Source organism: Lissotriton helveticus, assembly GCF_964261635.1.
Source record: "Lissotriton helveticus chromosome 1_1 unlocalized genomic scaffold, aLisHel1.1 SUPER_1_unloc_17, whole genome shotgun sequence".
Lineage (NCBI taxonomy): Eukaryota > Metazoa > Chordata > Amphibia > Caudata > Salamandridae > Lissotriton > Lissotriton helveticus.
This window is the reverse complement of record NW_027611656.1, coordinates 2112057-2590555: the sequence shown is the minus strand read 5'-3', so window position 1 is coordinate 2590555 and position 478499 is coordinate 2112057. Positions and strand designations below refer to the sequence as shown.

Here is a 478499-nt window from a genome sequence, read left to right as displayed (position 1 = left end):
CTCCCAGAAATCTTTTGATCTCTTCTTGCATTTGTTCCCCTGTGCTGCTTGCATAAATGAGGAATCTGTTTTCAACTCTGTTATATTAAAAACTTTATTGAGAGTCACGTAGATGCTCAGCCCGCCTTTTGCCTGCCTTCCTCTCCAATTTTTACAGTTGGGTTATAGAATTTTGAGTAACCCATGAGTGGTGTTTCTCCACAGCTCCAGGTCTCCTGGAGACGTCTTATATCAAATGATCTTAAGTGGGTTTCTGATTCAGGCTCTAATGCAATCTTGCCGGCTCCTGCGATGTTCCACGGTGTCAGAGTAATCTTACTGTGGGGCATACAGTAGGCGCTCTTGTTGATAAGTGGATGCTATGATCGCTTGTGAAAAGCTTCCATTAGCCCGTTGGTGTTTAAGTTACTTGGTGTTACTGTTACCCGTCCCTTTCCTCCCACACGCGTCTGAATTACAGTGCCTTAGACTAGTGTTCCTGACACACATTCTTGACACACTGGTGCACGGGCTGCAGACGCGGCCTTGTGACGCGCTTCGGGAATCCGGACGTGCCTGTGAGCTTGAGGCCTCCCCCACCCCCTGGTGTGCAGTGATTCCATATGTGGAAGCGGCGCGTCAGCAGGGATGATGGAGTGGATCGAAGCTTGAGGCTGGTGCGCGTCAGCGCCGTTAAAGGCTCGCGCGTCTTCCTGCTTCGCGCGCTTCGTGAAAGAGGGGAGAGCCGCCTGTATGCTTTCAGAATAATCCATCACTTGATCCATATCACACAGCAAACGTACTGAAAGAAACAACGGCTAGTCCGGACTCAAGAGTCGTCAACAAACCATCTTAAGTGTTGCTCATTCACATTGAGCCTCAAAAACATCACATAAAATCTGGATCACAGAGCATCATCTCGGCGAGAGCACAGAGCATACCAAGCTACGGAATCACAACCTCAGTGCACGTGACCTCTCTGCTACTGCACAGAACATCTCAGTCATTTTAGGTGGCTTTATAGCCTGTGCGAGCCATATCACGACTATTGTTCAGGGCTCCTCAACCGACGCAAAAGCGACTGAACAGTTAATCTCTGCAATGTCTGCAGCACCTCAATTAGTGCGAAGAACATCCGAGTGGAGCACTAATGAGCGCAGTCAGAGCAGAGAGGGTCTCAAATATTGCACCACATATTTCAAACACTGAACATAGCGTCGCTGCCGTTGCAAGAGCCTCTGAACCAAGCACTTGACCTCTTAATTAGCGCTCACATCTCAAGCAGTGCATAAAGCATCTGAGCCAGCACAAGGGGCCTCGTATTCAATACAACAACTCAACCACCGCACATTGCACCACAAGCAGTGCACATGGCATCACAAGGAGTGAACATAGAACCTCAAGCAGTGCACATAGCACCACAAGCAGTGCACATAGAACCTCAAGCAGTGCACATGGCATCACAAGCAGTGCACAAGGAACCACACACAGTGCTCATAGACCACAAGCAGTGCACATAGCACTACAAGCAGTGCACTTAGAACATCAAGCAGTGCACATAGCACCACAAGCAGTGCACATAGAACCTCAAGCAGTGCACATGGCATCACAAGCAGTGCACAAGGAACCACAAACAGTGCTCATAGAACCACAAGCAGTGCACATAGCACCACAAGCAGTGCACATAGAACCTCAAGCAGTGCACAAGGAACCACAAACAGTGCTCATAGAACCACAAGCAGTGCACATAGAACCTCAAGCAGTGCACATAGCACCTCAAGCAGTGCACATAGCACCACAAGCAGTGCACATAGAACCTCAAGCAGTGCACATGGCATCACCACAATTCCATTGAGCACTCTAACCTTTAAAAATAGCATCTGAACTATAACACAGGACATTTCACCATTGCACAATTCTAAATGCACGTTGCACTGATCACATGTGCACAAGGCTTCTCACCGTTGCATGGATCTTCCTGATCATCACACAGAGTAGTTAAAGCACAGTGCATCGTTTCTCAGCCAGTGCACAGAACATCTTGACAACTGCACATATCTGACATTTGCACAAGACTTCTCAACCATTGCACTGAGAATCTTAACCCTTGTATAGTGTGTTCTGATAATGGCACAGAGTATTTAAATCATTGCACATAGCGCGTCAGCCGTTGCACGTAACATTACAAGCAGTACACATAGCATAACCACCATTCATGGAGCACTCCAAACTTTACGTAGCATCTGAACTATTACACAGGACATTTGACCACTGCACATATGCAGTTGCACGTTGTACTGATCACCTCAACATGTGCACAGAGCTTCTTAATCATTGCACAGAGGGGTTCAACCATTGCACAGATCTTTCTGATCATCATATATCATATTTAAATCACTGCTCTTAGTTTCTCAGCCAGTGCACAGAGCATCTTCACAACTGCACAAATCTCTGGGTGGAGTCACATCTCACTAGACGCAACTTGTGATCAAGAACCTGGATGCACGTGTGATTCCAAATGATAAAGGGACCACGGAGAAAGACCCGTTCTCAGTCTTGGGAATGGTAGAATGACTCAGGTGCTTATCATTGTAGCCAACCATCAAGCCGAAATACTAATGTAGATAAAATAGGTACGTATAACTTAGTACATGAAGGAGCCTCCAATAGTCTTCAGTACAATTATCTGCAACAGGATAGTTGTTAATACCGAAACGGGACAGCTGCTTTCAGAACTTACGCTCGTGTCCCTTGACAATTTCTTCAAAACAAAAATATTTGGATAGATGGATGATACTAAAATAACGGGGAACCGCATTCAAGATATCTGCTCGCGTCCCTTAACGATGTCTTCGATACGAGAATGTCGTAAGACGAGCGTTAACATCAACCTGCGGGCGCCACAATCGACGTGTCTGTTGGCGTCCTGCAGCCGTTGGAAGAGGTGATTAGAACTGGCTAAGTGTGCCATGAAGTTGGCATTTCAGTACATCCATGAGAAGTGAGCTTTGAGTCATGTAGTGGTCTTCTTATACCACGTGCAGTTCACCCTCTCCAAAGCCTCAATAATCCCTGGGTGAAAAGGACGGCTGATTCTGATTGGGTGCCTGATAGTTTTCCAGAAACTTATGTTCTTGATTGTTCATGTTTGTCAGTAGTTGATTATACTTTAATTTGTGTGCTTTTAAAATGTGTTGCGGTGATTACGACCGCCTAATTCTCACCTGCTGACCTTCTTCGTCTGCTGGTCCCCGTTCCGCCACAGCTTGTGCCGGTTGTGCGGAGGGACAGGAAGCACCTGGCGCACCAGCAGCGTCATCAGAGCTGCCCGCCCCCTTCCCTACTTAAACCACCACACAGCGCGGACGCGCGCAGCGAGATTGGCAACCTTGCTGTGTGTTGCACTTGCGCTGATTACTGAGTGAGTTTGGGGATTTAACTCCTCGCTGGAAACACTTCTCTTGCTTGAAGGCCAATAGCTGTTTTACCTGCGTACTTTTTTTCTAATACTTTGTAGAGTTTTAAACATTGCATGCGGTGATTACGACCACGTTTATACTTTAGTTTGTGTGCTTTTAAAATGTGTTGCAGTGATTACGACCGCCTAATTCTCACCTGCTGACCTTCTTCATGTGCTGGTCCCCGTTCCGCCACGGCTTGTGCCGGTTGTGCGGAGGGACAGGAAGCACCTGGCGCACCAGCAGCGTCATCAGAGCTGCCCGCCCCCTTCCCTACTTAAACCACCACACAGAGCGGACGCGCGCAGCGGCACGCCGGCGGCGCGCCGAAGGCGTGCCAAAGGCAAGCCCGTCCGCGCCGGGACGCCGCCCGTCGCCCAAACCCGTGGTGGATTTTTTAAATTTGCGTGGCTCCTAAGTGGTCCGTGTATATTAACCATGATCTGCTATAATCAGCAGGAACTGCTCTCATTAAACCAGCATAATCTAGTAGATTCCCAGGTAGTCTGTCCCACTGCCACCCCTTTTAGGAATGATTCGGCCAGGATGGCTGTCTCCTCTCTATTGCGTAGGGGCTCGGAGAAATTTATGTCCGAAAGTTCGCAGGAACTAAGCAATATTAGTACGAAAACGGACCTTAATTTTCTCACTGCTCTCTATCTTAATACTAGATTCATCCCTAAACATGCCTTAGAGCTTTGGTGTCTACTGGACAATCAGAAACCTGACATCTGTTTCTTTACGGAAACGTGGCTCCATAGTCAGGCTTCCTCTGATATTGCTACGGCATTCCCCAGTGAATACCATCTGATTAGGCAAGATAGAGTTGGAAAACGAGAGGGAGGCATTGCAGTAGCCGCAAAAGGCCCCCATGGAGATTACCCGGCTTGATTCGCTCTCCAACGACACGCTCGAAATTTTGATAATTAACATAAAATACAACATTTCAGCGGTCGGCAAAGCATCCCTGGTATATACACCCCCGGGAGGTAAATCCGAATTCGCCAACAATTTGTTAGATATTTTAGCCTCCCATGTGCTGGCTGCAATGGATGGTGCACGGACATGATAAAATAGCATTCACCCTAATGTTCAGACTCGCTTGTACACCCAGTGCTTTACTTATAAGAGGATAAGTATGGATTTAGTGGGTCCTCTCCCAAAATCAAAAAGATGATATATCTATATACTGGTTATTGTCGATTATGCAACTCAATACCCAGAAGCATTTCCCCTACAAACACCAAGCACAAAAAAAACATCAGTGAAAAGTTACTAGAGTTGTTTTCGAGGGTAGGATTTCCAAGAGAGATTTTGACAGACCAGGGTACCCCCTTTGTTTCTCGTTTAATGAAACAAGTCTGTAAAACCTTGAAAATTACCCAAATAAAAACATCGGCTTATTACCCTCAGACAGATTGTATGTGCAAGCGATATAACACAACCTTCATGCTAACCATGGAGAAAATGCTAACCACGGAAGGGAAAGAATGGGACATGTTGTTGCCACTCGCCCTCTTTGTTATTTGAAGCCAGGTTCAGAGAAGCTTGGGTTGTTCTCCCTTTGAACTTCTTTACGGGAGATAGCCACAAACCTTGCTAGAAATGACAAGAGAAGCGTGGGAACAAGAGAAACAAGAAGAGACAGAACACCATCTAGAATACACCCAAAGCCTAAGAAACCGCATACAGAAATTGCGAGATTTTGCTCACAAAAACCTAGAAAAAGCTCAAAAAAGCCAGCAGATGTCTTACAATAAAGGAAAGAGGTGACAACAGTTACAGGTCCATGACTGGGTGCTCCTATTCCTACCTTCCTCTATACGCCAAAAACGGGCAGAATGGAAGGGACCATATGAAGGTGCTGAAAGGATAGGCCTCACTACTTACCGGTTACGCCGTTCCTCAACCAAAACCCAGATATACCACATAAATCTACTAAAGAAATGGTTGTGAACCCTCCCCAACGACACCCATTACGTTTTGTCTGACTCAAAACCCATTCCTTCAACATTGAATAAATTGCCCATAAACGAACATCTAACAGAGGAACAAAAAGTGTCTCTTCAGACCCTCTTAGAGTCCTTCTCCTCCATCTTTTCCGACCTCCTGGGAAAATCAACAATACTCGAGCATGCCATTGTTACCCCACCAAATAAAGTAATAAAACAAAACCCCTACAGAATACCAGACGTTAGGCGGGACGCAGTTCCTGACGAAATAGAAAGCATGTTACAACTAGGAGTCATAAAACCTTCCAGCAGTAACTGGTCTCCCCCATTGTCATAGTTCTGAAACCTGATGGTTCCATCCGTTTTTGAATAAAGGTCCGAGCAGTCAATACCATCTCGAAATTTCACTCATACCCGTCGATGAATCGAGAAATTAGGCTTAGCCCAATATATAACCACATTCGATCTTACAAAAGACTATTAGCAGGTACCACTTAAACAGGAAGACCAAGAAAAATCTCCTTTAGCACCTCTAATGGGCTATACGAGTTTACTGCACTGTGTTTTGGGTTACACAGAGCACCAGCGACGTTCCAAAGACTTATGAACAAAGTTTGCTCCCAACATCAAGAGTACTCCTTAGCCTTCATAGACGATATCATAATATTTAGCCCTAACTTGGAACTACATCTCGTCCATTGTGGGAAGATATTCCAAGCACTTAGGACTGCAGGGCTCCACGTGAACTCCAAAAAGACCAGGATAACCTTCACCAAAGTCAAATATTTGGGCTATTTATTGGGAGATAGGGTTATTGCTCTGCAACAATAGAAATTGAGAGCAGTCTTAGACACCACACCCCCTTCCCTACCAGCAAAAAAGGCATTAGATCCTTTTTGGGCTTACAAGGCTACTACCGCCGGTTTAAACCCAATTATTCTGAAATATCAGCACCACTAACCGACCTACTGAAGAAAGAGAAAAGGAACTAAGACTTGGTAAATCCTCCCCAAGCCACCAGAAAGGCATTCCACGAGCTCAAGTGAGCCATAACCTAAGGCGGAGAAACCAGCAGGGAAGACCGGAAAAACGGAGAACACCGAACAGCCTTCTGAGAGAGAGAACTGGAGCCTTGGGGAGGTCACAGCTTGTTGGCGAGCGGAACACCCGAACCTGGCGGAGGAAGGAAAGTCTAAAAAGAAGGAGACCAGACCTCACTGAAGGATGTGGAGTCGCCACGGACCCGGAGTGACGTGGCTCTTACCGGTGTGTGGGCGTCTACAGGCTTTTGAAAGGAGCTGAGTCAGAGAGGGACGGGAGGGGAGGCTGAGGGGTGAAAGGGACCCAGGGAAAAGGAAATAAGTAAGATGGAAAAAAAAGACAAGAGCAGAAATCATCGGCTACTCTTTTTCTTTTGGTTGCTCCAACCTCTACCCCCTTCCTTCACATTGATGCATAGCTATTATTTATCCCTCAAATCCTCCCTTGATTAAACCCTAAAGCAAAAACACTTACCTAGGTCTTTTCCTTCTGTCCGAGGGACGATGGTGGCCGAGGCTCACCTAAGGGACTGAAGTGGAAGACCCTGTGGGAAAGAAGAATACAAAAGAGACAATCAATCATTGTGATTTCCTGTAATACTAATAAAAAGTGTATACCAAGAAATTATTCAATGCAGTCTGCTCCTTCTTGACTGACTCTTCTACAACGGGGAGTTACATACTCTCCCTACAGGGAATGTGAGACAGACACACAGAGACCAACAGACACATGTGTGTCGCCTGTTCCCTGTGTCTCTACACTCCCCGTGTCTTTACACTCCCCGTAGACTTCTTCGCCGCCCACCCAGCCTTGCAAATGTCACTTGTTTGTCCCTCAGTCGTTCACAGTGTCATCATGGGGGAATGACTCCTTTGACAATGTCTCCAGCACTGCCAGTCTTTCTTGTGCCATGGTCTTGGGGTCCGGTCTCGTTGCTCGCTCTGTGCCACGCCTCCCGTAGACCTTATGCCATCTTTCTCGAGGAGGTTTGGTCTGTGGGCCCTCTGTGTCCTCCTGGATTGGATTCTCGATGCCCAGCACCTGGCAAGTGTCCTGCATGGATCTGAGCTGGAGGACTTTGCCCTGCCATATGAAAATCAGCCGGAAAGGGTGACCCAAAGAATATGGTATTCCTTGATTTCGAAGACGCGTGGTTGCCACTCGAAATACCCAACACTTTTGAAGGGTTATTAGAGCCAGGTCCTGGTACAAAGCTATGGAGTGGTCCTGATATCTTAGTGGTTGCTTGTGCCTGGCAGTACGTAGTGTACACTCTTTTAGTTTAAAGTCTGGAAAGTAAGCCAAAATATACGGTGGGGGCGCCCAGTATGCTCCTGAAGAGACCCTGCAGGTATTGTGTGATGTCTGGCCCTTCTTCTTTAGGTGGAACTCCCTTAACGTGGATGTTGTTTCGCCGAGACCGATCCTCCAGGTCTTCTGTGTGTGACTGGAGATCGATCTGTTGAACCTTGAGCCGGAGTATCTCTTGCTGTAGATGCTCCACCTCCTCTTCCCGGGCTTGCCCCTGATCTTCGATGGAGGCCACACTGTCCCCAACGGCATTAACGCCCCGCCTTATCGTAAGGAGGACGTTGATGCCGTTGGGGGACGTGTGGCCTCAATCGGTTATCTCCTTCATCTCCCCCGCTTTTTCCCTTTTCAGCGTCTGCAAGTCGCCTCATAATGCACCGAATAGCGACTCTAAAAAGGCGTGGGTAACTGGGGCTTCAGAGGTGTCTGCATCTTGGCTGATTTGTGTCATTGGGGAGAGCCTCCCTTCTCTGCTGCTGGTCATTGGGAGCTAGGTCAGCATCTTTTTTAGATTCTGATCCTTCTTGCTTCTCGCTGAGGACATGGCTGCTATATCTCTTACCACATCACTAGACCGTCCTGCCTTGTCGTGGGGGTCCCAGCCCCAGTGACTGGCTGTCACCAGGTTGTCCTCCCGCTGAGCTCCACTATGCTGTTGCTTGATGGTGAGGGCCATAGTTGTCACTCCCTTTCAGTCTCGTCCGGGCCTTGCTGCCTTCAACCGTCTGCTATTGCCCTGCTGGGCATCTGCTGCTTGTTCTCAATACTCTAAGCACTTTGCACCCAAACCTGCAGTGAATCCCCCTGTAGGCCAGCAGCCCTATCTGAGCCTGGAGCACTAGATGTCTTCTTGGACCACTGCGTCTAATTCCTGCACTATGTGCTTGCAGGCCATGGCCTCCGGTTTCCTCTGACTTGGCAGTCAGCTCCAGAGAGACTAATCCATGCCCGGGCCCCTCATCCATTGGCACCTTGTGATTCTTACAGCGTTACAGTTCATATCTAATTCCCCTTATTGGATATTGTCATTTTAGTGTCATTTTGTTTAATACATTTTACTTTATTTTTCTATTTTGGTTTGGGTTTTTTATTGTTTTGCATTTTGACTTTTACTTGTTTTGTTTCTGCATAAATGTTTTACATATTACCTTAAGTTAAGCCTGCCTGTTCGGTGCTTAGGTACCAGGGGGTTGATCCTCGGTTAATTGAATGGGTTTGAAAGTTCACTCTAACAACTATTGTGATTGTTCCTCATCTACCGCAAATAATAATTCAGTTTCTTACAGAAACTATCTGAAATTATCTGCAGAACAGGCAGTTGATAACCTACCAGGGTTGAAACACCCTGTGGACAAATTGGAATATGGGACGAGTATTGTGTGGCAATAGAACCTCTAAAAAAATTCAGCTTGTAGACGAACCAAGAATCACACTTGAATGTCACAACTTTTAAAAACAAGGTAGTCAGGAAAGTGTGGCGAATATATTGCAGCTCTTTGCATTTTGACAGCCCCAAGCAAATTTGAGAACAGAGTGCATGTATGTAGCAGAGACGAGTGTTCACCCAATGTGAGTGGTGAGATCCGCATTGCAGGTCTGCCTGAAGTTGTGATGCTGCTGACAGTAGCGTGTCTGCTAAAAGCAATGGCGTGGCTGGTGGAACTATAAAGCCAAGTAAGAGAAAGTTATCTTCAGACACCACAGTCTTCGTGACTGAGACCAGTAATACTGAAGACTCTGAGACTCACAGCAGTAATTTCTCCTTTCAGAGTGTTATTGCTGCAGAGGGAGTGAAGCCAAGAAGTAAGCACATTACTAAGGTACCAACAAAATTTAATATTGTTCATTTGTATTAACTGTTTCTCTTTTGAAGCATTTGGAAATGCATTTTCTAGTTTTGTTGCTTTTTGTTAAGTTTTTAGGTCTCGCAGAGAGACCTATTGCCGCCCATCCACAAAGCTGATTTTTACGATGAGGATTTTCAACAGTTCACGTGAATCACGTGACCACAAGCTCCTCGTGCACGAGCTTGCATTCGATCATCAAAGGCAGCCCAGTCTCTCTCACACAAGCTTCTCCCAGCAGGCCGTCCACCCCCCTTCCTCTCCATATGGTTGCTCGAGTTGCAGGCAGCCCACCCCCTCCCTCTCCAGCGCCTGCCTTCTGTGTCTCGCATTTGATCATCAGAGGCAGCCCAGCCCAGCAGGCAGCCCACCCCCTCCCTCCCCATATGGTGCGCTCTGCCTCAGGCCAGCATCTCTCCTCCCATAATTATTCACTGCAGGGCCTGCGTCTCGTCACCCTTCCTACCAGTCCCCACAAGCAGGCAGCAGCTTCAAAGGGATCTGCTTCCCCGCCCACTACTTCACACTTCACGGCCTGGCGGCCGTGACTCGCATTTCTCCTTCCCTCTCCCCACAGCAATGCCAAGAGCTTGTTGTGCTCTAGCCTTGATTCTATGAATATGAGCAGATAAAATCTGAATGCTTGTGCGTGTTGCTTTACCTTCGCTGCTTTTAATACACATTTCCGGTATTTAAGTGCGCTATTGAACCACTTATTTTTGGCCAAACGCTGTTGAAACAACCGTTGCCATTTGTATGCTCCCAGAAATCTTTTGATCTCTTCTTGCATTTGTTCCCCTGTGCTGCTTGCATAAATGAGGAATCTGTTTTCAACTCTGTTATATTAAAAACTTTATTGAGAGTCACGTAGATGCTCAGCCCGCCTTTTGCCTGCCTTCCTCTCCAATTTTTACAGTTGGGTTATAGAATTTTGAGTAACCCATGAGTGGTGTTTCTCCACAGCTCCAGGTCTCCTGGAGACGTCTTATATCAAATGATCTTAAGTGGGTTTCTGATTCAGGCTCTAATGCAATCTTGCCGGCTCCTGCGATGTTCCACGGTGTCAGAGTAATCTTACTGTGGGGCATACAGTAGGCGCTCTTGTTGATAAGTGGATGCTATGATCGCTTGTGAAAAGCTTCCATTAGCCCGTTGGTGTTTAAGTTACTTGGTGTTACTGTTACCCGTCCCTTTCCTCCCACACGCGTCTGAATTACAGTGCCTTAGACTAGTGTTCCTGACACACATTCTTGACACACTGGTGCACGGGCTGCAGACGCGGCCTTGTGACGCGCTTCGGGAATCCGGACGTGCCTGTGAGCTTGAGGCCTCCCCCACCCCCTGGTGTGCAGTGATTCCATATGTGGAAGCGGCGCGTCAGCAGGGATGATGGAGTGGATCGAAGCTTGAGGCTGGTGCGCGTCAGCGCCGTTAAAGGCTCGCGCGTCTTCCTGCTTCGCGCGCTTCGTGAAAGAGGGGAGAGCCGCCTGTATGCTTTCAGAATAATCCATCACTTGATCCATATCACACAGCAAACGTACTGAAAGAAACAACGGCTAGTCCGGACTCAAGAGTCGTCAACAAACCATCTTAAGTGTTGCTCATTCACATTGAGCCTCAAAAACATCACATAAAATCTGGATCACAGAGCATCATCTCGGCGAGAGCACAGAGCATACCAAGCTACGGAATCACAACCTCAGTGCACGTGACCTCTCTGCTACTGCACAGAACATCTCAGTCATTTTAGGTGGCTTTATAGCCTGTGCGAGCCATATCACGACTATTGTTCAGGGCTCCTCAACCGACGCAAAAGCGACTGAACAGTTAATCTCTGCAATGTCTGCAGCACCTCAATTAGTGCGAAGAACATCCGAGTGGAGCACTAATGAGCGCAGTCAGAGCAGAGAGGGTCTCAAATATTGCACCACATATTTCAAACACTGAACATAGCGTCGCTGCCGTTGCAAGAGCCTCTGAACCAAGCACTTGACCTCTTAATTAGCGCTCACATCTCAAGCAGTGCATAAAGCATCTGAGCCAGCACAAGGGGCCTCGTATTCAATACAACAACTCAACCACCGCACATTGCACCACAAGCAGTGCACATGGCATCACAAGGAGTGAACATAGAACCTCAAGCAGTGCACATAGCACCACAAGCAGTGCACATAGAACCTCAAGCAGTGCACATGGCATCACAAGCAGTGCACAAGGAACCACACACAGTGCTCATAGACCACAAGCAGTGCACATAGCACTACAAGCAGTGCACTTAGAACATCAAGCAGTGCACATAGCACCACAAGCAGTGCACATAGAACCTCAAGCAGTGCACATGGCATCACAAGCAGTGCACAAGGAACCACAAACAGTGCTCATAGAACCACAAGCAGTGCACATAGCACCACAAGCAGTGCACATAGAACCTCAAGCAGTGCACAAGGAACCACAAACAGTGCTCATAGAACCACAAGCAGTGCACATAGAACCTCAAGCAGTGCACATAGCACCTCAAGCAGTGCACATAGCACCACAAGCAGTGCACATAGAACCTCAAGCAGTGCACATGGCATCACCACAATTCCATTGAGCACTCTAACCTTTAAAAATAGCATCTGAACTATAACACAGGACATTTCACCATTGCACAATTCTAAATGCACGTTGCACTGATCACATGTGCACAAGGCTTCTCACCGTTGCATGGATCTTCCTGATCATCACACAGAGTAGTTAAAGCACAGTGCATCGTTTCTCAGCCAGTGCACAGAACATCTTGACAACTGCACATATCTGACATTTGCACAAGACTTCTCAACCATTGCACTGAGAATCTTAACCCTTGTATAGTGTGTTCTGATAATGGCACAGAGTATTTAAATCATTGCACATAGCGCGTCAGCCGTTGCACGTAACATTACAAGCAGTACACATAGCATAACCACCATTCATGGAGCACTCCAAACTTTACGTAGCATCTGAACTATTACACAGGACATTTGACCACTGCACATATGCAGTTGCACGTTGTACTGATCACCTCAACATGTGCACAGAGCTTCTTAATCATTGCACAGAGGGGTTCAACCATTGCACAGATCTTTCTGATCATCATATATCATATTTAAATCACTGCTCTTAGTTTCTCAGCCAGTGCACAGAGCATCTTCACAACTGCACAAATCTCTGGGTGGAGTCACATCTCACTAGACGCAACTTGTGATCAAGAACCTGGATGCACGTGTGATTCCAAATGATAAAGGGACCACGGAGAAAGACCCGTTCTCAGTCTTGGGAATGGTAGAATGACTCAGGTGCTTATCATTGTAGCCAACCATCAAGCCGAAATACTAATGTAGATAAAATAGGTACGTATAACTTAGTACATGAAGGAGCCTCCAATAGTCTTCAGTACAATTATCTGCAACAGGATAGTTGTTAATACCGAAACGGGACAGCTGCTTTCAGAACTTACGCTCGTGTCCCTTGACAATTTCTTCAAAACAAAAATATTTGGATAGATGGATGATACTAAAATAACGGGGAACCGCATTCAAGATATCTGCTCGCGTCCCTTAACGATGTCTTCGATACGAGAATGTCGTAAGACGAGCGTTAACATCAACCTGCGGGCGCCACAATCGACGTGTCTGTTGGCGTCCTGCAGCCGTTGGAAGAGGTGATTAGAACTGGCTAAGTGTGCCATGAAGTTGGCATTTCAGTACATCCATGAGAAGTGAGCTTTGAGTCATGTAGTGGTCTTCTTATACCACGTGCAGTTCACCCTCTCCAAAGCCTCAATAATCCCTGGGTGAAAAGGACGGCTGATTCTGATTGGGTGCCTGATAGTTTTCCAGAAACTTATGTTCTTGATTGTTCATGTTTGTCAGTAGTTGATTATACTTTAATTTGTGTGCTTTTAAAATGTGTTGCGGTGATTACGACCGCCTAATTCTCACCTGCTGACCTTCTTCGTCTGCTGGTCCCCGTTCCGCCACAGCTTGTGCCGGTTGTGCGGAGGGACAGGAAGCACCTGGCGCACCAGCAGCGTCATCAGAGCTGCCCGCCCCCTTCCCTACTTAAACCACCACACAGCGCGGACGCGCGCAGCGAGATTGGCAACCTTGCTGTGTGTTGCACTTGCGCTGATTACTGAGTGAGTTTGGGGATTTAACTCCTCGCTGGAAACACTTCTCTTGCTTGAAGGCCAATAGCTGTTTTACCTGCGTACTTTTTTTCTAATACTTTGTAGAGTTTTAAACATTGCATGCGGTGATTACGACCACGTTTATACTTTAGTTTGTGTGCTTTTAAAATGTGTTGCAGTGATTACGACCGCCTAATTCTCACCTGCTGACCTTCTTCATGTGCTGGTCCCCGTTCCGCCACGGCTTGTGCCGGTTGTGCGGAGGGACAGGAAGCACCTGGCGCACCAGCAGCGTCATCAGAGCTGCCCGCCCCCTTCCCTACTTAAACCACCACACAGAGCGGACGCGCGCAGCGGCACGCCGGCGGCGCGCCGAAGGCGTGCCAAAGGCAAGCCCGTCCGCGCCGGGACGCCGCCCGTCGCCCAAACCCGTGGTGGATTTTTTAAATTTGCGTGGCTCCTAAGTGGTCCGTGTATATTAACCATGATCTGCTATAATCAGCAGGAACTGCTCTCATTAAACCAGCATAATCTAGTAGATTCCCAGGTAGTCTGTCCCACTGCCACCCCTTTTAGGAATGATTCGGCCAGGATGGCTGTCTCCTCTCTATTGCGTAGGGGCTCGGAGAAATTTATGTCCGAAAGTTCGCAGGAACTAAGCAATATTAGTACGAAAACGGACCTTAATTTTCTCACTGCTCTCTATCTTAATACTAGATTCATCCCTAAACATGCCTTAGAGCTTTGGTGTCTACTGGACAATCAGAAACCTGACATCTGTTTCTTTACGGAAACGTGGCTCCATAGTCAGGCTTCCTCTGATATTGCTACGGCATTCCCCAGTGAATACCATCTGATTAGGCAAGATAGAGTTGGAAAACGAGAGGGAGGCATTGCAGTAGCCGCAAAAGGCCCCCATGGAGATTACCCGGCTTGATTCGCTCTCCAACGACACGCTCGAAATTTTGATAATTAACATAAAATACAACATTTCAGCGGTCGGCAAAGCATCCCTGGTATATACACCCCCGGGAGGTAAATCCGAATTCGCCAACAATTTGTTAGATATTTTAGCCTCCCATGTGCTGGCTACAGATAATTTTATCTTATTAGGTGACTTCAATCATCATGCAGAACTATTATATGACATGGATTCTTGCCATTTAATCTCAACCCTGGAAACCCTGGGACTAACTCAGCGGGTACAAGGCTCCACTCACCAAGCGGGTCATTTATTGGATCTAGTATTTTCCAATGTGACTGATTTAAACTGTGACCCCCCTTTGCAGATGATCTGGACGGATCATTTCTTAATACATTTTAATTTTCCTATACCTTCCAGGTCATGGACCACTACCCAAAAAGAATCCGTACTTATCCGACCTTGGCATAAACTGACTCCTGAGGCGTTTCATATGCATTTTAAACCTCCGGACAATTTTCCTAATGATACTGGAACAATGGCTATTCAATTAGAAACGTCTATTAGAAACACGCTTGATGCAATTATCCCGGAAACAAAAGTTAATTTGAAAAGAATCGCCTCACCTTGGTTTACTGAGACTCTGAAACAAGAGAAAATGGACTGTAGATCGGCGGAGAGATTATGACGGAAGTTCAGAACGCCTGAAAACCGCAAGAAGTATAAATTAATGCACTTTGATTATATGAAACATATAAAGGCGGCCAAATCTCTTTATCACGCAAAGAATAAATAAGCCTCCCAATCCAGCAAAGAATTGTACAAAATACTCAGGGAATTTACCACTCCTCAGGTGGAGCAATCAGAATGTGTCCCCTCCTTGGAGTGGGTGAACTCACTGTCCTCCTATTTCCATAGTAAGATCCAACTAATATATTCCTCATTTCCTTCCTCTTCTCAAAAAGTGGCTTTAAGTGGGTTGGTTTCTTCCGGCTCCGAGCCCTCATTTGAAACCACTGATTTTCCATCCATGATAGAATTTTAGCCCACTTCCCCAGCAGAAGTGCTATTGGCACTCAAAAAAATTAAATCAGGATCTCCTACCGACCCCCTGCTCCCTCGTAAGTGCGGTGAGCTATTCCCGTTGCTGACTGATGGTCTAACCAGTATTTTTAACGCTTCCTTTGAGAGCGCCTCCTTCCCCAGTAGCTGGAAACTGGCGCAAGTCAGGCCTATTCTTAAAAAGCCTAACAGTGATCCCTCTATCCTGTCCAATTACAGACCAATATCCCTACTACCGTACTTTGGTAAGGTTCTTGAATATTTGGTCAACAAACGTGTGTCTTCCTACATTGAAACATATGCACTTCTTGACCCGTCGCAGTCAGGTTTCCGTGCCGCTCATGGCACTGAAACTGCAGTAATTGAAATAGTGGATAACATCCGACTCTCCTTGGATAGGGGCGAATCAGCCATTCTGGTATTATTGGATCTTTCCGCTGCCTTTGACACCGTCTCCCACAGCATTCTGAAACATCGGCTGTGGGAGGTTGGTGTCAGAGGCAATGCTTTGGCCTGGTTCGCGGACTATCTCAAGGATCGTTACTCTTATATCAGGATGAATTCTCATGCATCCGCCACTATCCCTCTTTCTGTGGGGGTCCCGCAGGGTTCGATCCTTAGTCCCTTATTATTTAACCTTTATCTCTGCCCTCTGGCCCACATTATAAAATCTTATGGCTTCACTACGGTGTCTTACGCAGACGATACTCAGGTACTTATCACCTGTAGATCCAATTCCTAGGAAACCTGTACTAGTTTTAAACAATGTATGATTCACATTAATAGTTGGATGAGTGAAAACAAACTTCAACTCAACTGCAGTAAGTCAGAAATTTTGCTATTCGGCAAGGCCAAGACCTTCTGGTCTCAGGACTGGTGGCCTCATGATCTAGGGCCCAGCCCTGAGCCTAAAGAAGCCGTAAGAGACTTAAGGATCATGCTTGACGGGGCTCTTTCTATGAAAGTTCACGTCAACCAGGTTGTCGGGACTTGTTTTGGAATACTTCGCCAACTGCGTAAAATCTTTAAATGGCTCCCACCTGAAGCCAGAAAGCCCCTGGTCTAGGGATTGATCGTCAGCAGGCTTGATTATGGAAATGCCATGTTTGCCTCCATAAATGAGAATCTGCTGTCTGAGCTACAAACCATCCAGAACGCGGCCGCGAGGCTATGTTGGGATTGCCTCCTAGGTCTGCCTCTAAACCCATTCCTAAAAAACTGCACTGGTTACCTGAGCGCCAAAGATGCCATTTTAAAATCTTGAGTTTAACCCATAAACTCCTTCACAGCATCGACCCTTCTTACTTAGCAAAAAAATTAGTGTGGTACACTCCGTCCAGAGCCCTTCGCTCCAGCTCAAAGTTCTTGCTGTCTCAACCTAGAGTCCGGACGTCCAGGAATGGATGCCGATCCTTTTCATATGTGGCCCCCCAACTATGGAATAAGTTACCTAATCATCTTCTGTAGGTCTCCAATTATTTGGAGTTTCGAAGGGGTTTAAAGGCGTGGCTCTTTCCCAAATAAAGTTTCACTGTGATGTATCTCAACTCTGTTAGGTCAATGCCTTTCTTCTGCAAAGCGCCTTGAGACCTCTTTTGGTGATAAGTGCGCTATATAAAAGCATTTGACATTTGACATTTGACAAACACGCCCAGGGGTTTTATCTCTTCCGTTGACATGAGCTGCAATAAAAGTTTCTTTGTCGTTGCAAAAAAATATGAACGGCCAACGAGCCTCTGTAGGTCAAAGAATGGAAGGGCTGAGGAACTGTCAGTCATCTCACTGCTAAGCAGAGCCATGTCATGCTTCACCCTCACTCAGGCCTCTGATTTTGACCAACATCGCTTAGAACACTGGGACTTTCGAGCCCATCCTTTTAATGAGAAAAACAAAACTACAAGTCCCATAAGCAATAGTGGTGGAAGGTGTCACGCGTGACCTGGGACAACATCCGATTCAGCACATCCAGTTCCATTTTTTAAGTATTTGACACAATATTGAATTTATAATCTTTGTTTTTTATGGTCATGAGTCACCAGAATACTAAAAATGTGTCTTTTATTTTCAAGGTCAAATAAGTAATGGTCACCAGCTTGGAAGCTCTGTTAATTCTTCAGTATTTGTCATTGATCTCCATGTGTGGCTGATTTGGGTCTGCCCCTGCATCATTCCTGATAACTCGCACAGGTAAGGAGCTTGTAGCAGCAACATGATAACCCCATTCTCATCTGTAAGAAGTGCCCTCCTAGGCAGGTATCGATCACTTTTGTGACACAAGGAAGGGCCAATATCTGCTATGTACATTTGTTAAAAAAAAACAGTCAAATCACAGTATACTGTTCCTGGATGTTCAGTCCCAGCGGCATTATCTGTAACTGAACGCAGACACCCTAGGAAGCATGTGCTTTTAAGACAAGTTGCGTTCACTCACCTGAAGGTGACATGCTTCATCATTGGGCTATACTCCTCACCAGGCCGGCGCTACACTGCCTGGTGGGCACCACAAGAGGGCACTTTGTCGGAGATCTTTTATTAGTACGCCAGATGAGCATAGTAGGACAGAGGATGTTGTGTCATAAGATGTGAGATTGGTGAAAGTCTGAATATAAGATCAACTATTGACCATTTGCTACAATATAGTTAATGTGATCTTCCTGGTCCATGTTGAGATCAAAAACGGTGGCAGAGAAATTGAGGAACTAATGACCCCTATCACTGTGTGAAAGTGTTGATCACCTATGGACCTGCTGGTAAGCTGGGGTCTATACTTCAGGTCAACCTTTTTCATGCCTTCTGTAGTCATGGAGCAATCTGTTGGCATTTCATCAGGACCAAATATGGGAAAATGGGTAAATGTGACCTAATCTTCTCCACAGCGTGAGGAGCTCTGTAACTCAAAGCCCTGCACCGTGCATGGGTGAGAAGGTGCCTAGTATCATCTTACTACTACAGGTGAGCGCTGTCTAACAGAGTGCACTAGTAACGGTAACCCTCATAAAATTCAGAACATATTGACCTATCCAATAGCGAGGACGCCGCATCAGAGGGCAACTGGTTTGAAAAGCACATGTTTCCTAGGGTGCCTGCGTTCAGTTAGAGATAATGTCTGTGGGACTGAACCTCCAGAACAGTATACTGTGAGTTGATTTATATGAAGAATGTGTATACTGGACTGTCATTTTCCTCGTCATCTCTTGTGCTATGTAAAATAATACACAACACACCTGGAGGCCAACACATCTATCATACATTTAATGCAAAAATAGCAAAAGGCCAAGCAAACTAACAAGTGACAATTGTCTTTGCAATGGACGAGAGCATCCACCCTAAAGCAAGTTGGAGTATATAATGCTAATGCTACACAATGTATTTTTATACACTTTTCTCCTAATACAAGTCAATGAAACATGAACACGTGATAGAAACAGTTACTGAAACAACACTAATGAGTAGGAGGCAGGATCTTCTCTCGAAAGGAATGTAAGGAGTCCGTGAGGTGCAGATAAAAGATACACAGACAAGCTGCAGAATTCACTGTTTCTGGAAATAATACTTATGTTTGTCAATATTCAATTTATTACAAGATACAGGAAAGTGTGCCGATGGACATCACTAAATAAAATGGTTCTGGCCCTAATAGAATCATGTAACCTTGCAGGCATATTAAGGCGAACAGTCACATCAAATTAATATAAGAATATTGTAATTTGGTAATGTAATATATCAATGCACGTTGAGGCATTCATGTGTAACCAATTATCGGTATTAAGGAAACCAGTATATCCAGTTATGCTTTCTCAATTCCTTCTTCCTAGAGGCCACCGCTGCTGCTAGCCAGCCGTATTCAGCAGTGCCTCCTGTGACCTGGAATCATACATTTAATCAATACCAAAGGTCGTCAATGCTTCTAGCCAACTCCGGTCACTGGTGTCTTTCCAGTCACAAGGTAAGGTGACTCCTCCTTTCGGTGATAGTGCGGATGGGCATCAACTCCATTGTTAGATTGTTTTTTACCCCAAACGGGTTCGGATGTATATTGCTGGGCTCCGAACCCGCTCTTCGGGTTCCCCTCAGTGCTCAGTCCACTCTACCCTCAACGGTATTGTTTCAGTACGCGTTTCCGTGTTCTCCGCATTTCAAATTGATCGGCAAACTCTTAAATTTTAATAGAAACCCTCGTGGGCAACCGTCTGGCCTGCTGCGTAGGGCCAGCCATCTGCAAATGGAACGGACTCCATTCCATTTCTGTCCTGGGTGCCACCCCAAGTACCCTCGCACCGACCTACATCAAATTTGTAACTTGTGCCTCTCTCCGGCGCACAAGGAGGAAGACTGCATGCTTGTAAGTCGTTTCGGTCCAAGAGGACTCTACCCGATCATCAGGCTCGATGACGAGAGAGGCAGCGTCAAAGCATTCAACACACTCTGGATATCTTCGGGGAAGAATCTGACCAAGACGAGATAGAAGCGTCCGCCGTAGAAGAAGAGACCCATCTCTATGCCAGAGCGCAATCTTTGGGGCATGCTGGGGCAGCCATGTGATTGCAATTCTACGTCATGCCAGTACCATAGGCGACTGACCACATTTATAGGTCTTCTTGCGCCCTTCTGGCATCTAAAGAGGCCAAATAAACAGCATTTGGGTATCAGCTCAATACTTAGTTTTGTTGCATGCATTATTTCTTCGACAGCTAGTTGCCAGAAGGAGTGTATTTCATCGCAGGACCATGGTTAATGTAAGAAATCGGCCCCCACAGTGTTGCAGCACAAGCATATAACTGGGCAAGACCCGACCATTCGATGAGGGTCTTGTGGCGTTAAGTAGGTTCTTTGCAGAAAATTATAATGTATCAGTCGAAAATGGGCATTACTAGAAACTATGTGTATTAGTTCACAGGCCCGCTGCCAGTCTTGATCTTCCATTGGAATGTTAAAGTCTAAATTACAGGCCTCTCGGGCCCGTGTGTACTGTCTACGGGAAACAGCCATAACAACGCAACTTTTACTACGCATTACCATCACAACGCAACCATTACAACGCAGGTGCCATTACAACGCATGCCATTACAACGCATGCAATTACAACGCAGGTGCTATTACAACGCATGTCATTACAACGTAAGTATAGGTAAGTATTTAATTTTATTAATATTAATATTTATTTTAATTTCTTTTAATTTAATAAAATTATTATTTTTTTTTAAATATTTTTAATATTAATGTAGTTATTTTGGGTTTTAAGAAATAATTAATTTAAAATAATTATAACATTTTAAATATATTTAATATTTTTTAAATTACAATTTTAACCCCTACACTATCCAACACTTACCCTACTATTACACCCCCCTGGAGTTAGAATAGTAATTTAAACCCCTACACTATCCACACTTACCCTACTATTACACCCCCCTGGAGTTAGAATAGTAATTTTAACCCCTACACTATCAAATACTTACCCTACTATTACACTCCTCTGGAGTAAGAATAGTACATTAAAATATAATTTTTTAATTAAAAATATTAATATAAATAAAATATTACTAAAATATTATCAAACATAATTTAAAAATAAATTAATATTATTTGAATGAAATACTTACCAAATACTTATGTTGTAATGGCATGCGTTGTAATAGCACCTGCGTTGTAATGGCATGCGTTGTAATGGTTGCGTTGTGATGGCATGCTTTGTAAATGCATGTGTTGTAATGTCATACATCCACTGTCTACTGTATCTGATCACGTTGTTCTGTAAAGATGCATAGTTAGGTGTCTACACGTTCCATACGCTAGCAGTATCTCAAGGGTTTGAGTATGCGGCAGAGCTGTCGCATAGCATGGACAGGTGTGCTTAGTTGTGTCTGCCAAGCACCACATGTTGTTAAAATTGCCCCTGGCTTAGACAAAACTCTTAGCGGGTATGTTTACAGGCGATAAGTCTCATCTGGGTACAATTCACCCTATTGCTCGCAGCCCCCTTCCTCCATGCCTGGAAGGACATACTGAATGCTCTATGCCTGATTGGTTTTAATATCCAGATTGGGAGCTCCCTATGGAATGGTGCGCACTTAAGTTCTCTCACTACAAACCATTGCCATCTGTCGCACAATATATGGAGTATCTTTCGGTGTACCTGATTCCTCCATTAACAGCCCTGGAAGACAACCAGCATCCACCATTCCCGCCAAGAGCCGCATTTCCCAACTAGGGTCTGTGTTGAGCCATCGAGCTGCGTGTTGCAATTGAACGGCATAATATTAGGGGTCCAAATGTGGGACCTCCAACCCCCCGCTGCATACGTCCTGGTCAGTGTGGCCAAAACCACTCTGCTATGTGTAATGGCTGTGTTGAAAGATTTAACAAGACCATGAAGGGCATGATCGGTGGACTTCCTCAAAAACTCAAAAGAAGATGGGATGTCTCACTTCCATGCCTGCTTTTTGCCTATTGGGAAGGGCCTTAGAAGGGAGTGGGGTCCTCCTTATTTTAGCTTCTGTTTGGGTTTCCTGTCGGTACCACTGTGCCTTGTGAAGGAGGGATTGGAGAAACCTCTTGGTGAACCTTAGCAGATATAGTGGACTATGTGCTTGGCTTTTGCTCCAGGATGTATGAGTACGTGGAAAAAGCAAGCAAAAACGTTGCGGCCAGCCTAGAGCTCCAGAAGCTCTGGTAATGCCAAAAGGCTGCTATGGTTGAGTTCCAGCCGGGGCAGATGGTATGGGTTTTTGGGCCTGTGGCTCCTAGGGCTCTGCAAGGTAAGTGGAGTGGACCCTACCCTGTCCTAGAAAGAAAAGGGGCGGTCACCTACCTGGTAGATTCTGGCTCTGACAGGAGTCATAAGAGGGTCAACCATGTCAACCGCCTTACACCCTACTATGACATGGCAGATGTGACCATGCTCATGTTTCCAGATGAGGATCAGGAAGCAAAGAGTGAACCTGTCCCTGACCTGTCCAACAATCCAAAAGGTGGGTCAGTGGAAGGTGTGGTCTTGTCAGACACCCTACCTGCCCATCAGGAGGCTGATTGCAGGCAAATCCTAAATCAGTTTAATGAGCTCTTCTTTTTGACCTCTCCCCAGACTAGCTGGTGTGTCCATGATGTAGACGCTGATGAAAGACTACCTTTCGAGAATAAAACATACAGGCAGACTGAACATGTGAAAGAGAGCATCAAAGCTGAAGTAAGCATGATACTGGAATTGGGAGTTCTAAAGCCTTCTGAGAGCCCCTGGACCTGCCCAGTTGTCTTAATCCCCAAGCCTCATAGCCAGGATGGTAAGAAAGAAATTAGGTTTTGTGAGGACTATTGGGGCATGAATGCTGTGACCAAAAGCAATGAATACCAAACTCCTTGGGCAGATGAACTTATTGACAGGTTGGGAGCAGCCAAGTATCTGAGTATGTTTGATCTCACATCAGAGTACTGGCTGATAGGTTTGACTCCAGGAGCTAAATAAATATCTGCATTTTTAACCCTAGATGGGTATTACCAGTTCACTGTAATGCTCTTTGGTTTGAACAATGCATCTGCCACTTTTCAAAGGTTGGTGAACTAAGCCCTTGCTGGATTGGAATCCTTGAGTGTAGCCTTTCAACACAATATTGCTGTCTTTAGCTCCACCTGGCAGGATCACCTGATCCACCTTAGTAAAGTATATGAGGCTCTGAGAAGTGCAGGCCTCGTTATCAAGGCATTCAAGTGCCAGATAGGGCAGGGAAAGGTTGCATACTTGGGTAACCTTGTGAGTGGAGGCCAGGTTCAACCCTTACAACCCAAGATCTAGACCATTCTGGACTGGGTGGCTCCAACTACCCGGACTCAAGTGAGGCCTTCCTTGGTTTCCCTTCGACCATAGGAGGTTTGTGAGGGATTATGGCACCATTGTGGCACCCCGCACAGAACAAACTTCCAAAAGAATGCCGACAAATAGTGAACTTGACTGTGAGCTGTCTAAAGGCTCTTGAAACGCTGAAGGAAGCAATGTGCTCTGCAGCTGTTCTGAAATCTGCAGATTATGTCAAGCAATTCATTGTAAAGACTGATGCCTCTGAACATAGTATAGGAGCAGTGCTATCCCAAAAACATGACCAAGGGCAAGATCAGCCACTGGCTTTCATCAGTAGAAGGCTAATCCCCAGGGAGCGGCATTGAACTGCCATTTAGATGGACGCCTTTGCTGTGGTTTAGTCCCTTGAGAAGTTTAGGTCTGGTGTTATGCACCGTCCTCCGCAAGTACAACGGTCCCGTTGTACGCCAACGGAGGGCACTGTGCTAAAAGCGGCCGACAATGCCGTTCGATAGCGGTGAGGGGTCTTGATCTCTGACGTTGGGGTAGCAGACGTGAGGAAGGTGGGAGTCGCCCAGCCGGGTTCTCTACCACTCCTTCCTTGGGGATACGGGGAGCAGCCGCTCTACCGGTATCTCAATCAGGCGATTCTCGCTGCTTATCACCCAAGAACCAAAAGAGAGAGGTGGTCGAGAGCAGCCGCTCGATCAGACCTACCTCTGGATGCTAGGACCGTGGAGACGCCGCAAACTCCTCCCGGAGTGCGTCTCAACACTAATCCCTGACTAGTACAAGGACAGGGGCTGGGAGCTACGGCTCACACCAACCTCCGTTTACCTGGCCTCCGAGAAGACCCTTGGACCGGGCTGGGAGCAGCCGCTCCTACCAGCCTCAACTCGGGGTCCTGAGCCGAGCCTCGCTGACTCGTCAGAGTCAGAGGACACTTACGCGCTGCAGACCACTGTTCCGCAAGTAACAGAGACACGGGGCGTTCCTAACTCCGTTCTCTTGAAGATCCTTGATAGTTTCAACAGTCTCTGCTCACAGAGCGCTCTGCTTCAGGATACGTCGGCTTTGGAGTCTGAATATCCGACACGGCGTCCTTTCCCTTTCCGCCTATATAGGCGGTCCTTCATGTTATGCAACACGTCTATAGGTGTTGCGTAATCTCGCCGCGCTAGGCTTCCTGGGATTTGTAGTCCGCTCTGCCAGCAGCGCACGGCAAAGGCATGACGAGGGAAGGAAATCATGACAATGTCGAAGGTTGCCTCGTCATTGACGGGTGCTTTGTCGACGATTGCTTCGTCGGCGGTTGGCTTGTCGGTGGTTGCCTCATCGACGGTTGCCTCGTCGACAGCACAGAAGCTTTTTCTTACGGAACTTCAACCACGCTCTTCGTCGTTGACCGCTGAATCGGTGGCGGCATCCTTGGTTCCACCTTCAGCTTTGATGTGTCTAGTCCTCTTGAAATCTTCAACAAAACTTTTGCCGCCTTCAGGAACGACGGATGTTTCCCTACTTCAACGTAGGAACTCTTCTTTGGGTCTATTGCCAACTCAACCATCACCAAATCTTCCTGTGTAGCTTTTGACTATGACGCTAATGAGGAGGATTTGGAAGAGGATGACCGGTTCCATACTGCTCGTACTCCTTCCGAGCTTCTCATCAAATGCCAAGATATTGATGATGACCAAGGATATGATTATTACCCTGAGCCTAATACTCAACCACCACTTGAGTATCCAGCTGTGCAGATGCCCATGTCTCTCATCTCTAATTTGCAACATATGCTTGATTACTACTGCTGTCGATTTCCTCCCTCGGAGTCGGCCTCATCTGTCCCACAGATGCCTCTTCCTCTGCCTTCATCGATCATCGGGCCGACCCCTCCGGTGGCATCAGTGTCTCATCACCCGGAGGACGCACACACAACTGACGACGACAGAGAAGGGGAGTGGGTGATAGATCCCTCCTTACTGAGTAGGACAATTATCAAATTCATACTCTGTCACCTTCCACTCCAATTCCTGTTGAATCTCCGCCAGCTGACATAGGTGAGTTTCATGTTCTCATGGACAGGCCGGCCAAGAGATTACAACTTCCTATAGTCACGAAGGACGACGACTGTTTCTTGTATGATTTCAAAGCCCAGCCACGGAAACTGATCTGGGCTATCCCAATCATTGACTTCATCTGGCAGGACGGTTTGAAGGTCCACCCCTCTCTCTTCTGAATGAGTCCCTATTTCAGGATTGTGTCCCTAAGGCCTTTAAAGAGGCAATTGTGGTTCCCCTTCTGAAGAAATCAGGGGCAGACTCCCAGATCCTGTTGAATAACTGCCCAATCTCCTTGCTCCCATACCTGGTAAAGGTACTGGAGGCTCATGTGGTGAATTATTGAACAATCCAACTATCTCGACTCACACTAAGCTGGGTTTCGGCCTGCCCACTCAACGGAGACTGTAATACTGGCGGTATTGGGCTCCCTGCGAGAGAAGGCTGACATGGATACTCCTCAGGCTCTGGTGCTGTTGGATGTCTCGGTCGCTGTTGACATGGCCGACCATGGGATCTTGGTGGACCGTGTCAAGGAGGCCGGCATTCAAGGCTCATCCTTTGGCTGGATTAGCTCCTTTCTAGAGGATCGATCCCAATCAGTCTAGAGCGAGAGTCCACCATGAGCTGACCTCGTCTGGATTCCTCGATGTTACCTCCAGCCTCTGCAAGGAGACCCCCTCAACCGTGACCTGCTCTGTCAGGTCTTGGTCTAGTGCGTCTCAGTCCTCATTCCTTAGCATTGGCAGGGTCAGGTCTTTCAGGAAGATTCTCCCAGTATTTCCATCCCCTTGTTGTCAGTGTCCTCAAGGATCCAGTTCCGTCCTTTGTCTTGTCTCTCTAGCCATGTAAGCAACTCATTGACTTTATCACCAACATCATAGAGACAATGCTGGGTAGCCAGCGCATAAGTGCACGCTATTTTCCATTAGTGCTCTTAATGTGTGCTGCTTCAGTTGATGGTGTAATGGGAGAGAAACTGATTCCCCACTTGCCAAGCGTGCCTCCGGGAAAGCACATTCCCTGCCTTGAATTCACCCTATAGCACGCAAGCTGATTCAACAGGCCGCCCGTTCTCCTTAAAATAGAGGTCTGCTCCATCTCTCATACAAGCTTTGAACGTCTTGTCTTATAAATATCACGGATCAACCCTTGGGGGTAGCATGAAGTCTACAACCGGACCATCGAGTTGCACCTCCACCAGCGAATCGTCTGAGATTCCCCCTGCTATGTGTGTAGCGGCACTAAAATCTTCTTTCTGGACAGTCTGGGTGAAAAGATAGTGCAGGCATGCCAGACTATCATGTGCTGCAGACAGGTGCGTCCGGTACTGATACCGTCTTCCCCCTCTAGGGGCATTTAGGAGTATCATGAATATAGTATAGGTGCAGTTCTGTCACTCCAGTCACCCCAATGCTTATACAGGATGATAATCTATTCTAGACCTATGATCCCCTGCTTGAAAAGTCCATGCTGGTGGCGAATATTGAGGAAATCGCCCATTTAGCTCTCTTAGACCTATGGTTTCTAATTCTAATTATGTTTTTTTCTAATTCTTTTACAAGAGTCTTGCCGATGTTTTCATTCTTTTGTTCCCTCATGCCCATTGTTGATGAAAGACTTGGAATTGACCATAAGTAATTTTGCCGTTGTATTTCAACATTTCTATCATAAGACCATAGCATATTCATGTTATAAACACCGGTAATAATAATCTCAGGTTGGGTGCCATTGTCCAGTTGCTGCAATATCATAATTATCAAATTTATCAAATTGGTCGCCATTGTTCTTCGTAATTATATACGTTGATTACTACAAGAGATTTAATTATAATTTTTTACTTGTATCGTATTTTGACAATTAGATAATCCTTTTGACTTTGGACGTCCATTTCACTTTCCATTTTTAGCTCAGTTGATATAAAAATAGCCAAACCCCCAAAAGGTCTGCCATAGTTACTTGTTCTCTTAGCTAATGAGTAATAACCCTATAACCTTCCCATCTAAAAGGAACTAAAGCCCAAGTCTCTTGTAAACAAATGATTTGAAAACAGCACAGAGTAGCTAGTTCGTTATTCTGAATCTTTGCTGGAACCCCATTTATATTCCACAAACATAATCTGACCCTTTCATTCATAATTGTTGGGCCCCTTAAAGGAACTTCAGAGTGTAGATGTCAATCCTGCCTGACATTATGGAGGGCTGCTAATAGCCAACCTAATTTGACAGTGTCATATAATCGGTTTTCTATTTTTACGTCTACGTCATACCTATGGAGTTTTTAATATTGAATATTTCTTATTATTCTTGGTTCTCATTTGGTTATGATTTTGTAGTTTTGATGAAACAAAAGGGCTAGGATAGGAAGGTTGCAGGGGAGTTGTTATTTTTATTCCCCAGTCCTGAAAGAGATTATGTCCTTGCATAATACGGCTGGCGGCAGTAGATGATGTCTAAGTTACTAATGTCGATTCACGATTATTATTCTTGATTGTGAGGAATTCAATTGATTCTATGTCGGTACATTTAATTTTCTTTAATGAGGGTACTGCATTACACAATTTATTGTAATATGTTCCCACGAGTCAAGATATCATTATTACTCCTAGATTTATATTCCGGCGTAATAATTACCTGCACCACTCCTTCTTTTTGATCTGGGTTATTTTATTTAATTTGTTGCAGGCTATTTTCACCTTGAGCATGCTCAGTTAACCTTCCATTATGATTACTAACAGTTTGAGACCATGATTGTCGATGTTTATGTAACTGCTCCGTTTCGGTTCCCAGATCTTGTGGTAATTTATTATCCTTCCAGGTTTTTAACAATTCTCTATTCGTTTCATCCCCTCTGATACTCTCCCTCTTTGCTCTATTTGTTTCCAATTGCGATGGCTTATTTTCCACCTGTTTATTAATTTCCTCCACTTGCAGCATTTCTAAGGACTGAATTTTCCCATTCTCTATCATTTTTATACTATCAGCTTGATTGTTTAGGCATTTATTTTTCATAACTAAAAGGGTTTTGTTGGAGACATTTGTTTACCCTCACCTTCACTATATGATATTTGGTCATGGTTGTTTCCAGTGTTCAATCTTACTATATCTGATGCATTTGTATTTTTTTATACTTTTAAAAACTTTATTTCTTGCTACCGTTGTTTTTTCGTTTCTCTTTTTGATAGATGAACTTCCGGAGCTGCGTCTGTCATTGTTGATTGTGTCGAGCATAGGTTTATCACTTCTTGATCTTTTGTTATATCATCTATTTTTTCTTTAACAACAACAATATTGTCTTTACATTTTATTGTATCTTTAGCGTGGCAGTCGGTCTTGATGGGTTGAATTCCCACATTAGGAAAATTCGCTTTTACATCGTCAATTATTGTTTTTAAAATATCCGGAATGGTAGTTAGTTTGTTAGTTAGTGGGGCACAACTACACTCTGCATACGTAGATATTGGCTGAGATTGCGCCCTTACTATTAGATTATTTTGCGTTTTTATCTTCTGCTCAATTCTGGTAACAGAGGATGCCATAGCGCTCAAGATCTATTTGGACCTCCTTTTTGTTGGACTGATATGTTAAAGCTTCCAGAGTTAATTGCGAGGTTTTGAAGAATAAATCCCAAATTGCTCCTGCGTTCCCACTTCCTGGTGCCTGAGTACCTGGGCTATGGTGTTGCCCATTTATGAATGAGAGGTCCTTATACTCCTCTTTTTGTGGTCCTTGAAAATCATCTCCCTCTTCACAAGAATTAATGAATTGTGGCCTACTATTGAAAACGTCTTTTTGATACGGAGTACTCCAACGCTGCAGAGTTTCTGGGTTGCTGTTGTATTCGTCCTTATTAATTTGAGATGCATCATTTTGATTACATTTCGTCTGGTACTGTTTTTTTAGCTGAATTTATTTTAGACAGAGTAAGATTCGATTTCAGTGGGGTATTGGCTTCCCTTATGATTTTCACCCCACCATTTAGTTCATTTGGAGCTTCTTGCTCTGGTTGATTTATTTGGCCCAAATTAGATGGTTCCCCTATACCGTTAGCATTTCTGATTTTTACTTGTACTTCTATTGGCATTGGCTGGCGAGTTGATAGTAATTGCTGAGTATCTCCCATTGTTAGATTCATGCATTTGGGGTCCTCTTGTTGTGAACGACCAGTAAGTGGAATAGTTAACATCTCAAGGTCCGTTATTTGACCCCAATGGTTGATTTGGTCCTTAGTTGAATTTGACATTCGTTCGACTTCAGCTTCAGACTCAGGGTGGCCTGGTTCACTTACTCCTTGCTTAGGGGATATAATATTTGTTCTACTCAGTGGTTTAGTTGGAAATTGAAGATCACATGGATTAGTTAGCATAGCACCGGTTGGATCTTTCACAAAAGCAAACTTTGACGGCGACTTTCCCAATTTCCCAAAATGTATGGACCTTAGATTATTTAAAGGAGTGTATGTCACCTGCCTGTTTTATTTTAAACGTATCTAATATTAGTGTTTGTTGTATTTTTATTTTCCTTTTGATAGGAGGGAAAGGTGGCCGCTCCTTTCCTTACCTCATAATACACCCTCTAAGGTGAAGAAGTCTTGCTTCTTTCAGAAAATCAAACGGGCCAGTGACCAGACCAACGGGTGCCTTGATAGGACAAAAACACCTCCAAACACCTCCACCGAAAAATACCCCCAAAGCTCACATCAGTACAGAATCCGCCGGTACTGCTGGTAACTTATTAAATAAATTAATGAATTAATCGATTGATTAATATCCGGGTTCCGGGTAGGGCTTTCTGTAGTCTAGGAATGCAGAGTAATTCAGGGGTCGAGGGGTGCTTCAACAGGGTCACAGTCTATTGTCACTTTCCCCTTTGCATAATTTCTCAGATTTTTTAGTACAAACTTATTACAGACTCCAATGGCTCAGCGACTTACTGACCGATCAACCTTAACTACTCGCCACACGCCACACACCTTGCCACTTTTCACTCACCACTCACTGTTCATTGTTTGTTCTTTGCTATTCATCGCTGTCAAGAGTACAAGGGAGAAGGCTGGCAATCCTTCGGGAGCAAGAGCAGGATCAAGAGCCAGCCACACTACAGACGGCAGATGTAGGCACTTCTCTCCGCTCCTCAGCTCAGCTCTGCTCAATGCTTGGTATATACGTAAAACCAGGCGACAGGCCAAGGCTCTTCTGTGCCCTCTGTGCTCCTCTGTGCCCGGCAGCAGCCGGCTCGCCAGCAGCACCGCAGGCCAATGCTCCTTTGACCCCTGCAGTGGCCTCCGCACCAGCAGCGCCTTAGCACCGCGGTGCCAGCAGTGGCCGTTCCTGCCCTCGCAGCAGATCCGTAGTACTTAAAGCGCCCGTATAACAGGACGCGGGTGAAGCGGGAGAAACCTGCGGGAGCGGGAACCGGTCACAAAACAAACCCAGACAGTCATCCCAGGCTCCGCTCTGCTTGCTCATGAACTCCGGTTCGGCCCCCTCGGCTCTACTCGATACGCTCTGCACTCAAAGCCGAATCACAGGATGACGACGACTGTGAACACCAACAGAGGGAAGAATTGTGTGTTCCCCTAGTTAGTAAAAAAAAAACAGCATAAGTCTTGGCTGCTTCTGCTGCACCCAGAGTCTTTTACGTCTTTTCAGTCTAATTTTTCTGTCTGGAAAGAAATTGTGTCCTGATTTTCTGCACCCAGTAAGTCCAGGTGCAGAAAAACCTAACAAACTGATAATCAGGTGGAATAAAATGAACACATGAAAGTACGGCTTAATTTCATCGCCCTTGATTCATACTCTGGACCATAGTTGAGGGATAGGTCTAGGCATAGTCCTCGCAGCACACAATAGATTTGCTTGAGGCAGAGGCCAGAGCTCAAAAGTCAGAATACCAGATACAAGTAGGTGGTAACTCAGGGCAGGGGAATACACCTGTTGTCCGTGGAGGGGTCATTCCTGTCCCAGAAATCTATATTACAAATTAATTAATAGTATTTTTTTAAACATCTGTTTGGTGCCAGTCCATATGACTTTAATATCTGCCTTTGAGATTCTGTGTTACAACTCCAAGGAGTACATGTATCCTTTGTGAGCTTAATAAAATGTTGAAAATTCTACAAATCCTCACTCCTACATCCAAGTACTCTCAACAGCTCAACGTATTCAAAATTCTGCATTGATTTGGCTTGTAAAGTATATTTTTGGAAATTTACATGTATTAACTATTTCATTTTAATACTATAGATGATTGAAATTACGGACAAAGAAAGCAAGATTTAGCACAAGGCAACTGAATGTCGGTGCCATAAGAAGGATTACTTGGAAAATCTGAAGGACATCCAGCATTTTTCCAAAAATCTAGGTGTGGAAAGTACTATACCTGTAAGTGAAGTCTCTAATTTTGCATTTCATTAACCCAGAGCAAAGCCATATCTGTGCACACAGCATCAGAAATAATGTAGAAAGACCACTTCAGCATCCAGTAGACAAATTGCCTCAGCATCACAGAATAACGTTCATCTAAAGCATCATGTAATTCCAAAGAGGAAGCACACACTGCATAAAAGAAAGTTATAACAAAAGGTTTCTTCTGCATACCATTAAAGAGAAGACGCTGAAAGAAGACTCCGAAGTTGATACGTTAACAACCAAAAGATTGGGAAATCACCGTTGTTCAACAACCGTTTTTAACCAGTTATGCAAGTTTGAGACTATCTGCCTCTGGATATGACACCACGACCCACACTGCTCACTCTTGCAAAAACCTTAAAAAATTCACCACTTTATTGTGTTAATGACCATCTCAGATTGTTTCCGTTTTTTGTGTACTGTTCTGTAATTATATGTAAATCGCCTCAACATTATCTGTTCTGCAGGAGTGAGATGTACAACTGTTTAGTCTAAAAATGGATTAAAGGAGCACTGTTGCGCTATAGCTACTGTAAATAAATCCTCGTCTTCAGAACTATAAACCTTAACCTCACACCTAACATCGCATGGGTAAAAGGAACTGATGTTCTGCGACTAATGATCCACAATAGTACTGTGCACGTTCTAACGCCCAGTTACTGCCATTACATCAGTGCAAAAAGGTACTTATCAGTTTAATCATTAAATATCAGACTAACACCTTATTACTGCATTGCTAAGAACCTATACAAATAGATTTGAGAAAAACTTCAGTCACAAAATAAGTTGCTGCTGGAGAGGCTATAACCTAAAGACTATTATCTGCTAGAAAAATTTCAACTGATGTTGCAGGGCTGCTTCCAGACATATTTTGCTCAATTCAAGTGTTAAGAAGATTATACACAATTTCTTTTAGAGATAAATGCTGAACATTTTCTAAACAAGCCCGACTCTAAAATCAGGTTCACTCTTACCGTGGTATATAAGCAAGAGAAAACTAAATGTAACTCTAGGAATACACCTTATAAAAACACGGAATGTGAGAACAAATTCAGTGTTCAAACCCGCCTCATTCGCGGCAAAATAACCAAAGTTGGGGAAAAAAGTTATCTGTGCCAAAAAAGATTCAGACATTAATCTTATCTCACAGAATTTGACAGAATGCACACTGGGGAAAACCACTCTCAGTGCAAAGTATGCAAAAAAAGTTTCAGGCGTAAATATTATCTTACTGAGCATATGAGAATCCACACTGGAGAAAAACCCTATCAGTGCTCTGATTGCCAGAAATGTTTCAGTGACAAAAACAGCCTCACTCGGCATAGAAAAACCCACATTAGTGATAAACCTTATCAGTGCACTGATTGCCAAAAATGTTTCATTGATAAAAACAGTCTCACTCAGCATAGAAAAACCCACATTAGGGATAAACCTTATCAGTGCTCTGAATGCCAGAAATGTTTCAGTTACAAAAGCAGACTCACTGAACATGCAAGAATCCACTCTGGGGAAAACCCTTATCAGTGCTCTGAATGCCCAAAACATTTCCACCGTAAATCACTTCTAACTGCACATTTGAGATTCCACACTGGGGAAAAACCTTATCAGTGCTCTGAATGTCAGGAAAGGTTTTGTAGCAAACAAAGTCTTTCTCGACATGCAATAACACATTCTGTGGAACAACCTTATCAGTGCTCTGAATGCCAGAAATGTTTCAGTATAAAAAGTAGTCTCACACAGCATACAAAGATCCACGCTTGGGGAAAACGTTATCAGTGCTCTGAGTGCCAGAAATGTTTCAGTCAAAAAGGCTGTCTCACTCGGCATACAAGAACCCACACTGGGGAAAAAGCTTATCAGTGCTCTGAATGCCAGAAATGTTTCAGTCAAAAAGGGTGTCTCACTCGGCATACAAGAACCCACACTGGGGAAAAACCTTATCAGTGCTCTGAATGCCAGAAATGTTTCAGTGAAAAAGGCTGTCTCACGCTGCATATAAAAACCCACACTGGGGAAAAACCTTATCAGTGCTCTGAATGCCAGAAATATTTCCGAGACAAAAGAAGTCTTTCTCGACATGTAATAACCCACACTGGGGATAAACCTTATCAGTGCTCTGAATGCCAGAAATGTTTCAGTTACAAAAGTAGACTCACTGAACATGCAAGAATCCACTCTGGGGAAAACCCTTATCAGTGCTCTGAATGCCCAAAACATTTCAACCGTAAATCACTTCTAACTGCACATTTGAGATTCCACACTGGGGAAAAGCCTTATCAGTGCTCTGAATGCCAGAAAACGTTGTGTAGCAAACAAAGTCTTTCTCGACATGCAATAACCCATTCTGTGGAACAACCTTATCAGTGCTCTGAATGCCAGAAATGTTTCAGTATAAAAAGTAGTCTCACACAGCATACAAAGATCCACGCTTGGGTAAAACGTTATCAGTGCTCTGAATGCCAGAAATGTTTCAGTCAAAAAGGCTGTCTCACTCGGCATACAAGAACCCACACTGGGGAAAAAACTTATCAGTGCTCTGAATGCCAGAAATGTTTCAGTCAAAAAGGCTGTCTCACGCTGCATATAAAAACCCACACTGGGGAAAAACCTTATCAGTGCTCTGAATGCCAGAAATATTTCCGAGACAAAAGAAGTCTTTCTCGACATACAATAACCCACACTGGGGAAAAACCTTATCCATGTTCTGAATGTCAGAAATGTTTCAGAGACAAAATCAGTCTCACTCAGCATATAAGAACCCACACTGGGGATAAACCTTATCAGTGCTCTGAATGCCAGAAAGGTTTCAGTTACAAAAGCAGACTCACTGATCATGCACGAATCCACTCTGGGGAAAATCCTTATCAGTGCTCTGAATGCCCAAAACATTTCCACCGTAAATCACTTCTAACTGCACATTTGAGATTCCACACTGGGGAAAAACCTTATCAATGCTCTGAACGCCAGAAAACGTTGTGTAGCAAACAAAGTCTTTCTCGACATGCAATAACCCATTCTGTGGAACAACCTTATCAGTGCTCTGAGTGTCAGAAATGTTTCAGTATAAAAAGTAGTCTCACACAGCATACAAAGATCCACGCTTGGGGAAAACGTTATCAGTGCTCTGAATGCCAGAAATGTTTCAGTCAAAAAGGCTGTCTCACTCGGCATACAAGAACCCACACTGGGGAAAAAGCTTATCAGTGCTCTGAATGCCAGAAATGTTTCAGTCAAAAAGGCTGTCTCACGCTGCATATAAAAACCCACACTGGGGAAAAACCTTATCAGTGCTCTGAATGCCAGAAATATTTCCGAGACAAAAGAAGTCTTTCTCAACATACAATAACCCACACTGGGGAAAAACCTTATCAGTGCTCTGAATGTCAGAAATGTTTCAGAGACAAAATCAGTCGCACTCAGCATATAAGAACCCACACTGGGGAAAACCCTTATCAGTGCTCTGAATGCTCAAAAGATTTCAAACTTAAATCACTTCTAACTGCACATGTGAGATTCCACACTGGGGAAAAACCTTATCAGTGCTCTGAATGCCAGAAATGTTTCAGTGTAAAAAGCAGTTTCATTCATCATATAAGAACCCACACTGGGGAAAAACCTTATCAGTGCTATGAATGCCAGAAATCTTTCAGTACAAAAAACAGTCTCATTCATCACATAAGAACCCACACTGGGGAAAAACCTTATCAGTGCTCTGAATGTCACAAATGTTTCAGTGAAAGAAGGACTCTCGCTCAGCATGTAAGAATCCACACTGGGGAAAAACCTTATCAGTGCTCCGAATGTCAAAAATGTTTCATCCGTAAATCTCATCTCACTGAACATGTGAGAATCCACACTGTATAAATAAATGATCAGTGCTCTAAAATTTCAGAAAAGATTCAGAGGTAGAGATGGTTGCAGGCCCCATAAGAAAACACACCATCAAAATAATTCAGTGCTCGGAATGCTAGAAAAGCATACATTTTAAACTCAATCTCACTCTACATGAGCAGACGCACCCAGGGAAAAAACATCACCAATGCGGTGAATGCCAGAAATTCCTGTTTGATAGGCACAGCCTCACTAACCATAAGCGACTCCATACTGATGGAAAACCTTATGAGTGCTCTGAATGCCAGAAAAGCTGCAGAGAAAAACGCTATCTCACCATGAGAAACTCCACACTGGAGAAAATCCTTATGCCTTAAAAGCTTGAATCTGAAAGACAGTGTTATGCTTCATGAGAGATCCCACTCTGGGGAAAAACCTTATGAGTGCTCGAAATGCAAGCAACGTTTTGGTTACAAATTACTTCTCACTTGACATGAGCAAACTCACACGGGAGAAGAAAGCCTTATGTGTGTTCTCAATGTCAGATAAGTTTTAGTCTTGAATACAATGTCACTTCACATGAGAGACTTCACACCGGACTAAAGCCTTATACAGGAGGGGAAAGCCAGAAATGTTTTACTCAGAAAAGAGATCTCACTAAAGGAGATCTCAGGGTAGCCATGTAGTGTTTTGAGGGTAGGGGTCAGTTTGGGTGGGGGTGGCAGGATAGAGGGCAGTGTTATGGCAGAAGCAGACAGTGTAGCCATGTAGTGTTTTGAGGGTAGGTTGCAGTGTTGGGGGAGTAGTTTTAGGACGAGCATAAAGGGTCAGTCAGGTTTCAAATGACACTCGTGCCAAGATGCCTTTTTGGTAATCGTGCGTGTGATAAAAAAAAATAACATTTACATTATCAGACTCTGCTAGCTGCAGCCTGATGATAATAATATAAAAGAAACACAGCCTTCCCTTAACTTTAAAAGGAAAATATGACCTTGTTCTTATTTAAAAATTAACTAAAAGCTGTGAGATAATCCAGTGGTGTCTGGGAGCTACTGGTTGAAGACACCTGCTGCACATTTTATAAAATTCAGCCAAAAGTTTTTGTTGTTTTTGGGGGGAGGGGTCTGTTGTGAGTTTGAGTCCATACATTCCTGTGTCATCCTTTTTACATCATAAGTTCTTATGCGTCCACTGTAGTCCTGTTTACACTGTATTCCTGTTTTTGGTGTTTTTAAATACCTTTTCTAAGAACGTGAATTGACAAGGTATCATTTTTTTTCTCTCAGTTGATATGTTTTCACCCTCCTTTGTGGATTTTTTGCAAACTGTTCAATTTTTTCCATTCTTTGGCACTACCAGTGTTGTATAGTGCATAGGTTTCAGTATTTATTTCCCTTTTTTGCTGAGGGTGATATTGGTATGAATTCGGACTTTCCTTACGCCCTTTTACTTTGACGTTTTCCTAATCACGTTGGGTTACCATTAGGCAGACGTTGTATTTGAAATTCATCTTCCCCTTGTCACCATTCTGGTTTTTTTCCTTAACTGCAATGAACTTCGATGCACCAATATTTATACTCGGTTTGTACAAATTTGCACAGGTGCAGGTGGTTGATCTTGCCCTTTTTTCATTTCTCTGTGTTTATGCAACCACATTTGAAAGAATGTAAAGGTTTCCATTGTGATTTCATTTCTGTTGCTTTTTTTTAGGTGCACGTACTTTAGAGCAGACTTGGTTGCTTTTTGAAATAAGTTTTACCAGCAAACACAAGATGATGGACGGAGCGCTCAAACTTTTCAGACACTCACCCCCAGTCACAGATCTGGGTTGAGTCTGTCATCGTTCTTTAGCTCACTTTGCCACCCCAGTTCAGACCAGGCCATATGCAAATCAGTCTGCCAACCCAGGTCTTCCATGGACCGGAAACCAGCATCCTGGGACCGGTTTCGGATTAACATCCCTCCTCAGCCAGTCTAGGTTGAATCCCAGTATGCTTGTTTATGGTCCAGTTGAGACCTGACTTGGCAGTTCGGTCTGGACTGTTGCCATGGGACACAGGGTCAAGACTGATTTTTATATGGCTGGGCCTGAACTGGGCTGGAGAAGTGGGCTTAAGAACGATGATGGATTCAACCCAGATCTGTGACTGGGGGTGAGTATCTGAAAAGTTTAATCTGTTCGTCCATCATCTCCTTGTGTTTGCTTTGTTTGCCCTGATTTGGCAGGGTATGCCCAGACATGGGTCCCTTGCTTACTTTGCTACTGGATTCAAGCTAGCCTGGCCGATGAGGGGCTTTACCCCCGAAACCGGTCCCAGGATGCTTGTATCTGAAAGAGAATATTAGTTATAGATTCCTTACCTTAGAATTTCCCCAAGCCTTCCGACTGGATTCAGAGAAATTTTTTCTTAGCAGTACACCTGCGCTTCAGTAGGTGGGGTCAGTCGGCTCCGTGTCCAGCGTCGTAGTCGCCGGGATGACATTCCGGTGTCTACTTAGACGCCACACTTGCGCGTTGACGTCAGTCATTTTCCGCGCCAGCCAACCCAGATCCGGAGAGGGCGTGCCTTTGAGTCAGTTTTTTACTAAACCCTTTTTCGACTTTTGTCGACCTCTTTTTTTTAGTCTTCGAGTTCTGGTAGCACGAGGGATGTCCCATCGCGTCGGACCGGCTTCAAGCCCTGTAACTCCTGTCACAAGTTGATGTCGGTCACCGCTCCGCATCTCGTGTACCTTTGGTGCCTGGAGCGCGTTCACAATGCGAAGTCGTGCTCTGACTGCCCAGCGATGAACCTGAAGTTTTTGCTGAAACGGTCCCGAAAGCATTTAGAGGCCCGGCAGTCTGCTCCGCGTAGCCCAAAATCCCCATCGAGAAGGTCTCAGGACCAGTCACTGAGTCATCACCATTCCTCTTCGAAGTCTTCGCACTCCTCCAGTAAGTTGATGCACAAAAAGAAGGCAAAGATGCATCGTCGCTCTTTGCCTTCTCTCTGTCTGTCGGCCAACATGACCCGGAGCGTCGTCGGTCTCCGGGGCGGCTCCACGCTTCCCCACCTTTCTCAGAGTGGCCTCATGCCCAGGTTTGTCAATTTAACGAAGCACTGCACAGCATCTTTGGGCAGCCCGACTCCGCAGGCGTGCCTTCTGCCCCACAGACTCGGCTGGGGGCTGTAGGCCTTTGATACCATAGGCTCTGGCCCTCTCGCTGCAGGGTCCCGAAGGATCGAGACCTGGATCCGGATTGGTGCTGGTCGCCTCACAGTACCTTCCCCGGCGCCGATTCCAGTGGCGACGCCCCAGACGCCGGTTGTGCCCCCAACTGGCGTCAATCCCAACCCCATCCTCACCCCGACATGGACACGGTGCCGGACTTTTGTACCTCTGTTGCGTTCCCTACCGCCCTGAGTGGCAGCCTGTGGAGGACTGGGAGGGGTCTATTGACTCTCTAGCAGACCAACTTGAGGAGCCAGACTGGCAAGAGGAGTTGGGTGATGCCAGTGGTCTGGATACCTCCCCAGACCTTGGTATGCTTTCTCCCTCTACCGTGGCTATGGGGAGGGAGCCTCCTACGCTGTGGTGTTGAGTAGGGCGGCTGAGGCCTTGGGCCTCGAGCTTCCTACGGTGGCTGTCAGGACTAGCCTTCTGATTGAGGTACTTCAGCCGGCATTAGCCTCTTCGGAGCCCCTGCTGCCTTTTAATGAGCCCCTCACTGACATGCTTCTGGGAACTTGGTCCAAGCCCAGCAGCTCCTGTGGACAGGATGATTACCTGACGCCACCACCCGGCCCTGGCCAACCCATTACTCCTCTCCTAACACCCTACCCCTGAGAGCTTGGTGGTCAAAGCCTCATCCTCAATGGGTGCATTCCCCACTGCTCTGCCAGGTAGGAAATTCAAGAAGCTGGACCATCTTGGGAAGAAGATGTTTTCTTCCGCCAGCTTAGGACTGCGGTCGGTGAACACTGCATGTCTCTTGGGCCGTTATACACACGCACACACACGCACACACACACACACACACACACAGTGTGGGATACGGTTGCTCAGGTGCTGCCGCAGTGCATGGAGGAGGCCCGGGCTGTGCTCACCCGCGCTGTTGCTGAGGGTCGAGACGCAGCAAAGTTCACCTTCCGGTGTAGGCTGGATACCGCCGACTCGCTGGGTAGAACGGTTTCCACGTCGGTAGCCCTGGGGCGCTACTCCTGGCTAAGAACGTCTGGCTTCTCTGGCGATGTCCAATCTAACCTTTTGGACATGCCCTCTGATGGCCGTCGCCTGTATGGTGACAAGGCGCTTGGGTGTTTCGAGAACTCTAGGGCTACAGCCAGATCATTGGGCCTCGCGACAACTTCAAACCCCATGCAGTCTGCCTATCGTGGCTACAGAAGGGGTGCCCCACCACGTTCCACCCAGAGCCACAGGGTAGTACAAGCTACCAAGCCTCTGCATGGTTGGGACGTGGGACCCTGCGTCATGGGTCTGGGGGCCAGCGGGCGGGCCAGTCCACCAAAGCCCCCCATAGCAGCCTCCAAACCTTCCTAGTCCGATCTTCCAGGGCCACCAGTTGCCAGTGGGTGGCAGGATCCGCCATCACGTCCCCCACCGGCTCAACATCACGTCAGACAGGTGGGTTTTGCAAATAGTCCGAAAGGGCTACTCCCTCCCCTTCGAGACTACCCCTCCCTCCATGTCACCAACACTCCATCCCATGTTGTAGGATCATTTCGCCCTCTCTGCCAGGAAGTTACAAATCTCTTTGCCAAGGGAGCTATTGAACACGTCCCTGTGCCAGAAGTAGGTTGTGGTTGCTACTCCCACTACTTCTTGGTACCCAAGAAGGACAAAGGCCTGCGTCCTATCTTAGTCCTCCGGGACATCAACCGCTTCCTCCGGAAGGAGAAGTTCAAGATGTTAACCTTGGCTCAGGTCTTGTCTGCCCTCGACCCTGGAGATTTTATGGTAGCGTTGGACTTGCAGGACACTTACTTTCACATCCCCGTCTTGCCTGCCCACTGTTATGTTATGTTATGTTATTTAATCTCTTCTATAGCGCACAGCTACTCCAAAGAGCATCCCGGCGCTTTAGCGAAGAGTGCTAAAGGCAGAATGAAAACACAACAGCTAAAAACAGGAGGAATCAGAAGAACTCTATTGAGTAAAGAGCCAGGTTTTCATCTCTTTCCTGAAGACAAGCAGACTATTGGCTTTTCTTAAGGCGAGAGGCAGCTCGTTCCAACCCCGAGAAGCCAGGTATCGAAACGAACGGCCTCCTGTTCTAGTACGCTTGATAGAGGGGACAACAGCTTTGGCCAAAGAAGCTGACCGAAGAGTCCTGCTGGATAGATAGAAAGACAGACATTTCCCAATGTACTTAGGACCCACGCGATGAAGGGCTTTAAAAGCTAGGGTCAGGATTTTAAATAAAATCCTCTTGGAGATGGGCAGCCAATGCAGCATTTTGAGCAACTCAGTGGCTTTAGCCCTTCTCGGAAGCCCAAAAATAGCTCTTGCCGCAGAATTCTGCACAATTTGCAGACGGGCCAGAAGATATTTGGGCAAACCCAGATAGAGGACGTTCGCGTAATCCAAACGCGAACCTATCAGGGCCTGCATGATAGTCTTTTTGTGATGAAGTGACAGCAGAGGAAGAAACTTCCTAAGCATACTGAGGATGCCGAAACATTTCCCTGATAACCCTATAATCTGGGGTCTGAATGATAGATCACAATCAATCAAAACTCCAAGGTTTTTCGCCTTGAGAGAGACGTCATCCGGGGGAAACATATCCTGCTGCCACCAAGCCTTCCAGCTGGGATCTGGCATACATCCAAAAAAAAGCAACTCCGATTTATCGGAGTTGCATTTTAGACCGTGCCGCTGAAACCATTCGAAGACTGCACCCAAGCAATCCCTGATCCGCATGCCGTCGAACGCCCCATCTCTGCCACAAGTGAACAGAAGCTGGGTATCGCCAGCATAGGATATGATCTGGGCACCAAAGGATTCTGCCACCGCCGCCAGAGGGGCCATATAGATGTTAAAAAGGGTGGGGTCGAGGATAGAACCCTGAGGAACCCCAGCCTCTAGCGGCAACATTTCGGCGGAATGTGGAGGTGCCGAGATCATTTGCCGGCGGCCGGTAAGAAAAGATTTAAACCAGTTCAACACCGTCCCACGAAATCCGATCTCCCAGAGTCTTAAAAGGAGACCCTCATGGGGGACGGTGTCGAAAGCCGCCGACAAATCCAACATAACCAACATGGCCTTGCCTCCAGAGTCTAAAACGTCCCTGATAGCATCGGTGACCTCGAGAAGGGCTGTCTCAGTGCTAAAATTAGCACGGAAGCCTGATTGAGACATGTGCAAAAGGTCGTTTTCCTCGATGAAATTGGAGATCGACAGATGCACATGCTTCTCCGTCACTTTTACCAGCGCAGGGAGGAGAGAGATCGGCCTATAGGTGGCATGGATAAGGGGATCCAGGGTGGGCTTTTTAATCAAAGGCAAAATCAAGGCACGTTTCCATGCCTGAGGAACCACACCGGTAGAAAGGGAGGAGTTAAGAAGTGGGTTCAGCAAGATGTTAAGAGCCGACGCCACTCTTCCCAGACATTTCGCCGGACAAGGATCCAGCGGTGTGCCAGACTTTAACTGGCATTACCTACGGTTCACAGTAGGCCACACACATTTTCAGTTTACCACGCTCCCCTTTGGCCTTACCAGTCTCCCACCTCCATACTACGACGGACTTCCTGCATTCGCTGGGGTTCACAGTTAATGCGCTGAAGTCGCACCTGCTTCCCACCCATATGCTCCATTTTATCTGAGCGGTTCGGGACACAGCACAGTTTTGGGTCTATCCTCCCTAGCAGCAAGTCCAGGATATTTGGGCTATGATACCGATGTTTCAGCCTCCATCCCGGTTTTCAGTGAGAATGACCCTGAGGCTGCTGGGCCTCATGGCCTCCTGCATCCTGCTGGTGCATCATGCCAGAGGGCATATACATGCTCTGCAGTGGGACCTGAAGTTCCAGTGGGCGCAGCACCAGGGGAATCTTTCCGATGACGTTCAGATTTCAGAGGGGACTTGCAGTGGTGGTCCACGAACCAGGATTGGGTCAACGGCAGATCCCTCTCCCTTCCCCAACCTGAGTTCACAGTTGTGACGGATGCGTCACTCCTGGGATAGGGTGGCCATATGGGAATGGTGGAGATCAAAGACCTCTGGTCTCTGGCGGAGTCCAGGCACCACATCAACCCCCTGGAGCTCCGGGCGATTTGTCTTGCACTGAAGCCATTCCTTCCTTCTGTCAAAGGAAGAGTGGTGCAGGTGTTCACGGACAACACCACCACCATGTGGTACTGCAACAAACAGGGCAGGGTGGGGTCGTGGACCCTTTGTCAAGAGGCTCTTCGCCTTTGGACATGGCTGGAACATCAGGGCATATCTCTGGTGCTTCAACACCTAGAGGGTTCCCTGAACGCCAGGGCGGACTAACCCAGCCACCGGTGCATGATGGATCACGAATGGCGTCTTCACTCGAAGGTGATGCAAGGTCTCTTTCAGCAGTGGGGAGAGCCTTGGTTAGATCTATTCACCACTGAAGAGAACACGCAATGTCCGCAGTTCTGCGTGTTGGAGTTTCCAGGGTGGCTCTCGCTCGGCAACGCTTTTCGTCACGAGAGGAGTTGCGCCCTCCCGTACGCCTTTCCGCCTGTACCACTTCTGCCAAAATTGCTGAACAAGATCAAACGCGACCGGTCCTAAGTCATTCTTGTCACTCCGGACTGAGCACGAAGAGTCTGTTACCCCAAGCTCTTGAGCATAGCCATCGATCCTATTGTTAACACATTTCTGAAGTGTATTACTCATCACTTTCCTCCTTGACTTGATTCTTGTCCTCACTTATCTTATGTGTGCTCCCTTTGAGCCCCTACATAATTGTCCTCTTCGCCTCCTTTGAAGACTGCTTTTTTGCTTGCCATTACCTCTGCTCGCACGGTGAGTGAGCTTCAGGCTTATCTTCCAGACCTCCCTTTCTTGCAGTCCATCCGGACAAAGTAGTCCTCCGTACTAAGCCCTCTTTTCTGCCCAAAGTGATTACCTCTTTCCACATAGGTCAGACCATCACATTGCCCACCTTCTTCCCTCCTTTGCACCCTTCCAATGAGAAGGGTAGATTCCACTGTCTGGACCCAAAATGTGTGCTGTCTTTCTACCTTGACCGCACTAAAGACTTCCGGGTGGATGATCAACTCTTTGCGGATTAAGTGGGCACCAAGAAAGGTCAGGCAGTGCACAAAGGTACCATCTCTCGATGGGTCGTCCTATGCATTAAGATCTGTTATTCTTTGGCTAAAAAGTAACCTCCAGTAGCACTGTGCACCCACTCTACCGGACCAACGGCAACCACTACTGCTTTGGGACGTGGAGTTCCGCTGGTTGACACCTGTCACACAGCCACGTGGGCATCCCTGCACACGTTAACTAAGCATTACTGCCTGGACAGCCAAGTCCAGAGAGATGGCTTTTTTGGCCGTTCGGTTCTCCAGGACTTCCTGGTGTGAACTTATTTTGGTATTACTGGGGTATCTATTCTAAGGTAAGGAATCTATAGCTAATAGTCTCTTTCAGATGAACAAGTTACTTACCTTCAGCAACGATGTATCTGTAAGAGACATATATTAGTTATAGACTTACCTCCCCACCCATCCTCCCTGTTCTGCACACTGACTTAAAGGGATAGGGACTCCCTTACAGTGCTCTAGTTTTGTGCACCTGGGGTCAGTGTTTTGCATGGCTCTGCGCTTCTGGCATGGAACGTTGTATCAGAACTGACGTTAGCGCGCAGGAGCGGAGTCTAAGTAGACACCGCTGCGTCATCCCGGCGACCATGACGCAGATGACGGACGCGGAGTTGACCGATGCCACCTACCGACACGCAGGGGTACTGCTAAGTAAAAATTTATTCGGATCCAGTCTGACACGGGTAATTCTAAGCTAAGTAATCTATAACTAATATATGTTTTACAGATACATCGCTACCGAAGGTATCTTGTTTGTTTTGTGCCTACCAGGGATGGTGCATCAATTGAGAAAGATCGCAGATAATGAACAACATTAACATAGAACGAAAATTGGGTGGGTGCCTGTGCCCAGCCCTTGTGAACACCTTAATTGATAGTTAATCGTTCAGTCACCTGGCCCTAGGTTCTCCAGCGAGCCAGGGTATAATTACCCTTGTGTAGACTGCTCAAGAGGCCCAAGAGCCTCCTCGACTGGCCCATAGTACCCAAAACCTTCCATAGCCTGCTTCGTGGAACCAGGTCAAAAGCAGAGTTAAGGTCGATGATGCACACTGTTTTTGTATATATTTAAAATTGTTGATCTCCAAAATGGCCTAAATCAATAAATTGAATTGAAATTCATGTTTATCGTTTGAATCCTATTGTTGGAAAATATGTGATTTTGAACCCCAGGAGGTGGTTCCTTTCCAGAAAGTGTTCAGGTTGTAATCATAAGTCAAATAATGCGGAGGAGGTTAAAATATTCAAATTGAATTCTAATTATATATGAAATGTACATTGTTCAATATATTTCTCTTAGTATTTTAATGTAAGGACTTGATTGCTTAAGGAAAATAATTAGTATTTGTTTTTCTATATGTAGGAAGCATTACATTAATGAAACCACTGTATCCCACCTTCTTTGTTTCCTTTCCTGTTCTTTATGAACGTTTCTATTGTTGAACTTTAAAGATTGCCCGAAATTAGGAATTGTGCTCTACATAACTTTGCTGTATTACAGTATGTTGATTTTTATGTACTACTTTTGTCTCTTATGTGTATGGCAATTGATGTTTTGTTTTGCTTTAATAATCAGCTTATGTTTATTAGGTTTTATTATTCAATAACATTTTTCAAACACAACAAAAGGTAGTTGATATGTATTTACAACTGCAGCATTTTTATTGTATGGGCAGTTTCAAAGGGGCCAAAAATATGGTCTGCGGGACGACGGAGGACGACATTGGCATCAGCAGTGAGAGGTTTGGGCAGGTGATTGGGGGTACATGTAAGGTTGGAAGTAGGGGAAACAACGCATGTACATTGTGTGGACTGTGACTCCTGGAGTTATTGTGAGGGATACCATGCTACCCTGTAAATGAATCCCGTAGTGATTATTATCAACAAACTTTATTCAGTTTTATAAAAGAAAACCATAAAAGTCATACATAAAATGATAAAACAGATTGACAAATATAATATGTCCAAGTTAATCAGAACACTAGATAAAAATTCATGAATTACAGTACAGAAGTTAATCGCAGCTTGACCTGAGTCTAACAGCGACCCATAGAAAGTTAAGTGTATGCAAAACAGTGTCATTAGAGAGCAGTTGTAAAAAGATAAGAGCTGGTCTCACCCACCTAAAACCCACTTTTTTGAGAATGGGAATAATAAATAACTTTCTAGGGACAGCCTAAAAACTACAAAACATAAAAAAAAGTGCATCATGTCCTGACGAGACTCACCATTGCAGCCACAATGCATGAGGCACTGGCCTCTGTGGAAGCCGCGAGGGTGTGCCATGAGGTAATGGAAGAGGTTGAGCCGAAACCGGGTCAATAGAAAACGATCATGGATGCTTCTAAGCCCTAGAAGATAAGGTTCGGTGGTTGGTACAGTTTTTAACACAATGTACTTACGCACACTAGGCTTACACCGCTCAATTCCCTCTCTATCACAGCAGCTCATTCTTTAAAAAACAGAAAGGGCCCATCGCAGGAAAGAGTTTGCAGCATTTTGCACTTCCCCTACCCCAATGTGGCCCCATATCTCACTTCCGTAACTAACCTTTGAGATATATATTTTTTTGCAGAGTTTTATATAGCGCGAACTTGACCCGAACCGAACCGGGTATCATAGCGCTTTACATAGTACCAGTTACATTACATGAGGACACACATTCATTTTGTTAGGCATGGGAACATTAAGTGATTTCCCCAGAATCACAGGAGGTTTAGCGACATTACCGAGACTCAAACCTGGTTCCCCAGGTCCGAGGTCGAGCGCCCTAGCCGTTAGTCCAAATCCTCTCCCCTAAATTTGTCTTCATACGTCTTCAAAAGAGCCCCTATTGACTTCCCTCCCACTCTGCTGGCAAAGTTAATAACAGCTGCAAAAGCTTTCACAAGATCCCCTTTCTTCCAAATAAGCAAAGGCCACCAACTCAAGGAATCGTCAAACACAACTCCCAAATAGGAAAAAACATTAGTCTTCGGTATCGACGAAAGTTTGAATTTAAAAGTGAACTGCTTAGCTTTACGAGGTCCCACCTGCATAATGAACAACTTGGAATCAATAAACGAAAGGTCCAAGTCCTTCATAAAAAGGGCAAAAGAATTCAGAAGAAGTTGTAGGCACCTAGATGTCCTCGCCCAAGGACTGCGTGGTCTGCGTATAGGAGGACTGGCAGGCTACACTTGCCTACCCTGGGGACAATCAGCCTTTGTGGCCAAAAGGGTATTTTCTAAAGAATTAATATACAGGTTAAAATGAAAGGGTACTAAAATGCATCCCTGACACACCCCTCTCTTGATGTCAAGCTGACTGGACACTTTCAGATTGTATGAATCGCGGACAACCGCGGTTGAATCACGGTGAAGATCCCTCAAAAATAAAACGATATTACTATCAATGCCAATGGAGGACATCAACTGCCACAGCTTGGACCTATTAACACAGTCGAATGCTGAGGGCTGATCCATGAGGGCTAGGTAGATGGGGCTGGAACGAGCCACAGTGTATTTGTTCAGGACCATGTACAGGTTTAAACACTGTTCCACAGTGGAACGACCTGAGCGAAAGCCTTATTGGATATCGGATAAAAAGTTGTTTTCTCAACCCAGGATACAAATGTGTCAAGTACCATGCAACCCGCCACCTTCACCACAGAGTCCAGAAGAGAAATGAGCCTATAACAATACGTACTGTACTGATCTCCCTTTTTAAATACCGGGACTATAATCGATAAAGCCCAAGAATCTGGCCAACCTGGACTGCAGCATTGCTAACAGCTGTGAGGACAAGCACCCAGGTTTCTACGTGGGCGACGTAGAGATCTGGCGGGATCCCATCTGGCATGGTGGCCTAGTTTTTAGACAGACCCAGAATACCGGCTCTCACCTCTAGCGTGGTGAAAATAATTTCTGACTTGCCTTCCAACCTTTCCTGCCCCTCAGTTGACGAGGTATCCGACTTGAAGATACCCTCGAAATGAAGTACTCAATTGTCCTCAGTGATATGGGCTTCCAGTAAATTAGCATTGTTTCCAGATAGAAATGGGCTGTTAATAATGCCACAGAACTTTGAGCTATTACGCAGTGTACAAGCCTCCTCTAAATCGATCCAGGCCTCCATCTTCAGGGCCAACTCGCGAGTTGCTAGAGCAGCCTTATATGCTCTTTGTGAGCTTTGAGAGCCACCCGGTCCCAGGGTTTAACACCCAAGTACTGTCTCAACTTCCTGGAAGCCTGGGATCACGCCGAACCATCGTGGACCTGGTGCATATAGCCCCCACCCGAGGCCCGTAATAACTTCCTTATGACAGTAGACATGGATCCAAATGCACCCATGATGTCCATCGAGACAGGTTGCAAACTTCCTGCGACACTGGGTTAAAAGGGACTCGTGGAGTAGCTCTGGGACAATACACACCCACTTTATGCTCTTTCCCGCTTCCACCACTTTAAGGGGGCCACAAGCCACCCCCACCCCCCCCCCCCACCCACCTCAGTATGTCCGAGTGTTCGGGTCTAGCCTGTTAAGACACAAATGGGGTTGTGGTCACTACATTCACTCACCTTCACAGACAAATCTGTAACCAGAGAATAAGGGGGTAGATACAAAGGTGAATTCAATAAAGGTCTCACACCCTCTCCCAATAAAGGTGGGAGTAATGTCTGTTTTTCCCGGAGGCAGCTTAAGCTCAATACCCTGGGGAGTATGTTCCATGTGTAAGCCTGCTTGTTGTGCACAGCCCATAGCTTCCACTTCTCTTTGCCTGATGTCCCCACACATGAGTTAAAATCCCCTGTTAGAAAAATGTAGTGATAACTCTGACCTTTCAAGATGCTATCCTGAACCCCAGCAGAGTTATATAGCCCTCATCCAGGCGTGTAACTCCTGCATTGTAAAAGTTTAACAGAAGTAGCTTGCTCTATCCACTGGACAACAACATCACATGTAAATTGGGAGAGACGTTTAGTGAGGTAGCGAAGATGACAAGGACAGCTAGAGAAACAAAGGTGATAAGCCCCCCCCCCCTTGGTTCTCCCTGACCTGGATGGGGTAGCTGGAATGAAGAGGGTTTTATAGCCATCCAGGTGATAATTATTGTCTACAGTCTATGTTTCCTGGAGGCATATCACATCAAAACTCTTAACAAGGGCCAACCATTCGGTGTTCTCAATCTCACTCTCCAGCCTCGCGATATTCCAAGAAAGAAATGTACACCCTCCATTCACACTTGATGCCTGTTCTGGGGGCGATATATTACCCTCGGATGCGGGTTCCACAGGGTCCGAGAGACCCACACATAGTCAATCGCAATCTTCCAATGAGCTCAGAGGAGTAAACCTATTTGCTGTGCTTACCCCCATTATCCCCTCTGCACGACCCCCATGACCCACCTCTTGGAGCCATTCGTTCTGGGACCGTAGTTGGTAATAATTGAGTCTGTAGAAGTATCCCAGCTGGAGTGTCAAGATTGCTGAGTTCCAACGCCTGTAGTTAGACCTGGCAACTGTGGTTAGGGTTCGGTTTACCATGACTGGATTGTTAAAATTGATTATAATACAGTCCCCCAGCCAGTATTTCTTGGCGCTACCAACCCACTGTGTCTGGCGCACCATGAGAATTTGGTTTTCCACCCTAAGCCCAGGGGCAATGTTTTAATTGAGCCAGTGCACCACCTTATTGTTCAGCTGGTAAAAGTCTTCCTTGGTCCCAGGGTTGAGGCATGGTACTCTAACTAACACCACAACAAGCGTCGTGGACTCTGCTAGGAGATGAATAGAGCCCGAGCTAGGATAATAATTATTCTAGTCCCCGGGTGCATGGCTTCCAGCCCTTCCCACCTATCATCGGAACTGTACAATCCACCCACTTTGAAACCCTGAGATTGCAGAGACTGAAAAGATACTGTGTTCTGGGTGCCCCCCGCCCCCCTCCGGTTGGCTGGACGGTGCTGAGGGTCAGTCCTGGGCAATAGGTGCCGTTGTATCTCCAACCATGTGACTAGGCTGCTTCGTGATAGACACTGCTCTGTCTCCTGCTTCTGTGCCACTAATACTGGGACTGGAAATGGTGGTCGAGATCGTAGGCCTTTTAGGAGGGATACTTGTGGAGAGGACACGGTCCCTTTGCAAGTAGCTATCAGTGCAGACAGGTTGCTTTCCATTGCAGAAAGTCGGAGTAGGATGGAGTCCGATTTAGTTCCAAATGCTGACAGCAAGGCTGCTTTGAGCCTGTCTAACGAAATAGCATCCAGGTTAGGCCCTTCTGGATGGACTGCTGAAGATCACTGTGATCCAATGTTCTTTTTCGTTTACAAGGGCCCCCAACTGAGGGGCGCTTCCTCTTAGCGTCTCCTGGGCACCACCCATTGCCAGGGGTCATGTCAGGGGCTAACCTAAAAATTGGAGACTGGGCACCGACCCCTGTAACAACAACTGGTGTAAGGGGGTCGATACCCCCAGCCTGGTCTTGAGGCATATTTTGAGGTATGTCCACCAAGCCTACTTGATGGGACTGAGTATGGGAACCAGCATATGGAGCAACAGAAGAAACCCCTAGGGAAGGGTGGAAAGGTGAGCGAGATAATTGTCTAATAGCCAGTTCAATCTCCTTGTCCAGAACCCCAGCAGCATGCTGCAAAAAAGCATCCTATCTATGACTTTTATGGTTTTTTCCATTTATAAAACCGAATAAAGTTTGTTGAATCCCCTAGTGTTTAGAAGAAACATAGATTAGACGTACTGGACCTTAAAGTAAGCCTTTTCTGCCTGCTATTGCTGCATTTGGTGAGCCAAGTCTACACAGGAAGTAACTTGATTGGTATGAAATAAAATTTTAGGCATCGCTATCTCCTTATTATACCTTTAGGGCCCGATGTAGGTAATCTCAATTTACTGATTCTTAAATACCGAATTTTATCGATTCGGTATTTAAGAATCGGTAAATATGATGTAGGTAAAAAATAGGTAAAATTTACCGATTCAGTAATATTGCTTATTACCGAATCAGTAATACCGATTTGGTAATGAGGAATACCTTCCCATTTATTCCTATGGCCCTGGAATGAATAGGAAGCCATTCAATATTACCGATTCGGTAAATACCGAATCGGTAATAGCGGGAGCATATTCAAGGGTTGCAGAGTGTCACATTGACACCCTGTTACACCCCTGAATCGCGCATGTGTGCACATGTGGTTTACCGAATTGGTAATAGCGGGAGCATATTCAAGGGTTGCAGAGTGTCACATTGACACCCTGTTATACCCCTAAATCATGCATGTGTGCACATGTAGCGCACATACATGCCCTAAGGGCACGTATGTCTGCCACATGGCACTTTGAAAAAAGCAAATAATTGCTTTTTTAAAGGTATTCTGTATTTACTACCAACTTGTAGTTGGTGGTAAATAGAGAATCCTTAAAGCAAAAATGCACTCACTTAAGTGCTACCTACATAGGTTTTAAGGATTCGGTAATTTACTGATTCCTTAAAATAAGGAATCAGTATTTTACAGGTTCCTTAAAAAGACGAATCTGTAAATTACCGAATCCTTATTTACAGCCTCCTACATTGGAAAGGGCTATTGGTCTGTAACGGAAAATTTACAGATTTTTGGCCGTTACCGACTGGTATTTAGCTACCTACATTTGGCCCTTAGTCTCTTATCGGTAAACACTTTGAGTGCTTGGAAACTGGCTCTGTTAAAGTAACGAGTGCTTTAAAAAAATCCTTGTGAACCCCCCCCCCCCAACAAGGTGTTCACTGAGTTGGTCAGCCACAAACCTCACTCATTTATTTGTGGCTTCACCTCTTTGCCAAAATATTGTGGTTGAGAACTCTCTATTCAAGGTCTGGGCAGCTTGCACTCAGTGGCATTTCCATGATAAGAACAGTCCCAGTCTCACCATCACAAACAGTGACATCCACTAAAAAACAAGATGGCATCTATAAAACCAGGAGATTTGTTGTTTTTCTTAATTCTCAGCCTACCTTGTGACAAATTGTGTTCTCAAGATCAATCTCTTCGTTTTGAACAGTTACAGGAATAGATTAAATCAAACAAAACATTTGAAGTAAGTTTGTGATAGAAAAACAGGACTGAAACCTTGGGTAGTCTTAGATGCATACTTCGTATAACCCCACTTGTACCATACAGCAAGCGGCAGCTAAACCGCCACTCAACTGATCGGCCATCATACACGAGGCCTTTGAACACTGCATGCACACGCTGTGGCTGCCAGCTGCATCCCGTTTATGTTGTAGGTCTTCTCTGCTGTGTTTTGTTAACCAGAAGCGCGAAGAGAAGCTACAATGCTTTATTCGTTCTTCAGAAATCTAACGTGGAGCATTTAAATTTCAAATGAATATATGAATCTTTTACTTATACTTTAAGTTCTTTGACTCTAAGTTCCCTGACTGATTGTAACAAAATGTAAATTTGAGCTGAGACAAGTGGATACTGTCCTTATAGAATCCCTTTGGCATCGTAAAGAAGTGCCACACACAGCGCGACTTCCTGCAAATTCGTTTTTCTACTGCCCGCACTGAAAAACTAGGAAATATTACATCAAATATGGCATTATGAACTTTGGCACTGTATCTTATATAGCAATCCTAATTAAGCAAATTTTCCAAATTATGTTACTTTGCCCCGTGGACAAAACATTGATCCACAGTTTTCATCTCATCCCGGCTGGTAAGTGAGTCTTAACATGCTTTCTAGTGTTGCGAGTGTTGAGATGAATGCATCTAAGATAGTTGGGTTCTTTCCTGGTAGTAGAGTTGGCAGGCCGGATGCCGGTGAAGCTTCAGTTCCGGCAGGAGAAGGGTCCTTGGGTTGAGTGCGCGGAGGGAGCTGAAGTAGTAGCGGAGAAGGGCGTCGCGACGTTCGCGGGGGCCAGGTGTTCTGGCTATGGGCGCGGTCCAGGCGCGGACGCCATAAGAAGGGGAGGTGAAAGGGAGGAGCAGCTGGGTGGTGGGGGCAGACAAATGGGCGAGCGGGGGGGGTGCAGGGGCGAAGCGGCGGGAACACGGGGGAGGAACAGCGAGGGTACAGAAGGCAGAAAGGGCACAGAAATGGCACAAGAGGAAAATGAGCAATGGGAAGGAAATAACTAACAATCCAACAAAATGCAATACAAAATACACTAAGGCGAAGTGTAGCGAACAGGGGGCAGGGCCGCAGGGGACACAGCGGCGGGGAAACCACAGAAGGAATGGCGAGAAGGCAGAAGGGCACAGGGCACAGAAATAGCGCAAGAGAAAACAGGGGGAATGAAGCAAACAAAATAAACAATACAAGAAGCAATACAATTACACAAAGCAACCTACTACTGGCCACCAGGGATAAGGCACAGGTGGTAGCCTGCGGGTGGAGGAGGGCCTTGAACTCGTGTCTGAGGCAAATTAGATCAGTCATTAACCATGAAAGACCACATTGCTGCCACTACGAGCTCCTGCTACTATAGTATGCGTTTACTCTGCAAAATTCTTCCCTACTTGCCTACTAATCACCGCAGAACCTTAGTTCAAGCCATGGTCATCAGCCAATTAGACTATGGTAATGCTCTGTTGGCGGAAGTGGGAGAGACCCTGCTTACTAAATTACAAGTGATTCAGAACACGGCGGCCAGAATGTTACTGAAGCCCCTGCTGGCTCCCCTTCTGCTCCCTTGCTGAGAGAGCTGCATTGGTTACCTGTAAGGAAGAGATCCTTTTTCAAAATCTGTTGTCTCACTTACAATGCGCTGAATGGCAGAGGCCCTTACTATCTACAAAAGAAACTCACCTTTCATACACCGAACAGAAACCTCAGATCCAGTACTCTAGGCCTTCTACAGGTTCCTCGTATACGTTTGAGTCAGACTGGTGGAAAAGCTTTTTCGTATCTGGCCCCAAGATACTGGAATAAACTACTGCTGTCCCTAAACAAAATTTCCCTATACAGCACCTTTAGGAAACAACTAAAAGCATTCCTGTTCTAACTCTGTTCTGACCTTCAGTCCTCGGGCCAAATTTCTAGGCGAGCGCTGAGATTCCCCCGGGTGAGTCATGCGCTATAGAAATTAACGTAACATAACATGCCTGAATGTAGCTAAACCAGAACCCCTAAATGTGCGCTGCCAGCTTTGCTCAGTTTGACTTCTAATTATTATAGCAGCGCTTCAGCACTTGACAGTTCAGGAAGCCATACAAAATGTGTGTCTTTGCGTTTCAGTACGGTGATGCGGACCACCACATTGAAATGTGTTACTCTAACCCCTGATGCATGGTACTTGGCAGGCCTGTTCCCCTCTACGCAGGCACCCTTGCAGTATGGTGCAAGGCTGCCTGCATTGGTGCTAGGCAGCTAAATGCAGCACCAGCACAGGGAGAAATGCAGGGCTGCACCATATTCTTGTAAATACGGAGCAGCCCTGCATTTCAGAAGAGGACAGTGCGGCGTAAATATGCCAACGGCCTGACCTACTTTATCAAGAGACAGAAAATCCTCTCATTTCAGAAGATGCACCCCCTTGATGAAGCATTGCTCCAGGAAACACACCCGTCACCTATTGAATATGATGAATTCATAAGGGATTGGATGAGTACGGTACTATAGGCCAGCAGGATTCCGACTACCCTTACACACCCATCTACTCCTTTGGAACATAGGGAGAGTGGGTTGGACATCTTATTTCACAAATCTAGGGGGGTTTGCACACTGCAGACATGGCGGGACCCCCCTTGGCAGATATATAATTTTGCCAAGGTTCAGATACTCAATGAATCTTTGTGAGTGGGCTCTGTCTATGCCCCGGTGGCTGACCAAACTCCTGCTCTCTTTTGGGGCAGCCGGGGTATTCATGATAGGGGTGCTGGAATATGGCACCTTGACAAGTCCAGAAACCAAACGAACAGGCAGCCCCGAGACCGGTTCATCCTCTCTGACATTATTGATGATCATGCCTTGATGGATCCATGGTGATTGACGCACCTGAGGCACGTGGACTATACTATCACCTCCTGCATCCATTGCAAACGTTTACGCCTTGATCCTCCAAACAGTACCTCTGATCATGATCTTCTGCTACTCAACCATAAACTTCGATGGTTGCAAATCCCTCAGGCCCATTGGCCTATGCATACAGCACGGTATAAAGCCCCTGAAAACAAGCACAGATGGTGCCAATATCTGAGGCAGCACTTTTTTTTTTAGTAGAGTTTTATATAGTGCGACTTGACCCGAATAGGGTATCAGAGCGAATTACATAGCACCAGTTGCGTTACATTAGGACACATTCATTTTTCTTAGGCACGGGGAGATTAAGTGATTCGCCCAGAATCACATAATGTTCAGCGCATTGCCGAGGCTCGAATCCAGTTCCCTAGGTTCGAGGTCGACCACCCTAGCTGTTAGGCCAACTCCTCTCCCCTAACTTGGAGGAGAACGTTGGGTCCATCTCCTATGCACAGGTGCTGTGGGAGGTCAGGAAGGCCCTTGAGAGGTAATTCGATGAACGATTTGGCTGCCTATAAGTGCCACTGTGAGGCATAACAGTGTTGGTTGACTGACCTCCCGCTTCACCTGACTCAGACGTATAACACATTGCTGACACCTGCTCTTCTCAAGGAGCTGCTTGGAACAAAGTATGATCTGAACTCCAATTACACAGTGGAAGACCAGAGGGATACGCTCTGTTGACGATATAGTAGGGGACGGTGAGTTGGCCCCCTTTGGTACTCTCATGTGTGATTGTGGACTGCCACAGTCGCATCACTGACAGTACCGACAGCTGCTGCAGAGCCTGCGAAAGATGCTGGGTGCTCCCCCTTACGATCTTGAGACTGACCCAATGTTGCATTATATCCTGCTGTGGAAAGGATACAAGGACACTGGTGGGATTGTATGTTACCACTATGGACAGCCTTTTTTCGAGCACCACTGCTGTTTGTGCCTCTCACTGTCTGAGCAGGACAGACACGACCGTTTGGAAAGACCATGGCAGTTTCCTCCAGGAGGTCAGGTTGAAATTCAGTTATTTCAAGTTCCTACACCACTGGAACTGGACGCCGGAGTGGATCTATAAAGCACATACTGCAGACGATTTCAAGTGCTGGAGGTGTTGAAAGTTTGACGCACTCGCCTGTGACATTTTACATTTCCTGCGGACTGTACAGTACTTTGTGCTACTGGGGCTCCGTTTGGGATACCTTGATGAGCAACCTAGGGGTGGCACTGCAATTGATGGCCCGTCTGACCTTGCTACACAAAATGTCAGCATTCCAGGATTTAACCCACCACTGTAAGAGTTAGCTGGCTATGGCCTTCGTAGTGGGAGTTGGCTTTTTGGGGGCGACCATGGGGCTTGGCACCCTGACATTTTTTTTTCCTGTTCCCATGTCCCTTCCCCTCGTGTTCTCCCTCATCCTCCTTCCCTGATCATCTGGGGAATTTTCTGAGCCACATCACCTCTATCTAGCGGGGTTATTTCATTTATTGTTTTTCCTGTTTTCAATGTCTTCTCACAAGTTCTAGTTTACTGAAGTACTGGGTTTTCAGAACCCAGCGGTGCCAGGGGTACACCCTAAGACTTCGGGTCCTTCCTGTTTCAGACTACAGAAACACAGAGTCTTCTAGGTGAAGTCAAAGATCGAATTTATTGGCTGCAACCAAGTAACAGGCGTCCTAGAAGTACAACACGGTGTATATTCTCAGGAGACTGCTCCAAAGCCAGCCTTCTCTTTTTATACAAAATATTATGCTTCAGGCAAACATTCTTTAGTTTACAGTTCACCATTCACATATTTTCAGTACAAAGAAAAAGCAGAATCATGATGACAAGCTTATTTTCAGTTTGTCCAGCCCACAATAAATTACCCGGCAAGGCCCAACATTTTCCCTCAGATATCGGCGGACCCCTAATAAAAACGGGCACCTCCTCCTCGTAAAGCAGGTCATAATGTAAGGAACAGAGACAGGTGTGTGTAAGATTAGGTGTGGTTTGTGTGCGATGAAAGGTTTATGGCATGTTGTGCCTTGATACTATCTCGATCGGACACTGGGAGAGGAACTGACCGGACAGGTTTGGCCTTGGGCAGTGGAGTCAGCTTGCCCAGGTCGTGTAGAAGTCAGCAAAGGTGTACGTGTCCTTCTGACTCGTTTTTGGCCTTAGTCACCAGCCTATGTGAGGGCAATCACAAAATGGCTGCCGTATACAAAATGGAACCCGAGGGTTCAGGACGGAATCTCTGGTTTCGGGGTGAAATCGTCACTCGAATATGACAAAAATGCTTGTGCATACTATACTAGCCATTCTCGGTCTGCTGACATCAAAATCATCATGATACGACGATGTTTATAACACAGGTCCAGAATTTTAAGTACTACAGACCCTCCTTTTGCCCTTACATAGGCAATAACCTATACTCATGCTAATCTGAGTCCAGGTCTATATTCATAAAGTCATTGAGATGTTGCTGTAGCATCATTCTATTGCTTAGCTCGTCCCTTGATACAGGTTTCCTTATACATGATGTAGCACAGAGGCCACATATGGCAGGAGCACACTGTACGCACAGACAGAACAGGAAAAGAATGGCTAAGATCATCCCAATGACCATCAGAATCTTCCATCCCCAGGCGGATAACAGTTCCCAGAGCCACCCCATCAACGACCAATCTCCTTTATCCACATGAATAGATTCGGAGATCTTATGTAGTTTGGAGATGGCTTGGTACACTGTTGGAGCGTTATCTGGAATGAAAACACAGCAACTCGATTGGATCACCCTACATACCCCACCTCGGTCTGCAAGTATGATGTCTAACGCGACCCTGTTCTGAAGGGTCATAAGACGATCCGACTGGCGCTCAGCAGTCAAGTTACTAAGGGCACCGGCAGTTTCAACTACGGTGGATTCAACCACCCTCGTCAATTGCCTTATGTTCCTGCCGTTAATCATGGGTCCCCAAAACGGCAGAAAACCCTTAAAGAAGTCTCCCACTTCTTGTCCTGCAGTGTCTTCTTTACTGAAGACACCTCTAACTATCCTTGTCTTATGGTAATCTGCCGCAGCTGTATAGGTGGGAGGCCACAGGAACGAAACAAAGCATGTGCCTGAAAAGTCAGGGGGCAACCATGTATAGGCTCTATCATGGCAGATGAAATGGGTACCCTTAGCTGCTAAGAACGAAGGGGAAGTCTGGGACGCAAAAACATATGTCTCAGTGCAGATGCTCTTCCCTAACTGAGCTCTGGGATTCTTGCCAGTACCTTGCAGACATTGGTGACCCTGATGGGGTACAATCCAAATCGGGGAGGGTCTCTTCGCTTGCTGTTTCTCACTCAGAGTAACTCCATATCCGGTCACGTTCCATCCAATATACACTAGTGTCTCATCTCTCGGGATAGTCTCATAGGAAATATCTTCCCTAATCATATCTACTATACCCTTAACTAGAGCACTATTTTTTGGATTATCTTTTACAGAACGTAGGGGGTAGACTTCATGTGCGTAGATGAACATTGTTCTGTATGCCCACACAGAACCATTGTGGCTGAATGGCAGGACCAGATAAGGGATACCTTTATCCGTTGTGTGAGGCATAAGACCACACACCCAGCAGTTAGTCGTTTTCATTACTAGTTGGTGTTGGTGCAAAAGCTGAACGAAGGAGTTATTAATAAACTCTAATCTCCTAACGGACTCATGTTCAGGAAAAGGGTGGAAAGAATGCGAGGAAACAGTAGGAGGAGGTATGGGCTGTGTAGTGGGTGCAAATGTCACTCGAAAAGAGAATAAAACATATCCTATTAAAAACATCATTACACTGAACAACATACAAATGCATAATATCAAAAAGCTTTTCTTGGTCATCATTCTACATATTTTGGCTTTAAAGTTCATTGTTTTGGCAGGTCTCTCCCTCTCGAAAAACTCCATCCTCTCTAAATGCTGCTCGCGATGGTAGGGTGTTCTATGCTAAGGAATGCTTCTGTCAGTCCAGGGCAACTCCCTTAGACCAACCAGAACTGTCGACCTAACATCTTCAGCTGCACTCCAAAGACTTGGGCAACCGCGACCCTACAGCTGAACCCGGATGGTGGTTCGAAAAACAAAAATAAAAAAGTTTCTCAGAAGGGAGATCTGCACTTTCAAAACTTAGCAAAGAAAAGGAAAAAATGTTATTAGTCCATAGTTCTCGGCCTCAGATTATAGCGTTTCTTCCCAGGTACTGTCTGGTCCTGAAACAGGAGTTCAGGCTCTGTAGTGTCCAATCGAATTGACGGTGGCACAGCTTCTTGCAAAAGATTGTCACTTTCTCGTTCAGAAATTGTTCCTTTTATACGTGCATTACTGAACGGCAGAAAACGAGGCACAGTTTCAGTCTCTGAGTCAGCGACACCCTCCTGGACCCACCGGTCATACGGCAGAGGCAAAGGGACCCTCTTGCAGTGTACACCGTGGATCCAGTTTTTCTTTCCTTCCACTCGAACGGCTGATCTTGTTGAGAGAAGGACTAGATGAGGGTCGGCCCACCGGGGCTGGTCATTCTTTGTCCATTGAAAATTCTTGACCAGCACCCAGGATCCAGGATCGATGTGATGACCTGGACCTTCAGAGACCTGAGACAGAGTATCGTGAACCTGTTGGTGTAAAACACGCAATTTAGCCGTCAATTCATACAAATAGGCAAGCAGTACAGGGTGTTCGATCTCACTGAATTTTGTCGGCCTTGGCACTCCCCTATGTTGGCCGGGCGGCCGAACACTATTTCATAAGGACTAAGTCCCACTAGCGAATGCGCAGTCATTCTTGTTGATAGGAGTGCTAAGGGCAGAGCGTCAGGCCATTTAAGACCAGAGCTCGCTTGAATTTTGGCCAATTTTAGTTTTAGCGTACCATTATAGCATTCTACTAGTACAGCTGATTGGGGTGATTTGCAGCGTGGAATTTTTGCTGGATACCTAGCACTTCGCATACTTTCTTCATCACTCGACCCACAAATTCACTCCCAATGTCACTCCAGACCATTCTCGGCATTCCAAATCTAGGGAAAAACTCTTTCACAAGGGCTTTAGCTGTGGATAAGGCAGTGTTGTCTTTCAGGGGATATGCTTCTACCCATCTCGAAAAGGCACAAACAACAACGAGTACGTATCTCAAATTGTTGCACCTTTCCATGTGGATGAAATCTAGCTGCAAAACCTCGAACGGATACGTTGGAGGCGCAAAATGACCAGCTGGAGTTGGGGTTACCCTACCAGGATTGCAATTCTTGACCACATTCTCTGCACACTTAGGAATTCCAGCATTTTGCCATACTGGAGCCAACATCTTACAAATCCCTTTCACACTGATATGAGCCATTCCATGGGCCATTGTAACCACTGCAAGCACATACGCATCGGGTAACAACCATCGCTGATGCTCTGACAATTCAACCCAACAACCATTTGCATCTATTTTACCCGTACTCTCTCTCCACACACTCAACTCTTTCTCTGTAGCTTCAGCTTGAATATACTTCACACTCTCTATCGTGTCTTCACACATTCCAACGTCACCAATCCATCTTGCAGGGCCTGCAACATACATTCGACTCATCACATTCCTTGCTGTTTCTTTTGCGATTTCATCAGCAAATGCATTTCCACGACCAACATCATCAGTCACCTTCTTGTGTGCACTGCATTTTACAATCGCAACTTGCAACGGCAAAGTAAGTGACTCGAGAAGCTCATTCACCAACTGACCATGCTGAATCCATGTGAAGTCAGGAACCCACGTTCTTTCCACAATCGTCCAAAACTGTGAGCCACACCAAATGCATACTGGCTGTCAGTATATATGGTCACTTTCATTCCTTTCGACAACACCCACGCTCTCGTAAGTGCAATCAACTCTGCTGCTTGAGCTGAATTATGTGGGATACGTGCAGCTTCAACAATCGTATGCAAAGTCGTGACAGCATATGCTGCAGTCTTATCACCATTCGGAAGCTTGAAGCATGAACCATCCACCCATAAGGTACCATCACACTTCACAAGAGGAGTGTCCTGAAGGTCTACTCTCCCTTTCGTTTCTTCTTCTCTTCTGAGAAAACAATCATGCTGTTCAGAAGCATCTGTCTCTGCTACAATTGGCAACAACGTAGCTGGATTCAACGTGTTGAATCTCTTTATGTGCACATGACTTGCTAAAAGTGTCAACTCATAACCTGACAATCGAGCACTAGTTAAGTGCTGTGTCTTGGTCCTGTTTAACAACGTGTCCACTGCATGTGGAACCATCACAACCAATGTATTATTCATCACTAAACCAGCAGACTGTCGAATAGAAACAGCTGCTGCTGCTGTGGCTCTTAAACTACTCGGCAACGCTTTAGCTACTGGGTCCAAAGTCGACGAAAAATACGTGCATGGACGCTGCTTGTTTCCGAACAACTGTGTCAACACTGACAATGCACAACTTTCTTTCTCATGGACATACAATGTAAAGGGCTTACTGTAGTCGGGGGTACCCAACACAGGAGGCGAACATAATGCATTGCGCAATTCGGAAAAACTTTTCTGACACTCTTCAGACCATGGAAGGGAATTCGGTGTATCTTTACAAGTTAATGCCACCAATGGTTTGGCCAACAAAGAAAAATTCGGTATCCATTGTCTGCAGTATGATGTAATGCCCAAGAAAGCAAGCACTTCTCTCTGTGTTCTTGGCACACTCAATTTCGCAATTGCCTGAATTCTTTCTGGGGTCAGTTTCCTTCCCTCCTTCGATAAGAGATGACCTAAGTAGGTCACTTCTTGTCGACAATATTGCAATTTTGAAAGAGACACTTTGTGGTGCAGCTCAGACAAATGACGCAACAATGACAATGTGGCTTCTCTACAGATTTCCTCAGTATCTGCAGCAACAAGCAGATCATCAACGTACTGAATAAGTGTAGCGCCATCAGGTAAGACAATCGTATCAAGCTGTGTTTTTAAAGCTTGACCATATATCGATGGACTTTCACAGTAGCCCTGGGGAGCGCGTTTGAAGCGGAAGCTTCGGCCTCCTAAACTGAAGCCAAAAATATCCCTACTCTCCTCGGCAATCGGGATGCTGAAAAAAGCATTCTTCAAGTCAATCACCGAGAACCAGGTCGCGGAAGCTGGAATCATAGTCAATAGGGCAGTGATATCAGGAACAACTGGAAATTGTGGCACAACTATTTTATTCACCTCTCTAAGATCAATCACGAATCTGTAAACAGGTGGTTGGGAAGGGTCAGTACGCTTCAAAACAGGCAGAACAGGACTATTGCAAACGTTGCCTCTTGTCTCTTCAATTACATCTTTTTCAATCAAATCATAAATGATCGCTAGCAACACTTTTTCACCTTCACTAGAAATTTTATATTGGGGAATGCGTGGCATTTTAACATTGGCTTTCAATGTCACAACATATGGCGGTATTTCCAAAAGACCCACATCATTAGAACCAGTAGCCCAAAGAATATTAGGGAGAAACGACAATTCTGTCGGAAGTTTATCCTTCGACAAATACATTGGAGAAACCACTTTCTTACCCAGTGTAAGTTGTACTCCCGAAGGAGAACTGTACAAAGTCGCATACAATTTTTTCAACAGATCCAATCCTAACAAGTTTTCACCACAACCTGTTGTTAGAATAAGGGGTGCTTCGAATTCGCATGGTCCAACAGAAAGGGACATAGGACTAGAAATCGGGTTTCTAACCGGGGCGCCAGAAAAACCTACTGAAACATTCATTTCGGCAGACAAAGGTGCGCCAGGGAGTTTAGAGTGCATAATATAACTCTTTGTAGCACCAGTATCCAACAGAAGGCTCTGACACACCTGATGTAATCACCTCAACGTAAGGTCCACTCTGATTTACTGGAACTGAAACAACTCCCTCTCTTTGTCTATGGCTGTCCTAGCAATCATTACCTTCCATATTCTCATCTTCTGCATAGGAGTCATCAGCATGGTACTGAGCTGTCTTACCAGACGCGTTATTCTGCTGATCAAAACTATTCATTGAATTCTGAGGCGGAAAGGAACGTGCGTTCTGGGGGAAATTTCCACGTCCTCTACCTCTAGGAGCTTGTTGAACACCTCGACCTCTTGCACCAGAAGCACCATTCATACGCTGTAACAAAATAGGACAACTATACTTGAAATGATCTTCTTCCTTACAATATGAACACTGATTGGGACCTACAGGAACACGCTGTTGAGGATACTCGAACTTTTGCGAGTTCCTCTGAAACTGTTGAGGTTGCTGATAGTTACTCTGACCACCACGTGGCGGATACACCTGTTGTAAAAGAACCTTCGTTTTTAACTCTTTCGTTTTCTTGTTTGCTCTATCTTTCTCATCTTTGTCCCTATTTTTGTAGTACTGTGCAGTAGCCAATATCTGTGCTGAAGAGGAAACTGCCCAAGAACTTTCTGAATCTTTTAATTTCTTACACAACTCGGGAAGCAAATTGTGCACGAACTTGTCAACGAACAACCGTTGACCACCTTCTGTACTCATATCTTGACCACTGTGGTCGATAAACGTCTCTTCAAACCTGGTGAAGAAATCAGACACCGTCTCATCTTTCTTCTGCTTACACGCAGACAATTTATCCCAATTCACACGCATTGCAGGCATTAAAGTTTTCATGTAATTAATGATCCTACCAGGAAGGTCTGCTACTAAAGGCTCGGGTTTAGCACCACCAACTTGTCGGTCATCTGCAGCACTAATATTAGCCCATGAATCACCTCTTGATCATGATCCGCATGACGAATCTTTCCCCATAAAGGCTGTGCAACAACATTTCCAAACAACATGTCTATATCAGCTAAATTCATAATGCAAGAGCCTGCAGTCTGTGACAATTCCTTGTAATACCCTGCAGGATTTTTACGGGGATCAGGCAATGTCTGTTTAAGGGCCAGAACTTCAGCTCGCTTCCATGGGACATGTACCCAGACACGCTGAAAGTGTGCCGGTATAGCTGGGGGAACATTATTCAGACCAGCCGCTACTTCTTCCTTCCATACTGGCGGTACTTCTCTCATGGTATATTTTCTCGCCTTCCTCTTAACAGAAAAATCAGACTCAAACAACTGTTGAGAAATAGTTCCACTCCTAAACGATAACAATGTCGCGACTGCTTTCTTAACATCTGAACCCACAATTGTGCCTTTCCCAAACTCGAACCGTACACGACACAACTCAGGCGGATTGGGCTCCAAATCGTTCTCCTCTAAGTCCTCACAAACAAAAGTACACATTTTCTCAAAAACGTACCTCTGTTTTGGTGCTTCCCACTGATGGAAGACATCCATAACAGACTCTAGCTCATATCTTGTCGGGTCGGTAACCCATTTATGTGCCAAATAATCCAACGTTTCCTGCTCTCTAGAGTCAGGCAGTTGACTACGGAACTGTTTGCGTGTTGAGACAGGGGTCATACTGGATGCCCCAAATAGAGGATATAGGAGACTAGCGACAGTGTCAGTCATTCTCTGTCGAACAGAAGGAGAAGTCGACGAGAGAACAGGAGGAAAAACAGAGTGAGAGAAGGTAGATGCAGATGCAGACGCAGAGGCAGTATCAGGAGAAATACCAGAAGGGGTAGTCGATGCAGCAGGTAAAGTCGTAAGAAGTGTAGGTAGAGCAGGTAGCAAAGTCGGCGGCCCTTGAGGAGGCTGCGCCAAAGGACTAGGAGCCAACTGAAGAGGAGCTGGCGGCTGTGGAAGAACTTGAGGCACAACAATCGGGGGTTGCACGACTAAAGGTTGCGGAGGTGCTGTAGCACTCTGCGCATAGGGGGGTGGCGAACTCAATAAGTGTGACATTAGGGGGTCTTTTTCAAGGTCTTTTGCTGCATCTTGCTGAAGAGGCAGCAAAACTGGATAACATTTATCAATTGCCATTTTACGTTGCCTGTGCAACTGCACACTTGCCTGTTCTTCTTCGTTATCTTTATACTGCGTAGCAGCTTGCATTATCGAGATACCCCTTTCTCTCTTATTTCTCTTTGCTAGTTTAATTTCTTTCTGTTTGGCTTCCTTACGCCATAGGCGGAAAGAGTCAAACATCGCCGGCCGGGCTTTCTTCTTAAAAAGTTTAACTTCGAGATTATCTAAGATTTCCGTGTCAAAGCTACCATATTGGGGCCATTTTAGAACACCATCCTTTCTGGTGTATCGGATCCATACTTCATTATATGTGATGGGGCCTACGCCATGTTTCACATCAAGTTCATAAGTTGGAGTTCCAATTGGAGGAACCGGACACGAGTCCTCCAATCGGGAATCCCTATTACAACCAACACAAAACAAATTTCCAAGTCTGCTAAGACCAGGCATCTTCGCACTCTGGTCTAGCTTCAAACTTTAAAGGATTATCGAATACGATAGTCTCGTGAATACACGAGTCCCTCGGCTTTGGTACTTGCAAGTTCCAAATCAAAGATCCCAAGGGGATAACCAAATTAAGAACCAAACTAAGGACTGGGAGACGCTCCACTTATACTTAACTGAGGTATCGATGACGTCACCAGAAGACTCGTCTATCGTTTCGCTCTACCAATCATCAAGGGTCCAAAACAGGGCGATAGTCAGGGCAGCAGTCCTTCGTAGCCGTCGGGAAGCGGGGAACCTCGCAGAAAAGACTTTCGGACCACGTCGACATGCAGGGGTCGATGAAGTGGCGGCCTTCCTCCAGAATTTTCACACGAAGCTCCTCACGAACCTCTGGCTTGGACCGGTGCCGCTGATATCGCCCCACGTGGGGCACCAGCTGAAGTACTGGGTTTTCAGAACCCAGCGGTGCCAGGGGTACACCCTAAGACTTCGGGTCCTTCCTGTTTCAGACTACAGAAACACAGAGTCTTCTAGGTGAAGTCAAAGATCGAGTTTATTGGCTGCAACCAAGTAACAGGCGTCCTAGAAGTACAACACGGTATATATTCTCAGGAGACTGCTCAATCTTACAAAGCCAGCCTTCTCTTTTTATACAAAATATTGTGCTTCAGGCAAACATTCTTTAGTTTACAGTTGACCATTCACATATTTTCAGTACAAAGAAAAAGCAGAATCATGATGACAAGCTTATTTTCAGTTTGTCCAGCCCACAATAAATTACCCGGCAAGGTCCAACATTTTCCATCAAATATCGGCGGACCCCTAATAAAAACGGGCACCTCCTCCTCGTAAAGCAGGTCATAAAGTAAGGAACAGAGACAGGTGTGTGTAAGATTAGGCGTGGTTTGTGTGCGATGAAAGGTTTATGGCATGTTGTGCCTTGATACTATCTCGATCGGACACTGGGAGAGGAACTGACCGAACAGGTTTGGCCTTGGGCAGTGGAGTCAGCTTGCCCAGGTCGTGTAGAAGTCAGCAAAGGTGTACGTGTCCTTCTGACTCGTTTTTGGCCTTAGTCACCAGCCTATGTGAGTGCAATCACAAAATGGCTGCCGAATACGAAATGGAACCTGAGGGTTCAGGACGGAATCTCTGGTTTCGGGGTGAAATCGTCACTCGAATATGACGAAAATGCTTGTGCATAGTATACTAGCCATTCTCGGTCTGCTGACATCAAAATCGTCATGATACGACGATGTTTATAACACAGGTCCAGAATTTTAAGTACTACATTACGCAGTATCTTGGACTCTGCTGGATCGATAAACTTCCATCCCTGTAATATGCTCATTGTATATGAACAATCAATAGAGAATTGAGGTATTTAAAAACGACACAGGGGGTGGTGTCACTTAGCATTTGACTTTGCCAATTCCAAAGAAAGAGACATTACTGGATTTATAGACATGATCAGCACACATGTAAAGTGATAATATTGACAACCAAGTCTCACTGAAATTCAATTCAATTCAATTCAATTCAATTTAACATTCTACTGAACTGTGTGCAGTACTCATGGTGAAATATGAGAAAAGTTTTGCACCAAAATATGGGACAGAGGATCTGCTCTGTGCCGAATAGTCATGTGTGAAGTTCTAGTTAATCCCAATAGTTTGGAAGAATGGGCCAGGTTTGTGTGAGACCTCAGCACGACCTCCAAATGTGTTAGTGTCACTCGTGATGAGTGACGCTTGAAGGCTCTGATATATGCACGTCCAAATTAATGTCGCTGTTGAGGCACTCAAGGTTGCTTGCATGACAATACTGCAAAGAGTTGACACACTCTCTAATCAATGGTGTATTGATGACGAGTGTACTGTGATATAGGGGCCTATGTGAAGGAGTAGAATATTTTTGAGTATTGAAATGCTGCTCCCCTGTTCTTCCGACCAGTAATACCCACTCATTTTTATGATACAATGCAAAGTGTGTGAGAAATTTCCGGTTCATACTTGGCTGCCCTATCTTAGGAATGAATTGCTTCAAAGATAAATTGCTTTTTTTTTGTCAGTGAATCTTTGTTGAGAGAAGGAGGTGGTTACTGTGAACAAAACACCAAAGCCTGGAAGAGACCGCTATCTTAATATTTCAGGAGACAGTTGTGCTCTTAAACCAGAAACTCAAAACCTAATTAGAACCTACAATTCAGTCTTGTTTGAGGATATAAAAAAATAAAAAATAAAAAAACCATATTAAATATAAGGAATAAGCCACAGACACAGAAAAATTAGAAATAAGTTGTTCCTTCAATTGTCGCTTTGACACATGACCTATGCCTCATTGTCACTGATCTGGTGTTTAAAACTCCATGGTATTTACCCCTGTTTACTTTGCTATCTAGGACGTTGTGGATTTGAAAAACTGCAAATAAATTATTTAAAAGAATAAATAAGCTGCCCAGTTTAATTGGAAAACAGACTGATATTCTGATATATTCTTTGAAATACAGATATATTCATTGAAATACAGATATATTCCTTGAAATACTGTCTCTTCCAGTTGTCGTCACCATTCTGTAAATACTCTTAAGTCCTTTACGTAAGTGTTTGGGAGATGCTCATCTGAAGTGAAGCTATAAATACTTTTGTACAGCAGCAAAGTGTGAGGCCCTGTACTTGAACTGTCTGACCCTTAAAAACATTCACATCTGTGACATCTGAAATCCCAGGTCTTTACAGGCACCAATGCTTGTTTGTGTGAGCCTGGAGGCGGTGGTTCCGTCAGCGGCCACCAGAGGGCGATCCTTATCTGCTGATGAAACCCCCTGAGCTGCACATTGCATGAAAGGAGAAGGGTTTCCTCCTCCGGGTCAGTGGTGGCAGAGACAGCACTAGCAGCGGTGCTGACATCACTTCCTGTCTCTCCTCGTGTTTGCAGCCTGCTTCAGAGAAGAAAGGAGCCCTGTCTGGTGGGCAGATACCTTCATCTTCAAACCCTCACAGACCCCAGATCTGCCCCCCCAGGAGGAGGAGAGAGCCCGGACAGGTTTATGCTCAGGTAGGACCTGCTAACTCACTTGGCTGCAATTTATTAATACATGGTTCAGATTACCCCCTCCCTGGCATTCATGGTGAGGTCAGGAGGGCTCAGCTCTTCCTCCTGCTGAGGCTGAGTGGGGAGCGGAGGAGGTGAGGCCTGTCCAGGGGTGCAGAGGAGGTGAGGCCTGTCCAGGGGTGCAGAGGAGGTGAGGCCTGTCCAGAGGTGCAGAGGAGGAAAGGCCTGTCCAGGGGTGCAGAGGCCTGTCCAGGGGTGCAGAGGAGGTGAGGCCTGTACAGGGGTGCAGAGGAGGAGAGGCCTGTCCAGAGGTGCAGAGGAGGAAAGGCCTGTTCAGGGGTGCAGAGGAGGCGAGGCATGTCCAGGGGACAGAGGAGGTGAGGCTTGTCCAGGGGACAGAGGAGGTGAGGCTTGTCCAGGGGTGCAAAGGATGAGAGGCCTGTCCAGAGGTGCAGAGGAGGAGAGGCCTGTCCTGGGGTGCAGAAGAGGAGAGGCCCATCCAGAGGTGCAGGGGGAGAGGCCTGTCCGGAGGTGCAGAGGAAGAGAGGCCTGTCCAGGGGTGCAGAGGAGGAGAGGCCTGTCCAGGGGTATAGAGGATGTGAGGCCTGTCCAGGGGTGCAGAGGAGGAGAGGCCTGTCCAGGGGTGCAGAGGAGGTGAGGCCTGTCCAGGGGCGCAGAGGAGGAGAGGCCAGTCCAGGGGTGCAGAGGAGGTGAGGCCTGTCCAGGGGTGCAGAGGAGGAGAGGCCTGTCCAGGGGTGCAGAGGAGATGAGGCCTGTCCAGGAGTTGCAAGGAAGAGTGGCCTGTCCAGGGGTGCAGAGGAGGCGAGGCCTGTCCAGGGGACAGAGGAGATGAGGCCTGTCCTGGGGTGCAGAGGAGGTGAGGCCTGTCCAGGGGTGCAGAGGAGGTGAGGCCTGTCCAGGGGTGCAGAGGAAGAGAGGCCTCTCCAGGGGTGCAGAGGAGGTGAGGCCTGTCCAGGGGGGTACAGAGGAGGTGAGGCTTGTCCAAAGGGGGCATAGGAGGTGAGGCATGTCCTTTCAGGGGGGTTCGCAAAGAAGGTGACGCCTGTTCAAGAGATGCAGATGAAGTGATGCCTCCCCAGGGGGAGGAGAGGAGGTGAGGCCTGTCCATGGGTGCAGAGGTGATGAGGCCTGTGAATCTGGTGCAGAAGAGTTGAGGCCTGTTCCGCGGGGTTGCATAGGAGGTGTGCCTGTTCAGGGGTGCAGAGGATGTGATGCCTGTCCTGAGGGGTGCAGTGGAGAGGCCTGTCCAGGGGTGCAGAGAAGGTGAGGCCTGTCCCAGGGTGTGCAGAGGAGGTGAGGCCTGTCCCGGGGCATGCAGAGGAGGTGAGGCCTGTCCTGGGGTGCAGAGGAGGTGAGGCCTGTCCTGAAGTGTGCAGGGGAGATGCCTGTCCAGGGGGAGCAGAGGAGGCGAGGCCTGTCCGGGGTGCCGAGGAGGTGAAGCATGTCCTGTCCATGGGGTTAAGAGCAGGTGAGGCCTGTCCAGGGGTGCAGAGGAGGTGAGGCCTGTCCAGAGGTGCAGAGTAGGAGAGGCCTATCCAGGGGTGCAGAAGAGTTGAGGCCTGTTCCGTGGGGGTGCAGAGGAGGTGAGGCCTGTCCAGAGGTGCAGAGTAGGAGAGGCCTGTCCAGGGGTGCAGAGGAGGTGAGGCCCGTCCAGGGGTGCAGAGGAGGAGAGGCCTGTCCAGGGGTGCTCACGTCCTGGTCCTCACAAGGCCCCTGCTCACGTCCTGGTCCTCACTAGGCTCCGGTTCACATGCTGGTCCATACCAGGCCCAGGCTCACTTGCTGGTCCTCAAAAGGCCCTGTCTCACTTCCTGGTCCACCAGGCCCTGGCACACATCCTCATCCTCACAAGGCCCTGGCTCACGTCCTGGTCCTCACAAGGTCCTGGCTCACGTCCTGTCCACCAGGCCCTGGCACATAACCTCATCCTCACAAGGCCCAGGCTCATGATCTGGTCCTTACAAGGCCCCAGCCCACGACCTGGTCTTCACCTTGCCCTGATCCCATCCTCATCCTCACTAGACTCCGGCTCACATCCAGGTCCTCACCAGACTCCGGCTCACATCTTTGTGCTCACTAGACACCGGCTCACGTCCTGGTCCCTACCAGGCTCTGACACTCGTCCTGGTCCTCACAAGGCCCCGGCTCACGTCCTGGTCCTCACTAGACTCCGGCTCACGTCCTGGTCCTCACAAGCCCCTGACTCAAGTCCTGGCCCTCACAAGGCCCTGATCACATGCTGGTCCTCACTAGACTCCGGCTCACGTCCTGGTCCTCACCAGGCTCGGGCTCATGTCCTGGTCCTCACAAGCCCCTGACTCACGTCCTGGTCCTCAACAGGCCCTGATCACATCCTCTTGCTCACTAGACTCCAGCTCACGTCCAGGTACTCACCAGGCCAAGCCTGAGAGGGAGACACAATGCCACCTCAAACAGGAAGCAGACATATGCAAATCAGCTTTAGACTTCTTCCAATAGGAGCAGTCCAGCCTGAAGAGCCAATCCAGATCCTTTCTGAACCGGAACAGAAGCAACCCAAGACTGGTTTCAACCTATCTGGGCCTTGATCGTAGGGTGCGGCTTCATTCCAGCGGTGCAGCGAGCACGGGACCCACATCTGGGCTCTGACTGTAGGGTGCGACTTGATTCCAATGGTGCAGCGAGCACGGGACCCACATCTGGGCTCTGACTGTAGGGTGCGACTTGATTCCAGCATTGCAGCGAGCACGGGACCCACACATGGGCACACCTGGCGTATTTATGAATAAGAAAAATGATGGGTGGGATGTTTGAGTTCATCTCTGCCACTGTGGGACACATCCAAGCCCAACCTTCTTGTTCTTGCCCTCCGTTGCACCCCAGCCTGCAGCCAATCAGAGTGTTTTAGACAACATTACTTCCAGATGTCTGCTCCAGTAGTCACAGCAGTTCTAACTCTAAGGATTTGCCTGTCTCTCTGTTCCTGATGTTCACCAAACTAACTGAGGCCGCGGTGAACAAGCAGCTCACCAAATACCTTGAGTCCCACCAACTTCTGCACAAAGTCCATCCAGGGCTCCAAAAGAGCTAAAGACACGTGGGATATTAGAGACAATATGTATGGGGGTGGGAAGGTGGGGGCTCTTATTTGATTAGATCTGTCAGCAGCATTTGCCACCATCTCCCACTCCACTTTACTACAGAGAGTGCAGATGGTGGGTCTTTTGGGAAAGTGCTTGCTTGGTTCTTATCCTTTTTGAAATATCTGACCCAAGTGGTGGCATCAGCTAACTTCAGATCAACCCCTAAGACAATTCCCCCTCCCCCCGGCTGGTTTTGAGCCACAATCTTTTCAATCTTTACATGGCCACTTGGCCAGCCTGATCGAGTCATTTGATGTCACCTTTACTCGATGATACACAGATCATTAGATTAGAAGAAAATACACCTGATCGAGTCATTCGATAATTGATATCACCTCTACTCAATGATACACAAATCATTAGATTAGAAGAAAATACGCCTGATGGAGCCATTCAATATCACCTCTACTCGAATGTACACAAATCATTGGTTTAGAATTAAATACAGATAAAATGCTCACTAATTTCAGGAGCTGCCGCCAGGAAGTCGCTGATTGGATGAGCTCAAACTCCTTGACGCTAAACAGTGGAAAAACGGAAATAGTGGTATTTGGGACCCGAGCCTCACGGCACAAGGGTGGCGGCCGGTGTCTTTGAGAGCTCTGTCCACCCCATTCCATCAGGTCAGCAAACTGGGAGTTTGGGTGGACTTGCATCTGTTCCTAAAAGGATACATTAAAATCACCTGCTCTACAGGCTTCTGACTGCTGAAAGTTATCAGAAAAATACTTCCATTCATCCCTGCTTTATCTAGGAGGGACCTGGTACAGGTTCTGATTCTATCGAGAATGGATTCCTGCATCCCCTTATACGTAGGCATATCTGAATATCGCCTACATAGATTGTTGCTGCTACAAAGACAGCAGCTGGGCTGGTTCTGAGGTTTATAAAATCAAGGTCGATCTCCAACAAACTGGTCAAATTGCACCGGCTTCCTGTCCTGAAAAGATGTCAATATAAAGCACTTTATGTCATAAACGCTCTACAATCCGGGGGTTCCTTCTTATATGTCCTCGTCTTTTCCTGGTATCAGCTGGCCAAGTGGTGAGAACCCATCATGCTTTGCGGCGTAAAGTCTCTAAGTTTATAAAAATCAGAATAGATGGCTGCTCTCTGCCTGTGGTGACTGCAGGTACCTGGAATGGAATGCTCTCCCACCTGCCCTGTGCGCCCAAGAAAACATGAGTTCTTTCAGGAAACAAATCAAAACCTTTCTGTTCACGTTTAGGGGCTGTGGGATTTTGATACTTATGTGCTTATACTAGCGCCAGGACACTTCTTTCCCAAACTAGTTATTCAGCGCTATATTAATTTGGTTTCACATCTAGTCATAAGCAATCGATCTCTGGGCAACAGATCGTTGCAGCTATAGACAACCTAGGAGGAGGAAAGGCTCCGGGATCTGAAGGTCAGGTGTAGAGTTTTACAAAGCTTAGAAATAAATTCCTGCCTGAGGTGATGCGACCCGGCTATCCCTCCTACGAGATAGAATTGTCTCCCCGTTACAGTTGGGATTTGTCCCACATAAACCCACAGCAGTTCATCTACGGACGGTTTTCGCAGTGCTGCATCGGGAAAACACACACATGAAGGCTGATGATGGCGATAAGGGGTTTGACTCCCTGGAACAGTCTTTTATGATCGAGACGTTTAGGCGCCTTGGTATGTCAGGGAGTTTGAGATCACGTAGGAAACTGCTGGACACACAGCCTATGGCCTGAGTTTACGTAAATGGGCTCAACTCAGACGCCATTCAGATCACCTGGGGCACTGGGCGGGGACGCCCTCTGTCAGCCGTTCTATATACCAGGAACGAACCCTTAGGCCCGTGAACTCCAAGAGAGGTATACCATAACCATACTTGGCTGAAACCTTTTAGACACTGAAACCAAGAAGAAAACACATCTTTATATATTGACAGGTTTATAGTCACAGTGGCCAGGCCTGGAGGTGCGTTGAGAGTTGAGAAGGGCAGACGACGGAACTTCAGAAATCCTTGAAGTTAGAGGTTTTCTGGACAGGTCCACTGTCCTCTGGAGATCTGATCTTTATTGAAGAGTAGAAAATAAAATATCCTCTTGGAATCAAAAGTATCACCAAATAGGTATAGCCACTATTCAATCCACTCTACTCAATCACATCTACTCAAGATCCGTTAATTATACATAAATACCACCAAGAAAGAAATTCCACATAATAGCTTTAATATAAAAAAATACAACTCATGTTATTGTGTTTTTACTTAAAAAGGAGATTATATATGTGACTCCCTATAAACAGTTCTAATTTTAATCCCCCAGTACAAAATATAATTTGGCGCACTAAAACACTTCAGATAAAAATACATGAGGTACCGGCATCAGTGTGGGTTTAATGTGCTGAGAAGTTTGATACCAAACTTCCCAGGTTTCAGTGTAGCCATTATGGTGTTGTGGAGTTCATAATGACAAACTCCCAGCACCATATACCCCCTGGCTATAGGAAGCTTTATCTTCAATGGAGACACGGCTTCTACCAATCAGAGCCCTTACATGCAAATGGTGCCCACCTACCCCAAAAAACTGCCCAGGTTGTTCTGCGGCTGCAAAAAATTAATTGCATGTTGTCTTTTTCTGTCCTGGATATCAGATTCCAAGGAATAAATGGATAGTTCCAATATGTAAGAATTTGGGGATTAGACAGTGCTCCGAATCATTCCGGATATTAAAAACTGATCTTTCTCCACCAATCGTTTTTGCTGTAACAAAATTCCTAGCAGCGATGTGGAATAAGAGACGGAACTATCTGAATGTTTAGTCCAGTGGGAGAAGGCATATATATGTATTAAGCCTCGGAGAGTTTAAAGTAAAGCCGGGTTGTTTGGATGATCATGTTTTTAAATGTGTCTTATGGATCTTTGTATTTTATAGTGATGTTATAGCTCAATGGAGATTTCTTATTGATGTTTTTAATCTAATGAATTGAACTGATTTGTGGTAATCTATATTGCTGAATTTAATATGTCTGCTTTTATGACAATGTTGTTGAAATAAAGATGATAAAGAAAAGATATACTCTTAATGGCAGCACTGTACTTACAATGCCCAAGAATGGACTTGGGCACTGTAGGGGTACCGGGCTCATTCACCTGTACCCTCACTACGGGTATAGTGCACCAAGCTGGAGTGGTGGCTAATCTAGGCCAGGGCCGTGGGTTGTAGGCATGGCTCACAGGGATGTGTGCCATGTCGACTCTTCATTTTGTTCTGCATCAAAACACGCAGCCTGCAAAGGCAGTGTGTGTGTGTAGTGGTACAGGGCCTCTAAGGGTGGCACAATAAGTGCTGCAGCCCTTAGAGGTTTTCCCTGGTCACAGGGGCTAAACTGTGGCCAAAGATGCCCATTGGGTTAGTTTTGGGGAAAGTACACAGGCCCTGGGAACCTGATTGGCAGGGTCCCAGGGCACATCATGTCAAAGTGCATCAGTGGTCTGGCAAAAAGTGGGGGGCTTACTATAACAGAAACCCACTTTCCTACAGGTAGTCTTTGAACAAAATGTGGAGAAGCATACCATGCATTCTAACTTGTCATTTGCTGGTCTATTTTCCAGAAGGGTCTAACTTGGACTCCACCAAGCACGTTTCTTCGTATTTTTCAGCAATTTATTTGGGTATCCGCGTTCCTATAATTTGTGGACAAGAATTTCTGCATTCATGAAATGATCACTTTTTCCTCAGCAATTCCGTCTTATCTCGAGAAATTGGCCCGAAGGCAAATTGGCACGTAAACTGCGTGGATGATGACTAGTATAATGCAGGGCATTGTTCCTAACCATTGATTTGGTAAACGATGTAGTTCATAATCGGCCATTGTGGCCAAAGACCGCTACATCCCAAAATTTGATAGGTGACTGGCTACTGAACACACAAAATGTTATATCTACTGATCTGGCATTCAACCATTCAATAAACACATTTAAGATATCATCTTGTCCATCCCAAATGCAAACAATTCCATCAATAAACCGAAACCATTTTCGGATATGATGCACAAGTGGATTGTTATCATAGATAAACTTCTCCTCAAATTTGGCCATGAATAGCAATGGCCAGCTGTGGGGCAGAAGGACAACCCACCGCTGTCCCTTTGAGTTCCTCTCCATGGGCAGCTCGCTGGTGTGACAGTGTCTCCATGACGACACGTTGAGATGTATGCCCCAGTACTCATGGCAGAAGATCGAGCAGTCGCGGTGGGAGGATCTCCATCTTGGGTCTGAGGTGCTGGTGTTATTGCAGAAGTGCAACAACGGTAGAGTCAGCAGTGGTTGTCTGCATCTTCGATCTGCGGTCTCCGAATCAGCGTTTTTTATTTAGCAGTTGACAGTGGCAGGACTTCTCAGCGCTCTGCCACATTTCCTCTGTTCCTTCTGGGCCGTTCCTCACAACGGGCTCTGCTGCTGGTCCTCCTCAAAGGGCAGGCAGACTTCTGCCGGACAAGGCTCTCTCCTCTTCCCTCTCATCAGACAGGCAGCTCACATGGACCACTGCCAGAGGCAATAGTTTCGTCCCGGAAGACTTTCAGAAACCAGGCAATGTGCCCTCGCCTACGGGGGAGTCACTATCAGTGATACTTATCTTGAAACAGCAGCTCTTCGTGTAGGACTGTAAAGCAAGTTGAGTTACAACAAAGCCAATATGTCTGTGACCCACTTTTCTGTGGTATTTTCAGACCCTGAATGCTTATTCCCTGTCTGGATTTACCGGTTTCCCTGGTTCCATTTCATTGTCCATTTTCTTCTGCGGCACAAACAAGGACTTTGTGCAGGGTGATTGCTGCTCACAGCAGGTAGTGATGATGCTGCCTCCATGCGGGAATACGTACAACATGAGCACAGTAAGTGTGAACATTCTAAAAGGCGGTCCTGACTCCATCCCTCCACCCTTGTGTCCAAAGTTACACCCTTCTCATCTGGATTGCTGACAATATTGCCTATCTTGTGCCATGTTAGATGGTGGGCAATCAAACATGGATGTGACTGGTAACAACATACATACACATGTGTAAACAATATAGAGCCCTGCGACCTTATATTATAAATACATGTCTCAAAATTCAAACGGGGATGCAAATGCGAGGACTGGTCATGACACGTGAATGGAACTTTACTCAATCCCCTGTAAGCACCGCAGCCGCCCTCTGACAAGTAAAGTGACCAGTTCAGCTGGTGACCTCTAAGAACATGGTACGCTGCTACCACTACTCACTGTACGCAGCCAGGGACACAGACCGTAGTCTTTGCCCCATCAACAGAGTGGTTGTAGTGTCCGTCAACGTCCCCAGAGCCATGCTTTGGGTCTTCGGGTCAATTTTGGACCTAGTCATGCAGTGCGCACACAGTATCTTCTGCCTGCTGAGGCCAAAATAAAATCAGGATAACAGAGTCACCTGCAGTTCCGTCTCTCAAGGCAAGGGTGCACGGGCTTTGTGAGGTACTGGGTTTTCAGAACCGGTACTGATCCGGTAACCCAGCGGTGCCAGGGTACACCCAAAGACCTCGAGTTCTTCCTGATTCAGACCACAGAAACTCAGAGTCTTCTAGGTGAAGTCAAGGATCGATTTTATTGGCTGCAACCAAGGTAACAAGCGTCCTAGAAGTACAACACACAGGAAGTATGTTCTCAGGAGACTGCCGCAATTCACAAAGTCAGGCTTCTCTTTTTATACGAAATATTGTGCTTTAGGCAAACATTCTTGACATTTTATAATACTACAGAGATGTTTCCATTACAAAGAAAAAGCAGAGTCATGATGACAAGGCCATAGTTCAGTGTGTACAACCCATAATAAATTACCCGGCAAAGCCCAACATTTCATCAGATATCGCTGGACCCCCAATAAAACCGGGCACCTCCCCATCATAAAATAAGCGAGAGAAGAGAGCAAGGACAGGTGTGAGCAAGATTCGGCAGGGTGTGTGTGCGATGGATGGGTTTATGGCCTGTTGAGCCTTGATGCTATCTTGCTCGGCCACTGGGAGAGGAACTGACCAAACAGGTTCGGCCTGGGGCAATGGTTCCAACCTGCCCAGGTCAGAGAGGAGTCAATTAAAGGTGTACGTGTCCTTTGGGATTGAATTGAGCTGCATTATATGCCAATGTAAAGGGCAACTCACAAAATGGCTGCCGTACACAAAATGGGAGCCAAGGGTTCAGGAGGTAAATGAAGATTTCGAGGTGAAGTCGTCAATCAAATACGACGAAAATGCTTATACATAGTGTACTAGCCATTCTCGGTCTTTTGATACCAAATTCGTCATGTTCTGATGAAGTTTTATTCTCGAGTGCAAAATTATTACACGAGTCCAGAATTTTCAGACCTACAATCCCTCCTTTTGCCCTTACATAGGCAATTAATCTATCCTCATGTTAATCTGAGTCCAGATCTATATTCCTAAAGTCATTGAGATGTTGCTGTAACATCATCCTAGTACTTAGCTCGTCTTTTGATACAGGTTTCCTTACACATGATGTAACACAGAGGCCACATATTGCAGGAGCACACTGCACGCACAGACAGAACAGGAAAAGAATGGCTAAGACCATCCCAATGACCATCAGAATTTTCCATCCCCAGCCGGATATCAGTTCCCAGAACCATCCCATTAATGACCAATCTCCTTTATCCACATGAATAGATTCGGAAATCTTATGCAGTTTGGAGATGGCCTGGTACACTGTTGGAGCGTTATCTGGGATGAAAACACAGCAACTCGATTGGATCAATCTACATACCCCACCTCGGTCTGCAAGTATGACATCTAAAGCAACCCTGTTCTGAAGGGTCATAAGACGATCCGACTGGAGCTCAGCAGTCAAGTTACTAAGGGCTAAGGAAATCAAAGGGGGGAGTGAAGAGGTGATGCCGGTGGGCACCGAGGTGGGCACGTCCTCCTCTTGTCAGGGTTTTAGGTTAATCAGAAAGGGCCACCTCACAATGGGTGGATGTGTATCCAGATGTCATTGGAATACAACATCTTTGTTAAAATACCCCTCACACACCAAAAGGGCCCTTGGTGTCATGCTTCATCATCGGGGTCTTCCCGTCCCGCTGCGGGGCGGGACAGTGCTGCGACAAGCGGATACGCTGGAGCACCTTTTAGATGGAGGTGCTATGTGTTGGGAGTGAGTGTCAGTGGGGTCAGGGGTGATATCGGGTGTGAGTTAAAAAATACCTGGCCTAGTGGAAAAAAGAATTTTATTAAACACTGGCTGGTATTATTAAAAAGAAAAAGTGAAACGGAGAGATAGAGCAGGTTAATGGGCTCTCTCTCCTAAGTGGGTCAACATGTTTTGAGGCACGGGGCCTCTTCGTCAGGACCTAGGGGAGATCCCCCTGTCACTCTGTCGTGTTTTGGCAGCTCCTGAGTTAGCGTTTAGCACAGCTACACGGTCTTTTTCTGTTAACTTGACCAAAACGAACGGGGGCCATTTTGAATCCCTCTGACTTCCGTTTCCTATGAACGCTGCCTCGTGGTCAGTGTGCCCTTTCGTCCTTTCTCGATACCCATGGTCACTAGTCTGCTCGGCAACAGGCTATTTTTAGTACTGGTCAAGCGCACATGCGCACTACGCACCAATTGGTCACTCTTTAGGAATGTTCACACTAACTGACCAGTGCTGTAGAAACTCCTCCCACATGTTGGCTGTGTTCCAAAAATGACCTTATATGTACCTAAAATGTGTAACTTGTACCCGCCTATCTTTTTATTGCTATTAAACTGTATAAAAGAGGTTGCGCATCGATGTTCGGTGTGCTACTTCTTACATTGCCGAAGGGTGCTGTAGGAATGTACCACCACCCCATGGGGTCTTAATAAACTTGTCTTTTACCTTTTCCAGTGTCCGTGCCAACTTCTATACTAAGGTGTTCGAGAGTTTAGCAGAGTATGTAGGCCTGATTTGAACCCTATACCACAATTGGCGACCACGAAGGGACTCATCGGCGACTCGGATGCCCGAAGGAGAGGTCGTGACGAAGGTCAGGAAACTCGCCATGGACGCGTACGCTGCCACTGAGTGACCCGAGTCTCGGCACCCACGGTGTGTTTTCCCGTCCTTCCGATCTGACCTTCCAGGTGGCGCCGGTCTTCGACTGAGATTCTGATCTTGGATTGTCGTGATGTGCCGTTTTGGCTGATTTGACCACAGAACTTGGCAGTTGGACTTTGGACGTTTGAAAAGAAAATTGGTAAGCTTTTGATTGGTGAGGTAGTCTACTGACACTTACTGTGGCTTTTTGAAACTTTGAATTTGAATTTGAATTTGTTAGCTAACGTTTTGAATCTTTGAATTTGAATTTGAATATGTGAAGTGCACCTCACATAGGCAGGCATGTAGGGATATTTCTCTGATTTATTTGATTTGAATAGTGCACCGTGTTAGGTGGCATTTTTGTAGTATCGCGTTTTCGTGGTACTTTTTGAAACATGCCTGTTTTTAGCACACTCCGTAGGATGTGCTGTTCTGAAAATGGTACCAATTATCGATTAAGTGCAAAACAGCCGGCTCCCCCAGAGGGGACTCCAAATCGTGAAATGTATGTCAAATTCGGTATTCCACCAATAATGTATAGTACATTATGGCATAAGTATACTAAAACTGATCGTGAATTACAGTGGCCACTATATGGGTCGTTTGACCTTCGAAAGGTACAGTATATAGAACAGTGTTTGTTTCAGCGAAGGTCTAGGCAAGATATGTTTGATTGTGTGCGTATGTGGGAGAAAGAGGTGCGTGAACGAGCGAAGCGTGAGGTAGCCTTGGCGGAGAAAGTGCAGCAGAAGGCTGCACATGACAAAGCTTTACAGCTGCAGGAGAAGGAATTACAGGAAAAGAAAGAGAGGGAGAGACGAGAACGAAATGTACAGGTTAATGGTCAATTCCCTATCAGGCGTCCTCTTTATCCGGTCCTTACTAATGAAATAGATGATTTTTCCTTACTAGATCGTTGTCCGCCTCCGTACGTCGTACCTACGGCTCCGAACGAGGACTCGGACGAGGATAGTGATCGAACACAGCGTACCAGGTTACATGCGGAACGAGCTGCGAAATTACGCTCATTTGCACGAAAGCTAAATATTAATACTGTTACTGTTTCTGATGTTACTAAACAAATGGAACAGTGGCCTGATAAGGAACGACTGTATTTTTTAGATCATTTTGGAGATGAAGTTGTTGAGCGGTATAGAAAATATTCTCTCGAGTTAGAACCAAAGGAGATATCCAAGAGTCGTGAGAATTTTCGTAAAGGTCTTTTTGTTCTTTCAGATGCGGACGACTTCTTCAAGCGTTTGATTGAACTACGTAATGAAGCGACACGACTACGGGAGGTGGCAAAGTCGAAGAATTCGTCTGCGTCCGGAGCGACGGGGATATCCAAAGAATGCCCTATCTTTGAAACAGATAAGATCGCTGCGATTAATGTTAGACCTATGCGAGAAGCTGCGCCTTTATATGTCCCTCATAAAGGGGATGGCACAGATGATGATAAAAGATCCAAAGACGCGAAAGGGTATTTTGTATATAATTGGGTTTATACGCCTTGGAATAGAGCAGATGTCATGGCGTTTAAGAATGCTTTACCTGATCCCCGTAAAAACCCTGCGGCTTTTTATGAAAATGTTGAAAGTGCAATTTCTTCGTGTATCATGACGTTAGTTGATATTGATCTATTTTTCGGGTTGATATTGCCCCCTGATATGTGGAGAGCGATTCGTAGGTTTGATGACCTCACGACTCTCGGGGCCACTTGGAAAGATCTTGTTCAGGCTGATTTAGATAGAGAACCAGCATGTAAGCCGTGTCAATTAATATTAGACCTTCCTGGGGCCATACTGACAAAACTAAAAACTCTTGCCCCCGCTAAAAAGATTGATTGGACTATATTAGCCTCTTGTAAGCAGAAAGCGGATGAATCAGTTTCCGATTTTTTCTCTCGCTTCGAGGAAGCGTTCCATGATTACAGTGGTCAATTATTGACAGAAGATACTAGCAGGCATCTATTCGTTGATAAGTATGTAGCTAATCTCCTACCGGAGATTGCGAAACGATTAAAAGCGAGTGAAAGTTCATGGACCACAGCAACCCCTGCTTCTTTATTGACTATGGCTCAATATTATGAAAGACAGGAATTGGAGGCGAAAGAAAGTAGTGAAAAGAAGGCGAAGGAATTGAAAACGAAGGTAATGTTAGCTCAGGTTCAGGCTACGAGAGGGAACAATAGAGGGGGGCGAGGATCGTACAGTAATGCTCCTCCCCCTCGTTCTGACATTTCTGTGAATCAATGTGCATACTGCAAACAGTTTGGGCATTGGATTGCAGACTGTCCGGTGTTTCGAGAGCAGCGTAATTTGAGGGGACGAGGAAGTGGAAGGTCTAGAAGTTATTATGGAGGGTCAAGAGGAGGTTATGGCACGAATGATCGTGGGGGATATGGAGCAAGGGGTCGTGGTCAGTCAGATTATAATACGTTTGATAATCGCAATCAATATCAGATAAATGAGGGTGGTCCTGCTGAACTACGGGATGAGCATTACGCATAGGATTGCGTAGGATGGGGTGTTGAATCGGTTGAGGTACCAGTTGATCAAAGGGGTCCATACATAGAAGCACATGTTCTGGGTTCCACTGATCAATTTCTGGTCGATACAGGAGCTACTCGTAGCGCTTTGTCCAAATACTTGGTTCCAAGGGCTCCCCTGTCTGGCGAGGTAATTACAGCAATAGGGTTCGATGGAACACCTACTTCTAGCCCACTGTCTCAACCAGTTACATTTCATGTTGATAAATTTGCTGCCCCTTGTCCCTTTTTGTTGTCTCCAAATACACCAGATAATATTATTGGACTCGATATGTTAAAACACTTTCGAGCTACTATTCGCTGTGCCCCAGAAGGAGTGCGAGTTGTGTTGAATGAGAATTACCCGGAATTAGAGCGAGTGTGTTTTCTCCATGAATCTGAAGTTCTGGCCTCCTTACCGAAAACGTTGTGGGCCACTTCCGATACGGATGTAGGGCAGATGATAATTCCTCCAGTGCGTATTACTGTAAAGGAGGGAGTATCTCTGCCACGTGTCCCACAATATAAGATTTCTAGAGAAGGTGAACTTGCTTTGATACACATTGTAGATGATTTAATTTCGGCAGGAGTAGTTGAGGAAGTCCCCTACAATGTTTGTAATAGCCCGATTTTACCAATCCTTAAAAGAGATACAGATGCTAAGGTTTACCGTTTCATTATTGATTTGAGGGAAATAAACAAGATAGTAGTGCCTCAGTATCCGGTGGTGTCTGACATCACCACATTGCTTACGTTGGTTCCACCGACGGCAACTACTTTTACAGTCATCGATTTGAAGAATGCCTTCTTTTCGATCCCTGTACATCCTGACAGTCGATATCTATTCGGCTTTACATTAAATAATAAATCGTACAGATTCTGTCGAGTTCCTCAAGGCTATACTGAAAGTCCTAGCATTTATAGTCAGGCATTAAAAAGACAGCTTGATTCCTTTGACTTACAGGAGGGAGTGGTTCTCATTCAATATGTAGATGATATCTTACTTGCTGCAGACACGCCAGAACAATGTGAGAAGAGTACCTTTTCCTTGCTTTCCTTCCTGGCCAAACATAATCATAAAGTTTCGAAGAAAAAGCTGCAATATTGTAGACCAAAGGTGACCTACCTCGGTCATCTTTTGTCTAAGGAGGGCCGTGCATTGACACCAGATTGAATTCAAGCAATTCTAGATACTCCAGTCCCTCGCACTCAGAAGGATGTTCGCGCCTTTATAGGTTTGACGTCTTTTTGTAGGCAATGGATATTGGGTTTTTCACATATTGTTAAACCATTGTTAGCATTGTTGTCTAAAGATACACCGATTCCCATTGAATGGACGGATGAATGTCAGAATGCTTTTGAACAATTGAGACAAGCTCTTTGTTCTGCACCAGTGTTAGGTACACCTGATTACACGAAGGTTTTCACATTATATGTACACGAGAAGGATGGGTGCGCATTGTCAGTCTTAGTGCAGACACACGGAGACAAACAGAGGCCTTGTGCATACTTCTCGGCGGTACTCGACCCTGTGGCTCGAGGATTGCCTGGATGTTTTCGAGCAGTTGCAGCAACAGCAGTTGCGATACGACAAAGTGAGGGAATAGTTTTGTCGCACAAATTGTTGGTGCTAGTTCCCCATGCGGTAGATGCGTTACTGAATCAAACGAAAACGCAGCATCTAACCAGTGCCCGTCTGACAGGATATGAGCTAACGTTGTTAGCGCCTCACATCACACTAAAACGATGTGCAACACTAAATCCTGCTACTTTATTGCCGGACCCTGTTGCTGAGACCCAGAAGGAAGAACAACATGATTGTGTTTTTCTGACTGAGGAACAGACAAAGGGTCGTATCGACTTACAGGATACGCCATTTCCAGATGTAGATGGGGAACTGTGGGTTGATGGATCGTGCGTGAGGTTACCAGATGGTACGACTTCCGCAGCTTATGCGATCACGACACTTAAGACTGTGGTAGAAGCAGCACGGATACCCCAAAAATCGGCTCAAGCAGCTGAGTTGATAGCCTTAACGAAGGCATGTGAGTTAAGTGCTGGACTATGTGTGAACATTTACACGGATAGTCGTTACGCTTTTGGAGTAGTGCATGATTTTGGCCTACTTTGGAAGGAACGAGGATTCCTGACTTCACACGGAGTACACATCATGCATGGAGAATTGGTACGCGATCTCCTTAATGCACTGTTATGCCCAGAGAAAGTTGCAATAGTCAAGTGCAGTGCACACAAAAAGGTGACGGACAAAATAGGACAAGGCAATGCTTTTGCAGACCGTATTGCAAGAGAGACCGCTATGCTGCAAAATAATTTCCCCATGTATGTGGTGAAGTCACAAGCTGAACGGTGGCATGATGCTAGAGAAGAAATATTAGATATACAGAAGTCAGCATCAGAGGCAGAACTTGTGAAATGGGCCACTGAAGGAGTATTGGATGATGAGGGTTGCTGGCGTAGTAAAGATATGGAGAGATGGAAACTACCCATGGCCTATTTACAAACAATGGTGCAAATGACACACGGGCTGGCACACATTGGAGCTCTCGCAATTACTAAATTGCTTACACGAGTTTGGGAAAATGCTGACATTGCTAGCACGGCTAAGAGAGTAGTGCAGACCTGTCTGATATGTTTGCAGCACAATCCTGGACAAGGGACTCATACTCCTAAAGGTGGGTTTGTTCCACCTACTGCACCATTCGAAGTACTACAAATGGATTACATCCAGCTGGAGCGCTGTAATAATCTCAAGTATGTCCTAGTAGTGGTGTGTGCCTTCAGCAAATGGATTGAGGCTTACCCTACGAAAGACAATACAGCATTGACAACAGCTAAGGTGTTACTCAAGGAATACTTCCCGCGCTACGGAGTTTGTAAACTTATGTGGAGTGATAATGGCCCTCATTTCATTGGAAAAGTAGTGGAATTTGTCCTGAAGGGATTGGGAATCAAGCAACGATTCCATGCTGTCTTTCATCCGCAATCAGCAGGTTTAGTAGAACGATACAATGCAACTCTGAAGCTGAAGTTAGCAAAGATAGTGGCATCGACATCTCTGAAATGGCCGGACGCTTTGCCTCTGGCATTGCTGTCCATTCGGTCAGTGCCACATTCTCGATCTGGCCTCACACCCTACGAAGTGGTGTTTGGAAGGCCTATGAATATTTGGGGGGTTCCAAAGCCTCGTTTGATACATGATATGCCTTGTATAATGATGAACGATTATCTGGCACGATTAACAAATGATTTGCTTTCTATTCATCAACAGGTTCGAGAGGCGCTCCCTGATAACTCCACTGGTAAGGCTCACGATCTCCGCCCTGGAGACCACGTGATGGTCAAAGTATTTGAGCGATCAAGCAGTTTGGAACCGAGATGGCATGGCCCTGAGCAAGTGCTGCTGGCTACGCGAACTGCTGTGAGAGTCACCAACAAGAAGCGGTGGATACATTCAACGCATTGCCGACGTGTCTCTCCGGATCTGGTTAGCCCTGTGGTGCTATCCGACTACAGAAAGATTTTGGATACAGAAAAGAGCCCAGCTGTCACGCCTGATGAATTGGAGGGAGCCTTCCCGGACCACGTTGTTTCAGATAAAGTGAAGTACAATCTACGCCCCAGGAAATAAGATTCCTTTTGTGTTTTTGAAACTGGTTGGTAACCGCTCTGAGGTTTGTGAAACGGAAGCCGGGAATATCAAGGGGGGGGGATCAGTTCTGCCCAGTGTAGCGACACCCGCCTTGAATCCCGGAGAACAAATCAACGGCAGCCTCGGTTCAGAACCATCGTTTTATTTTTTCTCGCTTAGTGTTGCTTGTGAAGAGTATTGTTTTGTGAACTATGGCATCTCCTTCGACACAAAAAGGGAGAATTCTTGGTGCTGTTTTGTTTGTCTTGACCGTAGTGGTGATCGCAGTATTAGCCTGGACTATAGAACTATTGTTTCCTGTACGAGAACATTTGCTGCCCACCACTCCAAGTCCATCTGAACATTTTCATTTCACTCTGCCTTTTCACGAAGAAAGACATAGGCAGACTTATTTGAACAACAGCTTTATTAAGATTTTGCATCATACTCATAATATGACCAACACGTCCAATTGTTGGGTATGTGGAATGTTGCCCGGACACCAGAAGAAGGGAGGAACACCACTCATTCCTCTCCCGTTTTCTCATAATGGTTCTTGTCATGCTTGGTACACTCTTCTTTTTACTCTGCGATGGCCAACGAAAGGTGGATTACTTTTTCGGTTGAATAAAATATGCTATAACGATAAAGATGGCTATCCACACGCTGAAGGAACTAAATTCGAATGGGAAGAATATCGTCCGGACAATGTTTCTGCACCTCGTGTATATACGAATCAAAGACTTATAAATGTGACGGGCATGCATATAATAACCGTTATCGATACAAAAGCAGATTTGTGTATTAGAAATAAAGGTACAATCCCTGTAGGCCGCAGTGAATGTAATATTACACTTACCTTTGATACACCAACTGGAATTACATTTGTAGCTTCACGTAACACATATTTCATTTGTGGAAATAAGGGATACCATCGTCTACCGTTGGGATGGTTAGGAACGTGTTATATAGCTTTTGTATTACCACCTGTATTTATTGCTCCTCCCATGTACCACAATGATTATGCTCTGTACCATGATTTCATACTGAACAGAGTAAAACGAACAATAGATCTTGATGAAATAGACCAGACTGATACCACATTACAACAATATGTAGATTTCAATTTGGGGTTATTTTCATTCGTAGGAGCTGCACTGAATAGCAGGAAGATAAGGCGGCTTACACGTGTGGTGGAAGCCGTCGCTAATGAAACTGCCTCTGCTTTAGGGAATATTACTGAAGAATTACAAATTACCAGAATTGTGGCGCTCCAGAATCGAATGGTTCTAGATGTGATACTAGCTGATAGGGGTGGAGCATGCCGCGTCATCGGAAGTAGTTGTTGCGTTTACGTACCAGATAACTCACCTTCTGTATATGATTCGATTACAAAATTGCATAAGATAGCTGCTGAGATCCACCCAGAAAATGGAACATGGACCTTTTCTGGTTGGTTCTGGACCCTGCTTAGTACTTGGGGTTGGAAATTATTAACGATTCTCTGTGTTTTTATTGGAGTACTATTTTTCCTTTGTTTATGTATTCAATGTGGCCCTACATTATGTTCTGTATGTATCACAGCCTGTATTCCGTCCAAACGAGCTATTGTCAAGCAAGAGAAAATGATCAATGATGAAGTATTGAAAATAATGGCTATTGACATTGAGGATGAACAATCCGACTACGTTCACTATGAGGTAGCTTTTGCTAAACGCTAAAAGGGCCGTCTGTCGTGTTTTGGCAGCTCCTGAGTTAGCGTTTAGCACAGCTACACGGTCTTTTTCTGTTAACTTGACCAAAACGAACGGGGGCCATTTTGAATCCCTCTGACTTCCGTTTCCTATGAACGCTGCCTCGTGGTCAGTGTGCCCTTTCGTCCTTTCTCGATACCCATGGTCACTAGTCTGCTCGGCAACAGGCTATTTTTAGTACTGGTCAAGCGCACATGCGCACTACGCACCAATTGGTCACTCTTTAGGAATGTTCACACTAACTGACCAGTGCTGTTGAAACTCCTCCCACATGTTGGCTGTGTTCCAAAAATGACCTTATATGTACCTAAAATGTGTAACTTGTACCCGCCTATCTTTTTATTGCTATTAAACTGTATAAAAGAGGTCGCGCATCGATGTTCGGTGTGCTACTTCTTACATTGCCGAAGGGTGCTGTAGGAATGTACCACCACCCCATGGGGTCTTAATAAACTTGTCTTTTACCTTTTCCAGTGTCCGTGCCAACTTCTATACTAAGGTGTTCGAGAGTTTAGCAGAGTATGTAGGCCTGATTTGAACCCTATACCACAACTCACTAATGTATTCTCCACATCGGTAGAAAAAAAGGTGTATGTACAAAAAAGTGAAAAAAAGAACTATGTGAGTAACTACCAATTAATAATTACAGCACATATATGCTACCACACTAATAATGTAGTATGCCTGCAAAATAAGAATAAGAGATTAAAAAATGCGCCGATCCCAAAGTGCGCTTAACTCTAAATTACCTGTAGGGAAAAATGAGAAACACACACAGAAATATTTCCATCATGGAGGATGCAGGAGGCCTCACATTTGACGATGAGGAAGTCGACAGAATTCTAGCCACGCTCCGCCCTTTTGAAGGGCTAAGTAACACCGAACCATGCACGAACGATAGTGATTGGGACGAATTGGCTGTGCTTAGAAGAACACAGATCAAGACGGCCCTCCACGGTCTATTTATGTCGGAATATCTGAAATCCAAGACAGCCCCCGCAGGACTAATAGTTAAAAATGAACCTTTCATCTTTACCCATGACCTCGAATTTAAACGAGACTGGTCCTTGATCAGCTGGAGATGTACCAGAGATTGGCTGGTTCTCATTGTGAAGACAGCGACAAAGCTGACCCAAGAACTGAAAATTGAAATTTCGAAACTAGAAGTTAAGATCAAAATCTATCTATCCCCTACTGCCCTGAAAAAACGACTCGAAGAACTGAACCAAGAAATGACCGATTTCGAACTCACTCTGAAAAAAAGTAAAAGTAAAAAACATAAGAAAGACACAGAGGAGTTTACACATGAGCGGATTTACCCGTACATTAAGAAAGATTATGTATGAAGAAGTCAAAGCAGTGATCAGGACACCAACTTTTCTGACACCAGCTCGAATAGCTCCAACTCTAGTAGAAATAGCAATCAGGGTGCAAACAGAGGAAAACCCTCTTCCAGAGGGCAATTTCCAAGGGGTGGAAGAGGGTGGATACCATACCAGGTACCCCCAGGATATATGCAATACCCACCAGCTCCACCCTTCATGAATCACCCCTTCCAACCTTGGGACCCACAAGCTCCCCAGTACAATTACTATGGGCAGCAGCCTTTTTTAGGCCAGCGCCGAGGCCCCAGAAGGGGAAGAAATCGAAAAGGCAATCAGGTTCACTGGAACCAACCTCCAGAGACCGCCCCGGGTGTATCAACACGGAGCCAAACAGCCTCCACCAGCCGGGGAACTTAGTAGTTAACCTGTCAGACGAAGACCTTACAGAAGACCAAGTGAAGGTTCTGTCAAAAGGTTTAGGCTATGTACCCACGAATAAAATGGATAAATTCAAAGTTTGCCAAGAGATGAAAGAATTCATGAGGAAACTCAAACTTCGGGCTTTCTTTCAGGATGCCACTAACGTAGGTACTGAGGAGTCCGACACAGGGTTGAAGAAAAAGTCAACTTTTACCCCACAAGACTCTACCATACCTGTAGAACTCCTGACTTTTGAAAAAGCAGTAATGGAAGATCTTGAGAGGTTACCGAACAGTGACAAGATCCCCTTTAGGAACACCTCCCGTCAGGAACAGGCTGCACTCCAGGAACTTGCTAATAACCAGACTATTGTGATAAAACCAGCCGACAAGGGCGGGGCAACGGTTGTACAGACATACAGTAACTACGATAGGGAATGCAAAAAACTACTGAATGATGCACGAAATTACCAGGTATTAAGAGAAGATCCCACAGAGGAAGTGAGGATCTCGATCCAGATAATGATTGAGGAAGCGAGAGCACACGATTGGCTGACCAGAAAGGAGAGTGAGTTCCTAACCCAAGACAAACCAAAAGTACCGTACTTTTACACTATACCCAAAATTCATAAGGACGCCCCTTATCCACCTGGGCGTCCGATAGTGTCGGGTATAAACTCCATCTTGGAACCACTGTCTAAGTTCGCAGACGCATTCCTCCGGCCAATTGTGCAGAGCACCGATACCTATTTGAGGGATACCAAAGCAGTCCTTCAATTGATCAAGGATGTTCCCTTTGACCCGGAACACGATCTTCTTGTGGGACTTGACGTAGAGAGTCTATATACAAGTCTTCCACATAGAGAAACCCTGGAGATAATAGAGGAAGTATTATTCTCCACACCATGGGATTACCACACCCCCAGACAAGTGGTCCTCGAATGCATCTCTTTGACCCTCACAAAGAACTTTTTTCAATATGAAGATACCTACTACCTCCAAAGACACGGTACCAGTATGGGGAGCACCTGTGCCCCCAGCCTGGCAGGTCTTTACGTCCATCACCTGGAATCCACCAAGATCCTGGATCAGAGCAATCCCTATAGGCATCATGTACTCACTTGGAAGAGATACATAGACGACATTTTTGTCATCTGGAAGGGTGACCTAAACTCGGTTACATGTTTCATGAACTGGCTAAATCAGCAAGATCAGTTCTTGAGATTTACTCATACTGCTTCCAACAAAAATCTAGTGTTTCTAGATCTGAACATCTTTCCTAAAGGAGGCAAACTTGCAACTAGCACCCATTTCAAGCCGACAGCTAAGAACAGTCTACTTCTGTACAGTAGCTTCCATCCGCGCCACCTACGTGAGAACCTTCCGTACGGACAATTTCTCCGCTTACGGCGCAACTGTAGCAGCATAGATGACTTTAAGACTCAAGCGGCAGACCTGGAGAGCAAACTCCTGAACAGACAATACCCGGCAAACATTGTCCGTAAAGGTCTGAAACGTGCTCGCAATAATAACAGGGAAGCCCTCCTGGACGACACGGAAGCAAAAGAACCAGATCCACGCCCCATTTGCGTTACCACCTACAACACCAACTCCAACCAGATCACGAAAATCGTGAACAAACATTGGAGGGTTTTATCATGTGGCCAACTGGATTTTCCAAAACCAATGTTTGCACATAGGAGGGGAATGAACCTAAAGGATCTCCTGGTACACACAAGACCGAGATCAACAGGTGTAATTGAACCCCCTAGAGTCGCAGGGATTAGTGGACACCACCCCTGTGGTTCTTGTGTATCCTGCCAGTACACAAAGAAGAGTAAGAGTATCACCTTTTCTAACCACTCTACATGGGAGCAGCGTGCTTTCACGAATTGCAACAGTCGCAATGTGGTTTACTTGATCACCTGTCCGTGTAACAAGGAGTATGTAGGGATGACCAGCAGACCCGTGAAAATTCGAATGGGTGAACACCGCAGCAACGTACGCTGTAACAGGACATCTACAAAAATGTCTGCCCATTTTGCCACTGTGGGACACAGTGTCCATGACCTAAAGTGGACTGTTATTGAGATCTTTCCCAATGATAGAGAGCTTCTATCAAAAGAACAACGTTGGGTGTTCCGTTTGGGGTCACATCGCACTGGCCTGAACGATGACATCCCATGGTCTCAACTGCACACGTAAGGCGTGTTGTACTTTATGACAATGCAGACACCTTTGTCTCCAAAAATGGACTCTTTTTCTGTTTTGTATGTATGTAAAAAAACTTTTTCTGTTTGTAAGAATGGCCCCTGCAACATAGACTCACCACATTACAAGTTCCCCATATATATTCTCTCACCCCTTCCAGCCAACCTGGTTCCTGAAGGGTGTACATATATGGGACCGTGTCATAATATTTGGTAAACATCCCCTCCTCCAATTTCTCAAAACCTCCTCGTAACTCAATCTCCTCGAGGCTGCATATTAAATGCACTTCTCTGCTCCGGTTTATTTATCAATATTGATAGTCTGTGTGTATATTAACGCCTATAGTCATGATACCGTCTTTTGTGCTGGTCCAGTCTGAGCAGCGCTGGTGAAAGCAAGGATCACAATTAGGGTAGCACGGTGCGCATGCGCACCACCTTCAGTGACTGCCCTACGCGCATGCGCGGAAGTGTGCTAACTCCGGCGCATGCGCAGTGACCAACCGCATAGCGCCGGGCGCCGCTGCGGTGTTTTCCTCCCGGTCTGGCTACTTTTTCATATTTAACTAGCTCTAGACTCATGGAAAGTGCCCACGATCGTTACTCTACAAGTACCACAGCCGAGGAACCAATATCTATGGGCTATATCTAACCATCCAACATGGCCGCCCCCGTATTTCCCTTGCTGGCCATACATACCCGGTGACCTTCCCGCCTAGTTTAATTGATCAATTATCCAATTACCATTGAGTATATAAACACACCGCCCACTACCCCTTTCACATGCACGGAAGCCGCGGACGAAGGAGGAAGCACAATCGTGCTAGGGGCACAGTAAGTACGGCATAGCCGTCTCGAGGAAGACAAAGCCTGTATTCCTACTCAACCTAGCTGAGTTACCTTATACCACCTCTTAGGCAGGATTACAGTATATCCATTTTCCTTCTTTGCAGCTGACACCCCACCATACCCTTCAGTCTTATGCTGGCTCATGAGGCATTGATCCCCCTATTGATAAGTATGCATTTCCATATCTATAACCTCTGGCTATGCAGAACCTATATATGTATGTTACCTACCCTGTGTGTGACTGACTGTGTGTGTGCTGAAGGAACTCTTCAATTATCCTCAATGTTTACACTGGATCCCCTACTTGAAAATATTTCTGTGTGTGTTTCTCATTTTTCCCTACAGGTAATTTAGAGTTAAGCGCACTTTGGGATCGGCGCATTTTTTAATCTCTTATTCTTATTTTGCAGGCATACTACATTATTAGTGTGGTAGCATATATGTGCTGTAATTATTAATTGGTAGTTACTCACATAGTTCTTTTTTTCACTTTTTTGTACATACACCTTTTTTTCTACCGATGTGGAGAATACATTAGTGAGTGACAGGGGGATCTCCCCTAGGTCCTGACGAAGAGGCCCCGTGCCTCGAAACATGTTGACCCACTTAGGAGAGAGAGCCCATTAACCTGCTCTATCTCTCCGTTTCACTTTTTCTTTTTAATAATACCAGCCAGTGTTTAATAAAATTCTTTTTTCCACTAGGCCAGGTATTTTTTAACTCACACCAGATATCACCCCTGACCCCACTGACACTCACTCCCAACACATAGCACCTCCATCTAAAAGGTGCTCCAGCGTATCCGCTTGTCGCAGCACTGCCCCGCCCCGCAGCGGGACGGGAAGACCCCGATGATGAAGCATGACACCAAGGGCCCTTTTGGTGTGTGAGGGGTATTTTAACAAAGATGTTGTATTCCAATGACATCTGGATACACATCCACCCATTGTGAGGTGGCCCTTTCTGATTAACCTAAGTTACTAAGGGCACCAGCAGTTTCAATCACGGTGGACTCAACTACCCTTGTCAATTGCCTTATGTTCCTGCTGTTAGCCATGGATCCCCAGAACGGCAGAAAACCCTTTGCAAAGTCCCCAAATTCTTGACCTGCAGTGTCTTCTTTACTCAAGACACCTCTAACTATCCTTGTCCTGTGGTAATCTGCCGCTGCTGTGTAGGTGGGAGGCAACAGGAATGAAACAAAACATGAGCCCAAAAAGTCAGGGGGCAACCATGTATAGGCTCTATCATGGCAGATGAAATAAGTACCCTTAGCTGCCAAAAACGCAGGGGAAGTCTGAGACCCAAAAACATACGTTTCAGTACAGACACTCTTCCCTAACTGAGCTCTGGGATTCTTGCCAGTACCTTGCAGACACAGGTGACCCTGATGGGGTACAATCCAGATCGGGGACAATCTCTTAGCTTGTTGTTTCTCACTCAGAGTAGCTCCATATCCGGTCACGTTCCATCCTATATAGGCAAGTGTCTCATCTTCGGGGGTAGTTTCATAAGAAATATCTTCCTTAATCATGTCGACTATACCCTTAACCAGAGCACTATTTTTAGGATTGTCTTTTACAGAACGTAGGGGGTGGACTTCACGTGCATAAATGAACATTGTTCTGTATGCCCACACAGAGCCATTATGGCTGAAAGGCAGGACCAGATAAGGGATACCTTTATCCGTTGTGTGAGGCATAAGACCACACACCCAACAGTTAGTCATGTTCATTACAAGTTGGTGCTGGTGCAAGAGCTGAACAAAGGAGTTATTAATAAACTCTCATCTCCTAGCGGATTCGTGTTCGGAAAGGGGCTGAAAAGAATGTGAGGAAAAAGTAGGAGGAGGTATGGGCGATGTAGTGGGTGCAAATGTCACTTGAAAAGAGAATAAAACATATCCTATTAAAAACATTATCATACTGAATAACATGAAAATGCACAATATCAAAAAGCTTTTCTTTGTCATTATTTTACAAATCCTGGTTTCAAAGTTCATTGTTTTGGCAGGTCTATCCATCTCGAAAAACTCCATCATCTCTAAAGTGCTGCCCGCGATGGGAGGTTGTTTCTGCTAAGGAATGCTTCTGTCAGTCTAGGGCAGCTCCCTTGGACCAACCAGAACTGTCGACCTAACGTCGTCAGCTGCACCCCAAAGACTTTGGGCAATCGCGGCCCTAGCAGCGGAACCCGGATGGCGGTTCGAAAAACAAAAATAAGCAAGTTTCTCAGATGGCAGAGCTGCACTTTCAAAAATAGCAAAAAGGAACATTTTATTTATTTGTCCATAGGTCTCGGCCTCAAATTATAGCGTTTTCTCCCAGGTACTGTTTGGTCTTGGAAAAGGAGTTCAGGTTCTGTAGTGTCCAATCGAACTGACGGTGATACAGTTGGTTGCAAAATATTGTCACTCTCTTCTTCAGTAATTGTTCCTTTTACATGTGCATCACTGAAAGGCAGAAAACGTGGTACGGTTTCAGTCTCTAAGTCGCCGACACCCTTCTGGACCCACTGGACGTACGGCAGAGGTAAAGGTACCCTTTTACAATGGACCCTGTGGATCCAGTGCTTCTTCCCTTCCACTCGAACAGCTGATCTCGTGGAGGGAAGGACAAGGTGCGGTCCGGTCCACCTGGGCTGATCGTTCTTGGTGCGCTGGAAGTTCTTCACAAGAACCCAGGATCCAGAGTCGATGGGATGACCTGGAGTTTCAGAGACCGGAGGCAGGGTGTCATGGACCCGTTGATGTAAAACACGTAATTTAGCCGTCAATTCGTACAGATAATCAAGCAAAACAGGGTGTTCGATTTCACTGAACTTTGTGGGCCTTGGCACTCCCCATATGTTGGCCGGGCGGCCGAAAACTATTTTATATGGACTAAGTCCCACTCGCGAATGCACAGTCATTCTGGTTGATAGGAGTGCTAAAGGGAGAGTGTCAGGCCATTTAAGACCTGTGCTCGCTTGAATTTTGGTCAGTTTTAACTTAAGCGTGCCATTGTAACATTCTACTAATCCAGCTGATTGGGGGTGATTTGTAGCGTGGAACTTCTGTTTTATGCCTAGCCCTTCACATACTTTCTTCATCACACGACCCACAAATTCACTCCTATTGTCACTCCAGACCATTCTAGGCATTCCAAATCTGGGGAAGAACTCTTTCACAAGGGCTTTCGCTGTGGACAAGGCAGTATTGTCCTTTATGGGATATGCTTCTACCCATCTTGAGAAGGCACAAACAACAACGAGTACGTATTTTAAGTTGTTGCACCTCTCCATGTGGATGAAATCTAGCTGCAAAACCTCAAACGGATACGTAGGAGGTGCAAAATGACCAGCTGGAGTTGGGGTTCCCCTACCAGGATTGTGTTTCAGACACACCATGCAATTCTTGACCACATTCTCTGCACACTTAGGAATTCCTGCATTTTGCCATACTGGAGCCAACAACTTGCAAATCCCTTTCACGCTGATGTGAGCCCTTCCATGAGCCATTGTAACCACTGCAAGCACGTACGCATCGGGTAGCAACCATCTCTGATGCTCTGACAATTCAACCCAACAACCATTTGCATCCATTCTACCCGTACTTTCTCTCCACATGTTCAACTCTTTCTCTGTAGCCTCAGCTTGAATAGACGTCACACTCTCTATCGTGTCTTCACACATTCCAACATCACCAACCCATCTTGCAGGACCTGCAACATACATTCGGCTCATCACATTCCTTGCAGTTTCTTTCGCGATTTCGTCAGCAAATGCATTTCCACGACCAACATCATCAGTCACCTTCTTGTGAGCACTACATTTCACAATCGCCACTTGCAGAGGCAAGGTCAGTGATTCAAGAAGCTCATTCACCAACTGACCATGCTGAATCTTAGCTCCATGCGAAGTCAGGAACCCACGTTCTTTCCACAATCGTCCAAAACTGTGAGCCACTCCAAACGCATACTGGCTGTCGGTGTAGATGGTCACTTTCATTCCTTTCGACAACACACATGCTCTTGTAAGTGCAATCAATTCTGCTGCTTGAGCTGAATTATGTGGAATACGTGCAGCTTCAATAATCGTATGCAAAGTCGTGACAGCATATGCTGCAGTCGTGTCACCATTCGGGAGCTTGAAGCATGAACCATCCACCCATAATGTACCATCACATTCAGTTAGAGGAGTATCCTGGAGATCTATTCTCCCTTTTGTTTCTTCTTCTGTTCTAAGAAAACAATCATGCTGTTCTGAAGCATCTAATTCCTCTACAATCGGTAACAACGTAGCTGGGTTTAACGTGTTACATCTTTTTATGTGCACATGACTTGCTAACAATGTTAATTCGTAACCTGACAATCGAGCACTAGTTAAGTGCTGTGTCTTGGTTCTGTTTAACAACGTGTCTACTGCATGTGGAACCATCACGACTAACGTGTTATTCATCACTAAACCAGCAGACTGTCGAATAGAAACAGCTGCTGCCGCTGTTGCTCTTAAACAACTTGGCAATGCTTTAGCTACCGGATCCAAAGTCGGCAAAAAATATGCACATGGACGCTGCTTGTCTCCAAACAACTGTGTCAACACGGACAATGCACAACCCTCTTTCTCATGGACATACAATGTAAAGGGCTTACTGTAGTTGGGGGTACCCAACACAGGAGCTGAACATAATGCTGTGCGCAATTCAGAAAAACTTTTCTGACACTCTTCAGACCATGGAACGGGATTGGGTGTATCTTTACACGTTAATGCCACCAAGGGTTTGGCCAGCAAGGAAAAATTTGGAATCCACTGTCTACAGTACGATGTAATGCCCAAGAAAGCACGCACTTCTCTCTGTGTTCTTGGCGCACTTAATTTTGCTATTGCCTGAATTCTTTCTGGGGTCAGTTTCCTTCCCTCCTTCGATAAGAGATGACCTAAGTAGGTCACTTCTTGTCGACAATATTGCAATTTGGAAAGTGACACCTTGTGATGCAAATCACACAGATGACGCAACAATGACAACGTGGCTTTCTTACATATTTCCTCAGTATCTGCAGCAACAAGCAAATCATCAACGTACTGTACAAGAGTAGCACCTTCAGGTAAAACAATCGTATCAAGCTGTGTCTTTAAAGCTTGACTATATATTGATGGACTTTCAGAGTAGCCCTGGGGAGCACGTTTAAAGCGGAAGCTTCGTCCTCCTAAACTGAAGCCAAAAATATCCTTGCTCTCCTCAGCAATCGGGATGCTGAAGAAAGCATTCTTCAAGTCAATCACCGAAAACCATGTTGCAGAAGCTGGAATCATAGTCAATAGCGCAGTAATGTCAGGGACAACTGGAAATTGTGGCACAACTATTTTATTCACCTCTCTAAGATCAATCACAAATCTGTAAACAGGTGGCTGGGAAGGGTCAGTTCGTTTCTAAAACAGGCAGAACAGGACTATTGCAAACGTTGCCTCTTGTCTCTTCAATCACATCTTTTTCAATCAAATCGTAAACGATCGCTCGTAAAGCTTTTTCACCTTCACTAGAGATTTTGTATTGAGGAATTCGTGGCATTTTAACATTGGCTTTCAATGTTACAACATATGGTGGTATTTCCAAAAGGCCCACATCATTAGGACTAGTAGCCCAAAGAATTTCAAGCAGAAACGACAATTCTGTTGGAAGTTTATCCCTTGACAAGTACATTGGAGAAACCACTTTCTGACCTAAAGTAAGTTGTACTCCTGAAGGAGAACAGTACAAAGTCGCATACAATCTTTTTAACAGGTCCAATCCCAACAAGTTTTCACCACAACCTGTTGTCAGAATAAGGGGTGCTTCTAATTCACAAGGACCAACAGAAAGAGACAAAGGGTCAGAAATCGGATTTCTAACCGGGGGGGCAGAAAAACCTGCTGATACATTCGTTTCGCCAGACAAAGGTGCGCCAGGGAGTTTGGAGTGCATAATAGAACTCTTTGTAGCACCAGTATCCAACAGAAAAGGCTCTGACATACCTGATGTAATCACCTCAACGTATGGTCCACTCTCATCTACTGGAACTGAAACAACTCCCTCTCTTTGTCTATGGCTGTCCTAGCAATCATTACCTTCCATATTCTCATCTTCTGCATAGTAATCATCAGCATAGTACTGAGCTGTCCTACCAGATGCGTTATTCTGTTGATCGAACCTATTCATAGAATTTTGAGGTGGAAGGGAACGAGCGTTCTGGGGGAAATTTCCACGTCCTCTACCTCTAGGTGCTTGTTGAACACCTCGACCTCGAGCCAGAAACACCATTTGCGCGCTGTAACAAGACAGGGCAACTATATTTGAAATGACCCTCTTCCTTGCAATATGAACACTGATTGGGACGTGGTTGAGTATACTCGACTCTTTGCGAGTTCCTCTGATACTGTTGAGGCTGCTGATAATTATTCTGATAGTTACTCTGACCACCATTATTCTGGCCACCACCACCACGTGGCGGATACGCTTGCTGTAACAGAACCTTCGTTTTCAACTCTTTAGTTTTCTTTTCTGCTCTATCTTTTTCATCTTTATCTCGGTTTTCATAATACTGTGCAGTAGCCAATATCTGTGCTGAAGAGGAACCTGCCCAAGAACTCTCTGAATCTTTCAACTTTTTACACAACTTGGGAAGCAGATTGTGCACAAATTTATCGACGAACAATCGCTGACCACCTTCTGTGCTCATATCTTGACCACTGTGGTCGACAAACGTTTCTTCAAACCTGGTGAAGAAATCAGACACCGTTTCATCTTTCTTCTGCTTACACGCAGACAACTTATCCCAATTTACACGCATCGCAGGCATTAAAGTTTTTATGTACTCAATTATCCTACTAGGGAGATCTGCTACTAAAGGTTCAGGTTTAGCACCACCAACTTGTAGGGCATCTGCAGCAGTAATATTAGCCCATGAGTCACCTAATTCCTGATCATGATCTGTATGACTAATCTTTCCCCATAAAGGCTGTGGAACAACATTCCCAAATAACATATCGATATCGGCTAAATTCATAATGCATGAACCTGCAGTCTGCGATAACTCCTTGTAATACCCTGCAGGATTCTTACGGGGATCAGGCAATGTCTGTTTAAGGGCCAAAACTTCAGCTCGCTTCCATGGGACATGTACCCACACACGCTGAAAGTGTGGCAGAATAACCGGATTAGCATTTGCGTCACCCTCTCTCCATTGTGGGGGAACTTCTCTCATGGGATATTGTCTTCCCTTCTTTTTAACAGAGGAATCAGACTCAAACAACGACTTGGAAACACCTTCCGTCCTAAGGGACAACAACGTCGCAACTGCTTTCCTAACATCTGAACCCACAATTGCGCCTTTTGAAAACTCAAACCGTACATGGCTCAGCTCGGGTGGATTAGAGTCCAAATCATTTTCCTCTAAATCTTCACACAGAAAAGCACACATTTTTTCAAAAACGTATCTCTGCTTTGATGCTTCCCACTGATGGAAGATATCCATAACAGAATTTAGATCATATATTGTCGGGTCAGTCACCCATCTATGTGCCAAATGATTTAACATTTCTTTCTCCCTAGAATCAGGCTGTTGGCTACGCAACTGTTTATGCTCAGAGGCAGGAGCCGGACTTGCCGCTCCAAAGAAAGGATATAGAATACTAGTAACAGTACTAGCCACTCTCTGACGAACAGAAGGAGAAGTCGATGAAAAGACAAGAGGGAAAGCAGAGTGAGACAAGGCAGATGCAGAGGCAATGTCAGGAGAAGTACCAGGAGTGGTAGTCGATATAGTAGTCAAAGTTGTAGGAAGTAGAGGAAGATCAGGTGTAAAAGTCGGTGGCCCTTGAGGAGGCTGCACCGGAGGAGCAGGAGCCAGCTGAAGAGTAGCTGGTGGGTGCTGTGGAGGAGCAGGAGGTAATGCAACCACGGGTTCCGCAGCTAAAGGTTGCGGAGGTGCCGTAGCATTTTGCGCATAGGGGGGTGGCAAACTTAACAAATGTGCCATTAACGGATCTTTTTCAAGATCTTTTGCTGCCTCTTGCTGAAGAGGCGGTAAAACTGGATAACATTTATCTATTACCATTTTACGTTGCCTGTGCAACTGCTCACTCATCTGTTCTTCTTCATTGTCTTTATACTGCATAGCAGCTTGCATTATCGAAATACCCCTTTCTCTCTTATTTTTCTTCGCTAATTTAATTTCCTTCTGTTTGGCCTCCTTACGCCATAGGTGGAAAGAGTCAAACATCGCCGGCCGGGCTTTCTTCTTAAAAAGTTTAACTTCAAGGTTATCTAAGATTTCCGTGTCAAAGCTACCGTATTGGGGCCATTTTAAAACACCATCTTTTCTGGTGTATTTGATCCACACTTCATTGTATGTGATGGGGCCTACTCCATGTTTCACATACAATTCATAGGTTGGAGTTCAAATCGGAGGAACCGGACACGAGTCCTCCAATCAGGAATCCCTATTATTACAACCAAGACAAAACAAATTTCCAAGTCTGCTAAGACCAGGCATCTTCGCTCTCTAGTCTAGCTCCAAACTTCAAAGCATTATCGATTACGATATTTCTCGTGAATACACGAGTCCTTCGGCTTTGGCACTTGCAAGTTCCAAACAAAGTGATCCCGAGGGATACCCAAAACTAAGAACCAACTAAGGACTGGGAGACGCTCCACTTATACTTAACTGAGATATCGATGACGTCACCAGAAGACTCGTCTTATCGTTTCGCTCTACCAAACTTCAAGGGTCCAAATCAGGGCGATAGCCAGGGCAGCAGTCCTTCGTAGCCGTCGGGAAGCGGGGAACCTCGCAGCAAAGAATTTCGGACCACGTTGACATGCAGGGGTCGATGAAGTGGTTGGCCTTCCTCCAGAATTTTCACACGAAGCTCCTCACGAACCTCTGGCTGGACCGGTACCGCTGGTATCGCCCCGCGTTGGGCGCCAACTGAGGTACTGGGTTTTTCAGAACCGGTACCAAACCGGTAACCCAGTGGTGTCAGGGAACACACCCAAAGACCTCGAGTACTTTCCTGATTCAGACCACAGAAACTCAGAGTCTTCTAGCTGAAGTCAAGGATCGATTTTATTGGCTGCAACCAAGTAACAGGCATCCTAGAAGTACAACAACACGGGATGTATATTCTCAGGAGACTGCTCAATCTTACAAAGTCAGGCTTCTCTTTTTATACAAAATATTGTGCTTTAGGCAAACATTCTTCACATTTTACTATACCATTAACATGTTTCCACTACAAAGGAAAAGCAGAGTCATGATGACAAGCCCACATTTCAGTTTGTCTAGCCCCACAACAAATTACCCGGCAAGGCCCAGCATTTCCATCAGATACCGGTGGACCCCCAATAAAAACGGGCACCTCCCCATCATAAAGCAAGTGAGAGAGAAAAGAGCAGGGACAGGTGTGAGCAAGATTCGGCAGGGTGTGTGTGCGATGAAAAGGGTTTATGGCCTGTTGTGCCTTGATGCTATCTCGTTCGGCCACTGGGAGAGGAACTGACCAAACAGGTTTGGCCTGGGGCAATGGTTCCAGCTTGCCCAGGTCAGAGAAAAGTCAATTAAGGTGTACGTGTCCTTTGGAATCGAATTTGGCTTAATTCGTCTGCCTATGTGAGGGCAACTCACAAAATGGCTGCCGTACACAAAATGGAAGGCAAGGGTTCAGGACGAAAATGACGATTTCGAGGTGAAATCGTCACTCGAATATGACGAAAATGCTTGTACATAGTGTACTAGCCATTCTCGGTCTTTTGATATAAAAATCGTCATGCTACGACAAAGTTTTATTCACGAGTCCAGAATTTTCAGAACTACAGCACCTGCTGCACTGTCCGTAGATGCACCCCAGATTCTTAGCTCAATCAAGGTAAGAATGATCAAAGGGAAGTTAAGCCGGATATTTCAAGCACAAAAATTGGATCAAATTAGTGGGTGAGAATTAAAACCCAGCCCTGTCACTATGCTGCCTAGTTAAATACATATAAGATCCTAATGGCGAGACCGATTGGCATTGCCAATGTGTTGGACCCGGCCTCGTGGCGTGGTCCTACCCCTCCCGCTGTCGCCCCCCCGGCACTAACCTCCACGAACTCTCGACAAGAGCAGCCACCCTGGCAACCCACGGCTCTCCCCCCTGGAACCCGGCGAACCCTACTCGCCCCACCGCTGCAGGTCTGGCTACTACTCTGGACCACCATTTCAGGCCCGACTCCATCTTGGGCCCATCACGTCCCGAGCACGTGGCCTCAGCCCGACCCCGGCCACGGCCCCAGCAAATCCCCGACATCGAGGCACCAAGATCCACCCAGGTGGTAGAGTGGCCACTCAACGGATCTAAGAGGAGGGGAGTTTCGATGGCCCTCCAGCCGTCCCCGGACACTTGGTATCGATCGCCCTCCGGCCTCCCTGGGCGCTGGCTCCACCCCCCTGCTGGGTGTCTGGACACCCTCATCCCGGCCCCTCTGGCCCCCAGGCGCGAGGGTCCGGACATCAAAGGACTCCAGTCCTATATCTGGGCTAGCCCTGGATTAGGACACCAGTTGAATCCTGGAGTCGAGAGCCCTGCTGACGCTGTCGCGGCTGACCCCGAGAAGAACTCACTACCCTGATTGCTGAAACCACCTTTGGAGTCCTGCTGGCGCTGCCGCGGCCCAACCTCGCTGAAACCATCTTTGGAGTCCTGCTGGCGCTGCCGCGGCCCAACCTCGCTGAAACCATCTTTGGAGTCCTGCTGGCGCTGCCGCGGCCCAACCTCGCTGAAACCATCTTCGAAGCCTGCTGGCGCTGCCGCGGCCTATCCTCGCTGAAACTATCTTTGGAGCCTGCTGGCGCTGCCGTGGCCTATCCTCGCTGAAACTATCTTGGAGCCTGCTGGCGCTGCCGCGGTCCATCTTTGCTGAAACCACCTTTGGAGCCCTGCTGGCGCTGCCGCGGCTCGACCTTGCGGAACCCCCCAGCTCGAGGATTGAGAGCTGTGCGCAGGGTATCCCTGTACCCATCCGGTACTGAGACTGTCCCGCTACCCCCTGTTCCCTGTTAACGAGACTTTACGGATCCCTCGATCCGCTTGTACATATTACCGAAGATAATCAACCTTTATTACTGATAAAGCCTAAGAAACTATCCTCTTGTGTGGTGTCCATTTGTAGTGGTGTGATTGCTCTGCTGTTACGATTATAGGAGAGGTACCTCACCCAGGAGGCCTCTCGACAACGCTCTGCCACTTTCCGAAGGAGGGGTGGACCTAGGGGTGGTCAGTCAGACATCTTCTGCCTCCCCTGGGATGGCCTTTCTAACACAATGCTTGTTTTTTAAGGGCATGCAATACTTCTGCATGCATTTGCAACCTTTCCATTTGCGATTACATTGTAATTTGCGAGTGTTTTGTGACCGCAATTGCAGTTGCAAAATATTCATACATGCCTCATGAGTCGCTATTAGGAAGGGAACGCCCTTTCCTAATAGCAAGTCAGAAAACCTATTTTGCGACTCGCAAAGTAGGTTTTGTAAATACACGCAGGGTTTTTAGTGTGTGCAAACAGGTCTAAAACCCATTTGCACACGCTAAAAAACGTTGTACATCTGGCCCCATATCCCACAGGCGAGAATGCCAAAGGCAAGAACAGAAATGACGTACTAACCCCTGCCCCGGTGGAAAAAAAAAGCAGAGATAAAGTCGGCTGACAATTTCATTAGTATGCTGTTTAAAGTCATGAAGGAGATATCTGAGATGCAGAGTACACAGTTGCTGAACCCTCCCAAGAATTTGGTGATAAGATTGCGGTCTATTTTCAGGACAAGGTCCTTAAGATTGTTCAAGACCTTGTCCCCTCTGGAGGGAAGGAACCGGCCGTTGTGGACTTAACTCAGGGTTCTAGGAAGAATCTCTTCACCACCTTTCCCCAGATCATGGTTCAGCAAACGAAGGAACATTGGCTGAGCCTAAAATCGGGCACTCCATCGGACCCTTGTACGCCCTCCATTCTCAAATTGGCTCCAGACCCAGTGACCAATTTACTGTGCAACGTGTTTAACAACACACTTTAATGTGGTAGTTATCTGGCCATCAGTAAGGAAGCCATTGTTTCACCGCTTCTCAAAAAACACCTAATGCACTGTGCCAAGCAGATGGTACCCCAGCCTTTACGCCCACTATTCGAGGTCCAGATGGGTCCATATATACGACCCCAGAAGGTGTTGCGGGGGAGTTCGCGAGGCACTTCACATCCCTATACACCCGGAAGGAGCAGATCTCTGCCGAAATCCTCGCGGAATTTCTAGTAGACATTTTGCCTCGACGGTTCCCCCACACCATCCGGGAACGACTAGAGACCCCAATCACATTGGAGGAATTGACTGGCGCCATTAATGCACAACACCCTGGTTGAGCCCTGGGTCCAAATGGGTTCCCCATGGAGTTCCTCCGATCACACATGTCTCTTCTGGGGCCTCATTTACTGGCGACCATTGCGGAAGCCGTAGACCTGGCAAGTTTGCCAAGGGACTGGCGACACGCGGAGATTGTGCTCTTTCTCAAACCTGGTCGACCCCCAGAGGACCCCTCTTCGTATCGCCCCATCTCCCTTATTCATTTTGAACCCAACCTGCTAGTGTAATTTCTGGCTGATGGCCTTCGGGGATGTATTACGGACCTGATCTACTCTGACCAGTCCGGCTTTATACCTCAGAGAGCCACTAGGCACAATATCAGGCGAGCCACTAACTTGGGCCGACCCGCTGCTCTGTTGTAAGCTGATATTGACAAAGCTTTTGATTCGTTGAGCTGGGTCTACCTCTTCCAACTACTCGAGGCAATCAATTTTGGGCCTCGCTTCCTGACATATATACGCCTGTTATACACAGATTGAACTGCATCAGTACGGATTGCAGGGCACCGCTCACACTCTTTCCAGATCCAGAGGGGGACCCGTCAGGGCTGCCCACCCTCTCCATTGCTGTTCGCCCTCGCAGTCGAGCCTCTAGCGGCCTGGGTTAGAGGCAACCCAGTGCTCAGGGGGTTTGACTGGTCCCGGTTGCGATCAGATGGTATAGCATTATATGCCGATGATGTTCTCTTTTTTATGATAGACCCTTGGTATTCTGGACCCCGTATACTGGAAATTCATAGGGTATTTGGTGGCACCAAGGGCCTCCACTCCAATCCTGCTAAGTCCATCTTATTCCCTGTGTGTGGACATCAGGGTCGTGACTCATGAACCACACAGCTCTCCAGGCCTACAGATGGTTTCAAATATTTAGGGATCTAGATTTCCCCATGCCCTAAGATTTCCTGGGCACATAATATTACCCCATTGTTAACTAGCCTTAAAAATGAAACGATGCTATGGGCCGCTCTCCCCCTCTCCCTTCACGGGCGCTCAGCCATCTTTAAGATGGTTTCTTTGCCTCAGATCCTATACCTCCTCCAAAATGTTCCTTACCCTCTCCCTCACGCGTGGTTTGTGCAGGTAAACGTTATACAAAACAATTTTCTCTGGGGAGGTGGAGCAGTTCGTGTGGCACTCCGCACTTGTGCACAGTCCACCTACTGTGGGGGGATAGCGGCAGCCGATATTTACTCCTACTATTTACTCCTACTGTGAGAAGTTGGCCTGGTATATGATGCTCACTAGTTCTAGTGATCACCTTGTACCATGCCAAGCAACCCTTATGGTGCAGGTTGTAAAGTCAACCTTATAGACAAGCTATCCTAGGGGTAGCATGGACTAAGCAGTCTTAGGCTAAACTCTGTAAAGGCATGTGAAGCAAGCTGTTTTACCATACACAATCCCTTGAATACCAAATGAAAGGACACCACACAGATATATATTGAAAATATATATAGATTTATTTCTCAAAAGATACCCTATACTCTTTGTGAGCACAGAAGCACAAACGTTAAAACAAAACACAGTTTAAATACACAAAAGTTGCACGAATATGGATGAGCCCTAGGGGCCACCTAAACCATATACTAAAATAGTGGTATAAGAACCACTATGAGGAAAGTGAAGAGGCCTAGGGCCTGGAGAATCGCTGGAGCTGTTCAGGACTAACAGTGATGAAGTCGGGAAAGGCCCGCAGGACTCGGGTGCAGTGCGGAAAGTGCACGCAATACCAATGCAGTGTCAATGGTGCGTAAAAAGTACAAAGTTAGTTAAAAAGGAACCTTCCGAGTGACCTAGAAGGATGAAACTTAAGACACAGGCCCTAGAGGTGTGTACCAGTGTGGGAACACCGGCGGAGCTGAGTTACCTCACCCACAGGAAGCGGGTGCACAGGGTCGAAGTAGTGTCGGGTTTCGTCACGCTGGTCGATGGTGCTTGGAGCTGAAGATGCTGCAGGCGACTCGAGGTGAAGAGTTCCGGTGGATCCAAGGGTGGATCTGAAGTCGTGAAGACCTGAAAGCAGAGGGGACAATGTTCAAAGTCACTAGCCCGTGACTACCGTGGAACCAGAGTGGAACCAGGCGATGTTGGGTGCAAACAGGCGTCGAGGTGTAGCTTCTCTCTGCAGCCACGTGGACACAAGGGGTTGAGGACGTCCAGGAGTTGGTCACGAGCTGTCCCACGCAGGCTTCTCGCTGTTGGCGGTGTCGGCAACCGGATGGAAGCAAACAGGCCTTGGCTAATGCAAGCCACGCAGGAATCAAGAAAGGCTTGTCACTCGGACCAGAAAGGTCAGAGCGGGTGCTCCTTTTCACAGGAGCAAGGGCAAGTCTGGAGCAACCAGACCTGCAGTGAAAGTTGTAGATTTCGTCGCCAAGATGGCCACTAGCCGCGTGGCAAGTGGACGGGATGGCGCGTCGAGTGGCACAGTGCAAAAGGGCCCCACGCAGATCGTGGAGATGCTGGGGGGCTGATCTTTGGTGCAAGGGCTGCTCGAGGTTGGGGCTTTTCAGACCCCAAAGCACAGCGTCGAGGGTGCCTCTGATGCTGCGCAGTCAGCTTTTCGAGGGTCTTCCAAGATGTCCGGTACCACGTCTCTTGGTGCCTCCACGGGTCCCTTCTTTGCAGGGACTGTAGATCGGGCGGTGAGAAGTCTGGGAGTCTGGGTCTTGCCAGGCTCTGGGCTCGGGCTCCGGCAGGAGGCGGCGGCAAAGCAGATGTCGAGTTGCTGGTTGGTGCCTGTGTTCACAGGGTGGTCACTCCTTGGCCACAAGGGAGATTCTCTTCCGTCTTCTGTGCAGCAGAATGTCGAAGTCCAGTCTTCTTCTGTATTTCAAGTTGATTCAGGATGATCTGAAGTCTCAGGACACAGCTCCCACTCTTATTCGAATCTGGGGGGCCGGATCACCTACTAGGTCCCTCCTCTGGGTGGAACCAGGAAGGGGGGTGGTTACACCCCCTTTCCTTTGTCCAGTTTCACGCCAGGACTGGGGCTGGAAAGCCCCAGCACCGGTTTGAACTGGCCTATGCACAGGGACACCTTGTGTGCCCCAGGCATGTCTGATTCTTTTCAGCCCTGTCCTACCCAATACACAAAATCCTGTCTGGAGTGGTGCTAGCACCTCCCCAGGCAGGAAACCCTTTGTCCAAGCTGCCCTCGCTGGAAGGACTCCCAGCAGCAGGAGGTCAGACTTGTGTCTGTGGTGGCAGCATCCATTTTGAGATGCTAAGGCTCTGTTTAACTTTAACCGGGGTTCAGGCTAGGTACATGTCGTGTCCCTCTAGAAGGGTGGAATGCTACCCCCGTCGCCAGAACTGGCGAGGGGGTAGTATTCCAATTCGTATGACACCTTACTCGACATGTTTTGATAAAGCCAAACCTAAGATAGCATTTAACCGCGAGGTTCATAATGCACTTAAGAGTATATGGTATGGCAATATCATGAAACAGCTAAAGGACATGGTTCCAAAAGCTGTAGACAGGCTCAGCTCATGCCAGAGCACCATCTCACATATTTCCAAGCACTCTGCCTCCAGGATTGATGAGGCCTTCCATAGGAGTGACTGATAGGAACATATGTGTCCATTTTAGGTTAGGTATAGGCATACTACACCTAAGTAAGGGGTGGTTACACCGACTTACCCCAGCTGAGTGATCAGCCAGTTGTGTCAAATATGGAGGCCAGGCCAGGGGTGGCACAATACATGCTGCAGCCCCTGGTAGGCCTTGGAAGCACCTATGCCCTGGGTACCTGGGTACACTGTTACAGGGGCCAATAAGGTGTGCCAATTCCAATTGTGTATGTACCTAAGGTACATGGAGTCCATTTTAAGGAGAGAGCAATTAGCCTGGGGCCCTGAATAGCAGGATCCCAGGCCAACTATGTCAAAAACCAGCTAAACACCAGGCAAAAAGTTTGGGGGTAACCATAGTCAGATATCCACCTTCCTACAAATCTGTTGTGGCCTCCGCTCACCCTGCTCGTACGAGGATCGAGCAGGGTGAGCGGAGGCCACAACAGATTGCATAAGCGATATCGACCAAAGGGCGAACACGCGAACCCATATACGGATAGAAGGGGTTCTTTTAAAAGCATTTTCTTCTACGGGAGCCTGGTATGCACCACAACATAAGGCTACCTGGTACAATAAAGGGAGAAAATCAATAACATAAGTGCAAGAATTACGCTGACCCAGAAACAACCCTGATGAAATCGCCGATAATATATAACGCGGCGACGAAACATGTTGGTTTTTTATTAGAACAGGCACACGGCAAAGAATAAAGTGGGAAGTGCTAGTGGAGCCCAGTTCTTTTTTAACCGAATAGGTCCTATAACTCATAACTTGGAGGATAGGCCCTATCACATAGGTGGGTCACTCACATAACTACACTGAGTTTCTTTTGTGCACAGTTTTTTCCCCTTTATTTTCATGGTTGGCAACTGCTGATGATGATATAGCGGGGAGTCAAGCGAGTACCAGTTTGACACACCCCCTTGGTGGTTACTCCCGTGAGGCGTTGCCAACCCCCCTCCCCTTTTTTTACCAGAGAAGGGTAGAGCAGGATATCAGAACAGCACAGGGATTTAGTTTTCACACACACATTTGTTTTTAGATATGAATATCCAAACAGAGAGTGATAGGAGACACTGAAACAGGTAGTAGGAGTAAGACATACCCACTACTGAGAACAATTGAAATATCCAAGAGATGGGACAGTTCACCTTGTTGTAAGGGCAGGCACAGTGATTTGAGGAGTCTAGTGAGTGGGGGGCAGCCTGAACCCAGTCCAAATCCCCCTTGGGCCCCTTGATGTTTGGACTACGACCAAACAGTGCCTGGAAAACGAAGATACAATTTGAGACCAAGAAATACGAACTAATAAAAATGATTTCTTTTTCACTTTAAGGCAAAGACCTATGGACAAATAAAATATATATATATTCTTTTCCCTTCCAAAGAACTATTTTGAAAAAGCGCAGCTCTCCCATCTGAGAAACTTGCTTATTTTTGTTTTTCGAACCGCCATCCGGGTTCACGCTGCTAGGGCCGCGGTTGACAAAAGTCTTTGGAGTGCAGCTAACGACGTTAGGTCGGTAGTTCTGGTTGGTCCAAGGGAGTTGCCCTGGACTGACAGAAGCATCCCTTAGCAGAATCAATCTGCCACCGCGGGCAGCACTTTAGAGAGGATGGAGTTTTCCGATGTGGAGAGACCTGCCAATCCTGCAGACTGTAAACGCAAATTATTTAACGTGATGACAAAGAAAGGCTCTATAATATTGTGCATAAGTATGTTATTCAGTATGATGATATTTCTAATAAGTTACATTTTATTCTCTTTTCGTGTAACATTTGCACCCACTGCATCGCCCATACCTCCTCCTACTGTTTCCTCTCATTCTTTCCTCTCCCTTCCTAACCACGAATCCAATCGAAGATTAGAGTTCATTAACAACTCCTTCATTCAGCTCCAGCACCAGCTAGTAATAAACACAACTAACTGTTGGGTTTGTGGCCTTATGCCTCACACTTCGGATAGAGGTATCCCTTATTTGGTCCTGCCTTTCAGTCATAATGGCTCTGTGTGGGCATACAGAACAATGTTCATATATGCGTGAGAAGTCCAACCCCTACGTTCGGTAAAAGACAACCTCAAGACTAGCGCCCTAGTAAAAGGTATAGTTGACATGATTAAGGAAGTAATTTCCTATGAAAATACTCCGAATGATGAGATACTTGCATATGTGGGTTGGAATGTGACCGGATATGGAGCTACTTTAAGTGGGAAACAGCAAGCGAAGAGATCTTCCCCGATCTGGATTGTACCCCATCAGGGCAACCTGTGTCTGCAAGGTATTGGCAAGAATCCCATAGGTCAGTTAGGGAATAGTGTCTGTACAGAAACGTATGTTTTTGGGTCTCAGACTTCTCCTACGTTTCTAGCGGCTAAGGGTACTTATTTCATCTGCCATGATAGAGCCTATACATGGTTGCCCCCTGACTTTTCGGGCTCATGTTTTGTTTCATTCCTGTTACCTCCCACCTACACAGCATGGGCAGATTACCACAGGACAAGGGTAGTTAGAGGTGTCTTGAGTAAAGAAGACACCGCAGGTCAAGAATTTGGGGACTTTGCAAAGGGTTTTCTGCCGTTCTGGGGACCTATGGTTAACAGCAGGAACATAAGGCAATTGACAAGGGTAGTTGAGTCCACCGTGATTGAAACGGCTGGTGCCCTTAGTAACCTGACTGCTGAGCTCCAGTCAGATCGTCTTATGACCCTTCAGAACAGGGTCGCATTAGACGTCATCCTTGCAGACCGAGGTGGGGTATGCAGATTGATCCAATCGAGTTGTTGCATTTTCATCCCAGATAACGATCCGACAGTGTATCAGGCCATCTCCAAACTACATAAGATTTCCGAATCTATTCATGTGGATAAAGGAGATTGGTCGTTAATGGGTTGGTTCTGGGAACTGATATTTGCCTGGGGATGGAAAATTCTGATGGTCATTGGGTTGGTCTTAGCCATTCTTTTCCTGTTCTGTCTGTGCGTACAGTGTGCTCCTGCAATATGTGGCCTTTGTGTCACATCATGTGTAAGGAAGCCTGTATCAAGAGATGAACTAAGTACTAGGATAATGCTACAGCAACATCTCAATGACTTTAAGAATATCGACCTGGACTCAGATTAGCATGAGATTGGGTTGAATTGCCTATATAAGGGCAAAAGGAGGGTTTGTAGTACTGAAAATCCCGAACTCGTGTACAATTCTACACTCGAGAATAAAACTTCGTCGTAAAATGACGAGTCTGGTATCAAAAGACCGAGAATGGCGAGTACCTTATGTACAAGTATTTTCGTCGCATTCGAGTGACGACGTCACATCGAATTCACCGTTTATGCCCTGAACCCCAGGCTTCCATTTTGTATGTAGCAGCCATTTTGTGTGTTGCCCTTCACATAGGCTTAATTCAGTATCAAACGGCCACGTACTCCTTGATTGGCTTTTCCATGACCTATGCAAGTTGGAACCATTGCCCCAGGCCGGACCTGTTAGGTCAGTTTCTCTCCAGTGGCCGAGCAAGATAGCATCAGGACTCCACCGGCCATAAAACCTCCTCGTTGCACACACACCTGCCGTATCTTGCTACATCTGTCTTTACTCCTTTGCTTCACTTGCTTTATGATGGGGAGGTGCCCGTTTTTATTGGGGGTCCACCGATATCTGATGATGGGTCAGGCCTCAACGGGTGATTTGTTATGGGCCGGACGAAGTGAAATATGGACATGTCATCATGACTTTGCTTTCTCCTTTTGTATAAAAGTTATGTCAATGATCTACTGTAAAACCAAGAATGTTTGCCTGAAGCCTAAAAATCTGTATAAGAAGAGACGCCTGATTTTGTAAAGCGCGACAGTCTCCTGAGAACATACTCCCCGTGTGTTGTACTTCCAGGACGCTTGTTACCTTGGTTGCAACCAATAAATCCGATCTTTGACTTCACCTGGAAAACTCTGAGTTTCTGTGGTCTGAATCAGGAAAAGGACTCGAGGTCTTTGGGTGTGTTTCCCTGACACCGCTGGGTTACCGGTTAAGTATCGGTTCTGAAAACTCAGTACCTCAGCACAAGGGCAAGCAACAGCGAAGAAGGAAAGAGCACATGGTGAGCACATGCTCAGACAAGGTGGCTGCCGGAAACAAGATGGCTTCAGCTCAATACTACTAAATGACGGGTTGAAGTGCACACCTTTAACTTGCTGTTTTCAAACTTGAATCATTTTAAATTGCGTGCATCCCGGAAAAGTGGTCCGCCTATCGGCTAACAGCGATCCCTGCCAAATTTCCTGAGACGTCCCTTTTAGCATTAGCTGAAGACATCTATAATCTAGGAGAGTCTAAGTATACATCATGTACATCGATCTGCATCATTTCATCAACTTTTGTCTAGTACACGATGGGCATTCATTTGTTTACCATCACGTCTGGCAGGTGTACAAGCAGTGATACAGATGGAGCAAATTATTGGACCACATTGTATACATAAACAGCATGTCAATAGAATTTCAAGCAATATATATAGAACTGTTAACAGTTTCCAGCCCCAGGTGACAAACAATGTCCATAGCCAACCGGTTAAAGTTCATGTTCCAGTATCGGGGTGAATCTCGGCAGCAACCTTCTGTAGTTTAGAGATCGCATCAAAAACTGAAGGGGCATGATCTGGAATGTACACGCAGCAACTACTCCAGATGAAGCGACATGCACCACCTCGATCAGCCAGGACTACGTCCAGGACCATACGGTTTTGGAGCGCCACAATCCTCGCAATCTGTAGTTCCTCTGTGATGTTTCCAAGAGCCATAGCTGTCTGGTTGGTCACAGCCTCTACGACCCACGTCAAACGTGTGATTTTCCTACTGTTCAGGGCAGCACCAACAAAGAACAGCCTCAAATTAAAATCAACATATTGCCGTAGTGTGGTGTCAGTCTGAATCACCTCGTCGTGATTTGCTGTCCTCTTAAATCCGTTTTTGGAAATGTCATTAAACAGTTTTGAGTCCTTGTGGTATGATGCAGGAGCCAAAAATACAGTGGCAATAAAAAGGACACATAGCAATCTCCAGACCATCCAGCAGGTAGATGGTAGTATCCCTTATTTCAACATATGAAATAATTATTATGTGAAGACGTGAAGCTACTATTATTATTACCAGCAATGTTCAGAACTAAAGTACATTCACTTTTCCCCACTGGAATTTTCCCAACACTACTCACACATAAATCTGCTCGGGCTCCAGTTACAGCTATAACAAATGGTCCATTACCCTTAGCAGTTCGTGTATTTGGGTAAACATAATGTGTTCAAGCATTTCCTCGTCGGTACTCCTCCATCTCCCATTAAGTCCCTTTAGCTTGCGGATCACCTTATTCATCAGGATAACATGCTTTATTACGATAATAGTTTAACCTCCCTACACCCATATCAGTAATATTAGTCTCTTCAGAAGCCAATAAAAGTGCAAACCAGGCTTGACAAGAACCGTTATGAGAAAATGGAAGAGGAATAAAAGGTGTTCCTCCCTTTTTCTGATGAGCTGGCATCATTCCATACACCGAGCAGTTAGTAATGTTCGTAGCATTGTGCGTGTGGTGCAACATCTGGATGAACGTGCTGTTCAGATAGCACTGTCTATGCTTCTGCTCATTGTAAGGGAGAGTGAAATAGTGGTGTTCAATGGATGCTGAAGTAGTGGCAGTCAGCATTCGTCGAGCAGGAAACACTTCCTCTACAACCCAACACTTCCTCTGCAACCCAAGTTATCACTGCCATAGTGATCACAGTGACAATGAACCCAACAATACACATAATCCTCGTCGCAAATCCTCACAGCGGTTGATGTCTTCTCCATAGGCATATTCATCTTGTTGTTGAAATAACAAAGCAGTTGGAACTCTAATGTCCTGGGCAGTTGTTGGTTTCTTCACTGAGGGTTAAGATGGGTGTCACTACGCAAAAGATCCCCCCCTCTTCAGCGCAGTTTCTCACTAACCCAGGACGGTTGCTCAACCAGTCGTTTTCAACAATGAAGTTTCTTTCCGGGACTGCAGTTGATATTGAGATGCACCAGGAATCGTATGGTCCAGGAAGACTTCCCCAGGGTCTTCAGGTGATATGGCTTTGCCTCTCTCTGTGTCCAGGATATCTTGATGGTCGATTAGGGCAGCAGGTTCCACCAGGGTAGACGGCACCTTCTTGCAGTGGGTAGAATGCACCCAGTTCCTCCTGTAGGTCACTTGGACTGCAGTTCTCGTCGCAAAGAGGACTTGCTCTGGGCCGCGCCACCTAGGTTCCAAATTGCTCGATCGCTGGAAGGTCCGGATCATCACATGATCGTTGGGCCGTAGTTTGTGGCCTTCACCTTTCAACCTGTCAGCAGGAAGAGCTTCTTGAACCTGTTGATGAATAGAAATCAGACTGTCAGTCAACTGTGACAAGTAGTCACTCATCAAGACACAAGGTACATCATGTATGGGGCGTGGCTTAGGAATCCCCCAAATATTCATAGGCCTTCCAAATACCACCTCCATATTGTGTAAGACCAGATCGTGAATGTGGCACTGATCTAATGGACAACAATGTCAAGGGTAGTGCGTCAGGCCATTTCAAGGGTGTGGAAGCCTGGATCTTAGCTAGCTTAAGCTTGAGAGTAGCATTGTACCGTTCCACTAGCCCTGCTGATCGTGGGTGGAAGGCAGTATGAAACTTCTGCTTAATCCCTAATCCTTTCAGGACATACTCAACAACTTGCCCACTAAAATGGGGTCCGTTGTCACTCCACAAAAGTTTGCAAACACCAAATCTGGGAAAGTATTCCTTTAGAAGTACCTTTGCTATAGTAAGAGCTGTGTTATCTTTCGTAGGGTACGCCTCTATCCACTTACTGAAGGCACATACCACTACTAGAACATATTTTAGATTGTTGCAACTTCAAGCTGGATGTAATCTTTTTCAAAACTTCATGAGGTGCAGTTTGTGTGGCAAACCCTCCTGTAGGAGTTTGTGTCCCTTTTCCAGGATTGTACTGGAGACTATTCAAGCAGGACTACACTATCTTTTTAGCTGTGCCGGCAATTTCTGGATGCTCACAAACTTGTGTAAGTAACTTTGTTATCGAGGAGGCTCCAACATGTGCCGGTCCATGTGCCATATGAATCATAGGCTGTGGGCAGTTTCCACTTGGTCATGTCCTTATTTCTCCAACAGCCCTCATCATCCAATGTTCCCTCCTTAGACCATTGCCCAAGTTCTTCTGCAGAAGCAGATCGCTGCATGTCTAGCATTTCCTGCCTGGCATGCTAACCTTCAGCCTGTGACTTCACTACATACATAGATGTGGTGCTTCGCTGCATTGCAGTCGCACGGGCTGCGTGATCTGCGATGGCATTACCTCGTCCGATTTTATCAGTCACTTTCTTGCGTGCGCTACACTTAACAATCGCTATTTTCTTCGGGTATGTCAAGGCAGTCAGAAGATTGTGTACCAATTCTCCATGCATTATTTGCATCCCATGGGATGTAAGAAAGCCTCTTTCCTTCCAGAGCAACCCAAAATCGTGAGCCACTCTAAAAGCATAGTGGCTATCCGTATAGATGTTCACAGATAAGTCAGTACTAAGTTCACACGCTCTTGTCAATGCTATTAGCTCAGCTGCCTGAGCTGACTTCTGTGGGATACGAGCTGTCCCAACTACCGTCAGAAGTGTTGTAATTGCATATGCAGCTTATGTTGTGCCATCTGGTAATTTCAAACAGGACCCATCAACCCACAGTTCCCCATAAACATTTGAGATGGGCGTATCTTGCAAGTCGACATGACCCTTTGTCTGTTCCTCAGTAAGAAATATACAATCATGAGGCTCTTGTGACTGGGACTGAGTTGCTGGATATGGCAACAGAGTGGCTGGATTTAGGGTTGAACATCTTTGCAGAGTGATGTGAGGAGCCAAAAGTGTCAATTCATATCCTGTCAAACTAGCACTAGTTAAATGCTGAGTTTTGGTTTGGTTCAAAAGGGCATCAACTGCATGGGATACTAACACAAACAGTCTATGTGACAAGACTATCCCTTCACTCTGACGTATGGTTACAGCTGCTGCTGCGACAGAACGGAAACACCCAGGCAATGCATGAGCAACTGTATTGAGAACAGCTGAAAAATATGCACAAGGACGCTGCTTGTCACAGTGTGTCTGCACTAAAACTGAAAGTGGACAACCATCTCTCTCGTGTACATGGAGTGTAAAAGCCTTAGTGTAATCTGGAGTGCCTAATACTGGTGCAGAACAAAGAGCATTATGCAACTGGTGGAAAGCATACTGGCATTCAGGCGTCCATGGAAGGGGCATTGGAGTGTCTTTAGTCGGAAGAGTCAACAGAGGTTTAACAATGTGTGAGAAGCTTGGAATCCATTGCCTACAAAAAGAAGTAAGACCAATGAATGCACAAACATCTTTCTGAGTACGGGGCACAGGCTTGTCTAAAATAGCATGAATGCGTTCTGGTGTAAGTGCACGTCCCTCCTTAGACAGGAGGTGACCCATATGGATACGGTACAAAAGGGGGTGGTGACGGACGGAGCATATGAATCAATCAAACACTCGCACCCAGTCAAAAGATCTGGGTTTAATCCATAACCGTTCTTTAGCCCACTCTGCCACCCCAGTTCAGACATGGCTATATGCAAATTAGTCTGACCCTGTGCCTCATGGGAACAGTCCAGCCCGAACTGCCAAGCCATGTCTTCCCTGGACCGGAAACAAGCTTCCGAGGACCGGTTTCTGGCATTCCAGCCGTCTTCAGCCTGGCTTGCTTAAATCCAGTGGCAAAGTGAGCAAGGGACTCACGTCTGAGCATACCCTGCCACACTTATGGCGGCCAAAAGTGGTACAAGAGGGGGTGGTGACGGACGGAGCATCTGAATCAATCAAACACTCACACCCAGTCAAAAGATCTGGGTTTAATCCATCACCGTTCTTTAGCCCACTCTGCCACCCCAGTTCAGACATGGCTATATGCAAATCAGTGTGACCCTGTGCCTCATGGGAACAGTCCAGCCCGAACTGCCAAGCCATATCTTCCCTGGACCGGAAACAAGCTTCTGAGGACCGGTTTCTGGCATTCCAGCCGTCTTGAGCCCGGCTTGCTTGAATCCAGTGGCAAAGTGAGCAAGGGACTAACGTCTGAGCATACCCTGCCACACTTATGGCGGCCAAAAGTGGTACAAAAGGAGGTGGTGATGGACGGAGCATCTGAATCAATCAAACACTCACACCCAGTCAAAAGATCTGGTTTAATCCATCACCGTTCTTTAGCCCACTCTGCCACCCCAATTCAGACATGGATAACCTTCTGTCTACAATACTGATATTTCTTCCGAGAAACTTTGTGATGGTGAGATGCAAGAAATTGAAAGCAATGACAGTGTTCCTTCTTCACACTGCTCAGGCATATCAGCTGCCAACAAGATATCATCGACATATTGTATGAGAGCTACCCCAGTTGGCACAGGGAAAGAATTAAGCTGTCTTTTCAATGCTTGGCTGTAAATACTAGGACTCTCCGTATACCCTTGAGGAATTCTACAGTATCTAAAGGATCGATTATTCAAAGTGAAACCAAACAAATATCGGCTGTCAGGATGAATAGGGATGGAGAAGAAAGCATTCTTTAAATCAATCACAGTAAAGTTGGTCGCAGTCGGAGGAACCATGGTGTGGGTATTGGGGCACTACAATCTTGTTAACCTCTCGCAAATCAATGATAAACCTGTAGATTTTAGTAGCAGTGTCTTTTTTCAGAATGGGAAGGATAGGGCTATTGCAAATATTGTAAGGGACTTCTTCCACAACCCCCACTACAATCAGATCATGAACATTACGTGTTAGCGCCTCTTTACCATCTCGAGAAATTTTGTATTGAGGTAATCGAGGTAATGAAGCACCCTCCTTCACCTGAATATGCATTGGTGGAATAACCATTTGCCCCACATCGGTATCTAGGGCGTGAACCCAATGCAATGTCCTCTCTAAGAAGGTATGTCTTCTCAACCAAGCGATATCATTGAATATAACACGCACACCTTCTGGGGGAACAACGTATCATAGCCCTAAAATACTGGAGCATATCAAGACCCACAATATTGTCCGGTGTGTTAGGGGAAAGCAAAAATGGACATGGAGCAGTACATTTATCAACATGAAATGCAAGTGGTTGTGACAGTGGGCTAAGGGAAGATGGCCCATCAACACCAATTGATGTAATGGTTAAGCCAGACAGGGGAGCCCTTGGAACCAATTGTTTAGACAGTGCACTACAAGTAGCTCCTTTGTCGCCCAGAAACCGATCAATAGAACCCAAAATATGTGCGGTAAGATAGGGACCCTTCTGATCTACTGGGACTTCAACTGATTCCTTACCCCATCCTAGGCATTCCTATGCATAAGCAAAATCCTTCAAATCAGATAAAAAGACTACTAGATCTATCCCTATTGTCCAACATATTTGGGATGAAGGCCTTAAGGCAATGAAGAATCCAGCGACGGTGGTCCCTGTACTACTGCGCCTCGACAAAAAATACAAAGCACCTGATGATGGTCCGGCGTCTTTGACGGGACACCCATAACCGGACTCGGTAATTTCACAAGCGGCACAAAGGAAGTCACGCAACCCTTCAGCTCCTTTGACAACTCCTCCAGATAAGGAAGGCAGGAGGTTAGACAATGCCGGGAAGAGGTTCTCTTCAATGGCTAGAACGAATGTCCTAGATAATCAGACATTTGATATTGGTTTCGTCTATCAAAAGTATTAGAGGGATTCTGAGTATGCGCAACAGTTTCAAACCTGGTGCGATCATCCATGCCTCCCCTATGTCTTGAATAACCCAAGCGGCCTCACATTTGCCCCTGTCAACGCTGATATTGCTGAGCACGCAATTCTTGACAGTCAACAGCCTAATGTCCAATCTTCTTACAATAAGCGCACTGATCAGAAGACAGAGAAGGCCGAGCATAAGAGGGTACGCTCGGGCAATACGACGCACGTCCGCCGCTGCCACCACCTCTATAGGATGGACCATAAGCCTGAGCTAACATAATCTTTATTTTCAACTCCTTATATTTTTTTTATCCTCATTGTCCTTAGCTTTCAATTCCTGACGTTCAGAATACTGAGCCATATTCAAAAGAGAGACTGAGGAAGACGTGGTCCGTGAACTTTTGCTGGCCTTTAGGCGACTAGCTATTCCTGGCAACATGTTTGCGACAAATTTATCGACAAACCGATGCCTGCCCATACCATCTGTCAATGACTGGCCCCTAAAGTCATGGAATGCCTCCTCAAAATGTGTAAAGAAGTCAGAGACCGATTCATCTGCCTTTTGCTTACAGAATGCTAACACAGTCCAATCTATCTTTTTAGGAGGCATGAGAGATTTCAATTTAACTAATATATCCTTTGAAGGTCTAAAAGTTCTTGTTGTGGTTTCTGTGCGGGTTCCCTTTCTGCATCTATCCTCTCTAGTACCTTCCAAACATCCCCAAAAGTTGGATGATCATCGACTTTATGAATAGACCTCCACATATCAGGGGGTAGATAATAAGCCCAAAAAACATATCAATATCAGATAAAGTCATGGTACAAGACCGAATGGCTCCGTCAACTTCTTCATAGAAAGCGGCCGGATTTTTCCGTGGGTCGGGCAAAGCAGCTTTAAGAGCCATGACATCTGCTCTACTCCAAGGAGTATAGACCCAATAATAAATAAAATAACCCTTCGTATCAGTGGAATCTTTATTATCATCTGTTCTCGTACCCCAGGAGGGACATACAAAGGCGCGGCTTCCCGCATGGGTTTCCCATGAACTACAATACTCTTATCTGTCCCTTGAGTGTCATCCTGTGGCACGGTGGTCTGAATTGTTTGTTCAGCTGCAGCAGCTGCCTTTTTCTCCTCTCTCAAACGGAATGCATCAGTTTGTGGTTTAACCACATGTCTAATTAAGTCAGCCACCTGGGAAGGGACAAAAAGACCGTCACGCAATTTTTTATAGTCATCTGCGATATCAACAGGCTCTAATTCTGTGAAATGCTTTCTAAACGGTTCAATTACTTCTGTGGTAAACATCTCTACAAAATATAATTGCTCTCTATCCAGCCATTGTTGTACATCAGCTATTAGATCTTAAGCAGGAGTGTTAACATGGGCTGCTTTGCCAGCAACAGATCTAAGAGTGGCTGCACAATCAGCAGTCAGAAAAGAGCGAGTTTGACTTTGAGCATCTGATCCTGACTGATCCTGATCTGAAGGAAAAATATCAGCATCAGAACCAACCTTAGGGGCAGAGGGAAAAGTAAATGGAAGCGGGCAACGATCTAACAAAATGGAATCGTCCTGTGGTCTATTAAATATAGGGTAAAGGGGGCGCCGGACAGGGTATTGGCCATTTACCTGTAAACGACGCTCCCTATCCTCTCTCTCTTTTATCTCCTTCATTTCTCTATTTTTCAGCTCCAGCGCTTTCGCATGGATATTTTTGCGTTGTTCCTTTTCTACCAAAGCTTGCTCTCTTCTCACTCGTTCACACACTTCTTTCTCCCACATTCGTACACAGTCAAACATATCTTGTCTACTTTTGTGCTTAAACATAGATTGTTCCACATACTGAATTTTTCTAAGATCAAATGACCCATTTATAGGCCATCGCAACTCAGGATCATTACTAGTATATTTATTCCATAGTGTGCTGTAGGTTATAGAAGGAGTACCATTTTTAATATACATGTCCCTATTTGGTGTACCCTTCGGGGGGAGGGGAGACAGCTGATTCCGTTCTAGTTCCATATTGGTACCTACAAGAAAGCAACACATTCTACGAAGTGTGCTAGGAACAGGCATGCCAAGAATATTGCAGCATATACAATATTATTTGCCAAGTGGCACTTACTCAATGTGTGCCGTTCAAGTTTTAAAAAAGTTAGAGAAAAATCTCCTCATTACCGGTCTATATAAATTGCAATTCATATATATCCAAGCAAGTTTCAAGATTTTGGTCAAACAAACAAGAAGTGTTGCATCAAATGACCTTACCAAGCAAGAGTCTCCAGATTCCAAGTGCCAAGTTCTGAATCGACCAAATGGTCTCTGCACGGCGAACACCAGAAGGGATCTCAGTCGAGGACCGGCACCACCTGGAGGGTCAGATCGGGAAGAGTAGAAAAACTCTGTGACCGCCAAGACACGGGCCTCCTCAGGCAGTAATCATCCGCAGCGAGATTCCAATCCTCCGTCAAGACCACTCCGTCGGGTACCCGAGTCGCCGATGAGCCACACGGGTGGGCGCCAATTTGTAGAAGTAGACCTCAGCAAGGCTTACCAGTGCTAAGGGTTCATCCTTCTCTGCACACAAGTCCTCAGACCAGCAAATAGAAGTTGGCACGGAAACTGAAATGTCAAGTAAACAATTTATTAAACCTCATAGTCAAAAGTCAGTCAAAAATATCTTTATTTAGATATAAAACAAATATCTTTAAAAGAGGATTTCAGGTTCACATTATTCATAACAATAAAAATTGTACAAGCAATCAATTGCTAAAACTTCTCCCCTGAGCTGCGAGTCCGTACATAAAACAACCCCATGCACGTGGACTACTATTTAAACCATTGTTAGTATTGTTTGCCCAGTACTTTGAGGTTAATTAAAATACATTGTTTAATTTAAAACAGGTAGAGGTAAAGTAGTGGCAGGCTGATTTTGTTTAAAATTGCGATAAGCATACTGGATCAAATTTGTCAGTCTTATGTTTAAGTCTGTATTATCTGGACTCAGTGCTGCAATAAATAGCTTGCCTACAGGTCCAAACACCCAGCCGATTCCATTCCCCCGTCAGCTTAGCCCTGCGTTGGAGGTCGAAGGCGGGGCAGATGCAGACCACATGCAGTAGCGTTTCTGCTACTTCGCCACACCCTCTACAGGTTGTATCCTCCTTCACGCGACGCCAGGGGGGAATATTTTGCAAGAATCGCCAGTCACCCATTCTAATAGTAATGAAACTGTGTTTTAAGTACAGTGAATAAGGACTGGAAAAGTAAGTGGCAGGGGTCAGTCGATTGTAGGAATTAATAACTGCCCACGCATGGCTTCGTTTTGTAAATAGTGCTTTGTCACTAATGAGTGATAGCAATCTTACGCATTTTTTGATGGCAAGCTTAAATGCAGGCTGACTAGGATTGAGCGCCCAGAGGCCTTCTGCTGAGATTTGTTGGATGTAGTCCTTAAATAGTCGACCAAATGATCCTCCTGGATTTTTTTCAGTTATTTCTTGCCAAACTAGGGTCTCTAGAGTGCCTGGATTGGATTGTCGTAGTTTGTGGCAGAGGTTAAGAAATACCCCAATACAGGAGACGTTATAATTCAGTAGCCCCATCTCTAATCTGATCTGTGGAGGGGATGCAGAGTATGGCAAGTGGAAAACCTTTTTATAAATTTTGATTGTGTGCTTATTTAGAGCACTGTTCAGATTTCCCTTAAAGATCCCTATTCCATAGGACAAGGTGGGGCCGATTTTTCCTTTCAAGACTTCCAAGAGAGAGGACAGCGTGGGGCCTGAAAGGTTTCTTGAAAGCTTAGCCAATGACACCGCAAGCGTCATTGCTTTGACCGCAATCTCTTTGCACTGCTTTATAAGGTTGCCCCTGGAGTCCAGATGGACCCCCAGGTATTTGTACGACTGGCCAATGGCAAGGCTGTTGTTGTTAAAGGACCATCCGCCACCGGTATATCGCTTCTTCCCGAATGGGACAACTTGAGTCTTCTTCAGATTGACTTCTAATTGATTCTTGATCGTGTATTGCAGCAGTGTGTCAAGCAGCCTTTGCAACCCCACCCTAGTGTGGCTAAACAAGGCTAAATCGTCGGCATATAAAAGATTGCTCAAGGCCGTACCTCCTACTTTTGGCGAGTGGCTATTTACGCCGTCCAGGGTACTAGACAGGTCAGCAATGAACAGGTTGAATAGGAGGGGGGCCAGCACGCATCCCTGCTTGACCCCTCTCGTTGTGAAAAAATTTCACGAGAGATGCGTGCCGGACCCCAACTTCACTCTAACCCAAGTGCGTGAGTGCAGTTGGATAATTGCATTCAGTAATTTGTCAGGGATTCCCCACTTCCTCAGCTTTTCCCATAGGGCCTCCCTGTGGACCCTGTCAAAAGCAGCTTTAAAATCGACAAAGCAGCAAAACGCAAACCTAGATGTTAAAAGGGCTTTGTCGACAATGGATGACACCACTAGTAAGTTGGTCATAGTCCCCGAGCTGGCAAGGAACCCGGTTTGGTTCATTGGGACAATGTTGTGATCGTTTGCCCATTGCCTCAGGTCTTCCAGATGGAACCCTGCGTAGTGTTTCGCCTCAATGTCCAACAGGGCTATAAGTCTATAGTTGTTAGGGACATCTCGCGGGCCTGACTTATAAATCGGATGAATGATTGCACCCCGCCACGAGTCTGGGATTGTTGCGGTTCTCAATGCATAGTTGAAAAGATTAGTTAACAATCCCGACCAAAAAGTTATGTCCGATTTGAACAAGTTTTGTGGGGGGCATTGGGGCCTGGTGCTCTGTCTTGTCTGGCCTTTTTCACGGCTATGATAACCCTGTCTTCGGTCACCTGATGAGCCTCGTCAGAGAGTGGTGTTGGGTCGATGGGAGTGCGCCCTTTAATTCCAGGCCCGGGGCCCGATTCTGAAGGCAATTCTTGACCTACTGGATCTTGATGGACGTGTGACGTGAAATGATCCGTAAGATAGATTGCCCATTCTGCTTCGTGTATATTTGAGTGTTGGACTTGGCCCTTCTGGCAGGTTCACCCCTAGACTTTTTGCTTTTAATGGTGACCTGGTGATGGTGATTTTTGGGTTCTGCGCACTTTCACTGTGTCCCAGTGGAAAGTGCGTGCGCACTTTGAGTGCATGTGTTGAGATAGGCTTGCCCTCCCATAGGAATGCATGGGGAATGTATGTGTCCCTGGAAGTTCCTGATGCGTGGGGTGTACAGGCTCGAGTCTGGTATGTGCGAACTCGTGAGAGTGAATGCTTCGCAATGCTGTATGTGGCATGATTGTGTCTTGTGCGGAAGTGCCACTCCTAGGAGTTGGCATATTAGTGTAAAATATGCCTGGCGTGTGATTGGCTGGAGCTCGCTGGTGAGCCTGGCTCCAGGAAGTCTGGATGGGTCTGCCCGGTGGTGAGTGTGAGATCAGCATGCTGATGGCTGGGGAGGGCTGCACCTGGTTCCTGAATGGGCTGGGCTTTCCCCACACAATGCTGGCTCCGCCCCCTGTGGTGCAACTGATAACCCTAGTCCTGCCAGTGAATGAAAAGGGTGATTGAGCACATCAAGAGTGCTCACCAACCAGCTGCGACTGGTTTCTCCCCACCCTGCACCTACAGACAAAGGATTTACTAGTATTAAAAGGGGCTGTGTCCCATAACAAAAGGTTCTGTTCTCTGCCAGGATCCTGCCTGAGGGGGCTGCTGCTGTTGCTGGTGCCAGCAGGACCGCTACTTGGATTGTCTCCCTGCCTGGAGACCCAGTGAGCTGGCTCTGGGCCCAGCTTTGCCCCCTTCCTGCTGCATTTCTTGAAGGGCTCTTACTGTACTCTTGGAGCCTCCAGCGCCTGGAAGCGCTTTAGTGATTGCCTGCTAGCGCTCAGAGCACTTTGTTTTCCACTTATAGCGATTGGGAGCGCTGTATTCACCTGCCTAGCGCCTGGGAGCGCTTGATCTTGAGGCCCCAGCGCTTAAGAGCGCTTTATTTTGTCTCTAGCGGCTGCCCACGCCGCATTTCGAGTGAGGAACCGCCGGTGCCCACCCAGTATTTGCCCCGGTGATTTGCCGCTGTTTTTATATTTTTCTAATTTAACTCAAGGGAGCCTACCCCTCGGTTAATTATTCCCCAGCCTACGAGTGCCTGAAACGGGCCGCCGCGCTGCCCGCGACGACCCGGAAGTGGTTGTCAGGCCGGCCAATCAGAGCGCGGCCCGACCGGAAGTCCCGCCCCCGCAGCCGAGAGGAAGGAAGGAACCGGCTGCATCGGGCCGGCGAGGCTCTCACGAGGGAGAGCCCCGGCCGCCGGCGAAAAGAGGCAAAGTCCGGCGGAGAAGAGCCGCCGGGCAGAGGAGACGCGCTACTCCATTAGAGGAGACTGCGACCGAGGAGAGTCCCGAGGAGCGGGAGCTCTCCAGCCAGCTGCCACGAGACCGGTGAGTGCACCCAAGAAGGAAAGGAGGGGGCGTCGGGGCACATTACCGGAGCCCGCCCCTCCCCTCCAGAGCAAGGGGCCGTTGTGTCGGAATACCCGTGGGGCCTTACTTAAGTCAGAGTCCCCCGAGAGGGACCCTACAGTAGAAGGGGGCAGTATCCTGCGTGTGAGAGCAGCCCCGGAAGGCAGCGGGCCGCTCCCCCGCCCAGCTACTCTCCAGCCCGAGGCTCCACAAATGGGAGGTGGTTCTCAAGCCCACGAGGGGCTCCCGAAGGGCACAGGTTCTTAGTCCAGAGGGCCACGGGGGCATTGTGTGTGCAGCTCCATAGGCTGAAGGCGCCCCATTTTGGTTATTTAGAGCCCACGAGGCTCCAGGGCCCCACAGTTGTTCTTCGAGCCCAGAGAGGCTCACAGCCCACATTGTTTGTTTAGAGCCCAGCGAGGCTCTGGAGGGCCACATTCTATTCTTAGGGCCCGGAGAGAGGCTCCAGGCGCCACAGTTATTTTGAAGAGCCCACGAGGCTCAGGGGGGACATTTCCTTTGTGCAGAGCCTGAGAGGCTCCAACGTTGTCCCCACCATCATTGCTTCACAGCTGCCCAGCACTTCGTGGGCAGCTGCCACGTTTAGGTCCCTGACACTGGGACACAGTGCGTCCTAGCCCTAGAGAGGCCAGTTGGCCTAGGGACAGTCACAGGTGGTGACTTCTGTGAGTTTGGCGCAATTGTTCTTGTGCTGCACCTCTGAATGTGTTTTTATGCGTCATGTGCCTTGTTGATACCCCGCTGAATGTTTTTAGGCATCATGTGTTTTCCTTCCTTGCACCTCTGAATGTATGTTTATGCATCATGTGTTATGTGCTTATACCCCTAAAGGTATTATGATACTTGGGGTTTTTTTCTCCTAGTGCAGGTGGTGCTAGTGAGGTCCTGGTTCCCTGCGCGACCTGTTCCTAAGGTGGTTTGGATTGCGTAGGTGGTACTTAACCGTTACCAGTAGTTACTGGTTGTGTACTTTATGTTCTAATTTGTGATAAAGTGATTTATATTCTAAGTTCTAAAAGTGCTGATTCCTGACAGTGGTCCAGGTGGCCCTGTCTTGTACATATCCCCTGTAAATTCTGCCCGTGCCTGTTGGCACATTGTAAAGTGTGTGTTTTTATCTAATGTGTTTTGGTGTAATACAAAGGCTATTTTTATACATAACCTTGTGTGGAGTTTCCTTTGTGGTGGGCCTTGGGTGTTTTTGCTGGGGTGCGTGCGCAAATACTTAGCTCAAATCGCCTCCAAGTTTAGCATTGCTGCTCGCGCCACGTTACCTAGAGGGTGAGCAGGGGTTATCTTGGCGTGTAACTCACTTGCCCTGACTTGGGAGTGGTGGTCTCTGACTGACTTTGGCGCAAGACCTGGCCAGCCAGGGATCCCATTTCTAACATTGGCTGGCAGCGGTAAGGATAAGGATTTGTGTTTGCGTTGTACCACAGTGGCAACTGGCCGCACTACAAAACTCTGCATGTTAGATGACCACATTTTGGGGATTATTGTTTTTTGAAGTTCCATTTTCTTCTCCTGAAGGTATTATTGTGTAATTGTGTCAAGTACATTTGTCCCCCACCCTGCGCCCAGAGTCTGGTACCTGTGTCACGTGTGGTCAGGTTGAGGAATCAGGGGTGGTAGAAACTGCCTTACCAGTCCGAGGGGAGGGTTGTGTGTGGATGAATGGTGTGTGGCACTAGACAAGTGAGTGAGAGTTCTCTGGGATAGAGAGCTTGCTGAATACCTTGTGAATTGTGTACTCCTGTGTTAAGCTCGGACCCCTAGGTTCCCTGTGTAATCTTGTCTCTAGAACGTCCTGCCAAGATGGAGCCTGTTTTTGATCTCAGTGATCTAGTTTGGTACAATACGCAGGAGTTGGAAGGGTTCTGTAGAGAGAGAGACATAGGGGTGGATGGTTCAGATACTAAGTACGAACTTAGGAACTACCTGGTCCAATGGTGTAAAGAACAAAGGGATCTTGAGCACAGTGAGGAAAGGGCCCGGGCCTCACACCAGGAGGGGGGTGGGTCTGTGGGGAGCCCTGAAGATTCAGAAGAGGAGGGAGAAGATGTCAGTACCTGGATGCCAGTAGAGAGCGAGGACCCCATAGATAGGGAGTACCTTGCTGGGTCCAGAGCAGGAGGCAGCGCCTCATCCCTTTCCCTGTCCCCAGAGGAGTGGGAGCATAGGAGGAAAGAAAGGGAGCACCAGCTGGCTTTAGAATAGCTCAGGTTAGAGCATGCCCAGGCTATGGCGCAGCTGGAGCTTAAGAAGCAACAGCTAGAGACTGAGAGGGTCTTAGCACAAGAGAGGATATAGGAGGCTGAGAGGGCCTCCCCCAGAGGCAAAGTAGCTCTGGAGGGTAGACTATCCCCTGCGCGCAGTTTTAATTTTCTGGATTCCCCGGGGAGGGTTGAGTCCAGTGGTGGCAGCTATATAGAGCCCAGTGTGAGCAGTCCCATTCCTAGTTCCCCAAGTATGGAACCTGTTTTCCAAGAGGAGGAGAACAGGTTGAAGTTCAGGAATCATAGGAAACCACCTCACCAGAAGTGGGGGTATTTTGTGGATGACTGTTTTGATGCAATGGAGGATTGGCTGGCGGCTAACCCGGACGATGAGAGGGACGGAATAGTGAATATGTTTCTCAAAGAGCAGTTGCTCAGTATTTGTTGTCCAGAGTTGCGCCAGCACCTGTCGAAGTTTGGATACTTTTGCCCTTGGGAGCTTGCTAAGGAAGCAGAGTGCTGGGAAAGTGATAGAGGTTCTCTAGAGTCATTAGGGAGTGACTCCAAAAGTAGTGGGTCAGGTATCCTCCAGCCCAGCGTGGTGGAGGAGGCTCCGTGTAGCCCAGCTAGGTCCCAGGATAGCGAGGAGGGTGTAGGGGCTCACTGTCTGGCTCAGTGGAGCAGGAGTGTGGGGGAGACCGAGGTTCCCCAGACACCCGAAGCCCTGCCTCAGGACTTGGATGGTTTCTGTAGGGAACACCAGGTTGGGGACCTAGGCTGTCCTGTTAGTCCATTTGAGGAAGATCTCCTAGTGAGTAGAGGACTAGGAGCGTCTGTAACCAGAGCTCCTGTGGTTCTAGAGTCTGGCAGTACCGCTCCAGTAGGGAGGGTACAGGAGTCCAGCGTGAGGAGTGATTGGGGGATGAGTTTCCCAGTGGATGCACCAGTGGACCAGGGACTAGCCAGTGGGGCTAGATCTTCTTGGGGGACCCGGGCGGCGCCACTTCTGGTCTGGGGGATCGTCACGCACTGTCAGGTGGACAGGGGACGGGAGATCTGCGCCAGACAGACAGTCACACAACATATGTGTCATTTGTTAGCCTCAGGGGGATGGTGTGTGAATCCCCAGAAGTCCTGGAGTGCCAGGCAATTGTTCCACCAAAGGATTTAGACCAGAGGTTGGAAGGCCAGGTTCAGGATCAGCCTGACCTGAAGGGTAGGACGACTGTAACTAGTGTCCTGACCGGTTCTTCTTCCAGAGGAACCTCGCCAGTTGGGAGAGGGCAGACCTCTGGAAGGGGGTGCAGAGGGTGGGAAAGCCCACCTCTGACCCCGGTGCAACCTGAGGGGTTAAACCCTGGGTTGGAGTGGCGTTGTAAGGGTACCCCTCGCAGGAGGAGGAGGAACCCTAGAAGAAGAGGTAGGGGGAGGAGAGCCTTCCCTGAGACTCCTGGTCCGCCTGAGGTTGTAGACCCTAGGCTGGAGAACCAGTGGCAGTCTAGTCCTGTCTTACAGACAGGAAGAGTGGAGAATGGCTACTATGTGCCAGGGGTTACTATCCCCCGCTCTGTGAATAGGCAAGGACCAGTGGCACCTGGGTGGCCCAGGGCCTGGTCCTGGCCGCGGACAGCTTGGGAGTACCAGTGGGGTAGCCCAGTTGGTCCAGACAGTGGTTTGAGAAGGAATCCCATGGGTTCACCGTGGCGTAGAACAGGAGGGTGTCCCTGCAGTTGCGGGCCCGCGTCCGTGTTCTATCGCCCCAAGCAGGGAAGTCCATCACAGTGGTGATTGTTCTCCCCTGCGTTTTGGCTGGAAGGGCGTTGTGTTGGACTTGGCCCTTCTGGCAGGTTCACCCCTAGACTTTTTGCTTTTAATGGTGACCTGGTGATGGTGATTTTTGGGTTCTGCACACTTTCACTGTGTCCCAGTGGAAAGTGCGTGCGCACTTAGAGTGTATGTGGTGAGATAGGCCTGCCCTCCCATAGGAATGCATGGGGAATGTATGTGTCCCTGGTAGTTCCTGATGCGTGGGGTGTACAGGCTCGAGTCTGGTATGTGCGAACTCGTGAGAGTGAATGCTTCGCAATGATGTATGTGGCATGATTGTGTCTTGTGCGAAAGTGCCACTCCTAGGAGTTGGCATATTAGTGTAAAATATGCCTGGCGTGTGATTGGCTGGAGCTGGCTGGTGAGCCTGGCTCCAGGAAGTCTGGATGGGTCTGCCGGGTGGTGAGTGTGAGATTAGCATGCTGATGGCTGGGGAGGGCTGCACCTGGTTCCTGAATGGGTTGGGCTTTCCCCACACAATGTTGGCTCCGCCCCCTGTGGTGCGACTAATGACCCTAGTCCTGCCAGTGAATGAAAAGGGTGATTGAGCACATCAAGAGTGCTCACCAACCAGCTGCGACTGGTTTCTCCCCCACCCATAGACAAAGGATTTACTAGTATAAGAAGGGTCTGTGTCCCCTAACAAAATGTTCTGTTCTCTGCCAGGATCCTGCCTGAGGGGGCTGCTGCTGTTGCTGGGGCCAGGAGGACCGCCACTTGGATTGTCTCCCTGCCTGGAGACCCAGTGAGCTGGCTCTGGGCCCAGCTTTGCCCCCTGCCTGCTGCATTTCTTGAAGGGCTCTTACTGTACTCTTGGAGCCTCCAGCTCCTGGAAGCGCTTTAGTGATTGCCTACTAGAGCTCAGAGCGCTTTGTTTTCCACTTATAGCGCTTGGGAGCGCTGTATTCACCTGCCTAGCGCTTGGGATCGCTTCATTTCCCTGAAGCGCCTGGGAGCGCTTGATCTTGGGGCCCCAGCGCTTAAGAACGCTTTATTTTGTCTCTAGCGGCTGCCCACGCCGCATTTCGAGTGAGGTACCGCCGGTGCCCACTCAGCATTTGCCCCGTTGATTTGCCGCTGTTTTTATATTTTTCTAATTTAACTCGAGGGAGCCCACCCCTCGGTTAATTATTCCCCAGCCTACGAGTGCCTGAAACGGGCCGCCGCGCTGCCCGCGACGACCGGGAAGTGGATGTCAGGCCGGCCAATCAGAGCGCGGCCCGACCAGAAGTCCTGCCCCTGCAGCCGAGAGGAAGGAAGGAACCGGCTGCATCGGGCCGGCGAGGCTCTCACGAGGGAGAGCCCCGGCCGCTGGCGGAAAGAGGCAAAGTCCGGCGGAGAAGAGCCGCGGGGCAGAGGAGACGCGCTACTCCATTAGAGGTGACTGCGACCGAGGAGAGTCCCGAGGAGCAGGAGCTCTCCAGCCAGCTGCCACGAGACCGGTGAGTGTACCCAAGAAGGAGAAGAGGGGGCGTCGGGGCACATTGCCGGTGCCCGCCCCTCCCCTCCAGAGCAAGGGGCCGTTGTGTCGGAAGGCCCGTGGGGCCTTACTTAAGTCAGAGTCCCCTGAGAGGGACCCTACAGTAGAAGGGGGCAGTATCCTGCGTGTGAGAGCGGCCTCGGAAGGCAGCGGGCCGCTCCCCCCCAGCTATTCTCCAGCCCCAAGGCTCCACAAATGGGAGGTGGTTCTCAAGCCCACGAGGGGCTCCCGAAGGGCACAGGTTCTTAGTCCAGAGACCCACAAGGGCCACGGGGGCATTGTGTGTGCAGCTCCAGAGGCTGAAGGCGGCCCATTTAGAGCCCACGAGGCTCCAGGGCCCCACAGTTGTTCTTCGAGCCCAGAGAGGCTCACAGCCCCCATTGTTTGTTTAGAGCCCAGCGAGGCTCTGGAGGGCCACATTCGTTTCTTAGGGCCCGGAGAGAGGCTCCAGGCGCCACAGTTATTTTGAAGAGCCCACGAGGCTCAGGGGGGACATTTCCTTTGTGCAGAGCCTGAGAGGCTCCAACGTTGTCCCCACCATCATTGCTTCACAGCTGCCCAGCACTTCGTGGGCAGCTGCCACGTTTAGGCCCCTGACACTGGGACACCTTGCGTCCTAGCCCTAGAGAGGCCAGTTGGCCTAGGCACAGTCACAGGTGGTGACTTCTGTGAGTTTGGCGCAATTGTTCTTGTGCTGCACCTCTGAATGTGTTTTTATGCGTCATGTGCCTTGTTGATACCCCGCTGAATGTTTTTAGGCATCATGTGTTTTCCTTCCTTGCACCTCTGAATGTATGTTTATGCATCATGTGTTATGTGCTTATACCCCTACAGGTATTGTGATACTTAGGTGGTTTTTCTCCTAGTGCAGGTGGTGCTAGTGAGGTTCTGGTTCCCTGCGCGACCTGTTCCTAAGGTGGTTAGGATTGCGTAGGTGGTACTTAACCGTTACCAGTAGTTACTGGTTGTGTACTTTATGTTCTAATTTGTGATAAAGTGATTTATATTCTAAGTTCTAAAAGTGCTGATTCCTGACAGTGGTCCAGGTGGCCCTGTGTTGTACATATCCCCTGTAAATTCTGCCCGTGCCTGTTGGCACATTGTAAAGTGTGTGTTTTTATCTAATGTGTTTTGGTGTAATACAAGGGCTATTTTTATACATAACCTTGTGTGGAGTTTCCTTTGTGGTGGGCCTTGGGTGTTGACGCTGGAGTGCGTGCGCAAATACTTAACTCACATCGCCTCCAAGTTTAGCCTTGCTGCTCGCGCCACGTTACCGAGAGGCTGAGCAGGGGTTATCTTGGCGTGTAACTCCCTTGGTGGTCTCTGACTGACTTTGGCGCAAGCCCTGGCCAGCCAGGGATCCCATTTCTAACATTGAGGTTCCAAAATTTGAGGAACTCGAGGTTGATTGATTGATTAGGGCCCAAAATTTCCTGGCGTTTTTCTTCTTATTCTTTGAATATTCTCCCAGATCATTCGGTTGGTCCTCAGATCTTACCATCTCAGGACCAACCGAATGATCTGGGAGAATATTCAAACTATCCCCATTGATCACTGATTAGAACATTTCTGCGGAGTGACTAGTGACTTGTGAATGTGATTGCAGCATTTATCTGGATGTGAGAAGTATGTATGTGTATGTCTGGTGATACTAGCTTGTGGTTTGATGTGTGGGCCTTGGTGAGAACACATTGGTTTTTAAATTGACGTCATGTCATATCCTGTTCTAAGAATTATATGCACTGTTGCGTTATTTTCTTTACTATGAATTCTATGTAACCTAGCTGTTTTTATGAAATGCATGATTTGAAAAGGTATTTGCTTTGATAAATATTTAAATAAATAATAAAATACACAATTTATCTTGATATGTTGCTAAATACTGTTTTTTGAACTGCTAGTGTGGCTTGAGGCTAGTGCAAATATATTTGGACCTCTTCTGAGGCCACCTTGCATGTCGATAGGCAGGTATCTTTCTTCCTCCTTGATATGTATTTTCCCCGTCTACCTGCCTAGCATTGATGTGGGGTCCCCCTTCTTTTTGAGCTACCTTCCTCATGGACAAGTAGATATTTTATTAAATTCCACACCCCTGGTCTAGATTATGTGACTGGATGGGGTCAGCTATATCTTTGGCCTATTTAGCTGCTGATTGCAGTTGTGCAGTAAGCTTTTCAGTGTCTTTTTAGGCTATCTTTTTTCTGTCTTGATTACCTGTGATGAAGGTGATCTGTCTTACTTTTGAGAGGTTTTTAGTACAAGCTATGACTCATTGCGCCAGAGAAGTATTTATAGCTATAGTGTGTATTTTATAAGTTGTTTGTGTGGTGAGGGTATGTTATGTAAGATTGGCAAAGGTCATCAATGTCCACCTCTAACATCTGGTTTGTTGTCCTGTTGAGGCGTATAGTTGTGTTTGGCAAAGGTATTTCAATTGCCAGCTTAAAGTTGGCCAAAATATTCTATAATTCTTGTCTAGTGTCGACTCTTAAGTTGTTAACACATGCTTGCTTGGGAGAAGTAGCATTGTTTGTGGTGCTGGGAAGGGGAGACTGTTACGAGGATGGGCATGCTTGTTCTTTGAGATATTGCTTGCCTGGTTTAGGGACTTGTGCGAAGAAGTATACAGCACAGTGAGTGGGAGGAATTTTGATCAGACACTTGAATAGCTTACTGATGATTACTGATGTGCACAAAACTGTTCATCAGAATTTCCATCTTTAGACCTCTTCAACCTAGTGTTCCATTGTTCTCAAGCTTTCTATCTCAAAAATGCATAGAGCCCTCTCATCCCTCTCTCAAAATGAACTCAGACTCTGAATGTCTGTATTAGCTAATAAATGTTATTCCTTTGTTCCAGTTTGTATTCTTTAACAATCTCTATTTTTAAATCCACAGGTGATTGAAGAGTGGGCGTAGAAGACAAAATGGTAGTCAGTAATAAGCAAATAATTGAAAACTATTAAAGGACCGATGCTAAAGAAGTAAAGTTGCTTCAGAGCTTCAACAAGAGAAAAGTATCTAATGAAAAGATATGGTGAGAAACTTGGATTAGAGTAAAATAAAGAATGTGAAAGCAGTTTATCTAAATAGACTTCCTTCTGCTCTAATGGTATGTGAAGAATGCCCTAGAGATGCTAACCCAGGGCAAGAAGACCATCTGTCTGAACCAGAGAGGACAAGCATCAGTCTAAAGTTCTATCAAGTCCAAGAGAAGATAAAACACACAGAACAAGTGGGACTTGAAGAGTTTTTAACAGACCTCGGCAAATGTAACACTTGAGCACCATATCCAGTGAATTGTCTTTATATCAAAAACAAATATCTGTTCGTCACTCATACAGTGTAAACAAAGCTGCAAAAGACAGGTAGTCTGCTTAGAACTAAGTTACCTGTTAGTTACGAACTAGCGATGTGGGTATATCTGGGACAAAGGGAAGGATAATGAGGGGAAAAAATGCACCTCTGTGACCAATGACCACCTTTTGCTTGTAGCCTGGGTCCACGTGCTCACTATCATTCCTGCCCATTAGATGTGACCTCGGGTACTTGTTACCTGGCAAGACCTGCAAAATCCTTAACATCCTCATTGTAGTCTTATATACAGATATAGAAGACATCCATATGAAGGGTGACAAGAAACAATGTGCTGCTACTGATACACAATAGTATTCTGAATGTTCATGCCAATACATTATGTGAATATATACCTAGCTTTGAAATACTGAACACCAAACAAAGACCTGTTAAGGGCTTCTTAAACTCATAAATGAATACGTTCGAGAAATGGGTTAGAGAATCTACATGGATGTAATGAAGAGGCAATAAGCCCATGAGAGGCTTCCCCATAAGTACCAGGGGCTGCTGATATTAAGGTTGTAGGGTGAATTAGGTTGCCTACAGAGGTTATAAACTGAACTCCACAGAGAAGTGATCTTTGGCTAAATAAATGTCCAAGTGTTAAGTCGAATAAGTGCAGCACATTTGAGTGTGTAATGCTAAACACATGCTGAATAAGATTTAGTATTGTCTTATGGTGTGTCTGCTAGAAAAATCCCAACTTGGATTTATTAACTTCAGAAAGAAATCTTATCTCATAATGGAATGTATACAAGATTAAACCGAACTTGGAGATATTAGCACCAAAAAGAAGTCTCGTACATGCTCTGAATGTGATGAGAGCTTTAGTTTTCTATCCAGTCTCAGTCCGCATCAGAAAATTCACACTGGGGAAAAACTTCATCAGTGCTCTGAATGCCAGAAACGCTTCACTCGCAAACACCATCTGACTCGACATGTGAGAACTCACACCGGGGAAAAAACTCATATGTGCTCTGAATGCCACAAAGGTTTCCGATGTAAATTCAGCCTTACTCAACATGAGAGAATACTTACAGGAGAAAAAACTTTTCATTGCTCTGAATGTGTGAGAAGCTTCAATTGGAAAACCATTCTCATTCAACATGAGAGAACTCACACTGGAGAGAAACCTTATCAGTGCCCTGAATGTCACAAAAGGTTCACTCAAAAAGCCTATCTCCGTAAACATGAGAGCACTCACACTGGACAGAAACCGTATCAGTGCTCTGAATGCCTAAATAGTTACCAATGTAAAGCAGATCTCACTCTACATGAGAGAACGCATACTGGGCAAAAACCTCATAAGTGCTCTGCATGCCAGAAAACCTTCAGTCGGAAAACCATTCTCACCCGGCATGAGTTAACCCATACTGGGCAGAAATCCCATCAGTGCTCTGAATGCCCAAAAAACTTTAGTCGTAAATACCTTCTCACTCAACATGAGAGAACCCACACCGGGGAAAAAGCCTATCACTGCTCTGAATGCCAGAAAAGCTTCAGTTATAAACTCAGTCTAACTTTACATGAGAGAACTCACACTGGCGAAACGCCTCATCAGTACTCTGAATGCCAGAAAACCTAAAGTATGAAAAGCCACCTTACTGTTCATGAGAGCACACACAATGGGGGAACGTTTTCGGTGCTCTGAATTCCAGAGAAGCTTTAGTTATAAAATAATTCTCACTCCACATATAAAAGCCTATACTAGCTAAAATAAATGTATGAGTGTTATGAAGGCATGTAAAGATTCAGTTAGAAGATCCATGTAATAAAGGAAAAGTGTTAGTAGTGTTCTGAATGCCAGAAAAGCTTTATTCAGAAAATTCAATGAACATGAAAGAATGCGTCCTTTGCCAAATCCTTATCACTCTTCTGAATGTCAAACACTTGAGTGGTAAAATGGAAGCCTCTCGACATGAGAGAACCCACACTGAGTGAAAAACCTTAAAAATATACCCTTTGCCAATAGCACTTTTCATATCCATTGCAGTGGTTGTACAGCATCTATACTAATAGCAAAACTGGTTTACTTCCAATCTCAAAAAACTGATGCCGATAATTTCTCAAATAGGTCTTTGGTTCTACCAAGTACAGTTCATAGGCCCCTCTTCTAAGTTTCATTGGTTACCTTCGCAACAGCTTTGAGAATGACTTGATGTGTTCCTTTTTTCTTTTAAACATATCTTTATTGTATATTTTATAGTTTACGTTTTTAACGCACCCCTCCAAGTGGACAGTCCATTCTTAAGATTAATTCATGTCACGTCTTATACACAGATCAAACATTTATACATATATTCCTATCTTTCCCATGTAGAAGACACCTGTGGAAAAATTTACCCAATTGGCGCCCATTCCCACATCTTGCAGAGAATAGTAAGATACTCTACTATCCCTCTTCAAGTGTAGCCACCCACCCTTCAAGGGTGCCCACACCCTTGACCCTTTCCTCCTAGCCCCTTTGCCTTTTTTTTGCATATACTGCCACTTCCGTATGATAAACAGCCATTAGACGAGTGAGCCATTGTTGGACCGATGGTGCTGAGAGGTCTTGCCATGCCGTAGCCAAGCGTAGCCGAAAATCTGTCATTACAATAAAAACAAATGCCTGTGCCTGGCTAGGGATTGATTCAATACTAATCCCCAGTAATATAAATTGCGGGCTCTGTACTATACTTAGTCCCAGTCCTCCCTCCAGGAACTCCGTAATGTCCCCAATGAGGCCACCTTGGTCTGGGCAGGGTGCAAACAGCGTATCAAATGCGCCCCGTATGAATGGCATCTAGAACAGTGCTGGTTTCTGGCTCCACCCCTATTTTCCCCAGAGTGTAGTACAACTTGTAATCTGTTTTAAAATGCTGTACTTGCAGGGAGGCAGAAATCAAGATTATCTGTGCAAGATTTCTGGACTCGAAGAGGCCTGGTATTATGATAGAGAGGCACTGTTACAGGTTAAGGAAGGACAGAATGCTTATCACAATGCGATTACGTGTGACGACTTTTGGCACAGAATCCAATGATATCAGAAAGATTGTTCTTAAGAACTGGCATTTGATTAGCAAGGTTGACTCCCAATTAGAGAACCCACGTTTTGCGTTCAAATGTGGGGGAAATCTTAGAGATCTTCTAGTTAGGGCATACAGTGAACCTAAAACTACCACGTTACAGGATATGTGGGGCCTTATGCCAGTGGTGGGTCATTACCCATGTGGGCACTGTGCCATCTGTGCTACCATTTTAGTGGTAAAATCATGCATTCTGAACGATAAGCAATGGGTGTTGAAACATCATTCCGTTTGTCGAGGAATGTAATTTACTGTATCCAATGCCCGTGCCTATTATTTTATATTGGGAAATCTACACGAGGTAAAAAACATATTTAGTTTTGGTTGAATCGAGCCACTGACTAATTTATATCCTAAATGCTGATCTGTCCTGAAGGGGGATGGCTTATTCTCCCGTTATATTTGACTGATTATGTAATCCATGACTTTTTACTGTCCCGATCCTCTGCACTTATGAGTGCAATGCTTCAGTCATCTGCCTTAATAGTCTATTAACCACATGCGCGCTACGTGTTTTCCCGCTGTGCGCTGAGAATCGTGGAATCCCGCGGTTCATGACGCGCTCAGCTCGTCATGAGCGTACGAGAGGTGTACCTCCTGACGAGCTGAGCTCGTCATCAGCGGGGAAGGGGTTAATACTTCCAAGATGGCGGTCACGCTGCGCCGTCTCTCACGTAAAAAGGGTTAAAGTTCAGCGTGAGGCTGGCGGTTTCAAGCGGGCTTCGAGATTGATTCTTCATGCAGAATACGAAATGTGAGTGCAGTATTAGTTTTCTGGTTTGTAGGAGAGTATATGGATAGATGAAGTCGCCAGTGATTAGATTAGTTTGATTTTTCTTTTCTTCCCTTTTTACAGCTACGAAATTGTTGTTGTTGACACAGGTAAGAGTGACTGCTGCGTTGGTCTTTGATTGATTTTGGCGTCCTACGATGATATGAGTTACAATTCTGAATTTTAATATTGACCTTATTCATTGCTTTAGAGACCTGTTTGAGAAGGCAGGATGGAAATGCAATTGGTTATATAGAGTAAGGATTCTATGTTGCGGTGTTGGTCACATGGTTGTGCACTATGGGCACATTGGGTGTTTTCAATTGGTTTTCTCTCCCACACATATTGGTGGAGTTTTAGTTGTAGTATCTGGAGGCTTGTCTTTCTAATTAGGCATGCTTGGTGGGTCAGTTACTGAAGTTGGACTGCGGTGTGAGCAGACGATACTTTTAGAACCCAGGGGATATTCATTGTTGTGTATATTGTTTTTATTCTGTACAAGAATGGTTGGATACTAAGCAACGCTGTGTCCTGAAGATGGTCTTCTGGATCTGTGTGGCCTACTAAAGACCGAAACGTCGACTTCCTTTCACCCATTTTGTATATGTTTGTCAGATTTTCTGACACCCGTTTTGTATATATTTGTCAAAACTATAAAAAGTTTCTGATTGAAAAATACTTGTGAACTGTGAGTTAGCTATTTTTGCAACAGGGTGTTACAGTAAGTAAACTGTGACATGGATTTAGTAGTGACAGTGTTGCTAGCTAGTCGATTGATTTAAATTCATTCTATAAAAACAACTTTTTTGAATATGACCCTGTTGAAATACATTTCTTTGTTCATATTTATGACTCGATTAAAAAAATTTAATAAGTATTTGAACACACCCTTAAGGTACATTTGTATAGAGGTACTTGCAGAAAGGCAAAAATTAGGATTGTCTGTGCCAGATTTCGGGACTACGAAACTGCTTGAACCTTCTCTTCGCACCACTTTAACTGCTTTTCTATATCGTCAGGCATGAGCTTATTTAACAACTGACAAAGCTTCCTGATGGGGGGTTTGCTAATCAAGACTCTATCAACCAGTTCAACCCTAGAAATGCCTTTGCCCCTCCTGCTTTTTTCAGTAACAAATCATGGAGCTGAAGATATTTTTAAAAGCTTGTGATGCCCTAGGTTAAACCTGTGCAGAAGAGTCTCAATCAATTCATATAGGAGTCCCAAAAAATTACCAGGTGAACAGAGTTTTTATGTAATACAGTGTAAATGTTAAGCCAACCCAGCCCTACTTTCTTCCGGACCATGGACCATATTTTGAACAAACAACTGAGGGTCTTAAATCAAACTCTTTTATAGTATCCATACTAAAGCCGCTCCAAAGTACATCCCATGCCGCATTCCCTATCAGAAGCTTGTTCAGGATTAAGACTTTGATAAGTCTCTCATTTTATCCCCAATAAAATAGACATCTGTTGCAGGGCAGTGGCCCAGTAGTAGATTGTTATATTAGGTACCGCTAACCCCCTGAGCTCCCTCAGGAGTGTCAGATATTTCAGCACCCTGCTAGGCCAAGTATAAGGCCAGAAAAAGCCCCATCAATATCCTTAAACCATTGGTTCCCCACTTCAAGAGGGATGGCAAAAAAAACTTGATCAAATTTGGTTCTTATCCTGATTTAATGGATATCCCGAAAATCTGCTTAACTGCTCAGCCTCTTTTATTTCTCTTAATGCTTCCCTGGGATCTGTAGTAACTGCTGCAAAGTCATCAGCGTAGGCCAGTATTTTTGTTTCCCAATAATGTGACCTAATATGCTGAATAAACATATTTTTTACTATCCTCCTTATCATAGGATCAATATACAAGGTAAATAACAAGGGAGAAAAGGGACATCCCTGTTAAGTACCTCACTGTATTTTTATAAGTTCCGGCTGGCCTTACATCATGGAAATCCTTGCTTTGAGCTGCTGATAAAATGCTTTCAAGACCATTTAAAACCTGGCCCCTATCCAATCTGCTTGATCAAAAACCCGAGACAGTTCCAGGAGACTCTGTCAAATGCTTTTTCAACATCCAAGAGTATTGAAGCCGTAGAGTCTCCCTTCACTGCTGCCGCGTCGAAAAGTGTGATTACCCGCCTGACATGGTAAATTGTTCTAATGGAGACTTCCCTTATTTGGGAATACCACCGTTTTTATTAAGGCCCAAGACCCATGTGGCGCCTCCCCTCCTTGTACTATCAGCAAAAGTTCCAGCAGGTACTTATTGAGGCAGGAGGACAAAATCTTATAGAACTCTCCCTGAATGAGATCTGTTCCAGCTGCGACGGCGGAGGTTAACAACTCAATTTCCTCTACAGTGATTGATTGACCTAAATATTCCTGGTCTTCCTCTCCTATATTCCACATCACCACTGAGTTCAGATATCTTATCAAGTCCTCAGACTCCTCTCCCACATCCTCGGTATATACCTTTGGTAAAATCTCTAAAAGGCAGCCCTTATTTCTTCTCGATCTGAGACTATTCTAACAAAGGATGTTGAACTTCCCGAATATGGGACTGGGCTATTTGCTGCCTAGTCTGCACAGCCAAGAGATGACCCACCCCTCTCTGTATTCGTAAAATGTATATTTCTGTGCCAGAAATTTGTCTGCGGCCTTCTTTGTCCAAAGACTGTTGCTGCTTTAGCCACAGCCACTTTCAGCTGTGCCGTCTGAGTCTCCATACCCAAGTCCACTGTTTCCCTTCACCATAGCTTCTGCGAGTGACAGCATTTTATAGGTTACCCAGAAAGTGTCTCTCTTTTTTGACAGGCCCAGTTGTACTGGTCCGTCTCGCCTTGAACCCCTTCTTTTAAGGCATCCCAGATTATCCCAACAGGAGCACTACCAATGTTTTTTTTACATAAAGCTGGAATCCTGTCCTGCATATAATGGAGGTATGCATCATCCAGTAACAGAGCCCGTTCAAAAGACCAACCCCGCAACTGACCCAACTAATCCAGATGAAGGACCTCTAGTACCAAAGGGTGATGGTCTGACGTGACCATGGGATATTTCTCTATTCGGCTACCCTGCAAAAGATCTAGGGAAATAAAAATAATTGTCTAGCCCTGCATAAACTTTATGTGGAGCTGACAAATTAGGGACTGAGGCTCATCAGTCATCCCTGGGGGTAGTCCCCGACAAAATTGCTACTCAAAAATGGAGAAAGAAGACCAGAAAATGCAGAACTGGTCAAGATACGGATACTAGCACTGACGGCAAACTAAGATGGGACTATTCTACTACCTATCAGGTTTACAGTGAGGACGGGGGAGGAAAAACCTTAACCGATGTCAGCTCTGGCAACTTCCCTGATCCAAAAGACCTCCGCCTATTTAAGTTATTTACTTAACCTTAAAGCCAATGCAAGGGTAGGCCTGGTTGAAAAATTGTTGGGCTCACTAACCCGCAAAAAATTGCAAGGGTCAATTTGGAAAATCAGTAAAGCTTGCTCAGAAATCAAGGATAGAGTGACCCTCTTGGAGGTAAGGGCCGGAGTAACAGAGGGGGAAGGCAGGAAACTCTAAAAGCATAAGGAGGCACATTTATTCGCAAATGACGGATGTAATGTGGAAACTTGAGGAATTTGAGAGCCAACAGCACCGTAACCATCTTAGGTTTCTGGGTCAATGAAAACATTGAGGAGGGTGTTATCAGATGTATTATGGCGGGACTTCTAAGGGAGTTTTTCCTGACTTACCTCAGTGGAACTGGGACGCTGAGGTGCAGCGAGCACATCTTTTTCCGATGACACAAAGAAAAAACCAAGTGGCAGGACGACCTGAATGGCCTCGGGCACTTTTATTTTTCTTGGGTAACTTCCTACTCTGGTAAGCCATATTCAACAAGCATAAGGTAAGGGCACCTATGAGGTACATACGTTCTTTGTCCACCCAGACTTTTGCCACACTATTGTGGAAAGGCGATGGTGACTCCGCCAGCTGATTTAATCCTTTCAGGGACTAGGTAGTGAGACATGTCTATTAAATTCTGCCCGTCTTAAAGTCATCTCCAATGGGAGGGTGCAGATTTTTACGTCTAAAATGAAGGCTCAAGAGTAGGTCAGATCTGACCCTGTCTCAAGAGTATCTGAAGAAGATCAAAGGAGGGTCCAGGGTGCCAGGATTAGAAAGAAACTTTTACCATAATATTAACTCTGTAAGGATTTCTGCAGCCGGCATTCTATGGACTTAAGAAGAGGGCTCTTTTTTCTTTTTTTTTTTGTCTTCTTCTTACTTATATGATCTTTACCACTATATTTTTCTTTTCCTTCGTTTGTCTTTTTTTCTGCCTTGGTTTTTACATGAGGGTTGGAGCCTGGGGCACTTCGGGGAAGGTGACGTGGCTGGCATAACAGGGTCAGATCTGACCTATTTGCTTGTTTGTTGTGAGCTTGGTGAGGGGGTGAGTGCTGTAGGGTGGGTTGGGGGAGGGGTAGGTGCAGGGGAGGTCATAAAAGTAGACAGGGACAGTCATGCACAGGGGGGTGACAATTGACTTTTACACATTATGGATGAGTAATTTGCAGATTGCAACTATGAACATTTATGGGTTAAATGACCCCATGAAAAGGCTTAGGGTAGCCCTTGATATGCTTTATCTCAAGGCAAGCATCATGTGTGCAAGACACACCCATTGAGGGGCCTAGGAAGACACTGTTAGAGTCTTTAGGGTGCCAAGTAGTAGGTAGTACTTCACAAGGAGCACGTAAATGGGGGTGGCAATTTTGGCGGGGCATGTTCCCAAGGGTTCGGGCAGACAAATATGGACGCTGGGTCATCGCTCAGTGTCAGTTCCCCAAAGAGGGTTTTACACTTTGTTCAGTATATGGGTCAGTCTGAGATGACCCAGCGCTGTTTGTGTGGTTAAACGCAGAGTTATCCTTGTGGCCACTCCCGCTTATCATGTATGGGGGTTTCTATATCAATTTGAATGTGGATTTGGTAGGCACGGGCCCTAGAAAGTATAAACGTTGTACATCTAAGGCTCTTCCTCTACCTCAGAGGCAGCGCAAAACAGGACAATGGACCTTCCCAAAATAATACATCCCCTCAACAGCACACTAGCTCAATGTTCAGAGATATGGCAACCAACTATGTATATGGGAAGGAACTCTCACATCAACAATAATCTACACAATGCCAAGACTACCAGTGAAATGCTATACATAACTCACTATAGCAACCAGAAACATTTCTGTGTGTTGATGTACTATTAATACATGTAGTGTACTGCACAGTGGACGCAACCATATTATCTCAGACACTGGGGACTATTTCGGTCATGTAGCTGTGTTGTCCCCCCCACACCCCCTCTTGAAGCAGAAGCGGAGTGGGCTAGTCCAACGTACACAACGTCAGCGTAAGACTATAAATAATTAGCCTACACCTTGGGCGTGGTTCACTTCTGCAAAGAGAAGAGACTCTGCCACAGCGAAGGTCTGCACCCTGCCACGTGGCTACCGCCATGACCACGTGCCTCCTCCATACAGGCCCATGGCGAACTCAGCACCACAGCACTGCAGACTTGTGTCTGAATTGACTACAGCCTTCGATCTACATTGCGGACAGCAGGGTTCACAACTTAAATTCAGCTTTGGATCTACACTACGGACAGCATTGAAGTTAGCCTTGATTTATGTAAGGCAAAGACCATTATACTCTATGTCCTCAGACTTTGTTAAAATACGTGACAAAAATTCTTTGTCGATATTTGTGCTGACTACTGCCTTCGATCTACAGTGCGGTCAGTAGAGTTTACAACTTGATACCAGTTGCGCATCAACACTACAGAAAACATTGAATTCAGTCTCGATTTATTTAAGGCACAGACCATTATACTATGTCCTCAGACTTTGTTAAAGTATGCAACAAAAAAGCATTCCTTGATGTCTGTGTCAACTACTGCCTTCGATCTACACTGCGGACAACAGGGTTCACAACTTGAATTCAGCTTTGCATCTATATTATGGACAGCATTGAAGTTAGCCTTGATTTATGTAAGGCAGAGACAATTTTGTTAAATGATACAACAAAAACATTCCTCAATGTCTGTACTGAGTACTGCCTTCAAATGTACACTGCGATCAACAGAGTTCACTAGTTGATACCAGAAGCGCATAAGCACTAGAGACAACATTAAATTAATTCTCGACTTATTTAAGGCAGAGACATTTGTACAGTGTCCTCAGATTTTGTTAACGTATGTAACAAAAAAGCATTTGTCGATGTTTGTGTCGACTACTGCCTTCGATGTACACTGCGGACAGCAGCGTTCACAACTTGAATTCAACTTTACAACTACATTACGGACAGTAGGGAACTCACCCTTCATTTATTTATTGTAGAGACAATTCTACTATATGTGTTCAGATTTTTTTTAAATAAGTGACAAAAATCATTCGTCTATTTGTGCTGACTACTGCCTTGGATCTACAGTGTGGACAGCAGGGTTCACAACTTCAATTCAGCTTTGAATCTATACTACGGAACAGCATGAAATTTAGCCTTGATTTATTTAAGGTAGAGATAATTGTACTTTATGTCCTCAGATTTTGTTAAAGGTTATGACAAAAATATTTCCTTGATGTTTGTGATGACTACTGCCTTCGATCTACATTGTGAGGGCTTCACAATTCAGGTGGAATGGCAATTGTACATGACGCATTCCAGTAGGCAAGAGACATTGTACCAGTGCGACCCGCCCGAACCACGAATCATCGCAGGGTACGCACACGCTGAGTTCTTCAGGTACCACTAACTCACTGCACCACAAGTTATCTCCCGTGGCCTTATTAAGGCAGAATTCACGAGGCAAAAAACAATTCTCCCACGGTGGCCTGCCCGGACCACGCATCATCGCAGGTTACGTACACTCCGTGCCAAAGCTACTACTAACTCAGTGCACCATAATTCATCGCCACATGACCGTATTGAGACAGATGTCTTATTTGGAAGAAAACATATCATAGTTTTTAGAGATCTACTGCAACTTACTCCCATAAAAGGACAACCAGTATTTAAGAAAACTTGATTTTAAAGACTTTGCTACCAGTGTGTCCTGTTCGGACTACGCATCATCGCAGGCTTCACAGAACCTTGTTGCTTCTTTTGCCACTAACTCTGTGCACCACTTATCATTGCTAGCTGCACACACACTAAATTACCAACACTGTGCAGCTCTACTCAACGCCACGTGGCCGTGGGCTCTTGCTAACCGCTGCCTCCTGCCTACACTGCGATCATCAGAGCTCACAATTAATTAGACTGTTGATTCATTATTTGCAGAGTACAATACCAAACTAAGTATAACATTTATCAAACCCTTTTTTTGCTGGCAAAGAATTATTATTTTATATAGATTGAAGCTTATATCAATATTTACAAGTAATGAAAGGGCTGCCAATACAAATTATACTGATAAAGTGATATGTGGTACAGTGACATTGAGTGCTCAGTGTTGCTGGTCCAGTGCATATATAAAAGTGACATTTTATACAAATATGTACACAGAGAACTGGAATATGGTCAGGATGATAAAATAGACATTATCTCTGGTAGATGGCACATTTGCTTATTGGTTTAGACCCAGAGACTTGATAGCGCTGAACCATGTTTAATCGTCGACGTTTCGACCCTGATTAGGCGTTATTAGGGTGTCATGGCCGGTCTTCTTGAGAACATAAAAGGGGATTGACAGCCCAACAAGTGGGAGGTCTCCCTTTGGCATCCCTCGTTGAGTGTAGGCCGTCAACTTTTGATTTAACGGTATTTCTTTTTAAAAAAAAAAAAATTATTGAAGGATATGATGCAATAACAGGAGTTAACACTTAGATTAACATGAACGAAGCATTCAAATTTGACACAAAAAGCACTAACGGGGGCATGACACTCGAAATATAAATAGATAAATGCACAATTCATGATGTGGGGATAAAATACAATACAATCAAATAAATATGCCAATAAAATACTGATTCCAGATCACATTCTGGCATCCCTCCACTTCATAACTGGGGCCCAGAATCGTCTTCCCATCTCCCGTTTTTTAGCTCCTTTAAATTCATATAGACAAGACTCGATATTATGGATGCCCAAGAGTCTCGAGAGCCACATCTGGAAGGAGGGTGCAATAACCTCTTTCCAGCCAGCTGAAATCAAGATTCGAAGCACAGCTACCGACATAAAGACCAGGGCTTCCTCATCCTCTGTCAGGGCCAGTTTTGAGTCTGTACCCATTAACACCAATGTAGGGGATAGATCGATCTTGTGACCTAGCAGCCCCTCCCAGAATTTCATGATCTCATCCAAAAGTGGGCCCAACCGGTCACAGGTAACAAACATATGTACTAGGTAGGGTTGACCTGAATTACACCTCGGGCAGCAATCATCAGTCCTGACACCCCACGCAAATAATTTGGCCGGAGTATGGTACAGATTAAAAACTGTTTTATAGTGCTGAGCCCGTAGGTTAGTGGCCCGAAAAAGCTTTTTATTTAAACCAAGTGCAAGATCCAGATCAACACCCGGGTTTTCCAGTTTAGAAGCCCAGGCGCTTTCCATTTTTTCAATATCGTCCTGAATCCTCACCATCAAAAGATCGTAAAACACTTTAATCTTTCTACACTCTCTAACCAGGGCCTCGACCACAGGAATATCTACCGAAGGCTTCAGTTTAGGTCTTAAGGCCCTTAGGGTGCGTGCAATTTGTCCATACACAAGCCACTGGTTGGCGGGAATGCCAAAACGCATTTGCAGGTCCTCAAACCCTATGATCTTATCACCCTCCATAACATCTCCAAAGGTCTTAACCCCCATTCTCTTCCACACCTGGAGATTCCTATCAGTCTCAACTGAGGAAGAAGACTTCAGTTTTCCAAATGTAGAGAAGAGTTAACCTTTGGGGCATTAAAAAATGTCAAAATAGCTTTCCAAACCAACCATGCTCCGTGTAAAGTCTTTAAGCGGGCCTTCTTATAAAACCTACGTTCCACTTCGCACAGCAACAGGCCTGCTTTCCCCCTCAACAACATCTCAAAGATTGGGGGAGGCCCCTGGGTGCCTGAGTTTGAATTTTCCCCAGCAGGTCCGACATCAAATTGAAAAAGAATAGACATTTGAGTCAGGAGGCAAGACCAGTGGTACAATCTAAGATTAGGGAGTGTCATACCACCCCTTTTCCTCGGCAATAACATAAGGCTAGTGGAACGTCTGTCTGTCTTGCCATATAAACCTTATAAAAACGGACTCAAGCTGTTTCATTATTTTTTCCTCAATAAAAAGGGGTATAGCCCTAAAGAGGTACAGCACTCTAGGGAACATTAACATCTTTAGAGCATTAACCCTGCCTACCAAAAAATGATGCAACAGATCTATTCTTTTCAGTTCCGTCTCTATGGATTTAATTTGAGGGGGATAATTCTCTTCTATTATTCTACCCACTGAAGCATTAATTTTTACCCTTAAATAGACAGCTGAGTCCACAAATCTAGAGTCAGATTTCACAATATTTTTTGAACAGATTATCTGTGTTTTGGATTCATTTAGAAGGTATCCAGAGCCCTGACCTTCGCCATCTGTGCCAAAGCCGGAAGTGCCTGCTGGGGGTTCGTCGTGAGAACAGCCAGATAATCAGCATACGCTAATATCTTATTGACATGGCCGTTAAAAATCACCGGAGGGATACTGGGACACTCTAATATTCTCTGAATAAGGGGATCAATATACAGAGAAAAGAGTATAGGGGAGCAAGGGGAACCCTAGCGCGTCCCTCTCTTTATATTAAATTTATCTGACTTCTCCCCCATAACCGTGACACTAGCAGCCGGATCCACATACATGGCTTTGAGTACTCTGATGACTTTCTCCCCGAAACCCCTCCCTGCCAATATACCCCAGAGAAAGCTCCAAACAACACGATCAAACGCTTTCTCTGCGTCGAGCAGGATCATGGCGATCTCCCCCCCCCCGGCATCCTGGGCATCAAACAGTGTTATAGCTCTGCGTTTATGATCTGTTGCGCCCCGCCCAGGAACAAACCCATCCTGCCAAGGGGAGACCAGACCGCCAATGTTCCTGCCCAGCCTCTTAGCCCAGATCTTTGAATAGAGCTTTGTGTCAGCATTAATCAGAAAAAATCGGCCGGTAGGACCCTGGTTTCTCTGCTGGTTTCCCCTTCTTGTGGAAGATTATAATATTGGTTTCCTTCCATGAGTCCGGGACCGCCCCTGAGTACACAATCCCATTGAATAGATCGACCAACAATGGGACAATCTCACGTTCCATTGCTTTGTACACCTCCAGGGGGATCCCGTCTGGGCCGGCGACTTTTTCGGGCGCTAACTCCCGCAATGCAGCCAGGACCTCGGCTTGCGATATATCTTTGTCGAGGTCTGCTCTGGTTACATCATCCATGTGGGGACCCCTATCCAGATAATCATCCCCCTGGTTACTCTGTGTCCCCGACATACAGTTTATGATAAAAAAAATTCAAACACACTCCGTATATCCTTTACTACGGTAAAAACAATTCCATCCTCCTCAATGCAGGTAATCAGATTCTTAGATTTTTCCTGCCTTAGCCGAAGGGCGAGAGCTCTACCAGCTTGCTCTCCTGTTTCATATCTTTTTGCCCTTGAAGATTGAAAATCCCTGATTGCCTTCTGTGTTACCTCCTTCTGTAATGCTGCTTTGACTGCCAGCAATACATTATGGCTTTCCTTACCATCTCCACCAGAGACAATGTCCCTAATATGCTGTTCCTCCGCAGTAACCAACAGGCACATTAGTTTCTCTACCTCCTCCCTATCCTCTTTTCTAAGCCTGGCAGAACAGCTAATCGTCTCTCCCCTTAAAGCGGCTTTGAAGGCCTCCCAGACCCCGTTACGGGACGTACTATACCTATTTGTTGCAAAAAACTCTCCTACCCATTTATTCAAATGATCTACAAATCTGTTGTCTGCCAACAATCTCCTTTCAAATGTCCAATGTGACTTTAACCTTTCCACCCTTCCCAGATCATACATTAGCAGCAACGGGTTATGATCTGAGATTACTCTTGGGAGTTTAATAATCTCAACTTTACCCATTTCCGGAGAGGAAATAAAAAAGTAGTCTAATTTTGAGTACTTCTGAGCAGGGTTTGAGAAGTACGTAAAACCCGGATTCTGGGGCTCTTTAGTTCGCCATACATCCTGCAGTCCGTGCGAGCTAATAAGCGCCTGAACTGATCTGAAGACTCTGGGTTTCCGACCCACATAGCATGTTCCATTTCCCCAGTAAGAGTTGATATTTAGATCACCCGCAATTACTAAGGGGGTAGGCCAGTTTGCTAACTCTACTTCTAGGAAATCAAAGATTTCGGGATCGTCATCATTCGAGCCATATATCCCACAAATTGTAATACCCAGTTCCATTTCGGCTATCACCCATCTACCATTATTATCAGTTTTCACATTTCTGGCCTTTCCCAGAGCCGTTCTTACTAAAATGGCAACTCTCCTGAAGGTTGAGGTTTCTGTTGAGCAAGCCACCAGCTCAAAGCCTTTTAAGAACGACAGACTTCTCTTAGCCCAAGGGAGATGGGTCTCCTGAAGACAGAGGACATCTATTCTGTTGTGCTTCACCACATATGCCAATCTCTGCCTTTTCTTCCAGTCATTCAAGCCCCCCACATTCATTGTGCAGATTCTAATGTTCGTCATTTAATTGAGCAAGACCACCTACAACAAGAAGCTGTTCACATATTTTTATATTCGTTAACTCTATTTGTCCTTGACCAATATTGTACCATTCCCTCTTTTTTCCATTTTTCACCCTGACACCCCCTCCCCACCCTTTCCCACCCCAAAAAGCCCACCCCTCCTACCCCCCACACCCCTGAACCCCAACCCCATCAAACCCAATACAATATCCCTTTAGTATGCTTCCTTTAAGAGCTTCTTTTATATCACTTATAGATTTAGTTGAATAACAAAATTCCCGCTGCAAGTGCAAAAGCACACTTACTGTCAGTCTACACTGCGGACAGCATAGGGTCACAATTTGAACCTCACTTTTTCTTCATTGGAAACCTGAAATGCTTTTTTGGAGACAAAAATGTCTACACCACTAGAAGAATCTGATTCTGATCATTTTGTTGCTGAAGAATTGATAACCCTCCATGGTACTTTTTTTTCCCCCTCAAAGTACATACAGCCCAGTATGCAACACTTAATGCTTTGAGTTCAGCCCGTTCAGACCACGCATCATCACAGGGTGAGCACACGGTAAACACCAGACGTACCACTGACTCAGTGCACTGTAAATAATCGCCACGTGCCCTTGTTAAGGCAAAATTCAATAGTCTAAACACATTTTTACCAGTTTAGTCTGCCTGAACCACGCATCATCGCAAGTTATGTACACGCTCAGTCCAAAAGGTACTACTAACTCAGTGCACCATAATTCATCACCACATGGACGTATTCAGGCAGAGTTCAACTGATTCTTCATTCATTATTTATAGAGTGCAGTACCAAAAAAGTACTGTCCCTCAAATCTACACAAAATCACCACATGGCCTTACTAAGGCAGAATTCACAAGACAAAAAACATTACTATCAGTCCGGCCTGCCCGGACTATACATCATCGCAGGCTCTACATAACCTTGCTGTTCCAGATACCACTAACTCAGTGCAAACCAAACTAAGTATAACACCTATCAACCCATATACAATATCCCTTTAGTATGCTTTGTTTAAAAACTTCTTTTATATCACTTATAGATTTTGTTGAATAATAAAATTCACGCTGCATATATGTTCTATCTTTCACTTCAATCATGATTACAGATGATGCAGTCCACCATAAGATCTACACTGCAGACAGCAGGGTTTACAACTTGAATTCAGCTTTGCATCTACACTATATAAGGAGAGAATTCAGCCTTGATTTATGTAATACAGAGACAATTATACTGTATTTATTCAGATTTAGTAAGAAATAAGTGAAGAAAAGCATTGTTCTATAACTGTACTGACTACTGGCTTCGATGTACACTGCAGACAGTAGGGTTCACAACTTGAATTCCACTTTGGATCTACACAGACAAAAAATAGTGCTGTCGCACTGCTAGTGTGCACAAGCACTGCTAGTATGCACAAGCACCTTCAATCGCTGCACCCTGTGAACTATGGTCACAAAGAATGTAGAAGATAGCGCCAAAATGTACCTCTACCACTGGCAATACCAAATACCTCTGGGGTATCACCTTCAACATCTCCACCAGACATATGTCCCCAATTTAGGAAAGTTAGAATGCACTGCGGGAAGTGCAATAATTTAATTTGTTATGGGGCGCAATCAGTACACCTAGTTTGCGCAGCAATTGATAATTATCTATGATAGGTTTTTTTCCCCCCTCAAAGTTCATACAGTCCACAGTATGCAACAGTGAATGGTTTGAGTGCAGCCCGTTCAGACCACGCATCATTGCAGGGTGAGCACACACTAAACACCAGACATATCACTAACTCAGTACACCGTAAATAATCGCCACATGCCCTTGTTAAGGCAAAATTCAATGGTCAGAACACATTCTTACCAGTGCGGTCTGCCTGAACCACACATCATTGCAGATACCACACAAACCAGCCCTACCTTAATGCACCACAACTCATGAACCCTTTACAATAGAATCTTCTGTGTATTATTTCACACGTAGTGCTCCTTTCTTTGTACAGCATAAGTCATAAACGATTGAATATCTGTGTATGATATCATGATTACTATTCTACTTGTTACCAACAGCAACGTGATAAAATGGAGTCGAGCACATGTGCCCGTACCCACTTCAACTATCTATCTGTGTCTGTGTATTTATTATGTTTGTAAAATGCAGCCCCTTCACCGTACCACATTATATTGTGCTTTAAACAATGTATGCAACCATCTTACCTCTGCAGTAACAAAAACTTCTATTATATAACTTTCTCTCGCTCATTCTAAAAATACAAACGTACAAAGTGGATCATTACAATACTGCAAACAAACTGTATAATCGTTTTAGAAGTGTCTGCTATTTATTGTGTTTTTACATTTTTTGTAGCGTATTTATATAGCGCGAAGTCAACCTAAAACTATATTAGCAATTTACATGAGCATCGTATTTACTGTACATTTTCAGGCACGCGTAGATTACGTCATTTCTCTACAATAACAAGATGTGGATGCGACTCCGAGCCTCAAACACTGATTTCTAGTACCAAGTTCGACAGTATACCAGAATAACCACATTTCACTATTATTTAATGTGATAATCGTATGCTTACAGAAGATTTAACAATTAAAGAGAGGGGTTGGCCTAACGGCTAAGGCGCTCGACCTCGGACCTGGGGAACTTGGTTCGAGTCTCGGTAACGACGCCAAAAAACCCCTGTGATTCTGGGCAAATCGCTTAATCTCCCCGTGCCTAAAAAAAATAAAATAATTAAAAATGTGTCCTCGTGTAACGTAACTGGTGCTATGTAAAGCGCTCTGATAACTGATTCGGTTCGGTTCAAGTTCGCGCTATATAAAACTCTAAAAAAAAAATAAAAAAAAAATAAAGTAGAAATGATGTTTATAAAAAGAAGTATAATACTGAGGCTCACTCTTTACCACCTCTTAATCAGAGTCTGTAGCTGCGATTAACGGTTCGTATGGAACATGTTAAAAAGTCCAGTACAGTTACTGTTTGGATTACCAATATTGTGTGGTGAACGTATGACCTGTGTGCTCACTTAAGTGTTCCATCAACTGTTACTATGGTAACAGGCAGTAAGCAGTTTGGGGGTAGAGTTGAAAGGTACTGGCTGTACAAAAAACGATATATTTACCCAGGATCCTCTATATGACCGGGGAAAGCAAACTAAGACAACAGAACACTGTGGAGCAGATTTACAAACCCCTTGTGCCACTTTCGCGTCACTTGTTCCATGTTAAAAGTGACGCTATAGTGGCGCAAGGAACTTGAAATTTTGCCCCTATGTACATTACAAGCAAACAAAGTACACAACTCTTCGATTTAACCTCAAGACAGGGCTGGAGTAATAGCCACTGACGTTACAAAACCACATGTACAATTTACCTACTCTGTCATCCAGCAATTCTTCGTCGATGACAATTAGACAGTGTTGCTTCACGATTCACAGTGTGCACTTCACTAAATACTTTGTGCCTATTTAAATGGCACACAGGATTGTCGACATTACAAAATTTAGGGGCATATTTACAAGGACAGCGTTACAATTATCGCTGCTTTAACAGCAGCAAACTACAACTAAAATGGTGATAATGGACTTCAAAATCATTTGTTGTCTTACCGGAACATTTTTTGAACACTGCTGTTTCCTATGGCAGGGTGAGAGCCGAGGCTCACGCCTGCCCAAGCAAACTTGGTTTGCATTTTGAAAGACAGAACACGAAAACCTACTCTCTCTTTATGGGGGTCTCTTATATGTTATATTGTGATAGGAACACCTACCTTACCACTGGGAAAGCCTACATTGCATCTCATTGGAGATACGTGTGCGAGACTCACTTCACATTCGATGCACACGTCGACCAGGCGCTCTTCACCAACGCCTCCTGTGCACCACGACATGCACCCAGCGTGTTCGAGTCTCGCTTCTCCTCCGTGTGTCCAAGATCACAGAGCATACCTTCTGAGGGTCTCAAGCTGCCACAACACGCACCCGCCGCATTGCTTGAAACTTTTCTGGAAACTTCTATGTTCCTGTGTTTCCAAACAGGGACCCAGCTCCCCTCAGGCCCTTGGGGTAACAAGGCAAAGCACAGTCTTCTTCAAAGAGGGGGACCCAGCACACAAAGTACAGTCCCAACAGCCTCCTCCTTGGTTAAAACAGCAAACTGCAGACCGTCCCCAGATCACAAAGCAGGGGTTTGTCCTTCCCAGCAGTCTCTTCAGTTGTTCCCTCCTTAGCAGAGGTTCCTTTTGACCACAAAATGGGTCCAAGCATTTCACTCTCAATCCATTTCTATTCCAACATTCAGTGGTCTCGGCTCTCATAGTTATACCCCTAAATGTCTTTGAAGTTTGTTGTGCTCAGGGGTTCCTGACCCCTGCCTAAATCAGTTCTAGGTGTCTCCCTCCCAGTGCTACCTTTCTCTCTTTGATACTGGGGGTCTGGATCCTTAATCACTCAGCAGGAGATGGGTCAATTATTTTAGAGCAGCCACCCAGGCCTTTTCACCCCCTGAGATTCTCCTTCCCCTACTCCCCAGATGCAGGACAGCTGGTGCCATCTCAACCCCTCCCTGGGTCAAGGCCTCTCCCAGCTCCTCTCACCTCTCAGATCCAGACAGTCAATCCACATTCAGCAGAGACCCACAGAAATGCGTAAAGCACAACACTCAGCCACTTTCTAAAAGAGTGGCTTCTGAACACAAAGTGACAAAACCACTTTCATAGAAAGATGTATTATGACACTGTGAGTTCGTACATACTACACGTCACCGCTCCATTTTAAGCCTATGGGAAAATAGGCTATCAAACACAATACCCAGCCTCCCCCATTCTGTCCTATGGGCAGGATGGCCTTTCAGCAGTGAAAAATTAAATGGAGTGTTTTTCCCTGTCAGGACATAGCACACACCTCAGTATATGTCCTGCCTTTTACTTACACTGCACCCTTCTTAGGGGTTACCCGGGACCTACCACAGGGGTGCCCACTGTGTACGCAAAAGAGAAAATGAGGTCTGATAAGTGGTTGCACTTGTCAGTACAACATGCCAACTTAGCAAACTGCGCGCAGGCCCTACACTGCCAGCCTGAGTTCTCTTCTCCGTGCACCTTTGCATTACTAGTCCTGCCACACACAGTGCACATCACTAGGGACTTTACTAGTAAGGCAAACATTCCCATCATGGCACACCAATTACCATTCCACTTTACACAGGGAACACTTGTACTTTGACACTGATCAGCAGTGGCAAAGTACACAAAGCATCTAAATTGGCAACACTTTGTCAGGAAAACGGTCTAGAGGGAAAGCAAAGTTTAGGGATCTTTAGCCAAAAAGGCCAAGTCCTACATTTGCTTTCAAAATAAAATCTGAAAGCAGAAAAAAAAACATTTAGCTAAACTATTGTTAAGATTTCAGGTACCATTTCTTTGCAGCTGCACCATCATTTAGTAATGTGTTAGTGCATGCTAGTATTTCCCAAAACTATTCATTATGGGAAATCAGTGTAACCAGTTTCAGTAAGATTATGGGAAACAAAAATAAGCAAGCATCGGCAAAGCCAGTAGGTCTGAAATTCCTGGTCAGCTTTTTAGTTTTGCCAATGTGCGAATTGTTTTGGAATGGTTTTTGTAATACCTTATTGGTCTGGGAGCTACCGGGCACCTCACCATTATAACAAACTTTGGCAAAAGCAACAATTGTTTTTGGTCTCAAGTAGCATACACTGCCACAGTAGTTACTGGCATTGAGCAACATACTGTGTGCTGATATGCTCCTTGTGAAAGCAGAATGCGGTCACTCCCAGCGAAGCCAGCCGATAAAGTGGGAGAGACAACATTTTAATAAACGCAAAACGTCCTGGTCAACACTAGACCAAATTAGGGGCTCAATTATTAAAGGAAGTCTATGTCCTTTGCATTAAGTGCAGCTATACAGCTTTCGTGAATTCCCAAGAATTTACAGAAGTAGGACAAAAAATAGTACCCCTAGAAAATACTTGTGAACTGCATTTTGACATGAGCAAATGGGTATCTCTGCTCATGCGACCACTTGCTCATGCAAGTTCACTTTCCCTCCAACCACTTTTTTCCCCAACTCTGGAAGAAGGTTTACGGCTGCCATTGTAAGGAGTAAATTTTCAACATTTCTCAGTATGGGAAAAGATCAGAGGAGAGTTGTTGAAAACCCTTAAAATATGCAAGTTAGTAGGTTTGCACAGACTCAAAACAACTATTGTTTACCACTACCTTCAGCCCCAGTGTGTAGATCTGCAGAAATGTGGCAACATAAGAGGACCGCAAGTATTCAAACACTACTATGGTATGAGCCCTGGCATAATCTGAGCGGCTATATCAGAGCTCTTATATAAGGAGTTTGCTGCCATAATTTGTCGCCACACATCATGGCACTAAAGGGACAAGTGGATTTTGTTACAGGACAAGTAGATTGATGAAGCAACCTGCCCCTTGGACAAGTAGATATTTTATTAAATTCCACACACTGACCTGGATTGTGACAGGATGGGGTCGGCTATGTCTTTGGCATATTTAGCTGCTGATTGCAGTTGTGCAGTAAGCTTCTCAGTGTCTTTGTAGGCTCTCTTTTTCTGTCTTGATTACCTGGGATGAAGGCGATCTGTCTTACTTTTGAGAGGTTTCTAGTAGAAGCTATGATTCTTTGCTCCAGAGAAGTATTTATGGCTATAGTGTATATTTTATATGTTGTTTCTGAGTGGTGAGGGTATGGTATGTAAGATTGGCAAACATTATCAATGTCCACCTCTAACATCTGGTTTGTTGTCCTGTTGAGGCGTATAGTTGTGTTTGTCAAAGGCATAGAGATCCGTCTAGGTGTGCTTGATACTGTGTGTTTGTGGTGGTTGGAGATCTATGCGGTCTCCTAGTTTCCTGAGCCGTAGTTATTTCGACTCCCAGCTTAAGGATGGCCATGATATTCCATAATTCTTGTCTTGTCTATTGTCGACTCTAAGTTGTTAACGCATGCTTGCCTGGGAGAAGTAGCATTGTTTGTGGTGCTGGGAAGGGGAGACTCTTATGATGGTGGGCATGCTTTTCTTTGAGATATTGCTTGCCTGGATGGGGAGTTGTGCGTAGTGGTATACCGCACAGTGAGTGGGAGAAAGTTTTGATCAGACACTTGAATAGCTTACTGATGATTACTGATGTGCACAAAACTGTACATCAGAATTTCTATCTTTAGACCTCCTCAACCTAGTGTTCCAGTGTTCTCAAGCTTTCTATCCCGAGAATGCTTAGAGCCCTCTCATCCCTCTCTCAAGAGGAACTCCGACTCTGGATGTCTGTATTAGCTAATAAATGTTATTCCTTTGTGCCAGTTTTCATTCTTTAACAATCTTTGGTTTTAAATCCACAGGTGATTGAAGAGTGGGCGTAGAAGACAAAATGGTGATCAGTAATAAGCAAGTAATTGAAGACTATTAAAGGACTGATGCTAAAGAAGTTAAGTTGCTTCAGAGCTCCAAGAAGAGAAAAGTATCTAACGAAAAGATGTGGTGAGAAACTTGGATTAGAGTAAAATAAAGAACGTGAAAGCAGTTTTTCTAAATAGATTTCCTGCTGCTCTAATGGTATATGAAGAATACCCCGGAGATGTTAACCCAGGGCAGGAAAACCATCTGTGTGAACCAAAGAGGACAAACATCAGTCTAAAGTTCTATCCGATCCAAGAGAAGATAATACACACAGAACTAGGGGGACTTGAAGAGTTTTTAACAGACCTCAGCAAATGGAACTTGAGCACCATATCCAGTGAATGGTCTTTAAATCAAAAACAAATATCTGTTCGTCACTTATACAGTGTTAATGAAGCTGCTTAAAAGACAGGTGGTCAGGTTAGGACCAAGATATCTGCTAGTTACGAACTAGCGATGTGGGTATATCTGGGACCAAGGGAAGGAGAGTGAGGGAAAATAAATGCCCCTCTGTGACCAATGAACTATTGCTTGTAGCCCGGGTCCACATGTCCACTACCATTCTTACCCATTAGATGTGACCTCAGGTATTTGTTACTGGGCAAGACCTGCAAAATCCTTAAAATCCTCATAGTAGTCTTATATACAGATATAGAAGACATCCGTAAGAAGGGTGACAAGAAACAATGTGCTGCTACCGATACATAAAAGTATTCTGAATGTTCATGCCAATACATTACGTGAATATGTACCTAGCTTTGAAATACTGAACACCACCCGAAGACCTGATCAGTGCTTCATTAACTCATAAACAAATATGTATGAGAAAAGGGTTAGAGAATCCACATGAATGTAATAAAGATGCAATAATCCCATGAGAGGCTTCCCCATAAGTACCAGGGGCTGCTGATATTAAGGTTGTAGGGTGAATTACGTTGCCTACAGAGGTTATAAACTGTGAACTCTACAGAGAAGTGATCTTTGGCTAAATAAGTGTCCAAGTGTTAAGTTGAACGAGTGCACCACATTTGAATGGGTGATGCTAAACACATGCTGAATAAGATTTAGTCTTGTCTTCTGGTGTGTCTGCTAGAAAAATCCCAACTTGGAGATATTAAGTTCAGAAAAAAATCTTCTCATAATGGAATGTATACAAGATAAAACCGAACTTCGAGATATTAGCACCGAAAAGAAGTTTCATACATGCTCTGAATGTGAGAAGAGCTTTAGTTTTCGATCCAGTCTGAGGCAGCATGAGAAAATTCACACTGGGGAAAAACGTCATCAGTGCTCTGAATGCCAGAAACGCTTCACTCGCAAACACCAGCTGACTCAACAAGTGAGAACTCACACTGGGGAAAAGCCTCATAAGTGCTCTGAATGCCACAAAGGTTTCCTGTATAAATTCAGACTTACTGAACATGAGAGAACTCACACTGGCGAGAAACCTTATCAGTGCACTGAATGTCACAAAAGGTTCACTCAAAAAACCGATCTCAGTCGCCATGAGAGAACTCACACTGGAGAGAAACCGTATCAGTGCTCTGAATGCCTAAATAGTTACCGATTTAAAACAGATCTCACTCAACATGAGAGAACACATACTGGGCAAAAATCTCATAAGTGCTCTGAATGCCAGAAAACCTTCAGCCGGAAAATATTTCTCACCCAGCATGAGTTAACCCATACTGGGCAGAAATCCCATCAGTGCTCTGAATGCCCAAAAAACTTTAGTCGTAAATACCTTCTCACTCAACATGAGAGAACCCACACTGGGGAAAAACCATATCACTGCTCTGAATGCCAGAAAAGCTATTTCCTGAAAAGTGGTCTTAAATTCCATGAGAGAACTCACACTGGGGAGAAACCATATGAGTGCCTTGAATGCCAGAAAAGCTTCAGTGTGAAAAGTCGCCTTACTGTTCATGAGAGAACACACAATAGGGGAAGAACCTCTTCGGTTCTTTGAATTCCAGAGAAGTTTTAGTTATAAAATAATTCTCACTCCACATGTAAAAGCCCACACTAGCTAAAATAAATGTATGAGTGTTATGAAGGCATGTAAAGATTCAGTTGGAGGATCCATGTTATAAAGGAAAAGTGTTTATTAGTGTTCTGAATGCCAGAAAAGCTTTATTCATAAATTAATTTCAATTAAAATGAAAGAACGCGTCCTGTGCCAAATCCACATCACTGTTCTGAATGTCAGAAACACTTGAGTTGTAGAATGGATGTCTTTCGACATGAGAGAACCCACACTGAGAGAAAAACCTTAAAAATATACCCTTTGCCAGAAGCACTTGTACTATACATTGCAGTGGTTGTAAATCACTTATACTAAGAGCAAAACTGGTTTACTTCCAATCTCAAAAAGCTGACGCTAATAATTCCTCAAATAGGTCTTTGGTTCTACCAAGCACAGTTCACAGCCCCTCTTCTAAGGTTCATGGGTTACCTTCGCAACAGCTTTGAAAATGACTTGATGTTTTCCTTTTAAACATCTCTTTATTGCACATGTTATAGCTTACGTTTTAACGTACCTGTCCAAGTGGACAGTCCATTCTTAAGATTAATTCATGTCACGTCTTATAAACTGATCAAACATTTATACATATATTCCTATCTTTCTCACGTAAAAGACACCTGCGGAAAAAGTTACCCAACTGACCACCATTCCCACATCTTATGGAGAATAGAAAGATACTCTACTATCCCTCTTCAAGTGTAGCCACCCACCCGTCAGAGGTGCCCACACCCATGACCCTTTCCTCCTAGCCCTTCATCTTTTTTTTGCACATACTGCCACTTCCTTATGATAAATAGCCATTAGACAAGCAAGCCATTGTTGGACCGATGGTGCAGAGAGGTCTTGCCATGCTGTAGCCAAGCTTTGCAGCCAAAGTAAGCAGCTGTGAGTTTTCATATCCCTCTGTGCTGAGTCCATGGATAAGGGGCAGAACAGCCTTGAAACGCGCCAGACATGGTGGATATTGAATGAAAGTCAGGAATGCGAGCGTCAACAAGGCATTACAACCGGATGGTGGGGGAGAGCGTTGTTTGCCCTTTCAGACCTCAAGAGCTCAATTGAAAATTCCTTTCACGCGAGCTGAATTCGATACTGTCAAGGAGATGAACACGTCAGAGATGATCACGTACTCGTGAGGTTGGGAATCTATTAGGTTATTGTAGCTGTGACAGGACGAACTTTGGATTATGAGTACTGGTGGTTATGTGTTTGTAGGATAAACAGTGAAAGAAATTTTGATTCCTATCAACCAGAACAGCCCTGATGAAGTCATTGATGCACTAACTTGTGCATGACGAAACACGTTGTTGGCTGCGCTTTTGGATTATTTGACTACACTCTGGAATTTTCCAAATTTATCTTTACTGGATGAACTTTTCTTTCTGAAAACACCTTATATATTTCAATTGGAAGAAGAATTTCTGTCGGACTTATCTACAATTTGAAATATGATTCGCTAAGAAGGACTTGTTGTGGAACTGTAAATACAGCTGTACCTATATTGGAAATGTATGGACTAATAACCAAATATATTATTGTATGATGATGTTTGATGTTTGTTTATTTTAAGAGTGCACAAGGAGGAATATTTTTGAGTTTGTGTGGTGCCCACGTAGTGGGTATTGTGAGGTTGTCAGGTAACCAACCTCTCCATCCCTTTTGCAGCACTGTTTTTTGACTTGTATGGTAACTTTCCCGAACTAATAGTAGTGGGCCCAACTCTAAACCTGGTTACCATAATTGGTGTTTAGTACTCCCTACATATCGGAATCCGCATACACATTGAAGGACATACACTGCGTAATCAGTGCAACAAGTGAAATGCCCTGTCAATTTGATGGGCACATCGGAAAAATAAATGGTATATGAAGAGGTATTGACCCCAAACTTGCACGCCCAACACGTGATACACTTAAAGAAGCCTTTTTTGGGGGAAAGCCAACTGCTTTTGATCGAAAGTTCTGGACTAGTTTTCACTAAATCGCTGCGCATAGAGTGTCCTTTGTGGTAAGTAAAATTCCGTTTACTGGGGAGAATTTTCTGGAGAATCAAGTCAGTAAGGACTATGGGCCATTGTGTGTTAATGATTTTCTTGATGTTGTTGGATTGTCTGCTATATGTGGAAATAAATCTGCACACTTTGGTCCCTGATCTATTCTCACCCATTGCATCAGCAACACTGACCAGTGTAGAAGGTCCCTCGATAATGGGCCTTGATGCAGGTTTCAACAGTTCCCGTCTGTCCCTACGGTTTGCTTTCTTTAGGGCAGCCTCTAACTTAATAGGATCATACCCTCGCTCAATAAGTCTCACTTTGGCCGCCTGTTGTGCTGCATCCATGGTTGAACTGAAACTGCATGATCTGCGAATTCTCAAAAATTCGCCATATGACAAACTGGCAATAGTATGGCGAGGATGAAAACTTGAGGCATGTAATAACGTGTTGCCCACCGTAGGTTTTCTAAATAGGCCAGTTTCCACATTACCTTTGTCTATAAAAACTGAGATGTCTAAAAAGTGGGTGCTAATAGGGTCAATGTGTGCAGTAAAATTGAGGCTAAAATGGTTTCTATTGATAAGATCAAAAAAACGATTAGCTTCCTCCTGAGTCCCTTTCCACACAATAAAAACCTCATCAATATAACGCCACATTTCTATTACATGTTTGTCTTATATTGCCTTGTGGTCCACCTTGAGGACATGCTCTTCCCACCAGCCTACATGTAAACATGCATAGCTGGGGGAGAAGCATGCCCCCATGGCTACACCTTGGTTTTGTCTGTAATATTTACCATCAAACATAAAAACATTATTGTGGAAGCACCAATGTATCATCTTTTTTTTTTTTTGGGATCAAAAACTTTTATTGCATCTTACAAGTACACTGCAGAATGCCTACAACCCATTGGGCCGGCCGCTAATACCCAGTCATGGTGTTAAAGTTATGTTATACAGTTTTCAGAGCGATATCAAACAAAATTAGTAGCTTGACAGCCGTTACATTCACAGGTCTTGGCATTTCGAGCAGTAGGTCAGAAAGTGATGGGTGGTGATTTCCCAATTTTATAACCAAACAAACAAACAAACAAAATAACCTTTAGGAACATGATTGCGGTCAGGTTTAGTGCAATATTGATCATCTGGAAGTATCTCACTGAGGTTTCCCACTACAGATCCTTCGAAGGTGGCAACCCATCCTGCAGGAGGTAAGCCTATTTCCAATCCTGCGGGCCTGTAATGTATAAGTCCCTGCCCTCCTAGCCCTAGTTCTCTGCGGGGTATTGGAGCAGTTGTCTCCCTTTCTGTATCCGCGCCTCTCAATCTCACACACCGCCTACCTAACTATCCCTCCTCCCCCTCTTCATCTGAGTCTTCCGGGTCATCCTCTGGCAAAGGGTCACATATCTCCCCTCTATATGTATTCCACCTGGACCAGATTTTATTCCATTTCCCCGGGCAGGCGCGGCTAGAGTAGACCGCCCTTTCCGTCACCATTGTCTTGTCCATGTTCAGACACCATTGTGATTTGGTCGGTGTTTCTGGAACCCCCCAGCGCTGCGCGACATCTCTCTTCGCCACCCCCAACCCCACCGTGACCCAGAGTCGACCGTGTCGTGTGAGGTCTGTAGGTTCCCATATATTGAGGAGGCACCTCCTCGGGTCTGGTAGTAGTGTCAATTCTAGTGTTTGCGAGATTGTCCGTAATATCTGTTTCCAATATTCTTGAATTCGAGGGCAGTCCCATATGGTGTGGAAGAATGAGCCCTCCTCCCCGCACCCACGAAGGCAGTAAGGGTGTTCTATCCTGTGAATATGATGTAGCATTGTTCTAGTGTAGTAGACCCTATGTACTATCTTCAATTGCACTAGTCGTAGTCTAGATGAGATTCCGACCTCCCTAGGCGATGCCAGTGCCTCATTCCATTCATGTTCGTCCACCTCACCAATGTCCCCCTCCCACTTCGCCTTCAATTTTAGTGTCGGGTCTGGTGAATTATTAAGTAGTTTGCGGTAGACAAGGGATGTTGCACGTTCTACCATGAATTCAGTGAGAAGACGGTCCTCTAGCGGGGAGGATTCCGGCAGGTCGGTGTTGGCAGGCAGTACTGCCAGTAGTGCGTGTCGTATCTGGATGTACCTGTAGAGCTCCCTTTCACTGAGGTCATACAATTCCCTCAACCTACTGAAGGGTAGTACCCCGCCCTTTTCCCAAAGATCTCCCACTGTGGAGATCCCTATCGTGTCCCAAAGTGAAAACCCCTTGCTGTTTCTCAAATGACCGAGGACTCGGGAGTCCCATAGTGGGGTCAGCTTGGTGATCACCCCCTTCCATCCTAGTGCGGCTGTCGCTGTGTGCCAGACCGCAACCGTTAATTTAGTGGGTCCCACTAAGGAGCGAAGTTTGCGGTGATCGTATAACGGAGCCAACATGCTATCAGAGCCCAGTTGTCCCCTGTCCGCCCGGAACGCCGGCTCACCCTGCGAAGCATGTAGCCAGTGGTTAACGGGTTTAAGGTGCACTGCCCAGTAGTATAATTTCAAGTTGGGAAGGGCGATACCCCCATCAAACCAGCCTCTGTGTAATTTAGATCGGGCGATACGGGCAGGGTGGGTCCCCCACAGGAGGTTGGAAACCAATGCCGCCACCGTTTGAAAGAATTTGGGGGCTATCGGGTATGGCGTGTTCTCGAGGACATATAAAAACCTGGGCAGAGCCATCATTTTGTAAAGTGCGGCCCGTCCCAAGAGCGTCAGAGGAAGGTCCGACCAGAACTTAACGTCTCGTCTGAGTCTATCGACGTGGGGTTTCAAATTTTTTTCAACTAATTCTGTAGGGTCCCTGGTGACATGGATGCCCAAGTATTTGAACGATGAACTTGCCACCCGTAGAGGGCAGCTCGGGTCAAGGGCCGGAGGCTGTCCCTTCAGAACAAACAGTTCCGACTTATTCCAGTTCAACGTATATCCCGAGATCCTGCCATGGGCGTCACAAAGTTGTAACAAGGCCGGAATTCCGTCGGCGGGATTAGACAAGTAGACCAGCATGTCGTCCGCGTATAGGGACAGCCGGTCCTCCCACCCCTCCCTCCAGCAGATGCCCTCAAGCAGGGGCGAGGTTCTGATGAGCGTGGCAAGGGGCTCCAGCGAGATCGCAAATAGCAAGGGGGAGAGGGGACAACCTTGTCTTGTACCCCTTCCCAGGGAAAACTTCCGAGAGACATGGCCATTAGCTATCACTCTAGCCTCTGGATCTGTATAAAGCAACCTGACCCATGCAATGAAGCGGGGCCCAAATCCTAGGCGCGACAGCATCTCAAACAGGTACGCCCATTCCACCAGGTCAAACGCCATCCTGGCATCGAGTGCCAAAATTACTGCCTGGGACGTTATCGAGTCTGCCCTTGCCAGCACGCCATGTAGGCGTCGCAGGTTCAACGCCGTGTTCCTGTGTGGCATAAACCCGGACTGGTCCGGGTGTATGAGAGAAGATAAGTGGGGCAAGAGTCGTGTCGCCAAGAGTTTGGGTAGTATCTTCACTTCCACGTTGAGCAGTGAGATAGGGCGATAAGAGGAGCATTCCTTAGGTGATTTGCCCGGTTTGGGGATGGTCACTATAGTTGCTATCCTTTGATCAGGCGGGAGTATACCCTTCTCCTGACATTCCTTGAACATGCCTAGCAGATGTAAACTAAGGGCCTCCGGCATTGCTTGATACCACTCTACCGGTATCCCGTTGGGCCCCATGGCCTTACCCGGGTTCAGGGCCTGAATAGCTAAGTGTATTTCCTCAGCGGTGATATCCGCCTCCAGTTCTCCTGATGCTTCCGGGGACAGTGTTTGGACTGCGATCGGCGCTAGTGCGTCACTGGCCATGTCCGAGGTGACCACCCGGACAGGGGTGTAAACCTGTTCAAAGTGGTCTGCAAGGAGATCCACAATGCGCTCCGGATTGGTGTGCAGCGTGCCATCTGCGTCCCTCAGACGCGGAACCCCCCTAGAATTCCCTTCTCGTTTATCGAGCCACGCCAGCAGTTTCCCGGCCTTATCACCCACCTCGTAGACCCTATTCTGGGTGTCTTGCAGCTGACCCTTGACATACATACGGAGATGGTCGCTATAGATCTGCTGGTGTAATGTCAGTGCGTGTAAGGTGGAGGGCGTGGGGGATTGTTCATGCTTCTCCGCTAGGTCCTGCAAGGTCAGGTCTATACTGTCCAATTCTCGGGAGCGTTCCCGCCTGTATCCTGTGATGGCGTTTATGGCTTGCCCCCTCAGAACTGTCTTATAAGCCTCCCACAGTATCTCGGAGGAGTGCACCGAGTGTACATTTTCAGTAAAATACTGCAATGTCACCTTTTTGAGCACCTTGTGGACCTGGGGTACCTTGAGATAAGCGGCCTGTATGGGGAATAGTCGCCTACGTGACCTTGTCTGTGAGGAGAGTGTGAGTGTAAGAGGAGAGTGATCCGAGATCCCTCGAGGATGGACCGTCATGTCCCCCGCGAGTCGGAGACCGCCCCCCAGGGTTAAGAAAAGGTCGATTCTCGACAGACTCCCATGTACTGAGGAGTGGAAGGTGTATCGGTTAGTGTTAGGGTAGAGGTGCCTCCAAATATCAGCTAGGCCCATGGCAGTTAAGAATCGTTGGAGGCGGGGGATCCCCCCGCGGGGGCCTGTGTGGGGAATCTATCGAGTTGTGTGTCAAGGACTGCGTTGAAATCCCCTCCAAGGACAATCTCACCCTCCGGGAGAGCCAGAATAAACTCACCCAATTTGGGGAGGTGTACTGAGTGCAATGCTGGGGGAATGTATTCCGAAACCAGGGTGAGAAGCTTTCCCTCCCACTGTCCCTGCAGGGCTGCGAAGCACCCTTGATCGTCAGTTTTTGTGAGCATGGGGATAAACCGTGTATTCTTCTGCATCAGGATTCCGGTGCCTCTGGAGCCGGACGTAAAGTCCGAGTGAACTACCATCTTGTACCCTCGTCTATCTAGGGCTTTGACCGCCCCCCCTGTCAGATGTGTCTCCTGCAGTAGTATTATCATGGGTCTCTGTCTCCTGATCGCGGTAAGGACCAAACCTCGTTTAACCTTGTCCCCCAGCCCTCTCACGTTCCAGGACATGACACGCAAGGCCGGGCAGTGCGCTTCAGCATCCCCCCCTCCCCTCACGGGACTGGAAATATCTGCCATTGGGTATTCAGGGGCTGGTAGTGTAGTGCAGGAGAAATGATACCCGGGTACCGGGCGTGCCTCTGCCCACCAGGAATCAGGAGGGCCCCACGAGGGACACCCCCCCCCATCCGGGGTTGACCCACCGTCAAAGGCTCTGCTGGGAGTTGCATCTCCCTGTTCATTACTCTCGTCTCGCTTGAACACATATGGAAACCTAGGTATTTTCCCTGACCGTGCATGTACGTTACTAACATTAACAAAACCCCCCCCTCCCAACTGCCCCCTCCCTGCATCCCTGCCTAACGGACTTCCAACTGCCCGCCTCCCCAACTGAGCAGAGCGCTTTACCCATCCCACAACCAGAGTACTTGCGTGTAAGGGGGGAGAGTGTCTCCCTGAGCAGGCGGCATCCCTGCGTGCTTCTGGGGTAGTGTCGCCAGAGTCCAAAAACAGCTACTAAGTGATCTGACGACGATCAGCAGTCGTCAGTGAAGCCATCGACCGAATGGGAGTCATTCTTCTTCGCCATTCCCAGCAATTCCATGCGAGTGCGATCCTTCTGCCCCACTTCGGCCAGATGATTGTGTGCCTGTCCCGTTGTGTCCTCCGCGGTCGTTATGGTGCCTGGATGGCTTGCGCTGTCGGTCCACAGTGTGCCATCCCTCCAACCAGTCCCGGGCAGCGTCCGGGGTGTCAAAGAACCACACCTTCTTGTTTGCTACAACCCGCAACCGGGCCGGAAACTGCATCGAGTATTGTAGTTCTTTTTCCCGCAATGTTTTCTTGACCTCCAGGAATGTCCTCCTCCTCCTGGCGACCTCCGCCGTGTAATCCGGGAAAAACGCTATCCTCGAGTTCTGGATCTGGATGGCTGGTGCCACTCGTGCGGCCTGTAGGATGGTATCGCGGTCTCTAAAATTGAACAGTCTTGCCAGTATTGGCCGAGGTGGCCCTCCAGTCTTAGGCTTCCCCCCCGGCACCCTGTGGGCCCGTTCTACCGAGAAAAAGTTCGATAGGCCCTTAGGTTGGAGCTTGGTCCTAATCAACTCCTCCACGTAGAGATCCATGGCTCCCGTGTTTTCCGATTCCGGCACTCCCAAAATTCGGACGTTGTTGCGTCTGGAGCGCCCTTCCTGGTCATCCAACTTGTCACGAAGCAGTTTGTTGTCCGTCTGCAGTCGTTCCATCGCCGTCTGCAGTTCCGATACATCCTCGACCAGGGATTTGGTGACTACCTCCATTTGCTTGACCTTTTCCGACATTTTGTGGAGGTCTGCTCGGATTAGCGTGACCTCAGTAGCTGTGGGACCCACCGTCGCTTGCACCTGCGCCAACGCCGCCAGAACATCCTCAATAGTGGCCTTCTTGGCGCCCTCCATCTCCGTCGTTTTCCCCCCCGTTTTGCCCTGGTCTTGGGGTGGGGAGTGCTTGTCATAAGCAAATTTGTCCAACCTGGCCTGGGCGGCAGTTTGTCTGGGGCCTCTCTGGGACATGTCGGACACCCTCTGAGATGTAAGGTCCGTCGTGAAGGCCAATGGACACCCTGTGCGTGCACGCGACGGTAGTTCTTGACCACAGCCGTCACAGCAGGGGATGCGGGGCGCCGTGTCTCCGAATGGCAACAGACGTAGTGGTTTCCCCCTCGCCGGCCAGTCCGTGTTATACCCCTTGCTCCTGGTCAGCAGGGTGCGGGTCAAGCCAGGTTCGTGGGTGCGGCCCCGCTGCCGTTAATGTGTGGCCTCCCTCCAGGCGTGTGTAAGTCAGTGTCCGCTCGCACCTACTCAATTCCGCCAGGCAAGTAGGGGGGGGGGAAGAAATTCTCACCCCCGATGCCCACCTCTCCCAGGTCGAAGTCCAGGGGTCGCCGAGCCCCCTCCAGGCAACCGGGGCCCCAGACCGACCACCGCCAAGCAGAGGGGGGGGTCGCCACTGTTGGGATGCGACGCGCGTCCGGCGCCTAAGATGGCGGCACCCCCTTCGTGGTGCACGGCATTCGTGGAGGCCTCAGGTGGTGTCCACGGCCCCCCGTTACCGCTGCCGGGGGTCGTGGTGTTCCGCTCACGTCACCAGGGTCCCGGGGAGAAGAAGGATGGCTGGCGCTCGACCTCTCCGACCAGCCGGCACTTCCGGCTAGATGCGACCGCCGGGAGTCGGCTTCCGGTCGGACTCAGGGGCTACTGCGGCTCCGGTGCTTACTGGCAGTTGACAGGCCTCATCGGTTCTCGGGCTGCAGTGATGGCTCAGGGGTCGCAGACGTGCCGAATCAGCCCCAAACCAACACCGCTGGGTGCTGCATGGACTCCGGTTCTCCTCCGCCCCGTCTGGCACTGGTAGGTACCGGATAACTATGTCGGATTTTTACGGGAAGCCTTCACCGCTCCGGAGCCTCCCTAAGCTGCAGCCGCCATCGATGGCTGCTAGCCACGCCCCCCATGTATCATCTTTTTAAGCATTTGGGTATGTCTATACATAGAGATACTTCTGCGCTTTAAATAAAAATCCACAGCATTCAATCCATCAGAATGTTTGATGCTAGTATACAGAGCAACGATATCAAGTGTTAAAAACAGATACTCCTTTGTCCATTTGAATGTATTCAGTTCGATAAAAAGTCACTCGAGTCCCGTAAAAAGGACGGCAGATTCATAACATGTTCTTGGAGATAAAAATCAACGTATTTAGAGGTGCACTCAAATGTACTGTTAATTGCCGAGATAATTGGCCTTCCCGGCATAGGGTCAATACCTATGTGCATCTTAAGGATGAGATAAATGTGGGCAAAGTTGGATACTTTTTGAATAGATATGTGTACTCATCTTTAGAGACGAGTCCTTCTCTTTGCCAAAGCAGGTGGTCATTTTTATACTCTCTGTTCATTTTTCTGACATACGCTGCATCACACATTTCATAACACTGTTGGTTGTTAAGATGGTGAAATGCTTCTGTCCTATACATTTGTTTATCCCATAAAACAATGTTACCCCATTTGTCTGAATTGTTAATAACCACAGTGTCGTTGTTTTTAAGTTTTGTCATGAGTTGGAAATAATCCTTATTCTTAGCATGCGACTTTGAGTTAGATTTGCATGTGTTCTTATGTAGAGTTTTTAATTCATCTGTTAGCCGATCATGGAATATGTTCAACGCATCACGTGGCATAACGGGAACAAATGTAGAGGGTTCTGTAAATTGACTGCAGCCTGGAGACGAAATATTGATGTTTTCTTCTAGTGTGACCTCCTGTGTATTCATCTTATCATTATTTAAATCAATATTATCTCCTATCAAAGCATGTAAAGTTGTTAATAAAGGAATTTCCCCTGCCGCGAGGCCTTCGCTCAATGTTTGTGTCGAAGGCATTGATTTCAATTTGCCCTGGTTTTTGATACTGAAATACTTTTTGAGTTTTAGCTTGCGAATAAACTAATACACATCAACTCTGGTCTGTGCATAGTTGAAATTGCTTTCAGGACAGTAACTTAACCCCAACGCCAAAAGCTGTTTCTCCGTGTCGTTGAATTGGATGTTGGTTAAGTTTACTATGGTATGGTTTATTGTCGATGCTGGGCAGACCAATTCTTTTTCTGTTGCCCTTTGTTTGTTGCGTTTGGCGCATTTACGCCTCTCCCGCCTTCAACGGTTTCTTTTTTTGATTGCTGCCCCTGTGTGTTTCACGGTTGTAATGATTGCTTCCTCTGTTCGCGGATAAAATCCATTACCTCGGCATACGATAGGGGCCCCAATGCTGGCCCATGTGTACTGTCTGCATTGCTGCTGAGGTCCGAATCTGTGTCGCTGGGGAGCGTGCTTACATCAGAGGCAGAAGCCATCGCTTGATCGCAACTATTGCTGCCAGTTGAATGAGCATTGGATTTGGTTAACACTCTCTGTTTCTTGATAAAATCATATTTTCGAGCGAAAGTGAAAACCTGCCCCAGCTCGTAATCGTTTTTGTCTCTGGCAAATTTCCACACCTTCCCAGCTTTAATTGTGTCCTCTTGCTTCTTAAGTCTGTCTTTCATATCTATTGTGTATTTTTCCACAAATTCTTTGTTGTTTGGTGTAATAAGCAAGTCAATTTCACCCTGTATTCGTGCTATTTCCTTAATGTTGAATTCTCTATCAATCCTGGCATATTTGATTAATAGACACATTGATGCCTCAAGGTTACTCTCTGCCCATTCCTTTAAAAGAAGGGGGTTTGGGATTTCAAAGCTCGGAGCGAGCATTATTCTGAGGCCTCTCGCCACCCGGCCCGTCTCGTTGTATTTTTCTAGAGATTTTACCTCCCACCATTTGGTGAGCTCGCTCCGGCTATTTTTTTCTAACAGCTTGAGCAGGCTTCTGACATCTGTATTTGATTCTGTTTGACTGGGTGTCTGTTTTTTGCTGTCTGAAACCGCAGGCAAGTTCAGAAATATCTCATCATTTGCCTTCTCTCTCTCCCTTAGCGTTTCATCCGACATTGCACTGATGTTATTCTGAATTTAAATGTCACTAGTTCCACAGTATTCCTACTGTCACGAACACACACCACGCAACCTATAGCACTTCCCCACCTGCTTTAATGTTCCGAGTAGGTTCCCGACTTACTGCAAGAGTAACTGGCTTCCCTCCGAGTCGTCCGACCCCACGAGGTCACGCAGAAAACTGCAAGCGGGTTCAGCTGAAATGACGAACTTGCAGGGGGCTTGACCATGAGAAAGCTCCAACTGAGCTACCAATCCGCACCGGCCTGGAAAAATGATCAGCCTCAACCGAGGGAGGGGTCCGTTCAAGAAAAACCAAGCTGTTTCTTCCGAGAGAACATCAGGTAACACTCCAAATGCTGTGACGAGCACCGTCAGGAGAGTAACTGACACTTTCATACGCTGGTTGCTGGTTGTAACGGGGAGGACGGGGGACCTCCTGGCTTACCTGTGTCACCTCTTTTTGCTCAGTATCCAGGGGAGTGGAGAGACACCGGACTGCATGACGACACAGACGCCGAAGACTTAGGCGAGTCCTGTTTCTTTAACTGGGCGGAGCTGGGATCCGATGACATCGCCGGACACACCTCCGCTGGCCAGGTAAAGGACGCCCAGGAATCCAAACAGGTGTGTTACACACCCGGAGGTGAGCGGAGACGGAAGGAGGTGTACGAGAGAGGAGGAGAGTTGAGACAGAGAACGACGGCGGAGGAGAGGCGGGAGCTGAGGAGCGGTATCGGTGGAGGAGCGGAGCTGAGTCAGGACGAGGACGAGGACGAGGAGGAGAGGCGGGAGCTGAGGAGCGGTATCGGTGGAGGAGCGGAACAGAGTCAGGACGAGGAGGCAAGAGGCGGCGAGACAGGGCGGAGGAGAACCGGGACGACGGAAGGAGAAGCAGACGGAGAGAAGAGTTCCAGCAAGCCAGGTGGCCAACCGGAAAACGCTTCGCCCAGCCACACTTCATCGAGGGAAGTGTGGCTACCAGAGGTACGGTCACGGCTTTCGGGCTGGGCGGGATTTAAGTGGGTCAAACCCCCTTGAAACGTTCCTGACACACACCCAGTGCACTACCTTTCCCTCTCACCCCCTTCACTGTGAGGTAGAGCCTGATTCTTGTGCACGTGTGTACCCTCACTCCCTCCCCTGTGAGACCTGACCGGACAAGAGTCTAACAGTGCGCTATATCTTTTTTTCTTCCTGGCACGGACGAGACGCCTCATCGACGTGGAGGGGAGAACTACCAGTCCCAGAAGGCCTCGGGACGAAAGGCGAAACACCATAGACAAACGCCAGCAAAGACTGTCGGAGGACACAGAGACCCCCTTGCCCTATTACAGAAAAACAACCCACCGGAAACGGACATTCAAAGCAATAAAACCTTCCTTGCCCAGAGTACCGGTGTCTGTCAGTCTATTTGAGGGGCCGTTAGCCCCGGTCTTTCCTGCTACAACCAGTCAGGGACGCCCCGAGACCTCACACTGGTGCAATGCAAAGTTCTTTATTCTTTCATCAGTGCAATTCGTAGGACGCGTTTCGGCGATCCCAGTCGCCTTGCTCACATAAACGCCATTGTGGTCTACAACAAGTATGTAAAACCCACCCAGAAGGTCATGTCAACTAATAGGTCATGTCAACTAATAGTGAACATAGGAGAAATCCTATTTGTAGTTCACTATAGGGCACTGGCAAAGCACATAGCATAGGAAATGGTATTGGTGGCAGCAGTAATAAGGTAAATGATAGTGGAAATACTCTCCTCATATAACCAAATTCATTATAGCCTAAAGAATATATTACTATAAAGTATATATAAGTATATATAAATCATAACAATATACATTACCTACTGGCGGTCATAGTGGGTAGTTATAGTTATAGTTAGGACTAGGCAAGTCACAAAAAGTGTTTTGTGACTTGCCTGTATCTTTGGCGGTTGCAAGCAATTGGGTGGTTCCTGTTCGAAGAGCGGCCACATCAAACCCCTTTGGCGGCTCTGGCGGAGTCTTGCGGGGCCCGGATCGTGTCCTATGCAGACGACACTCAGCTCCTCTTCTCCTGTGAGAGGGGAGGAGATTTTAATGGGGAGAGCATCCGGGATTGCCTTGGGGCTGTTTTCAGATGGTTTCATTTGAGTGGCCTCAAGTGCAATCCCGAGAAGTCTGAGGTGCTCTTCTTTGGGTGTGCGTCTGACCCTGACTGGCATGGCTGGTGGCCTATGGACATGTCTCCCCCTTCCGTTCCATCTGCAGTTGCCAAGAATCTGGGTGTCAAGATGGACAAGGGTCTGTCGATGAGAGCCCAGATTCTGGGAGTGACGGGCACCTGCTTCGGTCTCCTGAAGGTATTAAGAAAGTTTCTACCCCTGCTGTCGGAAGAACATCGGAAACTGACTGTGCAGGCTCTGATCGGGTCCAGGTTGGACTATGCCAACGTCCTATACCTGGGCCTGCCGGAGTATCTGCTACAGCGCCTTCAGGTGACACAGAACGCGGTGGCGAGAGCCATTTACGGCCTTAATAGGCGAGCTAGGGTGTCGGGCCTCTTGCAGGCCCTGCACTGGCTGCCTATTCGCAAGCGCATTATCTTTAAGACGCTGACTCTGACCTATAAGGCCCTACACTCTGGAGGTGCAAAGTACCTCCAAAGGAGAGTGTCCTTTTATCATCCGGCCCGGGCGCTTAGATCAGAGTCACAGTTTTTGGCTGTTGTGCCGCGCGTTCAAAAAGCCCGCATTGGGGGTCGCTCCTTTGGTTTGCGTGCCCCCCAGTTGTGGAATGCTTTGCCGCTGACACTTCGTGGCGCCACTAGCTTGCTGGCTTTCAGGAAAGGTCTTAAGACCTGGCTGTTTACTTTATAGGTTTTTTTCTTTTGTTTATTACATTCCCTTGCTGTTTTATTGTCGTGTTGTGTTACTTTCTGTAGGTCTCGCTGTGAAAGCGCCAGGATACTCTTTTTGAGTCGCTGTGCGCTATACAAATAAAATGTAACATAACATAACATAACAAAGGCAGGACCCAATATGTGTTTGGTACTTTCTTGTAAGAATCGGCGGTCTCTGGTTGGCATAGGTATGCACTTGTGACAAGCAGGGACCCTCTCCTCTAGTCAGGGCAAGGGAAATACTCCGTAAGAATAACCCCTGCTCACCCTCTAGGTTGCGTGGCGCGAGCAGACAAGCCTAATCCTCAGGGCGATAGTTAGTTAAGCATTTATGACCACATACAGTAAACCCACTGACCCACCACAGACGGACACCAGTCATAAGTTTGTAACAAAAATACGTAGACTTTATATAAAAATACTTCAAATCCAGGATTATCACAAGACCATATAACGTTTAGCGATTGAGGCCACCAGATTTAAATAGGCAATAGTTCTTAAGTGTTCTTGGCCAGCAAAGTACGCTGAGGGTCGATGCGCGCTTCGCGCTGGGGAAGTGACCCGTAGATAGATGCTGGACGACAGGGAAAACAAATGTTGCGGACCCTGGATCCGATGTGAACTCGGGATAGAGTTCAAGTGTACCTTGCATTGAGTGTCCGAGGCGTTTCAGGTGCGGCCACTGGTGAGGGCGGACCCTGGACAAGGCTGGCAGTTCTCCGAAGGATCTATCCAGCTCAAAGCCCCCTCGAGGTGCGAGGCGGGTGAGCGGGACGGTGTGGAGGGTTGCGGCGATCCGGGGTCTAATGCAGCTCACGGTGCGAGGCGCCGTTCAGGCCTGCTGGGCGTACTACTTCTTAGCACGCTAGGTCGTACCTGTGGATCTGTGTGGGGCGTCGCGTTCTCGGGCAGACGGGTGCAGCACCGGGCCTCCGGTACCAATGTACGGAAGGCCTTTCTTGAGGTGCGGAATGAGCCTTGGTATGCAGGAGGGCAAAGCGAGACAGTCGGGTACGTATCGACGTACGGACCGTCCGGGGCTATCAGATGCGCTCTGTGCAGATTCCCGCGGCAGAAGATGAGAGGTGCACAATGCGCCCAGTAGCAGGCGAGGTGACAGGAGAGCGGGCGGCCCGGCACTGAAGCGGAGAGCGACTCAAGCTTGAGCGGGGCTCTGCGGTGGGGCTACCAGGCTCCGAGCTGTCATGACCTTAGGAGGGGCGAAGGCACCCGAGTCACAACTCCGGCGAGGGTAAAGAACTTAAGGCACAGGCAGAATAGAATCCACTGGTCCTGGGGTTCAGCTCAGGGGGCAAGCTTGAGATCAAGCCCTTGGAGATCATTTCAGGCACAAGTCTTCAAAGTCCTCTCTGGTCTTTTCCTCTCCGTTCTCAGCAAGGCACCACTGCAGGCCAGTCCCTCAGGTCAGGGACAGGTTTCCTTCCTTCAGATTCTCTTGGTCCTTCTAGTCAGGCAGCAGTTCGTCGTGGTCAAAACAGGATCTGGTTTGCTAGGAGCAGGGCTCCTACTTTTATACAGAGTTTCTTTTGTCTTTGCAGGCCAGGGGGCCTGAGCCTGGTTCAACCCGGATTTGGAGTACTCTGTTGACAGGAAGCTGCCATCTTCTTTCAGGGTGCAGGGCAGGGACATCAGACGCTCCGCAGGAGGTGGAGCCAGCATTTTCGTGGTGGAGCACAACCCTATTCAGAGTCAAGGACTACTCCACCCACCCATCCTGGTGTAAGCACTCTATTCACCACCTGGTAGCCTAGACTGACCCCGGGAATTCCCCAGCCCTGTCACTCACACAAACCCAGACAGCAGATACACATCCAGGCAGAGGCGGGCTGAAATAGTTAGGCGAGCAAATGCTAACTTTCCAAAAGTAGCATTTGCAAACACAGGATATTAAAATAAACCTTACTAAAGGAATTACTTTATTATTCTGAGTTCAGGCATACTAAACTTTACCGTGCCACTGTGTTCCCTGAGCCTTCCGGGACTAAAGCGTGTAATAATTCCGGCAGCTCATCTTGGCCTATGGGAACAGGTAGCCCTTCAATAGTGAAGAACGAAAAGGGCGGTAATTCACTATTAGGACATGCCACACACATCATGGCTTGTCCTACCTTATGCTTACAATGCACCCTGCCCGTAGGCCTACCATAGGGGTGACTGATATGAAGTTAAGGGAAGGTTTAGGGACTGGCAAGTGTGTGCACTTGCGCAGTCAGCGTGACAGTACCAGACTGTACGCAGGGTCTGCAATAGCGGACTCGAGACCCGCTTCTGTGGGTGGCGCAACCAGCGCTGCAGGTCCACTAGCAGCATTTGTATCTACAAGCCCCGGCACTCCTCGTGCACGTTACTGGGGACTGACAGTAAACCAAATAAGCCAATCATGGAAATCAATTACGGATATACTTTACATTGGGAGCACTTGCACTGCGGCACGGATTGGCCGTGGCGCAGTGCCCTGAGCAGGAAACACCAGCAAAACATCTGAGGCAGATCAGCAAAAAGTGCAAGGGAGACTCACGTCAAGGTGCCAGGTCTAACACGTGTCCCCTCCAGCTGAAACGTGAGGAGAACTACCCTACCCCAGGGAGTTCCTCATCCCTAAGGTGGAAAAACCTAGATGGACCGTCAGCATTGGTGTGGTCAATGCCAGGGCGATGTTCCACCGTGAAGTCCATACCCTGTAGGGAAATAGACCACCTCAACAGCTTCGGGTTCTCACCCCTCATCTGCATCAACCATCTGAGGGGCCTGTGGTCTGTCTGAACCCTGAAGTGAGACCCAAACAAGTAGGGTCTTAGCTTCTTCAAAGCCCAGACCACAGCGAAAGCTTCTCGCTCAATCGGTTCCAGCTTTTCAATATGCAGTAAAGAGAAAGTGGCATCTTTCATAGACATGAATTGTTGTTTAACAGTCAAATTAAAAGTCTTACAAGTCAAGAGTGCAGAGGAAGCACCTGCTATGGGAGGGAGACTTTGCTCGCAGAGATGTCAAGTCTAACATAACACAGTGAAGATGGGATGCTTACCATTTTATTACCCACTGAGTTCATATATTTCTTTTCGAAAACAAAGTCAAAAGAATGCAGCCTTGCATTGGCAGGGAATCGAACCCGGGCCTCCCGCGTGGCAGGCAAGAATTCTACCACTGAACCACCAATGCTTCATATAGGTTGTGCACAGGCAGAGCTCTGTCCAAGACAGTGATCAGGTGCACAGACTTAAATTGTACACATATGAACAAAGTGTGCGCAGCAGACATGATAACGCCAACGTTTCACATGATGATGGCTTATATAAGACAAGCTCCAGAAAGGGCGCACACATATCGAGATATATATTGAGTCTAAGGAAAGGTGCTACAGTCACTAGTCTCTGTGGCGCAATCGGTTATCACGTTCGGCTGATAACCGAAAGGTTGGTGGTTCAAGCCCACCCAGGGATGTGTCATTTTGCCTGCTTGAAGCACTTTAATGGAACACAGATACATACCTTTGCTCTCTCCTGCGTGAGACCCTTTCTTTGAATATTTCAATCCTCTGCGTACTCTCTGCACCTGCAGACAATTTCATAATTAGGATAGAAAACAAAAGGCCAAGCCCTGTAATACAACTGTAGGCATATGAGGAGGGGAAAATAAGTTAAAAGGCCCACAGCATTTGTTGATCTGGCTCCGAAAGCTGTAAGTGTTAAGACCTTGTGGCGCAACCGTAGCTCGTCTGACTCCAGATCAGAAGGTTGAGTGTTCAAATCACGTCGGGGTCACTGCTTACCATTTTATTCCCCACTGAGTTCATATATTTCCTTTCGGAAACAAAGTCAAAAGAATGTAGCCTTGCATTGGCCGGGAATCGAACCCAGGCCTCCCGCGTGGCAGGCGAGAATTCTACCACTGAACCACCAATGCTTCACATGGGTTGTTCACAGGTAGAGCCCTGTCCAAGACAGTGATCAGGTGCACACACTTAAATTGTACACATATGAACAAAGTGTGCGCAGCAGACATGATAACGCCAACGTTTCACATGAAGATGGCAAGAATCAGATGCAGGAGACTATAACTATGATTGTCTTTGCATTTGCTGAGGTCACTGGCTTGGGACTATAGTTGTGTTTATCAGGGCATGATGGCAGGCTGCTCCCGACAAAAGTGGTTCCATGAATGCACCCGCCAGATCACCAGCACTATTGTGTTTCAGATTATCTCACTGAACTCTCCTCCTGGAAAATCCTTCCCACTTGCTTTCCCAGATTCTGCGTCCTCCCCTAAATGCTGGGGTGAAACGGGCAGAGTTCTGCGCCCTGCGCCCCTTTATGCGTCCCTAACGCGCTCCCAACGCGGCCTACAGCCCTGGTCGCGATTAGATCACTGGAGCCTTTGGTGATCAAGAACTCCGGAAGCCTAGGGTCAGGCCTATTGCACAGGCATCTTGTGCCTAGCCTATCCGGGATTGTTGTGTTTCAGGGCCCAGCCATCAATACTCCTGGGATTTTTTTCCCTGAGAACCCTCTTGTCCCTGTCCTCCCACAAGCCCGAGCTTTTATGTAAAATAAAGTGTGCACCGTGGGCCTTCCCCTATTTGCTCTCTCCCCAATCTCTTTCTCCAAAGCTGAGCTCTGAAGGTAAATGTATCTATCTGAGTGAGGGGCTAGGGAGGGCCTTTCTCAGCAGTCTTACAAGTCAAGAGTTCGGAGAAAGCACCTGCTATGGGAGGGAGACTTTGCTCGCAGAGAAGTCAAGTCTAACATAACACAGTGAAGATGGGATGGGCAAGACACACGCCTTACTGGCTGGTAGCACACCTACAGAGGAGCAGGGAGCTATGCTAAGCAGGCAACAGAAAAGTCATGTATGTGTCTCATACACTGGGACCGGTAGTAATACTGGCTCTAAGACCATTAGACAGTAGTCTATTCATCATAACATCCAACAATAACAAGACACTAAGCAAATGAGAAATGTTGTATGGCATAAAGACGCATTATATAACACAAGCTCCAGGCAGGCACACGCATATCAAGATATATATTGAGTCTCAGGAACATTGCTACAGTTATTATTCTCTGTGGTGCAATCGGTTAGCTCGTTCGGTTGTTAACAGAAAGGTTGGTGGTTCAAGCCCACCCAGGGAAGTACCCTTTTGCCTGCATGAAACACTTGAATGAAACACAGATGCGTACCTCTGCTCTCTCCTGCTTAAGACCCTTTACCTGAACATTTCAATCCTCTGCGTTCTCTCTGCACCTGCAGTCAATTTCATAATTAGGATAGAAAACAAAAGGCCTAGCCCTGTAATACAACTGTAGGCATATGAGGAGGGGAAAATAAGTCAAAAGGCCCACAGCATTTGCTGATCTGGCTCGAAGGCTGTAAGTGTAAGGACCTCGTGGCGCAACGGTAGCGCGTCTGACTCCAGATCAGAAGGTTGCGTGTTCCAATCACGTCGGGGTCACTGCTTACCATTTTATTCCCCACTGAGTTCATATATTTCCTTTTGAAAACAAAGTCAAAACAATGCAGTCTTGCATTGGCCGGGAATCGAACCCGGGCCTCCCGCGTGGCAGGGGAGAATTCTACCACTGAACCACCAATGCTTCTCATGGGGTGTTCACAGGCAGAGCTCTGTCCAAGACAGTGATCAGGTGCACACACTTAAATTGTACACATATGAACAAAGTGTGCGCAGCAGACATGATAACGCCAACGTTTCACATGAAGATGGCAAGAATCAGATGCAGGAGACTATAACTATGAATGTCTTTGCATTTGCTGAGGTCACTGGCTTGGGACTAGAGTTGTGTTTATCAGGGCATGATGGCAGGCTGCTCCCGACAAAAGTGGTTCACAGAATGCACCAGCCAGATCACCAGCACTATTGTGTTTCAGATTATCTCACTGAACTCTCCTCCTGGAAAATCCTTCCCACTGGCTTTCCCAGATTCTGTGTCCTCCCCTAAATGCTGGGGTGAAACGGGCAGAGTTCTGCGCCCTGCGCCCCTTTACGCGTCCCTAACGCGCTCCCAACGCGGCCTACAGCCCTGGTCGGACATAGCCCTGGTCGGGCTTAGATCACTGGAGCCTTTGGTGATCAAGAACTCCGGAAGCCTAGGGTCAGGCCTATTGCACAGGCAGAGACTATTGCAAAGCAATGCACAGAGGCTATTGCAAAGCAATGCACAGACTATTGCAAAGCAATGCATAAAGACTATTGCAAAGCAATGCACAGAGACTATTGAAAAGCAATGCACAGAGACTATTGCAAAGCAATGCACAGAGACTATTGCACAGCAATGCACAGAGACTATTGCATAGCAATGCACAGAGACTATTGCAAAGCAGTGCACAGAGACGATTGCAAAGCAATGCGAAGAGGCTATTGCAAACCAATGCACAGACTATTGCAAAGCAATGCACAGACTATTGCAAAGCAGTGCACAGACTATTGCAAAGCAATGCACAGAGACTATTGCAAAGCAATGCACAGACTATTGCAAAGCAATGCACAGAGACTATTGCAAAGCACTGCACAGAGACTATTGCAAAGCAATGCACATAGACTATTGCCAAGCAATGCACAGAGACTATTGCAAAGCAATGCACAGAGACTATTGCAAAGCAATGCGCAGAGGCTATTGCAAAGCACTGCACAGAGACTATTGCAAAGCAATGCACAGACTATTGCAAAGCAATGCATAGAGACTATTGCAAAGCAATGCACAGAGACTATTGCAAAGCAATGCACAGAGAATATTGCAAAGCAATGCACAGGGACTATTGCAAAGCAATGCACAGACTATTGCAAAGCAATGCACAGAGACTATTGCAAAGCAGTGCACAGACTATTGCAAAGCAATGCACAGACTATTGCAAAGCAGTGCACAGACTATTGCAAAGCAATGCACAGAGACTATTGCAAAGCAATGCACAGACTATTGCAAAGCAATGCACAGAGACTATTGCAAAGCAATGCACAGAGATTATTGCAAAGCTATGCACATAGACTATTGCATAGCAATGCACAGAGACTATTGCAAAGCAATGCACAGAGACTATTGCAAAGCATTGCACAGAGACTATTGCAAAGCAATGCACAGACTATTGTAAAGCAATGCACAGAGACTATTGCATAGCAATGCACAGAGACTATTGCAAAGCAATGCACATACTATTGCAAAGCAATGCACAGAGACTATTGCAAAGCAATGCACAGAGACTATTGCAAAGCAATGCACAGAGACTATTGCAAAGCAATGCACAGAGACTATTGCATAGCAATGCACAGACTATTGCAAAGCAATGCACAGAGACTATTGCAAAGCAATGCACAGACTATTGCAAAGCAATGCACAGAGACTATTGCAAAGCAGTGCACAGACTATTGCAAAGCAATGCACAGACTATTGCAAAGCAATGCACAGACTATTGCAAAGCAGTGCACAGACTATTGCAAAGCAATGCACAGACTATTGCAAAGCAATGCACAGACTATTGCAAAGCAGTGCACAGACTATTGCAAAGCAATGCACAGAGACTATTGCAAAGCAATGCACAGACTATTGCAAAGCAATGCACAGACTACTGCAAAGCAATGCACAGAGACTATTGCAAAGCAATGCACAGAGACTATTGCACAGCAAAGCACAGAGACTATTGCAAAGCAATGCACAGACTATTGCAAAGCAATGCACAGAGACTATTGCAAAGCAATGCACAGAGACTATTGCACAGCAATGCACAGACTATTGCAAAGCAATGCACAGAGACTATTGCAAAGCAATGCACAGACTATTGCAAAGCAATGCACAGAGGCTATTGCAAAGCAATGCACAGAGACTATTGCAAAGCAATGCACAGACTACTGCAAAGCAATGCACAGAGACTATTGCAAAGCAATGCACAGACTATTGCAAAGCAATGCACAGAGACTATTGCATAGCAATGCACAGAGACTATTGCAAAGCAATGCACAGACTATTTCAAAGCAATGCACAGAGATTACTGCAAAGCAATGCACAGAGACTATTGCAAAGCAATGCACAGAGACTATTGCAAAGCAATGCACAGAGACTATTGCATAGCAATGCACAGAGACTATTGCAAAGCAATGCACAGAGACTATTGCAAAACAATGCACAGACTATTGCAAAGCAATGCATAAAGACTATTGCAAAGGCAATGCACAGAGACTATTGGAAAGCAATGCACAGAGACTATTGCAAAGCAATGCACAGAGGCTATTGCAAAGCAATGCACAGAGACTATTGCAAAACAATGCACAGACTATTGCAAAGCAATGCACAGAGGCTATTGCAAAGCAATGCACAGAGACTATTGCAAAGCAATGCACAGACTATTGCAAAGCAATGCACAGACTATTGCAAAGCAATGCACAGAGACTATTGAAAAGCAATGCACAGACTATTGCAAAGCAAGGCACAGAGACTATTGCATAGCAATGCACAGAGACTATTGCAAAGCATTGCACAGACTATTGCAAAACAATGCACAGAGACTATTGCATAGCTATGCACAGAGACTATTGCAAAGCAATGCACAGACTATTGCAAAGCAATGCACAGACTATTGCAAAGCAATGCACAGAGACTATTGCAAAGCAGTGCACAGAGACTATTGCATAGCAATGCATTGAGACTATTTTTTTTGTCAAATCTATTTCATTAGCATTTTATAGAACTTGGTTCAGGGTACAGTGCAAGAGTCAATCAGCATGAATTGGCAAAGCACACACAATCGTACAGCATTATGGTGTCACAGAACAAATCAGTGTACAGGCATGGAGCCACATTTAATGCATAGAGACTATTGCAAGCAATGCACAGAGACTATTGCAAAGCATTGCACAGACTATTGCAAAGCAATGCACAGAGACTATTGCATAGCAATGCACAGAGACTATTGCAAATCAATGCTCAGACTATTGCAAAGCAATGCACAGAGACTATTGCACAGCAATGCACAGACTATTGCAAAGCAATGCACAGACTATTGCAAAATAATGCACAGAGACTATTGCATATCTATGCACAGAGACTATTGCAAAGCAATGCACAGACTATTGCAAAGCAATGCACAGACTATTGCAAAGCAATGCACAGAGACTATTGCAAAGCAATGCACAGACACTATTGCAAAGCAATGCACAGAGGCTATTGCAAAGCAATGCACAGACTATTGCAAATCAATGCACAGAGACTATTGCAAAGCAATGCATAGAGACTATTTTTTTTGTCAAATCTATTTTATTAGCATTTTATAGAACTTGGTTCAGGGTACAGTGCAAGAGTCAATCAGCATGAATTGGCAAAGCACACACAGTCGTACAGCATTATGGTGTCACAGAACAAATCAGTGTACAGGCATGGAGCCACATTTAATGCATAGAGACTATTGCAAAGCAATGCACAGACTATTGCAAAGCAATGCACAGACTATTGCAAAGCAATGCACAGAGACTATTGCAAAGCAATACACAAAGACTATTGCAAAGCAATGCACAGAGACTGTTGCAAAGCAATGCACAGAGACTATTGCAAATCAATGCACAGAGACTTTTGCAAAGCAATGCACAGACTATTGCAAAGCAATGCACAGACTATTGCAAAGCAATGCGCAGAGACTATTGCAAAGCAATGCACAGGCTATTGCAAAGCAATGCGCAAGGAGACTATTGCAAAGCAATGCACAGAGACTATTGCAAAGCAATGCACAGAGACTTTTGCAAAGCAATGCACAGACTATTGCAAAGCAATGCACAGACTATTGCAAAGCAATGCGCAGGCTATTGCAAAGCAATGCGCAAGGAGACTATTGCAAAGCAATGCGCAGAGACGATTGCAAAGCAATGCACAGACTATTGCAAAGCAATGCACAGACTACTGCAAAGCAATGCACAGAGACTATTGCAAAGCAATGCACAGAGACTATTGCACAGCAAAGCACAGAGACTATTGCAAAGCAATGCACAGACTATTGCAAAGCAATGCACAGAGACTATTGCAAAGCAATGCACAGAGACTATTGCACAGCAATGCACAGACTATTGCAAAGCAATGCACAGAGACTATTGCAAAGCAATGCACAGACTATTGCAAAGCAATGCACAGAGGCTATTGCAAAGCAATGCACAGAGACTATTGCAAAGCAATGCACAGACTACTGCAAAGCAATGCACAGAGACTATTGCAAAGCAATGCACAGACTATTGCAAAGCAATGCACAGAGACTATTGCATAGCAATGCACAGAGACTATTGCAAAGCAATGCACAGACTATTTCAAAGCAATGCACAGAGATTACTGCAAAGCAATGCACAGAGACTATTGCAAAGCAATGCACAGAGACTATTGCAAAGCAATGCACAGAGACTATTGCATAGCAATGCACAGAGACTATTGCAAAGCAATGCACAGAGACTATTGCAAAACAATGCACAGACTATTGCAAAGCAATGCATAAAGACTATTGCAAAGGCAATGCACAGAGACTATTGGAAAGCAATGCACAGAGACTATTGCAAAGCAATGCACAGAGGCTATTGCAAAGCAATGCACAGAGACTATTGCAAAACAATGCACAGACTATTGCAAAGCAATGCACAGAGGCTATTGCAAAGCAATGCACAGAGACTATTGCAAAGCAATGCACAGACTATTGCAAAGCAATGCACAGACTATTGCAAAGCAATGCACAGAGACTATTGAAAAGCAATGCACAGACTATTGCAAAGCAAGGCACAGAGACTATTGCATAGCAATGCACAGAGACTATTGCAAAGCATTGCACAGACTATTGCAAAACAATGCACAGAGACTATTGCATAGCTATGCACAGAGACTATTGCAAAGCAATGCACAGACTATTGCAAAGCAATGCACAGACTATTGCAAAGCAATGCACAGAGACTATTGCAAAGCAGTGCACAGAGACTATTGCATAGCAATGCATTGAGACTATTTTTTTTGTCAAATCTATTTCATTAGCATTTTATAGAACTTGGTTCAGGGTACAGTGCAAGAGTCAATCAGCATGAATTGGCAAAGCACACACAATCGTACAGCATTATGGTGTCACAGAACAAATCAGTGTACAGGCATGGAGCCACATTTAATGCATAGAGACTATTGCAAGCAATGCACAGAGACTATTGCAAAGCATTGCACAGACTATTGCAAAGCAATGCACAGAGACTATTGCATAGCAATGCACAGAGACTATTGCAAATCAATGCTCAGACTATTGCAAAGCAATGCACAGAGACTATTGCACAGCAATGCACAGACTATTGCAAAGCAATGCACAGACTATTGCAAAATAATGCACAGAGACTATTGCATATCTATGCACAGAGACTATTGCAAAGCAATGCACAGACTATTGCAAAGCAATGCACAGACTATTGCAAAGCAATGCACAGAGACTATTGCAAAGCAATGCACAGACACTATTGCAAAGCAATGCACAGAGGCTATTGCAAAGCAATGCACAGACTATTGCAAATCAATGCACAGAGACTATTGCAAAGCAATGCATAGAGACTATTTTTTTTGTCAAATCTATTTTATTAGCATTTTATAGAACTTGGTTCAGGGTACAGTGCAAGAGTCAATCAGCATGAATTGGCAAAGCACACACAGTCGTACAGCATTATGGTGTCACAGAACAAATCAGTGTACAGGCATGGAGCCACATTTAATGCATAGAGACTATTGCAAAGCAATGCACAGACTATTGCAAAGCAATGCACAGACTATTGCAAAGCAATGCACAGAGACTATTGCAAAGCAATACACAAAGACTATTGCAAAGCAATGCACAGAGACTGTTGCAAAGCAATGCACAGAGACTATTGCAAATCAATGCACAGAGACTTTTGCAAAGCAATGCACAGACTATTGCAAAGCAATGCACAGACTATTGCAAAGCAATGCGCAGAGACTATTGCAAAGCAATGCACAGGCTATTGCAAAGCAATGCGCAAGGAGACTATTGCAAAGCAATGCACAGAGACTATTGCAAAGCAATGCACAGAGACTTTTGCAAAGCAATGCACAGACTATTGCAAAGCAATGCACAGACTATTGCAAAGCAATGCGCAGGCTATTGCAAAGCAATGCGCAAGGAGACTATTGCAAAGCAATGCGCAGAGACGATTGCAAAGCAATGCACAGAGACTATTGCAAAGCAATGCACAGAGGCTATTGCAAAGCAATGCACAGACTATTGCAAAGCAATGCATAGAGACTATTGCAAAGCAATGCACAGAGACTATTGCATAGCAATGCACAGAGACTATTGCAAAGCAATGCACAAAGACTATTGCAAAGCAATGCACAGAGACTACTGCAAAGCAATGCACAGAGACTATTGCAAAGCAGTGCACAGAGACGATTGCAAAGCAATGCGAAGAGGCTATTGCAAAGCAATGCACAGACTATTGCAAAGCAATGCACAGAGACTATTGCAAAGCACTGCACAGAGACTATTGCAAAGCACTGCACAGATACTATTGCAAAGCAATGCACATAGACTATTGCCAAGCAATGCACAGAGACTATTGCAAAGCAATGCACAGAGAATATTGCAAAGCAATGCGCAGAGGCTATTGCAAAGCAATGCACAGACTATTGCAAATCAATGCACAGAGACTATTGCAAAGCAATGCACAGATACTATTGCAAAGCAATGCACATAGACTATTGCCAAGCAATGCACAGAGACTATTGCAAAGCAATGCACAGAGAATATTGCAAAGCAATGCGCAGAGGCTATTGCAAAGCAATGCACAGACTATTGCAAAGCAATGCACAGAGACTATTGCAAAGCAATGCACAAAGACTATTGCAAAGCAATGCACAGAGACTATTGCAAAGCAATGCACAGACTATTGCAAAGCAATGCACAGAGACTATTGCAAAGCAATGCACAGACTGTTGCAAAGCAATGCACAGAGGCTATTGCAAAGAAATGCATAGAGACTATTGCAAAGCAATGCACAGACTATTGCAAAGCAATGCACAGAGACTATTGCAAAGCAATGCACAGACTATTGCAAAGCAATGCACAGAGACTATTGCAAAGCAATGCACAGAGACTATTGCAAAGCAATGCACAGAGACTATTGCATAGCAATGCACATAGACTATTGCAAAGCAATGCACAAACTATTGCAAAGCAATGCACAGAGGCTATTGCAAAGCAATGCACAGAGGCTATTGCAAAGCAATGCACAGAGAATATTGCATGGCAATGCACAGACTATGGCAAAGCAATGCACAGAGACTATTGCAAAGCAACGCACCGACTATTGCAAAGCAATGCACAGAGACTATTGCAAAGCAATGCACAGAGGCTATTGCAAAGCAATGCACAGAGACTATTGCAAAGCAATGCACAGATACTATTGCAAAGGAAAGCACAGACTATTGCAAAGCAATGCACAGAGACTATTGCAAAGCAATGCACAGAGGCTATTGCAAATTAATGCACAGAGACTATCGCAAAGCAATGCACAGAGACTATTGCAAAGCAATGCGCAGAGACTATTGCAAAGCAATGCGCAGAGACTATTGCAAAGCAATGCCAGAGACTATTGCAAAGCAATGCACAGAGACTATTGCATAGCAATGCACATAGACTATTGCAAAGCAATGCACAGACTATTGCAAAGCAATGCACAGAGGCTATTGCAAAGCAATGCACAGACTATTGCAAAGCAATGCACAGAGGCTATTGCAAAGCAATGCACAGAGGCTATTGCAAAGCAATGCACAGAGACTATTGCATGGCAATGCACAGACTATGGCAAAGCAATGCACAGAGACTATTGCAAAGCAATGCACCGACTATTGCAAAGCAATGCACAGAGACTATTGCAAAGCAATGCACAGAGGCTATTGCAAAGCAATGCACAGAGACTATTGCAAAGCAATGCACAGAGACTATTGCAAAGGAATGCACAGACTATTGCAAAGCAATGCACAGAGATTATTGCAAAACAATGCACAGAGGCTATTGCAAATTAATGCACAGAGACTATTGCAAAGCAATGCACAGAGACTATTGCAAAGCAATGCGCAGAGACTATTGCAAAGCAATGCGCAGAGACTATTGAAAAGCAATGCGCAGAGACTATTGCAAAGCAATGCACAGAGACTATTGCAAAGCAATGCGCAGAGACTATTACAAAGCAATGCACAGAGGCTATTGCAAAGCAATGCGCAAAGGCTATTGCAAAGCAATGCACAGAGACTATTGTAAAGCAATGCACAGAGACTATTGCAAAGCAATGCACAGACTATTGCAAAGCAATGCACAGAGACTATTGCAAAGCAATGCACAGACTATTGCAAAGCAATGCACAGAGACTTTTGCAAAGCAATGCACAGAGACTATTGCAAAGCAATACACAGAGAATATTGCATAGCACTGCACAGACTATTGCAAAGCAATGCACAGAGACTATTGCAAAGCAATGCACACAGACTATTGCAAAGCAATGCACAGAGACTATTGCATAGCAATGCACATAGACTATTGCAAAGCAATGCACAGACTATTGCAAAGCAATGCACAGAGGCTATTGCAAAGCAATGCACAGAGGCTATTGCAAAGCAATGCACAGAGACTATTGGATGGCACTGCACAGACTATGGCAAAGCAATGCACAGAGACTATTGCAAAGCAATGCACCGACTATTGCAAAGCAATGCACAGAGACTATTGCAAAGCAATGCACAGAGGCTATTGCAAAGCAATGCACAGAGACTATTGCAAAGCAATGCACAGAGACTATTGCAAAGCAATGCACAGACTATTGCAAAGCAATGCACAGAGACTATTGCAAAGCAATGCACAGAGGCTATTGCAAATTAATGCACAGAGACTATTGCAAAGCAATGCGCAGAGATTATTGCAAAGCAATGCGCAGAGACTATTGCAAAGAAATGCGCAGAGACTATTGCAAAGCAATGCGCAGAGACTATTGAAAAGAAATGCGCAGAGACTATTGCAAAGCAATGCACAGAGACTATTGCAAAGCAATGCGCAGAGACTATTACAAAGCAATGCACAGAGGCTATTGCAAAGCAATGCGCAAAGGCTATTGCAAAGCAATGCACAGAGACTATTGTAAAGCAATGCACAGAAACTATTGCAAAGCAATGCACAGACTATTGCAAAGCAATGCACAGAGACTATTGCAAAGCAATGCACAGAGACTATTGCAAAGCAATGCACAGACTATTGCAAAGCAATGCACAGAGACTATTGCAAAGCAATGCACAGAGACTATTGCAAAGCAATGCACAGAGACTATTGCAAAGCAATGCACAGACTATTGCCTAAGGGGGTGACCCTCCGAACTCTTGCCGGGGAGAGGGGGGTGCACTGCCTTGCCCGCGGGACGACTCAGGGCCCGGAATAAGAGAGACGCGGTGGATTATTCTATCGGGACACGCCCACAAAAGAGGATGGCGGCCATTGCCCTGCATCTGAGGTGAGATCTGACCGCCTCCAGCGATTCGAGTGAACGGCGGGGTGGCCCGAAGAGCGGTTGTTGTTCCTGCTGACCCCCCCACACCTGTTTCGCCCTGCACTCACTGTACTGCTGGATGGGGGACGCCCGTGGGACTGGTGCAGACGCACCCCTTATCGCCTTCCCTTCCCTCCCCCCTTCGCCTACGACATCCTCCTCCATTTTCCGTGGCTGACGTCGACAGTCGCCTCCGAGCTCAGGCTGGGACCCCACGCACTGCAATAACACTGTGCTCCGAAGGGGCTAAAGGAGGGGGTGCGTCACACGCGGTCCACTGTTGGACTCACTTGCAAGGATCTAACTGCTAAGTACATGGAGAGTGTAAGACTTCAGACAGCGAAGGGGGTGAGGATTTGTACAGGTGCAAGACCAAGAATGGAACGCTGAGAAAGTAGAGAACACCGTGAAGACCCTGGAAGCTTCCTTTGAGGCACTGCTAAGTTTTCAAAGCTGGGCGCTCCAAAGAACATTACGCCACAGGTGGGCCTAGGCACACAGACCGACAAGGAGGCTGGTTGCAGGGGTGAGTGGTGAGTCGGACCGCCGCTGGATCGAACACACGAGTGATTGCGGTGGGGGCGCCTTCCGGATACCGAGAAGCCTGCACGTCGAGAGTAGTGGAACGATGGTGCGGAATAACGCCCCCAAACCTGACCCAGTTTCACGGACGGTGGTGCACTCCTCTGGTTCGGAAGATCCACTGGCCTCCTCAAATGACGGGATTGGGGTCACAGGAAGCCAAACTAGACCTTATCCTTGCTGAAATCAGAGCTTCCAGAGAAGCACTCGAACTGCGGATGGATACGATGTCAGCGGGCCTCTCGCTGCTCAAAGATGACCACAAAAAACTGTCCGAAAAAGTGGCTGAACAAACGCTTGCGCTGGATGATCTGATTCCCCAGCAGACTGAACATTCTACATGACTAGAGGTCTTGGAACATAAACTTAAAAGGTTTGCGGGAGAAGGTGGACGATGCTGAAGGGCACTCTTGCCGTAACAATGTGCGAATTCTAGGCGTGCCGGAACGCAGTGAAGGGACAAACCCGACGAAATTTGTGAAAGATTGGCTGCAGTCCATTATGGACCCCGGGGACCTCACTCCGATGTACTGTGTAGAAAAGGCCCACAGAGTGCCCCCAAGGCCGCCAAAACCAGGAGCCCCCCCGTGTCCACTAATAGCACGACTCCTACACTTCAAAGACTGGGATGCAGTACTGAAAAGTGCACGAGAGAAAACCCCACTAAAGTTTGAGAACAAAACGATTTCCATTTACCCGGATTTTACGCAAGCTGTGCAGAAAGCCCGGGCGTCCTTTTGGGAAGTGAAACGGACATTGCAGGAGCGTAACATGAAGTACTCACTCTTCTTCCCAGCTAGACTCAAAATTATTCATGACCGCAGGACCTTCTTCTTCGACACCCCGAAGGACGCCTCTGAATGGATGGAGGTGACCCTGATGCCGCCGCAGTCTCAAGGCGACTCAACGAGTGTGCCAAACGTCAGTCAAGCCAGCTCTCACACAGCTGCATCAGATACGGACACTAGCGTGCAATTGTTCCCACGCATCACGGCTCAGATGGCGGAAGATTTATGAACACTGGTGTGACAGATGCAGCTTGGTAAAGTAGCCGTGCGTCAGCCTGATTACTTAAAGGGGGGGAAAAGGTACCGAGCAACACATTGGTAATGGGGTGATACGGAGGTGTGACTTTTGGTGGACAACTGATAGTAGGGGACGTCTGGGCACACCCCCCAGGCGTAGGCACAATGGTGATTTGTTACTACCCCAGTTGGGTACTTTAGTTTGGCCCTTCACAGTTTAAGAGGAGGGGCCTTTTAGTTGGGGAGTTCAGCACAAAGGTAACACTTACACTGTATACCAGCATGATGTTCAAGTTGAACCTCAGAGTAATGTCTTGTAAGAGTAATGTTTTTTGCCATGTCGACCCCTAATAAATACAAAATCTGCACCTGGATGTGAGGGGCCTAGGCTCAGTCCATAAGAGGCATAGAGTTCTATCGCGACTGAACAGGCGCCAAATATCCATAGCGTATATACAGGAAACTCATTTGAATAGAGAGGAGGGTGTTAAGCTACTACGGAAATGGAGAGGCCAGTTATATGCCACAGAATATTCAGCGTTCTCCCGAGGTACGGCCTTCTGGATCAGGAATACTGTCCCTTTCAGGGTCTTGGAGCATAAGGTGGACAAGGAAGGGAGATATGTGTTCATAAGGGGGATACTGGATGGTTTATGCATAGTCCTGGGCTGTATATATGTGCCCAACTCGGAGCAATCGAAATTCTTACAGGATATTAGTGGAGTAATGTCTGGGTGGGTGGCACATGACTGGGTGGTGGGAGGAGACTGCAATTCAGTCTTAGATATTGCACTTGATAGATCACACCCCCACTACATGCCACTGATAGTAGATGGCAAGCTGCGGCACTAGCGTCTTGGGCTGACGGTTGGGAACTTGTTGATGCGTGGAGGACATTGAATACGACACATAGGGAGTACACGTTTTACTCTCCGCCTCATAAATTACATACTAGAAGAGACCGTATATTTTGTTCACGCACACTGTCCGGGTCCATACTGTCGGTGACCCATATGGTCAAAACACTATCAGATCACAATCCGGTGGAACTAACATTACAGTGGGGGAGGCTCCCCACCCCTGTACCAACTTGGCGCTTATCGCCAGGCTTATTGGAGGACTCGGTTCTCCGATCCACTTTACTAGATGCCAGCACCGCATACTTTGCAAAAAATGAGAACACAGCCAGTACCAGACAAATTGAATGGGACGCGTTTAAGGCAACCATACGTGGGGTAGCGATGGGCATGAAGGTTGTGGTCAAGCACCTGGTATTAGACAAATTACGGGCTGTTGAAGGTAGCCTGGCATTGCTTGGGACCGAAACTGTGGGTACGGCTGACAACCTCACTCAACTTCCAGAGGCGCATATTCAACATGCGGAGTTATTAGAGGAACTACGAGTAATAGATTACAGGGAATATACCAACAGACAACACACGCAAGCAGACAGGGCAGGGCCCCTGCTGGCGCGCTTAACACGCAACGCTCCAGAAGGTGCTCCTATAACGGAGGTGAAAGACCAAGACGGATCAATAATACGACCCCAATTAGAAATTAACTACACATTTAAACATTATTACGCTGACCTATATGGTCCACATGCCACACTGTCGGAACATGAGCTGGAATGCTTCCTTTCAGACTTATACATCCCACAACTGACACCTACACAAAGAACTGAGTTGTCGAAACCCATATCGCTAGCGGAAATCAGACAGGCCATTAAAGGGATGCCAAGGAACAAAACCCCGGGGTCCGACGGCTTGCCGGCTGAATTTTACCTGACATACATTGATATCCTAGCCCCAAGATTACACACGTTGTACAAGGGAGCCCTAGAAGGTAACGCACTGCCAGACACGACATCACAAGCACTGATAGTGTCTCTGATAGTGATCGACCACTATCCTTATTAAACACAGATTATAAAATCCTTAGTAAGCTGCCAGCGAACCGCCTCTCACACTGTGTCGCAGACATAATACACCCAGACCAGTGTGGTTTTGTACCGGGTAGGAGCACCGCGCTGAATTTGCGAAGACTCAGTCAGTTGATATCACAGGGTGATGGAGTGGGAGACACGGAAGGATGTATTTCCCTGGACCTTAGACAGGACTTTGACTCCCTGAGATGGGATTACATGTTCGCAGTCCTGGCAAGATTCAGCATACCACCTGAATACATTACATGGGTGAAATTACTATACAAGGGCCCCACAGCACATGTCCGTTCCAACAAGTGTATCTCAGAACAATTTGAAATAGCAAAAGGGACTAGGCAGGGCTGCCCACTGTTGCCCTTGCTCTTCATTATCGCCTTAGAACCCTTACTGCTAAAGGTAAGGACTGTGGAGGTCGACAAGGGGATCACAAGTCTAAACACTCATCATATTATCTCCGGTTACGCGGATGATATCTTATTGTTTCTTAGAGACCTGTCGAGCCCGCTAACACCATTGCCAGAGATATTTAGAGATTTCAGGGGACTGTCGGGTCTCACGATAAATGAAATTAAATCGTATGCTTTCAGCTTTCATGGGTCTCTTGAGGACACACACCTGCAGTTTACACCGCATAGTTTCTGGATTGCGCCCGAGACTTTCAAATATTTGGGTATACAGATTTATAGGCGGGCACAGGATATGCTAGATGGTAACCTAGGTAAAGCCCTTACTACCCTGAAGACACAGGTCCACTTTTGGACCACGTTGCCGCTCTCGGTGGCGGGTAGGGTCACTATCTCAAAAATGGTGGTACTGCCCAGAATGCTCTACTATTTCACAAACATACCGATACTAATACCCATGTCCTTTTTTAAAGCACTAAACACGGTCATAACAGAGTTGGTGTGGGGATCCGGCAGGAGACGAATCAGCCTGGTAAAATTGCAACTGCCGACAGACAGGGGAGGTATGGGAGTACCGGACCTAATTGCTTATAGCTACGCGTGCCAGCTGCAGTGGCTGGCCTACTGGCTAGCGGGCCGCAACCTTCATGAGCTGAATATATCTGATGCTGATAGGGCAAGAGGAGAGATACACCGGTTGCTACTACCGCATGCCAAGGTAATGAACTCTGGCCCACCTTTGCTCAGGCTGGCACTCCAACACTGGAAGGCAGCAGTCAGATACGCTAACAAACACTCTACATACACCCCCACAATACCGCTGCTGGGGATCCCCCTGGGAACTGGTACACTAACGGAACGCAGGCTGAAATTATGGCATGACGCGGGAGTGTTAACTGTCGGGGATTTTTTCTTGGATGGCAGTCTATTATCACACGCAGATTTCACCGGGTTACTCCAGACTCCAGGGGCACTGTTTCTCACTCACGCGCAAATTTCACATTACATAACCACGCATTGGGCAAGGGACGGACAGGAACCAGATACGAACACACTACTTACAATGCAATATCTTATGGGGGCGGGTAGTCACCTAACGAAGTGGCTGACCAACGGCATTCGTTTGGGCAGAGCGATATCACTGCAGCCCCTCCGGACCCGCTGGGAAGTGGACGCCGGCAGAGCCCTCGGGGACAAAGAATGGGAAACGGTACTGAAATATCCCAAGAAAATAGCATGCAACCCGAAGTTCAAATTCATTCAGTTAATGGTAGTCCACAGAGCATACCTGACTCCACATAGGCTGCATGCAATGTTCCCGGAGTCAGCGAATACATGCCCCAGATGTACCGCGGAAGACGCGGGCCTTCTGCATATGTTCTGGGACTGTCCCAAGCTCGGGCATTATTGGGTAACAATACATGAGATTTTAAAAGCTGTGGCCCCGAACAGACCTTACACGTCCCTGCTCTTCGGCGTCCTGGGTCTGGGATACAAAGAAAAGAAAAGAAGTGTTGCTACTAGATTTGTGGACCTGGCACTGTTGTTGTCTAAACGTGCAATAGCGATGAGGTGGAAATCACCTAAGCCACCGGACATTGAGAGCTGGCATGGAGAGGTAATGAGATGGGGGAAGGCGGAATGGGTAGAACTGCAGAGAGAGGAACGCAGAGGTCTTAGGAAAACACACATCTCACTAGACTGGAACACACTACTACTAGAGTTCGACACACGCGCTACGGTGCACTTTGAGTAGGCTTTAGCGATGAACCGGCGAATCAAGGTTTTATGTCTACACCCCGTATCACCGGATACCTAGTTACTGGACAAGCCGTACACGTTCATGGTTCACCCGCAGACCAGGTTGCGGAACCTGATCTAATGATACGAATCATATGCAGTACAAGGGCAGGGGGTCGACAGTTACAACAGTGATAAAGTTATGCACTCATGAGGCATTACCAGATATATTGAGAATTGTGTGTTCAGTAAGTGCTGTGGGGGGAGGGGGAAGAGTTTATGAACGTTCTCTGTAGACGAAAGAGACAGGGAGAAAATGGAAAATTGCACTCCTTTATTGTTTCTACTTTACAACATAAGATGATAACATTGTAACGAAATTGGAAACTGGTTGTATGTATATGATTGGAATATTGATACAACAATAAAAACATTTTTTTTTAAATACTCTCTGCCGACGGAGCTGTGTCCCACTCTACTCTCTGCGGACCGAGCTGTGTACCACTCTACTTTCTGCAGATAGAGCTGCATCCCACTCTACTCTCTACAGATAGACGTGCATCCCGTTCTACTCTCTGCGGACACTAATCCCACGAGTTAGCTGAAAATACCATTGTTAGTCCCAGTATTGTTCAGTGTTGCTTTTACAGGAAGTGTGATCAGGTGCGATTTAATTTTTTTCTTTGTATCTCTTCTTCACCAAATAAAAAACAAGAATGTTTCTTTTCTTTTAATCCACATTGTGCTCGCCTCCAACTGTGTATCCTGGTGCATCATGTTGCTTTGCTTTGTGTAGTGATATGAACAGTCTCTGGAAACAAACAGTTTTATAATTCTGCAAATACTGTTATCTGTTTTTCTTCTTTACTGCTAGTCTATCAAAAGTCCTTCACACTTTCAGCGCCCTTCTATGTTTTCTCCCTGTGTGTTCGCTGATGACTTTGTAGCTCTGATAATCAATTAAAGCTCTTCCCACATTCATTGCACTTGAATGGTTTTTCTCCTGTGTGAGTTCGCTGAGGATACCTTAATGCTGAAGAGAAGCGGAAAATACTGTCACATTCACTACAATAATAGGGTTTTTCCCCCGTGTGTGCTCGCTGATGACTCTGAAGTTGTGATAACCAACTAAAGCACTTTGCACATTCACTGCATTTGAATGGTTTTTCTCCTGTGTGAGTTCGCTGATGGCACCTTCATGCTAAAGAGCTGCGAAAACTACAGTCACATTCGCTGCAATGATAGGGTTTATTACCCGTGTGTATTTGCTGATGACATTGTAGGTCTGATAACTGTCTAAAGCTCTTCACACATTCACTGCACTTGAATGGTTTTCCCCCGTGTGTGCTCGCTGATCACTTTGTAGGCTTGATAAATGACTAAAGCACTTTGCACATTCAGTGCACTTGAACTTGATTTTCCCCTGTGTGTGTTCGATTATGTCTTCGAAGGCTTGATAACTGACTAAAGCACTTTGCATATTCACTACACTTGAATGGTTTTTCCCCTGTGTGTGTCTACGCTGGTGTCTTTGAAGGCTTGATAACAGACTAAAGCTCTTCAAACATTCATTGCAATGGTATGGCTTTTCAACTGTGTGTGTTCACTGATGTCTTTGTAGGTCTGATAATCGACTAAAGCTCTTCACACATTCACTGCACTTGAATGGTTTTTCCCCCCGTGTGTGTTCGCTGATGGCTTTGAAGCACTGATAATCGACTAAAGCTCTTTAAACATTCACTGCATTTAAATGGCTTTTCCCCTGTGTGTGTTCGCAGATGACACTGAAGTTGTGATAACCGACTAAAGCTCTTTACACATTCACTGCACTTGAATGGTTTTTCTCCTGTGTGAGTTTGCTGATGATTCCTTAATGCTGAAGAGAAGCGGAAAATACTGTCACATTCACTACAATGATAGGGTTTTTCCCCTGTGTGTGTTCGCTGATGACTTTGAAGCACTGATAATCGACTAAAGCTCTTTAAACATTCACTGCACTTGAATGGCTTTTCCCCCGTGTGTGTTCGCTGATGTCTTCGAAGGCATGATAACTCACTAAAGCACTTTGCACATTCAGTGCACTTGAATGGTTTTTCCCCCGTGTGTGTTCGCTGATGGCCTTGAAGCACTGATAATCGACTAAAGCTCTTTAAACATTCACTGCATTTAAATGGCTTTTCCCCTGTGTGTGTTCGCTGATGACACTGAAGTTGTGATAACCGACTAAAGCTCTTTACACATTCACTGCACTTGAATGGCTTTTCCCCTGTGTGTGTTTGCTGATGACATTGTAGGTCTGATAATCGAATAAAGCTCTTCCCACATTCATTGCACTTGAATCGTTTTTCTCCTGTGTGAGTTTGCTGATGATTCCTTAATGCTGAAGAGTCTCGAAAACTACTGTCACATTCACTACAATGATAGGGTTTTTCCCCTATGTGTGTTCGCTGATGACTTTGAAGCACTGATAATCGACTAAAGCACTTTGCACATTCAGTGCACTTGAATGGTTTTTCCCCCGTGTGTGTTCGCTGATGGCTTTGAAGCACTGATAATCGACTAAAGCGCTTTAAACATTCACTGCATTTAAATGGCTTTTCTCCTGTGTGTGTTCGCTGATGACACTGAAGTTGTGATAACCGACTAAAGCTCTTTACACATTCACTGCACTTGAATGGCTTTTCCCCTGTGTGTGTTTGCTGATGACATTGTAGGTGTGATAATCGAATAAAGCTCTTCCCACAATCATTGCACTTGAATCGTTTTTCTCCTGTGTGAGTTTGCTGATGATTCCTTAATGCTGAAGAGACTCGAAAACTACTGTCACATTCACTACAATGATAGGGTTTTTCCCCTGTGTGTGTTCGCTGATGACTTTGAAGCACTGATAATCGACTAAAGCTCTTTAAACATTCACTGCACTTGAATGGCTTTTCCCCCGTGTGTGTTCGCTGATGTCTTCGAAGGCTTGATAACTCGCTAAAGCACTTTGCACATTCAGTGCACTTGAATGGTTTTTCCCCCGTGTGTGTTCGCTGATGGCTTTGAAGCACTGATAATCGACTAAAGCTCTTTAAACATTCACTGCATTTAAATGGCTTTTCCCCTGTGTGTGTTCGCTGATGAATTTGGAGGTTTAATAACTGACTAAAGCTCTTCACACATTCACTGCACTTGAATGGCTTTTCCCCTGTGTGTGTTCGCTGGTTTTTTTGTAGTTCTGATAATTTACTAAAGTACTTTGCACATTCAGTGCACTTGAATGGTTTTTCCCCCATGTGTGTTCGCAGATGACTTTGAAGCACTGATAATCGCCTAAAGCTCTTTCCACATTCACTGCACTTGAATCGTTTTCCTCCTGTGTGAGTTTGCTGATGATTCCTTAATGCTGAAGAGTCTCGAAAACTACTGTCACATTCACTACAATGATAGGGTTTTTCCCCTGTGTGTGTTCGCTGATGACTTTGAAGCACTGATAATCGACTAAAGCTCTTTAAACATTCACTGCACTTGAATGGCTTTTCCCCCGTGTGTGTTCGCTGATGTCTTCGAAGGCTTGATAACTCACTATAGAACTTTGCACATTCAGTGCACTTGAATGGTTTTTCCCCCGTGTGTGTTCGCTGATGGCTTTGAAGCACTGATAATCGACTAAAGCTCTTTAAACATTCACTGCATTTAAATGGCTTTTCCCCTGTGTGTGTTCGCTGATGAATTTGGAGGTTTAATAACTGACTAAAGCTCTTCACACATTCACTGCACTTGAATGGCTTTTCCCCTGTGTGTGTTCGCTGGTGTCTTTGTAGTTCTGATAATTTACTAAAGTACTTTGCACATTCAGTGCACTTGAATGGTTTTTCCCCTGTGTGTGTTCGCTGATGAATTTGGAGGTTTGATAAGTGACTAAAGCTCTTTACACATTCACTGTACTTGAAAGGTTTTTGTCCTGTGTATGTGTGCTGATGAAGCTTGAGTAGTGATGACAAACTAAAGCTCTTGCTGCATGTGTATGATTCTTCTTTCTTGGTTAGTGTCTTTGGGTCGGGTATATATTTGTCTATATCCCTTGACTGTATTTCCTAATGGGCCAACATGGCTGATAAAGCACTTGTGTTTTTCTCACACACTTTATATGTGTGCGGTATTTTACACATTTGATTTCTGTTTTAACAATAAAATGCAATAGCCACCAAACATTTGCCACACTCCTAATACGTAGAAGGTGTCTTTGTAGGTGATTGTGCCTTTAGATTGGATTATGGCTATGCACGCTTGCGGGTAAAGATGTATCTTCCTTTTGGCTGGTGCAAATTAGGACAGTCTGTTGTATTGTAGATACAAGAACTCCTCTTTCCTTTACCTGTCAATTGTCTGGCTCCGCTCTGTTGTGCTTTTCTCTGGCTGTTGTGAGTTACCCAGAAAGAGTTTACAATTCACCTAGAGCACTAAATGATGGCTTGTCATTATATTAGAATACAGAGCACTGCCGTAATCACATCATACTGATCCCACTATCAAAGCTGGTGTTGGACACGTGTTTATACAGGAGGTTGTTGGTTATTGTTGTTGCCTTAATTTTGTAGAGGTAATTTCTTCGTCTCGTGGCGTGGAGGTGCACAGCTCAGCCTCTTACAATCACCGAACTGCCCTTGATGCTTCATCCGGGATCTGTCTGTTTGTGTGCAGGTTCCTCTGTCGCTGACTGCACTGATGTTTTGCTGAATACTGTAGCTCATTATTTCTTCTATTATTGAAGACTTACAACATTAGCTTCATTATAGATGGTCATTTCATACATTCAAGGATGGTTTCCTGTTGGATGTAAAGATATTTAAAATTACTACCATCCAATGAGAGTGGAAGAAAAGAACAATAAGTGACACGCACACACTGCACAGAAGTGTAAATAAATCTACCATTATCATTCCATGTACCATTGTCCTACTGATGATGTTTCCACATGGATGTTTTGCCGTCTATCAAAGCAGCTTCTTCGTTGAAAATCTTACTCAACAGTTTGTTTTCCACCATACCTACTTACCTATTTACTGTTTCTGACCTTACAATATCTCTAGCAGACATGTTGTGCTGTCTGTTGCTACATAAATAGGAAGTAGATTCAAACTGCAGGAAGAGTGCAGTGTCCTTGCAGTCAGCGGCCAGGCACGAGGACACTCTGGCGCAAACAATGCAATAACACAGGTCAGGCACTAGAAGGATTTTATGCAAACAATGCAATGCAACAATGCAATACAATGGAGAAAGGAGTTGGCCTAATGGCTAGCGCGGTCAACCTCAAATCTGGGGAACCAGTACCGAGTCTCGGCAAGGACGCGCAACATCCTGTGATTCTGAGCAAATCACTTAATCTCCCCGTGCCTAACAAAAATTAATGTGTCCTCATGTAATGCAACTGGTGTTCGTGTAAAGCGCTCTGATACCCGATACATTCGGGTCAAGTTTGCGCTATATAAAACTGTTAAAGAAACAAAAATGCAATAACATAGGCCAGGGACTTGGAGAATCTGACGCAAACAATGCAATAAAATGGGCCAAGCACTAGAATAAACGGATGCAAACAATGCAATAACACACGCCAGGCACTAGGAGAATCTTATGCAAACAATGCAATATTAAAGGCCAGGCACGAGGAGAATCTGATGCAAACAGTGCAATAACACAGGCCATGCACTAGGAGAATCTGATGCAAACAATGCAATAACACAGGCCAGGCACGAGGAGAATCTGATGCAAACAATGCAATAACACAGGACAGGCACGAGGAGAATCTAATGCAAACAATGCAATAACACAGGACAGGCACGAGGAGAATCTGATGCAAACAACGCAATAACACAGGCCAGGCACTAGGGTTGATGCAAACAATGCAATAACACAGGCCCAGCACAAGGATTGATGCAAACCTATTCCTATTTGGACATTTGTAGAGCGCCTGGTTACGCGCACCGGCGTGTCCCCGCGCTATGGTAAGTGGAAATAGAAGCCCCAACCACCCACAAAAAGTCTACCTGCTGTATAAGTGGGTTTTTAGCCTTTTTCTGAACAAGGTCTCGGACGGTTCCAACCGTAGATCCAGAGGCAAGGCATTCCAATGCTTAGGCGCAAGGTACCTGAAGGACCTCCCTCCCATACGAGCTTTCCTTATTCTTGGAACCTTCAGTAGCCCAGTGCGGGAGGAGCGAAGACTGCGCGTAGGCTCATACCAGGCCACCAGAGTCTGCAGCGGAGCCGGGGCTTTACCGCTCAGAATGCGGTGACAAGTAGAGAGAGCTTTGAACTCTACCCTTTTCGCAACCGGGAGCCAGTGTAATGCCTGAAGCGCTGCTTTAGAGGGAGACCTCTTGGGGATCCTCAAAACCAGGCGTGCCGCTGCATTTTGCAGCACCTGGAGGCGGTTTATGCCCTTTCCCGTCGCCCCCAGATACAGCAAATTGCCGTAATCCAGGCGCGACGTTACAAGGGCATGCACCAGCGTCCTGCGAGCTGCCATAGGGAGGAGATCTAATACCTTCCTTAGAGTTCTCAGGACGCCAAAGCACACCCCTGCCACCCGGCCAATCTGAGGGCCCAGGGCTAAATCCGCATCCAGCCACATGCCAAGATTTCTTACCTCCTGACAGGGAACAGGCATTTCTCCCAGGCAGGGTGGCCACCATGCCGACGACCAGGCCGCTGGTCCGCCCCCCACCACGAGCACCTCGGTCTTGTTACCATTCAATTTCAAGCAGTTGGCGGACATCCAGGTAGCCAGTTCTTGCATGCAGTCCCTGAAGATGTCCGCCGCAAGACCGGGCGCGCGTGAGAGGGAGATGACCAGCTGCGTGTCGTCGGCGTAGGACACCAGGCGCAGCCCGAATTTTTCAACAATTGTCGCTAGAGGGGAGACATAGAGATTGAACAGGGTCGGGCTCAGGGATGAGCCCTGAGGTACACCCTGTCCAAGCCCCATCTCCTTCGAGTAGCAGTCGCCCAGGCGGACCCGAAAGCACCTGTCAGACAAGAACGATCGAATCCAACCAAGCGCTGCACCTGTTACCCCTCCTTCACTCAGACACTGTAGCAAGATGGAATGTGCTACAGTGTCGAATGCAGCGCTCAGGTCCAGAAGGATCAAGGCCATAGTTTGGCCTTCATCCACCCCCTGTCGCAAGGCTTCTACCGCCATGAGGAGGGCTGACTCCGTCGAGTGGCGGGGGCGGAAGCCAAACTGAGAGTCGTGGAACAGGGAGGCCTCCTCCACAAACTTCATCAGTTGGCGATTAACAATCTTTTTCGCAACCTTCGCCATATAAGGCAGGAGAGAGATGGGGCGGAGATTTTCTAGTTTTTTAAAGCTTACATTGGCTTTTTTTTGCAGAGGAAGTACAATTGCTTGTTTCCAGGCAATGGGAACAGTCTGCGTCTCAAAAGAAGCATCTAATAGATGGCGAATATAAGGTTCCAATACCTGCAAACTCCCCATCAGCCGCCTGGGTGTAGTGGGGTCTTTTGGAGAACCGGATTTTATGGTCCCGCAAATGTGGATACGTTCCTCAGTTGACGGGGTAGAAAAGGTGGTCAACCACTGATCTCCTTTTATCTTAGTCGTATCCACAGACTTAGGGCTGTCACCAACCTGCTGAGGGAAGGTAGCGTATATCGTCGCCACCTTGTTTGCAAAAAACTCTGCTATGCGGTCACAGCCCTCCGCCGAGCAGAGCTCCTTGGGCACCACTGCAGGCTTTCCTACTGAAAGGGACTTGTAAATTGAGAATAATTCTCTAGTGGAGTGTTCTGCTCCTTCAATCCTCTTGCCAAAGTATGTAGTCTTGGCCTTCCTAATCAATCTGTGGTAGATGCGCCTGTTTGCTATATACCCTGTTTTGGCGTGAGCAGTAAGTGCTGCTCTCCATTGTCTCTCTGCACGTTTGCAAGCTACTTTGGCCGCTCGCACCTCCTCATTATACCACGGTGCTGTTTTTTGAGCACGGCCCCCCACCTTTACCATGCCAAGTGGGGCCACCAGATCCAGGGCCTCCGTAATCCGCTGGGTCAGGTTGATGTTAATCTCCTCTGCTCCTTCTCCCCCTGGGTTGCCCTTCATTGTAAGCGCCTGATTAAATTTAGCTTGAGAGAAGGCCGCCCATCTGCGCCTCGGATATTTATCTGCAGAAGGTTCTGCCGGGCGCTTTCCCTGCATATGGATCGTAAAGGGTATAACGTGGTGATCTGACCACGGAATAGGTACGGGGTCATGGGCTTCCACTTGGTCCCAGTTTGCAAAAATCGGGTCCAGGAGGTGTCCCAGTTGGTGTGTGGGCCTCTTGACTTTTTGCTCAAACTGAAGGCCCGTCATCACTTGACAGAATTCCCTGGCCGTCTTATCATTTGGGTCATCTATATGGAGATTGAGATCCCCTAATACCAAGTATTTATTGGCTCGCAGTGCAGCCTCCGTGATGCCTTCAACTAGGCTCTCACTGAATCTCGCTGTTGAGCCGGGAGGCCGGTAAATTAAAAGGCCTTTCAAGGTACAGTTACCACTGACCGAGATGGAAAAGGAGCCAGCTTCGCTACCCTCAATTTTAATATGTTCCAGTTGACATAGGAGACCCTGTTTGGCTACAATGGCTATTACCCCACCTCTACCTAGGGGTCTATCTAGCCTCAGTATGGAATAGCCCTCCGGAATAGCCTCAGTAATCTCCGGCATGGAGTCCTGGTCTAGCCACGTTTCCGTGAGGAAGACCAGGTCCCATTGCTTATCGCTGAGGAGGTCATGTATGTCAAGGCTGTGTCTGCGTAAAGATCGAACATTCAGCAGTCCACAGACCAAGACATTTTGATCTCTAGTTTCGACACCCCCTTGGTAAAAGGCAAATTTACAATGGCTGCAGCCTACAGTGTCTTCAGCCGTCATACTGTGTAAGCACGATCCCAAGTGCTTACTGCGAAAGGCAACTAAATCCTCTCGACTCCAGCATAGAAGCCTAGAAGAAGGGACAGGGGGTATGGCCCTGGCCCGCGCCCGGCCGCGGACGGGCGCAGACGGGCTTAACTTAGGCGCAACTTCGGCGCGCCTTCGTCGCGCCCGCTGCGCTCGTCCGCTGCGCTGCCGAGGGAACATCCGCCTTATATCCCCCCAGCGTCCCAACAACTAGAGCGCTGCAGGTGGACTCCAGGAAGCAGCTGGCTCGGACCCTCCACGCCCTCTGCACAAACGGCGCTAGCCACCGGCGTCAGAACGAGGCGGGAGGGAGGGGCGAGTCCAGTGCTTTCTGATTGGTTGTTGTGGCTGCCTGTCTGCTTCCCGAGTGCCTCAGCAGAGCAGAGTTCGAAATGCGGCCAGTCCTACGGTAAAATCCAGCAATAGCGCGGTATAAGCGGCGCGAGTACAGCGACCCGCTCTCCTCCACACCAGTGCTCAGTAAATTTTAAAAGAGTTAAGTAAAATTATCACAGGCGCTGTAACAGCATATCAGTATTACTCACTAATACGCCGGTAGCGCGGTTAAAAAGCGGTAGGGACACTGCCACTGCCCACTTACAATGCAATAACATAGGCCAGGCACTAGGATTGATATAAACAATGTAATAACGCATGCCAAGCACTAGGAAAATGTGATGCAAACAATGCAATAACACGAGCCAGGCACTAGGGTTGATGCATACAATGCAATAACACAGGTCAGGCACTAGAGGAATCTTATGCAAACAATGCAATAACATGGGCCAGGTACTAGGAGAATCTTATGCAAACAATGTAATAACACAGGCCAGGCACTAGGATTGATGCAAACAATGCAATAACACAGGCCAGGCTCTAGGAAAATGTGATGCAAACAATGCAATAACACAGAAGAATGTTCGCCAAGTTCAATGCGTTTGCCAGAGGCTCCATGAGAAGATTAAAAAGAATGGGTGAAAGTGCTGAGCAACCGCTGTCAGCACTGATGCATCTGTGACACCCTTTCTGGCAAACCCTTACACTTGCTCTCTCGGAACCCCCTAACATGACCAATAACATGGCGCCTATCGACTCATCAATCTGTTTATGAGTCCCTCACCCCCACTCCTCAATCATGACTCCAGCTCTATTCCCCCCTCCCCTGGTTCACCCAACTCAGCTTCTCCCTAACACCATAAACCAGAGCAGTTTCAACTGGACTGCTGGCCCCATCACGACCTCCTGTTTCCGCCTTACTAATGAGACCAAACTCACTAAGCTCTCTCAAGAGCTTCATCAACTTACGGCTGAGGTTTAAAGCCTAATATCCCTCACCTCCGAGCTCGCTAATTGTTGGTGTGCCACCAGGCCGATGGGTAAGAATAGACACTCCCTTTAGCAATCCAATTGTCAAGTCAAGTCAAACCAGCTTTATTTGGTGTAAAATATACAACCATAAAGCATACTAGACAGAAGGTACTATATACACATAAATAAAAACAGATTTCAAATATTTACATCTTTTAAAAAAACAGTATTTCATAACAGGCATTACATCTTTATGCAATAGATAGTACTCTGATAATTATCAGTGCAAAAATCGCATATGTACAAAACGAGCATTTTTGTGCAAAATCCTAACATATAACACAAGGGGAAGAAAAAATGATTCATAAACATATTTGAGATTAGGATGATAGATGATATCAACATAACGGAATATTGACACAACTAAAGGCAGTCATCAGGTTTTTCAGATATTAATGCATCCAGATGTGACAAATCCTTTCTCTCCTAATCGCCCTTTGTATAAAATTAATAACAGAATAAACAGTTTTTATATTATCCATCGTACATAAAAAGTTAAAAGCGTGTTTATAATGATAAAGCCTATTGATTAAAAAAGCGGTTTTATAACAATTCTCTAGAAATCTTTATAAAAGGTACAAAACAGTAAGAAGTGCATAGTGGACTGGGGGGGTCTTTCCCTCACACGGGCAGTTTGGTAAAATATAGGACCATTTTTCCTTATTTGAGGATGCTGTTATATAATGCGGTGTGCCAAATCTTAGCCTTGTTAAGTAGAATCTATGCTGAGTGTTTCTTACCAGAGTTAAATATGTTTGTAATCCAATCACAGAGGGGATCCAATAACAACCACGTTAGACGGAAGTCACCCCGCACTTCCAATGGGATCTCAGCAATCGCAACGTCTCCTCATTTGACCTCGAAGATATTTCCCTACCCCCACGCATCCTCCCGACCCATCAGGATGAAAGATACTCAATCGGACAACAATATTTACTCCCTCCTCCTTCAGTCAAATCCACATAGAGATGCTAGGCCCAATCTCAGAGCAGGTAACAATTCCAACTTCAAGCAAATTCCGATCACTCAGGCTGCCTCCGCTGTCGCCATACCCCACCTGAAATGTACGCTACTCAATTGCAGATCGGCATCTAAACACGCAGTGGATATTGCTGACCTTATCCTTACTTATGATCTTGACCTGATAGTCCTGACTGAAACTTGGCTAAATTACTCCTTCACACCTACGCTCGACATTCTAGCACCGCCCAGCTATGACATCATCAGATTACATCGCCCAAACAGACCTGGTGGAGGTAACCCCTGTACTCACTGCAATAATTTCTCTGTGAAGCAAGCACAAACCGTTACTCTCATCTCGTGTGAATATCTAGGCATCGATATCCTGAGTAAAGATAGGCCTCGATACAAACTGCATGCATTTTACCACCCTCCAGGAGATAACCTCCCATCCGATGAACAAATTATGGAAATCATCACAACCAACTCCGGTGTATACTGCGCCCAAATCTTCCTTGGTGACTTCAACCTCTACTGGAATGACCCGATGACCAATCAGTGATTAGCCTAAAAACCTTCCTAGCTGATCTTAACTTGATCCAAATATGAGAAAGTCCTACCCACAACCTGGGAGCGACCTTGGATCTAATTATCTCTAAAGCTAATTCCATTCAACTTGAATCTATCATTCCATGTGATTAGACAGACCACCACTGCATCACTTTGCTCATTACTGAATCGCTGTCCTCAAAAAAGATTCACATTAAAAAAAACAGACACTGGAAAAGGAACTCTCGAAACCTAAACCTGAATGAACTGACATCTATCAGCAATTATATACTAACCCCTCCCGAGGACATGTCAGATGCCTAGGACCTTGCTGATCATTACACTAATTCAATGACAAACATTCTAGACTGTATGGCACCCCTGCAACTAAAACGAGTGTCCACCAAAGACTCCGAGCCTTGGTACAATGGTAGTCTAAACGCTGAAAGATGCAATCTAAGATTGGCTGGATGGTCATGGAGATTCTCCTCCTCTCTTGAACACCTCCAGCACCTGAAATCTCTAAGAATAATTTACAACAAACACATACATAGCTCAAAAGCAAACGTCTTTAGGAAACAGCTAAACAATGCCAGGAATAGACCTAAAAAACTGTTTGAACTCGTTAAATTGCAATCTAACAGGCAGCCCAACCTGCTTTCTGGCTTTAATCTGCAGCCTAACTGCAAAGAACTTGTCGCCTTCTCCTTGGGAAAGACGAAAAAAATTGAAAGTGACTTAAAGACTTCATTGTAGCTCCTCCCGACGCCTTCATACATCAGCCCCCACCCACCCGTGTGGCCTGAGCGTCCTGCACACACCTCCAAAAATATTGCTGTGTGGTGTTCATTCAAATCCTTTGATGAAATGACCATACGACAAATCCTGTCAACACTTAAACCTTCAAACCACGTCAGAGATCCGCTTCCTTCAGATCTCTTCATTGAGATTAAAACCTTTCTTCTCGCACTCTGAATCAAAATAGTAAATGATTCATTAATTCAAGGCACTATAAAAGACTGCCGCGAGTCTAGACAGATAACCGCCATTCTTAAAAAACCCACAGTGGAGCAAACTGATCTACATAACTTCCGCCCTATCTCTAGCATCCAGACTCTTTCAAAGCTTCTCTAGAAATGTGCCCATACCCAGATATGCAATCACATAGAGCAATTCCAACTCTTAAACCAATACCAATCCGACAATCTTCAGTGACGCAGCACTCAATCAGCCCTGACTCACATCATTGACGACGTGTTACAAATGTTTGATAAAAAAGAATCCTGCCTTTTAAGCGTCCTTGACCTCTCATCAGCATTTGATATGGTCAAACATGACAGCCTCCTTGACTTACTGGAAAGCAGGATGGGGCTTACTTCCAAATGGGTATCTGAGGGAAAATCAACCCCCCACCCCCCCCTCAATGACTTCAAGTCCGTTTTTCAAGTCCTAGTGTTCTCCAGGCTGGACTTTGGAAATTGAACCCTTTGCGGCCTTCCTTGGTCAACGTTCCCCCCTTAGGGCCTCCCTTAACTCAGCTGCAAGGCATTTTACTGTATCTAAATGTAATAACCACATCGCACCTTATTTGAAATGACTAAACTGGCTCCCTTACGAGGCACAAGTTAATTTTTAAATTGCCTGCATGACACACAAAGCCATACACTCCAACACCCCGAGGTACATTGCACAAAAACTGGAGCTGCCTGGTGGCTCAAGAAGCACCACGGCTTTACTGTTGAAACTGCAGAAATTCAAGAAGAAAACGTACAACCGAGCCTTCTCTGGCATTGCCCCGAGAATCTGGAATTTCCTACCATCTGAAATCCGAGTTTTTTTGGACTAATAGGAGTTCTCCCCCCGCTTGGATTCTGCTACTTCCTGTATTGTTACTGTGATTGTTAGTATTGTTTATTATTGTCGGCCTTGCCTCTTTCTCTCACCCTGATAATTTGTAAAGCGCTCTGATACTGTCTTGTGTCATGTTCACGCTATGTAAAACTTTAAATAAATCAATTACTCCCACATTATGCTGTAGAGCAGCAGTTTATTGATTTTATTTACTTTCTGGTTTTACTTTTCTAAAATGTTTTTTAGCTATTTCTAGTTTGCCAGTATTGACGCTGAGCTACAGTCTGTTTAGTTGTGCCACCTCCAACTTTACTGCTGGTTGAGATAGCACACCAGCCTGGCTGCATGCGAGTTAAAAGCTGTGGTGCTTCTGTGCAGCGAGTGCACGGATGGTGCCCAAAGTCTGTTAGCATCCTTTCACCCCTGGACCATGCCCAGCACCCGGAACCCTTTCTTAAAAACCTCTCTTAAGTCAAATGGCTCTGTCCTTACCTCCTGCACCTCAGCTGCCCTCTACGCTTTCAACCATAAAGTTAGGTCCGGTTCTTACATTTATTCACCTGCTCCTCACATGCATAGCCCTGCTGTCAACATTCCTTTTCAAGCACAAAACCTGCAAGCAAGATTTTTGAAACCTGTAATTCCCTTGACTTTCCATAGGTGTCTCCTCTTACTCTCGCTTTGCAACATCACTTGAACAAACCTTGGCCACATTTATTAGAACAGTACTGAGGTGCGCTCATTGTTTACACATGATGGAGAATGCACCACAACAGTGCATGCTGCACATCACACAAAGATAAAGGGCCTTCTGCGACTCACACACATGTCCGGCAAGTACATAGTCCCTACACAGCTTTTACAAAGGCCCACATGCTTAACACTGCTTTTCAAATACACACAAAATGCCATAGGCACAACTCAACAATGTAAAATTAATTCACAGTGTGAAACCCACCAGCAAATGATCCACAGCGTGCCGCAGGCCCCAAGGGTCTTTACTATCTCAGCTGCGTCATACAGCAGCACAGCTTAATGACACCAAAGTGTTCTTCCTTTGAAAAAGGTGCTATTCATGTGGTGTTTCTACATCACAAAACTAACCAAAAAGCAGCCGAGCTCCCTATCGGGTCCAGGGGAGGGACAGAGTCAACGAGTGATAGGTGAGGCGGCTGGATAGTGGATTGTTACTGCAATGTGGCCGAAGAGCCTGAAACTAGCAGCGTGTGTGCTGATTCCTCAGCAGTTTCTCCTTTATGACAGGTAGAGCGAAGCAGGCCCAGATCAGACAGAAATAAAACATTTATAGCTCAGCAGTAATTCCAATAACCCAGCACTGAGCACCCCACTTCAGCCAATCTTTAATGATTGTTTGAAGAACAGGGCAGCAGGAAGGTGTGTTAAATGCCGATCATTAACCGTTCACCAGCTGTACACAGGGACAGCATTGGCTAGATGGAACACTGTTCTCCGGCAACCGCTCAAGTCATGCATGCGGGCGCTACAACATGTTGCAAAGGGTTAGTTGAACCCTCGATTTCAATTCACACAACTTACCTACACACATCACAGTTTAAAAATATATATTTCTTTATTAGGTGTTCCTTCATATCAACGGATTACATACAAGTATCAGCATCAGTCTCTGTCACCTCAGCCGAGGTGGAACACTGTTTTATATCAGTACAAATCAAGATTTAGACCACCGATGTAGCCAGTGGAGGAGACTCTTATTCCTTCTCATTTTTATAAACATTCCCAAAAACATAACTGTAACTAACCATCCCCCACCCCTACTCCCCCCCAAACCTCCACTCCACCCCTACCCTCCTCCTCTCCCCCGCCAGGTCTGGGTACCTTGAGGTCTGTACTTCATATCATCTCTACTGGGTCCCTCTGCGTCTGCCCACTGTGACCCGGGGCCAGCTCCTCCTTTGCATGTGTGGATTGTGTTGTTTTCTTGATTATGTCTTGCATCATTGTTCCCCGTGCCAGAAGCACTTCCGGTGGTTTATGATCTGTCCTGGTGTTACACATTACACACATTACAGTTAACTCTCCCCCCACCGTATCAAGAGCGCGTTTCCTGATTCGACACCAGAGTGCCCGCGCTGTAAACTGGCTGATGCTGGTTTCTAACATATGGTGTGGGAGTGCCCATCACTACAGGTGTCATGGCTCAGGTTACAGCCACCGTAGCGGAACTCGCAGACCATACACGGTCAACTACCCCTGAATCCTGCCTGCTAGGCCTTCACCCTAAAGCAAAGGGGGCAAACGCTTACACCGGTTCATAGACCTTGCATATGTACTTTTCAAGTGACGAATAGCAATGTCTTGGAAAGCGGCCTCTGTGCCGGACACTAGGAGGTGGCTGCATACTCCCCTGCACTGTGCACGAGCAGAGGACAACACACTACACATGCTACTCACTGGAGGAGTGGGGAGAGTGGATGGGGGGACTGGGATATGTATATCCTTAACCTAGAAGCCATGAACGATATTCGACCACCATGAAGGAACTATGTCTGGGACCTCATGAATGCATCATTTCTGTACAATTGTACTTAAGTTTGATGTTTATCTTCCTGCTCATGTGATATCTGTTCCCCTGTTGACGGTGGGGCCGGGAGCAGCCCCAGCAGATGGCATGGATTAGACATCATGTTGATCTATCCATATGTGATCCCTGCAGCCTGCCCCTTACACCTACTTCCTTATAATTTATTGTTTTATTGACGCACTGCCTGCTATTAGGATTGGCATGTTTTATTGTCCTCACCTTCCTCCTCGCCTTGTGATCACCCTTTACCTTAGTAGATCTTGCTCTGACACTGATGTAAATGGCAATGCTGCCCAAGCATGATGTGTTTATATATGTCACATATATCATGTCATCGATGTTCCCTGCAACCTGTATCCCTCATTGGGTTACCTCTTGTTGGTGTTTTAAAAGAATACAAAATAAAAAAAACTTTCACCAGCTGCAGTCAAATCTTTATGAGATAATGAGATGCAAACACACCTCCATCCTGCACATCCTGGGACTAGACTGCTGGAAAGCGAATGAGACAGGTTTGGAAGTGAGCAACAATGAAACATCACCTGAAAGAGCAAATTCAAAAAAGAGAGTTAGGAGAAGATAGATGGATATTAGAAATGGCACTAGGGACAGGCAAGAGTTTGAAAACACCTCAACATTCTTTGGATAAACACCAGCCCTGTGAATTTTTACAGAGCAAAATATTTTTAAACATTGATAAAACACTGGAAAAAACACCACACTTTAGAACCCATAGAAACTGAAAACAGAAAATCCTATGAATCTTGTTTTCAATGTGCATTATTATCAGAGAAGAGGACTTGCGCAGAAGCGGCTGAGGAGTGCAGACCACACACAGGAATGGGAATTGATTATTCAAGATTGTCCCCATATAGATGATACAGCTGATTACTCCTGCTGTTGGACGATGACTCCACTGAGGAGGAATAGATCCTCCCACGCCTGGCCTTCCAGACGTAGCAGCTAGCTCCTTCCTGAGGGGGACTCAAAACCTTCGAAACTCTATGACACTGTGATCCTTCGCGCCACACTATGACACTGTACTCCAACAAATCCTCTCTACGGCACTCTACTCCCCCACTCCACTCTATGATACTGTGATCTTCCACTCTATATTAGGACACTGTCCTCCACCAAATCCTCTCTACGGCACTCTATTGCCAAACTCCACTTTACGACACTGTGATCTTTCACTCCAGTCTACGACACTGTACTCCAACAAATCCTCTCTACTGAACTCTACTCCGCCACTCCATTCTACAACACTGTGATCCTTCACTCCACTCTACGACACTGTACTCGAGAAAATCCTCTCTACAGCATTCCACTCCCCCACTCCACTCTACGACACTGTGATTCTTCACTCCACACTACGACACTGTACACCAACAAATCCTCTCTACAGCACTCTTGCCCCCACTCCACTCTACGACACTGTGATCCGTCACTCCACACTACGACACTCCACAGCACTAACTTTTAGACATCGTGAACAGCTGCCACACTGGTGCCCAACATCACAAAGATGCATTGCCAAAGCCAATAGCTCCCATTTAGGCCAGACCTTTTGGCTTTGCCAATGCTTGCTACAAAGAGCAGTCTTAGCCATCTTTGTTGCTTATGTACAAGCGCAAGGCAAATACAAACGATACGCAGCAGAGATTCGAGTTTGCAGTTGCACAAACTACATTGCTTTGAGCGATCTTTAAGAGTCGCCCATGGTGGTCTAAACTCAATTAAGGGAGAACATAAAAAGCAAATTTCAATAAATCGTAGTCTCACTGATCCGGCCAGGGGACAAGAAAGGGGGGCAATTTCTCATCACTAAAGCTCTCTGTTATGTAACCTGTATAGTTCCTGCTTGACAATGTTTCTGTACGCTTCATGGATGAAAGGGCTTTAACCTGTTATTTATTTAAATAGAGGACCAGCGGTATCACTGGCCCATAGTAAGAAAGGTGTTTTTAAGATAAGATTGCCCGGCTCGATAGCGTAGATTAGAAGCTGTAAGAGCACACCAACGTAGTCTAGGTGGGCTTGTTTATTGGAGTTAGACCAGTCAAGCCATGGAATTCTGATGTTTGGAAAAGGGGGCAAGGTGCGGAACCCCTACAGTCCGATGCACAGGACATGTTATTGTGGGGTCAAAGGGCAACAGGTTTTCATGTTTATTTTCTCTACTGAAGAAGTAGGTCTGACTCACAGCACCACAAACCCTTTAGAGGTCTGTTTACAGATCTGTTAAAGGATGTTTGCCACTAGAGGCTGAGTTTATATGAATAAGTTCTTTAAATTTGCATATATGAATAATTAAAACAAAAGCATTTGTTTTCAGTGTAAGCACTCAAAAGAAGTTCAGTGGGTCCAGTATTAAAACTTGTGCGCATGTTTCTATACTTTTTTTAATTCTTCGAGAAGTTCCCTCATTATATGGAAATACATCGATAAGCATGAAAGGAGGGTTTGTAATTGTTCACTTTAAAAAATAAAACATACATAAAAAGTTGCACTTTGAGAGAAAATGTTTTCCTAAACTCCTGTGCAACTTTAAATACAATTCTGTAATTCAACTTGCTATCAAACGTGATTTACTATGGTTACCAGTTACTACTTTTTTAGATATATCTGCTCAATCCTTTGCACACCCCTTCCCATGAAGAAGTTCCTGAACCCCCATGATTTGCCTGTGATGCCTTTTTCCTTTTTATGAACAGATTGCCTTCCTCTTATTTTGCAATACTTTTATGTAGAAGTCTCCCATGTTTCCTGCTTCTAATATTTTATGCCTCTGATGCTCTTCATTTATGACTTGTTCTTTACTTTTTCCTTTCCCTGTCTTTTCCCTTCCCTTTCTTTCTTTTTCTTTTTCTCCTTTCTTTTTCTCTCTTTCCTCTCCTCTTTCCCCTTTCTATATTGTATTTTCTGCTCCTTTTTATATTGATTGCTTGATTGCCATATTGCTGATTTTGTGTCCTTATTTGAGGCAATCTTTCTTTCAATAAAGTTTCTTTCAAAACTTAAAAAAAATACAATTCTGTGAGTAATCAATCAATCAATCATTCAGTAAAATATATGCATGTCAGTATAGGACAAGCATTGGCAAAGTCAATAGGTTTCGCCTATGCAAGAGCGATCGGCATATTCCAAGTTTTTTAAAGGTGTTGCACAAGAACGTGGGCTGCTGTGCAACATGGCTCAAAGCAAATGAAAATACAGTGCTATGGTGCGGCAGCATTGGCCACGTCATAGCACCTACTTTGATTTTTTTTTTGCCGTGTTGTACAGCATCTCTTTCTATTGTGCAACTTCTTTAAAACATTGAACAAATCTAAACAGCTCAGCGGAAGCTCTTTGTTTTGTTATTGTTTTTAAAGATGTTGCACAGCAGAGCAGGATGCTGTGCCATATGCCTTACAACAGTGCTTGGTGGTATGGGGGAGGGGGTGGGAAGCAACCCTCTGCTTTGGGGAGAGGAGGTGGCTTTGGAAATTCACTTTACCTACACTCCATTTATACCCACCCTGTAAAAAGTCTCACTCATGCACTTGTTCAGACATAACATAATCAGAGAGCCTATTATCGGAGTCCTGACATCAGAGTACTGTCACAGCTTGTCACCTTACTGCATAAATCCAAAAGGGACACATGAATTCATAAATGAGACGAGTAGATTTCTAAAGCATCACATCCCAAGGACAAATAGATATTTTATAACATTCCACACCCTTGACTGAATTGAGGGAACCTTGCTCTTACAATGGAAAGGATATGGATGCGTCTCACCACCAACGGGGTAAGTTAATCCTCAGGTGGGAAGCCCTAAACAAGAGTTTAGGGTCTGCAATAGACAAATCACAATCTACAGGCAATCCACCATCTTGTGCAGTCATGCACAGAGGCTCCTGAATGGGCACACACCACCCTTCCTACAGTCTTAAGAAGACAAGTGGAGCATGCACACTCATGCTTGCACACACACTTGGACATGTGTACTTAATAAACGTGTATAGATGGACGGGGCAGCAGACTTTGTTCCAGTACTGTGGTAACAAGCATTTACAATGCAATGGTTTCGCCTTTGGAAAAGTTAGAGCTATTGGCATTGTAAATGACAAAATTTGTATTTATGTGTTGGTTTTGAAAACAGATAAATAAATGGCATTGTCATTTACATTGCCATTAGCTTAATCTCTCGCAAATGTGAGACCTATTGTACCCTACGGACGAGCTCAGCAGACAGCAATTACTACCACACACACACACCCAGACCACACACCCAGAGCCAGCCACACACACACACACACCCAGAGCCACACACACACACACCCAGAGCCAGCCACACACCCAGAGCCACACACACACACCCAGAGCCACACACACACACACCCAGAGCCACACACACACACACACACACCCAGAGCCACACAAACCCACCCAGAGCCACACACACACAGAGCCACACACACACCCAGAACCACACACACACACACCCAGAGCCACACACACACCCAGAGCCACACACACACACCCAGAGCCACACAAACACCCAGAGCCACACACACACACCCAGAGCCACACACACACACACCCAGAGCCACACACACACCCAGAGCCACACATACCCGCCCAGAGCCACACACACCCACCCAGAGCCACACACACCCAACCAGAGCAAAACTAACTGCGATAAATGTTGACATAAATCATGCAAACAGTCTATTGAAAAGAGGCAGCAGCTGAAGTGTGACACCCGGTTTATCTTGTTTCCCGGCGCACCGTGCTAATTAACTCAACACAGTAGTGTGGTTTCTAAGCAGGCAAACACGGATGTGGGCCCAGGTATACAGAGAAGGTTTCCAGTATGCTATTTTCGTATTTAAAACATTTGCTACAAAATGTAAATAGATGCATGTTAATCAATATGGAAATTTTATTTTTGGTCTGTGATGAGGAGCAGTTGAGTCACCTGCTGTGGATTTTGTATGCACAATTTAGCTGCTTTGCCACCAGTCACACGTAAAACGATCGGAGCTAGAAAGAAGCTTGGGGCCGGCACAATGGCTGTCGCTGGGGGAGGGGTCGGCTCCGGTCGCCTGGGGCCAGCATATGGTGCGGATGGGGTTCACCGCATTGAGGGTGGCGTTGGAGGCTTGCAAGATGAACTGCAGGCAGAGGAACAGTGCCGCCTCCCACCCTCTTCGCCAGAACCGCCTGGATGTGATCTCACCGCCCGTGAGTCACGGGGAGCCAAGTATTAGGCCCCGGTCACCCCTTACAGCTACCATGCCGCCCTCTGGACCGGGGAGCAATACGAACACCCGGGGCACATTTTAATTGTGGGGTAGGGAATGTGTGCCTGTTGCCAAGTAGGTGGCAGATATTAGGGTCCCAAGGTGTCAGCTCATGCCGAGCCACGTGGGGCGGTCGAGTGAGCCAATAAGGACGCTCCTGCCGTCCCTGGTGCAGTTCCAGGTTGCACAGGGACCATGGCAAGGGCTGCCATGGGGGGGGGTGCGAGCTCATACGAAGCACTTTTTGGGGCACTATTACTAAAGTTCGGGCTTTCTCCTCGGGGACAATACGGGACTTAGCGGTAATGGGCACTGGGAGCGCGGGGGCCATGGGCCGGGCGGGGGCTTCCAGTCGGATTCCTTCGGCACGCTCCCCATGTTTTTAGCGAGTGGGGGGAGACCTGGATGATCGTAGCTTGGGGGGGTTCTATAGGCATGGCTCTGGGAAGCTTCGTCTCCATTTGAAGCAGTCACCATCCCCCCGCAGATGACCTTAGCTCGTGGTTTGCTGCGGGGCCCCCGTTTGTACGGTGTGGGCTTTTCTCCTGTTTTACGTGCATGGGGGAGTGGTGACCATCGTATCGCTGTTGCCGAGGAAGTTACTTTGGCACTAGGCCCGGGGGCTCATGCCTCCTGTTTATCCCCCCCCCCATAGGAGACGGCCCGGGGCTGCCCCCAGGGTAGCCAGCGAGGGAGGTGGCTAGCGCGCTATGGATGAGTCAGCACGCCCCCCCCCCCACCCTTTACTGTTCCAGCCTCATGGGGCGGTGAGAGTTGCCGCTGCCCCATGCCCCTCTGTGTCACGGGCTTGCACGCTTGGGGCCGGCACAATGGCTGTCGCTCGGGGGGTCGGCTCCATTCGCCAGGGGCCAGCATATGGTGCGGATGGGGTTCACCGCATTGAGGGTGGCGTTGAAGGCTTGCAAGACGAACTGCAGGCAGAGGAACAGTGCCGCCTCCCACCCTCTTCGCCAGCACCGCCTGGATGTGATCTCACCGCCCGTGAGTCACGGGAAGCCAAGTATTAGGCCCCGGTCACCCCTTACAGCTACCATGCCGCCCTCTGGACCAGGGAGCAATACGAACACCCGGGGCACATTTTAATTGCGGGGTAACGTGTGCCTGTTGCCGAGTAGGTGGCAGATATTAGGGTCCCAAGGTGTCAGCTCATGCCGAGCCACGTGGGGCGGTCGAGTGAGCTAATAAAGACGCTCCTGCACCCCGAGCAACAATTCAAGTTACTCGACAGTAAACCAAGGGTGAGCGCCCCACATTCTTATCTGTGCTCGGGCCCCCACCCGGGTCACAAACACGCTAGGGGGAAAGAGAAGCGTAGCATGACATTGTGGCTGGTACTTCGGGTTTCCAGCATTGGTTGGGCTGCTGCCACCAATCCCCGCCACCCCCCGTCACAGGTCGCGAACAGCCGCTGCGGTGTCGGTCGCTCGCATGGCAGGCACGGTGTTCCCATGGTCAGGGAAAACATGGGCGGTTTCTTTGCCAGCAGGCGCTGCCTTAAGACTCACCGTCACTGGTGCCAAGACACGGACAGAGGGAGGGGGAGGGGGGGCGGGAACAGACACACGGACAGCGGGAGGTGGGGGCGGGAACAGACACACGGACAGCGCGAGCCAGAAGCAAACATTAAACTAACTCGGCTGCAAGGCCACAGATACCGTAAATACTGCAGGTCTTGGCTTGGAGCAATAGGGCTTACCGGGAGACACAGCTAAAATAATACAGCTAGAGAAACACGGGGTGTGCTGGGAAGACACAACGGTACACGGAGAAGCCACGATGAAATGATCAAAACATGCCGTCCCAAAAAAAAAAAAAAAAAACGCCCACCGCCGGAATGACGTCACAAAGGGGCGGGATGAGAAAAATTCGACGGAACGCCCACGAATCGCCTCGCACAATGACTGGCGCCTCTCTCTTCCAATGGCTAGCCTCCCTTTATGGAGCTAGCCAATGGAACAGAGAGGCGGGACAAAGCCCCATACTAGTAAACAAAAGTTTTCGCCTGCGCGAAACGCTGCTGCGCAGCTGTTCGCCAGGCGAAACCTAAAAAGCAGTGCAGTGTGCTTTCATTTTTTCTTTAAGCTGTAAATACCCTTCGTAGTTTACTCAAAAGCAGTACAATTTGCACACTTTTCTCACTGTAGTTAGAAGCAGTGCAGTTCCCACAGATCTGTGCAGTAAAAAGCGGTGCAGTGTGCACAGATGTCTTGCAGTGCAGCACCCAGCAGTGCGGTGTGCACAGATTTCCTGCAGTGCAGCACCCAACAGTGCAGTGTGCACAGATTTCTTGCAGTGCAGCACCCAACAGTGCAGTGTGCACAGATTTCTTGCAGTGCAGCACCCAGCAGTGCGGTGTGCACAGATTTCTTGCAGTGCAGCACCCAGCAGTGCAGTGTGCACAGATTTAATGCAGTGCAGCACCCAGCAGTGTGGTGTGCACAGATTTATTGCAATGCAGTGCACAGATTTCAGTCAAAACCATTGCAGTTCACACAGATTTCTCAAGATTCATCATCCTCGTCTGCATTAAAAAACACTGCACTGATTACCAGTGCCCAAAGAATTCCTTTTAAATCTCTCTGTATTCTCTGCATTGGTCACAGGGCCGTTTATAACTTATGTAAATCAATCAATCAATCAGGGGTTTTTGAGAGTGCACTACTCACCCGTGAGGGTCTCAAGGCGTGGGGGAGGGTTGCGAGCAAGTCGGTTGGTCATTGGCACCAAGAGCAGTGCCCTAACGGTGGAGTTGCGTGGGGGGGGGGAGCAGTGACTCCGCTACTAACTGTACTCCCTCATAGTCTATACATACTTTACAATTAGACATAAATCTTTATTCATCATTAGTATATGGATTCACACAACAGTAAAAGTTATTTTCCTCATTATCTTTTTATTTTTTTATTTTATCACTTCATTATTTTATTTCTTTTCATTTCATTACATTACTTTATATTTTTGTCTTTTTTCCATTTTCTTTTTTTAGCAATTACAAAAAATAAATATCATTAAACAAATCTATACAAAAACCACAATCAATACTATTGTTATCCCTGGACTGTGTGCAATAAATACATATATCCCCAACTCAATCATACACATTCTCACTCTCACAAAACTTCATACACCTTACATCTGTACATGGTAGATGGCAACAGATGATTAGCAGAACCTATGCATAACCCTGTTTATAAAAGATTAGAGCACAAGGCTCAGCAAAGGGTCGACACGCGTTTCGGTGGTGTAAAAGGAGATTAGACCACCTTCATCAGGACCTTGACAGATATAAACACACTGTGCACCACTCCCAGGGTTCCTAAAAATAAAAGTAAGGAAAAACACTGTTGTCACTATGGATTCCATTTAATTGTCATTTAATACATTTTAAATAATGTGTCTGGTCATCCATGCACACACTATGTAGCTGAAAGTCATAAGATAATAACATATTGCCACACACGTAATGGACGCATATTCCCTCTGTGTTTCCTAAAAAGATTTCTGTTGTGTCAGAAAGTATCAGAGCCCCAACCCCCAGTCTGAGAAAAAGCACCTTCACCAAAGTCAGCCCAGTGGTCATGCTTTACAAAAAGAAAAAAAGGGAGGAAAAAGAATAGAGGAAGCAAAAGAAGTAAGAACCAAATGGGTTCATACAATTAGTAAGGACAAATCCTAACCCAATGTAAACCCTTTTAAACAAATCTCCATACACCTATTTACTTACAGAAAAAACTAAGTAAGCAAAATATTGCTACGGAACTTCTTTTAATCCAATAAGTGAAAATCGGGTGTCCTAGGATATTTTTGAACACTCGTATGTCTTAAGAAAATAAACAGAAATAACTCAAGATTATTCAAGGAGATGTCTAGTTGGCATTTGTAATTTAGTCTTTCTCTCCTAAAATCCAATCTTACCCGGGTCCCAATCGTGTCACTTCCATACACGTTAAATTAGTTTAGTTGGCACTGATGTCACCTTCCTATATGAAACAACACACGGATGCCTAAGAAGAAAAAACACCAGGTATAATCACACATCCTCCTTTTAACAAACTAAACTCAATGTTGCCAGTCGCTTTTTGATATCCTGTGTCATGCTAACCTGTGTAACATCCAATCCCAGGTGCAGATTGCATTGATATCCTGTGTCATGCTAACCTGTGTCACATCCGATCACAGGTGCAGATTGCATTGATATCCTGTGTCATGCTAACCTGTGTCACATCCGATCACAGGTGCAGATTGCATTGATATCCTGTGTCATGCTAACCTGTGTCACATCCGATCACAGGTGCAGATTGCATTGATATCCTGTCATGCTAACCTGTGTCACATCCGATCACAGGTGCAGATTGCATTGATATCCTGTGTCATGCTAACCTGTGTCACATCCGATCACAGGTGCAGATTGCATTGATATCCTGTGTCATGCTAACCTGTGTCACATCCGATCACAGGTGCAGATTGCATTGATATCCTGTGTCATGCTAACCTGTGTCACATCCGATCACAGGTGCAGATTGCATTGATATCCTGTGTCATGCTAACCTGTGTCACATCCGATCACAGGTGCAGATTGCATTGATATCCTGTGTCATGCTAACCTGTGTCACATCCGATCACAGGTGCAGATTGCATTGATATCCTGTGTCATGCTAACCTGTGTCACATCCGATCACAGGTGCAGATTGCATTGATATCCTGTGTCATGCTAACCTGTGTCACATCCGATCACAGGTGCAGATTGCATTGATATCCTGTGTCATGCTAACCTGTGTCACATCCGATCACAGGTGCAGATTGCATTGATATCCTGTGTCATGCTAACCTGTGTCACATCCGATCACAGGTGCAGATTGCATTGATATCCTGTGTCATGCTAACCTGTGTCACATCCGATCACAGGTGTAGATTGCATTGATATCCTGTGTCATGCTAACCTGTGTCACATCCGATCACAGGTGCAGATTGCATTGATATCCTGTGTCATGCTAACCTGTGTCACATCCGATCACAGGTGCATATTGCATTGATATCCTGTGTCATGCTAACCTGTGTCACATCCGATCACAGGTGCAGATTGCATTGATATCCTGTGTCATGCTAACCTGTGTCACATCCGATCACAGGTGCAGATTGCATTGATATCCTGTGTCATGCTAACCTGTGTCACATCCGATCACAGGTGCAGATTGCATTGATATCCTGTGTCATGTTAACCTGTGTCACATCCGATCACAGGTGCAGATTGCATTGATATCCTGTGTCATGCTAACCTGTATCACATCCGATCACAGGGTGCAGATTGCATTGATATCCTGTGTCATGCTAACCTGTGTCACATCCGATCACAGGTGCAGATTGCATTGATATCCTGTGTCATGCTAACCTGTGTCACATCCGATCACAGGTGCAGATTGCATTGATATCCTGTGTCATGCTAACCTGTGTCACATCCGATCACAGGTGCAGATTGCATTGATATCCTGTGTCATGCTAACCTGTGTCACATCCGATCACAGGTGCAGATTGCATTGATATCCTGTGTCATGCTAACCTGTGTCACATCCAATCACAGGTGCAGATTGCATTGATATCCTGTGTCATGCTAACCTGTGTCACATCCGATCACAGGTGCAGATTGCATTGATATCCTGTGTCATGCTAACCTGTGTCACATCCGATCACAAGTGCAGATTGCATTGATATCCTGTGTCATGCTAACCTGTGTCACATCCGATCACAGGTGCAGATTGCATTGATATCCTGTGTCATGCTAACCTGTGTAACATCCGATCACAGGTGCAGATTGCATTGATATCCTGTGTCATGCTAACCTGTGTCACATCCGATCACAGGTGCAGATTGCATTGATATCCTGTGTCATGCTAACCTGTGTCACATCCGATCACAGGGTGCAGATTGCATTGATATCCTGTGTCATACTAACCTGTGTCACATCCGATCACAGGTGCAGATTGCATTGATATCCTGTGTCATGCTAACCTGTGTCACATCCGATCACAGGTGCAGATTGCATTGATATCCTGTGTCATGCTAACCTGTGTCACATCCGATCACAGGTGCAGATTGCATTGATATCCTGTGTCATGCTAACCTGTGTCACATCCGATCACAGGTGCAGATTGCATTGATATCCTGTGTCATGCTAACCTGTGTCACATCCGATCACAGGTGCAGATTGCATTGATATCCTGTGTCATGCTAACCTGTGTCACATCCGATCACAGGTGCAGATTGCATTGATATCCTGTGTCATGCTAACCTGTGTCACATCCAATCACAGGGTGCAGATTGCATTGATATCCTGTGTCATACTAACCTGTGTCACATCCGATCACAGGTGCAGATTGCATTGATATCCTGTGTCATGCTAACCTGTGTCACATCCGATCACAGGTGCAGATTGCATTGAGATCCTGTGTCATGCTAACCTGTGTCACATCCGATCACAGGTGCAGATTGCATTGATATCCTGTGTCATGCTAACCTGTGTAACATCCGATCACAGGTGCAGATTGCATTGATATCCTGTGTCATGTTAACCTGTGTCACATCCAATCACAGGTGCAGATTGCATTGATATCCTGTGTCATGCTAACCTGTGTAACATCCGATCACAGGTGCAGATTGCATTGATATCCTGTGTCATGCTAACCTGTGTCACATCCGATCACAGGTGCAGATTGCATTGATATCCTGTGTCATGCTAACCTGTGTCACATCCGATCACAGGTGCAGATTGCATTGATATCCTGTGTCATGCTAACCTGTGTCACATCCGATCACAGGTGCAGATTGCATTGAGATCCTGTGTCATGCTAACCTGTGTCACATCCGATCACAGGTGCAGATTGCATTGATATCCTGTGTCATGCTAACCTGTGTAACATCCGATCACAGGTGCAGATTGCATTGATATCCTGTGTCATGTTAACCTGTGTCACATCCAATCACAGGTGCAGATTGCATTGATATCCTGTGTCATGCTAACCTGTGTAACATCCGATCACAGGTGCAGATTGCATTGATATCCTGTGTCATGCTAACCTGTGTCACATCCGATCACAGGTGCAGATTGCATTGATATCCTGTGTCATGCTAACCTGTGTCACATCCAATCACAGGTGCAGATTGCATTGAGATCCTGTGTCATGCTAACCTGTGTCACATCCAAGCACAGGTGCAGATTGCATTGATATCCTGTGTCATGCTAACCTGTGTCACATCCAATCACAGGTGCAGATTGTATTGATATCCTGTGTCATGCTAACCTGTGTCACATCCAATCACAGGTGCAGATTGCATTGATATCCTGTGTCATGCTAACCTGTGTAACATCCGATCACAGTGTGCAGATTGCATTGATATCCTGTGTCATGCTAACCTGTGTCACATCCAATCACAGGTGCAGATTGTATTGATATCCTGTGTCATGCTAACCTGTGTCACATCCAATCACAGGTGCAGATTGCATTGATATCCTGTGTCATGCTAACCTGTGTAACATCCGATCACAGTGTGCAGATTGCATTGATATCCTGTGTCATGCTAACCTGTGTCACATCCGATCACAGGTGCAGATTGCATTGATATCCTGTGTCATGCTAACCTGTGTCACATCCGATCACAGTGTGCAGATTGCATTGATATCCTGTGTCATGCTAACCTGTGTCACATCCAATCACAGGTGCAGATTGTATTGATATCCTGTGTCATGCTAACCTGTGTCACATCCAATCACAGGTGCAGATTGCATTGATATCCTGTGTCATGCTAACCTGTGTAACATCCGATCACAGTGTGCAGATTGCATTGATATCCTGTGTCATGCTAACCTGTGTCACATCCGATCACAGGTGTAGATTGCATTGATATCCTGTGTCATGCTAACCTGTGTCACATCCGATCACAGGTGCAGATTGCATTGATATCCTGTGTCATGCTAACCTGTGTCACATCCAATCACAGGTGCAGATTGCATTGATATCCTGTGTCATGCTAACCTGTGTCACATCCAATCACAGGTGCAGATTGCATTGATATCCTGTGTCATGCTAACCTGTGCCACATCCAATCACAGGTGCAGATTGCATTGATATCCTGTGTCATGCTAACCTGTGTAACATCCGATCACAGTGTGCAGATTGCATTGATATCCTGTGTCATGCTAACCTGTGTCACATCCAATCACAGGTGCAGATTGTTCTCTCTTCTGAAATGTTCTGCTGATGATCCTGTCATTTCATCACTTTCGTGCCTCGATGTCGCGTTGTTTTAATCTCCTCTGAACAACAAGACAAAGAGCAAACAGTTAGACTCCCTCTGCTGGGATCCATAGATTCCTTCTTTATGTTGTTTGCACCTGGGTAGCCTCCATCTGCCCGCTTTTTATTCTTAACCTGGTGTTTCCCATGCTACATAAACAAACCTGCCCCGCTATCTTAAATCTAATAAAGAAGCCTTCCAAACATTGAAGCCGAACCGAGGAGCTTTGCACCTAAATCAACCTCAGCGCGTGCTGTGGCACGAGGCGCCTCGTGCGCCGGTGCAGGAGGCAGTGTCTGTCCTCAGCGCATGCGCAGTTGTTCAGCCAAAGCCCTTCCTAGCTCGTGCGCCGGTGCAGGAGGTCGTGTCTGTCCTCAGCGCATGCGCAGTTGTTCATCCAAAGCCCTTTTTAGCTGGTGCGCAGGTGCAAGAGGCAGTGTCTGTCCTCGGCGCATGCGCAGTTGTTCACCCACAGACACGGGGAATCCTTCGGAATTAATCGCGGGCGCAACAGGAGCCGAGCTGAGGAGCATCTCCAGATCACCAGCGCGGCTCTTCACCTGGGCGCGGTTTGTTGTCTCCAGAGCCCCCTCCGCCGGGCTCCACTGCCCCCCTCTGGGCCGCTCCCCCCTCGCCGCCTCTCACGACGCGAACGCACGAGGGAAGTTAAGGTAAGACACGGCCTCGAGGAGCATTAAAGAATGGGAACAGTAAGGGGGCGGGGCCTGTGGATGTAGGGGCGGGGCCTGTGAGTGTGGGGGCGGGGGCGGTGTCTGGGTCATTGGGGGTGGGCTTAGGGAATGTGGGGGCGGGGTTAGTGAATTTGGTGGGGGTGGGGTCTGTGAATGGGGGCGGGGTCAAATAAATAACCCCTCCCGGCCTGGGGGCATTGAGTGATAATTTCCAGTGTGCGCATGAATGTTCCTCCTCTGCTGGGGGCGGGGCCTGTGGGTGTGGGGGCGGGCCTGCGGGGGTGGTGTCTGGGTCAGTGGGGGCGGGGTTAGTGAATGTTGGTGGGGGCGGGTCTGTGAATGGGGGCGGGGTTAAATAAATAACCCCTCCCGGCCTGGGGGCATTGAGTGATAATTTCCAGTGTGCGCATGAATGCTCCTCCTCTGCTGGGGGCGGGGCCTGTGGGTGTGGGGGCGGGCCTGCGGGGGTGGTGTCTGGGTCAGTGGGGGCGGGGTTAGTGAATGTTGGTGGGGGCGGGTCTGTGAATGGGGGCGGGGTTAAATAAATAACCCCGCCCAGCCTGGGGGCATTGAGTGGTTCTTTCAAGAGTGCGCATCAATGTTCCTCCTCTGCTGGGGGCGGGTCCGGCTGCGCTCTTGCTGGCGGCATTCTTACCACCCACCACAGGTTAGGTTGGGAACTGCAAGGGGCGGGGTCTGTGGGTGCAGGTTCTGTGGGGTGGGGTCTGTGGGGGTGAGGGCGGCCGTATGGTTCTGCGTGCACGCCGCCTGTGCGGCCAGAGTTTGGAACTCGCCTCCTCCGCACCGCCACCTCTTTCCGCATCTTCCGAAAGGACCTTAAAACTCTTCTCTTCCAAAGACATGGCTACCAATAACTCTGACTGTTTCGCGTTCCTCACTGTAGAACTAGTTTGTCCTTACGCTTCAACTGTGGAATGTGTACTTCTGGAATCCTAATCGCTCCAACTTTAGTTTGCAGTGTGTAATGTTTAGCGGATTTATACTCAGTGAACATGTTACCATAATATCTAATCCTATATACTTCGCTCTGTTGTAAAGCGCTCTGACACCGCTGGGTAAAGTATGCGCTATAAAAAAATGCCTAAATAAATCCAATGCGCTGCAATCAGGCTGTTGGAGACTCGTCGTAGCCTTGAGGCTCCCAGTCACACGTCCTAAGGTCTGTAGACTAAAGACGGTTGCAGCTTGCAACTCAGAACTGTTCAATTCCTCAGGCCCCAGCGGGCTGCTTTTGGAGGCTTCAGGCATGATTCTGACTACCGCCCTAGTTTTACCCACTTGCTGCCCGCATCTATAAATGATTTTTTTAGACACAAGTGTGTCCATATGAGCATCTTTTAATTTGGCTGATCTGGGGCTTGCTGCAAATATTTTTAGTTCTTGCCTACGCAGCTCGCAAGCGCTACTAAGGAGGGACCTCTTGGAATCGGCTCAGGACTTTTGTTTAAACTCGTGCATGTTTTGCACTGTTCTCTATTGGCACTTGTGCACATTTGGCGTTTCCTTTGCGGGAGCACCATCTGTTTTCAATGATCTTGCTTGTGCTGCAAGGTAGGTAGCACTGCCCATGGCCTGTAAACTAAAGGCCACTAGTGGGCTGCAGCACTGCTTGTGCCACCCACTTAAGTAGCCCTTTAACCCCTTCCACGCTCATGACGAGCTGGGCTCGTCATGAAGTAGCCTCCTCGCACGCTCATGACGAGCCCAGCTCGTCATGAATAATGGGAATCATCAAATCTCAGCACAGGAGGGGAATATGCTGAGCATCCATGGGGTTAAACATATCTCATGTCTGGCACTGTACGAGACATCACTGGCAGGGTCGGAGGGAGTAGTGCAACTAACAAGGACCCCCTGTAATTCAATAACTCATCAACACAAACATGATAACAGAAACTCATTGTGGAAGTAATATAACTACATTAAAACATATAAGAAATTTATTTTATTCATTAAAAAAAAAAATCACATGGAAAAGACAAAGCAAAGTTGTGGTGCATCATGATTTAGGTACAATTCAATTGTTATGTGATATGACAGTGCCAAAATGTGGTCTAAAATCGAAAAAGCACATTAATACATATACATAAACATCATTTGTAACAGTCTTACAAAGACAAATAGTATGAGGTGGCTAGAAGATGAATGTTCTCAACGCGCGTTTCAGCACTGTGAGTGCCTACATCAGGAGGGCCACAACTCTTTCTGTATTTGTTAGTGTATCAACTTCAAATAGTGGACTGCAGATATAACAGTAACACTGGACCTGATTTTACTAGCTCAAAAGTATCACTTATAAGGACAATGAGCGTAGAAGGTGTTGCACGGGTTAGATGACTATACGCGCGCTGATCATACAGTTACACAGTTTTAACGAGGTAAAGTCGCACAGGGACGGTCGCTCCACTCTGGTCTTAAGCTTCTAGTTAACGTATCCTTGGAGATGAGACTTTGAGCGGTACTGCAAATATTGCGCAAATCTGGGAATTTGTTAAAAAACGCTTGAGGCCAACTCTGCAAGATGGTGGGCCTCGTGCACTTCCAGAGGAGATTAGGAGATGCAGAGAACCGCCATGTTCGAACATAGGAGGGAGGGCCTGAATAGGCTCTGTAGGGTCCCAGCACAAAGAACTGCACCCCCCCTATAGTTAGTCCGGAACAAGGGTAGGGAAGGTAGGGCATCTGTACACTTCAATGGTATGCCTCTAGAAATTTCTGCCCACTTCAAAGGCACATGAAAGAACGACATTGGACACCAGCACCTCAGTACACTTCTGGATCTGGGGACGCTGCCAGGAAGAAGGACTACTGTGCCCCTACAAGGAGCGCCACTTTGCTGGACTGGTGCTCTATAAGGAACTGCTCCCTACTGTACTGGGCTGCTGCACACTTGTCTGGGGAAGAATATCTAGGCCTTCAACTATATCTTGAACCCGGGACCCAAGAGTGAGTCAGAGGGCTAGTCTTTTGGCCTCCTGATCTGAGCCCGAGGGCCAAAACAAGCTCCCAATCAGCTCCTGGACCAGTCTTCAGTGCATTCCTTGCTCCCAAATGGTGCTTCTCAGGCCCTAGACCCATGATGTGGTTCAGTGGGCTCCTAAATCAAGCTTTTGAACTCTTCAAAACTGCAAATGAGCCTGTTCCCACCGAAATCCCACTGCTCGCACGGAACTTCAGCGCGAGCCCCTGCCGCCTATCTCCTTGCACGGAAAGCATCAATCGATGTGGAAGACCACCAACACAAAGCTCCAGCCCGACCGTCTGCGACACCCGGCCTGCTCTTCGTGCCATGTCCACCACCGCCATCGACACACTCCTTACTCCCAGCGACCCTCTCCAATGCGAACGGGGCTCTTGGCTCAAAACTTGAGAAGGTAAACCTTCAGCGGGACTAATCTGGGGCTCTATCTAATTCACCTTCCATCGTGATCAGCGTGAACTTTTGACTTTGACCTGGTCCATCATTACCAGATTGCCTTTGTTGGCGCTTTATATTTTTAGGTACTATATAGAAGTTTATTCTTTAAAAATTCATATATCTGGTTCTACTTATTGGATTTTTGTCTTTTGGGTTTCGATTTGTTAATTAAACTAAGCTCTATTTTTCTATCCTGGTGTTGATTTTGTGTGCTGTTTACGCTGTTTTACTGTTTGAAGTGTTGCACAAATATTCACACAGTGCCTCTAAATTAAGCCCGACTGCTCTGTGCCAAGCTACCAGGGGGTTGACCACAGTTTAATTTGGGGTTTTGCTTGTGCCTTATCCTGACTAGGATTGTCAAATTCTGAAAAGGAGCATCCAGTTATAACTAGATTTTTTCATCAATTATACTCAAGCATGTAATTAAACCTCATTTCCTTTGCAAACTATACGAAATTATTATAAGATCCACCAAATCAGAAAATACAGCGCAGTGTCTTGAGATTTCTTTATTTCTATGTATTCCTCATTTGTAGTTCAATGAATCAGCCCAGCCAACGCGTTTCGTCCAACATGGACTTCATCAGGGTTGGAATAGTCTTTTATAGCAGCTCACCAAGGTGCTATTTCTGTAATCAGATGTGGTATAGATATATATGATATGTTATGCCGGGAATAGATATAAGAAAACAAAGCAAGAGATAAAATGAAATATGAAAAAGAGTGAATGTTGTAGAAAAACAGAATGAGAAACAGCAAAGGAGAAACAAAGGTTATGAAGTGCGTGTGTGATTAGGGTGACAAGGTGACCCGGATTTACCAGGACAACCCCAGTTTTTCAAATTTCAAGAAATTTGGCTGTTGTCCCTGTTTTCATAGCAGGCTAACTGAAATAGGCACATTTTTATGTAGTCCAAAGGAGGACTGGCTAGTTTCTATTATCACAAAGCAATTTAATTAGCATGTTTGAAACTGTGTTTAAAATTGCATTTTATTTATTTCCTTGGTGTTTCGATGTTGATAAGCACTGTCATCCCATACCCTTCAGTTGGTGTAAAATAGTCGTCCTTTTAGTTTTTGCGATTACAGCTTTTTTGTTGTTTTCAAAATCTGGTAGTCTTATGTGTGACCAAAATAGCAAAAGAGATAGAAAGATAGAATAAGAGAATGTGAAAACTAAGTGAGAAATAGCATGAGAGAATAAAATAGGGTTCAGAGGCAGCACTTTCCATTTATGGAGGTCCTCCTTGGCCTTCTTAACCAACGGGGCCACGTTGAGGGACCAGCCCAGCTCAGGAAAAAGGGTAATCCAAATCCCCAAGTATTTAAAGGATTGCCTCCGGAGTGGTATGGTGGACTGCCAATCAAAGCACTCCCTAGAAAGATGCAGGGGAACCAGCACTGATTTCCCGGAGTTTAGCCTCAGCCCTGAGGCCTGCTCGAAAGAGTGCAAGATCTGGAGGCAGTATGGCCCGGAGGAGGCTGGGTCAGCCAGGAAGACAAGGACGCTGTCCGCGTATAAAGCGATCTTGTCCATTTCAGTATTGGGCCATTCACATCCTCGGAGACTATCTTCAGCCTGCACCACGGAAGCCTAGGGCTCCATCGCCAGGACGAATAGCAAAGGAGAAAGGGGACACCCCTGCCTAGTATCCCTGGCAATGGGGAAGGCCTCTGACAGTACCCCGTTGACCAGCACTCGTGCTCTCGGGTGAGCGTACAGGACACAAACCATAGAACTGAAGTGGGGCCCGAACCCCATCTCAGCCAGCATGCCCTGTAGGTATATCCAGTCCACCGAGTCAAATGCTTTTTCGAAATCTACCACATTGGTCCGGGTGTACCAGTAAGGTTAAGTAGGGTTTCAATCGTTGAGCCACAATGGAGGCAGACAGCTTAATTTCGGTGTTGAGGAGGGAGATGGGACGATACTCTACGCATATGCTGGAGGGAGGCTGGGATTTCAGGAGAACCTAGATGGTGACGATGTCTGTTTCCGGCGGAAAGGAACATCTCTTCACAGAAATAAGCTGGCCAGGTGGGGCGCTAGTGTGTCTCGGTATGCCGCGTAGTACTCCCGAGGAAGGCCATCTGGGCCTGGGGTCCGCTCCGGGGAGACCAGGCAGATCACCTCTTCAATTTCTGTCAGAGAGATGGGGCGCTCTAGGTCTTTCTGAGCGGCCATTTCCAGCCTAGGAAGATGCACCCTACCCCGATCAAGGAGAGCTGAGATAGACAGCTCGGGGGTGTGTGCTGTGTACTAGTAGGCAGCGAAGGTATTTGCCATTGCCACGGGGGCATGTTGCACTGCTCCAGCCTCATCAACCACCTCTGGGATAATACGACTCGCCCTGGGATATGTGGCCAGCCTGTGCAAGATTGTGCCATTCTTGTCCCCCAACCATAAATTCTTGCCACCGAGGACCTCAAGAGGAGCTTGGCCGCGTCCAGGGATAGATGTCTAATGTCATCCCGAATGTGGCAAGTTGTCGGGCCTGGGCGGCATCCTCTGATGTGGATAATGGCTGCTCCAGGCAGAGCGCCTGCGCTTCCTTGGAAGAGATCTCGCGCAACTGTGATTGCCTCTGGATCTTAAGCTGTCCTTTAGCGGCATCTCGTGTGGTCGCCTTTCCCTCCTAGAGGGTGCCCGGGGAGGCTACAGAGCCCTCATTAGTAGCAAAGTATTGTTTAAGTTCTTTCCCCACAACCTTTTTAAATTCTTTATCTTGGAGAAACCAAGCATTCATCCTCCATGTTTGGTGGGCCGAAGGACGGGGAGCCCTGTTCTAAGGAGTTTTGGAGAGTGATCGGAAATGCCTCGGGCAAAATACAGACGTCTAGAATCATAGTACAGTCGGGCACGGGGATAAAGATCGCATCTATGCGTGTTTGGGTGTGGTGAGCCGCGGTGGTATGTGTGAATTGGGTGCTGCGGGGGTGCCATGTGCGCCTTGCATCGCAGAGCCTCAGGGATTTAGACCAGTTCTTCAGCAGTTTCGCACTCGCTGTTCGTGCAGCAGATGGAGGACCTGTTGTGTCAAGGGCCGGGGCCAAAACTGCATTAAAGTCACCCGCAATAACCATGTTGCCACCAGGCGTATTATTCAACCGGGTAGCAGTGTGTGCAAGTGTGGACGCGAGCATTGAGGGGGGGCATATACAGACATGAGAGTGAGGGGGGAACTAGCCAGCGATCTGCAAACTGTCACAGATGAACCTTGAGGATCACGGATCACTTGGGGGAGGATGAAGGGCAGGGTGCGCCTCAGGATGATGGCCACCCCTTGTGAGCACCTGGAGAAACCGGAGTGCCATACTCTATCATAACCATAGCGAGCTAAGAAGGGGCATCAGTTACCTAAGAGGTGCGTTTCCTGGAGCATGAGGATATCTATGTGGAGACGCTGCGCGTACCTTAGGACCACCGTACGTGTGTGCCGGTCCAACAGGCCATTGACATTCCACGACAGCACTTGGAGAGACGCCCTAGGCGAAGTGTTATTGGTCATGGTAGATGTTACCTGGTCTAGGCCAAGTCCGTCCCCTGCTCCCGCCCGGTCCAGGGCGCGCTCCTCAGCCCACAGAGGGCGCTCCTCCGTTGCCCAAGTCCAAGCCTACGTCGGGCTGTTGAAAAACAATGTCTTGTTTGCGAACACCACTCGCAGGCGAGCCGGGAAGAGAGCCGATACTGAATGTTAAGTGCCCTCAATTTTTGCTTAACCTCTCCAAAAGAGCGATGCTGGCCCTGGACCTAACAGATGTAATTTGGGAAGATCATGATAGCGCAATTTTCATGGAGGAGTTGTTGTTGCTTGCGGGCTTCAGACAAGATGGTGTCTCGATCCTTAAAATTAAGAACCCGCATTATGATCGGGTGGGGCGGTGCACCCGGCATTGGTTTGGGGACCAGGGACCGGTGAGCCCGCTCAATTGCGAACCAAGGGGATAGAGAACCCCCGGGGACCCACGACCTCAGCCACTTCTCTAGGAAGTCCACCTCACGACCCTGATCCACTCCCTCCGGGAAGCCCACCCGGCGGAGGTTGTTGCGTCGGGACCTGTTTCCAGCGTCCTCCATCCGACGGTGCAACTCCTAAGTGTGGGCCAGCGAGCACTGAAACACCTCGCGGAGCCGCGGTGTCGCAAACACCTTGTCTCCACCTCGGGAGAGCCAGCCAGCCCAGGACGACAGCGCCAGTCCTCCACCGTCTCATCCCGCTGTATAGGGCAGCAGACTCGGTGCCTGTTGGTCACGCAGGGGAAGCGGCGATTCGATCAGGATGGGGGGAGCTCGCCACACAAGGAGCTCCCACCACAGGAAAGCGGGGCCGGTCACGGACAGTGGATTGGCAAAGGATTGGGACTTCGCGCGGCTGCTGCCGCCATCTTAAGGATTTGCACTCGCCGGGTCCGAGATGCCAGATGGGCCCACCGCTCCAAAATCAGCACCAAACGACCCAGAGGGAGTGGAGTGAGCTTACTGCCCTCTGGATTTATGATGTCACCAATTCCTTTGAATGGTTTCACCAGTTTTTATTGTCCGGAAAAGATATGGGGGCATTCATCTTTTAAAGTTCACAGACCACAGCCCTTTGGTTTGAACCCTTAATGGTGTCAGTAAGGCCCCTGTAAGATTGATACAGCTGTTTTTAAAATTACAACTTTGGCATCAAATTAGTACACAGAGACAGAAACTACAGGGCTGGTTGCTTATCTAGAAAGCCATTTTTGAGTAGTTTGGGTGACGAGGATTTGGATGTTCTTGAATGTTTGTGGTAGCGGTGTTAGACGCTGTCCACGATGCTGCTTGTGCTGACCCGGGAGTGGTGCAAGTTAACAAGGACATCACAGATGGTCTCCCCTTGGACTGGTGCTTAAGTGCTGAGGTATTTGGGTGTGCTCAAGTGGCGGCAGAGCTAACTGTGGCTATGGGTATGGTTATGAGACCCGATTATTTTGTTCTATTTGGTAAGCCAAGACCATACTTGTTAAATATTCACCCAATTTGAGTGGTGATATCCGAATTGCTGGTCTGCCTGAAGTAGTGATGATGCTAACAGTAGCGTGTCTATTAAAAGCAATGGCGTGACTGGTGGAACTATAAAGCCAAATAAGAGAAAGTTATCTTCCGACAAAAGTCTTTGTGACTAAGACCAGTAACACTGAAGACTCTTGAGACTCACTGCAGTAATTTCTCCTTTCAGAGCGTTATTGAGGCAGATGGAGTGAAACCCACAAGTAAGCTCATTACTAAGGTACCAACAAAGTTTAATATTTTTCATTTGTTTTAACTGTTTCTCTTTTGCAGCATTTGGAAATGCATTTTCTAGTTTTGTTGCTTTTTGTTTAGTTTTTTAGGTCTCGTCTGACCCAGCGTATGTGCTGGTCTGGCGAGACTTTAAGTGAGGGCTCAAAAAATGCTACCATGACCAGCCTAGAGCTACAGTGCATGTGCGCGGTCGCGTCCTTAGGAGCAGAGGCGCCATATGGCAAACCTCGTTATGCTCATTAAGCGCCCGCGATAACTCTCACTTTCGCCCGCAATCACTTTCACGGCACCCCTTTGATGTTCTCGTTCAAAGAACATCAAACATCAAAGAACATGTTTTTGTGTTAATCCTTTGCTGCGCCCGTTTGACTTACAACGTGCTTTCTCTTTTCACAAACTCGATGTTTGTGTTCCTTTATTTTGAGATGTTTTTAAGTATTACTGTCACAAACACAACCATACACACACAACCACACATACAACCACACACACACAAACACACACACAACCACACACACACATAACCACACACACACACCACACACACACACCACACACACACAACCACACACAACCACACACACAACCACAACCACACACACACACACAACCACACACAACCACACCCAACCACACACACACACACCCACAACCACACACACAACCACATACACACAACCACACACACAACCACAACCACACACACAAAGTACACATCATTAAATACGCTAAAATCCATCATAAAACGCATGCACTTATAAAACCCTCCATTGCCCCAATTAGGGTAAAATTATTTGACTAAAACTCTTTGAAAAGGGGTGTGTGGCCTAACTGGCGAGCATGGCGGTCTCAGCTTGCTAAAGCTCCGACCAGCCAACTAATATCCTGAAGCAATATCCTGCCCTCGGACGTCCCCTACGCTGATCCCTGTACCGGAGACCCTCCCAGCGACTGGCAGGTCCTCCGACGCTGGCTGGGGGCCTGGGGGAGGGGCGGCTGTGGCGAACGGGATCCCACGGCCTGAAGCGGCCTAGTAGTGACAGGAGGAGAAAGAGCCGGGGCCTCGATTTGCTGGCCGGGAGCGGAGGCACAGAGGCCAGCGCGGCAGTGGTGGAGCTGCCGGGGCGGTGCCGGCCACCTTGCATAGACGTCCCGTGGCTGCCCCCGGCTCCCCCAAGAGTCCCGCAGCTAGGGAACTCCTGCTGTGAGCGGCGGTCCCTGGACCAGAGAGGGGTCCTTCCAGGGTACTGCCCAGTGGAGCGACAGTGACGGGCAGGGGCTCCGGAGCGGGACCGGCCATATTGGGAACATTAGTTGAGCGGTGGTACGGGGGTGAGTTGGCTGTGGGGTGCGGCGGTCGGGGGCTGCTAGCGGGGGCTGTCTCGCGCCCCCCCTCTTCACCCTCTACATCCTCGGAGTGCCTGCCCAAGGGCCATCAGGGGGTTAGGCGGCCGAGCCGGGCCGCGGTGTCGCAGTGAAGGTGGGGCAGGGCCCTCCGTGATCTGGACGCCCGGTGTGAGAAGTTGGCCTGATAGGTGATGTTTCCAATTCTGGAACCACCTATTATCAGACCAAACAATCCCTTATGGTGTCTGGTTGTAAGTCAACCTTATTAGACAAGCTATCCTAGGGGTAGCATGGACTAAGCAGCCTAAAGGCTTAACTTAAGAGGTCGTGTTAAGCGAGCTGTTTTACCACATACAATCCTGTAATATCAAATTAAAGGACACCACACAAGTATATATTATAAAAATATATGTATTTATTACTAAAAACAATCCCCAGTATTCTTTATGAATAAAGGGGCACAAGCGTTAAATCAAAAGCACTGTTTAAACATACAAAGTTGCACAATTATGGATGAGGGCGGGGGGCCACTCAAACCATATACTAAACAAGTGGTATAAGGGATACCAATCGAACAGTGGTTAGGCCTAGGGCCTAGGGAATCGCTGGGAGCAGTCAGGACAAGCAGTGCTGAAGTCGGGAAAAGCCCGCGGGATTCGGGTGAAGTGCGGAAAGCGCACGCATGCACCAATGTTAACCAATGGTGCGTAAAAGTTGTAAAGTTAAAGTTTAAGGACACTTCCGCTGAACCTAGAGGAACAAAACTTAAGACACAGACCCTAGAGATGTGTACCAGTGTGGGAACACCGGCGGAGCAAAGTTACCTCACCCACAGGAAGCGGGTGCACAGGGTCGAAGTGGCGTCGGGTTTTGACACGCAGGTTCTTGGCGCTTGAAGCTGAAGATGCTGCAGGCGATGTGAAGGAGAAGTGTCCGGTGGATCCAAGGGTGGATCTGAAGTGGTGAAGACCTGAAAGCAGAGGGGACAGTGTTCAAAGTCACTGACCAGTGACCACCGTGGAACCAGATTGGAACCAGGCAAAGTCGGGTGCAAACAGGTGATGAGGTGTTGCTTCTCTCTGCAGCCACGTGGACACGAAGAGGTCAAAGACGTCCAGGAGTCGATCACGAGCTGTCCCTCGAAGGCTCTAGCTGATGGCGGTGTCGGCAACTCGATTGAAGCAAACAAGCCTTGGCTAATGCAAGCCACGGGGAAAGTGAAAAAGGCTTATTACTCGGACCAGCAAGGTCAGAGCGGGTACTCCTTTCTACAGGAGCGAGGGCAGGTCTGGAGCAACCAGACCCACAGTGTAAATTGTAGGTTTCGTCGCCAAGATGGCCGCTGACCACGTGACAAGCGGCCGGGATGGCGAGTCGAGTGGCACAAAGCAAAAGGGCCCCACGCAGATCGTGGAGATGCTGGAGGGCTGATCTTTGGTGCAAATTCTGCTCGATTGTGGGGCTTCTCAAACCCCAAAGCACAGAGTCGAGGGTGCCTCGGGTGCTGCGCAGTCAGCGTCTCGGGGGTCTTTCAAGATGTCCGCTCCCACGTCTCTCGGTGCCTCCACGGCTCCCTTCTTTGCAGGGACTGTGGATCAGGCTGGGAGAAGTCTGGGAAGCTGGGTCTTGTCAGGCTCTGCACTCGGGCTCCGGCGGGAGGCGGCGGCAAAGCAGACGTCGAGGTGATGGGTGGTGCCTGTGTTCACAGGGTGGCCCCTCCTAGGCCACAAGGGAGATGCTCTTCAGTCTTCTGTTCATCAGAATGTCGAAGTCCAGTCGTCTTCTTAGTTTAAAGGTGATTTCAGGATGATCTGCTGTGCATTGGCACTGCTCCCAGTCTTATACTAATTTTGGGGGCTGGATTGCCTGCTAGGTCCCCTCCTATGGGTGGGACCCAGGAAGTGGGTGGATACACCCCCTTCCTTTGATCCAGGCCGCCCTGGCACGAGGGCTGGAGTGCCCCAGAACCGGTTTGGCCGGATTATGCAAGGGGCAGCCTTGTGCTCCCCATGCAGTGTCTGGTTTCTTTCAAACCTCCCTGCTACAATCCACTATCTCCTGTCTGAGGGGGTGTAACACCTCCCTGCAACAGGAAACCCTTTGTCCAGGCCCCATTTGGCTGAGTTTCGGTCAGCTTCAGGGGGTCAGACTCTTGTCTGTGGCAGAGGCATCCATTTTGTGGATCTAAGGTCCTTTTAGAAATTAACCGCATTTAAGTAAAGTAACATGTCTTACCCCTCTAGAGGGGTGGAATGCTATCCCCGTCGCCAGAATTGGCGAGGGGATAGTATTCCAAATCGTATGACACCTTACACGACATGTTTTGATAAAGCCAAACCAAAGTTGCTATATAACCGCGAGGATTATAAGGCACTTAAGAGTATATGGTATGGCCTTATCCTGAAACAGCTTAGGGAGTTGTTCCCGACAGCTGCAGACAGGCTCAGCTCATGCTAGAGCTCCATCTCACATTAAACCACGCACTCTGCCTCCAGGATTGATGAGGCCTTCCATAGGAGTGGCTCACAGGTTTATATGTGTCCAGATATAGGTTTAGATATAGGTATACTATATCTAAGTAAGGGGTGATTACACCACCTTACCCCAGCTGAGTGATCAGCCAGTTGTGTCAATTTAAGAACCAGCCAGGGGTGGCAAAAGATATGCTGCAGCCCCTGGTAGGCCTTGGTGGCCCCTATGCCCTGGGCACCTATAGTGCATTATACAGGGGCTGACAAGAAGTCCATTTCCAATTGTGGTATGTACCTAGGGTACATGGAATCCATTTTACAGAGAGAGCAGATGGCCTGGGGCCCTGATTAGCAGGGAACCAGGTCAACTAAGTCAAAAAACCAGCTAAACACAGGCAAAAAATCTGGGGTAACCATAGTCAGGTAGCCACCTTCCTACACCCGGTCTCTCGCCCTGGGCTGCAGGTGAAAGACTAAGTACCCAAGCGCGCGATGCGACAAGTGCACTGGGGCCCCATCGCGGTGCAGCACGGCGTAGCCCCCAGCAAGTGGAAATGTGGTCCGGCACCGGCCTTCCCCATATTGACAGTGGTATACTTAGGCCTCGCTGGCCTTGGGGCCATCGGCTGAGCCCGGGAGGGGCCGGGGTCTGCGGCGCGCGTCGGTGGTCGGGTCGGGCCACGGAGTGGAAGATCAGGGCCCTTGGAGGTGAAGACAGTGGAGTATTGGTGGACATTGGGGCTGTCCTTAAGGAGGTGGCCACCTGCAAGTGGGCTTGGAGTGGGACAGATCCTGCATTGGGCCTGTGGTCTGGGCTGTGTTGATGCTAAGCCGGTTCGACAGCCATTCTTGAGGATCTTGTGGCAGGACACCCCCTGAGACAATGCCGCGGGACAAAGGTGGCGGGGTTCTACCAAGCAGGGCACCCTGGATAAATTCACTGGAACGGGTGCAGCTGCAGGGGCTACGGGAACGCAGAGCCAGGTTCCGGACAATGTGGCGTTAATGCTGCCATCACCCAGTCTCAAGATATGTTACATGCGGAGATCGGGGCTGTTGGATCCGATGTCATGCTACTGCGGCAGGATTTGCGCAACGCCGTCGATCGCATAGCAGGGACTGAGGCACGAATATCGGGGGTGGAAGACGATGTTACGACCCTTAAAAAGAGAAGGTGGCCGCAATGGAGAAGAGCCAGAAGGGGTTGGCGCTGCGGGCAGAAGACGCTGAAGGGAGGGCTCGACGCAACAATCTCCGCTTCGTGGGATTTCCGGAGGGTTGCGAAGGAGATAGTGTGGAGCGCTTTCTGACACGGTGGCTGGAGGGCTGGCTCCCCCTAGATACCCTCTCCTGATGCTTTGTGGTGTAGCGCGCTCACAGGGCCCTCGTGCAGAAACCCCCTCAGGGTGCCGTCCCCGGACGATCATCACCAAATTCTTGAACTATATTGACCGCGATACTATCCTGAAGCAGGCCAGGGCTAAGGAGTCTCTTACATGCGACAACGCCAACATCCTCATTTTTACAGACTACACGCGCCTGGTGCAGCAGCAGAGGCAATCCTTCTTAGCGGCCAAGACTCGCCTTTGACAATTGAAGATCCAGTATGCGCTGCTGTATCCAGCCCGCCTGAGAGTGATATATAGGTCCTGCACTTGGTTCTTTGACTCGTCGGAGGAGGTTTTTACATGGACGGATGAAACTGTACGGGTGCGGGTTCACACAGCGCCTGGCCGAGACTCGGATTCATCGTCAAATGAAGCGGCACGGAAGGGACAACGGGGTCAGTGGCGGGGAAGCAGGAGATCGAGGTCCAGGCGGAGATCGCTGTCTGGTTCGGCCCCCCGAGACAGGCTTCAGCGCACTGATTAATCGCTCTGTGGGGACTGATATCCTGGTGGTTATATATCTTGACTTCCGAATGGGCACATGTGTGGGGCTGGGTACCCGGTCACGTAGTGGTGGGCGGGAAGGGGTGAGGCCCAGCGGGGTATGGGTTGTCAGTTGGGGATCCATTGGAAGGGTTGATACCAGTCCCCCTGTTGGGGATTAGGCTCCTATGTGACCGCGACAGATGATTCCATGTTTGGGAGGTATGGGGTGGGGGGGAGGGGTAGGTAGGGTTTGTTCAGTTTGTTTGATTGCGCATTCACACCCATTATCTGGAACCTTGGCTTTAGCTTGGAGAACACGTATGTTTTCTGTAAGAATGTCTGTTTTTTTACATGCCTGATACGGAGGTTGAATGGCGGATGACCCCTGGGTCCATACATGTGGTCAGTTGGAATGTCAGGGGGGCCTTCGACAAGGTGAAGCGGGGAGCTCTTCTTCATTATGCTAAGAGGGCTGGGGCCGATGTGCTCCTGCTTCAGGAAACACACCTCATGGGTTGGGTACCAAAGCCTTATACCTCCAATGTTATGGATATGTTCAGGTGTTTCACTCGGGGTTCACGAGAGGCTCTCGTGGAGTGGCTGTGTTGATGAATGAATGAATGAATTACACATTTGTTACGCACACAGCTACCCGTAGGCATCCCGGCGCCCTTTGCTCATTCATTCACAAAGTTAGGCAAACGGGTGAGTTTTAACTAGCCTCCTGAATTTTTGATGATTGGGTTCCAATCTAATGGAGTCAGGAAGACTATTCCATAGTTTGGTTGCCTGTAGCGAGAAGCGTCTCCCGCCTGTACGTGTTCTTTTTGTTTTAGGGACCACTAACAGATTCTTATTATTAGATCTGAGGGTCCGTTGAGGGCAATAGGGGGAGAACATGGCTTGAATTAGTACGGGGCCAGTCTTATAGAAAGCTTTATGTACCGTGGTCAAGGACTTAAACTCCACTCTCCTTTGCACTGGAAGCCAGTGTAACTGGCGCAAACCAGATCTGGCGGAGGTCCGTCGTGGGATGTCCAGTAACAGACGTGCGGCACAGTTTTGGACCGTCTGGAGGATTTTAATAGCGCCTTGTGGAGCTCCCAGATAGAGTGCATTGGAGTAGTCAAGGCGCGATAATATCAGGGATTGTTCCAATATTCTCCTGGAACTGAACGGGAGGAGTTTAATGGTTTTCCTCAGTTGTCTCAGTAAGGCATAACAGATCGCTGCTACCTTGCGCACCTGTACTCCAAGATTAAGGGCAGGGTCGAGCCAGACCCCCAAGCTCTTGATTTGGCTTTTTGGTGGGGGGGGCTGTCCAAGGCAAGGTGGCCACCAGTTGTCAATGGTGGACGGAGGCTTCTGTCCCAGTAACATTACCTCTGTTTTCGCGCCATTCAATTTAAGAAAGGATGTCTCCATCCATGCGTGGATATCCGTTAGACAAGAGGAGAGATTTTTATAGGGGGCATTCTGAGACGATAGTGAGATGATCAATTGCGTATCATCTGCATACGTCACCAGCTGTACTCCCCAGGGCAGAATCACCTCAGCCAAAGGCCTCATATAGATATTAAATAGTGTAGGGCTGAGGGAGGAGCCCTGGGGAACGCCACACTGGAGACGCATTTGGGGTGAAGAAGCGTTATCCTCAAAGACCGTGAAGGTCCTTTCCGTTAGAAAGGAACGCAGCCAATTGAGCGCTTGCCCCCCAACCATTACTTCTCTCAGCCTCTGCAGCAAGATGTTGTGATCCATCGCAGGGTCCAGTATGAGCACGAGAGAATTTGGTCTGACACGCAGGGACGGTATGTTTTCATACAGGTCACGATTGGGGGAGAGGTGGTGATCCTAGGTAGTGTATATGCACCGCCACCATTACAGTGGTCCCTAGTGGAACGGCTACTAACACTGTGGGGGGAATATGCCAGATGTGCTTTCTTTGGTAGGGGGCGATTGGAATGATGTCATGGGCCGGGATTGGGATAAATGGAGGAGTGAAGGGAAGGCGGGAGTGGGAGGAACCCCCACCAAGTTGCATTCCCTGGCTGCCGGGTTATACTGGACAGACGTCTGGAGACACATTCAGGGTCCTTGCAGGGAATACACATACTTTTCCTCGACACATGATTAGTTCTCGAGACTCGATTACATATTTCTCCCTAGGAGGATGGTACACAGAGCACTGTCAGCAAACATTATGCCTAGAGCCCTGTCTGATCATTCACCCGTTGCACTCAAGGTTCGGATTTGCCCTGGGAGGCACCCTCTTAGATGGCGCATGTCGGGGTGGCAGCTGCAAAAAGAGGAATATAGGGAACACCTGGATAAGGAGATAGATAATTACCTGGTTGCGAATGTAGGGTCAGTTGAGTCACCGGCTGTGCTCTGGGAGGCGATGAAACCCACATTGTGGGGGTTGAATATTTCCTGGTGTGTGGACGCGCGGAGGGAAAGGCAGAGGGACCTGGTGCGTAGGGAGGCGGATATTGAAGCACTGGAGCGAAGGGGCAGGGAGGTGGATGGGGGACCGGCCAGGAGACAGTTGGTGTTAGCTCAGCAGCAGTACGCGGCACTCTTGCTAGACGAGGCTCTTCAGTCGTGGCTGGCAACACGCAGTAGGGTCTGTCGATTGGGGGGGATAAACCGAGCAAAATGCTTCACCGTCTGTGCCAAGGTTCATTTCATGCCCAGCCCTTACCACGGGTCGTGGACCTGGTGGGGGAGCCGATATTAGAACCCTCTGCTATTGCCGCAAGCTTTGCGGCGTACTTTGAGGACCTATACTCTCCCAAAGAGTGCCTTGGGGAAGCGTTTATTGTGAAATTTATTGACGATCTTCCGCCTAAGACGGTTTCGGATGAGGTGCGAGAGCACTTGGATCGGCCTTTGTCGGATGATGAACTCGGTGTGGCCCTGGGAGAATTGAATCCGGAGAAGGCCCCGGGTCCGAATGGGTTTCCCTGCGAATTTTTTTAAAGGTTTTTTACGCAGTTGGCCCTACACTTTCGGCCGTTGGTGGAGGAGGCGCGGGAGGATGGATTGCTTCCCCCGGACTGGAGGCATGCGGAGATAGTGGTATCCACAAACCAGGTAGACCTACGGAGCAGCATGCATCATATCGCCCCATCTCCCTCCTCAATATCGAGGCAAAGGTTTTGGCCAAGGCTTTGGCTAACCGACTTAAGCCGCACATCACGACTCTAGTCCATCCGGACCAGGCAGAGTTCATGCCTCAGAGAGCGACCCGCCACAATATTAGGCGTGCGCACGTAGCAATGTCTGCCCATGGGCGGCTCGGGGACTTGGTGGCGCTACTGCTGGCAGACATGGACAGGGCCTTCGATTCTCTGAGTTGGGTGTACCTGTTCGCATTGCTGCGGAGGCTCAATCTGGGACCGCGGTTTTTGGCTTATCTGCAGCTGTTATATACTACCATAACGGCTTCGGTGCGAGTGTGGGGGGGGGGAGGGGCGATTTCTCGTTCTTTCCTATCCGGAGGCGTACCCGCCAGGGCTGCCCCCTTTCCCCCTTCCTTTTTGCGCTCGCTATGGAGCCATTGGCGGCCTGGGTGCGAATAAATGCTCAGCTTAAAGGGTTTCGATGAGCACCAGGACTTAAGATAGCATTATACACGGACGACGTGCTGTTCTTTCTTACAGACTTGGATAGATTGGGGCCGCGATTATTGCGTATTCCCCAGATTTTCGATGAGACCTCGGGGCTATATATGAATCCACATAAATCCACACTTTGGGTCCTGGGGGGTGGTTCTGGGGTGGGGAAATGGGCATCGGCCCTACAATTGGCGACAGGGGGGGATGAAGTACTTGGGGTCTTTTTTTGTCCGATGTCCCAGCGGTAGCCAGGGAGTGTAATTTGGCCCCGGTCTGGAATCGTACTAAAGAGGATCTCAAGGTGTGTGGTCTTCCATGCTCATGGGCCGATTTTTATGAGGTGGAGGCGCGGTTAGGGTGGCCCTGTGCACATGCTTCCTATCTATGCACACACGGGGACTAGCTACATCGGATGTCCTCTCCTAATACCAAGCTGCACACTTGCTGGTTCTTAACGAACGGTGGTACGGAGATAGGAATGACCCGGCTTATGCAGTTGAGCGGCAGATCATGGTCAGTCACTCTTTACATACGTTATTGTACTCCGCACCACGTCGGAAGGTCCTCCGCCCCCGGCTACACAGGTTGTGTTTCATATTTGGAGGCAGGCCCAGCGTAGGATGGGGTGGTGGAATGTTCTGACTAGAGAGACTCCTCTTTGGGGTAATGGACGCTTACCCCAGCTTTCTGCCCTGCAAGGCTTTAGGGGATGGTATTCCATTGGCACCTCAATTCTGGGGGATGTGATGTCCGATGTAACGCTTAAATCATTTCAAGATCTGTGAGATGAGTACGCCATGCCACGTTCCCAGTTTTTTAGATACCTCCAGTTTCAGCACGCGCTGGCTCCTTGTTTGGAGGGCCTGGAATTCCTCCCCGACTTCAGCCCCATCGAGGCTACGGTCTTTATGGGGGAGCTGCCAGACCACAAGATTTCCCGCATATATCAGACACTGATCATTCACTGTTCCGCTAGTTTACAGCAGCTAAAGACGGCTTGGGAGGAGGATGTAGGGGACCTAGAGGAGGATTAGTGGGCTGAGGCACAAGCGAGTCCGCGGGGGCGGCAATAGCCACGCGATTGCGCCTGATTCAATTTAAATACTTACATCGGATGTACTTCACCAGGGGGCGATTTCCCGTTCTTTCCTATCCGGAGGCGTACCCGCCAGGGCTGCCCCCTTTCCCCCTTCCTTTTTGCGCTCGATATGGAGCCATTGGCGGCCTGGGTGCGAATAGATGCTCAGCTTAAAGGGTTTCGATGGGCACCAGGACTTACAGATAAGATAGCATTATACACGGACGACGTGCTGTTCTTTCTTACAGACTTGGATAGATTGGGGCCGCGATTATTGCGTATTCCCCAGATTTTCGATGAGACCTCAGGGCTATATATGAATCCACATAAATCCACACTTTGGGTCCTGGGGGGTGGTTCTGGGGTGGGGAAATGGGCATCGGCCCTACAATTGGCGACAGGGGGGGATGAAGTACTTGGGGTCTTTTTTTGTCCGATGTCCCAGCGGTAGCCAGGGAGCGTAATTTGGCCCCGGTCTGGAATCGTACTAAAGAGGATCTCAAGGTGTGGTCTTCCATGCTCATGGGCGGATTTTTATGAGGTGGGGGCGCGGTTAGGGTGGCCCTGTGCACATACTTCCTATCTATGCACACAAGGGGACTAGCTACATCGGATGTCCTCTCCTAATACCAAGCTGCAAACTTGCTGGTTCTTAACGAACGGTGGTACGGAGATAGGAATGACCCGGCTTATGCAGTTGAGCGGCAGATCATGGTCAGTCACTCTTTACATACGTTATTGTACTCCGCACCACGTCGGAAGGTCCTCTGCCCCCGGCTACACAGGTTGTGTTTCATATTTGGAGGCAGGCCCAGCGCAGGATGGGGTGGTGGAATGTTCTGACTAGAGAGACTCCTCTTTGGGGTAATGGACGCTTACCCCAGCTTTCTGCCCTGCAAGGCTTTAGGGGATGGTATTCCATTGGCACCTCAGTTCTGGGGGATGTGATGTCCGATGTAACGCTTAATTCATTTCAAGATCTGTGAGATGAGTACGCCATGCCACGTTCCCAGTTTTTTAGATACCTCCAGTTTCAGCACGCGCTGGCTCCTTGTTTGGAGGGCCTGGAATTCCTCCCCGACTTCAGCCCCATCGAGGCTACGGTCTTTATGGGGGAGCTGCCAGACCACAAGATTTCCCGCATATATCAGACACTGATCATTCACTGTTCCGCAACTTTACAGCAGCTAAAGACGGCTTGGGAGGAGGATATAGGGGACCTAGAGGAGGAGGAGTGGGCTGAGGCACAAGCGAGTCCGCGGGGGCGGCAATAGCCACGCGATTGCACCTGATTCAATTTAAATACTTACATCGGATGTACTTCACCAGGGGACGATTTCCCGTTCTTTCCTATCCGGAGGCGTACCCGCCAGGGCTGCCCCCTTTCCCCCTTCCTTTTTGCGCTCGATATGGAGCCATTGGCGGCCTGGGTGCGAATAGATGCTCAGCTTAAAGGGTTTCGATGGGCACCAGGACTTACAGATAAGATAGCATTATACACGGACGACGTGCTGTTCTTTCTTACAGACTTGGATAGATTGGGGCCGCGATTATTGCGTATTCCCCAGATTTTCGATGAGACCTCAGGGCTATATATGAATCCACATAAATCCACACTTTGGGTCCTGGGGGGTGGTTCTGGGGTGGGGAAATGGGCATCGGCCCTACAATTGGCGACAGGGGGGGATGAAGTACTTGGGGTCTTTTTTTGTCCGATGTCCCAGCGGTAGCCAGGGAGCGTAATTTGGCCCCGGTCTGGAATCGTACTAAAGAGGATCTCAAGGTGTGGTCTTCCATGCTCATGGGCGGATTTTTATGAGGTGGAGGCGCGGTTAGGGTGGCCCTGTGCACATACTTCCTATCTATGCACACAAGGGGACTAGCTACATCGGATGTCCTCTCCTAATACCAAGCTGCACACTTGCTGGTTCTTAACGAACAGTGGTACGGAGATAGGAATGACCCGGCTTATGCAGTTGAGCGGCAGATCATGGTCAGTCACTCTTTACATACGTTATTGTACTCCGCACCACGTCGGAAGGTCCTCTGCCCCCGGCTACACAGGTTGTGTTTCATATTTGGAGGCAGGCCCAGCGCAGGATGGGGTGGTGGAATGTTCTGACTAGAGAGACTCCTCTTTGGGGTAATGGACGCTTACCCCAGCTTTCTGCCCTGCAAGGCTTTAGGGGATGGTATTCCATTGGCACCTCAGTTCTGGGGGATGTGATGTCCGATGTAACGCTTAATTCATTTCAAGATCTGTGAGATGAGTACGCCATGCCACGTTCCCAGTTTTTTAGATACCTCCAGTTTCAGCACGCGCTGGCTCCTTGTTTGGAGGGCCTGCAATTCCTCCCCGACTTCAGCCCCATCGAGGCTACGGTCTTTATGGGGGAGCTGCCAGACCACAAGATTTCCCGCATATATCAGACACTGATCATTCACTGTTCCGCAACTTTACAGCAGCTAAAGACGGCTTGGGAGGAGTATATAGGGGACCTAGAGGAGGAGGAGTGGGCTGAGGCACAAGCGAGTCCGCGGGGGCGGCAATAGCCACGCGATTGCGCCTGATTCAATTTAAATACTTACATCGGATGTACTTCACCAGGGTGCAATTGTGGGGAGCAGGAATGATTGTGTCCCGAGTTTCTTCGATGTGGCTCAGAAGAGGGCACCTTTTTGCACACAGTCTGGAGCTGTCTTTCGTTACACAGGTTCTGGGGCGGGGTGTTTTCCTGCTATCAGAAGTGCTGGGTTGGGAGCTACCGCGCACGCCGTGTTTGGCGCTGTTACATGTCCTGGAGGGGGTAGGGGATAATAGATATAAGCGACACCTATTGTTGCTTGGTCTAACCTTGGCAAAGAGGGATATAGCGAGGGCGTGGAAGGCACCCCAGGCCCCGTCGCTGACCGCATGGAGAAATGGGTTAGATTTCTGCATGGGCCTTGAACAGCCGATCTTTACTCCCAGGGGGTGTCACCGTAAACATTATAAGATTTGGAAATGATGGGCAGATTACCAGGGACTAGACTTGGATCCGCCATTGGAACGAGATGGCCCTCCAACAGGTTAATGAGTGTGAAGAAGATGGGACCTTGCAGGGGGAGATGGGGGGGGTTTGTATGTGCTTCCAGTGTACTGCTATGTATTTCCGAGGGGGTGTGGGTGCGCCCGGGGTGAGGTGAGGCGGGGTGTTTTTGTTAGTTTCTTCAATATAAAAAGTCACTGTCATCTGCTACTGTGCATTGGATGTGTGCAGCTGTCTCCTGGGCTTCGGAGCTCTTCAATATGTGTGTAATATCATATTTCTTAAATATCGGTTTTAAAAACATAATTTGTACATCAAGAAACTTCAGGCAATTTAATAAAATATGTAACAAGTCACATGAGGTACCCACAGTGTAAATGCATCTTCCCGTCTTATCAATCATTGAGCTTTTTACCACATTATTTCCATAACACGTGTTCACCCCGATTCTTAACCTGAAAACCTCTCTTCGTAATTGACAATCAGGTAACCTATCAATGTAGGGAAAACATTGTTCATTTTTCCATGTGTCAATTATAAAGAGCACTGAGATCTTATTAGCAAGGTAATTTTGGTCCTGTGCCATATATATTTCCTTCCCCAACATTCTAAGTACTTTCTTATCAATACTAATCATATAGGTGATGGGGAACAGTTTAAACTTCATCATACCACATAGCTTCTTCATGATCGCCCTTGTCTCTCTTGCCCATTTTAATTCGCTATTCTATATTTCGTTTTTGCACCACTGTGATATTTTGGTGTTCTCACCTACTCCTAGGCGTTGCCAGAAGCGGAGTACGGCTATACCGGCTAGAATGCCCCATGAAGTCAGACCTAATGCAAGTCTTATGGCCTGGGCCATTGTTGACAAGGGGACTGTGAACAGTTTTTTTTTTTACATTTTTGCCTTCCTCGACATCCCAGCCCTCTTTGCCGCTCAAATATAACAGTTCTGCGCCATACAGATATTGCGGGGGTACCATGGGCTAGTAAGCTTTTAGCACTGGTCTATCTGACATTGCGCCGTAGGCTTTATTAAACAGTTTCAGGCCGCTAATCGATTCTGAAGTTCTCAATTTTGACGCCTCAAGGTGAGTATACCATTTCATACTTTTTTCAAGCCATATTCCCAAATATCTATATTCAGTTACCGTTTCTACTTTCTCTGACCTCATCCACCATGTGAACCCAGCTTTCCTCCGACCAAAGCTCAAGGCTTTAGTCTTGTCCATATTAATCACAAGATTTTTCTTGGTGCAGTAATCCTTAAATATATTTAGTTTCCTTTGCAAGCCAACTTCAGTCTGATCCATAATCACCAGATCGTCGGCATAAAGCAAACTGCTAGGAACAAGGAAAACAGCAGGGGGGCCAATACACATCCCTGCCGCAACCCATTTCCATTCTCAATCCTCCCAGATAAACTTCCATCTATATCTAAAATTATCTGGGCCCATTTCTTAGTATGGAGTATTTGAATCAGACTTGTTAGACCTGGCACCTTGGCGTGAGTCTCCTTCCGCTTTTTGCTGATGTGCCTCAGATGTCTTGCTGGTATTCGATGCTCAGGGCACTGCGCCACGGCCAATCCGTGCCGCAATGCAAGTGCTCCCAATGAAAAGTATATCCGTAATTGATATTCCACGATTGGCTTATTTGGTTTACTGTCAGTCCCCAGTAACGTGCATGAGGAGTGCCGGGGCTTGTAGATACAAATGCCGCTAGTGGGCTTGCAGCGCTGGTTGCGCCACCCACAGAAGCGGCCCTGTAACATGTGTCTCGGGTCCGCCACTGCAGACCCTGCGTACAGTCTGGTACTGCCACGCTGACTGAGCAAGTGCCCACACTTGCCAGTCCCTAAAACCTTCCCTAACCTTCATATCAGTCACCCCTATGGTAGGCCTACGGGCAGGGTGCATTGTAAGCATAAGGTAGGACAAGCCTAGAGTGCTGAATGTCCTAGTAATGAATTACCGCCCTTTTGGTTCTTCACTATTGAAGGGCTACCTGTTCTCTTAAGCCAAGATGGGCTGCTGGAACTATTACACGCCATAGTCCCGGCAGGCTCAGGGAACACGGTGTCATGTCGAGTTTAGTATGCCTGAACTCAGAATAATAAAATACTTCCTTTAGTAAGATTTATTTTAAAAGCCTGTGTTTGCAAACGCTACTTTTAGAAAGTTAGCCTTTGCTCGGCTAACTATTCAGCCCGCCTCTGCCAGGATGTGTATCTGTTGTCTGGTTTGTGTGAGTGACAGGGCTGGGGAATTCCCGGGGACAGTCTGGGCCTCCAGGTGGTGAATAGGGTGGTTACACCAGGATGGGTGGGCGGAGTAGTCCTTGACTCTAGATAGGGTTGTACTCCACCACCACAATGCTGGCTCCACCTCCTGCGGAGCGTCTGATGTCTCTGCCCTGCACCCTGAAAGAAGACCGCAGCTTCCTGTAAACAGAGTACTCAACAACCGGGTTGAACTAGGCTCAGGCCCCTTGGCCTGCAAAGACAAAAGAAATGCAGTATAAATATAGGAGCTCCGCTCCTTACAAATCAGATCCAGTTTTGACCACGACGAACCTCTGCCTGACTAAAAGGACCAAGAGAAGCTGAAGGAAGGAAACCAGTCTGTATCCTGTAAGACTGACCTGCAGTGGTGCCTTGCTGAGAACGGAGAGGAAAGGACCAGAGAGGACTTTGTAGACTTGTGCCTGAAACGATCTCCAAGGGCTTGATTGCGAGCTTGCCCCCTGAACTGAACCCCAGGACCATTGGGTTCTATTCTGCTTGTGCCCGTCTGCTGTTGGGCCTTGGTTTTTATTCCCTCGCCGGAGTTGTGACTCAGGTGCCTTCGCCCCTCCCATGGTCGTGACAGCTCGGAGCCTGGTCGCCCTGCTGCAGAGAGCCCCGCTCATCCCTGAGTCACTCTTCGCTTCAGTGCCGGGCCGCCCGCTCTCCTGTCACCTCGCCTGCTAACGGAGTGCGTTGTACGCCCCTCATCTTCTCCAGCCGGAATCTGCATAGAGCGCATGCCATAGCCTCGGACGATCCGTACGTCGTAACATACATGACTGTCTCGCTTTGCCCTCCTGCATACCAAGGCTCGTGCCGCACCTCAAGAAAGGCCTCCCCGTACAGTGGTACCGGAAGCCTGGTGCTGCACCCGTCTGCCTGAGAACGCGACGCCCCTCACAGATCCCCGAGTACGACCTGCCATGCTAAGAAGTTGTACGCCCCGCAGGCCTGAACGGCGCCTCGCCCCGTGAGCTGCATCCGACCCCGGATCGCCGCAACCCTCCACAGTCCTGCTCCCCCGCCTCGCTCCTCGAGGGGGCGCCGAGCCGGAGAGATCCTCTGGAGATCCGTCGGCCTCGTCCCGGGTCCGCCCTCACCAGTAGCCGCGCCTGAAACGCCTCGGACTTCCACAAGCAAGGTACCCTTGAACTCCGTCTCGAGTTCATTTCGGATCCAGGGTCCGCAACATTCTGTTTTCCCTGTCATCGTACCTTGCTGAACAACGAACATTTAAAGACTGAATTGCCTATTTAAATCTGGTGGCCCTCAAATCGCTAAATGTTATATGGTCTTGTGATAACTCTGCAGCTGAAGTATTTTACATAAAGTCTACGTATTTTTGATACAACCTTACGACTGGGGTCCATTTGTGGTGGGTCAGTGGGTTTACTGTGTATGATCATAAATGCTTAACTAACTATCGCCCTGAAGATTAGCCTTGTCTGCTCGTGCCACACTACCTAGAGGGTGAGCAGGGGTTATTCGAAGGAGTAGTTCCCTTGCCCTGACTAGAGGAGGCCCCTGCTTGTCGCAAGTACGCACTTGTGCCAACCAGAGACCCCCGAGTCTAACAAGACTTAACAATTCTTTTGGGATACAGTAGCTAGTTAAGGCTTCCCACAACAGCTCCCGGTCTGCGCGGGAGTCCACAAAATAGCATAATAAACTTCCCTGCGTTTCAATCGACTTCCGCGCTATTGCCCATAGAGCGAAGCAATGGTCAATTGTGGAGTGGCCTGCTTTAAACCCCCCTGTTCTGGGCGTATAATCTGATTATCTGGGCCTGCAGTGCGGGTAAGCTCCAAACTTGCTATAATTTTCTTTATATAGCTTGAGGTAAAGTCTTCTTTTATGTCAACCCTCAGCTGTGGCCAAACTGGCTTCCTTGACTCTTCTTGTATAGGCCATTTCCCATATATTTCTCCCAGGTAGCCCACCCATTCATCTTCAGGGACCATACAGTCTAGAGAACCTGCTTTTCTACCCACACTTTCTTGGACTAATTTCCAAAATCCTTTGACATCTCTAGTTTCAATTACCTCCAACATATTTGCCCAGCACTTATCTTTACAGGTTCTTTTTTTGTTCCGAATTAGTGTTTTGTATGTTGACCTTAGTAACTGGAGGGACAGAGATAATTCCACATTAAACCTGACCCTTAATCTTCTCGCCTTCTGCCTGATCTGTGCCTTGGCTACCCGGCATTCATCGTCAAACCAGGTGTTCAAATAAACACTATGTCTCCCAGGCCCTGCCTTTCTTAATTTAATTTTTTTCTTTAAGGTGTCCACCAGCTTGCCTATGGTGGATTCACACCAGGCAATTCCATTTCTTAATTGAATTTCTTCTACAGGAATAGCCTGCTGGGTTTGCTTTAATTTCTCGATATATTCCTCTGTTATACTAGTTGTCAACCGTTTTGCATAATCCACATGTACCTGCAAAACCCTTTCTCTATTTTTGCTTCTTGATAGATGTAATTCTGCCCTCAATGGATAATGGTCGCTACCTTTCATTTTCACCACCTCAAAATTTCTAATAAGCCCAAAGCACCAGGCCTGACAAAACACATAATCTATTGGGCAGAGTTGCAGGCCCCTCAAAAAAGTGCGTCCTGCTGGCCGATCTGGCTGCATTCTCCCATTTACGCACACCATGCCCAGTGAACCCATCAGCTGAGTAAAAGTCGCATCCTTTGGCGAGATCTCTCCTCTAGGGAAAATGGCTACTTCGATATTATAAGAGTCTAAAAATTCCTTGTGCCAATTATCCACCCTTTGGGGTCTAATGTATGATTAAAATCACTGAACACCAATAATATATCCTTCTGATACTTTATGCTAACAGACCCTATATCGTCTTTCAGTTTTCCTAAATTCACCTTCTATTCATTGTCCTTTCCCTTCTGTATATAAACGTTTATAATCTATATTCCATCAAAGCAGGGATCCGACTTCTGCAGTAGGACCCTACAGCCTAATGCCCAATCACAATGTAGTTTCAAATTCTGAACCTTCCTAGCTATCTGTGTGGAAATCAGCGTTAGTTGGCCCCCCAATGGCCTCCCCAGAGTATTTTTCTTTGCTGCTTTAGAGTGTTGGGCGAAACCTTCTGTAACTAGGGTTGCTCGGGTATCGCCACACAGCCAAGTCTCCTGCAGGCAGACAATATCATTACTCTTAATGAATTTATCAAAATTATTCTGAGTCGATATTTTCTTGTAGCCATTTATATTCCATGATAGAACTAATAGGCTGTGTGACGACCCATGCTCCTAGTCGATTTCACTCAGGAACCCCTCCTCTTCTTACTCCCTAAATTCTGGGGATGCTAGGACATTAAACCTATTTCCAGCAAATATATCTGTGTTGTATCTTGCAAATTTGTTTTCAGTTATAGGTATTGCAAGATCCTCCTTCTTATTCCAACTTGAGTTGATTAACCTTATCTGCCGTAACCCTAGTCCAGCATGATTCGTAAGGAAGTGCTGCCCCTGGAATTCCTCCCTTCTTACCACTCTAATCCCCTTCTTTTGCAGCTTATTTTTGGCATTTTCTGCAGCGGCTTTCACCAAGGCAGAGTAGAAGAGGAGCTGGGTCACATCACCCCCTTTGCTATTTGTAACAAACCCTACTTTTCTAAGGTCCTCTGTGCCAATGCTGCCGAGACTTGCACATTTTGACATGGAGAATATAAGTTGTGATCGATTTAGTGGGTTTAATTTCCTGGCTTTTTTCCCGCCTTTGTCCTGGCCGGAAGGTTCTAGGAAACCCCATAAGTCGGGGGTACAATCTTGCCTTACGCCGTGGATGTCTCCCATTAATCTAGCTTCCCTTCTCTTTGTTGGAATGTCTCCCTAATCTTTTTCTTTGGTGGTCTTACTACGTCTAGGATTTCCAGGTCCCAATTGTGTAGTTATCCTCAATTCTGTACCTTTCTCCTCTTTCTCCTTTTTCCGTTTCGTTGTTGGTGCCAGACTACTTTTAGTGATCTTTGATCTTTCTAGCCTATTCCAAGGTTCTTCTCGTTCGGCTATCAGCTTTGCTATACTCCTTTGATCTTTGCGTTAATTCCCTCTCTTGACATTCTTGTTTCTTCCTTTCTCCTTTCACTCTTCTCACCTTCCTTACATGATGTCTTAGTTGTTGTCTTATTCTAAGGGCGACCTCCTCTTCCCCTTTGAGCTCGGGAATCCACTCATGTAATATCTCCTTTCACCCCATTTCCTCACAATCATTGGCTCCTCTTTCTTTAGCTTGGGAGCCCTTAACAAAGCAACCTCTTCATCCTTACCGCCTACCCCCTCCTGTTCCCCACCAATCGGTCTAACTAATGCCGGCATTAACCCTCTGATTTGTGACAACTCGCCCAACATTGCTTTCGACGGCTCCCCCTGGAACATTCTTGGCGAAGAGGACAGCCGTGGATTCAAAGAAACCCCAGAGATGTTAAATATGGCCTGGTTTGGAGAGGCTAGACCAACCTCGCCCATGGACTCAGAGGTTGGGTAGGCCTCGGCACTTGAGTCCTTTTCCGTCACATCCTTCCCCTTGAAATGTCTTCCCAAAAAGTCTTTGATTGAGTTAGACACTGATGAACCACCTTTTGCTATTTTTGGTTTTGCTGATTGCAGTGTTAGTGTAAAGGATTGTACATTCCTTGCTACTTGTTTTTTCCTTCCAGTTGGCTCACTCATCGCCCCTTTAGATTTACCTACTCCGCTCCCTTCACCTGCCACTGGAATGTTCATCTCATTCTTTTTCCCGTTTTATAGTCTTACGGGTTATTGCTTGGGACGGTGCCATCTTTTAGATTTCCTTCTTCATTACTCGCACTCTGGTCTCAGGTCACCAATCCTATAGCCTGTTTTAAATGCTGCTTCCCTATTCCAATCCTCCTCTGGGATTAGATCACGAGGCCCCTTTTGCCAATACCAATTCAATAACCTGTACCCATGTGACTAGCGCCGTCGCTTTAGGGTTAGTTTTAGTGTCCTTGATTATTAGGAAAAACAATTACAGCCCTTTCATATTTTAAACCTATGTAGGGCAACTGCTCCTCAATTACCTCTGTTTCACGGTTTGCCGCTGTGCACTCTGCTCTTCCAGCCCCCTGCGACCGTTGTCTAATTGTCTGCCCAGGTGCTGTTACCAACTCTAACTCAGCTGGTGCCTACAGACTTCTTAGATTATGTTGGAAGTAACCTGCAATATAGTGGCAGGCAGCACCCTGCCAACAAGTAGGATTTCTCATAGTATTTTATTTCCTGGCACATTAATGGTGATAGTCTTTTAACTGGCAGAAGAACAACACAGACCGTACATTTTCCTGGGTTTGTCTTTAAAATGAGGTACACATTAGGAATGGCATTTCGTTCTGCTGGAATAATAACACAAGTTATCTTGCACTCTGCTATGATGTTGCATAGATTGTTGGCTGCAATGCATTCCATGTTTCATTCAAACGTGCTTTCTACAGGGCGCATACATGATTTACTGCTGTAGAGAAATAATGCTCCTGTGTACTGTGGCAGAGTCAGAAATATTGAAAAACTTCATGATTTCTCTTTCAGCATTTCCTAGTATAATCTTTCACTCTTTGACCCATACATTTAGCAGAAACATGACTTAGTACCCATAAAATAGTTGTGATGGGGAACATCCATGTGGGATTAGGATTGGCTCGACCAGAGTGCTTGCTGACTTGGAGGAGTATGGAGTTGACCACCTTGCCTGGTCATTTGCCCTGATAGCTGGTCAACAGTTTGAGGAGGAGGAGGTGAAGAGCTGGCTAAGTGTGCCATGAGGCTGGCAGTTCAGTACATCTCTGAGAAGTGAGCTTTGAGTCGATGTAGTGTTCCTCTTACACCACGTGCAATTCATCCTCTCCAAAGCCTCAGGAATTCCTGGGTGTGAAGGGCGGCTGATTCTGATTGGGTGCTTGATAGTTTTCCAGAAACTCATGTTCTTGATTGTTCATGTTTGTCAGTAGTTAAATAAACACGTCCAGGGGTCTTATCTCTTCAGTTGACACAAGCTGCAATAAAAGTTTCTTTCCCATTGCAAAAAAATATGAACGGCTGATGAGCCTCTGTCTGTCAAAGAATGGAAGGGCTGGGGAACTGTCAGTCATCTCACTGCTAAGCAGAGCAGTGTCCTGCTTCACCCTCACTCAGGCCTCTGATTTTAACTAACATCGCTTAGAACACTGGGACTTTAGAACCCATCCTTTTAATGAGAAAAACAAAACTACAAGTCCCATAAGCAATACTGGTGAAAGGTGTCACGCATGACCTGGGGCAACATCCAATTCAGCGCATCCAGTTCCATTTTTTAAGTATTTGAGACAATATTGAATTTATAACCTTTGTTTTTTATGGTCATGAGTCACCAAAATACTAAAAACGTGTCTTTTATTTTCAGGGTCAATTAAGTAATGGTCACCAGCTTGGAAGCTCTGTTAAATCTTCAGTATTTGCCATTGATCTCCACATGTGGCTGGTTTGGGTCTGCTCCTGCATCGTTCCTGATAACTCGCACAGGTAAGGAGTTCGTAGCAGCAACATGATAACCCCATACTCGTCTGTAAGAAGTGCGCTCGGAGGCAGGTATCCGATCATTTTTGTGAAACAAGCTAGCGCCAATATCTGCTATGTACATTTGTTAAAATAAAACACAATCAAATCCCAGTTTACTGTTCCGGAGGTTCAGTCAGAGAGTCATTATCTGTAACTGAATGCAGTCACCCTAGAAAGCATGTGCTTTTAAGACAAGTTGCGTTCACTCACCTGAAGGTGACATGCTTCATCATTGGGCTATACTCCTCACCAGGCCGGCGCTACAATGCCTGGCGGGCACCACCAGAGCGCACTTTGTCGGAGATCTTTTATAAAGTATGCTGGATGAGCATAGTAGGACAGAGGATGTTGTGTCATAAGATGTGAGATTGGTGAAGTCTGAATATAAGATCAATTATCGAACAGTTGCTACAATATAGTTCATGTGATCTTCCAGGTCCATGTTGAGATTAAAAACAGTGGCAGAGAAATTGAGGAACTAATGGCCCCTATCACTGTGTGAAAGTGGCGATCACCTATGGACCTGCTGGTAAGCTGGGGTCTATACTTGAGGTCAACGTTTTTCATGCCTTGTGTAGTCATGGAGCAATCTGTTGGCATTTCATCAGGACCAAATATGGGAAAATGGGTAAATGTGGCCTAATCTTCTCCACAGCCTGAGGAGCTCTGTATCTCAAAGCCCTGCACCGTGCGTAGGTGATAAGGTGCCTATTAACATCTTACTACCACAGGTGAGCACTGTCTAACAGAGGGCACTAGATACGGTAACCCTTCTAAAATTCGGGACATACTGACTCATCCAATAGCGAGGACGCCGCATCAGAGGGCAACTGGTTTGAAATGTACATGCTTCCTAGGGTGCCTGCGTTCAGTTAGAGATAATGTCTCTGGAACTGAACCTCCAGAACAGTATACTCTGAGCTGATTCATATGAAGAATGTGTATACTGGACTGTCATTTTCCTCGTCATCTCTTGTGATATGTACAATAAAACACAACACACCTGGAGGCCAACAAGTCTATCATACATTTAATGCAAAAATAGCAAAAGGCCAAGCAAACTAACAAGTGACAATTGTCTTTGCAATGGACGAGAGCATCCACTCTAAAGCAAGTTGGAGTATATAATGCTAAGGGTACACAAAGTATTTTTATATACTTTTCTCCTAATACAAGTCAATGAAACATGAACACGTGATAGAAACAGTTACTGAAACGACACTAATGAGTAGGAGGCAGGATCTTCTCTCGAGAGGAATGTGAGGAGTCCGTAAGGTGCAGATAAAAGATACACAGACAAGCTGCAGAATTCACTGTTTCTGGAAATAACACTTCTGTTTGTCAATGTTCAAGTTACTGCAAGATGCAGGAAAGTGTGCAGATGGACATCACTAAATAAAATGGTTCTGGGCCCTAATAGAATCATGTAACTTTGCAGGCATATTAAGGCGAACAGACACATCAAATTAATAGAAGAATATTGTAATTTGGTAATGTAATATATCAATGCACGCTGTGGCATTTATGTGTACCCAATTATCTGTATTAAAGAAACCAGCATATCCAGTTATGCTTTGTCAATTCCTTCTTCCTAGAGGCCACCACTGCTGCTTGCCAGCTGTATTCAGCAGTGCCTCCTGTGACCTGGAATCCTGCATTTAATCAATACCAAAGGTTGTCAATGCTTCTAGCCAACTCCGGTCACTGGTGCCACTCGCACCCCACCACCCTTGGGCCTGTTATTCTTTTAGCTAGCTCAAGTCAGTAGTGGCCCCTTGGACCTGTATGTAAGCCTACTAGCCAGCTCCTGTTAGTACTGGCCCCCTGGGACCTGTTATCATTCTAGCCAACTTGAGTCATTAGTAGCGCCTTGGGACTAGTGATCATACTAACCAGCTTCAGTCAGTATTGGCTCCCTGAGACCTATTATCCTGCTAGGTAACTCCAGTCAGTAGTGACCCCTGTACCTTAAATCCTGCAAATATTCAAAACCAGAGGTCAACTCTACTGCCAACCAGTTCCAGTCAATATCGACATGTATTGTTACCCTGCCTGTAATGAATACCAGAGGCTAGCGTTGTTGCTAGCCAACTCCAGTCACCAGTGTCCGTCACATATTATCCTCAATTGGATCAATGCCCAAGGCCTGTGCAGCTGCTAACCTGCTAGTCAGTAGTGACCTCCCAGACCTGTTATTCTGCATATAATCAGCAAGGCTTTGGCCCTAATAACACTCACCCCAGTAAACAACCATTACGACGCTGTCTTAACACCGCAGTACCATTACAACCGGATTTTAGAACGCAAGTCGTTGCCACGACTTGCACTGGAGGGCGATCTAGACTAAGGAATAGTGTGATTTACTATACCAACACCTTCCCTACTGTACGTAGGCTGGAGTTGGAATAGTAAATCATACTATTCCTAAGTCCAGCACCCTACAGCGCAAGTCGTGGTAACGATTTGCGTTGTAAAAGCTGCGTTGTGATGGTACTGCAGTGTTATGTACTGCATTGTACCATCATACATCCCTCACCCCACATCCTTATGGTATATTAGCAATGTCATTTATTTACATCATACGGTAGGTACCGCTCTATTTCACACAATCCCAAAAAGAAAATCAAAATTTGCCTAACCATTCAGCACTCCACCTTGTCAAAAATGACCAAATCACACCAATCCCTATAGCCTACCACATCACATGGCACACTCAGCCAAAAGATGACAAGATACCATGGCAGGGATTTGGGGCCATTACTCCTCTGTTCGAGGCATGTGTGCTGTAGATGCACATGCTTTGCATACTCCTGCCATCTTGTGTTGGGTCCGGATGTTTGCAAGTTGTTTTTCTTTGAAGAAGTCTTTCCATTCACGAGGTAAGGTGACTCCACCTTTCGGTGATAGTGCGCATGGGCATCGACTCCATTGTTAGATTGTTTTTTACCCCAAACGGATTCGGATGTGTATTGCTGCGCTCCGAAACCGCTCTTTGGGTTCCCCTCAGTGCACTGTCCACTCTACCCTCAACGGTATTGTTTCAGTACCCGTTTCCGTGTTCTCCCGCATTTCAAATAGATCGACAAACTCTCCATTTTCAATAGAAACCCTCGTGGGGCAACCGTCGGGCCTTACTGCGTAGGGCCAGCCATCTGAAAATGGAACGAACTCCATTCCATTTCTGTCCTGGGTACCACGCCAAGTACCCTCGCAGCAACCTACATCAAGTTTGTAACTTGTGCCTCTCTCCAGCTCACAAGGAGGAAGACTGCGACGCTTGTACGTCGTTTCAGTCCAAGAGGCTCTACCCGATCATCAGGCTCGATGACGAGAGAGGCAGCGTCAAAGCATTCAACACACTCTGGATATCTTCTGGGAAAAATCTGACCAAGACGAGATCGAAGCATCCGCCGTAGAAGAAAAGGCTCATCTCTATGCCAGAGCGCAATCGTTGCGGCATGCTGGGGCAGCCATGTGATTGCAATTCTACGTCATGCCAGTACCATAGGCGAATGACCAAATGTATAGGTTATCTTGCGCCCTTCTGGCATCTAAAGAGGCCTAATAAACACCATTTGGGTGTCAGCTCAATACTTAGTTGTGTGGCATGCACCATTTCTTCGACAGCTAGTTGCCAGAAGGAGTGTATTGCATCGCAGGATCATGGTTAATGTAAGAAATCAGCCCCCACATTGTTGCAGCGCAAGCATATATCTGGGCAAGACCCGACCATTCTATGAAGGTGTTGTGGCGTTAAGTAGGTTCTTTGCAGAAAATTATAATGTATCAGTCGAAAATAGGCATTACTAGAAACCATACGTATTAGTTCACAGGCCCGCGGCCAGTCTTGATCTTCCATTGGAATGTCAAAGTCTTAATTCCAGGACTCTCGGGCCCGTGCGTAGTGCCTACTGTATCTGATCGCATTGTTCTGTAAAGATGCATAATTAGGTGTCTACACGCACCATAGGTTAGCAGTATCTCAGGGGTTTGAGTATGCGGCGGAGCTGTCACATAGCATGGCCAGGTGTGCTTAGTTGTGTCTGCCGAGCCCGCATGTTGTAAAAATTGCCCCTGGCTTAGACCAAACTCTTTGAGGGCATGTTCAAAGGAGATAAGTCTCATCTGGGTACAATTCACCCTATTGCTCGCATCCCCCTCCCTCCATGCCTGGAAGGACATACTGAGTGCCATCTGCCTGATTGGTTTTAATGTCCAGATTTGCAGCTCCCTATGGATGGAATGGTGCGCGCTTAAGTACTCTCACTACAAACCATTGCCATACTCTGGCCGCCTGTCGCACAATATATGGAGTATCTCTCGGTGTTCCTGATTCCTCCATTAACAGCTCTAGAAGACAACCAGCTTCCATCATTCCCACCAAGAGCCGCATTTCCCAACTAGGGTCTGTGTTGAACCATCGAGCTGCGTGTTGCAATTGAACGGCATAATATTAGGAGTCCAAATGTGGGTCCTCCAATACCCCGCTGCATAAAACCTGGTCAGTGTGGCCAAAACCACTCTGCTATGTGTAATGGCTGTGTTGAAAGATTTAACAAGACCATGAAGGGCATGATCGGTAGACTTCCTCAAAAACTCAAAAGAAGATGGGATGTCTCACTTCCATGCCTGCTTTTTGCCTATTGGGAAGGGCCACAGAAGGGAGTGGGGTCCTCCTTATTTTAGCTTCTGTTTGGGTTTCCTGTTGGGACCACTGTGCCTTGTGAAGGGGGGATTGGAGAAACCTCTTGGTGAACCTTAGCAAGAGATAGTGGACTATGTGCTTGGCTTTTGCTCCAGGATGTATGAGTACGTGGAAAAAGCAAGCAAAAACGTTGCGGCCAGCCTAGAGCTCCAGAAGCTCTGGTAATGCTAAAAGGCTGCTATGGTTGAGTTCCAGCCGGGGCAGATGGTATGGGTTTTTGGGCCTGTGGCTCCTAGGGCTCTGCAAGGTAAGTGGAGTGGACCCTACCCTGTCCTAGAAAGAAAAGGGGCGGTCACCTACCTGGTAGATTCTGGCTCTGACAGGAGTCATAAGAGGGTCAACCATGTCAACCGCCTTACACCCTACTATGACATGGCAGATGTGACCATGCTCATGGTTACAGATGAGGATCAGGAAGCAAAGAGTGAACCTGCCCCTGACCTGTACAGCAATCCAAAAGAGGGGTCAGTGGAAGGTGTGGTCTTTTCAGACACCCTACCTGCCCATCAGGAGGCTGATTGCAGGCAAATCCTAAATCAGTTTAATGAGCTCTTCTTTTTGACCTCTCCCCAGACTAGCTGGTGTGTCCATGATGTAGACGCTGATGAAAGACTACCTTTCGAGAATAAAACATACAGGCAGACTGAACATGTGAAAGAGAGCATCAAAGCTGAAGTAAGCATGATACTGGAATTGGGAGTTCTAAAGCCTTCTGAGAGCCCCTGGACCTGCCCAGTTGTCTTAATCCCCAAGCCTCATAGCCAGGATGGTAAGAAAGAAATGAGGTTTTGTGAGGACTATTGGGGCGTGAATGCTGTGACCAAAAGCGATGCATACCAAACTCCATGGGCAGATGAACTTATTGACAAGTTGGGAGCAGCCAAGTATTTGAATATGTTTGATCTCACATCAGAGTACTGGCATATAGGTCTGACTCCAGGAGCAAAAGAAATATCTGCATTTTCAACCCCAGATGGGTATTATCAGTTCACTGTAATGCCCTTTGGTTTGAAAAATGCACCTGCCACTTTTCAAAGGTTGGTGAACTAACCCTTGCTGGATTGGAATCGTTGGGTGCAGCATATCTACACAATATTGCTGTTTTTAGCTCCACCTGACAGGATCACCTGATCCACCTTAGGAAAGTACTGGAGGCTTTGAGAAGTGCAGGCCTCATTATCAAGGCATGCACGTGCCAGATAGGGCAGGGAAAGGTTACATACTTGGGTCACCTTGTGAGTAGAGGCCAGGTTCAACCCTTACAACCCAAGTTCTCTTCCAGGGGATCCTCATCAATAGTCATAATCACTGAATATTCCCGCCCACGTGCGGGGATCCCGGAAAAAATATATATGTAAATCACATATAACTAGCTCCACATATATGTATGCACATATATCATTTTTTCTCACACCAATGCAGCCCCAAAACTGAGGCTAAACAATGTAATTACTCAGTCATGTACTGAATTAGCAAGTAAATAAAAACACATTAGGTCAAATGGACCTTGAACTCTGTGTTTTAATGAGCAGAATACTCGTAAATCATGAAAATTGCTAATAAATAGACATTGTTAGCCCATAGGCTGCATTGTAAAGCAAAAGCATAGAAAATGAAACCATTTTCAACAAATAAAACTGTCACCATGCTTTTAAGGCAGCTATGACCCCTGGCTTCCCATCATGCCTCAGGGGTGACAGTTAGGACAGTTGTTCTTTCCGGCTCCTTCAGTCAGGACCTTGGTTTAACAGCTCCTCCCTTTTTTGACTTTCTGTCAAAAAATACTAGTGATTTTCCTCAATTTTTACTTTCACTCGACATCTTTTAGGCTTAGAGTGTTAGTGCTGCTTTTTTTGACTTTCAAAAAAGGAATATTTTTGTCAAAATGCCTTCTCTTTTTAACACCTGCCCTTCCTGTGGGAAGAAGAAGGCTAGGACTGATACACACCCTGTGTGTATCCTCTGTCTCCCTGAGACACACTCTGCAGACACTTGTGAACACTGCAAGAATCTTTCTAGGAGAAACCTCAAGGATAGAGAGAGGATAAGGATCTATGGCCTCTCTGAAAGAGGTAGGTCTCCTAAGGGACAGAAAAAACGAAGGACGCGATCGACGTCGAGAGAAGTACCGACTTGTTCACCTTCGGCGTCGAGGTTTCCAGCGGCGACGAAGACGACGTCGAAGACGAGTCATCTTCCTTCGACGATGAAGACTTCCGCATCGAGATCCAAGGTACCTCCGCTGACTGCAACTGGGCGACATTCGGCGTCGAGGGAGAGGTCTCCGTTGACGCATAGGAGCTCAATGTAGAGACAGCTGTCGTTGACACAGCATCACAGGACTTCGACGGCGAAGCTTCCTTTGTCGACGCCTAGTCATAAGCGTTCGACGTCGAGGCACACTCCGACGTCCCACCACCAGCGCTTGATTTCGAGACACACTCTGTCGTCGCCTCACCACCGGCGCTCGACTTCGAGACACACTCCGTCGACGCATCATCACCGGCACTCGACGTCGAGGCAGTCTCCGTCAACGCCGCACCACCGGTGCTCGACGTCGAAGCATCCTCCGTCGTCATCAAAGCGTCGACTCTCAACGTCGAGTCGTATGTCGTCGACTTCTCAAAACGAAGTCCGATGTCGAGGCAAATCTCTCCATCTGAATCCACAGGGCGTTGGACGTCGGGCCAGAGATCTCCACAAGGAGAGGTTCAACTAGCCTCGACACAGCTTCCATCATCGGTGTCGAGGCCGGTCCTGCCCAGGTCCACGTTGACCCAGAATGCTACGACTTCGAGTTTACCATCTCCCTCGCGAGGTCACAGACAGCCGACGCAGCAGAGATCTCCACAGTTAGGGTTGGCGGCAGAAGGAGAGACGACCTCAGGGAGACAGTCTAGGTGTACTGAGCATTCTCCTGGGAGCAGGAGTCTTCCTGCTAAAAAGAAGAGGGGCCCAGCGGATCAGGCATCACGGAGTCGCTCAAGATCCCACTCTAGAAGCCTTTCCAGAGAGAATTTGCCTCCAGTGAGCCTTTCATCATCTTCTTCAGGCTCTCACTCTTCTCACCAGAATAGGGCTCCAGATGTAGTGATATATTGCCCCGACAGTGAGAGGTCCAGGCATTCTCCTGCTCGTTCGCTGCATGAACAGAGGAGATCACCCCCACCAACAAGTTTGCCTGTGAGGAGAGATACTCAGAAGTCGCCCTCCATCAGGTTGTCACAAAGATGGTACAGGCCTCTCCATCACTGGGCGCCAGACAAGGAAACAGTGGCCAGGCTAGCAGCAGATCGAGACAAACCAGTGTCTAGGCCCAGAGAACGATCGCGCACCCCAGTTTCCTCCAGCAGACGGAGGTCCAGGACTAGGAGCAGAAGAAGGGAAAGCAGATCTCCCACTTCTTCCTCTTCCCCTACTCGATCTCATGGGGATTATTCTCCGACCTTGACGGACAGTCCTCCATCCAGAATATCTCCCATGGATGACATCTTTACCTTTCAAGACACCTTGGGCCAAGGGGCTCTTAAGCTGGGAGTTCCCTTGACAACGCACCAGACCAAAACCTCAGTTATTTTCGAGACTTTGCATCACAGGTCTGCGCCCAAACCTCTGCTACCCTTGGTTCCGGGGATTATAGAACCGGTTATGGAGGTGTTCCTCACGCCAGCGACAATAAAGGCCACTCCAGCGAGGATTCTCAAGAAATATCGCTCGCCAGAGGAGGATCCACTCTTCCTCAGAGCCGATCCGCCACCAGACTCGGTCATCATCGAAAATCTCTGGTGGGATCATAAAGGACGTTTTTTGCACGATGTACAGGAGGCCCTGGAGGGTCATCACTTTAAATAGGGCCACTCGGCCCAGTAAGGAGAGCGGGAGTGCCCACTAGTGTGGGGCATCCCTGCGAAGCCGATCTAATTTCGGGAGTACGTTCCTGCCTGTGGTTCTCTTGTAATAAACACGCCCAATATTTAAAGCCATGTAGTGCCACCCGAACTGTGCACCTAGAGTGCAGCCGCAGGGTCCCTGCCACCAGCAGGAATGTTAAGGACTTCTTCCAGTTGATATTATCTCCTGAATAATCTCTAAATATATGTAAAATGTGTAGGATTCGTTCACTCAAGAAGGCTGATTACGTGTCCTGTAGCAAAACGTCAGTGTAGAGGGAGATTCTCTCATCCCACTCCTGATCAACTGGCGTACCCCATATGAGAGGTCCTGGCGAACCCACGCACGTGTGAAGAGCATAGGAGACAAGGAGCATCCCTGTCGGACGGCAAAGACTCGGGAGACTGTATTATTGACGCGCATGCACGCTAGAGGGGCCACATACGAGAGCTTGACAGCAGCACCACTGGTTCAGCAAAGGAATCCCCTATTGCATATGGTACTCCATTAAGGTGTCGGGAGATTTAAGCGCCTTCCCTGGTGTGGCATAAAGACCGATTGATCAGGATGATCCACTGTTGAAATTAATGTCCGCAGGCAGATCACCAGGGCCTACGCAAGGACCTTAGTCTCAAAATTAGGCAGGGAGGTAGGTCTATAAGACCCACACTCAGTTGCTGGTTCGTCCATTTTTGGGATGACCACCACCTCAGACGTTCTTTGGTCCTCTTATTTTCAGGCAGTCTGAAACCTCCTCTGGAGGTACTCCCTGATTTTATCCATCATGCTTTTATATAATTCTAAGGGGAGTTCATCGGACCCCGTCGCTTGCCCTGTTTGCAAGGTTCCTATTGTCTTATTTATTTAGTCTACTGTCAGGTCTTTGTCTAGTGCGTCTCAGTCCTCATTCGTTAGCATTGGCAGGGTCAGGTCTTTCAGTAAGTCTCTCCCGGTATTTCCTTCCCCTTGTTGTCAGTGTCTCAAGGATCCAGTTCCGTCCTTTGTCTTGTCTCTCTAACCATGTAAGCAACTCATTGGCTTTATCACCGACATCATAGAGACAATGCTGGGTAGCCAGCGCATGAGTGCCCGCTATTTTCCATTACTGCTCTTAATGTGTGCTGCTTCAGTTGATGGTGCAATAGGAGAGAAACTGATTCCCCACTTGCCAGGCGTGCCTCCAGGAAAGCATATTCCCTGTTCTGAGCCTCGCACTTCAATTTACGTTCCTTCGACATTCCCCCAATCAAGGCTTGTGTCTGGCCTCGAATCACTGCCTTGAATTCATCCTATAGCACACAAGCTGATTCAACAGGCCGCCCGTTCTCCTTAAAATAGAAGTCTGCTCCATCTCTCATACGACCTTTGAACGTCTTGTCTTATAAATATCATGGATCAACCCTTGGGGGTAGCATGAAGTCCACAACCGGACCATCGAGTTGCACCTCCACCAGCGAATGGTCTGGGATTCCCCCTGCTATGTGTGTAGCGGCACTATAATCAACATTATGGACAGTCTGGGTGAAAAGATAGTGCAGGCATGCCAGACTACCATGTGCGGTACAAAAGGGGGTAGTGATGGGCGGAGCATCTGAATCAATCAAACACTCACACCCAGTCAAAAGATCTGGGTTTAATCCATCACCGTTCTTTAGCCCACTCTGCCACCCCAGTTCAGACATGGCTATATGCAAATCAGTCTGACCCTGAGCCTCATGGGAACAGTCCAACCCGAACTGCCAAACCATGTCTTCCCTGGACCGGAAACAAGCTTCTGAGGACCGGTTTCTGGCTTTCCAGCCGTCTTCAGCCCGGCTGGCTTCAATACAGTGGCAAAGTGAGCAAGGGACTCACGTCTGAGCATACCCTGCCACACTTATGGCGGCCAAAAGCGGTACAAAAGGGGGTGGTGATGGACGGAGCATCTGAATCAATCAAACACTCACACCCAGTCAAAAGATCTGGGTTGAATCCATCACCGTTCTTTAGCCCACTCTGCCACCCCAGTTCAGACATGGCTATATGCAAATCAATCTGACCCTGTGCCTCATGGGAACAGTCCAGCCCGAACTGCCAAGCCATGTCTTCCCTGGACCGGAAACAAGCTTCTGAGGACCAGTTTCTGGCATTTCAGCCTTCTTCAGCCCGGCTTGCTTGAATCCAGTGGCAAAGTGAGCAAGAGACTCACGTCTGAGCATACCCTGCCACACTTATGGCGGCCAAAAGCGGTACCAAAGGGGGTGGTGATGGACGGAGCATCTGAATCAATCAAACACTCACACCCAGTCAAAAGATCTGGGTTTAATCCATCACCGTTCTTTAGCCCACTCTGCCACCCCAGTTATGTGTGTAGCGGCACTATAATCAACTTTATGGACAGTCTGGGTGAAAAGATAGTCAGGCATGCCAGACTACCATGTGCAGCAGACAGGTGCGTCCGGTTCTGATACCCCCTTCCCTCTAGGGGCATATAGGAGTATCATGAATATAGCATAGGTGCAGTTCTGTCACTCCAGTCACCCCAATGTGTTTATGCTCTGTCGTAAGCGTCTTACCCTTCCACAGGATGAGTCAGTCTTGTCTGGGTCTCTTTCCTGTTTCCCGGCACTTGAATGGCACGCGCAAACACTCGAGAGAGCAGTGACCCACTAGCAGGCTTTTGTGGAGCGCTTTTGTCCTGGAGGTAGTGCTGCATTCAGTAGGGCACCCACTCAGTTTTTTCTTTGCCTTTGCCTGAAGATCAGCAGTCCCAAGGTAGCAGTCACACCTAGCTGTAAGTGCAGCTCCTCTGGAGGCCCGACCGTCAGTAATTGAGCCCACACTGTGGCCGGCTGGACCACAGGCATAAGCTCAGACAGGGTGTTCGACACTGGAGTAGTTGTAGTCCCTCATGGGCCTCTGACACCGAGTAGTCTGGAATTCAGCCACTAAAAGCCCAACTCAGGCTTTCCAGGAAGCCAGTAGATTCAGACCCTGTTGTGTTAGGAATTTGGCAAATGCAACCTTGAACGGGCGGGTTGGCAGCACACAATCGTCTAACTGGGCCTCAACAATCACGTTGTCGTAGCGTATTATTTTCTGCCCTGAACTGTTGGGAGGGTCTTGGGGGTGGAGGTGGGGGGTGTCCCTTAGACTAGCACTCTCACATTGCATTTATCCTACGCACACCAACACCCTAAACACGTACTTGATGTGGGTGCAAAGTCTGGGCACAGGTATAGAAATGGAGCATTACATGGGTGTGTCAGTAGGACGCCACTCCACTGACCATGATGCAAAGATCACATCAGGCTATTGATCCTTACAACAGGGTGCATTGCCACCACCGCTCTAGCTGTTAAACCCATGACAGTCCTCTGCCTTAAATAAGGGCACAATTGGTGTGACCCTCCAGGTCACAGGACCGGTCCAAGACCTCTCATAGTCCCTTGTTAGAAGTTGCACAGTGCTGGAGTGGCAGAAAAATCTCATGTAATTGTTTTTTTTTTTTACTTTGTAGTGGATTTACCCCAGTAACGTCCAGTTACGAGTTTGACGCCATGGACTGGGCAGTTGCCACGAGGAACAGATTCTTCTACCTGTCAAACCGCATGCCATTCACTATTTCATAGTGTTTTTCTGCTTTTATTTACCACTTTCTTTAAGCAGGTGGTAGATATATGCATGTGGTTGGTTGGGGGGAGATAGGTGAAGCAGGGGAGGGAAGGGGAAAGCATTTTCTAACAGAGGGAGTAAGGTAAATTTGATTTGCATGATTAACAAACATCTTACGATTACTGCATCCTTAAAGGAATCACACCAATTTAAATACAGACCAACGATTTTCAAAAAATCCAAATTAGTTTTCTTAAATAACATCAACACAATTTATAGACATTACATCAGACCGTCATCTTTCCAGGACTTAATATCAATTGTGTCAATTAATATTTCCGTAATTTATGTGTGATGTCATAAAAATAGTCCTAAATGTTGTCCTTAACCCCTTCGCTGCTCATGACGAGTTCAGCTCGTCATGCAGTACACTGGTCGTGTGCTCATGACGAGCTGAGCTCGTCATGAACAATGCAAATCTGCAGAGTTCAGCACCAGGGGGGAATTGCCTTAGCACTGATGTGATTAATTATCTTAGACTTCCAGATTTCCTGTGGGCAACTCACAAGTATCCAACTTCTTTTTAACAAGTATTAAAAATGTAGTAAAATTGGCGTTCATTTTAATACCCGACGGTCTAAAAAAACTACCATGTCATGTCTGCAGGTACGAGCACCTCTGCCAATGAAGCAGTCTTTCAAATATCGTTTTCTTTCTGCCATCATTACTACACATATACAACAAAATGCAAAATACTTTCGTCCCATAGGTTGCATAGGCTGCACATAGTCGGCTTAGATGTTCTCAACCAGGGCACTAAATGTTTTAAGCCGGGTCAGTTGCCGAATCGTGCATTCATAAAGGTGTTTTTGGTTTGTAGAGACCATGGTATTTCTAAATATGGTTGCTCCTTAAGACTTGTATATTCCTGGACCAACATCCATGAGTGGGATCTCCTAATAAACAGTTCTTTGTCTTTTAAAAGTAATTTTTTTTTATTTTTTTTATTTTCAAAAACCTTTTTTAAGGAATATCAACATGGCAGACACAATACACCGTACAGAACTGCCATGCGCGGTAGCAAGATAAATTACAATACAGATATTGAGTTGCAATTGGGTTACGTTTACAGCAATTCAGTAAAACCAGGAATGTTAAAGTCACAGAACCACAGTCCAGGCCTACAGACTCCCAAGGGGAAGCACGCATAGAAGCACAATAACAGATGAAAGTCTAAAAAGCAACAGGGGTGATGATGGGAAGTAGGGGAGGTGGGAGCATTCACTAACCAACACAGGCGGCCGCCGCGGACCCAGGGCCGGCGGGGAGCACAGTAGAGGTAGCGCCGCTGGGGTGGGAGCGGGAAAGGAGATAGATGACCAGGGGGGTCCAAATGTCGACAGGGCGGGACCTAGCAGGCATTAAATCCCAAAACTCAGAGAGGAGTCTGGCATCGAGCGACATCCTCCAACCAACTCTCGATCCTAGGAGCAGGCCGCTGACCCCAACACATGGCCACCCTATGTCTAGTGAGGATCAAAAGCATCGAAATCAGGCGGCGGGAAGCATCAGGGCAAAACTTAACAAAGCCAAGCAGGCACAGGGGAGGGTCTGGGGGCACTGCAGTACCGGTGATGTCAGAGACGGTGGAGCCCACCGCCTGCCAGAACTCAGAGACCTTGGGGCAGAGCCAAGCTAAATGGGCAAAGTCTGCGGCGGGAGCAGCGCAACGCATACAAGTATCTCCAGGGGTGAGCCCGAACAGGTGGAGCTGCACTGGGGTGCGGTACAGTCTGTGCAAGTACTTGAAGTGGATCAGGCGGAGCCTGTAATTCGGGGACAACTTTTTGGTTTGATTACAGCAATACAACCAGTCGGCCTCCGAAATGTCAATTCCAAAGTCTGCACGATCCGATGAGATGGGGGCAGACCCCAAGGACAAAGCGTACAGTTTGGTGACTAACTTGGAAATCTGGAGTGAAGGGAAATCTGGGTGATCCGAAAGTCAGGCGCATCCATCCCACCGGCAGACATAGGGAGGGTGAGGATATCGTAGGCCAACCTGGGTTGTTCACCTGCCCAAATTACTAGAGAGCGAAGTTTGCGAAAGAAATGAGAGGTGAGAGGGATATGTATGTTCAAGAAGAGGTAGAGGAATTTAGGCAGGACCACCATTTTTGGTATGGCGATACGGCCAGCCAAGGATAGCGGCAGTCGGCTCCACAAAGGGATTCTGGATTCAAGCCAATCAACAGCCCGCCCTAAGTTTGACCTCCACAATTCATCCTGTGGTACTGAAAATTCTGGACCCGTACTATAAACATCGTCGTATCATGACGCTTTTGGTATCAGCAGACCGAGAATGACTGGTACACTATGCACAAACATTTTCATCATATTCGAGTGACGAAATCACCCTGAAATCAGAGTTTCCGTCCTGAACCTTTAGGTTCCATTTTGTGAACAGCAGCCATTTTATGATTGTCCTCACATAGGCCAATGACTAAGGACATTTACGAGTCTGAAGGACACATACACATTTGCTGACTCCTCTGTGACCTGGGCAAGCTGACTCCACTGCCTGAAGCCAAACCTGTTTGGCAAGTTCCTTTCCCAGTGGCCGAATGAGATTAGTATCAAGACACAACATATCATAAACCTTTCATCGCACACAAACCATGCCTAATCTTACACACACCTGTCTCTGTTTCCCTCTTTATGACTTGCTTTACGAGGAGGAGGTGCCCGTTTTTATTGGGGGTCCGTCGATATCTGATGAAAATACTGGGCCTTGCCGGGTAATTGATTGAGGGCTGGACAGACTGAAATATGGGCTTGTCATCATGACTCTGCTTTTTCTTTGTAGTGAAAATATGTGAATGGTCAACTGTAAAATAAGGAATGTTTTCCTAAAGCATAATATTTTGTATAAAAGGAGAAGGCTGGCTTTGTAAGTTTGAGCAGTCTCCTGAGAATATACACCGTGTTGTACTTCTAGGATATCTGTTACTGGCTGCAGCCAATAAATTTGATCTTTGAAGTCACCAAGAAGACTCTGCGTTTCTGTAGTCTGAGACAGGGGAACTCGAAATCTTTGGGTGTGTCCCCTGGCACCGCTGGGTTCTTAAAAACCCGGTACTTCAGTTGGCGCCCAACGTAGGGCGATTTCAGCAGTACCGGTCCAAGCCAGAGGTTCGTGAGGAGCTTCGTGTAAAAATTCTGGAGGAAGGCCAACCACTTCATCGACCCCTGTATGTTGACGTGGTCCGAAAGTCTTTGCTGCGAGGTTCCCCGCTTCCCGACGGCTACGAAGGACTGCTGCCCTGACTATCGCCCTGTTTTGGACCCTTCATGATTGGTAGAGCGAAACGATAGACGAGTTTTCTGGTGACATCATCGATACCTCAGTTAAGTATGAGTGGAGCGTCTCCCAGTCCTTAGTTTGGTTCTTAGTTTGGGTATACCCATGGGATCGCTTTGTTTGGAACTTGCAAGTGCCAAAACCGAGGGACTCGTGTATTCACGAGACTATCGTATTCGATAATCCTTTGAAGTTTGAAGCTAGACTAGTGAGCGAAGATGCCTGGTCTTAGCAGACTTGGAATTTTGTTTTCTCTTGGTTGTAGTAGGGATTCCCGATTGGAGGACTCGTGTCCGGTTCCTCCAGTTGGAACTCCGATCTATGAACTTTATGTGAAGCATGGCGTAGGCCCCATCACATATAATGAAGTATGGAACCGATACACCAGGAAAGATGGTGTTTTAAAATGGCCCCAATATGGTAGTTTTGACACAGAGATTTTAGATAATCTAGAGGTCAAACTTTTTAAGAAGAAAGCCCGGCCGGCAATGTTTGACTCTTTCCGCCTATGGCGAAAGGAAGCCAAACAGAATGAAATTAAATTAGCAAAGAGAAATAAAAGGGAAAAGGGTATTTCGATAATGCAAGCTGATATGCAGTTTAAAGATAATGAAGAGGAACAAATGAGTGAGCAGTTGCACAGGCAACGTAAAATGGCGATTGATAAATGCTATCCAGTTTTGGCAACTAACCAGCAAGATGCAGCAAAAGAACTTGAAAAAGATCCTTTAATGTCGCACTTATTGGGTTCGCCACCTCCTTATGCGCAGAGTGCTACAGCACCTCCGCAACCCTTAGTTGTGCAACCCCCAGCTGCACCACCCCCAGTTAATCCACAGCCGCCAGCTCCTCTTCAGCCGGCTCCTACTCCTCTGGTGCAGCCTTCTCAAAGGCACTGACTTTGCTACCCGCTCCGCCTTTAACTCCTACGACTTTTCCACCTGTTCTTGCAACCTTCCCTACTACTGCTCCTACGTTGACCTTTTCTCAGTCGGCTTTATCTCCCGTCTTGTCGACCTCTCCTTCTGTTCAACAGAGAATGACAAACACTGTTACTGGTCTTCTTCCTATTATCTTTGGGTCACCTAGTACGACCCCTGAGTCGGAGCGTAAACAGCTGCGTAGCCAATTGCCTGATTCACGAGAGAAAGAAATTTTGGACCGCCTGGCACGTAAATGGGTCACTCGTCCTTTAAGATATGATGTGGAATCTGTTTTGGATGTCTTCTCTCAATGGGAGGTGCCGAAGCAGAGGTATGTTTTCGATAAGGTGTGTACTTTTCTTCGTGAGGAATGGAAAGATGATGATGTGGGACAGGCTCCTACCGAGTTGGTCAATATGCCGTCTGAGTTTGCGAAGGGAAATATTGTGGGTTCTGATGTTCAGAAAGCAGTTGCGACGTTGTTATCATTTAGGAGTGGGTCTCCTTCTCGGTCGTTGTTTGAACATGACGCTTCTGCTAAGAGAAAAGCAAGGCAATATCCAATGAGAGAAGTTCCTCCGGTGTGGAAGGAAGCAGTTAATGCTGGTCCAGGTAATAATCCACCGGCTGTACCGGCTCATTTTCAGCGCGTCTGGGTGCATGTTCCCTGGAAACGTGCGGAAGTTTTAGCTATTAAGCAGTCTTTGCCTGATCCACGCAAAAATCCAGCAGGGTACTATAAAGAGTTGACTCAGACTGTGGGTTCGTGTGTTATGAATTTGGCGGACATCGACATGTTGTTTGGCAATGTTGTTCCACAACCTACTTGGAGTAAGATTCGTCATACGGATCATGCGGTTGAATTGGGTGATACATGGGTTAATCTTAGAGATGCCGACAATAGGCAGGTAGGCGGTGCTAAACCTGAGGATTTGATTACTGAACTTCCTGATAAGATTATTACGTATATGAAGACTTTAATGCCTGAGTTGCGTGTCAATTGGGACAAGTTGTCTGCATGTAAGCAGAAGAAAGACGAAACGGTGTCTGACTTTTTCACGAGGTTCGAAGAGACCTTCGTAGACCACAGTGGTCAAGATATGAGTACAGAAGGTAGTCAACGGTTGTTCGTTGACAAGTTTGTGCACAATTTGCTTCCCGAGTTGTGTAAGAAATTAAAAGATTCAGAAAGTTCTTGGGCCGTTTCCTCTTCAGCACAGATATTGGCTACTTCACAGTACTACGAAAATAGGGATAAAGATGAGAAGGATAGAGTAGACAAGAAAACGAAAGAATTAAAAATGAAGATTCTTTTGCAACAAGCGTATCCACCACGTGTTGGTCAGAGTAACTATCAGCAACCTCAACAGTTTCAGAGGAACTCGCAAAGGTTCGAGTATCCTCAACAACGTGTTCCTGTAGGTCCCAATCAGTGTTCATATTGTAAAGAAGAGGGTCATTTCAAGTATAGTTGTCCTACTTTGTTATAGCGTACGAATGGTGCTTCTGGCGCAAGAGGTCGAGGTGTTCAACAAGCTCCTAGAGGTAAAGGACGTGGAAATTTCCCCCAGAATGCGCGTTCCTTTCCATCTCAGAATTCAATGAATAGGTTTGACCAGCAGAATAACGCGTCTGGTAGGACGACTCAGTACTATGCTGACGACTACTATGCAGAAGATGAGAACATGGAAGGTAATGATTGCTAGGACAGCCATAGACAAAGAGAGGGAGTTGTTTCGGTTCCAGTAGATCGGAATGGACCTTATGTTGAGGTGATTACATCAGGTGTGTCAGAGCCTTTTCTGTTGGATACTGGTGCTACAAAGAGTTCTATTATGCACTCTAAACTCCCTGGCGCACCTTTGTCTGGCGAAAGGAATGTTTCAGTAGGTTTTTCTGGCGCCCCGGTTAGGAACCCGATTTCTAGTCCTATGTCTCTTTCTGTTGGACCTTTTGAATTCGAAGCACCCCTCATTCTAACCACAGGTTGTGGTGAGAACTTGTTGGAATTGGGTCTGTTGAAAAGATTGTATGCTACCTTGTATTGTTCTCCTTCGGGAGTACAACTTACACTGGGTAAGAAAGTGATCTCTTCAATGTATTTGTCAAAGGATAAACTTCCGGCAGAATTGTCTTCTCTCCCAGATATTCTTTGGGCTACTGGTCCTAATAATGTCGGTCTTTTGGAAATACCGCCATATGTTGTGACATTGAAAGCCAATGTAAGAATGCCGCCCATTCCCCAATACAAGATTTCTAGCGAAGGTGAAAAGGCGTTGTTAGCAATCATTTATGATCTGATTGAAAAAGATGTAATTGAAGAGACAAGAGGCAACGTCTGCAATAGTCCTGTTCTGCCTGTTTTGAAGCGTACTGACCCTTCTCAGCCACCTGTTTACAGGTTTGTGATTGATCTTAGAGAGGTGAATAAAATAGTTGTACCTCAGTTTCCAGTTGTCCCTGATATCACTGCCCTATTGACTATGATTCCGGCTTCAGCCACCTGGTTCTCGGTGATTGACTTGAAGAACGCTTTCTTCAGCATCCCGATTGCAGAGGAAAGCAGGGATATTTTCGGCTTCAGTTTAGGAGGCCGAAGCTTCCGCTTCAAACGCGCTCCCCAAGGCTACTGTGAGAGTCCATCAATATATAGTCAGGCTTTAAAAACACAGCTTGATACGATTGTTTTACCAGATGGCGCCACTCTTATTCAGTACGTCGATGATTTATTAGTTGCTGCAGATACTGAGGAAATTAGTAAAGCAGCCAAAGTGTCATTGTTGCGTCATTTGTCTGATTTACATCACAAAGTGTCTCTTTCAAAATTACAATATTGTCGACAAGAAGTGACCTACTTAGGTCACCTCTTATCGAAGGAGGGAAGGAAACTGACCCCAGAAAGAATTCAAAAATTGCAAAATTGAGTGTGCCAAGGACACAGAGAGAAGTGCGTGCATTCTTGGGCATTACATCATATTGCAGACAATGGATACCGAATTTTTCTTTGTTGGCCAAACCTTTGGTGGCATTAACATGTAAAGATACACCGAATCCCATTCTGTGGTCTGAAGAATGTCAGAAAAGTTTTTCCGAATTGCGTGATGCATTGTGTTCGGCTCCTGTGTTGGGGACCCCCGACTACAGTAAGCCCTTTACGTTGTATGTCCACGAGAGAGAGGAATGTGCGTTGTCAGTGTTGACACAGTCTTTTGGGGACAAGCAGCGTCCATGCGCGTATTTTTCGTCGACTTTGGATCCGGTAGCTAAAGCGTTGCGGAGTTGTTTGAGAGCCACGGCAGCAGCAGCTGTCTCTATTCGACAGTCTGCTGGTTTATGATGAATAACATGTTAATTGTGATGGTTCCACATGCAGTGGACACGTTGTTTAACAGGACCAAGACACAGCACTTAACTAGTGCTCGATTGTCAGGTTACGAGTTGACCTTGTTAGCGAGTCATGTACACATTAAAAGATGCAACACATTAAACCCAGCCACGTTGTTGCCAATTTCAGTTGAGAGAGAGAATGTTGAAAAACAACATGATTGTTTCCTTAGAACTGAGGAAGAAACGAAAGGGAGGATAGACTTGAAAGATGCTCCTCTTCCAGAGTGTGATGGTACCTTATGAGTGGATGGTTCGCGTTTCAAGCTTCCGAATGGTGATACGACTGCAGCATATGCTGTCACGACTTTGCATACGATTGTTGAAGCTGCACGCATCCCACATAATTCAGCTCAAGCAGCAGAATTGATTGCGCTTACGAGAGCGTGTGTTTTATCAAAAGGAATGAAAGTGACCATATATACTGACAGTCAATACGCATTTGGCGTGGCTCATAGTTTTGGACGTTTGTGGCGTGAACGTGGGTTTGTGACTTCGCATGGAGCTAAGATACAACATGGTCAGTTGGTGAATGAGCTTCTTGAGTCACTTACTTTGCCGCTACAAGTTGCGATTGTGAAATGCAGCGCACACAAAAAGGTTACTGATGATGTTGGTTGTGGAAATGCATTTGCTGACGAAGTCGCAAAAGAAACAGCAAAAGATGTGATGAATCGAATGTATGTTGCAGGCCCTGCAAGATGGGTTGGTGACGTTGGAATGTGTGAAGATACGATAGAGAGTGTGAAATCTATTCAAGCTGAAGCTATAGAGAAAGAGTTGAGCGGATGCGAATGGTTGTTGGGTTGAATTATCAGTACCTCAGCGATGGTTGTTACCTGATGCATATGTGCTTGCAGTGGTGACAATGGCCCATGGAATGGCTCACATCAGCGTGAAAGGGATTTGCAAGTTGTTGGCTCCAGTATGGCAAAACGCTGGAATTCCTAAGTGTGCAGAGAATGTGGTCAAGAATTGTATGATGTGTCTGAAATACAATCCTGGTAGGGGAACCCCAACTCCAGCTGGTCATTTTGCACCTCCTACGTATCCGTTCGAGGTTTTGCAGCTAGATTTCATCCACATGGATAGGTGCAACAATTTGAAATACGTACTCGTTGTTGTTTGTGCCTTTTCAAGATGGGTAGAAGCATATCCCTTAAAAGACAACACTGCCTTATCCACAGCTAAAGCCCTTGTCAAAGAATTCTTCCCGAGATTTGGAATGCAGAGAATGGTCTGGAGTGATAATGGGAGTGAATTTGTGGGGCGAGTGATGAAGAAAGTATGTGAAGGGCTAGGCATCCAACAAAAATTCCACGCTGTAAATCACCCCCAATCAGCTGGACTAGTAGAGTGCCATAATGGCACACTAAAACTTAAATTGGCCAAGATTCAAGCGAGCTCTGGTCTTAAATGGCCTGACGCTCTGCCTTTGGCACTCCTATCGACAAGAATGACTGTGCATTCGCGAGTGGGACTTAGTCCCTATGAAATAGTGTTCGGCCGCCCGGCCAACATATGGGGAGTGCCAAGGCCAATAAAATTCAGTGAGATCGAACACCCTGTACTGCTTGATTATTTGTATGATTTGACGGCTAAATTGCGTGTTTTACACCAACAGGTCCACGACACTCTGCCTCAGGTCTCTGAAGCTCCAGGACATCCGATCGATCCTGGATCCTAGGTGCTGGTTAAGAATTTTCAGCGAACAAAGAATGACCAGCCCCGGTGGACCGGCCCCCATCTAGTCCTTCTCTCAACGAGATCAGCCGTTCGAGTGGAAGAAAAGAAGAACTGGATCCACGGCGTACACTGCAAGAGGGTCCCTTTGCCTCTGCCGTACGACCGGTGGGTCCAGGAGAGTATCGCTTACTCTGGGACTGAGACTGTGCCTCGTTTTCTGCCTTTTAGCGACGCACGTGTAAAAGGAACAATTTCTGAACGAGAAAGTGACAATCATTTGCAAGAAGCTGTGCCACCGTCAATTCGATTGAACACTACAAAGCCTGAACTTTTGTTCCAAGACCAGACACTATCTGGAAAAAGACGTTATAATCTGAGGCCGAGAGCTATGGACAAATAAAATTTTCTTTTTCTTTGCTATTTTTGAAAGCGCAGCTCTCTCATCTGGGAAACTTTCTTATTTTTGTTTTTCGAACCACCATCCGGGTTCAGCTGTAGGGTCGTGGTTGCCCAAGTCTTTGGGGTGCAGCCGAAGACGTTAGGTTGACGGTTCTGGTTGGTCTAAGGGAGTTGCCCTGGACTGACAGAAGCATTCCTTAGCATAGAACACCCTACCACCGCGAGCAGCAATTAGAGGGGATGGAGTTTTTCGAGAAGGAGAGACCTGCCAAACAGATGGACTTTAAAGCCAGAATGTGTATAATGATGACAAAGAAACGATTTTTGATATTATGTATTTTCATGTTGCTTAGTGTAATGACGTTTTTAATAGGATATGTTTTATTCTCTTTTCAAGTGACAGTTGCACCCACTACACCGCCTATACCTCCTTCTACTGTTTCCTCGCATTCTTTTCACCCTCTGCCTGAACACGAGTCCGCTAGAAGATTAGAGCTTATCAATAACTCCTTCATTCAGCTTTTGCACCAACACCAATTAGTAGTGAACACAACTAATTGTTGGGTGTTTGGTCTTATGCCACATACGACAGATAAGGGTATCCCATACTTGGTCTTACCATTTAGTTACAATGGTTCTTTGTGGGCGTTTCAGACGATGTTCATATATGCCATCGAACCATATCCCCCACGTTCCACAAGAAGTAACTCGAGCAACAAGGCATTGGTAGTGGGAATCACAAATATGAGCAGAGACATTGATTCGTATAGAATGATTCCCAGAGAGGAGTTACAGGCTTACGGTAGATGGAACGTAACAGAATATGGAGTTACTCTGAGTGAGAACAAGCGAGCAAAGAGATCCTCCCCGGTTTGGATTGTACCCCATCAGGGTCACCTATGTCTGCAAGGTAATGGCACGAATTCCAGAGCTCAGCTAGGGAAAAGTATCTGCACTGAAACATATGTTTTTGCGTCTCGGACTTCCCCTTCGTTCCTAGCAGCTAAGGGTACCTATTTCATCTGCCATGATAGAGCCTATACATGGTTACCCCCTGACTTCTCGGGCACATGTTTTGTTTCATTCCTGTTGCCACCCACCTACACGGCCGCAGCAGACTACCATAAGACAAGGATAGTTAGAGGTGTGATCAGCAAAGAAGACACTGCAGGGCAAGAATTTGGAGATTTCGTAAAGGGTTTTCTGCCGTTTTGGGGGCCTATGGTGAACAGCAGGAACATAAGGCAATTGACAAGGGTGGTTGAATCCACTGTAGTTGAAACAGCCGGTGCCCTTAGTAATTTGACTGCTGAGCTCCAGTCGTATCGCCTTATGACTCTTCAGAACAGGGTCGCATTAGACGTCATACTTGCAGACCTAGGTGGGGTATGTAAAGTGATCCAATCAAGTTGCTGTGTCTTCATTCCAGATAACGCTCCAACAGTGTACCAGGCCATTTCCAAACTGCATAAGATCTCTGAATCTATTCATGTGGATTAAGGAGATTGGTCATTGATGGGATGGTTCTGGGACCTGTTATCTGCTTGGGGATGGAAGATTCTAATGGTCATTGGGATGATCCTAGCCATTCTTTTCCTGTTCTGTCTGTGTGTACAGTGTGCTCCTGCAATACGTGGCCTCTGTGCTACATCGTGTGTAAGGAAAACTGTGTCAAGGGATGAACTAAGTAATAGGATGATGCTACAGCGACATCTCCATGACTTTATGAATATAAACCTGGACTCAGATTAGCGTGAGTATAGGTTATTGCCTATGTAAGGGCAAAAGGGGGTCTGTGGTACTGAAAATTCTGGACCCGTACTATAAAATCGTCGTATCATGACGATTTTGATATCAGCAGACCGAGAATGACTGGTACACTATGCACAAGCATTTTTGTCATATTCGAGTGACGAAATCACCCTGAAATCAGAGTTTCCATCCTGAACCCTCAGGTTCCATTTTGTGAATGGCAGCCATTTTATGATTGCCCTCACATAGGCCAATGACTAAGGCCATTTACAAGTCTGAAGGACACATACACATTTGCTGACTCCTCTGTGACCTGGGCAAGCTGACTCCACTGCCTGAAGCCAAACCTGTTTGGCCAGTTCCTTTCCCAGTGGCCGAATGAGATTAGTATCAAGACACAACATATCATAAACCTTTCATCGCACACAAACCATGCCTAATCTTACACACACCTGTCTCTGTTTCCCTCTTTATGACTTGCTTTACGAGGAGGAGGTGCCCGTTTTTATTGGGGGTCCGTCGATATCTGATGAAAATACTGGGCCTTGCCGGGTAATTGATTGAGGGCTGGACAGACTGAAATATGGGCTTGTCATCATGACTCTGCTTTTTCTTTGTAGTGAAAATATGTGAATGGTCAACTGTAAAAGAAGGAATGTTTGCCTAAAGCATAATATTGTGTATAAAAGGAGAAGGCTGGCTTTGTAAGTTTGAGCAGTCTCCTGAGAATATACACCGTGTTGTACTTCTAGGATATCTGTTACTGGCTGCAGCCAATAAATTTGATCTTTGAAGTCACCAAGAAGACTCTGCGTTTCTGTAGTCTGAGACAGGAGAACTCGAAGTCTTTGGGTGTGTCCCCTGGCACCGCTGGGTTCTTAAAAACCCGGTGCTTCAGTCCAAATCCCTAATTAACCAGATGCCCAAATAGCGTGTGGGGCCAGATGCCCACACAAATGGAAAGTCCGGTGTGAAGGGGACAGTAGCATCAGTCAGGGGAAATAGGATCGACTTACTCCAGTTCATCTGGATGCCCGAAAGCCCGCCAAAACGTATGATTTCCCGAACCAGGGGGCTAAGGTTTTCCTGGGGGTGGCTGACAAGAGTTAGCAAGAGTACACCCCGGGAGGTCTCCCTCCCCAAAGCGTCACACTAGACCCTCTCTACCAAGGAAGGACAGTTCACGGCCGGTTTCATCCGAGAATTCGGTATGCTTTTGGCAAAGCAGCGCCAGCGTCTCAGGGCTGGGGCACGCCGCCTGGGCGCCATCAAGCCACGAGTATTTCATTTCCATATACGGCTCGGTAGCAATTCTGCTTTTATTACTTTTATTAATGGGGTATAAGTTGGGCCTCCCAAGAAACTATAAAGTAGGCGAAAAGCCCCGTGTAGACTTTTGGCTCTTTACTTCATCTACATTTTATGGTATGAAAAAGATCCTTTCTCGTCATACAGTATCCCAAGATATTTATAACATTGAACTTTTTCTAGCTCTCGCTTTTTGTGTGACCATTTGTATTGACTACCCTTCCGATTCTTGGTACTGACATCCATTACTTTTGTTTTTGTTTCGTTTATTGTCATTTTGTTCTCAATTGAATACATTGATGTTTTGTTTATTAATTTCTGCAGTCCTACCCTTGTTTGGCTTAGCAGGACGACGTCATCAGCGTATAATAAGTTCGATATTTGTTTCTCAGCCAGCTTTGGTGAGTCTGCTAACTCATTGTTCATTGCAAGGGTAAAGTCTGATAAAAATAGATTAAATAAATATGGAGCTAAACCACACCCTTGCTTTAGGCCTTGAGTTTTTAAAATTTTCCTCGAACGCTTTGAACCATTCCCTATCCGGACTCTTGTCCAAGTATTGGTATATAACAATTGTATTGCATTTAAAAGGCTGAAGCTAATGCCATAACGATCCAGTTTCCTCAATAAAATCTGCCTATTTACGCAGTCAAAGGCAGCTTTAAAATCAACGAAACATAAATATAATGGCTGTTTTCTTGTTTTATATTTTTCCATTAAAATTCCCAGTGTTAACACGTTTGTTGTTGTACTGTGGTAAATAAATAAATAATACCCTATTTTTGACTAGGCATATATCATAACAGATAGCTCAATAAATAAGAGTCAAGATTCGAGGTAGTAGGAGTTTCTGCAGGCTTATTACAGCATAAGGACAGGAACAGGACAACCTGCATAGGAATAGAATGACAGGGCTAGCGTGGCCCGGCAGCTGCCGGGGACAGGATCTGGGATGAGCGCGCTGACTTTCAATAACAATACATGAACATATATACATAGCGCGAACACATAGCATTACATTGCAGTAGGCGTAGCAGTGGGTGGAGCAGAAGGCGTGACGCGTAGCAGTCGCGAAAGATAAGAGTAAAGTAGGTGTAACTGGGCGTATACATAGACATGTGATGCAAACGTAACAGAATATGTCATGAATGGGGCGGAAACCATGGAGGGGGCTACCTAAGGAGCCGGGACCTCTAACCTAGTGGTGCGCGCAAACTGGCAATGACGTATCACTAGGAGAAGCTGGGGGCTATGAACTCTGTGCTAGGAGCAGAGACTAAAGTCTGGAGGGTCGGAGCGACATGTACCTAAACCCTATCTAGTATCTGATGTTTAGGGAACATGTTGATATAAACTAGAAGTCATGAGGGGAAAAGCTAACTGACTCTAAGACTAGAGCATGCATTTATTCTACATGTAGTGCGTGATGAAGAATATTAAATGACCAGTAAATACAGTATTTCTCTAACGTGGAGACGAGAAGGCTAGACAATGACGGAAACTATTGATGCAGTTCAGTAGCTTAGGAATGCAGAGAAGGAGGACTGAACTGATAACTGGAATCATAACATAGTCTTGGCAGACTCAGAGGCAGAGCCAAGCTGCACCGGGCACTGCGAGGCAGGAAGTAAGTGAAGGGTCGAGGATACAGGTGGGGGCTGTATCGCTCCTTAGCGAGGGCTTCAGGAGACAGGAGCTGAATCTGATGTCCGGGCCCTTTTGAGGCCTAGAAACGGGGACTTTATAATGAAATAACGTGCACACTGGGAAACGTGGCAACGTAGCTTTACATAGGCCTGATATTCGTAGTATTCACGAGGACTGGGAAACTGGCATACTAGAGGTGGACACAACTGTAATTGCGTCTTTAATCGGACATGGGGAATAACATATGCATATTGGTCATGCACACATAACATATGATGGATGAGGCGTAGGGACACAGAACATGGCAAAATTTACTTTTCCACATTCCCTCCTTGTCACTACGTTTCCATCAGGAAACATCAATATTCATGATACCGTCTATCATTTCATACAGTACCATTTGCTCGTCTCGAATTGTCTTGGAACGGGATTTAGAACGGGGCTTGGGACTAGGAATACAAGAGGTAGCACAAATGCCGCAAATCGCAGGGCCACATTGTATACAGAGGCAGCAGCTGAATATGATCGCTACTGCAATACCTAGAAAGGACAGGACTTTCCATCCCCAGGCGGAAATTATATTCCAGAACCAACCGGACCATGTCCAGGTGCCTGGATCTTGGTGTAACAGATGGGCAATTTTATGAAGTCTAGTTATAGCTGAATAAACAGACGGCGCGTTATTTGGAATGAAAATGCAACAACTAGATCCGAGGACTCTACAGGCCCCGCCCCTATCGGCCAGTATGACGTCAAGGACGAGACGATTCTGGAGCACAACAATTCTCATAAAGGATTGCTCTTCAGTTAAATTACCTAGAGCGGAGGCAGTCTCATCTACTACAGCTTCAAGGGTTCTTGTTAACCTACGGATTAGCTTACTATTTACAACTGTACCTAAATAAGGGAACACCTTTATCAATATCAATGAATTGTTCTGCAGCAGTTTCTGTATAATCGACAATCGGGAGATTTCTCTTGTGTCTAGTATGTACTAGGAAGGAATTCCTATGGTAGTCAGGTGGGGCTAGGAAAACAGGTGGCAGTAGGAAGGCAATGTAACAGGTTCCCTCCCAATCGAGGGGCAGACGAACATATGCGGTTTGACCACAAACGAAATAAGAATGGCGTGAAGCTTTGAAAATGGATTTCCCACTGTCACTATACTGGATAATAGTAGTACAATCACTATGTCCTACGTGTACAGAACCATAATTACGAACACATAATTCGCCTTTGACTGGTAATACTGAAATAGCAGGTGAATCTGGAGTAGTATCAGACTGAACATTCAGGACCATGAAATTCGACGAATAATTACCTAAATTATACACTTCATTTTCTAGATCTAAACCTGTTCTGTGGGGGAAACCTTGCTTGTCTGGGAAACATGTACTGTTAAGAAAAGACATATCTGTTGAGGATGACGTTAACGTGGACCATGCTCCACACGAACCATTATGTGAAAAAGGATAAGGAAAGAGTGGCAGAACTCCCTTCGGTGTCTGGAAAGGGGGGAGTCGACCACACACCCAACAATTAGTGGCATTGCTGGTCTGGTGTGAATAATGTAACATGCGGATAAATGAGTTATTACGCATAGCGAGGCGATATGAATATTCGTGAGGAGGCAGATCACTAAACGTGTGCTCTACTGTAACATTAGAATGCTTATTTACATGAGGAACTGGAAAATACAGGAAGAATGCATAACTGATGCAGGAAATCATAATGCTGATGAATAATATGAAACTTAGAAAAATGATACATTGAATTGAATTATGACTGACTCTCTCACTATGGGGGTCTATTTTATACATGTCAGAAACAGTCTAACCGTTTCACCAAGGGGAGGACTTAGACAATCAAACTGGCTGACTTATTTTACTAGACCGTAGTTTTTGCTTATACTCCTGCTGCGGAGTTTTCTCTACCAAGGGAGGGGTTGTAGCAATGTCTTTTGCGGGACAGTCCTTAGGAACAATATTTTGACAAGTCTTGATATCCTGGGAAATGTTCTTGGAGACCGGTTTTAATCCATTAAAAAGTTTAACATGAGAAAGGTGTATCCATCCTTTGCGACCTTCCAACTTCACGGCTGTACGGGTGGTGAGGAGGACCTGACGGGGCTCCTTCCAACGTGGCTCTAGCGGACTTGATCTGTCAAAGTTTCGGACCATCACCATGGAACCTGGAACGATTTCGTGCGGTGCCACCTCGGTATTGTCTGGAAATGCGGCGGCAACCTGTGAACGACATGAGTTGAGGGCAGACATCAAGGAAGCTAGGTAATCTGTCAGCATATTACATGAAACATCAGTAATACTTCGGGGTCTAGGAGTACCCCACATGTTAGGGGGGCGGCCGAATACGACCTCATACGGGGACAGACCTGATCTGGAATGTGCGACCATGCGCATATAAAACAAAGCAACTGGCAGAGCTACTAGCCAGTCCACACCTTTTTCTTTGCATACTTTTGCAATACGGATTTTCAGAGTCTGATTATGTCTCTCGACTAGACTGGCTGCTTCAGGATGGCGTACACAATGGAACTTCCACTGGTACCCTAACAACAGGGAAACGTGCTTCATGAGTTCAGATGAGAATGGCTGACCGTTATCAGAATATACGACTCTAGGGAGTCCGTATCGAGGGAAGAATTCACGAACCAACTGCTTGGCAGTGGTCGCGGCTGTGTAATCTGGGACTGGATATGCTTCTGTCCACCTGGACAAAGCGCATACAACTACAAGGACATACTTGAAACCTCGACATCGCTCCATCTGAATATAATCCATCTGGAGGACCTCAAAAGGGTGGTCAGGAGGCTGGAAACCACCTTGTTCCACCGGGACACTTTTACCTGGATTAAACTGACAACATATCATACAGGTACGGACTTTCTGCTTGGCTGCAGCTCGTAAATGCTTGTTAAACCAAATATTCTGGATACTGTCTAACATTGCTTTTTCTCCTAAATGTGCTGGACTATGTGCGGTATTAATAATAACTTGAACCATAGAGTCGGGGAGAAACCATGTGGCTCTACCCTTCGTTAACCATCCTTGATCTGTCTGGACCCCTCCTTGTTCAGACCATTTCTTGATTTCTTCAGGAGTAGCATGTAACTGGATATCTATGACATCTTGTGTAGGGTTCTTAACTGTCATACATGTAGTCAGATCTAGAGTGTGTGTCATGTTAACTGGACTGTCTGGAGTCTGTGCTGTAAGCTTGGCTGTGCGATCTGCTAGATCATTACCTTGGGAAATAATGTCAGTAACTTTCGTATGTGCTTTGCATTTCATAATAGCAATAGATGTCGGTAAATGTATTGCATCTAACAGAGCTTGGATAAGGAAACCATGCTGAATCTTGGTTCCATGAGAAGTCATGAAACCTCTCTCTTGCCAGAGCACTCCGAAGTCGTGTACGACTCCAAATGCGTAACGTGAATCTGTGTAAATATTAACTTTCAGGTTCTTGGCGTGTATACAGGCTTGTGTCAGAGCAACTAGCTCTGCTGCTTGAGCGGACAGGGTATCAATACGGTGTGTCTCAATAACTTCAGTGTCAGTAGTCACTGCATACGCGGCGACTAGTTCTCCTGTACTAGTTCTCATACATGAACCATCCACATAAAGTGTCAGGTCGGGATCTGGTAACGGAATATCTGTCAGGTCTTGTCTTGGCTTTGTCGTAATGTTAACTACTTCCACGCAATCATGTGTGGCTGGATTTGAATTAACTGATGGTAACAGTGTAGCAGGATTCAGAACGTTGCAGCGTCTAATTTCTATGTGTGGCTGAAACAGTGTCAATTCATAACCTGTTAAACGTGCAATTGTCAAGTGCTGAGTTTGTGTTCGGTTTAAAAGAACTTCCACGGAGTGTGGGACTTGTACTGTCAAGGAGTGTCCTAAAACTATGGAATCACTTTGTCTGATAGCTAGTGCTGTGGCTGCAACTGACTTGAGGCACTTAGGCAACGCCTGGGCGACTGGATCTAATGTGCTAGAAAAGTAAGCACAGGGCTTGTATTGTCCTGCTTGATCTTGTGTAAGAACAGATAATGCTGTACCTTCACGTTCAGTGACGAAAAGTGTAAAAGGCTTACTGTAGTTCGGTGTAGCTAGAACTGGAGCTTGACATAAGGCTTTCTTTAACTCGTTGAAACTAAGTGTATGTTCAGATGTCCAAGGGAGAACAGTCGATACGGCTGCCTCCTGTGTCGTTAACTGTATCAGTGGCTTGGCTAGAAATGCATACTGGGGAATCCATTGTCTACAATAAGAAGTAAGGCCGATAAAAGCACGTACCTCCTTCTGGGTTCTGGGCTGGGGAAGACTCGCTATTAACTGGATACGGTCGGGTGTCAACTGCCTACCCCTCTTGGACAGTAAGTGTCCTAAGTAGACCACTTGCTGGACACAGAATTGAAGCTTCGAAGGGGACACCTTGTGCCCCATCTCGGCTAGGAAATACAGAACTGTAAGTGACGCTCGCTCGCAGTCACGTTCAGAACGGGCTGTGATCAGTAGATCATCGACATACTGGAGCAGGGCAGTGTCAGTTGGCATGTGAATGTTGTCTAGTTGTCTCTTGAGTGCTTGACTGTAAATACTAGGGCTTTCTGTGAAACCTTGAGGAGCGCTTGTAAACATATAGCACCTTCCATTTAAACAGAATCCGAAAAGAAACTGGCTGTCTGGATGGATGGGAACACTAAAAAATGCATTCTTAAGGTCGATGACAGTAAAGAACATGGCTTCGGAATCAATAGCAGTTAACAGGGAAGAAATATCTGGGACAACTGGGTACTGCGGAATAATACATTTGTTAAGCTCTCGTAAATCGATCACTAATCGATATACTGGGGGTGCATTTGGATCAGTACGTTTCATGACTGGAATGATCGGAGAATTGCATACATTGGAGTCAGTTTCTACAACTACTCCTTGAGCCATGAGCTCGTCTATAATTTTGGATAAGGCTGCTACAGCCTCAGGTGGCAATCTGTACTGTCTGATTCGTGGTAACACTACACCTGGTTTGAGAGTCACACGATGGGGTGTGATTTGCATATAACCTACATCAGTTGGACCTTGCGCCCATAAATGCTGTGGAACTTTAGACAGTCTTGAATCAAAATCTCGTAATACATAGTGACCCTTAAAGTCACGTAGGAACAATCGTATACCCTCTGGGGAACAGCATATGACTGCACCTAATTCTTTCAGTGTTTTAATGCCTAACAGATTTTCTGGACATGACTTAGTAAGTAACAGATCAGTAGTGCGGGACAATGGACCTACTTCTAGAGTAACTGGCTTTGAAATCTCATTAACGATCGGTTTTCCTGAAAATCCAAGGGAAACATTTCTTGAGCCTGAGAGCGGAGCCCCTGGAACTTCGGCATGACTAATTGTGGTCCTACTTGCCCCTGTATCGATCAAAAACTTTCTGTCTTTCCCTAATACTTGACTGTGAACATAGGGACCTTCTTGATCTACAGGTATCTCGATGAGAGGCAAGCCTACCTCCCTCTCTAGGCTGTTTCATGAATATGGCTGGTACTCTGGATACTCAGACTGTGCATACTGGTACATCTGTGATGTAACGTGCTGTGTTGCAGCAATAGGCTGCGGTACTGTAACTGTCTGTGGTGCATTCTGTGACTGAGGAATCTGTGAAACTTGTTCTTGTCTAGGCGGACGTGGTCTTTCTTTAGTCTTACCAGTAGCTATGTTGTGTTTCAGAACTGCACACTCATTTATAAAATGACCTGGCTGTTTACAATAATTGCAGTTCCCTTTAACGGGTGCTGCAGGATGACTGGCTTGATTCGGACCCCTCTTCTGACTGTCTTGAGGAACAGATTGTGCAACTAGTACTTTCATTTTCGTATCTTTCATACGTTTTCTTTCGTGTTCTTGCTCTTCCCTGATTCTATTCTGGTGATACTGGAGCATCTGGAGCATCTGGGACGGAGTATTAGCTTGCCAGGTGCTTTCGACTTTCAAAACTCGGTTTTTAATTGGTGGACTTGAATTCTCGACTAATTTAGTAACGAAAAGGTGAGGGTATGATTCACTACTTGTCTTGAGACCACTGTTGATACTGAAACATTTTTCAAACCTAGAATAAAAATCACTAGTATCTTCCTCTTGTTTCTGTTTACAGGCTGAGATTGCATCCCAGTCTTCTTTTTTCGTTGTCATTAATCTGGGTAAAACTTGAATCAATAATTCTGGTAATTCTTTACATTTCTCTCCAAGACCGGTACCTGGTACACGTATCTTATCTTCTGCTTCTAGAACTGCCCAATCTATCTTTTTCTCTCCCACCTCCCATTCCTTTTCTTTTAACTTTTCATACACCCCTGCGGGTAACAGGACCTTTAACATCTTAATTATATCTGGGTAAGTGTATTCTCCCATACGGAGCATGTCTTTTAATTCTCTATGGAACCCTGCTGGATCTTTGTCATGACAGGGAATTAATTTCTTCATCTCGAGGAGTTCCATCTTTGTGATTGGAGTGTATACAAACACTCGTTGCATTTCGCCACCCGTTCCTCTGACTGGGTGGACTTCTCGTAACGGATTCTGTCTGTCTATGTAAAATGATTTACTTTCTGGGGGTGAGGCATGAACAAAATGCGGGTTCAAGAATGTTCTATATTTATGGCGCTGTTCTAAAATGACACTAATTAAGTCGGTACCTAGACCTCTCCATTTATACTGGAGTAACTCGTTCAGGACATCATGTAACGGACCTGGATCAGAGTGCTGACCCTCATACAAAGTAATGAGGTGCTGGATCATATACATACCCACCAGTCGCTGCTCGGCTGGGGGCAATTTCAGAAACATTTGTGCCACTATTTCGTCTGGAAAAGTGGTAGAATCAGTAATCCATCGGACTGCTGATCGGGCTATTTCTTGTTCATGCATAGTACTTAATTCACTATAACCGACTCGTGATTTCAGAATGTGATCGGTAGCTTGGAATACTTGTTCTAGAGAACCTTGTTCTGGTGCTGAATGGTGGAAAGTTGGCTTGGGTTCTAGACGTAAATGGCGATCTGGAAATCTAGATTTTCCTACATACGCTATTCTGGCGGGATTCTCGTTCTCTTCCTCTTCAGGATCAGAGATACTTTCTTTCTCGCTTACTTGTGCTGCTTTACGTTGTTCGTGTATCTTTATTATCTCTCTACGGATTTTCTTGTACATACTTTCCATGGCACTAATGGTATTGTGCTTTCCTTCGGCTATATTATCACTCCACTTTGTCAGAGTTTTCATTTCAGCCTGATCTTTAGACGGGTAATCTTGTTCTCTTATTAGACAGTTAATTAAAAACTTTAATATCATACGCTGAATCTCGGCTTTCCTTTGAGACATGGCATCACTAATACTTTGTGGGTCATCCCCTGTACGGATGAAACGATATATTCTGTCTAGATCTTCTTTCATATTCGGCAGGGTGACTAGATACTCGGTCACCCTTCTTACGCGGACCGAATATAAAACCATATTAAACTCGCCTGGAACTGGGTCATAGACACATTCGCCAAGGGTTTGCCTGATTTCTGCGACAGACTTATTACTCTTGGGAGTACGCTGTGATGCTTGAGCATGTAATTCGAGTGCTGATAAACGCTTGTGTGGCGGCGGGGTTTGAGGAGGACCTCCTCCTGCGGCCCCTAAACTGGAATCGTCGACTGACATTCTTCGTGGCGGAGCGGGAAGTTGAAATGCTGGCTGGACCGGGGGTACCGTAGCAGGTACTGCATGGGGTGCCCCGGTGTCTGGAGGAGCAGGATGTGCCTGATTTACAGGGACTGGCGGAGCGCGAACAGGATTTGCATATTCAGGGACGGTGTCGTCCAGATAGGACGAAATAAAAATATCAGCTGCGGTCGGTTTGTGACGTAGCTTGGTCGGAACTAATGGTGGCGGAAAATTACTGGATGCCTCTGGGGTCGCTTTTGGCAAACCCTCGGCAAGAAGAGGATACATACCCCTAATAAGGGCATTCATCTGTCTGTCTGACTGTTCGGCTTTGACTTGTTCACCTATCTCGATTAATTCTCTTTCTTGGGCTCGCTCTTGGGATTCTCTACTTACTTCTGACTTTCTGATTTCTTTTTCGGTTCTTTTATGAGCTTCTTTACGCCATAACTCGATGGCATCTTTCTGTGATTGTCTGGCTTTCTTTTTCCATAATGCTTCTTCTACTCGCATGATGCACTCGGCATCCCATGTACCCGATACGGGCCATCTATACTTTTCTTCTAACTGTTTGGTATATTCTACCCATAAATCTAGATACAATATGGCACTTATGCCATGCTTCTGATACATAAAGTGACCTGGACTGTCCCTGGGCGGGACGGGAACTGCTGCTTCCAGCAGACCCTTTCTGGTTTTTAACTGACGTAACTTGGAAAATATGGGCATGACTGAACCGTAATCTAGACACAATACAATACACAATAAACACGATACTTATTTCCCATTCATACCACGACATTAGAATACATGAAAAACATTTAAAATAACAGTTCGGACAGAATACTACCTGAAAATACTTGAAATTTCTCGAGAACAGAACTGACTAGAACAGAAACTAGATGCACTGCTGAAACAGTACGAAACTTACCGGTCTCTTAAAGAGACACGTCAGGACCCGCATCCACCGAAGTGGACACTTCGTTTGTGGGACTGTGTACCACCAACCCACAGACCAGAGACAATTAGATTGACCCTGTCTAGATACTACCCCAGCAATGGTACTCACCGGGCAGCAAGAACGGAAGGCCTCGGACTGGACTGGACTGCTACGACGACGGACTTCGGACTTCAGTTACGGGTGGGCCTCCGGATACCTCGGACCTTGGACTCTTGGCTTGGGCTCTGGTCGGGACTCGCCGCGTTCCTCCACCGTCTCGTTTGGATGCTGGACCGCCTCCTCCGTCTCCTCCGTGGGCCTGAGGGATACTTGAGCAGAAATATCTGCCACTGCGCAGAAGAGTTCCGTCACGACTGCAGAGGGTCAGGGGGTCGGCGTGGCTTCACCGACGCGTGGGGAAAGGGCAAGTCCCTATTCGGGCGCCATTATGTGGTAAATAAATAAATAATACCCTATTTTTGACTAGGCATATATCATAACAGATAGCTCAATAAATAAGAGTCAAGATTCGAGGTAGTAGGAGTTTCTGCAGGTTTATTACAGCATAAGGACAGGAACAGGACAACCTGCATAGGAATAGAATGACAGGGCTAGCGTGGCCCGGCAGCTGCCGGGGACAGGATCTGGGATGAGCGCGCTGACTTTCAATAACAATACATGAACATATATACATAGCGCGAACACATAGCATTACATTGCAGTAGGCGTAGCAGTGGGTGGAGCAGAAGGCGTGACGCGTAGCAGTCGCGAAAGATAAGAGTAAAGTAGGTGTAACTGGGCGTATACATAGACATGTGATGCAAACGTAACAGAATATGTCATGAATGGGGCGGAAACCATGGAGGGGGCTACCTAAGGAGCCGGGACCTCTAACCTAGTGGTGCGCGCAAACTGGCAATGACGTATCACTAGGAGAAGCTGGGGGCTATGAACTCTGTGCTAGGAGCAGAGACTAAAGTCTGGAGGGTCGGAGCGACATGTACCTAAACCCTATCTAGTATCTGATGTTTAGGGAACATGTTGATATAAACTAGAAGTCATGAGGGGAAAAGCTAACTGACTCTAAGACTAGAGCATGCATTTATTCTACATGTAGTGCGTGATGAAGAATATTAAATGACCAGTAAATACAGTATTTCTCTAACGTGGAGACGAGAAGGCTAGACAATGACGGAAACTATTGATGCAGTTCAGTAGCTTAGGAATGCAGAGAAGGAGGACTGAACTGATAACTGGAATCATAACATAGTCTTGGCAGACTCAGAGGCAGAGCCAAGCTGCACCGGGCACTGCGAGGCAGGAAGTAAGTGAAGGGTCGAGGATACAGGTGGGGGCTGTATCGCTCCTTAGCGAGGGCTTCAGGAGACAGGAGCTGAATCTGATGTCCGGGCCCTTTTGAGGCCTAGAAACGGGGACTTTATAATGAAATAACGTGCACACTGGGAAACGTGGCAACGTAGCTTTACATAGGCCTGATATTCGTAGTATTCACGAGGACTGGGAAACTGGCATACTAGAGGTGGACACAACTGTAATTGCGTCTTTAATCGGACATGGGGAATAACATATGCATATTGGTCATGCACACATAACATATGATGGATGAGGCGTAGGGACACAGAACATGGCAAAATTTACTTTTCCACAGTACCTTGACCGTGTACAAAACCCGATTGGTTCGGTGGAATTAAATGGTTTTCATTAGCCCAATCAATTAACTCCTCAAGTAGAACCAATGCAACTAATTTAGCTTCGATATCTTGGAGCGTAATTAATCTGTAATTGGATGGGAGGGACCAGTCCCCACTTTTTATATAGGAGAAATTATAGATCCGTTCCATGCCTCGGGGACTGTTCTTTATTGGAGAGCATGATTAAATACTGGTGTTCGATAGCTCGACCAATATGATGCTTTCTCCTTATACAACACAGTGGGAATCCCATGTGGGCCGGGGGCACCATTGGATCTCTGATTCTTTATTAATTTACATACTTGTTTTTCTGTTATCTTTCTTTTCTCCTCCTATTCCATTTATAGCCCAATCAGTAGAATTCACAGCCAAGTTAGGAGTAGGATTCAAATGCACATCTATGAACAATACCCATTCAGATTCAGTTACTGTTGATGAAGTAGATTTCCTACTAGATCTACTCAGTTTGTTTACCAGAATCCAGAAGCCTCTTGACTTACTCCCTTTGCAAGCATATAGAGCTTTTGCCCACAACTATTGCTTTTCTTGCATTTTGTCCTTCCAGACCATTTTCCTTACTCCTGTATTTATCTTTTTGAGTTTTATTCTGTAAATTAAATTAACTCGGAACTTTTTTACCAATCTCAGGATTCTGTTACGTCCTCTTTTTAATTGATGGCTTTCAAACGAAATTATCACCAATGAACATGCTGGTTTCTTCCTCCACTGACCTTTATTAGCATATTATTGAGATTGTGGTAATTAATTGCTTTGTGAAGAGAGACCATTTTTCGACAGCATTCGAATAATCTCCTTCGAAGTCAAAATCCACAATTGCCTGCGCAGTGTTTGTATTAGAATCTTTGGTGTTATCTGGCCAATAAAGTTTCTTATAATTTACTGCCGTTGTTTCTCCCGGAAGTGACCTATAGTTTTCAAATCTTAGGCCATTTAGGTTTAACTCAATTATTTGAGGATGGGGGTCGTTTATATATATTCCCTCTTTCCGATAAGACAACATTTTATGAAATAGATTCAACTATGCTAGGGTATAATCTATTCTGGCACTATGATCCCCTGCTTGAAAAGTCCATGCTTTTGGCAAATCTTGAGGAAATCGCCCATTTTGCCATCTTAGACCTATGGTTTCTAATTCTTATACAAGAGTCTTGCCGATGTTTTCATTCTTATGTTCCCTCATACCCATTGTTGATGAAAAACTTGGAATTGACCATAAGTAATTTTGCCATTGTATTTCAACATCTCTATCGTAAGACCATAGCATATTCATGTTATAATCACCGGTAATAATAATCTCAGGTTGGGTGTCATTGTCCAGTTGCTGCAATATCATAATTATCAAATTGGTCGCCATTGTTCTTCGTAATTATATACGTTGATTACTACAATAGATGTAATTATATTTTGTTCCTTGTATCGTATTTTGACAATTAGATAATCCTTTTGACTTGGGACGTCCATTTCACTTTCCATTTTTAGCTCAGTTGATATAAAAATAGCCAAAACCCCACAAGGTCTGCCATAGTTACTTGTTCTCTTAGCTCATGAGTAATAACCCTATACCCTTCCAATCTAAAAAGAACTAAAGCCCAAGTCTCTTGTAAACAAATGATTTGAAAACAGCACAAAGTAGCGAGTTGGTTATTCTGAATCTTTGCTTGAACCCCATTTACATTCCACGAACATAATCTGACCCTTTTATTCATAATTGTTGGTCCCCTTAAAGGAACTTCAGATTGTAGATGTCAATCCTGCCTGACATTATGGAGGGCTGCTGTTAGCCAACCTAATTTGACATTGTCAAATAATAGGTCTACTTTTTTTACCTCTAATAATTTTAAAAGATGCCCGTTGGTCATACCTGTGTTTTTTTTTAATATTGAGTATTTCTTATTATTATCGGTTCTCATTGGTTATGATTTTGTAATTTTGTTAAAACAAAAGGGCTAGGATAGGAAAGTTGCAGGGGAGTTGTTCTTTTTTTTCCCCAGTCCTGAAAGAGATTATGTTCTTGCATAATAAGGCTGGCGGCAGTAGAAAGTGTCCAAATTACTAATGTTGATTTGCGATTATTATTCTTGATGTGTGGAATTCAATTGATTCTATGTCGGTACATTTACTTTTCTTTAATGAGGGTACTGCATTTTAATATGTTCCCACGAGTCATGATATCATTATTACCACTAGATTTCTATACCGGCGTAGAAATTACCTGCACCACTCCTTCTTTTTGATCTGGGTTATTTTATTTAATTTGTTGCAGGCTATTTTCACCTTGAGCATGCTCAATTAACCTTCCATTATGATTATTAACAGTTTTAGACCATGATTGTCGATGTTTATGTAACTGCTTCGTTTTGGTTCCCAGATCTTGTGGTAATTTAATATCCTTCCAGGTTTTTTTGTCAAAGATATTTTTATTGATTTTTTGAAAACAACTCACGGCCCAGTCCGCCCATTTTCCCACACAGGGGCGATCGGATCAAAAGCCTTCAGGCAAAGCAAGCTAAGAACGAACCCAAAGATCTACATTCACGTACCCCATTCCCAATGCACAGACCCACTGACAAGTTACAACTTCAAAACGTGACCGGTGCGCCATTAAGTCTCTCTCAGCATCAATGTCAATAGCAGAGTATTGGGCTTCACCGGTCTTGGTGAGGGATTTGTGCGTAAATGGGTCCATCAAGGGATAGTGGTCAATGCTCGTAAGCGGATCGGGATCGCCCCTTGGGGCTCAACAGGGAGACCTGAGAGAAGAACATAAATAGCAATCATGAGGTCAACAAACAAGCTAAACTCCCTCCAAACCCCCCCCCCCCCGCAATCCCCATTCTCCCCCCCTCCCCCCCTCTCCCGGTGGTGGCGTTGTCCCTGATTGGTGTCGCAGATGCAAGATTACTTAGATTTGGAAGAGATGTGAAGCCCGAACTGTGGGGGGACAGACCGCTGAGGGCAACCCGCGGGACAGGAAGGCTACCAGTGGGCCCCACCTAAATTCAAAGTTCTTGAAGTCCTCCTGGAAGATGTCCGACATACGCTCCATACTGAGTAGCTTCCAGAGGCGGGAATGCCACAGGGACATCACCAGGGCCTCTTTTTTCTTCCAAGTCGCCGCGATGGTGATTTTGGCAGCCCCTATACAGAGCCACATAATTCTCTTGTCGGCCCTGGTTTGATGTTCCAACATAGGGTCTCGGACCCCCAGAAGAGTCTCAGCCATAGAGGTCGGTATAGGGTAGCCCAGTAGGTCCTTCACCTGTGCCAGAATTTTTTCCCAAAAGGGTCTAATAGAGGGACAATCCCACCAAATGTGTTGAAAGTCGCCCAGGAGCCCACACCTTCGCCAACACCTATCCAATGTCCCCGGGAAGATTCGAGCCAATTTAGAGGGGTACAGGTACCAATCAGTCATCGTCTTCAAGTGTGCCTCCCGAAGATCCGCAGAGTGATTAAATTTGAAAATATCGGACCATAGGTGTGACCACTCCTCTTCAGTAATGTCTCGTTGGGCCAACCCCTCCCACAGTGTCATGTAACACGGCCGCGGCGACGCTATGGAGGAAAGCAGGAGCTTGTATAGGAAGGAGATGGCACCCTTCATGCCTGAAGATTTAACCAGGAAGGCTTCAAATTTGGTGAGGGAACGAGTTTCCCCATCCCGTATCTGGGGACCGAGGGCCCAGTGTTGCATCTGAGTGTAGTGGAAGTGTTCAGAGTCTGCTATCCCATAGTCCCTCTTGCAATTGTCAAATGTGAGGGGATCATAATTGTGAAACAGGTGGGTCAAGGCTAGGCAACCGCCCTCCCTCCAGGTATCAAATGGCCCTTCTTGAAGTGCAGGGGGGAAAGCCGGGTTGAAATGGATAGGGGTAAAGGGCAGACCAGCCCTCCAGTGTCGCCACCGAGTCCCAGACCGTCAAAGTGGTACGAGTCGGGGTGCTAAGGTAGGCGTTCTTGGGCCTGTCCTGCTTCGAGCGCCAGATAAGGTCCCAGATCGTTCTGCCCGCCACACTGCGGTCCATGTGGAGCCAGTGCTTCTCGGATTCCTTCTGAGACCATTCAACTAGAATTCTGAGCTGGGCTGCCCTATAGTAAAGCTGCATGTCGGGGAGACCAGCTCCCCCCTCCCTCTGGGGACGTCGAAGCACATGGAAGGGGAGGCGAGCTCGCCCTTCCTGCCAAATAAAGCGCAGGATCATTGTTTTCACCTTACTAAAGAATTCCCTGTCCATCTCAATGGGGAGTGACTGGAACAAGTATAACAATCTAGGAAGGAGGGTCATCTTTATGGCGTGGATACGCCCTAACCAAGAGAGGAAAAGTGGCTTCCACCTCCTGAGCTCCGCTTGGATGCGGGTCAAAATCGTAGGGTAGTTGGCCTTGTACAATTGCTCCACCCTTGGCGTAAGCTGCACTCCCAGGTATTGTAGCGAAGAGGGCGCCCACGCCAGGGGTGACAGTGTTTTGAGGTGACAGGCCTCCGTCGGGTAGAGAGTAAGATTGAGTATGTAGGATTTAGTCAGATTGACTTTGAAGCCGGCCACTTTTTCGAAACGGCTCAGTTCTGTCCGCAGGTGTGGGAGAGACGTCCTTGGGTTGGATAGGGACAAGAGGACGTCATCAGCGAAGAGTGATATTTTATGGGATTCACCTGTGAATGGCAGGCCCTTAATCCCTGGGTGTTCTCTGATGGCGATAGCCAAAGGTTCTATACTAAGGGCAAACAGTAAGGGGGATAGGGGACACCCCTGCCTAGTGCCCCGGGAGTGATAGAAGGGAGCAGACTGGACACCATTCACTAAGACTCTAGATCTCGGGAGTTTATAGTTGGCTTGGAGCATTTGTATAAATGTGGGGGAGAAGCCAAACGCCTGAAGTGTGGCCATGAGGAACTTCCAATCAACACGATTAAAGGCTTTCTCCGCATCGAGCCCGACAAGGATGGCAGGGATTTTAAATCTGTTAGCTTTTTCAATGAGATGGATGATGCGCCGTGTGTTGTCGTGCGTTTGCTGTCCCGCTATAAACCCTGACTGGTCTGGGTGGATGATGAGCGGCATAAGGCCGTGTAGACGTGTTGCTAGGATCGAAGAGTAGAGCTTGACGTCAATGTTTAAAAGAGCGATAGGCCTGTAGGAGGCACAGAGCGTGGGGTCTTTCCCCGCCTTAGGGATCACCGATATCACCGCTTCAGTCATAGATGTCGCCGCGTCCCCATCGGAGGCCATTTGGTTGAACAGCCGGACCAGGTGGTAACCAAGGTCGGCTGCGAAGGTTTTATAAAAAAGTGCAGTGTATCCATCAGTGCCCGGTGCCTTGTGAGGTTTTAAAGATTTGATAGCTGAAAGTACCTCTTCTATTGTGATTGGGGCCGTTAACTCATCATTCCAAGCCTGGGAGACCTGTGGAATAGGCAGGTGCCGAAAAAAAGTCACGCTGAGTGTCAGTGTCTAAAACGTCTGCAGAATACAGCGCTGTATAAAAGTCCCCGAATAGATTAGCCTTGTCTTCATCCTTGTGGGATAGCGCCCCCGAGGGGTCCCGGATGCCGCCTATGTACTCCCGTTCTCGTTTGTCACGTAACTGCCTCGCTAGGTGTTTCCCTATTTTATTGCCTTGAGTGTAGGATAGATTCTGTAGTTTAAGGAGAGTGAATTCGGCACGGTTGTTATATATAGCCCGCAGCTTGCCTCTGATGGCTGTGAGGCTGCGAAGTGTCTGTCGGGTGGGTGTAAGTTTGTGGGCCTGTTCGACCGACGTGAGTTCCTCCTCCAACAGTTCCCTTTCCTTTGCCCTCTGCTTGTTTAGGGCGGAGTTCAGTGCTATGCACTTGCCCCGAAGCACAGCTTTAAGGGTGTCCCAATTATTATATTCAGAGGTGTCTTCCGGTTTATTTTGCTCATAGAAGTCCCGTATAGTCTCCTGAAGGAGGGTGCACGATTCCTTGTACCGTGCTAAGGATGCCGGGAAATACCACCAAGCCGGTGAGGGGGCAGTACCAAGCCAGGCCATGCAGATTGAGTACAAGCCGTGATCGGACACGGAGATGGGAAATATCTTAGCCTCCCGCAGCCCGCCCTGTAGAGACTGGCTGGTGAAGATGTAATCAAGCCTAAAGTAGGAGTGGTGTACATGGGAGAAAAAGGAATAGTCTTTGGTGTGTGGGTAGGGGGCGCGCCAGGTGTCCAGCAGTCCCATGTCGTGAATGAGCCCCTAAGTGTCAGAATGGACGGAGCCCAGGCCAGAGTGGTTAGTGTGCGTGCTGTCGAGGGAGGGGTGCCAAACCAGGTTGAAATCCCCCAGTAGAAATAAAGGGCCCTCAGCAAAGTCCATCACTTTACCCAAGAGAGTGTGTAGGAAGTCCTTCTGCCCGCTGTTGGGGGCGTAACGCGTAACAGAGGTGCACAGCTTCAGCCTCCCCTTGACCATCAGCCACCGACAATCTTTGTCATTAAGTATACCCATTGGTTGAAAGTGAGTGGAAGAACGAAATAGGAGTGCCACCCCTTTGTGCTTGGAAGGAGCGGAAGACTTATAAATAAGCGGGTACATTCTGTGTTTCAGGCGAAAGTCCTCAGTGTTCATTAGGTGAGTTTCCTGAAGTGCAAGTATGTCTATGTGGTGGTCTGAGACGTACTTCCAGACTTTCTGCCTCTTCTGGGGGGAGTTGAGCCCCCTAACATTCCAAGTACCTATTGTAAGCGGCATTGTAACATGGAACTCAGGTTATCTATGTGGGGTGGGGCACACAGGCCCGCCGGCATCCCTCTCATGTCGTGCGTCTCCCTACCACTCCCTAGAGGCCGACCACCCAGTGCCATATCTGTCCACCCCCTTGTGCCGCAGTGAAAGGCTCTGTGACCTCCCAGTCAGACCATCTCCCCCCCAACAGTCTGCCCATGTGGACCATCCCACACAGATGAAAATGGACAGCCACCACCAGTTCCCCCCCCTCCCTCCTCCCCTGAACGACCCCAAACTCCAGTTCCGCATCCCCTGCTCCAAATTCCAACATGCAGTTCGGGATGGCAGCCCCCCACCCCCCTCACCCCCCCACAGTAACCCCCAAATCAGAACAAAGTATAGTCCCAGTCCTGCCAGTCCTTGCAGGGCTGTGGTAATTTTACTTGTAGGGGTCATCTCCAGTGGCGGCCGTCGCGGCTCCCCGCCCGTCACCCCCCCCCCGCCATTCAAGCAGAGTGTGCGCCAAGAGCCAGCTCTCCTGTGAGCGCATTGTTCATTCAGGAGGGGAAGTTTCACGGGCCACCTCAGCCACTGCCGTCGCTCTCTCCTGGGCGACCACAGAGGCGGCTGGTTTCAGGCGGTCTGTCGAGGATCTTCTGCGGCATACTGTTTGCCATCCTCCTTTGGGCGGTCCCGTCGGCTCCCTCATTACTGTCTCGTCTGCGTCCAATTCCAGACCAAGGAGAGTGCAAGTGTCCTTCAGGGAACGCATTTGGTGCAGGGTACCATTCCACTTAAAGATCAGTCTGAACGGGTGGCCCCCGGAGTATGGTATCTCCTCCGAGCCCGGGTCCGGACCCGGTGTCCTCTACTCAAGCCGCTCCGTGCTTGTCGCTGCCCCCACCAGTCTGTGGTCTCACAGCCTCGATGTACGTCAGGGCCCAGTCCGGTGAATTCTGGTGGCAGGGGTCCGGTTCTGGCACTCGGCAGCCGAAGCCGCCCCAGGAGCAGAAGTGCCGCTGCTAGGCCCGGAAGCCGGCGCCTCGATTTTCGTGGCCCCCGGCCGGGCGGATCGTCCTCGCTGGCCGGGTCGCAGGGTCTGGGCCCTCCAGGGGGGGCCCCGGCACGATGAGGCAGCAGTCGCTTGTTTCCTGGGTGGTGCAGGCGGCGGTGCTTGGCGCTGAGGCGCCGATGGGACAGCGAGGGCTCCATCAGACGCCCCACCCCCTCAGATGGCCGGCATTATCGGGAAGCTCCACCGGAGCGTCTCTGCCCAGAAGAGCCGTTCCGCCTTCAGGGAACGTCGCAGCGGCACCCGAGCAGTGCCGCCGATGTCAGACCCCACCTTAGGGACAGTCTGGAAGCTGGAGAGCCACAGTGCTAATCGTAAGGGCTGTCGGCAGGATTCAGGACGGGGAGCCGCGGAGATCCACATCCGACTAGGTCACCATCTTGGACACGGCCCCCATCCTTCCAGGTTTTTAACAAATCTCTATTCGTTTCATCCCCTCTGATACTCTCACTCTTTGCTCTATTTGTTTCCAATTGTGATGGCTTATTCTCCACCTGTTTATTACATTCCTCCACTTGCAGCATTTCTAAGGACTGAATTTTCCCATACTCTATCATTCTTATACTATCAGCTTGCTTGTTTAGGTATTTATTTTTCAGAACTGCTTGTACCTCCGATAGATCTTTATTAAATAGAGGGAAAAAGGGTTTTGTTGGAGACATTTGTTTACCCTCACCTTCACAATATGATATTTGGTCATGGTTGTTTCCAGTGTTCAATCTCACTATATCTGATGCATTTGTATTTTTTTTTATACTTTTAGAAGCTTTATTTCTTGCTTTCCAATGTCTTTTCCTCTGACTTTTTGATAGTTAAACTTCCGGAGCTGCGTCTGTCATTGTTGATTGTGTCGTGCATAGGTTTATCACTTCTTGATCTTTTGTTTTATCATCTATTTTATCTTTAACAACAACAGTATTGTCTTCACATTTTATTGTATCTTTAGAGGGGCAGTCGGTCTTGATGAGTTGAATTCCCACATTAGGAAAATTCCCTTTTACATCGTCAATTATTGTTTTTAAAATATCCGGAATGGTAGCCAGTTTGTTAATTAGTACTCCAACGCTGCAGAGTTTCTAGGTTGCTGTTGTATTTGTCCTAATTAATTAGAGATCCGTTATTTTGATTACATTTCGGCTGGTCTTGTTTTTTAACTGAATTTATTCTAGACAGAGTAAGATCCGATTTCAGTGGGGTATTGGCTTTCCTTATGATTTTCACCCCACCATTTAGTTCATTTGGAGCTTCTTGCTCTCCTTGATTTATTTGTCCCAAATTAGATGGTTCCCCTATCCCGTTAGCTGTTCTGATTTTTACTTGCACTTCTATTGGCATTGGATGCCTAGTTGGTAGTAATTGCTGAGTATCTCTCATTGTTAGATTTGTGCATTTTGCGTCCTCTTGTTGTGAACGACCAGTAAGTGGAATAGTTAACATCTCTAGGTCCGTTATTTGACCCCCAATGGTTGCCTTGGTCCTTAGTTGAATTTGACATTCGTTCGACTTCAGCTTCAGACTCAGGGTGGCCTGGTTCACTTACTCCTTGCTTAGGGGATATAATATTTGTTCTACTTTAATCGGAGTTTGAAGATCACATGGGTTAGTTAGCAATGTTAGCATAGCACCAGTTAGATCTTTCATAAAATCAAACTTTGACTGCGACTTTCCCAGTTTCCCAAATGTATGGACCTTAGATGATTTAAAGGACTATACGTCACCTGTCTGTTTTATTTTAAACATATCTAATATTAGTGTTTGTTGTATTTTTCTTTTCCTTTTGATAGGAGGGAAAGGTGGCCGCTCTTTTCCTGACCTCATAATACACCCTCTAAGGTGAGGAAGTCTTGCTTCTTTCAGAAAATCAAACCAAATGGTGCTTTGATTGGATAAAAACACCTCCTAACACCTCCAAGGGAAAACACCCCCAAAGCACACCTCAGTACAGAATCCACCGGTGCTGCTGGTTACCTATTTAATTAACTAATTCATTCATCAATTGATTAATATCCGGGCTCCGGGTAGGGCTGTAGTCTAGGCATGCAGAGTAATTCGGGGTCGAGGGGTGCTTCAACAGGATCAAAGTCTATTGTCACTTTCCCCGTTGCATAATTTCTCAGATTTTGTATTACAGAAATTATTACAGACTGAAATGGCTCAGCGACTTACAGACCGATCAACCTTAACTACTCGCCACATGCCACACACCTCTTGCCACTTGTCACTCACCACTCACTGTTCATTGCTTGTTCGTTGCTATTCATCGCTGACAAGAGTACAAGGGAGAATGCTGGCAATCGTTCAGGAGCAAGAGCGGGATCCAGAGCCAGTCCCACTACAGACGGCATATGTAGGCACTTCCCTCCACTCCTTGGCTCAGCTCTGCTCTGTTCAATGCTTGGTGTATACGTAAAATCAGGCGGCAGTTCCCTGAGTTCTGAGGAATGATTGAAGCGTGCGATGTCGGACCATAGATGCGTCCATTCCTCATCGGAAATAGGACGGTGAATTAAGTCTTCCCACATAGACATATACCGGGGGCGCGGGGAAAGCACTGTTCTCTTCCAGAGGATCCTCATCAATAGTCATAAGCACTGAATATTCCCGCCCATGTGCGGAACCCCGGATCCCGCACATGGGCGGGAATATTCAGTGCCTATGACTTTGATGAGTATACCCCTGGAAGAGAACTAGGATTAGAGGTAAGTAACTTATCCTTCTCTTCCAGGGGATCCTCATCAATAGTCATAAGCACTGAATATTCCCGCCCATGTGCGGAACCCCGGATCCCGCACATGGGCGGGAATATTCAGTGCTTATGACTTTGATGAGGATACCCCTGGAAGAGAACTAGGATTACAGGTAAGTAACTTATCCTTTGAAGGAGGAAGCTATAGATCAATGAGATCATCCCTTTCATGTTAGCAGTCTTGGTGAGAAAGGCCTCAAATTTTGTGAGAGGTCGAGTAGCAGCCTCCCGTATCTGAGGTGTGAGGGCCCAGTGCATTACTTGGATATACTGATATCTTTCCGTGTTCTTCAATACAAAGTCCCTTTGACATTGATCAAAAGTAAGGGGATCAAAATTGTGGAACAAATGTATTAGAGGTAAGCAGCCTCCCCTTCTCCAGGCATCAAAGGGTCCCTCATGTTGGGCCGGGGGGAAAGCTGGATTGAAATGGATTGGAGTGAATGGGGATGGAAAAGAAGTCCACCTGTCGTCGCCCAAAATGGAGTCCCATACTTTAAGAGTGGTGCGTGTGGGGCAGCTAAGGTCACCTTGGTAGCCGCCTGGAAGAGAAGGGAGGCTCCAGCTATATCCCTATGGCACTCTCGTCTTTGGAGACTGCTTAGCCTAGAACGTATGGCTGATATTTTCAGGGATATTGATAAGAATTTCGAATTTAAATGGGGTCCCCTTGTCTCCTTCCTCTCCCAGGGCCGTCCGTCTGCGGTGTGTCCCTCCACCATCAGAGTCCGCCATCTCTTCCAGTTTTGATCACAATCCCAGTGTCGACCAACCTCACGTTAGTATGAACACGCCGCCACCATGGGTGGGGTGGGAAGTGGTTTTTTTTTTTTTACATTTTCAAAAACCCTTATTGTGTCAAGACAGTTTCATACAGGCAGCAAAATCGTACAGCTAATCAATTGATTTTAGCATTGGTGACATAAAGCCCAATAAGCAGAGTACAGTGCATAGGTACATGTCATGATTATTTAGGGACTACTTCAGTTACAATAAAGGGTAGCCAGTGGTATCATCACACATCCGCTGTACGTGTGTAACTGTCATGCCGTGCTATTGCATGTCGAGCCCTTTCGTGTACATGTGTAGTTGGGAACTGACCTCTGGGGAGGGGATCTGTAAAGGAGGTTCACATATGTTCCCATGGAATTCGTTCCATTTACCCCATATTCTAGTCCATTTCTTGGGACAGCCCCTGTGCGTGTAAGCTGCCCTCTCAGACACCATTGTGTACGTGTAGGTGTTATCGCGGAGCCCCAGTATTTTGCTATGTTTCGCTTCACGATTGTCGGCCCCAATGTAGCCCAGTTCTGTAAGGCTAGGTTTAAGTCGGTGGGCTGCCAGATATTGAGGAGGCAACACCTCGGATCCCAGGGAACTTCTGCTCCTCCCACCTCTGAAATTATCGCTAATACTCTTGACCAATAGCGGTTTATGATAGGGCATTGCCATATTATATGGTAAAATGTTCCAATACCTCCACACCCTCTGAGGCAAAGGTGATCTGGTGTGTGTCCCAGCTTAAATATCGTGGTGCGAGGATAATATGTTCGGTGTAATATTTTCAGTTGAATGAGTTTAAGTGGGGATGAGATCGATGCCTCTCGGGCTGATGCTAGGGCGTCCATCCAATCAGATTCCTCGATATCTCCCAATTCAGTCTCCCATTTTCCCTTTAGTGCTCTCAGGGGGTCTGGTTGATTATTGATCAGTTTCTTGTATGTGTAGGAGGTTGCCTTTTTTTCCATGTAGTCCGTGAGGAGCCTATCCTCCAGAGGGGAGGATTCCACCAATTTGGTCTCTGGGAGAATTGCACTTTGTAATGCGTGTCGTATCTGTATGTAACGGAATCGTTCCGAGTCTGCCATCTTATACCTCGCTTGCAAGTTTTCAAATGATATTATCTCTCCTTTCGCCCATAGGTCGCCTATTTTAGAGATACCAATTAGGTCCCATTCTTTCAATCCCTTTGTGTTCGCCAGTATGCCCAGTTTTCTCGTGTCCCATAGGGGAGTGGCTTGTGTCAACACTCCCTTCCCATCCCAAGGCCCTCTGTGCGGCGTGCCATATTTTAGTCGTGTGTGCCCTTGGTCCTGTAAGTCCTTCCTGTTTTCCGTTGGTGTAAAGCGCCCTCATCAGTCGGTCTGCCGGCAGGAGGCTCCGGTTCAACCTGTATGCTGGTTCGTCCTGTGGGACGTGCAACCATTGATTTATTGTCATCAGTTGTGATGCCCAGTAGTAGAGTTTAACATTCGGTAGAGCAATACCACTGTCATACCAACTCCGGACCAGTTTGTGTTGTGCTATCTGGGGGGGTTTACCGTCCCACAATAGGGTTGTTACTTCCGCTTCAATGGATTTGAAATACTTAGGGGGGACAGGAAATGGGGTATTTTGTAGGGCATGTAGGAATCTCGGAAGGGCTAGCATTTTAAATAGTGCAGCTCCATCCAGGAGCGTCACCGTGAGGGATCTCCAGTGTTTTATGTCCGCTTGGAGTCGTTCAGGGGCCTCATTAAATTTTCTTCCATGAATATGGACTCTGATGGGGTGACATACATTCCTAAGTACTTGAAACCTCTGGTCACGATCTGCAGTTCGCATCCCGCCGGGATTTTGGGTGTAGGCCCGTGCAATACATAGAGTAGCGATTTCGTCCAGTTAATAGTGTAGCCGGATACTTTCCCGTATGCAGTAAAAATGTCTAGTAGGAACACTAATGATCTCGTCGGGGATGTTAAATATACGAGCACGTCATCCGCATATAGCGAGATACGATCCTCCCAGTCCTCCTCCCATCTCATTCCATGAATGGAGACGTCCTGCCTGATCCATGCAGCTAGCGGTACCAGCACTAGGGCGAATAGCAGCGGCAACAGCGGACATCCCTGCCTGGTACCCCTTCCTAGTTTGAATTCTCTTGATATTCTTCCGTTTGCTACTACTTGCGCGAGGGGTTCCGTATATAAAAGTTGTATCAATGCACAGAATTTCAGGCCAAGTCCCAGCTTCCGAAGTACCGCAAAGAGGAACGGCCATTCCACTCAATCAAAGGCCATAGTGGCGTCCAAGGAAAGGATGGCTGCATCTTTCAGTATCTCTGGTGTACAGGCTATAACGGCATGCACGCTCCGTAGATTAAGGGAGGTGTTACGTCCCGGCATGAACCCTGATTGGTCCGGGTGAACTAAGTCCTTGAGGTGTGGCTGTAGTCGGAGTGCCAACGCTTTGGCCAGTATTTTGGCTTCCGCATTCATTAGCGATATTGGGTGGTAAGAGGCTGCCAAATGCGCAGGTTTGCCCGGTTTGTGCACTGCCACAATTGTGGCTATTCGCTGATCCCGTGGCAGCCTGCCATCCTCCAGGCAGTCATTGTACATGTTAAGTAAGGTAGGTGTGATCAGACCTGCCACTTTTTTGTACAGCTCTACTGGTAGCCCGTTTGGACCCATTGCTTTCCCTGTGTTGAGTGCTGCCAGTGCCCGCCCCAATTCTTCCGACGAGAGGTCAGCATCTAGGTCTTCCCTGGCTTCCAGGGAAAGCGTAGGCATCCTAATGTCTTGCAAGAAATGTGTATTGTCTTCTATTGTGGTTACCGCCTGCAGTGTGTATATTGTTTCAAAATGCGTAGCTAACTGTTCGACAATACGTTCGGGGTCTGTTGTGAGAGTACCGTCCTTTAGACAAATTTGTGCTATCCATCTACTTGTTTTTCGCGTTTTTCTATCCATGCCAGCATTTTACCTGTTTTGTCTCCCAATTCGTAAATTCTGTGGAAGGTATTGGTACTTTTTGGCCTTTGCTGTTTCCCATGCATAATTCTTGGCTAGCCAGCGCCACAGCGTGTGCCGTAACCTCAGTGGGGTCTGCGGCGTGAGCTTTCTCCGCTTGCTGGGTGGCCTCCTCTAGTTCTTCTATGGTCTCTCTTTGTGAGCGTTTGTGTCTTGTGATCGTCGAGATGGCCTGCCCTCTAATAACGGTTTTATATGTCTCCCATAGTGTGCTGGGGGATTGAACTGACTGAACATTTTCTGCAAAGTATTGTGTAGTGGATTTAACTAGGTCCCTTGCAATCTTGGCATTTTTCAGGAACCCAGGATAAAGCGGATAGATGCTCCGTCTGCCAGGGATATATAGGCGGTGTATATGATTTGGACTGGAGAGTGATCTGATATGCCCCTCGGTAGATGCTCTACCTGTTTCACTTTCTCAGGCGTAATACCCAATGTCAATATATAATCTATTCGGGAGAGGCTCCTGTGTGCCCTTGAGAGAAATGTGTATTGACGCTCTGTTGGGTGCTTAAGTCGCCAAATGTCAGTCACTCCCATTGCGTGTATGAAATCTTGCAGGGCTTGATTGGAGCGGCTTGCTTCCCAGGACGGGTGGTGGTCGATGGTCGGATCCATTACTGTATTAAAGTCTCAACCCATGATCAGTTCTCCCTCTGGAAGGTCCTGCAGGAGCCTCCCGAGGTCCTGAAATGCTTGCTGGTGAAGTGTAGGGGGAACATAAACGGAGAGCACGTGATACAACCTACCTTCCCACTGCCCAGTTAGTACCTGTGCATCAGTCCAAGTGTTCTTAATCATGAATGTGGAGCTCTTATAGACCAGGATTCCCACCCCTCTAGAGCCAGATGTGAACTCAGCGTGAGCTACCATTTTAAAGCCCCATCTATCTAGTGCCTTGCATGTTGTTCCTGTCAAATGTGTTTCCTGGAGTAGAACAATCGAGGGCCCCTTGCGCTTCAGGTACTGTAGGACCAGCCCTCGTTTAATCTTATGACCCAACCCATTCACGTTCCACGAAATTATGGACAAGGGGGCCCCGGCTGAAGTGGTAACTGAGTGTTCCTCTCCCGCTCCTCATGTGGTGTCACGTCGTGCTTGATATGTATATCCTATGGTCAGTGACTACTGTTGATACCTGCTGTACATGACCTGCCCTGTGAGCGCATAGATTGTATAGTTGACACGTAAACTTGTTCCTTGAAATAACGTAACATATTAAACGTAAACATTGTAACAGTTGCTTCAAGAATCCTTGGCCCCTAATCCCAAACCCTGCCCTCCCCCCCATCGGATCTGTGACTGTCCCCATCTCCAATTGCTCATTATGGCCCCCGATAAACAATTGTAGTCCCTGAAGAAAGTGGTCATTGTCCACCAGAGACCAAAACAAACCGAAACTTATCGCTATCAAAATCCCAACCCCCCCACCCTGCCTCCCTGCCCGGCGGATACAGAACCTTCCACCACCCCCAACTGAGCAGAGTGCTTACTTCCCAGAACAAAATGTAGTGTTCGTGAGGGTGAGAGTACCGTGACTGTTATAGCCTCCTTCCCACCCATTAATGTTCATGCAGTGCTACCAACATCACGGTAGGTCCTACCTGTAGGAGTCTTCATAACTTGCCTGTGTATCACGTCCTTAGTCGACCCATTGTAAGGAAGGTCAATGTAACAGTACCCACCACCCTGCGCTCACCGCCCAATCTCGGGCCGTGTCCATATCATAGTCTCCTACTGCGGTGTTGTGAAGCGTGGCAGCCTGTGAGGTCCTTAATCCTTAAAAAGCCAAGTCATAGCATCGCTTCAGTGATGCAGTTTGTTGTGGGCTTCTGTCTTTTCCATTATCGGTTATTATGTCTTGCGTCCCGGTTCCTGGGTTTCCCTGTCTGCCGCCAGCCCTCCAACCAGTCTTGCGCATCTTTGGGCGATTCAAAAAACCAAGTTTTTCCCTCCGCTTCAACACGTAGCTTTGCTGGGAAGAGCATTGAGTATTTGAGTTCTCTAGAACGGAGTTCCCTTTTCACTTCCGTGAAATTTCGTCGTTGTTGTGCCACCGCTGCAGTGTAGTCTGGATAGAAGGTGACCTGTGCGTTGTCAATTTTGACTGGTGGAGCCATTCGAGCTGTCTGCAGGATGGCATCGCGGTCGCGAAATTTGAAGATCCTCGCTAAGATTGGACGCGGTGGTGCCTCTGGTTTCGGTTTCCCCCCTGGCACTCGGTGGGCACGTTCTACTGAGAAATAATTTGACAGGCCCTTCGGTTGCAGCTTGGTTTGGATCAAATCTTCTACGAATAGGTCCAACGCAGGGCCCCCTGTTGTTTCCGGTACACCCACCAGGCGTACATTGTTGCGCCGTGAGCGGCCTTCCTGTTCGTCAAGTTTCGCCTTTAATAGCAGATTGTCATCTTCCAGTTTCTGTACTTTGTGTTTCAAGGCCGCCGTGTCGTCAGTTAGCCCCGATGTAGCTTTTTCCACCTCAATCAAACGGTCTGACAACTTGGAGAAGTCCGCCCTTATCAGGGAGATATCGATGGAGATAGTGCCCATTGAAGTTTGCATTGTGTGCAATGCCGCCATGACGTCTTTCAGGGTGACCTGTTCGGCGTCACCTGGCAGGTTGGTCGTTTGGGATGATGTGCGTGGCGCTTCGTTCGGTTGACCATTCTGGGGTTCTTTTACATAGGCATATTTTTCCAAGCGCGGAGGCTGTTGCACCTTGGGCCCCCTGCCCGTCATGGTACTTGATCGCAGTGGACACGCACCCAAAAATTCGTGAGGCCAGGAGAAGAGCCCCGTTTGCCAACTGTTCCTCGATGTGTTGTACAGTGTGTTCCTGAGTGAGACAGCGCTGGGTATCTTCGCACAGTGCTATCTAGGGTATGCCCCTTAAAATGCCTGCAGGTGTCACTGATTTGCAGCTAGTGCTGCGTGTGGGGCAGGTGAGCGGGCTGGTGTGCTCAGCAGCGGTAACAGAGAGGCCGGTGGTTCCAGGATTAAGCCGCCATTTTGTGCCTCCGTACTGCGGCGTCCACAGTCCCTGCCCGGTAATGTCGGGTTTTCACTTAGGGCCCCCTCGCTGCCTCCTCCAGCAGTCGCCAGTACCTTGTAGTCCGAGGATGTCCTGTGCGCGCAGCCACTTCCGTTTTGGTTTTCGCCGCCTTTATTCTGTGTCCAGGAGCAGTTCTTGTCGGGTCATCTGTATGCCAGGCCGCCGTGAAACTTTAGTCCCGGCTCCCGTAGTGCTGTTAGGCCCCGGTTGCACTGTCTCGTAGCCGCTTGAGTATTAGGAGTCTGGAGTAGCGGATTGCTTCACCGGGAACCGGAAGATCTCCCGTTTTTATACAGCCGTAGCAGCGCCTGCTGAAGTCAGGATTATTGTGCGGATTGTCGGGGAAGGTGCCCTGCAGTCAAGGAGCTCTGCTAGAACGCGGCCATCTTTCTCGGCCGGTGGCCACGCCGGGAAGTGGTTTTTTATTAGTTTTTTTTCTTTGTTCCTTGTTAGATTCATAATTACTTATCACATGTTAGGATGAGTTTGTCCACGCTTTCTGGCTATTCCGCATACAACACCTTGGTGGAGCAACCTGGAGAAATTACCGTTACAGAAGGCCGTTGAGTTTTCTTTAGACCTATCTGCTGGCTTAGCAAAGTTGCATCATCTTCTTTTTTTCCTTTTTTATCTCTCTCTCTCTAAGCTCCGGGGCACTTAGAAGCTGCATCTTTCATTTGGCTTATCTAATAAGAGGAGGAGCTGATTTACATTGATCAATGCACTTTGTCCACCTGTTATAATTCTGTTGAGGCTTTCTGATCCCCTGCATGGGACCAAGTGATGATGTAATTTTTGCCTGTGGACTGTGGAAAAAAAAAATAATCAACACATTTTTGACATAAATCAGGTGGCAGGCCAAGGCTTCTCTGTGCTCTGCAGCAGCCGCCGCACGAGCAGCACTAGCAGCGCCTTAGCACCACGGTGCTGGCAGCGGCCGTTCCTGCCTCCATCGCAGATCCGTAGAACTTAAAGCGCCCGTATAACAAGACACGGGTGAAGCGGGAACCGGTCACAAAACAAACTCTGGTAGTCGTCCCAGACTCCGATCCGCTTGCTCGTCAAATCCTCCTCGGCTCTAATCGATACGCTCTGCACTCAACACCGAATCACAGGCCGACAACAACTGTGAACACCAACAGAGGGAAGAATTGTGTGTTTCCCCAAGTTAGTGAAAAAAAACAGCATATGTCTTGGCTGCTTCTGCTGCACCCAGAGTCTTATGCGTCTTTTCAGTCTAAAGTTTCTGTCTGGAAAAAGATTGTGTCCTGGTTTTCTGCACCCAGTAAATCCAGGTGCAGAAAAACCTAACAACTAATGATCAGGTGGAATAAAATGAACACATGAAAGTATGCCTTAATTTCATTGCCCTTGATTCAAACTCTGGACCATAGTTGAGGGATAGGTCTAGGCATAGTCCTCACAACGCCCAATAGATTTGCTTGAGGCAGAGGCCAAAACTCAAAAGTCAGGAAACCACATACAAGTAGGTGGTAACTCAAGGCAGGGGAAAACGCCTGTTGTCCGTGGAGGAGTCATTCCCTTCCCAGAAATGTGCATTACAAATTAATTAATAGTGTATATGTTTTTAATATCTGTTTGGTGCCAGTCCATATGACTTTCATATCTGCCTTTGGGATTCTATGTTGCAACTCCATAGGGTACATGTATCCTTTGTGAGCTTAATAAAAAGTTGAAAATTCTACAAAACCTCACTCCAACATCTAAGTACTCTCATGCCACCATTCTACACTCTGCACTGTCTGAAAAACAGCTCAACATTTTCAAAATTCTGCATTGATTTGGCTTGTAAATTATATTTTTGGAAATGTACATGTATTAACTATTTAATTTTAATACTATAGGTGATTGAAATTACGGACGAAGAAAGCAAGATTTAGCACTAAGCAACTGAATGTCAGTGGCATAAGAAGGATTATTTTGAAAAACTGAAGGACATCCAGCATTCTACGTTTAAACAATTTCCAAAAATCTAAGTGTGGCGAGGAAAGTACTATACCTGTAAGTGAAGTCTCTAATTTTGCATTTCATTAACCCAGAGCAAAGTCATATCTGTGCACACAGCATCAGAAATAATGTAGAAAGACCGCTTCAGCATCCTCATCTGAAATATTATCAGAAAGACAAACTGCCTCAGCATGACAGAATAACGTTCATCTAAAGCATCATGTAATTCTAGAGAGGAAGCACACACTACATAAAAGAAAGTTACAACTAAAGGTTTCTTCTGGATACCATCAAAGAAAAGACGCTGAAAGAAGACTCCGAAGCTGACACGTTAACAACCAAAAGATTGGAAAAACACCTTTGTTCAACAACCGTTTTTAACCAGTTACTCAAGTTTGAGACTATCTGCCTCGGGATATAACACCTCGACCCACTCTGCTCACTCTTGCGAAAACCTTAAGAATTCACCACTTTATTGTGTTAATGACCATCTCAGATTGTTTCCTTTTTATTGTGTACTGTTCTGTAATTCTATGTAAATCGCCTCAACATTATCTGTTGTGCAGGAGTGATATGTAAAACTGTTAAATATAAAAATGGATTAAAGAAGCACCGTTGCGCTATATCTAATGTAAATAAATCCTCATCCTCAGAACTACAAACCTTAACCTTACCCCAAACATAGAAAGGGTAGAAGGAACTGATGTTCTGCGACTAATCATCCACAATAGTACTCTGCACGCTCTAACGCCCTCAGTTACTGCCATTACACCAGTGCAAAAAGGTACTTATCAGTTTAATCATTAAATATCAGACTAACACCTTATTACTGCATTGCTAAGAACCTATACAAATAGATTTGAGAAAAACTTCAGTCACAAATTAAGTTGCTGCCGGAGAGGCTATTACTTAAAGACTATTATCTGTTAGAAAAATTTCAACAGGTGTTACAGGACTGCTTCCCGACTTTTGTTGCTCAATTCAAGTGTTGAGAAGATTACACACAATTTCTTTTAGAGATCAGTGCTGAACATTATCTAAACAAGCCCGACTCTAAAATCGAGGCAAAATAACCGAAGATAGGGAAAAAAGTTACCAAGATACAGCCATAAATCTTATCTCACCGAATTTGACAGAATGCACACAGGGGAAAACCACCCTCAGTGCAAAGTATGCCAAAAAAGTTTCAGGCGTAAATCTTATCTCACTGAGCATATGAGAATCCACACTGGGGAAAAACCTTATCAGTGCTCTGAATGTCAGAAAAGGTTTAGTATCAAACTGAGTCTATATCGACATGAATTAACCCACTCTGGGGAAAAACGTTATCAGTGCTCTGAATGCCCAAAAAGTTTCAACAAAAAATCTCATCTCACTGAACATATGAGAATCCACTCTGGGGAAAAACCTTACCAGTGCTCTGAATGCCCAAAACATTTCAAACTTAAATCACTTCTAACTACACATGTGAGATTCCACACTGGGGAAAAACCTTATCAGTGCTCTGAATGCCAGAGATGTTTCAGTGACAAAATGAGACTCACTAAACATACACGGACCCACACTTGGGTAAAACGTTATCAGTGCACTGAATGCGACAAATGTTTCAGTGAAAAAAGCAGTCTCACTCAGCATATAAGAACCCACACTGGGGAAAAACCTTATCAGTGCCCTGAATGCCAGATATGTTTCAGTCAAAAAAGCGGTCTCACTCAGCATATAAGAACCCACACTGGGGAAAAACCTTATCAGTGCCCTGAATGCCAGATATGTTTCAGTCAAAAAAGCAGTCTCACTGAGCATATAAGAACCCACACTGGGGAAAAACCTTATCAGTGCTCCGAATGCCAGGTATGTTTCAGTGTAAAAAGCCGTCTCACTAAGCATATAAGAATCCACACTGGGGAAAAACCTTATCAGTGCTCTGAATGCCAAAAATGTTTCAGACAACAATCTCATCTCACTGAACATGTGAAAACCCACACTGGAGAAAAAAAATGATCAGTGCTCTAAATGTCAGAAAAGATTCAGAGGTAGAGATGGTTACAAGCGCCATAAGAAAACACACCATCAGAATAATCAGTTCTCCGAATGCCAGAAAAGCATCAATTTTAAACTCAATCTCACTCTACATGAGCAGACGCATACAGGGGAAAAACACTACCAATGCTGTGAATGCTAGAAATTCCTATTTGATAGGCAAAGCCTCACTAAGCGACTCCATACTGATGAAAAACCTTATGAGTGCTCTGAATGCCAGAAAAGCTGCAGAAAAAAACGCTATTTCACCATGAGAAACTCCACACTGGAGAAAATCCTTATGCCATAAAAGGTTGAATCTGAAAGACAGAGTTATGCTTCATGAGAGATCCCACTCTGGGGTAAAACTTTATGAGTGCTCGAAATGCAAGCAAAGTTTTGGTTACAAATTACTTCTCACTTGTCATGATTCTTTGCCTGCCACTAACAGGAAAAGCTATTTGTGAAGGGATAACATTAATGCTGTATTGTCAGCTGTTTTAGAGTTATTTGACTCGTTTTACTCGTGATTTTAAAAACTGTATTTTCTCACTCTGTATTGCAGACAGCATACCCCTAGGCCACCTGCACACATTTTTGCCGACATTTGACGCCTTTAGCTGCCGTTTTTGAGCTAAATTGGGGTTAGGGAAATCTTCCCACGGCGGCCATCTTTAGTGTGCCCAGAGCGGTGGGAGCGCTCTAGTGGTACATATAAAAGGAGCCCTGTGACAGTGCTCGCGAGATTCTTTGCCTGCCACTAACAGGAAATGCTATTTGTGAAGGGATAACATTAATGCTGTATTGTCAGCTGTTTTAGAGTTATTTGACTCGTTTTACTCGTGATTTTAAAAACTGTATTTTCTCACTCTGTATTGCAGACAGCATACCCCTAGGCCACCTGCACACATTTTCGCCGACATTTGACGCCTTTAGCTGCCGTTTTGAGCTAAATTGGGGTTAGGGAAATCTTCCCACGGCGGCCATCTTTACTGTGCCCAGAGCGGTGGGAGCGCTCTAGTGGTACATATAAAAGGAGCCCTGTGACAGTGCTCGCGAGATTCTTTGCCTGCCACTAACAGGAAATGCTATTTGTGAAGGGATAACATTAATGCTGTATTGTCAGCTGTTTTAGAGTTATTTGACTCGTTTTACTCGTGATTTTAAAAACTGTATTTTCTCACTCTGTATTGCAGACAGCATACCCCTAGGCCACCTGCACACATTTTCGCCGACATTTGACGCCTTTAGCTGCCGTTTTTGAGCTAAATTGGGGTTAGGGAAATCTTCCCACGGCGGCCATCTTTAGTGTGCCCAGAGCGGTGGGAGCGCTCAAGTGGTACATATAAAAGGAGCCCTGTGACAGTGCTCGCGAGATTCTTTGCCTGCCACTAACAGGAAATGCTATTTGTGAAGGGATATCATTAATGCTGTATTGTCAGCTGTTTTAGAGTTATTTGACTCGTTTTACTCGTGATTTTAAAAACTGTATTTTCTCACTCTGTATTGCAGACAGCATACCCCTAGGCCACCTGCACACATTTTCGCCGACATTTGACGCCTTTAGCTGCCGTTTTTGAGCTAAATTGGGGTTAGGGAAATCTTCCCACGGCGGCCATCTTTACTGTGCCCAGAGCGGTGGGAGCGCTCTAGTGGTACATATAAAAGGAGCCCTGTGACAGTGCTCGCGAGATTCTTTGCCTGCCACTAACAGGAAATGCTATTTGTGAAGGGATAACATTAATGCTGTATTGTCAGCTGTTTTAGAGTTATTTGACTCGTTTTACTTGTGATTTTAAAAACTGTATTTTCTCACTCTGTATTGCAGACAGCATACCCCTAGGCCACCTGCACACATTTTCGCCGACATTTGACGCCTTTAGCTGCCGTTTTTGAGCTAAATTGGGGTTAGGGAAATCTTCCCACGGCGGCCATCTTTAGTGTGCCCAGAGCGGTGGGAGCGCTCTAGTGGAACATATAAAAGGAGCCCTGTGACAGTGCTCGCGAGATTCTTTGCCTGCCACTAACAGGAATTGCTATTTGTGAAGGGATAACATTAATGCTGTATTGTCAGCTGTTTTAGAGTTATTTGACTCGTTTTACTCGTGATTTTAAAAACTGTATTTCCTCACTCTGTATTGCAGACAGCATACCCCTAGGCCACCTGCACACATTTTCGCCGACATTTGACGCCTTTAGCTGCCGTTTTTGAGCTAAATTGGGGTTAGGGAAATCTTCCCACGGCGGCCATCTTTAGTGTGCCCAGAGCGGTGGGAGCGCTCTAGTGGTACATATAAAAGGATACGGTCACCCTATCGCGCTAGCGGTCGCGTTTGCGGAAGCGCCGTCCCTAGCGCCGGAGTCCCGCCTGAGTCAGCCCGTCTGCGCTCTGACGGGCTCTGGGCTCCGGCAAGTACCTTATACCTCATCTGTGAGTACCTTGTTTCTGATCTACTATATTGCATTATGGTCCTTTTCTATTCTGCTGTGGAATTACATTCATGGTGCCGCTTTGCGTGCAAATCCTGCTCTGTATGTACATTGCCCTTTCCCAAATTCAAATGTCACCAATGCGGTTTTGCTCTCGGAAAGCCAGCGAGCTGCAGATGGCTTGAGCGCAATGTCAGACGCAGCAGGCCTGTCAAGTCCAATACTGTCTCTTTACACTCCTCTTTACATTTCTGGAGTATTAATTGTAGATCTCTCCCACAACACAAATATAACATCTGCGACCTCATCATTGAGGAACAACCGGATGCTGTGTTTCTTACAGAAACCTGGTTGCATGATAGCTCTGGCCCCGATATTGCCGCTGCAATTCCCCCTAATTACGTCATCGTAAGGAAGGACAGAGTTCTAGGCAAAGGGGGGGGGGGGGTAGCCATGATCTTCAAATCTAAGTACACCTGTAAATTTGAAGACATTCCTCTCAGGGGTTGCGAGGCAGCCCTTTTTAGGCTAACTATTAACCCTCAGTTCACAATGACAGGTTTACTAATCTATCGCCCTCCTGGGAATGCTACTCCCTGGGTCTCTTCTCTGCCAGATTTTCTGGCCCCCTTGCTGCTTAGAGCAGCCAACTTCTCGATTCTTGGGGATCTAAATATCCATCTTGAAGATCCCGACTGTACGTCCACTAAACAGCTTATTTCTACTCTCGAACTCTTCAACATTCAATTACTGAACTCGGCCCCTACACATCGTGCTGGTCACTTATTAGATCCTATCCTGTCAAACCTCCAGTTGGACTGCTCCCAGAAAGCACGCCCAATAGAATGGTCCGACCACTTTGCTGTTCCTTTTTCATTGGATATCACCAGGACAGCATCACAGATCGGAAAGGAAATAGATAAACGGACACGCAGTTGGGGGAAAATTAATATGCCAGAACTTAATAAACAATTATTGAGGACACTTCCTAACACCGACCAATCTATCTCCGCACTAAATTGTGCAGTTGGTCAGTGGTTAAATAATGCTGTTGACTCCACGCTTCCCTTGACATATAAGAAAACTATGCCTCATCATCCACCTGCACCATGGTTTTCCGACAAGCTTAAGTGCCTCCGCACTCAATGTAAGATTTTAGAAAGGAAATGGAGGCGCAACTATTCTCCTATCCGCAAAGTAGCTTACAGAGAAGCTCTGAAGGGCTATCATAACAGCTGCAAAACTGCTAGAGCAGACTACACTAAAAAAAAAGTTTCAGATGCACAAAACTGTCCTAAGGTGCTCTTTTCAGTTGTAAAAAAACTGACAGGAGCGGACTCTATTCCTACGCCTCCCGCGCTTGACAAGGTTCAATGCCAATCCCTAGCTGACTTTTTTGTTAAAAAGGTCGACCTGATCTATGATCTTTTTACCCCGCCTTCGATGGTAATACCTTTTGCATCTGGCGCTGTGCAGTCATCTGCTAATGCTGACGATACTGCCAAACTCTCTGTATGGCAGCCATTAGACAATATTTCCTTCCTCTCTTGTCTAAATAGTGTGCGCTCTGGCTCCCCGTGCGATGCACTTCCGGCCAGAATACTCAAACAATTAGATTCTTCCACCCATCAGATTTTTGTTAAACTGTTAAACGCCTCACTTACTGAGGCATATGTACCCCAGCCATGGAAACACGCCATGGTAGTGCCCTTATTAAAAAAGTCTGGTGCGGATATTTCGAATCTTGCCAATTTTCGTCCAATATCCCTGCTACCCATCTTCTCTAAAGTGTTAGAGAGACACATTAATACCCAGCTCACTGAATTGGTGGAAAGTTCTGGTTTCTTACATTCCTCCCAGTCGGGTTTTCGGTCCTGCCACTCGACCGAGACAGCCCTTCTTGGGGTGACAGAGAGTCTCCGACACGGTGTCGACCAGGGTGAAACCATGGCGCTCATCCTGCTGGATTTGAGTGCAGCTTTCGACACCGTGTCACATTCCATCCTTCTTGACTCTCTGCGGTCACTCGGCGTGACTGGTAGGGCCTTAGCTTGGGTGGCCTCTTTTCTTGGCGAGCGAACCTTTCAAGTTTTCTCCCCTAAGGCGGCTTCAGCAGTCTGTCCCTCAGCGCGGGGTGTCCCCCAGGGGTCCATACTCAGCCCCCTATTATTCAATCTTTATGTAAAATCCTTGGCTAACATCGTAGAGCAGGCGGGGCTGACCCTGTTCTCTTACGCTGATGACACCCAGATTGTCTTCTCCCTATCAGGGCGAGACGAGAAAAACCCCTCTGCACTAAAATCGGGCCTCACTCTTGTGGCGGACTGGATGCAGAGGAACTGTCTCAAACTGAATGGGGAGAAGACAGAGGTGGTCATTCTGGGAAAAAATAAGAACCTCTGGGGCCCTCAGCACTGGCCTAATGAGATGGATGCACTTCCTGTACCCACACATGCTGTACGCAACTTGGGCGTCTAAATTGACGACAAGTTAACAATGAAGCAGCAGGCCACTAAGGTCGCAGCAACCTGTTTTTCTACTCTTAGGTGGCTACAAAAGATCCTATGGATGCTTCCCATTCCTTCCCGTAGAACGGTTGTCCAGGCATTGATAACATCTCGCCTGGACTATGGCAACATACTATATTTGGGTGCTGATGTAGCCACTGTCAAAGTACTGCAGGTTGTACAAAATGCAGCTGCGCGACTCTTGAAGAATGTCCCTAGAAGAACTTCTGCATTATCTGCCTTGCATGATCTTCATTGGTTGAAGATCTCCAGCCGCATAAAGTTTAAGGCATTATGCTACATGTTTAGGATCAAGCAAGGTATTGCACCTACTTACTTACAAAAGCTGGTGCAACTTTACAGGCCCAAAGTACCTTACGATCCTCAGAAATTGGCAATTTCTCTATACCAATATTTACGGTGGCAAGGATGGGGGGACGTTCCTTCTCCTATCTTGGTCCTAAATATTGGAATGCCCTGCCCACTGCCCTTAAATTAGAGACCAGCCTTTTTCGTTTTCGCAGAGCACTGAAAACGCTGTTGTTCACATAAGTAGTTAGTACCTGCAGGTTGGCTATCTGATATCTTCTTCTCCAGTCTGTCCCTAGCGCCGGGAAACCCACTGTGGGTAGCTGTGCGCGGTAAAAGTTTAAATAAATAAATAAATAAGCGAACTCACACGGGGGAAAAAGCCTTATGTGTGTTCTGAATGTCAGATAAGGTTTAGTCTTGAATACAATGTCATTTGACATGAGAGAATTCACACTGGACTAAAGCCATATACAGGAGGGGAAAGCCAGAAACATTTTACTGAGAAAGGAGATCTCACTACACATGAGAAATGCATCCACACCAGGTGAAAAGTAAGGCGTAGCTTGAGTTGCAGAAAAGCTTTCACAACCTGACTTTACATGAGAGAGCACATCTTGTAGTTGCAATAGAATTCATAAAGAAACTCTTGCAGGATAACTTAGGCTGCCCGCATGCAACCTCCAAAGAAATTTCAGGCCTGGAAATATTTTTCATTGCAACAGAATCCACAATTTGAGTATCTGAAAGTTACAAAACTCTCAAGGTCTCTACTATACACAGACAAGTGTTAGTGCCTGCAAAAATCAACTAATTGCCCAAAAAATCACAATAATAATGTCTTAAATTTTACTCCACCCAAAAGGTTTCTACTCACCCTTGTTTCTTAACATATGACTGATATCTATTTTTTCATGATAAGATTAAGCCTATGCGGAGTTCCTCAGTGAGGAACTCCGCAAAGTGACAAAAAAACTCTGGCGGTCTACGCGGAGTTCCGCAAGCAGCGGAGTGCGTAAGGGTCATGCAGTTTGTGGTGATTTCATCCCATGTCGGAGGATCATTTGGCCCTTCTCTTCCAGGAAGTTATGGATCTCTTTGTCAAACGTGTCCCTCTGCCAGAAGTAGGTCGGGGTTGCTACTCCCACTACTTCTTGGTACCCAAGAAGGACAAAGGCCTGCATCCTAGCTTAGTTCTCAGAGACATCATCCGCTTTCTCCGAAAGGAGAAGTTCAAGTTGTTAATCTTGGCTCAGGTCTTATCTGCCTTCGACCCTGGAGATTTGATGGTAGCGTTGGACTTGCAGGACACTTACTTTCACATCCCCGTCTTGCCTGCCCACCGGCATTACCTACGGTTCACGGTAGGCCACACGCATTTTTAGTTTACCACGCTTCCCTTTGACCTTACCAGCCACCCCTCCCCTGGGTGTTCACGAAAGTGATGGCGGTGGTCGCAGCTCATCTGCGCAGATCAGGGGTTCCAGTCTTCCCCTATCTCGACGACTGGCTGTCGAAGGCTCCCACCTCCAGACTACGACGGACTTCCTGCATTTGCTGGGGTTCTCAGTTAACGTGCTGAAGTTGCACCTGATTCCAACCGATAAGCTCCTTTTCATCAGAGCGGTTCTGGACACAGCACAGTTTTGGGTCTATCCTCCCTAGCAGCAAGTCCAGGATATTCGGGCTATGATACCGATGTTTCAGCCTCCATCCCGGTGTTCGGTGAGAATGACCCTGAGGCTGCTGGCCTCATGGCCTCCTGCATCCTGCTGGTGCATCATGCCAGATGGCATATACGTGCTCGGCAGTGGGACCTGAAGTTTCAGTGGGCGCAGCACCAGGGGAATCTTTCCAATGACGTTCCGATTTCGGAGGGGACTGCAAGTCAGTTGCAGTGATGGCTCACGAACCAGGATTGGGTCAACAGCAGATCCCTCTACCTTCCCCAACCTGAGTTCACAGTAGTGACGGATGCGTCACTCCTGGGTTGGGGCAGCCATATGGGAATGGCGGAGATCAAAGACCTCTGGTCTCTGGCGGAGTCCAGGCACCATATCAACCCTCTGGAGCTCCGGGCGATTTGTCTTGCACTGAAGGCATTCCTTCTTTCTGTCAAACGAAGAGTGGTGCAGGTGTTCACGGACAACACCACCGCCATGTGGTACTGCAACAAACAGGGCAGGGTGGGGTTGTGGCTCTTCGCCTTTGGACATGGCTGGAACATCAGGGCATATCTCTGGTGGTTCAACACCTGGCAGGTTCCCTGAACGCCAGGGCGGTCAAACTCCGCCGCTGGTGCATGATGGATCACAAATGGCATCTTCACTCGAAGGTCGTGCTAGGTCTCTTTCAGTAGTGGGGAGAGCCTTGATTCGATCTATTCGCCACCGAAGAGAACGCTCAATGTCAGCAGTTCTGCGTGTTAGAGTTTCCAAAGCGGCTCTCGCTCGGCGACCCTTTTCGTTGTGAGTGGAGTTGCGGCCTCCTGTACCACTTCTGCCAAGATTGCTGAAGAAGATCAAACGCGATCAGTTCCAAGTCTGGTACCCCGAGCTCTTGAGCATGGCCTTCGATCCTATTGTTAACAGATTTCTGAAGTGCATTACTCATCTCTTTCCTCCTTCTCCTTTCGTAATGCCCTAGTGGGAGTTGACCTCACTTATCTTATGTGTGCTCCTTTGAGCGCCTACATAATTATCCTCTTCGCCTCCTTAGAAGACTAGTTTTTTGCTTGCCATCACCTCTGCTTGCAGGATGAGTGAGCTTCAGGCTTATCTTCCAGACCTGCCTTTCTTGCTGTGCATCCGAACAAAGTAGTCCTCCATGTAAGACCTCTTTTCTGCCCAAAGTGATTGCCTCTTTCCACATAGGTCTGACCATCAGATGACCTACCTTCTTCCCACCTCTGCTGTGTTTTTCTCTGCCAGGTGCACAACATATAGACTGTTCCCACACTTTCTGTAGTATGCTTTGTTCTGGGCAGATAAACTCTAATCCCCACTCTACTTCTATCCTCGTGTTAGTGCAGCCCGATGTAAACTGTAATTGTAATGTATTTAGATTTACATAACACTTACTACCCCATACGAACTTTGAAGCGCTTTTTCGACGAGTAGCACACTACTCTAGGATCCAAAAATGATTAGTGGTGAATTAGTATAGGGAAATATAAAATGTATATGAGAGCTGGACATGTTGGTCTGTTAGTTGGGTTAAAAAAGATTGTGGGGGGATAGAAGAGGGAAGGTTTTGCATTTATATAGCGCTTGCTACCCCTGATGAAGTGTTGAAGTGCTTTTAGGCGAGTAGCATGCTACTCCAGATCCCAACAAGATGAATAGCCAGATCAATTATGGTGGGGAGGTTGTTTTATTGTATACACACAACTGTACAAAAATTAATAAAATTCCGTTGTAAAGTTGTATCCAAGAGGCAAGTATAGTCTCTGATAATAATGTATACAATACTGATAAGTTTTAAGTTGGCTTGCCATCAAGACTGATGCCCCGTAATGTTGATGCAAAGTCATCTGTGCTGGAGTATCTTAGACTCTTGTTGAATTGTACCATCCACCTTGTAGGTACTGCTATTTGTATCAGGTCCACGTTGTAGGCAGACACAAACGCCAAAATTGTGCACTATTTATATTAAGCATAATAAGCATAATGTAAGTGAGCAGATGACAGTAAGCACTGTACCAGCTGTATTAGGTGCTTAGAAGTAGAGTGACATAGAGGGCAATAAACACTCACTAAATATTTTTTATTATTATTAACAGTCCTCATAAGAACATACAATTCAATACGATGTACAAATAGCCCATTGGGGAACAGTTCAGGCATCATCTGGAGATTACACATCCGAGAAACACAAGTGTCTTTCATGAATACAAATTGACTCCTCCTCCAAGGACTTCACTGTATTATTGACACGGGCGAAAAGGCAAACAAGCAGTCAAGAGGCGCATTGATTGTATACCCCCCACCTGACAGGATGGTGACAGACCCCAACCACCTGCAGGGGAAACGTGCCACCTCACTTAATAGCTGCCAGACGCTTTACTATGTAAGCAGACTGGTGGTTTACAACTGCGCCTACGTTGGGGCACCACATGTTTTTTCCAGCATAATCTGGTGTGCTCGCCCCTGTGTGGGATGATAGCACCCACTGAAAACTGCACAGTTGTGTAGCCTGGGACAGTGCACCTTCCATGTAATTCTGAACTGGGCCTTTAAATACGGTACTATTTTGTGTGCCTATTTAATTCAGGTATACAAAGAATGTGGTACTACTTGTATACTAGGGTAGGACAAGGAAGATTGAATTTCTATGGTGGCAGAAATGTTTTTGTCAAAGTGCTTTATGCCCTAAATTCTCTCCCGTACCCTGAACATAATGAGATTACGTAGAATACACCTCTGCGTGCCTAATGCTGCCATTTGTATTTCAAGACCAGTGATTAATGTGGCTTTATCAAGTTTAAAGCCATTAGGCGTTTCCGACCTGTCTGATACTTGCATATGGAAAAGATGGGTCATTTGGAACCTAAAGATAGATAAACATATTCATAGGTCACGATTTAAGTCTGCATCTAATATAAAACTGTAAATTAGGAGAGGTGATAAGTCAGAAGTTAAAGGCAGCCGCTAATCGAGCTGCATTTGTACATAGGCCTTCCTATATTATGATAATTTTTCCTGCTTAAGTCTTTAATTGTAATGAATACTTTAATACAAAGGCATGAAGTCATCGTCGAGCTGTTTAGATAATCCACCTGTCTCGCCACTTCTTCCCCACTGCATCCTTAACCAGTGGCCTAGCCAGTGTGCTTTGGGCCCCAAGGCAAGAAAGGAAATGTGACCTCTGCCGTTTATTTGGGCTGTGGAAAACAGCAATAATCATTGTTCTGTGGGCCCCTCAGGCCTCTCTTTGAACTGTGACAAACAGCAGATATCAGAGTTCAGTGGGTCTTTAAGGCATCTGGGAGCTGGTGCCACTGTACTTGCTGCTCCAATGGGAAGCCCTTAACAGCTTCTATTCTAGCCCCACTGTAGATCCGAAACAGCCAAGTACTGATCTGGCCATTTATGCAGGCATGCAGCCGCCTCTTCCTCTGAAGGGATTTAAGTTGCATGAAAGCAGCATGCGGGAAACAACCATTTTCTGAGGCAAAGTCAACCAACACCTCGTCTGTTCCAACCTGAATCCATTTAAAACCAGGGAGGAAAAAACGGTTCATCGTCATCCCTTGCTTATCAGAAGAGTAAAATAGATTCATCTAATATTACAGTTTACCAGATAAAAAATTGTGATTCTGTTTACAAATTAAAACTGGCATGCATATAGAAAGGGGAGCCTTTGGCCAAAATAGCCATTTTCCCTACCCATACTTTTAACACATCTTATACAAAAAAATGTTAACTACATTGTCATCTTGAAATAGTCATTAGCGCCTACTCATAAGCAAATGACATTTAGAATTCTCTTTCACTTCAAGCTTTCAAAAGTAAATTGATATAAAAGCAGTATTGAATTTTTTGACATTGTGTACTCTTACCAAAATTTAGAGTATCAATTTTATATGACACGCCATAGACAAAAGGAGTTCTTTATATATACTAAACCTCCAGAAACGTTTGATTAACCAGTTATAAAGTCACGTCTAGCTTAGTTATTTTATAGTCTTCTTTTTAAGAGAAATTATTTCACATTGTTACTGGATCTGCATGGCTAAACACTTATAAGGTCCCAAAGGCGAGACCTATTGGCTATGCCAATGCTTGTTATTGATTGAGTACAATGAGCAGCAGCACTTTTGATTAGGTCCTGAAGAAAGCCGCAAACACATCTTTGGAGGGTTAATAGGCTGAAACATGTTGACCTCTTATTAACTTTCACTCTGCTGCCCCCACTACCCTGAGCTAATTTTTTGTGAGATTTCGTATACATCGTATACCATACACATGCCTGAACTCCTCCCTCTCAGTGAGGGGGCTATACCCTGTACTGTAACTAGGTATAATGGTGGGAGGAGATTCCGAATGAGGAAGCATGCCAACTATGGTGGGTGAGGGAAATCTTCCCTTTAAAGGGATATTTCATCTTAGCTAGGTCTTCATTTGCAGCAGTAATCCTCATAGACACAAGGGTTTCTTGATTGTGGTAGAAATACATATTTACCCCTTCATTGTACGTTTAAGCACAGACCATTGCTTGAAATGTTGTGATCAATGTAGGAAAAATACTCTGTGCACTGAGAAAATGTGTTAAAATAACGGAAAGTTGATAATTGCATTTAATACCTTCTCATACCTGGATTTATCTAGAAGAGAAGTCTGTTAATTCATGCAGATTTTTAATACCACAAGGTATAAGAAATTAGGGGATCTTTATCTGATATCTTTATCGGTAAATTATCTGAAATTATTGCACATATACTTTTGCAAGTATTATTTCTAAAGATAAAGGAAATTCTATATTTGTCTTTTCTAAACTAACTCCAGTGCGTATAACTACAATAACCACCTCTCTCAAAGCAATATTGTGCTTGGTTTAGTGAGAAAGCTAAATGATCTAGGAGAAACCAGGACTGCGCGTCAGTATTTTTCTTAGGAAGCTTTAAGTTAGAGAGTGAAAACACTTTTTAGAATGCCCCAAAAATTGTGACAAAGATATTTCAATATGTTTGACAAAAAGAATAGGTACATTTCATGACAATATTGAAATTGAAAATAAAATAATAAAAACAAATATTTACACCACATGACAAAAATATTAGAGACTACATTTCAGCAATATATAGGAAATACTGAGGTTCATGTATTAATAATCCATTTGGTAAAAGTGGTTGCTTGTGGAGTCAGCACACTACTGTGTCTGTGATTGCTTTTAAATAAAGGTATTTTTAATGCACCCCATTTTACTTTCAGATTCACAAATGTCCCCTTGGGTTACTACCGCCTGTTACTGTTTTTCAGCCCACGTATGGTTTCAAAGCTTCATACATACCTTAAGGATGTATTGCGTATTTAGAAGGGACTCTATTAACATTCCCCTTCCAAATTCTTAATTGTTAAATGGGCTTAGTACATTTCCAAAAGGGGTTTAGCATTTGCAAACTCAGTGCATTACCGAACCATTGGATTTTTGAACAATAAAACCCTTGGTACATGAGTCAATTTTTCTCAATTCCCTCCAAATTAGGTTTGCTAATAATGTTGGTTGAATGATAACCGGTGGACGTACCTATTTAGTGTTAGTGTTGCTTCAGATCAAATAAAAACCATCACACATAACTCTTACACAATTCTTAAAGACAGAATTTCTGACATCCAGCTTTAATGTTTTGTTAAATATATTTGCAAATGTTGTCACTTAAACAGGAAAGCATCTAAACCGGTCTCTGGACATAAAATAGGTTGTAATCATAATCTTTTGGTAAATTTTCTGAGTTTCAGGAACAATGTGTGTCATCTGTGTTTACTCTAAACCAACATAATAAACATATTCAATGCTTTTAGATTTAATCTATTTGTACTGGTTTCTATTGCAGACAATAATCTAGATTTAAACCAAGGATCAATTCCACCCATGGCGTTTAAAACCTATTTATCATTGATCTCTTTTAGTGTTATTGCAAATAAAACTGTAATAGAACTGATCTGAGAGATGGACCTTCAAGTATTATGCTCAGTCAAGTTATTGAACAAACTATGGAGTTAACATCTAAATAGATTAGATCCACAAGCATTGCCTGACCACTGTATTTTACATCAATAGATTACTAATCAGCACATGTTGTCTAAGTACAATTCACTCATCTTCAATTTTTCACTGAGCTCATGCCGGGGCTGTTAGAACTCTTTTAAAATATGACATTTAAATGTCCAAAAGTTCAGGAATTCTAGTTTTAAGCCTGGTCAAACCTTAATGAATGCTATACCTAAAGATGCCCTTCTGTTCCTACATTTTATTGTGCACCATGATTCAGAAATGGCATGTTTTTGCTTTCGGAGGTAAAATTCTAAACATATTTATTGTTGTTGCCATCTGAAACATTATCACTAATTGGGAAGATAACAACAAGTGGTCCTGTGATGCTTGCTGGAATGGGAAGTGTTTGATTAGAAGGCGGATTGAATTAAAGTTTAGCTGACAATTTTACAAAAGTGTGTGGATTTTGTATATATTTAAAATTGTTGATCTCCAAAAAGGCCTAAATCAATAAATCAAATTGAAATTCAAGTTTATCATTTTAATCCTATCGTTGGAAAAGATGTGATTTTGAACCCCATGAGGCGGTTCCTTTCCAGAAAGCATTCAGGTTATAATCATGAGGCAAATAATGCTGAGGAGGTTAAAGTATTCAAATTGAATTCAAATTACACATGAAATGTTCATTGTTCAATATATTTCTCTTAGTATTTTAGTGTGCAGACATTATTGCTTAAGAAAAATAATTAGTATTTGTTTTTCTATATGTAGGAAGCATTACATTAATGAAACTACTGTATCCCACCTTCTTTCTTTCCTTTCCTGTTCTTTATGAATGTTTCTATTGTTGAACTTTAAAGATTGCCCGAAATTAAGAATTGTGCTCTACATAACTTTGCTGTGTTACAGTTTGTTGATTTTTGTGTACAACTTTCGTCTTTTATGTGTATGGCAACTGATGTTCTGTTTTGCTTTAATAATCAGCTTATGTTTATTAGGTTTTCTTATTCAATAAAATGCTTCAAACACAACAAATGGTAGTTGATATGTATTTACAACGGCAGCATTTTTATTGTATGGGCACTTTCAAAGGGGCCAAAAAGATGGTCTGCGGGTTGACGGAGTACCATATTGGCATCAGGAGGGAGAGGTTTGGGCTGGTGATTGGGGATACATGTAAAGTTGGAAGTAGGGGAAACAACGCATGTACATTGTGTGGACTGTGACTCCTGGAGTCCAACCCATGATACAAGTGTGTCAAATACAATGCAGCCCACCACCTTCACCACAGAGTCCAGCAGAGAAATGGGCCTATAACAATAGGTGCTGTCCCATTATCTCCTTTTAAATGCGGGGACTATAATCGATACAGCCCAAGAATTTGTGTGGCCAATCTGGACTGCAGTATTGATGACAGCTGTGAGGACAGGCACCCAGGTTTTTAAGTGGGCAATGTAGAGATCTGGTGGGATCCCATGCTACCCTGTAAATGAATCCTCTAGTGATTATTATCAACAAACTTTATTCGGTTTTATAAAAGAAAACCATAAAAGTCATACATAAAATGATAAAAGATTTTCCAAGTTACAGATTGACAAATATAATATGTCCAAGTTAATCAAAACACAAGATAAAAATTCATGAATTACAGTACAGAAGTTGATCGCAGTTTGACCTGAGTCTAACAGCGAACCATAAAAAGTAAAGCGTATGCAAAACAGTGTCTTTAGAGAGGAGTTGTAAAAAGATAAGAGCTGCTCTCACCCTCCTAAAACCTGTTGTTTTGAGAATGAGAATAATAAATAACTTTCTAGGGACAGCATAAAAACGACAAAACATTATAAAGTGCATCATGTCCTGACGAGACTCACTGTTGCAGCTACAGGGCATGAGGCACTGGCCTCTGTGGAAGCCGCGAGGGTGTGCCATGAGGTAATGGAAGAGGTTGAGCCGAAATCGGGTCATTGAAAATGATTATGGATGCCTTTAAGCCCTAGAAGATAAGGTTCGCTGGTTGGTACGGTTTTTAACACGATGTACATACGCACACTAGGCTTACACAGCTCATTTCCCTCTATCACAGTGGCTCATTCCTAAAAAATACTCTTTGACCAGAGAAAAGTCACTCTTACATCTGCGCTCAGGGTTAGCGAATAGTTCCTACCTACCGTGGAGAGGCCAACTCTTATATACTGGAGCCATCGGATGCGTGAGACACTGCCAAGTGAAAGGCATTCCCGTAGGATATCTTTGCTAAGTGTATTTTCTTGCTTAACCCAAATATTAAGCCACAAAGCCAGGGGTCGGAAAGCCAGTACATTTGAGAGGAAAGGCATTCCCAACTCTTTGGGCACGACATAAACGAAGAGCTTTGTGGGACAGAAAGGGCCCTTCGCAGGAAAGAGTTTTCAGTACTTTGCACTGCTCCTACCCCAATGTGGCCCAAAATCTCACTCCCATAACTAACCTTTGAGATATATTTGTCTTCATATTTCTTCAAAAGAGCCCCTATTGGCTTCCCTCCCCCTCTGCTGGCAAAGTTAAAAACAGCTGCAAAACCTTTCACTACATCCCCTTTCTTCTAAGTAAGCAAAGGGCACCAACTCAGGGAATCGTCAAACACAACTCCCAAATAGGAGAAAACATTGGTCTTCGGTATTGATGAAAGTCAGAGTTTAAAAGTGAACTGCTTAGCTTTACGAGGTCCCACCTGCATAATGAACGACTTGGCATGATGAAACAACAGGTCCAAGTCCTCCATTAAAAGGGCAAAATAATTCAGAGGAAGTTGTAGGCCCCTAACTGTCCTCGCCAAGAGGACTGCGTCGTCAGCGTATAGGAGGACTGGCAGGCTAGGCTTGCCTACCTGGGGACAATACGCATTTGTGGCCAAAAGGGCCTTCTCTAAGGAATTAATATATAGGTTAAAAAGAAAGGGTGCTAAAATGCACCCCTGATGCACCCCTCTCTTGATGTCAAGCTGACAGGACACATTCAGGTCCTTTGAATAGCGTCCAACCGCAGTTTAATCACGGTGAATAAAATTATGTTACTGTCAATGCCAATGGAGGACATCAACTGACACAGCTTGGACCTATTGACCCAGTTGAATGCTGAGGACAGGTCCATGAAGGCTAGGTAATGGGGCTGGAACAAGCCACAGTGTATTTGTTCAGAACCATGTACAGGTTTAAACACTGTTCCACAGTGGAACGACCTGGGCGAAAGCCGTTTTGGATATCGGATAAAAAGCTGTTTTCCTCAACCCATGATACAAGTGTGTCAAATACAATGCAGCCCACCACCTTCACCACAGAGTCCAGCAGAGAAATGGGCCTATAACAATAGGTGCTGTCCCATTATCTCCTTTTAAATGCGGGGACTATAATCGATACAGCCCAAGAATTTGTGTGGCCAATCTGGACTGCAGTATTGATGACAGCTGTGAGGACAGGCACCCAGGTTTTTAAGTGGGCAATGTAGAGATCTGGTGGGATCCCATCTGGCGTGGGGGCCTTGTTTTAAGATAGACCCAGAATACCGGCACTCACCTCTTGCGTGGTGAAAATAAGTTCTGACTAGCCTTCCACCCTTTCCTGCCCCTCAATTGGAGGGCTATCCGACTGGAAGATACCCTCAAAATTATGTACCCAATCGTCCTCTGTGATTTGGGCATCTAGTAAATTAGCATTATTTCCAGATAGAAATGGTCTGTTAATAATGCCCCAGAACTTTGAGCTATTATGCAGTGTACTAGCCTCCACTAAATTGATCCAGGCCTCCTCCTTCAGGACAGACTCACGAGTTGCTAGAGCAGCCTTATATGCTCTTCGTAGTCCGTTGACCGTCACCCGGTCTCGGGGCTTAACACCTAAGGCCTGTCTCAGGTTCCTGGAAGCCTGGGAGCTCGCAGAGTCAAACCATCGTGGACCTGGTTGCTAACAGGCCCGTAGAAAGTTCCTTATGACAGTAGACATGAATCCAAATGCACCCATGATGTCCGGAGCACTTGCCTCATCTTCGAGACAGGTGGCAAACTCGCTGCGACACCGAGTTAAAAGTGACTCGTGGAGTAGCTCTGGGACAATACACCCCCACTTTACGCTCCTTCCCGCTTCCACCTCTTTAAGGGGGACACCAGCCCCCCGCCCACCTTGGTGAGTCCGAGTGTCGGGTCCAGCCAGTTGAGACACAAATGGGGTTGTGGTCACTGCATTCATTCGCCTGCACAGAAAAATCGGTAACCAGAGAGTAAAAGGGGGTATATACAAAGGTGAAATCAATAACGGCCTCACACCCTCTCCCAATAAAGGTGGGAGTAATATCTGTTGTCCCCGAAGGCAGTTTCTTTATTACAGATGTTAGATCAAATTCAAGCAAGATGGAGTTAAGCTCAACACCCTTGGGAGTATTTATTTATTTATTAATGACACTTATAGAGCGCGTACAATTACCCGTGGCCGTCTCGGCGCTAAAATGCAATGATGTCTCTCCCTGATCAGTATGTTCAGAAGCTTGATTTACTGATTAAATAACCATGTTTTCAGTTTTTTTCTAAACTGAAGCAGTGAGGAACTTGTTTTTATGTGGTTTGGTAGGGTGTTCCAGATTTTAGGGGCCGCGATTGAAAAGCGGCGGTCGCCCCAAGAAACTGTTCTGCTGCGTTGGACCACTAGTTGGTTAAGTGTGGTAGATCGAATTGTTCTGGATGGATTGTAGGGAATTAGTTGCTCTTTGAGAAAACGCGAGTATGTTCCATGTGTAAGCCTTCTTGTCGTGCACAGCCCATAGCTTCCACTCCTCCTTGCATGACGTCCCTACACATGAGTGTTAAAATCCCCTGTTAAAAAAATGTAGTGATAACTCTGACCTTTCAAGATGCTATCCTGAAGTACAGACCCCAGCAGAGTTATATTTCTCTCATCCAGGTGTTTAACTCCAGCATTGAAAAAGTTACCAGAGCAGCTTGCTCCTTCCACTGGGCAACAACATCACATGTAAATTGAGAGAGACATACAGTGAGGTATTGTAAGAAACTGGCTCTGTATACTGCACCAAAGTGAGGTGTAGTGTGTATAGAGTCCAAGGGTCTCCAGAGGTAGGAAGAGGTTAAAATTAGATAGAACCTTACTCTCTAAAGTGGTAGCTTGGTCGAGCAGTAAGGCAGTATAAGAGGACAGTGTTAAGCATTTGATGTACACACTCAGTCAGAAAATGAATTCACACACTTAAGAACTGAACTCTAGGCCAATTGTTTTTGTATAATAAAATATACTGTTGTTTTATTTCTAGAACCAAGCAAGCCTGGCACAGGTAAGCATAAAAATACTTTGCGGTAATCATTTACTTGTATGAACACAGATCAAGTATGCAGTAGAAATTGTACTTTGTTTAATTTACAAGGGAGCAGTAGTATGCAACACTTAGCAAATACAGTCCATTGATATGAATAGGCTTTTTAACTAAATTGCATGTAAGTTACATTTTGCTTTACTTTTCTAACTCAGTGCTGGATACCTAGATTCAGCACTGGTACATTTCCTAGAAACAGCTAAGTAATTACGTTTTGGTTATTCAGCAGTACATGGACATGAATGGGCTTCTACAATAAATTGCAGGTAAGTTACTTTTCATGTTACTTTTCTAACTCCGTGCTGGATACCTATATTCCGTCTATCATCCCCTTTTGAATCGCTTTGTTCTCCCAAAGTTGGCAGGGTATGCTCAGACGGGAGTCCCTTGCTCACTTTGCCACTTGATTCAAGATAGCCTGGCTGATGAGGGTTATGAACCCGAAACCGGTCCCAGGATACTTGTTTCCGGTCAAGGAAAGACATGGCTTGGCAGTTCGGGGTGGACTGATCCCATGAGGTACAGGGTCAGACTGATTTGCATATGGCCATGTCTGAACTGGGGTGGCGGAGTGAGCTAAAGAATGGTGATGGATTAAACCCAGATCAGTTGACTGGGGGTGAGTGTTTGATTTGCTCAAACGCTCCGTCCATAATCCCCTTTTGTATCGCTTTGGATACCTAGATTCAGCACTGGGACATTCCCTAGAAACAGGTAAGTAAACACGTTTTGGTTATTTGTGCGATTAAAAAAAATATTTTTAGATTTCAAAACTCCAACTTAGAAACATTTTGGAGAAAAAAGTGTCCATGTTATCCTTTGGAGGGAAAACAGGTTAACCGTTCTCAGGTAAGTAATTGACTGTGGGAGTTAAGGTTCTGGGGTTAGACTCAAGGGGACTCCCAGGGTCAGTGATGCACTGTTGTTGCACCCTCAGCGGCACTAGGACGGCCGGGTGCAGAGTGTTGAGGCCCAATGTTATCCTATGGAGGATAGGGGGGCTTTGTTTTGTGGCGGCTGGCAAGCAGGCCACAGGATTGTGGGAGCAAAGCTCCTAGGGTTTAGCTCAGGGCAAGTTGAGGACCAAAGGTGCACCCTCAGCGGCACTAGGGCGGCCGGGCGCAGGGTCTGTTTTGAGGTCGGGTGCCCTGTTGATTTCAATGGAGATTCTCTGGGACAAAGAAACACTGCAGGCTTGTGGACGAGGATCTTCCAGGAGTGACCACCACTTTGAGTGGTAAGTTGGGATCTTGAAGGTTTGTTAGGCACCGCTGGGTTAGGCACACAAGGCCGTGGGGCGTCGGATGTAGGGGTGCCTTTGGACGTCGGATTTTCTTACCCGCTCCGGTCACGGTAGGGGGGTCCTCGGGATTGAGGCTGCAGACGTCTTCTGGAGGCCTGAGGCAAGTCATGGGTCGTCGGATCTCGGCTCAGGATCACCAGAGGGACCTCCTTGTGGTGTTTTTCCACTCAAGCTCGGGTCGGGTGGCCTGAATTCTCTGTTTCTGGCTGGCACCAGAAGCTGCAGTTTAAACACGTCCAGTGTTCACAGGAGAAATAGTCTTGAAAGTGAAGGCAGGCAGGTCCTCCGGGGTTTGTGAGGTGGCTGGCTGCTCGAAACGCCGGCATTTTGCAGGTGCAGGTTCGAGGGGAGACAGGCCTGTAGGGCTGGGGCCTAGTCAGTGGGCGTCGTCCTCTTGTTAGCTCTGCACGGCTTCTCGTCCTTCTTCTCTTGTTGCTGCTGGATCTGAGGAATGAAGGTTCAGGCTGCCACTAAATACTAAATTTAGGAGCGTTACAGGTAGGTAAAGGGTAGGGACCAATGGGTCCCTTCCCTCGAGTGGGTACACCCCTATTCTGTCACTCTCCAGTGGGAGGGGGGCACGAGCCTGTCCCTGGTTGGCTGGGTCCTCCCATCCTCAAGATGGTGGGGATTTGAGGTTGTGCTTCACCTCGCCTCCCCCACCTTAGGGGTGGAGTTGGCAGAGGTGGGCTCACCTCTCTTCCGCACTTGTTTTTCCCGCCGGTTCTCCCGCCCAAAGTGGGGGCTAGAACCAGTGGGGACCCGTTGCTGAAAGCGGCAAATGGTCTGGAGAGTCTCACAAAGATGGCATGCCTTTGAAGTTTCCCCTTCGTGAACCCTGCCTATCCTGGGGGAGGAAGCTAGGCACCTCTTCCCAGGGTGTGCATTGTTTCAGGCCCCCGAGAGCAGTAAACTCTCGACCCAGGGGTCCAGAAACATGTCTGGTGGTGGCAGCCTAAGCTGCCACTCAGTCAGGTCACTAGGAGTTGGTCGAGTTTCAGGGAGCATCTCTAAGATGCCCTCTGTTGTGCATTTTACATTAAATCCCACACTGGCATCAGTGTGGGTTTAATGTGCTGAGAAGTTTGATACCAAACTTCCCAGTCTTCAGTGTAGCCATTATGGTGCTGTGGAGTTCGTAATGACAAGCTCCCAGCACCATATATTCTTAATGACAGCACTGCACTTACAATGCCCAGGAATAAACTTGGGGACTGTAGGGATACAGGGCTCATGCACCTGTACACTCCCCACTGGCATTGGGCACTCTGCTAGAGGGGTGACTGATGTATGCCAGGGCAGTGGTTTGTGGGCATGGCACACAGGGATGTGTGCCATGTCGACTCTTCACTTTGTTCTGCATGAAGACACGCAGCCTGCAAAGGCAGTGTGTGTGTGTAGAGGTACAGGGCCTCTAAGGGAGGCACAATAAGTGCTGCAGCCCTTATAAGCCTTCTCTGGTCACAGTGCCATGGGTACATGTGGTACCATTTACCAGGGGCTGACATGTGGCCAGAGATGTCAATTGGGTTCGTTTTGGGGAAAGAACACAGGCCCTGGGAACATGATTGGCAGGGACCCAGGGCACACCAAAAAAAGGTGCAGCAGTAGTCTGGCAAAAAGTGGGGGGTTACTGCACCAGAAACCCACTGTTCGAGGCATATGCGCTGCAGAATTCACACTCTGTGCATAGATCGCCATCTGGTATTGGGTTTGGATGCTTGCACTTGGTTTTGTCTTTGAAGAAGTCTTTTGTAGTCACGAGATAGGTGACTCCTCCCTTGGACGATTGTGTGTATAGGCATCGACTCCATCCTCAGATTGTTTTTTTCCACCATCGGGTTGTGGAAAAGTAAATTTTGCCATGTTCTGTGTCCCTACGTGTCCCCCATCTTATGTTATGTGTGCATGATTAATATGCATATGTATCCCCCATGTTCGATTAAAGACGCAATTACAGTTGTGTCCATTTCTAGTATGCCAGTTTCCAGTTCTCATGAATACTACGAATATCAGGCCTATGTAGAGTTGCGTTGCCACGTTTCTCAGTGTGCACGTTATTTCATTGTAAAGTCCCCGTTTCTAGGCCTCAAAAGGGCCCGGACACCAGATTCAGCTCCTGTCTCCTGAGCCCTCGCTGAGGAGCGATACAGCCCCCACCTGTATCCTCGACCCTTCACTTACTTCCTGCCTCGCAGTGCCCGGCTCGGCCTGGCTCTGCCTACGAGTCTGCCAAGAGTATGTTATGATTCTAGTTATCAGTCCAGCCCTCCTTCTCTGCATTCCTAAGCTACTGAATCGCATCAATAGTTTCCGTCATTGTCTAGCCTTTACGTCTCCATGTAAGAGAAATACTGTATTAATGGTCATTTAATATTCCTCAACACGCACTACATGTAGAATAATGCATGCTCCAGTCTTAGAGTCTGTTAGCCTCTCCCCTCCTGACTCTTAGTTTATATCAACATGTCCTCTAAACATTAGATACTAGATAGGGTTTAGGTACATGTCGCCCTGACTCTCCAGACTTCAGTCTCTTCTCCTAGCGCAGAGTTCATAGCCCCCAGCTTCTCCTAGTAACACGTCATTGTCAGTTTGCGCGCACCATTAGGTTAGAGGTCCCGGCTCCTTAGGTAGCCCCCTCCATGTTTCCGCCCCATTTATGACATATTCTGTTACGTTTACATCACATGTCCATGTATACGCCTCTTGTTACACCCACTTTCACCCTTATCTTTCGCGACTGCTATTGACCACACCCACTGCTCCGCCTACTGTATTCACTGTAATGCAACAGTTTTAGTATATATGCTTGTGTACTGTTATTAAATGTTACGCCAGTCCAATCCTGTCCCAGGCAGCGCTGCCATCCTGTTCCCGTGCAGGTTGTCCTGTTCCTGTCCTTTATGCTGTATTAAACCTGCAAACTCCTACTACCTCGAATCTTGACTCTTATTTATTGAGCTATCTGTTATTGCTATGTCCAGTCAAACCTAGATCCGGTATTATTTATTTATATACCACATAATGGCGCCCGAACAGGGACTTGCCCTTTCCCCACGCGCCGGTGAAGCCACGCCGGCCCCCTGACCCTCTGCAGCCGTGACGGAACCATACCGTGCACGTGCAGATATTTCTGCTTCAAGTATCCCTCAGGCCCACGGAGGAGACGGAGGTGGCGGTCCAGCATCCAGACGAGGCGGTGGAGGAACGCGGCGAGTCCCGACCAGAGCCCAAGCCGAGAGTCCAAGGTCCGAGGTATCCGGAGGCCCACCCGTAACTGAAGTCCGAAGTTCGTCCGTCCGGCGTCGAAGCAGTCCAGTCCAGTCCGAGGCCTTCCGTTCTTGCTGCCCGGTGAGTACCGTTGCTGGGGTAGTATCTAGACAGGGTCAATCTAATTGACTCTGGTCCGTGGGTTTTGGTGGTACACAGATCCCAAAACGAAGTGTCCACTTCGGTGGATGCGGGTCCTGACGTGTCTCTTTATGAGACCGGTAAGTTTCGTACTGTTTTAGCAGTGCATCTAGTTTCTGTTCTAGTCAGTTCTGTTCTCGAGAAGATTCATGTATTCTGTTTTCAATATTCCAGGTAGTATTCTGTTCGAACTGTTATTTTAAATGTTCTTCATGTATTTTTAATGTCGTGGTATGAAAGTGGTGTAATTATCGTGTTCATTGTGTATTGTATTGTGTCTAGATTACAGTTCAGTCATGCCCTTATTTTCCAGATTACGTCAGTTAAGAACTAGAAAAGGTCTGTTAGAAGAAGCAGTTCCTGTCCCGCCTAGGGACAGTCCAGGTCATTTTATGTATCAGAAGCATGGCATAAGTACCATATTATATCTAGATTTATGGGTGGAGTACACCAAAGAGTTAGAAGAAAAGTATAGATGGCCCGTATCAGGTACGTGGGATGCCGAGTGCATCATGCGAGTAGAAGAAGCATTATGGAAAAAGAAAGCCAGACAGTCACAGAAAGATGCCATCGAGTTATGGCGCAAAGAATCTCATAAAAGAACCGAAAAAGAAATTAGAAAGTCAGAACTAAGTAGAGAATCCTTAGAACGAGCCCAAGAAAGGGAACTAATCGAGATAGGTGAACGAGTTAAAACCGAACAGTCAGACAGACAGAGGCATGCCCTCATTAAGGGTATGTACCCTCTTCTTGCCGAGGGCTTGCCAAAAGCAACCCCGGAGGCATCCAGTAATTTTCCGCCACCATTAGTTCCGATCAAGCTACGTCACAAACCGACCGCAGCTGATATTTTTATTTCGTCCTATTTGGACGACACAGTCCCAGAATATGCAAATCCTGTTCCGCCAGCTCCTGTAAATAATGTAAATCCTGCTCCTCCAGTCACCGGAGTACCTGCTACGGTACCCCCGGTCCAGCCCACATTACAATTTCCCGCCGCGCCAGCACGAAGAGTATCAGTCGACGATTCTAGTTTAGGGGCCGCAGGAGGAGGTCCTCCTGGTACCCCGCCGCCACACCAACGTGTAACGTTAGTCGAGTTACATGAACATGCGTTACAGCGTACGCCCAAATATAAGTCCGTTGCAGATATCCGACGAGCTCTTACTGAATGCCGCTATGATCCAGTTGCAGGTGATGATAGTACAGTTATATATTCCATCCGTGTAAGACGGGTGACCGGGTATTTGGACACCCTACCGAATATGAAAGAAGATCTAGACAGAATTTATCGTTTCATCTGTACAGGGGATGATCCAGAAAGTATTGGCGAAGCCATGTCTCAAAGGAAAGCTGAGATCCAGCTCATGTTATTAAAGTTTCTGATTAATTGTTTAATAAGAGAACAAGATTCCCCGACTAAAGATCCGGCCGAAATGAGAATCCTGACAAGGTGGAGTGATAATATAGCCGAGGGTAAACACAGAACTATCAGTAGTATAGAGAGTATGTACAAGAAAATTCGTAAAGAAATAATAAGGTTACACGAACAACGTAAAGCAGCACTAGTAAACGAGAAAGAAAATGACTCTTCTACTGAAGAGGTAGAGGACGAGAATCCCGCCAGAATAGCGTATGTAGGTAAAACTAGACTTTCCGACCGACATTCACGTCTAGACTACAAGAAAACTGTTCCTCATCCAGCACCAGAGCAAGGTTCTCTAGAACAAGTATTTCAAGCTACCGATCACATTCTGAAATCACGAATCGGTTATAGTGAGTTAAGTACTATGCATGAACAAGAACTAGCCCGATCAGCAGTCCGATGGATTACTGATTCTACCACTTTTCCAGACGAAATAGTGGCTCAAATGTTTCTGAAACTGCCCCCAGCCGAGCAACGACTGGTGGGTATGTATATGATCCAGCACCTCATTACTCTGTATGAGGGTCAACATTCTGATCCAGGTCCGTTACACGATGTCCTGAACGAGTTACTCCAGTATAGATGGAAAGGTTTAGGTACCGATTTAATTAGTGTCATTCTAGAACAGCGCCACAAATATAGAACGTTCCTGAACCCGCATTTTGTTCATGTTTCACCTCCAGAAAGTAAACCCTTTTATATAGACAGACAGAATCCGTTACGAGAAGTACACCCAGTTAGGACAGCGGATGGTGAAATGCAACGAGTGTTTGTTTACACTCCGATTACAAAGATGGAACTCTTAGAAATGAAGAAATTAATTCCCTGTCACGACAAAGATCCAGCAGGGTTCCACCGAGAATTAAAAGACATGCTCCGTATGGGAGAATACACGTATCCAGATATAATTAAAATGGTAAAGGTCCTGTTGCCCGCAGGGGTATATGAAAAACTCAAGGAAAAAGAATGGGAGGTGGGAGAGAAAAAGATCGATTGGGCAGTTCTAGAAGCTGAAGATAAGATACGAGTACCAGGTACCGGTCTTGGAGAGAAATGTAAAGAATTACCAGAACTGTTGATACAAGTTTTGCCAAGATTATTAGCCACTAAAAAGGAAGACTGGGATGCAATCTCAGCCTGTAAACAGAAACAAGACGAAGACACTAGTGATTTTTATTCTAGATTTGAGAAATGCTTTAGTATTAACAGTGGCCTCAAGACAAGTAGCGAGTCATACCCTCATCTTTTTGTTACTAAATTAGTCGAGAATTCAAGTCCACAAGTTAAGAATCGAGTTTTGAAAGTCGAAAGTACATGGCAAGCTAATACCCCGTCCCAGATGTTACAGATGCTTCAGTATCACCAGAATAGAATCAGAGAAGAGCAAGATCATGAAAGGAAACGTATGAAAGACACGAAAATGAAAGTACTAGTTGCACAATCTGTTCCTCAAGACAGTCAGAAGAGGGGTACGAATCAAGCCAGTCATCCTGCAGTTCCCGTTAAAGGGACCTGCAATTATTGTAAACAGCCAGGTCACTATATAAACGAGTGTGCAGTTCTGAAACACAACATAGCTACTGGTAAGACTAAAGAAAGACCACGTCCGCCTAGACAAGAACAAGTTTCACAGGCTTCTCAGCCACAGAATGCATCACAGACAGTTCCAGCACCGCAGCCTATTGCTGCAACACAGCATGTTACACAGCAGATGTACCAGTATGCACAGTCCGAGTATCCAGAGTATCAGCCATATTCATGAAACAGCCTAGAGAGGGAGGTAGGCTTGCCTCTCATCGAGATACCTGTAGATCAAGAGGGTCCCTATGTTCATAGTCAAGTACTAGGGAAAGACAGAAAGTTTCTGATTGATACAGGGGCAAGTAGGACCACCATTAGTCACGACGAAGTTCCAGGGGCTCCGCTCTCAGGCTCTAGAAATGTTTCCCTTGGATTTTCAGGAAAGCCTATTGTAAACGAGATATCTAAGCCAGTTACTCTAGAAGTAGGTCCATTGTCCCGCACTACTGATCTATTACTTACAAAGTCATGTCCAGAAAATCTGTTAGGTATTAAAACACTGAAAGAATTAGGTGCAGTTATTTGCTGCTCCCCAGAGGGAATACGACTGTTTTTACGTGACTTCAAGGGTCACTATGTATTACGAGATTTTGATCCAAGATTGTCTAATGTTCCGCAGCATCTATGGGCGCAAGGTCCAACTGATGTTGGCTTCATGCAAATCACACCCCATCGTGTGACTCTCAAGCCAGGTGTAGTGTTACCACGAATCAGACAGTACAGACTGCCACCTGAGGCTGTAGCAGCCTTATCCAAAATTATTGACGAGCTCATGGCTCAAGGAGTAGTTGTAGAAACTGACTCCAATGTATGTAATTCTCCGATCATTCCAGTCATGAAACGTACTGATCCAAATGCACCCCCAGTATATCGATTAGTGATTGACCTTCGAGAACTCAATAAATGTATTATTCCTCAGTACCCAGTTGTCCCAGATATCTCTTCCCTACTGACAGCCATTGATTCCGAAGCCTCATTTTTTACAGTCATAGACCTCAAGAACGCGTTTTTCAGTGTCCCCATTCATCCAGACAGCCAGTTTATTTTCGGATTTTGTTTAAATGGAAGGAGCTACCAATTTACACGAGCTCCTCAAGGTTTCACAGAAAGCCCTAGTATTTACAGTCAAGCACTTAAGAGACAACTAGACAACATTCACATGCCAACTGACACTGCCCTGCTCCAGTATGTCGATGATCTACTGATCACAGCCCGTTCTGGACGTGCTTGCGAGCGAGCATCACTTACAGTCCTGTATTTCCTTGCCGAGATGGGGCACAAGGTGTCCCCTTCGAAGCTTCAATTCTGTGTCCAGCAAGTGATCTATTTAGGCCACTTACTGTCCAAGAGGGGTAGGCAGTTGACACCTGACCGTATCCAGTTAATAGCGAGTCTTCCTCAGCCCAAGACCCAGAAGGAGGTACGTGCTTTTATCGGCCTTACTTCTTACTGCAGACAATGGATTCCTCAGTATGCATTCCTAGCCAAGCCACTGATACAGTTAACGACACAGGAGGCAGCCGTATCGACTGTCCTCCCTTGGACATCTGAACATACACTTAGTTTCAATGAGTTAAAGAAAGCTCTATGCCAAGCTCCTGTTCTAGCTACACCGAACTACAGTAAGCCTTTTACACTTTTCGTCACTGAACGTGAAGGTACAGCATTATCTGTTCTCACACAAGATCAAGCAGGACAATACAAGCCCTGTGCTTATTTTTCGAGCACACTAGATCCTGTAGCCCAGGCTCTGCCTGCGTGCCTCAAGTCAGTTGCAGCCACAGCACTAGCTATCAGACAAAGTGATTCCATAGTATTAGGACATTCCTTGACAGTACAAGTTCCACACTCCGTGGAAGTTCTTTTAAACCGAACACAGACTCAGCACTTGACAATTGCACGTTTAACAGGTTATGAATTGACACTGTTCCAGCCACACATAGAAATCAGACGCTGCAACGTTCTAAATCCTGCTACACTATTACCGTCAGTTATTTCGAATCCTGCCACACACGACTGTGTGGAAGTAGTTAACACTATGACTAAGCCAAGACAAGATCTGACAGATATTCCATTACCAGATCCCGACCTGACACTTTATGTGGATGGTTCATGTATGAGAACAAGTACAGGAGAACTAGTAGCCGCGTATGCAGTGACTACTGACACTGAAGTTATAGAAACACATCGTATTGACACTCTGTCCGCTCAAGCAGCAGAGCTAGTGGCTCTGACACAAGCCTGCATACACGCCAAGAACCTGAAAGTTAATGTTTACACAGATTCACGCTACGCATTCGGAGTCGTACACGACTTTGGAGTGCTCTGGCAGGAGAGAGGTTTCATGACTTCTCATGGAACCAAGATTCAGCATGGTCTCCTTATTCAGGCTCTGTTAGATGCAATACATTTACCGACATCTATTGCTATCATGAAATGCAAAGCACATACGAAAGTTACTGACACTATTTCTCAAGGTAATGATCTAGCAGATCGCACAGCCAAGCTTACAGCACAGACTCCAGACATGTCAGTTAATCCGACACAGACACATACTCCAGATCTGACTACCTGTATGACAGTTAAGGACCCCACTCAAGATGTCATAGATATCCAGTTACATGCTACTCCCGATGAAATCAAGAAATGGTCCGAACAAGGAGGGGTCCAGACAGATCAGGGATGGGTAACGAAGGGAAAAGCCACATGGTTTCTCCCCGACTCTATGGTTCAAGTCATTATCAATACCGCACATAGTCCAGCACATTTAGGAGAAAAAGCTATGATAGATAGTATCCAGAACATTTGGTTCAACAAGCATTTACGAGCTGCAGCCAAGCAGAAGGTCCGTACCTGTATGATATGTTGCCAGTTTAATCCAGGTAAAAGTGTCCCGGTGGAACAAGGTGGATTCCAGCCCCCTGACCACCCTTTTGAAGTCCTCCAAATGGATTATATTCAGATGGAGCGATGTCGAGGTTTCAAGTATGTCCTTGTAGTTGTATGCGCTTTGTCCAGATGGACAGAAGCATATCCAGTTCCAGATTACACAGCCGCGACCACTGCCAAGCAGTTGGTTCGTGAATTCTTCCCCCGCTACGGACTCCCTAGGGTCGTATATTCTGATAACGGCCAGCCATTCTCATCTGAGCTCATGAAACACATCTCCCTTTTGTTAGGGTACCAGTGGAAGTTCCATTGTGTACGCCATCCTGAAGCAGCCGGTCTCGTAGAGAGACATAACCAGACCCTGAAAATCCGCATCGCCAAAATATGTAAAGAAAAAGGTGTAGACTGGTTAGTAGCTCTGCCAGTCGCTTTGTTTTATATGCGCATGGTCGCACATTCCAGATCAGGTCTGTCCCCGTATGAGGTCGTATTCGGCCGCCCCCCTAACATGTGGGGTACACCTAGACCTCGAAGTATTACAGATGTTTCAAGTAATATGCTGACAGATTACCTAGCTTCCTTGATGTCTGCCCTACACTCTTGTCGTTCACAGGTTGCCGCCGCATTTCCAGACAATACCGAGGTGGCACCGCATGACATCGTTCCCGGAAGTTTGGTTCTTGTAAGGAACTTTGATCGTTCAAATCCGCTGGAGCCTCGCTGGAAGGAGCCAAAACAGGTCCTCCTGGCCACCCGTACTGCCGTCAAGCTGGAAGGCAGGAAGGGCTGGGTCCACCTGTCTCATGTGAAAAAATTTTATGGACTAAAGACTGTTTCAAAGAACATTTCCGAGGATTTCAAAGATTGCCAAAGTACTATTCTTAAGGACTGTCCCGCAAAAGACAATGATACAGATTCCTCCCTGTTAGAGAAAACTCCGCAGCAGGAGTATAAGAAAAAATTAAGGTCTAGTAAAATAAGTCAGCCAGTTTGATTGTCTAAGTCCTCCCCTAGGTGAAACGGTTAGACCGGTTTCTGACATGTATATAATAGACCCCCACAGAGAGAGAGTTAGTGAGAACTCTAAAAGTTGCACTATTATTTTATGTTTTCTGCTATATCTCAGCCTTATGATTACCTGCACAAGTTATGCATTTTATTTGTGTTTTCCAGTTTCTCATGTAAATAAGTCTGCTAATGTTACAGTAGAGCATACGTTTAGTGATCTGCCTCCTCATGAACTCTCTTATCGTCTTGCTATGCGTAATAATTCCTTTATCCGCATGTTACATTATTCACACCAGACCAGCAATGCCACTAATTGTTGGGTGTGTGGTCGACTCCCCCCTTTCCAGACACCGAAGGGAGTTCTGCCACTCTTTCCTTATCCATTTTCACATAATGGTTCGTGTGGAGCATGGTCCACGTTAACGTCATCCTCAACAGATATGTCTTTTCTTAACAGTACATGTTTCCCAGGCAAGCAAGGTCTTCCCCACAGAACAGGGCTAGATCTAGAAAATGAAGTTTATAATTTGGGTACTTATTCTTCGAATTTCATGGTCCTGAATGTTCAGTCTGATACTACTCCAGACTTTCCTGCTATGTCAGTATTACCAGTAAAAGGTGAATTATGTGTCCGAAAGAATGGTTCCGTACATGTAGGACATAGTGATTGTACTACTGTTGTCAAGTATAGTGACAGTAGGAAATCTATTTTCAAAGCTTCACGTCATTCTTATTTTGTTTGTGGTCAGACCGCATATGTTCGTCTGCCCCTCGATTGGGAGGGAACCTGTTACATTGCCTTCCTACTGCCACCAGTTTTTCTAGCCCCACCTGACTACCATAGGAATTCCCACTTAGTACATACTAGACACAAGAGAGACCTCCCGATTGTCGATTATACTGAAACTGCTCTAGAACAATACATAGATATCAATAAAGGTGTATTCCCCTATTTAGGTACTGTCGTGAATAGTAAACTGATACGTAGATTAATGAGAACCCTTGAAGCAGTAGTGATTGAGACTACCTCTGCTGTAGGTAACTTAACCGAAGAGCAATCCTTTATGAGAATTGTCGTGCTCCAGAATCGTCTCGTCCTTGACGTCATACTGGCCGATAGGGGCGGGGCATGTAGAGTCATCGGATCTAGTTGCTGCATTTTCATTCCTAATAACGCGCCGTCTGTTTATTCAGCTATTACCAGACTCCATAATATTGCCCATATGTTACACCAAGATCCAGGCACCTGGACATGGTCCGGTTGGTTCTGGAATATAATTTCCGCCTGGGGATGGAAAGTATTGTCATTTCTGGGTATTGCAGTAGCGATCATATTCAGTTGCTGCCTCTGTTTACAATGTGGCCCTGCGATTTGCGGCATTTGTGCTACCTCTTGTATTCCTAGTCCCAAGTCCCATTCTAAATCCAGTTCCAAGACAATTCGAGACGAGCAAATGATACTGTATGAAATGATAGATGGTATCATGAATATTGATGTTTCCTGATGGAAACGTAGTGACAAGGAGGGAATGTGGAAAAGTAAATTTTGCCATGTTCTGTGTCCCTACGTGTCCCCCATCTTATGTTATGTGTGCATGATTAATATGCATATATATCCCCCATGTTCGATTAAAGACGCAATTACAGTTGTGTCCATTTCTAGTATGCCAGTTTCCAGTTCTCGTGAATACTACGAATATCAGGCCTATGTAGAGTTGCGTTGCCACGTTTCTCAGTGTGCACGTTATTTCATTGTAAAGTCCCCGTTTCTAGGCCTCAAAAGGGCCCGGACACCAGATTCAGCTCCTGTCTCCTGAGCCCTCGCTGAGGAGCGATACAGCCCCCACCTGTATCCTCGACCCTTCACTTACTTCCTGCCTCGCAGTGCCCGGCTCGGCCTGGCTCTGCCTACGAGTCTGCCAAGAGTATGTTATGATTCTAGTTATCAGTCCAGCCCTCCTTCTCTGCATTCCTAAGCTACTGAATCGCATCAATAGTTTCCGTCATTGTCTAGCCTTTACGTCTCCATGTAAGAGAAATACTGTATTAATGGTCATTTAATATTCCTCAACACGCACTACATGTAGAATAATGCATGCTCCAGTCTTAGAGTCTGTTAGCCTCTCCCCTCCTGACTCTTAGTTTATATCAACATGTCCTCTAAACATTAGATACTAGATAGGGTTTAGGTACATGTCGCCCTGACTCTCCAGACTTCAGTCTCTTCTCCTAGCGCAGAGTTCATAGCTCCCAGCTTCTCCTAGTAACACGTCATTGTCAGTTTGCGCGCACCATTAGGTTAGAGGTCCCGGCTCCTTAGGTAGCCCCCTCCATGTTTCCGCCCCATTTATGACATATTCTGTTACGTTTACATCACATGTCCATGTATACGCCTCTTGTTACACCCACTTTCACCCTTATCTTTCGCGACTGCTATTGACCACACCCACTGCTCCGCCTACTGTATTCACTGTAATGCAACAGTTTTAGTATATATGCTTGTGTACTGTTATTAAATGTTACGCCAGTCCAATCCTGTCCCAGGCAGCGCTGCCATCCTGTTCCCGTGCAGGTTGTCCTGTTCCTGTCCTTTATGCTGTATTAAACCTGCAAACTCCTACTACCTCGAATCTTGACTCTTATTTATTGAGCTATCTGTTATTGCTATGTCCAGTCAAACCTAGATCCGGTATTATTTATTTATATACCACAGGGTTCGGATGTAACTTCTGCTCTCCGGTTCGGCACCATATCTCCAAACCTTTTCGACGCTCAAAGCATCATAAAACTCGACGGTATTGTTTCTCGATCGCGTGAATTTCGGCGCACTCCTCAAATATCCCATTCCTGTCGTCGACACAGACCGCTGGGCCTATCGACGCCATTCGGGCTTACGGCTCATGGAAAGGACTCTGTTTAAAAAATGCCCCCAGTGTGGAGCTAAATTCCCACACAGTGACCACCACAAGGTATATAATCTGGGTCTCTCGACAGAGCACGAGATTAATTGCCAGGCCTGCACTTCCTTTCGATCCAAAAAGACCATCCATGATCGCCGGGACCGACGACACATCATGGAGCAGCAAGCAGCTCCGGTACATTGGACATCTTTGTTGAAGGCCCGATGTCCCGGTGGAAGATTCTGGGGAACTGGAAATCTTGTCTGAAGCAGACGACTCCGACTCAGACCACCCCATCCCTCCAGATCAACGAGTGAGTACCACTGCCGCAACCCTAACCCCACCTGCAAAAAAGAAGGTTCTGGTCAAGACTTCGCCTGTTGGCCCCAGGCGTGACCGAAAACAATGTTCAGAAGCCCTGCCCCCGGGCTCAGCTCCAAAGACAAAGGACAAGCCTTCAGGCAGCTCGTGACCGAGCAAGCCGCATGTTGGTGTCCCACAGGCGCCATCGGCACCGAAGTCGGGAGCGCAGCCTACTCCCAGAAAGAAATCAGCATCGACCACCCCGGCGCCGAAAGAAAAGGCATTGGATCCGAAACCAACACATTCGGAACCGAAAAAGATTTCCTCCTCCACATCGAAGCCGAAGGATCCAAAAACACCTTCCAAGGCACCGGAGCAGAAATCCATACCTCGCTTGGACCCGAAAAGATCGGCACCGAAAGCGTCTACCGAAGAGGAAGAACTTTTTCGACCGGATCCTATTGATCCGAATAAAAAAACACTCCACATAGACCCTAAAACCGTACATGTGTCTACTGTTTCACACAAGAAGAGGAAACTGGATACACCAGGCATTCCTGCAGTGCCTGTTAAGAAAAAAACTGTGCTACTAAACCCATACAACACTCTTCTGCTGTTCTTCCTACCAATCCTATCTCTCCTCCACACTCTCCTATACTCTCCTATACCCTCCTCACCATTACCACAGGTCGATGATGATGCAGGGGTCTCCAAACTGGTCCTGGAGGGCCGGATCCATGCCAGATTTTGTGCATATCCCCATTTAGATACATGTAGTTATTTTAAAAATCTGGCATGGATCCGGCCCTCCAGGACCGGTTTGGAGAACCCAAATTTAGGGGATGGGGGAGGCAACAATGACCCTTTTACAGACCCTGATACCGACACAGACGTACCACAGGACGACTGGGACAATTATGCTGACCCGGTCGACCCTCCAGACCTCCCTGATCCCCAGGCATACCCAACAAAGCCATTTCCCCCAGATGACAAAATTGGTTTTAGTCAGTTGGTAAATAGGGCAGCTACATACCATGGTGTTTCAATGCATTCAGACATTTCTGAGCAGTCACTAAAGACTGTACAAACCCTGCCAATGTTAAAAGGTGTCATTAAACATGCCCCTGACATATTTAAAGACCCTGTTAGGGCTAGAATTCTCAATCCGAGAATTGACAAAAAATATAAACCTCCTCTCAATGATCCCACCTACATCAAAGGTCAACTCCCTTTAGATTCCCTGGTGGTAGCTAACGCTAGAAAATGGGCTAATTCTCAGACCTCTGGTGAGGCACCACCTCCGGACAAGGAGTCTAAATTATTAGATGCTTCCGGCAAACGAGTTGCTGCTCAAGCAGCTAATCACTGGCGGATAGCCAACACACAAGCATTACTTGCTAGGTATGATAGGGCTCACTATGACCAACTAGAAACCCTATTGCAACATTTACCAGATCAATACAAGACCAATGCCAATGATCTCATCCAAGAGGGGAAATGAATAACCAATGCATCAATCAAGTGTACCCTTGATGCAGCAGAGACCGCCTCTAGAGCCATTAACACTAGCGTGTTACTCAGACAACATGCTTGGTTGCACATTTCTGGCTTCAAACAGGAGGTACAAACAACTATCCTCAACCAGCTGTTCAATCAGCAACAACTTTTTGGACCGGCTGTAGACACCACACTGGAAAAAATTAAAATGGACTCGGAGACTGCTAAATCCATGGGAGCATTACAGCCTCCATCCACACATGGTTCCTTTCGCCGCTCCTTCTACAGAGGATAATCCAAGAACATTGGTACAGACACTGCTTCCTCTTCATACAAAAACACCACACAAACATCTCCCAGTAGGGGATATTTTAGAGGTGGATACAGGGAAAGTAACAACAAAGGGAGAGGTCGAGGTAACAACAATACTCGCACCTCCCCAGCTAGTAAGCAGTGACTTCCCTCCAGACCATTCCACTCCGGTCGGAGGGAGACGATCACAGTTCCTACCTGTCTGGAATTCCATCACTATGGACAAGTGGGTAAGACATATTATCCAGTATGGTTACTGCCTGGAACTTTCTGCTACTCCCCTCAACTTACCACCCAAACAGCGTCCAATGTCCGGGAAACATCTAACACTCCTCAAACAAGAAGTTCTTTCACTGCTTCAAAAGCACGCAATAGAACCAGTTCCCATACAACATCAAGGAACAGGGGTTTACTCCCTGTATTTCCTAATCCCCAAAAAAGACGGGACTCTAAGACCAATACTGGACCTCAGACCTCTCAATTTCTACGTTCAATCAGAGCATTTTCACATGTTCACTCTTCAGCAGATCCTTCCACTGCTTCAAAGAGGCGACTTCCTTGCCACACTAGATCTCAAGGACTCCTACTTCCACATTCCCATACACATTGCTCACAGGAAATACCTAAAATTCACAGTGGACGGCCAGCATTATCAGATCAAGGTCCTTCCATTTGGAGTGACCACAGCACCCAGGGTGTTCAGAAAGTGCTTTGCAGTAGTAGCAGTGCACTTAAGAAGGAAGAAAATCCACGTACTTCCATACCTGGACGAACTGGCTCATAAAAGCCATTGTGTTCATCACACTTATCAAGTGATCCAGCTATTACACGATTTAGGGATTACACTAAACTACACCAAGTCACACCTTCAACCCTCCTACATACACCAGTATCTAGGAGCTACAATAGACACTTGCAAAGCTCTAGCATACCCCAATCCAGCCAGGATAGCCAGCATGCAAAACCTCATCACCCAGTTTCAACCTCAACACTCTCTCCCAGCACAAGTGTTTATACAGCCACTAGGCGTGATGCCTCTTGCATTTTCATCGTACGTCACGCAAGACTTCTGATGCGCCCACAAGTTCTTCAACCTTTCTTCCAAATGTGGAGCCAACCAGACATAGATCTGTTTGCCACACACGCAAACGCAAAATGCCACACCTTCGCCACCAGGTTCCCACACCCATTGACGAACGGCAATGCAATATGGATGAACTGGTCAGGCAGATTTGCGTAAGTTTTTCTGCCTCTCCCACTCAACCCACTAGTACGCAAGCTCAAACAGCAGTCTCTCAAGATGATCCTGGTTGCTCCCACATGGGCACGGCAACCATGGTTCACAACACTCCTCGAACTCTCAATAGTTCCACACCAAAAACTAAGTCTCTCCCCAAAACTGCTGATGCAGAACCATGAAAAGATAAGGCACCCAGATCCAGCACAACTGAATCTAGCAATCTGGCTCCTGAAATCTTAGAGTTCGGTTACCTGAACCTCCCACCGGACTGTACAAAGATTTGTCATTTTCTGCATTAACAACAAAATTGACCCATTACATGCTTCAATTCAGAACATTATTTGCTATTTACTACATCTAGAAAGATGAAATCTTGAATACTCATCAATCAGATTACATCTAGCTGCTCTTGCAGCCTACTTACAAAACAGGCAACATTTGTCATTGTTTAGGGTACCTTCTATCAAAGCCTTCATGGAAGGCCTTAAAAGAATAATTCCACCCAGACTGCCACCATCTCCAGTGTGGAACCTAAACATTGTTCTCACTAGGCTCATGGGTCCCCCGTTTGAGCCTTAACACAAATGCGAATTACAATTCCTTACATGGAAAGTAGCTTTACTTGTCGCAATCACCTCTCTCAGGAGAGTTAGTGAGATTCAGGCCATACAAGAATCATTTTTACAAATACATCCTAACAAAGTGGTTCTTAAAACAAACCAAAAATTCTTCCAAAGGTGATTTCTCCATTCCATCTCAATCAATCAGTAGAGTTACCAGTATTTTTCCAAAACCCTGATTCTGTAGCTGAAAGAGGTCTTCATAAGCTTGATTTCAAAAGAGCTTTACTTTATGACATAGACAGGACTAAAGTCTTTAGGAAAACAAAACAACTGTTTGTGGCTTTCTCACCACCTCATAAAGGCAACCCAATTTCCAAAGCTGGAATTGTCATGGTGGATAGTAACATGCATTCAAATATGCTATCAGAAAGCAAAACGCATGTTAACAATTCCCCCTAGAGCGCACTCAACACGCAAACTAGGGGCTTCCATGGCATTCTTTAGCAAACATTCCCCTAGAAGACACTTGTAAGGCAGAAACATGGCCTACTACACACACCTTCACCAAACCCTATTGTGTAGATGTGCTGGCAAAGCAGCAAGCTTCTGTAGGCCAGGCTATTCTTAAAATACTTTTTCAAACCACTGCAATAGGTACAAGCGACCAACACTAGGGGAGGCACTGCTGTAAAGTCTATGCACAGAGTGTGAATTCTGCAGCTCATATGTCTCGAACGGAAAATGCTACTTCCCTGTATGCATCTATTCTTGGCCTGTATAGCTGCAGAGATTCACACGCCCACCTACCTCACCGGAACCTGTATCTGTTCCAGGGTTATCTTACTTAGATACATTCTCATGGACATCTCTGTTTCTTACTAAATCCATCATCTCCCTTCATGGCGAAAAACAATCAGAGGATGGAGTCGATGCCCATGCGCACTATCGTCCAAGGGAGGAGTCACCTATCTCGTGACTACAAAAGACTTCTTCCAAGACAACAACAAGGTGCAAGCATCCGAGCCCAAAACCAGATGGCGATCTATGCACAGAGTGTGAATCTCTGCAGCTCTACATGCCAAGAACAGATGCATACTGGTAAGTAGCCTTTTCCTTCCTACAGGTAGCGGAGATGCCAAGGACAGCTAGAGAAACAAAGGTGATAAGCCCCCTCTTGGCCCTCCCAGACCTGGATGGGGTAGCTGGAACGAAAAGGGTTTTATAGCCATCCAGGTGATGTTTACTGTCTACAGCCCAAGTTTCCTGGAGGCATTTCACATCAAAACTCTTAACAAGGGCCAACCATTCGGTGTTCGCGATCTTACGCTCCAGCCCGCGATATTCCAGGAAAGAAATGTACACCCTCCATTCACACTCGATACATGTTCTTTTGGCGATACATTTCCCTGGGATGCGGGTGCCACAGGGTCCGAGGGACCCACACATCGTGAATCGCAATCTTCCTATGAGATCATATTAGTAAACCTATTTGCTGTGCTTACCCCTATAGTCCCCTCTGCACGACCCCTATGGCCTACCTCTTGGAGCCGCTTGCGCTGGGACCGTAGTTGGTAATAATTGGGTCTGTAGAAGTATCCCAGCGGGAGTGTCAAGATTGCTGAGTTCCAGCACCTGTAGTTAGACTGGGCAACCATGCTTAAGAGTCGGTTTACCATGACTAGATTGTTAAAATTGATGATAATGCAGTCCCCTAGCCAGGATTTCTTGGCGCTACCAACCCACTGTGCCTGGCGCACCATGAGAATTTGGTTCTTCCACTCTAAGCCCAGGGGCACTGTTTTAATTGAGCCAGTGCACCATCTTATTGTTCAGCTGGTAAAAGTCTTCCTTGGTTCCGGGGTTGAGGCATGGTACTCTAGCTAACACCACAACAAGCCTAGTGGACTCCTGTAGGTGATGAACAGAGGCCAAACAAGGATAGTTATTCTAGTCCCCGGGGGCATGGCTTCCAGCCCCTCCCACCTATCATCGAAACTGTACAATACGCCCACTTTGAAACCCTGAGATTGCAGAGATTGAAAAGATACTGGGTTCAGGGTGCCCCCCGCCCCACTCCGGTTGGCTGGACGGTGCTGAGGGTCAGTCCTGGACATAATAGGTGGCGTTGTATCTCCTACCATGTGACTAGACTGCTTCGTGATAGACACTGCTCTGTCTCCTGCTCCTGTGCCATTACTACTGGGATGGGAAATGGTGGTCGAGATCGTAGGCCTTGTAGGAGGGATACTTGTGGAGAGAAGGGCACGGTCCATTTGCAAGCAGCTATCAGTGCAGACAGGTTGCTTTCCAGTGCAAAAAGTCAGAGTAGGATGGGGTCCAATTTAGTTCCAAGTGCTGACAGCAAGGCTGCATTGAGCATGTCTAACAAAATAGCATCCAGGTTTGTTGCGTAGCGTTTTAGGACCTGCATCGAATTTTCCCGATTCATGCCCTTATATAGGTACAATTCACATTGCCCTTATATAGGCATAGAAATCATACCCATATTTAGACTTAGCCCATGCAGTCCAAATACAGGCATGGCTACTTCCACCAGTTCCAAAAAGCCTCAAGGATTTCTTGAAAAATCAGCTTAAGCTGCTAGGGAACCTCCCCTTGCCTGAATATTCATTTGTCCAAGAACTGTGGAAAAGTAAATTTTGCCATGTTGTATGTGCCTACGTGTTCCCCATCCTATGCTATATGTGCATGATCGATATGCATGTATTCCCTTCTGATCGATTAAAGACGCAATTACAGTTGTGTCCATCTCTAGTATGCCAGTTTCCAGTCTTCGTGAATACAACGAATATTAGGCCTATGTAAAGCTACGTTGCCACGTTTCACAGTGTGCACGTTAATTCATTGAATTATCCCCGTTTCTAGGCCTCAAAAGGGCCCGGACTCAGATTCAGCTCCTGTTTCCTGAACCCTCTCCGAGGAGCGATACAGCCCCCACCTGTATCCCTGACCCTTAGCTTACTTTCATGCCTCGCAGTGCCCGGCTCGGCCTGGCTCTGCCTCCTAGTCTGCCAAGAGTATGTTATGTTTCTAGTTATCAGTCCAGCCCTCCTTCTCTGCATTCCTCAGCTACTGAATCGCATCAATAGTCTCCGTCATGGTCTAGCCTTTATGTCTCCATGTAAGAGAAATACTGTATTAGTATTATAGAATATTCCACACACACGCACTACATGTAGAATAATGCATGCACCAGTCTTAATGTCTGTTAGCCTTTACTCTGATAACTTTTGGATTCTATCAACATGTTCTCTAAACACTAGATACTAGATAGGCTTTAGGTACATGTCGCTCTGACACTCCAGACTTTAGTCTCCTCTTCTAGCGCAGAAGTCATAGCCCCCAGTTCTCCCTAGTAACATGTCATTGTCAGTTTGCGCGCACCACTAGGTTAGAGGTCCCAGCTGCTCAGGTAGCCCCCTCCATGTTTCCGCCCCGTTTATGACATATTCTGTTACGTTTACATCACATGTCTATGTATACGCCCTGTACACGCCTTCTTGTTACATCATTTTGCCCTTATCTTTCGCGACTGTTACAAACTCCGCCTACTGCTACGCCCCCTGTATTGAATGTAATGTATTTTGTTTAACTATATATACTAATGTACTGTTATTAAAAGTTAGCCTGTTCCTGCCCCCCATTGCCTATTCCTGCCCCCGGCAGCTGCCATCCCATTCCCGTACAGGCTGTCCTGTTCCTGTCCTTTATGCTTGATTAAAGCCTGTCAACTTCAGCTACCTCGTATCTTGACTCTTATTTATTGAGCTAACCGTTTATTGATTATAGTCAAAAATAGATCAGGTAATAATTTATTTATTTACCACATAATGGCGCCCGAATAGGGACTTGCCCTTTCCCCACGCGCCGGAGAAGCCACGCAGGCCCCCTGATCCTCTGCAGCCGTGACGGAACAATACCGGCCACGTGCAGATATTTCTGCTTCAAGTATCCCTCAGGCCCACGGAGGAGACGGAGGTTGCGGTCCAGCGTCCAGACGAGGCGGTGGAGGAACGCGGCGAGTCCCGACCAGAGCCCAAGCCGAGTGTCCAAGGTCCGAGGTATCCGGAGGCTCACCTGTAACTGAAGTCCGAAGTTCGTCCGTCCGTCGTCGTAGCAGTCCAGTCCAGTCCGAGGCCTTCCGTTCTTGCTGCCCGGTGAGTACCGTTGCTGGGGTAGTATCTAGACAGGGTCAATTAATTTGTCTCTGGTCCGTGGGTTTGGGTTAACAGATCCAACACGAAGTGTCCACCTAGGTGGATGCGGGTCCTGACGTGTCTCTTTATGGGACCGGTAAGTTTCGTGCTGTTTTAGCAGTACATCTAGTCATTCTAGTCAGTTCTGTTCTCGAGAAAATTCATGTATTCTGTTTTCAGTATTTCAGGTAGTATTCTGTCCGAACTGTCATTTTAAATGTTATTCCATGTGTTTTCAATGTCGTGGTATGAATGATTCGTTTTTCAGTTATTATTGTGTTTATCGTGTATTGTATTGTGTCCAGACTCCAGTCTAAGCCATGCCTCTGTTCTCAAAGTTACGTCAGTTAAAAACTAGAAAAGGTCTGCTCGAGGAAGCAGTTCCTGTCCCGCCTAGGGACAGTCCAGGTCATTTTATGTATCAAAAGCATGGCATAAGTGCCATATTATATCTAGATTTATGGGTGGAGTACACCAAGGAATTAGAGGAAAAGTATAGATGGCCCGTATCAGGTACGTGGGATGCCGAGTGCATCATGCGAGTAGAAGAAGCATTATGGAAAAAGAAAGCCAGACAGTCCCAGAAAGATGCCATCGAGTTATGGCGCAAAGAATCTCATAAAAGAACCGAAAAAGAAATCGGAAAGTCAGAATTAAGTAGAGAATCCTCAGAAAGAGCCCAAGAAAGGGAATTAATCGAAGTAGGTGAACGAGTTAAAGCCGAACAGTCAGACCGACAGAGAAATGCCCTCATTAAGGGTATGTATCCTCTTCTTGCCGAGGGCTTGCCGAAAGCAACCCCGGAAGCACCATGTAATTTTCCGCCGCCATTAGTTCCGATTAAGCTACGTCACAAACCGACCGCAGCTGATATTTTTCTCTCGTCCTACTTGGACGACACAGTTCCAGAATATGCAAATCCTGCTCCGCCCGCTCTTGTAAATAATGTAATTCCTGTTCCTCCAGCCACCGGGGCACCTGTTACAGCACCTGTTACGGTACCCCCGGTCCAGCCCATAGTACAAGTTCCCGCTACATCGGTCACTCTGCCAGCACGAAGAGTATCAGTCGATGATTCCAGTTTAGGGGCCGCGGGAGGAGGTCCTCCTGGTACCCCGCCGCCAAACAAACGTATAACGTTAGTCGAGTTACATGAACGTGCGTTACAGCGTACGCCCAAATATCAGTCCGTTGCAGAAATTAAGCGAGCTCTTACCGAATGCTGTTATGATCCAGTCCCAGGCGATGACAATATGGTTTTATATTCATTGCGCGTAAGACGGGTGACCGAGTATTTGGACACCCTACCGAACATGAAAGAAGATCTAGACAGAATATATCGATTCATCCGTACAGGAGATGATCCAGAAAGTATTGGCGAAATCATGTCTTTAAGGAAAGCTGAGACCCAGCTCATGCTATTAAAGTTTCTAATCAATTGTTTAATAAGGGAACAAGATTATCCAGATAAAGATCCGACGGAAATGAGAGTTCTGACAAAATGGAGTGATAATATAGCCGAGGGAAAACACAGGACACTCAGTAGTATAGAGAGTATGTACAAGAAAATTCGTAAGGAAATAATAAGGTTACACGAGAAACGCAAAGCAGCACAAGTAAGCGAGAAAGAAGATAACACTGATACTGAAGAAGTAGAAGACGAGAATACCGCCAGAATAGCGTATGTAGGTAAATCTAGATTTCCAGACCGACATTTACGCCTAGAACACAAGAAAGTCGTTCATCTTCCAGCACCAGAACAAGGTTCTCTAGAACAAGTATTCCAAGCTACCGATCACATTCTGAAATCACGAATCGGTTATAGTGAACTTAGTACCATGCATGAACAAGAACTAGCCCGATCAGCAGTCCGATGGATTACTGATTCTACCACTTTTCCAGACGAAATAGTGGCACAAATGTTTCTGAAACTGGCCCCAGCCGAGAAGCGACTGGTGGGTATGTATATGATCCAGCACCTTATTACATTGTATGAGGGACAACATTCTGATCCAGGTCCGTTACATGATGTTCTGAACGAGTTACTCCAGTATAAATGGAAAGGTTTAGGTACAGATTTAATTAGCGTCATTCTAGAACAGCGCCACAAATATAGAACGTTTCTGAATCCGCATCTTGTTCACGTCTCACCTCCAGAAAGTAAACCATTTTACATAGATAGACAGCATCCGTTACGAGAAGTACACCCAGTTAGGACATCGGGTGGTGAAATGCAACGAGTATTTGTTTACAACCCTATCACAAAGATGGAACTCTTAGAGATGAAGAAATTAATTCCCTGTCATGACAAAGATCCAGCAGGGTTCCATCGAGAATTAAAAGACATGCTCCGTATGGGAGAATACACGTATCCAGATATCATTAAAATGTTAAAGGTCCTGTTGCCCGCAGGGGTATATGAAAAACTCAAGGAAAAAGAATGGGAGGTGGGAGAGAAAAAGATTGATTGGACAGCTCTAGAAGCTGAAGATAAAATACGAGTACCAGGTACCGGTCTTGGGGACAAATGTAAAGAATTGCCAGAGTTATTGATTCAAGTTTTGCCAAGGTTACTAGCCACGAAAAAGGAAGATTGGGATGCAATCTCAGCATGCAAACAGAAACAGGATGAAGATACTAGTGATTTTTATTCTAGATTCGAAAAATGTTTCATTATCAACAGTGGTCTGAAGACAGGTAGCGAGTCATACCCTCATCTTTTTGTTACTAAACTAGTCGAGAATTCAAGTCCACAAGTTAAAAATCGAGTTTTGAAAGTCGAAAGTACCTGGCAAGCTAGTACCCCGTCACAGATGTTACAGATGCTCCAGTATCACCAGCATAGAATCAGGGAAGAGCAAGAACACGAAAGGAGACGTATGAAAGACACGAAAATGAAAGTACTAGTTGCACAATCTGTTCCGCAAGACAGTCAGAAGAGGGGTCCGAATCAAGCCAGTCATCCTGCAGCTCCCGTTAAAGGGACATGCAATTATTGTAAACAGCCAGGTCATTTTATAAACGAGTGTGCAGTTCTGAAACACAACATAGCCACTGGTAAGACTAAAGAAAGACCACGTCCGCCTAGACAAGAACAAGTTTCACAGACTTCTCAGTCACCACAGAATGCACAACAGATAGTTCCAGCACCGCAGCCTATCGCTGCAACACAGCATGTTACACAGCAGATGTACCAGTATGCCCAGACAGAGTATCCAGAGTATCAACCGTATTCATGAAACAGCCTAGAGAGGGAGGTAGGCTTGCCTCTCATCGAGATACCTGTAGATCAAGAGGGTCCCTATGTACACAGTCAAGTATCAGGGAAAGACAGAAAGTTTTTGATTGATACAGGGGCAAGTAGGACCACTATCAGTCATGACGAGGTTCCAGGGGCTCCGCTCTCAGGCTCTAGAAATGTTTCCCTTGGATTTTCAGGAAAACCTATAGTTAACGAGATTTCAAAGCCAGTTACGCTAGAAGTTGGTCCATTGTCCCGAACTACTGATTTGTTACTTACGAAAACATGTCCAGAAAATTTGTTAGGTATTAAAACATTGAAAGAATTAGGTGCAGTTATCTGCTGCTCCCCAGAAGGAATACGATTGTTTTTGCGTGACTTTAAAGGTCACTATGTATTACGTGATTTTGATCCAAGATTATCCAATGTACCGCAGCATTTATGGGCGCAAGGTCCAACTGATGTAGGTTTTATGCAAATCACACCCCATCGTGTGACTCTCAAGCAAGGTATAGTCCTGCCACGAATCAGACAGTACAGATTGCCACCTGAGGCTGTAGCAGCCTTATCCAAAATTATTGATGAGCTCATTGCTCAAGGAGTGGTTGTAGAAACTGACTCCAATGTATGTAATTCTCCTATCATTCCAGTCATGAAACGTACTGATCCAAATGCACCTCCAGTATATCGATTAGTAATTGACCTTCGAGAACTTAATAAATGTATCATACCCCAGTATCCAGTAGTCCCAGATATTTCATCCCTATTGACAGCTATTGATTCTGAAGCTACATTTTTCACTGTAATAGACCTCAAGAATGCATTTTTCAGTGTTCCAATTCATCCAGACAGCCAGTACCTTTTCGGTTTTAGTTTAAATGGAAGGAGCTATAAATTCACACGAGCTCCTCAAGGTTTCACAGAAAGCCCTAGTATTTACAGTCAAGCACTTAAAAGACAACTAGACAATATTCACATGCCAACTGACACTGCCCTGCTCCAGTATGTAGATGATCTACTGATCACAGCCCGTTCTGAACGTGATTGCGAGCGAGCGTCACTTACAGTTCTGTATTTCCTAGCCGAGATGGGACACAAGGTGTCCCCTTCGAAGCTCCAGTTCTGTGTCCAGCAAGTGATCTACTTAGGCCACTTACTGTCCAAGTGGGGTAGGCAGTTGACACCAGACCGTATCCAGTTGATAGCGAGTCTTCCACAGCCCAAGACACAGAAGGAGGTACGAGCTTTTATTGGCCTCACTTCTTACTGCAGACAATGGATTCCTCAGTATGCATTTCTAGCTAAGCCACTGATACAGTTAACGACACAGGAGGCAGCCGTATCGACTGTCCTCCCTTGGACCCAGAAACATACACTTGTTTTTAATGAATTAAAGAAAGCCTTATGCCAAGCACCTGTTCTAGCAACACCGAACTACAGTAAGCCTTTTACACTTTTTGTCACAGAACGTGATGGTACAGCATTATCTGTTCTCACACAAGATCAAGCAGGACAGTACAAGCCCTGTGCTTATTTTTCGAGCACATTAGATCCAGTAGCCCAGGCGTTGCCTGCGTGCCTCAAGTCAGTTGCAGCTACAGCTCTAGCAATCAGACAAAGTGATTCCATAGTATTAGGACACTCCCTGACAGTACAAGTTCCACACTCCGTGGAAGTTCTTTTAAACCGAACACAGACTCAGCACTTGACCATTGCACGTTTAACAGGTTATGAACTGACATTGTTCCAGCCACACATAGAAATCAGACGCTGCAACGTTCTAAATCCTGCTACACTGTTACCGTCAGTTACTTCAAATCCTGCCACACATGATTGTGTGGAAGTCATTAACACTATGACCAAGCCAAGACAAGACCTGACAGACATTGCATTACCTGATCCCGACCTGACACTTTATGTGGATGGTTCATGTATGAGAACAAGTACAGGAGAACTAGTAGCCGCGTATGCAGTGACTACTGAAACCGAAGTTATTGAAACACACCGTATTGACACCCTGTCTGCTCAAGCAGCAGAGCTAGTTGCTCTGACCCAAGCCTGCATACGTGCCAAGAACCTGAAAGTAAACATATATACAGATTCACGTTACGCATTCGGAGTTGTACACGACTTCGGAGTGCTCTGGCAGGAGAGAGGTTTCATGACTTCTCATGGAACCAAGATTCAGCATGGTCTCCTCATTCAAGCTCTGTTAGATGCAATACATTTACCGACAGCTATCGCTATCATGAAGTGCAAAGCACATACGAAAGTTACTGATATCATTTCCCAAGGTAACGATCTAGCAGATCGAACAGCCAAGCTTACAGCTCAGACCCCAGACATTCCAGTTAACACGACACAGACACTCGCTCTAGATCCGACTACTTGTATGACAGTTAAGGACCCTACACAAGATGTCATAGACATACAGTTACATGCCACTCCCGAAGAAATCAAGAAATGGTCTGAACAAGGAGGGGTCCAGACAGATCAGGGATGGTTGACGAAGGGAAAAGCCACATGGTTTCTCCCCGACTCTATGGTTCAAGTCATTATCCATACCGCACATAGTCCAGCACACCTAGGAGAAAAAGCCATGTTAGACAGTATTCAGAACCTTTGGTTTAACAAGCACTTACGAGCTGCAGCCAAGCAGAAAGTCCGTACCTGTATGATATGTTGCCAGTTCAATCCAGGTAAAAGTGTCCCGGTGGAACAAGGTGGATTCCAACCTCCTGACCACCCTTTTGAAGTCCTCCAGATGGATTATATTCAGATGGAGCGATGTCGAGGTTTCAAATATGTCCTTGTAGTTGTATGCGCTTTGTCCAGGTGGACAGAAGCATATCCAGTTCCAGATTACACAGCAGCGACCACTGCCAAGCAGTTGGTTCGTGAATTCTTCCCCCGTTATGGACTCCCTAGGGTCGTGTATTCTGATAACGGCCAGCCATTCTCATCCGAGCTAATGAAACATGTTTCCCTTCTGTTAGGGTACCAGTGGAAGTTCCATTGTGTGCGCCATCCTGAAGCAGCCGGTCTCGTAGAGAGACATAATCAAACTCTGAAAGTCCGTATTGCTAAGACATGTAAAGAGAAAGGTGTAGACTGGCTAGTTGCCCTGCCAGTTGCTTTATTCTTCATGAGGATGGTTGCACATTCCAGATAAGGTCTGTCCCCTTATGAGGTCGTATTCGGCCGCCCCCCAAATATGTGGGGTACACCTAGACCCCGCAGTATTACAGATGTTTCCAGTAATATGCTGACAGATTACCTAGCTTCCTTGATGTCTGCCCTACACTCTTGTCGTTCACAGGTTGCCGCTGCATTTCCAGACAATACTGAAGTGAAACCGCACGAGGTCATTCCAGGAGACCTTGTTCTTGTAAGGAACTTTGATCGTTCAAGTCCGCTGGAGCCTCGCTGGAAGGAGCCAAGACTAGTCCTTCTGACCACCCGTACGGCCGTGAAGTTGGAAGGCCGCAAGGGATGGGTCCATCTGTCCCATATCAAGAAATTCCATGGAGTCCGAAAAAAGACATTTTTAAAGGACATTTCTAAAGACTGTTCCATTTCTAAAGACTGCCTGAAACCAGACATTAATCTGAATCCCGAACTGAAAGTTCCTCTGTTAGAGAAAACTCCGCAACAGGAGTATAAATTGAAACTCCGGTCTAGTAAAATAAGTCAGCCAGTTTAATTGTCTAAGTCCCTCTCGGGTGAAACGGTTAGACAGGTATCTGACATGTATGAGATAGACCCCCATAGTGAGAGAGTTAGTCAAAACTCTGTCCGATGTATCGTTTTTCTAAGTTTTATATTGTTTCTAAGTTTGATGGTTACCTGCACAAGTTATGCATTGCATTTATGTTTTCCAATTTCTCATGTAAATAAGTTTTCTAATGCCACAGTAGAGCACACATTTAGTGATCTGCCTCCTCACGAGTTATCCTATCGTCTTGCTATGAGAAATAATACATTCATCAGAATGTTACACTATTCACACCAGACCAGCAATGCTACTAATTGTTGGGTGTGTGGTCGACTCCCCCCTTTCCAGACATCGAAGGGAGTTCTGCCACTCTTTCCTTATCCGTTTTCACATAATGGTTCGTGTGGAGCATGGTCCATGTTAACGTCATCTTCCAATGATATGTCCCTTCTGAATAGAACATGTTTTCCGGACAAGCAAGGTCTCCCCCATAGAACAGGGTTAGATCTAGAAAATGAAGTTTATAATTTAGGTAATTATTCTTCGAATTTTATGGTCCTGAATGTTCAGTCTGATACTACTCCAGACTTACCTGCTATTTCAGTACTACCAGTCAAAGGCGAATTATGTGTCAGAAATAATGGTTCCGCACATGTAGGACATAGTGATTGTACTACTACTGTCGAGTATAGTGACAGTGGGAAATCTATTTTCAAAGCTTCACGTCATTCTTATTTTGTTTGTGGTCAGACCGCATATGTTCGTCTGCCCCTCGATTGGGATGGAACATGTTACATTGCCTTCCTACTGCCACCAGTTTTTCTAGCCCCATCTGATTATCACAGAAACACACATCTAGTACACGTCAGACATAGACGGGAGATTGAGTCCCCAATTGTCGATCAAACTGAAACTGCTCTAGAACAGTATACAGATTTCAATAGAGGTTTCTTTTTCTTTATAGGACCTGTCCAGAATAGTAAGTCAATCCGTAGATTAACCAGAACCCTTGAAGCAGTAGTGAATGAGACTACTTCTGCTCTAGGTAACTTAACTGAAGAGCAATCTGCTATGAGATTTGTCGTGCTCCAAAATCGTCTCGTTCTTGACGTCATACTGGCCGATAGAGGAGGAGCATGTAGAGTCATCGGATCTAGTTGCTGCATTTTCATTCCTAATAACGCGCCGTCTGTTTATTCAGCTATAACCAGACTTCCTAAAATTGCCCATCAGTTACACCAGAATCCAGGCACCTGGACATGGTCCGGTTGGCTCTGGAGTATCATATCTGCCTGGGGATGGAAAGTATTGTCATTTCTAGGTATTGCAGTAATGATCATATTCAGTTGCTGCCTCTGTATACAATGTGGCCCTGCGATTTGCGGCATTTGTGCCACCTCTTGTATTCCTAGTCCTAAGTCCCGTTCCAAGACAATTCGAGACGAGCAAATGATGCTATATGAAATGATAGATGGTATCATGAATATTGATGTTTCCTGATGGAAACGTAGGGCACAAGGAGGGAATGTGGAAAAGTTAATTTTGCCATGTTGTATGTGGCTACGTGTTCCCCATCCTATGCTATATGTGCATGATCGATATGCATGTATTCCCTTCTGATCGATTAAAGACGCAATTACAGTTGTGTCCATCTCTAGTATGCCAGTTTCCAGTCTTCGTGAATACAACGAATATTAGGCCTATGTAAAGCTACGTTGCCACGTTTCACAGTGTGCACGTTAATTCATTGAATTGTCCCCGTTTCTAGGCCTCAAAAGGGCCCGGACTCAGATTCAGCTCCTGTTTCCTGAACCCTCTCCGAGGAGCGATACAGCCCCCACCTGTATCCCTGACCCTTAGCTTACTTTCATGCCTCGCAGTGCCTGGCTCGGCCTGGCTCTGCCTCCTAGTCTGCCAAGAGTATGTTATGTTTCTAGTTATCAGTCCAGCCCTCCTTCTCTGCATTCCTCAGCTACTGAATCGCATCAATAGTCTCCGTCATGGTCTAGCCTTTATGTCTCCATGTAAGAGAAATACTGTATTAGTATTATAGAATATTCCACACACACGCACTACATGTAGAATAATGCATGCACCAGTCTTAATGTCTGTTAGCCTTTACTCTGATAACTTTTGGATTCTATCAACATGTTCTCTAAACACTAGATACTAGATAGGCTTTAGGTACATGTCGCTCTGACACTCCAGACTTTAGTCTCCTCTTCTAGCGCAGAAGTCATAGCCCCCAGTTCTCCCTAGTAACACGTCATTGTCAGTTTGCGCGCACCACTAGGTTAGAGGTCCCAGCTGCTCAGGTAGCCCCCTCCATGTTTCCGCCCCGTTTATGACATATTCTGTTACGTTTACATCACATGTCTATGTATACGCCCTGTACACGCCTTCTTGTTACATCATTTTGCCCTTATCTTTCGCGACTGTTACAAACTCCGCCTACTGCTACGCCCCCTGTATTGAATGTAATGTATTTTGTTTAACTATATATACTAATGTACTGTTATTAAAAGTTAGCCTGTTCCTGCCCCCCATTGCCTATTCCTGACCCCGGCAGCTGCCATCCCATTCCCGTACAGGCTGTCCTGTTCCTGTCCTTTATGCTTGATTAAAGCCTGTCAACTTCAGCTACCTCGTATCTTGACTCTTATTTATTGAGCTAACCGTTTATTGATTATAGTCAAAAATAGATCAGGTAATAATTTATTTATTTACCACAGAACTCATGGAGTTTTCAAAGAAATACCATTCCCTTGGGCTACTTCGATGATGTTTTCATGTCCGACTTTTCGTCAAACAAGGCACCTTCAAGGTAAAATTATGCCTTCACTTGCTCTAGCAAGACACAGTGGTTTGGAGCAGTTTGACTATCTACTTGCCCGACGCAGCTCGCTATAGCAAGCGCAGAAGGACGTCGACCCTCCAGCTGACGCACTGATCGGAGACTGTCTTTCTCTCGGCGAGAATCCAGCTCCAGTGTTTCCAAGCGCCCCTTGCGGTTTGTTGGGAAATCGAGTCCCGAGACAGAGATACCAGGCCTCCTTCATTCTAAAAACCAAGGTACTGAGCTGATTAGACCCTAAGAGAAATCTTGGATAGATTCTTGGCAAAGAAAAACTAAACCTATGCTAAACCATACTTACTTCTTCCCTCGTACTAGACTTAGGTTTGGTACACCGGGGTAGGCGTATTTTAGAAGCACCAGTTGAGTACTTTTAGTCTTTGTTATTTATGTATGTTATTTTATATGGCTTACAAACCATACAATGCTCTTACAGTATTATTTCACACAGGAATAGGTATAGAGTGTTGGAGGAAGTGGATTGACTCCTGTTGAATGGTAATCCACCACTACAACTGGTAAATGGAGAGTCTATCAAAGGAATTCTAATGAAGGAATGCGACCCTACTACCTCCCTAGGAGAAGGCACAATACCTTATACTGTGATGAGGGAGGGTGGTGGAGACACGGGGGATTTGGAGTACCAACAGGGGGCCCGGTTACTCAACCGAGAAGTAGCCAGTAAAGAAACAGGGGACGTATCCAGCCTGGAAAAAAGGGATGAAAACACCCGGCCAATGGCCCCCATAAGCGATAGCCCCCCTGCAAATGGACTAGGGGAACTACAAGGAACCGCTGAGGTAGTGGAAGGATGTCTAAAAATCCTCTCTTGGAATATAGCCGGGTTAAAAAATAAACTGGTCACAACAGAATGGGTCTCCTTTATGTCAGCAACATGATATCTGCATGATGTAGGAGGCTTGGGCACTTGAGGGGAGTGCGAGTCCCGGCTATGCAACTTTCGATATCCTGGCGACATCTAGGGGCAGAGGCCGTCCGTTGGGGGGTCTATCGATATGGATAGGCACCCATGCCACTCAAATACAAACAAATTCCCCAGACGTCCAATGTGTGCTACTATCACCTCAGAATAAGCCTAAAGTAACCATAATCAACATTTATTTGAGGCCAGTTAAGAATGGGCAGGAATCGAGCACAATCAAAGCACTGGACATTTTTTTATTCAGGCATTAGATTCCTCAATTGTGATAATCCTCGGAGGTGATTTCAATTGTCAATTTGAGCCTTTGGGTAGCCCTGAGGTGTGGGAACAGGATGAAGAAGATTCGTTCTGGCACATTCCCGACCCCAAGATCCTCCCGGTCAGGGCATGGACCCCGTTGGTCCTCCAAATTAAGTCTTTCTCCCTTGCAACATCTTTGCGGGCCTGCAATGGGAGGTTGGATCCGTACCGTCCAGGAGCAGCTACATTCAATAGGACAGACCAAAACTCTACCATTGAATATATTATGATGGAAACAAAACACTGGGTCAGCTTGAAAGAATTTAGGGTCTTACCGAGGCAAGATAGCGATCATAATGCCTTAGTTCTGACCCTCAAACCTGGGTCCTTTGGATTAACAAATCCCGAACCTAACCCCAATACCGTGGCCATACCCCTTATGCTAACGAATAACAGGCGAAGGGTTAAATGGCCCTATTTCCTGGATTCCCCTAGCAGGCTTACTAAAATATACCAGATCGCTGTTCCTCGAATCATCGAGATGAGCGACTCGGCTTTAAACCAACAAGCCGTTGAAATACATAGGCAGCTAGCTGTGGCACTTGGGGACGTGTTTTATCCATTGAGTTGAAATAAATGGCGAGGGGATAAGGCACACCCCTGTTTTGACGATACCTGCAAGAAGGCAAAAAGGGATCTCCTTATAGCAGTTAAAACCAAAGATAGTGTAAAAATTAGGTCAGCTAGACTGCTTTACAAAAAGTCAATCATTAGGGGTAAAAGAGAGTGGGAGGAAACAAGGTGGGAAGAGCTGAGCTCTGCGCTCCTTTTAAAGGATGCCAAGTTGTTTTGGGCCATAGTTAACTCAGGTGCAAGAGGAGGAGGTGAGGCCATTTCCCCGAACATTGCTCCCTCAGTGTGGGAGGCACATTTTGGAGAGCTTTACACAAGTTCTGAGTGTGATGATCACACGACATTTGGTCTGGATCAGATGTTAGATGGGGCCACGGCCCTCCTGTCATCCCCGGCCCCTGACCTCTCATATGAGTCTTGTCCACTGGGGGTCTTGGGCGCAGGATCACGGCTGGACCACCTGGATAATCGGGAGGCGACACCTACTGAAATCGGAGAGGGTATTTCCCTTAAGGAAGTGGAATCTGCCATTGAAAGACTTCTCCCAAACAAAGCCCCAGGCCTTGATAGATTGCCAGGTGACCTGTTTCGTTCCCAGCCTAAAATCTGGGCACCCTACCTTGTAATCCTGTTCAATACGGTTCTTAGGGGGTCCGATCTACCGGAAACCTGGTTGGGAGCGGAGATCGTCCCCATCTAAAAGAAGGGTTGCCCGCTAACCCCATCTAATTATAGTCCCATTAGCTTTATAGATACAACTCAAAAACTAATGGGTAGGATCATATTGGACAGGATACAGGGATGGATGGAGGAACATGAAATATTGACCACTCTCCAGGCCGGATTTAGATCTGGCATCTCGACCCTGGACCAAATTTTGAGGCTCCCTCCCTACAGGCTAATATCCCACCAGAGACAAAACTACCACAAACCTCCCCGCTCGAAGACAGACTACTTGATGGACACATGACAGAACACGCCATATCTCTTACATACAAAAACTAATCAATCACCCCCCCGACATGCTCCTTCCCCTGAGAGAGAAATGGGTCACAGATGGGTTGGAGATTGACGAAGAAGAATGGCTGTATGCTTTGGCCTCACTGCGTGAGGTCGCGATATCAGCCCGATTGCGACTAATCCAACTTAAGATACTACATAGAATATATATCTCATGTACAAGGTTACACTTGATGGGGAGGGATGAAACTGGACTCTGCAAGAGGGGTTGTGGTGGCACGGGTACCTTCTTCCATATACTATGGGGCTGCCGGAAGGTACAACGGTACTGGAGAAGGGTGGTGCAGTGTATGCAGGAGGTATGGGAGGTGGAGATTCGTCTAGAGGCCAAGAGGTGTCTCCTCAATATCTGGGAGCCTACGGACCTGCCACCGAGAGGGAGACTTTGGATAACGCTCGGACAAATGGTAGCAAAAAGAAACATTGCTAGACTATGGGGAGCCCTAATCCACCAAAACTGGCAGACTGGCACAGTGACATGGACTGGTGTATGCTGCAGGAAAAGACCGTGTATGTAGCGAGAGGGTGCCCCGGAAGTGGGTGGAAGTGTGGACCAAGTGGAACGACTTCAGGGGAGGCATTTGCGAGCCTCCACCCACCACACAAACCAGCTCAGAGGAGATATAAGGACCCCAACGACTCTGTGGTTCTAGGTACTTGTGCGTGGGGTGCTGTTGCTGCATCATCGGTACAGCGGTGGACTTTACTGTGCTTAACTTGGTGACCGTGTTAGGGGGGGGGGATTTGTTCTGATTGTTAGCCTTCATTTACGAAACGTTTTGGAAACATGCTCTAGGTTTATGGCTTTAAAAAGAAAAACCAGACCTTCGTTATCCTCATTCGGACTCTGGACCACATGCACTTTATGACGCCACCGTACCCCCGGGTTGACGGCTATGGGCTGTGTACTCTAGAAAGCAATGCATAAATTAAGTACTGTGCGGCCGGCCCGAAGGGTTGTAGGCTGGAAGCTGTGTATTGTGGAATAATGCAATAAAGGTCTTTAAAAAAAAAAAAATGGAAAAAAAAAAAAAACATTTTGAGGCTCCAGGTCCTATTCTGGAAAACTGCAAGAGTAGAGGGTTGCAGCCTCTACCTTGTTTTTGTGGACCTGCGGGCCGCATTCGACTTTGTGCCCAGGGAAAGATTGTGGAAGGTATTGGAAGAATTGGGCCTCCCGTCGTATCTACTCGACGTCTTGATTAGATTCCATGCAGGGAATTACGCTCAGGTTAGGTGTGGTACGAATGGAGACCTTTCGGCCCGCTTCCCTGTATCTAGGGGTGTTCGTCAGGGGTGCGTCCTGGCCCCAACACTATTTAGCCTCTACATAAATGGCTTGGTGGATGCCTTAAATGGTGTTGAGGACAATGACACTCCCTGGTTAGCCACTGGTTGGGTGCCCGCTCTGATGTTCGCGGATGACACTCTGTTGCTATCCCGAACGTCAACGGGCATCCAGCCTTGCCGTAAGGCATCCACCACCTCCGGGTCCGGTTTCCAGCTGACATATCGCACAAGTTGGGTGTCCCATCTGGAGGCAAAGAGGTCCACCTGGCAAGGACCCCAAAGTGACAAGAGAGTCTGAAATACTCTCGGGCAGAGCCTTCAGTCGCCGGCGTCCCTGAGGTATCTGGAGTTACAGTCTGCCACCATTTACATTGCTCCTGGGAGGTATTCCTACATCACCGAGATATGTCATTGTAGGCAGTAATGCCAGAAGTCCTTGGCTGATTCCTCCAGAGCCCATGAGTGGGTACCAACTGTAGGAGAGTAGAATCTGACTACATGGTTGCCCCCACTTTTTTCCTGGTGTTTTGATGGTTTTTTACTTAGTTTGGCTGGGAATCGGCTAAGTAGGACCCCAGCCTATCTGCTTTCACTCTAAATTGATTCCATGTACTTTAGGTATACTCCAGATTGGATGCTGGGGTACCCTTATGAGTCCCTAGTATATGGTACTGTCAGAGTCCGGACCCTGAATCCCTCCAATTGGCCTTACCTTACGAAGACGCCCCTCTCTCTTCTTCACAGCCGCTGGACTCGGACCGCTTCCTGGGTGAACCAAGAAGTACAGCTACACAGTACCCCTGGCCCTTTAATTCCAACGAGGCGGCAGATCCCTGCTCCACCTTCTGGGGGTGGAGGCACCGAGCGTCACCAGAAATAGATTCCTCAGCCAATACAAGGGAAGTCGATGATCTGAAAGAGGAAGAGAGCATCCAGGAAGAAGGCGAAAGCAGTAGAGAGAATTGGGACCCTCGAAGCCCAGCAGAACTACAGACGGCGGGAAGCCAGGAGGCTAACGTTCCCCTGATTCGCCCCACCACGCTCCAGGAGGAACATGGCTGGAACAGGTGCGTCTGCGCTTACTGGGTGTAGGGAAGAGGGTGGATTTAGCGTCCTCGGGAGGTACTGGGTTTCCTACCGAGAAGCCTGCCTTACGGTTAATCAATCTCCGCCAACCCCTGCTCTGCTCCGGTGATGGTACCCTCCCTCACTTCTACCTGCCTCAGGACCGGGTGACAACCCCACTCACACTCCTCCCCCTGTTCCGCTTATGGAGCCGAGTACTAAATTGTGCATCTGTTTTCTTTCCCCCTGGCTCCATCTTCCCTGCCGTGAGCGGCCCACGCTGACTGACACCAAGGAGGAGAAGTATCCCCTGACACGACGTCAAAAGAGAGTGATATTCCCCATTTAAAACTGTGTAAAACTAAATATAGACCTTAGCATCCATACCACAGTGTGTCGCACTTTCCTGCCCGCTTAACAAGTACACTATGTACCAAGGGCATAGGTACCCCAGAGGCCTAAAAGGGGCGACCTTGACCCTGTTCTCAGGTCAGGTCACCCCCGCCCCACACGGCTCCTCTTGTGCGCCGGTGATGCCCATCTGCTGCCGCTGCCGGGGGTTCGCCGCTGGTGTGCCCCTGCGGTCTGGTGACTGGTTATTGTATTTTCCTACTGAACTGTGCTGCTAATTGTATTGTGCTGCTAATTTGTATTCTCGTTTTGGCATCTGTTTTCTGTTCTTCTTTTTTTGACTCTCTTTCCTCGCGCCCCTAGCCCGCCGTGCCCCCCCTCTCCTCTCTTCCCGCCGCTGCTCCCCTGCGGCCTGCCCCTTCTGCCTTCTGTGTCCCGTCCCCTCACCCCTCACCCCATTGGCCACCCTGCTCCCGCCTCCCAGCTGCTCCTCCCTCCCACTTCGCCTCTTATGGAGGACGCCGCGCGGAAGCGCAGCGGAAGCGCGCAGTGGGCGTGCCGCTGGTGCATCAAAGGCAAGCCCGTCTGCGCCCGTCCATGCCTGGACCGCACCCAGCGCCAGAACCCCCTGGACCCCGCACCCCCTGCAAAGCCAGACTGCAGTACGACTCCAGCACCCTCCACGCACTCAACACCGGACAACACAACCCCTTCCACCAGGCCAACCCGAAGCACACCCAAGGGCCATTCACCTGCCAGAGCTGCAGACTCTCCAGCATCCAGCCCGCCAAACCACCAACCAGAGAACCCTACCACCTCTGCTGCATCCTCCTCAACACCCACTCCGCTCGCAAGCACGCCATCGAACTCTGGGACGTCCTGGACTCTACCGCCCCTGACGTCGCCTTCCTGACAGAGACCTGGCTGAACGCCACCTCAGCACCAGACATCGCCATACCCATCCCACAGGGCAACGAGATCTCCTGCAGAGGCCGTACCAACGGAGTTGGAGGGGGGATCGCCATCATCCACAAGGACACTCTCAGAGTCTCAACCAACACCGACGACACCCTCACCACTGCCGAGCACATGCACTTCCAGATCGACACCGACCCTAACACGAACCTCAGAGGAACACTCATCTACAAACCACCCGTACCACGACCACAGTTCAGCGACACCATTGCCGACCTCGTCAGCACCCACGCCCTCGCCTCCGCGGACTACATCCTCCTCGGGGACCTGAACTTCCACCTCGAGAACAACAACGACGCCAACTCCACCGCCCTGATCGACAATCTCGCAAACCTCAGACTCCAACAGCTCGTGACGACCCCACCCACGCCGCTGGACACACACTGGACCCCATCTTCTCCGCAAGCTCCCACGTCTCCTTCAACCACACCACCGAACCCCTCTGGACCGACCACAGATGCGTCCACTTCACCTTCAGAAAACACACCAAACACCACCACACCCAACAGTTGCCACACCGCTGCTGGGGAAAGGTCACCAAGGACCAACTGACCACCACCCTCGCCCTGAGACCACCCGCGGACCCCATTGACCCCGACACCGCTGCCACCAACCTCAAACAGTAGATCAACAACTGCGCCAACACCCTCGCCCCTCTCAAGATCTCCACAACCAACCACACCAACAAGAAAGCCACCTGGTTCACCGAAGACCTCCGGACCTCCAAGCGCACCTGTCGGAAGCTGGAGACGGAATGGCTCCGCGACCGAACACCAGACAGCCACACAGCCCACAAGAACGCTACCCGCAGGCACCACCAACTCATCAGGACCGCCAAGAGGACCGCCAAGAGGACCGCCTAGACAACAACGTACACAACTCCAAAGAGCTCTTCAGCATCGTGAATGAACTCTCCAACCCCAGCTCCAACACCAACGACATTCCACCATCACAACACCTGTGCGACTCCCTGGCCATCTTCTCTTACCGCAAGATCACCGACATCCACCACAGCTTCAACTCCGACACCCCTGCACCCACCACCGAGACCACCACCCCTGTGACCTCCACCTGCACCAATCGCCTGACCGCCTGGTCCAACATCAGTGATGAAGACACCATCAAAACCAAGAACTCCATCCACTTCGGATCCCCATCCGACCCTTGCCCTCACCACGTTTTCAACAAAGCCAGCACAACCATCACACCCCACCTCCGGAAAACAATCAACATCTCCTTCGATACAGCAACCTTCCCGGAAAGCTGGAAGGACGCCGAGATCAACGCCTTACTAAAGAAACCCAAGGCGGACCCCAAGGACCTCAAGAACTTCCGGCCGATCTCCCTGCTCCCATTCCTGGCAAAAGTGACGGAGAAGATTGTCAACAAACAGCTAACCCGCTACTTCGAAGACAACGACATCCTGGACCCCTCCCAATCAGGTTCCCACAGCAACCACAGCACCGAGACCGCCCTCATCGCCGCAACCGACGACATCAGGATCCTGATGGACAAATGAGAAACAGCCGCCCTCATCCTCCTGGACCTATCAGCAGCCTTCGACAGGGTCTTCCACCGCACCCTATCAGCACGCCTCCATGACGCCGGAATCCAAGAAAAGGCCCTGGCCTGGACCACATCCTTTCTCTCCGGCAGAACCCAGAGCGTCCGCCTCCCACCCTTCAGCTCAAAAACCACAGAGATCATATGCGGCGTCCCACAGGGATCCTCCCTCAGCCCGAGGCTGTTCAATATCTACATGGCACCGCTCGCCCACGCCGCACGACAACATAACCTCAACATCGTCTCCATATCCCTCACCAAAGACACCCACACGACCAAAGCCAACCTCCACAGAAGAATGAAGGGCGTCGGCGACTGGATGAAGGACAGTAGACTGAAACTGAATTCAGACAAGACGGAGGTCCTCATCCTCAGACCCACCCCATCAGCCTGGGACGACTCCTGGTGGCCCACATCTCTAGGCACAGCCCCTGAACCCACCGACCACGCATGCAACTGGGGATTCATCCTCGACTCCGCCCTCTCCATGACCAAGCAAGTCAACGCCATCTCCGCGTTCTGCTTCAACACCCTCCGAATGCTCGCAGGGTCTTCAAATGGATCCCTCCCGACACGAGAAAAACCGTCACCCAGGCCCTCATCACCACTAGACTCGACTACGGGAACGCCCTCTACTCAGTAACAACAACCAAGCTCCTGAGACGACTACAACGAATCCAGAATGCCTCGGCACGACTGATCCTAGACATCCCCCGACGCAGCCACATCACACCCCACCTAAGAGGCCTACACTGGCTCCCCGTCAACAAGAGGATCACCTTCAAACTCCTCATCCACGCACACAAAGCACTACACAACACCGGACCAGCATACCTCAACGACCGACTCAGCTTCTCGCCACAGTTCCTCGTATCTGAAAAACCACCACTGGCGGCAGATCCTTCTCCTACCTCGCCGCCAAGACCTGGAACGCTCTCCCTACCAGCCTACACTGCGAGGGTTAACCCGGAGAGCTGCAGCTCACATTCTCCTGCTTCAGCTGTAAATGTCATGCACTGCAAGGGTTAACCCGGAGAGCTGCAGCTCACATTCTCCTGCTTCAGAGGTAAATGTCAGCACTGCGAGGGTTAACCCAGAAAGCTGCAGCTCACATTCTCCTGCTTCAGAGGTAAATGTCATGCACTGCAAGGGTTAACCCGGAGAGCTGCAGCTCACATTCTCCTGCTTCAGAGGTAAATGTCATGCACTGTGAGGGTTAACCCAGAGAGCTGCAGCTCACATTCTCCTGCTTCAGAGGTAAATGTCATGCACTGCGAGGGTTAACCCGGAGAGCTGCAGCTCACATTCTCCTGCTTCAGAGGTAAATGTCACGCACTGCGAGGGTTAACCCAGAGAGCTGCCGCTCACATTCTCCTGCTTCAGAGGTAAATGTCATGCACTGCAAGGGTTAACCCGGAGAGCTGCCGCTCACATTCTCCTGCTTCAGAGGTAAATGTCACGCACTGCAGGGGTAACCCAGAGAGCTGCCACTCACATTCTCCTGCTTCTGAGGTAAATGTCATGCACTGCAAGGGTTAACCCACAGAACTGCAGCTCACATTCTACTGCTTCAGAGGTAAATGTCATGCACTGCGAGGGTTAACCCAGAGAGCGGCAGCTCACATTCTCCTGCTTCAGAGGTAAATGTCAGCACTGCGAGGGTTAACCCAGAGAGCTGCAGCTCACATTCTCCTGCTTCAGAGGTAAATGCCATGCACTGCGAGGGTTAACCCGGAGAGCTGCAGCTCACATTATCCTGCTTCAGAGGTAAATGTCAGCACTGCAAGGGTTAACCCAGAGAGCTGCAGCTCACATTCTCCTGCTACAGAGGTAAATGTCAGCACTGCAAGAGTTAACCCAGAGAGCTGCAGCTCACATTCTCCTGCTTCAGAGGTAAATGTCAGCACTGCAAGGGTTAACCCAGAGAGCTGCAGCTCACATTCTCCTGCTTCAGAGATAAATGTCAGCACTGCGAGGGTTAACCCGGAGAGCTGCAGCTCACATTCTCCTACTTCAGAGGTAAATGTCATGCACTGCGAGGGTTAACCCGGAGAGCTGCCGCTCACATTCTCCTGCTTCAGAGGTAAATGTCATGCACTGCAAGGGTTAACCCAGAGAGCTGCAGCTCACATTCTCCTGCTTCAGAGATAAATGTCAGCACTGCGAGGGTTAACCCGGAGAGCTGCAGCTCACATTCTCCTGCTTCAGAGGTAAATGTCATGCACTGCAAGGATTAACCCAGAGAGCTGCAGCTCACATTCTCCTACTTCAGAGGTAAATGTCATGCACTGCGAGGGTTAACCCAGAGAGCTGCAGCTCACATTCTCCTTCTTCAGAGGTAAATGTCATGCACTGTAAGGGTTAACCCAGAGAACTGCAGCTCACATTCTCCTGCTTCAGAGGTAAATGTCACGCACTGCGAGGGTTAACAAAGAGCTGCAGCTCACATTCTCCCGCTTCAGAGGCAAATGTCATGCACTGCGAGGGTTCACCCAGTGAGCTGCAGCTCACATTCTCCTGCTTCAGAGGTAAGTGTCATGCACTGCGAGGGTTAACCCAGAGAGCTGCTGCTCACATTCTCCTGCTTCAGAGGTAAATGTCACGCACTGCGAGGGTTAACCCAGAGAGCAGCAGCTCACATTCTCCTGCTTCAGAGGTAAATGTCACGCACTGCGAGGGTTAACCCGGAGAGCTGCCGCTCACATTCTCCTGTTTCAGAGGTAAATGTCATGCACTGCGAGGGTTAACCCAGAGAGCTGCAGCTCACATTCTCCTGCTTCAGAGGTAAATGTCATGCACTGCAAGGGTTAACCCAGAGAGCAGCAGCTCACATTCTCCTGTTTCAGAGGTAAATGTCATGCACTGCGAGGGTTAACCCAGAAAGCTGCAGCTCACATTCTCCTGCTTCAGAGGTAAATGTCATGCACTGCAAGGGTTAACCCAGAGAGCAGCAGCTCACATTCTCCTGCTTCATAGGTAAATGTCAGCACTGCGAGGGTTAACCCAGAGAGCTGGAGCTCACATTCTCCTGCTTCAGAGGTAAATGTCATGCACTGCGAGGGTTAACCCAGAAAGCTGCAGCTCACATTCTCCTGCTTCAGAGGTAAATGTCATGCACTGCAAGGGTTAACCCAGAGAGCAGCAGCTCACATTCTCCTGCTTCAGAGGTAAATGTCACGCACTGCGAGGGTTAACCCAGAGAGCTGGAGCTCACATTCTCCTGCTTCAGAGGTAAATGTCATGCACTGCGAGGGTTAACCCAGAAAGCTGCAGCTCACATTCTCCTGCTTCAGAGGTAAATGTCATGCACTGCAAGGGTTAACCCAGAGAGCAGCAGCTCACATTCTCCTGCTTCAGAGGTAAATGTCACGCACTGCGAGGGTTAACCCAGAGAGCTGCAGCTCACATTCTCCTGCTTCAGAGGTAAATGTCATGCACTGCGAGGGTTAACCCAGAGAGCTGCAGCTCACATTCTCCTGCTTCAGAGGTAAATGTCACGCACTGCGAGGGTTAACCCAGAGAGCTGCAGCTCACATTCTCCTGCTTCAGAGGTAAATGTCATGCACTGCGAGGGTTAACCCAGAGAGCTGGAGCTCACATTCTCCTGCTTCTGAGGTACATGTGATGCACTGCGAGCGTTAACCCGGAGAGCTGCAGCTCACATTCTCCTGCTTCAGAGGTAAATGTCATGCACTGCGGGGGTTAACCCATAGAGCCGCCGCTCACATTCTCCTGCTTTCACTTCTGCTTTTCTACACAGTTCTCTGGACACTGTCACAGAACCATTAATGATGCATAAAATGACCAAACCCACAGCCAGCTCTGAAGAATCTTCATTTTGTGCTTGTTAAATTGTTTTGAGTGTGTTTGGTTTATATGTTTTAGTACTAATCTCTAAAATTAGCTGAAAATACCCTTGTTAGTCCAAGCATGGTTCATGGTGTTGATTTTACAGGCAGCATGGTCAGGTGTGCTTGGATTTCTTTAGTTAAAACTCTCCCAGAACAAAAACAAACAATGTTTTTTTACTTTTAGTCCACTTTGTTCTAGTCTCCCAATGGGTTTCCTGATATTTCATATTTTTCTTAGCTGTAGGGAAATAAACAATAGCACAGAATAGACACGTTCATTGATGGTGGAGTGCTCGCTGATTTTTTTTAGGTTTGAAGATTGATAAAAAGCTTTTTTCTTGTTCCCTGCTATGATATAGCTTTTCTCCTGTGTGACTTCGCTGATGAATCCTTAATGTTGAAGAATCACAAAAGCTATATACATTGCGCTGGAATGGTTTTTTCCCTGTGTGTGTTTGTTGAAGATACATTAATCCTGAAGAGGAACTAAAACTACTTCTACATTCACTGCACTTGAATTGGTTTTGTTGTAGAGATTCTGCACATACAGAACTATGCACAAGAAAATAGCCCGGTAGTGCAAGATTGGTTGTACTGCACTTGCACCTAAGAACCAACAATCCCTAGACCAACTAGCTATAGTGTCTCATTAGCTCCCCAGACCTTCCGAAGATACCTAATGCTTAGACAAACCCAGAACACGGAACTCCCGACCTCTCAGAGTCGCGGTAGCAATCGATACCCGTTTGCTCACTCACCCTTGCTTGTCCACACAAAATAATGCAGAGTCTATGTAAAGTTTAAAATGTTTATTTTTCAACTAACAAACTCTCTGCGTTGTTCTATAATGCAGTAAACGAGCTAGCACCAGCAGAATAATACATAAGATAAAAACAATGATCAAAGTTACAATACCATAAAACAAGAAGGGGGAGATAATTCTGAAAGACCAGTGGATAATACGGCTATAATGCCTAGATCACCCTCCCCTGGTAGAATTATGTATATTATAGAAAAGAAGATCTCTGGGACAATTCTGGGGAACCCCTCACCATTGAACGTAGGAGTAAGGTTACATCATAGGCTCAGCAAGGCTCTTGTTCGTAGAAGGAAATCTTCCGCCTGTCTTGAGGAAGGGCTGCATGTTAGTATAATGCAAGTCTTTCTCAATCGTGCCAAGAAGTGCCTAATGTTATGTCTAGGTAGTACAAACTGACCAGAACTGGAAAGCACAGTGGCTTGATTTTCAACCTTGCACGCTGTGAGCAAACTATAACAATATGAGCTCATGTGGGCACAAAGGCGTCTTGCACAGAAGATACAGAGTGTTGTGTGCAAAAATGAAAAGAATAGCGTGACCCTAGGGGCCGCACTACAGTTTTTTCCCAGTGTGTGCTCGCTGATGCCATCTTCGGTTTGATAAATCACAAAATCTCTTCCCACATACATTGCACTGGAATGGTTTTTCCCCAGTGTGTGTTTTCTGATGTTGTTTTAGGTATGATAAGAGGCAAAATCTCTTCCCACATTCACTGCAATAGTATGGTTTTTCTCCAGTGTGTGTTCGCTGATGATTCCTTAATGTTGAAGATACACTAAAACTACTTCCACATTCACTGCAAGTATATGGTTTTTCCCCAGTGTGTGTTCGGAGATGCAGTTTTAGATGTGATAAAGCACAAAATCTCTTCCCACATTCATTGCACTTGAATGGTTTTTCCCCAGTGTGTGTTTTCTGATGCCGCTTTAGGTGCGATAATGTATGAAAATTCTTCAGACATTCACTGCAATGATATGATTTTTCCCCTGTGTGTGTTTGTTGATGATACTTGAATCCTGAAGAGGATCTACAACTCCTTCCACATTCACTGCAATGGTATGCTTTTTCTCCAGTGTGTGTTCGTTGATGAACCTTTAATGTTGATGAGTCACTAAAACTACTTCCACATTCACTGCAATGATATGGTTTTTCCCCTGTGTGTGTTCTCTGATGGAGTTTTAGGTATGATAATTGACTAAAGCGCTTCCCACATTCACTGCAATGGTATGGTTTTTCTCCAGTGTGTGTTCGCTGATGTCTATGTAGAACTGATAAGCGACAAAATCTCTTCCCACATTCATTGCACTGGAACGGTTTTTCCCCAGTGTGTGTTTTCTGATGCTCCTTTAGGTGCGATAATTTAGCAAAGCTCTTCAGACATTCACTGCAAGGATATATTTTTTCCCCTGTGTGTGTTTGTTGATGATACATTAATACTGAAGAGGAACTAAAACTACTTCCACATTCACTGCAATGATATGGTTTTTCTCCTGTGTGTGTTCTCTGATGCTGTTTTAGGAGTGATAATCGACTAAAGCTCTTCAGACATTCACTGCAAGGATATGGTTTTTCTCCAGTGTGTGTTCTCTGATGCCGTTTTAGGTATGATAATAGACTAAAGCTCTTCAGACATTCACTGCAAGGATATGGTTTTTCTCCAGTGTGTATTCTCTGATGCCGTTTTAGGTATGATAATAGACTAAAGCTCTTCAGACATTCACTGCAAGGATATGGGTTTTCCCCTGTGTGTGTTCTGTGATGCTGTTTTAGGTGTGATAAATATATAAACCTCTTCCCACATTCATTGCACTTGAATGGTTTTTCTCCAGTGGGTGTTCGCTGATGACTCATGAGTTTAGATGATTCCGTAAAACTACTTCCACCTTCACTGCAATTATATGGTTTTTCCCCTGTGTGCGTTCGCTGCTGCTTTTAGAGGCCTGATAATTGTTTAAAGCTCTTCAGACATTCATTACATTAGTATGGCTTTTCCCCTGTGTGTGTTCTCTGATGCAGTTTTAGTCTTGGTAAAGATACTCTGTGTTTATATAGCAGAACCCCCCTTTCTGTAACTTTCAGTTAACTGTGCTTTTCGCTGGTTGCTGTGGAATGGCCTGAAGGAGTTTACAATACACCTGTAGCACTGAATGGTGGTCTGATATCACTTTAGGAAGCAGAGTACTGCTGTAACCACCTCATGATCAGAGCTGGTATTAGACATGTTTACACAAGAAGTGTTTGATCAGTTTTGCCTTAATTTTCTAGAGGTCATTTCTTCATCTTGAGGCACGGAGGTGCACAGCTGAGAATCATAGAACCACCGAATTGCCCTGGACGGTACTTCAAAGATTTGTCAGTTTATGTTCAGGTTCGGCTTATGTTTTCCTGAATACTGGAACTCAATGTTTCTGACTTTACTTTTGCAGATTTACAGTATTATCTTCATTATTCTTAAACATTTTGTGCAGTCAAGGATAGTTTTCTGTCGGATGTAAAGAGATTTAAATTACTTAAATGGAAAATACCAGAATGTGCATATTCAATTTTCAGTTGATTGTAAAAGCATCTAATTTATTACTATTGTTGAAACTTATCAAGACATATTTAAGACACATTTAACCGTACAGAGATCTTTGCATAAAAGTTCCTTTGAATACGCCACATCTTACTTATTTCAGCAAAGGTGTTCATAGAGTGACTTAACAAACAAAAAAGGGCGCTCGCATAGCACGCATACGATATGGTTATATATAGTTACAGCTTTAGGTAGATACATATGGTCAAGGTTTTGTTAAAACAAGAACAGCTCTTGGAGTAAGAGATGGATCAGGAAGACTCAAGACAGCACGGAGGACATCAGGATGTTGTGCCATACATCAAATCTTATTTTTCACGGAGGTGCCTGGTTTCATTCACTACTAACTACTAACTCTTTTTTCAGGAGGATTCCATTCGCTGTTGTCTCAAGGCTTGATTACGGAGGCCTTTTATGCACTGATTGTGTTTGGGCCCCTTGTGGCGTAAAGGGGCTCTATCTGAGCCTTGTAGGCCCTGCATCATGTATCGACCCTCTCCCCATATAATGTCCCTGCCCAATCTAAAATGACAGCGCCTTTAAGACTCTAGGAATCTAGATATTGACATAGGACTTAGCATGTCCTTCTTATGGACATATAAGAAGGACTATCATGTTCTATAGCTTCTAAGTATTTCCACAGTGGCGGCCCATCTTAGAATGATGTTGTTTACTAATTCTGCTTAGATTTCCAGACTGGCTCGGTCTATCTAATTTCCAAGTCCATCTTCCTAATTGCATAATCAAGTTTGACCTAATGTATTTCAACTTCCCTTTTTTATATTTGCAGCTGTACCCTCTCTTCAGGATTTGCTGTTTACCACCTAGTAATCGCATGTATATAACGCTGAGAAGCCCAAATAGAAGGAGTACCTTCTTCTCTCTTGGCATCTTCTGTCATGATAATGTTTAATGGGCTGTCTTTGAAGAACGGAGTCAAGGAACTTTCCTCCAGCCACCCCCATAATTTGCTCCATCCCTTCCTTCCTTCTTTCATCTGACCATACCCCCTTCTCCTCAACTCCCCTAAGCTTCCCCCCACGTGAGCATGTAGTACTCCGGTCCTTCCCCTCTTTCCACTCGGGATATTTGGAAACCTTAGCCATGGATTCCCTTTCTCCAAGATCACCAGACTCCAAACTTGTTCCAGACGGCTGAAATTCCTACACTATCATATACCCCTAAACTATCTAAAAGTGTATTCAAGAACTTAAAACACAGGCTTCTCAAATTTTCCCAGAAACCCTTTTTATACCCCCTATGTCTGCACGAATAAAGGAGCTACCATAAGTGACCTTATCTTCTACAGTAAAAGACCAGCTCAATGAAGCAAGGCCCTTTGCTCTCTGCTCCGGATCACTGAATCCACGAAAACTCCCCAAGGTCTCAGACTCTCTGTAACTCCCTCTATTGTTCGCCGAGCTGAGGCAACCATCTCCCTTTATAATAATGGGATTATCCTCATCCAAGCATCTGAACGCAGCCTAGAATTACATGATGAAACATTTCCTCGCTCATCAAACTCTCTGTGATGAAGTAAGTTTCCTTCCTGGCCCAAGCTCATCCTATCCATTTAGTCATCCCATGGGTACCTCATTGTGTATCCTCCCCTCTCCCCACTAATTGTATTGCTTCACCCCTTTCCCCTCCTCCCTATCCACCTTCATCAGGTTACCCAACAGCATTCATTTACCATTACCCTTGCAGCTTGTTTCAACCAACATTTTTCGTCATAATAGCCTGGGCCCTCATCACACCCCTAGAGCAGCGACCACTGAAATACACTGACTCGATACTAACACCTTCACCTCATCTCTGCCACTTATCTCTGAACATTTTTTTTTATTTACTAGCTTACCCGTCGTGCGTTGCTGCGGTCTCAAAAGAAAGGAAATTCAAGGAAACTCGTTATGATAACATTCAATTTACATTGTGTCATTTTTTATTGAAACTTATTGATTTTAATATGGACAACATTTTAAAGTGTGGCTTGGGAAGTGCGTACTCGATCGGCTTCCAATCTTGATTCTTGTTGCTCTCCTGTTTCATTCGAGCGGGCTTGAGCAGTGCGTAATTGATCGGTTTCCAATCTTGATTCTTGTTGCTCTCCTGTTACATTCAAGCGGGCTTGAGCAGTGCGTAATCGATCTGTTTCCAATCTTGATTCTCGTTGCTCGTTCGTTTGAGAAGAACGGGCTTGAGCAGTGCGTACTCAATCGGCTTCCAATCTTGATTCTCGTTGCTCGTTCGTTTGAGAAGTACGGGTTTGAGCAGTTTGTATTTGAACAGCTTCTAATCTTCCTTCCCGTGCTCGTCTGTTTCTGAAGCTTGTAATGCCTTTTTCTTTCGTGCTTCAGATGTAGATCAACCAATCAATTTCCGTTTGGGGGCATAACGGTCGACGATGCTCGCAAATTCGCTGACAATTTCAGTATTCGCAAGATTATGAGGGCCCTGGGGAGCCGATAGTTAAAAATAAATTATGCCAGAAACCTTCGCGGGAGTGCACTCAACAACTTCCCAAAGTTTCATGGCGATCATATGAATGATGTAGTAATGCATAAAGGACAAATAGACAGACAGAAATACATTTGTTTTTATATATATATATATATAGATAAAGTTTTATAAAGCGCTAACATGACCCACAAGGGTATCAGAACGCTTTACAATATACAGTTATTAAACATTAGATGGTTGAGGTAGTAAACATACATCCGGTATTCGCCATTCAGTACAAAAGAGATAGATAGTAGTATATGGATAGCATAGGTGACTAGTAGTCAAGAACGAATGATACACGTGGGAATCAGAACGCTTCACAATACACAGTTATTGAACATTAGGTGGTTGAAGTAGTAAACATACATTCGGTATTCGCTTTCAATACAAAAGATGTAGGCAATAATATATGGATCGCACAGATGACTAGAGGTCACAATAGAATTAAAGTTTTAGGATGTGAATTAGTTCATTAGAAGCATTTTTAGTTCTGTTTTGAAGGAGGTAAAGGAGGAGATTCCACGTACCACTGGAAGTAGGGAGTTCGAAATCTTCGGTGCAATTCCTGAGAATGCTCTGCAACCAGTTCTCTTTTTATGGAAGGATTGTGGTTTCAGTAGTAGTGAACTCACACTTCGCAGTTGTCTGCATCCTCCCGATTGCTCTAGCTTTAGAGCTAAGTAACTGGGGTTATTGCTATGCAGGGCTTTATGGGTCATGCAAGCGATCTTTAGGTGTATTCTTGCCTCATAGGGCAGCCAGTTCAGAACTTTCAAGGTCGGGGAGATGTAGTTATTTCTTTTAGTTCCTGATACCAGTTTGGCCGCAGCATTAAGCGATGCCCTCAGCGGGGCCAGCCAGTATTTGGGGAGACCGCATAGAGTGGTGCTTCCATAGTCTAATCTTGGTAGCACTAGGGCTTGTACTGCCATTTTTAAGTCGGTCTGTGGGAGGAAGGGTTTAAGTTTCCTTAGTATACTCATGTGGTGATTAGCTCACTTGATGGCATTGGTGATTTGTGTCTGCATGTTCTGGTGTTTGTCTGTGGTGACTCCCAGGGATTTCGCGGAGTCAATGATGTGCGGACCACAGTCAAAGGAAGTTAGATGTTTCAACCATAAGTCTATCTTGGGTGTGTGATTGGGTGGGGAAATGAGGAGGAATTCAGTTTTTTGGGTGTTAAGCAAGAGGTGGTTGCCAGTGAGCCAACTTTGAGTATACTGTGGAATAGTGTTGAGGGGAATAAAGTCTTCTGGTGAGGAGATTTTCATATACAGTTGGGTGTTGTCCACATATAGGTGATATAGAGTGTTCGTCGAGTTCAATGCGTTTGCCAGGGGCTCCATGAGTAGATTAAAAAGAATGGGTGAGAGTGCTGTGCCCCCGCTGTCAGCACTGATGCATCTGTGACACCCTTTCTGGACCAAACCCTGACACTTGCTGTCTCGGACCCCCTAACATGACCAACAACATGCCACCTATGTACTCATCAATCAGTTTATGAGTCCCACACCCCCACTCCTCAATCATGACTCCATCTCTATTCCCCCCTCCCTTGGTTCTCCCAACCCAGCTTCTCCCTAACACCATAAATCGGAGCTGTCTCGCCTGGCCTCCTGGCCCCATCGCGACCTCCTGTTCCCACATTACTAATGACGCCAAACCCACTGAGATCTCTCAGGAGCTTCGTCAACTTAAGGCTGAGGTTTAAAGCCTAATATCCCTCACCTCTGAGCTTGCTAATTGTTGATGTCCCACCAGGCCGATGGGAAAGAGTAGAGACTCCGTTTAGCAATTCAATAACAATCACGTTAGAACGCATGTCACCCCGCACATCCAATGGGATCGCACCGAATTCTTGCTGGAAGATCTTAACGGCTTACCAGGGACATATCTCCGAAACTGTTTTTTTTTTTTCTCACAAGAAATTTTATTGATTGATCAGGTCAAGGCATATACACAGCTCTCCACAGTCAGGAGATCACTGCCAAATATCAACACATGTCTCAGTATCTTGTAAACCCAATCAATAAAAAGAACAACCCCCCCACCTATCTCCCCCCACCTCCCACAGCCACCCAACAACCCCTCTACCCACCCCTTATCCCTCCCTAACCCAGTGCACGTGATCACAGTAAGCCTCCAGTAACTGTTTATATCATGCCAGGCACCATCAATCAATCAATCAATCATGCCATTTGTATAGCGCACTACTCACCCGGGAGGGTCTCAAGGAGCTTGGGGGGAGGGGTATGCTACTGCTCAAACAGCCAGGTCTTGAGTTGTTTCCTGAAGGCGAGATGGTCCTGGGTCAGCCGAAGGTGGATGGGGAGGGTGTTCCAAGTCTTGGCAGCCAGGTAAGAGAAGGATCTTCCTCCGGCGGCGGCTCTTCGGATGCGTGGTACGGCTGCGAGGGCGAGGCTGGTGGACCGTAGCTGGCGGGTGGGCGTGTAGAAGGTCAGGCGGTCGTTGAGGTACTTGGGGCCCAGCTCGTGGAGAGACTTGTGTGCGTGGGTGAGGAGCCGGAACGTGATCCTCTTGTCGACGGGGAGCCAGTGCAGGTTCCTCAGGTGGCTGGAGATGTGGCTGCGTCGGGGGACATCCAGGATGAGTCGGGCAGAGGCGTTCTGGATGCGCTGGAGTCTTTTCTGTAGCTTGGCTGTTGTTCCGGCGTAGAGGGCGTTTCCGTAGTCCAGTCAGCTGGTGACGAGTGCCTGGGTGACAGTCTTCCTGGTCTCGGTCGGGATCCAGCGGAAGATCTTGCGAAGCATACGCAGGGTGTTGAAGCACGATGAGGAGACGGCATTGACTTGTCTGGTCATCGAGAGGGAGGGGTCCAGGATGAAGCCCAGGTTGCGTGCGTGGTCGGTTGGCTTGGGTGCGGTGCCCAGGGCTGGGGGCCACCAGGAGTCGTCCCAGGTGGAGGGCGAAGATCCCAGGATGAGGACTTCTGTCTTGTCCGAGTTCAGTTTCAGGCGGCTGTCCTTCATCCACTCGGCGACGTCTTTCATCCCTTCGTGTAGGCAGGTTCTTGCGGTGTCGGGGTCTCTGGTGAGGGAGAGGATCAGCTGGGTGTCGTCGGCGTAAGAGATGATGTTGAGGTTGTGCTGGTGTGCGATGGCTGCGAGAGGTTTCATGTAGATGTTGAAGAGGGTGGGGCTGAGTGAAGATCCTTGCGGGACGCCGCAGATGACTTCGGTGGCCTCGGAGCGAAACGGGGGGAGGCGGACTCTTTGTGTTCTTCCGGCGAGGAACGAGATGATCCACTCCAGTGCCTTCTCTTGGATACCGATGTTGCTGAGGCGCTGGACTAGGGTGCGGTGGCAGACCGTGTCGAACGCAGCGGAGGGGTCCAGGAGGATGAGGGCCACTGTTTCCCCCTTGTCGAGCAGGGTCCGGATGTCGTCGGTGGCTGCGATGAGGGCGGTCTCGGTGCTGTGGTTGGCTCTGAAGCCGGACTGCGAGGGGTCGAGGGATCCATTCGCCTCAAGGAAGGCGGTCAGCTGTCTGTTGACGATCTTCTCGATGACTTTAGCAGGAAAAGGGAGGAGCGAGATGGGGCGGAAGTTTTTGAGATCGGTGGGGTCCGCTGTAGGTTTCTTCAGGAGGGCGCTGATCTCGGCGTGCTTCCAGCTCTCCGGGAAGGTGGCGGTGTTGAAGGAGGCATTGATGATGTTCCGGAGTTGGGGTGCAATGGTGGAGTCGGCCTTGTTGAAGACGTGGTGTGGGCAGGGGTCGGTCGGTGATCCGGAGTGGATGGTGTTCATCGTGCGGGCTGTGTCTTCAGTGGTCACCGTGGTCCAGGTGCAAAGGGTGGCGGTGGGGGGCGTTGGTTCGACGGTTGGGTGCGTGGGTGGGGCGCCGAAGCTGTTGTGGATGTCGGCGATCTTGCGGTGGAAGAACGAGGCGAGGGAGTCGCAGATGTCTTGTGACGGAGTGATGTCGTTGGTGCCGGTGCTGGGGTTGGAGAACTCCTTGACGATAGTGAAGAGCTCTTTGTTATCGTGGGCGTTGTTGTCCAGTCGTTCCTTCAGGGATTTCTTCTTGGTGGTGCAGATGAGCTGGTGGTGCTTGCGGGTAGCGTGTTTGAGGGCGGTCATGTTGTCGGTGGTCCGGTCGAGGAGCCAGGCTTTCTCGAGGGTGCGGCAGGGCTTCTTGGAGTCCTTGAGGTCGTCGGTGAACCAGGATGCCTTCTTGCTTCTGGGTCTGCTGGGAGGGTTCTTTAGAGGCGCGAGGTCGTCGGCGCAGGCGGTCAGCCACTGTGTGAAGTTGCGGGCTGCTTCGTTGGGGTCCGTTGTGTTGGCGGGTGGGCTCTGGCTGAGGGAGGTGGTGAGCTGGTCTGCGGTGATCTTGCTCCAATTCCTGTGAGATACCTGTTGCGGGTGGTGGTGGGTCGTGGATCTTTTGAAGCTGAAGTGGACGCAGCTGTGGTCGGTCCAGTGGAGTCCGGTGGCGTGGCTGAAGGTGATGTACTTGCTGGAACAGAAGACGGGATCAAGCGTGTGGCCGGCGTAGTGGGTGAGGGTGTTGACCATGCGCCTCCCTAGGCCTGAAGTCCATCGTCTAGATCCGGACCATCGTCAGGTTCTGCTGGAGGCTTCAGAGTTAAATCCCTGTAGTCGGCCCACCTTTTCCAAATTTTGTAGTGTTTTCGGGGGCCTCAAACACTGGGCGCTCTAGCCCCATAAAATAGTCTAGTCCAGCCTTCCATGCGCTCAGTGGGGGGGGCTCGCTCATTCTTCCATGCTCGTGCCAAGTCCCGCTTGGCCACAACCAGACCCAGTAACAAAAGGTGACGTTTGTAGATATTCCCTCCCACGCCCTCCAGTACATGGAGAAGGCCCAAACGATGGGTGCGGGGGAGATCCCATCCCAGTACCTCCGACAGGCAGCTCCATACACCATTCCAGAACCTAGTCAGGCCAGCACAAGATCATACAGTATGCAACAGAGTACCCCTCTCAGCTCCACATCGCAGGCACTCCGGGGACACAATCAGGCCCGCCTTCCACAGCCGCTCCCGTGTATAGTAAGCCCTATGCAAATATTTAAATTGGATTAATCGGAGTGGTACCGCGATAGCGGTCCCACGCGGGGACTCCAAGGCCTCCCTCCAATCATCCTCATCCAGGGGTCCAACATCCTTTTCCCAGGTTTCCTTCAATGGAAGTAGGGAAGAGGAACAGTGAGTGACCAGTGTTTGGTAGATACGGGACACCTTCTTATCCCCGAGGTCTCCCATGAAAACTTTCACTTCCACTGGGCTGAATTCCAGCAGCGACTCCAAACCAACTAGACTAGGCGCAAGCGCGTGACGAAACTGCAGGTACCTGAAAAATTGGGTCTTGGGCATATGGAATTCGTTCCTAAGCTCCTGGAATGACTTGAGAGTTACACCGGTCATAACATTTCCAAGCGAAGAGATCCCGATAGAATCCCATCCGCCAAACCCCGCTAGGGAGACCAGTGCGGGGAGCTGCCCGTTATTCCACAACGGGGTCTCCGCCGTCAATCTACCCCACCAGCCCATGCGACGCAGTGCTTGTCGCCAAATCGCAAAAACCACTTGTGTGGCACATGGCAGCCGCCTCGGCAGTCTGGCCGAGTATAGGATTGTGTGCAGCGTATTGTCCCCCATCAGCGAGCGCTCTAGAGCGTATGCCGGGTCTCCTCCATCCCCGTACCACCATTCATTCAGTACTAACAAATGGGAGGCCTGATAATATGACAGTAAGTCCGACGTAGCAAGACCACCACAATACGTGGATAGGAAGCAGGTACGCAGCGCCACCCTAGCTGCACCCCCATCCCACAAGAAGCGGCCTAGGACAGAATTGACCTGCCGGAACCACTGAGATGCGATCTGGTGCGGATGGTTCTGCCGCTGATATAAAAGGCGCGGAAGTGCGACCATTTTAAAGATCGCAGACCTACCTCATATGGTAAGAGGCATCCGGGACCATGTTTTAATATCCGTCTGGACCTTCTCCCACACCGGTATCACGTTGCGCTCCCATGAGATCGCCGCGGACTCGGACAGGAACACTCGAAGATACATCATGCCCCCGGCGGCCACCTGCAAGGTCAACGCCCAAGAGCCCGCACCTGCCCCGTCACCCAGCACCCATAGGGTGGACTTGCGCGGGTTAAGACAGAGGCCCGACACCTTGCCAAATATGCGCATGATTTCCAATACTCGGGGCCCGATCTATTTAAATCCGGGAGGAAGAAGAGGACGTCGTCCGCATAGAGTGCGATCCTGTCAGTGAGTCCCCCATCCCACACGAAGCCCCGTAGCTGCGCATCGATGCGTACCCAAGAGGCCAGGGGCTCCATGGCTAGTGCAAATAAGTACGGGGACAGCGGGCACCCCTGACGGGTCCCCCGACCGATTGGAAACCTCTCTGACACCGCTCCCGAGACACGCACGGACGCCGTAATATCAGTATATAGCAGTTTGATGTACGAGATAAACACCGGGCCTAGATTAAGATGAGGCAGGAGCGCAAATAAATAGATCCAACTCACAGAATCAAATGCCCTATCTATATCCGCCAACAGTAGGGCTGCCCGCTCCCTGGTGGCCCCCATTGCGTCCACAGCCGTCTGCGCCCGTCTAATATTGTGCCGCGTCGCCCTACACGGCATAAAGCCAGCCTGATCCGGGTGGACCAGATCAGCTACGTAGGGGAGAGGGCGGTTCGCCAACGCCTTAGCCAGCAGTTTAGCTTCGATATTCAGCAAAGATATAGGGCGATACGAGTCATGTCGGTCAGGGGGCCTACCCAGCTTCTGAAAAACCACCACCTCAGCGTGGCGCCAGTCAGCTGGCAGCCGACCTAGCTCCCGCGCTGCCTCCAGTGCAGTCCTGTAATGGGACCCCAATCGAAGATGGAATTTCTTATAGAATTCACACGGGAAGCCGCTCGGCCCGGGTGCCTTCCCTGTGTTGAGCTGCCCCAGCGCGTCCCCAGCTCCTCCGCGGTAAGAGGAAGGTCTAACGCTGCTCTCGTCTCAACGAAGACTGCCCTCGGGGGCAGGTCGGCAATAAATTTATCGACCGCGTCAGCCGGAAGGCAATCCTGCGGCGCATATTGCCCCGCATAATATCGGGCAAAACTCGCTGCCAGTTCAACTGGGTCCGTTATAGCGACACCATCCCCATCCGTGAGTCCAGGTAGGGTAAGTAGCTGCAGGGTACGTTGACATAACCTATGGAGCATAGTACAGGACTTGTCTCCCCACTGATATACTCTACTCCGCGTGGCCAGCCACGCCTGCCGGGCCTCATCAATCAACACGGACGCATAGGACTGTTGCGCCTGCAGGAGCAGCCGCACCACCACATCATCTCCCTCTCTCTGACACCGCCGCTCCAGAATTTCCACCCGCGCCGCTGCTGCAACTATGGCCTCCCGACGTCGGCGACGGGCCGCCACGCACCACGCTATGTCAATTCCCCTCAAAGTGGGCTTCATGGCTTCCCAGACCACCGTCACATCCATGTTCACCACAAGGTTTTCCTGCCAATAATGGGCAATCGCACCTCGCATGTGCTGTACATGTTCAGCTTGCTGAAGGTGCCACTAAGACATCCTCCATCAGAACGGTTGTCTCTTCCTATGCAATTCAACCTCCACGGCCACCGGGGAATGGTCAGACAACCCCCTAGGCAGGATACCCGCCTCCCGCACTCTACTCAGAAACGCACAGGGCACAAAAACATAGTCCAGCCGCGAGAAGGAACCATGCACAGCAGAAACATAGATATACTCTCGGGCCTTAGCATGCATGTGTCGCCAAACATCCACCCAGCCCAACCCTTCCACCGTCGCACTCAGCCGGGTAGGGGCAGCAGCAGTCAGCATCTCCCGTGGTCTCCGACGATCCATGTGCACATCCAGCACATCATTCCAATCTCCTCCCAGCACTGCTAGGGACTCCGGGATTTCCGCCCACACCGCAAACAACCTCTCAGCCAGGGACCACTGTAAAGGGGGAGGGGCATATATACTCCCAAACACAACGGATTCGGTACCCACCATTCCTTTTACAAAAACGTACCGGCCCTGCGGCTCTATCCACTGTCGCTCATGAATGTAAGCCAACCTGCGATGGACCAAGATGGCGTCCCCCCTGGAGCCCCTGGAAAACTCAGCATGGAAAACCTGTTGGTAACCAAATCTCTGCAGGCTAAGCACTTTCGTCCCCATCATGTACGTCTCTTGTAGCAGTAAGACATCTGCTGCTTCCCTCTTCCCCCACCTCAAAATCGCCCCCCTCTTGATTTTATCCAGCATCCCTCTAACATTCCAACTCAGTATGCGCATGGACTCCCTGGGGAGCCCCGGAATTGATGTATCAGCCATGATCCAATGGGACACAACACAAAAGCACCCAGCACCAGGCCCTGGCGCACAGCACAGTCAGTAGCAAGGCATTAGAAATCACGTGCACCCCCCACCAACCACCCCTAACCCCCCCACCCACTCCCCCCCAGAACCTTCCTCTCAACTCCCTATCCCCCTTCCCCTGCCACCCACCCCTATACCTCATAGAACTCTGAAGTATCTGTCGCGGCATGGGCAACCTCGGGCCCAAAACAGAGCACCCAAGGCCAACCATACCAATGGATCCCAACTACCCAATCAACCAAAAGAACCCCCCCGCCAACTCCCACACGTGTAGGAGGCAAGTAGCCCCTGCATAAAAGCACCCCGAACCCCACCCCGCCGCCTCACACAATCACAAGTATATAAAGCGAGTGGCGGCCATATGCTCAGTGTTCAATTGTCAGCTCAGCAAGGCACAGCTATGCAGCTCCTCCCAGCGGGAGCCTGTAATATCCGCAGACAAACTCGCCCCCCTGAAGTCCCTCAATGATCCTGTCCGGAGTGGGCAGAGTCAGTAGGTGCGCCGTCCTGTTTTCCAGTGCGAGAAGAGGAGCGCTTCCGCGATCTAGATCTCCTGTTCCTCTTGCCCCGGACACTCTGGTCATCCCCCTCCTGCGATGGGCCCCTCGACTGACCCGGGTTCAGGCCCGGCTGGGCATGCGGCCTGACCCTCACTGTCTCATCCGTCCATTCAAAGACCGCCTCCGGGGTATCAAAGAAGTGGGTCCGCGACTGAAACACTACCCGTAGGCGGGCCGGATAAAGTAAGGAGTATTGGATCTTCAGACCTCGCAATTTCGCCTTGGCAGCTAAAAATAAATGTCGTTGTTGTTGCACTATTCTGGTAAAGTCCGGAAAGATCATGATCTTCTGATTCTCAAATAGAAGAGAGTCCTTTGCCCTCGCCTCTCGTAGAATAGTGTCTCTATCATGGAAGTTCAGAATTTTAGCTATCACCGGCCTGGGCCGCTCCCCCACAGGAGGCTTCTGCGTCGGGGCTCTATGTGCGCGCTCTATCACGAAACAGCGTGATAGAACATCCGGAGGGAGCCAGCTCTCCAGCCACTGGGACAAGAAGCGTTCCATATCCCTTTCTCACATCCTTCGGGAAAGCCCACAAAGCGAAGGTTATTATTCCTGCGCGCCTGCCCTTCGGCATCCTCCACTCGGAGCGCCAGGCCTTTTTGGATGTTTTCCATCGCCGCCATTTTCTGCTTTAGGGCCCCCACGTTGTCCTCCACAACCGAGATTCTGGATTCTGCCTCTGTGATACGTGTCACCGCGTTGCGCAGGTCCTGACGCAGCAGGGTCACATCTGCCCCACCCGCCCCGATTTTGGCGTCCAGCATGTCCCTGGATTGAGTAATCGCTGCCATGAGCGCTGCATTGTCCGTCCCCGTCCCCTGACCGCCTCCAGATGCTCCGGGCCCCCCACTCGGCCCGGTGAATTTATCATTGGGCCGCTGTTTGGCGGGCCCGCTGCCCCCTCCGCCCCTGGTCATTTCTGAGGCGCACCGGGAGGCTGTTGTCTTCAAATCGTTAGTAAGTTGCCGCAGCGCAGTCTCTCCTGCCCCCGGGTTCACAACTCCCCCACACTGTCGTCTTCTTTTGCTGAGGGGCACCCCGGGTCCTTATACAGTTCCGCCCTCCCGTCTAAGGTGCACAGCGTGGTCTCGCCGGACCCTATCCCTTCGCTGTAGGACCCCTGATCTGGACGCTGCTCGACAGGGGGGCCTCGTGGCTTCACTCCAGGCCACTCAGCGATCTGCTGCCAGCCCTGGACTACAGGGGGCCCCTTCACTGCACAGTCCAATCGCACTGGGTAGCCCTCGGGCGCTGCAGCCGCGGGCCACGGCCCCCCTTCCCCTTCGTCCACACGCACAGTCGGAGCCCCAGGGATCACTCACTTCCCTCTCGTCGTCACCACCAGCACTGCAGCAGGGCCTCCCAGGGCTCGGGTGGTACACCCGCCGGAACTTCAGGCCGTCCCCCGGCCCGTGGTCCAAGGAAGCGCCGCAGCGCTATGCCAGGCTCATTGGGCAGGGTCGCGCCCCGGGCGTCACAGCACCACTGGTCCCTCCACTTCCCCGCCCAGGCCACCACCGGACACCCCCACTCGTAGCCGGGAGCCTCCAAACTCGAGGTCCCGGTCTCCTGGTCCCCGTGTAGGCCGCAGCTCTCTTCGGAGGTCCCCGCTGCACAGGCCTTCACAGACTCAGCAAGGGACAGGTCCGATGTATCACCCACAGCTCCGCCGCCGATCCGGGTCATCGGGCCAGGAGTATACGTTGGTCCGGGAGGTGCCAAAATTGAGGCCCAGGCTGCACTCGCAGGCCGCTTCTGTCGCTATCACCGCTTCGGAGGGCCCGGGAGCGCCACACTCTGCACCGGATGACACCCCCCGCTGTCCGTTACAATCACCCCGGGTGTGAGCTGCAGATCGGGTCTGGGAGCCAGGATAAATCGACGGATGGATGTCGGGCTGGTGGGAGCTCTAGAAGGCGTCCACCATCTTCGTCCACCATCTTCGCCTGCGAAGCCACGCCCCCGAAACAGTTTTTAATGCCTTCTGATCCCATATTGTAAAAGGCCTTGTGCACCAAACACAGGGCTTTAAACTCAATTCTCCGACCCAAAGGAAGCCAATGAAGGCTCTTGATGGTAGCCGCAACAGAGAGGAATTTAGTAAGGCCCATCACCAGCCTGGCAGCAGCATTCTGCACAAGTTGGAGTAGGTGTAGGAGACCCTTATTTATCCCTACATAAAGGGCATAGCAGTAATCCAATCTGGACAACACAAGGGCCACCACTGCCTGTTTCCACGCGGAGGGGAGAGAAATTGACGTATCTTTCTGAGAGTTCTTATCATTCCGAAGCAGGTGGAGACTTCTATTTATTTGGGGGCCCAAGGAGAGGGAGGTTTCAACTATGATGCCTGGATTTTTGGCACTGAGGCCAGGGCGAGGGCAAGATCCAAGCGTATCTGGCCACCAGGCCCTCAACCAAATCTCCTGATTGTCTCCGAAAATTTAATTCTCAGTTTTATCCCCACTGAGTCTTAGATAGTTCTCTGTCATCCATGCAGCTACCGCCTGCATGCAGCTTTTAACATTTGCTACTGAAGCTTCAACACTCTCAGTGATGGTAATCATGATTTGAGTGTCATCTGCATAGGATAACACTTCTAGGCCAAAAGATCATACAACCCTGGCAAGCGGGGCTACATAAAGGATAAAAGGGTGGGACTCAATGAGGATCCCTGGGGAACTCCACAGAACAGCCGTTTAGGAGCAGAAAGGAATTGACCCATCGTAACTCTTTGAGCCTGTTCCGTAAGGAAAGAAGTAAGCAAATTAAGGGCGTAGCACTCAATCCCTATTTCCCGAAGCCTCCCAGCCAATCTAGGGGGAGAGATGGTCTCGAAGGCTGCCGTTAGGTACAGAAGGGTCAGTAAAGTGGTGTGACCTGCGTCGAGCTGTTGTCGAATGTTGTTAAAAACAACGGTTAACACCGTCTCGGTACTGTGCTCACTTCTGAACCCATGTTGCGAGCCATCGAGCAACTGATGAGCCTCCATATAGGTGCTAAGATGGAGGTTCAGGTGTTTCTCCAATATTTTAGCTGGGACGGGCAACAGGAAATTGAACTGTAGTTCTTTAGTTCCACCGGATCCAGAGAGGGCTTCTTTAAGAGAGGTTTAACCATGGTCGTTTTCCAGGCAGTGGGATACTGGCCAGAAGTAATAATGGCATTAAGAACTACGGTCAAAGTAGGAACAATAGCCTCCATTCCTAGTTTCAGGATCTTCATGGGGCAGGGCTCCATAGGGGAGCCAGATCTAACTCCCCTTACCATCCGCTCCGTGTCTTCTTGAAGTATGGGGGAAAGGCGCTCAAGCGGCAATCCTTTAGAATCCGAAGGACGCTGCCTTTGACCCTATGACATTGGATATCTCCAGGGAGGAATATATATCCTTGATTTTGTCATAAAAAAGCATGCCTTTTTATCACATAGCTCCTGGGAGACCTCGGTGTTGGCAGAGGCCGAGGGGGCTAGGAGGGAATTAATCACAGTGAAGAGTTCCCTCTGGGATTTAATGGATTCCATCATCTTGGAATAGTAGATAACCTTTTCCTCATTAATAGCTAGCCTCTATTCCTTCAATCTAAGTTTATGCAGGTCCCTTTCGGCTGGGATAATCTCACGGCGCCATATTTTTTCCTGCTGTTGGCATACCTGCCTAAGGTTTCTCAACCTTTCGGTGAACCAGGGCGCTGAAGGGCGTTTTCTGGCCACATAATGCTCCAGAGCCGCCAAGAGCCAGTTGGAAACATCATCATAGATTGAGTTAACATCCAGGTGGGGGAGACAGCAATAATTACTAAGCTTAATTAGAAGACCCTCCTTATTTATGCGGCTACGGTTTCTCAACATCTCCACCCTGTTCTTAAAATTGGGATCTGGGTGGGATTCTGCAATTCGCAGAAAAAATGGAATGGCGTAATGATGAGACCAAGAGAGTGGGATAGGATCATTCACCTCTATCCTCGGATCGTTAGAGAAGATCCCGTCCAGAATGTTTCCGCTGTATGAGAGGGGCTCCTCACCAGCTGAGGAAGGCCACAGGAGTCCATAGCTTCCAGGAAAACCTGCGTTTCAGAGCACATAGTTTTCTCCAAATGGAAGTTAAAATCACCCAAAAGAGTGACAGTGGATCTAGCCAAATAAGGCTCAATCCGATTGCTGAAGTCCTGATTAAACATTCCTCTGGGTCCGGGAGGCTGGTAGCTGACCACTCCCACAAAACTATCAGTGGGTAGGATCTTTAAGGAGAAATATAGGGCCTGATAGGGATATGAGGGAGTTGGGAGGGCCTCAGTGAAGCACGAGAAGGTGTCTTTATAAAGTACTTCCAAACCCCCTATCAAGTCTGGACAGAGCATACCCTGAGGGGATGGCCTCCACCAAGTCAGGCTCTGAGCAATCTCTAGCCCAGGTTTCAGTAATAAATACCCAATCAGACATACGGAAGGAGACAAAATCATTAAATTCTGCCCTATGTTTAATCAGAGATCAGGAGATACCCTGAAAAAGACTGTTTCATGGGTAAGGGTAGGGCTGACACGTTTCCCCTTGGGTTCTTTTAGCTACCCCCAATGGAATGACTGTCTTACAGTTAACACACTCATATAGCCAATGCTCACAGTTCATCGACCTGCAGTGCACATCCTTCTATCCTTCTGTCATTGAAGCTCCAAGAGCTGCCCTCTCGGGTAAACAAGGGGCTTACCAGGGTCTACAATAAAAAGGCCAGCGTCCCTGGCACAAGGCGTAAACTTGACACAGACAGGCGTGCCTTTGGCGCGCCTGCTGCATGCGTTCGCTGCGCGTCCGGCCCGGCATTTAGAATAAATAGCTGGGCCAGTCGGGAACAACTAGAGCGCTGCCCATCGATCTGGGACAGGAAGTTGAGTAGAGCAGCAAGAGTGAAACACTCACTTCCCTCCATACAAAGGGCGAGCAATGGTGGACCGGGGAAGGAGCAAAAGACCCCCACAAGCCCCCCACCCCCCTCCCCGAGATGAAGAAAAAAGCGGAAGAGTGCCTGGAAAGAATGCAGTAACCCCACACAAGTAAGCAATTGAAATCGTTTTTAAAACGTTCCCCCTATTAGAACGCACACAATGATTCAATAACATTTTTAAATCACAGTCACTTTCTAAACGCAGAAGCAGCGCAACAGCGTGGCAACTCTAATCAGGGTGAACCACCATCAGGTGGTGTAGAGGAGGAGACAAATATGATAATATTAAGGAACTGCTGGGCAAAACTGACCTAAAAAGGAACTTGGCCTGCACTGCACCCCCCAACATGTTCCAAGAGTGGAATGTGGCTCCATCATATTATTATCAGAAGTTTGATAACAACAAGAATAGTGCACAGAGAGAGTCAAACGTTGAAGTAAAGAGAAAAAAAAACAGAGATCAAGAAAGGGAAGAGAGAAAGAAGAAACATGGGGAAAGGAAACATAGAGTTATAGGAATCCTTACCTGACAATTATTTTTTTTGTTCCTCCAAGGGTGGCAGCCACGCTGCACTGCCTGTCATCCCAGAATACCTTGAAAGGAAGTAAAGAAGTAATTTTGCATCAGACGACAATCACACTTCATCACATTTTACAAATAACTGTCCTCGATTTACAAAACAACCGAGCCCAGGGAGAACCAGAGTCTGACTTAAGCCTCTTTTAACAACTATTGCTGTGAATGTTCAACAATTAACCACGTGGTCCCGCATGCAGCTGTTAACTGTTCAAGTTTCACAGTAACAGCTTTGAAACAAAGGTTTCAGAGTACAGGAGGTGTTTCAAACCCCTCGGTCTCTGGGACACCGTTGTTTTATTGATTAACACATTCTGCCCTCATGGGGCAAACAGTGTAATGACCTTATAGTCAGCCATAGCAGGCAGTACTGCCCATTAAAGGACCGCTCCCTTGGTAAAGGCCCTTGCCTTTGGAGCTACAACAAGCTTCAAAGATATATTAAAGGTTTCAAATAATTACTGAAGGCATAAACATGGTTACTCAGTCAGAGAAATAATTTTCATAATATTTGCAGGAGAATCACATGAAGTAAACCTCTAAAGTATATGAAAAGCCAGAATCAGAAATAACTCCAGCTTTAAAGTCAATAGACAGACCGCCACAACAAATGTGTGCTAAGATATAAGAATTTTTTTTAAAAATATCAAATAGCAAACTGATATAGAATCTGCTCAGTTAGGAATCAAGGAAAAGCTCTTAAGTTTTTAGACAGAGAGAACACATTATTGACATGGTTCACGATGAGGTAAAAATGGCAGCAATCAATGAATGTTCATGAAAACATGGTACAACAAAATGTAATTTAATAAAACACACCTACAAAATGAATAATTAATTGTGACTCTTCACCAAAAAGCCACAAGTCATTTTACAAGGTTAATCCCAAACATAATAACTGGATCTTAATCACAGTTTAAGTTTGTGGCCATTCATCATTGACCCAATTTGTACGGGAACATTTGCTGACAGCTCATTAGTTGTTTATTAGAAATGCCTACAACTTGGACTCCTTTCCCAAGAGGGGTGGGTTGGGCGCTCCCGTCAGTGTGACTGTGGAACGGGAGGCACATTTATTGATTAAAAAAGATGCTGGATTCCCATTTACTTCTTCTACAAAGGGCCCCTCTGGGTGACCTCTAGGACTGCACCAAGCATGCAATCCTTCTCCAGTCTCAGGCACCGTCATTGTGTCTGACTCAGTCCAGTAGAAACTACTAGTGTAGATGCAAGAAGTGGAAAATATTTATTAATCACTGAAGGATTTTGTTGAAATCCTGAATTTGTTGAGAATTTGGCGTTCTATTCTGCACTGGGCTGTGGGACCATCTGAACTGAAGGCATGTTCAAATATATCTGCCTTTCATTCTGCATGCTCGGCACAGAGGCCAGTTGGGCTGGGACCGCTGACTGTGACATCCCATTCTGGGCATCTGATTCATGTTCCAGTTTCTCAGGTTCCTGCAAACATCGCAAGGAGTGTGTCTTATTCTGCACATTATTAGTGTTTGAGGTATTTAAATTGCCACTGTCAGTAAAACATACACTCTGAGCAGGGCCGGACTGGCCGTAACGGGCTTCGGGTGTTTCCCCGGGGGGCTGGAAGAGTGGGGGCCGATTCTTGAGTGCTGGGAAACGTATTTGTTACTGGGGGCTGGTTTTGCTGTGGTGCTGCTATATCACCCCCAGCAACAAAAGAGGCAGGGAGCTGGTCCATCAAAATTGTCAGACCTGGTTTGGGTTCCCAGTCCGGCCCTGACCCAGAGGAACAACATTTCCTCCTTGCACATACTGAACATCATTATTCTGTACACCAACACCGTGCATATCCAAATTCACACCAGCAACAAACCCAGAATCAAAACGAGAATACAATCCGTGAGAAACACTTTCGTCACCCGTTTGGAACATTTTTGTCTGAGCCATCATTATTTTTTCTTTGATATTTTTCTGCTTAGTAACAAAATTCTCACTACAGAACTTTGCGTAAAACAAAATCTCATCCGGAATGTTAGTCTGAAGCCCCTCACATTTTGCTGGATATGTGAACTAACCTCTGGATGCAACGCTAAAAGATGCGCCCTCTTTTACCCGGTCTTTGCCTTTGCAATATTGTCTGTAACCCTGCATTAATCTCTTGTAATATAATAAAATATTTTGAGGCACTTCACTCTGTGGTTCTTCAATTGGCCAGTTTACAAGTAACTTACACTTATTCCACAAATCTCTTGGGACAACAATTAACCAACTTAAACTTAGCTCTCGACCACCCCACCTGGACGAACAGGCCTCATCTCCACTGCATCCCTCCTGGAGAGGCCCCACCTCCTTTGAACCACCCAAACACAGGACAGGCCTCACCTCCTCTACACCTTCCTGGACAGGCCTCTCCCCCTCTGCATCCCTGGACAGGCCTCACCTCCTCTACACCCCCCGGACAGGCCTCACTCACCTCCTCTGAGCCTCCTGGACAGGCCTTGCTTCCTCTGCATCCCCCGACAGGTCTCGCCTCCTCTGCACCTACCTCCAATCAGGCCTTACCCCCTCTACATCCCATGAACAGTCCTCCCCTCCTCTGCACCTGCTGGACAGGCCTCACCTTCTTTGTGCCACCCCCTGGACAGGCTTCACCTCTTCAAACCTCCCTCCGGCAGGACAGGTCTCACCTCCTCTGCCCCTCCCCCCTATCCACAGGTCTCACCTTCTCTGTACCACCTGGACAGGTCTCACCTCGGCTGCACCCCCCTGGACAGAACAGGTCATACCTCCTCGGCACCCCTGGACAGGCCTTACCTCCTTTGCACCCCTTGGACATTCCTCACCTCCTCTGCACCCCACTAGACAGACCTCACTTCCTCTGCACCCCCCTGGACAGGCCTCTCCTCCTATGCGCCCTGGAGAGGTCTCTCCTCCTTTGCACCCCTGGACAGGCCTCACCTCCTCTACACTCGTGGACAGGCCTCTCCTCCTCTGCTTCCCTGGACAGGCCTCACCTCCTCTGTGCCCCTGGACAGGCCTCTCCTCCTCTGGACCCCCTGGACAGACCTCTCCTCCTCTGCGCCCCTGGAGAGGCCTCTCCTCCTCTGCACTCCTGAACAGGCCTCACCTCCTCTGCACCCCTGGACAGCCCTCTCCTCCTCCGCACCCCTGGACAGACTGCGCCTCCTCTGCACCCCTGGACAGGCCTCGCCTCCTCTGCACCCCTGGACAGGCCTCACCTGCTCTGTGCCCCTGGACAGGCCTCACCTCCTCTGCGCCCCTGGACTGGCCTCTCCTCCTCTGCGCCCCTGGACAGGCCTCACCTCCTCAATACCCCTGGACAGGCCTCACCTCCTCTGCACCATTGGACAGGCCTCTCGGTGAAGGATTCTCATTAAGGACAGAGGAGCCTAGTGTTCATTGCACCCCATACAGCGCCTCTGACTCCTCCCTGAGCCTCGGGGCGCTATGTACGGGTTCCAAAGAGAGACGCGACTCCCCTGGACAGGCCTCGCCTCCTCTGCACCCCTGGACAGGCCTCACCTCCTCTGCTCCCCACTCAGGCTCAGCAGGAGGAAGAGCTGAGCTCTCCTGACGTCACCGTGAATGCCAGGGGGGTGGGGTCTGATCCATGGATTAAAAATTGCAGCCAAGTGAGTTGGCAGCTCTCCTACCTGAGCAGAAACCTGTCCGGGCTCTCTCCTCCTCCTGGGGGCCTGCGGGGGGCAGATCTGGGGTCTGAGGAGGGGTCTGTGAGGGTCTGAAGATGACGGTATCTGCCCATCAGACAGGGCTCTTTCCTCCTCTGCAACAGGCTGGACACACCAGGAGAGGCCGAAAGTGATGTCACCGCTGCTGGTGCTGTCTCTGCCGCCGCTGACCCGGAAGAGGAAACCCTTCTCCCTTCTATCTAATGTGCAACTCAGTGGTTTTTCATCAGCAGGCGAGGAGCGCCCTCTGGTGGCCACAGACGGAACTGCCACATCCTGGCTCCAGCAGTGAATACATTTCACACAAACAAGCATATATACCTGTAAAAACCTGGGATTTCAGATGTCACAGACGGGAATGTTTTTAAGGGTCAGACAGTTCAAGTACAGGGCCTCACACTTTGCTGCTGCTGTAAAAAAGTATTTATAGCTTCACTTCAGATGAGCATCTTCCAAACACTGATGTAGAGGACTAAAGAGTATTTACAGAAAGGTGACACCTGGAAGTGGCAGTCTGTATTTCAATGAATATATCTGAATTTCAATGAATATATCTGTATTTCAATGAATATATCTGAATTTCAATGAATATATCTGTATTTCAATGAATATATCTGTATTTCAATGAATATATCTGTATTTCAATGAACATATCTGTATTTCAATGAATATATCTGTATTTCAAAGAATATATCTGCATTTCAATGAATATGTTGGTATTTTAATGAATATATGAGTATTTCAGTCAGTTTTGCAATTAAACTGGGCAGCTTATTTATTCTTTTAAATAATTTATTTGCAGTTTTTCAAATCCACAACATGCTAGATAGCAAAGTAAATAGAGGTAAATACCATGGAGTTTTATACACCAGATCAGTGACAATGAGGCATAGGTCATGTGTCAAAGCGACAATTGAAGGAACAGCTTATTTCTAATTTTCCTGTGTTCGTGGCTTATTCCTTATATTTAATATGGTTTTATATCCTCGAACAAGACTGAAATGTAGGCCCTAATTAGGTTTGGAGTTTCTGGTTTAAGAGCACAACTGTCTCCTAAAATATTAAGATAGCGGTCTCTTGCAGGCTTTGTTTTTTTGTTTACAGTAACCACCATCCTCTCTCAACAAAGATTCATTGACAAAAATAAAGCAATATATCTTTGAAACATTTATTTCCTAAGATAGGACAACCAAGTATGAACCAGAAATTTCTCACACAGTTTGCATTGTATCATAGAAATGAGTGGGAGTTACTGGTCTGAAGAACAGGGGAGGGGCATTTCACTACTCGAAAATATTGTACTCCTTCACATAGGCCCTTATATCATAGTACACTCGTCATCAATACACCATTGATTAATGAGTGCGTCAACTCTTTGTGGCATTGTCATGCAAGCAGCCTTGAGTACCTCGACAGCAACATTAATTCAGACGTGCATTCATCAGAGCCCTCAAGCCTCACTCATCAAGAGTGACACTAACATATTTGGAAGTCAGTCTGAAGTCTCACTCAAACCTGGCTCATTCTTCCAAAATATGGGGATTAACTAGAACTTCACACATGAATATTCATCAGAGAGCAGACCCTCTGTCCCACATTTTGTTGGCAAAACCTTCCTCATATTTCACCATGAGTACTGTACACAGTTCAGTAGAATGTTAAATTGAATGTCTATTTTAGTGAGACTTGGTTGTCAATCGTATCACTTTACATGTGTTCTCATCATGTCTATAAATTCAGTAATGTTTCTTCCTTTGGTACTATCAAAGTCAAATGTTAAGTGACAACACTCCCTGTGTCTTTGTTTAATACCTCATTTCTCTATTGATTTTTCATATACAATGAGCATATAACAGGTATGAAAGTTTATCGATTCAGCAGAGTCCAAGATACTGTGTAAACTAGAACTTGTGAGAAGACATTGATAACCGGAAAAACAATAAATAACATAACCCGTCCAGATAGAGGTGATGTAGCCCAGAAGATCCTGCAGATTATCAGGGAAGGAGGACGAGGGGAAACACGAGGGAAAGGGACGTGGGAACAGGAGAGAAAAGTCAGGGTGCCAGGCCCCATGGTCACCCCCCAAAAAGCCAACTCCCACTACGAAGGCCGTAGCCAGAAACTCTTACCATGGTGTGTTAAATTCTGGAATATTGACATTTTGTGAAGCAAGGCCAGACGGGCCATTAATTGCGGTGCCAGCCCTAGGTTGGTCATCAAGGTATCCCAAATGGAGCCGTAGCAGCACAAAGTGCTATACAGTCCGCAGGAAATGCAAAATGTCACAGGCAACTGCGTCACACCGTCTGCACCTGCAGCATGTGGAATAGTCTGCAGTATGTGCTTTATAGACACACTCCAACGTCCAGTGCCAGTGGTGTAGGGACTTGAAATAACTGAATTTCAACCTGACTGCCTGGAGGAAACTGCCATAGTCTTTCCAAAGGTCCTGCCTGTCCTGCTCAGAGAGTGAGAGGCCCTGGGGTACAACGGTACATGAGTAGAGAAGACCCTGACTATTTTTTCAATAATTTTGAAAGGATGGCCATGGCAGCATCTTGGCCCCTTGATAAATGGGTCCAGTACTTGGGACCTCTGCTGTCTGGTGACTTACAAGCAGCCTACCAGGCTGCTACAGTTCAAGAGGTAGCTCCTTATGCTGATATAAAGAGGTGCATCATGGAGAGGTTGGGTGTAGATGACGAGACCTACCGGCTAAAACTACGACAAATGAAGGAAGGACTCCAAGAGACACCTCAAGCCTTGTACGGTAAAAGATATGGCGGATCGCTGGTTAAAACCAGTCACTACAGATAAAGATGGGATCATGGCCAAAATATATTTGGAGCAATTTTTGTCCTCACTTCATCCGCCCATTCAGAGGTGGGCGCGTCAACAGGCTAATCTGACCCTGGAAACTGCCGTAGAGATTGCTAGTGCCTACAACAGAGCTCAAGAGATTCAAAAAGAGTGAGAGGAGTCAACAGGGAAAACAGGAGGCACAGGAGTAAATCGTCAGCTCCGTCCAACCCTAGCAAAGAAGTCCAAACCTGTAACCATAATTCCCAGAACCTCTATTATCAGACCTCCTACTATGGGTCCTCAATGTTTCCAGTGTGGAGGGATGAGACATATTGCCCGGTTTTGTCCCCCAAAAGGAAGACCCCATGGAAATAGGTATGGCCCGCAACTACTATTGCTCCCCTTCAGAAAAAAAATCACCTCCCTATCGCTGTACAGTATCAGTGAATGGACACCCCGTGACAGCTCTGGCTGATATGGGATGCCTACACAGCATAGTCCGAACTCAAGACCTGCGATCCCGCCTTGGCCCGATTGATGGAACTGTAGCTATATGTTGTGTTCATGATGACACCAAACCGTACCCCACGGCACAAGTACAAATACAACACCCCCATGACCCAGGAACCACTTTAACTGTTGGACTTATACCCCGTTACCAGAACAAGCTATACTCAGAAACGATTACCCAAAGTTATCTCAGTTGTTGCACTGCACTAAACTCAAAGAAGAAGAATGGTGGGCCACAGCACCTTTTTCACAGGAATACAGACAAGGGGTGACCACCATCAAAAACTAGGAAGAGTAGAAAACAAAGGAGGGCAGAAAAAGGCAAGGTTCCATTGGTTTTGCCCGTTCCACAAGATGAGAACCCCTGGGAAACCGATAGAAATTTCCTTGCGGCACAAAGGGAAGATCCGGTGTTGGAACTAGGCCCTATAGGACAAAGACCCATACCACGTAGGTCCATATTTCTTTAAGAAAAAGCTGTTGTTGTATAGAAAAGGGAGCCCCACTCAGAACCCCCAGCTATTGATCCCTGGTCCATTCAGGGAAAAATTATGTATCTAGCCCACACCCACTTATTGGGGACATTTTGGGGCAGACAAAACTGAAAAACAGATCATGCAACGGTTTTATTGGCCTGGCATATACCAGCATGTAAAAGTATACTGCAGAGAATGCCCGGTACGCCAAAAAAATGACAGATACCATCCTCCCACAGCACCCCTTCAACCACTTCCCATAATAAAACCACCCACAAGAAACCTTACGATCCTCAACTGCCAACCTCCTCATGATTTTACGCACAAATAAGGTCTTCTGGGGCGACAAAAGTTTCACTGTTGCCCCGGCCAGACTGTGGTACACCCTACCTCAGCAAATTAAATCTTGCCCAACTCTACCGGCCTTCAGGAATCTTATAAAAACCTAGCTTTTCAACCAATGAGCAGCACACCATTTGACTACTGCCTCTTCCGTCCATAGCGCCGAGACACCCACGGGTATTTGCACACTCTACAAATTGCTTAAATAAATTAAATAAATAAATATAACCCTTCAGTCGAATAGGTATGGACATAATAGGTCCTTTGTTACCTTCCCGCAGTGGATGTTGTTATGCTCTTGTTATGGTAGACTACACCACCCGTTTTCCAGAAGCCATACCCTTACGCAGACTGGATGCCTCTAACATAGCCAAGGCCATGATAACGTTTTCTTCAAGGGTGGGATTCACAAAAGAGATCTTGACCGATCAAGGGACTCCCTTTGTGTCCCAATTTATGAAGCAAGTCTGTGTGCAGTTAGGGGTCAAACAAATCAGGACAGCTGCCTATCATCCCCAGACAGATGTGTTAGTTGAAAGATACAATGCCACTATTAAAACCACCCTCAAGAAACTCCTAGCTTTGGAGTCCAGGAAATGCGAGGACATGTTACCCCTGTCATTATTCGCCATTAGATGCAAAGAACAAAAAAGTACATGGTACTCTCCCTTTGAGCTGTTACATGGTCATAAACCACGTACCTTTCTAGAGATGGCCCAAGAGAGATGGGAAACAGAACCAAATGATACCAAGTCACTGACAGAATGTCTCTAATTTACGTACCCACCTGGGACAAATCAGGGCTATCGTGAGGAAGCTCAGATAGCACAGAAGGGCCAATACGACAAGGGGACTAAGGAAAGGTCTTTTGAAGTTGGTGACTCAGTGTTACTAATGATGGCTTCATCAGATCATCAGTTGTTGGAGCAAAGGCAGGGTCCCTATACTATCGTTGAGAAGGTCACTCCTATGACCTACCGGGTTGAAACTGATCCGGCCAGACATACCTCTCAAATCTATCATGTGAATTTTCTAAAGAAATGAGAGGGACCCTTGCCAGCAGATGTGAATACGACGGAAGCACACACTCCCTTGTTTAGCCAGTGTATAGACCCCTGTCTTCCACCTGTACTACGATGTAATCTGTCAAAAGTACTAAATCCTTTTCAAGATACTTTCTCTTCATCTCCTGGTAGGACCACGCTCTTTGAACATTCTATAAAAACTCCCACTGGGAAACGGGTACGCCTTAGGCCCTACCGTATCCCTGAGGCTCGTCGCCAGACCATTAGAGATGAAATCCAAAAGATATTGCAGATGGACATAATCAAACCCTCTGTGAGTGAATGGAACTCACCCATTGTTCTTGTGCCGAAGCCAGATGGCTGGATACGATTTTGTATTGATTTCAGAGAAGTCAACAAGATCTCTGAATTTGATACATACCCACTTCCCAGGGTGGATGAAATGGTTGAGAGAATCATGCAGGCTAAATATATCAGTACACTGGATTTGTGTAAAGAGTATTGGCAGATACCCCTGAGGGAGCAGGGTAGAGAAAAGATAGCCTTATCTACCCTTGATGGGTTATATCAGTTTAAAGTGCTACCCTTTGGGTTGCAGGGGCTTCAGACACATTTCAGAGAGCTATGAATATAGTACTACAACCCCATGAGAGATATGCTGGGGCATATATTGATGACATAATTATTTATAGTGATACCTGGTAACAACACTTATTACATCTCTACCAGGTGGTACAGACCTTAGGGCAATATGGTCTCAAAATTAATCCATCTAAAAGTCATCTAGCAGCCCAGACCGTTCGATACCTCTGGTATCTATTAGGGGAAGGAGTAATAAGACCACAAAACTCTAAACGGTCTGCCATTTCCCAGATACCTTTACCACAAACCAAGAAAGATCTTGGGTTTTCCTGGGGTTGTTCGGGTACTATCGCCGGTTTATTCAAATCGCAGATCCTTTGACTAACCTGCTCCAAAAAACTGTCAAAACAGAGGAAATGCTAAGACACCCAACTACGAAATTGTACAGGCTTTTGAGTCCCTGAAAACATCTCTTACATCTGATACTGTATTAGCTAGTCCTGACTATTCTCTTGAAGGTGTCCTTCAAACCTACGCCTCAGATCAGGGATTAGGGGCTGTCCTTTCACAAGAAACACCCCAGGGTGAAAGGACCATACTATATATAAAACATAAGCTTTTTCCAAGAGAAGAGAATTATGCCACCAGAGAAAAAGAAGCTCTAGCCATCAAGTGGGCCACATACATTCTGAGATATTATCTTTAGGGTCAGGAATTTACCTTATACACAGATCTTGCCCCTCTAGAATGGCTGGCCAGGAATAAAGGCAAAAATGAGAGAGTCCTGAGATGGTTTTTGTCGTTACAACCATATTGATTCCAAACAAAACAGCGGAAAGGAAGCAAACAGGGGAATGTAGATCACCAGCCTAGATTTCCCCCAAAACAGACCCCTAGTAGAAAGACAGCAAGGGAAAGGGGATGTGAGAAACAGAACGCAGGGCTCACCTTCGGCTCTCCATGGAAAGAACATTCCGATTTCCAAAATCAGCGAAGTGCATTTCGGAACCTGAGGGCCAACTCGAATAGCCAACAAGCATCCCCGTATACTGTCTCTTCACAGAGGGAATACGAAACGAGGCCGGAAGTGGGCGAAGTCGAACCCGGAAGCTGTTTCCACGCTCCAATGAAAGGAGGTCGAGACAAGGAGGCGTCTTGGACCAATTGCGGATAGGAAGCGAGATTGAAGGCGGAGGAAGACGGAGACTGTGGAGGACCCGACGAGGACGACGTGGAAGACGAGGACGCCAGTGGAAGAGACGAAGATCCTGACGAGCGGTGGAGTGAGGAGTAGTGGTGCCCACTGGAATATGCTGGAGAGCAGCCGCAACTCAGGAGAGTTGCGGCAGTGCTGGTGAGTAGCAAGCGTCTCGGGGGGCTAAGGGGAGGGTAAGCGGGAGGAGGGAGGCATACACAATAGAGGGCACGGGTAGTGAAATTGAGGACACAGCCTCAGAAGTACTCTGTGTGGAACGTCACTTACATTCCCTGCAGAATCAACACTTTACCGTGTGGGCACTGAGTGTTGTTGTCACCTTCTTTTCCCTTTCTCAGCATGTTTCCAACTAAGGACCGTTATGGCACGATATTCCCTATTGTTTAAAGCACTTTTCCTTAGTGAGACTGAATCTGAGGAAACCCTTGCATCGGACCCCTACGCACTCCAAGGTGTGGTGACTGGTAGAACCATAATACCTCCCTAAACAGAGTGATTGACGGCTCTCTTTTCTCTCCTCTCCTATGAGCCTCCGGCGAGACACCATCAAGACCGAGGAGGAGCCGGGAACATCTCCCTCAGAATCCCCGTCCAGCTCAACCAAGAGCAAATTTGGAGAAGAACAGGAGGATATACACTCTGAGCAAATTACCAAACCCATCCCTGATAATAAAAAATGTACTTTTTGAAAATATATTCAGCCTCCTCACCTGTTTATCAAACCTGCCCTCCCAAATGGGGATATCTTCGACCTCTATTGGGCGGGGAGGACGCGTAGCAGTACTGTTTCCTAGTGCGCCATAGCCTTGTGCTCCTGCTGCGGAAACACAAAACTTGCGGCCTAGCGGTGATACCTTGCAGACTTATTGCCTGGGTACCGGACACTCACGCTGCGTGGAGAGCTTTGGATTACCCCGCAGACCAACACCGCGATGTGGAGGAAAATTTAGGTGTTGCCGCTGCGCTGGGGCACTACATGGTGGCTGGATGGTCACGCTGCAGTGGTGGCAAAGAGTAAGGCTGTGTCACTGTTGGCTGTGAGACTCAATGCGGTGAGGTGACTGTCAGAACCCCATGCAGGCCCCGCGAAGGTGATACAAAGAGGAACTGTCCCTGCATCGCCACTGCGCAACAACTAGCTGCTAATATCGCCTTCAAGATCTGACGAGGTGGCCAACAGCAAACATTTCTGGGGCCCGGGAGCACCAGTTTGTATCGGAGGAGGTCTTCTGACTGCGCTGTTGCCCTGCGAGCGCATGCCACCGCACCATCACTGTACGGCAAGACTGTCTCCAACACATGGGAGTATCTACAGGGACTTGGTGCGGCTCCTGTGTGTGCGGCCATCAGTTATCTGACGCCTCCCTGGTGCAGTGTCCTAGAATATAGCTGGGATTGTGACCCCCAGGCCTGCATACATTCCAGTGCAGTCTGGCTTGGATGGTGAGTGCTGCTGCCCGACTCTAAGCTACAGTAAGTGGAGCTAGGGTAGGATTCCCCGCTTGTGAGAATGAGACATAAATAGCATGATTTCAATAAGCATTGTTGGATTAATGTAATCTTTACTTCTGTGATTATAGATGTCTTTTTTAGTTGAGTTAACTACACATGGGACTTTGGAATTGTGGGAGATGTAGTTTAGTGGAAGCACAGATCTCAGGTGCAATCATTTTGCCAGGTGAAAGAGGGTGGGAACTTTCGTCCAATTTGGACCAATCGGAGCGTAACACATGTTGTTCAAAAAGATAGGGAGAACGTGTGGTATGGTAACTCTCTTTTCAGCAGTGAGGCAATGTAGCTGTTAACGTTGGGATGGCAGGTATGTGTAAGACAGGAGAACAGTTTTATTCACGAATAGAATGGACATGGGGCTTTTCTAATGGCTCCTAGATGAGGTTACCTAGGTTAAACACTGCTAGTTTAAAATGTGTTAAAGATAAGATTTACTGTTCGTTTTCTTGTTAGACTTGAGGCTATATGTCTATGGCACATAACGCAGAGTTAATACTGTTTGATAAACATGATTTTTACGCATTCTGTCAGTGCATTGCAAAAATTGTAAGCTGAGTTAAGAAAAGAAGGGCGTATGTCATTAGGAAAAGGGGTGGCTCAGCGCGATAACGCAGCATGAAGTAATGTGCACATAATAGGGGTTCGAGTCTGAGACTGTACTTTTTGTGTCAACATGTGTAGATTTATTTAGGGTATATTGTGATGTCTTTCCTATGAGAAGTAAGAGATAAATGTGGTTGGACATGTTCAGATAATGAAAAATGTATCAATAGGGGTAAACAGTTTGGTAATCTTGTTGCATTTTTATAATTTACCGTGACCCCCGAAGAAGGGCTGAATGCCCGAAATGCATTGGGTTATGTGACAATAAATACTGCCTGGAATGAATTCACGTTTTCGTCATATTCTTGGTTAAAGTCCTAGCGACACCATGAGAATGGTAGAAACTTGGAAATATACGTGTACACGAAGTGCGTTTTCTTGTCTGTGGAAAATTTTGGAATACTGACGATAAATGTTTTGGATTACTATGGATAAAATGTGGAATAAGTAAAAAATAATGTTCGTAAATAGGTACAGCCCAAAGTGGCGTTTTGCTGTGCATTTCTGGGGACTGGAGACAGTCTCACCTCTGATGAAGAGTAAGGCTGTGTCACTGTTGGCTGTGAGACTCAATGCGGTGAGGTGACTGTCAGAACCCCATGCAGGCCCCGCGAAGGTGATACAAAGAGGAACTGTCCCTGCATCACCACTGCGCAACAACTAGCTGCTAATATCGCCTTCAAGATCTGACGAGGTGGCCAACAGCAAACATTTCTGGGGCCCGGGAGCACCAGTTTGTATCGGAGGAGGTCTTCTGACTGCGCTGTTGCCCTGCGAGCGCATGCTACCGCACCATCACTGTACGGCAAGACTGTCTCCAACACATGGGTGTATCTACAGGGACTTGGTGCGGCTCCTGTGTGTGCGGCCATCAGTTATCTGACGCCTCCCTGGTGCAGTGTCCTAGAATATAGCTGGGATTGTGACCCCCAGGCCTGCATACATTCCAGTGCAGTCTGGCTTGGATGGTGAGTGCTGCTGCCTTACTCTAAGCTACAGTAAGTGGAGCTAGGGTAGGATTCCCCGCTTGTGGTTCCGGAGGGAGTTGTTGTATGGGGTTGCCGCTCCTCTACATCATGGGTCGCTCCAGGGTCAGACAGGCAACCCCCCTACATCTGATGACACACATACTACAACGAGCGCGGATCAGTCACATGGTTTTGATACTGCTGTGGTACCGCTCATGGGAGCTGAACAACACACTGATAAGCTGGGCTTAATACTATTAGAAATCAGAGATTCACGTACGGCGATTGAAATGCAAATAGGGTCGCTATCTACTAGCCTCAATCTCGGACCACAACAAACTGGCAGATGAGGTAAAATCCAACAAACTTGCTCTAGATGATTTGATCCCGCAACAAACTATGCATACTTCCCAAATGGAACAACTACAACGTAACCTATGGGGGCATCAAGACAGGGTGGATGATGCCGAAGGGAGATCATGCAGAAATAATGTCCGCATACTGGGAATTCAGGAAAAGACTGAGGGGTGTAATCCCACCCAATCTGTGGAAAACTGGCTGCGAGAACATGTAGCGAAGGAGGGTCTGACGGATCTCTGTAGTGTGGGAGCACCACCCAGACCACTAATAGCATGCATTCTGAAATATGAGGACCGGGACACGATACTACGTGCTGCAAGGGAGAATGCCCCTATCCGCTTCGAGAACAAAACGATCTCCCTATACCCTGAATTTTACACTAGTGGTTCAGAAAGTGAGAGCTACTTTTCAGGATGTTAAAAAGAAACTGAGAGCAAACAATCGACACCGTGGCGATGGGCCTGGTGTGAGCCCATCTCTAGAACAGATCTCGGGCAGCCAGAAGGAAGCTCTTCTGACATCAGCAGCCCTGGCGGAACATGATGCCCAGTCCCGTGCGGTGTCTATCCGCTCCTCGGACGAGGTCACAGTTCGTTCAGACTCTGAAACCAGTCTAACATTATTTCCATTAGTTACTCCACAGACTGCGAATGACTATTGAGGTGGTATGATAGGCCCTCCGGAAGTTGGTATAGTATGAAGTATTGATTAGTATGACTCAATGTTCACAATGACACTTCGTTCTTTAGGCTTATTTCACGATGATGGGGCTTGTGCTGGAGCGATGAGAATAATATAACTAAATATGGGGTAATGTGTGTTACGACTGTGGTGGTTGCCAACGCCCCCTACGGTGACTGCACTATGGTATTGTTTATGTAGAGTTCCTGCTGAGCTTTTTGTTATGGTTTGGTCCTTGACTGTTCTCTGGGGGAACCTAGTATTGGGGAGTTTTTATAGCTCTGCCGACTCAGCTTCAGTTTCTATGACACCAGATTGGCCTAGTATCCTCTTTGTTCACAATACATCACCTTACATAGGTGTCAGACTCCCATCTTTCCTCTCGGACCCTACACCTACCACCTGTGGAGTCCCCCAGAGGTCCTCCCTCAGCCCTACATTCTTCAACGTCTACATGGCTACGTTAGTCCCCATTGTCAGAACCTATGGACTCAACATTGTGTCATACGCAGAGGACACCCAACTCATCCTCTCCCTATCCAACGAACCCAACACCGCCAGACACAACGTTCGAGAAGGCATGAAGCCGTCTCCAAATGGATGAAAAACAGCTGCCTACAACTAAACACCAACAAAACAGAAGTACTCATCATGGGCCCAAATCCAGATGCCTGGAACGACACCTGGTGGCCCCCTGCCCTCGGAAGCCCGCCCACCCCCACTGACCATGCACACAACCTGGGAATCATCCTGGACTCAGAGCTCAAAATGGACCGCCAGATCAACTCCGTCTCATACTCCTGCTCCCACACCCTCCGCCTCCTACGTAAGACCGTCAAATGGATCCCCCTCGAACACAGAAAGACCGTCAGTCACGCCCTGGTCACGCCCTGGTCACCAGCAGGCACGACCACGGCAATGAACTCTATGCCGGAATAAACAAAAACCTCACCCGCAAGCTACAGAACATCCAAAGCGCCGCCACAAGACTGGTCCTCAACCTGCCAGGACACTGCCACATCTACAAGGACCTGCGCACACTCCACTGGCTCCCCATCGAAGCTAGAGTCACCTTCAGGATGCTAACCCACGCTCACAAGGCCCTCCACGTCACCGGACCAGCATATCTGAACAGCCAACTCAAATTCCACGCACCACAAAGGACCCGACGATCAGCCCAGCTCTCCTACGCCGTGGTCCCCCGCACCAGAAAGACCAGATCGGGAGGCTGCTCCTCCTCCTTCCGCACGGCCAGAGCCTGGAACGACCTTCCGCCCCACTTCAGACAGATAACATCGCTCCCCATCTTCGCAAGAAACGTCAAAACCTGGCTCTTTGACAGACCCCCTCCTTGATGGACTGGAACCTGCAAACCTACCCCCCACACGCCAGAGCACCTTGAGACCCTTATGGGTGAGTAGTTGCGCTTAACAAACACCTGATTTGCACGGGGTACCAGGCAGGGCTGCCCATTATCGGCCCTACTTTTCATCTTGGCTTTGGAGCCCCTCCTGCATAAACTGTGTAATATATCGGGTCATAAGGGGGTGAACTGGGGCCCAACACACATATTGTCTCTGCATATGTAGATGGTTTAATTCTATATTTCAAGAACCTAGACTAGGAATATGAACCTATACCTTCCACCTTTGACACATTTCAGCGGCTTTGCGTGCTCTCGATAAATGAGAACAAGTCCTATGTCTATTTCTTTACTGACACGACACGTAGTGGTCCTCTAGGCTTCGGGAAATGGACATTTCAAATAGCACCTACTACCTTCAAATACCTAGAAATCCACATATACAGGGAGACAACAGATCTTCTAAATGGCAACTTACGACTTGCTATAACTGCCCCAAGTCCCAAATAAAGTTCTGGACTTCCCTCCCAGTATCGGTGGCGGGCAAGGTGGTAATCGCCAAAATGGTGATGCATCCTAGATTGTTATATTATTTCACTAATTTGTCCATTATGGTCCCGGCACTGCTATTTAAATTATTGTCCTCCCTATTGATTGATTTAATTTGGGGAAGAGGTCGGAGGTGCATTGGAATCGCGAAGCTACAATTAGACACTAAACAAGGAGGGCTGGCGGTCCCGGACCTGGAAGCTTACTGCTACGCAAGCCAGTTACAATGGCTAGGGTATTGGGTGGTGGGACGTAACCTGCAGCAGATTGGTATGTCTCAACTGACATGGCAAAGGGGAGACCTACATACACACTTATTACCCAACAGCAAAATTCCCCGATGGCGCCTCATTTGTTGAGGGTCGCGTTGTTGTATTGAAGGAGTGCTTTAAGATATACCAAAACGATGGCTCCATACGCCCCCACTATTCCCCTTTTGGGAATCCCCTCACAGTCGGGCTCAGTTACAAATAGAAGAATGTTGGCCTGGGGTGATTCGGGAGTGCAAACAGTGGGCATGGTTTTTCTGGACGGTGCCCTGATGCCTCACGATGTCCCCCCTGAATCAACACTCAGAGGTAGGGGCTGTTCATCTACAATTGATAATGTTTTTTATCTACCCCGCTTTTGAAGCAAGCTTGCTTAAAGCCAAAATTATGGCCACAATCTTTGTGGTATATTAACAAACAGGGAGGACGAGGGTCTAAGGGCCGGTTTAACGACCCAAACAATGCTACTATCCCTAGGAGCAGTTACTTCAACAAAAAATAGCAAGGGGTCATCTAAAATGCAAACTAAGTTAAATTCCTATAAGGTCATAAGAGGAAAAAGGGGTGAAACTAATAATGTGTTATGAAAATCACACATAAGGTCTCTCATCTCTGTGAAAAGATTCCCATCAGTCACCACTCGGATCCGCCCTTCATCATCTGTGATCTTTCCCCCTCGGAGGTAAATTGTGAGACCCACTGTGGACTGGCAGATGGTTAAAGCCTAATCCTACATGTGGTGCCCAGTGTGAGGAGAACACATGATGTATAGTGTGGTGACTGAAGCAGTGCTAAAAGTGAAGTGCAAAGTGAAGTTGTGAAAAAAACTGTAAAATTAGGTAAAGAAGAGAAAAAATATTTATTAAGATTCTCTTCGGTCCTAAAATTAAGAAAGTGCGTAGTGGTCTAAACAAATAACCACTAATGAAGATGGAAGGTCGACATGTTTCTGCAGACTAATTAGATCCACGTGGTGTCTAGCTGCTTCATCAGGACCATTACCGCTACTGCTTATAAAGAAATTAGTGAAAAAGATAAAGTATCACCTGGGATTTAGTGATAACATCCTTCTCCTGACTTGATAGTTCAAAACAGGATGTCAATCCATCGCCGACGAAACACACATATAGGGAAAAAACAAAGTGCATAGAAAATTGAATGTAAACCACTGTATTGAAACAAATCTTTCTAACACAGCGTGATCTCATTGGTGACGTGTATATTTTTCATATACACGTCATACACACCCGTCACCGGTTCACAAAACCCGCTTGAGATAATTAGTTTAACGTTACTTCGACAGTATTCCCTTTACCAACTGTCGTTTTGGAAGTGCAAGCAAGGCTCTATGTACCTTTTTTCAGGTCATCGGCTGAGCTACTAAACCAGGCTAAATATACAAATTTTAGTCATAGGGTAGTTCACCTAAATGAGTGTTTGCAGTATCATACATGATCACCAAACTGCTGCTAAGATGTTCACACCTGTTACTGTACGAGCCCCTCTGAGGAGGTAGCCCTTTGGTTTCTCTAGGTCCAGGACTGGCTGCCTTGGTATCGAACTGAGCCCAGGCAGGGGTCAGCCAGACAAGAGCCATCTTTCTTGACCATGGCTCAGTGGTTAGAGACGGCAGACCCGGAAGCTGAGATCGGCCGTGGACCAGGGTTCGATTCCCCGCCTCGGCGGGTCTCGGGCTGAAAATTCCACGGACTCGACAATTCTCGCTCCGGTGCCTACTCGACTCACGGGGTCACACTCTGCGACTCTGGGCAATAGCTTGCTTAATCTCCACTACGGCCCCTCGCGGCGGGATGCCTGGCTTTCACCTTGTGGATACCCTGCCGGGGTATCTCACAGGGGAATACCAGGACGGGTTCCCTAAGCAAGCTCTTAGATACCGGGTCGGTGATTTGCGCTATATAAATACATGTACATTTACATGTACATTTACATGTGCTACATCACCAGAGCAAAATGAAATATCCACACACACACACACATGCAAGAACAGGCAGTAAAGCAGTTTACACTTGAAATAAAATCAAACAGAAAAAAAATGACGTGGGTTTATGCCGGGCACGTTCCCGGGGAGTGTAACATGGATTACTTTCATTCTTTACAACTTCCCCCAAGGGCACTATATAAAACCACTCAACAGACTACAAATATAATTCGCATTCCTGCTCGTAAGAAGCTCCTCACAGCCCAGGTATAAAGCACTAACAAACGCCCCGGATAATTAATCACTTCCCTCCTACCTCCCTAAACAAATGGAAAAAATATCCACTAACGAAACAGTGCAGGAACGTTAAAGAATTCTGTGCGCCTGTCCAGGAAGCGCGGCATGTTCCGGTACTCCCTTACACATGCGGTCCAACTCTTATCTACAATTAAAGGCTGTATGTTGCCTACAACACCCTGCACGGAGGTTGACAGACAATTATCACGTTTCTCCACAAAATAAACCCTTCAGCGAGCTCTTTTCCCCACAATTCCCCCGAAGGCCCATACACTCGGCCACAAGCTCTTAACTTCCTTCTTGGCCTTCTGTGCCATGTTGGGGGTGAAAGAGAGACGCACTGGGTCTACCAGCTAATATCACAGGGACTCGCTCAAAGAACTCTCGCGAGATCACTAATCCAATCGCAAACGTTGCAACACAACTAACATTCCTGACGTAATTTTTTGTTGAGGCTTGACACGCACGCTGGTGAACATTTCAAAAGCGGATATCCGGAGACCTATCCAGCCAACCCTTGTCATTAATATGAATAAAAGACAACTAAAATATTGCCAAGTTGCTATGTTGGGTTTGACTTCCGACATTTAATTTATTATTCACAGAAAAAGTCAAACCGTTTTTCTACGATATACGAGGAGGAGAATATAACATATTTGGGGAGTGCGGAATGTTCTGTGTTACGTGTCTAGCCTTAACATCTCATGTACTAGCCAAGCGATGGAATAAACATATCAAGTAAAATAAAAAAAACAAGCGTAAACACGAAGAAACTAAGCCCCGTCCTTTTCAGATTGGGGGCGTGTTTTTTTGATTGACTGAAGACGTCACAGAAAGAAAGAACCGAAAAAAAACGCCACCCCAATCCGAAAAAGACGGGGCTTAAATTGAGAGACAAACCTCTTCTCCAATGGCTGGCTGCCGTTTAGGAAGCCAGCCAATGGAGAAGAGGGGCGGGTTTATGCCGCACTACTAGAAAACATAAAATCTCGCCAGCGAGACTGCGCAAGCGCAGCCTACGCTTGCCGAGACCTAAAAATGGCATCAATGTTGTGCATTGGCATGCCGAAGGCACCATCTATGCATGTTCCATACTCCATACTCCTGAGGCGTGAGCCGGGAGCTTTGCTAGCGCTGCATTAATAATTACACTGCTCATACATATTTGTGCTTCTAACTGTGTGGGGACCTAATTGCTTTTATCTTCTACCTCTTTGCGCCGTATTTGAAAGCTGATTGCACTGTTGCTGCCCTCGGGGATCCACTGGTCGGGGCAAGGGAGGGAGTGTGTTCGCCATCTTGGGGGGGGGACGACTAGGTCGCAGACTAGTGTTTGCTGACTCGCCTGCCTGGCAACCTCCGGGCCCTAAGGCAAGTCCGCCTGCACCCCTCCGCGCCAGTCGCCGGGACCCCTGCCCTTTTCACTGCTGCTCGCATTGTGTATGCACGTGATGAGCTATTGGCATGGGAAGTTAAGTGTCCCTCTCCTGTCTGGGCTCCAAGCGAGGATGCTTTTCACTGCAAGTACTGTGCCTGCCATTTCCCATCTAAGGATTCCTATTCCCGTCTGGGAGATGGTATTGATCTAAAGTTTTTTAGTCTGAACTGTAGATCTCTTGCCAAATATCACGGTGAGGTTTTCGATCACCTAACAGAGGAGGCTCCGGATGTTCTATTCCTGACCGAGACATGGCGTACGCCTGACTCAATGGCTGAATCCTGGTTGGCCCTTCTTCGGGATATAGGTTATATAGTATTTGCTGAGAGGCCGGCAGAGGGGGGGGGGGCATTGCAATTATTGCAAAGGAAGTCTGCAATTGTTCTCTGAGCAAAGAGAACATCGCTGGCTGTGAACGCGCTCTGTTTAAAATCACACTGAATTATAATTTCACTATGACCGGCCTCCTCATTTACCGCCCGCCAGGTCAATCTTGTCCCTTTAGAGAAGATCTGCTCAACACAGTCATGCAGGACGGCAAATTTCACTATTCTCGGGGACCTCAACCTCCATCTTGATAATTGCGGGACGGCTGAGATCGCCAGCTTTTTGGCGGATCTGGAGGCCTATCAGATGATCCAACAGGTTCAAACAGGTACTTATGTGGCTGGTCACCTGCTGGACCCTATCTTTTCCAACGTAAGCCCTTTTACGATTCTACCGCCCGTTCTGCAGGCATGGACCGACCATTTCTTGGTCCCTTTTAACATGCGACTTCAGGTAAAAGGCGACTTGATCTGCCCAGCTCCTGTTCTAAAGCGCCCTTGGCACAAGCTCGACTCTGGCTGTCTCTCGACATGGCTGTTGAGCCATAGGCCCCAGTTGCCGCCGGATATGGAAACAGCAAATTCCTGCTTTAATGAGTGGGTAACCTCAGGCCTGGATAGTTGTATTCCGGCGAGGCTGGGAGGGAAATTTTGTGGGCCATCGAACCCTTGGTTTAGTGACTCATTAGTCACGGCCAAAAAGGGCTGCACGCAGTTGGAACGTGCCTGGAGGCGCTCCTATGACCAGGCGGCAAAAAGGAAATATCGTGCCGCAATTAATCGGTATCATAAGCTTATTCAGCAAGCTCGAGCCAAGTTTTTGGCAGATAAAATTCTGGCCAGTACGAACCCTGCTAAAACGATCTTCGCTGTGCTGAAGAGCATGAAGAGCGGAGGCACCACGTGGACTTCCTCGATCTCCTCCGATCAGCAGTGTACTTAGTTGGCCCTGTACTTTGTGAATAAAGTCGATAAGATTTATCAGTGTTTACCCACCCCTATTTCGCCCCAGGTGGTGGGGGACCCGGGGACTTTGGGTTTCATGGGGGTTAACACCCTGTCATCTTTTCCTCCGCTGTCTCAGCAGAAGCTTGAGGCTCTCTGCTCAAAGATCAAATCAGGTTCACCAGCGGATTCACTGACGCCTGCTCACTTTCGTCAGTTCCATTCTCTTCTTTTCCGCTGAACCTCAACCTCATTAATCTCTCTTTGACCTCAGCGTCTGTTCGAAGGGCCTGGAAACATGCCAAGGTTATTCCTCTGCTCCAAAAACCCTTGTTGGACCCTGCAGAGTCAGCTAACTATCGCCCGATCTCCCAACTGCCATTCTTGGCAATGGTGGCAGAATCGCATGTGAATTCCATTTTATGCAAGTTTGCGGAGCAGAATACCATCTTTGACCCATCCCAACATGGCTTCCATGTCCGCCACAGCACTGAGACTGCATTATTGGTAGTCAAGGAGGCCATTCGGGCGTACCTGGATGTCGGAGACTCAGCGGCCATGGTCCTTTTGGACCTAAGTGCCGCTTTCGACACCGTCTCCCATGCGATACTCTTAAACCGCCTGCAGGAAATTGTCATCCAGGACATTGCTCTGGAGTGGCTACGGTCTTTTCTGGAGGGAAGGTCCTTCCAAGTTCATGTCCCTCCTTTCCATTCTCAAGAGCTCGCCTTGCGCAAGGGTGTACCGCAGGGTTCAGTGTTAAGCCCCCTATTGTTTAACATCTACGTCCAGCCACTGGCTGTGTTGGCGAAGGGAAGGGGCAAGCCTTAGGCGCGCCTGCAGCGGGCCGCTGCACGTCCGTGCAGCAGGCACCATAAGTAGGCTTTTGCTTAACTACTAGATCGCTGACCTGTCCCTCGCTCCCCACAAGGGCGAGTCCTCTCAGCTGTGCTCACTGGTCCTGCCCCGCCCAGCTCCCGTTCTACTGGTCGACGTAGGTCAGGCTTCCCCACAGTGAGTAAGCATTCAATTCAATTTCAGTTTTAAAAAAACATTTATTTCAAAAAGCTTTAAATTTAAAATGGGATTGTCTTAGAAGCATTCAGAGTAATTTTAAAAGCGATACATTCAATCATTCAAAATAGTCTGCCTTAAAAAGACTGCGCAAACAAGCAAGTTCTCAGTTAGTACTCTCTGGTACCGTGTGTCTGACCTGTGTCAGTTTCTCTGATTCTTCCTGTTTCTCTTGTTAGGTCATGGCAGCTTCTTGAGCTGTGCAGGGTGTGAGCATCTGGAAGGGCAGCCCCAGCTCTATCCCTCCCACTCCCCCCAATGGACGCGCTATGGCTTAGCAAGAGAAACAGGAAGAGTCTGACCTGAGTCTCTTGTTGCTATACATTAGGAATAAACAGACTCGCTGAATAAATGTTGCAAAAATGTAACAGACTCACTCAGTAACCAAGAATGACTCAGCGAGCCTGTCTGCTCTGACACTTCTGGAAAGTTAAGGAAGGATTAGCAGAATGAGCAGCTTTTACTCCCATGGGACCACCGAGAGCAAAGGAGATACAGCGGCCCCGGCTCAGCCCGACCCCTTTTTGAAGAACATGGAAATACACATGTAGCTGGGGCGGTCGCCGGGAGGATCTAGACCAGTGATACTCAAAGTACGGCCCGGGGGCCGCATAAAGCCCTCCAGGTCTTTACATGCGGACCCCTGGGCCGCAGCACCACTGGACTGCCGTTTACTCGACTCAGAACTAACATGAAAAAGAAACGTACATATGCAGCAAACACTTATTTAAAGGATAATTGCAGTAAGGAAAAGGAGGTAACTAGGATTTTAACTTTAGGAACACCTTCATTCTTAAAGGCAGCCACTAGATATACATGCTTTGTTTCCCTACCCCGACTTTACACCCCGCTGGCATCAGTGCGGCCCTCGGTCACAGCACAGACCAAACTTTGAAGCGCCCGAGAAAATGTTTGTGAGTACCCGTGATCTAGATCAACAAAAGGCGATAGTAGTTAGGCACGAGGACGAAACAGAATCATGCATCTCTAAAAGGCACAAACTGGAACCAATGATAACAAGCATTGGCATAGCCAATAGGTCTCGCCTTTGGGACCTTATAAGTGTTTAGCCATGCAACAGTTGATGTTGTCGCACCAAGGATATTGTGGTACATAACTAAACACTTATAAGGTCCCAGAGGCGAGATCTACTGGCGATGCCAATGCTTGTTTACCTGATGGGCATTGGCTGACCGCTACCTGGTTACTGAGGCCCTAGTGAGGTTGAGACATATTTGGGGGAGTTTTACCCTCATCAGATGATGCTGTGCAGGCCCAGGTACAATGAGGCGCAGTCGGTGCTGCCTGGTTACTGAGGCCCTAGTGAGGTTGAGTCATATTTGGGAGAGTTTTAGCCTCATCAGATGATGTTGTGCAGGCCCAGGTACAATGAGGCGCAGTCGGTGCTGCCTGGTCACTGAGGCCCTAGTGAGGTTGAGTCATATTTGGGGGAGTTTTAGCCTCATCAGATGATGCTGTGCAGGCCCAGGTACAATGAGGCGCAGTCGGTGCTGCCTGGTCACTGAGGCCCTAGTGAGGTTGAGTCATATTTGAGGGAGTTTTACCCTCATCAGATGATGCTGTACAGGCCCAGGTACAATGAGGCGCAGTCGGTGCTGCCTGGTCACTGAGGCCCTAGTGAGGTTGAGACATATTTGGGGGAGTTTTATCCTCATCAGATGATGCTGTGCAGGCCCAGGTGCAATGAGGCGCAGTCGGTGCTGCCTGGGAGTGCGTTGCCAATGCTTGTTTACCTGATGGGCATTGGCTGACCGCTGCCTGGTCACTGAGGCCCTAGTGAGGTTGAGTCATATTTGGGTGAGTTTTAGCCTCATCAGATGATGCTGTGCAGGCCCAGGCCCAGGTGCAATGAGGCGCAGTCGGTGCTGCGTGGGAGTGCGTCGCCAATGCTTGTTTACCTGATGGGCATTGGCTGACCGCTGCCTGGTCACTGAGGCCCTAGTGAGGTTGAGTCATATTTGGGGGAGTTTTAGCCTCATCAGATGATGCTGTGCAGGCCCAGGTACAATGAGGCGCAGTCGGTGCTGGCTGGGAGTGTGTTCTTTCACTTTCGATTGGCGGGGCTGCCCCCCTTCACTCTGGTGAAAGACAAACACGAGATTCAAGCCGATCTTCTCATCACAGACTTGTCACCGTTTGCTGAGGCCTTGAAAAGAGCGACCCAACTCCAGCAGCAAGGGCCAATGAGCATTGTGGATACAAAATAATCAACGATCGATGCAACAACAACAACAAATGAACCCCGGAGAGCAGGCTCGAGACCCTCCAGCACCAGACAGTCTTTCCACCTCATGGCCTCACCTGGTCGGGCCTCACCTGGGGTTTCCTGTGGGTGCTGTGCTCCCGGCTGTGGGTCGGGCCTCACCTGGGGTTTATTTCGGGGCCTGGGCTCCCTGCTGAGCCCGAGTGCAGGACTGAACCATGAGCGCGGGGTGAAGAGGCCTTGGATTAACTGCGCATGCGCGGCGGACAGACACCTCTCCCACCAAGGACCACGAGGCGCCTCGCGACACAGCAAACGCTGAGATTTCAGTGCAGAGCGTCTCGGTTCGGCTCCTCTGTGGGGGAAGTGTCTCTCCTCTGCGCATGCGCAGTGAGGCTGAGCGTCCTGTATCCAGGGCAGTTCACAGGCTGTACTCCGTGCGAGGTCCTAACTCGGCGATAGAACGTAGCGTCTTCGCTTCGCACATGCGCAGCAGTGACGAGCAGTCCTGCGCGTGCGCAGCCGTGAGACGCCATATTTTGTTCGCGCGCTTGTGGCTCGGCGTGAGATTGTGAGTCACTCCGGGGGCAATAACACACCGGGACACACTCCTTACAGGCAGCCTGTCCGGCCCCCGGTGCCGGACTCAGCAGGGCTGCCCCCACCACTCCCCAAGGCCCTGCTGCCCCCACTGAGCGGTGCACAAGGAGAGGTGCACAAGGAGAGGTGAGGCACTCTAATCCCAGTTTCCAAGCTCCATTGGTGCTGGACTCTTTGCGCGTGCTGGAGACAGTGTCTGTTTTCCGCGCATGCGCGGTTGCACGGCACGTGAGCCTGTCTATTTTAAGCCTGGATGCAGTCATCCCCGTTTCTAAGGCGCATTGTTTGTATCTGGGACATGTAAACAGCCGCTGGGGCTGGCAGAAGTTTGGAGCTGCTGGCTGCCTCCGTTATCGAGAAATTGTCAGCTGCCAGCAGCCTTCCATCAGGCTGCCGGCGCCCCCAGTGCGGTCATGGGACGGGCGGGGGGAGCATTGAAGTGCTGAAGAAGCCGAGCCAGTCACCGGTCACCACTTGTACAGACCCTCCGAGGGATCACAAGAGTGACAGGAATTTAATGGTTTTGCAGATTATGTTTTCTGAGAAAACCACAGCCCCCTGCAAGATGCCGCATTTGTCATACACCAGCACAGCTGCCAGGGTTTCAGATTGCTATGTGTGACATTTTCTTAATTTCAGTGTAATTGTGAGTGACATTTAAACCACTATGAGTGACACTTTCTCACAAGCAAAATCAAGCAATGAAGACGAGGGAAACATACAATTATAAGAAATGACACCCATTTGAGCAAGGAGAAACTCCTAAAAAGATCTTAAAATTTATCTGCAAAGCACCATAAATTGAAGGGCACAACCTAGTAATAATCGTAATAATCATAATCATACGCTCTTGTATAGCGCCTTATCACAGTAAGGTCTCAAGGTGCTTGCTTTGGGAACCAGTCCTGGCCTTTCCCTGCGAGATTACCCCCACTGGGCATCCCCAAGGTGAAGACTAGGCATCCCGCCGCGGGGGGCCGTAGTGGAGATAGAGCATGTGAGAAGTTGGCCTGATAGGTGATGTTTCCAATTCTGGAACCACCTGTTATCAGACCAAACAATCCCTTATGGTGTCTGGTTGTAAGTCAACCTTATTAGACAAGCTATCCTAGGGGTAGCATGGACTAAGCAGCCTAAAGGCTTAACTTAAGAGGTCGTGTTAAGCGAGCTGTTTTACCACATACAATCCTGTAGTACCAAATGAAAGGACACCACACAAGTATATATTATAAAAATATATGTATTTATTACTAAAAACAATCCCCAGTATTCTTTATGAATAAAGGGGCACAAGCGTTAAATCAAAAGCACTGTTTAAACATACAAAGTTGCACAATTATGGATGAGGGCAGGGGGCCACTCAAACCATATACTAAACAAGTGGTATAAGAGATGCCACTCGAGCAGTGGTTAGGCCTAGGGCCTAGGGAATCGCTGGGAGCAGTCAGGACAAGCAATGCTGAAGTCGGGAATGGCCCTCGGGATTCGGGAGATGTGCGGAAAGCGCACGCATGCACCAATGTTAACCAATGGTGCGTAAAAGTTGTAAAGTTAAAGTTAAAGGACACTTCCGCTGAACCTAGAGGAACAAAACTTAACACACAGACCCTAGAGGTGTGCACCAGTGTGGGAACACCGGCGGAGCAAAGTTACCTCACCCACAGGAAGTGGGTGCACAGGGTCGAAGTGGCGTCGGGTTCTGACACGCAGGCTCTTGGTGCTTGAAGCTGAAAGGGCTGCAGGCGGGTTAAAGATGAAGTGTCCGGTGGAGTCCAAGGGTGGATTCAAGTCGAAGAGTACCTTAAAGCAGAGGGGACAGAGTCTGGGTCACTCAGCAGTGACCAGGGTGGAACCAGGACGGAACCAGGCAATGTCGGGCGCAATCAGGTGGTCGTCGAGGAGCTTCTCTCCGCTGTCACGTGGGCTCTGGGGCATCTGCGACGTCCAGGAGGAGGTCACGATCTGTCCCACGCAGGCTCTCACCGTCGGTGCAGTCGGCTTCAAGTTTGGAGCAAACAAGCCTTGGCAAGAGCAATCCACGTGGGATCAGAAGATTGCTTCTCACTCGGACCAGGAAGGTCAGAGTCGGGGCTCCTTTTCAGGGGAGCTGGTGTGAATCTGGAGCAACCAGATTCACGAGTCTTCTTAGTAGTTTCGTCGGCACAGGGACCACTAGCCAGCTGGCAAGTGACCGGGCCAACGCGTTGAGCCAAATAGAGCAGAAGGGCCCCACGCAGCACTCGTCGAGTGTGGAGGGCTGAACTTCGGCTCAGGAGTAGCTCAGAGTGGGGGCTTCTCAAACCCCGGTGCACAGCTTCGAGGATCACTCGTGGGCTGCACGGTCAGCGTCTCGTGGTCAATTCAAGATGGCGTGCCCCACGCTTCCGGTCGCCTCCACGGGTCTCAGCTTTGCAGGGACTGTGGATCGGGCTGTTAGAAGGCAGGCAGGCTTGATCTCGTCGATCTCAGTCGCTCGAGTTCCGGCGGGAACTGCAACAAAGTAGACGTCGAGGGCTGGATGGTGCCTGCTGCTGCAGGGTGGTCACTCCTTGACCACAAGGGAGATTCTTCGGGCTTCCATGTTGAGATGGAGGGCGAAGGGTCCAGAATTTCGTTTCAAATGTTTCTTCCAGGAAATCTGATGTGCATTGGCACTGCTCCCACTCTTATTCAAATCTGGGGGGCGTGATTACCTGCTAGGTCCCCCCCTATGGGTGGGACCCAGGAAGTGGGTGGATACACCCCCTTCCTTTGATTCAGGCCGCCCTGGCACGAGGGCTGGAGTGCCCCAGAACCGGTTTGGCCGGATTATGCAAGGGGCAGCCTTGTGCGCCCCAAGCAGTGTCTGGTTTCTTTCAAACCTCCCTGCTACAATCCACTATCTCCTGTCTGGAGGGCGGTGACACCCTCCTGTGACAGGAAACCCTTTGTCCAGGACCCATTTGGTTGAGTTTCGGTCAACTGCAGGGGTCCAGACATTTGTCTGTGGCAGAGGCATCCATTTTGTGGATCTAAGGTCTTTGGAGAAATTAACCGCGTTTCAGTAAAGCAACATGTCTTACCCCTCTAGAGGGGTGGAATGCCATCCCCGTCGCCAGAACTGGCAAGGGGATGGTATTCCAAATCGTATGACACCTTACACGACATGTTTTGATAAAGCCAAACCAAAGTTGCTATTTAACCGCGAGGATTATAAGGCACTTAAGAGTATATGGTATGGCATTATCCTGAAACAGCTTAGGGAGTTGTTCCCGACAGCTGCAGACAGGCTCAGCTCATGCTAGAGCTCCATCTCACATAAAACCACGCACTCTGCCTCCAGGATTGATGAGGCCTTCCATAGGAGTGACTCACAGGTTTACATGTGTCCAGATATAGGTTTAGATATAGGTATACTATATCTAAGCAAGGGGTGTTTACACCACCTTACCCCAGCTGAGTGATCAGCCAGTTGTGTCAATTTAAGAACCAGCCAGGGGTGGCAAAAGATATGCTGCAGCCCCTGGTAGGCCTTGGTGGCCCCTATGCCCTGGGCACCTATAGTGCATTATACAGGGGCTGACAAGGAGTCCATTTCCAATTGGTATGTGCCTATAGCACATGTGTCAGTAATTTAGTGAGAGAACAGCAGGTTGGGGGTCTGATCAGCAGGCCCACAGCCTCAGTAGTCGAAAACCAGTGAAGCAAAAAGCAAAAATTTGGGGTGACCATAGGATAGCAGACCCTACTCTCCTACACAACCCCCCCCCAAACGCAGGGACATTAAACTAACCTTGACCAGATAAGTCTTCATGTTCTAAGTGGAAGTACCGGGAGAGACCATCTGCATTACCATGGTCAGTCCCTGGGCGGTGCTCCACTGTAAAGTCCATCCCCTGTAGGGAAATGGACCACCTGAGCAGTTTGGGATTTTCACCCTTCATCTGATTAAGCCATAAGAGGGGCTTATGGTCTGTTTGCACCAGGAAGTGAGTTCCAAACAAGTAGGACCTCAACTTCTTTAATGCCCAAACCACAGCAAAGGCCTCCCTCTCAATGGCTGACCAACGTTTTTCTCTTGGGGTCAGCCTCCTGCTAATGAAAGCAATAGGCTGGTCTTGACCATCTTGATTAAGTTGTGAGAGCACAGCTCCCACCCCCAACTCAGAAGCATCTGTCTGTACAATGAACTGTTTGGAGTAGTCAGGACTCTTTAGGATAGGTGCAGAGCACATGGCCTTCTTCAGGTCTTCAAATGCCTTCTGACAGCTAACTGTCCACTGAACCTTTTTTGGCATCTTCTTGGATGTCAAGTCATTTAATGGTGTCACTATAGACCCATAGTTCTTCACAAACTTCCTGTAATACCCAGTCAGGCCCAAGAAGGCTCAGACTTGTGTCTGGGTAACTGGAGGAGCCCAGTCCTGTATGGCCTGGATTTTGCTCTCCAGTGGCTGAACCTGGCCTCCACCTACTAGATGGCCCAGGTATACAACCTTACTCTGCCCTATCTGGCACTTAGTGGCCTTGATAGTTAGGCCTGCCTTCTGCAGGGCCTCCAAAACTCTCTTCAGGTGGATCAGGTGATCCTCCCAGGTGGAGCTAAAGACAGCAATATCATCCAGATAAGCTGCACAAAAGTCATCCAACCCAGTAAGGACTTGGTTCACCAACCTTTGGAAAGTGGCAGGTGCATTCTTCAAACCAAAGGGCATTACCACAAACTGATAATGTCCACTAGGGGTAGAGAATGCTGTCTTGGCCTTTGACTCCTCAGCTAGTCTGATTTGCCAGTAGCCAGCTGTCAGATCGAATGTGCTCAGAAACTTGGCAGAAGCCAATCTGTCAATGAGCTCATCTGCTCTTGGAATGGGGTGAGCATCTGTCCTAGTGACAGCATTGAGACCCCTGTAATCCACGCAAAACCTCATTTCTCTCTTTCCATCTTGGGTATGAGGTTTTGGCACCAGGACTACTGGGCTGGCCCATGGGCTCTCTGATGGCTCAATCACTCCAAGCTCCAACATCTTTTGCACCTCAGCCTTGATGCAATCCCTGACATGGTCAGGTTGCCTGTAGATCTTATTCTTGACAGGCAGACTGTCACCAGTGTCCACTACATGGGTACACCAGTCAGTCTGGCTGGGTGTGAGTGAAAACAAATGCCTGTGGGCCTGCAAAACTTGTCTGCAGTCCATCTGTTGCTGGTCAGTGAGGCTGCCTGCCAAGGCTACTCCATCAACTGAACCATCATCAGGGTTCTGAGAAAGCAGGTCTGGGAGAGGGTCACTCTCTTCCTCCTGTTCCCCATCTGTGGCCATGAGCAAGCTCATGTCCTCCCTGTCCACAAATGCTTTCAAGCGATTCACATGGATTACCCTGTGAGGGCTCCTGGGTGTTCCAAAGTCCACCAAGTAGGTGACTTCTCCCTTCTTTGCAATAATAGGATAGGGTCCACTCCATTTGTCTTGGAGTGCTGCTGGAGCCACTGGCTCCAGTACCCATACCTTCTGTCCTGGTTGGAACTCTACCAGCACAGCCTTTTGGTCATGCCAAGCTTTCTGTAATTCTTGGCTGGCCTCCAGGTTTTTAGATGCTCTTTCCATGTACTCAGCCATCCTGGAGCGGAGACCAAGTACATAGTCCACTATGTCTAGTTTGGGTTGTTTGAGAGGTAACTCCCATCCTTCTTTCACCAAACACAATGGACCTCTCACAGGGTGGCCAAACAAAAGTTCAAAAGGGCTGTAGCCAACCCCCTTCTGTGGGACCTCTCTGTAAGCAAAGAGCAGGCAGGGTAAAAGAATGTCCCATTTCCGCCTGAGCTTCTCTGGTAATCCTTTTATCATGCCTTTAAGGGTCTTGTTAAATCTCTCCACAAGCCCATTGCACTGTGGATGATATGGGGTGGTAAACTTATAGTTTACTCCACATTCCTTCCACATTGCTTTCAGATAGCTAGACATAAAATTCGTGCCTCTATCTGATAGTACCTCCTTAGGAAAGCCCACTCTTGAGAAAACTGCAATGAGGGCCTTTGCCACCACAGGTGCTGTGGTGGTCCTTAGGGGAATAGCCTCTGGATACCTGGTGGCATGATCCACTACCACCAGTATGAATCTGTTCCCAGATGCTGTTTGGGGGTCCATTGGACCCACAATATCAATTCCAACTCTCTCAAAGGGGACCCCCACCACAGGTAGTGGTATTAGGGGGGCCTTTGTTGTGCCACCTGACTTACCACTGGCTTGGCAAGTGACACAGGAGCGACAAAATTCCTTGACAGTCTCTGACATGTGAGGCCAGTGAAAGTGTGAGACAAGCCTGTCCCACGTCTTGTTCTGGCCTAAGTGTCCTGCAAGGGGAATATCATGGGCCAAGGTAAGAAGGAACCCCCTAAACTGCAGAGGTATAACCAACCTCCTGGTCATGCCAGGCTTGGGGTCTCTAGCCTCTGAGTAAAGGAGTCCATCATCCCAATACACAGTATGGGTACCTTGGGCATCCCCAGCAGCCTCAGCAGCAGCCTGCTGTCTGAGAGGTTCAAGGGAAGGGCAATCTAATTGAGCCTGCCTCAGGTCTGCCCTTGAGGGTCCCCCTGTCCCCAGAAACTCAACCTGGTCAGGTTCAAGCTCCTCAGAGACAGTCTCCTCTTGGACTGCAGAATCAGTTTCCTCTGAAACTTGATCCTCAACCTGGGGCAAGGTGGAAGGCTCAGCCTTTCCTCTCTTGCTCCTTCTCTTGGGTTGTGGATGGTCTATTGTTCCAAGATCCACCACTGGTTCAGGAAGGCACTTCTTAGCCTGAGCCCTTGTCATGGCAAGGACATGCTCTGAAATCCCTAGCATTTCTGCATGAGTCCTGTACTCCACTTCTGACCATGCTGAGCTTTCAAGGTCATTGCCTAACTGACAGTCTACTGGTAGGTCTGCACTCACCACAACTTTCTTTAGGCCATCAACTCCTCCCCAGGAGAAGTTCACAACTGCCACACTATGGGAAGTAGTGGAGTTGCTTGCATTGGTTACTAGGTAGCTCTCTCCTAGTACAATCTGTCCAGGGTCCACAAAGTCAGGTGTCACCATTGTGACACTGGCACATGTGTCCCTGTAGGCTTGAGCCAGTTTCTCATTAATTAAGGGAGTCTGCCTGTATTTGCCCAGGTTACTGGGGCTCACTGCAATGGGCAACTCAATGTCCACAGCATACAGGAGAACTGCCTGTGTAGGGATTCTGACTAGGCCAGATCCTACTTCAATACCCAGGGTCAACCCAGCTACACCCTTGGACTGTGTTCCACCACTGCTTACTGTACTTGGGGTTGCAGTTGCTTTAGGAGCTGTAGTGGTGGGAACTGGATTTGCCTTGGTGCACTCACTGCCCCAGTGTGAAACTGATTTGCAGGTATTACACCAAGGTGTCTTTGGACCTTTGTTCTTCTTCTTCTTGTTTCCATTTTGGGAACCACCCTCCTTACTATTAGTTTGGGGGCCTGAAGACTTCTGGTCTTTTTCTTTATCTCTCTGATTCTGATTACCACCCTTCTGGTCTGTTTTCTTCTGGTCACCACCTTGGTTCTGGGGTTTCTGCTTAATCCTTGTTCTGACCCATTTGTCTGCCTTCTTTCCCAATTCTTGGGGAGAGGTCAGATCAGAGTCAATAAGGTATTGATGCAACAGCTGGTTTGTGCAGTTATTAAGGATCTGTTCTCTCATCATAAGATTGTACAATCCTGTATAGTCTGAAACTTTACTTCCCTGCAACCAACCCTCCAAAGCCTTAGTGGCACACTCAACAAAATCAGTCCAGTCTTGAGTCTGTGCTTTTTGGGTGTCTCTGAACAACAACCTGTATTGCTCAGTGGTTAGGCCAAACCCATCAATAAGAGCACTCTTCAAAACAGAGTAGTTTTTGGCATCCTCAGGTCTAACTGTGAGGAGCCTGTCCCTCCCTTTCTCAGAAAAGGAGTACCACAAAATTGCAGCCCACTGTTCCTCAGGAACCTGCTGTACCATGCAGGCTCTCTCAAGAGCAGTCATCCATTTGTGGATGTCATCCCCTTCTTTGAAGGGGGCCACAATTTTAGTCAGGTTTCTATTGTCATAGCCCCTGTCTTTTTCTCTTGGAAAATTGCTGCCACCAGTGACATCTAAGCCACTTAATTTCTGCTCTCTTGCCAAGGCAAGTCTAGCTTGAGCCAAGGCTACCTCCTCCCTCTCTATCTGGAGTTTGACAGCCCTCATTCTGGCCCTATGCTCTAGCTTTTGAGAAGCACTCATGCCTCTCTGTTATTCTCTGGAGACACTAGAAACATGAGAGTCCCCTGAGGGAGATCTCACTCTTCTGTTGCCTGGGAGAATAACATGGTGGGTTCTGGGGAGGTGCTGGCCCTCTCCATTCCCCAGTAGGTCCAAGTTGGCCTGGCTAAGCCTGGCAACTGGAACCTGGCTACCCCTCTGATCCTGATCTTCTAAGTCCTCAACTTCTGAGTCCTCCTCCTCCTCTTCTTCATCATCATCCTCCTCCTGAGGGGGGTCAGTTACAGGGGGGTTCCCTCCATTTCCTGTTTCTAGGGAAGCTTGCTTCGCCTTTTCTAAGTCATCCTGTTCTAGGATTTCTACCAGGATTAGGCAGGTGGGGCTTCTGCCCCTTTTTAACCCTCTTGCTTTGCACAAGGCAATCAAGTCTCTACGGGTTAATTTGTCATATCCAAAAGTTGCCTGGGTAAGGTCAACTGTCACAGGAGTAGACCCTGAGGCTTTTCCTGTGTCAGACATGGTTACTAGTGAGGTGTAAGTGGTGCACTTACCTACACTAAGTGTTTTCCTACTGTACCTTGCTAGTGAGTTGTAGTCAGGGTGTGCTAATCCCTTTAATCTACAACTACTAAGTTCAGTAGAACTTAATATGCTAAGCTTTTGATTTATATGTACCTAGAGGTACTTGATGTGATCTTTCAATTTGATACAAAGATTGCAATGGTAAAACAACAGCAAGCTCAAATCCGCACCGCTGCCACCAATGTGAGAAGTTGGCCTGATAGGTGATGTTTCCAATTCTGGAACCACCTGTTATCAGACCAAACAATCCCTTATGGTGTCTGGTTGTAAGTCAACCTTATTAGAAAAACTATCCTAGGGGTAGCATGGACTAAGCAGCCTAAAGGCTTAACTTAAGAGGTCGTGTTAAGCGAGCTGTTTTACCACATACAATCCTGTAGTACCAAATGAAAGGACACCACACAAGTATATATTATAAAAATATATGTATTTATTACTAAATACAATCCCCAGTATTCTTTATGAATAAAGGGGCACAAGCGTTATATCAAAAGCACTGTTTAAACATACAAAGTTGCACAATTATGGATGAGGGCAGGGGGCCACTCAAACCATATACTAAACAAGTGGTATAAGAGATGCCACTCGAGCAGTGGTTAGGCCTAGGGCCTAGGGAATCGCTGGGAGCAGTCAGGACAAGCAATGCTGAAGTCGGGAATGGCCCTCGGGATTCGGGAGATGTGCGGAAAGCGCACGCATGCACCAATGTTAACCAATGGTGCGTAAAAGTTGTAAAGTTAAAGTTAAAGGACACTTCCGCTGAACCTAGAGGAACAAAACTTAACACACAGACCCTAGAGGTGTGCACCAGTGTGGGAACACTGGCGGAGCAAAGTTACCTCACCCACAGGAAGTGGGTGCACAGGGTCGAAGTGGCGTCGGGTTCTGACACGCAGGCTCTTGGTGCTTGAAGCTGAAAGGGCTGCAGGCGGGTTAAAGATGAAGTGTCCGGTGGAGTCCAAGGGTGGACTCAAGTCGAAGAGTACCTGAAAGCAGAGGGGACAGAGTCTGGGTCACTCAGCAGTGACCAGGGTGGAACCAGGACGGAACCAGGCAATGTCGGGCGCAATCAGGTGGTCGTCGAGGAGCTTCTCTCCACTGTCACGTGGGCTCTGGGGCATCTGCGACGTCCAGGAGCAGGTCACGATCTGTCCCACGCAGGCTCTCACCGTCGGTGCAGTCGGCTTCAAGTTTGGAGCAAACAAGCCTTGGCAAGAGCAATCCACGCGGGATCGGAAGATTGCTTCTCACTCGGACCAGGAAGGTCAGAGTCGGGGCTCCTTTTCAGGGGAGCTGGTGTGGATCTGGAGCAACCAGATTCACGAGTCTTCTTAGTAGTTTCGTCGGCACAGGGACCACTAGCCAGCTGGCAAGTGACCGGGCCAACGCGTTGAGCCAAATAGAGCAGAAGGGCCCCACGCAGCACTCGTCGAGTGTGGAGGGCTGAACTTCGGCTCAGGAGTAGCTCAGGGTGGGGGCTTCTCAAACCCCGGTGCACAGCTTCGAGGATCACTCGTGGGCTGCACGGTCAGCGTCTCGTGGTCAATTCAAGATGGCGTGCCCCACGCTTCCGGTCGCCTCCACGGGTCTCAGCTTTGCAGGGACTGTGGATCGGGCTGTTAGAAGGCAGGCAGGCTTGATCTCGTCGATCTCAGTCGCTCGAGTTCCGGCGGGAACTGCAACAAAGTAGACGTCGAGGGCTGGATGGTGCCTGCTGCTGCACGGTGGTCACTCCTTGACCACAAGGGAGATTCTTCGGGCTTCCACGTTGAGATGGAGGGCGAAGGGTCCAGAATTTCGTTTCAAATGTTTCTTCCAGGAAATCTGATGTGCATTGGCACTGCTCCCACTCTTATTCGAATCTGGGGGGCGTGATTACCTGCTAGGTCCCCCCCTATGGGTGGGACCCAGGAAGTGGGTGGATACACCCCCTTCCTTTGATCCAGGCCGCCCTGGCACGAGGGCTGGAGTGCCCCAGAACCGGTTTGGCCGGATTATGCAAGGGGCAGCCTTGTGCGCCCCAAGCAGTGTCTGGTTTCTTTCAAACCTCCCTGCTACAATCCACTATCTCCTGTCTGGAGGGCGGTGACACCCTCCTGTGACAGGAAACCCTTTGTCCAGGACCCATTTGGTTGAGTTTCGGTCAACTGCAGGGGTCCAGACATTTGTCTGTGGCAGAGGCATCCATTTTGTGGATCTAAGGTCTTTGGAGAAATTAACCGCGTTTCAGTAAAGCAACATGTCTTACCCCTCTAGAGGGGTGGAATGCCATCCCCGTCGCCAGAACTGGCGAGGGGATGGTATTCCAAATCGTATGACACCTTACACGACATGTTTTGATAAAGCCAAACCAAAGTTGCTATTTAACCGCGAGGATTATAAGGCACTTAAGAGTATATGGTATGGCATTATCCTGAAACAGCTTAGGGAGTTGTCCCCCCGACAGCTGCAGACAGGCTCAGCTCATGCTAGAGCTCCATCTCACATAAAACCACGCACTCTGCCTCCAGGATTGATGAGGCCTTCCATAGGAGTGACTCACAGGTTTACATGTGTCCAGATATAGGTTTAGATATAGGTATACTATATCTAAGCAAGGGGTGTTTACACCACCTTACCCCAGCTGAGTGATCAGCCAGTTGTGTCAATTTAAGAACCAGCCAGGGGTGGCAAAAGATATGCTGCAGCCCCTGGTAGGCCTTGGTGGCCCCTATGCCCTGGGCACCTATAGTGCATTATACAGGGGCTGACAAGGAGTCCATTTCCAATTGGTATGTGCCTATAGCACATGTGTCAGTAATTTAGTGAGAGAACAGCAGGCTGGGGGTCTGATCAGCAGGCCCACAGCCTCAGTAGTCGAAAACCAGTGAAGCAAAAAGCAAAAATTTGGGGTGACCATAGGATAGCAGACCCTACTCTCCTACAGAGCAAGCTATTGCCCAGAGTTGCCGAGTGTGAACCCATGATTCGAGTAGGCACCGAGGCGAGAATTATCGAGTCCGTGGACATTATGAGCTCAAGACCCTGCCGCGTCGGGAATTGAACCCTGGTCCCGGGTCTGACCTCTGCATCAGGGTCTGCCTCCTCTAACCGGTGTGCCACACTTCTTCTAGTGCCCTTGTAATCTGTTCGGTCAGCGGTCAAAGACTCTCCGCATCAGGCAAGCCACAGGCGAGTGAGACTGAGGCACACATAAGTTACAGTCACTTATTTCCTTTTCACTTGGTCCCTTTCATCCCTCAGCCTCCCCTCCCGTCCCTCTCTTACTCAGCCCCTTTCCAAAAGCCCTGTAGACGCCCACGCACCTGGAAGAGCCACGTCACTCCGGGGCCGTGGCGTGGTGACTCTGCGTCCTTCAGTGAGGTCTGGTCTTCTGCTTCGGCTTTCCCTCCTCTGCCAGGTTCGGGTGTTCTGCCCGCCGACAAGCTGTTACATATACAGGGGGTCCCAGTACAGATAACAGACAAACAATTGAATACTAAATGAAAATACAACTAAACTGAAGTCTTATCACACTTGTTTTTACTCACAGTGTGATAACATAGCAAAGGATTACACAAATTACAAAACCAATAAAGGCATTTCATAATCATCATAGAAAAATGTGTGCCCCAAGGGAAGAGGGGAGAAGGGGAGGCAGTGCAGGGTGAAGGTAAAATATAGCAGATCTTAACTCCTATCTAAAGAGTAAACATTTCTTCATAGTTTATAAAACAGTCCGTAATAGCCCTGGCTTCAAATGTGAGCCAGTTATGAAGAACGACATCAAATGTTCATGACCATTTAGTTAGACAACATGCTCAAAAAGCTCCTGCATGTATCAGGTTAACTGTTAGCGTAAGCCGTTGTTGAGGTGAAAACAAAAGTCGACGTTTAGACCCCAATATGAAGGTAGGCGGCAGTTACAGCCTTAAAGCGCAGACAAGCTGTGACCTCCCCTGGGCTCTGGTTCGCTCTCTCGTAAAGCTGTTGGTCCTTCTCTGTCTTTCCGGTCTTCCCGTGGAGTGGTGTGGCTCACTGGTTAGAGGCGGCAGCCCCGGAAGCAGAGAACGGCCCGGGACCAGGGTTCAATTCCCGACGCAGCAGGGTCAGCGAACTCGATAATTCTCGCCTCGGTGCCTACTCTAACCAGGGATCACACTCGGCAACTCTGGGCATTAGCTTGCCTCATCTCTACAACGGCCCCCCACATTCGCCGGGGATGCCTGGTTTCACCTTGGAGTTACCCAGTAGGGACCATCTCACAGGGAAAGCCAGGACGGGTTCCCCAGCGGTCTACAGCGTCACAACGCCTCAGGGCAGCAGTGCGCTTTACAAGACACATACATTCATTCACATTCCCCCGCTGGTTTCTCCGCCTCGCGTTCCCATGCCATTTCCCTCTCTCCACTTCTTGATGACAGCAAAGCGGACAACTGGTAAAAGGGGACTGTGAATATAGGAGGGGAGAAATATATGAAGGGATGGCATGGCACTCCTTATCCTCTATCCAATTGTCTACCACAGGGGCTACCTGACACACCCCACCCCCAGACGTTTCCCGTTCGGGGAAATGAGGGATGCGTGAAAAGAAATCAGCAACTTGGTATGCAGAGTATAAAAGATAACAATGCTAAAACTAGTGCCAATCCTGGAATAAAAGTCGCACCTAAAAATAGCTTATCCTAAAACCCACTTTCTAAAAACAAGATACCAAACAAAAGGAGAATCTTAGGAGCTTCAGGTGATGTCCCTAGTGTCTGATTACCAGTGTTTGTTTAGGTTTACAGGAGTCCAGAGGTTACATAGCAGACCTTGTCTATGCATGCCGTGTATTTTTCATTCATTATTGTAGTATTTATGTAATCCACTCATCGCGTGCCAGAAGGGAAATGTATTTGGCTACAGTTGTTTATATAGCTCCAGACTAGATCAGGTCTGTGTCTCCTGCTCCACAGCTTGTACCCGTAAAAGTGCATCAATGTCTCCTTCCCTTGGGAGCAAATCCACTTGTATTCCAGTTTAAGCATATTTATTCTCATAGAATCACTATCAAAATCCACTGTTCCTCAAGTAAATTCAAATTCAGTCTGCCCCAATTCATTTTGGGGGTTGTCCCTTCATCAGGGGGTGCATGTGAGGAATCTATGTTGTATGTTGTGTGCGGAAAATAGAGAAATAAGAATTAACCTGCAATACAATCTAATCCTACAGATACATAAAGGAATAGTTTACTACATGTCCTGGAAGAGCCTAACCGCATGTCTGCGTTTGTGTTATACCAGGGTCTCCACCTTTTCGATAGTGAGAGCTACTTCTGATCGTGGAGAATCATCCTGATCTACTGCCTTTATCACGTGGCTTAGCTAAGGGTGGATAAATGCCAAGCAACTTAATTGCGCCCCTAGAGCGCCCAGTCCTGCTGCAGTGAGCACATATCATTTGTAGCACTGGGTTAGGAAAGGTTTACCTGTAGGGCCCCTAAGCCTTTGTAACACTGTTAGGTTTACCTGCGGGACCCCTAGCATTTATGGTACTGTCAGGAACGGTGTATCTGTGGGGTCCCCAGGGACGCGTTATGTTCATTTTATTCTTATTAACTAATCACATCTGAGAGGTGAGTGTTTCACTGAGGGTTGTGGCCTCTTAGTCATGCAATACATGGGAAGTGAGTGTGAAGACAGAAGACTTATATTATCTGGTGAGTTGCCCTACTGTAAATTGGCTCCTATCCAGATCTTGGCCCTGCTTTAACAATTCAAGATTAATGTTCAGTAGTGGCAGTCACAGTATAAGGACTGTGAGCAAGACCTGCTGTAGAGTTTTCTCTGTCCTAGGAAATGTGTCTCAATGTAGGAAAGGGCCTGTTTTGGACATGGTTAGCCTTCACTTTTTACCTGGAAAATGATATAGTTTTTACTGGAAGTGCACAGGGTCCCTGCCGACCAGGGCCCCTGAGCCCGATCTCCTTCCCTTAAGTGTACTTGTCGTTTCCACGATTGTCACCCCATTAGCTCACTTATAAGTCCCTTGTAAAAGATACCTCTGGTACCAAAAGCCTTATTGTTAAAGAGGGTCTCTAAAGACTGCAGCACAAATTATGCCTCCCTAAGGGACCCCTCACCAAGCACATACATACATCCTGCCACTGCAGCTGTGTGTCTTGGTGCAGACAAAACTGAAGAGTCGACATGGCACACATCCCTGTATGCGATGCCCATAGGGACTGTCTGAGATATAGGTAAGACGCCCTTCTAGCAGGCCTTATAGTGCACGCTGCTTTAGGGATATCTCCTGTGAGTGCATATCTGCATGAGCAGATATGCCCCAGCAATATCCTTGTCGATTCCGGGATATTGCAAGTGACCAGGGAAGCTCTATAGTAAGTACATTGGCTGCACACTTGTCGTTACGAGTTCCACAGCTCCATGAAGGATGCACTGAAATATGGGATATTTGATACCAAACATCTCGGCAAATAATAAACCTGTGCCAATTGCAGTGTCCGATTTATTAAAAATTGTACACAGAGTGCCCCTTAGAGGGGTCCCCTAAGATCTACCAATCCTTAGTGTGGGCACCGACTGGCCCGAGCCAGCCTGCTACCACCGGACAGTGTTCTGTCCTCATGGAGAGAGTGCCTGCGCACTTTGAGGTCGATAACAATGCCTTTCCTGGGTGGAGGTGTTCACACCTCCCCCTGGTCAGGCAGAGCCATCTGTGGCAGGGATTTTCAAAGGCCTTGCCGCCTTAGTAATGCGACCCCAGCCTCTTCTGTTAGAGGGAGCAAGCGATCGTCCTGCCCTCAACCCCTTTTAGGCGCAAGGACAGGTGGGAAACCTTAGATAGAACAGGAGGTGCACCCCCCGCTCCCTCTGTCAACACTCCACCCCTCAGGAGCTGGAGGCGAGGTGAAGTACACTTCTGAAGATGGTTGGACTTATCCAATCAGGGCTGGGAATGTGTCCCCTTCCCACATGAGGTGGGCATGATAGAGGGTATAGACACCCCAGGAAAGGGGCCCATTATCCTCTACCTGTCACTCCCTTGTAACACCCTTAAATCAAGATTTTAGGTGGCATCCCCAGACCCTGAATTTCAGTTCTTGGCAAGTTGTCTTGCAGCCCAGCGACCTCCAGAACCTTGGGAGGACTACCTGCCTTCGATAAGGGGCGATCTAGTTTTATGTAGTGGGATTTGGCCAGGGAGTGTCAGGACAAGCCAAGCTATGTTACTCACTCTATATTTGCAGACTTTGTGTTTTTGGTCTAATCACTCTCACTAATGTGCACTGTATTTTCGGTGTCAACACTATCGTTTGAGCACTTGTTCAATAAAACGAGTTTTACAAAGTACCTGTGTCTTGGCAAGATAAGCAGTGTGCTGGTCATTTATTCAATCGAGTCTGTTATTGAGCTCTGAGTTCAAGCTGCCCTTTAATGTAAACAGGGTAATTGATTTGGCAGTATCAGTATCTTTAGTTAAATTAGACAAAATGAGTTATACTTGCCAACTCCCTGACACCCTGAATGGCCTCAACCCAATCGCCATCGCCAAGCGTGCCTAGATCCCTCTCCCACACAGCTCTCCGTGTCCCCAAGGGATCCAGAGAATTTTAGATCAACTTCCTGTAGATGGTTGAGATTGCTTTTTCGGACAGGAGATCAATTAGTAGCTGGTCCTCCAGTAGGGATGCATCAGGCAATTGCCCCCCTTCCCGGATGTGACTTTGCAGAGCGTGGCCACCTTCAAATGTCAGAACCATTTTTAGTCACCTAATTCATATTTTTGTTGTAGGATCGTGAAGGACACAAGCTCCTGTCCCCTCCACGCATCGCCCGGCCGCTCTAAGCTAATCACTCCCCATTTTGTGAAGCCCTGCCATCCTCCCACTGCACTTAAGAGATCACCATCATACAGTGGAGTAATTTCAGTCAGCCTACCTTCTCAGCCTAAACACTTGGTAGCCTCTTTCCACACCCTTACCAATGTTTGGGTATGAGTAGGCAGGGTGCACTCATACTTCATTCGATATAGCACCGGGGTGGGGTAACCTCTCTTGCCCATGGCCAATCTATCTACCGGGTAAGCAGGATCCTCACGGTCCGCAAAAACCCAGTTGTTGACTGCCACCAGCTGTGTGTCCCAGTAATACTTGTGAATGCTCCGGACCGCCAGTCCACCTTAAGAAACTCCCCCCTGCAACTTACTCAGCGTGATGTGCCACCATCCCACAACAGGAGCCAAAGTTCTCAGTTTACCTTTTGAAAGAAAATGTCTGGTCGGATCATAAAGGACATTTTTTGCACGATGTACAGGAGACCCTGGAGGGTCATCACTTTAAATAGGACCACCTTGCCCAGTAAGGAGAGCGGGAGCGCCCACAAGTGTGGGGCATCCCAGCGAAGACGGTCTAATTTCGGGAGTATGTTCCTGCCTGTGGCTCCCTTGTAATAAACACGCCCAAATATTTAAAGTCATATAGAGCCACCCGAACTGTGCACCTAGAGTGCAGCCGTAGGGTCCCTGCCACTAGCAGGAATATTAAGGACTTCTTCCAATTGATATTATATCCTGAATAATCTCCAAGTATATGAGAAGGCTGGCTACGTGTCATATAACAAAACATCAGAGTAAAGGGAGATTCTCACATCCCACTCCTGATCAACTGGAATACCCCATATGAGAGGTCCTGGTGAACTCAAACATGTGTAGGCTTTCCTATTTTCAGTTTCTATTTTTGGTAAATTCTGGTGGGGTTTTTTCAGTGTTTTAAAGTGATTTCAATACCTTGAAAAACAGTTGTTATCAGTGGTTACACATTTTCGCGCCACTAAAAACAACAGAACAAGTGTTTTTCCGGTGTTTATTGAACATTTTGCTTTTATTATTGCTTGCTTTCTTCACTGATATGGTCTCATAAATTGTAAAATAAACATTCCTGAATTGCTCTTCAACATTGCTTTGCTTACCAAGTGACAGCACTCAACATGGAACATGTTGCAGTGCCAAAGTCACTAAAGGTGTCGTCCTGCCTACTCTCAAGGAGATGATTCACATCTATACCAATTATGCTGAACACTTGGCAGACAAGGGTTTTTTCAGACTCTAGTTTTTTAGGGCTCGGCCTACATCCCACGAAGTGGGTGTGGCGTAAGAGTCCTTTTCTGAGGACTTCGAAAATCTAACCTACGAATTCCAGAGAAGCGCGTGATTTTTGCTCGTTATTTATGGCAGCTGCATGGCAATTGGCCCTCGCATGGCTGTGTTTTTACAAGCCAGCACGCAATAGGCCATAGGCTGTAGAGTTGCTCCGCTTCCTGCATATTCCGTGCAGACACGCGCAGCAGAGGGCTATATTTCATCAATTACCAGCTGTCAGGGGCCGCGGTAATTGAAGCCAGATGCTCGGGGCGCGTGCACCAGTCTCCTGTTTTTAGGGCTATGGGCGCGCACCACTGCTCGTTTTTTGTTTTTTTTATTCTGACTTTTGCCCTCCCTCGTCAGTGCGATCCTTCAAGGTGCATTACTTATATTTCTTCACTGTCCCGCCCCCTCAAACACCACTTGCGGCAATTGATGGCGCTTCTTGTGTTTATTTCCTGTGTGTTTTATCTTTAACACGCGCCCGCATTTACATTCACACAACACGGGCGCACACAATGATGGCGCTGTGGCTCACAGCCCCTCATACCCGTCCCGCCCTCTGGCGCTGCGCTTAATGTTCCAGCACTGCACCCGTGTACAATGGGTCACAGACACTATCAGCTCTTTTACTGTGTCTTCCTGAGCCTCGGTTCACTGCTCTACTCGGGCCACCCTGATGCAACCGTATTACTTTCGTGACTCGAGCGTGGCGCCAGTAATTGACCCCACACTTTTTGTTTCAGAAACACTCCTCGATTTACGGCCGGCCGCCGGTGCTATGAGCAAATTAGTTGTACACTGTCCTCTATTTGATGATAAGCCAGCCTTCTCATGTAGGTGGGTGGGTCAGGGATAACACACAAGCTGAATACAAGAAACGTCACATCTCACAATGCGGAGCTTCCAGTTCCATTGTAAAATTTTCGGTCTATTTCCATGTATGGGGGAGCTGCTCCGGAGCCCTCCGTACCAGGCAGGTCTGTGCACAGACCAGTGGTCAGCTTGGCTCTTACAAGGAGGCTGATTGTCGCAGCTCTGTAGAGTTACTGCCCGGGGGCTCCCGAGACAAGGGCTGAAGGCCGGGAGAATGGAGTGGAGATTAACTCGAAGGCACATGTCATCTTTGCATCAGTTCATGCGATTGAAATAGAAAGAAGGAATGGCACCTAGCCCACAGATTCCTACTAAATTTCTTTCCGGCCCGCCCTACAGATAACGAGGATGCGTCGGACCTTGCTTCTTCCAGGACAGCCTTGTCCTCCCTTCCCTTCCTTACCAGACAGGCAGGCTTCTAGGCAGACTTCTAGGCTCTTCAGGACAGGTACACAGCTTCTCCATTAAGTAATTCAGCCTGCAGGTGATGTCACCTCCACTTAGATAGGCTGTCAGGCTGACACCATCCCTGGTGATACAGCAGGCACCTGAGTAATTTGTAGAGCACTTTATTCCTTGGTAACAGAGGACTTTGAACTAGGGTATAAAAGAGGGATAGATAGTCCCACTTGCATACACAACTGGCAGACAGGAGATGCTGTTTACTCTGTCGCACTCTCACATTGCATTTATGCTACGCACACCAACACCCTAAACACGCCCTTGATGTTAACGCAAAGTCTGGGCACAGGTATAGAAATGGAGCATTACATGGGTGTGTCAGTAGAAAGCCACAACACTGACCATGATGCAAAGATCTCATCTGGCTATTGATCCTTACAACAGGGTGCATTGCCACCACCGCTCTATCTGGTAAACCCATGACAGTCCTCTGCCTTAAATGAGGGCACACTTGGTGTGACCCTCCAGGTCACAGGACCGGTCCAAGACCTCTCATAGTCCCTTGTTAGAAGTTGCACAGTACTGGGGTGGCATCAAAATCTCATGTAATTGTTTTGTGGTAGATTTATCCCAGTAATGTGCAATTACCAGTTTGATGCCATTGACTGGGGAGTTGCCACAAGTTACAGATTCTTCTGCCTGTTAAACCGCATGCCATTCATTATTTGATAATATTTTTGGGCTTTTATTTACCTATTGATTTAAGCAGGTGGTAGATTATGCATGTGGTTGGTTGGGGGGCGATGGGTGAAGCAGGGGAGGGGAGGGTAAAGAAATGTCTGACAAAGGGAAGAATTGTGTGTTTCCCCCAGTTTGTAAAAAAACAGCATACGTCTTGGCTGCTTCTTATGCATCCAGAGTCTTGTGCGTCTTTTCAGTCTAATTTTCCTGTCTGGAAAAAAATGGTGTCCTGTTTTTCTGCACCCGGTACATCCAGGTGCAGAAAAACCTAACAACTGATAATCAGGTGGAATAAAATGAACACATGAAAGTACGCCTTAATTTCATTGCCCTTTATTCATACTCTGGACCGTAGTTGAGGGATATGTCTAGGCATAGTCCTCGCAATACACAATAGATTTGCGTGCGGCAGAGGCCAGAGCTCAAAAGTCAGTTGTCCGTGGAGGGTAAATTCCCGTCCCAGAAATCTACATTAAAAATTAATTAATAGCATCCTTTTTTTAAATATCTGTTTGGTGCCAGTGCATATGACTTTAATTTCTGCTTTGGGATTCTATGTTACAAGCCCATAGGGTACATGTATCCTTTGTGAGCTTAATAAAATGTGGAAAATTCTATAAATCCTCACTCCTACATCCAAGTACTCTCAAGCTACCATTCTACACTCTGCTCTGTCTGAAAAACAGCTCAACATTTTCAAAATTCTGCAACTCTGCATTGATCTGGCTTGTAAATTATATTTTTGGAAATTTTCATGTATTAACTATTTAATTTTAATACTATAGGTGATTGAAATTACTGACGAAGAAAGCAAGATTTAGCACCAGGCAACTGAAGTCAGTGCCATAAGAAGGATTATTTTGAAAAACTGAAGGACACCCAGCATTCTACTTTTAAACAATTTCCAAAAATCTAAGTGTGGCAAGGAAGTGGGAGCTGAGGAAAGTACTGTAATGTAAGTGAAGTCTCTAATTTATCATTTCATTAACCTAGAGCAAAGCCATATCTGTGCACAGAATAACGTTCATATAAAACATCATGTGATTCCAGAGAGGAAGCACACACTGCATAAAAGAAAGTTATAACAAAAGGTTTCTTCTGCAGACCATCATAGAAAAGACGCCGAGAGAAGACTTCAAATCTGACACGTTAACAACCGAAAGACTGGAAAATCACCTTTGTTCAACAACCGTTTTTAACCAGTTACACAAGTTTGAGACTATCTGCCTCTGGGTAGAACACCACGGCCCACTCTGCTCACTCTTGGGACAACCTTAAAAATTCACCACTTCATTGTGTTCATGACCATCTCAGATTGTTTCCTTTTTATTGTGTACTGTTCTGTAATTCTATGTAAATCTCCTCAACATTATCTGCTGTGCGTGAGTGATATGTAAAACTGTTAAAGATAAAAATCGATTAAATGAACACCGTTGCGCTATAAGTAATGTAAATACATCCTCGTCTTCAGAACTACAAATCTTAACCTTACACCAAACAAAAAAAGGGTAAAAGGAACCGATGTTCTGCGACTGGTGATCCACAATAGTACTGTGCACGTTCTAACACCCTCAGTTACTGCCATTACGTCAGTGCTAAAAGGTACTTATCAGTTTAATTATTAAATATCAGACTAACACCTTATCACTGCATTGTTAAGAACCTATACAAATAGATTTGAGAAAATCTTCAGTCACAAAATAAGTTGCTGCCGGAGAAGCTATAACCTAAAGACTATTATCTGCTAGAAACATTTCGACAGGTGTTACAGGGCTGTTTCCCGACATATTTTGCTCTATTCAAGCGTTAAGAAGATTACACACAATTTCTTTTAGAGATAAATGCTGAGCATTATCTAAACAAGCCCGACTCTAAAATCGGGTTCACTCTTACTCTTGGCATATAAGCAAGAGAAAACTATACGTAGAGATATTAATTCTAGGAATACACCTTACAAAAACACGGACTGTGAGAACAAATTCAGTGTTCAAGCCCGCCTCAATCTAGGCAAAATAACAGATGTTGGGGAAAAAAGTTACCTGTGCCTAAAAAGATACAGCCATAAATCTCATCTCACAGAATTTGACAGAATGCACTCTGGGAAAAACTTCTCTCAGTGCTCTGAATGCCAAAAAAGTTTCAGCCGTAAATCTTATCTCACTAAGCATATGAGAAGCCACACTGGGGAAAAACCTTATCAGTGCGCTGAATGCCATAAAAGGTTTAGTATCAAACCAAGCCTATCTCGACATGTATTAACCCACTCTGTGGAAAAACCTTACCAGTGCGCTGAATGCCCAAAAAGTTTCAGCCGTAAATCTTATCTCACTGAGCATTTGAGAATCCACTCTGGGGAAAAACCTTATCAGTGTGCTGAATGCCAGGAAAGGTTTTGTAACAAACAAAGTCTTTCTCGACATGTAATAACCCACTCTGTGGAAAAACCTTATCAGTGCGCTGAATGCCAGAAATCTTTCAGTGACAAAAGAGGACTCACTCTACATACAAGGACCCACACTGGGGAAAAACCTTATCAGTGCTCTGAATGCCAGAAATGTTTCAGTGACCAAAGCTGTCTCACTCGGCATATAAGAACCCACACTGGGGAAAAATCTTTTCAGTGCTCTGAATGCCAGAAATGTTTCAGTGACCAAAGCTGTCTCACTCGGCATATAAGAACCCACACTGGGGAAAAATCTTTTCAGTGCTCTGAATGCCAGAAATGTTTCAGTTACAAAATCAGACTCACTGAACATATAAGAACCCACACTGGGGAAAAATCTTTTCAGTGCTCTGAATGCAAGAAATGTTTCATTGACCAAAGCAGGCTCGTTCGGCATAGAAGAACCCACACTGGGTATAAACCTTTTCAGTGCTCTGAATGCCAGAAATGTTTCAGTTACAAAATCAGACTCACTGAACATATAAGAATCCACACTGGGGAAAACCCTTATCAGTGCTCTGAATGCCAGAAAAGATTTTGTTCAAAACAAAGTCTTTCTCAACATGTATTAACCCACACTGGGGAAAAACCTTATCAGTGCTCTGAATGTCAGAAAAGGTTTTGTAACAAACAAAGTCTTTCTCGACATGCAATAACCCATTCTGGGGAAAAACCTTTTCAGTGCTCTGAATGCCAGAAAAATTTCCGATACAGAAGAAGTCTTTCTCAACATACAATAACCCACACAGGTGAACTACCTTATCCATGCTCTGAATGTCAGAAATGTTTCATAAACAAATTCAGTCTCACTCAGCATATAAGAACCCACACTGGGGAAAAACCTTATCAGTGCTCTGAATGCCCAAAAGATTTCAGACTTAAATCACTTCTAACTGCACATGTGAGAGTCCACACTGGGGAAAAACCTTATCAGTGCTCTGAATGCCAGAGATGTTTCAGTGGCAAAATAAGACTCACTCAGCATATAAGAACCCACACTGGGGAAAAACCTTATCAGTGCTCGGAATGCCACAAATGTTTCAGTGTAAAAAACAATCTCACTCAGCATATAAGAACCCACACTGGGGAAAAACCTTATCAGTGCTCTGAATGCCAGAAATGTTTCAGTGACAAAAGCAATCTCACTGAGCATATAGGAATCCACACTGGGGAAAAACCTTATCAGTGCTCTGAATGCCAGAAGTGTTTCAGCCATAAATCTCATCTCACTGAACATGGGAGAATCCACACTGTAGAAAAAAAATTATCAGTGCTCTAAATGTCAGAAAAGATTCAGAGGTAGAGATGGTTACAAGCGCCATAAGAAAACACACCATTAAAATAATTCAGTGCTCCGAATGCCAGAAAAGCATACATTTTAAACGCAACCTCACTCTACATAAGCAGACGCACAGAGGGAAAAAACATTACCAATGCGGTGAATGCCATAAATTCCTATTTGATTGGCACAGCCTCACTAACCATTGGCGACTCCATACTGATGAAAAACCTTATGAGTGCTCTGAATGCCAGAAAAGCTGCAGAGAAAAACGCTATCTCACCATGAGAAACTCCACACTGGAGAAAATCCTTGTGCCATAAAAGCTTGAATCTGAAAGACTGTCTGCTTCATGATAGACCCCATACTGGGGAAAAACCTTATGAGTGCTCGAAATTCAAGCAAAGATTTGGCTACAAATAACTTCTCACTTGTCATTAGCAAACTCACACGGGTGAAAAAAGCCTTATGTGTGTTCTGAATGTCAAATAAGGTTTAGTCGTGAATACAATGTCACTTCATATGAGAGAATTCACACTGGACTAAAGCCTTATACAGGAGTGGAAAGCCAGAAACATTATACTCAGAAAGGAGATTTCACTAAACATGAGAAATGCATCCACACCAGGTGAAAGGTAAGGCGTATCTTGAGTTGCAGAAAAGCTTCTAACAACCTGACTTTACATGAGAGAGCACATGTTGTAGTTGCAATAGAATTCATCAAGTAACTCTTGCAGGATAACTTAGGTTGCCCGCATGCAACCTCCAAAGAAATTTCAGGCCTTGCAATTTTTTTAATTGCAACAAAATCCACAATTTGAGTATCTGAAAGTTACAAACTCATCAAGGTCTTTACTTGACACAGAGAAGTGTTAGTGCTAGCAAAAATCAACTAATTGCCCAAAAAATCACAATATTAATGTCTTAAATTTTACTCCACCCAAAGGTTTCTACTCACCCTTGTTTCTTAACATTTGACTGATATCTATATTTTCATAATAAGATTAAGCCTAGGCAGAGTTCCTCAATGAAGAACTCCGCGAAGTGACAAAAAAACTCTGGCAGTCTACGCGGAGTTCCGCAAGCAGCGGAGTGCGTAAGGGTCATGCCGTTCGTGGCGATTTTGATCTCCTGGTGTTTGTCCCGCCCTGTAAAAATTATCGCGAAAGGCACCATATGCAGCAGAAGAGGGTGCATCTGCTTCTACTCAAGCGGCAGCTTTGTCAATGCGAAGGAAGGTTTCTCAATGCGAGTGGTTGTGACCTGCCGCGACCACTTGCATTGAGAAATCCGACGACCCGCTTTGAGAAATCTCGCCAGGAGGTTGATTTTGCTCGCCAACTTGACCTTGGCGAGCGCGAGCAAGGGAAAAATCTCATCAGGAGGTGGAATTTTCTCGCTCCGGTACATGGCGTTGAAGAGCGCAAGGGTAGAAACCACCTTGCTATGCTCCAAGGAGCTGAGTTTTTAGGAACTACGTGAGCTCCGAGGAGTACAGAAAACTCCGCCAGCGGAGTTCACCACCCAAAATAACATAATATACAACAGCAAGAAATCCTAACACACCAGTCACTTGCCTTTGGTAACGCTCTTTCTGGTAGATACTCCTTTACCTGCAGATTCCTCACCTTGTGAATATTCCTCACACACCAGACTGGGTTCTCCAACTATAAAGCAGAGTAGGAGACATCATGCAGCTCAGTGTCGACGTCATTCTGCTACAGAAGTGACAAGCGTAGACGCATAGAAGCACTTCCCATGCGCACTGTGAACAACTATAGAGGTCTATGAGTTCATTATCTCAGAGGTCTGTATCCCATATGCAGGCCCTGGGCAGATATTAATTCACCATTTTTATCATGATTAGAATTCAGATGAGGCCTTTTCATTTCCAAAAATTCTAATTGTATTCCCAGCAGCAAGTGTATATATAAATTGTTGAGTCATGACTGCGCAGTGCTCAAGATGAAAGTGATATGATGATAAAACTGTCCGATCCACATTTTGTACACAGAAACGGGGCTGTAAATACTTTTGTACAATACAGGTTAAGAAAAGGCTATTTTTAGAAGACATAATTTATATGAAATAGTCCCTTTATCCAGTATTATGGGTATCTTTCATAGATTCACATGCCTGAATCATTCCCCGTCGTCGGGGTGGGAGTCCCCGGTACATAATAACAGTAATGTCATATAGACATATACATACTAGTAGGCCAGAGGCCTCACATTAGTAACCTATCCAAGTCCTTTTTTAAAAAGGACCAAACTTTGGCCAGGAGCCAATCGGCTACTACCATCCTCTACAACCTTCCTGGAAGGAGCCCTAGTCCCTCAGATTTTCTACCGCACGTCGTGCTAAGGGAGTCTCCTCTGAGCTCTGCTCAGATTTCTGGTATTTCTGGATTTATTCCACATTTTTCTCTTCAATATTACTCTTGTGGAGGAGTGCTAGAGCGACTATGTCTACCACTCTTAAAAAAGGGCTCTTTAGACCCTGTGCCTCGTGTAGTAAACTGAGACTGCATGTAGATGATAAGCATGAAGACTGCCTCTACTGTCTCTACCCTGAACATTCTGCCAAGGATTGTAAGGTCTGCCGCACTTTCTCTGTCAAGACTTTAAAAGACAGAGAGGGACGCTTGCTTCTGTGGCTTCAGAGACTAAAGGACAAGGATCAAACAGTCTCTTCAGGTGAGAGCGAGTGTTCCTTCAGGAGCTCACACTCCTCTGCCAAAAGGCCAAGACAGACATCTCCAGGTCCGTCTGATATGCCACCTCAAAAGAAGACGCCAAAGTCTTCAGAGGGTCGTCCAAAAGCCATGACAGTTAAGACTTCTCTTCAGGAAGCCTCCTTCAAGAAGCCTGTGCTGGTGTCTTCTGCCATGCCTGTGACAGCATCGACAGTAACCATCTCTAGGTCGACAACATCAGCCTTCACCACCTTGTCGACAACTACCTCAACATCGTCGTCGATGGGTAGGTCTATTACGTCTATAATTCCTGTCAAAAAGCGTCGACGACTCCTCCGTCGGCGATAGCATCCGCGTCGACGAAGCCGAAGCCATCGTCGTCGACGAAGGCCCCATCGACGTCGACGACAACCTCGTCGTCGAAGCCATCGACATCGACACCAGCGTCGATGAGGCCATCGACAACGAGATCGTCGACGAAGCCATCGACGACAGCTCCAGCGTCGACGAAGAAATCATCGTCGACGACGCTACCGTCGGCGACACCGTCGTCGACGAAGATGTCAAAGATGTCTGCTGTGGCGGTCAGCATCCCACCGCTCTCCTAAGCTGAAGTATACTTATACACACTTCAGGATGTCAACGCGTATGCTGACGCCAGAGACTATGTCTCCTAGCAAGGTCCAGCCACTGCCACCGGTCCGCTTACTGGAGACTGAAGATTCTGATGATGGTGCCATGTTTCACACTGCAACAAGTCCATCACAGCTCAGTGTCAAGGTCCATGAGAGTTTGGATTGCGAAGACCTGGGTCAGGCAGAAGTGCCATACCAGGAGGAATATCAACCGCCTCCTCCTTCACAACCTATGGTGTGCCTCCCGGCCTCAATAGTCACGGACCTCCAATTCCTCATAGCGGACTACAAGCAGCGGTTTCCGCCTACTCCGCCTCCTTCGGTAGTGCCTCCACATCTTGGGACAGCAGCTCCTCCTCCTCGCCCTAGACCACTACCGCTGGTCATTCGTCCAGATCCTGTGACTTTGCCTCCTCTACTGTCTTCTGATGAAGAAGAAGAGGAAGCAATAGGAGAAGATGAAGAAGGTCAACAGGAGGAGGGAGAAATACAGGATGACGAGTAGAACAGGCGGATTCACCCCCAGAAGATATCGTGGGGTTTCATAATGTTGTAGAGAGGGCAGCAGCAAGGTTTAAAATATAGATGACCACGCAACCTCAGAATTGCTTCCTATATGATTTTAAAGAGCAATTCAAGAAGACGGTTCGATCAATCCCTATTATCGAACACATCTGGGACCAGGGGGTAAAAATAATGAAAAACCCCTCATCTTTACTACCAGTGCCGGATAGGCTTGATAAGAAGTATAAGGCCCCGAACACGTCTCCGGCATGCCTTACAGGCCATACCCAACCGGACTCCGTTATTACCCAGGCCGCGCAGTGGAAATCCAACAACCCATCTGCGGCGCTAACTGCGCCTCCGGATAAGGAAGGCCGTAAACTGGATAACATCGGGAAGAGATTCTCGTCGATGTCGGCCCTTACTGTCAGGGCGGCAAACTCGCTAGCGCTCTTAGGGCGTTACAATCGCCAGATGTGGGCAGATGTTGCCCCATATCTATGCACACTGCCAGAGGAGCAGAAAGAAGAGGTGAAGAAGATCCTCCTTGAGGGAGAGCGGTCCGCCTCGGAACTGATTGACGTGGCGATGGATATCGCCTCAACAGGATTTCGGCAGCTGGCGGGGGCAGCGGTCCTTAGGCGCCAGGGATGGCTGAAAGCTACATCTTTCCGGCCGGAGGTACTAGCCAAAGTACTGGACATGCCGTTTGGCGGAGAACTGCTCTTTGGGGAGCATATTGATGAGATGCTGCCGGGTATCAAGAAAGATACGGAGACCGCAAAAGCCCTGGGTACCCTCCAGTACAAAAATACTTCCTTTCGGGGCTCCAGATGAAGAGGCCAGCAGACAAGAGGTGGCTATCAGGGATACAAATCCTCCTACGGCTCGTCCCAGCAATACAAGCCTCAATACCAACAGAGGCAGCAACAAGGCCAGTCCTCGTACAAATAAGTCTTCTTTTTGAGGAAGAGGTGGAAAGAAAGAGTCCGCCAGAAGGTAATGACTTCTTTCTCCAACATGCCTCCACTTCTTCTCCACATTACGTAGTTGGAGGGAAAATTTCCAACTTCCTCCACAATTGGCAAAGAATAACGACGGATCGTTGGGTTCTCCAGCTGGTTCGGTTCGGCCATACTCTGGAGTTCGTAGAAACTCCTCCTTCGAACCCCCCAGGTCCCATGCAGCACAAGAGTCTGCATCTCCTTCAAGCAGAACTCTCTCTAATGCTCCTGAAAAGAGCCGTAGAAAGAGTTCCTAGAGGTCAGAGGGGGAAAGGATTCTACTCCCTGTTCTTCCTAATACGAAAAAAGGAGAAGAAATGGAGACCAATATTGGATCTAAGGAACCTCAACAGATACCTCAAAAAACAATTGTTGCGTATGGTATCCATTCAGGAGGTGTTACAGCTACTCAATTCCAAAGATTTCATGGTGTCCTTAGACCTCCAGGACGCCTATTTTCACATACTTATCCACAAAAGTCACCGCCAATACCTAAGGTTAGTAGTGGCGGGCAGACATTACCAATTCAGAGTGTTGCCATTCGGCCTGAAGTCAGTGCCACGCTTTTTTACGAAATGCCTATCTCCAGTGGCAGCGTACCTTCGCCAGCACCATCACCAGGTATTCCCCTACTTGGACGATTGGCTCATCAAGGCTCCTACTCTAGAAGGTGTGAGCAGATCTTCCAACGCCTGTCTTCAGCTCTTCGAGAGCCTGGGGCTTACGCTTAACCAGGAAAAGTCAGTATTGCAGCCCTCTCAACGCCGCACTTTCTTGGGAGCAACTCTAGACACGCATCAGGAGAAGGCCTTCCAATCAAAGGAATGTCAGGTCAAACTGAGGTCTCTGGCAGCCCACATTCAGGTCAAAAAGACCATCAAGGTGCGACTCTTCAAGTCATTGCTAGGAATGATGTCTTCCAATATCCTCCTAATACCGTACTGCCGCCTCCGTATGCGTCCCTTACAGGAGGTGTTATCATCTCAGTGGATCCAGTGTAAGGGATCCTTCAACGATCTTATCAGGATCACTCCGTTCATGGTGAAGGCCCTGCACTGGTGGCTTCAAACAAAAAACCTGAACCAGGGCCTTCCATTCCTACTTCCAATCTCCCCACACGTGATAACAGATGCATCATTGGAAGGATGGGGTGCGTTCCTGCAGGAACTTCAGATTCACGGTCAGTGGTCGCTGGCAGAAAAACAGTTCCACATCAACCTGCTAGAGCTGAGGGCAGTATACCTGGCACTTCGAGCATTCCTGCCCCGGATCAGGAACTCCCCAGTGCTTGTGAGGACAGACAACACCACCACAATGCACTATCTAAACAAGCAAGGGGGAACTCGATCCATGACGTTGTCTCAAGAATCACAGCAAATTTGGAAGTGGCTACTCCAACACAACATTTCGCTGAGGACGGAGTATGTCCCAGGAGCAGACAACACCCTGGCAACGCTCCATTTGTCACGAGTGGGAGCTTGACCAACATGCTCTCGACGCAGTATTCTCCCGATGGGGAAGACCCGACCTGGATCTGTTTGCGACGAAGATCAACGCAAAATGCCAACACTATACAAGCTGGCTTCCCCAGAAAGGATCTCTCGGGGATGCATTTTCGATCGCATGGTGCAACATCTTTGCTTACGCTTTGCCTCCATTTCCCCTGATCCCCAGGGTGTTCCGGAAACTGAAAGCAGAGCATTGCACCCTGATCCTGATAGCCCCAGCAAGGCAGCGCCAACACTGGTTTACAGAACTCCACATTCTGTCGCTGGAGCCTCCGATTCCATTCAGGCCTTACCCACATCTCCTCACTATGAACCAGGGGCAAGTCCAGCATCCAGATCCGACGTCTCTCAGATTATCGGCTTGGCTCCTGAGTTCAGAGAGTTCCAGGACTAAGATATTCCTCAGGACTGCAGAGTCGTCTTAGCCCGGGCCCGGGCTGCCAGTACCAACAAGACGTATTCCCTTAAGTGGAAGAGATTCTGTTTGTGGTGTAAAGCTAACAAACTGCACCCGTTCTCGTCATCTCCAGCACAATTTCTGCCTTACCTGCTTCACCTGGCCAACTCGGGATTGGCCCACGCCTCAATCAAAGTCCACCTGGCAACCATATCTCGGTTCAGGCGCTCTTCGTCTGGTATTTCCCTATGGTCCAATAGACTGGTCAAGCAGTTTCTGAAATTTCAGATTCAGGACTTATCCTCCAACGAAGCCTTTACCACCTACATGGCACCTCAATGATGTCTTGGCTCAGTTGATGAAACACCCCTTTCAGCCAATGCATAAAGCAGATCTCAAATACTTGTCATGGAAAACAGCTCTTTTGCTGGCTCTCACGTCAGCAAGGAGGGTGAGTGAACTGCAGGCTTTCACTATTCAAGACCCGTTCCTTCAGTTCAAACCGGACAGGGTCATTCTACGGACTAACCCAAAATTCATACCAAAGGTTCGGTCTGCTTTTCATCTAAACAAACCTATTGTCCTGAGATCTTTCTTCCCGAATCCATCTTCAGCAGCGGAGAGCCTGAAAAGATGTCTGAAATTCTACATTCATAGAACGGAACAATTTTGCAAGTCCAACCAATTATTTATTGCCTTCAGAGGCCCAGGAAGGGCCTACCATTGTCAAAGCAGAGCATTTCAAGATGGATTTCTGCGGCCATCGCCTTCTGCCATCAGCAGGCGGGACATCCTCTGCCCTCCAAGGTTCGGGCTCATTCCACTAGAGCGGTTTCCACCTCCATGGCGCTCTTTTCTGGGGTGCCCATTGTCGACATTTGCAGAGCGGCGACATGGAAGACCCCACATACGTTCACCAAGCACTACTGCTTGGATTCGGAACTTATGAAGGATGCAGCAGTGGGACAGGCGGTGCTCCGTCATCTATTTCATTAGAGGTGAGCCTTCTTCCTTTCATCCCACCTTTCCTATTACCTAATTGCACATTTCTTATCCTGCTACTGTTTGCAGTTTGTGTTGCACTATTGATAAGTTATTATCAAGTGTCTTACATGCTATTTTATGCGAAATGTGCTGCCTATTGCTTGCTACTCTGATTCAGGCATGTGAATCTATGAAAGATACCCATAATACTGGATAAGAAATGCGTTACTTACCTGTAACTGCAATTATCCAGTATTGGTATCTTTCATAGATTCACATGCAACCCACCCGCCTCCCCTGGAAGGGCTCACCTTAGTTCTCTCAGTAGGTACTACTTAGCACTGTGCTTACGAAAATCTGAGGGACTAGGGCTCCTTCCAGAAAGGTTCTATAGGGTGGTAGTAGCTGATTGGCTCCTGGCCAAAGTTTGGTCCTTTTTACAAAAGGACTTGGATAGGTTACTAATGTGAGGCCTCTGGCCTACTAGTATGTATATGTCTATATGACATTACTGTTATTATGTACCGGGGACTCCCACCCCGACGACGGGGAATGATTCAGGCATGTGAATCTATGAAAGATACCAATACTGGATAGCTGCAGGTTCGAGGCATATGGGCTGCAGATGGTACATTTATGAATAGATCGCCATCTGGTGTTGGGCTCGGATGATTGCACTTGTTTTTCTTCTGGAGAAGTCTTTGTCGTCATAGATGACTCCTCCTCTTGGTGTTAGTGCGCATGGGCATCGGCTCCATCCTTAGATTGTTTTTTTCCGCCATCGGGTTCGGATGAGGATCGAGGCGCTCCGGACCGACTTCAATAAAGAAGGTTATATTCGGCGCGTAACCCTTTCCAATTCGACGGTATTGTTATCGAACGCGACTCCAATTCCATCTCGACGCGTTTTCGAAGAACGACGACTACGAGAAGACCAGCTCGACGTAGTCCAGCCCGGAGTCCATGGAAAGGACTCCATTCAAAAAATGTCCAACGTGTGGTGCTAAGTTCCCACACAAGGACCTGCACGAAGTGTGCAACCTCTGCTTGTCCCCGGAACACGAATCCAAGGACTGTGAGGCCTGTGCAGCATTTTCTTCAAAATCGACGATTAGAAACCGTCGAGCCCGAAGACACGAGGTATCGAGAATGCAGTCACAAGCAATCCCGGAGCTGTTCGAGGACCAGCACCCAGAAGAAGAGGAAGAAGAGGCCGACGAGGCGGGGTCTGAAGCGGACGAGTCCGACGTCGAGGAAATCGACGTCCAACAAACCGCGAGTGACGACGTCCCTTTACCAAAGAACAGACCCCGCACGGTGTCGACCCCGCCCTCGAGCCCGGTCAGACAACCGAAAAAAGTTTCCGACGCCCCGCCTTCGGGCCCGGCAACGAAACCGAAACCGAAACACTCGGTCTCCCATCATGGTGGTTCCGATAAACGACCCACATCGACACCGAAGCTCCATGTCAAAGAAAGCTCGAAGTCGAAACAGTCCATGTCGACACCGAAACACGTTTCGACGTCGAAAACATCCTCGACACCGGGGACATCGTCGACACCGAATACATCGGATCCGAATAAAATCTCGGTGCCGAAAACACAAATGGACAGTCAGAAGAAAAAACACCTTTCGGACCCGAAAACTGCGGTACTGACACAGGCATATAAAACAGATCCTAAACAAAAGACTCTGTTTATTGATCCACAAACTGGCAAGGTAGTCACAGAACTACCTAAAAAGAGGAAGAATGAACAGTCGGACGACAGGACTCATCCGAAGAAGAGAACAATGGGGACAAATACAACTCCTCCCCATTCTCCAAAACCTAGAGACACACCCTCTTCTCCTCTTCCTCACAATAGGCCAAATATTCCTCCCACACGACCATCTACACCTACAACAGATGTAGAAAGTGACACAGGGGAGGGAGAACATCCTGGGGATGATGAAGACACAATCCCAGAGGAGGCAGACCCATGGGAAGAGTACAATGTAGGGTCAGATAACGATAACGACCCTGAACTGTATCCTTTCAAACCTTCACCTCCTGATGATAATACTGGTTTTGCGCCACTCATTAATAGAGCAGCAAAATACCACAAGGTAGAACTACATGCAGAACCTCAAATAGAGGATTTCTTATTAGAAACACTACCTACTACACAAAGAACATCAGGAACACTACCAATGCTTAAGGGCCTTCTCACTCACACATCAGAAATATTCAAAGACCCGGTGAGGGCTAGGGTACTGAACCCAAGAATTGATAAGAAATATAGGGCAGCTCCAAAAGACCCAATATTCATTAAAGGGCAAATTCCTCTAGACTCACTAGTAGTCACAAACGCTCGTAAGAGAGCAAACTCTTTATCTACAGGAGAAGCTCCACCTCCTGACAAAGAGTCTAAGCTAATAGATGCCTCTGGTAAGAGGGTAGCATCTCAAGCGGCAAACAGCTGGCGCATAGCTAATACACAAGCACTACTTGCAAGGTATGACAGAGCACATTATGATGAGTTAGAAAAGCTCATCACACATCTCCCTAACGAACATCAAAAGAGAGCAGATCAACTCATACAGGAAGGGAAGTTAATTACTAACACTTCAATCAAGTGCGCCCTAGACGCGGCAGACACTGCAGCAAGATCTATAAACACAAGCATCATGTTAAGGAGACATGCATGGCTCAGGGTTTCAGGGTTCAAACAAGAGGTACAAACATCATTACTGAACCAACCTTTTGATGAGAAAACACTTTTCGTCACAGGGACAGACGAGGCCTTAGAAAAGATGAAAAAGGATACGGAAACGGCTAAATCAATGGGAGCATTGCAACAGCCGACACAAAGAGGTTCCTTTCGTAGGTCCACCTATAGAGGAGGATCCAAAAATACAGGTACAAGCCAGCAACAAACCTCTTTTACACCTACATCACCCAGAGGTAATTCTAGAGGTAGTTACAGAGGTAACAACAACAAAGGTAGAGGTCGCGGAAACAACAACAACCGCAACTCTCCAACCCCAAAGCAGTGACTTCATACAGCTCCCCCCAGACCATATAACACCGGTCGGGGGACGCCTATCACAGTTCCTACCTGTCTGGGAAAACATCACATCAGACAGGTGGGTGAGACAAATTATCCAACATGGTTATTGCCTGGAACTCACATCTACCCCACCAAACATCCCCCCCAAACAGCGTCCAATGAAACAAGATCACCTGACACTGTTAAAACAAGAAGTACTATCACTACTAGAAAAGCATGCCATAGAGAAGGTTCCACAGCACCAACAAGGAACAGGAGTATACTCCCTATACTTCCTAATTCCCAAAAAGGACGGGTCTCTAAGGCCAATACTGGACCTGAGACCTCTCAACGCATACATAAATTCGGAACATTTCCACATGGTCACGCTCCAACAAGTACTTCCTTTACTGAAGAAAGGGGACTTTCTTTCTACACTGGATCTAAAAGACGCTTACTTTCATATCCCGATTCACAAAGCCCACAGGAAATACCTCAGGTTTGTGGTAGAAGGACAACATTATCAGTTCAAAGTCCTTCCGTTTGGTGTCACAACGGCACCAAGGGTGTTCACAAAATGCCTGGCAGTAGTGGCAGCTCACCTAAGAAGACAACAAATTCATGTCTTCCCATGCTTGGACGACTGGCTAATAAAAGCCAAGTCACAAGAGGAATGTCTTCAAAACACACAAAAGACAATTCAGCTACTACACCAGCTAGGGTTCACAGTGAACTACACAAAGTCACACCTACAACCAAGCAGGGTTCAACAATATCTGGGGGCTACTATAGACACAGAAAAAGCCAAAGTATACCCCAATCCAGTCAGAATCCAAACTATGCTTACAATCATTCAAAGATTCCAGCCACAACACTCACTACCAGCAAGAGTGTTCATGCAGCTATTAGGGATGATGTCATCCTGCATACTGCTAATACCATATGCCAAACTACAAATGCGTCCGCTACAAGAATGCTTAGCGACACAGTGGAATCAGGCTCAAGGACAGATTACAGATCTGGTGTTGGTAGACGACCGCACACACCGCTCTCTGAAGTGGTGGAACACAACAAACATTGCCAAGGGGCGGTCGTTCCTAGAACCAATTCCACAGGTGACAATAACAGCGGACGCATCGCTCACAGGATGGGGAGCACATATGGAGAAATACACAGTACAAGGAAGGTGGAGTGTGCAGGAAAAAAGACTGCACATCAATCATCTAGAACTACTAGCAGTGTTTCTAGCATTGAAAGCCTTCCAAATACATGTTGCCAACAAAGCAGTCCTGATCAGAACAGACAACATGACAGCAATGTATTATATTCAAAAATAGGGGGGGACGCACTCTCTCCAACTATCCAGACTAGCACAGGAAATCTGGAGATGGGCCATTCCTCAATACATCTATCTGTTAGCCGAACACCTACCAGGAGTCCAAAACCAGATAGCAGACATCTTAAGCAGACAGTCGGAACAAATACACGAATGGGAACTGCACCAACAAATACTGCAGCCATTCTTCCAAAGATGGGGACAGCCAGAGATAGACCTCTTTGCCACGCATCAGAACGCAAAATGCCAAAGCTTCGCGTCCAGGTACCCACACCACCTGTCGCAGGGCAATGCGTTATGGATAAATTGGTCCAACAAATTTGCATACGCTTTTCCCCCTCTCCCACTAATCCCATTAGTGGTCAGGAAGCTGCAACAACACTCAATGACCATGATACTAGTAGCACCCACGTGGGCAAGACAACCGTGGTTCACCACGCTCCTGCAACTCTCACAAGTGCCACATCAAAAGCTAAGAATTCTACCCATGCACCTTACACAGAACCATGGAGAAATAATGCACCCAGATCCCACACAACTAAACCTAGCGATCTGGCTCCTGAAATCCTAGAATTTGGGTACTTAGATCTACCACCAAATTGCATGGAGATAATTAAACAAGCGAGACGTCCCACCACCAGAGCATGCTATGCAGCTAAGTGGAAGAGGTTTGCTATACACTGTACTACTAATAATATCAACCCTCTGGACGTATCAACAAGGGAGATTATTTGCTACTTACTACACTTACAGCAATGTAATCTCGCGTACACATCTATCAGAGTACATTTAGCAGCTATAGCAGCGTACCTACAAAACAGGCAGCATATATCACTGTTCAGAGTGCCAGCGATAAAAGCCTTCATGGAAGGACTTAAAAGAGTCATTCCACCAAGATTACCACCTTCCCCGGTCTGGAACCTCAACGTAGTACTCACCAGACTAATGGGACCACCTTTCGAACCTATGCATAGGTGCGAGATACAATTCCTTACATGGAAGGTGGCGTTCCTTATAGCCATTACCTCACTCAGGAGAGTAAGTGAATTACAGGCATTGACAATACAAGAACCATTCCTACAGTTGCACCAGAATAAAGTGGTTCTTAGAACAAACCCAAAGTTCTTGCCTAAAGTAATTTCAGCATTTCACATCAACCAGCCAGTGGAGCTACCAGTCTTTTTTCCAAAGCCACGGACGGTAGCAGAGAGGGCTCTACATACACTAGATGTCAAAAGAGCCATTTTGTACTACATAGAAAGGACACAAAACTTCAGGAAAACTAAACAACTATTTGTAGCATTTTCCCCAACACATAAGGGCAATCCTATCTCTAAAGCAGGCATCGCTAGATGGATTTAAGATGTATACAGATATGTTACATTAAAGCAAAGAGAACATTAAGTGTTCCTCCTAGAGCTCATTCTACACGAAAGCTAGGAGCATCTATGGCATTCTTAGGGAACATTCCCCTAGATGACATATGTAGAGCAGCAACTTGGTCTACACCACATACATTCACAAAGCACTACTGTGTTGATGTACAGGCTACACAACAAGCCAGAGTAGGCCAAGCTGTATTAAAAACTCTATTTCAAACAGTTGCGACAGACACTGGTGACCACCGCTAGGGAGGTAACTGCTGTACAATCTATTCATAAATGTACCATCTGCAGCCCATATGCCTCGAACGGAATATGCTACTTACCAGTATGCATCTGTTCTTGGCATAGAGGGCTGCAGAGTGGTACATGCCCTCCCTGCCTCCCCGGAAACCTGTGTCTGTCCCAACATTATCTTATTTAGATACATTTACATGGGCATATCTTTATGTATTATACTACACTACTCCATCTAACCCTACTATGGCAAAACAATCTAAGGATGGAGCCGATGCCCATGCGCACTAACACCAAGAGGAGGAGTCATCTATGACGACAAAGACTTCTCCAGAAGAAAAACAAGTGCAATCATCCGAGCCCAACACCAGATGGCGATCTATTCATAAATGTACAACTCTGCAGCCCTCTATGCCAAGAACAGATGCATACTGGTAAGTAGCATATTCCTTACAGGTAAGTAACGCATTTCGTATAGTTAATGTTTCGACCGTTCAAGTTAATTACCATGGTCTCATCAGGACGGTAGATCGCCGCCTCTCCAATATGCTTCTCAACTGTATTCAATACAACCCAGTACGGACTCTTCTGTATCTCGGGGCAGCGTACCTGGGAGGAACTCACATTCATCGAAGCAGTTCCATCGCCCGTTCGTCGGACCAAACAACTGCAGCCAGTGAATCCTCGGCTCGTTGTCAAACAAGTTCAAGTGTGACACTTCCTGATGAGACCACCGTCATTGACTGTCTTGTCTGTGAGAAGCTGCACCAGCCCTCCTGTGATGGTGGGCCGGAAGACCTTCACCACCAAGTGAAATGCTCGCAAATCCAACAGCTTGACGTGGAGTTGGGTCTCTGCCGGTGACAAGGGTTCCCTAGTCTCTGTCTCCCATATGGCCTTCCCATCCCAGACGTGATACATCCGTCGCCACTGTTTAATCTGGGTGGAATAGGGAGATGAGTCTGCCACTGGCACAATCTAATTCACTGGAGAAAATGTTGGATACTGCCTACGATAGGGTGAGTGAGTGACTGGAAGGACACAAAGAGGTTTTGCGGCTGTGCCAGCTGTAGCAGCAGGTCACTCAGTGGCATAATGTCCTAGCTGTTGCCTTTGTGTGCCATGGCCATGAAAGAACTGGGAGACCTGCTGGGTTTGCAGCAGGGTCTGGCGCTGGCAGTGTTGAAAAACTCTATGGTAGCCAAAAGGGGACGAGATTTGTGATGAAATTGCGTGGCGGAGGAAGACAGACCCAAGGAATCTGTCTGGGGCCCAGTCCACTTTCTTGCTTAAAAGGTGAGAGCCATCGAATAGCTTGTCCATTAACGATGCTCGGGTATCTTTAGAGAAGCATATAGACCTAATCCAGGCAATGCACTGAAGTCCCACACTCATGTCAATCGCCTGACCAAAGCAATTGGCTGTGTCCAAGTCACAACATATTACAAACTTTACTGCAACACATCTATCCTGAATAGCTTGTGTTCGTCGGCAGAGTTTGGGCCACTGTATCCCACAGGGCATGATTATATTTAAGAGCATTGTCATTCAGACCCTCCAGGATATAGCGATGTGCAAAAAGAAATCGCCAGTTTTGTAACAAGCCTGCACTTTTCATAAAAATGCCAGTGAATGCTACCTCGTCCTTGCATTGAGCCAGCGCTCGCCAATGGGCCAATAAAAGGAGGAGTTTCAGCAGCAGGCAAGTGATGTGTTCTTTATTTACTCCTCACCGGCCTGCCTGCTGTTTTGCATTCATCTGAAGGGCTTCGGACTCCACCACCTGCCGCCGGACCGGAGGACCTTCCTGGCTGCAGCCTGGACACTTCTGCCGCCAGAGGAGAGAACAGACTGTACATCGGAGAACGGGGCCCCAAAAAGAAGATCAGGTAGGTTATACTGGCATGCAGCAGAAGTGTGCATCTGTCTCCTCCACTCCTACAGCTAGTCCCTTCTTCCTTATCCTCGCCCAGGGCTGTGGGTGCCCTAGGCAAGGTAATGGAAGGGGGCAACACAGTGTGGTGGCCCCTGAGAGGGGGCAGTATATTACTGCAGGGGACCAGCACCCATGGGAGATGTGGTGGGACCTGGGACAAGGCAAGATTTAAATGTAGTGGAACTCCGGGCCCAGTAGGCCAATATTTTTCTAAAGGGGCCCACCAAACGCGCCACTGCCCCGTCCACTGCTTTAAAAAAAAGAAATGGTTGAGCCCTCTGGCCTTTCTTTGGTGGCTCCCACTCACCCCTTCTCATCCAGCTTTCCCTCAGTAGTGTTTTGGTGCTGGGGGTCCAGTGTTTTCAGGATGAGTGTAGAGGGTAGTGTTGGGCAATAGGGACAATGGTAGGGTAGGGGTCAGTTTGGGTAGGGGTGGCAGGATAGAGGGCAGGGTTATGGTAGAAGCAGACAGTGTAGCCATGTAATGTTTTTAAGGGTAGGTTGCAGTGTTGGGGGAGTAGCTTTAGGGCAAGCAGAAAGGAATGATGGCAGTGTTTTGAGGAAAGGAGCTATGGTTTTCAAGGCTATTGTGGTGGGGTTGGTGGCAGCGCTGTGGGGTAGGGTGACATGGAAAAGGGCTAGGCTATTCTAACTTCTTTTTGTTCTTGTGTAGAGTCTCGGAGGGTAGATTCTGCTGTTTTTACAGCTCTTGGGCTGTCTGGTAACTACAATATACTCTTGCTGCTTCAAGGCTCCGGTCGGTCTGGGGTTCAGTACACTTCTGGGAAACTCAGAACCTTGTGGGCTGGATCCATATTTTTGAACTCCACCTTGAAAAGGGTGGAGGTAACGTGTGCCCATCTCCCTTTCACAATTTGCATCATGCCTGTCCTATCTATCCTAGACAATTATTGCAAGTGTAAAAACGAGCCCCCTTTTACAGGACTGGCCCAACGGAAACTCTTTATTTTGTAGCACATTTCTGTTTTTTTTTTGTATTTTTCAAATTATTTGATTTTGGGGATATTAAGTGTTTAAAACAGGGGTCTTCAACCTTTTCTGAAGTGATAGCTAAGCATGAGCGTAAAATCCGTTGCGCTCGCGGATTTTGTGGATTTTTGGCAAATTCGCAATTCGCGAACTCTCGCGAACTTGCCGAAAAGTCGTAAAATCCGTGCGAAGCGGATTTTTTGCTTGGTCGCACTTGCCAACTAGAATACTATACAATTTCGCGGGAGTAAACACTTGCGAACACGTAGATGCGGCGGCCAGCGACAATCTCGCAATTGCGAGATTGCAAAATTTGCAATTTCGCACAAGAAATCCACCAGCAGGCAGCATAAACCTTGAAAATTATGATTTTCATCAGAATAACTCCTCAGGTTGACATTTGCCTGCACCTTTTCTTTGCAAGGAGTCCATTTTTTGGGGGCGGGGGGGAAGGAAGTGCCCCACAGTCTCCAACTTCCTGTTCCTGTCCAGCAGGCTCCTCCCAGTGCTTTCTTCATGTGCTGGTCACTTTGATTTGGATCTTGACCTGGAAGGATTACTTTTTGTGGATGCTGCTGGTTATTTGGATTTTTGCAAAACTGAAAGCACTCATCAGGTGCAAAAGTTCAATCTTATCATTAGTAACCATTCCCTGTAGTGCTTCCTGAGGGGCCCCTTCAGAGTTCATTTGCCTACTTGCAACTATTCTATGACCCTGCTCTGACCCTCACAGCAGGCTCAGAGAATAGCTACAAGTATACAACAAAGGTCCTGTTAAAAAAATTACACTGCAACAAAAAGCAATTTCAGACAAAACTGAAAGCACTCAGCAGGTGCAAAAGTTCAATCTTATCATTAGTAACCATTCCCTGTAGTGCTTCCTGAGGGGCCCCTTCAGAGTTCAGTTGCCTACTTGCAACTATTCTATGACCCTCACAGCAGGCTCAGAGAATAGCTACAAGTAGGCCACAAAGGTCCTGTGAAAAAAAATTGCACTGCAACAGAAAGCAAATTACAGATAAGGAAGCAGGTGCCAGCCAGACTGGAAGTTTAAATTCAGTGACACATTAATCAACCCCAAATTAATTCATGTCAGTTGAAGCAGGGCAGGTGTGCTTGCTTTTTTCACCCCCATAATCTACAGTGATAAACCAACCAGAGGGTGGCAGTGATGTACCAGAGGGTGGCATGGGTGTACCAGAGGGTGGCAGTGGTGAAACAGAGGGTGCTGTGAACCTGTGATGATGAACCAGGCGTAGAAACAACATAGCCGCGGCCGTTGCGAGCCGACAAGTAAGTTCGCAATTGCGAACTGGTACACAACCCTCGCGAACTGGCAGAAACCCTTGCGAACACACAAAAAAAATCCGCAAGAGTTCGCGGATTAGCGAATTGCGAATCCGTAAATACGCAAGTTCGCGGATTGCCAATTCGCAAAATCCGCCCATGCTTAGTGATAGCCACTTCTGATTAGTGAAAATCTTGAGCCACTTAAGGCTAACCATCTCGCACATTGTTACCAGACAGTTTGTCAAGTAGGGCCTTTTAGATTGAAGACTAACCATCTGTCTGCGCTTTCCGCGCCATGGTACTCCTATGATCTCAAGAAATGTAAAAGAAATTGTAGGCACTAACAGCAATGTTAGAGGAAGTGTTACAGCCTGTTGTTCAACACAGTTAAATCACTTTCATCCTTTGATTTTAAAAATGTAGCAACTCCCAGCTGAAAAGCTGTGATGAACTAACCTAATTCTTTTTTCTAAAGTAAATAAAATATTCCTGAATTTTAAGGTAACACCAGATAATCTTTAGGGACAGATACAGTGGAGTAACGTACAGTGAATAAACTAACTTACCATTTCCTGGTAATGAGTACATTCACCCCACTTTCTGAAGAGAACGTCTCTTATCTTATCAACACTATGAAATTTGGAGCCCTGCAGATTCTTGCCCAACATTCAGTTTCAGCTACCATTTCTGCTTATCTCACTTTGTTATTAAAATGGTGCTCAAGTCCGGCTTTTTTCCAGATGCTTGGAAAAAGGCATCGATTTTGCCACTTCTAAAGACTCTTTCCCTCGATGCCTGTGTGGGATGACAGCACCCACTGAAGACTGCACCAATGTGTAGTTTGGGACAGTCCACCTTCCCTGTAATTCTGAACTGGGCCTTTAAATACGGTACTATTTTGTGTGCCTATTTAATTCAGGTAAACAAAGAATGTGGTACTACTTGTATACTAGGGGAGGACAAGGAAGATTGAATTTCTAAGGTGGCGGAAATATTTTTGTCAAAGTGCTTTATGCCCTCAACACCCTCCCGTACCCTGAACATATTGAGATTACGTAGAATACACCTCTGCATGCCTAATGCTGCCATTTGCATTTCAAGACCAGTGATTAATGTGGCTCTATCAAGTTCAAAGCCATTAGGCATTCCCGACCTGTCTGATACTTGCATATGGAAAAGATGGGTCATTTGGAACCTAAAGATAGATAAATATATTCATAGGTCACGATTTAAGTCTGTATCTAAAATAAAACTGTAAATTAGGAGAGGTGAGAAGTGAGAAGTTAAAAGACAGCCGCTGATCGAGCTGCATTTGTAAGTAGGCCTCCCTATATTATGGGATCTATTCCTGCTTCAGTCTTTGCAATGAATACTGTAATACCCAGGAATAAAGTCATCGTCGAGCTGTTTAAATATTCCACCTGTCTCGTCACCTCTTCCCACTGCATCCTTAACCGGTGGCCTAGCCAGTGTGCCCTGGGCCCGAGTGCAAGAAAGGAAATGTGACCCCTGCCCTTTATTTGGATTGTGGAAAACAGCAATAATCATTATTCTGTGGTCCCCTCAAGCCTTTGTTTGAACTGTGACAAACAGCAGTTATCAGGGTTCAGTGGGCCTTTAAGGCATGTGGGACCTGGTGCCACTGCACCTGCTGCACAAATCGGAAGCTAAGCCCCTGCCCTTAACAGCTTCAATTCTAGCCCCACTGGAGAACCGAAACAGCCAAGTACTGATCTGGCCAGATATGCAGGCATGCAGCCGCCTCTTCCACTGAAGGGATTTAAGGCGCATGAAAGCAGCATACGGGAAACAACCATTATCTGAGGCAGTCAACCAACACCGCGTCTGTTCCAACCTGAATCCATTTAAAACCAGGGACGAAAAAACGGTTAATCGTCATCCCTTGCTTATCAGAAGGGTAAAATAGATTCATCTTACATTACAGTGTACCACATAGAAAATTGTGATTCTGTTTACAAATTAAAACTAGCATGCATATGGCCAAAATAGCCATTTTCCCTACCCATACTTTTAACACATCTTATACAAAAAATGCTAACTACATTGTCATCCTGCAATAGTCATTATCGCCTACTCATAAGCAAATGCCACTTTGAATTGTCATTCACTTCGAGCTTTCGAAAATAAATTGATCTAAAAGCAGTATTGAATTTTTTGACATTATGTACTCTTACCCAAATTTTGAGCATCAATTTTATGACACACCATAGAAAAAAGGAGTTGTTTATATATACTAAACCCCCAGAAACGTTTAATTAACCAGTTATGAAGTCACGTCTAGCTTAGTTAGTTTATAGTCTTCTTTTTCTTAATAGAAATTATTTCACATCTAGATTTAGACCAAGGATCAATTCCACCCATGGCTTTTAAAATCTATTTATCAATGATCTCTATTAGTGTTATCTAAACTAAAACTGTAATAGAACTGTTCTTAGAGATGGACCTTCAAGTATTATGCTCAGTCAATTTATTGAACAAACCATGGAGTTAAAATCTGAATAGATTAGATCCACAAGCATTGCCTCACCACTGTATTTTACATCAATAGATTACTTATCAGCACATTTTCTCTAAGTACAATTCACTCGTCTTCTATTTTTCGTGGAGCTCGTGCTGGGGCTGTTTGAACTCTGTTAACATATGACATTTAAATGTCCAAAAGTTCAGGAATTCTAGTTTCTAGCCTGGTCAAACCTTAATGAGTGCTACACCAAAATATGCCCTCCTGTTCCTACATTTTATTGTGCACCATGATTCTGAAATGGCATGTTTTTGCTTTCGGAGGTAAAATTCTAAACATTTTTATTGTTGTTGCCAGCCGAAACATTATCACTATTTGCGAAGATAACAACAAGTGGTCTTGTGATGCTTGCTGGAATGGGAAGTGTTTAATCAAAAAGTGGATTGAATTCAAGTTTAGGTGACAATTTTGCAAAAGTGTGTGGATTTTGTATATATTTAAAATTGTTGATCTCCAAAAAGGCCTAAATCAATAAATTGAATTGAAATTCAAGTTTATCATTTGAATCCTATTGTTGGAAAAGATGTGATTTTGAACCCCATGAGGCGGTTCCTTTCCAGAAAGCATTCAGGTTGTAATCATGAGTCAAATAATGCTGAGGAGGTGAAAATATTCAAATTGAATTCAAATTACACATGAAATGTTCATTGTTCAATATATTTCTCGTAGTATTTTAGTGTGCAGACATTATTGCTTAAGGAAAATAATTAATATTTCTTGTTATTTATGAACGTTTCTATTGTTGAACTTTAATGATTGCCCGAAAGTAAGAATTGTGCTCTACATAGCTTTGCTGTGTTACAGTATTTAGATTTTCATGTACAACTTTTGTCTCTTATATGTATAGCAACTGATGTTTTGTTTTGCTTTAATAATCGGCTTATGTTTATTAGGTTTTATTATTCAATAAAATGTTTCAAACACAACAAATGGTAGCTGATATTTATTTACAACTGCAGCATTTTTATTGTATGGGCAGTTTCAAAGGGGCCAAAAATATAGTCTGCGGGATGAGGGAGGACCACATTGGCATCAGCAGGGAGAGGTTTGGGTAGGTGATTGAAGGTATATGTAAGGTTGGAAGTAGGGGAAACAAAGCATGTACATTGTGTGGACTGTGACTCCTGGAGTTATTGTGAGGGATACCATGCTACCCTGTAACTGAATCCCCTAGTGATTATTATCAACAAACTTTATTCGGTTTTATAAAAGAAAAACATCTTCCAAGTTACAGATTGCCAAATATAATATGTCCAAGTTAATCAGAACACAAGATAAAAATTCATGATTTACAGTACAGAAGTTAATCGCAGCTTGACCTCAGTCTAACAGCGACCAGTAAAAAGTTAAGCGTATGCAAAACAGTGTCATTAGAGAGCAGTTGTAAAAAGATAAGAGCTGGTCTCACCCGCCTAAAACCCACTTTTTTGAGAATGGGAATAATCAATAACTTTCTAGGGACAGCATAAAAACTACAAAACATTAAAAAAGTGCATCATGTCCTGAGTAGGCTCCCTGTTGCAGCCACAGGGCATGAGGCACTGGCCTCTGTGGGAGCCGCGAGGGTGTGCCAAGAGGTAATGGAAGTGGTTGAGCCGAAACCGGGTCAATAGAAAACGTTCATGGATGCTTTTAAGCCCTAGAAGATAAGGTTCGTTGGTTGGTACAGTTTTTAACACGATGTACTTACGCACACTAGGCTTCCACAGCTCATTTCCCTCTCTACCAAAGAGGCTCATTCTTAAAAAACAATCTTTGACCAGAGAAAGGTCCCTCTTACACATGCGCTCAGGGCTAGCAAATAGTTCCCTCCTACCCTGGTAAGGCCAACTCTTATATGGTAAAACACGTTTACAACGCAACTTTATTTCCGTATACCTTCACTCCGCATACCATTACAACTAAACTGCCATTACTCTGCAATACTTTTATAACGCATACCATTACATCTTTTATGCTTTTACAACGAAATTAGTTGTAAAAGCATGAATGGTAAAAGTATATGTTTTTAATTTTTAATTTTAAGGTAAGTATTTGGTTTTATTTTGGAGGCGTTGGGGTATATGTTTTAGGGGTTTAGGGGTATTTTAAGGGTGAGTTTGGGTTATGGGGTGCACAGTGTATTTTTAGAGTATGGTGTTTTTAAATTATAGGGTTGGATTTGGGGTGCTTGGGTATTTTTAGGGTTAAGCGGGTAGGTTTAGGTTTTGGGGTGTAGGGGTTTTTTTTAGGGTTCAGGGTGGATTTGAGGTTATGGGGCTCGGGTATTTTTAGGGTTCAGGGATAGGTTTGGTTTTTGGGGTATAGGGGTATTTTTACGGTTCAGGGATAGGTTAGGGTTTTGGGATACAGAGGTATTTTTAGGGTTAAGGGACAGGTTTGAGATTTGGGGTACAGGGGTATTTTTAGGGATCAGGGGTAGGTTTGGGTTTTGGGGTACAGCGGTATTTTTAGGGTTCAGGGATAGATGTGGGTTTTGGGGTACAGGGGTATTTTTAGGGTTCAGGGATAGGTTTGGGGGAACAGGGGTATTTTAGGGTTCAGGGCTAGGTTTGGGTTTTGGGGTACAGGGGTATTTATAGGGTTCAGGGCTATGTTTGGGTTTTGGGGTACAGGGGTTATTTTATGGATCAGGGGTAGGTTTGGGTTTTGGGGTACAAGGGTGTTTTTAGGGTTCAGGGATAGGTTTGGGTTTTGGGGTACAGGGGTATTTTTAGGGTTCAGGGATATGTTTGGGTTTTGGGGTACAGGGGTATTTTTAGGATTCAGGGCTAGGTTTGGGGTTTGTGGTACAGGGTTATTTTTAGGGTTCATGGAAAGGTTTGGGTTTTGGGGTACAGGGGTATTTTAGGGTTCAGGGGTAGGTTTGGGTTTTGGGGTACAGGGGTATTTTTAGGGATCAGGGGTAGGTTTGGGTTTTGGGGTACAGGGGTATTATAAGGAGTAAGGGTGGGTTAGGATTTTGAGGTGATGGAGTATTTGAAGGGACCAGGGTGGGATTAGTTTTTAGGGTGAAAAGGGTAATTTAGAAAAAAAAAAAATATATATATATATATATATATATGAACACCAAATCTTCGATTCGCATAAAAGAAGACACGGACCCCAGGCTGCAGTAAGGCAGATTTATTCACCTCTCAGGCGACGCGTTTCGAGCACCTCGTGCTCTTGATCACACACCATACACCTGGTCAGCGTGAGTTTAAATACTTTTTTTTGTGGTTTGCAGTGCTCCACCCCCTGAGTGAATCACATGGTGCATAGACATAGAAAACAACTGTTTGTCTATACAAATGGCTACGACACCCACCATCACTGCACTTAATTTACAAATGGCTGAGAAATTTAATATAACTGCATAAATGCACAAAAACCTTCGATCTATTAAGGCATTTCTCCCTATGATTCATATATGTCAATAATAGTAAATGTCCTATCATAACCAAAACATAAACGAAAATGTAATCCTAATAGTGCTAAACCAAACAATGTATATACACTTATCAAAACATATATATATATCCATATAAAAATATATACGTGCTCTCTCCTATTCACATAATTACATCTCTGTACAAATATATACATTTTTATATTTTGGACGATCCACAATATCTGACATGAATGCCTATATATTCGTAACCCTAATTACAACAGGTTAAGAAAATATACATACGATCAAAGGTTTCAGATTTGTTAACTAATTTCTCTTATGCCCAATTCATACCCTTAGTGACAACAAACTATTGGGTGATAATAAAATAATTAATAATCAACATGAGCGCCCTGAGCACCTAATATGATTACAAATAACCGAAAAAAAGTGCTTATATTATATACAGTGATATTGTTAGTTTACATGATTTTTAGGAGAGAATTTCGACAATCACTTAGCTCGTTAATCAACCTCATTTTTGTAGCAGTTGTGATATCACACCCAGTCCCCAACGGTGCCTTTTGAAGCAGAAAATTCATTACAAAATTGTCAAATCATAATATCAAGGTTTCCTAGAGCCCTAAGAAACTGAGACACAAACAGGATACACATAATCACTTCAACAGTCTGTATATGTGTACTATTTCTGTTTGATTAAGATGTTAAATCAACTTGTGTCCACATCAGACTAGTTTGAATAATCATTGTGTTAACATATGGTGTAAATCTTCAGTCGTGTTTAAACCGTTAGGATATTTACTATCGAGTTCTATTATGAACTCAGTTTCTCTTCTTCTGAGGCGTCCCTCTCTGTCACCTCCCCGTGCTGAAGGGGCCACCACATCTATGACAAAATACGTCAACTGCGATAAATCATTGCTGTGGGTTGATTTAAAGTGGCGTGCCACCGGGTAGGTGTTGTCATTATTTACTATTGCCCGTAAGTGTTGCAATATTCTAACATGCACCTGCAACTTAGTGCTGCCAACATATCTCAGTCCGCAGGTGCAGGTTAGAACATATACCGCAAACTCACTGTGGCAGTTGTAATTACCACGGATGATCTTTCTAGTAGGGCAGAAGGGTGTGCTATAGTGAGTCGTGTTTACACCAAATTTGCACGCCCTGCAAGAGGAACATTTGTAAAATCCTTTATATTTGAGCCAGGTACTGCCACTACTTGACTCAGGACTAGTTTTAACTAGACTGTTATGCATGCTAACCGATTTCTTATAGGTAATAGTAGGAGAGCCCTGCAAAATCTCACTATAGAAGCCATCTGTCATCACAACAGGCCAGTGCCTTCTTACAATTGACCTGATCTGCTTTTCCTGTTTACTATAAGTCAGAATCAGGCGGGGAGTGTTATTCTCTGAAGTCACCAAAGATGTGTCAGACCTGAACAGTGACTCCCTGGGTTTCTCTCGACAGCGTTTTAATGCACTGTTCAGAATTTTATCATTATACCCTCGGGCCTTAAGTCTGCAAATCGTATTCTTGGCTTCTTGTTCAAACAGTTCAGGGGTACTGCTGATTCGTTTCACCCTCACCAGCTCTCCATATGGAATATTGTTAATGACATGCTGTGGATGGCTGCTACCGGCATGGAGAATGCTATTACCGGCAGTCGGCTTACGGAAAAGTGATGTATTTATATTGTTGTCTTCAATATTGATGTGGACATCTAAGAAGTCCGCATGTATTTTACTGATTTGAGAGGTGAAAAACAGGTTCTCACTATTAATATTGAGTGCGTCCACAAATCTCTGTGCACTCTCCTCATCACCCTCCCAAATACAAAAGACATCATCTATAAACCGTTTCCAGTATATCACATGCCTGACACCTGGGGTGGCAACTAGAACACGCTCCTCCCACCAGCCCACGTGGAGACACGCGTAGCTGGGGGAGAAGCATGATCCCATCGCCACCCCACGGACCTGTCTCCAGATGCTCTTAGCAAACATAAAAAAGTTATTATGTAGACACCAATGTATTAGTTCACACAACATTTTGTTATGGGCATAATATTCACAGGTTCGTAGATCCAAATAATGTTTGACAGCCTCCAACCCCTTTGTGTGATCTATGGATGTATACAATGACTCTATATCCAGAGTAATTAAACACCAGTTCTCTTGCCACGTGATCGCCGATAATTTATTCAAAAAATCGCCAGTGTCCCTTATGTAACTCGGTAAGTTTTTCACAATATCTTGTAGGAAAAAATCAATGTAACTTGAAATATTTTCCCCTACACTCTTGATGGCTGCAATGATTGGTCGACCAGGCGTGGGGACTCTCTGCTTATGTATTTTAGGAATCAGATATAAGATGGGTATGACCGGATGTTCAACATGCAAGAAGTCAAACTCAACTTGTGAAATCAGATTGTTCCTTTTGTATGACATAAGAAGCTTCTTTAGCCCATCCTTAGCTCGTTTATATGTCATCCCATTGGATATCTCGTAGCAGGTGGTATCATTTAATTGCCTCATGGCTTCAGCCACGTACTCAGTTTTTCTCCACAACACAATATTACCACCTTTGTCTGATTTGTTGATCACCACATCTTGGTTCTGATTCAATTTTTTCATTAATGCATTATAGTCACGCACCAAAGCATTGTCCCTATGTAGATGTGCCTGTGTCTTGCGGTTTAATTTTTTAAGATCTTCAATCACACATTCATGATAAATGTCTACCGCATCTTTCGGCATTACAGGTAAAAAGGTGCTTACCGGTTTAAATGGACTTTCGCCTGCTCCTTTCTGTTGAATATCCACATTTTGTAATTCTTGTTGCGTAGATGGAGTGGCGTCATCATTCGTGGTAGAATTGGTAGAACTATCTGGGTTTCCCAGATCACAAAGGGTGAGAAGCAGTCTCGCATCACGTGCTGCTGTCGTTGGTATCGAGGTAACCGGCTGTTTACTAATTTTGGAAGTCTTATCCTTTTTCTCTATTGCCGGTTTTGTGGCAAAGAATTTTCGAAGTTTCAATTTGCGAATGAACTTGAAAACATCCACTCTGGTATTGGTGTAGTTGAATGCGCTCTCGGGACAAAAATTTAATCCTAATGCTAAAAGTTGTTCTTCAGCAGCTGATAGGACCACATCAGTTAAATTCGTGATGGTACAATCCTTCCCTACTTCCTTTTGTTGTACCATTGCCTCCTTTTCTTTTGTTGCTTTTGCTGCTGAGGCTTTTCGTTTTTGTCTTCTTGCATGGCGTTTGGCATTGCGCCTCTTACGTTTTGATTCTTTCTCGTTCTCGGACGGAGGGTTTGCAGCCGGTCCTCCACTAAAAAATCAATTTCCTCGGCAAGATTCAAAACTCTACCAGCTTGGCCTCCTTCTGCCCCGCTCAACTCAGAGAGTGATATGCTTGATGTACTGGCTAATGAAATTGCATCGGAGTTCTCGCTTCGTTCTTCATCCACATTGGCTCTTGCCACATCTCCACCCGCGACCGTTTGTCTAGTCAGTTTTGACTGTCTAGCTTTATCAAACTTACGCGAGAAAGTGTATATTTGACCCGTGGTGTAATCATTCAGGTCTCTGGCAAACTTGTGGATTTTTCTAGTTTTAATTCGCTCCTCATGCTTATTAAGGCGTTCGCTTATCTCCTTGCGAGTTGCTGTAATCAACGCCTGAGTATCAATGTCAGTCACCGCATCCAGTTGTTCATTCAAATTTTTTATCTCATTGAGTAAAACCTCCCGGTCTATTACTGCATATTCAACCAGGAGTTTCACCAAATTCATGGATGCATCTAGATTCAACTCGCCCCATTTCTTCAACATAGCCGGATTAGGATCCTCAAAACTCGGCGCCAGCATGATCCGAAGTCCTCGTGGAATTCTGCCTGCCTCCACGTATTTGGTGAGCGATTTATGCTCCCACCATTTCGTGATTTCTCCCTTAGTCTTCTTTTCTAGGGCTTTTAATAATTGTTTTGCATTCAATTGCACACTGTTGGGTTGATTGATAACGGCAGCGGCGGCTTTAGTAGCGTTCTTATGTATGTTGCTAAACAACGCTTCCGCCGCATCTTCACGTTCTCTCTCCAAACTCGCTGACATTGTGATTAAGAGAGGATTTAGAAAATAACGCACCGATGGCAAAAAAGCCAAATCCGGTCTTCTTACTGCCAAATGCCTTTTACTCGTTACCTGGATTATTCCAAAAATGTCACCGCCGTTGTGATTGGATGACACTCGCTTCAGGCTCGCCTAACAGACCAACCGCCAGCGCGTCTTCATCCGCTCCTCCACGCGGTTTCCGTCTTGATGGTCCAGGGGGTCTAGCCAAATTTCCTTCGTGGAAGAAAGCGTTCAGCTGTACAAGCACGACCTCCTTAACAACGAGTGGGTACCGTCAACGGGGACAGCTCACCTCCGTATTATATGAACACCAAATCTTCGATTCGCATAAAAGAAGACACGGACCCCAGGCTGCAGTAAGGCAGATTTATTCACCTCTCAGGCGACGCGTTTCGAGCACCTCGTGCTCTTGATCACACACCATACACCTGGTCAGCGTGAGTTTAAATACTTTTTTTTGTGGTTTGCAGTGCTCCACCCCCTGAGTGAATCACATGGTGCATAGACATAGAAAACAACTGTTTGTCTATACAAATGGCTACGACACCCACCATCACTGCACTTAATTTACAAATGGCGGTCGCCAGTAGGTATATATAGTTAGGATTTTTTCCCCATGGGTTTTTTGAAAATTCTATGTCTAATAACTTTGGCGTTTGTGGACGGAATTGGCTGAAATTTTCAGCAAAATGGAACATTTTGTTTCTGAGCAGCCACTGGAAATTTGGGGGGAGTTGGTCCAGGGGGGGCCGAGAAAAAAGGGGGGTCCCAAAACGTGTTTTTAACATTGAGTTTTCCATAGGGCGGTTAGCCTCACTTTTAGCCCGAACGGCTGAATGGATTTGCACGAAACTTGGCAAAATTGTAGGGGCTGGTAGCCCGATGTGCCTTTTGTAGGTCTCAATATATGTGCTGCAGTGGATTTTGAGAAAATAACGTTCAAAAAAAGATATATATCTGTAAGCGCGGACCAGGCAGCGCCCCGGTACGCGTACTTGACGCGTAACGGAACTTCGCGTAGCGAAGTTGATTGGCTCTCCGGTGTCTGTCAACATTCTAAACAGTCCGGAGCGGCCGCCATCTTGTCTCTCGGTAGGATCGAGAGACAAGAGGAGGCAAAAGCGAAGGGGCAAATGACCATAAGGGGGCATAGTAGATCCTCCCTGACCCCCTAGGTTTGATGTGGAGGCTTTAAAGGGGCCCCGCTAAGCAAAAAAAAAAAAATTTTTTTTTGTTTTTTTTCGTGGTTAGCGCCCGGTACGCGAACCGGGAAGCGTTCTGGGGAGCGTATCACAATGAAAAATGAATGATAGACTTTTCAAATGCTGTATGTTAATTGATTGTTGGTTTTGTTGATTATTTTTTTTTTTAAGCTTTTTTTATTGTGTTTCATAATTTATTAAACTTTCTAACATTTCATTGTCAGAAATTTCATAATCATGGAATATAGATTGTAGTCTCTGAGGTTGTAAAATGTCCTCATTTGCAAGGAGGTTATCTACTGCTTGTACACATTGCAGTAGTTCTTGGTCCCAAGTTTCATCCATAAATTCAATCTCATTTGGATCAATGATTTCTGTGTTGGACTCTGGAAGGACAATTTCAAATGAAATGTTTTGTTCACTTTCCATTTTTCCTGAAATTTGTATAAAAAAAATATATATTAGTAGAGGTAGGGCACTGTTGGGATTAATTTTAGATAGGCAGTTTTTAACAGAGAATTTATCTTTGGGCAGTGTATAGTATCAGAGTGGAAGTAGGAATATAAAAAAGTGTATCTAAATTTATAAGTACTACAGAGGGATAGTATATAACTAACAGAAAAAGTTTGCCATATTAACTTAAAGTGCACAATATACTTCAGTTTTAAAAATAACAACTTACCTTTAAAAAGAAGTTGAAGTTATTAATGAAAATTCTAATAGAAATGTACACCAGGAAGTAGTAGTCAAAATGGCTGTGTTTCCTTCTCTTCCTTTATATATATTCGGGTACATAACCAATCAAATGTCAGGTAAAAAAAGTAGAAAATGAAAGTAACATTTTAATTGGTTGTCAATTCCAACACTTCAGATGTGTTTTGTGAAGTAATTTACCTCACGGTATTTAGTGAGTTCTATAGGCTAAATGGCTAAATGGAATTCCAATCAAATTTGTGAAAATGGTAGGGATTGGTATGTAGTATGAGCTAATCTATATTTGGTGAAATTGTCTCAAGTGGCTTTTGTGTGAACTACTTTCCCACCTTTTTTGATGGTGCGCTTCCCAGGAAGCGACCCGGTACGCGAACCGGTGAGCGCCCTGGTACGCGAACCTTAAGCGTAACGGGAGTCCACCATTTTGTGTTTCGGTCGAATTATGATACAAGATGGAGGGCAAATAATGTTCAGAATAGGTAGAAGGGGGCATGGTAGACTTATCTTGACCCCCTAGGTTTTGTGAGGGTGGCTGAGGAGGCCCATATGTGCGAAAAAAAACCATTTT

At 46.7% G+C, this 478499-nt stretch overlaps 2 protein-coding genes, 4 non-coding genes and 1 pseudogene across 10 annotated transcripts; 3 read left to right on the top strand and 4 right to left on the bottom strand.

Moving 5' to 3' along the window:
* The first annotated feature begins 9506 nt into the window (after positions 1-9506).
* Positions 9507-445213, top strand: LOC144805647 (uncharacterized). 5 transcript variants are annotated; one of them, XR_013605559.1, is made up of 4 exons: positions 9507-9561; positions 17789-17906; positions 19535-19665; positions 313306-314143. XR_013605559.1 is itself a non-coding variant. In XM_078672166.1 (3 exons), exon 3 carries the CDS (start codon positions 314546-314548, stop codon positions 315407-315409), a length of 864 nt encoding a protein of 287 aa, XP_078528292.1. In that variant the 5' UTR covers positions 9508-9561; positions 256871-256989; positions 313306-314545; the 3' UTR covers positions 315410-316751. The 5 variants fall into 5 exon arrangements, 1 of the variants encoding a protein (XP_078528292.1); XR_013605560.1 differs by lacking the exon at positions 19535-19665; XM_078672166.1 differs by lacking the exons at positions 17789-17906; positions 19535-19665 and adding an exon at positions 256871-256989 and having other exon boundaries at positions 9508-9561; positions 313306-316751.
* Positions 177619-177692, top strand: TRNAI-GAU (transfer RNA isoleucine (anticodon GAU)). Its single transcript has one exon. It is a non-coding gene; the product is annotated as a tRNA-Ile (tRNA).
* On the bottom strand, positions 178084-178154 carry TRNAG-GCC (transfer RNA glycine (anticodon GCC)). Its single transcript has one exon. It is a non-coding gene; the product is annotated as a tRNA-Gly (tRNA).
* Positions 179629-179700, top strand: TRNAW-CCA (transfer RNA tryptophan (anticodon CCA)). The gene has a single exon. It is a non-coding gene; the product is annotated as a tRNA-Trp (tRNA).
* LOC144805636 (uncharacterized) lies at positions 196349-198772 on the bottom strand (annotated as a pseudogene).
* LOC144805646 (uncharacterized) lies at positions 378930-402312 on the bottom strand. Its single transcript, XM_078672165.1, has 3 exons — positions 402180-402312; positions 398476-398543; positions 378930-381437 (listed from the first exon to the last, which is right to left on the bottom strand). The coding sequence occupies exon 3, from the start codon at positions 380804-380806 to the stop codon at positions 379508-379510; it is 1299 nt and encodes a 432-aa protein (XP_078528291.1). The 5' UTR covers positions 380807-381437; positions 398476-398543; positions 402180-402312; the 3' UTR covers positions 378930-379507.
* On the bottom strand, positions 416908-417086 carry LOC144805656 (small Cajal body-specific RNA 16). Its single transcript, XR_013605570.1, has one exon.
* Positions 445214-478499: the final 33286 nt, after the last annotated feature.

Bases quoted from the DNA above. Each gene is read 5' to 3' on its own strand.
- LOC144805647 (XM_078672166.1), top strand. From the start codon at position 314,546: ATGCACACAGGGGAAAACCACCCTCAGTGCAAAGTATGCCAAAAAAGT.
- LOC144805646 (XM_078672165.1), bottom strand. From the start codon at position 380,806: ATGAGTCATCAGCGAACACCCACTGGAGAAAAACCATTCAAGTGCAAT.